The sequence below is a fragment of the Ranitomeya imitator genome, chromosome 1 (genome assembly GCF_032444005.1).
Source record: "Ranitomeya imitator isolate aRanImi1 chromosome 1, aRanImi1.pri, whole genome shotgun sequence".
NCBI classification, from domain to species: Eukaryota; Metazoa; Chordata; class Amphibia; order Anura; family Dendrobatidae; genus Ranitomeya; species Ranitomeya imitator.
The window spans coordinates 632,100,874-632,677,589 of record NC_091282.1 but is presented as its reverse complement, the minus strand read 5'-3'; the positions used below and the strand labels follow the sequence as shown (position 1 = coordinate 632,677,589).

General features: G+C 43.5%; 1 protein-coding gene across 2 annotated transcripts; it reads right to left on the bottom strand.

The window, feature by feature from the left end:
- Nucleotides 1-108,331: 108,331 nt before the first annotated feature.
- CADM3 (cell adhesion molecule 3) lies at nucleotides 108,332-560,157 on the bottom strand. Of its 2 annotated transcripts, XM_069726955.1 has the most exons (10): nucleotides 559,500-560,055; nucleotides 261,699-261,839; nucleotides 261,193-261,345; nucleotides 260,855-260,992; nucleotides 257,072-257,242; nucleotides 171,352-171,442; nucleotides 130,321-130,493; nucleotides 116,180-116,200; nucleotides 114,579-114,704; nucleotides 108,332-109,758 (listed from the first exon to the last, which is right to left on the bottom strand). In XM_069726955.1, exons 1-10 carry the CDS (start codon nucleotides 559,567-559,569, stop codon nucleotides 109,640-109,642), a joined length of 1,203 nt encoding a protein of 400 aa, XP_069583056.1. In that variant the 5' UTR covers nucleotides 559,570-560,055; the 3' UTR covers nucleotides 108,332-109,639. The 2 variants fall into 2 exon arrangements, with proteins under 2 accessions (XP_069583056.1, XP_069583065.1); XM_069726964.1 differs by lacking the exon at nucleotides 116,180-116,200 and having other exon boundaries at nucleotides 559,500-560,157.
- Between the last annotated feature and the right edge of the window lie 16,559 nt (nucleotides 560,158-576,716).

The window sequence follows — 576,716 nt, the reverse complement described above, 5'->3', positions numbered from 1 at the left end:
AAGTTACACTCAACAGAATTTTCACTTGGCAATTGTAAGCGATTCTTACAGGAAGCCCTGGAAAACATTCTAAGGAATGCCCATGTTGGAATACTAGTTGATTAAATTCAACTATTATAAAGGGACTGTCCCACAATAATATATATAATAATAGTATATGTAGATATTATAAGTAGGTACAATGTATATATTGTATGCCTTACAGAATGCACTGATGTACAGCAGGTGTCTACTATGGACAATCGTAAATACCGCTGCAGCTAGAAGTCAATTACATATGGTGTGATCTATATTGCGCCATGTGTCAAGTTTTACACTGCAACTGCAGATAGAATAGACTGGCCCAAATATATAACAAATTTGTGAATACTGTCAATTAGGGTTGAGCGACATTTACTTTTATAGGATCGGGTCGGGTTTCACGAAACCCGACTTTTTCAAAAGTCGGGTCGAGTGAAATCGGCCGATCCTATAAAAATGTCGGGGTCGGGGTCGGCCGAAACTCGAAACCCAATGCAGTGCATTGGGTTTCCAATGGTTCCCAGGGTCTGAAGGAGCGGAAACTCTCCTTCAGGCCCTGGGATCCATATTTAAGTGTAAATTAAAGAATTAAAATAAAAAATATCGCTATACTTACCCTCTGACGTGCCCTGTAACCGGGAACCTTCCTTCCTTCGAATCAGCGCTTGCAGGACCTTGCGTGACTTCGCGGTGACGTCGCGGCTTGTGATTGGTCGCGCGAGTGGTCACATGGGCGGCCGCGCGACCAATCACAAGCCGCGACGTCACGCAAGGTCCTGCAAGCGCTGATTCTTAGGAAGGAAGGCTGCCAGAAAGAAGCAGGGTGCGTCCGAGGGTGAGTATATTCCTATTAGGTATATACTCACCCTCGGACGTGCCCTGCTTCTTTCCCCAATGTGTTAGTGGGGTTCAGCACCGCCAGCTGTTCCCCTGCTGTGTAGTCGGCATCGTGTCCAGCACAAGCCACGCTGGCACAACTGACCAAAAGCTGCCACCAGTGCAGGCTTCGGCCTACACTTTGCTCCTCTCCTCCTCCTGCTGACCCTGGGCTCAAACAACGCCAGTTTCTGCCCGGACATGCTAGCTGCACAGAGAAAAACACCAGCCAATGTGTTAGTGGGGTTCAGCACCGCCAGCTGTTCTCCTGCTGTGTAGCTGGCAACGTGTCCTGCAAACGCCACGCAGGCACATGAACTGAAATTGAAGGGAGCCTGCCCCCCACCCCCCCAGGTGTTTCTATGTATAACAGCCACCTTGTACAGCAGTACTGCTGCATTTGTACAAGGTGGCTGACTTTTTGTCCTTGCCCACGTGGAACTCAAAACGTACAAAATGTGTCTCATTGAGACCATTCCACTGTCCCTGAGGTGTGACTTTCCTTTCTAATGATACGCAGCACCCCCCTTGGTAGCGCTTCCCGTCTTCTGACATCATTGGTTGGCTTGTTGCGCCTGTGCGTCCGCCCTGCCTGAAACAATGCTCCTCGTTGTCTTATTTTGACTGCGAGGGTGTGATTGATGGGCACGAGCAGTGCATATCTTCACCTGTCTTAACTCATCTCCTTCCGCCTTCTTCAGACTGTGCAGCCTCATGGCCGCGGCATGCGAGAAGGGATCAGCAGAGGCCGCCCAGTCTGAAGCAGGTGTAAGGACGTGTGTGAGCGGCCAAAATATTTACTGCTCAAGGCCACGAATCACAGCACCGCAGTGTGACTTTATGAAAAGGCACTGTGGGTCTGGGATTTATGGCCATCGTTAACCGCACCGGCCAACATGAAATGAGGTCATAAGACGGGCAGCTCTAACAGGGCATTGCCAAGGGATAACACAAGAGCGCAGACTCCTGTACAGTAAATAACAACGCTCAGGAAGCTGCGCCAAGCACCAAGGCGTTATTTGGGACACCTGTGCTGCGTCTCCTTAAAAAGACAAGTCACGCATCCACTACAGTTTGACTGTAGAATGGGCTAAATTGTGTACGTCTTTCATTCAGCGTGTGCAAGTAGACAAATTAATAGAGCAACCTTTCACTTGTGCAGCATTAATACTGCACAAGGTGTGTCTCTTGTACTTTGTAACACCTGAGGGGGGGTTAAAGGTTTCCTTTGAAATTGGTTCAAATAGGCTTCGGCCTACACTCTGCTCCTCTCCTCCTCCTCCTGCTTCAACACGGGCTCTAACATCGCTAGTTTTTGACCGCAAGTGCTAGCTGCACAGAAAAAAACACACGCCATTGTGTTAGTGGGGTTCAGCAACGCCAGCTGTTCCCCCACTGTGTAGCCGGCAAAGTGTCCTGCAAACGCAACGCAGACACAAAGCTGCCTCCAGTGCAGGCTTCGGCCTACACTCTGCTCCCCCTGCTTACCCTTAGCTCCAACACCGCTAGTTGGGGCTCTAGGAAGACAATCTTTAATAGGCAACGCATCTGGGTTCCAGCACCGCCAGCTGGTTCTCGGCAGTGTTCTTGTCACAGGTACTCCCTCGTGCCAAGCCTGGTTTCAGCACCGTCAGCTGTTTCCGGGTTGTGTCAATCTCACTGAGACGCCTATGCTTGCCCCGTCGTGGTGCGGTCGGGTTAGCCAACTCCAGGGTGCCTCCAGTTTAGGAGCTTCCTATGTGGGCTGCGTGAACTGGTAGTCAAGGCTGGTTCTGTAGTGCCAGTAGGCCCAGCTCCCCCTGTAGGACTGTTGGGGTTTGGTAACTGCGGCTGCCTCGCGGCCTAGCTGTTCTCTCCTCTCCTGTGGGCCTTGGGGTCCACCACCTGGTTCCAGCACCGTCAGCTGGTTCCAGGCCGAGCCTTTGGCTTAGGTGCCTCCTCCTGGGTATCCGAGTTCCGCCAACGTCAGGCGGTCCTTGGTAGTGCTTTTAAGCGCGGGCACCTACAGCTTAGTAACCGGGTTCCAGCACCGCCAGCTGGTCCTCGGTCGTGCCATTGGCTCTTGCACACTGGGGCAACGCATCTGGGTTCCAGCACCGCCAGCTGGTTCTCGGCAGTGTTCTTGTCACAGGTACTCCCTCGTGCCAAGCCTGGTTTCAGCACCGTCAGCTGTTTCCGGGTTGTGTCAAGCTCACTGAGACGCCTATGCTTGCCCCGTCGTGGTGCGGTCGGGTTAGCCAACTCCAGGGTGCCTCCAGTTTAGGAGCTTCCTATGTGGGCTGCGTGAACTGGTAGTCAAGGCTGGTTCTGTAGTGCCAGTAGGCCCAGCTCCCCCTGTAGGACTGTTGGGGTTCGGTAACTGCGGCTGCCTCGCGGCCTAGCTGTTCTCTCCTCTCCTGTGGGCCTTGGGGTCCACCACCTGGTTCCAGCACCGTCAGCTGGTTCCAGGCCGAGCCTTTGGCTTAGGTGCCTCCTCCTGGGTATCCGAGTTCCGCCAACGTCAGGCGGTCCTTGGTAGTGCTTTTAAGCGCGGGCACCTACAGCTTAGTAACCGGGTTCCAGCACCGCCAGCTGGTCCTCGGTCGTGCCATTGGCTCTTGCACACTGGGGCAACGCATCTGGGTTCCAGCACCGCCAGCTGGTTCTCGGCAGTGTTCTTGTCACAGGTACTCCCTCGTGCCAAGCCTGGTTTCAGCACCGTCAGCTGTTTCCGGGTTGTGTCAAGCTCACTGAGACGCCTATGCTTGCCCCGTCGTGGTGCGGTCGGGTTAGCCAACTCCAGGGTGCCTCCAGTTTAGGAGCTTCCTATGTGGGCTGCGTGAACTGGTAGTCAAGGCTGGTTCTGTAGTGCCAGTAGGCCCAGCTCCCCCTGTAGGACTGTTGGGGTTCAGTAACTGCGGCTGCCTCGCGGCCTAGCTGTTCTCTCCTCTCCTGTGGGCCTTGGGGTCCACCACCTGGTTCCAGCACCGTCAGCTGGTTCCAGGCCGAGCCTTTGGCTTAGGTGCCTCCTCCTGGGTATCCGAGTTCCGCCAACGTCAGGCGGTCCTTGGTAGTGCTTTTAAGCGCGGGCACCTACAGCTTAGTAACCGGGTTCCAGCACCGCCAGCTGGTCCTCGGTCGTGCCATTGGCTCTTGCACACTGGGGCAACGCATCTGGGTTCCAGCACCGCCAGCTGGTTCTCGGCAGTGTTCTTGTCACAGGTACTCCCTCGTGCCAAGCCTGGTTTCAGCACCGTCAGCTGTTTCCGGGTTGTGTCAAGCTCACTGAGACGCCTATGCTTGCCCCGTCGTGGTGCGGTCGGGTTAGCCAACTCCAGGGTGCCTCCAGTTTAGGAGCTTCCTATGTGGGCTGCGTGAACTGGTAGTCAAGGCTGGTTCTGTAGTGCCAGTAGGCCCAGCTCCCCCTGTAGGACTGTTGGGGTTCGGTAACTGCGGCTGCCTCGCGGCCTAGCTGTTCTCTCCTCTCCTGTGGGCCTTGGGGTCCACCACCTGGTTCCAGCACCGTCAGCTGGTTCCAGGCCGAGCCTTTGGCTTAGGTGCCTCCTCCTGGGTATCCGAGTTCCGCCAACGTCAGGCGGTCCTTGGTAGTGCTTTTAAGCGCGGGCACCTACAGCTTAGTAACCGGGTTCCAGCACCGCCAGCTGGTCCTCGGTCGTGCCATTGGCTCTTGCACACTGGGGCAACGCATCTGGGTTCCAGCACCGCCAGCTGGTTCTCGGCAGTGTTCTTGTCACAGGTACTCCCTCGTGCCAAGCCTGGTTTCAGCACCGTCAGCTGTTTCCGGGTTGTGTCAAGCTCACTGAGACGCCTATGCTTGCCCCGTCGTGGTGCGGTCGGGTTAGCCAACTCCAGGGTGCCTCCAGTTTAGGAGCTTCCTATGTGGGCTGCGTGAACTGGTAGTCAAGGCTGGTTCTGTAGTGCCAGTAGGCCCAGCTCCCCCTGTAGGACTGTTGGGGTTCGGTAACTGCGGCTGCCTCGCGGCCTAGCTGTTCTCTCCTCTCCTGTGGGCCTTGGGGTCCACCACCTGGTTCCAGCACCGTCAGCTGGTTCCGGGCCGAGCCTTTGGCTTAGGTGCCTCCTCCTGGGTATCCGAGTTCCGCCAACGTCAGGCGGTCCTTGGTAGTGCTTTTAAGCGCGGGCACCTACAGCTTAGTAACCGTGTTCCAGCACCGTCAGCTGGTCCTCGGTCGTGCCATTGGCTCTTGCACACTGGGGCAACGCATCTGGGTTCCAGCACCGCCAGCTGGTTCTCGGCAGTGTTTTTGTCACAGGTACTCCCTCGTGCCAAACCTGGTTTCAGCACCGTCAGCTGTTTCCGGGGTGTGTCAAACTCGCTGAGACGCCTATGTTTGCCCCGTCGTGTTGCAGTCGGGTTAGCCAACTCCAGGGTGCCTCCAGTTTAGGAGCTTCCTATGTGGGCTGCGTGAACTGGTAGTCAAGGCTGGTTCTGTAGTGCCAGTAGGCCCAGCTCCCCCTGTAGGACTGTTGGGGTTCGGTAACTGCGGCTGCCTCGCGGCCTAGCTGTTCTCTCCTCTCCTGTGGGCCTTGGGGTCCACCACCTGGTTCCAGCACCGTCAGCTGGTTCTCGGCAGTGTCTTTTGCTCTTGTACCTTCTGCTCCCCATCCTGGTTCCAGTACCGTCAGCTGGTTCCGGGCAGAGCCTTTGGCTTAGGTGCCTCCTTCTGGGTATCCAAGTTCCACCAACGTCAGGTGGTCCTTGGTAGTGCTTTCAGGCACGGGTACCTCCTGCTTAGTAACCGGGTTCCAGTAACGTCAGCTGGTCCTCGGTAGTTCCATTGGCTCTTGGACCTTCGGCTACCCATCCGGGTTCCAGTACCGTCAGCTGGTTCTCGGCAGTGTCTTTTGCTCTTGTACCTTCTGCTCCCCATCCTGGTTCCAGTAACGTCAGCTGGTTCCGGGCAGAGCCTTTGGCTTAGGTGCCTCCTTCTGGGTATCCGAGTTCCGCCAACGCCAGGCGGTCCTTGGTAGTGCTTTTTAGCACGGGTACCTCCTGCTTAGTAACCGGGTTCCAGTAATGTCAGCTGGTCCTCGGTAGTTCCATAGGCTCTTGAACCTTCGGGTAGCCATCCGAGTTCCAGTTCCATCAGCTGGTTCTTGGCATTTTCTCAGCCTTCTTGTACCTTCTGCTACATTTCCAAGTTTAAGACCCTAAAGTCGACGACCCGGAAGACCACCCCGATGACGACGACCCGGAAGACCACCCCGATGACGACGACGACGACCCGGAAGACCACCCCGATGACGACGGCGGAGACGACGACGGCGGAGACGACGACGGCTGAGACGACGACGGCGGAGATGACGACACTGGAGACGACGACCCTGGAGACGACGACATGGAAGACCGAGAAGCAGAAGAACAAGAGGCTGCAGAACAAAGAGCAGAAGAACATTAAGCATAAGACTTAATATCAGAGCAAACGATATTATCTAAATTATATGCAGAAGAAGACTAAGCAGTGTATGGGGGTGAGTCCGTTCCTCCTCGTGGTGCCCCTGGATAAAGCCTGATGCTGCAGGCCAAACTGAACGCGGACAAATGTAACTTTTGTGACTGGCAGAACGGAAGGTGTAATCTTCCAACTTTTATAGATAACAACTACGGGAATGCCTGTCACAAATGAGAATATGATGAAGAAGTAGAATAGGAAGAATAATAACAGTGGAATAAAAAGAATATGTAGAATAGGAAGAATAATAATAGTTGAATAAAATGAATATGAAGAATGTAATAAAAAAAAAAAATAGGTAGAAGATGAAGAAGAAGATGAATAAGGTGAAGAAGAAGTTGATGTCAAAGATGTTGATGATGATGAAGATGAAAGTGTGGGAAAAGTAAAAAAAAAAAAGAAAAAAAAGAAGGGGAAGGGCGTGGAATAGTGAAACATCAATATCTGACAAAATAAAAAAAAATTTACATACTCAATATCTTTTTCACTCCGAACGTCTTAAAAAAAAAAAAAAACATGCTATTCTATTTGATTGGGCTAAACCTCATTGCCTTTAATGTCTCCGCCACCTCCCACAATACATCCTACATTATTCTTAGTTGTTTTCCTTGATGTAGAATGAACCTACAAGGAAAGAAAGGGTTTATTTTAATTCCAATATTTTGGTCCCATTGACTTGCATTGGGATCGGGTATCGGGATCGGCGATATCCGATATTTTTTGAATATCGGCCGATCCCAACCGATACCGATACTTTCCGATATCGGAAGGTATCGCTCAACACTACTAATGAAGTAACTATTGGGCATCTGGCATGTGGTAACTTATTTTTTGGCAAGTCTAAAAATTATGACAAACGAGGGTTGCCAAGGGTGACGTGACTGATTATGTTATAATTCACATCTCCCTAGAAATGAAGTCATCCTCAGATGTAGATATCCTCCAAATCTGTAAGACTATAACCTGAGGATTACACATCTTTTGAGATTGCACCATAGGTTACAAATTTGGCATACATATGCTATGTCTGACAGAAATGGTGTAGATGCATGTTGTTTTGTGTAGCTCTTATTTTGGCAAACCTAGGGAACAGTAAAAATTGCAATCCTTCTGAGTTTTTTTTAAGTTACACTCAACAGAATTTTCACTTGGCAATTGTAAGCGATTCTTACAGGAAGCCCTGGAAAACATTCTAAGGAATGCCCATGTTGGAATACTAGTTGATTAAATTCAACTATTATAAAGGGACTGTCCCACAATAATATATATAATAATAGTATATGTAGATATTATAAGTAGGTACAATGTATATATTGTATGCCTTACAGAATGCACTGATGTACAGCAGGTGTCTACTATGGACAATCGTAAATACCGCTGCAGCTAGAAGTCAATTACATATGGTGTGATCTATATTGCGCCATGTGTCAAGTTTTACACTGCAACTGCAGATAGAATAGACTGGCCCAAATATATAACAAATTTGTGAATACTGTCAATTAGGGTTGAGCGACATTTACTTTTATAGGATCGGGTCGGGTTTCACGAAACCCGACTTTTTCAAAAGTCGGGTCGAGTGAAATCGGCCGATCCTATAAAAATGTCGGGGTCGGGGTCGGCCGAAACTCGAAACCCAATGCAGTGCATTGGGTTTCCAATGGTTCCCAGGGTCTGAAGGAGCGGAAACTCTCCTTCAGGCCCTGGGATCCATATTTAAGTGTAAATTAAAGAATTAAAATAAAAAATATCGCTATACTTACCCTCTGACGTGCCCTGTAACCGGGAACCTTCCTTCCTTCGAATCAGCGCTTGCAGGACCTTGCGTGACTTCGCGGTGACGTCGCGGCTTGTGATTGGTCGCGCGAGTGGTCACATGGGCGGCCGCGCAACCAATCACAAGCCGCGACGTCACGCAAGGTCCTGCAAGCGCTGATTCTTAGGAAGGAAGGCTGCCAGAAAGAAGCAGGGTGCGTCCGAGGGTGAGTATATTCCTATTAGGTATATACTCACCCTCGGACGTGCCCTGCTTCTTTCCGGCAGCCTTCCTTCCTTCGAATCAGCGCTTGCAGGACCTTGCGTGACGTCGCGGTGACGTCGCGGTTTGTGATTGGTCGCGCGAGCGGTCACATGGGCGGCCGCGTGACCAATCACAAGCCGCGACGTCACCGCGACAGCACCGCAAGGTCATGGAAGCGCTGATTCGAAGGAAGGAAGGTTCCCGGTTAGTACCAGGGCGCGTCAGAGGGTAAGTATAGCGATATTTTTTATTTTAATTCTTTATTTTACATTAAATATGGATTCCGATACCGATTTCCGATATTGCAAACATATCGGAAATCGGGATCGGAATTCCGATACCACATTCAGAAGATCGCCGACTTCATGGCCGACCCCACACAGGGGTCGGGTTGGGTTTCATGAAACTCGACTTTGCCAAAAGTCGGCGACTTTTGAAAGTGGCCGACCCGTTTCGCTCAACCCTACTGTCAATGATAGTAGACAATGCAGCAGACCCACCAGATAGTTTGTCTAGATGTCGGGATCACAACAGCTCGTTGTAAAAGTCTGAAGCCAGAGCTGTTCTTAGAAGTTAATACACATGCAAGAATCTTTGTGAATTCCTCTGACCTGATGAGAAAATACTGTGATGGTCTAGTGGAGTCTTAAGGTATCTTCTGATTCTTCAAGTGCAGAGTAAGTGGCAGGTGCTGGAGTACCTGCTGCCAAGAGTGTGCAGACTGCTAGTGGTCCAGAACACTGTCCCAGCCGGTAGCACACGTTGGAGACAATCACTGCCAGTTGAACTCAACGGTGAGTGATTTGCAGACTATTTTGAGGTGTTCCTTTGTGACTTTACTGTGGTAATAGTTAAAGCCAAATTCCAACCAGACGCGTTTCAAAAACTGATAGCTTTCTTCCACCTGTGCCAGTGCACCTGTGGCGCCCCTGGTGTCCAGTCGCCACAGAGGTACTGCATCTCAGACAAGGTGTGGTGCTCTGCTCTTTGGTAAAGAGGGGGGCACTACCCTGAACCCACACACTTACATCCAATACGAGACCTCTCAAGGCCAGGGAGGAAATAGGTACAGGGTGTGGGTGGAGAGAGTTGAGTTGTCATGGAAACAGTAAGAGGAGTCAGGAAAAGTCTAGAAAGTTAGTGAGTCGGTAGGGAGGAGGAGAGCAGAGCAGACGTGAGAGAGAGTTGGAGCTGGGGACTTGAGCAGTGAGGAGCTCGTCCCAGTATCAGAGAACAGAGAGAAAGAACATAGAGAAGTTCCAGAGAGTGAGAGATAAAAAAGGGGTCCTAGGGGCATGGGTAGTGAGAAATCAACCCGTGGGGCCCGTATCCATGCCGACTGTAGTTGGGTTGAGGGACCAGGTCGCAGTGGGGGAACCGGCCCCCAGACTAGTGGAGAGCTACAAGGCTCAGCTAGCCAGCCAGAGGATCAAGGGGACCCAGAGGATGTTGTCCGACAAGATCTGAGGCTGCTGGCTTGGGACTGTAATGTGCTGCTGCAGTGCTGCAGTGCAGTATAGAGCAACCTCCACCAGGGGACACAGGTGTCACAGGTAATGAAAGAGACGTGAGACAAGCCAAGGTCATATGGGTTGATGCATTTCAGCTATTAAATCTGCATATTTTGATGCTGGTCTATGCTTGTACGTATATTCATAATTACCATAGGGGCAATATATTGAGCACCAACGATCAGTGAGAGTTTTCCCTTTTGAGACAGGCTCATAGGATCGCTAAGATTAAGGTATTAGTACTGGTAACCTGTATATGTTTTGCTGCTATTTTTATGCCCTGCGTATTATTTATAGGCACTAGCACTTTAATAATTACTATATCATAACTTTCAATTGTTAATACAATAAATATTGACATTAGGTCAATTTGCCTCGGATATTGGGGGGCACTTGTATACACGTAAGCACCTATATACCTTGAGATGTTTTCTCAGCATGCTATTTGTCTTGTGACACATTATTGTTTTTCATCTGGGATATTTTTTATGTCCTAAATTAATATAACCGTAATGTTATTTGGAAATTGTTACAATTGAAATTTTTCCCTGGATTTATGTATTGTTTTGTCGATATATATGTTAATAAAGTTGTAACTTTTTAAAAAAAAATTAAAAACACTTCTTGATTCAACGCAGTTTAATAACGCGATCGTTGATCAGTATGTTTATACATGACTTTTATTTTCCAGATATTTGCAGCTTATTCATCAATTGTGAATTTTTATAAAGTCTCAAAAGTTTTGTGCAAACATTTGATTAATTTTTTGCCCCAAGTTTTGTATATTTTGCAAAACTAAAGACAAAACGAAAGACATAAACAGTATTTTTGATTCTGAACAAAATTAATGAACCGAGAGTTTCATTTTGAAGAGCATGGTGTAATTGTAAGGAGGAAGACTGGGATGTGGGTGCTGGCAGAGCCTCGGATCTGGAACTGCTGGGGCCCTGCCTCTTGTTGCAGAGGGGAAGAAAATTAGAGATGGAAAGGACCGATGACCTGCTGGGAGGGGCGTGGTAAGCGAGAGGAAGACAATGGGGTTTGCGCGGGAAGAGAGACAGAGCCCCCGCCAGAGAGGGGAGAGAAGAGGGACCTGCTGGGCACCGTGGGTAGAGTTAGTCCGCGCTCTAGTGAGAAGGAACAAGGGCAGAGCACAACAAATGGGAGAGTGGTGTGCAGGACTCCTGATTGCAGAGCACGCCCAGCGGGAGAGTGTTGTGCAGAACTCTGGATTACAGAGAATGCCAAGTGGGAGAGTGTTGTGCAGAACTCTCGATTACAGAGCACGCCGAGCGGGAGGGTGTTGTGCAGAACTCTGGATTACAGAGAATGCCAAGTGGGAAAGTGTTGTGCTGAACTCTCGATTACAGAGAATGCCAAGCGGGAGAGTGTTGTGCAGAACTCTCGATTACAGAGCACGCCGAGCGGGAGAGTGTTGTGCAGAACTCTGGATTACAGAGAATGCCAAGTGGGAGTGTTGTGCAGAACTCTCGATTACAGAGAATGCCAAGTGGGAGAGTGTTGCGCTGAACTCTTGATTACAGAGAATGCCAAGTGGGAGAGTGTTGCGCTGAACTCTCAATTACAGAGAATGCCAAGTGGGAGAGTGTTGTGCTGAACTCTCGATTACAGAGAATGCCAAGTGGGAGAGTGTTGTGCTGAACTCTCAATTACAGAGAATGCCAAGTGGGAGAGTGTTGTGCAGAACTCTCGATTACAGAGAATGCCAAGTGGGAGAGTGTTGCGCTGAACTCTTGATTACAGAGAATGCCAAGTGGGAGAGTGTTGCGCTGAACTCTCAATTACAGAGAATGCCAAGTGGGAGAGTGTTGTGCTGAACTCTCGATTACAGAGAATGCCAAGTGGGAGAGTGTTGTGCAGAACTCTCGATTACAGAGAATGCCAAATGGGAGAGTGGTGTGCAGGACTCCAGATTGCAGAGCACGCTGAGCAGGAGAGTGTTGTGCAGAACTCTGGATTACAGAGAATGCCAAGTGGGAGAGTGTCGTGCGAAAACTTCCGATTGCAGAGCACCCTGAGCGGAAGATTGTGGTAAAGGACTCCTGGCTGCAGAGCAGCGTGATGGACTAGGGGTTCAATTGGTCAGACCAGTGACTGCCCATTGCCACCAGAAGAGTTCACACAGATTTTTTGGGCGGGGAAGCTTGTAGGTCTCAATACCGGCATCAGCCGGCTTTCAACTTTCATTTTTGGAGAAGTGATCAGCATCAGACTCACTATAACTGAAACAGTTAAATGCATAAACTGTTGCCTTAAGTTATCCTGTTCTTCTGTTTCTTTAGCTTAAAATCTGTTTTAACCCCTTTTGCTCCCTGCAAGGAGAATTCTTCCTGTGTTAATTAAACCATACCTCTGTTAACCCTTGCTCTGCACCTCTGTGTTACTGCATCCATTTACCTTTATTACATAATAAACGTCAAAAAGGATAGTCACTTGAAAATACTCTTCTATGATGAATCTGACCCATTGTCTTTCATTACTGGAAGAAACACTTTTTTTGTATGTTATACTCAAAGGCCTTAGTTACTAGTGGCTACAAGTGAGCTTCTGAGGTCTCAAGGAGGTTGTCTTTTACTGGCCCAATTAAAGGATGTTTTGTTCCAATCCTGCCTGGAAGGTAGCACTCAATCATCAACTATGAAAGGAAACTCAGAAACATAGAAATGATCATGGAGAGCAATTCTCATTGAGAATTTTCTGCAAAGTGTGGTTTCCCTCCAGTGTGGTACAAAAGCAATAGTGAGGAACTGATGCCATAAAAGATCCCACTATTTTCTTTGGGATTCTTTCTGGAAACCATCACGGTGGTCTAGAAGACAGGAAATAAACCGTGGCATTCATTTTTCTCATTATATAGGAAACGAGCTGTGTACGGCTCAGACATAAAAAAAATGTATGGACTCAAAAAATATGTGAACCCATCCTAATGATGATACTAAAACAGTACACAAGGAAAAGCAACAACATTTTCCCCAAAAAGCATCAAGCGATCTCTTGCAATGTCTGCTAAAGGTACCAGGTAGACCACAGTACATATCCATTAGATAAGCAGGACATGGATGATCGTGGACGGCTTCTATTGTGGGGCGATGGGGCAATTGCACTGTGTCATTTCTCAGAAGAGAATGAATAAAGGAATGGCTGTTGACAAAAGAGAAAATCGCAGAGAGAGTGAGAAAATTACATGCGCTCTGATTGATGTTTACAATGCTGGATGGAAAAAGCTGGAGAAAAAATCAATACACCTGGAATATCCTAACCCCTGTGTATTGCTCAACTCATTATGGCTTTGTAGAATATTGTTTATTTCAAAGCTGAGACTTCTGTCATTCTACTCACTCTACTCACTCTAAGCCGACTTAGGACAATTTGGGATGAGAGAATGCTTTCCTGTGAGGAGGAACTTGAGATGTAGACCTCGTGTTCATTTGCCAATGGACTTTTCTATCATGATGTACATCATTACATGAGGCCGTATTTTGGCTACTGCCTATTTGTTACTCACCTGTCCTAGCTCCAGTGCTGGGTTTTGCTTATTCTCCTATTGCTGCTTCATTTTGCGCTAGTCTGTGCCAGGTTTCGCACCTCTTAGCTCACTTCTCCTACCATGATACCAGTTTGCACTCCTGCATCAAGATACCAGTTGCCTGCACAACTCTGTTTTTCCTGTATCCACACATCTGGCTCAGCTGCTTTTAGTGCTTCCAGCTTTGCTGATCAACCTCCATGTGGCAAGTCCAGCTCCACTGCATCATTGCCTTTGGCCCATGCTGCAAACTATGACTTTTAGCTCAGAGACTCCACCTCACCAGTTGAGCCTATAATATTATTGAACAAAACTGTAGACATTTATCAAGGTTTCCCCTCTCTGCATCATCTAGGGTCTGACAAACCATCAACACCCACTGGATACTGTAATAGAGATTTCCTCTGAAGATTTAGGAGAAAAATGTGGTAACTTAGTGCCATTTGGCGCTTTTATAGCTCATTGTATTGAATTGTAGAGACTAGGGTTGAGCGACTTTTAGTTTTTCAGGGTCGAGTCGGGTTTCATGAAACCCGACTTTCTCAAAAGCCGGGTCGAGTGAAATCGGGCGATCCTATTGAAAAGTCGGGGTCGGGGATTGGACGAAACTCGAAACCCAATGTAAGTCTATGGTTTTTTTTCTTGTTTTACATTTCCTTCAGGGCGATATAGCAGAAAAGCCGGTAATTCAATTACCGGCTTTTCATTTATTCTGCCAAAACCCGACATGATATGAGACATGGTTTACATACAGTAAACCATGTCATATCCCCCTTTTTTTGCATATTCCACACTACTAATGTTAGTAGTGTGTATATGCAAAATTTCGGCGCTCTCTTAAATTTAAGGGTTAAATCGCGGAAAAAATTGGCGCAATTTTCTCCGCCAGAGTAGTAAAGCCAGTGACTGAGGGCAGATATTAATAGCCTGGAGAGGGTCCAAAGTTTTTGCCCCCCCCCGGCTAAAAACATCTGCCCCCAGCCACCCCAGAAAAGGCACATCTGTAAGATGTTGGTGGTGGTATAACACTCAAACTTTCTTCCTCCATCTCCTCCTGACAACCACAGACAACAGAGAAGGAATCATTATTGTCTTTATCTCCTAACTGTTGTGTGTCCATCACTTCTTCCTTCTCGTCCTTTTCCTGGTCCTTCTCCATTTGTTTCTTCCATGGCAATTGCATGTGAGAAAACACACCTGAACTTATTGATATTGTTAACCCTAAAGACATCCTCCTTTGGGACCACCACCACCTCCTCACCTAGACTATTTAAAGTGTGATCCTGCATGTAGATGACAGTAATAGTGATGCTGATTACTGCATCGTCACCACTAACCATCTTAGTAGCCATCTTGAAAATGTGTAAAAGGGTGCAGAGGTCCTTCATCTGTGTGAATTTCAACACGTTTGTACTGCGTTGTCCCAGGCTATGCAGAATTTCATACTGCACAAAGTCTCGGTGCTGCGCCACAGTCGCTGCAACATGTGCAGAGTTGAATTCCACAGTGTGGTCACAACACATATCAACCAAGGCCCCTTCACATTAAGCGACACTGCAGCGATACCGACAACGATCCGGATCGCTGCAGCGTCGCTGTTTGGTCGCTGGAGAGCTGTCACACAGACCGCTCTCCAGCGACCAACGATGCCGGTAACCAGGGTAAACATCGGGTAACTAAGCGCAGGGCCGCGCTTAGTAACCCGATGTTTACCCTGGTTACCATCCTAAAAGTAAAAAAAACAAACACTACATACTTACCTAACGCTGTCAGTCCCCGGCGCTGTGCTCTGCACTCCTCCTGTACTGGCTGTGAGCACAGCGGCCGGAAAGCAGAGCGGTGGCGTCACCGCTCTGCTTTCCGGCTGACCGACGCCCACAGCCAGAGCAGGAGGAGTGCAGAGCACAGCGCTGGAGGACAGACAGCGGTAGGTAAGTATGTACTGTTTGTTTTTTTTACTTTTAGGACGGTAACCAGGGTAAACATCGGGTTACTAAGCGCGGCCCTGCGCTTAGTTACCCGATGTTTACCCTGGTTACCAGTGAAGACATCGCTGGATCGGTGTCACACACGCCGATCCAGCGATGTCCACGGGAGATCCAGCGACGAAATAAAGTTCTGGACTTTCTTCAGCGACCAACGATCTCCCAGCAGGGGCCTGATCGTTCGTCGCTGTCACACATAACGATTTTATTAACGATATCGTTGCTACGTCACAAAAGCAACGATATCGTTAACAATATTGTTATGTGTGAAGGTACCTTTAGGTTGGCTCGGCATAGGGCCACCACCAGGTTATCGCAAACGGCGTACCCTGGCATAAGGTTGAGTGTAGTCAGCCAATACTCAAACTAGGTGTTAGGTGTTGAGTTCCCTCAGCTGTACAGGGGGAATCTCGTACCATGTCCTCTGTGGTCTCCCATTCTTCCCCAGCCACAGTGGAGTCTGCTCAGCACAGACATCGGTCCCAGCGTCTGGCTCAAGCTGATACTGTGCGTCTGGTTACAGCTGCCGTCCCAGGTTCAGCCTTTGTAACCAGCATTGATCAGCAGCGAGCAGACGTTCCAGAGACTGTCCTGCTTTTCATCTACTGAGCATGCCCATGGGACGACCTCTCATTGGAGGTCGGAGGTCACATGCCCAGGTCCTGTAGCAGGTCTGATTGGACCACCAGGAAGGTCCTGGAAGGCTGAGACTATAAAAGGTTCGCTTGGCCGCTCAGCCATGCGCTAATATAGACCTGACTATGTATGTGTGTGCTGAGAGATTGATACTGGTGAATGCTCCTAAATGATCCCCGGCCCTTTGGTTGTTGTCTGGGTATTAGGATGAGCGGAGCAAGCAGTCAGCACCTAATAATGTCTTCTCAGCTACATTAACACTACTGGTCAGTGTAGGGTAGGAATTCCTGCTTGATCTCAGCATCTGACTCAGGGTGTCGTCAGGTGCGGGCTCAAAAGCCACCGAGGGTCAGAGCGAGATCAATCACCAGCGTAGTGGGGGTGAATTTCAGGGATCCCACTAGCGTCCATCTGCTGCATCCTGTGACTGCTAACCGGGCACAGCGTTTCCTTTGTTTCTCTGCGTCTCTGTGAAGCAACAAAGTTCGCATTAGTTCATACCGGGTGATGGAACCCGTGTTTATTCTGGTGTAGTACTGCCATATAGTGCCGCCATTACCTAGCAGCAGGTTCCATCTCTGCACGGTGGACCCTGGGCTGCAAACGCACCTCTTTAATATCTTTACATTTATTCAGTGCATTCCGCCAGCGCTAACACTCGGCATGGATAGTTGTTCACAACTGTTGATTTTTATGACTGCGATCTCCAAGGCATATTAATGTAAACACTGCTTGATTAAAGTGAGCCCTGGCTGCATAGTCCGGAGGTGGAGATTGATTCTCTCTACATCATTGTTGGAGCGTGTGTTTCTTTAAGGCAGAGGTTGAGGGCGCAGATGAAGGCCCTAGAGGAGGTAGAGGAGGCAGAAGCTCTGGAAGAAGTGTTAGATACAGATATTTATTTTGCAAGCCCTGGGGATTCCAAGACTTGGTATCTAGTGACATCTTGGTGTCTAGTGATTTAGTTCTTTATCCCCTGGTGTGTACTAGTTTAGTTTCCAAGCCAAGCTGTTCAGTAGTTTAGTTCTCCAACCCATGCTGTCTAGTTTAGTTATCCATCTTATGGTGTTTAGCAGTTTAGTTCTTCATCCTCAAGCAATCTGAAAGCCTTCAGGATTGCAATACTTGTGTAGCAGCCCCTTTTCTGACTGCCCCCATAGCCACCAGAGTCAATCAGTCAACGAGATGTAACGCCCCTGTCCGTGCTTACTTGTCCATGTGTCAGTGTTCGAATGCACCCTGGCAGACATAGACTTTTTCAGAGAATGGGTGATGTTGTCTGCAACTTGCAAGTGCAATGCAGGCACACCTTTCTGTCACGGGTGTGTCAGATGCAACAGTCACTCTGCATCTGGCTGCAGAAGGTCTCTGCATTTACCTTTGCAGACACCTTCTTTTGGATTCTGTGGCAAGTTGGCTCCAGCTCTAATTGACTCACCTGGACCTTAGTGTTTATAGACTCTTAGTCTACTTCAGGGAGCCGCCGGTGATATTCACATTTTCCCTTGTCAAGGCTTGGAGCTATAGCAGATGGCTAACTTCCTCTCTGGGGTTCTTGGAAGACGTTTGGTGTTACCTCTCTGGAGTCTGCTCATGTTATGTTTCTCCATCCTTGCACTTAGTCTTCCCACACTGTGCGTGACAGTTTCTTAGAGAAGTAATGGTGACTGGTAACTGGTACTGGTTGACTGCGGTGGCCATAAGCTTTTAGAAATTGTCTTTATCCACAAGGCGGAAAAGCTGCATTTTTTGAAGCCAACTGTCGCGGGTGTGCCAGAGGCTGCAGACAGTCTCACTGCATCTGGCTGCAGAAGTTCTTAGCGGTTGGCCTTGCAGACTAGTGATTAGCAGCGGCTGCATGCTCCTGTTGCAGCGCCCCAGAGACCTGGTCATTGCAGTATGACGCTCTGCCGCTAAGGGGAGTGATGGTATGTCTGATGGCACTAAAGGAGTTCTTCTGACCAGGTATCACAAACACACATGACACTTCACACTCCGGCCACCAGGGGGAGTAGTTCTATCTAGTAGGCCACTCCTCACACTCTGGTAAAACTGGGGGTTGGACAGGAAGTTAGGCAGAAAGAGCCCGGGAGAGTTCGGGAGAGGACCTGTCAGGGGTGGGATCCTGACAGCGGTCTAGAACGGGAACAGATCGTTACGGAGACGCGCCTGCACTACAAGCGGTGGTATTCTAAGAAAGGACACGAAGCGAAGTTGATTGTGGAGAAGTGAGAAGCGGGATCACAGTGTAAAGGAGATAGAGCCAGAAGGACTCGTGCCCCTGAGACCGTGGCAACATCCTTCTGAGGCACATAGCGGTGGCCAGAGCACCGAGAAAGTAAGAGACTTTACGCATTACTTTAACATGGCAGGACAGTTAATTATAGGTTGGCTGTCTCACCTAAATCACCTAAGCAGACAAAGGAGGCAACTGTGGGAGAGGGGCGTCTCTAGGGTCCCAGAATAACTCCAGGCCTACCCGTCATATGGGTGCATCCTAACCATATCATCTGGGGGATGAAGAGAGAGAAAGAACAACGAACACAGACACAACAGGACTATCCTGTGGTGCTCAGCAGGGAAGGACTACAACACACAGGTGCTAGTGGGTAGGCACTGATTCCCACCTGCAAAGGAAACTCTGGATGTGCCTTCGGACCGGCCGGTCTCTGCCAGCCCTGTTAGCAGTGCTCTGGATTGCGGATCCCAAAGCCTTCAGTAAAGAGGTAAAGAGACTGCAACCCTGTGTCCTCGTTATTTATCGCACCACGCATCACACCATCACCTTTCATTGGGCGCCCCTTAGCAGGGTCACGGACCGGGTCTAGCCACCGTGATGACCCCGATACAGAGACTGAGGGGCCCGGTATCGAGAACTCGTGGCCCTGTGTCTGGGGGCGCTTCACTGTTGTGGGGGACTCTTCAAGTAGGCGGGTCCAGCTTGAACCCAAAACTGCCCTCCTGGACAGGTTTTCTGGGGGTAGGGACACGTTTTTTGTGTTTAAAGAGGCATGCAAATTGTAGTTCAAAGTGAGTCCCTACTACTCTGGAGATGAGGAGCAATGAGTAGGAATTGTTATTTCACTGTTGCAAGGGGAACCGCAGTCCTGGGCTTTTTCTCTACCTCCCGACTCTATGGGTCTCCAGTCGGTGTAAGAGCTTTTCAGGGCTCTTGCCCTCATCTGTGACAACTCTGACCATGTTTCCTTGGCTGAATCCAGTCTGTGTCGCATTCAGCAAGGGAGTCGTTCAGTGGAGACTTATAGCTCTGAATTCTGCAAGTGGTCAACTGATACTAAGTGGAATGAACCGGATCACAGAAGGCAATTCTTTCAGGATCTCACTGAAGGGATGAAGGATGATTTAGCAGTATCCTTTTAAGCTGCTATGTCTTTGGCTATTTGTGTGGATAAACGCCTCTTGGATAGGTGGGTGAAACCACCGTCTCCACAGCCTCTTTATCAGGGTATTGTCCCTTTGCCAAGGGAGCAGTCTAGCGGTAAACCTGTACTGGGGAGGGTATAGGGGCCCATGAAGTTAATGGATGACTCTGCAGCGAACATTTCACAGGAGGTTTGCAAAAAAAAGTGTTTGCATTTTTTGTGGAAAAAAGGGACATTTTATTGTCCTTTGATGCCTAAACAAAAGGAGACTCGTTTAACCCTTGGTAGTATGGAGTTAAATAAGGAAGGGGTGCATTTTTTATCAACCTGCAGGTCCCAGCTTGTCCTGTCAGCAGAGGTGTTGCTGGACAGCAAAACCAAGGAGATTTCTGTGCTTGTTGACAGTGGAGCTGGAGTCAGCATGGTTGATGCCGAGTTTGCCGGAACTCACGGGCTGGTTTGTTGTGCTTTAGCTAAACCCATTTCCATCTTCACCATTGACTCAGCGCCACTTGCACAGAAAGCTTTCACTCACATTGTACGTAATGTAAGACTAAGGCTGCCGTCACACTAGCAGTGTTTGGTCAGTATTTTACATCAGTATTTGTAAGCCAAGCCCAGAAGTGGGTGATAAATACAGAAGTGGTGCATATGTTTCTATTATACTTTTCCTCTAGTTGTTCCACTTCTGGGTTTGGCTTACAAATACTGAAGTAAAATACTGACCAAATGCTGCTAGTGTGATGGCATCCTAAGAGTGGGGTTGGTTCTTTGTGAAGTAATTTCTTGCTATGTCCTGGACGGTCTTCCCAATCCAATTGTCTGGATTTTCCTTGGTTGGTGAAACATTATTCATTGGACTGGCAAGCCAAGGAGGTCATTGAGTGGAGGGATTACTGCCAGGATAATTGTTTAAGGATTTCATTGCAGAAAGTCTGGAGAAGGGACACATCAGACCCTCATCTTCGAGTCCTCCATCTCTGTATTCTCCAATCTCCACATGTGGTCCAATCTTTCCCCGCTTTGTGGGGCACTATGTACCTTATAGATATACTGTGTGGGCTGTTTTTTGTAGGGAGGTTAGTTTGCATACTCTGGGACTAACTTCACATATCAGTCCCTGACTTTGTTTGCATTTATTACTGATTGTTAATTATTTACTATTGGCTCCAGCTTCATATGTGTATTTTGACAAGGGATGCCATGTCTCGATCGTTAGGGGTGTTGGCTGATCACCATGTTGTATATTGTATGTGTTGTATATTGTATGTGTTTTAATTGTTTTTATGTGTTTGTGGTTTTGTATGTTCCAGTGTTTCTATAAAATCATACATTTTATACTATCTATTTATATTATTGAATTAGGTGTGCACACCAATCTATGTATTTGATCTTTCTTGCCTCTTTCCATGCTATTCTCCCATGCATGGTGTGGCATCCTGCTCCATATATATTGAGTGTTTTGAATATGGAGGTACACGCTATTCCATTTTTATTCTACACTGTGCGTAACACCAACAGATTGGAATGGCCATGCAATAGTCACAGAGATCACAGGCCATGAGTCACGCAGAAACAACCACTGTGATCTTTGGAGCAAAGAGTTCTCAGCTGGTCCCTATCTTCCAGACAATTATACGATTGGGTGACGATCATCCGAAGAGGCCGCAGGCTGATCACAATATTCAGTTCTCGCAAAAGTGAGAGTAAGCGTACTGCTTATACACCTCCAGATTATAATACATTGAATATGTGTATATTCTGCCGTACGATCATCCATAACACTACGATAACCCCACACTCCTTGCTGCCACCAACAGTCCTATTTTAAAAAGAGTTATAAATGTAGGCCCATTGGGTACCATTCTTCTTTGGAGGTTCACATTATCAGGGTCTTCCATTCCCTCTCAATCCGAGTATCGATCATTTAACATCCCCCAGGCTAACCCACTCACTTCCTTGGCAACTTTTCTGCCTTGCTGCTACACTTCATTTCCTCAGAATTTCCAACCATTATCCCTGGAGACTTCAACAGCCCCACCTCCCCAACTGCATCCCAGCTTCTATCTCTAGCCACTTCTTGTGGCCTCTCACAACACGCAAAACAGCCGTCGTCCTCTCCACTCTCTCCCCACATCACTCCACACCCTGCTTTCCACAATTAACATCCTGTAACAGCTTTATGGAATAAAGGGCTTTCTTCAAGAACGCAATGGTGAGTGCTGCATACTTTTTCTAAATGCTTCCAATATGGAGGTGCCTGAGCTATGTTGTTAGTTTGCCTTGCATGCTTGCTAGTTTTCAAGTTCCCCAGGTCCGCCTCTCTGCTTGTCTGCCCTGTACCCGTCTGCTCGTACCTGTCTGTGCTCTTCTGTCCTTCAGCCGGCCCAGATGGCATCTGCCAGTGCTTTTCTGTTCCACAGCTGGTCCCATCTTGCACCCGTGGTTCCAGTGTCCCTACAGTTCCTGACTGCATTCTTAATCCCTCCTTCAGGCCACAGCAGCCTACCCGCTGTAGGGAGAAAGCTGCCGCCCTCTGCAGGTCAGCCATGGAGTAGCACCTGGTGCCACCTCCTTGTCCCTCCTTGGGTCGCAGTTTTTGCCTGCTGCCAGTTGGAATTTTGGTAGGCCACCTAGATACACCTCTCCAGGCGTTTTGAGGGATATGATACAGTGGTTCCACCACCTCGCCTGTTACAGCCTCCATCTGCTGGGTTGGCTGTAGTGTAGGAGGTGTCGGACCCCGCAATACTATTTCTACTCTGGTGAAATTGATGCCACTTTGTTGGTGTCTGCCACTAAGTTTTGTAAATGTGTAGATTCCTGGTTGGGTCTCCTTCAAGTGTGTTGCCTGTAGCAATAGGCCTCAGAGCCCGTCAGGCCTCCACTTCCTTTGAGTCAACTACCGACTTTAATATCCTTATTAGTAGGGTTGAGCGAAACGGATCGGACAAATTCAAAAGTCGCCGACTTTCAGCAAAGTCGGGTTTCGTGAAACCCGACCCGATCCTAGTGTGGGATCGGCCATGAGGTCGGCAATCTTCGCGCCAAAGTCACGTATCGTATGATTTTTTCAGTGCCATTTCTCATCCAATGAGGGAGAACGCAGAGTGTGGGCAGCGTGATGACATAGGTCTCGGTCCCCACCATCTTAGAGAAGGGCATTACAGTGATTGGCTTGCTTTCTGCTTTCACAGGGGCTATAAAGGGGCGTGCACGCCGACCGCCATCTTACTTCTGCCGATCTTAGCATAGGGAGAGGTTGCTGCAGCTTCATCAGAAGAAGGAATATCTTTAGGTAGGGAAGATTAACCCCGAAACTGCTTGTGCTGTAGCAATTTCCACTGTCCAACACCACCTTTTCTTTGCAGGGACAGTGGAGTTTATATTTTTGTGCATCAGCTCTGTAGCTTATTAGGCTGCCTTATAAGGCTCCCTGATAGCTGCATTGCTGTTTGTACGCCGCTGTGCAAACCAACTGCTTTTTAAAAAGCAAAAATCCTGTTGCTCCTTTCCGCACAGTTCTCTTGTTTATTTGTCCACACTTTTGTGTGCAGCAGTCCTTTTAAGGCTACGTTCACACTAGCGTTGTGCGCCGCTGCGTCGGCGACGCACAACGCACCGAAAAACGCGTGCAAACGCACGCAAAAACGCTGCGTTTTTCGACGCGTGCGTCGTTTTTTGACGAAAATCGGACGCAAGAAAAATGCAACTTGTTGCGTTTTCTTGGTCCGACGCTAGCGTCAAAAAAGACGCACGTGTCGGAAAACGCAACAAGCAAAAACGCATGCGTCCCCCATGTTAAACATAGGGGCGCATGACGCGTGCGTCGCCGCTGCGTCGCCCGACGCTAGCGCGACGCACACTAGCCGAACGCTAGTGTGAACGTAGCCTTATTGCTGCCATACTTGTCCTGAGATCATGGTAGGGAGATTGAAATTGTACTACAGTCCTTGTATTTTTTGATATATCTTCCAGCCATGTTCTGCCACTTACATTGTGTAGTGTAATACACTGGGCCTCAGTTTTGTTGCAGTCTCCCCCCCAAAAAAGGGAGATTGAAATTGGCACTTAAGGTACCGTCACATTAAGCGACGCTGCAGCGATATAGGCAACGATGCCGATCGCTGCAGCATCGCTGTTTCGACGCTGTGTGGTCGCTGGAGAGCTGTCACACAGACAGCTCTCCAGCGACCAACGATGCTGAAGCAGGGCCGCACTTAGTAACCCGATGTTTACCCTGGTTACCATTGTAAATGTAAAAAAAAAACAAACAGTACATACAGGTCCTTCTCAAAAAATTAGCATATAGTGTTAAATTTCATTATTTACCATAATGTAATGATTACAATTAAACTTTCATATATTATAGATTCATTATCCACTAACTGAAATTTGTCAGGTCTTTTATTGTTTTAATACTGATGATTTTGGCATACAACTCCTGATAACCCAAAAAACCTGTCTCAATAAATTAGCATATTTCACCCATCCAATCAAATAAAAGTGTTTTTTAATAACAAACAAAAAAAACAAAAAATAATAATGTTCAGTTATGCACTCAATACTTGGTCAGGAATCCTTTGGCAGAAATGACTGCTTCAATGCGGCGTGGCATGGAGGCAATCAGCCTGTGACACTGCTGAGATGTTATGGAGGCCCAGGATGCTTCAATAGCGGCCTTAAGCTCATCCAGAGTGTTGGGTCTTGCGTCTCTCAACTTTCTCTTCACAATATCCCACAGATTCTCTATGGGGTTCAGGTCAGGAGAGTTGGCAGGCCAATTGAGCACAGTAATACCATGGTCAGTAAACCATTTACCAGTGGTTTTGGCACTGTGAGCAGGTGCCAGGTCGTGCTGAAAAATTAAATCTTCATCTCCATAAAGGGTCTCTCCCTAAGGTGGCTAGCATGTATTCATCTCCATAAAGCATTTCAGCCGATGGAAGCATGAAGTGCTCCAAAATCTCCTGATAGCTAGCTGCATTGACCCTGCCCTTGATGAAACACAGTGGACCAACACCAGCAGCTGACATGGCACCCCACACCATCACTGACTGTGGGTACTTGACACTGGACTTCAGGCATTTTGGCATTTCCTTCTCCCCAGTCTTCCTCCAGACTCTGGCACCTTGATTTCCGAATGACATGCAAAATTTGCTTTCATCAGAAAAAAGTACTTGGGACCACTTAGCAACAGTCCAGTGCTGCTTCTCTGTAGCTCAAAAGTGGCTTTACCTGGGGAATGCGGCACCTGTAGCCCATTTCCTGCACACGCCTGTGCACGGTGGCTCTGGATGTTTCCACACCAGACTCAGTCCACTGCTTCCTCAGGTTCCCCAAGGTCTGGAATCGGTCCTTCTCCACAATCTTCCTCAGGGTCCGGTCTCCTCTTCTCGTTGTACAGCGTTTTCTGCCACATTGTTTCCTTCCAACAGACTTACCATTGAGGTGCCTTGATACAGCACTCTGGGAACAGCCTATTTGTTGAGAAATTTCTTTCTGGGTCTTACCCTCTTGCTTGAGGGTGTCAATGATGGCCTTCTTGACATCTGTCAGGTCACTAGTCTTACCCATGATGGGGGTTTTGAGTAATGAACCAGGCAGGGAGTTTATAAAAGCCTCAGGTATCTTTTGCATGTGTTTAGAGTTAATTAGTTGATTCAGAAGATTAGGGTAATGTTGTGAATTCTGTGGCTGAATTCACTCCTGTGGTCACAAGTGGTACTGCAGCTTCTGAGCTTCCTCCCTCAGGTGTTCTGGTGAGCTCGTTAACTGCTTCATTACTTAACTCCGCCTGATGCTGCTATCCTTGCTCCTTGTCAATGTTTCAGTGTTGGATCTGAGCTTCTCCTGATTGTTCCTGTGACCTGCTGCTCTGTATAGCTAAGTGCTTTTTGCTTTTTTGTTGCTTTTTTTCTGTCCAGCTTGTTTTTTGTTTTGCTGGAAGCTCTGAGACGCAAAGGGTGTACCGCCGTGCCGTTAGTTCGGCACGGTGGGTTTTTTTTGCCCATTTGCTTGGTTTTGCTTTAGGGTTTTTTGTAGACTGCAAAGTTCGCTTTACTGTCCTCGCTCTGTCCTAGAATATCGGGCCCCACTTTGCTGAATCTATTTCATCCCTACGTTTTGTCTTTTCATCTTACTCACAGTCATTATATGTGGGGGGCTGCCTTTTCCTTTGGGGAATTTCTCTGGGGCAAGTCAGGCCTATTTTTCTATCTTCAGGCTAGCTAGTTTCTTAGGCTGTGCCGAGTTGCCTAGGTAGTTGTTAGGCGCAATCCACAGCCGCTTTTAGTTGTGTTTAGGATAGGATCAGGTGTGCAGTCTACAGAGTTTCCACGTCTCAGAGCTCGTTCTTGTATTTTTGGGTATTTGTCAGATCACTGTGTGCGCTCTGATCGCTAAGCACACTGTGTTTCTGGATTGCCTTCATAACACCTGTCATTAGCAAACATAACAGGGTAATAGGTCGTTTAAAGAACCTTTTCTTGATATGCTAATTTATTGAGACAGGTTTTTTGGGTTATCAGGAGTTGTATGCCAAAATCATCAGTATTAAAACAATAAAAGACCTGACAAATTTCAGTTGGTGGATAATGAATCTATAATATATGAAAGTTTAATTGTAATCATTACATTATGGTAAATAATGAAATTTAACACTATATGCTAATTTTTTGAGAAGGACCTGTACTTACATTCCGGTGATCCAGTGACAAAATAAAGTGCTGGACTTTCTGCTCCGACCAACGATGTCACAGCAGGATCCAGATCGCTGCTGCGTGTCAAACACAACGATATCGCTATCCAGGACGCTGCAGCGTCACGGATCGCTAGCGATATCGTTGTTAAGTTGTTCAGTGTGAAGGTACCTTAATTGGATATATGTCACAGTTCTGTTTGGCGTATATCTGCCAGCCACGTTCTGCCACTTACATTGTGTAGTGTAATACACTACGCCTGAGTTTGGTTGCAGTCTCCCCCCTAAAAAAGGGAGATTTAAATTGGCAGTAAGTGGATCTACGTCAGTTCTGTTAGTTTGTCGTATATCAGCCAGCCACCTTCTGCCACTTTCATTGTGTAGTGTAATACACTGGGCCTGAGTTTTGGTGCAGTCTCCCCCCTAAAAAAGGGAGATTTAAATTGGCACTAAGTGGATCTACGTCACAGTTCTGTTAGTTTGTCGTACATCTTCCAGCCACGTTCTGACACTTTCATTGTGTAGTGTAATACACTGGGCCTGAGTTTTGGTGCAGTCTCCCCCCCAAAAAAATGGGAGATTTAAATTGGCACTAAGTGGATCTACGTCACAGTTCTGTTAGTTTGTCGTATATCTTCCAGCCACGTTCTGACACTTTCATTGTGTAGTGTAATACACTGGGCCTGAATCCCCCCCAAAACTGGGAGATTTAAATTGGCACTATGTGGATCTACGTCACAGTTCTGTTAGTTTGTCGTACATCTTCCAGCCACGTTCTGCCACTTATAATGTGTAGTGTAATTCACTGGGCCTGAGTTTTGGTGCAGTCTCCCCACAAAAAAAGGGAGATTTAAATTGGCACTAAGTGAATCTACGTCACAGTTCTGTTAGTTTGTTGTACATCTTCCAGCCACGTTCTGCCACTTACATTGTCTAGTGTAATACACTACGCCTGAGTTTTGTTGCAGTCTCCCCCCCCCCCAAAAAAAAAAGGGAGATTTAAATCCTCCACAAGTTTATATACACCTTCTACCTTGTTTCACGGTACCATATAACGGTTGTTATTTTGGTTAGATTTTTCAAAAAATGAGGAAGTCTGGTGGAAGAGGCCGTGGGCGGTGGCTGCCAGCTGGTACTGATCGTGGTGGTGCATCTGGTGTTAGTGGGAAAAGCAAAATAGCACCAATGGCTCGAGGTGTTGAGCCAGCGTCATCGTCTGGCTACACAAGGCCTCGAAGGCTCCCTTTTTTGGCTTTCCTTGCTGACTCAGCCTCTAAGCTCTTTCACCTCCTCTTCAGAAGGTTCGAAATCTAAAAGCAGCGAGTCGTCAGTGGATGCTCCCGGTCAGGAACAAGTCGCTTCCTTATGTCCTTCACCCAAACCAAAAGTGAAGGATGCGGCAGGTGAAACTACAGTTTACTCCATGGAGCTCTTTACACATACCATGCCTGGGTTAGAGAGGGAAATTGTTAAAAGCCCATTACAAGATGAATCGGACATGGAGTGCACAGATGCACAGCCACAGCTAGATTATTATGCTGTTCCATTGACTCAGATCACTACATTGCCCTCGCAGTGTACTGAGCCAGAATCTGACCCTGATGAGACTATGGTGCTCCGTCAAGAACGCTATAGCACCTTACATGGTGACACAGAGGAAGGTGCACATGACATTGAAGAGGAGGTGATAGATGACCCAGTTGTTGACCCAGATTGGCAGCCATTGGGGGAAGAGGGTGCCGCTGTCTGTAGCTCAGAAGCGGAGGAGGGTGATCCGCAACTGCCATCTACATTGCAACAGCTTTCATTTGGCAGGCCCATATCTGGCCAAAAATGTTTGTCAAAACCAAAAACAGTTTTAGGACAGCGTGGCCATCCGGTGAAAGTAGCACAGCGTGCAATGCCTGAAAAGGTAATACATAGTAGGAAGAGTGCAGTGTGGGAATTTTTTAGCCAAGATCCGAACGATCAGTGCAAAGTTAACTGTAAGAAGTGCTCAAAGACCTTTAGCAGAAGGAAGAATCTCCTAAATTTAAATACAACGTGCATGCGTAGACATTTAACCAGCATGCACTTGCAAGCCTGGACTAACTACCAAACGTCCAGTACTGTTGGTGCACCTGCTCAGAATGAAGGTAGTCAGCAACACTACATTGCTTCCCTCACAGTAAGCCCACCAGTTAGGACACCACCAGCAGCAAATGTGGAGGCATCGTTGCAAGGCCAAAGCAGTCAGGGAATCACAAGGTTCTTGGTAGGAAACAATGTAGGTAGGCCAACATCAAGATTACCATTACCAACCATCTCTCAATCTGCAATGTTCACCACCACCCCCGCTAGTTCCACCATATGCAGCTCTCCAGTCCAGCTCACCCTACAAGAGACTCTCGTTAGAAAAAGAAAGTACTCATCTTGTCATCCGCATACACAGGGTTTGAACGCCCACATTGCTAGACTAATTTCGTTAGTGAAGCTTTCAAAGCCCTGATGGCCTACTCAGTACCACGCTATGACCTACCCAGTCGACACTTCTTTGCAAGAAAAGCCATCCCAGCCCTCCATCAACATGTCAAAGACCGCATTGTCCATGCACTGAGGCAATCAGTCAGTAGAAAGGTGCACCTCACAGCAGATGCATGGACCAGTAGGCATGGCCAGGGACGTTACGTGTCCATCATGGCGCACTGGGTTAATGTGGTGGATGCAGGGTCCACAGGGGACAGCCATAGTGGGACAGTTCTGCCTAGCCCATGGTTTAGGAAACAGTTTGCTGTAGGCGTTCGCCACCCCTCCTCCTCCTCCTCCTCCTCTAGAAGTGAAAGCTCATCCACAGAGCGCAGTCGCACGACCACTCCATCCGCAGCTGCCAGTGTTGCACACGAGGTGTCCCATTATGGAACAGCTAGTGGTGAGCGTCAGCAGGCTGTGCTAGAAATGAAGTGTTTGGATTACAACATGCACACCGCGGAAGTACTGGCCGAGTACTTGCAGCAAGAAACTCAGTCATGGCTGGGCAGTGTACATCTTGAGGCAGGCAAGGTAGTCAGTGATAACGGAAGGAATTTTATGACTGCCATAGCCATTTCAGAACTGAAACACATAGCTTGCCTGGCTCACACCTTGAACCTGGTGGTGCAGTGCGTCCTGAAAAATTATCCGGGGTTACCAGCCCTGCTCCTGAAGGTGCGAAGACTTTGCTCGCACATCTGCCAGTCACCCGTACACTCCAGCCGTATGCTGAACCATCAGCGATCGCTGAAGCTTCCCCAGTACCGCCTAATCGACGTTGCAACAAGGTGGAACTCCACACTGCACATGCTTCAGAGGCTGTGTGAACAGGGGCGTGCTGTAATGTATTTGTGGGAGGATACACATACATGGGAGGCAGTTGGATGGCAGACATGGAGTTGTCTGGTGTGCAGTGGTCGAAGCTACAAGACCTGTGTCAAGTCCTTCAGTGTTTTGAGGAATGCACACGGCTGGTAAGTGCAGATGATGCCATCATAAGCATGAGCATCCCACTAATGCGTCTGCTGATGCAAAGTTTGATGCACATTAAGGAGCAGACGTCTGCGGCCGAGGAGGAGGGAAGCCTTGATGACAGTCAACCATTGTCTGCTCAGGGAACTTTCCTGGATGGGGTGGTGGACGAGGAGGAGGAGGATGATGGGGATGAATATTTATGGGAGGAGGATGCTTCTCAGGGGGCAATAGAAACTGGTGGCGTTGCAAGGTCAGGTACAGGGTTTTTGCAGGAGACAAGTGATGTTGATTTGCAAGAAAGTGCTCCTCAACCCAACACAAGCAGTGAATTGACACCTGGAACATTGGCCCACATGGCTGATTATGCCTTCTGTATCCTAAAAAGGGACCCCCGCATTATAAAAATGATGACCGATGACAATAACTGGTTGGCCTGGCTCCTGGATTCACGATATAAAGGGAAATTACAAAGTATCATGCCACATGAGAACCTTGAGCAAATATTGGCTACCAAACAAGCAACTCTTGTAGACCGTTTGGTTCAGGCATTCCCAGCACACAGCGGCGGTGATGGTTCTCACACGAGCTGTAGGGGGCAACATGGCAGAGGTGTTAGAGGTACACAAATCAGAAGTGGCGTTGGACAGAGGGGTTTTATGACCAGGTTGTGGAGTGATTTCGCAATGGCCGCAGACACGACAGGTACTGCTGCATCGATTTAAAGTGACAGGAGACAACATTTATCCAGTATGGTTACGAACCATTTTTCCTCCCTTATCAATGTTCTCCCTCACAGGTCATTCCCCTTTGATTACTGGGCATCTAAAATAGACACCTGGCCTGAATTGGCAGAATATGCATTACAGGAGCTCGCTTGCCCAGCTGCTAGTGTGCTATCAGAAAGAGTCTTCAGTGCTGCTGGTTCAATAGTGACCGAAAAAAGGACTTGTCTGGCTACCCGAAATGTTGGTGATCTAACCTTCATTAAAATGAACCAATCATGGATTTCAAATTATTTTGCCCCACCTTCCCCTGCTGACACGTAGCTTGCCTGAAAATTGTCTTGCTTTTGGCCTCCTCTTACTGACTGCTCCAATTCCTCCAATTGCAGCTGCTGAATGTCCACCATAGGCCATTTTTATATCTCCCTAAATGGTCTGACTCCCCCCACAGGGCCGTGGTCACCACTTGGCTACTTTTGTATTTGAGCCTACTAACCGTGTCTGCGCCACTCATTACAGTTGTCCTCCACTGAACAAAGCCAAGCCGCCTGTTAACTCCTGTTACCAATTTTGAAATGCTTTTAGCCTACTTTTTTATTTTATGCCTACTAAGTCTGTCTGCGCCACTCATTACAGCTGTCCTCCATTGAAAGCTATGCCACCTGTGTACTCCAGTTATCAATTTTGAACTGCATTTAGCCTACTTACTTATTTAGGCCTACTAACTGTGTCTGCCTCCCATTACAGTTGTCCTCCACTGAACAAAGCTGAGCCGCCAGTGTTAAAATATTCTTATTTTGCACATTTATTTAATCAGGACTATTCACCAGGTGCTTACTCTTAAAGAAAAATGTCATGGTATTCTCATAAAAAGTATAGTGGTTTATTGAATTGTCCGCAGAAAAATCACGTTGCAGCAAAACATAAAAGTAGATGAAATAGTTACGAACAGATTGTCCATGTGTAAATATCAGCGCTTGTTACTCATCTTTCCCAGAGTTCTGAATGGTAAGAGCCGTCTGTTAGTGTGAAGTCTGAAATCATCATGGCTATCAGCTGTTGCTTCCTTGTCCGATGTCCATGGAGAATGATGGTGAAGGCAGGAGGTGGCAGCTCCCACGTGACAAAAAGCCCCCCACCCTCCTAAGAGACGTTATTTATATGTCCCACAGACCACGTGTTCCCTGTATATGGCATTGACTTATACTCTGAGCTACATACACAGAAATAGCTGTTTGTAATGTCAGCAAGAAGCAATGTGCTCAGTACAGAATAAGAATAATTCAATTAATTAATATTTAACAGCCAGTTTACTCCTGTTTTGGATATTAAACTGCATTTTTCCTACTTGTTTGGTTGGGCCTACTAACGGTGTCTGCCGCTCCTTGCTTTTCTCCTCCACTGAAAAAAGCTGAGCCTCAATTTTTATCCTGTTTCGGATATTAAACTGCATTTGGCCTACTTGTGTGGTTGGGCCTACTAACGGTGTCTGCCGCTCCTTGCTTTTCTCCTCCACTGAACAAAGCTGAGCCTCAATTTTAATCCTGTTTCGGATATTAAACTGCATTTGGCCTACTTGTTTGGTTGGGCCTACTAACGGTGTCTGCCGCTCTTTGCTTTTCTCCTCCACTGAGCAAAGCTGAGCCTCAATTTTAATCCTGTTTCGGATAATAAACTGTATTTGGCCTACTTGTTTGGTTGGGCCTTCTAATGGTGTCTGCAGCTCCTTGTTTTCTCCTCCACTGAACAAAGCTGAGCCTCAATTTTCATCCTGTTTCGGATATTAAACTGCATTTGGCCTACTTGTTTGGTTGGGCCTACTAACGGTGTCTGCCGCTCCTTGCTTTTCTCCTCCACTGAACAAAGCCGAGCCTCAATTTTCATCCTGTTTCGGATATTAAACTGCATTTGGCCTACTTGTTTGGTTGCGCCTACTAATAGTGTCTGCCGCTCCTTGCTTTTCTCTTTCACTGAACAAAGCTGAGCCTCAATTTTCATCCTGTTTCGGATATTAAACTGCATTTGGCCTACTTGTTTGGTTGGGCCTACTAACGGTGTGTGCCGCTCCTTGCTTTTCTCCTCCACTGAACAAAGCTGAGCCTCAATTTTCATCCTGTTTCGGATATTAAACTGCATTTGGCCTACTTGTTTGGTTGGGCCTACTAACTGTGTCTGCCGCTCCTTGCTTTTCTCCTCCACTGAACAAAGCTGAGCCTCAATTTTCATCCTGTTTCGGATATTAAACTGCATTTGGCCTACTTGTTTGGTTGGGCCTACTAACAGTGTCTGCCGCTCCTTGCTTTTCTACTCCACTGAAAAAAGCTGAGCCTCAATTTTCATTCTGTTTCGGATATTAAACTGCATTTGGCCTACTTGTTTGGTTGGGCCTACTAACGGTGTCTGCCGCTCCTTGCTTTTCTCCTCCACTGAACAAAGCTGAGCCTCAATTTTCATCCTGTTTCAGATATTAAACTGCATTTGGCCTACTTGTTTGGTTGGGCCTACTAATGGTGTCTGCCGCTCCCTGCTTTTCTCCTCCACTGAACAAAGCTGAGCCTCAATTTTCATCCTGTTTCGGATATTAAACTGCATTTGGCCTACTTGTTTGGTTGGGCCTACTAACGGTGTCTGCCGCTGTTTGTTGTTCTCCTCCACTGAACAAAGCAGTGCCGCCTGTTTACTTCTGTTACCAATTTTGAACTGCATTTGGCCCACTTTATTACTTGAGCCTACTAACTGTGTCTGCCACTCATTACAGTTGTCCTCCACTGAACAAAGCAAAGTCGCCTGTTTAGTCCTGTTACCACATTTGAACTGAATTTAGCCTACTTTATTATTTGGGCCTACTAACTGTGTTTCCTTCTCATCCTCCCCATTGCCCAGCCATTGCTAGATGAGTCTGCTGGTACATTGACCCAGACCACTACATTCCCAATTGTGGAGATCAGACTGAACTAAAACAATCCATCTTGTCTTCTTCCTGAGAAATCTGGCTTACAACAAGATACATTTCTGCTGACTTGACATTTCCTTTTATGGAAGTAATCATGTGTGCATTCCTTCTTTCAATAGCAGCCTTTATTCACCTTCTAGATGATGTAACTTTCTACTGATAAAGACTGGTATAGATTGTTTATGTAAGAGATAGTGAAATATGAGCGCTTGTGCGCATGTCTGTAAAAGTATAATTCTTTTCTATATAAAGGGAGGGCAAAGCCCAGAGAGGGAGATGTGCTCCTGGGCTTCCCCTGTATATGATCACACAATACCTTGTTTGCGTGTCATTTACTCTGGATCCCTACCTCTAGTAAGCCAGGGACTGAGAAGGACTTAACATTTCTTTGGCGCCCGAACAGGGACCCGAGATGAGAGTATTTGCTCGAGATTCACCTGCGGATACGGACAATGGAGATCTGGGATAATGGACGGCAAATGAACTGAAAAACCTGGCCAGGTAAGAGACATTATTAGTTCTCTTTTATCTGCCTTGTATTATCCGAAAGATCTCTATGAGCCGTGTCACGCTGGGTTAGTCTAGTAGTGAGTAGATACCTATAAAACTCGGGTTACTATATTGTATAGATTTATGAGTCCTGTCCCTGGCAGTGTGTGAACAGAGTGAAGGTTGTGGTATGTTGTGAAAGAAGAGCAAAAGTGCGTAGAAAAATAAGCCGAAATAGTTGGGGTATAAGCCTTATACACGGAAGTCAGCCTAACTGGGTCATGTGGTTGCGTCCTTTCGGGGAGACCTCCGCCCATGCTTGACTCTCATTTAAGTGCTTAACCTCCTTCATTTCTGGATAAGGTTTGATAGAATGAGCCCAGGACGCGGGTCCATGAGCCTGGGACAAGTATGCTAACTGACACAGAAAGTTTTGTGATCTGTATGGTGTTGCTGGGTCTGTTTGCGTGCATAATAGCACTTAAGTACATTCTGCACATTAGAAAGAATGGAGCAGATCAGCCCTTCAATATTTTAGCTCCCTAGGAGAGAAGGCAACGAGACATCACCTAGGATAAGTGATTGTCCAAACGTCACCTGGGGTAGAAATAGCTAATATTGAAAAAAAAAGAAAAATGGGAAATAAACAGACAAAAACCGTCTTAGGACAAGTGGAAGCAGCAGATATCATACAGGAAAGATGTGGGAAGACAGTCAGAAGTCAGATTAGAAGGGTAAGAGAAAAATTGGGAATTTCAGAAGCACTTATGTTTAGCACTGAATGGGAAAGACTGAGTAAAGAACGAGGTGGAATTATCAAAGACAATGGGTGGGAAGAAATCATACACTGTATGATAGAGGTCTCAAAAACAGCTAAAGAGGAGAATTGGAAGTATGATCCAGACACTTCCAAATGGATTATGGGGAAGGGAAAAAGTTGTGACATAATCCCACCACCTTACCTAGATCCAAAAGCCCAATCATTTGTACCATCTGGAGGAGCAGAAGGAGGAAAACAATTTCCAGCCTTGTATCCCAATCTTGGTGGGGTAGGAGGATGGGTATGTTCACACTGTGGACAACAAAATCCAGATTGGAGAAATGATTGCCTAGTCTGTGGTACACCTAGACATGGCGCTGTACTTGCCCCTGTTAGGGTAGTACCAAGACCCTTTAGGGAACCTGGTGCTGACGGGGTAATGGGAACTAGATATCACCAGACCCGACAGTATTTTCCTTGGTCCCCTGCTGAAGGTATGTCCCTCCTGCATAATGCGCCTGATCCCACTCAATATCCCATCCGATTTGCACAATACATACAACAAATCATGCAGACTCATGCTGGGGTCTGGGCGGACGGGGAAGAATTATGTAGAATGAAAATGTCCCCCGGACTTTTTCAGGAATTATTGACACACCTACAGCCCAATAGACCAGTGGCAGAAGGGGGTGCCTTACAGACAGAAGCATCAGGTACCCAGTTCACAGAGGCATTAATAATTTTCATGAGAGAAAAACAGAGGGAAAGGGGATCTACGGGTGTGATTATGCAGAAATTTGGGCAAAGTATTGAAGAATATAGTCAAGAATTAGAAAATAGCTTTAGGGATGAAGGATTGGATTTGACTGATGCTTCAGTAAGGAGACTTTTTACAAAACAATTAATAGAGGGGCTAGATCCGAAAATCAGAGAAAAATTTAAATCCTCTACTCCAGATTGGAGAACAATTGAACAACCAAATATTGTGAAACAACGATGTTTAGGAATAGTCATGGATATGAGAGAGAATCGTAAGCCTGTTAGAATAGCACAAGCTAATACAGGAGGAAGAGTGAGACACAACTTTCCTTGCCACTACTGTAAAAAGCCAGGTCATTTCCAAAGAGAGTGCAGGAAGAAGTTGGCAGATATAAAGTCAGGCAAATTTGTTCCCAGAAATAACCCTCCCCAAACGGACAACCAGCAGAAATCTACCATCATAGATGGTCCCATACCAGATTCAGATTGACTCGATGTGTTACAAACTTCCCTACCAGCTAGAAGACCTATGATACAGGTGAATGTGGGGGGGAGAGAGATTCCATTTTTGATAGATACAGGTGCAACTTCCTCAATTTTGAATCAAGATTTTCTTCCGAATCCGGAAGATATTTCAGAACAAACAACTTTTGCTGAGGGTTATGATGGGGTAATTCGAACACTGCCATATACTGTGCCCCTAGAGGTCTCATTAGGACCTAAATGTTTTGCATCCAGATTTTTGTATGCCAGAGGTGCCCCAACATGTTTGTTAGGAACTGATGTCCTAAAGAAATTAGAAGCTAACATCAATTTTAGGGAAGATGGCACAGTTATACTGACTATCCCTGATGATGCAGAAACATTAGAACAATATGTTAGAATTCAGGCTTTTGAGGATTATGCTGAAGAAAAAGAGTACACCACAGATCTAGACCTCTCAATGGTCCCAGAAACACTGTGGGCACAGGGTGACACTGATGTGGGACTATTGCATATCTCTCCTGTAAAACTATCTGTGCAACCAGGAACTGTTCTCCCACAGCTCAGACAATACCCTGTGAGTGCCCAGCAGGAACTAGCGATTACAAAACAGATAGAGGGATATAGAGAGAAAGGAGTTTTGGTAGAGATACAATCACCTGCTAACACTCCTCTGTATCCAGTCAAAAAGAGAACTCTTGATAAGAGTTCTATGCCCAAATATCGTATGGTACATGATTTAAGAGAAATAAACAAAGTTCTAGATCCAATCACCCCAGTTGTACCCAATCCTCATACGTTACTATCACAGATACCAGCCAGTTCTCAAGTATTTACTGTAATAGATCTTTCAAATGCATTTTTCTCGGTTCCTTTACACCAAGATAGTTGGCATTTGTTTGCATTTACATTTAAGGGCAAACAGTTGGCGTGGACACGCCTTCCACAGGGAATGATACACTCCCCTACTCTTTATTCAAATGCCCTACAAACAGTCCTTCAGAGGTTTGAACCCGAACCACAGGTAGTAATTTTGCAGTATGTGGATGACCTACTACTTTGCTGCCCAGATCTAGAAACTGCAGAAAGGTCCACTGTGAGTTTACTATGTTTTTTAGAAAAAGAAGGGTGTAAAGTGAATAGACAAAAGCTACAAGTTTGTCAGACCAAAGTGGTCTTTCTAGGTCATTGCATTTCTCAAGGTAAAAAGCATCTTACACCTCAAAGAACTGAAGCAATAAGACAGATGAATGAGCCTAGAAATCATAAACAGCTACGAGCATTTTTAGGAATAGTGTCTCATTGTAGACAATGGATTATACATGCAAGTCAACTAATGCAACCACTGTATGACTGTGTAAAAAGTGAACCTTATTTGTTGACAAAAGAAGGTCAGATTTCGTTCCAACAATTAAAAGATGCCCTTGTTTCAGCTCCAGCGTTAGGGCTACCAGACTACACCAAACCGTTTCAGCTTATGGCTGCAGAAGTTGATTCCCATGCTACAGGAGTTCTTACCCAGAAGCATGCAGGGAAACAAAGACCAATTGCATATCTTTCAGCAAGGTTAGATCCCGTAGCTAGAGCAGCGCCAACCTGTGTACGTGTAGTTGTTGCTGTCTCACTATTGTTGGACAAAGCATCAGAAATTGTCCTAGAGTATCCACTCACAGTTCAAACTACACATGATGTTTATGGGATATTAAACCAGGTCCAACCAAAACACATTTCCATGGCCAGACATTTGCGGCTACAGTGTTCTTTGTTGCTCCCCTCTACTATCACATTTGCAAGGCTTCAGACTCTCAATTTAGCTACACTGCTACCTCTCGAGTCTGAAGGGGGGAATAAGGACACTGATACACACGCAAATTTTTTCCCTACAGACACACATGATTGTACAGAGCTCATTTTACAAGAAACGGTAGGCTTACCCAATGTATCCGAAACACCACTTCAAAATCCAGATTTAGAGCTGTTTATAGATGGTAGTAGGTTTGCAGATGACACAGGTAACTTCCATACAGGGTATGCAGTTGTGTCAGAATCTGAAACTCTCAAAGCAGAACCGCTTCCACCGAAACAGTCTGCACAAGAAGCAGAACTAACAGCATTGATTGAAGCTCTTAAAATAGCTGAGAACCAGACAGCTAATATATACACTGATTCTAGGTATGCACATGGTATTGTGTTTGATTTTGGAGTAATCTGGAGAGCTAGAGGTTACATGACAGCGTCAGGACAACCTGTAAAACATGCTTCTCTGATCAAACAGATCTTAGAGGCTGCACAAGAAACAAAAGAAGTAGCAGTAATCAAGGTAGCTGCACATGTGAGACTCGACACTAGGGAATCTAGGGGAAATGATAGGGCTGATAAAGCAGCCAAAGCAGCAGCAGTCAAACCCTTACAACAGGTCCATACTGTAAACCTCACAGAAAATACTGAAGATAGACTGAGACAAGCACAGGAAGATGCAGGAGAAGAGGAGAGGGACAGGTGGAAAAAGGAAGGGGCAGAAGAACAAGCGGGAATTTGGAAGAAAGATGGACTAATATGTCTACCTAGAGCCTGGTATCCGATTGTAGTTGGTGGACTGCACCACCCTACTCATGTGTCTGCAAATGCAATGACACTACTGGCAAAGCAAGTCTGGTTGGCTCCAGGTTTTGGCAACTATGCAAGAGACTATTGTGCTGCATGCGCTATATGCCTGACACATAATCCCGGACAGACAGCAAAGACCCCTATGAAGCACCACGTCCGACCTCTCTACCCGTTTCAGCGATTACAAATAGACTTTATCCAGCTGCCAAAAAGTAATGGGTATGAGTATGTGTTGGTATGTGTGGACATGTTCTCGGGGTGGCCAGAGGCCTATCCAGTTCGGAAGGCTTCAGCTAAAAACACTGCTGTAAAGCTAGTTGCCGAACTGATACCCCGTTACGGTCTCCCTGAAGTGATCGAGTCAGATAGGGGTACTCATTTTACTGGAGAAATATTTCAAAATGTACTGAAAATGTTGGGTGTTGAAAGTCAGTTACACACTCCGTACCATCCTCAAAGTTCTGGTAAGGTAGAACGCATGAATGGAACTTTAAAATTAAAAATACAGAAAGCCATGGCTGAAACAGGAAAGCCTTGGACAGAATGCCTTTCACTGGCCCTTTACTCAATACGCAATACCCCAAGGGGTAAGACTAAACTGTCTCCATATGAAATTTTGTTTGGCAGGACTGCCAATTTAGGATGTTATTTTCCACAGCAACTTGTGTTAAATATTGAGTCATTGACTTCTTATGTGCAAAATCTTCAGAAACAATTAACTAAGGTGCATGCACAAGTTTTTGCTTCCCTTCCAGATCCTGACAACACAGAAGGAAGTCACAAGTTGGAACCAGGTGATCAAGTCTATGTAAAAAGACACACCAGAAAGGCTCTAGAACCAAGGTTTGACGGACCCTTCCAAGTCCTGTTGACAACACCTACATCAGTCAAGCTTGAAGGAAAGGCATCATGGATACATGCAAGCCATTGCAAGAAAAGCAGTATAAACTCATGATATTGATGTTAATAATGATAACCTCAACGGAGGCGTGGGATAGACTGAATTCTCTAGCCCCTTTGAACAATAGATTCGTACAACATCATAGAAAATTAGTGCATGACTTGTTAAACAATACACAAACCCTGACAGATTGTTGGATCTGTACCCATTCGCCGGTATCAGCCACAAGTATACCTTTTCTAGCAGTTCCCGTATTAGCAGAAGAAATATTCGCTTGGCCTAATTGTTCAGACAACCTGGCCAACAACCAAATTGGTAATGCTAGGCTATGGAATACTACAATCGCCATACCAATTGTGGGATGGGTAGAATTTCCTTGGTGGCAGGGTAATCTCTCAGGGAGTAACACACATCTACAATATTTAGCATTTAGGGGAGGAAAATGGGTACCTAGAAATAAGACTGGATTAACTAATTTAGGACAGGTCCCCACAGAAAATCTACAGCTTAGTTTCAGTACAACCGTCCCCCCCTCTGATGCTTTCAAACCTGTAGTATTGGAAAGATACATACATAATAGAAAATGGAAACATTCTAAATTGTTCCCCCAAGGTGATGCAAACAGTTGTACAAGTAAGCTGGGGAACCTGGTTTGTAATAAATCCGATGAGTATATCAAAGGAATGCCTGTATGTGGGAATCCCGCAGCCGGGTACTGTAGCCCCTTGGGACAAAAACCCTCTTGGTGTATGCTTCAGAATGTATCTAGATTTGTGGACTTGGCTCACAGATTGGTATTGCAGCACTCAGCTTTGTGGGATCTGCCTGAAGGTACATTTTGGATATGCGGAGAAGGAGCATATAAATGGCTTCCCGTAGGTATAAAGGGTACTTGTACATTAGGACGCCTAACCCCGGCTACATTCATAATTTCAAATAAACAAGTGAATATGCAAGCCGTGCCCAAGCACACACTGTATAAAAGAGCTGCAGATAACTCACCACGTCCCTCGGGGAGGCCACATATAGTACAAATGGGAATTCCTAACAAAATTGCTAGTACCATTTTTATTTATCCTATGTTAACACAGATGTGGGATAAATTAGTTAGAGCCACGGATTATCTAGATGATCAGATCTGGGATATATTGGACATATTAAATACTAGTATAGCTGTACAGAATCAGCTTATAATAGTCACTAACCAACATACCCTGGTATTGGATTACCTAACTGCCTCACAAGGGGGTATGTGTCAAATCATCGGACCCACCTGCTGTCATTATATAGACCCGAATAGTACTATGAGTATGACATTTAAATTAAAGGACGTACAACGACTCAGAGATCAGTATGACAAAGACAATGACCAGAATAAGGATAGCTGGTGGTCAGATACCTTCTCTTTTCTTAACCCAGCCAACTGGTTCAGAGGAATCGGTGGGTGGGTTGCTGGGATTATGCAGAGCATAATACATATAGTTATGATTATTGTAGTCATATACATACTATTCCAGATTGTGCTCAAGAGTATCTCAGTATGCACAGATAAACTTTGTGTAATAGATGCAAGAGTATAAAGTTTTTTTTTCCTTCTTCTCTTATGTTATCCTTTGCTAATACTGATTATTGCGCTTATTTTGCTATCCCTTTGTAATATCTGTACTTATTGCAAAACAAAGAAAAGGTTGCGAGAGTTAAACGGAAGAATTAATACTAGATTTGATTCTCTTATTGAATACAAGCATGTACATGTGTAATACCAAATAAAGGCTTTGTCTTTGGCCCTGTGGTAATAAAATAAATAAAAGAAAATGTCAAAGGGGGGAATTGTGGAGATCAGACTGAACTAAAACAATCCATCTTGTCTTCTTCCTGAGAAATCTGGCTTACAACAAGATACATTTCTGCTGACTTGACATTTCCTTTTATGGAAGTAATCATGTGTGCATTCCTTCTTTCAATAGCAGCCTTTATTCACCTTCTAGATGATGTAACTTTCTACTGATAAAGACTGGTATAGATTGTTTATGTAAGAGATAGTGAAATATGAGCGCTTGTGCGCATGTCTGTAAAAGTATAATTCTTTTCTATATAAAGGGAGGGCAAAGCCCAGAGAGGGAGATGTGCTCCTGGGCTTCCCCTGTATATGATCACACAATACCTTGTTTGCGTGTCATTTACTCTGGATCCCTACCTCTAGTAAGCCAGGGACTGAGAAGGACTTAACACCTTGCACTTTACACAGCCAGAATCTGACCCTGCTGAAAGTCAGGTTCCCCTTCCCGCATACTATACCACCTAACACGGGGACAAAGAGGAAGGTGCAGGTGAAAGTGCAGGTTCCTTTATCAGGTGGGGGGGCATACTCGTTGGCGACGTCACTGGCACAGGGCCCCTCATAGTACACAAACGTGTCTCTGCAGGTGGGAGGCGCCCCCTGCCGTCAAACACACCGCCGTACTTTGAGGGGCCCTGTGCCAGTGCCAATGCGAACTAGTGGGTCCCCCTGCTTGCTCAGGATCACAGCACTTGCAAAGCTTAAATACTTACCTCTCACTGCTCCACCGTCGTGACGTAGTCCGCGTTTCCTGGGCCCACGAAAAACTTGAACCAGCCCTATCCCCCCACAACTTTAGCCAAATGACCCCCAATTTTCAATGACTAATTATTATTATTAGGTAAATTAAAATTGACAAGCTTAAGTAACAAGAATTGATGTTTTGGCATCAAAATGGGCACTGTAGGTGTTTTCCTGTCCTCCACTCACTGCCAACTTTTATTCCCCATTGACTTGCATTGGGTTTCGTGTTTCGGCTGATCCCCGACTTTTCACAATAATCGGCCAGTTTCACCCGACCCGACTTTTGACAAAGTTGGGTTTCGCGAAACCCGACTCGATCCTAAAAAAGTAAAAGTCGCTCAACTCTAATGCTTGCTCATCATTAATTGCTATATAACCTTCAAAAAACTTATTTAAAAATTTAGGCTGTGTGTACTCCAGTTATCAATTTTGAACTGCATTTAGCCTACTTACTTATTTAGGCCTACTAACTGTGTCTGCCTCCCATTACAGTTGTCCTCCACTGAACAAAGCTGAGCCGCCAGTGTTAAAATATTCTTATTTTGCACATTTATTTAATCAGGACTATTCACCAGGTGCTTACTCTTAAAGAAAAATGTCATGGTATTCTCATAAAAAGTATAGTGGTTTATTGAATTGTCCGCAGAAAAATCACGTTGCAGCAAAACATAAAAGTAGATGAAATAGTTACGAACAGATTGCCCATGTGTAAATATCAGCGCTTGTTACTCATCTTTCCCAGAGTTCTGAATGGTAAGAGCCGTCTGTTAGTGTGAAGTCTGAAATCATCATGGCTATCAGCTGTTGCTTCCTTGTCCGATGTCCATGGAGAATGATGGTGAAGGCAGGAGGTGGCAGCTCCCACGTGACAAAAAGCCCCCCACCCTCCTAAGAGACGTTATTTATATGTCCCACAGACCACGTGTTCCCTGTATATGGCATTGACTTATACTCTGAGCTACATACACAGAAATAGCTGTTTGTAATGTCAGCAAGAAGCAATGTGCTCAGTACAGAATAAGAATAATTCAATTAATTAATATTTAACAGCCAGTTTACTCCTGTTTTGGATATTAAACTGCATTTTTCCTACTTGTTTGGTTGGGCCTACTAACGGTGTATGCCGTTCCTTGCTTTTCTCCTCCACTGAAAAAAGCTGAGCCTCAATTTTCATCCTGTTTCGGATATTAAACTGCATTTGCCTACTTGTGTGGGTGGGCCTACTAACGGTGTCTGCCGCTCCTTGCTTTTCTCCTCCACTGAACAAAGCTGAGCCTCAATTTTAATCCTGTTTCGGATATTAAACTGCATTTGGCCTACTTGTTTGGTTGGGCCTACTAACGGTGTCTGCCGCTCTTTGCTTTTCTCCTCCACTGAACAAAGCTGAGCCTCAATTTTAATCCTGTTTCGGATAATAAACTGTATTTGGCCCAATTGTTTGGTTGGGCCTTCTAATGGTGTCTGCAGCTCCTTGTTTTCTCCTCCACTGAACAAAGCTGAGCCTCAATTTTCATCCTGTTTCGGATATTAAACTGCATTTGGCCTACTTGTTTGGTTGGGCCTACTAATGGTGTCTGCCGCTCCTTGCTTTTCTCCTCCACTGAACAAAGCCGAGCCTCAATTTTCATCCTGTTTCGGATATTAAACTGCATTTGGCCTACTTGTTTGGTTGCGCCTACTAATAGTGTCTGCCGCTCCTTGCTTTTCTCTTTCACTGAACAAAGCTGAGCCTCAATTTTCATCCTGTTTCGGATATTAAACTGCATTTGGCCTACTTGTTTGGTTGGGCCTACTAATGGTGTGTGCCGCTCCTTGCTTTTCTCCTCCACTGAACAAAGCTGAGCCTCAATTTTCATCCTGTTTCGGATATTAAACTGCATTTGGCCTACTTGTTTGGTTGGGCCTACTAACTGTGTCTGCCGCTCCTTGCTTTTCTCCTCCACTGAACAAAGCTGAGCCTCAATTTTCATCCTGTTTCGGATATTAAACTGCATTTGGCCTACTTGTTTGGTTGGGCCTACTAACAGTGTCTGCCGCTCCTTGCTTTTCTACTCCACTGAAAAAAGCTGAGCCTCAATTTTCATTCTGTTTCGGATATTAAACTGCATTTGGCCTACTTGTTTGGTTGGGCCTACTAACGGTGTCTGCCGCTCCTTGCTTTTCTCCTCCACTGAACAAAGCTGAGCCTCAATTTTCATCCTGTTTCAGATATTAAACTGCATTTGGCCTACTTGTTTGGTTGGGCCTACTAATGGTGTCTGCCGCTCCCTGCTTTTCTCCTCCACTGAACAAAGCTGAGCCTCAATTTTCATCCTGTTTCGGATATTAAACTGCATTTGGCCTACTTGTTTGGTTGGGCCTACTAACGGTGTCTGCCGCTGCTTGTTGTTCTCCTCCACTGAACAAAGCAGTGCCGCCTGTTTACTTCTGTTACCAATTTTGAACTGCATTTGGCCCACTTTATTACTTGAGCCTACTAACTGTGTCTGCCACTCATTACAGTTGTCCTCCACTGAACAAAGCAAAGTCGCCTGTTTAGTCCTGTTACCACATTTGAACTGAATTTAGCCTACTTTATTATTTGGGCCTACTAACTGTGTTTCCTTCTCATCCTCCCCATTGCCCAGCCATTGCTAGATGAGTCTGCTGGTACATTGACCCAGACCACTACATTCCCCTTGCACTTTACACAGCCAGAATCTGACCCTGCTGAAAGTCAGGTTCCCCTTCCCGCATACTATACCACCTAACACAGGGACAAAGAGGAAGGTGCAGGTGAAAGTGCAGGTTCCTTTATCAGGTGGGGGGGCATACTCGTTGGCGACGTCACTGGCACAGGGCCCCTCATAGTACACAAACGTGTCTCTGCAGGTGGGAGGCGCCCCCTGCCGTCAAACACACCGCCGTACTTTGAGGGGCCCTGTGCCAGTGCCAATGCGAACTAGTGGGTCCCCCTGCTTGCTCGGGATCACAGCACTTGCAAAGCTTAAATACTTACCTCTCACTGCTCCACCGTCGTGACGTAGTCCGCGTTTCCTGGGCCCACGAAAAACTTGAACCAGCCCTATCCCCCCACAACTTTAGCCAAATGACCCCCAATTTTCAATGACTAATTATTATTACTAGGTAAATTAAAATTGACAAGCTTAAGTAACAAGAATTGATGTTTTGGCATCAAAATGGGCACTGTAGGTGTTTTCCTGTCCTCCACTCACTGCCAACTTTTATTCCCCATTGACTTGCATTGGGTTTCGTGTTTCGGCTGATCCCCGACTTTTCACAATAATCGGCCAGTTTCACCCGACCCGACTTTTGACAAAGTTGGGTTTCGCGAAACCCGACTCGATCCTAAAAAAGTAAAAGTCGCTCAACTCTAATGCTTGCTCATCATTAATTGCTATATAACCTTCAAAAAACTTATTTAAAAATTTAGGCTGTGTGTACTCCAGTTATCAATTTTGAACTGCATTTAGCCTACTTACTTATTTAGGCCTACTAACTGTGTCTGCCTCCCATTACAGTTGTCCTCCACTGAACAAAGCTGAGCCGCCAGTGTTAAAATATTCTTATTTTGCACATTTATTTAATCAGGACTATTCACCAGGTGCTTACTCTTAAAGAAAAATGTCATGGTATTCTCATAAAAAGTATAGTGGTTTATTGAATTGTCCGCAGAAAAATCACGTTGCAGCAAAACATAAAAGTAGATGAAATAGTTACGAACAGATTGTCCATGTGTAAATATCAGCGCTTGTTACTCATCTTTCCCAGAGTTCTGAATGGTAAGAGCCGTCTGTTAGTGTGAAGTCTGAAATCATCATGGCTATCAGCTGTTGCTTCCTTGTCCGATGTCCATGGAGAATGATGGTGAAGGCAGGAGGTGGCAGCTCCCACGTGACAAAAAGCCCCCCACCCTCCTAAGAGACGTTATTTATATGTCCCACAGACCACGTGTTCCCTGTATATGGCATTGACTTATACTCTGAGCTACATACACAGAAATAGCTGTTTGTAATGTCAGCAAGAAGCAATGTGCTCAGTACAGAATAAGAATAATTCAATTAATTAATATTTAACAGCCAGTTTACTCCTGTTTTGGATATTAAACTGCATTTTTCCTACTTGTTTGGTTGGGCCTACTAACGGTGTATGCCGCTCCTTGCTTTTCTCCTCCACTGAAAAAAGCTGAGCCTCAATTTTCATCCTGTTTCGGATATTAAACTGCATTTGGCCTACTTGTGTGGTTGGGCCTACTAACGGTGTCTGCCGCTCCTTGCTTTTCTCCTCCACTGAACAAAGCTGAGCCTCAATTTTAATCCTGTTTCGGATATTAAACTGCATTTGGCCTACTTGTTTGGTTGGGCCTACTAACGGTGTCTGCCGCTCTTTGCTTTTCTCCTCCACTGAACAAAGCTGAGCCTCAATTTTAATCCTGTTTTGGATAATAAACTGTATTTGGCCCAATTGTTTGGTTGGGCCTTCTAATGGTGTCTGCAGCTCCTTGTTTTCTCCTCCACTGAACAAAGCTGAGCCTCAATTTTCATCCTGTTTCGGATATTAAACTGCATTTGGCCTACTTGTTTGGTTGGGCCTACTAACGGTGTCTGCCGCTCCTTGCTTTTCTCCTCCACTGAACAAAGCCGAGCCTCAATTTTCATCCTGTTTCGGATATTAAACTGCATTTGGCCTACTTGTTTGGTTGCGCCTACTAATAGTGTCTGCCGCTCCTTGCTTTTCTCTTTCACTGAACAAAGCTGAGCCTCAATTTTCATCCTGTTTCGGATATTAAACTGCATTTGGCCTACTTGTTTGGTTGGGCCTACTAACGGTGTGTGCCGCTCCTTGCTTTTCTCCTCCACTGAACAAAGCTGAGCCTCAATTTTCATCCTGTTTCGGATATTAAACTGCATTTGGCCTACTTGTTTGGTTGGGCCTACTAACTGTGTCTGCCGCTCCTTGCTTTTCTCCTCCACTGAACAAAGCTGAGCCTCAATTTTCATCCTGTTTCGGATATTAAACTGCATTTGGCCTACTTGTTTGGTTGGGCCTACTAACAGTGTCTGCCGCTCCTTGCTTTTCTACTCCACTGAAAAAAGCTGAGCCTCAATTTTCATTCTGTTTCGGATATTAAACTGCATTTGGCCTACTTGTTTGGTTGGGCCTACTAACGGTGTCTGCCGCTCCTTGCTTTTCTCCTCCACTGAACAAAGCTGAGCCTCAATTTTCATCCTGTTTCAGATATTAAACTGCATTTGGCCTACTTGTTTGGTTGGGCCTACTAATGGTGTCTGCCGCTCCCTGCTTTTCTCCTCCACTGAACAAAGCTGAGCCTCAATTTTCATCCTGTTTCGGATATTAAACTGCATTTGGCCTACTTGTTTGGTTGGGCCTACTAACGGTGTCTGCCGCTGCTTGTTGTTCTCCTCCACTGAACAAAGCAGTGCCGCCTGTTTACTTCTGTTACCAATTTTGAACTGCATTTGGCCCACTTTATTACTTGAGCCTACTAACTGTGTCTGCCACTCATTACAGTTGTCCTCCACTGAACAAAGCAAAGTCGCCTGTTTAGTCCTGTTACCACATTTGAACTGAATTTAGCCTACTTTATTATTTGGGCCTACTAACTGTGTTTCCTTCTCATCCTCCCCATTGCCCAGCCATTGCTAGATGAGTCTGCTGGTACATTGACCCAGACCACTACATTCCCCTTGCACTTTACACAGCCAGAATCTGACCCTGCTGAAAGTCAGGTTCCCCTTCCCGCATACTATACCACCTAACACGGGGACAAAGAGGAAGGTGCAGGTGAAAGTGCAGGTTCCTTTATCAGGTGGGGGGGCATACTCGTTGGCGACGTCACTGGCACAGGGCCCCTCATAGTACACAAACGTGTCTCTGCAGGTGGGAGGCGCCCCCTGCCGTCAAACACACCGCCGTACTTTGAGGGGCCCTGTGCCAGTGCCAATGCGAACTAGTGGGTCCCCCTGCTTGCTCAGGATCACAGCACTTGCAAAGCTTAAATACTTACCTCTCACTGCTCCACCGTCGTGACGTAGTCCGCGTTTCCTGGGCCCACGAAAAACTTGAACCAGCCCTATCCCCCCACAACTTTAGCCAAATGACCCCCAATTTTCAATGACTAATTATTATTATTAGGTAAATTAAAATTGACAAGCTTAAGTAACAAGAATTGATGTTTTGGCATCAAAATGGGCACTGTAGGTGTTTTCCTGTCCTCCACTCACTGCCAACTTTTATTCCCCATTGACTTGCATTGGGTTTCGTGTTTCGGCTGATCCCCGACTTTTCACAATAATCGGCCAGTTTCACCCGACCCGACTTTTGACAAAGTTGGGTTTCGCGAAACCCGACTCGATCCTAAAAAAGTAAAAGTCGCTCAACTCTAATGCTTGCTCATCATTAATTGCTATATAACCTTCAAAAAACTTATTTAAAAATTTAGGCTGTGTGTACTCCAGTTATCAATTTTGAACTGCATTTAGCCTACTTACTTATTTAGGCCTACTAACTGTGTCTGCCTCCCATTACAGTTGTCCTCCACTGAACAAAGCTGAGCCGCCAGTGTTAAAATATTCTTATTTTGCACATTTATTTAATCAGGACTATTCACCAGGTGCTTACTCTTAAAGAAAAATGTCATGGTATTCTCATAAAAAGTATAGTGGTTTATTGAATTGTCCGCAGAAAAATCACGTTGCAGCAAAACATAAAAGTAGATGAAATAGTTACGAACAGATTGTCCATGTGTAAATATCAGCGCTTGTTACTCATCTTTCCCAGAGTTCTGAATGGTAAGAGCCGTCTGTTAGTGTGAAGTCTGAAATCATCATGGCTATCAGCTGTTGCTTCCTTGTCCGATGTCCATGGAGAATGATGGTGAAGGCAGGAGGTGGCAGCTCCCACGTGACAAAAAGCCCCCCACCCTCCTAAGAGACGTTATTTATATGTCCCACAGACCACGTGTTCCCTGTATATGGCATTGACTTATACTCTGAGCTACATACACAGAAATAGCTGTTTGTAATGTCAGCAAGAAGCAATGTGCTCAGTACAGAATAAGAATAATTCAATTAATTAATATTTAACAGCCAGTTTACTCCTGTTTTGGATATTAAACTGCATTTTTCCTACTTGTTTGGTTGGGCCTACTAACGGTGTCTGCCGCTCCTTGCTTTTCTCCTCCACTGAAAAAAGCTGAGCCTCAATTTTCATCCTGTTTCGGATATTAAACTGCATTTGGCCTACTTGTGTGGTTGGGCCTACTAACGGTGTCTGCCGCTCCTTGCTTTTCTCCTCCACTGAACAAAGCTGAGCCTCAATTTTAATCCTGTTTCGGATATTAAACTGCATTTGGCCTACTTGTTTGGTTGGGCCTACTAACGGTGTCTGCCGCTCTTTGCTTTTCTCCTCCACTGAACAAAGCTGAGCCTCAATTTTAATCCTGTTTTGGATAATAAACTGTATTTGGCCCAATTGTTTGGTTGGGCCTTCTAATGGTGTCTGCAGCTCCTTGTTTTCTCCTCCACTGAACAAAGCTGAGCCTCAATTTTCATCCTGTTTCGGATATTAAACTGCATTTGGCCTACTTGTTTGGTTGGGCCTACTAACGGTGTCTGCCGCTCCTTGCTTTTCTCCTCCACTGAACAAAGCCGAGCCTCAATTTTCATCCTGTTTCGGATATTAAACTGCATTTGGCCTACTTGTTTGGTTGCGCCTACTAATAGTGTCTGCTGCTCCTTGCTTTTCTCTTTCACTGAACAAAGCTGAGCCTCAATTTTCATCCTGTTTCGGATATTAAACTGCATTTGGCCTACTTGTTTGGTTGGGCCTACTAACGGTGTGTGCCGCTCCTTGCTTTTCTCCTCCACTGAACAAAGCTGAGCCTCAATTTTCATCCTGTTTCGGATATTAAACTGCATTTGGCCTACTTGTTTGGTTGGGCCTACTAACTGTGTCTGCCGCTCCTTGCTTTTCTCCTCCACTGAACAAAGCTGAGCCTCAATTTTCATCCTGTTTCGGATATTAAACTGCATTTGGCCTACTTGTTTGGTTGGGCCTACTAACAGTGTCTGCCGCTCCTTGCTTTTCTACTCCACTGAAAAAAGCTGAGCCTCAATTTTCATTCTGTTTCGGATATTAAACTGCATTTGGCCTACTTGTTTGGTTGGGCCTACTAACGGTGTCTGCCGCTCCTTGCTTTTCTCCTCCACTGAACAAAGCTGAGCCTCAATTTTCATCCTGTTTCAGATATTAAACTGCATTTGGCCTACTTGTTTGGTTGGGCCTACTAATGGTGTCTGCCGCTCCCTGCTTTTCTCCTCCACTGAACAAAGCTGAGCCTCAATTTTCATCCTGTTTCGGATATTAAACTGCATTTGGCCTACTTGTTTGGTTGGGCCTACTAACGGTGTCTGCCGCTGCTTGTTGTTCTCCTCCACTGAACAAAGCAGTGCCGCCTGTTTACTTCTGTTACCAATTTTGAACTGCATTTGGCCCACTTTATTACTTGAGCCTACTAACTGTGTCTGCCACTCATTACAGTTGTTCTCCACTGAACAAAGCAAAGTCGCCTGTTTAGTCCTGTTACCACATTTGAACTGAATTTAGCCTACTTTATTATTTGGGCCTACTAACTGTGTTTCCTTCTCATCCTCCCCATTGCCCAGCCATTGCTAGATGAGTCTGCTGGTACATTGACCCAGACCACTACATTCCCCTTGCACTTTACACAGCCAGAATCTGACCCTGCTGAAAGTCAGGTTCCCCTTCCCGCATACTATACCACCTAACACGGGGACAAAGAGGAAGGTGCAGGTGAAAGTGCAGGTTCCTTTATCAGGTGGGGGGGCATACTCGTTGGCGACGTCACTGGCACAGGGCCCCTCATAGTACACAAACGTGTCTCTGCAGGTGGGAGGCGCCCCCTGCCGTCAAACACACCGCCGTACTTTGAGGGGCCCTGTGCCAGTGCCAATGCGAACTAGTGGGTCCCCCTGCTTGCTCGGGATCACAGCACTTGCAAAGCTTAAATACTTACCTCTCACTGCTCCACCGTCGTGACGTAGTCCGCGTTTCCTGGGCCCACGAAAAACTTGAACCAGCCCTATCCCCCCACAACTTTAGCCAAATGACCCCCAATTTTCAATGACTAATTATTATTATTAGGTAAATTAAAATTGACAAGCTTAAGTAACAAGAATTGATGTTTTGGCATCAAAATGGGCACTGTAGGTGTTTTTCTGTCCTCCACTCACTGCCAACTTTTATTCCCCATTGACTTGCATTGGGTTTCGTGTTTCGGCTGATCCCCGACTTTTCACAATAATCGGCCAGTTTCACCCGACCCGACTTTTGACAAAGTTGGGTTTCGCGAAACCCGACTCGATCCTAAAAAAGTAAAAGTCGCTCAACTCTAATGCTTGCTCATCATTAATTGCTATATAACCTTCAAAAAACTTATTTAAAAATTTAGGCTGTGTGCACACATTTCAGATTTTGTGCATTCTTGGTGCCTTTTTTCTGCTCGGATTTGTGACAAAACCTGATGCAGAAATTTTACTCAATGTGTGCTCATAACCTTATCTGTATTATATTGCTCACCCATAGACTATTCCGTGGTATGGAGGACATTTCCTTGGTATATAACCCTCAAACGTGCATAGACTTTGTGTCTAGGAGACCAATACATGACAATGTGACCAGAATGTGTGTGAGGCTCCTTTATGTCTAATACAGGGTGTAATTGAGTCCCTTATTTTGGGCAGTTCTTGCTTCCTTCATAAATTACAGTGAAATTTCCTATTTTTTAATAAATCAATTTAGGTTTTCTAAAACTATAGATTTTTTTTACATCCTTTTTAAATGTTGTGTTATATATACAAGTCATTATACAGGAAAGAATGATTCTTAACATATTTGTGTCCTGTAAAATGCAATTTCTCATCTGTTTGAAATGTTTTATTTTATGTCCTTAACCCCTTCACCTCCTTGGTTTTTTCTATATTTGCGTTTCCATTTTTTGCTCCCGTTCTTCGCAGAGCCATATTTTTTTTTAATTTTTCCAACAATATGGCCATGTGAGATCTTGTTTTTTCCGGAACGAGCTGTACCTTTTGAATGACACGATTAGTTTTGCCATATAGTGCACTGGAAAATGGGGAAAAAGTGCGGTGAAATTGCAGAAAATTCCCCAATAGTTTTTTTGTTTTGCTATTTCACCATGTTCACAAAATGCTTAAACTGACCTGCCATTATGATTCTCCAGGTCATTATGAGTTCATAGACACCAAATATGTCTAGGTTCTTTCTTCGTAAGTGGTGAAACAAATCCAAAGTTTCTTAAAAGAAAAAAATTGTGCCGTATCTGGGGCTGGGTGAGGGCTTATTTTTTGCGTGCCAAGCTGATGTTTTTATTGTTACCTTTTCTGTGTGGATACGATCTTTTGATCGCCGTCATTTTAATGCAATGTTGCGGTGACAAAACAAACAAAATTCGGGCCGGTATTTATCGACCTCAGTGTTTTGCGATCGTCGTTATTAACAGAATAACGGCAAGGGCAAAAAAAAGGTCAGAATTCCTGTGAAGGAAACCCAGTTCCTCCCACGTCACCAATCCATGACGTCACTACACAGGCACAGCTCTCCGGCGCCCCCTTTGTCTCTCAGGTCAATAAGGGAACTGCACCTAGAGCAAATGGCTGCCGGGGAGACTACCCTGTTACCCACGCTGGGTATTCTAAGATTCGCCATCAGAGTAAAAGGATCAGTCCAAAATTAATTTATGATTTAATTTCCTTAAGGGCGCACTAGGTAATTACAAGGAATATACAGTCACAATATATCAAGAGTTACAGTCAGAGTAAAATATAACAATCATAATACTGGGCTTAAAGGTATACAGCTGGAGGTCAATTTACCGGGTTGGAGGTCGCTGGTAGAAGCCGGCGGGCTCAGCGTTCCGCAGGTCCAAGACTTAGTTGCCGGGCAGCCCCCAGAAAGCGTGTGCTTGCTCCCCTCTGGCTGGCATACCCTGTTCCTTAGTTTATCATCATCTTCTTCTGTTCAGTCTGTGCCTCTCCAAGTGTCCTCAGCTCTTAAACCTTCCATGTCCCTCCCCCCCTAAAACTGGGTGGGCTAGCATTCTCCGCCTCCCTGCAAGATTTATTCCAATATCTAATAAATGGGATAACTGCTCTCAGGGTGGTCGGATCAGTGCACGGGCGGTACCAGCGCACAAGGTTTGTTCTGCCGGTTGCCCAGGGACCAAACCCGGACCCAATCGGTCGCTGATCGCCATATCTCATGTTTTAGAACTTCCACGGACCCGGGAGTTGCATGGTAAGATGTACAATTTCTTTAGGGCGAGGGGGATATTTTTTACAAGCCTGTACCTCAGACGATGCGTCCATAATGCACGATTCCATGTTGGAGACGGTTCGACTGGAAGGCCATAATAGACGTGTATCCTGTGGCCACTTGACATGCGTGCTTTAATTAAGGCCCCAGGCACCTCTCTGTCCCCTGCTGGGGTGGCTTCCTCATTGAGCTTTGAAGTACCTTCTGCCTGCTACACTGAGCTTAATCCCATTACCATGCTAAAAGGAACTTTATTCATGAGAAAAGGTGGGGGCCAGGAGTGCTCCTTTCTGCAGACCTGTGACCAGGAGACAAAATGGAGTCACGCCAATCTCTGTTAGTATGCCCGTATCCAAGATGGCAGCTGTTCCCTCATCACATTTCCCATTTAATTTCTCTCTCCTCTGATGTGATTGCATATGAGAGGAGAGAGAAATGGGGTCCCCCGATCGCCCCTCGTACCTCTGATGTCCCCTGGGCTGCTGGTGTCTTCTTCCGGGAAGAATATGGGGGGTGCATGCGTAGTGCGCCCGCCGAGATCTGACGGTCGGCACCCGGCAACAATAGGAAATATTTCCTATTGGTTCATTTTGATCAATGTAATAGACCCTACCTATCACAGTAGTCAATATAAAAAATAGAAAACAAAAAACCCTTTATCACCCTTTTAGGTAGGTAAAAATAATGAAATAAAAAAATATACATTTATTTCCATTTTTCCATTAGTGTTAGAGTTGTGCTAAAGAGAGTTGGATTAAAGTTAGGGTTAGAGTTGGGTTAAAACTAGGGTTAGGGTTGGGCTAAAGCTAGGGTTAGGGTTGGGCTAAAGCTAGGGTTAGGGATGGGCTAAAACTAGGGTTAGGGTTGGGCTAAAGCTAGGGTTAGGGTTGCGCTAAAGCTAGGGTTAGAGTTGGACTAGGGTTTGGGTTGGGCTTGGGTTAGGGTTGGGGCTAAAGTTAGGGTTTGGCTAGGGTTAAGGATAGGGCTAAAGTTAGGGTTGGGCTAGGGTTAGGGTTGTGTTAGGGTTAGGTTTGTAGTTAGGCTTATGGTTAAGGTTGGGATTAGGGTTAGGGGTGTGTTAAGTTTAGGGTTGTGGTTAGGGTTGGGATTAGGGTTAGGGGTGTTTTGGGGTTAGGGTTGGAGTTACAATTGGGGGGTTCCACTGTTTAAGTACATCAGAGGGTTTTCAAATGCGACATGGCGCCATCATTGATTCCAGAGAATTTTGGGTTCAAAATGTCAAACGGTGCTCCCTCCCTTCTGAGCCCCGTCATGCGCCCAAACAGTGGCTTTGCCTCACATACGGTGTATCATTATAATAAGGAGAAATTGTACAACAAATTTTGTGGTCCATTTTCCTGTGATACCCTAGTGAAAATTAAAAAAAATTGGTTCTAAAGTAAATTTTTTGTGAAAAAGTAAAATGTTAATTTTTCCTTCCACATTGCTTTAGTTCTCATGAAGCACCTGAAGGGTTAATAAACTTCTTGAATGTGGTTTTGCGGACCTTGATGGGTGCAGTTTTTTGAATGGTGTTACTTTTGGGTATTTTCTGTTATATTGACCTCCAAAGTCACTTCAAATGTGAGGTGGTTCCTAAAAAAATTGTTTTGTAAATTTTGTTGGAAAAATTAGAAATCGCTGGTAAACTTTTAACCCTTATAACGTCCTAACAAAAAAAAATATGTTTCCAAAATTGTGCTGTAGACATGTGGGAAATGTTATTTATTAACTATTTTGTGTGCCACCACTCTCTGATTTAAGGGCACAAAAATTAAAAGTTTGAAAATGTATTCAATATTTTTAGTTATATCGTATAAATTTTACCACTAACATGAAGTACAATATGTACTAATATTTAAGCGTTCCAGAGCTACACATGGTCAAAATTGTTGGTACCCCTCGTTTAATGACAGAAAAATCCACAATGGTCACAGAAATAACTTGAATCTGACAAAAATAATAATAAATAAATGATCTATGAAAATGAACAAATGAAAGTCAGGCATTGTTTTTCAACCATGCTTCCACATAAATTAAAAAAAAATAAATGTCATGGTATCCCTGAAAATATTGTGACAAAATAGACATGTTAAATCAAGGTGTGTCCACTAACTAGCATCACAGGTGTCTACAATCCTGGAATAAGTGAGTGGGCCTGTATATATGTATATAGGGCTACAGATACTCACTGTTCTGTTTGGTGACATAGTGTGTATCACACTCAACATGGACCAGAGGAAGCGAAAGAAAGAGTTGTCTCAGGAGATTAGAAAGAAAATTATATACAAACATGTTAAAGGTATAAGTTGTAAGACCATCTCCAAGCACCTTGATGTTCCTGTGACTACAGTTGCACTTATTATTCCAAAATTTATGATCCACGGGACTGTAGCCAACCTCTCTGGACGTGGCCACAGGAGGAAAATTGATGATAAATCAAAGAGACGGATACTAAGAATGGTAACAAAAGAGCCCAGAAAAACTTCTAAACAGATTAAAGGTGATCTTCAAGCTCAAGGAACATCAGTGTCAGATCTCACAATCCGTCGTTGTATGAGCCAAAGTGGACTTCATGGGAGACGAGATGACCAAGGAGATCACCGTTGTTGAAAAAATCACAAAAAGCCAGACTGGATTTTGCCAAACTACATGTTGACAAGCCACAAAGCTTCATTGTGGGTGGCCATGGGGAGGAGGAATAGAGAAGGGTGGTTTCTTACTTTGTGTATTGGTGACGGACTAACTGTCTAGAACTAAATGTAAAGAAAACTAAGGAGTTTGTGGTGAGTTATAGAAGGAAAATGGAGGATTACTTACCGATCAATATTACTGGCCAGGAAGTTGAGATTGTTGAAAGTTACAAATATTTGGGGGTTCACCTTGACAGTAAACTCGATTGGATGTGTCATACAGAAAAGGTTTACAAGAAGGGAATGAGCAGACTGTACTTTCTTCAGATGCTCAGGTCGTTCAATGTGTGCAGTAAAATGCTGGAAATGTTTTACCAGTCTGTTGTGGCAAGCTCCACTTTTTTGCTATCATACTGGGGCAATAGTGTGCAAGTTTTCTACGCTAATAAGATCAGCAAATTTATCAAGAAGGCAAGCGCCATTGTTGGCCTCCATCTGGACTCTTTTGAGGAGGTATTGGAGGATAGGATTCAGAAGAAGTGTAGGACTATAATGATCAATAATACACACCCACTATACAAGCTGTTCTTGAAACAGAAGAGCACATTCAGCAGCCATCTAATCCTACTAAGGTGTAAGAAGGAGAAATTCAGAAAATCGATTGTACCTACTGCTATGGGGATGCATAATAATTTCCTATGGGTGGTAGACAACAATGACTGATTGCAGGTGTGTCAATTAACAGTGACTTATATACCTGAACTACCCACATTTATTTGTTATGTAATGTTGGTATACTTGTGCAAGATTTGTGTCCTAATATTTTATGTACTGTTCTTTGTATTGCTGTTGTAATAACGTAATTTCCCCCGGGATCAATAAAGTGTATTGTATCGTATTCTGGGAGAATATCCTATGGACAGATGAGACAAAAATTTTACTTTTTGGCAAGACACATCAGCTCTATGTTCACAGAGAGAAAAAATGAAACATATCAAGAAAATAACACAGTCCCTACTGTGAAACATGGAGGAGGCTCTATTATGTTCTGGTGCTGCTTTGCTGCATCTGGCACAGGGTGTCTAGAATCTGCACAGGGTACAATGAAATCTCAAGACTATCAAGGGATTCCAGAGAGAAATGTGCTGCCCAGTGCCAGAAAGCTTGGTCTCAGTCACAGGTCATGGATCTTGCAAAGGATACTGACCCAAAACACAAAGCTAAAAACACCCAAGAATGATTAAGAGGAAAACATTGGACTATTTGAAGTGGCATTCTGTGAACCCTGACCTAAACCCATTGAGCATCTTTGGAAAGAGCTGAAACATGCCGTTGGGAAAAGACAACCTTCAAACACGAGACAACTGGAGCAGTTTGCGCTTGAGAAGTCGGCCAAAATATCTGTCGAGAGGTGCAGAAGTCTCATTGACAGTTACAGGAATCGTTTCATTGCAGTGATTGCCTCAAAGGATGTGCAAACAAGTACCATCATTTATGTCCAGGCCTATTTCATGAGTTTTATTTTTATTTTTTTATTCAGTGGAAGCATGGTTGAAAAGCAATGTCTGACTTTCATTTGTTCATTTTCATAGATCATTTATTTATTATTGTTTTTGTCAGATTCAAGTTATTTCTGTAACCATTGTGGGTTTTTCTGTCATTAAACGAAGAGTACCAACAATTTTGACCATCTGTGTATAACTAGTGCGGTGCCCCAGGGTCCTGGTCGTTGCAGTAATGTCATTTCCCTCTAGGGGGGAGTGATGTTACGTTTGGAGGCAAAGAATGACAACCGAATCCAGGTAACACAAACATGCAACATATTTCGCACTCCAGGCCACCAGGGGGAGCTGTGCTCCTATTTATTAGGTCACTCTTCACACTTAGGTAAAACTGGTTGCCTGGAGAGGAAGTTAGGCAGTTGCTGGCTGAGCTTGGCTCAGGTAGTTGGTCCCTGATAGGGGTGGGAGCCTGTCAGAGATCCAGACAGAGGGACACGGAGCTGCGCCTGCCCTAAGTGCGGCAGTTCCTAAGAAAGTACACAACAAGAGAATTATATTGTAGAGAGGGTAGAGAAGTCATAGCAAAGGAGTGGATACCAGGAGGAGTTCTGCCCTACACAGGCTGCCTCCTTCTGAGGTGCAGGATCCCGGTAGCCGGAACACCGAGGGAGCAACAGTCCTTTATGCCTTGAGACCGGCAGGACAGCTAATTGCAAGTTACTGATCCGCCCCTACACCCAGGAGGCAAGGTGGCACCCACGAGAGGCCAGGGCATGATAGAGTCCCTGTAAAAAGCCTCAAGCCACCGGTCATACGGGTTTGTCCTATCCATCTGAGAGAGAGAGAGACATAACATCTATGACATCTGTGAGGACCTTATGAGAGGCTTAGCAGTAAGGTACTACAACACCAAGGTGCTAGACGAAGGCTACTTATTTCTACCTGGATAAGGGGACTCTGGATTTGACTCCAAACTGGCCGGACTCTGCCTGCCCTGTGGTCTGTGCTTTGGACTGTGGATGCTGAAGCCTTCAGTAAAAAGTAAAGAGACTGCAACCTTGTGTCCTTGTTCTTCACTGCGCCTCTCACCATCCACCATCTACACACTGGGAAGCCCTGGGGATACACTTCACCTGTGGGATGGTATACCATCTAGCTGCCATAACATCACCCCAGCAGACCACTTAAAGCAGCTTCGGTCACCCTGACCGAATACCACAGGTGGCGTCACGAACGTATCCCTTTAAAGACCTTTCCCTTTTCAATGGACATCCCACGGGCCACGGCCCGGGTCAGCCACAGTCACATCCCCCTGTGAACCGAAGGACCCGGTACCGAGTACACCACTGCCCGCGGGGGCACTCCACTCATAAAGTAACAGTGATCAGAATTGTAAAAATTGGCTTGGTCATTAAGTACCAAATTGGCTCTGTCACTAAGGGGTTAAATATTGATAGATCGGGTGATTCTGAACCCAGAGATACCAAATATGTGTTTGTTTGTTTTCAATTGTTTTATTATGAATGGGGTGAATGGGGGGATTTGAACTTTCATGTTTTTTCAATTTCTTTTTAAAAACATTTTTTTTTTTGCTTTTCATTTGCTTCAATAGTCTCCATGGAAGGCTAGAAGCTGCGATTTTCCGATCACTTGTGTTACACAGAGCAGGGCTTAAGCCTATCTATCAGAAATTCAGAAATGCTTACTTGCTATGAGCGCTGACCGCTGGGCGGACCTCATAGCAATCCGGCAATGACAAACTCAGAGGTCTGCTGCAGACCATGGGTTGGCATGCCAACCCATTGGCGACCCACGATCATGTGACACATGCGACGATGGGCAGGATTAGTTATGCGCTTCTGACTGTCAGAGCTAGACAGCAGCATTTAACATGTTAACAGCCACAGGTGGATCGCGATTCCACTCATGGCTGTTAGGGGCACATGTCAGCTGTTCAAATGTTGCGGGCTCATCGCCAGAGCCTGCAGCAGACGAGAAGCACACCTTAAATGTAACTATACGTCTAAGGTAGGAAAGGGGTTAAAGTGGAGTAAAAGTGTTACACCATTGTTCGCAGCAATAATCAGGGAGTCAAAGATTCTCCAGGGGTCTTCCCCATACTCTTCTCCTTCCATTCAAGCACTTTTCCCATCCATTTGAACATGTTCACTGCCCCCCAGAACGTTTTGTAGGATCTGCCGGAAAAACCTCTGCTTTCCCATTGACTCTCATTATACTCGGTTTGAGCAACGAGCCTCAGAGCATTAGGAATTGCTCATCCATAGACACAAATATTATCATCAAGACTTCAACACAAGTAATAAGTTGAGTGCTAAAAAGGAAAACATTTTCCAAGAATTCTCCAACTGAATTAAATTGTAACAATTCAGGTTTGGATTTGTGGCAGTTCTGGTTCCGCTATGATTTAATTGCAACTTTTTTCCCTTTCAGGCCAGCGAGGGTTAATGTCTGTTTCCTTGCTGGCAGCTGCTGTGTTGCTGGTCAGCTGATGTGGGTGGTGACCACTCCCACCATCCTTTAAATAGTCAACAAATGCATCAGCTGACTGTTGGTGATAGAGTTTTCTATGTAGACCAGCCTTGAAATTTGCAGCTCTCTGGTGTCAGAACTGAATCTGCTTCTTCTATGGATCTTGGGGTCCTGTTTCCGTATCCTCTTCAGTGTGGTGCTTGGCAGCGGAGTCTGGAGCTAAGTTTTGTGTAAATACCTTGTCCGTCTCATGCTTGTCATTATCCCCTGTGTTTTTACCATCTGCAGTGATGATGCTAGCGCCCTTGCCGGCCAGTGCCCTAGGCAGGGCAGTGTGAGGGGACAGAGATGAGGTACGTGAAGGTGGCAGGGGAAATGACCCACATAGGGCATTAAAGGAGTGCAGGGGCAGGCTCAGGTTGGAGCTCAGGAGGTGTCCCATCCCTTATTCCCTATTGCCAGGGCCTTCCTCTCCCCTTTACCATCCCACTGTTGGTGTTTGTTGTGCCATCCGATGGACCACCCCTTGTGAGTCATGATAGACATGCTGTAAATTGAGTTGAGCAAAAATAAATTTGCACTGTCTGGTTTTCAGTACTGTTCTTCATGGCAGCTGGACCAGGATAGTCTTCACTATCCTCAGCCTGGCATCCTGGTAGCCTCTGATGTTTACTAGGCCTGACGATGTCATGACATAACGTTGCGACTTATGACTAAGTCTTACGCAATATATTTAAATCATGAGGTGTAGTAAATGCCAGAGGCACCTAGAATGACTGGCTCGGCATGCCAGATGCAGAACTGAAGGCTGTAGAGATTATGCAAATCAATTCACAGGGTCATGTCAGTAACTTGTGGTCATCAGACAGGAGCTCCAAGAATCCCCTACTATTTGACGGCATCCGCAACTATTCTTTTGATTCGTTGACTTGCCAAGGGCATCAAACCACAACGATGACACTGTACCATGCCAGCTAAGCAAAAGAAGAGCAGGGGTAGCCATTGGGTAAAATGTGGTCCCCAGGGCCATGCCTAGTGACCACAGATTACTAACGTGGCTTCTGGACCAGGTCTTGTGGATCGATTCACACTATCCCTGGTTTGACTGCTCCATACTAATGGACAGGACACCAGACAAGGGCATTGCAAACCCTGTGACTCAACTGTAGATGCAATAAATTATCTTTACTGGCAGTACCTAATAATTTATATTATTGTTGTGTAGCAAGTCATTTGGGAAAATAGGTAACACACTAAAACTAAAGTGACCCTGCTGGTTCCTGTACAGACTAGAGATTCTGACCCCGCAGTCCCTAATAGTTCCTGCATAAGCTGAGATAGCCCTAACCAAGAACTAGACTATGGGAACTCGAACCTGTGCTGCCTGAAAGGCCGTCGAACACTTCATTTTCCTCCTAAAGAACCGGAGGGCAGAGCAGAGAGCAAATTACCTACAGAAGTGAAAGTGTGCTGAAATAGAAAGAGATCCCAGAGTGAGCAAAACAGACCAAGAAATACAAAATTAAGGACTAAGAACGTACTGTTAGTAAGTAAATGAAAACACATCTTACCCTAAAAATACTGAAGCAAGGATAATATAAACTAAACATCCAGAGAAAAGGTGTATCTGCTGTGGCTCGGAGGGCAGAGAAGCCAACCACGAACCACAGGTTCAAGGCTTCAAACCCAGATGCATGGCAATTTATCTGCATATCTGACCAACTAAATACTCTTGGTTCACAAATAAACTGAAGCAGATATTTGGCCATTGCCCCCCATTGACTCTTACCTTTTTGCTGTCTGGGTACAGTACTATAATGTGTTCATAGATTGTACTGATCTCTCATTAGATGCTTGTTTAAGCAAAAGTCAGTCGGTCATGCATGGCTGTGTACACATCGATAGCTAGAGTGGAATTATGGTGAGGGTTTCTGCAGCTTTTCCAACTAATGAATAATATTGACAGTGTTTGCCTGGAGTGTACTGTATTTAAATTGAAATAAACCTTTTATTTCCAGCTGTGAGTGACCAATGAAAGGTTACAAAACTCTGCTTCACATTCATTGTGCTCACAGAAATGTATTTGTTACATGCATATTACATTTTGAAGACAACGGAAAATGCCAAATTTTTCTTCTTCACATAGCCGAGTTCTTGTTCCATGTTGATCTTTGAGTATTATTTTCAGAATACATTGAAAAGAAATATCTTCTTCTTCTCCTCTCTCTCAACAGAAAATCAATAGTAAAATCCAAATTACCACCCAAAGTATGAATTTTTTGTTTTGGCTTTTGAGGGTTTTTAAGGTCAAAAAGCAATATGTTACAAGCATTACACCTCTATAAACTATAAGCATCTTCTCCATGAAACATGCTTACCAAGGACTTGGCTGTGATAACTTTTGGCTATCTTTGAGACAGCATAAGTCCTCTATAGAGGTAGAGAAGTCAATTGCGCATGTTCAATTTTGGACTCCAAATTGCCCTGTCCTTGTGGGAGTTTCAGCTGAGATGACAGTCAAAGGATCGTTCGGCCGATAGCCATCTAATGTGTATAGCCAGCTTTACGGTTTAGCTGTTTTTGGTCAAAGTCTGTGTGGCTCAAAACTTTATTTTTTAGTATAACTCTCCATTTAGAACAGAAAAGTTCATCCCTTAAATGACTTAGTTGACTGCCGTCCATCTAATTTAACAGGAGTGGAGCCTTTTGCTGGTTTAGTTCTCAATTACCTGCTTTAAGTATGAGGCCCTGGGAAACAAGAAGTAGTATAGGGGCTTAAACTATCATTGTTTCAGCCTTCTCTACTCTTCACAATGATTTCAAGGCCTTGCTTTATTATTTTTGATATTACACTTGACAAGTACCTAAATTGTAACAAAAATCTTAAACAATCGTGAAGTAGAGGTGTTTTCTTTTTTTACCTTTCCTCTTGGCTCCACTCGTTCCAAAATGAATATCATAAGATTACCACTTTCAGAAAAAAAAAACTTGACTTTAGATACTCTGCCAAAAGATATTTATCCTATATGTGACCACCAGATGGTTATGATGTAAACTGCAGCTTGTCCGTGGTTTTGCTAGCATATTATTATGTACACTGCTCAAAAAAAATAAAGGGAACACTTAACAGAATAAAACTCCAAGTAAATCAAACTTCTGTGAAACTAAACTGTCCACTTAGGAAGCAACACTGTTTGACAATCAATTTCACATGATGATGTGCAAATGGAATAGACAGATGAAAATTATTGGCAATTATCAAGACACACTCAATAAAGAAGTGGTTCTGCAGGTGGGGACCACAGACCACATCTCAGTACCAATGCTTTCTAGATGATGTTTTGGTCACTTTTGAATGTTGGTTGTGCTTTCACACTCGTGGTAGCATGAGATGGACTCTACAACCCACACAAGTGGCTCAGATAGTGCAGTTCATCCAGGATGGCACATCAATGCGAGCTGTGGCAAGAAGGTTTGCTGTGTCTGTCAGCATAGTGTCCAGAGGTTGGATGTGCTACCAGGAGACAGGCCAGTACACCAGGAGACATGGAGGGGGCCGTAGGAGGGCAACAACCAAGCAGCAGGACAACAAACTCAGCCTCTGTGCAAGGAGAAACAGGAGGAGCACTGCCAGAGCCCTGCAAAATGACCTCCAGCAGGCCACACATGTGCATGTGTCTGCACAAAAAGTTACAAACCGACTCCATGAGGATGGTCTGAGTGCCCGACATCCACATATGGGGGTTGTGCTCACAGCCCAACACCATGCAGGATGCTTGGCATTTGCCACAGAACACCAGGATTGGCAAATTCGCCATGGGCGCCAAGTGCTCTTCACAGAGGAAAGCAGGCTCACACTGAGCACATGTGGCAGATGTGACAGAGTCTGGAGATGCAGTGGAGAATGATCTGCAACATCTTTCATCATGACTGGTTTGCAGTGGGTCAGTATTGGTGTGGGGTGACATTTCTTTGGAGGGCCAAACAGCCCACCATGTGCTCGCCAGAGGTAGCCTGACTGCCATTAGGCATCAAGATGAGATCCTCAGACCGCTTGTGAGACTATATGCTGGTGCTGTTGGCCCTGGGTTCCTACTAATGCAGGACAATGCCAGACCTCATGTGGCTGGAGTGTGTCAGCAGTTCCTGCAAGATGAAGGCATTGAAGCTATGGACTGGCCTGCCCGTTTCCCAGACCTGAATCCGATTAAACACATCTGGGACATCATGTCTTGCACCATCCACCAACGTCACGTTGCACCACAGACTGTCCAGGAGTTGGCGGATGCTTTAGTCCAGGTCTGGGAGGAGATCCCTCAGGAGACCATCCGCCTCCTCACCAGGAGCATGCCTAGATGTTGTTGGGAGGTCATACAGGCACGTGGAGGCCACACACTACTAAGCATCATTTCCTTGTCTTGAGGGAATTCCACTGAAGTTGGTTCAGCCTGTAGCTTCATTTTCCGCTTTGATTTTGAGCATCATTCCAACTCCAGACCTCCGTGGGATATTAGTTGTGATTTACGTTGATAATTTTTAGGTTTTATTGTTCCACTATGTAATGAATAAAGATTTACAACTGGAATATTTCATTCAGTGATATCTAGGATGTGGGATTTTAGTGTTCCCTTCATTTTTTTGAGCAGTGTAGTATTATGTTTTAATCATGAGTAATAGGAGTCCTAACAAAATTTGTGGAAGGGTAAAGGTGTACGCATCTTTACTACATTGCCAAGAGAAGAAGCCTCCTGCATGACCATAAATGGCCCTAGATAAATGTTGAGAAGGAACTAGAAAAGGCAAGACCAATATATAAGGAAATTAGGCATGTCATGGAATAATTTCTAGGCCAACACCAGTGAAGATCAATCCATTGTTTTAGAGTAGTTTGTCCAAACTGTCCCCATTTAAAACCTTGTTTGCAATTTCAGGAAGCATTCAAGGATGGAATGGGCCAGTGCCAACTTTCATCTGACAGAGGTATAGAGCTGCCACCTTTGTTTAGTTGTGTACAACAAATGACACTGATATTATATGGTGGACAACTGTAACTCCAGCCAATTTTGACCAAGCTATGGATCCACTAGAAAAAACTAGTAGGAATGAGCGCGTTAATGACTTTCGATGACGTCGCGGCTTGTGATTGGTCGCGTGAGCGGTCACATGATGCTACCGCGACCAATCACAAGCCGCGACGTCATCGAAAGGTCCTTCAAGCGCTCATTCTACCAAGGAAAGCATGGCGGTTGCAGCAGTGACAACCAGGGCGCGTCAGAGGGTAAGTATTTCAATATTTTTTAATTTTATTCTTTATTTTACACATAAATCTTACTCCCGATACCGATTCCCGATATCACAAAAATATCGGAACTCGGTATCGGAATTCCGACACCGCAAATATCGGCCGATACTTGCGGTATCGGAATGCTCAACACTACTTAAGAACCAATCACCAGTTTTGTGATGTAGGTCTTTGTCAAGCTGAATTTTGAAGACCCACATGCCGAAACATTGTTTTAAGCATCCGTGCTCTGAAATTAAGATTTAAACACTTGCCTTTGGTGGTGGCTCCTACAAGATCCCTCAGTGCTCGTTAGATCCCATCCAAACAATGAAAGCTAAAACAGTTACAACCACTCTGCTTGGCTCAAGAAGGTAAATGGGGATATTTTGATTGTCCCTTTTCCTATTCTTCCACCTTGGCCCATTCTTAACCATTGCTTGATACAATACATTTTCATTAATAGATTATTCACTGTACATTGTTACTGTATATGTCAATCTTTTGGACTGTCGACTGTTTCGTAGCCTATTGACACAGCAGTAGTCATGTATACAGTGAAGGAAATAATTATTTGATCTCTTGCTGATTTTGTAAGTTTGCCCACTGACAAAGACATTGTGAAGTAAAGACCTGGTGCTAACTGCTGTTGCTTCAAAAACATCAAGTAACTAAAGGGGTTAACACAGTCACAGGAGACAGGGAGTGGTTAGCAGAGCCCCAGGGGGATGGTGAGAAATGTGTTGACTGTTCTGGCAGCAACCAAAGGAATGAGTGGTGTGTATCTGTGATCTGTCTCACAAGAGTTCAGGCAAGTGAACCCTAAGGACACAGGATTCTATTACAGAGTGGAGTTGGGCTAACCCCCTGTACTGCTAGTGGAGAAAGTCTATCAGGAGCAGGAAGATACTTATTGGAGGAAATCATCTCCCTCAGCAAACCCTCCCCCCTCCATTACACTATGCTAGAAGGAATGCTGTGGACTACTATGCTTTTGTAAAGAGTTTTCTTGATCTGTGCTGAACTGCGCTATCAAAAGAGACTGTTAGTCAATGGTCCGTTAAGGAGCAGCTGTATTGTTTTTGCAGCCTGTGCTTTAGAGACTTGAATTGTAGTGAATGTGCTGTGACATTAAACTACAATGTTCATGTGGACTCATCAATTGTATCTGTGTGAGCAAGTAGATCCACCTTGTGCCTGAGGAAGCTGCAGTACATGTTCGCCCTGAGGAATGGTTCCCCCAGAGTTCCAAAGAATGTATGAGACTTTTTCCGCCCCTATATGAACCTAGCGGCGTACACATAACATGAACAGTCTATAATTTTAAGGATAGGTTAATTTTAACATTGAGAGATAGAATATCAAAAATAAAATCCAGAAAATCACATTGTATAAATTATATAAATTTATTTGGATTTTGCAGAGAGAAATAAGTATTTGATCCCCTACCAACCATTAAGAGTTCTGGCTCCTACAGACCAGTTAGATGCTCCTATATCAACTTGTTATATGCATTAAAGACAGCTGTCTTACATAGTTACCTTTATAAAAGACTCCTCCTGTCCACAGACTCAATTAATCAGTCAGACTCTAACCTCTACAACATGGACAAGACCAAAGAGCTTTCTAAGGATGTCTAAGGATGTCAGGAACAAGATCATAGACCTGCACAAAGCTGGAATGAGCTACAAAACCATACGTAAGATGCTGGGTGAGATGGAGACAACTGTTGGTACAATAGTAAGAAATTGAAAGAGAAACAAAATGACTGTCAATCGCCATCGATCTGGGGCACCATGCAAAATCTCACCTCAAGGGGTATCCTTGATCATGAGGAATGTGAGAGATCAGCCTAAAACTACACGGGGGGAACTTGTTAATGATCTCACGGCAGCTGGGACCACAGTCACCAAGAACACCATTGGTAACATATTACGTTGTAAAGGTTTAAAATCCTGCAATGCTCGCAAGGTCCCTCTGCTCCAGAAGGCACATGTGCAGGCCCATCTGAAGTTTGCGAATGAATACCTGGATGATTCTGTGAGTGATTGGGAGAAGGTGCTGTGGTCAGATAAGACAAATAGTGAGCTCTTTGGCATTAGCTCAACTCATTGTTTTTAGAGAAGAGTAATGCTGCCTATGACCCACCATCCCCACTGTCAAGCATGGAGATGGAAACATTATGCTTTGAGGGTATTTCTCTGCTAAGGGCACAGGATTACTTAACCGCATCAATGGGAAAATGGATAGAGCCATGTACTGTAAAATCCTGAGTGACAACCGCCTTCCCTCCGCCAGGACATTAATAATGAGTTGTGGCTGGGTCTTCCAGGAAGATAATGACCCATAAGATACAGCCAAGGAAACAAAGAAGTGGCTTAAAAAGCACATTAAGGTCATGGAGTGGCCTAGCCTGTCTCCAGACCTTAATCCCATAGAAAACTTATGGAAGGAGTTGAAGCTCCGAGTTGCCATGCGGCAACCTCAAACGCTTAATGATTTAGAGATGATCTGCAAAGAGGAGTGAACCAAAACTCCTCCTGACATGTGCGCAAACCTCATCATCAACTGCAAGACATCTGACTGCTATGCTTGCCAACAAGGGTTTTGCCACCAAGTAATAAGTCTTGTTTGCCAGAGGGATCAAATACTTATTTTTCACTGCAAAATGCAAATAAATTAATAGAATTTATACAATGTGATTTTCTGGATTTCATTTTTGATATTCTATCTCTCAATGTTAAAATTAACCTACCCTTAAAATTACAGACTGTTCAAGTCTTTGTCAGTGGGCAAACTTACAAAATCAGCAAGAGATCAAATAATTATTTCCTTCACTGTATATGAAATGTTACCTATGGCAACCAAACGTATTTCAACTGCGATGTTGCATTTGAAGGTTGGGAAGTGGAGTCAAGCACCTAATTGGTTGCCTTAGGCCAGACTACTGTTGCTCGTGCCAGTTTTGATATGTAACTGCTCGATGAAGCTTTCTAGCAGCTATTCAGTCATGAGCAGTGGCTGCCAATCTATACATTTTCCCTGCATTCTCAGGCAGGTTATTTTTATACTCTGAAGTGTGAGCATAACATAGAACCTGTTTGGCGGTAATTAGCAGCCTCAGACAATCAATACAATTCTGTTAGCTAATTACAGCTGCAAACTGCGTCAGTGGACTCAACGGAGCTCACGTGTTTTGCAGTACTCAACACTTGGGATGCTGAAAAATCAGACTTTTTATGTAGGGCGTGTAGACTACTTAAAGGATGCTGTATAATATATTTGAAGGCTATGAGAAATAGGGCTCTGGTTACAATATGCATGAGGATATACCAAGGTAGACTTTTGATTGAAGAATGTGAAATGTGCCACTGTATAGACACAGTGACCCACATCAGCGATAGACTCCCATCGTCGTTGGCAAGCATTGGAGGAATGGAGCCTTAGGGATACATTTGTCATTTAGGCTAGGAGCTCTTTTGTAACTTAAGTCAAAATTAGGTCACTGATGTCATATTAACATAAACTAACCAAGTCGTACTGCAGAAGTCATGATGAAACTTTAAGATAATTTCATTACTGATACTTTTTGGTCGGGAATATATAGATCTGCACTTCTTTACCTTTCCACTTGGCTCAATGTATCCGGAGATCAGTACCTTGAAATGCACAGCTTTAAATTATACCATGATTTTGCAATACTTTGTTGGGTGTTGTTTAAGCTATATGTGTTTATACAGTTAGGTCCATATATATTTGGACAGAGACAACATTTTTCTAATTTTGATTATAGAAATTACCACAATGAATTTAAAAAAAAAACAATTCAGATGCAGTTGAAGTTCAGACTTTCTGCTTTCATTTGAGGGTATCCACATTTAAATTGGATGAAGGGTTTAGGAGTTTCAGCTCCTTAACATGTGCCACCCAGTTTTTAAAGGGACCAAAAGTAATTGGACAGATTCAATAATTTTTTTTAAAAATGTTCATTTCTAGTACTTGGTTGAAAACCCTTTGTTGGCAATGACTGCCTGAAGTCTTGAACTCATGGACCTCACCAGACGCTGTGTTTCCTCCTTTTTGATGCTCTGCCAGGCCTTCACTGTGGTGGTTTTCAGTTGCTGTTTGTTTGTGGGCCTTTCTGTCTGAAGTTTAGTCTTTAATAAGTGAAATGCATGCTCAATTGGGTTGAGATCAGGTGACTGACTTGGCCTTTCAAGAATATTCCACTTCTTTGCTTTAATAAACGGCTGGGTTGCTTTGGCTTTATGTTTTGGGTCATTGTCCATCTGTAGTATGAAATGATGAATAAGTTTGGCTGCATTTGGCTGGATCTGAGCACACAGTATGGCTCTGAATACCTCAGAATTAATTTGGGTACTTCTGTCCTGCGTCACATCATCCATAAACACTAGTGACCCAGTGCCACTGGCAGCCATGCATGCCCAAGCCATCACACTGCCTCCACCGTGTTTTACAGATGATGTGGTATGCGTTGGATCATGATCTGTACCACGCCTTCGCCATACTTTTCTCTTTCCATCATTCTGGTAGAGGTTGATCTTGGTTTCATCTGTCCAAAGAATGCTCTTCCAGAACTGTGCTGGCTTTTTTAGATGTTTTTTAGCAAAGTCCAGTCTAGCCTTTTTATTCTTGATACTTATGAGTGGCTTGCACCGTGCAGTGAACCCTCTGTATTTACTTTTATGCAGTCTTCTATTTATGGTAGATTTGGATATTGATACGCCGACCTCCTGGAGAGTGTTGTTCGCTTGGTTGGCTGTTGTGAAGGGGTTTCTCTTCACCATGGAGATTATTCTGTGATCATCCACCACTGTTGTCTTCTGTTGGCGCCCAGGTCTTTTCGCATTTATGAGTTCACCAGTGCTTTCTTTCTTTCTCAGCATGTACCAAACTGTAGATTTTGCCACTACTAATATTGTAGCAATTTCTTGGATGGGTTTTTTATGTTTTCGCAGCTTAAGGATGGCTTATTTCAGCTGCATGGACAGCTCCTTTGGCCGCATGTTTACTTCACAGCAAAACCTTTCAAATGCAAGCACCACACCTCAAATCAACTCCAAGCCTTTTATCTGCTTAATTGAGAATGACATAATGAAGGGATTGCCCACACCTGTCCATGAAATAGCCTTGGAGTCAATTGTCCAATTACTTTTGGTCCCTTTAAAAACAGGGTGGCACATGTTAAGGAGCTGAAACACCTAAACCCTTCATTCAATTTTAATGTGCATACCCTCAAATGAAAGCTGAAAGTCTGAACTTCAAATGCATCTGAATTGTTTTGCTTAAAATTCATTGTGGTAATGTCTATAACCAAAATTAGTAAAATGTTGTCTCTGTCCAAATATATATGGACCTAACTGTATGTGGCTTCCAGTGGTTGTGTTGTCAATTACCAACTGTGAAAAGTTTTGCTAGAATACCCCAATGAGTCCCTAGAGAACATTCATGAAAAGAGAGAACACATTTGTATGGCACAATAAACTGCTGTGGATCCTCTTATGATGTTGGATGATGATTTTCCTCACCCAAGGTAAAGATGGCTTGTACAACCTTAACTTACATCTTAATGCATGTGTGAGGTGGCCAGGGTGGTAGTCATGGAGAGAGGCACCCTGCAAAGAAAAACATAATGTCCCATCTGTTGTGTGATTTGGTGAAATGCAAGTCACTCACTTTTGGATTGGAGTTCTCAGGTTGCATGGTTCCGGTTGCAGTTGCCACCACACAGATTTACAGAGTCCGAGTCCATTTTTAACAGCTCAACTTTACTCAACAAGTTTAGTTCCATCACAGACACCACACAAAAATTCTCACAGATCATTCCTGCTGTGCTGTCCCTTGCTCTTTTGGCTATCTTTGTTCCTAAAACATACCATCCGGTAAGGCAGTTTCCTGACTAGCCAGACTAGTTCTCGCTTGAGGGTCCCCCACCTGTTTTTTCCTCCGAGGGCAAAATAAAGCATTCCAAACCTTTTCCAGACCGTAGGGCTCGGACGGCTTTGGATATCCCACTGAACCTAGTCACTGCCGTTCTCATGATGCTCCTGCTTCCTCATACCCATGTGACTTACAGCCCTAAGGTCCTGAGCGTTAGTATCTCATTGAACTAGTGTCTGAAACCACCTTACCAAACTCCATCCAGCTCTCTAACTGACTTAATTAGGAAGTGTCCCAACTACACTTACTCCTACCACCTCCAACTGGGAAATTCCCTATTTTCTTAACCAGTTCTATCCTAAATGTATCTAATTTCCTAATCTACAGTGACCCCACTGTACTAAACCTTATACTACCAGTTACTATTACTCTGCCTAAATCCTACACTTGTGCTATAATTCCTTAACTCTATCCCTAGTCCTATAAAGATTCATAACTACACATTACAGATACATCATTACAAAATAAAGCATCTTACATGCATTTTACTAGAAAGGGATGCAGGGCATGACTTCACCCTAACACACCCTTAACATGGAGCAAGGCTAAGAAGCTTGTGTGCCCCATTATCTGGCACCCATCACCCATAGCACATGTCCCACCAGCCCATGAGCTATCCAAACATGCTCATTAATGACATCATTTCTTCTCATGATCTGCAAAAGAGTGGAAAACACTCTGTTTCATTATATCTTTTTTAAAGGGACTCCAAACCTAGAAAGCCATAAAAGTAAACAGGAGAAAAGTTGTCCTCAGTCTGTCAGTGTCAGTGGTTTTCTACAGCTAGTTTTTAGAAAACCTACAGAGATGCACTTAATATTAAGGAGTAGTGCGCGAGGCTGCTGCTGCAGACAGTTATCCTACAGCCAGATGATGCACAGTTGTCCTACAGTCAGATGATACAGTTATCCTACAGCCAGATGATGCAGACTGTTGTCCTACAGCCAGATGATGCAGACTGTTGTCCTACAGCCAGATGATGCAGACTGTTGTCCTACAGCCAGATGCAAGATTATTAGTAAGAAAAAGGGGGAAAGACATTGATCTTCTGATGTGTGTGAGTATTTATGAATAATTTTGTTCTTCTGCTCATTTTATACATTTAGTGTTCCTTTAAGAGAACAGTTAATGGAAAACCATTTAGACTCCTAGAAAAGTAAATTGTATAAGGCATAACCAAACATCTAGAATTAGCAGTTAGCTTCCTGGCCAACTTATAGTCAATGACATTACTATTGTTGGTTTCATATTGCACCGTGAATTAATATAAATGGCTGTCATGCAATACTACATAACTCTAACCATCAGTATCCATATGTGAGGATTATCTAAGTTCTCTTGTCATTGGTGAGATGACTACTAAATGTTGGCTTTAGAAGCAGCTTACTGGCACTGCCAGTTTATAGGTGCCAACAGAGAATGGAGTCACAGGTTCACTATTGTTGCAGTAAACTAGATCACAGTATGAACAATGGTCTTTATCCCCAGCTTCAAGGCTGCCAGCATGAAGCATAATAAACCACAATACCTGAGATTAAGTGGTGGCCATAACATTTCAAGGGGATAACAGCTACATGCCGTAAACGTCTATCCACCATACATTATTTAACCAAGGGAGCTACAGCCAAGAAATGGACATCCGAATGCTTAGATAAGCATATCCAGACTCTTACTCAGCGACTTTGTCTGAATGGTGATTAAATGTATACATTTATAATTAAAAGACAAAGTGTACTTCTGAACCTACAAAGCTGCCAGGAAGCTAATATTCCCTGCTGCACTAAGGAACGCCAAAAAAAAAGAACAGAGCAGGTACAAATATTACAGACAGAGTAGGTAGACCATAAAGCAAAACTTAGAATTTGCACCATCTTTTTTTGCTTAGTTTTTGGTATCTTAAAGAGGACCTTTCACCAGGTTATAAGTGGTTCATGTTTTCTTTTCTTTTATTCCCATTGTTCCACTGATTAATACATTTTTTTATTTTTAAAAATCCACCCTACGGTTCCAGAGATACGAGCCTTTTTATTTAGGGTAAATTTTATGCTCTTTACCAAAGGGGTGTTGCATCCAGGGTTCCTTGGAAGCGTGTTTGCATAATCCCCTGTGAGTAACACCCCTTCTAAAGACCATAAGAATTAGCACTAAGTAAAAAAAAAGCACATATCGCCTGAAACCGTATGGTGGATTTAAAAAAAAAAAAAAACCCTGAATACTTAGGGGAGCAGAGGGAATAAAACGGATGCAAAAACTGGCTGGCATCTCTTAACCTGGTGACAAATTCTCTTTAATTTTTTGAAGCCTATTTTCCACTTGTTCGTCTTTATTATGTTGGCCCATGTGGGCATGTTTCCCATGCTTGGCTGATGCTGATTCATTCAAAAGTTGCTAAATTTTTGACTAAATATACTTCTGCACTTCCCTCTTTTCTAGGAGTGAGCACCCCCAGCATGAGAGAGAATTCTCAAACTCCGGCAAGCGAGACGATCCCCAGCATTCTCTCCAACGTGGTAGAGGACACCCAGCATCCCTCCCCAATGTGGGAGAGGACCCCAAGCACCCTCCACAACATGAAAAAGAACCCCCAGCACCCTCCCCAACATGGGAGAGGACCCCCACACAATCCACCCAACATGAGAGAGGACCCTTGCACTCCCATGAGATAGAGGACCCCCGCAACTTCCATAACATGGTACAACATGGAAGATGACCCCCCGTACCCTCCCCAACATGGGGATTTTTGTCATGCCCGAAATTTTTTGAAAAATTTTACTCATGGGTCATGCAACTTTTTGCTCTAAAAAGGTGCATAAAAAGTAAAAGATAAAAAAAGCTAATTTCATAAATCCCAGAGCGCCATTTTCAAGAATTTTGGTTACAACACAATAAAGAAAAATGCTGAGAGGCATTGTAGCTCATCTAGACAGAGAGGATCTCTGCTTTGGTTGTCGCCCAGTAGCAAGGAGGATAAAACCAACCTGGTCTTTTATTATTTAACTTCCTTCAGCTCAATCTCGAACCACAGCGACTTGTTTAAAGAACGTTGTGTAGGAAGATTGATCTTGTGAAAGCCAATATAGGTCCACCAGGGTCTTCTCTGCCATCTAAACCTCCTGTTTCTGAAGAATTATTTATAAGCATATGGATGTGTCTGACTTTACCCTCAAGTCATTATGTCTCCTTGTCATATTTATGGTGTTTAGAGAATTAAAGGACATTTTCAAGCTTGAAAGTTATACCATATCCATAAGCTAGACAATAAATTCCTGATTGATGGGAGTTTGTCTACTGGAAACGGCACCCATCCAGAGAACCTGGTCTCTAAAGATCTCCATGTGAATGGAGCAGTGGATCATGTGCACTGCCACTCCTTTCATCTTTAATTTGCTCCTCTGAGATGGCCAACCTCAGTGCTCAGTGCTGGTCTTTTACACTTCCAGAAGAATGAGTGCCAGAGGTTCTCAATATACCTCTTGGATCGACATACCCTAAAAAAATGGTTCAAGATGACCAGCTTTGATTGTGAGATACTCTCTTGGGAGATATTTCCTCTGTATGTGGCTACCGAAATAGGTTGTGATGATGCATTACATTTGTATCTTGAGAAACATAAGTTCTTAGCAAAATTTGAGGAAAGTTAAAGGTGGACACATCTGTATCAGTGTTTGTAGAAGATCAAGAAGCTTTGGCCATCCTCAACAACCGATCAGACAATTGCCTCCATTAGACTAGATGATCACAACTTTTGTGTCAATGGTTAGAATAAGTTTTGGGGTGATTGTTCCCCACCATCTACTGACCTATCACCATGTGATAGTAAGATTAGCTTGCAGTGCTTCTTTAAGACCCAGAAGTTCTGTTCTCTGGTGACTTGGAGAGATGACATTGTTCACACACCTGCTGAGGCTCAGTACACAGACACCCGCCACTATCATAATGAAATCTTAATAGCTTCTTTGTTTTTTTATTATGATTATTCTATCATCTGATTCTCATACGACGCCGCAGTCAGAAATTTTTCCTCTCACACAGAAGCTTCAGTCTCCGTAAAGTGCCTCAGCTAGAAGCGAAATTGACACCGTTTTCCTCTGCAGATATAAATATGTGAAGGAGGATGGTAACCAACCCAGCTGCGGAGATTCAATTACCATCATTTTATTTTGTTATTGTCCGGATTATGTTTTTTGTTTACTTTTACAGAAAGGACCTTAATGCATAAAATGCCATAAACAGGCAACAAAAAGACAAAATGACTCAATGATTTTATTTTTCTCCTATTTTGAAACATTTTGAAAGGTCTTTGGGTGAAAATCGATGGCAAGATAAAACTTGCAGTCATCGACGTTAAATGCGTTTGGTGGAATCGGTGTACTGCGCATTTTTGATGCAGTAAAGAAGATTAGATTAATTACATACTAACAAGGTTCATCGTTGACTGAAATTTTCCTGTTTGGCTTCTTAACCTAAAGTGTGGGTGGCTTTGGCAATTTTTTTTTATATTACAATCTGTGCACAATTTTTACACTGGTCAATGGGGCTTTATTAGACTCATACTCACTGTTCTTTCAAAAAGATTTTTCAGCAGTCTCATTATCATCACAGGCAGGATTACAAGAAAGATAACACCTCTATAGATAGCAGATAACACAAGATCCACTATTGAAAATAGGTGATGTCACAGCCTCTCCCTTCACAATGACCTCTGCACACGCTAATTAGATGCTTCAATACAAAATACAGGGTCATTGCTGCTAATGGATATATGTTGTTTCCTGTAACAAGAAAAATTACCAAAAAACAAAAAAAAATCCGCACACAGAATTCTGATGGATTTTACTGGAAGTAGTAAGGAAGCTTGTCATCAGACTCCATATTATCGTCATAGGAAGTGTACGATGCACAGCCCTGTAATCTTTATGAATAGTATCTCATTTCATATAGAATTTATAGAGCCATTACTAACAATGTAGTGATTAATCTCGTAGTGACCATCCAAAGGGGAATGACGAACAAACCCAACAGCCAGTGTTTCTTTAGGAAAAATGGCAGCCAACGCCTATTGCTGGACTTAAAATTTCACAAGGGCTTTTGAGCATGCCAGATGTGGGGTAAGGGGTTGATGCAAGTCTTCTGCCCACATACAGTAGAAGGTTTAGTTAAGTCTGGTTGCCCCCTCAGGCAAGGGCTTGGTGTATTGAAATTCAAGATAAACTATAATACTGATTAGTTCCAATATTTTCAACAAGTAACAATGATGACTCAAAATGTCTTCGGAGGCCACAGAACATTTCTGTGAAAGTCATAGACAGCCGAGGTGTATAGTCCAGATATGGCGACTCTCAATGTGTGACCATGACATAGACAACAAATTCCCAGTAGCGTAGACCCGGCTACAGAACAGTTGGATGCAGCTATGTCTTAGTGATCCGGCCAGAATACAAACAAAGCTAAATGCGTGTAGTTGGTTACAGTGCTTGAATGTCTTCGCTTGGCAGCTGTCCTGGGGAGACGACAGTTTGTCTGACATGAGAATGCCGTGTGATAGGAACATCTGTGTGAGGCGGATCAGGGAGAATCAGAGCATGTTAATCTCACATGAGTCTGCAAGGAACAGGCTGACTGACTGAGACCAGCGGTAAGGGACAGCAGATGGCTACACGAGTGGATCAGACAAGCGATGTGTATACCCACTGGAAGAAAACCACACTGTGATACCCTGGAAATAGTGCATTTCATGTAATAATAAATGAAAAACATCAGTTTGTTAAAGATAAACAACTTACCCTAAGGAGGAAAAGTATACGACACTGAAAATCCCACCTGGACCAGTGAGACTACGTAGTGCCACATACCTAAGGACTTTGCTTGATTGGTTTTTGCCATGTGTGACTGCATACATTACCAACTTTTGAAAGAGGCTGTTGTGTCGTACTGACATCATCACATTTACTGACAGTAATTTTGTGTTCCATGAAAAACCATGGGGTGATGGTACCACAATGTTCAAATTTGCATGGGGTGCCAAACCCCCAACGTCATTGAACCACTTTAATTAAAGGGGATCTGTGACTTGCCATAAACATGCAATTTTTCAAATATGGTGTAAATGCCGCTGTTCTCCTGATACTGGAGATGTTTTTTCTTTTGTTTCTGCTCCTCTCTGTTCCTGACATATGGCCCTCTTTTCCCTAGCCATTTTGGCTAAGTGGGTGTGGTTAAAAGCTGTTCTCTGTGGGCGTCTCCCTGAGGCCCATGCCCAGTTGGCTATTGCAATCAGATATATAACAAGGAAGATGAGGCCATATCTCAGGAACGGAGAGACACAGGAGAATAAGAAAAACATTGCCGGATTCAGGAGAAGAGCGGCTCTTACACTGGGTAAAAAAAGTAAACATATTTATAGCAAGTGACATTACCTCTTTAAAGGGAATAATGGCAAATTATTGATACAATTCATAATATGATTTTGCCTGATGGTAGAGCTCTGCACAGTTGAAACGCTCTGCTCCTTAGGCCGGAGTCACACATGCGAGAAACACAGCTGTGTATCGCAAGTGAAAAGCAAGCTTTGGCGCCGACACTCCAGAGCGGAGCGTGCGGCTCCATGTGTTGCTATGCGGCTGCACGCTCTGCTCCGAAGTGCCGGCGCCAGAGCTTGCTTTTCAGATGCGAGACATGGCCGTGTTTCTCGCATGTGTGACTCCGGCCTTACACACGTACATGCCATGTCCTCACATTATAACCCCTGAGACACCAAGATAATTGATGGGTTACTTCCTTCTTTAAGAGTAGTACATTGGGTTACGCATTTTGCCCCAAAATTCAAGACATTTGACACATGTTGCTTTTTGATCATTGAGATCTTACAAATAAGCACCTGCATGGAGTTAGATGTAGATCTATGTCTGGCACCCGTTGGGATGTAATTTCACATCAGAATATGGGACTAAGGGGCATATTATGGTTGTCGCATGTCATTAATAAGTTACATTACTTATATACAAATGAGATGTGTGCACTTTAAGAAGGAGCATCTGAAAATTATCATTCGAGGGGTCAGGATGTGCCTACAATGTCTTATTAATCCTGTGCTTGCTCCCATTGTCACTGGCATTTATCGCCTAAGGATAAGGAAAGAAAAACAGTGGGCGCACATTGCCCATTGGGTGAGCATTTTTATGGGCATATTGTTTCTGAAGCAGCAGCAATTATGCATCGCAGAATCAAAGGATCTTTAATTATGTATGTACAATTTTTTTCATAATACAATTCTAAAGCACTTGCTAGAAGAAAATCCTATATTTCATGTAAATTGGCATCGGAATTTACCCTGAGATTTTGCCAAGTCGATATCGAAAGAAGGATGAACTGTAAATAGCATCAGGAAAAAGCAGGTTTTAATAAAAAAAAAAAGTGTTAAATTATTTGAATAATGAGGATGTCAGGAAGTTTTGCTGACACATCGAAGTTACCAGCAGACACGATGAAAAATGTAAACTAATGACTTTATGTTCCAGTCAATTGTGTCAAGAGGATTTGTGCAGATAAAAATGAAATTGGTAGCTGGAAAAGAAGTCATATTTGGGAAAAAAAAGAAATAAATTGTGATGTTACATGCTAGATTCGGTGCTCACACTTGTCTTTTGTCAGCCCATCAGAGTTTCCGGTGTTTTCGTCTTAAAATATACCGAAATGCTGTTGCGAACCTGACTGACTTTTTTTAAAGGGGACCTGACATTTGCCATTGCTATGTATATTTTATCTTGTATAAATGTTGCTATTCTGCTGAATCTGGAAATTTTTCTGTTTTCTTCTTGCGCCTCTCCGTTCCTGAGATATGACCATTTAACCAACATTTCAAAGTTTGGCCGGTAATTGATCACTTCAGCAACAATTTCGCTGAGGTGTTCATGCCCCAAAGGGACATCTGCGAGGATGAGTCCCTAATATATTTCAAGGGGAGGCTGAAATTCCAGCAATACCAGTAAGAAGGCCAGGTACAGAATTAAGCTCCACAAACTGTGTGAGAGTCACTATAGGTTCAGAGTTTATGAAAAGAAGGACACCCGGGTTTAATCCCTGAATGTCTCCAGTCCTGGGATTGAGTGGGAAACGTTTATGGGATTTGGTGCACCCACTGCTGGATCAAAGTTTTCACCTCTACAGTCATGGCCAAAAGTTTTGAGAATGAGACAAATATTAATTTTTCCAAAGTCTACTGTTTAATTTTTTCTAATGGCAATTTGCATATACTCCTGAATGTCAGAGTGATCAGCTTAACAGCAATTACTGTACTTGCAAAGTCAATATTTGCCCAGAAAATGAACTTTAACCCCCAAAACACATTTCAACATCATTGCAGTCCTGCCTTAAAAGGAGCAGCTAACATCATTTTAGTGATCGATCCATTAACAGAGGTGTGGGTGTTGATGAGGACAGGGCTGGCAATCAATCAGTCATAATTAAGTAAGAATGATATCACTGGACACTTTAAAAGGAGGCTGGTGCTTGGTATCATTGTTTCTCTTCAGTTAACCATGGTTATCTCTAAAGAAACACGTGCAGCCATCATTGCACTGCACAAAAATGGCCTAACAGGGAAGAGTATCGCAGCTACATAGATTACACCTCAGTCAACAATCTATCGCATCATCAAGAACTTCAAGGAGAGAGCTTCCATTGTTGTCAAAAAGGCTCCAGGGTGCCCAAGAAAGACCAGCAAGCGCCAGGACCGTATCTTAAAACTGTTTCAGCTGCGGGATTGGACTACCAGCAGTGCCGAGCTTGCTCAGGAATGGCAGCAGGCTGGTGTGAGTGCTTCTGCACGCACTGTGAGGCGTAGACTCTTTGAGCAAGGCCTGGTTTCAAGGAGGGCAGCAAAGAAGCCACTTCTCGCCAGAAAAAACATCAGGGACCGACTGATATTCTGCAAAAGGTACAGGGAGTGGACTGCTGAGGACTGGGGCAAAGTCATTTTCTCTGATGAATCCCCTTTTCGATTGTTTGGGGCATCTGGAAAACAGCTTATTCGGAGGAGAAGAGGTGAACGCTACCACCAGTCTTGTCTCATGCCAACTGTAAAGCATCCTGAAACCATTCATGTGTGGGGTTGCTTCTCAGCCAAGGGAATTGGCTCACTCACAGTCTTGCCTAAAAACACAGCCATGAATAAAGAATGGTACCAGAATGTGCTCCAAGAGCAACTTCTCCCAACCGTCCAAGAGCAGTTTGGCGCCCAACAATGCTTTTTCCAGCATGATGGAGCACCTTGCCATAAAGAAAAGATGATAACTAAATGGCTCATGGAACAAAACATAGAGATTTTGGGTCCATGGCCTGGAAACTCCCCAGATCTTAATCCCATTGAGAACTTGAGGTCAATCATCAAGAGACGGGTGGACAAACAAAAACCAACAAATTCTGGCAAAATGCAAGCATTGATTATGCAAGAATGGACTGCTGTCAGTCAGGATTTGGTCCAGAAGTTGATTGAGAGCATGCCAGGGAGAATTGCAGAGGTCTTGAAGAAGAAGGGTCAACACTGCAAATATTGACTTGCTGCATTAACTCATTCTAACTGTCAATATAACCTATTGGTACTCATAATATGATTGCAATTATATTTCTGTATGTGATATAAACATCAGACAGACACTAATAAAAACCAGAGGGCAGCAGATCATGTGAAAATATAATTTTGGTGTCATTCTCAAAACTTCTGGCCATGACTGTACATAGATAACACACATGGTGATGGCAGCACCCCTAGCACTGTACGAGGTACCTCTACACATGTCGGCAAACCAGACTGTGTACTGGGGTACAGTAAGAACATGGGGGGAATTGATCTCTCTGATCAAGTCCTCCATCCGTGCAGTGCCAAGGGAAAGGCCAAGCTGTGGTACAAGAAGCTGGCCGTGCACATCATACAGATGGCAGTGCACAACACTTTCCTGCTGTCACGATGTGCAGACCAGGCTGGTATGTCGTACCTTCAGTTCCAGGAGATAGTGATCAAGGCCCAAATCTTTGGAGACCAGGAAGGAGCAGGACTGAGTACAAGAGGGATGTGAGTCACCGGCAGGGCAGTGGGGTACTCTGTTCCGGGTCCGGTCACAAGGGGGATGTCACGGTGGCTGCGACCCGGTCCGTGGCCCTGGGCCTCAACGCTAAAGGGGAAAATGTTCAAAGTTTGTCGTGACGCCACCTGTGGAGTTCGGTCAGTAGTAGGACTGACGCTGCATTAAAGGGGTCCCCTAGGGGATGTTGCGGCAGGACAGATGTTACACTTCTCACAGGTGAAGAGGGGTCCCCAGGGGTCCTATGGTGTAGGGTGTAGATGATATAGCCAGTAAATAAGTGAGGGAGACAAGTTATAAGTCTTGCAATAAAGGGTCCCCTTCTCCAGTAGAGGTCCATGAGCCTTTCCAACTAGCACCATTAAAGGTGAGGTCCCTGCTGCCTGAAGCATCCTACAGGGTCCTCCAGTTTCCCCCTGTCCTGGGACAGGTACCTGCACGACGGGCAGCTTGAGCCTTTTTACAGGGACTCTAACATGCCCCGGGCTCCTCAGGTGCTACTGCATTTCAGTAGTGTCATTCTCTCCGGTTCTGCTCTGTGTCCTAGAGTCCCACAAAAGCCTCAGGCTCCCAGTTCCCGGCTACTATGCTTCAGCTCTGAGGGTGCCCTGCCACAGTTCCTCTCTGAGCTCTGTTCCTCTCCTGTGCTCCTTCCCTTCCGGCTACTCCACATACAACAACCCTACATATTCTTCCTCCTTCCAGAGGCTGCAGCTCCCTCGTGGCTGCCAGGCCTCTCTGTCTGCTCTCAGTTCCAGACTTCCTTCTACTTCTGTGTCTCTGAACAACTGCTCTGCTTGGTCTCCCAGGACCAACTAACTAGCTCCTGCTCCAGGTCAGGAAACCTAAAGCCTAGGGAAGCTCCCCTGAATCCAGCTGCTGAGCTCCCCCTCCTAGCCTGGATTCAGAATGTGTTGCATGTGTGTGCCTTACCTGGTGAAGAGAACTCCATTGCCTCTGTGCATGACATTACCTTCCCCGAAGGAAAAGCAACATCACTGCAGCAACTGGTCACCTGGGGTGCTGCAGATGTACTTTCCTTGATCACCATACATGGAGATGGCAGCACCCCCACCACTGTACGACATACCTCTACACAGGTCAGCAAACTAGACTGTGTACTGGGGTACAGTAAGAACATGAGGGGAATTGATCGCTCTGATTAAGTACTACAGCCCCACAGTGCCATGAGAAAGGCCAAGGTGAGGTACAAGAAGTTGGCCGTGCACATCATACACATGTCAGTGCACAACGCTTTCCTGCTGTCATGATGTGCAGACCAGGCTGGTATGTCATACTTTCAGTTCCAGAAGATAGTGATGAAGGCCCAAATCTTTGGAGACCAGGAAGGAGCGGGACCCAGCACTTTGGGAAATGAAGGTGCTCGTATCGTACCAGGTCAATATTTCCCCGGTGAGGTCCCTCAAACCACAAGGAAAGGAAGGTTGCAAAAGAGGCGCCGAGTGTGTTACATAAAGGGGATACACAAGGACACCACTTATCAATGTGACACCTGCCCCTTGTATAAAAGAATGCTTCAGACCGTACCACACATCCATGCACTACTAAATTGATTTCTGACTTATCCAACTCACATATGCCAGCCTGACATACACTACACATCTCACGTATTTCAACCTGATGCAAGCTACATAACTCACGTATGCCACCATGACATACATGACACTACTCACATATGCCAACCTGATGCACGCTACACAACTCACATATGCCAGCCTGACGTACACTACACAACTCATGCATGCCAACCTGACATACGGTACGCAACTCACGTATGCCAACCTGACGTACACTACACAACTCACGTATGCCCTCCTGATGCACTCTACACAACTCACGTATGCCAACCTGATGTACTCTACACAACTCACATATGCCAGCCTGACGTACGAAACACAACTCTTGTATGCCAACCTGATGCATGCTACACAAATTACATATGCCAATCTGATGTATACTACACAACTCATGTATGCCAACCTGATGTATGCTACAGAACTCACATATACCAGCCTCACGTACGCTACAAAACTCACGTGTGCTAACCTGACATAAGCTATACTACTCACGCATGCCAACCAGATGTACGCTACACGACTCACGTGTGCCAACCTGACTTACACTACACTACTCGCGTGTGCCAACCTGACGTACGCTACACTACTCATGTGTGCCAACCTGATGTACGATATACGACTCAAGTATGCCAACCTGATACACTCTACACAACTCACATATGCCAACCTGACATACGATACACAACTCACATATGCCAATCTGATACACGCTACACAACTCACGTATGCCAACCTGATGCATGCTACACAAATCACGTATGCCAATCTGATGTATAATACACAACTCATGTATACCAACCTGATGTATGCTACAGAACTCACATATACCAGCCTCATGTATGCTACAAAACTCACGTGTGCTAACCTGACATAAGCTATACTACTCACGCATGCCAACCAGATGTACGCTACACAACTCACGTGTGCCAACCTGACTTACACTACACTACTCGCGTTTGCCAACCTGACGTACGCTACACTACTCATGCCAACCTGACGTACGCTACACTACTCACGTGTGCCAACCTGACGTACGATATACGACTCAAGTATGCCAACCTGATACACGCTACACAACTCACATATGCCAACCTGACATACGATACACAACTCACGTACGCCAATCTGATACATGCTACACAACTCACGTATGCCAACCTGACGTACACTACACAACTCATGTATGCCAGCCTGACGTATGCTACACAACTCATGCATGCCAACCTGACATACGCTACACAACTCACGTATGCCAACCTGACGTACTCTACACAACTCACGTATGCCCTCCTCTTGCACTCTACACAATTCACGTATGCCAACCTGATGCATGCTACACAAATCACGTATGCCTATCTGATGTATACTACACAACTCATGTATGCCAACCTGATGTATGCTACAGAACTCACATATACCAGCCTCACGTATGCTACAAAACTCACATGTGCTAACCTGACATAAGCTATACTACTCACGCATGCCAAACAGATGTACGCTACACAGCTCACGTGTGCCAACCTGACTTACACTACACTACTCGCGTCTGCCAACCTGATGTAGGCTACACTACTCATGTATGCCAACCTGACATACGCTACACTACTCACGTGTGCCAACCTGACGTACGATATACAACTCATGTACAGTATGCCAACCTGATACACGCTACACAACTCACATATGCCAACCTGACATACGATACACAACTCACGTACGCCAATCTGATGTACGCTACACTGCTCACATGTGCCAACCTAACGTACACACTACTCTCGTATGCCAACCTAATGCACACTAAATAACTCACGTATGTCCACCTGATGCTCTCCACACAACTCACGTATGCCTATCTGATGTACATTACACCACTCATGTATGCCAACCTGATGTATGCTACAGAACTCACATATGCCAACCTGATGTACGCTACACAACTCACGTGTGCCAATCTGACGTACATTACACAACTCACGTGTGCCAATCTGACATACGCTAGACAACTCAAGTATGCCAACCTGACATACACTGCACAACTCACATATGCCAACCTGACATACGCTACACAACTCACATATGCCAATCTGACATACGCTACGCATCTCACATATGCCATCCTGACATACGCTACACAACTCACATATGCCAACCTGATACACACTACACAACTCACATATGCCAACCTGATACACACTACACAACTCACATATGCCAACCTGATACACACTACACAACTCACATATGCCAACCTGATGTACGCTACACAACTCACATATGCCAATCTGATGTACATTACACAACTCACGTGTGCCAATCTGACATACGCTACACAACTCACATGCCAACCTGACGTATGCTACACAACTCACATATGCCAACCTGACATACACTACACAACTCACATATGCCAACCTGACATACACTACACAACTCACATATGCCAACCGGACATACACTACACAGCTCACATATGCCAACCTGACATACGCTACACAACTCACATGCCAACCTGATGTACGCTACACAACTCACGTGTGCTAATCTGATGTACGCTACACAACTCACGTGTGCCAATCTGACGTACGCTACACAACTCACGTGTGCCAATCTGACTTACGCTACACAACTCACATATGTCAACTTGATGTTCTGTCAACTTACGCATGCCACTACATTATGTGAAAATTAAAAAAAATCGGACTAAAAGAACATTTTTGTGGCAAAAAATTGATTTTCTATTTTCATGGCTCAACATTATAAATTTCTGTAAAACACATTGGGGTTCAAGGTGCTCACCACACATCTAGATAAATTCCTTTGTGGGGTCTAGTTTCCAAAATGGGGGTACTTGTGTTTTTTCTCTGTTTAGGCTCATTAGGGGCCTTCCAAAAGCAACATGGAGTCCAGTCTCGATTCCAGCCGATTTTGCGTTCAAAAAGTAAAAACGCCGCTCCTTCCATTTCCAAACCCTGCTGTGCGCCCAAATAGTGGTTTTCCCCCACATCTGTGGTATCAGAGTGCTCAGGAGAAATTGCACAACAACTTTTAGGGTTAGTTTTCTTCTGTTATCCTTGTGAATATAAAAAAATTGGGTCTAAAGTAAATGTTTTGTGACAAAAAAAGTTAAATGTTCATTTTTTTTCTTCCACATTGCTTCAGTTCCTGTGATGCACGTGAAGGGTTAATAAACTTCTTGAATGTGGTTTTGAGCACCTTGAGGGCTGCAGTTTTTAAAATGGTGACACTTTTGGGTATTTTCTGTCACATAGACCCCCAAGTCACTTCAAATGTGAGGTGGTCCCTAAAAAAATGGTTTTGTAAATTTTGTTGGAAAAATGAGAAATCGCTGGTCAACTTTTAACCCTTATAACTTCCTAACAAAAAAAAATATGTTTAAAAAATGATTTAGCTGTAAAGTAGACATGTGGGAAATGTTATTTATTAACTATCTTGTGTGACATGTCTCTTTGATTTAAGAACATAAAAATTCAAAGTTTGAACATTGCTATGAAGCGTTCCAGAGTTATTACCACATAAAGTGACACTGGTCAGAATTGTAAAAATTGGATTGGTCAAGAAGGTGAAAATAGGCTTGGGGGGGGGGAAGGGATTTGAGGAATTTACCAACTAAATCTGGATTTTTAGAAACAAACAAGGAGAGATAAACTCTATATACCGAGAACAGGTGTCTATAAATATATACAGTATCTGTGTCTTATGCCATTTTTAAAAAGTAGGTGTAATGTAAGGTGGTTTGCATCGCACAATAAGTTTTACATAAACGCCGCAGCCCATTTTCGTTTTTGCATTTTCATTTTTTGCTCCCCTTCTTCCCAGAGCCATTTTTTAATTTTTTTCGTCAATATGGCCAAGTGAGAGCTTGTGTTTTGCGGGAAGAGTTGTACTTTTGAACGAAACCATTCGTTTTAACACATCGTGTACTGGAAAATGGGGGGAAAAATTCCAAGTGCTGTAAAACTGCAAAAAAGTGCAATCCAACAACTTTTACCATGTTTACTAAATGCTAAAACTGACCTGCCAATATGATTCTCTGGGTCATTACGAGTTCATAGACACCAACAATGTCTAGGTTCTTTTTTACTTTAGGTGGTGAAAAAAAATCCAAAATTTGTTTTTGAGAAAAAATTGCGTCATTTCTAGTGATGGGCGAGCACTAAAATGCTCGGGTACTCGTTGCTCGGGTCAAGCTAACTGGAATACTTGGGTACTCAGCCAGAACAACAAGCCCAATGTAAGTCTATCAGAGACCCGAGTATTTTTACCGCGATCCCCCCCAGGGGGTCCTTTTAAGGTCTAAAAACATCTGAAAATTATGGAAACACTGCTCAAATGACAGAGGAACATCATGGGGATTGCCCCTGGAAGCATTCCGGACTCCTAGTTCACAGCCTAAGGCCGGTTTCACACGTCAGTAGCTCCGGTACGTGAGGTGACAGTTTCCTCACGTACCGGAGCCACTGACACACGTAGATGCATTAAAATCAATGCATCTGTGCAGATGTCATTGATTTTTTGCGGACCGTGTCTCCGTGTGCCAAACACGGAGACATGTCAGTGTTCGTGGGAGCGCACGTATTACACGGACCCAGTAAAGTCAATGGGTCCGTGTAAAACACGCACCGCACACGGACTTTGTCCGTATGCAGTCCGTGTGCCGTGCAAGAGACAGCGCTAAAGTTTAGCGCTGTCCCCCCCACATGGTGCTGAAGCCGCGATTCATATCTTCTGTGCAGCAGCGTATGCTGTAGAGAAGATATGAATAATCCATTTTTTTTGTTTTTCGTGTATAAAATAAAGGTCCAAGTCCCAACCCCCCTCCCACTCCCTGTGCGCCCGCCCGCTGTTCTGAAAATACTCACCCAGCTCCCTCGTTGGCTGTCGCTGCTTCCTCTCCTGGCCACACCTTCTACTCTATGCGGTCACGTGGGGCCACCGATTACAGTCATGAATATGCGGCTCCACCTCCCATAGGGGTGGAGCCGCATATTCATTACTGTAAATGAGCGGCCCCACGTGACCGCTCATACAGTACAAGGTGCGGCCAGGACAGGAAGCAGCGAGGGAGCCGGGAGCTGGGTGAGTATTTTAATCACAGCGGGGGTGGGGGGGTGCGCACAGGGGGTGGGAGGGGGGTGGGGACCTGGATTTTACACACTATTATTCATATCTTCTCTACAGCAAACGCTGCTGCAGGGAATATATGAATGGGGCTTCAGCACGATGCAGGGGACAGCGCTAAACTTTAGCGCTGTCTCCGGCACGGTGCGTGTGGTACCCAGTGGGCACACAGGCGGCACACGTGTGCCGCACGTGTGCCACACTGATGTGCCACAGAATCGCACCGGCACACGGACACAGATAATTCCGGTACAGATTTTTCTGGTACCGGAATTATCTGGACGTGTGAGACTGCCCTCAATCATTTTTTTCCGAGATTCATTTTTCCCGGTGCCACAATAAATACATTAAAACGAAACCAAAACGGATTTTGCTTGGCAATATGTCAAGGTACATCCTTTGCAGGTTAATGACTTGCCTGTAAGGCCAAATATTTAACCCCAGACCGAAAATTTCCTTCTCCACTTAAGCTTAGTTCAGACGCAGCATTTTTGAAGCGTTTTTCAACTTCAACATTTAACACCCCTAGCTGGCCATGTGGTGTGTGACACATAAGCAGACCCATCTTGTTTCATTTACGAAGGAGGGACTCTTAAAGTCGCAATGCCTATTTTTACTGGTGCATCAGGCGGCATTAATCTTCTTAAAGGGCCATTATGAAACAGTGGGTCTCCTAAGCTGTTGTAGGCTATGCTGTGAGTGGATGGGCTGCAAAGAAATATAACACACCACAATACCCCTGTGATAAGATGTCCAGGGGGGACTCCTGAAAAAGAGTTGCATTGAATTCAAGGCCTGCCCTGCTACCAATTCATATGCACCCCAAAAAGCCTTTGAACCCACATACTGGATGGGCCCATGAAAATCCACTTCACAATATGCATTTCATACTCCGTACTCCTTTGTTTAACACATTGGCAGCAAGGCCAGCCCTGCTGCATAGTCAGTCATATGCACCCCATTAGGCCTTGGAACCCACATACTGGATGGGCCCATGAAAATCCACTCGTATTTTTTAATGGTATGATGGTTCCTTCTTTGCACAATTATTTACAGTAGTATCTGGCAATTTTATTTGCCATGTTTTTAACACTAAGGCTTAGATACGGCTTTAAAAAAGGCAAATACTTGCAATACAAAGCAATTTTATAGCAAAAATTCAAGGAATAGTATGATTGAATAGTGTGAGTGCGTACACTTTTGTATATGGTTACAGGTTAATAAGTACATATAAGGATTAAATAAATATAGTGATTACATATATATGAAGATTAACTACATACAGTATACATACATCATCAAGAGGCTTTTAAACATCATCCGTCTGGAATATCAGAGAAGCAACACCAAGACAGAGAACCCCTGGGAGATTACCTACACTGCATGGGCGTCCCCAATTATGCAGGTATCATCACTAGTGTTGAGCGATACCGTCCGATACTTGAAAGTATCGGTATCGGATAGTATCGGCCGATACCCGAAAAATATCGGATATCGCCGATACCGATATCCGATACCAATACAAGTCAATGGGACATCAAGTATCGGAAGGTATCCTCATGGATCCCAGGGTCTGAAGGAGAGGAAACTCTCCTTCAGGCCCTGGGATCCATATTAAAGTGTAAAATAAAGAATTAAAATAAAAAATATTGTTATATTCACCTCTCCGGCGGCCCCTGGACATCAGCGGGAGGATCCGGCGTCCGGCACGGCTTCTTTCTTCAAAATGCGCGCCTTCAGGACCTGTGGAATGACGTCCCGGCTTCTGATTGGTCGCGTGCCGCCCATGTGACCGCCACGCGACCAATCAGAAGCCGCGACGTCATTCCTCAGGTCCTAGAAGGCGCTCATTCTAGGACTTTAGCTGAGGAATGACGTCGCGGCTTCTGATTGGTCGCGTGGCGGTCACATGGGCGGCACGCGACCAATCAGAAGCCGGGACGTCATTCCACAGGTCCTGAAGGCGCGCATTTTGAAGAAAGAAGCCGTGCCGGACGCCGGATCCTCCCGCTGATGTCCAGGGGCCGCCGGAGAGGTGAATATAACAATATTTTTTATTTTAATTCTTTATTTTACACTTCCGATACCGATACCCGATATCACAAAAATATCGGATCTCGGTATCGGAATTCCGATACCGCAAGTATCGGCCGATACCCGATACTTGCGGTATCGGAATGCTCAACACTAATCATCACACTGTACAGGTACAGGTACCCCAGTTTTGGCATCTGTCTTAGTCATGTTTCTCTGGTCTTATATAGTGAATAACACTATGTAGTAAATCTAGTTTCACCCACACCTTCAAGTGGCCACTTTTCAAGGTTGGATGAAACTGAGATATCATGGAGTCATCAGACGAGGGGCCATAAACCCCCTAGAAAATAAAAGCCACAAGGATTTAGATCAAACCACCACAGGCATAGTTTCATTAAGGCTATGTGCACACGTCAGGATTTCTTTCAGAAATTTCCTGAACAAAACCGGACATTTTCTGCAAGAAATCCGCATGCGTTTTTTCCTCATTTTTCTCGCTTTTTTTTTCAGATTTTTTGCTCTTTTTTTCGGAGGTTCCCAATGCAATAATATAGTGGGAAATCCACAAAAAATCCGCAAAATTAATGAACATGCTGAGTTTTTTACCGTGATGCGTTTTTTTCACGGAAAAAAGCACAACATATACACAAAAATTGCGGAATGCATTATAAATGATGGGATGCATATGTATGCATTTTTAAAGCATTTTTATCTTGTTTTTATAGCGAAAAAACGCAAAAAAACACGAAAAATCCTGAAAGTGTGCACACAGCCTTAACCATAATGTTTTGCAATGACAAACAGCAAACATATAGAGGCTTAGAACTGTTTGTGAAGTGAATAAACAAACATTTATCAAGATTGTGTCACTATGAGCATTGTCTGTCTGTAAATGTTTTACAAGAAATGCAGCTATGTGATTGTCTGAATGCATTGGGTATACAGTATGTTGATCTTGGTTACAAATCGCCATTTGTATATTCGCCATTTGTATATTTGAGGCAGCCAAAGTTATGGCTCTCAAGGAGAGAAACTAATATAGTGGACAAAGCTATATTTTTAATGAACTACTGAGCCAAACAGCATTGCTTTATAAAATTTATATGAAGTGTATTGTGTCCAATATTAGCAACCAGGCAACACAAAAAGGAGCTTTTCAAGAGAGCTCTTTAAGGTACACAAATGTTATGAAGTTTTTGCCAACAAGGATGTGGTTTCACCAATGTGGGGTACATTTTTGAAAAATATACCAGTGCCATCACAGCCCCCCTTGCCCAAACTTCACCAGCCTATAACAGTACAAAGCACGTTCACCCTGGTGATCTAGTGGCAGTTATTCAAGAGACATTGCAGGAGACAGAGTTAAGAATTAGGCCCAGTGTAGTGTTGTGTGACTTGTAATGCAGTGCATGATCTGCCAAACAATTCCCCAATGGGGGTACCTTTTTTAAAAATAGACTAATGCCATCGCAGGCCCCTTGGCAAAACTTCAACGGCCTATAACTGTACAAAGCACGTTCAACCTGGTGATCTACTGGCAGGTACAGGACAGATTGCAGGAGACCGAGTTATGAAGGAGGCCCATAGTTATGTCATGCCCAATTCCCCAATGTGTTGTCCTTTTTTAAAAAAATAAAAGAGTGTCATCACAGCCCCTTTGCCTAAAATGCACGGTACAGAGCACGATCACCTTGGTGATCTAGTGGCAGTTAAAGGACACATTGCAGGAGACAGAATGAAGAAGTAGGCCCAATGGAATGTCATGCCCAATTCCCCAATGTGGGATCCTTTTTTTAATAAAATAAAAGTGTGCCATCACAGCCTCTTTGCCCAAAATGCACCGTACAGAGCATGTTCACCCTGGTGATCTAGTGGCAGTTAAAGGACACATTGCAGGAGACAGAGTTAAGAGGTAGGCCCAAATGGAATGTCATGCCCAATTCCCCAATGTGTTGTCCTTTTTCAAAAAAATAAAAGTGTGCCATCACAGCCCCTTTGCCCAAAATTCACATTCACCCTAGTGATCTAGTGGCAGTTAAAGGACACATTGCAGGAGACAGAGTTAAGAATTAGGCACAATGGAGTGGTTTGTGTCTGTTAAAGGGAACCTGTCACCCCAAAAACCAATGATGAGGTAAGCCCACCGTCATCAGGGGCTTATCTACAGCATTCTGTAATGCTGTAGATAAGCCCCCGATGTTACCTGAAAGAGGAGAAAAAGATTATATTATACTCACCCAGGGGCGGTCCCGCTGCGGTCCGGTCCGATGGGCGTCTCAGGTCCGCTCCGGCGCCTATCTTCATCCTATGACGTCCTCTTCTGGTCTTCATGCCGCGGCTCCGGCGCAGGCGTACTTTGTCTGCCCTGTTGAGGGCAGAGCAAAGTACTGCAGTGCGCAGACACCGGGCCTCTCTGACCTTTCCGGTGCCTGGGCACTGCAGTACTTGGCTGAGGCACTGCTGCAGTGCTTCCAGCTTCTGACTGATGTATTGATTTCAGAGATGGAGGATGAAGAAGAGGAGGAGGAGATGGTGCAGGAGCTGTAGACTGTGGGGGCAAACCTGATTGACATAGGGCCAGCAATCCTCGGCGTGGGGAGGATGTGTTCCATCCCAAGGTCCAACTGAATCCCGGCTTCCACTATGTTAACCCAGTGTGCCGTCATTGAGATGTACCGTCCATGGCCACAAGTACTTGTCCACGTGTCTGTGGTTAGGTGGACTTACCATGTAACAGCACTGTTGAGGGCACAGGTAATGTTGTGGGACACATGCTGGTGTAATGCCTGTACGGCACACTGGGAGAAATAGTGGCGACTGGGGACCGAGTACCTTGGGACGGCCGCCGCCATCAGGTTGTGGAAAGCTTCCGTCTCAACAAGCCTAAAAGGCAGCATTTCTAGCGCACGCAGAAGATAAATATTAGAATTGAGGACTGTGGCCTGTGGGGCGTTGGCTGGGTATTTCTGCTTGCGTTCCAAAGACTGGGTTATAGACAACTGAACGCTGTGCTGTCACAAGGACATGGACGGGCTTGCTGATGGTGCTGCTTGGCTGTGAGCCACAACAGGTGCAGGGCTAGAGGCATCTTCACATGCACGGTGTACTGGGGATTGGCTTCTACGCAAAACAGTGGAAGAAGCAGTGGTGTGCCCAGCAGGCAGTTGTCCTGGAGCCTGAGGTTCAGCCCACAAAGTCAGGTGCTTTGCTTGCATATGCCTGATCATGCTGGCGGTGGTCAGGCTGGTTATTTTGCTACCCCTGCTGATGCGGGCATGGCAGGTGCTGCAAATGGCCTGTTTGGGGTTATTGGCAGAGTCTTTAAAAAATAGCCAGACTCGGGAAGATCTCACAGGTGGAATGGCAACTTCACTCATGTTGGAATAGATGCACTCACGGGGAACGGATGCACGCCTTCTGTCTGTGGTCACCACACTGCTTCTTCCTGCCTGGTGGGGGGATATACCTCCTTCCCCATTTGTGCTGCTGTCCTCGCTGTGCATGTCCTCCTACCAGGTTGGGTCACTATGTCATCCACCACCTCATCTTCCACATCCGCACCCTGCTCCTCCTCCTGACTTTCTGGCAATTGTGTTTCATCATCGTCCACCTCTTGTGACACTTTCCCACTATCGCCTTCATGTAACTGGGGCTGGTCAAAGCTTTGGGCAGCTCTACATGCGATCTCATCTTTCCCTACTTCAAGTTGACCGGCAGAGATTTCTGAATCTTGAAATGGAAAACTGAACAGCTCTTCAGAGTGTCCAAGTGTGGGATCAGTTTTCTCAGGGCACTCGGCATGGTGGAAGGAAGGAGGACCAGGGTGAGGAATATCCTGGCCACACTCACGGCTACTCAGACTTGACCATGTGGAAGACAAGGTGGTAGCTAAGTGACTAGAAGCATTATCCGCTATCCAACCAAGAACCATTTCCCACTGCTCTGGCTTCAATAGTGGTGTGCTGCGGTCCCCTAGAAACTGGGACAGGAAGGTCAAGCGAGAAGATGTGGGTCTTTGTTGTTAAAAAAACTTTCACCTTGGCCACGGCCTCTTCCTCTGCATGCACCATCATCATCACATCCACTTCCCTGTCCCTTGCCCCTTGCCTTAACCATTTTAAATGGATTACTGCACTATTTCAAATGCTCAACACAAATGTCTTTATTAGTAGCGAAATAATATCTGATCAGTATGCCTGCAAATCTACGATTTTTCAAATCCAAACACCAGGCCTCAGCCTGACTTAACAGTCTGTATTCAATTTTTTTTGTGAAGTTAATTAATGCAAAATAGTGCTGTATAGAATTGGAGTATAAAACAGCCAAAAAATAATTACACCGGCCTACAATGACCAAACTTGGAGCAGAGATATATGAGAGCTCTCACAGAAATACAACACTGGCAAATCTGTGCCCTTTTAATTATTTTTATGCTAAATAGTGCTGTATAGAATTTGAGTATAAGACAACCAAAAAATAAGTACACCGGCCTCCAATGCCCAAACTTGGAGCACGCAGATATATGAGGCCTTTTTCGGTGAATTTAAAACACACACAAAAAAAGTGGCACAAGGGTAGCACATACAGCTATGCTACGTATGCCTGACAAACTATGATTTTTCAACAGGCCTTAGTCTGACAGAACAAACTGTATATTATTTTTTTGAGGGGGGAGGTGAATTTTTGGAAGAAAAAAAAAAATTGGTATATAGTAGATAAGCTGCAGCAGCAGCAGGAAGTTATGGAGCTTTGGGAGGGATGCAGTGGGAGCAATGGACACACATACAGTTCCTGTAGCCCTTGCACTGATGTGAATATGCTGTGCCCTGCCTGCCCAGCGCTTCAATATCGGGACCCACGAATTAGCCCTAAAAAGGACTGTTGGTTTCTCAGGAGTTGCGGATGTAACAGTTGTAGACCTACACTAACTATAAAAACCATGATTCTGACCTTATCTCCGCACTAGTTCTCCCTACTCTCGCTGAAACAGGAACAGAATGAGGCGAACAGGGCGGTGACAGGTCTCTTATACTCGGGATGATGCTGTACGGCCCAGCCAATCACTGCACGACCACAACAAAGATGGCTGCATCGTTTCATGGCCTGGCAGACAATCCCTGCAGTATGATTGGGTCTCTAAAGTCTGCCAAAAACGCTGGGAGGAAGAAACAAGTTACCGCTGAATAATCCCGGAAATGCTCATCACTAGTCATTTTCTGATACCCGTACCGTCTCCATTTTTCTTGATCTCGGGTTGGGTGAGGGCTAATTTTTTGCTTGCCAAGCTGACATTTTTAATTAAACATTTTGGTGCAGATACGATCTTTTGATTGCCCATTATTGCATTTTATTGCAATGTTGCGGAGACTAAAAAAGTGAAATTCTGGCATTTTGACTTTTTTTGCGTTACCCCAGATCAGATTAATTCTTTTTATATCTTGATAGATCGGGTGATTCTGAATGGGGCTATACCAAATATGTGTATTTTTTTGTTTTATTTTGAATGGGGCGAAATGGGGGTGAACTTTTATATATATTTTTTTATATTTTAAAAAACATTTTTGTTACTTTCACTTACTTCAATAGTCTCCATGGGAGACTAGAAGCTGAGACTATCCGATCACCTCTGTTACACACAGGTGCAGCACCCCAGAGTCCTGGTCGTTGCAGTAATGTCGTTATTCCACCAGGGGGGAGCGATGTTACGTCTGATGACACCAAAGGAGTTCACCCTGCCAGGTATCACAGCCACACACACACTTCACACGCCGGCCACCAGGGGGAGCAAAAGGTTCTATCTATTAGGCTACTCCTCACACTTGGGTAAAACTGGGGGTTGGTTAGGAAGTGAGTTCAGTTGGAGTTGGAGGGAGAAGCTGGCTGGAGGGAGAAGGAGAAGGAGCCAGGAGGAGGAGAGGAAAGGAGCAGACTGGGCTCGGCCCAGGAAAGGGACAGAAAGACACGGAGCTGTGCCTGCAACCCATGCGGCAGTCTCCTAATAAAAGGACAAGAGAGGAAGTATGCCATAGTGAGTGAGCACAGAAGACGTAGCAACAGGAGTGAAACACCAGTGGGAGACCAGCTAGAAGCAGGCTGCCTCCCACTGAGCGCAGATCCGGTGGTGACGCTAGGGTCCCTATAAAATAGCCTCAGGCCACCACTGTGGATGCTGAAGCCTTCAGTAAAGGTAAAAAGACTGCACCCATTGTGTCATCGTTATTTGCTGCACCTTACATCATCGAATACCACAGGTCCGGGTCGGGCCACCGTGACATCCCAGCGGAGGGAACTGAAGGACCCGGTATCGAGTACCCCATTGCCCTTACGTGTGGGCGCCCAATAAAAGGGGTAGAGTTTGTAGATAACGGTAGTGTTCGTGACGCCACCTGTGGAATTCGGTCAGGATGACCGACGCTGCTTAGGGGTCCGCTGGGGTGATGGAATGGCAGCTATATGGTATACCTTCCCACAGATGAAGTGTATCCCAAGGGCTTCCCAAAAGTGTAAAGATGTTGATGGTAGATGATGTAAGGCATGGCAAATAGCGAGGACACAATGGGTGCAGTCTCTTTACCTTTACTGAAGGCTTCAGCATCCACAGTCCAGGGTGCCGGATGACAGGGTAGGCAGAGTCTGGCCGGTCTGATGGCAATTCCAGAGTCCCCTTATCCAGGTGGAAATCAGTAGCCTTCCCCTTGCGCACAGTAACGTAGTAGGTCCCTACTTGCATTAGCTCCAATAGGGTCCTCACTCTTGTTACTTCTCTCTCTCTGTCCCCCAGATGGATAGGACAAACCCGTATGATGGTGGTGGTCTGAGGCAATTTTATAGGGACCCTAGCGTCGCCCCTCCTCCGCGTTGCCACCTTGTCTGCTTAGGCTCTTAGGACGGATAGCCAACTTGGAATCAACTGCCCTGCCGGTCTCTGAAGTAAAGCGTAGAGTCTATTACTCCCTCGGTGTTCCGGCCACCGGATCTGCGCTCAGTGGGAGGCAGCCTGCTTCTAGCTGGTTTCCCTTGGTGTTTCACTCCTGTTGCTACAACTTCTGTGCTCACTCACTATGGCACACTTCCTCTCTTGTCCTTTCTTAGGAGACTGTCGCATGGGTTGCAGGCGCAGCTCCGTGTCTTTCTGTCCCTTTCCTGGGCCGAGCCCAGTCTCTTTCTCTCCTCTCCTCCTCCTGGCTCCTTCTCCCTCCAGCCAGCTTCTCCCTCCAACTCCAACTGAACTCACTTCCTAACCAACCCCCAGTTTTACCCAAGTGTGAGGAGTGGCCTAATAGATAGAACTTTTGCTCCCCCTGGTGGCCGGCATGTGAAGTGTGTGTGTGGCCGTGATACCTGGCAGGGTGAACTCCTTTGGTGCCATCAGACGTAACATTGCTCCCCCTGGTGGAAGAATGACATTACTGCAATGACCAGGACTCTGGGGTGCTGCACAGGCGATGATCAAATTGCCTATGTGTAGCAGAAATGCTCACTTGCTATGAGCGCCTATTGCTGGGCGGAGCTCATAACAATCCGGCAATGACAACCACAGGGGTCTGCATGGGTTGTCATGCGAAGCTATCAGTGATCCGCAGTCATGTGACACGGGCACCGATGGGACAGATTAGTGATGCCCTTCGTGCACGATCACATTAAATACCACTGTCAGAGATTGACAGCTGCATTTAACAGGTTAATAGCGGCTTTTAAGGGCACATGTCAGATGCTCAAAACAGCTGTCATGTGTCGGGAAAGATGAGTGCTCAGCGCTGGAGCCCACCCCAAAGGGAGAGGCACGACATGTGCCGTACATGTACGGCACATGTCATAAAGGGGTTAATGTAATGTTTTAATAAAATTGAGAGGGAGTAAAAAGTGGAAAAAATCAGCTCCGTTAACACTACAAAGACTTGTTCTCCTCTTCGTTTATTGGTGTAGTCCATCTCAATATTTCATTTGGGAACATCATCGATGGATGTATCTAGTTAGACATATCGGTTTCCGTGTAGCAGCAAATACTACATTTTCCACATCTATTTTGTATTGACATCCACTTTTTAGTTGAAAATTAATGAAAACATGGCACAGATAAAAGCGAGAGGAGAAAATGATGGGAAATTTTACCCTCGGGCATTTTTCGTCTTATTAAGAAAACGAGGTAAAGATCAGAAATCCATCTCCCTCACACTGCGGGACATCTGGTAGAGGCCTTGTTACTCTGCAGATTAAATGAGATGTTAACAGCACAACTCAGGATGAGTAGGAATATGAGATTATAATGCGGAGCGGAGAGTGATTACGGTATACTAATGCTGGTGGTCTTCCTACAGCTACAGGTAAAACTACTGAGTTATCAAAAAGTGTGCTCATCATTCAAAAAGTCTTAGGAACACATTGGTAGGGCTCTGTGATCTAGAACCACCAATGAGCCCTAGAATTAGGATTAGAATTACGGTAGTTTTGGGCACCACCTATGTGACAAAACATTTCCTGAATGCCATTCCTAGAAGATCCACCACTGTCTACTTGGCTGACCCGGGCAAAACAATAATGAGCTTCACTTGATTGAGCCATTGATATGCTTTGTGTCTTAGGAAATACTACAACTGTCAATTACTGGAATTAAGCAACTATAGAGCTTTCTATGCAGCCTCCCAAGTGGACAATTATACTATAGTGAAATTTTTTTAAGGACACTATAGACCTCGGCTGTGGCCAAATAGAGAACAGTCAGCAAGTACATAAGTAAGATGGGGACAAGGGGGCATCCTCTATGTCTAGAGGAAAGAAGGTTTAATATATTCACAGATTCTTTACTGTAAGAGCAGTGAGATTATGGATTCTTTACTGTACGAGCAGTGAGATTATGGATTTTCACTGTATGAGTAGTGAAATTATGGATTCTTTACTGTACGAGCAGTGAGATTATGGATTCTTTACTGTAAGAGCAGTGAGACTATGGATTCTTCACTGTACGAGCTGTGAGACTATGGATTCTTCACTGTACAAGCAGTGAGACTATGGATCCTTCACTGTATGAGCAGTGAGACTGTGGATACTTCACTGTTCGAGCAGTGAGACTGTGGATTCTTCCCTGTACAATTAATGAGACTGTGGATTCTTCACTGTACGAGTAGTGAGACTATGGATTCTTCACTGTATGAGTAGTGAGACTATGGATTCTTCATTGTATGAGCAGTAAGACTATGGATTCTTCACTGCACGAGCAGTGAGACTATGGATTCTTCACTGTACGAGCAGTGAGACTATGGATTCTCCACTGTTCGAGCAGTGAGACTATGGATTCTTCACTGTACGAGCAGTGAGACTATGGTTTCTTCACTGTTCGAGCAGTAAGACTGTGGAGTCTTCACTGTACGAGTAGTGAGACCGTGGATTCTTCACTGTATGAGTAGTGAGACTATGGATTCTTCACTGTATGAGTAGTGAGACTATGGATTTTTCACTGTATGAGCAGTAAGACTATGGATTCTTCACTGTACGAGCAGTGAGACTATGGATTCTTCACTGTACGAGCTGTGAGACTATGGATTCTTCACTGTACGAGCAGTGAGACTATGGATTCTTCACTGTATGAGCAGTGAGACTGTGAATACTTCACTGTTTGAGCAGTGAGACTGTGGATTCTTCACTGTACGAATAGTGAGACTGGATTCTTCACTGTACGAGTAGTGAGACTATGGATTCTTCACTGTATAAGTAGTGAGACTATGGATTCTTCACTGTATGAGCAGTAAGACTATGGATTCTTCACTGTACGAGCAGTGAGACTATGGTTTCTTCACTGTACGAGCAGTGAGACTGTGGATTCTTCACTGTACGAGCAGTGAGACTATGGATTATTCACTGTAAGAGCAGTAAGACTATGGAACTCTTCACTACAAGAATTTGTAATGGCTGATTCACTACTATAATTCAATAAGGGCCTAGATGTCTTTTTTGAAAAAAATAATATACAGGTTATTGGCACCTGACTCTGTGATGGGGCGTTGATCCAGGGAACTAGTCTGATTGCCATATGTGGAGTTGGGAAGGAATATTTCCCCTAATATGGAGCTACTAGTGTCTGAAACAAGCTTAGCCATACTCCACTCAGGCTCCTGTCTACTGTACTACGTAACTCTCAGGGAGCTTTTGACTTATCGGTTGGGGTCTCCGGACCCCCAACGATCTGCTTCTAATTAAAAGAGCAATAAAATCTAAAAACTGGTTACAAAAGTTTAGTTCAGCTCGGCTACTAATTCCGCATATAACAATATGTCCACCTTTATAAAGGGAAAATACAGTGAGCAAGAACATGTTCATGCGTCCCAGTTGGTGAAAGGGTTACATGATCTCGTTCCTCCTATTACTCTATGTACACCCACTTACAGCATTGGTGTGGCTGCCAAACTGCTCAAATAACAAGGACATTTGGCTGCTCGCAGCCATTTGGCACCGGCTGTTAGGCAATCCTGCCATGTGCACTGTCTTGTACTGTGCAGGGCCGGTAGCTGTGGCCAGCTCTATCCTGACTGCCGCGGTTATAAAACCCCTCTGCATATGTTTACAGGGGCCGACTGACTGCTGAGTAGAGCGAACCAACACAGAACCACACAGTGCTCAGTCTTCGCTCGACAAGGTCGTTTCAAGGCCGACTTTCACTCACATTGCCGCACCATAAAGACCAATATGGCTGAATAAAATATTTCTCACTCATTACATCCACAGTATTACGCTGACTCCCATCCAATCGCATATGTACAGGCATCCGGCCACGATATTAGAAATCACTTTTAGGCCATAGATTTTATTTCCAACTAATTTGGCCTACTCAATTCATGTAGCTTCTCGCCTTTTTCATAGCCGGATGTTATTTTCCGGCACAGGACATCTGTGTAATGGCGCAGTAGATGACGTATTCTTGACACTGTGAATTCTATCATTTCTAGCTCCCAGATGTTTATGAGGTGTGAATAATCAATTTTATTAGTCAAGTGTTAGAACCACCGGCCAGTTTCTTGCCCGTAGCAAAATTTGGCGCAGCTATAAATCGTGTGCCGCAACTATATAACATCGAACTGTTTGGTTATACTTTTTTACTATTCTTTTTATCTCTTGGTCATAAAAGATGAAAAATAAATGTCCCAATTACATTGATAAAAACTGGTAAAGGGAATATCATCAACTTCATATCCCCCACCAACAGAATGGCAATGTCAGGCTTGAGAATACAAGTTAATCAATACCTATATAGCCCAAAAGCATAACTCCAGCCCTGAGAAATCCTGTTGGCTAATGCATTGACAAGCCACCATGCACTTCCAGCCTTATTAGCATAAACTTTAAGAACAAGATATCTCCACATAGAAGCAATTCTTTACAGCTATTAATCTGTATTATCAAGACGTACACATACAGTGGGGCAAAAAAGTATTTAGTCAGTCAGCAATAGTGCAAGTTCCACCACTTAAAAAGATGAGAGGCGTCTGTAATTTACATCATAGGTAGACCTCAACTATGGGAGACAAACTGAGAAAAAAAAATCCAGAAAATCACATTGTCTGTTTTTTTAACAATTTATTTGCATATTATGGTGGAAAATAAGTATTTGGTCAGAAACAACCAATCAAGATTTCTGGCTCTCACAGACCTGTAACTTCTTCTTTAAGAATCTCCTCTTTCCTCCACTCATTACCTGTAGTAATGGCACCTGTTTAAACTTGTTATCAGTATAAAAAGACACCTGTGCACACCCTCAAACAGTCTGACTCCAAACTCCACTATGGTGAAGACCAAAGAGCTGTCAAAGGACACCAGAAACAAAATTGTAGCCCTGCACCAGGCTGGGAAGACTGAATCTGCAATAGCCAACCAGCTTGGAGTGAAGAAATCAACAGTGGGAGCAATAATTAGAAAATGGAAGACATACAAGACCACTGATAATCTCGCTCGATCTGGCTCTCCACGCAAAATCCCACCCCGTGGGGTCAGAATGATCACAAGAACGGTGAGCAAAAATCCCAGAACCACGCGGGGGGACCTAGTGAATGAACTGCAGAGAGCTGGGACCAATGTAACAAGGCCTACCATAAGTAACACACTACGCCACCATGGACTCAGATCCTGCAGTGCCAGACGTGTCCCACTGCTTAAGCCAGTACATGTCCGGGCCCGTCTGAAGTTTGCTAGAGAGCATTTGGATGATCCAGAGGAGTTTTGGGAGAATGTACTATGGTCTGATGAAACCAAACTGGAACTGATTGGTAGAAACACAACTTGTCGTGTTTGGAGGAAAAAGAATACTGAGTTGCATCCATCAAACACCATACCTACTGTAAAGCATGGTGGTGGAAACATCATGCTTTGGGGCTGTTTCTCTGCAAAGGGGCCAGGATGACTGATCCGGGTACATGAAAGAATGAATGGGGCCATGTATCGTGAGATTTTGAGTGCAAATCTCCTTCCATCAGTAAGGGCATTGAAGATGAAACGTGGCTGGGTCTTTCAACATGACAATGATCCAAAGCACACCGCCAGGGCAACGAAGGAGTGGCTTCGTAAGAAGCATTTCAAGGTCCTGGAGTGGCCTAGCCAGTCTCCAGATCTCAACCCTATAGAAAACCTTTGGAGGGAGTTGAAAGTCCGTGTTGCCAAGCGAAAAGCCAAAAACATCACTGCTCTAGAGGAGATCTGCATGGAGGAATGGGCCAACATACCAACAACAGTGTGTGGCAACCTTGTGAAGACTTACAGAAAACGTTTGACCTCTGTCATTGCCAACAAAGGATATATTACAAAGTATTGAGATGAAATTTTGTTTCTGACCAAATACTTATTTTCCACCATAATATGCAAATAAATTTTTAAAATAACAGACAATGGGATTTTCTGGATTTTTTTTTCTCAGTTTGTCTCCCATAGTTGAGGTCTACCTATGATGTAAATTACAGACGCCTCTCATCTTTTTAAGTGGTGGAACTTGCACTATTGCTGACTGACTAAATACTTTTTTGCCCCACTGTATATGTATTATTTTTGGCGTCAGGAGTTTATAAAGCCGATGACCAATTTCTTTTGGAGTGGACCTGTCACTTGTCATAATTATAATTTTCTTTAACTGGTGTAAATGCCGCTGTTCTCCTGAATTCGTGAATGCTTTTCTTTTTTCCCTGTGCCTCTCTGTTCCTGAGATTTGGCCCCCTCTTCCCTGCATGTAGTCTGACTAGCGAGTGGGTGTGTTTTCAATAAACACGCCCATGCAGAAGAGTTGAGGAACAGTCCCCCTTGGCTAATAAGACTAGAGTTATACACAGGGAATAAAAGGCTCTATATCAGGGATGGAGAGGCGCAGGGACAAAAGATAAACATCGCCGGATTCAGGAGAACAGCTACATTTACAGCAGGTAAAAATGACATATTTATGGGAAGTGACCCATTCTGTTTAACCCAAAATTATAATGGAGAGTGGCAAAGAGTGGTAAGAGTAAAAGCATTTATTTATATGTACAGCACATTTGTCATTCTATTTAACTGTGAACAACTAGCGAGACCAGCCTCCACCCGGGACATGATTACTATTTAGGCTCATGATGGTTTGTGCTTCTCAGACTCACAGCTTAGGTCTTCTGAGCAACATTTAGTACCAGACTCGGTGGATGCATATAAATTTGGAAGCAAATTGCAAACTTTTGTCAGCGTTGAAAGCCTTGTTTTCACAGAAATAGAAAGATTGTGTACATGCACTAAGGAGTTCTCCAATAACACGATAAAGGCAATCTTCCATTCAAGGTTGTTGTGTGAAAAAAACAAACATCTAAACTGACCAAAGTCAACAATGACTGGTTATGTAAAGAGCGCCAGACCTAGCTTGTGTAAGGTAGGGCTTAACATTTTGAGAGGGATGACTTTATATAAAAGGGTTTTACCATCTGCTGAGCCCCTAATCTGGTGTATTTTAGATAGTCACTTTAAGTGGTGGACATTGTGAGGATCCAAATCACCATCCATATCAATGATTTCATTATTATCTCCCCCAAATCCAACCAACTAGCATGAGAACATTGATGCAAATGGAGATAAAGATCCACACATGTCCCTATGACAAAGCTAAACAAAGCAAGAGCACAAGTAAGACATTTTTCCATGGAAACAATAGACGAGGGATTTACCAGGACATTGATATTAACAATTCATTCTTAGGGCAGGACATTAGTATCAGATCAGTGGTGGCACCTTCACCGACCAGATGTTGGTAGGACCCATGGCACAAAATCTTAACACTACAGCTATGTAGACTGTGTATCGGCCATTCATTTCTCTGCAGCTCAGCTCACATTTACAGGGTACCTAAGAATGGCCACTACATAGTCAACAAAGTTGTGGTGTTCTGGCTCCATTCACTGTGTGTAATTAGGTGCTGCTGTCCCCACTCCAAAAAAAATGATAAATAACCTTTCCTTAGGTGTAGTCCTGGACAACCTCCTTCTTTATCCATAATCTACAGATAACACTTTGCCATACTATCAGTCTTTACTAGCCATTTTACACAAATTAACTTTATTAAGCATCGGTGAATAAACACGATAATGGAAGTCTTGGAGAGCTAACATGAAACATGCCACATAACCACATAACATACCACAACATGGCCGCCAAAAGTTTTATAACAAGTCCATTTTCTATCGTTTAACATTCTGGCTTCACAAAAAGAAAACCCTTTGGATTCCAGTCTATATCGTACTTCCAAAATGTTTGGGACAGGTGATGCCCTCATGACTTTAGTTCAGTGAAACTGGTTAGACTAAAATATAGGACTTTTTCGGCACAGGCAAACAGAGGCTTGTCCCTAGCCTTCACTAGTTACTGTGGATCACTGTGTTATGAGCCTATATAGAGAACCGAAAGAAGAAGAGTCAACGTTCGTTAAAGCTAGAGAGGTCTATGGTTTCAACCAACCAGCAGATTTGGGGACAATTTTTTCTCCAGTATAGGAACAATCTTATAGATAATTCAATCGACGTGAGATGAATTTATGAATCACCAATTTTTTCATGAACTGATTTTAGGATAATGCTTAAATGGCCACATTGGAGAAATGGTTGCTCAATTTATGGCTATCGTGAAGGATGTCCATACCTACCTTGCAATATGTTAATAAAGCTGGCCAATATTTTTACCATAGGGCTATGAACAGGAGTACTCAACAAAAGCTTCTCATACATATGAGAATATTTTCTTGGCACACAAAAAGTGTCCGATGTCAACCAGAAATCAGTGAGATACCTAGCTAACCATGGTCATCTTAAGAGGAAGAAAAAGGAACTCGTCAAGGTTTGTTATCTTAGACCACCAACCGATTACACTTGGTTAGGGAACAGACTAGTTATGCAGAAGAGCCATTTGGTACCTACAGAAGGACATGTCCTACTCTGCAACATCGCCGAAGAGGCATGGCCAAAATTTACAAAACTAAAAATAGATAGACACTTGAAGATTGAATCCTTTCTTTATGGGAAGCCCTATCTGCAGCTACCATCTGTGATTCATGATTTCTGACCCAATTTCTCTGTATAGTAGTATATAACATATGTATAGTATATGTATTATAATATATAACATTAAGAAGACTCATCGGGAAGCACCTGAATTACAACCATGCGGCATAACAAGATACATTAGACATAAGAGGTAACCAAAACTTGTGCACCCCGCTAAAAGAAAAGGTGAGGACTGCGAACAAAAAATGCAAAAGATCAATGAGGGTATCATAGAAGAACACAAATGTAAACTCTACATATCCCATCAATAGCATTTATTTCATTATAATTATACCTGAGGGTTAAAAAAGTGACAGCCTTTATTCTAGAATAGGAGGAGATGTGGATATCAGTTGGGATTAGCATTGTCATTCTTGAGTATCCAAAACCCAAAGGTCAGAAAAGTGAATGGCAGATTCAGTTCACATGTTTGGGTATTTGGTGTAGATCGTAACAATTTACACCCAGAAATTTGCAGCAAAGTCTAGTCTGAGATTTGTAGCACTCTCCTCTACTTAGCTGGTGTTATATTACCCTGTGGACTTTTTGCAAGCAAATCCACACCAAGTGCACAATAGTTAAACTTTACCGCAAGGTTTACGTAGGAATATTCAATATGTTGATTTAAAAAGAAGCTAAACTTTATTAATTACTTCATTATTGGTGCAAAGTTATGAATCTTTGTAATATACCACTTTACCTTATTTTCTATACTTCTATGCTATCTGTACTGATTAAGGGCTGTTTTAACTTCCTGGTTCATGCACTTTCAGAACTGTTTTGAACTGCAGGTCTATCAAAAGTTCTCCTCCCCCCATGCTCCAACACAATTTACAAAAACTCTCCTTGTCTGATCTTTGGGGAGGGGAGAAAAGGCTCACACTGGAATACAGGGATTTGATAGATTTTCAGTTCTGAACTTCTACCCTAACAGCATGAAAAAGGCAATTAAGACAGTATGGCGTTTGATAGAAAAGGAAGCCAGATACGTTGATGTAGTCAATATAAGGATTCATAACTTTGCAAAGACTGATCAATAGTAATTTAATTAAAAAAGTTTACTCTTTAGGGTTCCTGTGATATCATATCCACTTTGTTAAAATATTAAAGAATGCATGAGCTACTAATATTGACTATGAACTTGACCCTGAAAGGTCACCATAAACATGTGATGAACGTCAGCTGAACATGAGGACCAGTAGACCATCTCATTTGATGTGTATGGGGACTTCTGGACTCTCCCCCAAAAACTCTTGTTGAGATAGAAGGATCGGACAGTTGAAGTTTCAATAACCCAACCTTTTGTTTTTAGGGATGATGATGAGAAGTAGAGAGAGATTGCTCTCTGCCTAACGAATGTTCAGTCGACAGTTAGTTCATGAGTATGGCTCACTTACACTGAGGTACAGGGTGAAACAAAAAGACTGTATGCCAAAGACACTCCTGACCATGTCTATAAGTTGATCTATGTGTCACCACATGTTGAAGAAACTTTTTCCCAGAAGGAATGCTTATACCATTTTTTGACCTACAAGTCTACGTGCTCTGGATTATAACCTGGAGTTTGTAGACAGTAAGAATCTGTTTGTAGGTCTGAAGAAGAGTTGGTAAGAACAACATGCAGGGTCTGGTCCATCGGCCACATCAGTAATATGTGGTCCCTGGATGGGAGTCCTGAGAAACACCTTTCACCTGACAGAATCCGAGGCTCCTCTGTTTATTAGCCGGCCTGGTGTGACATCACCCATCATCAATATGGTGTAACATACTTGTGACATTGCATCAAGCTTGCTAATCAAAAGCGGATCCGCATATGCCAGAAGGTAGGAGTGCTCTCATCCAGTGACCACAGATTACTAACTTGGCAGATGGAATAGGTCCCGTGAATCGATTCGCACCGACTTCATCTAAACCAATTCGTAATTTTCTCTAAGATCCAGCATTGCTCGAAAAGATGTAGAACAGTTGGTTGATGAAAAATAATATATCCTGCTGGTTTATTAGTTGTCCCACCTTTTTAGAGCAAAAACAAAAGCGATAGTTTGGAATCACTTGTGGAAAAAATGTATTTCAATCTTTATACTCAACTTTTGAGACTAGTTGAAATGTGTTAGCTTTTTTTTAATCATTCTGGATAATGTGTCCTCAGTATAGTGACCTTTTCATGACAATTGGGTTTAAAAATCACAAAAACATGACACATTAATGCACACTTTCGGTATGGCCTACATATCATGACTAATGCTCACTGTTCTGTGTTTACAGGAAAGATATATATCTTGGTACCATGTTAGCCAGTGGATAGAAAAATATTTAGAATAGAGAGAATTTATTTTAGTCTTTGCCTGATGAAGGGACCGAAGTAGTCTGGAAAGCTTGCAATTTGTTACCATCTTTTCAGCTAGCCATCAAAAGGTATCAACCACTGAGGACTCTCAATTCTAAATATTTTCTATTCTGTGTTTAGTCTTTTAAAGACTGAGTCCATCAACCCTCAAAATGAGTCTACATCTTGTCTAAGATGTCACGGTTGGGTCAGGTGGATCACCGTATCACTTGATAGCAACACCACCTATCACATTTCTCCCATAAGACTAAAACATTAGAGGGAACACGTTCTATCACTTTTTCTTGTCAAGTTCAGCACTTTGCTAACGTCGGGTGATGTTGGTTGTTTCAACTATTGAGCATTCTTTGAGCCATTAGGTCACTTCAAAATTTTCTCAAATATAAGGAACTGTTCACATATACAAATAGGTATCCAAAATAAGTGGCATAAATTACATAAAAAGTACAAAATGATGGACAAGACAACTATGATACAGCAAAAAAAATAATAATTTATGCCAAGCCTGGTACATACATAGTATGACATATTACAGAGATTTATTGGTTAATATCGGTAACTCTGTCAAATGAATGACGCTGTAAGCTTTGTGAAAAATGAAGTCCACGTTGGTAAAACAAGAATTCACCTGATGACGCATTCAAGTGGTAAATATAATAGGTATGGTGCTTTATAAGAGGTTAAATACCACCTATCCAATGGCGATAACTGGGTTGAAACTGGGATTCTATTGCTGACTGCTAACCAATCAGCTCCAACCATATGACTGTCTCCCCGGACTGGAGGGTGATTGGTTTGTCACTTTCTATTCCCTACTATACCATACCATGCTGTTCCATTAAGACCTGGGGTATTGACATAGGACCAAAAAGCAATGAAAAAAACCCCAAAACATTATGACACTAAGGAAATAACACTGTGCCTCTTAATTCTGTGCGAAACCGAGACCCTGATTAGCATAAGCCAACTCGGTTAGGGACACTGACCTGCCTCGAAACTGGGAATTAACTGGCACTTCCCATTTTCTTATCACCTCTCCAGTAGCCAACGTTTAAACTTGTCGAGTGCCAAAAACATCACTTTCTCAACCAGAACTGATTGGGTAAGGGGCATCGGCTACAAAAAAAAAATTTAACCCTCCAAACCATCTGATACTCCACAACCTCGAGGAGGAGTCGTAAATCATACAAGTTTACAGGTTTTAAAATGGAAGCGTTAATTGTGGCACCTTATAAATGTCTCCCTATGTGTTCCTGACGGATAACACTCCTTCCTAGAAAATATCTATCCTACCAGTTTAATTTACCCAGAAATAAAAATAAAAAACACTAAATATTTTATATATACTTTCCCATCCTCCCGCTTGACCCACCCAACATTCCAAAGTAAAAAAAAAACAAAACAAAAGGATAAAACTTTATACACATAAATGAAAATAAACCGAAAATATCTTAACTCACGATTATTATTTGTTAGAATAGTGCGTTCACCGAAGATATGTAGATTTAAGCAAGCAACTTTTATCTTTTTTAGAAGTTTTTAGTAATAACTTTTATACAAGTTTCTTTGTTTTTTAGAAGCACATTCTCTCCCGATCACTGTCCCTTTCTCTCCTGTCCCCCTCCGTCTCCTTGCTGTATAGCCCTGGTAGAGAGAAAGAGAGAGTCGTCCACGTCAGATATTCTGAACGTTGGTTTCAATTTTTTTCTGCCGCTGCTGTTTTATGTTATTTTATGTTGATCTTGCTGCCGTTGTCACATTTGTAGGAGAAGGTGTATAGCTTATATGAAATATTCCTTTTTATCGTCGGACCCTCCTTGCCCGCCTTCTGCATTGATTATGGCGGTGTCTGCGTCGGGGGCGTCATCTGATCCTTTGGCTTCGTGGGTGAGATAGGTCCCTGAAAATGGACAAATAGACAAGACTGCAACATCACTGTTATCATCCTCACATCTTCTTAGCAGAGAAAGCAAGATAGAGTGTGTGCTACATGCTGATATCCAAGGGGTAACATTTCTTCTTGCAGAGATTGACATGTCAAGCCTGACATACCAATCTGAGGTGCCTTCAAAGCCTTGCAATGCTCCTCTGGGAAATTAAATATGCAAATTGTCTCTTCATAGTGGAAGAGGACTAGAACCAGGGCGAACATCACCACCCGGCGCACCTGGGCACATGCCAGGGCCCTGAGGAAGCACAAGGCCCGGGGACACCGGCGCGCTATGGGGCAAGGAGAGGTGAATATTTGATTTTTTTTAATGTATGGAGTATTAAACAGTGGGTATGGAAAGTATTCAGACCCTTTTAAGTATTTCACTCTTTGTTTCATTGCAGCCATTTGGTAAATTCAAAAAAGTTCATTTTTGTTCTCATTAATGTACACTCTACACCCCATCTTGACTAAAAAAAACAGAAATGTAGAAATTTTTGCATATTTATTTAAAAAAGAAAAACTGAAATATTACATGGTCATAAATATTCAGACACTTTGCTCAGACACTCATATTTAAGTCATATGCTGTCCAATTCCTTGTGATCTTCCTTGAGATGGTTCTAACCCTTCATTGGAGTCCAGCTGCGTTTAGTTAAACTGATAGGACTTGATTTGGAAAGGCACAAACATGTCTATATAAGACCTCACATCTCACAGTGCATATCAGACCAAATGAGAATCATGAGGTCAAAGGAACTGGCCAAGGAGCTCAGAGACAGAATTGTGGCAAGGCATAGATCTAGCCAAGGTTATAACAGAGTTTCTGCAGTACTCAAGGTTCCTAAGAGCACAGTGGCCTCCATAATCCTTAAATGGAAGACGTTTGGGACCACCTGAAGTCTTCTTAGACCTGGCCGTCCAGCAAAACTGAGCAATCGTGGGAGAAGAGCCTTCGTGAGAGAGGTAAAGAAGAACCCCAAGATCACTGTGGCTGAGCTCCAGAGATGTACTAGGGAGATGGGAGAAAGTTCCACAAAGCTAACTATCACTGCAGCCCTCCAACATTTGGGCCTTTATGGCAGAATGGCCTCACTAAAGCCTCTCATCAGTGCAAGACTTATGAAAGCCCGCATAGAGATAGCTAAAAGACACATGAAGACTCCCAAATTATGAGGAATAACATTCTCTGGTCTGATGAGAAGATAGACTTTTGTGGTGATAATTCTAAGCGGTATGTGTGGAGAAAACCAGGCACTGCTCATCACTTGCCCAGTACAATCCCAACAGTGAAACATGGTGGTGGCAGCATCATGCTATGGGGGTGTTTTTCTGGATGAAAACCTCTTCCAGAGTGCTCTTGACCTCAGACTTGGCTGAAAGTTCACCTTCCAACAAGACAATGACCTTAAGCACACAGCTAAAATAACTAAAGGCCCCTTCACATTAAGCGACGCTGCAGCGATACAGACAACGATCCGGATCGCTGCAGCGTCGCTGTTTGGTCGCTGGAGAGCTGTCACACAGACCGCTCTCCAGCGAGCAACGATGCCGGTAACCAGGGTAAATATCGGGTAACTAAGCGCAGGGCCGCCCTTAGTAACCCGATGTTTACCCTGGTTACCATGCTAAAAGTAAAAAAAAACAAACACTAGATACTTACCTACCGCTGTCTGTCCTCCAGCGCTGCGCTCTGCTTCTCTGCTCTCCTCCTGTACTGTCTGTGAGCCGGAAAGCAGAGCGGTGACGTCACCGCTCTGCTTTCCGGCTCACAGACAGTACAGGAGGAGTGCAGAGCACAGCGCTGGAGGACAGACAGCGTTAGGTAAGTATCTAGTGTTTGTTTTTTTTTACTTTTAGCATGGTATCCAGGGTAAACATCGGGTTACTAAGCGCGGCCCTGCGCTTAGTTACCCGATGTTTACCCTGGTTACCAGTGAAGACATCGCTGGATCGGTGTCACACACGCCGATCCAGCGATGTCTCCAGGGAGTCCAGCGACGAAATAAAGTTCTGGACTTTATTCAGCGACCAACAATCTCCCAGCAGGGGCCTGATCGTTGGTCGCTGTCACACATAACGATTTCATTAACGATATCGTTGCTACGTCACAAATAGCAACGATATCGTTAACAATATCGTTATGTGTGAAGGTACCTTTAGGAGTAGCTTCAGAACAACTCTGTGACCATTCTTGACTGGCCCAGCCAGAGCCCTTACCTAAACCCAATTGAGCATCTCTGGAGAGACCTGAAAATGGCTGTCCACCAACGTTCTCCATCAAAAATGATGGAACTGGAGAGGATCTGCAAGGAATAATTGAGAGGATCCCCAAATTCAGGTGTTAAAAAACTTGTTGCATCATTCCCAAGAAGACTCATGGCTGCACTAGCGCAAAAGGGTGCTTCTACTTAATACTGAGCAAAGGTTCTGAATACTTATGGCCATGTGATATTTCAGTTTTTCTTTTTTAATAAATTTGCAAAAATTACGACATTTCAGTTTTTTTTCTGTCAAGATTGGGTGCAGAGTGTACATAAATGAGAAAAAAAATGAACGTTTTTGAATTTACCAAATGGCTGCAATTAAACAAAAAGTGAAAAATTTAAAGGGGTATGAATACTTTCCGTACACACTGTAAAGGGCCCATTTTATATGGAGAAGTACATGGAGCCCAATCTGTATGGAGCAATATATGGGGCCCATACTGTATGGAGCTATATATGGGGCCCATACTGTATTGAGCATTATATGGATCCCATACTGTACGGGGCAATATATGGGGCCCATGCTGGATGGAGCAATATATGGGGACGATTCTGTATGGAGCATTATATGGAGCTCATTATTCAGTATGAAGCATTATATGGAGTCCATTATTCTGTATGGAGCATTATTGGTGTCCATTATTCTGTATGGAGCACTACATGGGGCTCATTATACTGTATGGAGGACTATGTCATGCCCATAAAACTGTATGGAGGACTATATGATGCCCATAATACTATATGGAGTACTATGTGGTGCCCATAGTATTATATCAGGTCTATTCAGTATGGAGCAATATATGGGGCCCATTTTTCTATATGGAGAATTATGAGGCCCATTCTGTATTGAGTATTATATGGGGCCCAATCTGTATGGATATATATATGGGGCCCATACTGTATGGAGCTATATATGGGTCCCATACTGTATGGAGCATTATATGAGTCCCATACTGTATGGGGCAATATATAGGGCCCATATTGTATGGAGCAATATATGGGGCCCATTCTGTATGAAACATTATATGGGGCCCAATTTTCTGTATGGAGCATTTAATGGGGCCCATTATTCTGTATGGAGCATTATATGGGGCCCATTCTGTATGAAGAATTATATGGGGCCCATTATTCTGTATGGAGCATTATATGAAGTCAATTATTCTGTATGAAGCATTATATCAGGTCCATTATTCTGTATGGAGCGTTATATAGAGTCCATTATTTTGTATTGAGCATTATAAGGGGTCCATTATTCTGTATGGAGCATTATATGAGGCTCACTATACTGTATGCAGCAATATATGGGACTCATTATACTGTATGGAGAACTATGTGGTGCCCATAATACTGCATGGAGGACTATACTGTCTGGTCTCAAATGAAATATTTTGAATCTCTGCGGTACACGCACTGTGCGCTGTGAGGATTAATCGGTTTCTTAGTATTGTAGCATTTACAATAGATATCACTCATGTAATGTGAGAAGTTAAATCTTTGGCATTGTACTATACCTAGATTTATCTGCTGTATCTATGCATCACGAATTGTAATATGTGGGTAAATTGCCCCCTGAGACTCTTTCGCACGGGGCTCATGAAAACCTGGAGCCGGCCCTGACTAGAACTCTAGTGCCACCTATTTGAAGTAGCAATGCTAAAAGTCAATATCAACCTTTTAATGGGCCTTGTCACATGCCTTAAGACAGAAGTCAAACTGGAATCTCAATTTGCAGACACTGTGTTTCGGGGTACTGCCCCTCATCAGTGTAAAGTGTGAGATCTGGTTTGGCTGGGTTAGAGATGCCTGACCGACATCCAAGGGGTAATGTTTGGAGAGTGACATGTCAAGTGTGACATGCCAAAAGTCTCCTTACCTTGTGCGCCCGGAGGCATGTTTCGTTCTATCTTGAGAGTGAAATGCGCCGTGGGATGGCGGGCATAACACACGCACTGGTAATCATTTCATGTAGGTGCTACTTTAAATTATTGTTTTATCACACTGCTAGTCTATTTGGGTAGCAAGGGAAAAGCATATCCCATGGTATCAAAGCTTTTAAAGTCAGGCGGATTATTTGCATTGCTGTTTGAATTAGTGAGTACTGTCACCATGTGTATAGGAGCGTAAAATCCCTACTCTGAGGACAGCAGCCTCATTCTTATTGTATGTATTTATTTATATTTTTTGTTATTCTATTTTTTATGTTATTTTATGTTACTCTATTTAAGTGAAAAGTATTTTTATGGATTCTTCTTCAGTGCTAGATTCTCTACAGACCAGCCATCGTGATCCTTGATAGAAGGCCAAGTAAGGTTGTGAATGGTCCACTCTAATCTAAGAAGCTTTAGACCTTGAAGAAGAAAGTGTAGGATCTTTGGGAGGTTCCCACAATATTCTACTGCTCTTTTAAACGAGAACCCCAAAGTGTGTAGTTTTTTATCAGTCAAGCATTTTTTTTCTTACTGTATAAACATAATGTAATGTCATGTAATAAGGGTGCAGTAGAACCTCTATGGTGGACCTTACCTTTGTGTCTGATCAGGTAGCGTCCCAAGACAATAAGCAGACAGAAAAGCAGGAAGGCGATGACTGCTACCACACCTCCAATAACTGCATGGTCAATGCTTGACTGTGAGGGAATGGGGCTGGGGTCTGGTGGGAGCCAGGTTGAGAAGATAATTGAGGGTTCCACAAAGAAGCACAACAGAAGAAGTAGGACATAATTGGAGGACGGAAGAGGAAGACAACAACATGAAAAGTAGAGGTTAACATTTTGAAATATTGTAAAGAAAGCAGCAGTAAAGTCAGAAAAAAAATCAATCTAAAATGTATGAAAAAAAAGTTGCAATAAACTTAAAAAAGCACGTTCTGTATAAGGAGCAGCGTAATTAAAACAATAGGGAATTCCTGCGACACAGTTAGAGAAATGTACGCTGGTTAGTTGAAGTGTTCTCTACAGACTTGGTGAATATTTTACCACTTTGAAGGTTTGTCATGACCAAGCCAGGAGTCTAAAAAGTCCTTGTTTGGCCCACCTGTTGCTGGGCAGAGAACTAACTTCAGGAAGCAGAGGCATGAGAAGTGCTTTATCACACCCAGAGCACTTTGCATACAAATTAATTTGCTGATTTCTTGGGAATCCAAGGTTAAAGGCAAGACATACCTAATATAACTGGGTGCCTGGACTGCCACTGCCAATTTAGGTAAGATATGTGACTCTGTTAAGCATGGGGTTGTGCCAATCATTCATTTGGACATTTGAGTTATAATTATATGCCGTACATATGGTATATACATCCTTTGGGATTATTGTTGTCCAATTTATTTATATTAGGTATGTCTTGCCCCTTTGTATATTCACATATAGAGAGTGTTATCACTCCTGTAACTGCCTTGAGTCATATATACACACTATGTAATGTTGTTCAACCCAGGTGTCCCACCTATTGTTGTTTGTTTGTGGTGCTTACTGGGTTTTACTCAAGCATGGTTTTAATATTATTGAAATAAAGCATTTATTTTACTTTTGTGGCTTTATTTACATGTTTTTTGGTGAGATATATATATATATATGTATGTATATATATATATATATATATATATATATATATATTGTAAGAACCTAAAAGGAAACTATAGTTGACCATCCCATGTAGTGGTCACAATGGGCCTAGGGAGATGTTCTCCAGCACCAAGTGAAAGTAGTTAAAACTTGGCCTTTAACAATATAGGATAAAAAAATGGCAGAATATGCACACATTAATAAAAAATCCGTAATGCTAACGCATTTTGGATAGAAAAAAACACAATCATGGAGTTTTATACCCAAAACAAGTTCGCATTATGTTTTTCTTTAACATGAGAATATTCTGCCAACTTTCCTTTTGGTGCTGGAGAACATCTTCTTTTGGATGACTCCAAGCTTTATCAAAGAGTGTCAGTGAGTGTGAGAGAGTGGGATATTAATGCAAAAAGGAGTCAACTCAACATTTCCCAGTTTTAGGTGGTGTAATGCAAGCAAAACTTAATTCATAAATGACTTTTACAACCGAAACGATGGGAGAGAACATTCTGAATTCATGCAAAAGCTAAGAGTGAATACTGGATGCCTAAGAAATAATGGATACCTTGGTAAAATGTCTGGGATTCTGCAGTGGGATGGGAGGTCAGTATGGTTGACGTCAGGCAGCAGGCAAGATAATGGAGGTTACAAAACGGAGAAAGCAACGGGAGGGAAAAATGAGAGACGATAAAATGACAAGCAGTGGATTCAGCAGCAGACAATACATTGGTCGCAGCCATTAGTAAAAGCAAACAGAACGTGTCGGTGGTGGTGTAGTCACCAGACGACAAGCAACATTGCCCTCGGACAACTCTGATTTGCATGCATTTACATGGCGGACGATGAATAATACACTATAAAATAATCAGCCAGACATAGTAAAGCATATCTTTTTGAACAGACATTTTATAGTGATGATGTCATTATTATAACATATTTCATAATAATACATCCCTACTGACAACCATGCATGGTGGTTAAATTATTTGACTACATGATCTATTGTCATGAGAATCGGACTCCTTGAACCACTCAAACAAAATGGCCAGCCTCATGTTCTCAACGGAATAGGGGTTGCTATTGTGAAGACAGAGAAAAATTCATTATTTTAAGTCTTTGTTGTTTACCCCGATGAAAGCTTCAAAGGCTGATATATGAGGCACGGCTCGTTTAGTTTTAGATTTGAATTTCTTTTTGATCTGCGCTTCTCCGTAGTTGACAAACAAGACTGAAGCCTGACAATAGATCTGGCACGGACAAGTTTCTCTCGCGTCAAAGGAGTCAACAATACAAGTCTTCCACCTATTCTTCAATGGGGAAATCAACGAGATGTGTGGCTTCTTTACAAGCGAAAATTCACATTTTTCAGGTCGGTGGTTATAAATAGATGAAATTATACTTCCCACCTACGTAATCCATGTATTTGTACTCTGTAGGAAGCCAGAAAAGCTGATAAGACTCATGAACATTTCACATGGAAGCTGTGAAGTTTACAAAATTTGCTGAGTAAATATGGGCCATTGTTAAACTGCTGCGAGGAAATGTGGAAGAGGAACGTGGTTCGATGTTTAAGGACACACTGTGCCATTCTTATCTGAAATATGATTAATAATCATGAAGTGAATCATTCCGCAAGAAAAAAAAAAGAGGTCCTCAGCTACTTTAGGCTACCCACAGAGCATTGCATTAGAAAACGCAATGACTATATTAAGATAATACAAAGTAATAAACAGCGTGATATCCTTACAATCAAGGGATAACGGCGCTCTTATATCTGATGAGTATACATCTAGTTGGGCCTCCACAGGAAGGCATCTTGTTTGAAGACATCTGGGTCATTGGACATCAAGATACCGGTGACACCATATGGGTTTTAGAAGAATATTTTCATAGCAAGAAGTATTAAAAAGTACTTGATGTCAAGAATTTTGGATTAACCGCTGCATTCCATATCTCATCATACAGGATCTAGTCCTTGGAGTGAGAAATCAAAGACTCCATGAAAAACCATGTTAGGAGATAACTATGAAGAAAACTGTGAACTCATTTTATCTCAAAATGTTCAGATTGTTGGCCCCTTCATGGGAAGGTATCTACTTCATGAACAATCCCGATTTTAAAAAAATTCCTTACACATATGATAAATGTTGGATGAAATGGCCGATTTGGACAATAACAAATGATCGTTGGCTCTTTTGGTGACATAGATGATCGTTTTCTTCAAATAATGCCCAACCAATGAACGATTGGTGTAATTCAAAACAACGATCCTGAATGTTGCATTTTTGGGGAGTATTGATAAGGACTTGGCTGCATCATCAGCTATAAAAATCTAACATCTCCATCAGATAATGGCATCATGTCTTTAAAATTTGTTTGTATCCTGATGTCTTAAAATGCTCCTCTCGTTGGGGGAGGCTCCTCTATTTAGGTGGAGGCTCCTCTATTCAGGGGTAGGCTCCTCTCCTTGGGGGAGGCTCCTCTATTCAGGGGAAGTCTTCTCTACTTGGTGGAAGTCTCCTTCACTCAGGACCACCCTCAATGAACCGAAAATAAATTCTACTAATTTGAATGGCTGCAAGGAAATTCTCCATTTCCATTCCCTGCAGGGGAGCTTTCTAAATGGTAATGGCTTCCTCAAAATGGCTCCCTTCTGAAAAGGTCTCCCCCCTTTAAAGAAGTTTTAAAAAATTCTAATTTTTGAGAAACAAAACCACTTGTGCTCAAAAGCTGTATCCTGTAAATGCCACTTAGCTCCGTCCATGCTGCTGGAGAACCTAAAATTGAGCTCCTTTCATAGTCTTAGTGTTGGATCTGAAGTCAATTAGTAAAATAAGGATATTTCTTAAATGTAGAAGATTGTCAGACCTACGTACCACATACTATGTTAATGGTTTCTTCACTCTGGAGGGTTAAACCAGCGTCACTATGAATTCCAGCATAATAACCAACACGATCCTTTCACATTAAAAAGCCATTTTCCGATGGCGCCCTCCCTTACATTTCTGGCATTGATTTTCTGGAGGGGGCAGAAATAACTCTTTAAATTAAACAATTGTTGGACAAATTAAATTCTGAAAGCAGTCGCAGGGAAGTGCTATTAATCGATGCCAACTTCTTGCTGTTTAATACACAAACGTATTCAAAGAAAAGAGGTTTTATTCTCTTGATTAGCAGCGAAACGGGAAACTGAGCCGGAGGAAATTGATTAGGTCCGTATGATGATCGCTGCGCGGCTTGTAATTAGAAGAATCAGGGAGATAGGACGGAGGAGCCTGGGTCTGATCTAATGGGATTTTTGTTTTGGTTTGATAACCCAAATGGGTTCCTTTATCAAGCCAAAACACAACGAGAAAGCAGCGATACACATTACATCGGCGGGAGATTTGGGCGAGACATTTAGTGGCGTGTACGCATGTGTTTGATTAAACATGGCTTTAGTTCATGACATCTCAGACCCAGTACAAGGAGGGGAATGAAAAATGGAACTTAATTAGAAATAATTTGTTATATTACCCAATTACAAGCCGCATTAACCACCATGTCTATGGTCTTTATAGTTAGTTTTACTGATCACTAAATTTGGTCTTTTAATTACAGTAATCCTTAAAGCTCTGGTTTAGTATAGTGTGTCCATACCGCTGTATCTATATGGCCCCTTTACAGTACCCAGTTTGCTTCACTCCCTATACATTATTATAATACACAAACTATGAGAATTTCTTGTAAAGTAGCTTGGATTCACTGCTGGACACCACTCAAAGGGATTTTGTCAGCAGAAAATGACTGTTCAAACCAAGCACAGGCGCTCGGTGCAAACTGGCCAAACTGTTAATACACCTTGTAGCTTCATCGGGGGGGAGGCTGTGGTCATTGGCGCAGCCCCTGACCCTTCCTGAAACAAAGCGTCATCAGGTGCAGAGGCTGTGGTCACTGTCACAGCCTCTGATGTTCCCTACAATGAAGCATCATCTGGGCGAGAGGCTGCGGTCATTGTCACAGCCCCTGACCCTTCCTGAAGCGAAGATTCATCGGGGGGGAGGCTGTGGTCATTGGCGCAGCCCCTGACCCTTCCTGAAACAAAGCGTCATCAGGTGCAGAGGCTGTGGTCACTGTCACAGCCTCTGATGTTCCCTACAATGAAGCATCATCTGGGGGAGAGGCTGCGGTCATTGTCACAGCCCCTGACCCTTCCTGAAGCAAAGCTTCATCGGGGGGGAGGCTGTGGTCATTGGCGCAGCCCCTGACCCTTCCTGAAACAAAGCGTCATCAGGTGCAGAGGCTGTGGTCACTGTCACAGCCTCTGACCTTCCCTACAACGAAGCGTCATCAGGGGGAGAGGCTGCGGTCATTGTCACAGCCCCTGACCCTCCCTGAAACAAAGCCTCATCAGGTGCAGAGGCTGTGGTCACTGTCACAGCCTCTGACCTTCCCTACAACGAAGCGTCATCTGAGGGAGAGGCTGCGGTCATTGTCACAGCCCCTGACCCATCCTGAAGCGAAGCTTCATCGGGGGGGAGGCTGTGGTCATTGGCGCAGCCCCTGACCCTTCTTGAAACAAAGCGTCATCAGGTGCAGAGGCTGTGGTCACTGTCACAGCCTCTGACCTTCCCTACAATGAAGCATCATCAGGGGGAGAGGCTGCGGTCATTGTCACAGCCCCTGACGCTTCCTGAAAAAAGCTTCATCGGGGGAGAGGTTACAGTCATTGTCACAGCCCTGGCCTTCCCTAAAACAAAGCGTTATCAAGGGTGAAAGGTTAGGGTCACTGTCACAGCCCCTGACGCTCCCTACAACAAAGCGTCTTCAAGAGCAGAGGTTGCGGTAATTGTCACAGCCCTTGACCCTCCCTAAAAGGAAGTGTCATAATTGGAAGAGGCTGCAGGCATTGTCACACCCCCGACCCCTCCGGAAGTGTGGCACCCCAGGAGTTCGGGTACCACAGTAGTGCTGCCTTCCTCTCGGGAGACAAGTGAGATTCCCTTTGGCAGGTTATCACACACACAACACCTTCCAAATCCATGCCAGGAGGGGGAGCTCAAAACCCTGTTTTAGGGCAGCTTCCCTGGATAAAGATCCTGGTTTGGAAGCGGAGTGAGTTCAGTCAGTGCAGACAGTCTGTGTGCGAGGACAGACAGGAATAGAGCACAGTGGAGATACAGGACTCCAGGAGGGGACTAGGATGGCCTCCAGGGAGTCAGAGCGCAGTAGCTGGGAATCGGGAGCCCGAGGCTTCTGGTGGAATAAGAAACAGAGCAGAACCAGAGGGCATGGACCTTGCCCATATTTACCTGTAGCACAGCAGCACCTTGGAGCCTGGAGTCACCGTGACAGGACCCAGTAGGCATGGCTCAAGCTGCCTGCCATACAGGTACCTGTGTGCGATATATACTGTGCTTGGTCTTGCGCCCATTACCAGTGTTCTTATCGGTGCGTGTGCGCTCTGCTCCCCCTTGTGTAGCCTTTGCGCATGTGCATGGGCACCATGACAACGACATACACTTCTGGCTATTGCCACTTCCTGTAACGCTCCATGCGGCGGCTGCGACTGGCGCTTCAACCCGGCTCTGCACACCGGTTTGTATTTACTTTATTATTATCTACATGTGTGTGTATATATACCTTAGAAACGACTGACGACCTTACTTCCCCTGACGAAGCTGCGGTGAGCAGCGATACGCGTGGGGCTCTTGCCTCACCGCTTACTTGGTCCTGTGTCCTACTGACCATGCTTCACTGACCTGAGCTTTCAGTACTGGTGCTGTCTTTTTTACCTTTTTTGGCACCATCTGTTGTCTTTTTATTGACCTTATGGACTTATTGCCCTATATTTATATCTGTACTGTGTTTCACTCCTAATTATCAATCCAATCTGGGGGTGTTTCATTATTTTTAAGCTCAGGATAGGGGGCATGCCTATAGTTAGTCTGTGTATTATCATGGGCGCTCCATGGCTAGCATTGTTATGGTATTACTTATGTGTGCACATCATTGTAATTTATTGGATTTAATCATGATTGCAGTATACTGTGTACCATTTCTTTGTTTCCAACTGTTTCATCGGGTAAATTAGACCTTCAGCCGCTTATCTGTCAGGTTTTTTTTGCTGTACTATATTTATGTACAAGGGACATTATATACTGATATTAACATAGCCTGGTACATTACTTATGTTGTTGTTCTTTGCGTTATTATGTTTTGCTATGTTATATTATGTACCATTGTATAGGGGTGGGGCTCATTGGTCCTATATTTAGGCCTATTTTAAATGGTTTTATTCTGTGTTTGTTGTTTTTTTGAGGTGTAATTAAAGTATATATTTGACTTTTGTATTTCCTGGGTGTGCATACCATTTTTTGGTCTTGTCTTTTCTTCTTTGTGCTCTGTTTATGGTATTTTACAGACCAGGTTTTGCACCCTGTTGTGCTATATATGCAGGGGTGCACCCCTTATATTCATGTTTGCCATACAGGTACCTGTCCCCGGACAGGAGAATGAATAAGGACTTTGCTTAGGACACTAAGTGGCAGCAGGGACCTCAGAGACAGTAAGCATATAGTGGGAGGCTCCTACCTGACCTGCCAAGGGGTTTCCACTTGTCTCTGGACTACCCGCACTTCTAATTCACCTGTTGCCGGTGCCCTGGTCTGTGGCCTGTCACCCACAAGTAAGCCTGGTAAAGACTTACAACCTATCTCCTCCATTTATTCACCGGCCTTACCATCTACACCACACACCATAGGACCCCTGGGGACCCCACTTCACATGTGGGAAGTGTAACATCTGGGCTGCCACAACATCCCCCAGGGGACCCCTCTAATGCAGCGTCGGACCCTCTATTGACCGGTGGTGTCACGACACACTTTGAACATTTAACTTCCTTTAATGTTGATGCCCAGGGCCATGGACCAGGTTGTAGCCACCGTAACAACCCCACTTTGCGACTGGACCCAATACCAAGTATCCCACTGCCCTGTGGGCGTCAGAAGCATCATAAGGGGGAGTGGCTGCAGTCATTGTCACACCTCCAGCCAATTCCTAAATGGAAGCATCATAAAGGGGAGAGGCTGAAGTCATTGTCACACCCCTGTCCCTTCCCTAAAAGGAAGCGTCATAATGGGGAGAGGCTGCGGTCATTGTCACACCCCCGACCCGTCTCTAAAAGGGAGCGTCATAAGGGGGCGAGGCTGCAGTCATTGTCACATCCCCGGCCCCTACCGAAAAGGAAGCTTCATAAGGGGGAGAGCCTGCAGTCATTGTAACACTCCCGGACCCTCCCTAAAAGGAAGGGTCATATTGGCAATTTGGACTTATTGACAGATTATCAGTAAATAAAATTAGAACCTCTGTGGAAAATGTGATTTCACAGGTTGGAATGGAATTTTTCAGCCGTGGTCATCTAACACTACATGTGTTTGGTGTGACATATCAAGTATGGCCAATCAATAGCCATTCTGTACAATAAAATTCTTAATATGCAAATGTAGTATAGCATGTTGCTGGCTGGATCGATGGTATGGCATTGCCATGGCTGTGTTTTGGATTATCATGATGTTAAGTGCATGGCCAATGTTAAGAGTTTCGTGCAACTCTTTGGTTAGTGGAAAAAATTTTGTCAAAAATAACCACATTTTTGAACCGACCTGGTAACTAGGGTTTTATATCAATGTCCCACAATGGTATTGTCCAAATTATTACAGTGTCTTGTTATCCTGGTGGAGTAGTGGGATACTTTTGCCCATTTATAGTATGTCTTGAGTCTATGTAAATTCTACCTAAGCAAGTATGGCCACTTCAAACAGCTATTTTCAAGAAGCTTGAGATGGTATATGGAAAGAACTTTCTTTTGAGTGCTATGTATATGTAAATATGTGACGAGGAGGATGCTCACCTTCTAGGGGGACGTCTACTTCTGATTCTAGGTATGTGCATAAGTGTAAGAATATTCTTGGTTATTCTCCTTCACTAGATCAACGATACTAGTCCTGAACTTCAATAAATGCCATCCATGATTGTCAGCTCCAGAAACTATTTTTTTTCTCGCCAATTTGTGAGACAACTACTCTCTTCTCTACTCCATAAGAGGGGAAATGTCTTTTGAAACACGTTGAACCAGTACTAAGTAGCTTCAATCCTATGAACTTGGGTGGAGATAGCTTTGCCAATTTTTTTATGGCACAATAGGAAAACTAGTAGACAACAACAAGGAGAAATTTCACTATAACTGAATTAAGGGCAATGTCTTGGAAAGGTTGCAGCACCAAGTTGAATCGTACTAAGCTCTTCAGTATGCCCTTTCTATAGTAAGCTTTTATGCACTCACAGAAGTAGACAAATTCAAATATAAACTGGATCTCCACCTACTGGAAGATAATGGGGACTTTTTTCCTAAATTCCTAATTAATCACCTAAGTCAAGATATAATCACCTAAGTCAAGATATTGTTATTCGAGATACAGTATGTGCTGGGTGACTCTACCAATTACTAGAATGAAACAGTTGAATTGTCTGTCAAAGAAGTCTTGGCTTGGACTTCTACCAATTGCCAGGTCTTCTTTAAGAATCATTCCATCTTTTCTTTTGGACTCTCAGATCTTCTGATTTTTAGGCCTGTCTGTATGAATCTCTTATTGTAATGGGAATGCCTGAAGATCTGGAGAAGAATCCTTGGATTAAGTCCACGGCTCCTTCATTTTTGAAATAGATGGGCTCAAAGGACACAAAATTCCAGAGATGAGATCTTCTGACATGTCTTAGGAAGAGCCTACTCTTTAGTAAAAAAAAAAAACACTTAGAATTTTGGCCCAAAAGTTTTCACATGCGTATTTATTAGACATCCCATTGTACGTTAGGTTTTTTCGATGTTATTTCCTACATTGTTCTGCAGTTCTCCAAAAAGTATTAAAACATATAAATTTTCACGACACTTACTGCTTTAGATGTAAAAATGGATTTATCTTTACGAGCATTGATAAACAAATGACAATATGTGTGTGCGCTGCGGTGAGCAGACTCCTGTGCTACATCTTGTGTGAAAGGAATTCATGCCACTGCTTTATTTTTTCCACAAAAACACAATTATATGAACATTCGTGATATATTGCAAAACTCAGGCAATCTTATTATTTCCTCGTAATGGCTGTAATTTTTTAGCCATTATGTTTCTTTTTTTGTAATTTTGTTTAATATGGTTTATAGGGACACTGGTACGCTTATCTCAATTTGCCATACAGCTCACAGCAGTCTTTTGTTCCCTGTGTGTAGCCATTTGAAGTGGTGGCTGGGCTTTACTTCAGGATAACCGGGATCCTATTAGGGATAAAAATGTAACACCGGGAGGTCTACTGCCACTGTATAGAGGGGGTGATTTGACATTCTTTTAACCATTTACATAGATTACCTATGGATGAAGTTGAGCTAGTTGATTTGGAACAAATCAAGTTTGTTAAACATAAAAATGTAACTCTAACAAATTCAAAAATTTGAGGTTCAATTTACATGATTTAGCAACATGGCAGCCAATACATTTTGCTGGATTTTCTTAAGAGCTTGGCCGCCTTTTGATGGATTCTTTTGAGAGGTAGGAAGTTGTTAAAAAAAATTGCCACCTGACATATACGCTCATCGGGACTGTTTGTGCCAACGTTTAGTTCCTATGTGCACCCATCAGCTCTTCAATTCTCCCAGTTCTGAAGACCATGTGATTAAGTGAGGGAGTGCATACTGAAGTCAAAGACATGCATTGCCCCATATACGCTGCTCCCTGCTCTGAGCCTTATGCAGGGCTACTCACTTTTAGCTCCCTGCTTCCGGTTGTCAGTTACAAGTTACACTTACTCAGGTTCACTCCTGATTTGCAGCTCTGCCTGTTTATAACTGTCCCTGATCTGTGTTTTTGACTACCAGATGGCCTATTAATTTTATAATGCCTTTAACCTTCTAACTTGGCTTTTCTGAACATTTGTTTTCATCCCGCTCCATCAGCCAGTAGCCTTTCTGTGGACATAATTTGGGGGGCCCTGCATAAGTCCAGATCCCTGGTGAAGGCATGGGTGAAGGCAAGGGTTTTCTTTGGAATTTACTAAATGGATTCACGAGTTCTCTCCATGAAAGCCCCTTTAAGAACCACCAGCCCTTCACAGACAGTGCTACCCTTTACAGAAACTATTTGATCATCTCTTTTTATTGGCATACATGCGCTAAGTTAGCTAGAACAAGTGCATATGAATGTTACTAGCTCTCAGGCTCATAAAGGGGGTTAGCTAAGTTGAGGATCCACCCGCTATGATAACCATATGCCCAATGAAAAGGGGTCATTCCTTTTGAGGTTGAGGGAGAACAATAGTTCATCCCACTTGTATTATATGTGTTTGGCCAACTTTTGGGCGCTTTCATAGGAGAGCTATCTGTTGAAGGCATATGATCACCTTTGGGACTATAAGTAGCTATCGGTCCGCCCCTATTCCCCATTGAGGGGGTGAATGAGCTTCTGTGAATAGCTCATTTTCCATGCCATGAAAAGGTTTGAATGTTGAAAACCAGAATTTTCAATCCATCATTTTTCTAGATGTCATGCATAATGGAAAGACTGGGTGGCCCTATACGCATAAGACAGTGGGTCGTTCCATTCAAAGTCATCCAACTGGGCCAACTTTTCTCAAATTTGGAAGAGTCGCTGTTAGGTGAATCCTAAGTGTGATATGAAAGGAAAAATACTAGTTTAATCATAACTTATTTTGTTCAAAACTATTGTGGCCACAGAAAAGGTCTCGGAAATTGTAAATTGCTTGTGTATAGCAACATGAAATTATCGAATAGATTAAAATGATAATCACCATATATTCCTGGAGTCAAATATGGAGCGCGAGCTTGACATATTCACTGTTAATTAACACGTGCAATTAAATAATTATTTAATAAGCTGATGTTTAATGTCTCCATCAGAGCTCTAACACTTTGCAGAAATATTTCTTCCTGATCTTTATGTAACCTCGTATGATAACACTGTTTGTAAACTTATGAATATTCAGGCAGATTGCTCATTCAGACTCCCTATCTTTTGATGCTTTGTTTGGCTAACGATGGCAGTATAATTAGTTTAAAAAGAGATAATGAGAAAGAATGATAATTACCAGGCAACATTAGAATTAAACGGATCAGGAGAAATTAGAACTGGCTTCATCCTGGTGCAGGATACAAATGACTGAAAAATGTATTTTACAAAACGCTGATTTTTTGGATTTGGTTGTCAATCGGGAATTGCGAAGGAGGGGAGAGTGGAGGAGCATCTATTTCTTGAGGGTTCGTCCTCCTAACTAGAGTCTTATTTTTTGTTTTATTTGGGTATCGAATCTTAATAATTTTTCTGAGACAATGGAACAAAGCTGATGGAAATCAGTAACGGGAGGAAGGACACTGAGAGGAGGAGGAGGGAGAGATAAATAGAAAGCGGAAGCTGGCCAGGAGATAAAGGACAGACTGGGAATAGAGCATTGCATAACCAATAAGGTCCGACCTTGTACCTACGATAAGACTCTGATGCAGAAAGCAACCGGGGATTAAGCGATTGTCTGGGATCTGTCGCTACATGGATTTTATCCTGTACTGTTGTATTCTCATTTTAATTTTTCTTCCCCTCGTTGGTGCCAGAGAGAATGGCAGAGGTTTAGCCTTTATTTTGTCTGAACGCTAAAGCTAAGGTCTAAATGCTCTTTTCATGTTGGATCTGAATAGAAATGCAAGATTAGGCAGATGATTGTTGATTAAAATCTTAAGAGTTCGAATGACAGGAGACAGCTGGTGAAACATTGCAGAAACATCTACTTTGTGATTCCAGCCATGGTCATTCCCAACTTGTCCACAGCTGAAAATTCTCCTAAAAACTTTACCCCTTTTGGAAGTTCCTCCTAACAATCCCATAACTACTGTGGTGACTAAGGTGATGTCTTTAAAAAATAACAGTTCATGGGTCATGAAGAAGCCTGGTTTGAAAATACTGTTGTAAAACTTCATGGTTGATTGATCCAGTAAGAATCATGTTGTTTATGTGAAAATAATGATCTTCCTTTTGTTAGATATCCTCAAAAGAATCTCCGGCTGGTATCACAAACCTTCATCACTCGGTTTGACCTAGAAGGTGGCACAAAAGTTTTTATGGATCATCTTAAAGTGGCCGTACAGCAAAAATAAGTCTCAGCCAAATGCCTGTTAGGCCAACAGGCATTCCTCCCTTGTAAGCTTGGCTGAGTGTGCTGGTTTATTATTTCATCCACATATGTCTCTTGTTTCTCCCTATATTTAGAAAGAATGTCTTTGTTGGATAATGCAGCCATCTAATATAACAACACTGAAATTCATTACTTCAGCAAGTTGACTGTGCCTTTTAAGGTGCTTGGAAATTTCCAAAAACAATTGGTTTTAGAATCTCCTAAGTTGTAAGTGTGGAAAAATCGAATGTGTACATGTGGCAATATTTTAAGGCCAACCTTGAAGTTCTAATTGATCCTTGACTTAACGTCATGTAAAAATCAAAACAAATCGACGAGGCCAGCAGAAACAAATTTGTGGAGATGAGTAAACTAAACACCATGGTACCACATTTTCATCACACCATTCAAGAATCCCACTGACCTTAATGTACTACACACCACAGGACCTGCAGCCACCATAGAAGAAGAAAATGCATTGTGTCTCCTGGAGATGAATGTACTAAATGCCGTTGGGCCTCGCAGCCACCATATAATTCAGGAGGGAGATACATTTTGTTTACTGGAGATAGATGTATTAAACACCATGGGACCACACTTCCATCATAGTGTTCATGAAGAAAACATATTCTATCTCCTGGAGGTGAATATACTAAACACCAAGGGTGCACACAGCCACCATACAGTTCAGAAAGGAGACATATTCAATCTCCTGGAGACAGATGTACTAAACACCAAGGTAGCACACAGCCACCATACAGCTCAGGAAGGAGGCACATTCTGTGTCCTGGGGATTAATGTAATAAACACTATGGGTCAACAGTTCCATTATCTCTGTTCAGGAAGGAGATGAGTTCAGTCTTCTGGAGAGGAACATACTAAAAACCATAGGAGTATGCCGCCAACATACAATTCAGGTAAGAGATGATTCCTTTCTCCTAGAGGTAAACGTACTAAACACTGTAGACCCACACTTCCACCATACAGGAAGGAGACACGTTCTGCCTCCTGGAGATGACCATATTAGACACCTTTGAACTACACTTCCATCATACTCTTGAAGAATGATCACAACAAAAAAATGATGATCAGAAGGTCAAATTTCATCAAAAAGTCTATATTTAATTTTATTAAACAACAACTACAAAATTTAAAACACATATCGCCATATTAGGAAAAGAAGGTGAAAATAGAGCGACATGCACACATTGTATAATACATAGTAAGCGACGCTCATGTCTGAACCCACGGTTTACATATATGTGCTCTTTAGCCACAATTTTTGTTTAATAAAATTTATATAGACTTTTTGATGAAATTTGACCTTCTGATCATCATTTTTTTTGTTGTGATCGTATAGATATCTGATGATAGGTCCGGTAATCCGAGGGACACATGGAATTGGTTAATGATAAGTGAATAATTTGTATCATGTGTCCCAGTCATACTTGTTATATTTGGATACTCTTGAAGAAGTAGATGGAGATTAAAATACTAATCTACATAGGACCATGCAGAAAACCATACAGTTCAGGAAGAGATGCGTTGTGTCTTCCAGAGTTGAATGTACTGAACAACAAGAAACCACATTGTCATCATACTGTTCAGGAAGTAGATGCTTTCTGTCATGTGACACAAGAAGAAGCTAAACAATCCAAGAAAGACAGCAAATGAACTTCTGAAGATGATGAAAGGAAATGGGCATATCTATGTCAACAGTAAAACACGTCTTATTTCGACACAACCTGAAGCTCCAAAACAGTTTGCAACTGGTCATAGGGACAAAGATCTTATTGCACTTGTTGAGTGAAACAAAAATGGCCATGGTGACCAAAGTGGAGGATTGCAAACAAAGGAATGACATACTGAAAGTGAGGAATCATATTGTGGAGGTGCAAGCCGGTGAAATAACTGGTGGATATACCAAAACAGATGGCGTAATGAGGAAAAAAAATCTCAAGTCATCAGGTGGGAAGTTAAAGTTTGGTCTCCAGTGACTTCCAAAGTTTTGCCAGGATGGCTAAAAGACAACAATAAGGAGAAAGAAAATAGAGAAGTCATCACAAAGCACTGAGCTTTAAACTGTATGGACAGAACTACTGTAAAGTGTCACAGCAATGAGACCCACAAACAAAACCTTTTTGCGAGAGGCTCGTTCAAGGCTGCCCAAAAGCGGGACTCAGGTTAGACAATGTAAAGGCAAAGCTCCGATACTAACTATATGTCTGGACGTTTCTGAAGTGTGACGGAAGAACTACAAACTGAAACAAATCATAGTCTCTACTCATATTATCCTGACATTTCACACTCTTGGTCTACAGTAGTGATCAGAACAATCGCCTAACAGTGGGAAGGTGGACGAGGACTAAATGTGTATGTAAAATTTTGACTTCAACTGGAGATGTTGGCTAACAAACGGAAAGACATAAAATGAAAACCCGAGCCATGCGTGGGGCATCTATCTGTAAAGATAAACCAGCGTTACAAAATGTGCTCTTACCGTTGACATCCAGATTGTATTCCGCGATGTAGTCGCCCAGGAGGTTGAATACCTGGCACATGTAGGTGCCGCTGTCACTTTTGTTGAGGTTTTGAAATACCAGGCTATTGTGATCGGTAACTGCTGTTGTTGGCAGATCGCCGTTTTTGCGCATCCAGGTGTATTTGAGGGGTCTGAAAGAAAAAAGAACAATTGCGCTGAATGTCAGCACGATGATGGCAATTACACCGATGGAGCTGAGGGCGTACAACGCTTAGAAATACATTTCTACTTCTTACTGAAGTGATACTGTAAATCTTCTCCAAAGCCTCCAACTTGTGGATATTAATCTTACAAATTGGTTAAAAAATTACAAGCTCCAGTAAAAACCTGAGAGACACAGGCCGATAACACTGTGCTACAAAAATGTACTAGACGCAAGACAGACAAAAAACGGTTTTACCTGCTTATTTTTGTGCAGGTATACCTTAAATGAACCCATCAGGATAAATGACACTCATAAACTGCTACCACAGCTTCATACTGTTGGAACCTTGCTACAGTTCGGTATTATCAGACATTGTACAGGAGGAGGTGAGCTGTGACATCACCTATTGTGAATGGTGGATCCTGTTATCTACTGTATATAGAGGTGTTATCAGTCATTGTACAGGAGGAGGAGGTGAGCTGTGACATCACCTATTGTGAATGGTGGATCCTGTTATCTACTGTATATAGAGGTGTTATCAGTCATTGTACAGGAGGAGGAGGTGAGCTGTGACATCACCTATTGTGAATGGTGGATCCTGTGTTATCTACTATATATAGAGGTGTTATCAGTCATTGTACAGGAGGAGGAGGTGAGCTGTGACATCATCTATTGTAATGGTGGATCCGGTGTTATTTAATGTATATAGAGGTGTTATCAGTCATTGTACAGGAGGAGGAGGAGAGCTGTGACATCAGCTATTGCGAATCGTGGCTCCTGTGTTATCAGCTGTATATAGATGTGTTATCAGTCATTGTACATGAGGAGGAGGCGGTGAACTGTGACATCACCTATTGTGAATGATGGATCCTGTGTTATCTACTATATATACAGATGTTATCAGTCATTGTACAAGAGGGGGAGGAGGTGAGCTGTGACATCACCTATTGTGAATGGTGGATCCTGCTATCTACTGTATATAGAGGTGTGATCAGCAATTGTACAGGAGGAAGAGGTGAGCTGTGACATCACCTATTGTGAATGGTGGATCCTGTGTTATATACTGTATATAGAGGTGTTATCAGTCATTGTACAGGAGGCGGAGGAGGTGAGCTGTGACATCACCTATTGTGAATGGTGGATCCTCTGATATTTACTGTATATATAGGTGTTATCAGTCATTGTACAGGAGAAGGATGTGAGCTGAGATATCACCTATTGTGAATGGTGGATCCGGTGTTATTTAATGTATATAGAGGTGTTATCAGTCATTGTACAGGAGGAGGAGATGAGCTGTGATATCACCTATTGTGAATGGTGGATCTGGTGTTATCTACTGTATATAGAGGTGTTATCTGTCATTGTACAGGAGGAGGAGTTGAGCTGTGACATCAGCTATTGTGAATGGTGGATCCGATGTTATCTAGTGTATACAGAGATGGTATCAGTCATTTTACAAGAGAAGGAGGTGAGCTGTGACATCACCGATTGTGAATGGTGGATCCGGTGTTATCTACTGTATATATAGGTATTATCAGTCATTGTACAGGAGGAGGAGGTGAGCTGTGACATAACCTATTGTGAATGGTGGATCCTGTGTAATCTAGTGTACATAGAGGTGTTCTCAGTCAATGTACAGGAGGAGGAGGAGAGCTGTGATATCAGCTATTGCGAATCGTGGCTCCTGTGTTATCAGCTGTATACAGATGTGTTATCAGTCATTGTACATGAGGAGGCGGTGAGCTGTGACATCACCTATTGTGAATGATGGATCCTTTGTTATCTACTATATATAGAGATGTTATCAGTCATTGTACAAGAGGGGGAGGAGGTGAGCTGTGACATCACTTATTGTGAATGGTGGATCCTGCTATTTACTGTATATAGAGGTGTGATCAGCAATTGTACAGGAGGAGGAGGTGAGCTGTGACATCACCTATTGTGAATGGTGGATCCTCTGTTATTTACTGCATATATAGGTGTTATCAGTCATTGTACAGGAGGAGGAGGTGAGCTGTAACATCATCTATTGTAATGGTGGATCCGGTGTTATTTAATGTATATAGAGGTGTTATCAGTCATTGTACAGGAGAAGGATGTGAGCTGTGATATCACCTATTGTGAATGGTGGATCCGCTGTTATATACTACTAGATTGTGGCCCAATTCTAACGCATCGGGTATTCTAGAATATGCATGTCCCCGTAGTATATGGACAATGATGATTCCAGAATTCGCGGCACACTGTGCCCGTCGCTGATTGGTTGAGGCAACCTTTATGACATCATCGTCACCATGGCAACCATTATGACATCGTCGCTGTGCCCGTTGCTGATTGGTCGAGGCAACCTTTATGACATCATCGTCGCCATGGCAACCATTATGACATCATCGTCGCTGTGCCCATCGCTGATTGGTCGAGGCAACCTTTATGACATCATCGTCACCATGGCAACCATTATGACATCATCGTCGCTGTGCCCGTCGCTGATTGGTCGAGGCAACCTTTACGACATCATCGTCGCCATGGCAACCATTATGAGATCATCGTCGCTGTGCCCATCGCTGATTGGTCGAGGCAACCTTTATGACATCATCGTCACCATGGCAACCATTATGACATCATCGTCGCTCTGCCCGTCGCTGATTGGTCGAGGCAACCTTTACGACATCATCATCGCCATGGCAACCATTATGACATCATCGTCGCTGTGCCCGTTGCTGATTGGTCGAGGCCTGGCGGCCTCGACCAATCAGACGCGGGATTTCTACGTCCTTTATGACATCATCGTCGCTGTGCCCTTTGCTGATTGGTCGAGGCCTGGCGGCCTCGACCAATCAGAGACGCGGGATTTCTACGTCGATGCTGTGCCGGTCTCTGATTGGTCGAGGCCGCCAGGGCAGAGAGCCGGGATTTCCAGGACAGACAGACAGACAGAAAGACAGACAGACAGACAGACAGAAAGACAGAAAGACAGACAGACAGACAGACGAAAAAACCCTTAGACAATTATATTTATAGATATATAGAGGTGTTATCAGTCATTGTACAGGAGGTGGAGGAAGTGAGCTGTGACATCACCTATTGTGAATGGTGGATCCTGTGTTATCTACTGTATATAGAGGTGTTATCAGTCATTGTACAGGAGGGGGAGGTGAGCTGTAACATCACCTATTGTGAATGGTGGATCCTGTTAGCTACTGTATATAGAGGTGTTATCAGTCATTGTACAGGAGGAGGAGGTGAGCTGTGACATCACCTATTGTGAATGGTGGATCCTGTGTTATCTACTGTATATAGAGGTGTTATGAGTCATTGTACAGGAGGAAGAGGTGAGCTGTGACATCACCTATTGTGAATGGTGGATCCTGTTCTCTACTGTATATAGAGGTGTTTTCAGTCATTGTACAGGAGGAGGAGGTGAGCTGTGACATCACCTATTGTGAATTGTGGATCCTGTGTTATCTACTGTATATAGAGGTGTTATGAGTCATTGTACAGGAGGAAGAGGTGAGCTGTGACATCACCTATTGTGAATTGTGGATCCTGTGTTATCTACTGTATATAGAGGTGTTATGAGTCATTGTACAGGAGGAAGAGGTGAGCTGTGACATCACCTATTGTGAATGGTGGATCCTGTGTGATCTATTGTATATAGAGGTGTTATCAGTCAATGCACAGGAGGAGGAGGAGAGCTGTGACATCACCTATTGCGAATGGTGGATCCGGTGTTATATAATGTATATAGAGGTGCTATCAGTCATTGTACAGGAGGAGGTGTGCTGTGACATCACCTATTGTGAATGGTGGATCCTGTTATCTACTGTATATAGAGGTGTTATCAGACATTATACAGGAGGAGAAGGTGAGCTGTGACATCACCTATTGTGATTGGTGGATCCTGTGTTATATACTGTATATAGAGGTGTTATCAGTCATTGTACAGGAGGCGGAGAAGGTGAGCTGTGACATCACCTATTGTGAATGGTGGATCCTCTGATATTTACTGTATATATAGGTGTTATCAGTCATTGTACAGGAGAAGGATGTGAGCTGAGATATCACCTATTGTGAATGGTGGATCCGGTGTTATTTAATGTATATAGAGGTGTTATCAGTCATTGTACAGGAGGAGGAGATGAGCTGTGATATCACCTATTGTGAATGGTGGATCTGGTGTTATCTACTGTATATAGAGGTGTTATCTGTCATTGTACAGGAGGAGGAGTTGAGCTGTGACATCAGCTATTGTGAATGGTGGATCCGATGTTATCTAGTGTATACAGAGATGGTATCAGTCATTTTACAAGAGAAGGAGGTGAGCTGTGACATCACCGATTGTGAATGGTGGATCCGGTGTTATCTACTGTATATATAGGTATTATCAGTCATTGTACAGGAGGAGGAGGTGAGCTGTGACATAACCTATTGTGAATGGTGGATCCTGTGTAATCTAGTGTACATAGAGGTGTTCTCAGTCAATGTACAGGAGGAGGAGGAGAGCTGTGATATCAGCTATTGCGAATCGTGGCTCCTGTGTTATCAGCTGTATACAGATGTGTTATCAGTCATTGTACATGAGGAGGCGGTGAGCTGTGACATCACCTATTGTGAATGATGGATCCTTTGTTATCTACTATATATAGAGATGTTATCAGTCATTGTACAAGAGGGGGAGGAGGTGAGCTGTGACATCACTTATTGTGAATGGTGGATCCTGCTATTTACTGTATATAGAGGTGTGATCAGCAATTGTACAGGAGGAGGAGGTGAGCTGTGACATCACCTATTGTGAATGGTGGATCCTCTGTTATTTACTGCATATATAGGTGTTATCAGTCATTGTACAGGAGGAGGAGGTGAGCTGTAACATCATCTATTGTAATGGTGGATCCGGTGTTATTTAATGTATATAGAGGTGTTATCAGTCATTGTACAGGAGAAGGATGTGAGCTGTGATATCACCTATTGTGAATGGTGGATCCGCTGTTATATACTACTAGATTGTGGCCCAATTCTAACGCATCGGGTATTCTAGAATATGCATGTCCCCGTAGTATATGGACAATGATGATTCCAGAATTCGCGGCACACTGTGCCCGTCGCTGATTGGTTGAGGCAACCTTTATGACATCATCGTCACCATGGCAACCATTATGACATTGTCGCTGTGCCCGTTGCTGATTGGTCGAGGCAACCTTTATGACATCATCGTCGCCATGGCAACCATTATGACATCATCGTCGCTGTGCCCATCGCTGATTGGTCGAGGCAACCTTTATGACATCATCGTCACCATGGCAACCATTATGACATCATCGTCGCTGTGCCCGTCGCTGATTGGTCGAGGCAACCTTTACGACATCATCGTCGCCATGGCAACCATTATGACATCATCGTCGCTGTGCCCATCGCTGATTGGTCGAGGCAACCTTTATGACATCATCGTCACCATGGCAACCATTATGACATCATCGTCGCTCTGCCCGTCGCTGATTGGTCGAGGCAACCTTTACGACATCATCATCGCCATGGCAACCATTATGACATCATCGTCGCTGTGCCCGTTGCTGATTGGTCGAGGCCTGGCGGCCTCGACCAATCAGACGCGGGATTTCTACGTCCTTTATGACATCATCGTCGCTGTGCCCTTTGCTGATTGGTCGAGGCCTGGCGGCCTCGACCAATCAGAGACGCGGGATTTCTACGTCGATGCTGTGCCGGTCTCTGATTGGTCGAGGCCGCCAGGGCAGAGAGCCGGGATTTCCAGGACAGACAGACAGACAGAAAGACAGACAGACAGACAGACAGAAAGACAGAAAGACAGACAGACAGACAGACGGAAAAACCCTTAGACAATTATATTTATAGATATATAGAGGTGTTATCAGTCATTGTACAGGAGGTGGAGGAAGTGAGCTGTGACATCACCTATTGTGAATGGTGGATCCTGTGTTATCTACTGTATATAGAGGTGTTATCAGACATTGTACATGAGGAGGAGGAGGTGAGCTGTGACATCACCTATTGTGAATGGTGGATCCTGTTATCTACTGTATATAGAGGTGTTATCAGTCATTATACAGGAGGAGGAAGAGGTGAGCTGTGACATCACCTATTGTGAATGGTGGATCCTGTTAGCTACTGTATATAGAGGTGTTATCAGTCATTGTACAGAAGTAGGAGGTGAGCTGTGACATCACCTATTGTGAATGGTGGATCCTGTGTTATCTACTGTATATAGAGGTGTTATCAGTCATTGTACAGGAGGGGGAGGTGAGCTGTAACATCACCTATTGTGAATGGTGGATCCTGTTAGCTACTGTATATAGAGGTGTTATCAGTCATTGTACAGGAGGAGGAGGTGAGCTGTGACATCACCTATTGTGAATGGTGGATCCTGTGTTATCTACTGTATATAGAGGTGTTATGAGTCATTGTACAGGAGGAAGAGGTGAGCTGTGACATCACCTATTGTGAATGGTGGATCCTGTTCTCTACTGTATATAGAGGTGTTATCAGTCATTGTACAGGAGGAGGAGGTGAGCTGTGACATCACCTATTGTGAATTGTGGATCCTGTGTTATCTACTGTATATAGAGGTGTTATGAGTCATTGTACAGGAGGAAGAGGTGAGCTGTGACATCACCTATTGTGAATTGTGGATCCTGTGTTATCTACTGTATATATAGGTATTATCAGTCATTGTACAGGAGGAGGAGGTGAGCTGTGACATAACCTATTGTGAATGGTGGATCCTGTGTAATCTAGTGTACATAGAGGTGTTCTCAGTCAATGTACAGGAGGAGCAGGAGAGCTGTGATATCAGCTATTGCGAATCGTGGCTCCTGTGTTATCAGCTGTATACAGATGTGTTATCAGTCATTGTACATGAGGAGGCGGTGAGCTGTGACATCACCTATTGTGAATGATGGATCCTTTGTTATCTACTATATATAGAGATGTTATCAGTCATTGTACAAGAGGGGGAGGAGGTGAGCTGTGACATCACTTATTGTGAATGGTGGATCCTGCTATTTACTGTATATAGAGGTGTGATCAGCAATTGTACAGGAGGAGGAGGTGAGCTGTGACATCACCTATTGTGAATGGTGGATCCTCTGTTATTTACTGCATATATAGGTGTTATCAGTCATTGTACAGGAGGAGGAGGTGAGCTGTAACTTCATCTATTGTAATGGTGGATCCGGTGTTATTTAATGTATATAGAGGTGTTATCAGTCATTGTACAGGAGAAGGATGTGAGCTGTGATATCACCTATTGTGAATGGTGGATCCGCTGTTATATACTACTAGATTGTGGCCCAATTCTAACGCATCGGGTATTCTAGAATATGCATGTCCCCGTAGTATATGGACAATGATGATTCCAGAATTCGCGGCACACTGTGCCCGTCGCTGATTGGTTGAGGCAACCTTTATGACATCATCGTCACCATGGCAACCATTATGACATCGTCGCTGTGCCCGTTGCTGATTGGTCGAGGCAACCTTTATGACATCATCGTCGCCATGGCAACCATTATGACATCATCGTCGCTGTGCCCATCGCTGATTGGTCGAGGCAACCTTTATGACATCATCGTCACCATGGCAACCATTATGACATCATCGTCGCTGTGCCCGTCGCTGATTGGTCGAGGCAACCTTTACGACATCATCGTCGCCATGGCAACCATTATGACATCATCGTCGCTGTGCCCATCGCTGATTGGTCGAGGCAACCTTTATGACATCATCGTCACCATGGCAACCATTATGACATCATCGTCGCTCTGCCCGTCGCTGATTGGTCGAGGCAACCTTTACGACATCATCATCGCCATGGCAACCATTATGACATCATCGTCGCTGTGCCCGTTGCTGATTGGTCGAGGCCTGGCGGCCTCGACCAATCAGACGCGGGATTTCTACGTCCTTTATGACATCATCGTCGCTGTGCCCTTTGCTGATTGGTCGAGGCCTGGCGGCCTCGACCAATCAGAGACGCGGGATTTCTACGTCGATGCTGTGCCGGTCTCTGATTGGTCGAGGCCGCCAGGGCAGAGAGCCGGGATTTCCAGGACAGACAGACAGACAGAAAGACAGACAGACAGACAGACAGAAAGACAGAAAGACAGACAGACAGACAGACGGAAAAACCCTTAGACAATTATATTTATAGATATATAGAGGTGTTATCAGTCATTGTACAGGAGGTGGAGGAAGTGAGCTGTGACATCACCTATTGTGAATGGTGGATCCTGTGTTATCTACTGTATATAGAGGTGTTATCAGACATTGTACATGAGGAGGAGGAGGTGAGCTGTGACATCACCTATTGTGAATGGTGGATCCTGTTATCTACTGTATATAGAGGTGTTATCAGTCATTATACAGGAGGAGGAAGAGGTGAGCTGTGACATCACCTATTGTGAATGGTGGATCCTGTTAGCTACTGTATATAGAGGTGTTATCAGTCATTGTACAGAAGTAGGAGGTGAGCTGTGACATCACCTATTGTGAATGGTGGATCCTGTGTTATCTACTGTATATAGAGGTGTTATCAGTCATTGTACAGGAGGGGGAGGTGAGCTGTAACATCACCTATTGTGAATGGTGGATCCTGTTAGCTACTGTATATAGAGGTGTTATCAGTCATTGTACAGGAGGAGGAGGTGAGCTGTGACATCACCTATTGTGAATGGTGGATCCTGTGTTATCTACTGTATATAGAGGTGTTATGAGTCATTGTACAGGAGGAAGAGGTGAGCTGTGACATCACCTATTGTGAATGGTGGATCCTGTTCTCTACTGTATATAGAGGTGTTATCAGTCATTGTACAGGAGGAGGAGGTGAGCTGTGACATCACCTATTGTGAATTGTGGATCCTGTGTTATCTACTGTATATAGAGGTGTTATGAGTCATTGTACAGGAGGAAGAGGTGAGCTGTGACATCACCTATTGTGAATTGTGGATCCTGTGTTATCTACTGTATATAGAGGTGTTATGAGTCATTGTACAGGAGGAAGAGGTGAGCTGTGACATCACCTATTGTGAATGGTGGATCCTGTGTGATCTATTGTATATAGAGGTGTTATCAGTCAATGCACAGGAGGAGGAGGAGAGCTGTGACATCACCTATTGTGAATGGTGGATCCTGTGTTAGCTACTGTATATAGAGGTGTTATCAGTCATTGTACAAGAGCGGGAGGAGGTGAGCTGTGACATCACCTATTGTGAATGGTGGATCCTGTGAGATCTAGTGTATATAGAGGTGTTATCAGTCAATGCACAGGAGGAGAGCTGTGACATCACCTATTGCGAATGGTGGATCCGGTGTTATATAATGTATATAGAGGTGTTATCAGTCATTGTACAGGAGGAGGTGTGCTGTGACATCACCTATTGTGAATGGTGGATCCTGTTATCTACTGTATATAGAGGTGTTATCAGACATTATACAGGAGGAGGAGGTGAGCTGTGACATCACCTATTGTGATTGGTGGATCCTGTGTTATCTACTGTATATAGAGGTGTTATCAGTTATTGTACAGGAGGAGGTGAGCTGTGACATCACCTATTGTGAATGGTGGACCTGTTATCTACTGTGTATAGAGGTGTTATCAGACATTGTACAGGAGGGGGAGGAGGTGAGCTGTGACATCACCTATTGTGAATGGTGGATCCTGTGTAATCTAGTGTATATAGAGGTGTTATCAGTCAATGTACAGGAAGAGGAGGAGAGCTGTGACATCACCTATTGTGAATGGTGGATCCTGTGTTATAAACTCTATATAGAGGTGTTATCAGTTCTTGTACAGGAGGCGGAGGAGGTGAGCTGTGACATCACCTATTGTGAATGGTGGATCCTGTGTAATCTAGTGTATATAGAGGTGTTATCAGTCATTGTACAGGAGAAGGATGTGAGCTGAGATATCACATATTGTAATGGTGGATCCGGTGTTATTTAATGTATATAGAGGTGTTATCTGTCATTGTACAGGAGGAGGTGAGCTGTGACATCACCTATTGTAAATGGTGGATCCTGTGTTATCTACTATATATAGAGGTATTATCAGTCATTGTACAGGAGGAGGAAGTGAGCTGTGACATCACCTATTGTTAATGGTGGATCCGGTGTTATCTACTATATATAGAGGTGTTATCAGTCATTGTACAGGAGGAGTAGGTGAGCTGTGACATCACCTATTGTGAATGGTGGATCCTGTGTAATCTAATGTATATAGAGGTGTTATCAGTCAATGTACAGGAGGAGGAGGAGAGCTGTGACATCAGCTATTGCGAATCGTGGCTCCTGTGTTATCAGCTGTATATAGATGTGTTATCAGTCACTGTACATGAGGAGGAGGCGGAGAGCTGTGACATCACCTATTGTGAATGATGGATCCTGTGTTATCTACTATATATAGAGGTGTTATCAGTCATTGTACAAGAGGGGGAGGAGGTGAGCTGTGACATCACCTATTGTGAATGGTGGATCCTGCTCTCTACTGTATAAAGAGGTGTGATCAGCAATTGTACAGGAGGAGGAGGTGAGCTGTGACATCACCTATTGTGAATGGTGGATCCTGTGTTATATACTGTATAAAGAGGTATTATCAGTCATTGTACAGGAGGCGGAGGAGGTGAGCTGTGACATCACCTATTGTGAATGGTGGATCCACTGATATTTACTGTATATATAGGTGTTATCAGTCATTGTACAGGAGAAGGATCTGAGCTGAGATATCACCTATTATGAATGGTGGATCCGGTGTTATTTAATGTATATAGGGGTGTTATCAGTCATTGTACAGGAGGAGGAGGTGAGCTGTGATATCACCTATTGTGAATGGTGGATCCGGTGTTTTCTACTGTATATACAGGTGTTATCTGTCATTGTACAGGAGGAGGAGTTGAGCTGTGACATCAGCTATTGTGAATGGTGGATCCGATGTTATCTAGTGTATATAGAGATGTTATCAGTCATTTTACAGGAGAAGGAGGTGAGCTGTGACATCACCTATTGTGAATGGTGGATCCGGTGTTATCTACTGTATATATAGGTATTATCAGTCATTGTACAGGAGGAGGAGGTGAGCTGTGACATCACCTATTGTGAATGGTGGATCCTGTGTAATCTAGTGTATATAGAGGTGTTATCAGTCAATGTACAGGAGGAGGAGGAGAGCTGTGACATCAGCTATTGCGAATCGTGGCTCCTGTGTTATCAGCTGTATATAGATGTGTTATCAGTCATTGTACATGAGGAGGAGGCGGTGAACTGTGACATCACCTATTGTGAATGATGGATCCTTTGTTGTCTACTATATATAGAGATATTATCAGTCATTGTACAAGAGGGGGAGGAGGTGAGCTGTGACATCACTTATTGTGAATGGTGGATCCTGCTATTTACTGTATATAGCGGTGTGATCAGCAATTGTACAGGAGGAGGAGGTGAGCTGTGACATCACCTATTGTGAATGGTGGATCCTGTGTTATATACTGTATATAGAGGTGTTATCAGTCATTGTACAGGAGAAGGATGTGAGCTGTGATATCACCTATTGTGAATGGTGGATCCTTTGTTATCTACTATTTATAGAGTTGTTATCAGTCATTGTACAAGAGGGGGAGGAGGTGAGCTGTGACATCCCTTATTGTGAATGGTGGATCCTGCAATTTTTGTATATAGCGGTGTGATCAGCAATTTTACAGGCGGAGGAGGTAAGCTGTGACATCCCCTATTGTGAATGGTGGATCCTCTGTTATTTACTGCATATATAGGTGTTATCAGTCATTGTACAGGAGAAGGAGGTGAGCTGTGATATCACCTATTGTGAATGGTGGATCCGCTGTTATATACTATATATAGAGGTGTTATCAGTCATTGTACAGGAGGCAGAGGAAGTGAGCTGTGACATCACCTATTGTGAATGGTGGATCCTGTGTTATCTACTGTATATAGAGGTGTTATCAGACATTGTACAGGAGAAGGTGAGCTGTGACATCACCTATTGTGAATGGTGGATCCGGTGTTATATACTATATATAGAGATGTTATCAGTCATTGTACAGGAGAAGGAGGTGAGCTGTGACATCACCTATTGTGAATGGTGGATCCTGTGTAATCTAGTGTATATAGAGGTGTTATCAGTCAATGTACAGGAGGAGGAGGTGAGCTGTGACATCACCTATTGTGAATGGTGGATCCTGTGTAATCTAGTGTATATAGAGGTGTTATCAGTCAATGTACAGGAGGAGGAGGAGAGCTGTGACATCACATATTGTGAATGATGGATCCTGTGTTATCTACTATATATAGAGACGTTATCAGTCATTGTACGGGAGGAGGAAGAGGTGAGCTGTGACATCACTTATTGTGAATGGTGGATCCTGCTATCTACTGAATATAGAGGTGTGATCAGCAATTGTACAGGAGGAAGAGGTGAGCTGTGACATCACCTATTGTGAATGGTGGATCCTGTGTTATATACTGTACTAGATGGTAGCCCGATTCTAACGCATCGGGTATTCTAGAATATGCATGTCCACGTAGTATATTGCACAGCCCACGTAGTCTATTGCCCAGCCACGTAGTATATTGGCCAGTCACGTAGTATATTGCCCAGCTACGTAGTATATTGCCCAGCCAGGTTTGTCACAGGTTAAAAAATAAAAAATAAACATATACTCACCTTTCCGAGGGCCCCTTGTAGTCCACGGCAGCTTCCGGTCAAAGGGTTGGTATGAGCGCAGGGCCTGTGATGATGTCGCGGTCACATTACCGTGACGTCATGGCAGGTCCTTCTCCCATACCATCTTTGCCACCGGAACCTGCAACGGGAGATGGAGGCCGGCGCGAGTGACTACCGAGGGCGAGTATAGAAGGTTTTTTTTTTAAAAATATTTTTAACATTACATTTTTTACTATTGATGCCGCATAGGCAGCGTCAATAGTAAAAAGTTTGGGACACACAGGGTTAATAGTAGCGGTAACGGAGTGCGTTACCTGCGGCATAACGCGGTCCGTTACCGCCGGCATTAATCCTGTGTTAGCGGTGACCGGAGGGGAGTATGTGGGCGACAGGCACTGACTGCGGGGAGTAAGGAGCGGCCATTTTCTTCCGGACTGTGCCCGTCGCTGATTGGTCGCGGCAGCCATGACAGGCAGCTGGCGAGACCAATCAGCGAATGAATAACCGTGACAGAAGGACAGACAGAAAGATGGAAATGACCCTTAGACAATTATATAGTAGATATAGAGATGTTATCAGTCATTGTACAGGAAGAGGAAGAGGTGAGCTGCACCATCACCTAATGTGAATGGTGGATCCTGTGTTATCTACTGTATATAGAGATGTTATCAGACATTGTACAGGAGGAGGAGGTGAGCTGTGACATCACCTATTGTGAATGGTGGATCCTGTGAGATCTAGTGTATATAGAGGTGTTATCAGTCAATGCACAGGAGGAGAGCTGTGACATCACCTATTGCGAATGGTGGATCCGGTGTCATATAATGTATATAGAGGTGTTATCAGTCATTGTACAGGAGGAGGTGTGCTGTGACATCACCTATTGTGAATGGTGGATCCTGTTATCTACTGTATATAGAGGTGTTATCAGACATTATACAGGAGGAGGAGGTGAGCTGTGACATCACCTATTGTGATTGGTGGATCCTGTGTTATCTACTGTATATAGAGGTGTTATCAGTTATTGTACAGGAGGAGGTGAGCTGTGACATCACCTATTGTGAATGGTGGACCTGTTATCTACTGTGTATAGAGGTGTTATCAGACATTGTACAGGAGGGGGAGGAGGTGAGCTGTGACATCACCTATTGTGAATGGTGGATCCTGTGTAATCTAGTGTATATAGAGGTGTTATCAGTCAATGTACAGGAAGAGGAGGAGAGCTGTGACATCACCTATTGTGAATGGTGGATCCTGTGTTATAAACTCTATATAGAGGTGTTATCAGTTCTTGTACAGGAGGCGGAGGAGGTGAGCTGTGACATCACCTATTGTGAATGGTGGATCCTGTGTAATCTAGTGTATATAGAGGTGTTATCAGTCATTGTACAGGAGAAGGATGTGAGCTGAGATATCACATATTGTAATGGTGGATCCGGTGTTATTTAATGTATATAGAGGTGTTATCTGTCATTGTACAGGAGGAGGTGAGCTGTGACATCACCTATTGTAAATGGTGGATCCTGTGTTATCTACTATATATACAGGAGACTCCAAATGCGAAAGCTAAGGACAAGATGCGGAAACCTAATGAATCTCACCTGAGAGCCGTGAGGGTCCTGGGACAGAAATCAGAGAACAAACTGCTTCCTGCTTGTGTGAATGCTGGACTATGTCCTCCCTCAGATCACACCCTGCGCAGTCTACACCTCCTGGTCCCTTCCTCTAGGTACAATCCTGACCTCCCCTAGCCCTCACCATCCATGATCCTCCCTGTCCCTGTCCACCCCTACTTAGTGACTGCAGCTCTGGAGGTGACTGGAGGATAAGACACGATGTAACAGCAGAATAGTGACTGCAGCTCTGGAGGTGACTGGAGGATAAGACACAATGTAACAGCAGAATAGTGAGTGCAGCTCTGGAGGTGACTGGAGGATAAGACACGATGTAACAGCAGAATAGTGACTGCAGCTCTGGAGGTAACTGGAGGATAAGATGCAAACACAGCAGAGCCCGACCATAGAGCAAACAGCAGAACCAAACCGTACAGCATGGATAACAGAGCAGAGCAAAGTCCAATTACATCTCATCTCCCGCCTCGACTACTGCAACCTCCTACTCTCTGGACTCCCCTCTAACACTCTGGCACCGCTCCAATCCATCCTACACTCTGCTGCCCGACTAATCCACCTGTCCCCCCGCTATTCCCCAGCCTCTCCCCTGTGTCAAGCCCTTCACTGGCTTCCTATCGCCCAGAGACTCCAGTTCAAAACCCTAACCATGACATACAAAGCCATCCACAACCTGTCTCCTCCATACATCTGTGACATGGTCTCCCGGTACCTACCTACACGCGACCTCCGATCCTCCCAAGACCTCCTTCTCTACTCCCCCCTTATCTCCTCTTCCCATAACCGCATCCAAGACTTCTCCCGTGCTTCCCCCATACTCTGGAACTCTCTACCCCAACACATCAGACTCTCGCCTAACATAGAAACCTTCAAAAAGAACCTGAAGACCCACCTCTTCCAACAAGCCTACAGCCTGCAGTGATCCTCAACCTACTGAACAGCCGCGCAACCTGCCCTACCCTCTCCTAGTGTATCCTCACCCACCCCCTGCAGACTGTGAGCCCTCGCGGGCAGGGTCCTCCCTCCTTATGTACTCGTGTGCCTTGTTATCTGCTCATGTTTAATGTATTTGTCTATATTTGCCCCGTATTCACATGTAAAGCGCCATGGAATAAATGGCGCTATAAAAATGTATAATAATAATAATAATAATATATAGAGGTATTATCAGTCATTGTACAGGAGGAGGAAGTGAGCTGTGACATCACCTATTGTTAATGGTGGATCCGGTGTTATCTACTATATATAGAGGTGTTATCAGTCATTGTACAGGAGGAGTAGGTGAGCTGTGACATCACCTATTGTGAATGGTGGATCCTGTGTAATCTAATGTATATAGAGGTGTTATCAGTCAATGTACAGGAGGAGGAGGAGAGCTGTGACATCAGCTATTGCGAATCGTGGCTCCTGTGTTATCAGCTGTATATAGATGTGTTATCAGTCACTGTACATGAGGAGGAGGCGGAGAGCTGTGACATCACCTATTGTGAATGATGGATCCTGTGTTATCTACTATATATAGAGATGTTATCAGTCATTGTACAAGAGGGGGAGGAGGTGAGCTGTGACATCACCTATTGTGAATGGTGGATCCTGCTCTCTACTGTATAAAGAGGTGTGATCAGCAATTGTACAGGAGGAGGAGGTGAGCTGTGACATCACCTATTGTGAATGGTGGATCCTGTGTTATATACTGTATAAAGAGGTGTTATCAGTCATTGTACAGGAGGCGGAGGAGGTGAGCTGTGACATCACCTATTGTGAATGGTGGATCCTCTGATATTTACTGTATATATAGGTGTTATCAGTCATTGTACAGGAGAAGGATCTGAGCTGAGATATCACCTATTATGAATGGTGGATCCGGTGTTATTTAATGTATATAGAGGTGTTATCAGTCATTGTACAGGAGGAGGAGGTGAGCTGTGATATCACCTATTGTGAATGGTGGATCCGGTGTTTTCTACTGTATATACAGGTGTTATCTGTCATTGTACAGGAGGAGGAGTTGAGCTGTGACATCAGCTATTGTGAATGGTGGATCCGATGTTATCTAGTGTATATAGAGATGTTATCAGTCATTTTACAGGAGAAGGTGGTGAGCTGTGACATCACCTATTGTGAATGGTGGATCCGGTGTTATCTACTGTATATATAGGTATTATCAGTCATTGTACAGGAGGAGGAGGTGAGCTGTGACATCACCTATTGTGAATGGTGGATCCTGCTCTCTACTGTATAAAGAGGTGTGATCAGCAATTGTACAGGAGGAGGAGGTGAGCTGTGACATCACCTATTGTGAATGGTGGATCCTGTGTTATATACTGTATAAAGAGGTGTTATCAGTCATTGTACAGGAGGCGGAGGAAGTGAGCTGTGACATCACCTATTGTGAATGGTGGATCCTGTGTTATCTACTGTATATAGAGGTGTTATCAGACATTGTACAGGAGAAGGTGAGCTGTGACATCACCTATTGTGAATGATGGATCCGGTGTTATATACTATATATAGAGATGTTATCAGTCATTGTACAGGAGAAGGAGGTGAGCTGTGACATCACCTATTGTGAATGGTGGATCCTGTGTAATCTAGTGTATATAGAGGTGTTATCAGTCAATGTACAGGAGGAGGAGGAGAGCTGTGACATCACATATTGTGAATGATGGATCCTGTGTTATCTACTATATATAGAGACGTTATCAGTCATTGTACGGGAGGAGGAAGAGGTGAGCTGTGACATCACTTATTGTGAATGGTGGATCCTGCTATCTACTGAATATAGAGGTGTGATCAGCAATTGTACAGGAGGAAGAGGTGAGCTGTGACATCACCTATTGTGAATGGTGGATCCTGTGTTATATACTGTACTAGATGGTAGCCCGATTCTAACGCATCGGGTATTCTAGAGTATGCATGTCCACGTAGTATATTGCACAGCCCACGTAGTCTATTGCCCAGCCACGTAGTATATTGCCCAGCTACGTAGTATATAGCCCAGCCAGGTTTGTCACAGGTTAAAAAATAAACATATACTCACCTTTCCGAGGGCCCCTTGTAGTCCACGGCAGCTTCCGGTCCCAGGGTTGGTATGAGCGCAGGGCCTGTGATGATGTCGCGGTCACATTACCGTGACGTCATGGCAGGTCCTTCTCCCATACCATCTTTGCCACCGGAACCTGCAACGGAAGATGGAGGCCGGCGCGAGTGACTACGGAGGGCGAGTATAGAAGGTTTTTTTTTTTTAAATATTTTTAACATTACATTTTTTACTTTTGATGCCGCATAGGCAGCGTCAATAGTAAAAAGTTTGGGACACACAGGGTTAATAGTAGCGGTAACGGAGTGCGTTACCTGCGGCATAACGCGGTCCGTTACCGCCGGCATTAATCCTGTGTTAGCGGTGACCGGAGGGGAGTATGTGGGCGACAGGCACTGACTGCGGGGAGTAAGGAGCGGCCATTTTCTTCCGGACTGTGCCCGTCGCTGATTGGTCGCGGCAGCCATGACAGGCAGCTGGCGAGACCAATCAGCGAATGAATAACCGTGACAGAAGGACAGACAGAAAGATGGAAATGACCCTTAGACAATTATATAGTAGATATAGAGATGTTATCAGTCATTGTACAGGAAGAGGAAGAGGTGAGCTGCACCATCACCTAATGTGAATGGTGGATCCTGTGTTATCTACTGTATATAGAGATGTTATCAGACATTGTACAGGAGGAGGAGGTGAGCTGTGACATCACCTATTGTGAATGGTGGATCCTGTGTAATCTAGTGTATATAGAGGTGTTATCAGTCAATGTACAGGAGGAGAAGGAGAGCTGTGACATTACCCATTGTGAATGGTGGATCCTGTGTTATATACTGTATATAGAGGTGTTATCCGTCATTGTACAGGAGGCGGAGGAGGTGAGCTGTGACATCACCTATTGTGAATGGTGGATCCTCTGTTATTTACTGTATATATAGGTGTTATCAGTCATTATACAGGATAAGGATGTGAGCTGTGACATCACCTATTGTGAATGGTGGATCCTGTGTTATATACTGTATATAGAGGTGTTATCAGTCATTGTACAGGAGGCGGAGGAGGTGAGCTGTGACATCACTTATTGTGAATTGTGGATCCTCTGTTATTTACTGTATATATAGGTGTTATCAGTCATTGTACAGGAGAAGGATGTGAGCTGAGATATCACATATTGTAATGGTGGATCCGCTGTTATATACTATACTAGATTGTGGCCCGATTCTAACGCATCGGGTATTCTAGAATATGCATGTCCCTGTAGTATATGGACAATGATGATTCCAGAATTCGCGGCAGACTGTGCCCGTCGCTGATCGTCGGGGCAACCTTTATGACATCATCGTCGCCATGGCAACCATTATGACATCATCGTCGCTGTGCCGGTCGCTGATTGGTCGAGGCCTGGCAGCCTTGACCAATCAGAGACGCGGGATGTCTACGTCCTTTATGACATCATCGTCGCTGTGCCCGTCGCTGATTGGTCGAGGCCTGGCGGCCTCGACCAATCAGAGACGCGGAATTTCTACGTCGATGCTGTGCCTGTCGCTGATTGGTCGAGGCCTGGCGGCCTCGACCAATCAGAGAGGCGGGATTTCCAGGACAGACAGACAGACAGAAAGACAGACAGACAGACAGACAAACAGAAAGACAGACAGACGGAAAAACCCTTAGGCAATTATATATATAGATATAGAGGTGTTATCAGTCATTGTACAGGAGGCGGAGGAGGAGGTGAGCTGTGACATCACCTACTGTGAATGGCGGATCCGGTGTTAGTTAATGTATATAGAGGTGTTATCAGTCATTGTACAGGAGGAGGAAGTGAGCAGTGATATCATCTATTGTAATGGTGGATCCTGTGTTATCTACTATATATAGAGGTGTTATCAGTCATTGTACAGGAGGAGGAGGTGAGCTGTGACATCATCTATTGTAATGGTGGATCCGGTGTTATTTAATGTATATAGAGGTGTTATCAGTCATTGTACAGGAGGAGGAAGTGAGCTGTGACATCACCTATTGTGAATGGTGGATCCTGTGTAATCTAGTGAATATAGAGGTGTTATCAGTCAATGTACAGGAGGAGGAGGAGAGCTGTGACATCAGCTATTGCGAATCATGGCTCCTGTGTTATCAGCTGTATATAGAGGTGTTATCATTTAATGTACATGAGGAGGAGGCGGTGAGCTGTGACATCACCTATTGTGAATGGTGGATCCTGTGTTATCTACTGTATACAGAGGTTTTATCAGTCATTGTACAGGAGAAGGAGGTGAGATGTGATATCATCTATTGTGAATGGTGGATCCGGTGTTATCTACTGTATATAGAGGTGTTATCAGTCATTGTACAGGAGGAGGAGGTGAGCTGTGACATCACCTATTGTCAATGGTGGATCCGGTGTTATCTACTCTATATATAGGTGTTATCAGTCATTGTACAGGAGGAAGAGGTGAGCTGTGACATCACCTATTGTGAATGGTGGATCCTGTGTGATCTAGTGTATAAAGAAGTGTTATCAGTCAATGCACAGGAGGAGGAGGAGAGCTGTGACATCACCTATTGTGAATGGTGGATCCTGTGTTATCTACTGTATATAGAGATGTTATCAGGCATTGCACAGAAGGAGGGGGAGGTGAACTGTGACATCACCTATTGTGAATGGTGGATTATGTTAACTACTGTATATATAGGTGTTATCAGACATTGTACAGGAGGAAGGAGAGGTGAGCTGCTCTCCCTAGTAAGTGTCTGACACGGGCTTACTCTGCTCTCCCTAGTAAGTGTCTGACATGGGATTACTCCGCTCTCCCTAGTAAGTGTCTGACACGGGCTTACTCTGCTCTCCCTAGTGTCTGACACGGGCTTACTCTGCTCTCCCTAGTGTCTGACACGGGCTTACTCCGCTCTCCCTAGTAAGTGTCTGACATGGGATTACTCCGCTCTCCCTAGTAAGTGTCTGACACGGGCTTACTCTGCTCTCCCTAGTAAGTGTCTGACACGGGCTTACTCTGCTCTCCCTAGTAAGTGTCTGACACGGGCTTACTCTGCTCTCCCTAGTAAGTGTCTGACACGGGCTTACTCCGCTCTCCCTAGTAAGTGTCTGACACGGGCTTACTCTGCTCTCCCTAGTAAGTGTCTGACACGGGCTTACTCTGCTCTCCCTAGTAAGTGTCTGACATGGGCTTACTCTGCTCTCCCTAGTAAGTGTCTGACACGGGCTTACTCTGCTCTCCCTAGTAAGTGTCTGACATGGGATTACTCTGCTCTCCCTAGTAAGTGTCTGACACGGGCTTACTCCGCTCTCCCTAGTAAGTGTCTGACACAGGCTTACTCTGCTCTCCCTAGTAAGTGTCTGACATGGGCTTACTCTGCTCTCCCTAGTAAGTGTCTGACACGGGCTTACTCCGCTCTCCCTAGTAAGTGTCTGACACAGGCTTACTCTGCTCTCCCTAGTAAGTGTCTGACACAGGCTTACTCTGCTCTCCCTAGTAAGTGTCTGACACAGGCTTACTCTGCTCTCCCTAGTAAGTGTCTGACACGGGCTTACTCTGCTCTCCCTAGTAAGTGTCTGACACGGGCTTACTCTGCTCTCCCTAGTAAGTGTCTGACATGGGCTTACTCCGCTCTCCCTAGTAAGTGTCTGACATGGGATTACTCCGCTCTCCCTAGTAAGTGTCTGACACGGGCTTACTCTGCTCTCCCTAGTAAGTGTCTGACACGGGCTTACTCCGCTCTCCCTAGTAAGTGTCTGACATGGGATTACTCTGCTCTCCCTAGTAAGTGTCTGACACGGGCTTACTCTGCTCTCCCTAGTAAGTGTCTGACATGGGCTTACTCTGCTCTCCCTAGTAAGTGTCTGACATGGGCTTACTCCGCTCTCCCTAGTAAGTGTCTGACATGGGCTTACTCCGCTCTCCCTAGTAAGTGTCTGACATGGGATTACTCTGCTCTCCCTAGTAAGTGTCTGACACGGGCTTACTCTGCTCTCCCTAGTAAGTGTCTGACACGGGCTTACTCCGCTCTCCCTAGTAAGTGTCTGACACGGGCTTACTCCGCTCTCCCTAGTAAGTGTCTGACACGGGCTTACTCTGCTCTCCCTAGTAAGTGTCTGACACGGGCTTACTCCGCTCTCCCTAGTAAGTGTCTGACACGGGCTTACTCCGCTCTCCCTAGTAAGTGTCTGACACGGGCTTACTCTGCTCTCCCTAGTAAGTGTCTGACACGGGATTACTCCGCTCTCCCTAGTAAGTGTCTGACATGGGATTACTCCGCTCTCCCTAGTAAGTGTCTGACACGGGCTTACTCTGCTCTCCCTAGTAAGTGTCTGACACGGGCTTACTCTGCTCTCCCTAGTAAGTGTCTGACACGGGCTTACTCCGCTCTCCCTAGTAAGTGTCTGACACGGGCTTACTCTGCTCTCCCTAGTAAGTGTCTGACATGGGCTTACTCCGCTCTCCCTAGTAAGTGTCTGACACGGGATTACTCCGCTCTCCCTAGTAAGTGTCTGACATGGGATTACTCTGCTCTCCCTAGTAAGTGTCTGACATGGGATTACTCTGCTCTCCCTAGTAAGTGTCTGACACGGGATTACTCCGCTCTCCCTAGTAAGTGTCTGACACGGGCTTACTCTGCTCTCCCTAGTAAGTGTCTGACACGGGCTTACTCTGCTCTCCCTAGTAAGTGTCTGACACGGGCTTACTCCGCTCTCCCTAGTAAGTGTCTGACACGGGCTTACTCTGCTCTCCCTAGTAAGTGTCTGACACGGGCTTACTCTACTCTCCCTAGTAAGTGTCTGACACGGGCTTACTCCGCTCTCCCTAGTAAGTGTCTGACACGGGCTTACTCCGCTCTCCCTAGTAAGTGTCTGACATGGGATTACTCCGCTCTCCCTAGTAAGTGTCTGACACGGGCTTACTCTGCTCTCCCTAGTAAGTGTCTGACACGGGCTTACTCCGCTCTCCCTAGTAAGTGTCTGACACGGGCTTACTCCGCTCTCCCTAGTAAGTGTCTGACACGGGCTTACTCTGCTCTCCCTAGTAAGTGTCTGACACGGGCTTACTCTGCTCTCCCTAGTAAGTGTCTGACACGGGCTTACTCTGCTCTCCCTAGTAAGTGTCTGACACGGGCTTACTCCGCTCTCCCTAGTAAGTGTCTGACACGGGCTTACTCAGCTCTCCCTAGTAAGTGTCTGACACGGGCTTACTCTGCTCTCCCTAGTAAGTGTCTGACACGGGCTTACTCCGCTCTCCCTAGTAAGTGTCTGACACGGGCTTACTCTGCTCTCCCTAGTAAGTGTCTGACACGGGCTTACTCTACTCTCCCTAGTAAGTGTCTGACACGGGCTTACTCCGCTCTCCCTAGTAAGTGTCTGACACGGGCTTACTCTGCTCTCCCTAGTAAGTGTCTGACACGGGCTTACTCCGCTCTCCCTAGTAAGTGTCTGACACGGGCTTACTCCGCTCTCCCTAGTAAGTGTCTGACACGGGCTTACTCCGCTCTCCCTAGTAAGTGTCTGACACGGGCTTACTCCGCTCTCCCTAGTAAGTGTCTGACATGGGATTACTCCGCTCTCCCTAGTAAGTGTCTGACACGGGCTTACTCTGCTCTCCCTAGTAAGTGTCTGACACGGGCTTACTCCGCTCTCCCTAGTAAGTGTCTGACACGGGCTTACTCCGCTCTCCCTAGTAAGTGTCTGACACGGGCTTACTCTGCTCTCCCTAGTAAGTGTCTGACACGGGATTACTCCGCTCTCCCTAGTAAGTGTCTGACACGGGCTTACTCTGCTCTCCCTAGTAAGTGTCTGACACGGGCTTACTCTGCTCTCCCTAGTAAGTGTCTGACACGGGCTTACTCCGCTCTCCCTAGTAAGTGTCTGACACGGGCTTACTCTGCTCTCCCTAGTAAGTGTCTGACACGGGCTTACTCTACTCTCCCTAGTAAGTGTCTGACACGGGCCTACTCCGCTCTCCCTAGTAAGTGTCTGACACGGGCTTACTCCGCTCTCCCTAGTAAGTGTCTGACATGGGATTACTCCGCTCTCCCTAGTAAGTGTCTGACACTGGCTTACTCTGCTCTCCCTAGTAAGTGTCTGACACGGGCTTACTCCGCTCTCCCTAGTAAGTGTCTGACACGGGCTTACTCCGCTCTCCCTAGTAAGTGTCTGACACGGGCTTACTCTGCTCTCCCTAGTAAGTGTCTGACACGGGCTTACTCTGCTCTCCCTAGTAAGTGTCTGACACGGGCTTACTCTGCTCTCCCTAGTAAGTGTCTGACACGGGCTTACTCCGCTCTCCCTAGTAAGTGTCTGACACGGGCTTGCTCTGCTCTCCCTAGTAAGTGTCTGACACGGGCTTACTCTACTCTCCCTAGTAAGTGTCTGACACGGGCTTACTCCGCTCTCCCTAGTAAGTGTCTGACACGGGCTTACTCCGCTCTCCCTAGTAAGTGTCTGACACGGGCTTACTCTGCTCTCCCTAGTAAGTGTCTGACACGGGCTTACTCCGCTCTCCCTAGTAAGTGTCTGACATGGGATTACTCCGCTCTCCCTAGTAAGTGTCTGACATGGGCTTACTCTGCTCTCCCTAGTAAGTGTCTGACACGGGCTTACTCCGCTCTCCCTAGTAAGTGTCTGACACGGGCTTACTCCGCTCTCCCTAGTAAGTGTCTGACACGGGCTTACTCCGCTCTCCCTAGTAAGTGTCTGACACGGGCTTACTCCGCTCTCCCTAGTAAGTGTCTGACACGGGCTTACTCCGCTCTCCCTAGTAAGTGTCTGACACGGGCTTACTCTGCTCTCCCTAGTGAGTGTCTGACACGGGCTTACTCCGCTCTCCCTAGTAAGTGTCTGACACGGGCTTACTCCGCTCTCCCTAGTAAGTGTCTGACATGGGATTACTCCGCTCTCCCTAGTAAGTGTCTGACACGGGCTTACTCTGCTCTCCCTAGTCAGTGTCTGACACGGGCTTACTCTGCTCTCCCTAGTAAGTGTCTGACACGGGCTTACTCCGCTCTCCCTAGTAAGTGTCTGACATGGGCTTACTCTGCTCTCCCTAGTAAGTGTCTGACACGGGCTTACTCCGCTCTCCCTAGTAAGTGTCTGACATGGGCTTACTCTGCTCTCCCTAGTAAGTGTCTGACACGGGCTTACTCTGCTCTCCCTAGTAAGTGTCTGACACGGGCTTACTCTGCTCTCCCTAGTAAGTGTCTGACACGGGCTTACTCTGCTCTCCCTAGTAAGTGTCTGACACGGGCTTACTCCGCTCTCCCTAGTAAGTGTCTGACACGGGCTTACTCCGCTCTCCCTAGTAAGTGTCTGACACGGGCTTACTCCGCTCTCCCTAGTAAGTGTCTGACACGGGCTTACTCTGCTCTCCCTAGTAAGTGTCTGACACGGGCTTACTCCGCTCTCCCTAGTAAGTGTCTGACACGGGCTTACTCCGCTCTCCCTAGTAAGTGTCTGACACGGGCTTACTCTGCTCTCCCTAGTAAGTGTCTGACACGGGCTTACTCTGCTCTCCCTAGTAAGTGTCTGACACGGGCTTACTCTGCTCTCCCTAGTAAGTGTCTGACACGGGCTTACTCTGCTCTCCCTAGTAAGTGTCTGACACGGGCTTACTCCGCTCTCCCTAGTAAGTGTCTGACACGGGCTTACTCTGCTCTCCCTAGTAAGTGTCTGACACGGGCTTACTCTGCTCTCCCTAGTAAGTGTCTGACACGGGCTTACTCCGCTCTCCCTAGTAAGTGTCTGACACGGGCTTACTCTGCTCTCCCTAGTAAGTGTCTGACACGGGCTTACTCAGCTCTCCCTAGTAAGTGTCTGACACGGGCTTACTCCGCTCTCCCTAGTAAGTGTCTGACACGGGCTTACTCTGCTCTCCCTAGTGAGTGTCTGACACGGGCTTACTCCGCTCTCCCTAGTAAGTGTCTGACACGGGCTTACTCCGCTCTCCCTAGTAAGTGTCTGACATGGGATTACTCCGCTCTCCCTAGTAAGTGTCTGACACGGGCTTACTCTGCTCTCCCTAGTCAGTGTCTGACACGGGCTTACTCTGCTCTCCCTAGTAAGTGTCTGACACGGGCTTACTCCGCTCTCCCTAGTAAGTGTCTGACATGGGCTTACTCTGCTCTCCCTAGTAAGTGTCTGACACGGGCTTACTCCGCTCTCCCTAGTAAGTGTCTGACATGGGCTTACTCTGCTCTCCCTAGTAAGTGTCTGACACGGGCTTACTCTGCTCTCCCTAGTAAGTGTCTGACACGGGCTTACTCTGCTCTCCCTAGTAAGTGTCTGACACGGGCTTACTCCGCTCTCCCTAGTAAGTGTCTGACACGGGCTTACTCCGCTCTCCCTAGTAAGTGTCTGACACGGGCTTACTCCGCTCTCCCTAGTAAGTGTCTGACACGGGCTTACTCTGCTCTCCCTAGTAAGTGTCTGACACGGGCTTACTCCGCTCTCCCTAGTAAGTGTCTGACACGGGCTTACTCCGCTCTCCCTAGTAAGTGTCTGACACGGGCTTACTCTGCTCTCCCTAGTAAGTGTCTGACACGGGCTTACTCTGCTCTCCCTAGTAAGTGTCTGACACGGGCTTACTCTGCTCTCCCTAGTAAGTGTCTGACACGGGCTTACTCTGCTCTCCCTAGTAAGTGTCTGACACGGGCTTACTCCGCTCTCCCTAGTAAGTGTCTGACACGGGCTTACTCTGCTCTCCCTAGTAAGTGTCTGACACGGGCTTACTCTGCTCTCCCTAGTAAGTGTCTGACACGGGCTTACTCCGCTCTCCCTAGTAAGTGTCTGACACGGGCTTACTCTGCTCTCCCTAGTAAGTGTCTGACACGGGCTTACTCAGCTCTCCCTAGTAAGTGTCTGACACGGGCTTACTCCGCTCTCCCTAGTAAGTGTCTGACACGGGCTTACTCCGCTCTCCCTAGTAAGTGTCTGACACGGGCTTACTCTGCTCTCCCTAGTAAGTGTCTGACACGGGCTTACTCCGCTCTCCCTAGTAAGTGTCTGACACGGGCTTACTCCGCTCTCACTAGTAAGTGTCTGACATGGGATTACTCTGCTCTCCCTAGTAAGTGTCTGACACGGGCTTACTCTGCTCTCCCTAGTAAGTGTCTGACACGGGCTTACTCCGCTCTCCCTAGTAAGTGTCTGACACGGGCTTACTCTGCTCTCCCTAGTAAGTGTCTGACACGGGCTTACTCCGCTCTCCCTAGTAAGTGTCTGACACGGGCTTACTCCGCTCTCCCTAGTAAGTGTCTGACACGGGCTTACTCTGTTCTCCCTAGTAAGTGTCTGACACGGGCTTACTCTGCTCTCCCTAGTAAGTGTCTGACACGGGCTTACTCCGCTCTCCCTAGTAAGTGTCTGACACGGGCTTACTCCGCTCTCACTAGTAAGTGTCTGACATGGGATTACTCTGCTCTCCCTAGTAAGTGTCTGACACGGGCTTACTCTGCTCTCCCTAGTAAGTGTCTGACACAGGCTTACTCTGCTCTCCCTAGTAAGTGTCTGACATGGGATTACTCCGCTCTCCCTAGTAAGTGTCTGACACGGGCTTACTCTGCTCTCCCTAGTAAGTGTCTGACACGGGATTACTCTGCTCTCCCTAGTAAGTGTCTGACACGGGCTTACTCTGCTCTCCCTAGTAAGTGTCTGACACGGGCTTACTCTGCTCTCCCTAGTGTCTGACACGGGCTTACTCCGCTCTCCCTAGTAAGTGTCTGACACGGGCTTACTCTGCTCTCCCTAGTGTCTGACACGGGGCTTACTCTGCTCTCCCTAGTAAGTGTCTGACACGGGCTTACTCCGCTCTCCCTAGTAAGTGTCTGACATGGGCTTACTCTGCTCTCCCTAGTAAGTGTCTGACACGGGCTTACTCCGCTCTCCCTAGTAAGTGTCTGACATGGGCTTACTCTGCTCTCCCTAGTGTCTGACACGGGCTTACTCTGCTCTCCCTAGTAAGTGTCTGACACGGGCTTACTCTGCTCTCCCTAGTAAGTGTCTGACACGGGCTTACTCCGCTCTCCCTAGTAAGTGTCTGACACGGGCTTACTCTGCTCTCCCTAGTAAGTGTCTGACATGGGCTTACTCTGCTCTCCCTAGTAAGTGTCTGACACGGGCTTACTCTGCTCTCCCTAGTGTCTGACACGGGCTTACTCTGCTCTCCCTAGTAAGTGTCTGACACGGGCTTACTCCGCTCTCCCTAGTAAGTGTCTGACATGGGCTTACTCTGCTCTCCCTAGTAAGTGTCTGACACGGGCTTACTCTGCTCTCCCTAGTAAGTGTCTGACACGGGCTTACTCCGCTCTCCCTAGTAAGTGTCTGACATGGGCTTACTCTGCTCTCCCTAGTAAGTGTCTGACACGGGCTTACTCCGCTCTCCCTAGTAAGTGTCTGACATGGGCTTACTCTGCTCTCTCTAGTAAGTGTCTGACACGGTCTTACTCTGCTCTCCCTAGTAAGTGTCTGACACGGGCTTACTCTGCTCTCCCTAGTAAGTGTCTGACACGGGCTTACTCCGCTCTCCCTAGTAAGTGTCTGACACGGGCTTACTCCGCTCTCCCTAGTAAGTGTCTGACACGGGCTTACTCCGCTCTCCCTAGTAAGTGTCTGACACGGGCTTACTCCGCTCTCCCTAGTAAGTGTCTGACACGGACTTACTCCGCTCTCCCTAGTAAGTGTCTGACACGGGCTTACTCCGCTCTCCCTAGTAAGTGTCTGACATGGGCTTACTCTGCTCTCCCTAGTGTCTGACACGGGCTTACTCTGCTCTCCCTAGTAAGTGTCTGACACGGGCTTACTCTGCTCTCCCTAGTAAGTGTCTGACACGGGCTTACTCCGCTCTCCCTAGTAAGTGTCTGACACGGGCTTACTCTGCTCTCCCTAGTAAGTGTCTGACACGGGCTTACTCTGCTCTCCCTAGTGTCTGACACGGGCTTACTCCGCTCTCCCTAGTAAGTGTCTGACACGGGCTTACTCTGCTCTCCCTAGTAAGTGTCTGACACGGGCTTACTCCGCTCTCCCTAGTAAGTGTCTGACACGGGCTTACTCCGCTCTCACTAGTAAGTGTCTGACATGGGATTACTCTGCTCTCCCTAGTAAGTGTCTGACACGGGCTTACTCTGCTCTCCCTAGTAAGTGTCTGACATGGGATTACTCCGCTCTCCCTAGTAAGTGTCTGACACGGGCTTACTCTGCTCTCCCTAGTAAGTGTCTGACACGGGATTACTCTGCTCTCCCTAGTAAGTGTCTGACACGGGCTTTCTCTGCTCTCCCTAGTAAGTGTCTGACACGGGCTTACTCTGCTCTCCCTAGTGTCTGACACGGGCTTACTCCGCTCTCCCTAGTAAGTGTCTGACACGGGATTACTCTGCTCTCCCTAGTGTCTGACACGGGCTTACTCTGCTCTCCCTAGTAAGTGTCTGACACGGGCTTACTCCGCTCTCCCTAGTAAGTGTCTGACATGGGCTTACTCTGCTCTCCCTAGTAAGTGTCTGACACGGGCTTACTCCGCTCTCCCTAGTAAGTGTCTGACATGGGCTTACTCTGCTCTCCCTAGTGTCTGACACGGGCTTACTCTGCTCTCCCTAGTAAGTGTCTGACACGGGCTTACTCTGCTCTCCCTAGTAAGTGTCTGACACGGGCTTACTCCGCTCTCCCTAGTAAGTGTCTGACACGGGCTTACTCTGCTCTCCCTAGTAAGTGTCTGACATGGGCTTACTCCGCTCTCCCTAGTAAGTGTCTGACACGGGATTACTCCGCTCTCCCTAGTAAGTGTCTGACATGGGATTACTCTGCTCTCCCTAGTAAGTGTCTGACATGGGATTACTCTGCTCTCCCTAGTAAGTGTCTGACACGGGATTACTCCGCTCTCCCTAGTAAGTGTCTGACACGGGCTTACTCTGCTCTCCCTAGTAAGTGTCTGACACGGGCTTACTCTGCTCTCCCTAGTAAGTGTCTGACACGGGCTTACTCCGCTCTCCCTAGTAAGTGTCTGACACGGGCTTACTCTGCTCTCCCTAGTAAGTGTCTGACACGGGCTTACTCTACTCTCCCTAGTAAGTGTCTGACACGGGCTTACTCCGCTCTCCCTAGTAAGTGTCTGACACGGGCTTACTCCGCTCTCCCTAGTAAGTGTCTGACATGGGATTACTCCGCTCTCCCTAGTAAGTGTCTGACACGGGCTTACTCTGCTCTCCCTAGTAAGTGTCTGACACGGGCTTACTCCGCTCTCCCTAGTAAGTGTCTGACACGGGCTTACTCCGCTCTCCCTAGTAAGTGTCTGACACGGGCTTACTCTGCTCTCCCTAGTAAGTGTCTGACACGGGCTTACTCTGCTCTCCCTAGTAAGTGTCTGACACGGGCTTACTCTGCTCTCCCTAGTAAGTGTCTGACACGGGCTTACTCCGCTCTCCCTAGTAAGTGTCTGACACGGGCTTACTCAGCTCTCCCTAGTAAGTGTCTGACACGGGCTTACTCTGCTCTCCCTAGTAAGTGTCTGACACGGGCTTACTCCGCTCTCCCTAGTAAGTGTCTGACACGGGCTTACTCTGCTCTCCCTAGTAAGTGTCTGACACGGGCTTACTCTACTCTCCCTAGTAAGTGTCTGACACGGGCTTACTCCGCTCTCCCTAGTAAGTGTCTGACACGGGCTTACTCTGCTCTCCCTAGTAAGTGTCTGACATGGGCTTACTCCGCTCTCCCTAGTAAGTGTCTGACACGGGATTACTCCGCTCTCCCTAGTAAGTGTCTGACATGGGATTACTCCGCTCTCCCTAGTAAGTGTCTGACACGGGCTTACTCTGCTCTCCCTAGTAAGTGTCTGACACGGGCTTACTCCGCTCTCCCTAGTAAGTGTCTGACACGGGCTTACTCCGCTCTCCCTAGTAAGTGTCTGACACGGGCTTACTCTGCTCTCCCTAGTAAGTGTCTGACACGGGATTACTCCGCTCTCCCTAGTAACTGTCTGACACGGGCTTACTCTGCTCTCCCTAGTAAGTGTCTGACACGGGCTTACTCTGCTCTCCCTAGTAAGTGTCTGACACGGGCTTACTCCGCTCTCCCTAGTAAGTGTCTGACACGGGCTTACTCTGCTCTCCCTAGTAAGTGTCTGACACGGGCTTACTCTACTCTCCCTAGTAAGTGTCTGACACGGGCCTACTCCGCTCTCCCTAGTAAGTGTCTGACACGGGCTTACTCCGCTCTCCCTAGTAAGTGTCTGACATGGGATTACTCCGCTCTCCCTAGTAAGTGTCTGACACGGGCTTACTCTGCTCTCCCTAGTAAGTGTCTGACACGGGCTTACTCCGCTCTCCCTAGTAAGTGTCTGACACGGGCTTACTCCGCTCTCCCTAGTAAGTGTCTGACACGGGCTTACTCTGCTCTCCCTAGTAAGTGTCTGACACGGGCTTACTCTGCTCTCCCTAGTAAGTGTCTGACACGGGCTTACTCTGCTCTCCCTAGTAAGTGTCTGACACGGGCTTACTCCGCTCTCCCTAGTAAGTGTCTGACACGGGCTTACTCTGCTCTCCCTAGTAAGTGTCTGACACGGGCTTACTCTACTCTCCCTAGTAAGTGTCTGACACGGGCTTACTCCGCTCTCCCTAGTAAGTGTCTGACACGGGCTTACTCCGCTCTCCCTAGTAAGTGTCTGACACGGGCTTACTCTGCTCTCCCTAGTAAGTGTCTGACACGGGCTTACTCCGCTCTCCCTAGTAAGTGTCTGACATGGGATTACTCCGCTCTCCCTAGTAAGTGTCTGACATGGGCTTACTCTGCTCTCCCTAGTAAGTGTCTGACACGGGCTTACTCCGCTCTCCCTAGTAAGTGTCTGACACGGGCTTACTCCGCTCTCCCTAGTAAGTGTCTGACACGGGCTTACTCCGCTCTCCCTAGTAAGTGTCTGACACGGGCTTACTCCGCTCTCCCTAGTAAGTGTCTGACACGGGCTTACTCCGCTCTCCCTAGTAAGTGTCTGACACGGGCTTACTCTGCTCTCCCTAGTGAGTGTCTGACACGGGCTTACTCCGCTCTCCCTAGTAAGTGTCTGACACGGGCTTACTCCGCTCTCCCTAGTAAGTGTCTGACATGGGATTACTCCGCTCTCCCAAGTAAGTGTCTGACACGGGCTTACTCTGCTCTCCCTAGTCAGTGTCTGACACGGGCTTACTCTACTCTCCCTAGTAAGTGTCTGACACGGGCTTACTCCGCTCTCCCTAGTAAGTGTCTGACATGGGCTTACTCTGCTCTCCCTAGTAAGTGTCTGACACGGGCTTACTCCGCTCTCCCTAGTAAGTGTCTGACATGGGCTTACTCTGCTCTCCCTAGTAAGTGTCTGACACGGGCTTACTCTGCTCTCCCTAGTAAGTGTCTGACACGGGCTTACTCTGCTCTCCCTAGTAAGTGTCTGACACGGGCTTACTCTGCTCTCCCTAGTAAGTGTCTGACACGGGCTTACTCCGCTCTCCCTAGTAAGTGTCTGACACGGGCTTACTCCGCTCTCCCTAGTAAGTGTCTGACACGGGCTTACTCCGCTCTCCCTAGTAAGTGTCTGACACGGGCTTACTCTGCTCTCCCTAGTAAGTGTCTGACACGGGCTTACTCCGCTCTCCCTAGTAAGTGTCTGACACGGGCTTACTCCGCTCTCCCTAGTAAGTGTCTGACACGGGCTTACTCTGCTCTCCCTAGTAAGTGTCTGACACGGGCTTACTCTGCTCTCCCTAGTAAGTGTCTGACACGGGCTTACTCTGCTCTCCCTAGTAAGTGTCTGACACGGGCTTACTCTGCTCTCCCTAGTAAGTGTCTGACACGGGCTTACTCCGCTCTCCCTAGTAAGTGTCTGACACGGGCTTACTCTGCTCTCCCTAGTAAGTGTCTGACACGGGCTTACTCTGCTCTCCCTAGTAAGTGTCTGACACGGGCTTACTCCGCTCTCCCTAGTAAGTGTCTGACACGGGCTTACTCTGCTCTCCCTAGTAAGTGTCTGACACGGGCTTACTCAGCTCTCCCTAGTAAGTGTCTGACACGGGCTTACTCCGCTCTCCCTAGTAAGTGTCTGACACGGGCTTACTCCGCTCTCCCTAGTAAGTGTCTGACACGGGCTTACTCCGCTCTCCCTAGTAAGTGTCTGACACGGGCTTACTCCGCTCTCCCTAGTAAGTGTCTGACACGGGCTTACTCTGTTCTCCCTAGTAAGTGTCTGACACGGGCTTACTCTGCTCTCCCTAGTAAGTGTCTGACACGGGCTTACTCCGCTCTCCCTAGTAAGTGTCTGACACGGGCTTACTCCGCTCTCACTAGTAAGTGTCTGACATGGGATTACTCTGCTCTCCCTAGTAAGTGTCTGACACGGGCTTACTCTGCTCTCCCTAGTAAGTGTCTGACACGGGCTTACTCTGCTCTCCCTAGTAAGTGTCTGACACAGGCTTACTCTGCTCTCCCTAGTAAGTGTCTGACACGGGCTTACTCCGCTCTCCCTAGTAAGTGTCTGACACGGGCTTACTCTGCTCTCCCTAGTAAGTGTCTGACACGGGATTACTCTGCTCTCCCTAGTAAGTGTCTGACACGGGCTTACTCTGCTCTCCCTAGTAAGTGTCTGACACGGGCTTACTCTGCTCTCCCTAGTGTCTGACACGGGCTTACTCCGCTCTCCCTAGTAAGTGTCTGACACGGGCTTACTCTGCTCTCCCTAGTGTCTGACACGGGCTTACTCTGCTCTCCCTAGTAAGTGTCTGACACGGGCTTACTCCGCTCTCCCTAGTAAGTGTCTGACATGGGCTTACTCTGCTCTCCCTAGTAAGTGTCTGACACGGGCTTACTCCGCTCTCCCTAGTAAGTGTCTGACATGGGCTTACTCTGCTCTCCCTAGTGTCTGACACGGGCTTACTCTGCTCTCCCTAGTAAGTGTCTGACACGGGCTTACTCTGCTCTCCCTAGTAAGTGTCTGACACGGGCTTACTCCGCTCTCCCTAGTAAGTGTCTGACACGGGCTTACTCTGCTCTCCCTAGTAAGTGTCTGACACGGGCTTACTCTGCTCTCCCTAGTGTCTGACACGGGCTTACTCCGCTCTCCCTAGTAAGTGTCTGACACGGGCTTACTCTGCTCTCCCTAGTGTCTGACACGGGCTTACTCTGCTCTCCCTAGTAAGTGTCTGACACGGGCTTACTCCGCTCTCCCTAGTAAGTGTCTGACATGGGCTTACTCTGCTCTCCCTAGTAAGTGTCTGACACGGGCTTACTCTGCTCTCCCTAGTAAGTGTCTGACACGGGCTTACTCCGCTCTCCCTAGTAAGTGTCTGACATGGGCTTACTCTGCTCTCCCTAGTAAGTGTCTGACACGGGCTTACTCCGCTCTCCCTAGTAAGTGTCTGACATGGGCTTACTCTGCTCTCCCTAGTAAGTGTCTGACACGGTCTTACTCTGCTCTCCCTAGTAAGTGTCTGACACGGGCTTACTCTGCTCTCCCTAGTAAGTGTCTGACACGGGCTTACTCCGCTCTCCCTAGTAAGTGTCTGACACGGGCTTACTCCGCTCTCCCTAGTAAGTGTCTGACACGGGCTTACTCCGCTCTCCCTAGTAAGTGTCTGACACGGGCTTACTCCGCTCTCCCTAGTAAGTGTCTGACACGGGCTTACTCCGCTCTCCCTAGTAAGTGTCTGACACGGGCTTACTCCGCTCTCCCTAGTAAGTGTCTGACATGGGCTTACTCTGCTCTCCCTAGTGTCTGACACGGGCTTACTCTGCTCTCCCTAGTAAGTGTCTGACACGGGCTTACTCTGCTCTCCCTAGTAAGTGTCTGACACGGGCTTACTCCGCTCTCCCTAGTAAGTGTCTGACACGGGCTTACTCTGCTCTCCCTAGTAAGTGTCTGACACGGGCTTACTCTGCTCTCCCTAGTGTCTGACACGGGCTTACTCCGCTCTCCCTAGTAAGTGTCTGACACGGGCTTACTCTGCTCTCCCTAGTAAGTGTCTGACACGGGCTTACTCCGCTCTCCCTAGTAAGTGTCTGACACGGGCTTACTCCGCTCTCACTAGTAAGTGTCTGACATGGGATTACTCTGCTCTCCCTAGGAAGTGTCTGACACGGGCTTACTCTGCTCTCCCTAGTAAGTGTCTGACACAGGCTTACTCTGCTCTCCCTAGTAAGTGTCTGACATGGGATTACTCCGCTCTCCCTAGTAAGTGTCTGACACGGGCTTACTCTGCTCTCCCTAGTAAGTGTCTGACACGGGATTACTCTGCTCTCCCTAGTAAGTGTCTGACACGGGCTTACTCTGCTCTCCCTAGTAAGTGTCTGACACGGGCTTACTCTGCTCTCCCTAGTGTCTGACACGGGCTTACTCCGCTCTCCCTAGTAAGTGTCTGACACGGGATTACTCTGCTCTCCCTAGTGTCTGACACGGGCTTACTCTGCTCTCCCTAGTAAGTGTCTGACACGGGCTTACTCCGCTCTCCCTAGTAAGTGTCTGACATGGGCTTACTCTGCTCTCCCTAGTAAGTGTCTGACACGGGCTTACTCCGCTCTCCCTAGTAAGTGTCTGACATGGGCTTACTCTGCTCTCCCTAGTGTCTGACACGGGCTTACTCTGCTCTCCCTAGTAAGTGTCTGACACGGGCTTACTCTGCTCTCCCTAGTAAGTGTCTGACACGGGCTTACTCCGCTCTCCCTAGTAAGTGTCTGACACGGGCTTACTCTGCTCTCCCTAGTAAGTGTCTGACACGGGCTTACTCTGCTCTCCCTAGTGTCTGACACGGGCTTACTCCGCTCTCCCTAGTAAGTGTCTGACACGGGCTTACTCTGCTCTCCCTAGTGTCTGACACGGGCTTACTCTGCTCTCCCTAGTAAGTGTCTGACACGGGCTTACTCCGCTCTCCCTAGTAAGTGTCTGATATGGGCTTACTCTGCTCTCCCTAGTAAGTGTCTGACACGGGCTTACTCTGCTCTCCCTAGTAAGTGTCTGACACGGGCTTACTCCGCTCTCCCTAGTAAGTGTCTGACATGGGCTTACTCTGCTCTCCCTAGTAAGTGTCTGACACGGGCTTACTCCGCTCTCCCTAGTAAGTGTCTGACATGGGCTTACTCTGCTCTCCCTAGTAAGTGTCTGACACGGGCTTACTCTGCTCTCCCTAGTAAGTGTCTGACACGGGCTTACTCTGCTCTCCCTAGTAAGTGTCTGACACGGGCTTACTCCGCTCTCCCTAGTAAGTGTCTGACACGGGCTTACTCCGCTCTCCCTAGTAAGTGTCTGACACGGGCTTACTCCGCTCTCCCTAGTAAGTGTCTGACACGGGCTTACTCCGCTCTCCCTAGTAAGTGTCTGACACGGGCTTACTCCGCTCTCCCTAGTAAGTGTCTGACACGGGCTTACTCCGCTCTCCCTAGTAAGTGTCTGACATGGGCTTACTCTGCTCTCCCTAGTGTCTGACACGGGCTTACTCTGATCTCCCTAGTAAGTGTCTGACACGGGCTTACTCTGCTCTCCCTAGTAAGTGTCTGACACGGGCTTACTCCGCTCTCCCTAGTAAGTGTCTGACACGGGCTTACTCTGCTCTCCCTAGTAAGTGTCTGACACGGGCTTACTCTGCTCTCCCTAGTGTCTGACACGGGCTTACTCCGCTCTCCCTAGTAAGTGTCTGACACGGGCTTACTCTGCTCTCCCTAGTGTCTGACACGGGCTTACTCTGCTCTCCCTAGTAAGTGTCTGACACGGGCTTACTCCGCTCTCCCTAGTAAGTGTCTGACATGGGCTTACTCTGCTCTCCCTAGTAAGTGTCTGACACGGGCTTACTCTGCTCTCCCTAGTAAGTGTCTGACACGGGCTTACTCCGCTCTCCCTAGTAAGTGTCTGACATGGGCTTACTCTGCTCTCCCTAGTAAGTGTCTGACACGGGCTTACTCCGCTCTCCCTAGTAAGTGTCTGACATGGGCTTACTCTGCTCTCCCTAGTAAGTGTCTGACACGGGCTTACTCTGCTCTCCCTAGTAAGTGTCTGACACGGGCTTACTCTGCTCTCCCTAGTAAGTGTCTGACACGGGCTTACTCCGCTCTCCCTAGTAAGTGTCTGACACGGGCTTACTCCGCTCTCCCTAGTAAGTGTCTGACACGGGCTTACTCCGCTCTCCCTAGTAAGTGTCTGACACGGGCTTACTCCGCTCTCCCTAGTAAGTGTCTGACACGGGCTTACTCCGCTCTCCCTAGTAAGTGTCTGACACGGGCTTACTCCGCTCTCCCTAGTAAGTGTCTGACACGGGCTTACTCTGCTCTCCCTAGTAAGTGTCTGACACGGGCTTACTCCGCTCTCCCTAGTAAGTGTCTGACACGGGCTTACTCCGCTCTCCCTAGTAAGTGTCTGACACGGGCTTACTCCGCTCTCCCTAGTAAGTGTCTGACACGGGCTTACTCCGCTCTCCCTAGTAAGTGTCTGACACGGGCTTACTCCGCTCTCCCTAGTAAGTGTCTGACACGGGCTTACTCCGCTCTCCCTAGTAAGTGTCTGACATGGGATTACTCTGCTCTCCCTAGTAAGTGTCTGACACAGGCTTACTCTGCTCTCCCTAGTAAGTGTCTGACATGGGATTACTCCGCTCTCCCTAGTAAGTGTCTGACATGGGCTTACTCTGCTCTCCCTAGTAAGTGTCTGACACGGGCTTACTCCGCTCTCCCTAGTAAGTGTCTGACACAGGCTTACTCTGCTCTCCCTAGTAAGTGTCTGACACGGGCTTACTCTGCTCTCCCTAGTAAGTGTCTGACACGGGCTTACTCCGCTCTCCCTAGTAAGTGTCTGACACGGGCTTACTCCGCTCTCCCTAGTAAGTGTCTGACACGGGCTTACTCTGCTCTCCCTAGTAAGTGTCTGACACGGGCTTACTCTGCTCTCCCTAGTAAGTGTCTGACACGGGCTTACTCCGCTCTCCCTAGTAAGTGTCTGACACGGGCTTACTCCGCTCTCCCTAGTAAGTGTCTGACATGGGATTACTCTGCTCTCCCTAGTAAGTGTCTGACATGGGCTTACTCTGCTCTCCCTAGTAAGTGTCTGACACAGGCTTACTCTGCTCTCCCTAGTAAGTGTCTGACATGGGATTACTCCGCTCTCCCTAGTAAGTGTCTGACATGGGCTTACTCCGCTCTCCCTAGTAAGTGTCTGACACGGGCTTACTCCGCTCTCCCTAGTAAGTGTCTGACACGGGCTTACTCTGCTCTCCCTAGTAAGTGTCTGACACGGGCTTACTCTGCTCTCCCTAGTAAGTGTCTGACACGGGCTTACTCCGCTCTCCCTAGTAAGTGTCTGACACGGGCTTACTCCGCTCTCCCTAGTAAGTGTCTGACACAGGCTTACTCTGCTCTCCCTAGTAAGTGTCTGACACGGGATTACTCTGCTCTCCCTAGTAAGTGTCTGACACGGGCTTACTCTGCTCTCCCTAGTAAGTGTCTGACACGGGATTACTCTGCTCTCCCTAGTAAGTGTCTGACACGGGCTTACTCCGCTCTCCCTAGTAAGTGTCTGACATGGGATTACTCTGCTCTCCCTAGTAAGTGTCTGACATGGGCTTACTCTGCTCTCCCTAGTAAGTGTCTGACACAGGCTTACTCTGCTCTCCCTAGTAAGTGTCTGACATGGGATTACTCCGCTCTCCCTAGTAAGTGTCTGACATGGGCTTACTCCGCTCTCCCTAGTAAGTGTCTGACACGGGCTTACTCTGCTCTCCCTAGTAAGTGTCTGACACAGGCTTACTCTGCTCTCCCTAGTAAGTGTCTGACATGGGATTACTCCGCTCTCCCTAGTAAGTGTCTGACACGGGCTTACTCCGCTCTCCCTAGTAAGTGTCTGACACGGGCTTACTCTGCTCTCCCTAGTAAGTGTCTGACACGGGCTTACTCTGCTCTCCCTAGTAAGTGTCTGACACGGGCTTACTCCGCTCTCCCTAGTAAGTGTCTGACACTGGCTTACTCCGCTCTCCCTAGTAAGTGTCTGACACGGGATTACTCCGCTCTCCCTAGTAAGTGTCTGACACAGGCTTACTCTGCTCTCCCTAGTAAGTGTCTGACACGGGCTTACTCTGCTCTCCCTAGTAAGTGTCTGACACGGGCTTACTCTGCTCTCCCTAGTAAGTGTCTTGCACGGGATTACTCTGCTCTCCCTAGTAAGTGTCTGACACGGGCTTACTCCGCTCTCCCTAGTAAGTGTCTGACATGGGATTACTCTGCTCTCCCTAGTAAGTGTCTTGCACGGGATTACTCTGCTCTCCCTAGTAAGTGTCTGACACGGGCTTACTCTGCTCTCCCTAGTAAGTGTCTGACACGGGCTTACTCTGCTCTCCCTAGTAAGTGTCTGACACGGGCTTACTCTGCTCTCCCTAGTAAGTGTCTGACACTGGCTTACTCCGCTCTCCCTAGTAAGTGTCTGACACGGGATTACTCCGCTCTCCCTAGTAAGTGTCTGACACAGGCTTACTCTGCTCTCCCTAGTAAGTGTCTGACACGGGCTTACTCTGCTCTCCCTAGTAAGTGTCTGACACGGGCTTACTCTGCTCTCCCTAGTAAGTGTCTTGCACGGGATTACTCTGCTCTCCCTAGTAAGTGTCTGACACGGGCTTACTCTGCTCTCCCTAGTAAGTGTCTGACACGGGATTACTCTGCTCTCCCTAGTAAGTGTCTGACACGGGCTTACTCTACTCTCCCTAGTAAGTGTCTGACACGGGCTTACTCCGCTCTCCCTAGTAAGTGTCTGACATGGGATTACTCTGCTCTCCCTAGTAAGTGTCTTGCACGGGATTACTCTGCTCTCCCTAGTAAGTGTCTGACACGGGCTTACTCTGCTCTCCCTAGTAAGTGTCTGACACGGGCTTACTCTGCTCTCCCTAGTAAGTGTCTGACACGGGCTTACTCTGCTCTCCCTAGTAAGTGTCTGACACTGGCTTACTCCGCTCTCCCTAGTAAGTGTCTGACACGGGATTACTCCGCTCTCCCTAGTAAGTGTCTGACACAGGCTTACTCTGCTCTCCCTAGTAAGTGTCTGACACGGGCTTACTCTGCTCTCCCTAGTAAGTGTCTGACACGGGCTTACTCTGCTCTCCCTAGTAAGTGTCTTGCACGGGATTACTCTGCTCTCCCTAGTAAGTGTCTGACACGGGCTTACTCTGCTCTCCCTAGTAAGTGTCTGACACGGGATTACTCTGCTCTCCCTAGTAAGTGTCTGACACGGGCTTACTCTGCTCTCCCTAGTAAGTGTCTGACACGGGATTACTCTACTCTCCCTAGTAAGTGTCTGACACGGGCCTACTCTGCTGTTCCCATTGAACCACATGTATGCCCAGCCAAGTGTGTTTGGAGGAATTGGAAGAGGTAACTGCTGAAATCTATTAGGTCCAAAGTACCCACTCTAAAGACACTAGATAAGCGTTAAGCTGCTGATCACCGAGGGTCCCACTATTGGATCCTCAATGGATCCTAAGAATGGGGCTCTGGAGTGCCTCATTTTATCGGAGTGATATTGGGCACCCCTGCTCTATTCATTGTTTATGGGGTATAGTGACATAGATGTTGTGGTAGATCCAACTTCATAGTCTGCTACAGATAAGAGTTTTCATAGTTGCACTTTAATGAAAAAAATCTTTTTTTTTCTACTTAAATGCATGCATTTTAGGCTAAATAAAAATTTTGCCATTCGGCTTAATTAAAGAATTGGCACTATTTGCCTTTTCCTTTCACATTGCAGAATGAACTGACTGACAATCCTACAATTAACTAGAGCTGAGAGTGACCTAGATTGTAACACTTCTATCTTCCTACTGCTAAGCTTCTCTCAGCTGATCTATCACCCCAAGGTGGAGGTCTACGTTTATGTGGTATGTGGTCATACATCAGATGAGAGGAGCTCAGGGAAATGGCCGTCAGTACAAGCTGACTGATCGATTGCTATAGAGGGCAAACTTTTTAATGAAACCCCCAAATAAATGCATCTGGTTTGCTTGATCTCCATCAATGAGAAAAACAACCCAACTTGACTTGTTTGAAAAGAGCGGTATTGAGTATCTGCGACCACTGCTTCTTAAATATGTTGTCGTATTCTCGACGTTCAAGAGCGCGCCGCTCCCCTGCCTCCCAACCTCCTGCTTGCTAAGAAGCTATGTGCTCCTGATGATTGACAGAGCATACAAGAGGGATGGTCTCAACTGTGCGCTCCTCAATGCTGAGAAATGAGACAATATCTGAGGAGCAATCCAGAGATCTGGCTAGCTTCTGAGCAGCGCCTGCAAGCTCTATAGCCATAAACTTGTAAGCACTGAGCTCCTTGCCTAAGAGAGCAGCCATGTCTTATACACTACAATGGTGGCTGGTAACCTTAGCAATGAGCAGTATAGAATACAAATTAAAAATACCTTCATTCTTTAAAACCAAGATTATCATTGGCCCCAGTATCCTCCCCAGTCCTGATAGGTATGCTTAATACGACATGTCTATACTTACTCAGGATTTCCATAGGCATCACACTGCAGTTGCAGCCTGTCCCCCTCCCTTGGCAAGTTGGGCCTAGACTCAATCTTTGCTGTTGGATGATCTGTAAGAAAAATTACAAAATAAATGGCACAATGACGGTAGCTTATGAGTCACACATCATGGTGAACACTGCAATATTCAATAGAAGTCCAGATTAGAAAGACTTTTCCAATAAAATGCTAGGAAAATTGCTAATGAGGAAGAATGGGCTAAGATTCTTTGGAACACTAAGGATCCAGATGGACAGCAGGTCATAACAGCCAGAGGGACAGAAGGTCATAACAGCCAGAGGGACAGCAGGTTATAATAGCCAGAGGGACATCAAATCATAGCAGCCAGAGAGGCAGCAGGTCATAACAGCCAGAGGGGCAGCAGGTCATAACAGCCAAAGGGACAGCATGTCATAATAGCCAGAGGGACCGCAGGTCATAACAGCCAGAGAGGCAGCAGGTCAGAACAGTCAGAGGGGCAGCAGGTCATAACAGCCAGAGGGAGAGTGGGTCATAGCAGTCAGAGGGAGAGCTGGTCATAACAGCCAGAGGGCGAGCAGGTCATAACAGCCAGAGGGTGAGCAGGTCACAACAGCCAGAGGGACAGTAAGTCATAACAGCCAGAGGGAGAGCAGGTCATAACAGCCAGAGGAAGAACAGGTCATAACAGCAAGTGAGGCAGCAGGTCATAACAGCCAGAGGGACAGCAGGTTATAACAGTCAGATGGACAGAAGGTCATAACATCCTGAAAAGCTCTATTAATTCTGAGACTACATTAATTAGTAAAAATGGCATTTTGTGACAAATTTGGAGAACTTCTTGCCTTATTAGTTCTGAGGAGCAATTTACTCTTTTCTCTTTTCACTAATTTATTACAAACAGCAGAATGTTTGTAGGGTTTTGCAAATCTAATTTGCAATTTAGAGGGGTTGAATAATTGTGCAAAAATATGAATATAAACCACAACAAGCATCTTTTCTAAGCACATACATAAATAAACTTCCAAGGTCGTGATAATAGCACAAAACAACCTGATAACTGAATGATATCCAACCAGTGGCTCTTTGGCTGTTGCCAACCCCCAATTCTCATCATGTGCAGACAGTCTCGGGGAATGAGAGCTGCAGGATGGAAAGTCTTACTCAACGTGGTAAAGAAAAGCAATTATTAAACAGTATTTCATGATAATGTGTCCACAGGGGGGTGCTGTTTTATGACTTTTTAATGGAATGTAAAGAGAAATAAACTACTTCTGAGATCCGACCAGTGCACATTTCTCCCAGGGAATGAACTTGGCTCAGGTAGTGTATAATTTGCGTATATTTTCCTTTTATTGTGGAACCTCATGTGTGACTCATTTTGCTGCAAAGCAGACGAAGCTATAAAGTTTCTGCTAAATCCATTCAATGTTTAGCTCACACCTCTCTCTATTCCTCCGCTAAGTGCCGATGCTTTATGAAGCACAGGCCGGCGCTTCGGATAACGTAGCAGATCCTTAACACTTTGGAACAAATACATAAATCTAATAATGACAGAGTGGCTCAGGATAAGACACAGAAGACTCACGGCCAAATACGGCTGATTTTATCATGCGCGCTCGCTGGGAAAGTGGCAGGCTCTGGGGAAATATATGAATGTGCTGCAATGCCTCAGGGGGAATGTCGTCAGGAGGATGGATCTGGTGTATGGGATGAGGAGGTGAAAAGTCTAGCGCGGGATCGACAAAAACCAGGGCACCCTTCGCGGAGCAGTAATATATAGGGGCTGTGGGATGGGAAGGGAGCGCAGGCGGCACTGCCAGAATGTATGATAGCAGCGCTGAACGATGGCCGCCGCAGGCTTGTAGCCGCCAATTAATCATTTGTTGTCTTGTATTATGTAAACATTATATGGTCACCGTTTTGGTATTTTTTGTCCCTTTCGTTTTTTTCGTTCTCCCCCATTTCAGAGCCATAAGATTTTTTTTTATTTCTTCAGCCATATCAGGGCTTTTTTTTTGCGGGACATGTTGTAGTTTTGAATGACACCATTCATTTAATATATAGGAGAAAAAAACAAAAACAAGTGGGGTGACTTTTTTTAAATTATTTTAGATGTTTCTTTTTAACAGTATTCATTGCGAGGTAAAAATAATCTGGTAATATAATTTCCCAGGTCAGTACGATAACAAATATTTATATGTTTTGTAATTCAAAAAAACATTTAAATGTGTATTATTACTCTTGGAAAGCCATCGACACCCAATAAACTGTTTAAATGCCACCGTGAAAGGTTAACAGTGGCACCTACATGGTTAAGCAGCAGCGATCAGAGTGGACTTTCCGCTGTGGTTACTATAAACTGGAGAGGGTTTTGGAGGCTGTCACGGATCCCTACTCCGTGGTGTCACTAATTCGTCACGTGCCTGCTCTCACACGTGACTTGGGGTTGTGCCTGCAAGGGTTAATCTATCTCCCCACTATGAGTCCAGCATTCAACCTCTGTCCTATGCTGTAATGGGAGCATAAATCACACACCGACCCAGGCCACAAACCCGCTCATACGCGCTGCCACCACTCACCGAATACACGGGTGATGAGTCCCAAAAAAATAATACTAATAAAAATATGTCTATCACTCATAAGGCTCACACAGCTTAGGCTATGGATTCTTTTAGAACATTCAAGGTTCAACTTGTTAAAGTTTTATACTTTAATAACAAAAGGGTCAGTGCTTACAATAAGAAAAGGTATAAAAATATGATGATAATAAAAAGACATACAACTTATGCAAAACAGTATCAAAATAAACAGGAGAAAACTTACAGAAATTATCTAACTGGTAGTTGCTTTCTGCTTCCTGAGGGGGGGTGAATGGAGTTGGTGGAACACATCAGCTTCTCAGGCTGCCCTCACATGTGAACACAATTCTCTGTCTGCAGCCTAAATTTATAACTTTGGTCTGAGGTCAGGTTTCTAGACCGGCCCCTCAGGTTAATATCATAATTGCTGGCTTGTTGATTGGCCACGGCCGCTCTACTAATGAATATATATTATTTTCCTCTTGAGACACTTGTGACCAGGTTCTCAGGAATAGATCACCTCAGGCCGCAATTTAGCATCTCCCCTCCAAGACCTCAGAGGTGCCAAATGTTACCTTCTTCTTGGCTCTAGCTAGACCTCCTGGTGTGATATGGAGACACAATTTCTACTAGTCCCAAGGAAGTACCTATTAACACCTAGGTGCGACTTGCCTTCAGGACAAGTGTTACATTATCACTAGTCACACATATAACCCTAGACATATGTCACTACACACATATAGATATATATACACATATTTCACCACAGAGGCGTTTATTTTTTGTGATTGGCATTGTTCCGGGGCACTGTGAGTAGTGTCACTGCTACTTTGGTGGGAACTTTTATGGGACCATGGAAGTTGGCAATTAGGAGGTCAGTAAAAGCGGCTATAAGCCGCTGAGGGTCCCTGGCTTTGTGACGTCGCTATTGTGAATAGTGCAAATACTGCACAAGCGCTGACTGTGTCTCTGCCGCTCGGATACTGCCGTGACTCAGGAGCATGCGCACACAGTAAAAGATGATGGGGATGTACACCCAGACTATGTGCATGCAGGGAGCTGCTCGTCACCGTGCAAGCACGGGATTACAGACAGGATTCCCCGTGACATCGCGACAGTACTGCAGACCAATCAAAGTGCTGGGTGTGGATATGATGACGAGACCGCGACTGAAGCCTACAGAAACCAACCCTAGGACTGAAAGACAAGGTAGAATATGATTATAATCCTTACGGGTCTATCAGCACAAAATATTTCAAACCAAGCACAGGGGCTTGGTGCACTCTTGGTGTGGCCAAACAGTTCAATGAACCTTCTCACCTACTTGTTCCTTGATTGATAGATCTGGCTTTCCAGGATCCAGAGAAGGACTGAGATAGATGGAAAACAAGTAGGTGGGAAGGTGCACTGAACGGTTTGGATTTGCCAATGGGGCTCTGAGAGTGCTTGGTTTGTACAGTCATTTGGCGCTGATATACAAGACATTAATGATAAATTAGGTTTTTATTCTGTTTTTTAACATTTTACATGTCCTGTTGGCTATCTGCAAACTAAGCTCCTCTGAAAACTACGCCCATCATAGTGGAAACAACAGATAGGAACGTTCATTGTGGTCCATCCTGAGCTTATCTGTTGCCATAAAATGTTTGGTGAGCGATGACAGCTATTAGAAAGCCATGATTTTTATTCTGGGACACTCTGCCTGGAGATGTGTATGTTATCGGTGTTTCTACATACTCACCCATTGAATATCACTAGCAAGGAGAAAAATTGGAAATCTCCATGGAGATTAATGTAGGGATGTCTGATTGAAGCCTCCATGATAGATAAGTAGAGGATGAGGGAGTTATTTTGTTTTTCTAGTCTCTAGTGGAACTTCTGAGTAAATCGACATCCACATTCATTCACGAAAGAAGGGGAAAAAATAGAAGTGTAACGCCACCTTCCTCGTACTGGGCCTACCAACAGCCTACAGGGGTTACACCTCACACTTAGACTCACACACCATAAACCCCGAGCGGAGATTAACACATGCACACAAGTCTATATCAAGGTGGATTATTCATAACGAAGACCACGGAAAACCCTGGGAGACATGGTGGAAATGACAGCGATGTAGGCCGATGCCTACACTTAACTCTACCATTGCCAACACAGAGTGCCGGCACATATTGGGCATCCGCAGAAAGATTGCAGACAGTGAGAGCCTCCATCTCTCTCTGTAATAAAGACGCCTCTCAGCCACCCGGGTCAATATAAATTGAGTAGGATCTAGCAGGCTGCTTGTGCCTGCTGACGATCAGTCACTTGGACATGGCTGTTAACTCCAGGGGAAATTGAATCGCTTATCAAACATCTTTCAGAATAAGAGAAACTTGGCAGACTGGCTTATTTCCCAAACAGAGCGCCATGTCTGGGCCAAAAAAAGATGAGTTTACTGTCAGGGGCATGAACACAAACAGAAAGTCACTGGCAGAAAAGGAGAAGGCTATAGATATTTTTCACACATCACTTAGATTAAAGGGGTTGTCCGACACCTGGCACCAACACCGGTCATCTGTTCTCACCGTCAGCAGTGACCGAATACTGAACACTGAATGGAGCCATCCACTCTTTACATCCAGGCATTGCTGATGCTGAAGACAGCCGATCAATGGTGGCGCCAGATGTCGAACACACACCATAAGTAACCTTTTCAAAGAATAAGTCCTCAATATTACAAGCCTGTACAAGGTCCTGGACCATAAGACAATGCTACCCTATTTCTACCAAATACCAAAGGTTCGATGAAGTAAAGCTAAGATTGATAATGCAGAGGCCAAACCAAAAAAGGTTCCTCTAGTTGAGGTCAGAACAATGGTTAAATTTACACTTGAGCTTTCTTAACTTTTCTTCTGGCTCGAGTGGCGTGAGATAGCTAACTTTTAAAGAAAAACACTATTTTTTGATACTCTGTTAGGAGATGTTTGTGATATATATGTGTATGGGTGGCCGCCAAGAGTCTGTGATATAAAATACAGCCTGCCGAGGGTTTTATTATCTTCTGGATCAAATTGGAGTAAGATGCCAACTTTGAAAAAAAACAAGATTTTGTGATATTTTGTTGTAGGATGTTTATACCAAATGTGTATATAAGTGGCTGCCCAGTGGTTGTGATGTAAAGTACATCCTGTCCAGGGATTTTAGCTACCATATCATGACAGTGTATTACATATGACAGAGAGAACTTGGGTCGGGTGACCCGTCTCCTAAATCAGTACTCATCAGTTTACCTTTTTGATGCATGTTTGAGCTCGACCCTGGACTGTGTGACCTCTATCTTGCCTGATATCTGTGCCTATTCTCCTGGACTTGATCTCAGCTATCCTACTGATCATGGCCCTGCATGATGCTTCTGCCATTGTCACCATCCCTCTGGTATTGACCCAGCTCATTGACAATCCTGCCTCAGCAGCTACTCTGTGGACTCAATCCAGGACATACTTGTCGCAGAGTCTATATCCCTGTATATGGAGTGTGACCAAGAAAGCATTCCCTTAAACTTGCTTAATAGAATGGCAAGTGCCAAGTCTGACCTATGAAGCTCTCTATAAAATGTTGCCTTAGAAGAGAGATTTATGATTGGCTGTACAATGAGTGGAGACAGTCACCACCTCTCTACTCACTGGTGGTCAGAAGCCAGGAGGAATGAAGGATCCATGAGACAGAGAATCATCGAATGTTAGAGTTGGAAAGGACCTCCAGCGTCATTGTGTCCAACCCTCTGTTCAATGCAGGACTCACTAAATCATCTCAGACAGATGGTTGCCTCTTTTTGAAGACTTCTATAGAAGGAGAACTCACCATCTCTCGTGGCCGCCTGGGTCATTGATCACCCTCACTGTCAAAAAAGATTTTTCTAATATCTAATCTGTATCTTCTCCCTTTAAGTTTCATTCCATTGCTTGTCATGTTTCCATGTGCAAATGAGAATAATGATGATCCCTCCACACTGTGACATCCCTTGAGATATTTGTAGACAGCTTTTTAAGCCATAGAATCCTAGAATGTTAGAGTTGGAAGGGACCTCAAGGGTCATCGTGTCCAACCCCCTGCTCAATGCAGGATTCACTAAACCATCTCAGACAGATGTCCGTCCAGCCTCTGATTTAAAACTTCCACAGAAGGAGAACTCACCACCTCTCATGGCAGCCTGTTCTACTCATTCATCATTGTCAACAAGTTTTTCTAATATCTAATCTATCTTCTCTGTATCTTCAATGTTGGTATATGCTCTATGTCTTGTGAAACGATCCCTTTCAGAGCGGATGGACATAACCAGTGCCTTAATCAAACAGTAATGCCATGTGACACTCAATGAAAATGTATGACTCCCCGGTAACATATCTCATCGTTAGTATTTGTCAGTAAAACCATGGCCGATAGGTGGAATCAAGCATGATCCATAATGATCCTTGGTACCATGGCTGAGTTGAGGAGAAGCGAGGTATTCTGAGCTCTGCATAATAACATCAGAGCATCCCTGCTCCCGATGATACACATATATTGTATACTTTGTCGAGTTCCCCCTGCTGAGCCAAGCCCATGGGCAATGCCCAATTGCCTATACGGCTAGTCTGACCCTGGTAATAACAAATATTTGTGTAGACGGTATATATGCTAAATATGACAATTTTAGGACCGTTATTGTCGTTGCTTTTTGTGCAAAGTCATAAATGGCGCCCACGAGAGGCATGTACATGAGATAATAGTCCGCATATTACCCACAATGGATGCAATGATGATTATGGTATAGCGAGTATGCTGTGCCGACATGTGAATATTCATACACTTTGCTCATTTCAGTATTCTTTGCTTTTTTTATTCCCCATTTTTACACCGCATGCCATGACTTACGCCATGAAACGCCCGCCGTGCTCAATAAATTCACTTTCTTGGCTGTGCGAAAATAATTCCAGGTGGCAGGTCTGAATTTATTTCAAGGCTACCTAGGTGGTTGTGTTGAGTGTCATCCCGCTAATACGGTTCCTGACAGGCAGAGCGTGATGGAGGAAGTAAACAGATAGTTCTGATAAAGCGAGGTGAAGAGGATGAAGCCGGGTAGTACGAGTATTACCGAAAATACATGTAACCTACCCGTAAGGGGAAATGAGCAAAGCCCTCTGTAGGGCAAAGCCATCTAGATGTACACCTCAACTCAGAGGGGAGGTTTATGGTTCTAATAAAGGGAGTATGTCAGCAGGTTGTGCCATGTAATCTGACAGCAACATGATGTAGGGGCAGAGACCCTGATTCCAGAAATGTGTTACTTGCTCATATTCAATACAATGTATGTTTTATCAGCAGGAGATTATCATGGCAGGACTAAGTCTCACTTGCGAGGTGGTCAGACTAATCTGTTTAACTCCACCACTGACTGGCAGCTTGCTGACAATGCACAGTGTGCATAGATTAGAATTATAGCCTTGTGGCGTTGGGTAATGGTGCCCACCCATCTTCACGAGACTTCCCGTTTGGTCAACAGCCATTGTTCCCAACTCTCCCGTACACATTCTCTCTTTCTCGTCTGGGATGCTTGTGTATAGAAAACGGGGAATAAACTGCTACCAGACACCTCCAACAAAATTCTTTGTAATCTCCTGTGATAATAAAGGATTGGGCATGTTGAAATCCGATATGCCTGATCCTAATTTACCAGTTGGATGAGTCGGCACACACGTAATTGATATGGACGGGTTTATCTGAAAGTTGACCATGTATGTCAGAGCAAGCACTCCTGTGTGTGGGAGAGTTCAGAACGATAGTTGCCTACAGAATGGACGGCCAAACCACTGGTAGGCCATAAATGTATGGGCAAGGGGTAGTGTCTAAGGCCGGCGTCACACTTGCGAGTTTTACGGACGTAAGAGCGCAGAAACTACGTCCGTAAAACTCGCAAAAAATACGGCACAATTATTCTCTATGCCCCTGCTCCTATCTGCCGTATTTTACTGATCAGTATTAATAAATAATAATAATAATAATTTTATTTATATAGCGCCAACATATTCCGCAGCGCTTTACAAATTATAGAGGGGACTTGTACAGACAATAGACATTACAGCATAACAGAAATACAGTTCAAAACAGATACCAGGAGGAGTGAGGGCCCTGCTCGCAAGCTTACACACTATGAGGAAAAGGGGAGACACGAGAGGTGGATGGTAACAATTGCTTTAGTTATTCGGACCAGCTATAGTGTAAGGATCAGGTGTTCATGTAAAGCTGCATGAACCAGTTACCTGCCTAAGTATGTAGCAGTACAGACACAGAGGGCTAATACTGCATAAAGTGTATGAGAACATGATGCGAGGAACCTTTTTTTTTTTTTTTTTTTTTTTTATTATAAATAGGCCACACAGGGATCGTTAGGTTAATGCATTGAGGCGGTAGGCCAGTCTGAACAAATTATACGGCTTTCTACGGCCGTAGAAAATCGCAGCATGCTGCGTTTGTCACCGTATTGCGCAAATAAAACGCCAATGAAAGTCTATGGAAGCCCCAAAAATACGGATTACACACGGAACAGCAGTGTGACTTGCGAGAAATACGCAGCGGTGTTAGAGAGAAAAGCCGGTAATTCAGTGCGGTGTACAGTAAAATCACACTGACAGCTTACAGTAGAATAGGTAGAATAAATATGTACACATAGAATAGGTATATATAAATATATATATATATGTCAGTGAGACACATATATGTATATATATTCTTACTTCATACAGCCGCGATATAGCAAAAAGCCGGTAATTCAATTACCGGCTTTTGCTTTCTCCTTCCTAAACCCGACATGATATGAGACATGGTTTGCATACAGTAAACCATCTCATATCACCATTTTTTTTGCATAATCCACACTACTAATGTTAGTAGTGTGTATCTGCAAAATTTGGCCGTTCTAGCTCTTAAAATAAAGGGTTAAATGGCGGAAAAAATTGGCGCGGGCTCCCGCGCAATTTTCTCCGCCAGAGTAGTAAAGCCAGTGACTGAGGGCAGATATTAATAGCCTGGAGAGGGTCCATGGTTATTGCCCCCCCCCTGGCTAAAAACATCTGCCCCCAGCCACCCCAGAACAGGCACATCTGGAAGATGCGCCTATTCTGGCACTTGGCCACTCTCTTCCCATTCCCGTGTAGCGGTGGGATATGGGGTAATGAAGGGTTAATGCCACCTTGCTATTGTAAGGTGACATTAAGCCTAATTAATAATGGAGAGGCGTCAATTATGACACCTATCCATTATTAATCCAATTGAATGAAAGGGTTAAAAAAAACACACACACATTATTAAAAATTATTTTAATGAAATAAAAACAAAGGTTGTTGTAATATTTTATTTAACGCCCAATCTAATCACTGAAGACCCTCGTTCTGTAAAAGAAAAAACATAATAAACCAACAATATACTTACCTTCCGCAGATCTGTAAAGTCCAACGATGTAAATCCTTCTGAAGGGGTTAAAACATTTTGCAGCAAGGAGTTCCGCTAATGCAGGCTGCTCCTTGCTGCAAAACCCCGGGGAATGAAGCTAAATATAGGTCACTGATCTATATTTAGCTTCATTTGCGGTGATGCGCCCTCTGCTGGCTGTTCATAGATCGTGGGAACTTACCTAGAAAGCTGCTCCCAGGCTTTCTAGGAAAGTTCCCACGATCTATGAACAGCCAGCAGAGGGCGCCTCACCGCAAATGAAGCTAAATATAGATCATTGACCTATATTTAGCTTCATTCCCCGGGGTTTTGCAGCAAGGAGCAGCCTGCATTAGCGGAACTCCTTGCTGCAAAATGTTTTAACCCCTTCAGAAGGATTTACATCGTTGGACTTTACAGATCTGCGGAAGGTAAGTATATTGTTGGTTTATTATGTTTTTTCTTTTCCAGAACGAGGGTCTTCAGTGATTGGATTGGGCGTTAAATAAAATATTACAACAACCTTTGTTTTTATTTCATTAAAATAATTTTTAATAATGTGTGTGTGTTTTTTTTAACCCTTTCATTCAATTGGATTAATAATGGATAGGTGTCATAATTGACGCCTCTCCATTATTAATTAGGCTTAATGTCACCTTACAATAGCAAGGTGGCATTAACCCTTCATTACCCCATATCCCACCGCTACACGGGAATGGGAAGAGAGTGGCCAAGTGCCAGAATAGGCGCATCTTCCAGATGTGCCTGTTCTGGGGTGGCTGGGGGCAGATGTTTTTAGCCAGGGGGGGGGGGGCAATAACCATGGACCCTCTCCAGGCTATTAATATCTGCCCTCAGTCACTGGCTTTACTACTCTGGCGGAGAAAATTGCGTGGGAGCCCACGCCAATTTTTTCCGCCATTTAACCCTTTATTTTAAGAGCTAGAAGGCCAAATTTTGCAAATACACACTACTAACATTAGTAGTGTGGATTATGCAAAAGAAATGGTGATATGAGATGGTTTACTGTATGTAAACCATGTCTCATATCATGTCGGGTTTAGGAAGGAGAAAGCAAAAGCCGGTAATTGAATTACCGGCTTTTTGCTATCTCGCGCTGTATGAAGGAATAATATATATATATACAGTTAGGGCCAGAAATATTTGGACAGTGACACAAGTTTTGTTATTTTAGCTGTTTACAAAAACATGTTCAGAAATACAATTATATATATAATATGGGCTGAAAGTGCACACTCCCAGCTGCAATATGATAGTTTCCACATCCAAATCGGAGAAAGGGTTTAGGAATCATAGCTCTGTAATGCATAGCGTCCTCTTTTTCAAGGGACCAAAAGTAATTGGACAATGGACTCTAAGGGCTGCAATTAACTCTGAAGGCGTCTCCCTCGTTAACCTGTAATCAATGAAGTAGTTAAAAGGTCAGGGGTGGATTCCAGGTGTGTGGTTTTGCATTTGGAAGCTGTTGCTGTGAGCAGACAACATGCAGTCAAAGGAACTCTCAATTGAGGTGAAGCAGAACATCCTAAGGCTGAAAAAAAAGAAAAAATCCATCAGAGAGATAGCAGACATGCTTGGAGTAGCAAAATCAACAGTTGGGTACATTCTGAGAAAAAAGGAATTGACTGGTGAGCTTGGGAACTCAAAAAGGCCTGGGCGTCCACGGATGACAACAGTGGTGGATGATCGCCGCATACTTAATTTGGTGAAGAAGAACCCGTTCACAACATCAACTGAAGTCCAGAACACTCTCAGTGAAGTAGGTGTATCTGTCTCTAAGTCAACAGTAAAGAGAAAACTCCATGACAGTAAATACAAAGGGTTCACATCTAGATGCAAACCATTCATCAATACCAAAAATAGACAGGCCAGAGTTAAATTTGCAGAAAAACACCTCAAGAAGCCAGCTCAGTTCTGGAAAAGTATTCTATGGACAGATGAGACAAAGATCAACCTGTACCAGAATGATGGGAAGAAAAAAGTTTGGAGAAGAAAGGGAACGGCACATGATCCAAGGCACACCACATCCTCTGTAAAACATGGTGGAGGCAACGTGATGGCATGGGCATGCATAGCTTTCAATGGCACTGGGTCACTTGTGTTTATTGATGACATAAGAGCAGACAAGAGTAGCCGGATGAATTCTGAAGTGTACCGGGATATACTTTCAGCCCAGATTCAGCCAAATGCTGCAAAGTTGATTGGACGGCGCTTCATAGTACAGATGGACAATGACCCCAAGCATACATCCAAAGCTACCCAGGAGTTCATGAGTGCCAAAAAGTGGAACATTCTGCAATGGCCAAGTCAATCTCCAGATCTAAACCCAATTGAGCATGCATTTCACTTGCTCAAATCCAGACTTAAGACGGAAAGACCCACAAACAAGCAAGACCTGAAGGCTGCGGCTGTAAAGGCCTGGCAAAGCATTAAGAAGGAGGAAACCCAGTGTTTGGTGATGTCCATGGGTTCCAGACTTAAGGCAGTGATTGCCTCCAAAGGATTTGCAACAAAATATTGAAAATAAAATTTTTTTGTTTGGGTTATGTTTATTTGTCCAATTACTTTTGACCTCCTAAAATGTGGAGTGTTTGTAAAGAAATGTGTACAATTCCTACATTTTCTATCAGATATTTTTGTTCAACCCTTCAAATTAAACGTTACAATCTGCACTTGAATTCTGTTGTAGAGGTTTCATTTCAAATCCAATGTGGTGGCATGCAGAGCCCAACTCGCGAAAATTGTGTCACTGTCCAAATATTTCTGGCCCTAACTGTATATATATGTGTCTACTGACATATATATATATAGACAGTATATATGTTTTTATTTGTTTTTTAACACATGGATCCCTTGTATAGGCGTATGTCGGTTTGGCAAGCCTGCGATAAAAACACGCAGTACGGCTGCCATACGGATTACATACAGAGGATGCCATGCGCAAAAAACGGTGACACACCCTGCCTACGGAGGAGCTACGGACCACTATTTTCGGGACTTTTCAGCGTATTACGGCCGTAATATACGGACCGTATTTGCATACGCTGAGTGTGACGCCGGCCTAAGAGAGATTTTCGGTTTTCATTAAAATGGCAGATTGAACGTTCATAAGTCTATAGACACCGTAGGCTCTTGGCCTAAATGACAAACACTACGTCTAGCTAATGCCCTGTAGATATTCTTACATTGAGCAGCTGGCATTAGTGTCTAAGATGCAATACCTGATACTGGACACACTGGGGGCCTTACTATGTCAACCCAAGCCTCTGGGACCTCCAATGGTCCCAAGGAAGGACTGCTGGCAGTGCCCTTATCAAACACAAGTGTGTCAGACGCTCTCTATCAATGGTTGGCGCTGGCACTGTCCTGCCCTAGAGAGCGGTATCCAGGTTCCCCATCCCATGTCAATGGCACCTAACTCTCTTGTGTACGGACAACTCATGAGACACTTTGTTCAGAAACTAATTATCATATTGCCATCTGCGAACACTGATAATAAGGCTCAGTTCACAGGTCGCGTTTTTTTGCTGAGTTTTTTTATGCTAATTTTCAGCTGCAATTTACAATACCAGCAAAGTCTCTGAGACTTCAGAAATCTCACGCACACACATCGGTTTTATTTTTAGACTAGATGGCAGCCCGATTCTAACGCATCGGGTATTCTAGAATATGTATGTAGTTTATTTATGAAGATTTTAGAATAATACATTGAATACACAGGATTCGGCCGGCTGCGACCAATTAGTGAAGCGTGGTTCAAATCCCGCGCCAATTGGCGGCCGGACTGCGCCTGTCGCTGATTGTTTGCGGCCGGCCACATAATATATTGCACAGCACACGCAGTATATAGAAATGTGGGCATCATATCCCTGTTAAAAAAATGAATTAAAATAAAAAATAGTTATATACTCACCTTCCGTTGGGCCCCGGATTGAAGCGGTTACCGACGCTCCTCGCGCGCTCCGGTCTCAAGAGTGCATTGCGGTCTCGCGAGATGATGACATAGCGGTCTCGTGAGACCGCTACATCATCATCACGTGAGATATCAATGCATGGAGCGGTCACCGGAGCGTCGCAAGGAGCGGGAAAGGCCTGTTGTGGATCCGAGGCGCCGAAGGACGGTGAGCATATAACGATTTTTTATTATTTTTAACATTAGATCTTTTTACTATTGATGCTGCATAGGCAGCATCAATAGTAAAAAGTTGGTCATACAGGGTTAATAGCAGTATTAACGGAGTGCGTAACACCGCGGCATAACGTGGTCCATTAGCGCTGCCATTAACCCTGTGTGAGCGCTGACTGGAGGGGAGTATGGAGCGGGCACTGACTGCGGGGAGGAAGGAGCGGCCATTTTGCCGCTGGACTGTGCCCATCGCTGATTGGTCGTGGCTGTTTTGCCGTGACCAATCAGCGACTTGGATTTCTATGACAGACAGAGGCCACGACCAATGAATATCCGCGACAGACAGAAGGACAGACGGAAGCGACCCTTAGACAATTATATAGTAGATTTAGGAAACTGCCGCATGTCACTTCTTTGGGGGGGGGGGCACTAAACTGTATCATGATACACAAGAAACAAGAAAAACACAGGAAATGCGCAGAAAAAACCTGCTTTTTATATAGCAGCTGCGAATAAGTTTTGCATGCAGAAAAAAAGAGCAATGTGACTGAACATAGCCTTAGTGGCTTTTTTTAATAAAAAAAACAAGTAGTCGTTACTAGGGTTGAGCGAAACGGGTCGTTCATTTTCAAAAGTCGCCGATTTTTGGCAAAGTCGGGTTTCATGAAACCCGATCCGACCCCTGTGCGGGGTCGGCCATGCGGTACGCGACTTTCGCGCCAAAGTCGCGTTTCAGTGACGCGAAAAGCGCCATTTCTCAGCCAATGAAGGTAAACGCAGAGTGTGGGCAGCGTGATGACATAGGTACTGGTCCCCACCATCTTAGAGAAGGGCATTGCAGTGATTGGCTTGCTGTCTGCGGCGTCACAGGGGCTATAAAGGGGCGTTCCCGCCAACCGCCATCTTACTGCTGCTGATCTGAGCTTAGGGAGAGGTTGCTGCCGCTTCGTCAGAAGCAGGGATAGCGTTAGGCAGGGTCCATTAACCACCAAACCGCTTGTGCTGTAGCGATTTCCACTGCCCAACACCACCTTCGGTGTGCAGGGACAGTGGAAGCTACATTTTTTTTTTTTCCCCCTCAGCGCTGTAGCTCATTGGGCTGCCCTAGAAGGCTCCCTGATAGCTGCATTGCTGTGTGTACGCCGCTGTGCAAACCAACTGCTTTTTTCAAAGCACAAATCCTCTTGTTCCTTCCTTTCTGCACAGCTATCTTTTTTGTTTGTCCACACTTTTTATTTAATTTGTGCATCAGTCCATTCCTTATTGCTGCCTGCCATACCTGGCTGAGATTACTGCAGGGAGATAGTAATTGTAGGACAGTCCCTGTTTTTTTTTTTTTTTTTTTTGTGGGAGATTAAGATTGACATTTCTGCTAGAGTGCCATCCCTGTGTGTGCCATCTCTCACTCAGTGGGCCATAGAAAGCCTATTTATTTTTTTGCTTGATTTGGGTTATAAAATCTACCTGAAAAAATCACTACATCAATCAGTGGGAGAAAAATATTGGCCTCGGGGCTTGTGTGCCACTCTTGACTCCTGTGTGTGCCATCTCTCAGTCAGTGGGCCATAGAAAGCCTATTTATTTTTTTGCTTGATTTGGGTTCTAAAATCTACCTGAAAAAATCACTACATCAATCAGTGGGAGAAAAATATTGGCCTCAGGGCTTGTGTGCCACTCCTGACTCCTGTGTGCATCATCACTCACTCAGTGGGCCATAGAAAGCCCTTTTTTTTTTTTTTTGCTTTATTTGGGTTCTAAATTCAACCTGAAAAAATCAATAAATCAATCAGTGGGAGATTAATATTGGCCTTTGGGCTTGTGTGCCAGTCCTAAGCGTGCCATCTCTCTCTCTCAGATAGTGGGCCATAGAAAGCCTATTTATTATTTTTTTTATTGGGTTTATAAATTTTCCCTGGAACAAAAAAAAAAAAAGTGGGAGATTAATATTGGCCTCTGGGCTTGTGTGCCAGTCCTGAGCGTGCCATCTCTCTCACAAATAGTGGGCCATAGAAAGCCTATTTATTTTTTTGCTTGATTTGGGTTCTAAAATCTACCTGAAAAAATCACTACATCAATCAGTGGGAGAAAAATATTGGCCTCAGGGCTTGTGTGCCACTCCTGACTCCTGTGTGCATCATCACTCACTCAGTGGGCCATAGAAAGCCCTTTTTTTTTTTTTTTTGCTTTATTTGGGTTCTAAATTCTACCTGAAAAAATCAATAAATCAATCAGTGGGAGATTAATATTGGCCTTTGGGCTTGTGTGCCAGTCCTAAGCGTGCCATCTCTCTCTCTCAGATAGTGGGCCATAGAAAGCCTATTTATTATTTTTTTTATTGGGTTTATAAATTTTCCCTGGAACAAAAAAAAAAAGTGCGAGATTAATATTGGCCTCTGGGCTTGTGTGCCAGTCCTGAGCGTGCCATCTCTCTCACAAATAGTGGGCCATAGAAAGCCTATTTTTTTTTTTTTTTTTGGATTTATAAATTCTCCCTGAAAAAAAAAAGGGAGATTAATATTGGCCTTTGGGCTTGTGTGCCAGTCCTAAGCGTGCCATCTCTCTCTCTCAGATAGTGGGCCATAGAAAGCCTATTTATTTATTTTTTTATTGGGTTTATAAATTTTCCCTGAAAAAAAATAAAAAGTGGGAGATTAATATTGGCCTCTGGGCTTGTGTGCCAGTCCTGAGCGTGCCATCTCTCTCACAAATAGTGGGCCATAGAAAGCCTATTTATGTTTTTGGTTGATTTGGGTTCTAAATTCTACCTGAAAAAATCAATAAATCAATCAGTGGGAGATAAATATTGGCCTCTGGGCTTGTGTGCCACTCCTGACTCCTGTGTGCGTCATCTCTCACTCAGTGGGCCATAGAAAGCCTTTTTTTGTTTTATTTGTTTTCTAAATTCTCCCTGAAAAAATCATTTTATTTTATTTGGTTTCTAAATTCTTCCTGAAAAAATCATTTTATTCTATTATTTTTTTTTCCTAAAGTCTCCCTGAAAAAAAAAAAAAAACAAATCAGTGGGAGATTAATATTGCCCTTTCTGCTTGTGTGCCAGTCTTGACTCCTGGGTGTGCCATCTCTCTCTCTCTCTCCAATTGTGGGCCATAGAAAGCCTATTATTTTTTTAGCTTGATTTGGGTTCCAAAATCTACCTGAAAAAATCACTACATCAATCAGTCACTACATCAATCAGTGGGAGATAAATATTGGCCTCTGGGCTTGTGTGCCACTCCTGACTCCTGTGTGCGTCATCTCTCACTCAGTGGGCCATAGAAAGCCTTTTTTTGTTTTATTTGTTTTCTAAATTCTCCCTGAAAAAATCATTTTATTTTATTTGGTTTCTAAATTCTTCCTGAAAAAAATCATTTTATTCTATTATTTTTTTTTCCTAAAGTCTCCCTGAAAAAAAAACAAAAAACAAATCAGTGGGAGATTAATATTGCCCTTTCTGCTTGTGTGCCAGTCTTGACTCCTGGGTGTGCCATCTCTCTCTCTCTCTCTCTCTCCAATTGTGGGCCATAGAAAGCCTATTATTTTTTTAGCTTGATTTGGGTTCCAAAATCTACCTGAAAAAATCACTACATCAATCAGTGGGAGATAAATATTGGCCTCTGGGCTTGTGTGCCACTCCTGACTCCTGTGTGCATCATCTCTCACTCAGTGGGCCATAGAAAGCCTTTTTTTGTTTTATTTGTTTTCTAAATTCTCCCTGAAAAAATCATTTTATTTTATTTGGTTTCTAAATTCTTCCTGAAAAAATCATTTTATTCTATTATTTTTTTTCCCTAAAGTCTCCCTGAAAAAAAACAAAAAACAAATCAGTGGGAGATTAATATTGCCCTTTCTGCTTGTGTGCCAGTCTTGACTCCTGGGTGTGCCATCTCTCTCTCTCTCTCTCTCTCCAATTGTGGGCCATAGAAAGCCTATTATTTTTTTAGCTTGATTTGGGTTCCAAAATCTACCTGAAAAAATCACTACATCAATCAGTGGGAGATAAATATTGGCCTCTGGGCTTGTGTGCCACTCCTGACTCCTGTGTGCGTCATCTCTCACTCAGTGGGCCATAGAAAGCCTTTTTTTGTTTTATTTGTTTTCTAAATTCTCCCTGAAAAAATCATTTTATTTTATTTGGTTTCTAAATTCTTCCTGAAAAAAATCATTTTATTCTATTATTTTTTTTTCCTAAAGTCTCCCTGAAAAAAAAACAAAAAACAAATCAGTGGGAGATTAATATTGCCCTTTCTGCTTGTGTGCCAGTCTTGACTCCTGGGTGTGCCATCTCTCTCTCTCTCTCTCTCTCTCCAATTGTGGGCCATAGAAAGCCTATTATTTTTTTAGCTTGATTTGGGTTCCAAAATCTACCTGAAAAAATCACTACATCAATCAGTGGGAGATAAATATTGGCCTCTGGGCTTGTGTGCCACTCCTGACTCCTGTGTGCGTCATCTCTCACTCAGTGGGCCATAGAAAGCCTTTTTTTGTTTTATTTGTTTTCTAAATTCTCCCTGAAAAAATCATTTTATTTTATTTGGTTTCTAAATTCTTCCTGAAAAAATCATTTTATTCTATTATTTTTTTTTCCTAAAGTCTCCCTGAAAAAAAAACAAAAACAAATCAGTGGGAGATTAATATTGCCCTTTCTGCTTGTGTGCCAGTCTTGACTCCTGGGTGTGCCATCTCTCTCTCTCTCCAATTGTGGGCCATAGAAAGCCTATTATTTTTTTAGCTTGATTTGGGTTCCAAAATCTACCTGAAAAAATCACTACATCAATCAGTGGGAGATAAATATTGGCCTCTGGGCTTGTGTGCCACTCCTGACTCCTGTGTGCGTCATCTCTCACTCAGTGGGCCATAGAAAGCCTTTTTTTGTTTTATTTGTTTTCTAAATTCTCCCTGAAAAAATCATTTTATTTTATTTGGTTTCTAAATTCTTCCTGAAAAAATCATTTTATTCTATTTTTTTTTTCCTAAAGTCTCCCTGAAAAAAAAACAAAAACAAATCAGTGGGAGATTAATATTGCCCTTTCTGCTTGTGTGCCAGTCTTGACTCCTGGGTGTGCCATCTCTCTCTCTCTCTCCAATTGTGGGCCATAGAAAGCCTATTATTTTTTTAGCTTGATTTGGGTTCCAAAATCTACCTGAAAAAATCACTACATCAATCAGTGGGAGATAAATATTGGCCTCTGGGCTTGTGTGCCACTCCTGACTCCTGTGTGCGTCATCTCTCACTCAGTGGGCCATAGAAAGCCTTTTTTTGTTTTATTTGTTTTCTAAATTCTCCCTGAAAAAATCATTTTATTTTATTTGGTTTCTAAATTCTTCCTGAAAAAATCATTTTATTCTATTATTTTTTTTTTCCTAAAGTCTCCCTGAAAAAAAAAAACAAAAAACAAATCAGTGGGAGATTAATATTGCCCTTTCTGCTTGTGTGCCAGTCTTGACTCCTGGGTGTGCCATCTCTCTCTCTCTCTCCAATTGTGGGCCATAGAAAGCCTATTATTTTTTTAGCTTGATTTGGGTTCCAAAATCTACCTGAAAAAATCACTACATCAATCAGTGGGAGATAAATATTGGCCTCTGGGCTTGTGTGCCACTCCTGACTCCTGTGTGCGTCATCTCTCACTCAGTGGGCCATAGAAAGCCTTTTTTTGTTTTATTTGTTTTCTAAATTCTCCCTGAAAAAATCATTTTATTTTATTTGGTTTCTAAATTCTTCCTGAAAAAATCATTTTATTCTATTATTTTTTTTTCCTAAAGTCTCCCTGAAAAAAAAAAACAAACAAATCAGTGGGAGATTAATATTGCCCTTTCTGCTTGTGTGCCAGTCTTGACTCCTGGGTGTGCCATCTCTCTCTCTCTCTCTCCAATTGTGGGCCATAGAAAGCCTATTATTTTTTTAGCTTGATTTGAGTTCCAAAATCTACCTGAAAAAATCACTACATCAATCAGTGGGAGATAAATATTGGCCTCTGGGCTTGTGTGCCACTCCTGACTCCTGTGTGCGTCATCTCTCACTCAGTGGGCCATAGAAAGCCTTTTTTGTTTTATTTGTTTTCTAAATTCTCCCTGAAAAAGTTTTGGCTTATCTTGCTGACTCAGCCTCTAGCTCTTTTGCCTCCTCTCGTGAAACTGGTAAATGTCAAAGCAGCGCGTCGTTAGTGGATGTTCACGGTCAGGGACAAGTCGCTTCCTTGTCCTCTTCAGCAAAAACAACAACAGAGAAGAATGCAGCAGGCGACACAACGGGTTACTCCATGGAGCTCTTTACACATACCGTCCCTGGCTTAGAAAGTGAAGCAGTTAACAGTCCATGCCCATTACAAGTTGAATCTGACATGGAGTGCACTGATGCACAGCCACAGCCAGACTACTATGCTGGTCCTTTGACTCAGACCACAACATTGCCCTCGCAGGGTGCTGATCAAGAATCAGACCCTGATGAGACTATGTTGCCCCATCACGAACGCTATACCACCGACCGACACGGTGACATAGACGAAGTTGCACACGAGCTACAAGAAGAGGTAATAGATGACCCAGTTCTTGACCCCGATTGGCAGCCATTGGGGGAACAGGGTGCAGGCGGCAGCAGTTCTGAAGCGGAGGAGGAGGGGCCGCAGCAGGCATCAACATCGCAACAGGTTCCATCTGCCGGGCCCGTATCTTGCCCAAAACGCGTGGCAAAGCCAAAACCTGTTGGAGGACAGCGTGGCCATCCGGTTAAAGCTCAGTCTGGCATTTTTTTAAACAACATCCAATTGATCAGCGCAAAGTCATCTGTCAAAAATGTTCAACTACCTTAAGCAGAGGACAGAATCTGAAAAGTCTCAATACAAGTTGCATGCATAGACATTTAACCACCATGCATTTGCAAGCCTGGACTAACTACCAAACGTCCCTTAAGGTTGTAGCACCCTCGGCCAATGAAGCTAGTCAGCAACGCAACATCCCTTCCGGCAGTGTAGGGCCACCATTTTCCGCACCACCTGCAGTATCTGTGCAGGTTTCTTTGCCAGGCCAAAGCAGTCAGGGTCAGGGAATCACCAGTTTCGTAGTAGGAAACACTGCATCTAGGGCACCAGCGGCAACAATACCATCTCCCACCGTCTCTCAGTCTGCCATGTCCACCGGCACCCCCGCTAGTTCCACGATCTCCAGCTCTCCAGTCCAGCTCACCCTACATGAGACTATGGTTAGAAAAAGGAAGTACTTAGCCTCGCATCCGCGTACACAGGGTTTGAACGCCCACATAGCTAGACTAATCTCGTTAGAGATGATGCCCTACCGGTTAGTTGAAAGCGAAGCTTTCAAAGCCCTGATGGACTACGCTGTACCACGCTACGAGCTACCCAGTCGACACTTTTTTTCCAGAAAAGCCATCCCAGCCCTCCACCAGCATGTTAAAGAGCGCATCGTCCATGCACTCAGGCAATCTGTGAGCACAAAGGTGCACCTGACAACAGATGCATGGACCAGTAGGCATGGCCAGGGACGTTACGTGTCCATCATGGCACACTGGGTGAATGTTGTGGATGCAGGGTCCACAGGGGACAGCAAGTTTGGGACAGTTCTGCCTAGCCCACGGTCTAGGAAACAGTTGGCTGTAGCCGTTCGCACCCCCTCCTCCTCCTCTTCGTCCTCCTGCAGAAGCGAGAGCTCGTCCACAGACCGCAGTCGCACAACCACTCCATCCGCAGCTGCCACTGTTGCACACCAGGTCTCCCATTATGGGGCAGCTACTGGCAAACGTCAGCAGGCTGTATTGGCTATGAAGTGTTTGGGCGACAACAGACACACCGCGGAAGTTCTGTCCGAGTTCTTGCAGAAAGAAACGCAGTCGTGGCTGGGCACTGTAGATCTTGAGGCAGGCAAGGTAGTGAGTGATAACGGAAGGAATTTCATGGCTGCCATCTCCCTTTCTCAACTGAAACACATTCCTTGCCTGGCTCACACCTTAAACTTGGTGGTGCAGTGCTTCCTGAAAAGTTATCCGGGGTTATCCGACCTGCTCCTCAAAGTGCGTGGACTTTGCTCACATATCCGCCGTTCGCCCGTACACTCCAGCCGTATGCAGACCTATCAGCGTTTTTTGAACCTTCCCCAGCATTGCCTAATCATAGACGTTGCAACAAGGTGGAACTCAACACTGCACATGCTTCAGAGACTGTGCGAACAGAGGCGGGCTGTTATGTTTTTGTGGGAGGATACACATACACGGGCAGGCAGTAGGATGGCAGACATGGAGTTGTCAGGTGTGCAGTGGTCGAAGATTCAAGACATGTGTCAAGTCCTTCAGTGTTTTGAGGAATGCACACGGCTGGTTAGTGCAGACAACGCCATAATAAGCATGAGCATCCCCCTAATGCGTCTGCTGATGTAAAGTTTGACGCACATAAAGGATCAGGCGTCTGCAGCTGAGGAAGAGGAAAGCCTTGATGACAGTCAGCCATTGTCTGGCCAGGGCAGTGTACAGGACGAGTTAGCGGGCGAAGAGGAGGAGGAGGACGAGGAGGATGATTATATTTTTAATGAGGAAGCTTTTCTGGGGCCACTGGAAATTGGTGGCGCGGCAAGGCCGGGTTCTGGTTTTTGGAGGGACACAAGTGACGTGGATTTGCCTGAAACTGCCCCTCAACCAAGCACAACCGCAGATTTGAGAACTGGAACTTTGGCCCACATGGCGGATTATGCCTTACGTATCCTCAAAAGGGACACACGCATAACTAAAATGATGAACGATGACGATTACTGGTTGGCCTGCCTCCTTGATCCTCGCTATAAAGGCAAATTGCAAAATATAATGCCACATGAGAACTTGGAACTAATATTAGCAACCAAACAATCAACTCTTGTTGACCGTTTGCTTCTGGCATTCCCTGCACACAGCGCCCGTGATCGTTCTCACACGAGCTGCAGGGGCCAGCAGACCAGAGGAGTTAGAGGGGCAGAAATCAGAAGTGGCGTTGGCCAGAGGGGTTTTCTGACCAGGTTGTGGAGTGATTTTGCTATGACCGCAGACAGGACAGGTACTGCAGCATCAATTCAAAGTGACAGGAGACAACATTTGTCCAGTATGGTTACAAACTATTTTTCATCCCTTATCGATGTTCTCCCTCAACCGTCATTCCCATTTGATTACTGGGCATCAAAATTAGACACCTGGCCAGAATTGGCAGAATATGCATTGCAGGAGCTTGCTTGCCCGGCAGCTAGTGTCCTATCAGAAAGAGTATTCAGTGCTGCAGGTTCAATACTAACAGAAAAAAGGACTCGTCTGGCTACCCAAAATGTAGATGATCTAACCTTCATTAAAATGAACCACAACTGGATTTCGAAATCTTTTGCCCCACCTTGCCCGGCTGACACCTAGCTTTCCTATGAAAAGGTCTTGCCTGTGGACTATTCTGAATGCCTTTTCCAATCTCGTAATTTTCTGCACCTGATTGTCCAGCATACGACATGTTTACACCTCACTAAATGGCCAAACTCCCCACACGGGGCCGTGGTATCGACACTTGGCGACAGCACCCGTGAGAGTGCTGTTTGTCTGAAGAGGTGGGTGTGCCCGCTTTTGGTCGACGGCACTGCCACTGGGTCCCTCCTAGTACAATAAAGTGTCTCTGGCGGTGGTGGTGCGCACCCAACGTCAGACACACCGTTGTAATATGAGGGGCCCTGGGCCTGTACCGCCGGCCACAAGACAGTTCCCCCCCCCCAGCTCAAACAGTGCTCTACCACTTGCAAAATTATCTCACAGCTCCACCAATGTTTAGTCTATGCGCTGACATCCTTCAATGCCTGCCACTGACAATACCATTGTATTGACATTTTTGTTATGTTAGGCCTTCGAAGCCTGTCTGCGGTCACTCCTTCCACTATGCCTCCACTGACCACACCACTGCTGCCCATGTACCCCTGGAACCAATTTAAAATTGCCTACAGCCAGCCCAATTTTTTTATTTTAGGCCTTCGATGCCTGTCTGCGGTCCATTGTTTCTACTACTACTACACTGACCAGGCAACTGCTGCCCGTGTACCCCTGGAACCAATTTAAAATTGCCTACAGCCATGTGTTATTATTTTAGGCCTTCGATGCCTGTCTGCGGTCACTCCTTCTACTAGGCCTCCACTGACCACACCACTGCTGCCCGTGTACCCCTGGAACCAATTTAAAATTGCCTACAGCCAGCCCAATTTTTTTATTTTAGGCCTTCGATGCCTGTCTGCGGTCCATTGTTTCTACTACTACTACACTGACCAGGCAACTGCTGCCCGTGTACCCCTGGAACCAATTTAAAATTGCCTACAGCCATGTGTTATTATTTTAGGCCTTCGATGCCTGTCTGCGGTCACTCCTTCCACTAGGCCTCCACTGACCACACCACTGCTGCCCGTGTACCCCTGGAACCAATTTAAAATTGCCTACAGCCATGTGTTATTATTTTAGGCCTTCGATGCCTGTCTGCGGTCACTCCTTACAATATGCCTCCACTGACCACACCACTGCTGCCCGTGTACCCCTGGAACCAATTTAAAATTGCCTACAGCCAGCCCAATTTTTTTACTTTAGGCCTTCGATGCCTGTCTGCGGTCACTCCTTCCACTAGGCCTCCACTGACCACACCACTGCTGCCCGTGTACCCCTGGAACCAATTTAAAATTGCCTACAGCCATGTGTTATTATTTTAGGCCTTCGATGCCTGTCTGCGGTCACTCCTTACAATATGCCTCCACTGACCACACCACTGTTGCCCGTGTACCCCTGGAACCAATTTAAAATTGCCTACAGCCAGCCCAATTTTTTTATTTTAGGCCTTCGATGCCTGTCTGCGGTCCGTTCTTTCTACTACTACTACACTGACCAGGCCACTGCTGCCCGTGTTCCCCTGGAACCAATTTAAAATTGCCAACAGCAATGTGTTATTATGTTAGGCCTTCGATGCCTGTTTGCGGTCACTCCTTCCAATAGTTCTCCACTGACCAGACCAATGCTGGCCGTGTACCCCTGGAACCCAGCTGAAAGTGCATGTAGCCTCCTTTTTTTCTTTGTTTTATATTTAGAAAGCCCAGATGAACTACGCTGTGCAACGGTTCAAGCTACCCAGTCGACATTTCTTTTGCGAGAAAAGCCATCCCAGCCCTCCACCGGCATGAAAAAGTCTGCATTGTCATAGCACTCAGGCAATCAAACAGTAGAAAGGTGCACCTGACAAGAGACGCATGGACCAGTAGGCATGTCCACAAAAAGTTACGTGTCCATTACGGCGCACTGGGTTAATGTGTTGGATGCATGGTCCACAGGGGACAGCCTACAAAGTCTGTCTGCAGTCCCTAATTCCAATTTTCCTCCGCTGACCACACCACTGCTGCCCATGTACCCCTGGAACCAATTTTACAGTGTCTACAGCCTAATTTTGTTATGTTAGGCCTACTACGCCTGTCTGCGGTCCCTCCTTCCAATACTCATCCACTGACCACACCACTGCTGCCCGTGGACCCCTGGAACCTATTTTTAATTGCATAGAGCATCCTTTTTTTAATAGTAGGCGTACAAAGTCTGTCTGCGGTCCACTATTGAAATTGTCCTCCACTGCCCAGAGCACTGCTGCTTGCCCCTGTAACTTTTTTAAGCTGCAGTGAGCCACATTTTTGGGTTAAGTCCTACTACCTGTGTCTGTCTGCGCCACTCAATTCAGCTGTGTTCCTTTGAAAAAAGCTGAGCGTCAATAGTCTTGTTTTCAGCCTCTAGAAATTTTAAAACTGCATTGGGGGTACAACTCTGGTAGGGCCTACTAACGGTGTCTGCCTCCCCAAGGTGTGCCCCAGGTTTCCTCGCCATTGCTTCGATCTTAATGCTCTCGTTTAGTAGTTGTTGGAAACTACACTGCATTAGGCCTACAAATTGGGTATGGGGTGTAGAGAGATGGTGTGTTCCACTCCAAGGTGTTCTCCAGGTTACCTTTCCTGAGCTCCGATCTTCCGGCTCTCGTTTAGTAGTTCTTGGAAACTACACTGCATTAGGCCTACAAATTGGGTATGGGGTGTAGAGAGATGGTGTGTTCCACTCCAAGGTGTTCTCCAGGTTGCCTTTCCTGAGCTTCGATCTTCCGGCTCTCGTTTAGTAGTTCTTGGAAACTACACTGCATTAGGCCTACAAATTGGGTATGGGGTGTAGAGAGATGGTGTGTTACACTCCAAGGTGTTCTCCAGGTTGCCTTTCCTGAACTTCTATCTTCAGGCTCTCATTAAATTGTGGTTAAACGGAACAACTGCATTTGGCGTACTAGTTGGTTTGGGGCCTACTATCGGTGTCTGCCACTCCTTGCTGTTCTCCTGGTTTCCTGTCCTGAAATTCCATTTTCAGGCTCTCGTTAAGTAGTTGTTAATGTTAGACTGCATTTGGCCTACTAGTTGGGTTGGGGCCTACTATCGGTGTCTGCCACTCCTTGCTGTTCTCCTCCACTGAACAAAGCTGTGCCGCCTGTTTACTACGGTTGCCAATTTTGAACTGCATTTCGACTACTTACTGATTTGGGCCTACTCTCTGTGTCAGCCTCTCATTCCAGTTGTCCGCCACTGCAATGCCCCCTGGTTAGTCCTGTGTTACCAATTTTGAACTGCATTTAGCCAACTTTATTCTTTGGGCCTATATCTGTGTTTCCTCCTCATCCTGCCCATTGCCCAGCCAGTGATAGATGAGTCTGCTGGTACATTGACCCATAACGCAAAATTCCCCGTGCACGCTACACAGCAAGATTGTGACCCTGCTGAAAGTCAGGTTCCTCTTCCCGCATACCATACCACCTTACACGGGGACAAAGAGGAAGGTGCAGATGAAAGTGCAGGTTCCTTCATCAGGTGGGGGGAGGAATACTAGTTTGCGACGTCACTGGCACAGGGCCTCTCATAGTACGCAAAAGTGTTGCTGCCGGTGGGAGGCGCCCCCGCCATGCAAACACACCGCTGTACTTTGAGGGGCCCTGTGCCAGTGCCAATGCCAACGAGTGGGCCCCCCTTGCTTGCTCAGGATCACAGCACTTGCAAAGTTGAAATACTTACCTCTCCCTGCTCCACTGCCGTGACGTGGTCCAGATTTACTGGGCCCACTAATTACTTGAACCAGCCCTACCCCCCACAACTTTAGCCAAATGACCCCCAATTTCAAATGCCTTCCAATTATTATAAGGTAAATTACGATTGACAAGCTTCTTTAACAAGAATGGATGTTTTTGCCATTAAAATGGGCAGTGTAGGTGTTTTCCTGGCCTCCACTCACTGCCGACTATGCTCCCCCATTGACTTGCATTGGGTTTCGTGTTTCGGGCGATACCCGACTTTTCGCGATAATCGGCCGATTCCACTCGACTCGACTTCTAAGATAGTCGGGTTTCGCGAAACACGGCTCGACTCTAAAAAGGTCAAGGTCGCTCAACCCTAGTCGTTACAGCTTCATCACTCAATATAACTTCATCTATGAAGTATGGCCCCATGGTGGCCTGTAGGCATCGTTTTTTTAGATGCACAACCTAGTCTAGTCTCCTTTTTATAATGTAAGGAGCTCTCAGTGAAATGGTCACTCTCTCACTGTATGGGCAGGGTAGGAGTTTAGCTACTGTTTAAGAACCACTGGATGGAGACCATTGTCCAAAAACATTAAAGATTATTGCTCTAAACATTGCTACAAAACATTCATTCTGCCGAAGGCAATGGTTAGAGAAGAGATGTCACCATGGCCAATATTTCCGGGTGGCACACGACCTAGCAGCCCGGAATACTTGCATTTCGGTCGTGCTGTCCAGTAAGGCGTACTAGTTATGTGTCCTGTCCAGCAGCTCAGCGGGTGACATCTGCTCACTACTGCAGCCAGTTTGGCAGCACCACATCCTACTGAAACTCCCAGCAAACTGCTGAGAGCTTCCATTTATTATTTGGTTTTCTTACATCTCTTGTGCTATTTCTATGCCGTTCCTGATTCTTCACCAGCTGATCCTGTTTGTGCTTTTATTTCTCATAATTATAATCTTGGTTTGTTTAAGGCCCACTTCATACGTCCATTTTTTAAGGAACGCAAATATGGACACACACACACACCCATTGTATTCAATGGTGGAGTGCACGTCAGGTTTTTCACACAGAAAGTGTCTTTTATTTTCCGGCACAACACCCCATGTGTGATGATATCCGTGTGACATCTGTCTGAAATGTATCTGAATGAAATTCTCCTGCGGATGGGGAAAACAGTACAGTTAGCGATTTTCCCAGCCACCGGTTGCTTACTACAACTATTATCATGCGGCCTTGGAACTTTGGTAACCTTACTGATATACCGTAAAAAGTTCTCCCTCTGCGAGCGGTGATGCCAGTAATGTTACTGCAGGTCACACATGGCCGGCACACACAGAGGTTACCATAAAAACTACCTCACATGACATGCGGTAACATTACTGACAACACCGCTCGTACTGTAAGAAAGTTATCCCTCTGCGAGCGGTGATGCCAGTAATGTTACCACAGGTCACACATGGCCGGCTCACACAGAGGTTACTGTGAGAACTGCCGCACGTGACATGTGGTAACATTACTAACAACACCGCTCGTACCTGTGATGCCCCAGGGTCCTGGCCATCACAGTGGCATTGCTTTCTCCACGGGTAGAGTGATGTCACGCTTGGAAGCAATGAAGGATATCTTTCACCAGGTAATCACTACTTACAACACGTTCACACTCCAGACCGGAAGGGGGAGCTCTGAACCCAGATTCAGGGTGAACTTCCCTATAAATATATTCTGGTTTTGGAGGGAAAGCAGACGGGTCGTCCCAGACAGCAGACAGTACAGACTGTCAGGGGACCTGAAGAGAGCAGACAGGCAATGAGTGCCAGAAAGTTTGAAGGGGCCGTGTAGTCCAAAGTACTACAGCTCCTGGAGGAAGAAGGAAACAGAAAGAAAGAACCGCTTGTAGAAAGAGTGCAGGAGGGAGAAAGCGCAGGAGAACAACACCAGTGGAGCAGAGCTGAGAAGTGGCTACCTCCCTGGCTAGTGCAGATTCCGGTAGCCGGAAGACCGTGGCGTGCTGAACTCTATAGTGGCATAGCTGAAACCGACAGGAAAGCTCTCTGCATTGATACCCAGGAGACACAGTGATATCTATAGGGCCTGGGTCATGAGAGAGACCCTGAAAAAAGGCCCAGTTCACCTGTCATACGTGTTGTGTCCTAACCTTTATTGGGGACAGAGAGGAACTGTGAGACTGTGAGGACCTTATTGGAAGCCTTAGGCAGTAAGGGACTACATCACCACCACACTTGGAGGAAGTCATTGATCTCCACCTGGTAAGGGAGACTCTGGATTCGCTTCCAAGCCGGCCGGACCCTGTCTGTCCAGTGATCTGGTGCCCTGGACTGTGGTTGCCTGAAGCCTACAGTAAACCACATTGCAAACCTGTGTTCTCATTCTTCATCGCACTACCCACCATCTTCACCATCTACCATCTACACACGGGAGCCCTGGGGACTTAATTCACCTGTGGGAAGTTATACCATCTAGCTGCCATACCATCACCCCAGAGGACCCCTTTAAGCAGTGTGTCATGAGCAGGAAGAAACCGACCCGCAAAATCGGGTCTTGTGCGCCTAAGAGACTGTGATTTGCAGTGTGGTAATTCAACTGTAAATTGCGTCAAAATTGCTGCCATTATAGCACCATGTGGCGTGCAGGAGGAAATGGGTGCGTTGTTGTGGTCGGCATCTGCAGGAACAGCGCGAAAACCATGGCCGCCCCTCATCAGTAATACTATGTGAGAGAAGTATGCCCATCAACAAGAGAGGTCCGCCTCCTGATCTGGGATGGTGGAGAGAAGAAAAGGAACCGCCTATGAAGACGGGCGTGGTACAGCAAAACCGTAGGAAACAACACCGAGGAGGCAGAAGCGGGAATCAACATGGCGTAGAGAGGTAAGCGTGGGATGGAGCAAGAGGACTCTCCCAGCCGGAACCTGCAAGAACTACCCGTCACCGATGATAAACCCGCACCTCATGCGGAGAAAGTGGAGGAACTGACCCGACAACTCACATGGATACAGCAGGAAACCATGGCCGGGCGGAGAGAGGCCTTCATAGGAAGTCTTGACGGATGACTGCTAGCTACCCTGACCGGTCCGGAGCCGAAAAGCAGTTCCGGTGCTCCGGAGACAGAGGTAAGGGGCATGACGCTGACAACCCCGATGGTGGAAAGCCTGATAGACATTCCTGGCTCACCTCCCCCGCTGTATACATCCGACCAGGGTTACAAAGCCCTCGAGGACATGCCTCCACACCTTGAGGGTATCCCAGCCGCCAGCTCTACGCCAACTCCTGGGCCTGACGACAGGCCCCTTTCCGATCCCGCAAGCACCGCCACCTGGACGAACATGTCACCGGCTACCGCGGGATGACGGCCGCCAGAGGCAGATGACAGCTCCACTAATCTCCTTAGTGGACCCCAAAGCCCATGGTATTTGTAGAGGGACCCACGGAGGAAGACATGATCGTGCTCCAGGGTGAGATCCCCATGATTACCTGTCTGGAGCACTGCAGGCGCCGGGAGGAGAGGGAGAGACAGGAATCCCTGGCCCGTGAAGCGGCGTTTGAGGAGAGGAATCTGGCAGGGAAGGCCCGCATACGTAAGATCCCACGGGCAGAAAGAGGACCACTGCGGCAAGGGGAGGTAGTTGTATTCAGCAAACAGCGAGTCTGGGGATTCATTAAAGAAGCCGGCATGATCAACGAGATCTTTATCAACTGGAGGGATGTGGAATCCCATTTAATAGAGGGACACCCTGACAGGGACCTCAACGCTGGTGACTGGGTAACCTACACCCGCCATATAGGTGAAAAGAGGTGGTATGCGCTGGATTGCAAAAGACGTGTAACGTCCTCAGTCCCTACAAGCGCAGCAGGCCAAGCCAATGCCCAAATGCGATCAATCCACACAGACAACAGTAGTGGAACCAGCTAGCAGACCCTGGTGTGCAGTACCAGTGGAACGCTATCATCCTCAGTTTTCCTGTTCAGGAAATAGCAGCCATCCTGAGCAACCCTGGAAAAAGAAAGACTAAATCTGCACGTTTGATATAACTGTGGATAAGTTAACTGTTTGAAAGTTTCAATTAACCTGGCCAGGTTACTGTTAACAGTTTATTTGTTAAAAGGACAAGAGGACCATGAACAGTGAATGATTCAAGAACTGTATTGTAAATAGTTGGCATTTCTTAAGGGGCTTTCTACTGGTTTTACCTAAAGCTCTTAAAGGGACCGTTTCAAATGTTACTTTAAAAATTAGAATTTTTTTACAGAAGACCTGAAGCAAAACCCGTTGGCGTGGCAGAACACCGGGTCTAGATACACACCTTGTAGCCTGCCCAAGCCTACGTTGGGGGTTGATAACGGGTCCCTCGCGTCATTGCTGTTGTTGAAAAGTTATTGACTTGAATATCATTTGCACCTTTAATTGCACTACCTCAGTAAAGAATGTTGACCTTGTTGCACTGTATTAAAGGGATAGTGTTTGATATTGTGAGAAAAATTAGTCAGAGTAATAGTTTAAATATCAGATAGTTAATATATGCAGATAATATTGAGTATTGCAGAGAAGTAAGCAGATAGCATTGCATATTAAAGTGGGAGTTTTCAGATAGTATTAAATATTATAGTGAAGAGATAGTGAATGAAAATAAAGTTGGTGTTTATTTTGCACTTTGAAGTCTTAAAAAGATAGTATACCCATAAGAGTAGTCACCGTTAAAGAATTAATTCCTCCCACAAAGGGAAGCTTAAGTTATATTAATTTACCTGTTTATAATGCATATCAAAACTTTGCATGTCTTTTAATACCTGTTAATTGTTCTTTTCTTTTCCCAGTCCAGAAGTACTGGATTTAACATGGGGGGGAGTTTGACGCCCCAGGGTCCTGGCGGTCACAGTGGCATTGCTTTCTCCACGGGGAGAGTGATGTCACACTTGGAAGCGATGAAGGATATCTTTCACCAGGTAATCACTACATACAACACATTTACACTCCAGGCAGTGAGAAAGTTCTACCTCTGCGAGTGGTGATGTCAGTAAAGTTACTGCAGGTCACATATGGCCAGCTCACACAGAGGTCACTGTGAGAACCGCCACCAGTAACATGCGGTAACCTTACTAATGTCACCACTCATTCAGTGAGAAAGCTCTCTCTGCGATCAGTGACGTCAGTAATGTTACTGCAGGTCACACATGACTGCCTCACACAGAGGTAACGGTGAGAACTGCAGCCCATGACAAGCATTAATCTTATTCTCTAACAGTATGTACTTAATCCTTTATTTATTTTGTATTTTGTGTTGGTTTTACTCACTCTGGGATCTCTTTCTATTTCAGCACACTTTCCTTTCTGTCGGTAATTCACACTCTGCTCTGCCCTCTGTTTTTTTTGGAGGAACGTGAAGTTCTCAACAGCCTTTCAGGCAGCATAGGTCTGAGTGCCATCATCTATATCTGTGGTTAGGTCTATCTCAACTCAAGCAGGTGCCACTAGGGTCTGCAGGGTCAGGATATCTAGTCCGTACAGGAACCAGCAGGGTCACTTGCAGATTTTATTGTGTTACCTATTTTCCAGAGTGAGTTGCTACACTATCATAACAATGACGTTAGAAAACTATTTTCTAGTCTAGACCAGTAGTCTCCAACATAAAGACCTCCGACTACTACAAAACTATGATCCTGAGCTTTCCTGAAAGCCGTCATACATGGCTGTTAGCTTAAAACAGAAGAGTAATGATGCATTCTAGGTCAGAAATGCTGGAAAGCCGCATGTTGGAAACCTTAGCTCGTAATGCAAAACTTTTCCACCAAAAACTATTTCCTAGTCTAAAGACCTCCAACCTGCTTGGAGAGCCAATAAAATGCTTCCCAACATTCTGGAAACCTTTGCCTCAAAACTTGAAAAACCACAGAGCTTCAAAAACGACTCTCTAATCCGATGGTGTTACCTCTATACTGGCACCTTGTAGATTGCCTACTCTCGATGCCCGCCATACACAACATATAACTTTGGGGAACAGTGCTCGAAGTGTCGCTACGTTTTCAAGGGTCCTAAAAATAATCAAAGATAAGAAAAATAAAAAAGTCATTATCCTCTAAGAGGGTTATTGCCATTAAAGATTGATCTGCTGCAGTCTCGTGTGTGACATTACCCAGAGAGACGGAAGAACAGGAGGGAGCGGCAGAATCGTTGCCTTTTAAAGTTAACGATCAATTATTTATAAATAGCTCTTGGAAGGTAATAATGTCACACTAACGGGCATTGTTATGTTTATAATGAAATATCTCTGCCTGTTAATCTCCGCACCCCAATCACAAGCCAAAAGGAGCCAGCCACTGACTGTCAGACCAATGCAACACAACTTGGTCACACATTTACTAATTAAAATTTGATATCCTCTCATTGTCTCTGAAGATAAGACAAGGTCTGAGAAGAAAAACATTATAGGCAATAATGCTACTCAATAACCATAATGTATGGTCATCTATATACTGGTAATGTATCAAGGTAATTACATACATTACATTACTGACCCTGTACTGATCCTGAGTTACATCCTGTATTATACCCCAGAGCTGCACTCACTATTCTGCTGGTGCAGTCACTGTGTACATACATCACATTACTGATCCTGTACTGATCCTGAGTTACATCCTGTATTATACCCCAGAGCTGCACTCACTATTCTGCTGGAGCAGTCACCGTGTACATACATTACTGATCCTGTACTGATCCTGAGTTACATCCTGTATTATACTCCAGACCTGCACTCACTATTCTGCTGGTGCAGTCTCTGTGCACATACATTACATTACTGATCCTGTGCTGATCCTGAGTTACATCCTGTATTATACTCCAGAGCTGCGCTCACTATTCTACTGGTGCAGTCACTGTGTACATACATTACATTACTGATCCTGTACTGATCCTCAGTTACATCCTGTATTATACCCCAGAGCTGCACTCACTATTCTGCTCGTGCAGTCACTTTGTACATACATTACATTGCTGATCCTGTACTGATCCTGAGTTACATCCTGTATTATACCCCAGAGCTGCACTCACTGTTCTGCTGGTGCAGTCACTTTGTACATACATTACATTACTGATCCTGTACTGATCCTGAGTTACATCCTGTATTATACCCCAGAGCTGCACTCACTATTCTGCTGGTGCAGTCACATTGTACATACATTACATTACTGATCCTGTACTGATCCTGGGTTACATCCTGTATTATGCTCCAGAGCTGCACTTACTATTCTGCTGGTGCAGTTACTGTGTACATACATTACATTACATTACTGATCCTGAGTTACATCCTGTATTATACTCCAGAGCCGCACTCACTATTCTGCTGGTGCAGTCACTGTGTACATACATTACATTACTGATCCTGTACTGATCCTGAGTTACATCCTGTATTATACCCCAGAGCTGCACTCACTATTCTGCTGGTGCAGTCACTGTGTACATACATTACATTACATTACTGATCCTGAGTTACATCCTGTATTATACTCCAGAGCCGCACTCACTATTCTGCTGGTGCAGTCACTGTGTACATACATTACATTACTGATCCTGTACTGATCCTGAGTTACATCCTGTATTATACCCCAGAGCTGCACTCACTATTCTGCTGGTGCAGTCACTGTGTACATACATCACATTACTGATCCTGTACTGATCCTGAGTTACATCCTGTATTATACCCCAGAGCTGCACTCACTATTCTGCTGGAGCAGTCACCGTGTACATACATTACTGATCCTGTACTGATCCTGAGTTACATCCTGTATTATACTCCAGACCTGCACTCACTATTCTGCTGGTGCAGTCTCTGTGCACATACATTACATTACTGATCCTGTACTGATCCTGAGTTACATCCTGTATTATACTCCAGAGCTGCACTCACTATTCTGCTGGTGCAGTCACTGTGTACATACATTACATTACTGATCCTGTACTGATCCTGAGTTACATCCTGTATTATACCCCAGAGCTGCACTCACTATTCTGCTGGTGCAGTCACTTTGTACATACATTACATTGCTGATCCTGTACTGATCCTGAGTTACATCCTGTATTATACCCCAGAGCTAGACTCACTGTTCTGCTGGTGCAGTCACTTTGTACATACATTACATTACTGATCCTGTACTGATCCTGAGTTACATCCTGTATTATACCCCAGAGCTGCACTCACTATTCTGCTGGTGCAGTCACATTGTACATACATTACATTACTGATCCTGTACTGATCCTGGGTTACATCCTGTATTATGCTCCAGAGCTGCACTTACTATTCCGCTGGTGCAGTCACTGTGTACATACATTACATTACATTACTGATCCTGAGTTACATCCTGTATTATACTCCAGAGCCGCACTCACTATTCTGCTGGTGCAGTCACTGTGTACATACATTACATTACTGATCCTGTACTGATCCTGAGTTACATCCTGTATTATACCCCAGAGCTGCACTCACTATTCTGCTGGTGCAGTCACTTTGTACATACATTACATTACTGATCCTGTACTGATCCTGAGTTACATCCTGTATTATGCTCCAGAGCTGCACTTACTATTCTGCTGGTGCAGTCACTGTGTACACACATTACATTACATTACTGATCCTGTACTTATCCTGAGTTACATCCTGTATTATACCCCAGAGCTGCACTCACTATTCTGCTGGTGCAGTCACTGTGTACACACATTACATTACATTACTGATCCTGAGTTACATCCTGTATTATACTCCAGAGCTGCACTCACTATTCTGCTGGTGCAGTCACTGTGTACATACATTGCATTACTGATCTTGTACTGATCCTGAGTTACATCCTGCATTATACCCCAGAGCTGCACTCACTATTCTCCTGGTGCAGTCACTTTGTACATGCATTACATTACTGATCCTGTACTGATCCTGAGTTACATCCTGTATTATTCTCCAGAGCTGCACTTAATATTCTGCTGGTGGAGTCACTGTGTACATACATTACATTACTGATCCTGTACTTATCCTGAGTTACATTCTGTATTATACCCCAGAGCTGCACTCACTATTCTGCTGGTGCAGTCACTGTGTACATACATTACATTACTGATCCTGTACTGATCCTGAGTTACATTCTGTATTATACCCCAGAGCTGCACTCACTATTCTGCTGGTGCAGTCACTATGTACATACATTACATTACTGATCCTGAGTTCCATCCTGTATTATACCCCAGAGCTGCACTCACTATTCTGCTGGTGCAGTCACTGTGTACATATATTACTACTTCTGTACTGATCCTGAGTTACATCCTGTATTATACCCCAGAGCTGCACTCACTATTCTGCTGGTGCAGTCACTGGGTACATACATTACATTACTGATCCTGAGTTACATCCTGTATTATACCCCAGAGCTGCGCTCACTATTCTGCTGGTGCAGTCACTGTGTACATACATTACATTACTGATCCTGTACTGATCCTGAGTTACATCCTGTATTATACCCCAGAGCTGCACTCACTATTCTGCTGGTGCAGTCACTGTGGACATACATTACATTACTGATTCTGTACTGATCTTTGAGTTACATCCTGTATTATACTCCAGAGCTGCACTCACTATTCTGCTGGTGCAGTCAGTGTGTACATACATTACATTACCGATCCTGTACTAATCCGGAGTTTCATCCTGTATTATACCCCAGAGCTGCACTCACTATTCTGCTGGTGCAGTCAATGTGTACATACATTACATTACTGATCCTGAGTTCCATCCTGTATTATACCCCAGAGCTGCACTCACTATTCTGCTGGTGCAGTCACTGTGTACATATATTACTACTTCTGTACTGATCCTGAGTTACATCCTGTATTATACCCCAGAGCTGCACTCACTATTCTGCTGGTGCAGTCACTGTGTACATACATTACATTACTGATCCTGAGTTACATCCTGTATTATACCCCAGAGCTGCGCTCACTATTCTGCTGGTGCAGTCACTGTGTACATACATTACATTACTGATCCTGTACTGATCCTGAGTTACATCCTGTATTATACCCCAGAGCTGCACTCACTATTCTGCTGGTGCAGTCACTGTGGACATACATTACATTACTGATTCTGTACTGATCTTTGAGTTACATCCTGTATTATACTCCAGAGCTGCACTCACTATTCTGCTGGTGCAGTCACTGTGGGGAAGCATTCATGCAGGGGTGCATTCGTGCACTTGTATTCGTGTATTTTTATTCAAAGTACTTTTTTTTCTAAGTACTCGGCAGTTATAACATGGCAGAATATAATCAAGCATCTCTTCTCTTCTCTCTTCATACAGGTAAACAGATCATTCATTCTCTGAGCTGAAATATCCTGCATGTCTATTGCTCCAGTCCCTGACAGCAAGCAGCTTGAATGGTATCTGAGTCATTCCATCTTCGGCATTGAATCTTGCATATATCTATATATGTTAGTCATCCTATTATGCATTTTTTGTGTTTATAGATATTTAATCTGACTTTGCATGTCCTTACTCAGCGAGATCACATAACTGTTTCAAAGTGGTCTATGATCCATGTAGACCTGGACATTTGTTTATCTTTCACTACATTTATTGTGTCCTGTTGTCTCAACTGAGTTTGATTGATTGCTAACGAGCTTTAACACAAAAAAAAAAAAAAAAAATAGGAAGATCTAAGGGCTAGCCTTCTATAAATGTAGACTTAGCTTGGGGAAGCATTCATGCAGGGGTGCATTCGTGCACTTGTATTCGTGTATTTTTATTCAAAGTACTTTTTTTTCTAAGTACTCGGCAGTTATAACATGGCAGAATATAATCAAGCATCTCTTCTCTTCTCTCTTCATACAGGTAAACAGATCATTCATTCTCTGAGCTGAAATATCCTGCATGTCTATTGCTCCAGTCCCTGACAGCAAGCAGCTTGAATGGTATCTGAGTCATTCCATCTTCGGCATTGAATCTTGCATATATCTATATATGTTAGTCATCCTATTATGCATTTTTTGTGTTTATAGATATTTAATCTGACTTTGCATGTCCTTACTCAGCGAGATCACATAACTGTTTCAAAGTGGTCTATGATCCATGTAGACCTGGACATTTGTTTATCTTTCACTACATTTATTGTGTCCTGTTGTCTCAACTGAGTTTGATTGATTGCTAACGAGCTTTAACACAAAAAAAAAAAAAAAAAAAAAAAAATAGGAAGATCTAAGGGCTAGCCTTCTATAAATGTAGACTTAGCTTGGGGAAGCATTCATGCAGGGGTGCATTCGTGCACTTGTATTCGTGTATTTTTATTCAAAGTACTTTTTTTTCTAAGTACTCGGCAGTTATAACATGGCAGAATATAATCAAGCATCTCTTCTCTTCTCTCTTCATACAGGTAAACAGATCATTCATTCTCTGAGCTGAAATATCCTGCATGTCTATTGCTCCAGTCCCTGACAGCAAGCAGCTTGAATGGTATCTGAGTCATTCCATCTTCGGCATTGAATCTTGCATATATCTATATATGTAAACAGATCATTCATTCTCTGAGCTGAAATATCCTGCATGTCTATTGCTCCAGTCCCTGACAGCAAGCAGCTTGAATGGTATCTGAGTCATTCCATCTTCGGCATTGAATCTTGCATATATCTATATATGTTAGTCATCCTATTATGCATTTTTTGTGTTTATAGATATTTAATCTGACTTTGCATGTCCTTACTCAGCGAGATCACATAACTGTTTCAAAGTGGTCTATGATCCATGTAGACCTGGACATTTGTTTATCTTTCACTACATTTATTGTGTCCTGTTGTCTCAACTGAGTTTGATTGATTGCTAACGAGCTTTAACACAAAAAAAAAAAAAAATAGGAAGATCTAAGGGCTAGCCTTCTATAAATGTAGACTTAGCTTGGGGAAGCATTCATGCAGGGGTGCATTCGTGCACTTGTATTCGTGTATTTTTATTCAAAGTACTTTTTTTTCTAAGTACTCGGCAGTTATAACATGGCAGAATATAATCAAGCATCTCTTCTCTTCTCTCTTCATACAGGTAAACAGATCATTCATTCTCTGAGCTGAAATATCCTGCATGTCTATTGCTCCAGTCCCTGACAGCAAGCAGCTTGAATGGTATCTGAGTCATTCCATCTTCGGCATTGAATCTTGCATATATCTATATATGTTAGTCATCCTATTATGCATTTTTTGTGTTTATAGATATTTAATCTGACTTTGCATGTCCTTACTCAGCGAGATCACATAACTGTTTCAAAGTGGTCTATGATCCATGTAGACCTGGACATTTGTTTATCTTTCACTACATTTATTGTGTCCTGTTGTCTCAACTGAGTTTGATTGATTGCTAACGAGCTTTAACACAAAAAAAAAAAAAAAAAAAAAATAGGAAGATCTAAGGGCTAGCCTTCTATAAATGTAGACTTAGCTTGGGGAAGCATTCATGCAGGGGTGCATTCGTGCACTTGTATTCGTGTATTTTTATTCAAAGTACTTTTTTTTCTAAGTACTCGGCAGTTATAACATGGCAGAATATAATCAAGCATCTCTTCTCTTCTCTCTTCATACAGGTAAACAGATCATTCATTCTCTGAGCTGAAATATCCTGCATGTCTATTGCTCCAGTCCCTGACAGCAAGCAGCTTGAATGGTAAACAGATCATTCATTCTCTGAGCTGAAATATCCTGCATGTCTATTGCTCCAGTCCCTGACAGCAAGCAGCTTGAATGGTAAACAGATCATTCATTCTCTGAGCTGAAATATCCTGCATGTCTATTGCTCCAGTCCCTGACAGCAAGCAGCTTGAATGGTATCTGAGTCATTCCATCTTCGGCATTGAATCTTGCATATATCTATATATGTTAGTCATCCTATTATGCATTTTTTGTGTTTATAGATATTTAATCTGACTTTGCATGTCCTTACTCAGCGAGATCACATAACTGTTTCAAAGTGGTCTATGATCCATGTAGACCTGGACATTTGTTTATCTTTCACTACATTTATTGTGTCCTGTTGTCTCAACTGAGTTTGATTGATTGCTAACGAGCTTTAACACAAAAAAAAAAAAAAAAAAAATAGGAAGATCTAAGGGCTAGCCTTCTATAAATGTAGACTTAGCTTGGGGAAGCATTCATGCAGGGGTGCATTCGTGCACTTGTATTCGTGTATTTTTATTCAAAGTACTTTTTTTTCTAAGTACTCGGCAGTTATAACATGGCAGAATATAATCAAGCATCTCTTCTCTTCTCTCTTCATACAGGTAAACAGATCATTCATTCTCTGAGCTGAAATATCCTGCATGTCTATTGCTCCAGTCCCTGACAGCAAGCAGCTTGAATGGTATCTGAGTCATTCCATCTTCGGCATTGAATCTTGCATATATCTATATATGTTAGTCATCCTATTATGCATTTTTTGTGTTTATAGATATTTAATCTGACTTTGCATGTCCTTACTCAGCGAGATCACATAACTGTTTCAAAGTGGTCTATGATCCATGTAGACCTGGACATTTGTTTATCTTTCACTACATTTATTGTGTCCTGTTGTCTCAACTGAGTTTGATTGATTGCTAACGAGCTTTAACACAAAAAAAAAAAAAATAGGAAGATCTAAGGGCTAGCCTTCTATAAATGTAGACTTAGCTTGGGGAAGCATTCATGCAGGGGTGCATTCGTGCACTTGTATTCGTGTATTTTTATTCAAAGTACTTTTTTTTCTAAGTACTCGGCAGTTATAACATGGCAGAATATAATCAAGCATCTCTTCTCTTCTCTCTTCATACAGGTAAACAGATCATTCATTCTCTGAGCTGAAATATCCTGCATGTCTATTGCTCCAGTCCCTGACAGCAAGCAGCTTGAATGGTATCTGAGTCATTCCATCTTCGGCATTGAATCTTGCATATATCTATATATGTTAGTCATCCTATTATGCATTTTTTGTGTTTATAGATATTTAATCTGACTTTGCATGTCCTTACTCAGCGAGATCACATAACTGTTTCAAAGTGGTCTATGATCCATGTAGACCTGGACATTTGTTTATCTTTCACTACATTTATTGTGTCCTGTTGTCTCAACTGAGTTTGATTGATTGCTAACGAGCTTTAACACAAAAAAAAAAAAAAAATAGGAAGATCTAAGGGCTAGCCTTCTATAAATGTAGACTTAGCTTGGGGAAGCATTCATGCAGGGGTGCATTCGTGCACTTGTATTCGTGTATTTTTATTCAAAGTACTTTTTTTTCTAAGTACTCGGCAGTTATAACATGGCAGAATATAATCAAGCATCTCTTCTCTTCTCTCTTCATACAGGTAAACAGATCATTCATTCTCTGAGCTGAAATATCCTGCATGTCTATTGCTCCAGTCCCTGACAGCAAGCAGCTTGAATGGTATCTGAGTCATTCCATCTTCGGCATTGAATCTTGCATATATCTATATATGTTAGTCATCCTATTATGCATTTTTTGTGTTTATAGATATTTAATCTGACTTTGCATGTCCTTACTCAGCGAGATCACATAACTGTTTCAAAGTGGTCTATGATCCATGTAGACCTGGACATTTGTTTATCTTTCACTACATTTATTGTGTCCTGTTGTCTCAACTGAGTTTGATTGATTGCTAACGAGCTTTAACACAAAAAAAAAAAAAAAAATAGGAAGATCTAAGGGCTAGCCTTCTATAAATGTAGACTTAGCTTGGGGAAGCATTCATGCAGGGGTGCATTCGTGCACTTGTATTCGTGTATTTTTATTCAAAGTACTTTTTTTTCTAAGTACTCGGCAGTTATAACATGGCAGAATATAATCAAGCATCTCTTCTCTTCTCTCTTCATACAGGTAAACAGATCATTCATTCTCTGAGCTGAAATATCCTGCATGTCTATTGCTCCAGTCCCTGACAGCAAGCAGCTTGAATGGTATCTGAGTCATTCCATCTTCGGCATTGAATCTTGCATATATCTATATATGTTAGTCATCCTATTATGCATTTTTTGTGTTTATAGATATTTAATCTGACTTTGCATGTCCTTACTCAGCGAGATCACATAACTGTTTCAAAGTGGTCTATGATCCATGTAGACCTGGACATTTGTTTATCTTTCACTACATTTATTGTGTCCTGTTGTCTCAACTGAGTTTGATTGATTGCTAACGAGCTTTAACACAAAAAAAAAAAAAAATAGGAAGATCTAAGGGCTAGCCTTCTATAAATGTAGACTTAGCTTGGGGAAGCATTCATGCAGGGGTGCATTCGTGCACTTGTATTCGTGTATTTTTATTCAAAGTACTTTTTTTTCTAAGTACTCGGCAGTTATAACATGGCAGAATGACAGGGCAGGAGACAGGTAAGACAATCTAAATCTATTCCCTATTCACTTGAAACAACACAAATACTCACCATATTTATTTGTATAATCTATATTCTGGCTGCTGCATTCACACACATTCACCGCCCTTGCATTAACTCTCTACACTCCATCCATATCGGCCCCTCTGTCCTTGCCTCTCCTATGTATAGCACTCATGCTCTGTTCACATTGCTTAGCAGCGCAGATCCATTCAGTCCCACCATCCAACACAAGAGACGCTCTCACAAATCACTTAACCATCTGCTCACTCTTTCGATCCTCCTCCTCCTAGTTGCTGGAGACATCTCTCCAAACCCCGGCCCCCCATGTTATAGCCAGTCAAACCTCCCAATTGCTACACCCAGAAACCCCTCTAACCTTATTAATATTCCCTGCATGCCTTCTGTCTCTTTGAATTGTGCCCTTTGGAATTCTCGCTCTGTGTGTAATAAACTCTCCTTCATCCATGACTTCTTCCTTTCTAATTCTCTTAATCTCCTGGCTCTTACTGAAACCTGGATCCAGCAGTCAGACACCACCGCTGCTGCTGCTCTTTCATATGGTGCACTACACTTTTCTCATACCCCAAGATCGGACAACAGAGCAGGTGGAGGCGTTGGTCTGCTCCTTTCACCAAAATGTACTTTCCAAGTTATCCCCCAAGTACCCTCACTTGTCTTCCCTTCCTTTGAGGTCCATGTGGTCAGACTCTACGTCCCCTTCTCCATGCGAGTGGTGGTGGTGTATCGTCCTCCCGGCCCCTCTCATCAGTTCCTGGATCACTTTGCCACCTGGCTTCCACACTTTCTTTCCTGTGACACCCCCACCCTTATCATGGGTGATTTCAACATCCCTATTGCCTCTCCCCTCTCCCCATCTGCTTCTCACCTTTTGGCTCTAACCTCCTCTTTCGGCCTCTCGCAGCATACTAACTCGCCAACACATGAAGATGGAAACTCCCTTGACTTGGTCTTCTCCCGGCTTTGCTCAGTGGATGATTTCACAAACTCCCCTCTCCCACTCTCTGACCACCACCTTCTTTCATTCTCTATCAAGAACTGCCATCCCGCTCAGGTCACCCCCACTTTCCACACTTATAGAAACATACAGGCCATTAACACCCAGGAACTTATGAAGAACTTGCAGTCCTCATTGGCCCCAATCTCCTCCATCTCATGTCCTGATTCTGCTCTGAAGCATTACAATGAAACCCTGCAAAGTGCCCTGGATGAAGCTGCTCCTCCTATACATAAAACAACTCGGCACAGACGGCAACAACCGTGGCACACGCTGCAAACACGTTTCCTGCAGCGGTGCTCCAGGTGCGCAGAACGTCTGTGGAGAAAATCTAATCTACCCGAAGATTTCATCCATTATAAGTTCATGCTAAAGACATACAATTCTGCCCTTCACCTCTCCAAACAAACCTACTTCAACACCCTCATCACCTCCCTGTCCAATAACCCTAAACGTCTCTTTGACACGTTCCAGTCCCTACTCAACCCAAGAGAGCAGGCCCCAACCACGGATCTCCGTGCTGACAATCGGGCCAATTACTTCAAAGAAAAAATTGACCATATTCGACAGGAAATCATCTCCCAATCTCTTCATACCATGCACTGTCCTCCCTCCCCCACTGCATCTAGTTCACTCTCTGACTTTGAACCAGTTACAGAAGAAGAAGTAAGCAGGCTCCTTGCATCTTCTCGCCCGACCACTTGCACCAGTGACCCCATTCCGTCACATTTCCTCCAGTCCCTTTCCCCGGCTGTCACCTCTCACCTAACAAAAATATTCAACCTTTCCCTCACTTCCGGTATTTTTCCCTCCTCATTTAAGCATGCCATCATACATCCATTACTTAAAAAACCATCCCTCGACCAAAACTGTGCCGCTAATTATAGACCTGTCTCTAATCTTCCCTTCATCTCTAAACTCCTCGAACGCCTGGTCCACTCCCGTCTTACCCGCTATCTCTCAGATAACTCTCTTCTCGACCCTCTTCAATCTGGTTTCCGCTCTTTACACTCTACTGAAACTGCCCTCACTAAAGTCTCTAATGACCTACTAACAGCTAAATCTAATGGTCACTACTCCATGCTAATTCTCTTGGATCTCTCTGCAGCATTTGATACTGTGGATCATCAGCTCCTCCTCACTATGCTCCGCTCCATCGGCCTCAAGGACACCGTTCTCTCCTGGTTCTCCTCCTATCTCTCTGACCGATCCTTCACTGTATGTTTCGCTGGTTCCTCCTCCTCTCACCTTCCCCTTACTGTTGGGGTTCCTCAAGGATCAGTCCTAGGCCCCCTCCTCTTCTCTTTGTATACTGCCCCTATTGGACAAACAATCAGTAGATTTGGCTTCCAGTACCATCTCTATGCTGACGACACCCAACTATACACTTCTTCTCCTGATCTCACGCCTGCCTTATTAGAAAACACCAGTGATTGTCTTACCGCTGTCTCTAGCATCATGTCCTCCCTCTATCTGAAACTAAACCTGTCAAAAACTGAACTCCTCGTGTTTTCTCCCTCTACTAACCTACCTTTGCCTGACATTGCCATCTCCGTTTGTGGTTCCACCATTACTCCAAAGCAACATGCCCGCTGCCTTGGGGTCATCCTTGATTCTGACCTTTCATTCACCCCCCACATCCGATCACTGGCTCGCTCTTCTTACCTGCATCTCAAAAACATTTCTAGAATTCGCCCTTTTCTTACTTTCGACTCTGCAAAAACTCTTACTGTTTCACTTATTCATTCTCGTCTGGACTATTGTAACTCTCTACTAATCGGCCTCCCTCTTACCAAACTCTCGCCGCTCCAATCTGTCCTGAATGCTGCTGCCAGGATCATATTCCTCACCAACCGTTACACCGATGCCTCTACCTTGTGCCAGTCATTACACTGGTTACCCATCCACTCAAGAATCCAGTACAAAACTACTACCCTCATCCACAAAGCACTCCATGGCTCAGCACCACCCTACATCTCCTCTCTGGTCTCAGTCTACCACCCTACCCGTGCCCTCCGCTCCGCTGATGACCTCAGGTTAGCATCCTCAATAATCAGAACCTCCCACTCCCGTCTCCAAGACTTTACACGTGCTGCGCCGATTCTTTGGAATGCACTACCTAGGATAATACGATTAATCCCCAATCCCCACAGTTTTAAGCGTGCCCTAAAAACTCATTTGTTCAGACTGGCCTACCGCCTCAATGCATTAACCTAACGATCCCTGTGTGGCCTATATTAAAAAAAAAAAAAATTAATTAACTGGTTCATGCAGCTTTACATGAACACCCAAGCCTTACACTATGGCTGGTCCGAATAACTATAGCAATTGTTACCATCCACCTCTCGTGTCTCCCCTTTTCCTCATAGTTTGTAAGCTTACGAGCAGGGCCCTCACTCCTCTTGGTATCTGTTTTGAACTGTATTTCTGTTATGCTGTAATGTCTATTGTATGTACAAGTCCCCTCTATAATTTGTAAAGCGCTGCGGAATATGTTGGCGCTATATAAATAAAAATTATTATTATTATTATTACATACATCACATTACTGATCCTGTACTGATCCTGAGTTACATCCTGTAGATCTTTTATTATAAAAATGAAAAACATAACAATAATAATAGCAGAAAACATAACAAAATATTAGCCAGAAAATAAACAGTATACTGAACACTGGTCCAGCCGCTCATTCTCTCCTCTCACACATATTATACAGTATATACAGAACAATAACTACTTTGACCTTCTGGTCCGGTCACCAAACAAAATAATTATAACAAATAAAATAAACAATGGCAAACAAAAACTATATACATGAACTTTTTTTTTTTTTTTTAAGTTTTAAATAAAATAACTACAAATTACACAAATATATACAATACTAAGCTATCCTTCATTCCCAACCCCCCGCACTGACCTGAGAGCTGGTCCTGCGTCTCATGCCTCAGTCCAGGTCCAACGTCCATAAGCCAGATCAGGCAGTGCCAGTTTTCCTCCAAACAACCCAGTGTCCTATAGTCCCACAAGATAATCCCACCTCCCCCCTTTTCCCACCACCCAACCTAACACCTACACCCAATTCTATATCCCTATATACAATATATACATTATATACAGCAGCACACACCACAATAATTACAAATCACGAAGCCCAAGTTCGGCGCCTGCAGCCCTACATCACTGTATAATGATCAAACAAAACAAAAATCTACAGTGTCAGCATCAGCCCACAACCAGGAAAGGAGATGACCAGACTAGGGCACACTAAAAGAAGAGGCCCCTCCAGAGGAGAGCGGCCCTCCGTGCGCCCAGTCTCCCATACTCCAGAGAGCGCACCTTCACCAGGTCACCGAGTATGGTCCTAAACACATCTTCCACTGGGAGGATTTTTCGTTGCGTCGATACTAAGCACCGTGCGTTCCACGTGTGATACCTAACCACTGCGCTAACTAGAAATAAGGTGCAGCGGTCCCGACCACCAAGGTCTCCGAATGCTCCATAGGCCCATTCCGCATAGGAGAGACCGGCCAGCCGAGACCTGCCAATGAAGGCGTCCACCCTGTTGTACACCTCTGTGCTGAAGGGACAATGAAGCAGGAAGTGGTCCATGCTTTCCAGCAAGGTACCACAATGCTCCCGAGGACAATTCCTGTCCTCAGAGCTCCTACACTTCAGATTGTCCCTCACACACAGTTTCCCATGGAAGCAGCGCCAAGCCAAGTCCCAAAACTTCGAGGGGATCCTGATAGAATTCAAAAGATGCAGACCCACCCCAAGATCCCGACTTGGGCAGTCCCTGAGCGCCAGAGGCCTCTGGAAATGGGTCAACAGAACCCTATTGTCAAGGAGTTTCCTTGGCAGAGTCCTGATCTCCCACATTCCCAGACCCCACCGACGAATTACCTTCAGAACCAAGGTAGCGTAAGCCGGAAGATGTCCATGCGGTGTGCGAAGATCCTTCACTTGCCCTCCTGTCTCCCATTCCTGGAAGAAAGGCTGAAACCATCCCCTACAGGAGAATACCCACGGAGGAGCCCTCTCTTTCCAGAGGTTTGCAATATTGATCTTAATGAAGGTATCCACAAGGAATACCACAGGGTTGACCATACCCAACCCTCCTAGTCTCCTCGTACGGTAAGTAACCTCCCTCTTGACCAGGTTCAGTCTATTCCCCCATAACAGTTGGAAGAACAAACTGTAGACCCGAGTCCAGAGAGATTCCGGCAAGATGCATACACTGCCCAGATAAATCAGTAAAGGGAGCAGGTAAGTTTTGATCAGGTTTACCCTTTACCTTAGGGTCAAAGACCAACCCTTCTATTGGTTCACCTTCTGAGTGGCGATCTCTAGCCTGCTGTCCCAATTTTGTTTGGGGTAATCCCCCTGGCCAAATTCGATGCCAAGGACTTTTGCAGAGACTTTGGGTCCTGGAAGGGTGTCCGGGAGATCAAAACCAGGATCTCCTCCTCCCAGCCAGAGACTCTCACACTTATCCCGGTTGATCTTGGACCCGGATGCCTCCGAGTAGCGATCTACCTCTGACATCAGCCACCCTGCCTCCTCATGAGAGGAAACAAACACAGTGACATCATCAGCATACGCCACCACCCTCAGAGTGGCTTCCGGTGCTGCCTGGTCCATCCCAATCCTGGCCAACGGTCCACACTCCACCCTCCTAAGAAGAGGGTCAATCGCAAACACGTACAGCAGCGGGCTCAAGGGACAACCCTGGCGAACACCGGACCCAACATCAAAAGAGCTGCCAATCCAACCATTCACAAGCGGGAAACTCTCTGCCCCACTGTACAAGGTATTAAGCCAATCAACAAACCCCCCCGGCAGGCCATATCTCAGAAGGACGGACCAGAGGTACTCATGATTAACCCGATCAAACGCTTTTGCCTGGTCCAGTGACAGCATGTACCCCTTCCAGTGACCAGCCCTACCCTGCTCCACTGCCTCTCGGACACAGAGCACAGCACTAAATGTGCTGTGGCCTGGAACAGAGCAATGCTGGGCCCCCGAAAGGAGTCGGGGTGCAAATTTCACCAGCCGATTAAACAGCACCTTTGCCAGAACCTTCCTGTCTGCATTGAGAAGCGCTATGGGACGCCAGTTCTCAATGCAAGACGGGTCCTTACCCTTTGACAAGATGATCAGAGCAGACCTCCTCATTGACTTCGGCAGAGTGCCCGAGGAAAGACACTTATTGAATACCTCAGTCAAGAGGGGAACCAAAACGTCCTTAAAGGTCTTATAGAATTCAGATGTTAAGCCATCTGGACCAGGCGATTTTTTTGGGGGCAAGCCCTTCAATCGCCAACTGAACTTCCTCTTCCCTGATCATTTCTGTCAAAACGTCAAGCGAGGGGTCTACCCCTGGTTCGGGGACAGCTTCAGCCAGGAAAGCCGACATCTCATCCCAATCAAGATCACTCTTCCCCAAGAGGTGCGAGTAGAAGGATCTGACAACCTCCAGGATCCCTGATCTGGATCGCCTCAGGGACCCCGTAGTGTCGACCAGTCCTGTAACCACTTTACTATTCACTGACATCTTGCAGTTTCTGTAAGGGTCGGGCGAGCGGTACTTCCCGTAATCCCTCTCAAAAACCAAAGATGCGTGTCTATCGTACTGACACCTCATAAGCAAAGATTTCACTCTGGAGATCTCCTCGCGGCTACCTCCAGTTGAGACAAGATGCTCGAGTTTCCTCCTCAGACCCTGATACAGGCGGTACCTGCTCAGACTCCTGAGGCTCGAGAGCTGGCGGAAGAATCTCGCCACCCTTTCCTTGAACATCTCCCACCACTCTGACTTACTACTACAAAGATCCAGTAATGGTACCTGGCTCTGAAGAAAATCCTCAAAGGACTGTCTTATCGCCGCTTCTTCTAAGAGAGATGAATTGAGCCTCCAAAAGCCTCTTCCCATCCGGAGGGTCTCTGTAACATTCAGAGAAAACAAAATTAAACAGTGGTCGGAGAACTCCACCTCAACAACAGACACTGCTGAAGAGACAGCTTCCTCCTTTAAATAAAACCTATCTATTCTGGACCTACAGTTACCTCTATGATAGGTGAACCCCTCGTGGCCTGGGGTGTGCCGAATGTGGACATCCACCAGGCGAGCCTCACTAGCTATACTATTAAGGGCGACGCTATCATAAGTCAGCTTGTCTCTGGAACCTCCTCTATCTCGGGGCCTCGTGACAGCATTGAAGTCCCCTCCAAAGACAACCTGCCGACTTGTAAAAAGGTAGGGCTTGATCCTCATAAAGAGACACTTCTGGTCCCACTTAGATTGGGGACCATAGATGTTAATGAGCCGGAGCTCTTGTCCCTTCATGAGGACATCTAAGATCAGGCACCTCCCCATTTCTAACTCAATAACCCGTCGGCATTCCACCGGTGCGGTAAAAAGGACCGCCACTCCGCTATACGGCTCGGCCGCAAGAGACCAATAGGAGGGCCCGAGTCTCCACTCCCTCTTAGCTTTAAACACATCTGCCATGTTTGGCAGCCTGGTCTCTTGCAAAAAGAAAATGTCAGCTTCAACCCGGCTGAGAAAATCAAAGGCCGCAAATCTAGCTGTATTTGACTTTATGCTGGCGACATTAATGGACGCCAGCGTCAACGGAGTGGGTACCGCCATCATTGGTGATTGAGTTAGATGGCTTTCTTTTTCCCACTCCCCTTATCCTCTGCCTCAGAGGAGGAATCCTTCCCCCTCTTTAATGACAATGAAGTATCCATTCCCACGTGTTTTTTATTTTTTTGGTCCTCGTCTCCGGACTCTGGGCCAGTCCCTCCCTCCAAGGATCTTACATTCCCAGAAGGAGGAGACTCGGCGTCCCCTGTGAGCCCCGCCGAAGCCAGAACCTCACCCTCAGCTTCCTCCTCAGAGGAAGAGATGTTTTCAAGGGCTTGGAACCGGTTAGAAAGACCAACCAGAGGGGAGTCGGTTTTTCCTTCCTTAGGTACCTTGGTCAGAGCTGGAGAAGATGTTTTATCTCCCTTCTTTCTTTTCTTTTTGGTGCCGAGCTTACGCTTGTCCTCTAGCCACTGCCTATTATCCTCATCCATACTTTCATAATGGGAGGACTCTGAGGCAGTGGCACTTTCCTCCCTGTGGATCCTCCTGACCTCCTCATCCAACTCATCATCCCTCGGGGCCTCAGCAGCAAGACTGGCATCCAGAACAGGGGCCGCCCCAGTAGTACGAGGCTCGCCCAGCTCCCTATCCTGTCTGCGCTTGTCTAGACGCCTTAGCTGGGCAGGCGTCTTTTTATTGCTTTTCTTCCTTGGCCCCTCAGCTCCCTCACCCCTGCTAGTCCCTTCCCCAGCAGAATCAGCCTCACGGCTTTCTCCCACCGGGGTCACGACTGCATTAGCGAAGGAGCGAGGACAACGGCTGAATGGGTGACCTAAGTCACCACACAGGTGACACCTAATCTCCACACAAGATGCAGCAAGATGGCCGATATCCCCACACAGTGCACACTTCTGCACAGTGCAGTTTGCGCTGAAGTGTGTGGGGTCGCCGCACTTGTGGCAGAGTTTCGGTTGCCCCTGGTAGAAGACCAGGATACGATCCCTACCCAGGAAGGCAGATGATGGTATGTGGGCAACCGTACCACCTGGACGCTTAAGTTTTACCATAAACGTCCAGGCCCCTGACCAGATACCAAACTCGTCACGGTTTTTCTTTGGCATTTCTACCACCTCTCCATACCGGCTAAGCCACGTCATGATGTCATAACAAGAAAGTGACTCGTTACAAGTCATCACGGTCACTTTCTTGACTTGGTTTTGGCGAGACACCACCTGAACGGCAAAGTCTCGCCAGCCGGGCTCATTTTTTGCCAACTCATAGTTCGACCAGAAGAGCTCCAGCCCCTCTGGCCGAACAAAGCTGACATCAAAATTAGGTGTGGAATAGGGATGTATCAAGGCGTAGATGTCAATCGCACTGAAGCCCATCCTCAGCAGGAGCTCCACAACTTTAGACCTTGGAGGACACGCATCATTGCCCCTCCACTGAAGACGGACCACATTCCTACGCACACTACCCGGCCCGGCTGTTGGGAGGGACCACACTGTATCCCCCCCTCTTTGCTCTCGGAAGGCCCCGAGGCCATGCCTCTCTATCCAGAAGGATAGATCAACCTCTCGACCCTCTACCATTAGTGATCTTTCCCCCTTCTTTAGAGCCTCCAGGAGACGCCGTTGCAACATGCCGTCCCCAGAGCCCGGAGATGAGGAGGATGCCCTATTTCCCCCGGAGGTGACAGCGGCATAACTCCTGACAGGCGCTGCCACCACCGGGGGGGCAACCGGACCAGTGACCACATCCACACCAACAGCATCACTATTACCCACCTCCATAACCCCCTCACCCTCTAGCAAACCAGCAACCACACCACTAGACAAAGAGTTTTCCTCATCCATACCCACCACCACATTCACTCCTGCTGGACCAGTGACAACAGGGGGTGACATTTTGACCTCCGCATCATCAGGCACAAGGGGCTGATTCTCCTCCACAGAACTGGAGGTGACCTCACCCCTGGTCTTACGTGTGCCCTCCGCATCATCAGATTATATTTTCCGCTGCTTTACTGTTACCAGGCGCCGCTGATCTTTCGCCACTGTGGGGCGCCGCTGATCCTTTATGTCAGCATCTTGTTGACCAGCAGCGCCAACACAGAACAGGACTTTGGGAGGAGGACCGGAACTCCCAGCCCCAGCAACCCCCTCACACTGCCGCCGCTCCTCAACTAAGTAATCAGCGGCAACAGCATTCAAGGGCACCGAGGCTACCGGAGCTGCCCCCGACACTGGGCCGCTCCCCCCTCCCACTGAGGAGCGCACCACAGCATCGTGGCCTGATCGTTTGCCCGCCGCCGGGCCGCCCTCACTGTCCAGCCTCTTGGCTGATGCACCTGCTGCTACATCCCCGCTACTACAAGCAGAGACGGAGCTCTGCGCCTCATTACCGTGCTCTGTAATCTCCCCGCGCCTTTGCACCGGATCCACAGCAGAACCCGGGCTGGGCTGGGCAACGGGGCTTATACAGCGAGCTGACCCTGCAGCCGACTCAGGGGGTACAGGGAGGGGGGCATATACATAGTTTACCGCTTCCTGCAGCTTAGGTTTGATCTTCTTTACCTTTTTCTTCTGGCCCCCAGGTGCCTCCTCTGGTAAATCATCACCAAGATGGAAGTTCTGAAGGCACACTGGGGACTCCAGCAGCTTGATCTCTGCCATTAGCGCCCCTCCCTGGCCGATGTCACTGTCCTCCCCAGAGCCAGCAGAACTGCGACGAGATGTCATCGTCGCCTGTCCAGCAGTAAGCTCGCTGCACGTGGCCTCTGAGTGACTAAGAGGGCTGCCAGGTGGAGCTTTCTGCTGGTCATCCTCCTCCTCATCATCATCATCCACCTGGCTCTCAGGCTGCAGCCCCATCTGCCTTTGCTCTCTGTTATCAGCCATTTCCCTGAATCGATCTTTATTAATAAGTTTTTCCTTAAACGGTCCACTTTTTTCTCTTATGAAAGCTTTTCTGACTTCAAGCTCATTGATGTCCACTTTCAGTCTCCTTACCTCCGCCTGGAGCTGATTCTTCCTCGGTTTGGAGGAACTTGCAGCTTTGTTGCTTGTGCAGCGCAGCTCCTCCCGGAGTCTCATCAGTCTCTTGCTAGCATCTTCATACTCACGGAGGTGGCTCATGACCCGGGAGGCATAGGTGGTCACAGACTCCTGGGGACCCTGCAGCGCCCAACCCTCCTCGGTGAGGTCGGCCTCACCTCCGTGAGCACTCAGCTTTCCTCCAGAAGGGCCGCCATCTTGCATACTAGCAGGCTCCTCCTCCATGGAAGCCTTGCGGCTTCTCTGGGTCTCTGCAGACCTGGGGGGAGTAGGAGCCACATTGCTGCGACTCCTGGTGGAGCGTCTCACCCCGAAATCCTCTGATGTGCAGGCTGGTTGCTGGTTCCTTCTGCCCCCTGCCAGCCTGGTCCGGGAAGCAGAAGCCTGGGACTTGGCTCCCTCACTCATCCCAGGAAACCCACTCCCTCCCTGGGTAAGAGAGAGAGCAGGTCCCCAGGTGGAGAGATGGTGGTTCTCTGGAGCTCAGGAGCACACTGCAGGTTCAGCAGCGACCGCACCCACAATTAGCACAATGAGCAGCAGCTGAGCAGAGCTGCACCCACAATCCTGCTGGTGCAGTCACTGTGTACATACATTACATTACTGATCCTGTACTAATCCGGAGTTTCATCCTGTATTATACTCCAGAGCTGCACTCACTATTCTGCTGGTGCAGTCACTGTGTACATACATTACATTACTGATCCTGAGTTCCATCCTGTATTATACCCCAGAGCTGCACTCACTGTTCTGCTGGTGCAGTCACTGTGTACATACATTACATTACTGATCCTGAGTTCCATCCTGTATTATACCCCAGAGCTGCACTCACTATTCTGCTGGTGCAGTCACTGTGTGCATATATTACTGATCCTGTACTGATCCTGAGTTACATCCTGTATTATACCCCAGAGCTGCACTCACTATTCTGCTGGTGCAGTCACTGTGTACATACATTACATTACTGATCCTGAGTTACATCCTGTATTATACCCCATAGCTGCGCTCACTATTCTGCTGGTGCAGTCACTGTGTACATACATTACATTACTGATCATGTACTGATCCTGAGTTACATCCTGTATTATACCCCAGAGCTGCGCTCACTATTCTGCTGGTGCAGTCACTGTGGACATACATTACATTACTGATTCTGTACTGATCTTTGAGTTACATCCTGTATTACACTCCAGAGCTGCACTCACTATTCTGCTGGTGCAGTCACTGTGTACATACATTACATTACTGATTCTCAGTTACATCCTGTATTATACCCCAGAGCTGTGCTCACTATTGTGCTGGTGCAGTCACTGTGTACATACATCACATTACTGATTCTGTACTGATCTTTGAGTTACATATGGTATTATTCATTAGATTTCACCTCTGAAGTTTGAATAATTGTTATGCCCAAAGATCGTGGTGGATTTGTGGACCCGCTGTGCCACAGGACCAGGCCTGCACAGGAAGGGGCGTATCTAAGCGGATACCTGTTGTTCACTGGAGCCCCTGATGGGGAGACAGACTGGGCTGCCAGGTACCACTCCTGGGCAGAGCCCAGAACTGCAACTGCTGACCTGCAGACACTGATTATAGGGCTAGGTCTCCATTCAGACTTGTAAGTTCTGGCTCCTGTACAGAACGGTTTCTGACATGGATTCGGGCTGGGTTCAGACACACGGGCCTAGAATACTGGATCAGAGTTTGGTCGCTCTCGGACTGGAAGACAATGATCAGACTCTGGACGCTCCTGGATCAGGGCATGAGGTCCAGGCGCTGGCTGCTCCTGGACCAGGGGATGAGGTTAAGACACTGGACACTCCGGGAACATGGGACGAGGTTCAGGCTCTGGATGCTCCGAGAACAGGGAATGAGGTTCAGGCCTCAGATGCTCTGGGACCAGGGAACGAGGTTGAGACACTGGCCGCTTCTGGACTAGGGGACGAGGATGAAGCACTGGCCGCTCCAGGACCAGGGGACGAGATTGAGGCACTGACCACACTGGGACCATGGGACTAGGGATACAGATCTGGTCACACTGGGACCAGGGATAAGGGTTCTGGGCACTGGCTGACCTTACTGACTAATGATTCAGTAGCTTTCTTTCTTGGCGACTCCCTAGGGGAGAGGGAGTCTTTTATACCAGATGCCTCCAACCTATTGACTGGGAGCCATCTTGCAGGTGCCCTGATTAAACTAAGGGCCTCTCAGCTACAAGCTGAGGGCATTTATTATATGCTTGCTCTGCAGGTTTAAGAGCAGGGGAGTGTTGCCGCCTGGAGCTGCGGCACGCACACACTGACCAGGAAGCAGGAGGGCCAGGGTGGTGAGAAAGCCGGTGTCCCTGCATGGAGGGGGGGGACACCAAGCAGGGGCGCCAGCAGTAGCGCTACAATTGGGAATGCAGCTCTGGACATCTACATAGACTGTGATTTTGGATCTTTCATTACTAATTTCTTACGACTTCCATAGAAGAGTTGCCATTCCTACATGTATAATGTGGAGGTTCTGTAGACTATGGCCACCAGCGACATTATATGTCTGAGATGTGTCTAATGAGGTAACAATGGTCTCCTCCAATGGTTGTAAAGAACCTCCATGTTAATAACTATGATTATGGGGGGAAACAGGGTTGTCGCCTTAGCAGCGGAACTATTCCCACTGACCTTATGCTTTGAGCTAATGGGGTCATCTGGAGACCCAATCTGAATGTGGGCGAGAATAATTAGCATACAACAGTCGGCTCCTGCAAGGCACCGAGACCATTTGCATACTAATGGCCTTACATTTGCATAATTAATACTAAGACTGGCGGATTAGGGTTGGCAAGCTTGGTAGAGGAGTGATGAAAGAGTTAAATCTACGCCTTGAAGAGAAGAACATGATGGTGGCTGTATCTTTTCCAGTGATTAAGTAACACAGTTGAAGCACGATTCAGGAGGACAGGTCAAAGAAGAACAGATATCGGAGCAGATCACATGAAAGACCCCCATTAGGGGGAAAAAACGTCCCCAGAGAGTGCTGTCAAATCCTGGTATCTCTAATGTCGGGAAGCATTGCACAAAGAGGAAGGAGAAAAGAGAAAGAAAAAAGAGAGAAGAAAAGAAAAAAAAGACTATAGGAGATAGTTACAGTGACTTGCAAAATTATTCACCCCCTTGGCATTTTATCTATTTTGTTACATTACAACCTGTGTGTAAATATCTTTGTAATGTGATTTGTGTGTGAAGCATCAGCACTAAATAGTCTAAGGTGGTGAAATGAGAAAAATATAAAAGATATAAAAATATTACATTTATGCAGGGCCGTATTTGCCACTAGGCACTGGAGGGCACGTACCTAGGGCGCCGGCTGCAGGGGGTGGCACCAAGACAGGGAAGAACTTTTTTCTTTTTACAATCTCCCCTCCGTTAGACAATCCAGTAAATCTGTTATCTTTTCGGAGGGTCACGATCAGGAGCGCCCCTCCATATTCATTCAGGAAGTAGTAGCGCCGCAACTTCCGGGGTCAGAGAGATCCCTGCATCCGAGGCAGGGATGGCGTTAGCGTCAGGTGAACCAGGGCCCCCTAGCCAGTTGCCTGCCACCAGCGCCGACTCCCCCCCTCTGTCAGTGCCGACACCCCCCAGCCAGAACTGACTGCCCCCCGCCAGTGCCAACGCATTCAACTATGCAGTTCAATGCAATGATGGAGAAGAGAGCGTCAGCTGACTCTCCCTGTCTTATAATTCCCCTCTGCCTCTGACACTGCGTGTGCGCGATGTCGTCACATCATCATGTACCTGCTGTGCGGCCGGACAGACTGCAGCTGCAGAGACCGGAGTCGGCAGCAGCACGGGGCATGAGGTCAGGTGAGGATTGTGTGTTTTTTTTTAATCTGTCAAAGAGTGCTGGACTGTGGGGTCATTCTAGGGGGATCTGTATTACATTCTATGGGGTGCTGTATTACATTCTATTGGGGGCTGTATTATATGTCATGGGGTCCTGTATTATATTCTATGGGGGAGGATTGCATCATACTCTTTGATGGGGCTACATTATATTCTATAAGGGGCTGTATTATATTCTCTGGGGGCTACATTATATTCTATGGGGGGGGCTGTATTATATTCTATGGGGCTACATTATATTCAATGGGGGCTGTATTATATTCTCTGGGGGGCTGCATTATATTCTTTAGGGAGGTGGGCTGTATTATATACTCTTGAGGGTTACATTATATTCTATGGGGGACTGTATTATATTCTCTGGGGGCTACATTATATTCTATGGGGGGCTGTATACCATGAAGATCAAGGAGATCTCCAAACAACACCATGAAGACCAAGGAGAGCTCCAAACAATACCATGAAGACCAAGTAGAGCTCCAATCAACACCATGAAGACCAAGGAGATCTCCAAACAATATCATGAAGACCAAGGAGATCTCCAAACAACACCATGAAGACCAAGGAAATCTCCAAACAACACCACGAAGACCAAGGAGAAGCTTCATTGACAACATTATTGAGAAGTACAAGTCAGGGTTGGGTATTAAAAAAAATTATCTCAATTTTTGATGATCCTCTAGAGCACCATCACATCCATCATCATCAAAAGGAAAGAACATGGTACCAACAAACAACAAACTTGCCAATAGAGGGTCGCCCATCAAAACTCTCAGCCTGGGCAAGGAGGGCATTAATCAGAGAGGCATTACAGAGACCAAAAGTAACCCTGAAGGAGCTGCAGAGTTCCCAAGCAGAGACTGGAGTATCTATCCATATGATCACAATAAGCCGTACACTCCATAGAGGTGGCATTTATGGAAGAGTGGCAAGAAAATAGTCTTTACCTACACAAAAAAAAAAATTGAATTTGCCAAAAGACATGTGGAAGACTCCCCAAATGTATGGAGGAACGTGTTGTGGTCAGGTGACACCAAAATTGAAGTTTTTGGCCACCAAGGCAAATCGTACAGTGGGTAAAATTCTTTATGTTTTAGTAAATATTGGAGTGCTTTCTACTTTTTCTTTGTGTATATATGTATCAGCAACATCAGAAAGAAAGAATATGAGAAGCTGGAGAAATACCAGGGCCTCAAAGGAGAACTGGAGAAGATGTGGAAGGTGAAGACAACAGTTATTCCAGTGGTGATAGGAGCACTTGGAGCAGTGACCTCTAAGTTGGGAAAATGGCTACAACAGATCCCAGGAGCAACATCTGAATCCTCTGTCTAGAATCCTCTGTCTAGGTCAACAATTTTATCCCTGGTGTCCTTAGACAGCTCTTCGTTCTTGGCCATAGTGGAAAGATTGGAGTGTGATTGACCATGTGGACAGGTGTCTTTTATACAGGTAATGAGTTCAAACAGGTGCAATTGATACAGGTAATGAGTGTAGAGTAGGAGGCTTCTTACAGAAACACTAACGAGTTTGTGAAAGCCAGAATTCTTGCTGGTTGGTTGGTGATCAAATACTTACTTCATGTAATAAAATGCAAATTAACTATGTAAAAATCATTCGATGTGATTTTCAGGGGTTTTTTTTCCTGTCTCTCATAGCTGAAGTGTACCTACGAAAAAAATTTCAGACCTCTCCATTCTTTGTAGATGGGAAAACTTGCAAAATCAGCAGTGTATCAAATACTTATTTTCTCCTCTATATATCTGACGCTAAACCAACCCAGCTCATCACCCAAAAATACCATCCCCACAGTGAAACATGAAGCTGGATGCATCGGGCTGTGGGGATGTTTTTTGGCAGCAGAGACAGGGAAAATGGTCTGAGTCGAGGGGAGGATGGCTGGTGCGAAATACATGGATATTCTTGAGCAAAACTTGTTTGCCTGTCAGTGATTTGAGACTGGGATGGAGGTTCACCTTCCAACAAGACAATGACCCAAAGCATACTGCTAAAGTAGCACTCAAGTGATTTAAGGAGAAACGTGTAAATGTTTTGGAGTGGCCTAGTCAAAGCCCAGACCTTAATGCAATGGAGAACTGTGGTCAGACTTGAAGATTGCTGTTCACCAGAGGAAGCCATCTAACGTGAAGGAGCTGGAGCAGTTTTGCCTTGAAAAATGGACAAAAATCCCAGTGGCAATGTGGAAAGCTCAGAGAGACTTATCCAAAGTGACTTGTCGTTGTAATTTCTGCAAAAAGGGGCTCTACAAAGTACTGACTTTTGGGGTAAATAGTTATGCACACTGAAGTTTTCAGCTATTTTGTCTTATTTGTTGTTTGCCTCACAATTAAAAGAAAAAGCAAATGTTCACAGTTGTATGTATGATCTGTACATGAACTGATGAAAACCCTCATAAAAAACTGTGAAATTCCAGGTTGTTGTAGGTATGATCTGTACATGAACTGATGAAAACCCTCAAAAAAACAGTGAAATTCCAGGTTGTGAGGTAGCAATATACAGAAATGCCAAGAGACTTTTGCAAGACTCTGATAGATAATAGATATCCTGAGGTAGAGGATTGCTGCGGTGCTTTATGCAGTGTGAAGGACACAGACGCAGTGATATTTTTGTGGATCAGGACTGTACCTTCTCATTTTGTGACGTGGATGGAGATCAGTTGAGTTATTCCGCTCTACCACATGGTGATGACATTGACCATGGTGATGGTGCCCCATATAATGCTCCCCCTCGTTGCTTTTCACCGGCGGATGTGAGTAGATATTCCAGTCCATCATCTCATCTCCTTCGAGGCTAACCTTTACAATGTTAACATTTACTATGCCTCCTGCATTGATTTTCCCTTGTGGGGTCACTTCTCTACCTCCCACCCCAGAAGAATATTTTCCTTTATGTCAAGGTAAACACACAAGCAGATGAGATGCACTGAGAAACAGCCGGCGTATGATGGAAAGAAATCTCTTTTTTTAAACACTGACACCAGAAGTTAAAGGGGTCAAATTCTGTCTCTGATGGCGGATAGAAGAAGAGCTGATGAAAGATCGACATGTGCAGCTTGTGACATGAGGAAATCATTACACACAGGGCTACGACTCAATATCAAAGACCCAAAGTTCTCCTTTGGCTGAACTAGAAAACTTTCATCTAAGAATAGGATCTAGTAATGTCAGAGATAAATGAGGAAACTTTTAGCTTGTTGGGGTAACTGGAAAGTGACATGCACAGGGGGGGGGGAGTACCCTATCTATTGATATTGGACATAACCCAACATATGCCATATGAATCAGAAAAAGATCATATGGTGAGCAATGTCCAATATGAATGCAAACCCCAAACCAAACTCCTAAAAATATAGACCCTAGACAAGACATCTAACAATATAGACCCCAAACCAAACACCTAAAAATGCAGACACCAAACAAGACAACTAAAAATGCAGACTCCAGACGAGACACCTAAAAATATAGACCCCCAAACAAGACAGCTAAAAATACAGACCCCCTGACCAGGCACCTAAAAATACAGATCCCAAACCATACAGCTAAAAACACAGACCCCAGACAAAACAGCTAGAAATGCATACCCAGACACATAAAAATAAAGACCTCAGACCAGACAGCTAAAAGAACAGACCCCAAACCAGACACCTAAAAATACAAACCCCAAACCAGACACCTAAAAATACAAACCCCAAACCAGACACCTAAAAATACAGATCCCAAACCATGAAGCTAAAAATACAGACCCCAGTCGAAACAGCTAGGGATTCATACCCCAGACCAGACACATAAAAATAAAGACCCCAGACCAGACAGCTAAAAATACAGACCCCAAACCAGACACCTAAAAATACAGATCCCAAATAATACAGCGAAAAATGCAGACTCCAAATCAGACAGTTAAAAATAAAACCCCCAAACCAGACAGCTAAAAATACAGACCCCAGATCAGATAGCAAAAATACAGACCCCAGACCAAACAGCTAGAAATGCATACCTCAGACCAGACACATAAAAATAAAGACCCCAGACCAACAGTTAAAAATACAGACCCCAAACCAGACACCTAAAAATACAGATCCCAAATAATACAGCTAAAAATGCAGACTCCAAATCAGAGAGCTAAAAATACAGACCCCAAACCAGACAGCTAAAAATACAGACCCCAAACCAGATAACTAAAAATACTGACCCCAGGCCAGACAGATAACAATACAGACCCCAGACCAGACACCTAAAAATACAGAACCCAAACCAGACACCAAAAAATACAGACCCCAGGCCAGACAGCTAAAAATACAGACACCACACAAGACACCTGAAAATACAGACCCCAAACCAGACATCAAAATATACAGACCCCAGAACAGACACCCAAAAATACATACCTCAGACAGCTAAAAATACAGACCAAAACCAGACACCTAAAAATACAGACCCCAAACCAGACAGCTAAAAATGCAGACCTCAGACCAGACACTCAAAAATACAGACCCCAGACCAGACAGCTAAAAATACAGACCCCAAACCAGACACCTAAAAATACAGACCCCAAACCAGAAAGCTAAAAATACAGACCCCAGACCAGACAGATAACAATACAGACCCCAGACCAGACACCTAAAAATACAGAACCCAAACCAGACACCAAAAAATACAGACCCCAGGCCAGACAGCTAAAAATACAGACACCAGACAAGACACCTAAAAATACAGACCCCAAACCAGACAGCTAAAAATGCAGACCCCAGAACAGATACCCCAAAAAACACCCCCCAGACCAGACAGCTAAAAATGCAGACCTCAGACCAGACACTCAAAAATACAGACCCCAGACCAGACAGCTAAAAATACAGACCCCAAACCAGACACCTAAAAATACAGACCCCAAACCAGACAGCTAAAAATACAGACCCCAGACCAGACAGATAACAATACAGACCCCAGACCAGACACCTAAAATTACAGAACCCAAACCAGACACCAAAAAATACAGACCCCAGGCCAGACAGCTAAAAATACAGACACCAGACAAGACACCTAAAAATACAGACCCCAAACCAGACAGCTAAAAATGCAGACCCCAGACCAGATACCCCAAAACACAGACCCCTGACCAGACAGCTAAAAGTACAGACCAAAACCAGACACCTAAAAATACAGACCCCAGACCAGACAGCTAAAAATACAGACCCCAGACCAGACAGATAACAATACAGACCCCAGACCAGACACCTAAAAATACAGAACCCAAACCAGACACCAAAAAATACAGACCCCAGGCCAGACAGCTAAAAATACAGACACCAGACAAGACACCTAAAAATACAGACCCCAAACCAGACAGCTAAAAATGCAGACCCCAGACCAGATACCCCAAAACACAGACCCCTGACCAGACAGCTAAAAGTACAGACCAAAACCAGACACCTAAAAATACAGACCCCAAACCAGACACCTAAAAATACAGACCCCAAACCAGACAGCTAAAAATGCAGACCTAAAACCAGACAGCTAAAAAAACAGACCCAGGACGAGACAGGTACAAATACAGACATCTAAAAATACAGACTCCAGATCAGACATAAAAAAATACAGTCCCCAGACTAGACAGCTAAAAATACAGCTCCTAAACCAGACACCTAAAAATACAGACCCCAAACCAGATACCTAGAAATACAGGCCCCAACCAGACAGCTAAAAATACAGACCCAAGACCAGACAGCTAAAAATACAGACCCCAAACCAGACCCCCAAAAATACAGACCCCAAACCAGACCCCCAAAAATACAGACCCCAGACCAGACAGCTAAAAATACAGACCCCAGACCATACACCTAACAATATAGACCCCAAACAAGACACCTAAAAATACGGACCCCAAACCAGACACCTAACACTATAGACCCCAAACCAGACACCTAAAAATACAGACCCCAGACCAGACAGCAAAAAAACAGACCCGAACCACACAGGTAAAAATACAGACCCCAAACCAGACACCAAAAAATACATACCCCAGACCAGACACCTAAAAATATAGACCCCATAGCAGACACCTAATAATATAGACCCCAGACCAGACACCAAAAAATAGAGACCCCAAACCAGACAGATAAAAAAACAGATCCTGGACCAGACACCTAAATATACAGTCTCCAAACCAGACATCAAAAAATACAGTCCCCAGACCAGACAGCTAAAAATAGACCACAAACCAGACACCAAAAAATACGGACCCCAGACCAGACAGCTAAAAATACAGATCCTAAACCAGACACCTAAAAATACAGACCCCAAACCAGGCAGCTAAAAATACAGACCCCAAACCAGACAGCTAAAAAAAAGACCCAGGACCAGGGAGGTAAAAATACAGACATCTAAAAATACAGACTACAAATCAGACATAAAAAATACAGTCCCCAGACCAGACAGCTAAATATACAGATCCTAAACCAGATACCTAAAAATACAGACCCCAAAAATACAGGCCCCAGACCAGACAGCTAAAAATAAAGACCCCAGACCATACACCTAACAATATAGACCCCAAACTAGACACCTAAAAATACAGACCCCAGCCAAGACAGCTAAAAAAACAGACAAAAAACACACAGGTAAAAATACAGACCCCAAAGCAGACACCTAAAAATGCAGACTCAAAACCAGACATCAAAAAATACAGTTCCCAGACCAGACAGCTAAAAATAGAGACCCCAGACCATACACCTAACAATATAGACCCCAAACAAGACACCTAAAAATACAGACCCCAAACAAGACACCTAACAATCTAGACCCCAAACCAGACACCTAAAAATACAGACCCCAGACCAGACAGCTAAAAAAACAGATCTGAACCACACAGGTAAAAATACAGACCCCAAACAAGACACCTAACAATCTAGACCCCAAAGCAGACACCTAAAAATACAGACTCAAGACCAGACCCCTAAAAATACAGACCTCAAACCAGACAGCTAAAAATACAGACCCCAGACCAGACAGCTAAAAATACAGACGCCACACCATACACCTAACAATATAGACCTCAAACAAGACACCTAAAAAAACAGATCACAGACCAGACAGCTAAAAATACGGACCCCACACCAGACACCTAAAAATACAGACCCCAAACCAGACACTTAAAAATGCAGACCCCAGACCAGACAGCTAAAAATACAGACCCCACACCATACACCTAACAATATAGACCTCAAACCAGACACCTAAAAATACAGACTCCAAACCAGACAGCTAAAAATACAGACCCCAGGCCAGACACCTAAAAATACAGACCCCAGACAGTTCCATTGATGGAAAGCTAAAAACGTTGATGAAACAAAACACATTTTTGTATTATTAAACTCTGAACCTCTTTAGGTCGCTAAAATAATAAAAAAAAAAAAATCTATCTTTGGGATCGCCATAATCGTAGGGACCTAACTAGGGGTGAGCTTATCGGTAAAAGCTCAGGTTCTGATATCCGCCCCCAGTTTTATTCCAAAGTTCAGTTCGGGTACCAGAACCTAAACACCATTGAAAACAATGGAGAGCCGAATGTTCGAGCTGAAAAATATCTCTCTTTCTCTCAGTCTCCTCCTGGACTTCCCCTGAAGCCCGTATTCAGTGTTTAGCACAGGACACAACAGTTTGGGGTTCATACTAGACAGTTAAAAACGGGTTTGCTCATCTCTAGACTTAACAAATCATGAACACCATAAAAGTAAAAACCCCAAAAACGAAGTGTTGATTAAAATAGTTAATAAAAAAGTAATACAAAAAATGGCTCTTGGAAGGAGAGGAAAAAAATGAACAAAAATTGGGTGCATCCTTAAGAAGTTAAACAGCAAAATGGTGTTCAAGGGTGTACCTCTCACCAAGTCTGAAGTGTCCTGTTGTTACTCTTATTTTATTCACGCTGTTTGCCTGAATACTCCACTTTTTGTTTTTATTAAATCCGCTGTATGGTTCCAGAGACATGGGCCTTTTTATTTTGTGCTACTTTTTGAGATCTTTCCAAGGAGAACTCTTTGGAGGGCATGTCTTTTGGCTGCTCCGCCTCCTTTTATAAAGACCATAAAAATGAGAGCTAAATAAAAAGGCCAGTATCTCTGGAACCGTATGGTGGATTTTAAGAAAATAAAAAACATAATACTCAGGGGAACAGTGAGAATAAAAAAATGGGCAAAAACTGGACATTTTTGAACTGGTGACAGGTTTCCTTTAAAGGGACACTGTCACCTGAATTTGGAGGGAACAATCTTCAGCCATGGAGGTGGGGTTTTCGGGTGTTTGATTCACCCTTTCCTTACCCGCTGGCTGCATGCGGGCTGCAATATTGGATTGAAGTTCATTCTCTGTCCTCCGTAGTACACGCCTGCATAAGGAAATCTTCCTTGCGCAGGCATGTACTATGGAGGACAGAGAATGAACTTCAATCCAATATTGCAGCCAGCATGAAGCCAGCGGGTAAGGAAAGGGTGAATCAAAAACCCCAAAACCCCGCCTCTATGGCTGAAGATTGTTCCCTCCAAATTCAGGTGACAGTGTCCCTTTAAGCCATTGTCCATGAGATAAAATGCATTAATAATATCAGATATTTATTTATTTTATTTATTTATTCCTAGAAAAGACAGGATTCCTTCTCATGAATGTTTGATCAGTCCATAAAATGCCTACCTCTGTTGTCAGGGAGCCGATAGCTAACGTTTCTATATCTATTTGTAATATTTCATACTCGGTAAGAGTACCACATGCAGGAGATAAGGGTTTGAACATGATGGGGTGCCGTTCTTCCATGCACATCACGGGTAACATCCTGTCGGTAAGACTACTGAAGTTGTCAGCAGGGGGTCTCCTGGAGGCTACGAGGACTGAATCAGATCGCTGCCGGTGAGTGAGGTAACATTACAGTGTCACATATCTTACCTCTCTCCATGTTGGGGGAGTTCTTACATACACATTTATGGATGCTTCAAGGCAGATTTTTTCTTTTTTCATTTTAGGTTTAATGGCCCTTAAAAGATTATTGTTTGTTAGTAACGTTTTTCAGAATCTCTACACGGATATTGGTTGTAAAACAGATTCAGGAGAGGAAAATACAATAATTGCATTCAGCACCATGGATGGGTACACGTAATATTCAGCACCACGGACGGGTACACGTAATATTCAGCACTACGGACGGGTACACGTAATGTTCAGCACCATGGACGGTTACACGTAATATTCAGCACCACGGACAGGTACACGTAATGTTCAGCACCATGGATGGGTACACGTAATATTCAGCACCATGGACGGGTACACGTAATATTCAGCACCACGGACGGGTACACGTAATGTTCAGCACCATGGATGGGTACACGTAATATTCAGCACCATGGATGGGTACACGTAATATTCAGCACCATGGACGGGTACACGTAATGTTCAGCACCATGGACGGGTACACGTAATATTCAGCACCACGGACGGGTACACGTAATATTCAGCACCATGGACGGGTACACGTAATATTCAGCACCACGGACGGGTACACGTAATGTTCAGCACCATGGATGGGTACACGTAATATTCAGCACCATGGATGGGTACACGTAATATTCAGCACCATGGACGGGTACACGTAATGTTCAGCACCATGGACGGGTACACGTAATATTCAGCACCATGGACGGGTACACGTAATATTCAGCACCATGGACGGGTACACGTAATATTCAGCACCACGGACGGGTACACGTAATATTCAGCACTACGTATGGGTACATGTAATGTTCAGCACCATGGACGGGTACATGTAATATTCAGCACCACGGACGGGTACACGTAATGTTCAGCACCATGGACGGGTACACATAATATTCAGCACCATGGACGGGTACACGTAATATACAGCACCATGGACGGGTACACGTAATGTTCAGCACCATGGACGGGTACACGTAATGTTCAGCACCATGGACGGGTACACGTAATATTCAGCACCATGGACGGGTACACGTAATATTCAGCACCACGGACGGGTACACGTAATATTCAGCACTACGGACGGGTACATGTAATGTTCAGCACCATGGACGGGTACACGTAATATTCAGCACCACGGACGGGTACACGTAATATTCAGCACTACGGACGGGTAAACGTAATGTTCAGCACCATGGACGGGTACACGTAATATTCAGCACCACGGACGGGTACACGTAATGTTCAGCACCATGGACGGGTACATGTAATGTTCAGCACCACGGACGGGTACACGTAATATTCAGCACTACGGATGGGTACACGTAATGTTCAGCACCATGGACGGGTACACGTAATATTCAGCACCATGGACGGGTACACGTAATGTTCAGCACCATGGACGGGTACACGTAATATTCAGCACCACGGACGGGTACACATAATATTCAGCACCATGGACAGGTACACGTAATATTCAGCACCATGAACGGGTACACGCAATATTCAGCACCACGGACGGGTACACGTAATATTCAGCACCACGGACAGGTAAACGTAATATTCAGCACCACGGATGGGTACACGTAATGTTCAGCACCCTGGATGGGTACATGTAATGTTCAGCACCACGGACAGGTACACGTAATATTCAGCACTACGGACGGGTACACGTAATGTTCAGCACCACGGACAGGTAAACGTAATATTCAGCACCACGGATGGGTACACGTAATATTCAGCACCATGGACGGGTACACGTAATATTCAGCACGACGGACGATTACACGTAATATTCAGCACTACGGACGGGTACACGTAATGTTCAGCACCACGGACAGGTAAATGTAATATTCAGCACCACGGATGGGTGCACGTAATATTCAGCACCATGGACAGGTACACGTAATATTCAGCACCACGGACGGGTACACGTAATATTCAGCACCACGGTCGGGTACACGTAATATTCAGCACCACGGACAGGTACACGTAATGTTCAGCACCATGGACGGGTACACTTAAAATTCAGCACCACGGACGGGTACACATAATATTCAGCACCAAGGACGGGTACACGTAATATTCAGCACCACGGACGGGTACACATAATATTCAGCACCAAGGACGGGTACACATAATATTCAGCACCACGGACGGGTACATGAAATATTCAGCACTACGGCGGGTACATGTAATATTCAGCACCACAGACGGGTACACGTAATATTTAGCACCACAGACGGATACATGAAATATTCAGCACTACGGACGGGTACATGAAATATTCAGCACCACGGACAAGTACATGTAATATTCAGCACCACGGACAAGTACATGTAATATTCAGCACCACGGACGAGTACATGAAATATTCAGCACCACGGATGGGTACATGTAATATTCAGCACCACGGACGGGTACACGTAATATTCAGCACCACGGATGGGTACACGTAATATTTAGCACCACAGATGGGTACATGAAATATTCAGCACCACGGACGGGTACACGTAATATTCAGCACTATGGACGGGTACACGTAATGTTCAGCACCATGGACGGGTACACGTAATATTCAGCACCACGGACGGGTACACGTAATATTCAGCACCATTGACGGGTACACGTAATATTCAGCACCACAGACAGGTACACGTAATATTCAGCACCACGGACGGGTACACGTAATATTTAGCACCATGGACGGGTACATGAAATATTCATTACCACGGACGGGTACGTGTAATATTCAGCACTATGGGCATGTACATGTAATATTCAGCACTATGGGCGGGTACACATAATATTCAGCACCGTGGACGTGTACACGGAATATTCAGCACCACGGTTGGATATTTTAAGTGTATATTATATACATACTTGTGTGTGGCTGTACTATGTATATGTGTGTGTAATGTGTATGTGTAAGTGTGCATTTTATACATACTAGTGTGCATTATTGTACTGTTTATATGCGTGTGTAATGTGTATATAGAAATTCATATTTTATACATGCTTCTGTGCATGTTTGCATTATTTTTCTGCGTGTGTGTAATGTGCTTAAGTATATGTATGTGCGTAATTTATGTATGCATGTTTTGTACTATGTGTATGTGTGTGTAATGTGTATATGAAGGTTTGTATTTCTTTTACCCTGATGACTATAAAAGACCTGTGAAATTAATGGTTCTATATAAGTGAGTAAAATAAATAAATCAATAAAAATATGCTTGTTTGTACTGTGTATATATGCGTAATGTGCTTATGTGTAAGTGCACATTTTATATACACTTGTGTGCATGATTCTACAATTTTTTTTATGCGTGTGTAATGTGTATAGACTGAAACCTCACCTTCTGGTCTGTGTATGCTCCTCACCCTGGGAGGTTCTTCATTTCTAGTTCCTTACTGCCAGTTCCTTCTGCCTGACCTGGTTAACCCATGTCTTCCTGCCTATACCATATAGTATATACTTGTATATATAGGCCTATAGTATATCCCAGTTGTTTAAAGGGACACTGTCACCTGAATTTGGAGGGAACAATCTTCAGCCATGGAGGCGGGGTTTTCAGGTGTTTGATTCACCCTTTCCTTACCCGCTGGCTGCATGCTGGCTGCAATATTGGATTGAAGTTCATTCTCTGTCCTCCATAGTACACGCCTGCGCAAAGCAATCTTGCCTTGTGCAGGCATGTACTATGGAGGACAGAGAATGAACTTCAATCCAATATTGCAGCCAGCATGCAGCCAGCGGGTAAGGAAAGGGTGAATCAAACACCCGAAAACCCCGCCTCCATGGCTGAAGATTGTTCCCTCCAAATTCAGGTGACAGTGTCCCTTTAAACTCTGCCCATAATTTGAGCACTTCTCTGTCTGACATTCTTCTGCCTCCTGTTTTTTTCTGAGACGCTTCCTATCATTCCTTTGCCATCTTGCTCCACCGGCCAGGCCACCACACCCATCACACAGATATAGTAGAATAACATAAGGCTACTAAAATTAGAGCACATAAGGTTTAGAAATAAAGCTACAACTGTATACACAAAACTAAGTAATATAAGAATATAAAGTAATATGAAAGTAAAGAAATTAAAACTTTGAACCCACCTACAAAGCTTTTTTTTTCCCACAATGCACTGTGATTGCATGAAATCAGGGCAAAACACAGCTACAGAGCATTTACTTTCAGCCCCATGCAGCAGCTATAACGCCTTTATCTATAGTGTGTATAGCGCTATAGGTCCACGCTGTAAAGAAAAGGATGTAGAGGTCCCCCTATATCTCAGTCATCTCCCCCCCCATGTCAGTCCTAATCACATTACGGGTATACGTCACCCCCGTTCATGTCACCTATAGGGCTGATCTGACACCTTCACACTGATAATCATTCCAACGGGGAGGAAGGTGAGAACAGCACCTTGCTGGACCTTTCAAGTAAGTGTTTTATCTCATCAGGAAGTTGATTTCACAGCTACACTGTGCTCAGTACTGCTATGTAATATCATCCATGCTGCTGCTGCTGCTTTTTAATCTGTGCTACATAGAGATGACGCAATTGTTTTGTCTCGGTGCACTGTGTATGGGAGACATCATAGCAGATAGTCTCTACCCAGTAGCTCAGAGACAACTGCAAACTAGAGATTGAGCTGGCAGAGAGAAAAACTGGTGATAATACAGGATACTAGTCATATAATGGCAAGAAATAATGTTATTCTTCATGTACACACAAAGGCTGGCCCTGTTGCTTTCTAGTAGGTGTTTACCACAGAGTTGAATTCACAAATTGACAGGTCAGTTACTGTTATATAATTTCCTACATGCTGCTAATAGTTATTTACATTATTGTCAGAATTGAACTCACTTCTACACTGCTGAGCATTGCTATATAATATCCTCCATGTTGCAACTGCCAGAAATAGTGTTATTCCTCATGTATTGGAAAGACCGGTTGGTGCTGTTTCTTTCCGGTAATGGTTTAACTTACCCCCAGAGCTGAATTCACAGCTACACTGCTCAGTATTGCCATGTAATACACTCCATGCTGCTGATGCTGCCAGAAATATTGTAATTCTGCATCTAGACACACATGACAGTTTATCCTGAAAAGTCACGTGAAATAAGGTACTTTTTTACTATCTACTGGATATTTTTTAGGACATGACAGGAAACATGCAACGTCCCAGCTTGACCATTAGTCAGCACGAAAGCTGGGACCACCATACCAAAGGCTACCATCAGTAACACACTACGCCGCCAGGGACTCAGATCCTGCAGTGCCAGACGTGACCCCATGCTTAAACCAGTACATGTCTGGGCCATCTGACGTTTGCTAGAGAGCATTTGGATGATCCAGAAAAGTATTGGGAGAATCTTATATGGCCTGATGAAACCAAAATAGAACTGTTTGGTAGAAACAAAACTCGTCATGTTTGGAGGAGACAGAATGCTGAGTTGCATACAAAGAACACCATACCTACTGTGAAGTATGGTGGTGGAAACATCATGCTTTGGGGCTGTTTCTCTGCAAAGGGACCAGCAGTGATCCATGTACATGAAAAAATGAATGGGGCCATATATCGTGAGATTTTGAGTGCAAACCTCCTTCCATCAGCAAGGGCATTGAAGATGAAACGTGGCTGGGTCTTTCAGCATGATAATGATACCAGGCACACCACCAGGGAAATGAAGGAGTGGCTTCGTAAGAAGCATATGAAGGTCATCGAGTGGCCTAGCCAGTCTCCAGATTTCAACCCCATAGAAAACCTTTGGATGGAGTTGAAAGTCCGTGTTGACCAGTGACAGGCCCAAAACATCACTGCTCTAGAGGAGATCTGCATGGAGGAATGGGCCAACATACCACCAACAGTATGTGGCAACCTTGTGAAGACTTACAGAAAACGTTTGACATCAGTCATTGCCAACAAAGGATATATTACAAAGTATTGAGATGAACTTTTGTTTATGACCAAATACTTATTTTCCACCATAATTTGCAAAATAAATCTTGCCAAATCAGACAAGGTGATTTTCTGGATTTGTTTTCTCATTTTGACTCTCATATTTGTGGTCTACCTATGATGTCAATTACAGTGGGAGAACTTGCACAGTTGGTGGCTGACTAAATATTTTTTTTCCCTACTGTATCTTACAGACTTGATAAAAGGAAGGCCACCAGGTGGCGAAAAAATGCAGGACAAAAACAATGGGATAAGTATATACACCTATATTCCAATAATATATATGATAGAAATATGCACCCTAATCAAACAGACATACAATTTCAATAAATGGATAAATATACATTCTAATGCACAGTACAGTTGTTTGCTGTAACAAAATAATACAGAATATAAAACCAAATGAATTACTGTGTGTTTAAAAAGTATGAAAATGAATATATGTGTCTAAATAAGGTGTCTATAGTGATATAATACGCATTTATGTGCAATAAATAGTATCAGGGTCAGGTGCTGATTTTGATGCAGGAAACAGAGAAATCAACAAATAATGCAGCAGTGTCAATAGTTACTAACCCCCATAGGGATTGTGAATATGAGGCAGGTTAACATCAAGTAAAATACTGGACAAGTGTCATATATGATGGAAAAAAGATAGCCAGCCTACTAAAGTGCTAATGCATAGGAAAGTGCTGCTGCATAAAAAAAAGTGCTAATGCATACCAATGAGTAGGATGCTGACCAGGCTTTATATACCCCTTGTTTGACCCGCACAGGCCCAACACGCATTTTGCTTTTGGCTTTGACAAGGGAGCTAAAGGCAGGGAGTCAAGACAAGGGAGCCAAGGGTGCATATTTCTATCATCTATATTATTGGAATCTAGGTGTATATACATATCCCATTGTTTAGTCCTGCATATTTTCACCACCTGGTGGCCTTCCTTTTATCAAGTCTGTAAGATACATATTAAATTTGTTAATAAACATTCTATTTCTATACTATTCAGTTGTGTTCTCTCTGTAACAGGAAAGGTCTCAGAGAAAACGTCTTCAGATTATCATTTTTCAAATGTCATGTTCAATTAAATTAGTGAACTTTGCAATTCATCTAATTAGCCTTAAAATGTGTAATGCTCAACCAAATGAAATAAACTGAAATATTCACATGCATTCGACATCCGCACGGCAAAAAAATGTGGGCTAAGTGCTCGTAATCTAAAAATAAACTTATACATGAGCATAGAAAAATCTATCCACATCAAACACATCAATGCAATGGGGTGTGTTTAGTTGACAGAGGTCGCAATCCTCATTTGACTCTTGGGACATCTGCGAACAGCCAAAGAAAGCTCACGTTTGCCGAAGCTCGAGTCTGCCGAAGCTTGAGTTTGCCTAAGCTTGAGTCTGCCAAAGCTTGAGTCTGCCGAAGCTTGAGTCTACCAAAGCTCAAGTCTGCCGAAGCTCGAGTCTGCCAAAGATCGAGTCTGTCGAAGATCGAGTGTGCCAAAGCTCAAGTCTGCCAAAGCTCGAGTCTGCCGAAGAACCAGTGTGCAAAAGCTCAAGTCTGCCGAAGCTCGAGTCTGCCAAAGCTTGAGTCTGCCAAAGAACGAGTGTGCCAAAGCTCAAGTCTGCCAAAGTTCGCGTCTGCCGAAGCTTGAGTCTGCCAAAGCTCGAGGCTGCCGAAGCTCGAGTCTGCCGAAGATTGAGTGTGCCAAAGCTCAAGTCTACCAAAGCTCGAGTCTGCCGGAGCTCGAGGCTGCCAAAGCTCGAGTCTGCCGAAGATCCAATGTGCCAAAGCTCAAGTCTGCCGAAGCTCGAGTCTGCCAAAGTTTGAGTCTGCCAAAGATCGAGGCTGCCAAAGCTCGAGTCTGCCAAAGTTCGCGTCTGCCGAAGCTTGAGTCTGCCAAAGCTCGAGGCTGCCAAAGCTCGAGTCTGCCAAAGATCGAGTGTGCCAAAGCTCAAGTCTGCCAAAGCTCGAGGCTGCCGAAGCTCGAGTCTGCCGAAGATCCAGTGTGCCAAAGCTCAAGTCTGCCAAAGCTCGAGTCTGCCAAAGCTCGAGTCTGCCAAAGCTTGAGTCTGCCAAAGATCGAGTGTGCCAAAGCTCAAGTCTGCCAAAGTTCACGTTTGCCGAAGCTTGAGTCTGCCAAAGCTCGAGGCTGCCAAAGCTCGAGTCTGCCAAAGATCGAGTGTGCCAAAGCTCAAGTCTGCCAAAGCTCGAGGCTGCCGAAGCTCGAGTCTGCCGAAGATCCAGTGTGCCAAAGCTCAAGTCTGCCAAAGCTCGAGTCTGCCAAAGCTCGAGTCTGCCAAAGCTTGAGTCTGCCAAAGATCGAGTGTGCCAAAGCTCAAGTCTGCCAAAGTTCACGTTTGCCGAAGCTTGAGTCTGCCAAAGCTCGAGGCTGCCGAAGCTCGAGTCTGCCGAAGATCCAGTGTGCCAAAGCTCAAGTCTGCCGAATCTCGAGTCTGCCAAAGCTTGAGTCTGCCAAAGATCGAGTGTGCCAAAGCTCAAGTCTGCCATAGCTCAAGTCTGCCGAAGCTTGAGTCTGCCAATGCTCGGGGCTGCCGAAGCTCAGGTCTGCCGAAGATCGAGTGTGCCAAAGCTTGAATCTGCGTAAGCTCGAGTCAGCTGAAGATTGAATCTGCCTAAGCTCCAGTCTGTCTAAACTCGAGTCTGCCGAAGCTCGAGCAAGCCCAAGATTGAATCTGCCGAAGCTCAAGCCTGCTGAAGCTCGAGTCTGCCGAATATTGAATTTGCCGAAGCTTGGGTCTGCTGAAGATTGAATCTGCCTAATCTCCAGTATGCCTAAGCTCGAGTCTGCCGTAGATTTAACCTGCTGAATCTCTGGCTCCCAGAAACGGGTCCTAAATGGGTCCTTCTTCAAAGATAACCTGATAGCTCTACTCTCATGTAATTTAGTAAATTTAAATATTTAAGGTCCCTCTGTTATTCCTCCTGGAAATGGATGTGTACATTGATTAGATATAGTAGCATCCTGTTATCACCGTCCTTGTACTTTTCCAGGAGGAGAGGTTTTTCTAAAATGGAATTGGTCACAGGTTCTAAAGATGTGAAGAACTTAAGAGAGCACACTGGAAAAATCTGACATATGATGTTATTTCTCATGAAGGGCCTGTGGGGTTAGAGCATGATAGAGGTGCAGAGGCAGCTTAAAGGGGTAATCCGGCTCTGCTCACTTCCACATTGGGAGGCGAGTGGGGCAGTGTGGTAGGCTAATGAATAGGACAGGTGCAGGATACCTGCTGCTCCAGCAAGCAGGTCAGCAGATGTCTCCCAATGAAGTGAACGGAACCGGATTACAATTTAAGAGAGAATCTCTGCACCTCTTTACCCCACTCACCTGAACTCATAAGCCCAAAACACTGATTGTCAGTGTGTGTGGAAAAGCACAATGGGTGCACAGCGTGATAGGTTTAGTAGTAGATTTCCAGGAGGAATAAGAGAGGAATTGCAAAAAGGCAGCAAAAAGCTATTCCAGAATTCTTCCCTCATGAGGAGGGAAGAAAAATGAAGATTTCCTTAGACAGACAAGTCTTTGGGAGAATCCCGGGCAGATCGCACATAATTGCCATTCCAGCCTTTAGGCTAAACATTCTGTTTCCCGCAGACTGGACAATTCCTGGCAGTGGTTGCCATGGAAACTTGAAAGTTCCGTATTCATCCTATAGGCTGCTGACATCGCTTCTGCAGGCTGCGCTATTGCATATGCCGTAGTCCAGGGCTGTGTACGTGGCGGAGATAAGAACTGGTTAAATGCCCAGAGCTGGAGCAGCTGATCCGAGAGCTCAATGTCAGGAGGCTGCAATGGCTGTATGTGGTAAGCAAAGTGTTGTAGAGAATGCTTATCCCAGCGCTGCTCCCAATTTCAGGGGGGATGCACTATTTAGCAAACATTCTGGGAGTACCTCCTTTTATTGTAGCTTTAATAGAGGCATTAAAGTGGCTGTCTCGTCATCTTTAATGGATTGGAACTTTGCAATCACTTTGTTATTAAAAACTCTCCCCACTCTCAAAATCGGAAGGATTTTTAACGTTATTTCTTGCTATTTTTAGGTTGCCGGCCACCTCTGCAGTATATCAACGGTGGCCATTCTCTTAGGCAAAGAGAGCAGCGCCTACAGGTTTATTTCTATAGAGCTTGTGAGTGCTGCTCTGAAGCTGGCTGGATTGCTGGTTCCCAAGAGCGCACAGTTTCATGATGCTGGTCCAAACCGTCATAAAATCAGGCGTACACCGTCCCCGGCAATCAGCTGTGATCGGAGAAGGACTTGGTGTATTTCATCTGCAGTGGCCACTACAGGTGAAAAGTGGAATTACACTGACCTCATTGAAATCACTGGATAAAGACTTGTTCAAGTCCTCCAGAAAGAGAGACACTCTTTGCATCAATGGCGACCCCGACCTCACTGATTCCGATAAGCAGGAGGCCTGGTGGCTGGGAAGCAGTGTGCTCCTATTAATCAACTTGAGAGCATTTTTACAATTTTTTTTCCAAAAGGGTCCTCCAAAATTAGGCTAGGTTGGATTTATCAGCCATAGTTTGTAAAGAAACAAGACAGCATGTATTCAGTTCCCCAGCACTGCCCCCAAAGGAGAAATGAAGTATTACACAGTTATCACCCAATTTATTGGGTTTTTATGCAATCTATGGAGATGCTGGGTCCTCTCGAGAGGGATGCTCTTTATAGCCAATTGTCCATTCTCCAAAGTTTGTAATGAAATATGGCAGAAAGTTTTGTCAATGAGAGAGGCTATTGTGGTTGTCATCCCTAAAGCCGGCAAGGACTTACAGCTACCAGAGTCCTATAGACCAATATCACTTCTGACGGCTGACATAAAGATTTTGGCAAAAGCCTTGGCAAATAGGCTGACTTGGGTGACTGACAAACTAGTCCACCCGGATCAGTCAGGCTTCATGCCCAATAAGTCAACGGCACTCAATCTGAGAAAGATGATTATGATGCCGCAACTTCTTTATGTGTTACACAACTCCCCTATCTGGATATTGCAGAATAGATTTCGTAGGATTAGATCCTTGTTTGGTGAGTTGATCTGGGGAGGAAAAAGTACCAGATTTAAACAAGAAACCCTACAAAGGCTCAAGACGGAGGGTGGGTTGGCGCTCCCTAATCCTTGGTTGTACTTTTTGGCATCACAGTGTCAGCATTTTAGGGGATGGGGTGAGGAGTCTAGTGGGGTGCGGATACACTGTAGCCTGAAGACACTGATTGGGCTGAAGGTATTGAGTGAGGGTCTGGAGGGTGGACATTTCCTGGAGAAAGGTTCTAAATTCTGCACTATTAGGCTTATTCATAAGGTTTGGGATAAAGTAAAGGGAATTAGGGGAGTAAGGGCACTTACTAGGTTTTCACCCATCTGGAATAACTGTTTTTTACAAGAGTTCAGACAGATGTTGGGATTCCATGTTTGGAAGGAGGCGGGTATTTCTCGGATGGGACAAATTTTACACCGTGGTAGAATTAAGAAATTTGAGGTACTGTAGGAAGAATTCCTATTACCAGACTCTGAGGTGTATCAGTATAGCTGCATCTCTCATGCGTTTCGGGCACAGTGTAAGAGAGGGCCTATGGAAATACAGGTAGATCTCATGCTGGATTTTATTCTTATGGGGGGAGGCACGAAGGGGGCGATCTCGGGAATATACGAATTCTTTCTGTTCTCTTTCTTAGAAGGACACCCTGTTAGAGCCAGAGCGAAATGGGAAAGTGACCTGGGGGAGATCGACAGTGATCGATAGGACTCAATATTGAAATACGTACCCAAACTCTCAATGAGTGAGCCTGGGAGGTTGTCGCAACTATTTGTTATTCATAGGGCCTACAGAACTCCGGACATGTTATTCAAGGCTGAAGGAGCAGCATCCATACCAGGTGAATAGTGTCCAAAACGGTCTTTATTCAGCCATAAGAAAAAATACAACGTTTCGGCCGGGTTGGCCTTTGTCAAGTATACAAAACATCCAAAGTGGCCATCTTAAATAGTGTGGAACCTGTGCAGGAGCCAATCACTATCAAGGGGCGGCCTTTATTAAATCCCATTAAAATCGCATAATATACATTCATATTGTACACAACATTAAAAGATCAGACGATTGGCAACCAATCGCCATCATACTACACAAATATTTGCAATAATAACAGAAAAAAAAAACAGGGAACATAGTATCTGATCGACCGCCCAATCCTGGCTCTAGCTGTTCCGTTGTCATAGCGATAATTCACCCAATCCCTAGGTCTTATGCATGTCCACATATCGATAGCCCAATCACCATCTGTTAAACAAAAAGGGCACAGAAGCTGCTCACAACCAATCGCCACCTACCCATGTGGATATGTCCGTCCACCTTAGAACGCCGGCACATGCGCACAGCGCACACCAAGGTAGCGGTCATATGACCATCACCTGGTGTGACATACAGCGCCCGCGCTCAGCGTCGCAGGTTGAGCGTCATCACCCAAACCATCAGGCAGAGAGCGCAACCACATGACCGGCAAGGCGGAGCTATGACGCATCAGCGCCAGCACCCCCCGCACGCCCACATGTCGCACCACGTCTGCGCTGATAGGGATGATATGGACTTAGCCAAATCCATGGCACCCGCCCTATACTCACATAGGATGCCCTGATCACAGGGTGATTTGGCAGACAAGGATCAAAGGGAGGAAATGGGTATACAGGAGAATCTGAAAAAAAACGGATAAAGGACAGAGGGGAAAAAATTCCCAATATCCTCCATATGTTCCTTGGATATCAAATCCCGAGTGCATTATATAAACAAAAACAGAAAAAGAAAAAACATTTAAAAACATGTAAAGCGCAAATTTAAAAGTACACGGAGATGGACGCACCTATGAGGTATAGCAAGGGATCAGGACACAAATACATACATGTATATCATTAGAGTATGACCAAACAGGTCCTAGCATATATAATGTCTAAATTAAGACATACATATTTGTAGATTATAATCTACATTTAACCCTCTAGGCTGTAACGTCTCTAATACCGAGATCCACCTTAACTCCTTTTGTTTGAGTTTCAATGTCCTATCACCCCCTCTCCTCAAAGCAGGGACCCCATCTATGACCCTAAAACGTAATTGGTTAATAGAGTGTCTACAATTACTGAAGTGTTTGGGTATTGGTAATTCATGTCAATTAGTTCTTATTGTGCTCTTGTGTTTACTTATTCGTGCTTTTACTTCCATCGTTGTCTCACCAACGTACATGAGTCCACATGGACATACTATTAAGTAGATGACAAATTTCGAAGAGCATGTATAGCGATCTCTAATCATGAATTTTTTACCAGTTCGAGGATGATGAAAACTATCCCCCTTAAGCATATTGCTACAGCAAGCACAGTTAAGACAGGGAAAATTGCCCATCCGAGGAGGACATAATGTCCTCTGGATGGCAACCCTGCCCGTCCCAACATCCGACTTGACCAGTTGATCCTTAAGATTGCGCCCCCGTCTATAAGAGAGAATAGGGCGAGAGCAGAAATCTTGAATGTGAGGCAAACCCTTCTGTAGTAACCCCCAATGTCTATTCAGAATATTTGAAATGCCATTACTAGCTGGGCAATAGTTGGAAACAAATGGTACACGTTTTTGTTTAGTCTTTGTTCTATGGGTTTGTAGATCATCATCAGATAGTCTGGTTAACCTATCCTTATGCCCCAACACTCGCTCCTTCGGATATCCTCTACGCATGAATTTCTCACACATTTCGTCCAATCTTTTATCGCAAACCTCATTATCCGTAACTATCCTCCGTACACGAACCAACTGGCTCCAAGGTAGTGAATCCATCATTCTTTTCGGGTGGTAACTGTCATAACACAGAAGGCTATTCCTATCAGTCGCCTTTGTAAACAAATCGGTCCAAAGAGTATCACCTTGCTTATAAACCATGGTATCTAAAAATTGCACCCTATCCAGCGAGTACGTCATGGTGAATTTTAACTCGGGGTGTATACTGTTAATTTCGGCCAAAAAATCAAAAAGGTCCTCCTGGGTCCCCTCCCACTATGGATCCGATACCGATGTAGCGTCACCAGGCCCGGACGTGACGCCAGAAGATGGATCTGTACACATGTTGGTCCTCGAGTACCACCATATAGATGTTGGCATATGTGGGGGCCACTTTGGACCCCATGGCGGTACCCCGTAACTGCTGGTAGTAATCATCCCCAAAGAGGAAAAAATTGCTCCCGAGGATGAACTCCAGCAGTGTGAGGACCAACTGTGCACAATCCGGGGCCACGTCCGAGCCTGACAGCGCCACACCGACAGCATCCAAACCCCTTTCATGTTCAATGGATGTGTACAAAGACACTACATCGAAAGATACCATACAAGTAGAAGCACTCACAGGAATGGTGCTCAATTTCTCCAAAAAGTAATTCGTGTCTCTAATAGAGGAACGAGCAGAGGTAGCAAAACCACGCAAAATCTTGTCCAGAAAAATAGCCTTACTATGTGTATGATGCCGTCCCAGGAGTTGTCTCCTTATTTTTATATGTTGGATTAAACTTTTATATTTTATTTGGAAGCTGGATCATCTTTTCGTTTTTCAGAAAAATAGCCACTTTGTTGCACATAGATCCCCTCCCCGACACAATAAGGCGCCCGGGGGAGTTAAACAAATCCTTGTGTATCTTTGGCAATGTGTATAGGACTGGAGTTATTGGCGCAGTAACAAATAAAAATTCAGACAGCTTCTGATCAATGAGTCCATCAGTAAGGGAGTCATTGATCAGAAGCTGCAACTCCCTCTGGAAGACAGCAGTAGGATAACACGCGGCATGCGCCGGCGTTCGAAGGTGGACGGACATATCCACATGGGTAGGTGGCGATTGGTTGTGAGCAGCTTCTGTGCCCTTTTTGTTTAACAGATGGTGATTGGGCTATCGATATGTGGACATGCATAAGACCTAGGGATTGGGTGAATTATCGCTATGACAATGGAACAACTAGAGCCAGGATTGGGTGATCGATCAGATACTATGTTCCCTGTGTGTTTTTTCTGTTATTATTGCAAATATTTATGTAATATGATGGCGATTGGTTGCCAATCGTCTGATCTTTTAATGTTGCGTACAATATGAATGTATATTATGCGATTTTAATGGGATTTAATAAAGGCCGCCCCTTGATAGTGATTGGCTCCTGCACAGGTTCCACACTATTTAAGATGGCCACTTTGGATGTTTTGTATACTTGACAAAGGCCAACCCAGCCGAAACGTTGTATTTTTTCTTATCGCTGAATAAAGACCGTTTTGGACACTATTCACCTGGTATGGATGCTGCTCCTTCTTCTCTTCATGTGATTATGGGTCCGACTGGATCCTTGGACTCCTGAGCGTGCATCCCCTATCCGAGTGCTGGTGGTGGACTTTTTCTATATAGATGTTATTCAAGGCTGGTCTGAGACCTAATTCAGAATGCCCTAGGTGCCTGCAGTCCGAGACGGGTATCTTATATATGATGTGGCAATGCCCCAGGCTATCCTCCTTTTGGATTGTGGTGTTGAACAAAGTAGGACTGTCATATAATTGTTCTATACCGCGAGATCCCTTGGTGTGTGTTCTAGGTTACATAGAAGAGATTGTAACTGACAATTTGTATAAAATGGCTATTGTTTGGCTTGGGGTTAAAATGTTTTTCAAAAAGTAAAATTATATATGTTTACTGTTTACCATAATGCAATTTCCATGTATTATCCTACTGTTCAATAAAAAAATCTGATTAAAAAAAAAATATGGCAGAAAGTGTTCAGTTCCCCAGCACTTCCCCCCTCAGGAGAAATGAGGTATTACACAGATATTTTCCCATTTATTTTACTTTTTATGTAATCCATGGAGATGCTGGATGGTTTTTATACCTTTATGTCCAGTTTCACTAATAATAGAGACCTTGATAAAAAAAAAAAAAATCATAATAAAAGCAGAAACACCCAACAAACAGTTGTGACTGGCAAATTTCACCTGCAATGACCACAACAGGAGAAATTGGATATTATATGGCCCTCATTGAAATAAGTGGATAAAGACTTAGTCATATCCTCCAGAAAGAGAGACCAATGCCGACTCTGCCCCGTATGACACCCAATTGACCTACTCAGGGCATATGGATAGGGGCTGTCCTATAGATGTAACAGTCTTAGGCTCCAATATGCAGTAAATCTATATATATAGTTTTCTAAGGGGTACTTCCGTCTGTTTGTCTGTCTGTCTGTCTTTCTGTCTGTTTGTCTGTCTGTCACGGAAATCCCGCGTCGCTTGCCGGCTGCGACCAATCAGCGACGGGCACAGACTGGCCATGAATTCGCCCCTTCCTACTCTCTCTCAGTGCCCCCTCCAGTCAGCGCTCACACAGGGTTAATGACTGCGTTACACCGCGTTATGCTGCGGTGTAACACAGTCCGTTAACGCTGCTATTAACCCATAGCGTTGTAGCAGTCCATTAAACCGACTGCGTTACACCGCAGTGTAACGCTGTCTATTAACGCTGTTATTAACCCTGTGTGACCAACTTTTTACTATTGATGCTGCCTATGCAGCATCAATAGTAAAAAGATCTAATGTTAAAAATAATAAACAAAATAAAAAATCATTATATTTTCACCTTCTGTTGCCTTTCCCGCTGCTCCTCGCGACGCTCCGGTCCATGCATTGCGGTCTCGTGAGATGATGACGTAGCGGTCTCGCGAGACCGCTACATCATCATCTCGCGAGACCGCAATGCATTCTTGGTACTGGAGTGTCGCGAGAAGCATCGGTAAACACCTGGGCTGGATCCGGAGGCCGACGGAAGGTGAGTATATAACTATTTTTTATTTTAATTCTTTTTTTTAACAGGGATATGGTGCCCACATTGTTATATACTACGTGGGCTGTGTTAGATACTACGTGGGCTGTGTTATACACTGCATGGGCTGTGTTATATACTGCATGGGCTGTGCTATATACTACGTCACTGTGCTATATACTACGTGGCTGTGGTATATATTACGTGGCTGGGCAATATGCTACATCACTGTGCTCTATACTACGTGGCCTGTGTTATATACCGCATGGGCTGTTTTATATACTACGTGGCTGTGCTATATACTATGTATCTGTGCAATATATTACGTGGCTGTGCAATATATTACGTGGCTGGGCAATATAATAAGTGGCTGGGCAATATGCTACGTGGGCTGTGTTATATACTGCATGGGTTGTGTTATATACTGCGTGGGCTGTGTTATAAACTACGTCTCTGTGCTATATACTATGTGGCTGTGGTATATATTACGTGGCTGGGCAATATACTATATCGCTGTGCTCTATACTACGTGGCCTGTGTTATATCCTGCATGGGCTGTGTTATATACTACATCTCTGTGCTATATACTACATGGCTGTGCAATATATTACGTGGCTGTGCAATATATTACATGGCTGGGCAATATACTACGTATCTGTGCTATATACTACGGGGCTGTGCTATATACTACGTGGCTGGGCAATATACTATGTGGGCTGTGTTATATACTATGTGGGCTGTGTTATATACTATGTGGGCTGTGTTATATACTATGTGGGCTGTGCTATATACTAAGTGGGCTGTGTTATATACTACGTGGGCTGTATGGTACTTGGCTGCGCTATATTTCTCTGCTGTATCTGTGCATCATGAATCGTGGCATGTGTTAAAGAGGGGGGCCCACTGAGACTCTTTCGCCTGGGGCCCTCAAATACCTGGAGCAGGCCCTGGCTTCACTGATTGTTCTCGGCGGGGTGTGACCAATCAGCGACAGACGCAGTCCTGCTGCATATTGGCGCGGAATTTGAACCACGCATCACTAATTGGTCGCACCCGGCCGGCCGAATCCTGTGTATAAATTGCATTATTCTGAAAACTTCATAAATAAACTACATGCATATTCTAGAATACCCGATGCGTTAGAATTGGGTCACCATCTAGTAATTCATAACTGTATAAGTCTTCAGCTCCTGTATGAAATACTCTATATACGGTATAGTCCTTGGGGGTAATGCTCGGCACATCGATGACATCAATTATCACCAATTACATGTGACATCATAAGAGCCAAAAATAACTGGTGCAAATGATCACCTAATGCAATCATTCTTGGTAAGTGAGGAGCCATTCCTGGAGGAGATTTCCCTCATTTATACATTTCCTGGTGTGAGGAGGATGCTAATAACATACAGTAGAAGGGTCAATGGACTGTTCAATCTACTTCCACAGTAATTACATACAGGTAACAAGAGAAGCGAGGGATGCAAGCACAGCAAAACCTCAGACGCGGAAAAACAGCAATTAGTTTACAATTTTCTACTATTCGCCACATAAAAAGAGCATAAAAAGGGTGTTATAAGGATGAATCCTCTTTAAAGGAGGCCTGTTACTTGTTGTGAATATGTAATTTTTTTTACGTAGTGCAAAAGCCGCTGTTCTCCTGAATCCGGCGATGTTTCTCTTTTGTTCCTGCACCTCTCCGTTCCTGAGATATGGCCCTTTTTTCCTTGTATATAAATCTAGTCTTGTTGACAAGGGGGTGTGGTCTTCAACCATTTTCTGTGGGCGGTTTCAGCTGGAATACACCTTCTTGGCTAACAAGAGTAGACTTATACTGTACAGAGAAGAGGGGCCTATATCTCTGGAACAGAGAGGCGCAGAAAAAAAAGAAAATTATCATCGGATTCAGGAAAACGGAGACATTCACACCTTGGTAAACATATTACATGTTTATAGCAAGTGATAGGTCTTCTTTAAAAAGCCTTATCTAAGGAAGTTTATTTTAAATCCATCGTCCTAAAAAGTCCATTTTGGGATTATTAGAGGTCTGAGACTAAAGAAGAAGGTTCCAGGTTTTCCTCTAGTAGTAGCGCCACTCTTGTGTATAGGCTACATCTGGTATTGCAGTTTAGACCAATAAACGTGAAATGGATAGAGTTGCAATACGATGCAATTCTATGAACAAGTGTGGCGCATATTCTAAAATAATGAAAATAACTCTTTTCTAATACTTGAAAACCTCCTTAAAGGGACTTAGCTGACAAACAGTGCCACTCGTGACTATAGACTACAACTGTTCCTTCATTCAGGTCTTACCAATTTGAATGGGTCTGAGTTGCAATACCTGGTACATCATGTAGATGGGGGGCACTGTTTCTGGCAAAATAACACTGAGATCTTTCTTTCTAATTTTAGACAACCCCTTAAAGGACTTGAGAAACACTAGAGCAGTAATTAGGCAGAACAGGTTCATTGGCCCGCTATTGAAGCCAACACTGCACGCGGACTTGACATTTAAAATATAGCAAGTCCAAGCACAGCCCAGAAACTAATAGTAAACCATGAGTCTGACAACACATGAACTTCTAAGCTCAAGAGGAACCATCTAAGACGTTGCGGTGGTTCTCAACCACACCCTGATGCTGACATCCACATACAACCACAAGTACGATTACCACCCAACAATTACAATCATTGGTATAAGAAATGGGCACTTACACAGGACCTGAAGCTTCTGGCTGGAAGACTTGAATGTGTTGGGCATTGACTCGTGGCCTACAGTGCAGGTAATCTCCACCTGGTCATCCGCTTTGGTCACTGGGAAGCTGATGAGGCTCACAACTGTGAAGGTTTTGCCGTTGGCATCTTTCGTCTCAGAGTTTCGAGCTCCTGAAGGAAGATCAAAGCAAGTAAAGATGAGAAGGGTTCTATGGATGGACATCCCACAGCTTCCTAGTGTTACCTTATACCTTTGTATGGGACGGGAGAGGGCGTAGCTGTCACTTTGCTCTAAATGTGATATCAGGGCCAGATGGGCATTTGTCAAATTAAAATTGGGCAAGCCCGGTAGGGCAGTGGTCTTAAAAACACCGATATCGCTAAAAACTCTCGGTATATAAATCTAGACTTGTTAGCCAAAGGGGCATGACCCTCAACTATTCTCCGTGGTTGTCTTCATGAGGACCACGCCTCTTTGACTAACAAGATAAGATTGATATACAGAGAAAAGGTGGCCATGAGGAACAAAGAGGAACAAAGAAAAACAATGCTATGTCCAGGTGGCTGGATACTTTAAAGGGATTGTCCAGACATCCTATGTCCCAGACGTGTGGGGGTCCGATACCCGACACCCCCATGAAACAGGTGTTATCAGTTGCGTTAGCATAGATACTGCTTGTTTTGCCATGCTGTCTTTGTCTACTACAGGGTGGGCCATTTATATGGATACACCTCAGTGGGCCATTTATAAAGTTGCATTCAAAAATGGCAAACTTCAAAATGGCCGCCATGGTCACCACCCATCTTGAAAAGTTTCCCCCCTCCCATCATGTGCCAAAAGTAGGAAGTTGATATCACCAACCATTCCCATTTTATTTAGGTGTATCCATATAAATGTCCCACCCTGTACATGAGAGAGCCATAAGTGCATGTACCAGATGTATTTTAGTGACATTTCTTAGAGGGGTTATTCACTTTTAGAGACAATTTTTTTCTTACTTAGATCCGTATATTTTTTACTAAAAATCATTTTAGATTTGGATTTCATTAAACATTTTGCAGTGCTTGCCTTCTATAGTCTCTGTGCTGTACTGTCTTATTGCTGGCTGCACAATGAGCTAACTGGGATTCTGTCAGTGAGCTCATTCTGGCAGTCCAATCGTTTGTAACTCTTAGTCTTTTTATGAGCTCTTCTCAGCTGATTGATGACCACGACCACTTCAAAGCTGAGTGTGCAGGACAACAAAGAGTCTGTAAAATCCAAATGGTTGCACAATTTGTAACGAAACCCATCTGTAAAAATTTAAATAAAAAGCTTTGATGGAAAAACACTTTTCTTCACTATGCAGTTCAAGCAGTGATTTATCTGAGTAACATATAAGTCTGAAGAGCTAGGGCAGGCTCCAGATTTATGCTGACTCTTGGGCAGCAAAGCCCCAGTGGGCCCCTCTTTGCTTTTGATTTTTCTTCCTCACCTTCCATGCACTGTCGCTTTTTTATTTTTTGGTCATCAGTGCTATTTCAAGGCTTTCAGCTGTAGTTTTTATCAGTACCATTTGGGGTCACAACGACTTTATGATCTCTTTTTATTTCATTTCTTTAAGGGGGTTTGAAGCGAAGTGACCAAAAAACAGCAATTCTGTCTGCCCAATTTTCCTTTGGTTTGTCATTTATCGCATGGGATAAATGTTATTACTTATTCGTTAACACAGTTATGAATGTGGCGAATACAAATATGTAAATTTTTCCATTTTTGGAGGTGAAGTGACCAAAAAACATCAATTCTGAATTCCAATTTTTTTTTCTGTTTTCGTGTCTACTATATGGTATAGTTCGGATAGTTACAATTTTTTTTATGTTTTATTTAAATATTTCTATATTAATTTCATTGATTTGTTAATTTTTTTCCAGGGTAAATGAACCTCCTATCGCTGGTAGAATTGTTAATTTACTGCTCTCCAGTAAAGTGGCGAAAAATGGCACACGTGGGTGTCGTCAATATACCCTTGTGTGCCATGAGGATGCCATCGGTACGACGCAATTGAGCTGACAGACGACAGAAGGGACATCCCCCCATTATGGAACCTTGGGGGCCGGCTGTACAACACTGGTGACACCTGTGAATACATGCCGCAAGCTCATGTACGGTTGATTGGGCCAGTGCAAATCCAAGCTGTGTGGTTGGCTGAGTGGTGACCTTCAGCGAGCTCTTTGAGTCTCGAGTCGACACCTAAGTCCCATTTTGTACCTAATCCCGTTGCTGTTTTCTGAGAAGTTCTAGGATGATCCGTTTTCTTACATGCCTGACTTTCTGAATGGGAGCGCGGTTACGTAAGGAGAAAGATTAGCTAGTCACTTTGTTTTAAGAACGGGCAGAAACCGAGCCTTTGATCTTCAGAAGTGTGATGACTTACACTGGGGCTCGGCGGCAATGTTTTTGCACTGTAACATCAAAGGGCAACTAAAAGTAAGAGTGAAATGTTCATAAATACACCATGAAGATGGCGGCGGCACACCCGGGAGCTCTGTGAAATAACAATAGCCCCTCGTATCTCTACATCGATGTCCCACCGCTCGTAGCCACCAGCTAAAGACTGAGAGGAAAGACCCTACGGCAAACTTGCGGTTGGGTTCCTGCTTTGGTTCTTTAGTCAGAACGGTGTCAGCGCTAAGAGGATACATCCGTGCCGCTCCACAAAACCCAAGTCAGACATAATGGGAAATACAGAAATCAGATTGAGGAAAAAAAAAATAGAAAAAATCTTCAAAATGTCAGCTGTCAAGGTGAAATAGAGCAGGAGACAGTGCAAGAACACATCACTTACTGCAAGTGTTCGTCTGAAGTTTGCATTATGTGTCGTACCGTGTTACCCATTTGCTTTTTAACCCCTTCCCACCTTGATCAATTTTTCGTCTCGGCGCTTTTAATTTTCATTTCCTCCCTTTCTTCTTTATTTGATGTTTTAAAAATATTTGTTGTTCAAATAAAGGTCTTCATTGTGCGATCCTCTGATCAGGGAGATAAACTGGGTGGACCTTTCTTAGGCCCACCGGCTGCCTTTTTAACTGATTGGTATCCAGTGATCATTAGGTAGGGAGCATGTAAGGGACAGAGGGAGACCACAATTGCTAGTGCAGCAGCCATCTGAGGGGGATAAGTGATCTTGACCATCACAGCAGGGAAGCAGTCCTGGCACATAAACAGAAACACAAGTGCATGACACTGTAAATAATGGTCAGGAAGCGAGTGATGCAAAACGTGCGTTGGGGTAGTGAGGCAGCGTGGTGTTGGCCTTTGCTGTGGGTAATTACCTGCTCTGATATTCTATATGTATAGGTCACTTTATAACTTTGTGTGTACACAGGCTTACAATTACTAGGCTCTTGTACATCATGAAAATGCACGAGGCTTAGTCACTTGGCCTCACATGACGTTGTGGGGCCTAGAAAGCACAAGAGGTTCTCAGGGCCTAGGATGCTGGGAACAAGAGTTTTTGCTCAACTCTAAGGAATGACCTTCATTTGTCTAGAATACTCCATTAAAAATCTTGAAGCCTCCTGAAATAAAAACAGCCAAAAAGTAAAGTGTAGACTGGGATGAGGGAGAGGAGGGAGATGCTGCTGCAGCATCTCTGTTTTTATAACACAGCATGCTACGAGAGGGGAGAAGGAGGTAAAATTAAAGACAACTGAAATACTTAAGGTACTGGGGCAGCAGAAAACCTAACCTCAAAAGTTACGTACATCGCTTTGGCAAGTTTCTAGGTCCATGTTATTGCTCACCTTCCAGCTCTTCCGGTCCTTTGTACCACCTGATGTTGGCGGCAGGTTTGCTGCCACTTGTTGTGCACCTCAGTTCTGCATTTTGATTTTCTCTGATTGGCCTATCGTATCCAATGATCTGAGGTTCCTGGGGAACTCCTGAAAATGGACATTGAGAACGTAATGAGAAGACTGGTCAAGTTTAAGTCCTGCCCTCTTCATTGTACGATGCCATAGTGCCCAGCTCTGACCCAAAGTAGCACCAAAGTAACACCCTACAGCAGGAAATGACAGAAGGATTCAACAATTAGAGGTTGGAGGTTCACGTCCTCCATGCCCTTCTCTCTTACTCGACTTACCTAAGACTGTCACCATGGCTTTGGCTGTCCTGACCGGCATGGTGAAGATGGAGCATGTGTACTCGCCCTCGTCAGACAGGGCCACATTGCTAATACTGATGGACAGCTCGTTCTTAGTGGATTTCACCAGCTGGATTCTGTTATCTCTGAGGGCTGTGAGGGCAAAATAAAAATAATTTAATTTATTTAAGCCAACATTTCTAAACCCGGCCTATAGACCCAACATATGTCTACCCATTCCCAAGTCATCTGTACCCAAAACCCACTATGTGTCGTGACAGTGTGATTTTCAGATTTGGCTTTTATTTATGGGTATGAATATGGGGCACGTCCAAAGTGAGCATCAGAGGAGTAGTAAAAACACAAAAATAAAGAGCAATTCAGCGTTGGCATTGAGACAGTACATCATCACATGTATCAGTGTGCCATGCCACAATATACTGTAGCTACCAGCAGACACCACTAGAGGGAGCAGGGAGTCAAGCAACATCAGGGGGTTCACATACCTCTTTTCTCCCCAAAATATAGAGTCTGTTGTGCTGGATTGGACCATTGGAGGGAAGATTCTTCATGGTCATCCACCGTGCAGGTGAGGGTCATTCGGCCTCCTGTAGCAACCAAAACGTCTGACGTGACCGGTTGACTGGCTGTGGAGACACAAAAAAATCCTCATGTCAGCTATTTTATCACACTCAGACAAATTTAGCAAGAAAGTAATATACACTGAAAACTGAATAACTACGGTAGGCGAAATCTGTGCCAACATGTGGGCACCACAACGAGCAATCAGCGCATTCCGGAAGAGTCAGAGCTTCCTCCAGGGACATTGTCTGAGATAAGGATTGTAGACATCTAAATACTGTATCTATCTACTAGATGGTGGCCTGATTCTAACGCATCGGGTATTCTAGAATAAGTATGTATGTATGTCGCGCTGTGAGTGGGGGTTAAATTCCGCGCCAATATCACTGATTGGTCGCTCCCGGTTAGCCGATCAGCGAAGCGTGGTTCAAATCTGGTACCAATTCGTGGCCGGACTGCACCTGTCGCTGATTGGTCGTGGCCGGCCGGGCAAGACCAATGACCGAAGCAGTGTTTAAATACCGCACCAATATCGCTGATTGGTCACGGCCGGGCGCAATCAATCAGCGAAGCGGTGTTTAAATCCTGTGCCAATATTGCTGATTGGTCGCGGCCGGCCGGGCGCAACCAATCAGCGAAGCGTGGATTAAATCCTGCGTCGCAGGATGTCGGGGGTTTGGGGTGCAGGATATAGTACAGCCACGTAGTATATAACACAGCCATGTAGTATACAGTATAGCACAGCCACATAGTATGTAGTATATAGCACAGCCATGTAGTATATAGCACAGCCACGTAGTATATAGCACAGCCACGTAGTATATAACACAGCCCACGTACTATATAACACAGGCATCCACGTAGTATATAGCACAGCCACGTAGTACATATAGCACAGCCACATAGTATATAGCAGCCACATAGTATATAGCACAGCCACATAGTATATTGCCCAGCCACATAGTATATAGCACAGCCACAAAAGTATATAACACAGCCCACACAGTATATAACACTGCCCACGTAATATATATCAGTCACGCAGTATATAACACTGCCCACGTAGTATATAGCAGCCAGGCAGTATATAACACAGCCCACGTAATATATAGCACAGGCCACGTAGTATATAACACAGCCCACGCGCACATAGCCACATAGTACGTAGTATATAGCACAACCACGTAGTATGTAGCATAGCCACATAGTATATAACACAGCCACGTAGTATGTAGTATATAGCACAGCCACGTAGTATATATCACAGCCACGTAGTATATAGCACAGCCACGTAGTATATAACACAGCCCACGTACTATATAACACAGGCATCCACGTAGTATATAGCACAGCCACGTAGTACATATAGCACAGCCACATAGTATATAGCAGCCACATAGTATATAGCACAGCCACATAGTATATTGCCCAGCCACATAGTATATAGCACAGCCACAAAAGTATATAACACAGCCCACACAGTATATAACACTGCCCACGTAATATATATCAGTCACGCAGTATATAACACTGCCCACGTAGTATATAGCAGCCAGGCAGTATATAACACAGCCCACGTAATATATAGCACAGGCCACGTAGTATATAACACAGCCCACGCGCACATCGGTAGACGGCGGAAGGTGAGAATAGCACCATTTTTAATTTTTTTTAAATTATTTTTAACATTATATCTTTTTACTATTGATGCTGCATAGGCAGCATCAATAGTAAAAAGTTTGTCACACAGGGTTAATAGCAGCGTTAACAGACAGCGTTACACTGCGTTATGCTGCGATGTAACACAGTCGGTTTAATGGACTGCTACAACGCTATGTGGGCGGCGGGCGCTGACTGGGGGGGAGTAAGGAGGAGGCACTGACTGCAGGGGAGTAGGGAGCGGCCATTTCGCAGCCGGACTGTGCCTGTCACTGATTGGTCGCGGCCGGCATTAGATCTTTTTACTACTGATGCCGCATAGGCAGCATCAATAGTATAAAGTTGGTCACACAGATTTAATAGCAGCGTTAACGGACTGTGTTACACCGCAGCATAACGTGGTTCGCTAACGCTGCCATTAACCCTGTGTGAGCGCTGACTGGGGGGGAGTATGGACAGCAGGCACTGACTGCGGGGAGTAAGGAGCGGCCATTTTGCCGCCGGACTGTGCCCGTCGCTGATTGGTAGTGGCCTTTTTGCCGCGACCAATCAACGACTTGGGATTTCCATTACAGACAGAAGGACAGACAGAAAGATGGAAGTGACCCTTAGACAATTATATAGTAGATTATGTATTATTCATCTATATGGCAGTCTGTAGTCCGTCATTGGTCCTCAGTCTGTAGTTAAACAGAATAATCGGGGAAATCTCCATGTGGACCTGCGCTGGAGAAAGATTATCACCCCACACAGAACTGTGCAGAAAAGCTGATTATTCTAAGCTAAAGTGTGAGATACGGAAAGACACTCCGTGACCCTCAGCTCTTCAGCAAATGCACCCTTCTGAAAGACTGCAAGTGCATTACACTAATGGAGAGCCATTATCAGGAGAAAGACCGGCTCTTAAGTGTGCCATCGTTGTAATCCCAGAGATAAATGTGTTGGAGAATTACTGTACGGAAATTCCTCCATGTCCTACATCAGTCAGTATAGTCAACTCTGCTGCCACCAACATCTATGGATCGATCTATTATCATCTACGTATTATCTATCTATCTATCTATCTATCTATCTATCTATCTATCTATTATCTATCTATCATCTATTATCTATCTACTACATGGTGGCCCGATTCTAAGGTTTTCGGTATACTAGAATATGTATTTATGTATGTATTTAGCAGCCACATAGTATATAGCACAGGCCACGTATTATAGGAGCCATGTAGTATATAGCAGACAAATACTACGTGGCCTGTGCTATATACCGGTACTATGTGGCTGCTATATACATACATATTGTAGAATACCCGATGCATTAATACAGGCCATGCAGTATATAACACAGCCACGTACTATATAACACAGCCCACGCAGTATATAGCAGCCACGTAGTTTATAACAGCCCATGCAGTATATAGCAGCCACGTAGTATATAACACTGCCCACGCAGTATATAGCAGCCACGTAGTATATAACAGCCCATGCAGTATATAGCAGCCACGTAGTATATAATACTGACCACGCAGTATATAGCAGCCACGCAGAATATAACACTGCCCACGCAGTATATAGCAGCCACATAGTATATAACACTGCCCACGCAGTATATAGCAGCCACGTAGTATATAACACTGACCACGCAGTATATAGCAGCCACGTAGTATATAAATATGCCCACGCAGTATATAGCAGCCACGTAGTATATAACACTGCCCACGCAGTATATAGCAGCCACGCAGAATATAACACAGCCCACGCAGTATATAGCAGCCACGTAGTATATAACACAGCCCACGCAGTATATAGCAGCCACGTAGTATATAACACAGCCCACACAGTATATAGCAGCCACATAGTATATAACACTGCCCACACAGTATATAGCAGCCACGCAGTATATAACACTGGCCACATAATATATAACACAGCCCACGCAGTATATAGCAGCCACATAGTATATAACACAGCCCATGCAGTATATAGCAGCCACGCAGTTTATAACACTGCCCATGCAGTATATAGCAGCCACGTAGTATATAACACTGCCCACGCAGTATATAGCAGCCACGTAGTATATAACACTGCCCACGCAGTATATAGCAGCCACGCAGTATATAACACTGCCTATGCAGTATATAGCACAGCCCACGGAGTATATCACTCAGCCCACATAGTATATAACACAGCCAACGTACTATATAACACAGCCCATGCAGTATATAGCAGCCACACAGTATATAACACTGCCCACGCAGTATATAGCAGCCACGCAGTATATAACATTGCCTATGCAGTATATAGCACAGCCCACGGAGTATATCACACAGCCCACATAGTATATAACACTGCCTATGTAGTATATAGCAGCTACACGGTATCTAACACAGTCCACATAGTATACAGCAGTATGGGCACCATATCCCTGTTAAAAAAATAATTAGAATAAAAAATAGTTACATTCTCACACTCTGGGATCCATCGAAGCTCCGGCGATATGCGCACGGCTGCTGCCATCTTCCGTTCCTAGGATGCATTGCAAAATTACCCAGATGACTTAGCAGTCTCGCGAGACCGCTAAGTCTTCTGGGTAATTTTGCAATGCATTGCCGGGAACGGAAGATGGCGGCAGGCGCGAGCGGCTCGGCGGACAACGGAGGGTGAGAATAGCAGGTTTTTTTGTTTTTTTATTATTTTTAACATTACATCTTTTTACTATTGATGCTGCATAGGCAGCATCAAGAGTAAAAAGTTGGGGACACACAGGGTTAATAGCAGCGGTAACGTTACCTGTGGCATAACGCGGTCCGTTACCGCTGGCATTAACCCTGTGTGAGCGGTGACTGGAGGGGAGTATGTGGGCGCTGGGCAGTGACTGCGGGGAGTAAGGAGCGGCCATTTTCTTCCGGACTGTGCCCGTCGCTAATTGGTCGTGGCTGTTTTACCGCGACCAATCAGCAACTTGGATTTCCATGACAGACAGAGGCCGCGACCAATGAATATCCGTGACAGAAAGACAGACAGAAGTGACCCTTAGACAATTATATAGTAGATTATCTATCTATCTATCTATCTATCTATCTATCTATCTATCTATCTATCTATTATCTATCAATTAACTATCATCTTTTATCTACCTATTATCTATATATTATCCATTTATCTATTATGCATCTATTATCTATCATCTATTTATCATCTATCATCTATCTATTATTTATATATTATCTATCATCTATCTATCTATTATCTATCTATCTAAGAGGAAGAAAATTAGAGCAGCACAAAGAAAGAGTCCGGATGCAGAGCCCCCCAGGGAAATACCAAATCTCAATTATAAAAATCCAGAAAAATTGGAGGCAGCACACTGTTTGTAGTGAAAAGGAGCTGTTTAATCAGCCCAGAAAGCGACGTTTCGGTCCCAACAGGAACCTTTCTTATCTATCTATCTATCTATCTATCTATCTATCTATCTATCTATCTATCTATCTATCTATCTATCTATCTATTATCTGTTTACTATATATTATCTATCTATCTATCTATCTATTATCTATCATGTACTATCTGTCTATTATCTATCTATTATCTATCTATCTATTATCCATCTATCTATCTATTATCTATCTATCATCTATCTATTATCTATTATCCATTTATCTATTATCTATCTGTTATCTATCTTTTATTTCTCCATTATCTATCTATTATCTATCTATTATCTGTCTGTTATCTATCTATCATCTATTATATATTTATCTATTATATATCTATTATATATCATCTATCTATTATTTATCTGGAGAAGTTCTAGAAGGGAAGGATGGAAAAGATGGGAAAGCTGGGCAAGAATGGTGAAAGGCTAGAGAAGAAAAGGATGGAAAAGGGAAGACTAGAGAAGAAGGGAAGGCTAGAGAAGAATGGAAGGCTGGAGAAGGGAAGGTTAGAGAAGGATAAAAGGCTTAAAAAGATGGGAAGGCTGGAAAAGAAGGGGAGAATGAAGAAAGATAGGTTAGATTAGGGAAGGATGGAAAAGGGAAGGCTAGAGAAGAAGGGAAGGGTAGAAAATATGGGAAGGCTGGGCAAGAATGGAGAAGGAAAGGCTGGAGAAGAAAAGGATGGGAAAGGGAAGGCTAGACAAAAATGGAAGGCTGGAGAAGAGAAGGCTAATCAAACAAGAAAAGGCTGGAAAAATGTGAATGCTAGAGAACAATGTAGGAATGGAAAAGAAAAGGCTGGAAAAGGTAGGGGTGGAGAAGGCAAGGAAAGAGAAAAAGGGAAGGCTAAAGAAGGAGAAGCTGAAAAAGATGGGAAGACTGGAGAAGGAAAGGCTGGAGAAGGGAAGACTAGAGAAGAAGGAAAGTCTGGAGAAGGGAAGGCTGGAGACAAATGAAAAGCTGGAGAAGATTGGAAGACCAGAGAAGACGAAAATCCTGGAAAAGAAGGGAGGGCTGAAGATGAAGAAAAGGCTGGGTAAGAAGGCTGGAGAAGAACAGAGGGCTGCAGAAGGAGTTGTGGCTGGAGAAGTAAAAGCTGTAGAAAGAAAAGGTTGTTGCAGTAGAATGATAGGTTTTAGAAGAATGAGAGGCTGGAGACGACAGAAAGGCTGGAGAAGATAGGAAAGTTGGATAAGAATGGAAGGCTGGAGAGAAAGCGAAAAATGGAGAAGGAAAAGATGTAGAAAAAGGGAAGGATGGAAAAGGGAAGGTTAGACAATATGGGAATGAAGGAGAAAGGAAGGCTAGAAAAGATGGGAAGGCCAGAGAAGAAGGGAAGAATGGAAAAGGAATGGCTGGAAAAGGGACGGCTACAGAAGAATGGAAGACTATAAAAGAAGGAATGTCTGGAACAGATAAGTAGACTGAAGAAGAAGGGAAGAATGGAGAAGGAAAGGTTGGAGGAGAGAAGACGCGTTAAGAAGGAAAGGCTGGAGAAGAAGGAAAGGCTGGAGTAGAGAAGGCTAGAGAAGAAGGAAAGCATGGAGAAGATTGGAAGGCTTGAGAAGAAGTGAAGGTTAGAGAAGAAGTAGAGGTTGGAGAAGAAAGGAAAGCTGAATACGACTCTGAGAAGTCAGTTACTGGAGTCAGTGTTCAGCTTTGTGGGACATTCATTAAAGAAATTCCTAATGAGGAATCCCAAAATATTAATCTCCAAGTAGAGTGACGATTTGTATGATGAAGCTAACAGTAACGTTAGAGACCCACGGGACGTCAATTATTAAACTAGGAGAATCCCAAAAGTTCCCGCAGCAGAGATCGTGCCTTACAGCGCTTATCATCATGCCCGCCTTAATCGAAAACACATCGCTGTAATTACGCCTTTTCCATCGGTTTAACCTTCTTAAAGGTCAACATATCAGCGGAGAGGAAAATCTCTCCTGACGTGCAGCATCCCAGCGTTGTGTTCTGATGACAGCGGTGTCAGATGTAGACAAGGTCTAATTGGATCCTAAAAATTGATTCCTAGTAACAAAGCAAAGAAATTTCATGACTGTTAATAGGAAAAGTAGAAAACAAGATTCATTCATACAGTATCTATCTACTAGCTATCCATCCGCTCGTCCGTCCATCCATCCATCCATCCATCCACCCACCCATCTATCTTGCAGCAATATTTAATTTGTCTACTTATTTTATCTATCTCTATTTTTTGTTTATTTTTTTTATTTATCAACTTTTTTTCTAATTGTTTATCTGCTTATTTTATTATTTACCTCCTTTTTTTTTCTATTTTTTATCCAATTTATTTTTTCATCTAATTTGTCAATTTATTATTGAATTATTTATTTATTTATGTAATTATCACTATTTTTATCTAATGATCTATTTTTTATTTAACAGTTTTTCATCAAATTATTTTTTTTCTATGTAATTATCTAAATTTTCAGCTAATCATTCAGCTATTTTTATCTAATTTTCAATATTTTTCTATAATTATCCATTTTTTTTATCTAATCATTTACTTGTTGTTTATTATTTTTTATTATTTATTATATTAATTATTTATTTCATGATTCTTCTTTTTTTTATCTAAACATTCATCTAATTTGTATGTAATTATTTACGTATTTATTTTTTAATCTAATTTTTATCTAATAATTTATTATTTTTTTAATTTAATGATATATCTATTTATTTTTTTATCTAATCATTTATCTATGGTATTTATTTTTTATTTCATGATTTTAAAAACCTGGGATAAGATTTTTTCGTGTGACAAGAGGCCAGTCTGTGACAACGTGTGACTCTGGGAGGCGCCGTGTGAAGATTTGTCGCTATACTTAGTCCTCAGGAGACACTAACATCTTACACATCAGGCTTAACCCATTAGGTGCTGCATGGTTCGTTATCTCTGTGTGACACCCCCCAGCTTGTCACATGTGGTGTGTTTGGCTGTAAGTGCGCCCCCTCTGATGGCTCACAGTATTTATGAACCTGCAGACTCTTCTGCTTCTGAATGGCCTCTCCACTGTGTAAGATGAGTCGTAATGCAGAAGTTTATTGATCTCATTTGTTTCTCCAGGATGCTCCATAGGAATAAACCTAAAAGTACCCGAGATCATCTGTCTGGATGGAATCCTCCTGGTTCATGAGAAGATTCCAGAACTGCAGTAATGACTGACACTGGAGCGCAGGAGACTATAACTGTGACACAATATGATCAGCTCTTATTTCTCTAGTGTCACACATGTGTGGAAGGTTACGTGGGCAAAATATAGGAAATGTGAGACAAGCCTGAGGCAATGTGTGTACGGGGTCCTCGCCGGCGCCTGTGTAGGTATGTACAGAAAGGCAATGTGTACGGGGTCCTCGCCGGCATCCGTGGAGGTATGTACAGAGAGGCTATGTGTACAGGGTCCTCGCCGGCATCCGTGGAGGTATGTACAGAGAGGCTATGTGTACAGGGTCCCCGCCGGCATCCTTGGAGGTATGTACAGAAAGGCAATGTGTACGGGGTCCTCGCCGGCATCCTTGGAGGTATGTACAGAGAGGCTATGTGTACGGGGTCCTCGCCGACATCCGTGGAGGTATGTACAGAGAGGCTATGTGTACGGGGTCCTCGCCGGCATCCGTGGAGATATGTACAGAGAGGCTATCTGTACAGGGTCCGCACCGGCACCTGTGTAGGTATGTACAGAAAGGCAATGTGTACGGGGTCCTCGCCAGCATCCGTGGAGGTATGTACAGAGAGGCTATGTGTACAGGGTCCCCGCCGGCATCCTTGGAGGTATGTACAGAAAGGCAATGTGTACGGGGTCCTCGCCGGCATCCTTGGAGGTATGTACAGAGAGGCTATGTGTACGGGGTCCTCGCCGACATCCGTGGAGGTATGTACAGAGAGGCTATGTGTACGGGGTCCTCGCCGGCATCCGTGGAGATATGTACAGAGAGGCTATCTGTACAGGGTCCGCACCGGCACCTGTGTAGGTATGTACAGAAAGGCAATGTGTACGGGGTCCTCGCCAGCATCCGTGGAGGTATGTACAGAGAGGTTATGTGTACGGTGTCCGTACCGGCACCTGTGGAGGTATGTACAGAGAGGCTATGTGTACGAGGTCCGCACTGATTCCTGTGTAGGTATGTACAGAGAGGCAATGTATACGGGGTCCACACTGGCGCCTGTGGAGGTATGTACAGAGAGGCTCTGTGTATGGGGTCCGCACCGGCGCCTGTGGAGGTATGTACAGAGAGGCTATGTGTATGGGGTCCGCACCGGCACCTGTGGAGGTATGTACAGAGAGGTTATGTGTACGGGGTCCAAACCGGCGCCTGTGGAGGTATGTACAGAGAGGTTATGTGTACGGGGTCCACACCGGCGCCTGTGGAGGTATGTACAGAGAGGCTATGTGTATGGGGTCCGCACCGGCACCTGTGGAGGTATGTACAGAGAGGTTATGTGTACGGGGTCCACACCGGCGCCTGTGGAGGTATGTACAGAGAGGCTATGTGTATGGGGTCCGCACCGGCGCCTGTGGAGGTATGTACAGAGAGGCTATGTGTATGGGGTCCGCACCGGCGCCTGTGGAGGTATGTACAGAGAGGCTATGTTTATGGGGTCCGCACCGGCACCTGTGGAGGTATGTACAGAGAGGTTGTGTGTACGGGGTCCAAACCGGCGCCTGTGGAGGTATGTACAGAGAGGTTATGTGTACGGGATCCACACCGGCGCCTGTGGAGGTATGTACAGAGAGGCTATGTGTATGGGGTCCGCACCGGCACCTGTGGAGGTATGTACAGAGAGGTTATGTGTACGGGGTCCACACCGGCGCCTGTGGAGGTATGTACAGAGAGGCTATGTGTATGGGGTCCGCACCGGCGCCTGTGGAGGTATGTACAGAGAGGCTATGTGTATGGGGTCCGCACCGGCGCCTGTGGAGGTATGTACAGAGAGGTTATGTGTACGGGGTCCACACCGGCGCCTGTGGAGGTATGTACAGAGAGGCTATGTGTATTGGGTCCGTGCCTGCACCCATGTAGGTGTGTACAGAGAGGCACTGGATTGTATTCTCTGACCATTTGTCTTTTCATCTTCCCTGGATAATTAGGGGGTGGGAACATAGGTAGAGCCGCAGTTATTCGCTGTGTAATCACGAGTGTGCAACAGATGTATCAACGGACATTTCTATAGGAATCTAACTGTGCATAGAGGGGCATGAGGGGCATCAGAATATATGAGGGGCACTGGGAGCATCATTATGTATGAGGGGCACTGAGAACATCAGAATCTATAAAGGGCATCATTGGTGCATAATGTATGAGGGGTTACCAGAATGTATGACGGGCACTGGGATTAATCATAATGGATGGGGGGCACTGGGGATAATCAGAATGTATGTGAGGCATCATAATGTATGAACGGCACCAGAATGTTTGAGGCACACTGGGGGCATCAGAATCTACAGTATATAGGGAACTGTAGGTGCATAATGCTTGAGGGGCACTGTGTGGGCATCATTATGTATGAGGGCACTGTGGGGGCATCATATTCTATGCTGAAGGGCCTTATTTGAGTGATCACACTGTGAAGCATCATACTGTTGGGGGCCATGACAGCGGTTCTGTAGTGGGTGTGAACACTCAGGGGCCTCACACAGAAAGCCATACTCTGGCTCCACGCCATTTTCTGCTGCGTAGGTCTCTGTTCTTTCCCCGGACACATCGATGTTTTCTTCTTCCTTTTCCTCTGGGCGTTCCCGGACCCAATATTAATAACATAACCCAGCGCAGAGGACGGGCAAGATTGATGACACGGTGCAGTCGGAGAGGCAGCTTTACCAGAGACTGGCGGTGACTAATAGTCCGTCAGATCGCCATGAATCTAAGTAATCTGCCGCTTACTGTTTTGCTCTGCTTTTTAATTCAACATCTGATTAACACCTTCATTGCCACTTTGCCATTCAGGGTGTAGGGAAAGCCGAGAACACATTTTTGAAAATGCATAAATGTGGATGATGCGATCTGTGTGTGCCTATCTATATTCTCCCCAATGGCTAGCAAAAATCTGTCCATCTATCACCTATTTATCTATCTTGAGACCACCATAAATGTAAAGCTTATATTCAGTCACCTGCAGTACCTCCACTGACCACATTGCTATCATCAACTCTTTTCTCCAGACCTCAATGAAACAGCGCCACCATTAACCACCAGCTAAATGTGGACATTTCTTTTTTAATTACAATAATTCTGCTATAAAACCTAATAGCGTAAGAATATTCATATATATAAGAAAATAATTATATTTTGAGGAAGTGTAATGTTTGAATAGACTATTCGGTATTATCCCTTTAAGTGCCTGTCCGGACCTGTTGAAACGTGCAGTCCCGATCACGGTTGAATGGCGTTTTCTTTCTGAGCCCTTCTTCATGCATTTACACGTCTACATTAAACTCATTTGTCTATTGAGGCGTGATCTCCCCCTTCCTTCCAGCCATGTCTATGTACAAATCCCATGTTTGGAGCGTTTAATAGATATTTTACAACCTGCAGCCATGCAGCCCTGTTATTAATCTTACACAAGGGTTATTATCACATAATAACAGTCTCACTTAAGATCTAGCATTATACTGGATAATCTCTCAAGCTCGTGGCATGGGGCTGCTGGGTAATCACCATGCAAAATATGTCAATAATTCATTACCGCGCCTGCTGGAAATACAGATATGTGACGGCACAATACCAGAGTCGGAATCAAAATTCAGTAAAAACGTTGGGTAAAAATTAAGTAAAAGTGAAAATTGCTAAATATTTCATTTATGACTCGGTATCTCTGCCATAAAACGGTTTCTCTAATTTGTTGCCTGCGGAGAGAATTTAGATAAAGTCTAAACTTCTGGATCCACAGTCGCACAATGTGTTCCCTAATTACAAGCATGCACACAGGGCAGCATACCCCGCCTAATGAGAATCCACAGCCCCTGGGGGCGCACACATGGATGCAACAGGAATCTGGAGAAATGCGGCCGCAGAGGGGGTTTAAAGGGGTTTTCCAACTTTATAAATTAATGATAGCTGGGGGGGTCTCAAAGTCTCTGATCTGAATGTAGCTGTAGTGAACATGCTCTGCTATAGGCGGAGGGACCAGAGAGCTGTGGGTCTAATCACTGGGGAGTCTCAAAGTCCCTGGTGAGAATGTAGCTGTAGTGAGCATGCTCTCCTATAGACAGAGGGATCCGGAAGCTGGGGTCTAATCACTGGGGATCTCAAAGTCCCCGGTGAGAATGTATTTGAAGTGAGCATGCTCTCCTATAGACAGAGAGAACGGGAAGCTGGGGTCTAATCACTGGGGAGTCTCAAAGTCCCCGGTGAGAATGTAGCTGTAGTGAGCATGCTCTCCTATAGATTGAGGCATCCGGAAGCTGGGGTCTAATCACTGGGGAGTCTCAAAGTCCCCGGTGAGAATGTAGCTGTAGTGAGCATGCTCTCCTATAGATAGAGGCATCCGGAAGCTGGGGTCTAATCACTGGGGAGTCTCAAAGTCCCCGGTGAGAATGTAGCTGTAGTGAGCATGCTCTCCTATAGACAGAGGGATCTGGAAGCTGGGGTCTAATCACTGGGGATCTCAAAGTCCCCAGAGTGAATGTAGCTGTAGTGAGCATGCTCTCCTATAGACAGAGGGATCCAGAAGCTGGGGTCTAATCACTGGGGATCTCAAAGTCCCCGGTGAGAATGTAGCTGTAGTGAGCATGCTCTCCTATAGAGGGATCCGGAAACTGGGGTCTAATCACTGGGGAGTCTCAAAGTCCCCAGTGAGAATGTAGCTGTAGTGAGCATGCTCTCCTATAGACAGAGGGAATGGGAAGCTGGTGTCTAATCACTGGGGAGTCTCAAAGCCCCCGGTGAGAATGTAGCTGTAGTGAGCATGCTCTCCTATAGACAGAGGGATCCAGAAGCTGGGGTCTAATCACTGGGGATCTCAAAGTCCCCGGTGAGAATGTATTTGTAGTGAGCATGCTCTCCTATAGACAGAGAGAACGGGAAGCTGGGGTCTAATCACTGGGGAGTCTCAAAGTCCCCGGTGAGAATGTAGCTGTAGTGAGCATGCTCTCCTAGAGATTGAGGCATCCGGAAGCTGGGGTCTAATCACTGAGGAGTCTCAAAGTCCCCGGTGAAAATGTAGCTGTAGTGAGCATGCTCTCCAATAGATAGAGGCATCCGGAAGCTGGGGTCTAATCACTGGGGAGTCTCAAAGTCCCCGGTGAGAATGTAGCTGTAGTGAGCATGCTCTCCTATAGACAGAGGGATCTGGAAGCTGGGGTCTAATCACTGGGGATCTCAAAGTCTCCAGAGTGAATGTAGCTGTAGTGAGCATGCTCTCCTATAGACAGAGGGATCCAGAAGCTGGGGTCTAATCACTGGGGATCTCAAAGTCCCCGGTGAGAATGTAGCTGTAGTGAGCATGCTCTCCTATAGAGGGATCCGGAAACTGGGGTCTAATCACTGGGGAGTCTCAAAGTCCCCAGTGAGAATGTAGCTGTAGTGAGCATGCTCTCCTATAGACAGAGGAAACGGGAAGCTGGGGTCTAATCACTGGGGATCTCAAAGTCCCCGGTGAGAATGTATTTGTAGTGAGCATGCTCTCCTATAGACAGAGAGAACGGGAAGCTGGGGTCTAATCACTGGGGATCTCAAAGTCCCCGGTGAGAATGTAGCTGTAGTGAGCATGCTCTCCTATAGACAGAGGGATCCAGAAGCTGGGGTCTAATCACTGGGGAGTCTCAAAGTCCCCGGTGAGAATGTAGCTGTAGTGAGCATGCTCTCCTATAGATAGAGGGATCCAGAAGATGGGGTCTAATCACTGGGGAGTCTCAAAGTCCCCGGTGAGAATGTAGCTGTAGTGAGCATGCTCACCTATTGACAGAGGGAGCGGGAAGCTGGGGTCTAATCACTGAAGATCTCAAAGTCCCCGGTGAGAATGTAGCTGTAGTGAGCATACTCTCCTATAGACAGTGGGATCTGGAAGCTGGGGTCTAATCACTGGGGATCTCAAAGTCCCTAGTGAGAATGTATCTGTAGTGAGCATGCTCTGCTATAGACAGAGGGATCTGGAAGCTGGGGTCTAATCACTGGGGAGTCTCAAAGTCCCCGGTGAGAATGTAGCTGTAGTGAGCATACTCTCCTATAGACAGAGGGATCCGGAAGCTGGGGTCTAATCACTCTGGATCTCAAAATCCACAGTGAGAGTGTAGCTGTAGTGAGCATGCTCTCCTATAGACAGAGCGATCCGGAAGCTGGGGTCTAATCACTGGGGATCTCAAAGTCCCCAGTGAGAATGTAGCTGTAGTGAGCATGCTCTCCTATAGACAAAGGGATCCGGAAGCTGGGGTCTAATCACTGGGGATCACAAAGTCCCCAGTGAGAATGTAGCTGTAGTGAGCATGCTCTCCTATTGACAGAGGGAACGGGAAGCTGGGGTCTAACCACTGGGGATCTCAAAGTCCCCGGTGAGAATGTAGCTGTAGTGAGCATGCTCTCCTATAGACAGAGGGAACGGGAAGCTGGGGTCTAATCACTGGGGATCTCAAAGTTCCCGGTGAGAATGTAGCTGTAGTGAGCATGCTCACCTATTGACAGAGGGAACGGGAAGCTGGGGTCTAATCACTGGGGATCTCAAAGTCCCTGGTGAGAATGTAGCTGTAGTGAGTATGCGCTCCTATAGACATAGGGATCCGGAAGCTGGGGTCTAATCACTGGGTATCTCAAAGTCCCCGGTGAGAATGTAGCTGTAGTGAGCATGCTCTCCTATAGACAGAGGAAATGGGAAGCTGGGGTCTAATCACTGGGGATCTCAAAGTTCCCGGTGAGAATGTAGCTGTAGTGAGCATGCTCACCTATTGACAGAGGGAGCGGGAAGCTGGGGTCTAATCACTGGAGATCTCAAAGTCCCCGGTGAGAATGTAGCTGTAGTGAGCATGCTCTCCTATAGACAGAGGGATCTGGAAGCTGGGGTCTAATCACTGGGGATCTCAAAGTCCCCAGTGAGAATGTATCTGTAGTGAGCATGCTCTGCTATAGACAGAGGGATCTGGAAGCTGGGGTCTAATCACTGGGGAGTCTCAAAGTCCCTGGTGAGAATGTAGCTGTAGTGAGCATACTCTCCTATAGACAGAGGGATCCGGAAGCTGGGGTCTAATCACTGGGGAGTCTCAAAATCCCCAGTGAGAGTGTAGCTGTAGTGAGCATGCTCTCCTACAGACAGAGGGATCCGGAAGCTGGGGTCTAATCACTGGGGATCTCAAAGTCCCCAGTGAGAATGTAGCTGTAGTGAGCATGCTCTCCTATAGACAAAGGAATCCCGAAGCTGGGGTATAATCACTGGGGATCTCAAAGTCCCCAGTGAGAATGTAGCTGTAGTGAGCATGCTCTCCTATTGACAGAGGGAATGGGAAGCTGGGGTCTAATCACTGGGGATCTCAAAGTCCCCGGTGAGAATGTAGCTGTAGTGAGCATGCTCTCCTATAGACAGAGGGAACGGGAAGCTGGGGTCTAATCACTGGGGATCTCAAAGCTCCCGGTGAGAATGTAGCTGTAGTGAGCATGCTCACCTATTGACAGAGGGAACGAGAAGCTGGGGTCTAATCTCTGGGGATCTCAAAGTCCCTGGTGAGAATGTAGCTGTAGTGAGTATGCTCTCCTATAGACATAGGGATCCGGAAGCTGGGGTCTAATCACTGGGTATCTCAAAGTCCCCGGTGAGAATGTAGCTGTAGTGAGCATGCTCTCCTATAGACAGAGGAAATGGGAAGCTGGGGTCTAATCACTTGGGATCTCAAAGTTTTTGCATTTAGTGAACATGGTAAAAAAAAAAAAAACGAAACACAACTGTGGAATTGCACTTTTTTTGCAATTTCACCGCACTTGAAATTTCCCATTTTCCAGAACACAATGTTTTAAAACCAATGATGTCATTCAAAAGTAAAACTTGTCCTGCAAAAAACAAGCCCTCATATGGCCATATTGACGGAAAAATAAAAAAAGTTATGGCTCTGGGAAGAAGGCGAGCAAAAAACGGAAATGCAAAAATGAAAATACCTCCAGGGTTAAGGGTTTTTTTGTAGCATGAATAGTTTTATTATTTTTGGCATTTTTCTATTTCAAAATCTTTATTTAAAAAACACATATAGCTCTGGCAAAAATTAAGAGACCACTGCAAAATGTTCAGTTTGTCTGATTTTTCTCTTTATAGGTATATTTTTGAGCAAAACGTAAATTGTTTTTTTATTCTATAAACTTCTGACAACATGCCTCCGAATTTCCAAGCAATACATTTTGTGCTCTTTTTCTGACAAAAAAATGGTCAAAATAAAAAAACAGTGCTTTCAGACCTCAAATAATGCAAAGAAAACAAGATCATAATCATTTAGAAACAACAATACTAATGTTTTAACTCAGGAAGAGTTCAGAAATCAATGATTTGTGGAATAACCATGATTTTTAATCACAGCTTTCATGCGTTTTGGCATGCTTTCCACCAGTCTTTCACACTGCTTCTGGTGCAAAAATGTAAGTGGTTCTTTGATGGCTTGTGACTATCCATCATCCTCTTGATTTCATTCCAGAGGTTTTCAATGGGGTTCAGATCTGGAGATTGGGCTGCCCATGACAGGGTTTTCATGTGGTAGTCTCTTAATTTTTGTCAGAGCTGTATTTAGTAATATTATTCTACTCATAATTTTAGTAATAGACTTTTCACATACTGGGGCTCTTGTGTTTTACTCATAATTCCTGTCCATTCAAAAGAGTTTTCAGCACCTTCATGATCATCAGAGGCAGGATTACAATGGTAGATAATTCCTTTATTCACAGCTGGTAGGTAACACATGATCCACCAATCACAATAGGTGATGTCAAAGCTTCACATTTACAATGGTGTTTGCATACGCTCTTTAGATGCTTCCATAAAAAAGTTAGGGGTGGAGCCTGTTAATTGATGTACATGTGCATTTCCTGAAAGAACAGGAATTCAAAGTTAAAAAATCCCTAGTGGCCAGTGTGAGAATTGCAAGATTGCTCATTTTTATTTTAAAGATGGTGATATGAAAAACAAAATATTTCCCAAAATGTTAAAAATACATTAAATCAAAAACCTGATTGAAACAACAGATCATACCAATTCTATAGAATAAGATATGATGGAAATTGCTCTTTTCAGATGTGTCAACCATTAATAATAACTTGTAGGACTGCAGGAGCTTGACTAGTATGAGCAGTAAACCTTGTTCTCGGTTGACACCTTTTCCAATCCTCGGATGACCTCCAGTGGTGCTAGGAATAGAACAATAGTGGAGGATGTAGGTACGCACCATGGGATTGCGGTATGATTGTAAGCGTGCGGCATGGTGACTGAGCCGGCTGCATAATGACAGTCTCTCCTTTGAATACACCTGGTGATCTGTATATATTATTTCATTTTGCTGTGTTTGCCTCTTCTATTACCATCCAAATACGGTTTTGACAGCAGGAGCAGAATGATAATTTTTGGGAGAGTGGTGGAGATAAATAATGAAAAAAAAATTGCATGCATGTAATCTCATGCATATATTTACTGTGCGAATTCCTGCAGAATAGCACGGAGCCTTTTATTACCAAGCAAACCATCACCAGTCATTGTCTGATAAGTAAATGTTGTGTAAAATTAAATGCAGGCTTGCCTGCCATGTCATCAATAAACAGCACCGTCTCCATGTAGAGAGCACTAGAAGTTGGCTATACATATGAGATAGCTATTCCTAGACATGCACGCCCGCATGATTGAGCATGTATCATTCTTAATGGAGGGGAGGGGCGATGTACGACAATGCCAAACCCCTCTGGCAGCAGCTTAACCCTGTCAAGAACAAAAAATATTAGGTATGTCAAAACTAGGTTCATCATCAATGGTGGGTATTTGCTATAGGCTGATATTTAGTTGGCCCAATGCACATTAAATGGTCAGTCGGTCCCGTAAAAAAACATCAGGTTCAGCAAACATTTATGGCCACTGCACAGTTTGTTTGGAGGCCTGAGCAGGTAATCATCTCGGCTTTTTTTTCTGCGATTTTTTCACAGTGTATAAAGCCAGGATAACACAGCTCTGGTGGTTATACCCAGGTACTGCAGCTCAACTCTTGAGCTAAGGGCACCACACAGTGAACGGAGATGTGCTGTTTTGGCTTCCTACACTGTGCTATTCCGGCTTCCTACACTGTGCTGTTCTGGCTCACTACAATGTGCTGTTCTGGCTTACTACAGTGTGCTATTCCGGCTTCCTACACTGTGCTGTTCTGGCTTTCTACACTGTGCTGTTCTGGCTTTCTACACTGTGCTGTTCTGGCTTACTACAATGTGCTGTTCTGGCTTCCTACACTGTGCTGTTCTGGCTTACTGCAATGTGCTGTTCTGGCTTCCTACACTGTGCTGTTCCGGCTTCCTACACTGTGCTGTTCTGGCTTACTACAATGTGCTGTTCTGGCTTCCTACACTGTGCTGTTCCGGTTTCCTACACTGTGATGTTCTGGCTTCCCACACTGTGCTTTTCCAGCTTCCTACACTGTGATTTTCCAGCTTCCAACATTGTGACGGTCCGGTTCCTACACTGTGCTGTTCTAGCTTCCTCTGTGCTGTTACGGCATCCTACATTGTGCTGTTCCAGTTTCCTACACTGTTATGTTCTGGCTTCCTACACTGTGCTGTTCTTGCTTCCTACACTGTGCTGTTCCGCTTTCCTACACTGTGCTGTTCCGCTTTCCTACACTGTGATGTTTCGGTTTCCTACACTGTGCTCTTCCAGCTTCCTCTGTGCTGTTCCGGTTTCCTACACTGTGCTGTTCCGGTTTCCTACACTGTGATGTTCCGCTTTCCTACACTGTGCTGTTTCAGTTTCCTACACTGTGCTGTTCCGGTTTCCTACACTGTGATGTTCCGGCTTCCTACACTGTGCTCTTCCAGCTTCCTCGGTGCTGTTCCGGTTTCCTACACTGTGCTTTTCTGGCTTCCTACTCTGTGCTGTTCTGGCTTCCTACACTGTGCTGTTCCGGTTTCCTACACTGTGATGTTCCGGCTTCCTACACTGTGCTGTTCTGGTCTCATACTGTGTTGTTCTGTCTTCTTACTGTGTGCTGGTTTGGCTTCCTACACTGTGCTATTCCAAAGTCTTACACTGTGCTGTACCAGCTTCCTATACTGGGCTGCTCCGGCTTCCTACTTTGTGCTGTTTCAGCTTTTACACTGTGCTATTCTGGCTTCCTACACTGTGCTTTTTTGGCTTCCTACTCTGTGCTGCTCTGGCTTCATACACTGTGCTGTTTTGGCTTCCTACTCTGTGCTGCTCTGGCTTCATACACTGTGCTGTTCTGGTCTTCTACACTGTGCTGTTGTAGTCTCCTACACTGTGCTGCTCACGCTTCCTACAGTGAGCTCTTCCAGCTTCCTACACTGTGCTGTCCCATCTTCCTATATTGTGCTGTTCCATCTTCCTACATTGTGCTGTTCCATCTTCCTACATTGTGCTGTTACTGCTTCCTACTGTTCTGGTCTCGTACTGTGTTGTTCTGTCTCCCTAAACCGTGCTTTTCCGGCTTCCTACTGTGTGATGTTTCAGTTTCCTACACTGTGCTCTTTTTGCTTCCTACACTGTGCTGTTCTGACTACCTACACTGTGCTGTTTCGGCTACCTACACTGTGCTGTTCCATCTTCCTACACTTTTGGCTGTTTTGGCTTCTTATATTGTGATTTTCCAGCTTCCAACATTGTGATGTGGTTTTCTGGCTTCCTACACTGTGCTTTTCCGGCTTCCTACACTGTGCTGTTCTGGCTTCCTACATTGTGCTTTTCCGGCTTCTTATATTGTGATTTTCTAGCTTCCAACATTGTGATGGTACGGCTTCCTAAACTGTGCTCTCCCAACTTCCTACACTCTGCTGTACTGGTTTCCTACACTGTTCTGTTCCATCTTTCTACATTGTGCTGTTCCTGCTTCCTACACTGTGATGTCCTGGTCTCATACTGTGTTGTTCTGTCTCCTTAGACCGTGCTGTTCTGGCTTTCTACTATGTGCTGTTTCGGCTTCCCACACTGTGCTCTTTTAACTTCCTACACTGTGCTGTTCTGGCTTTCTACACTGTGCTGTTTCAATTCTCTACACTGTGCTATTCTGGCTTCCTACACTGTGCTGTTCTGGCTTCCTACTCTGTGCTCCTCTGACTTCCTACACTGTGCTGTTCTGGCCTCCTACACTGTGCTGTTCTGGCTTCCTAGAGTGTGCAGCTCTGGCTTCCTACTTTGTGCTGTTCCAGCTTTTACACTGTGCTATTCTGGCTTCCTACACTGTGCTCCTCCGGCTTCCTACACTGTACTGTTTTGGCTTTCTACACTGTGCTGTTCCATCTACCTATACTGTGCTGTTTCGTTTTCCTACACTGTGCTGTTTCAGCTTCCTCCACTGTGCTGTTCTTGTTTTTAACACTGTGTTGCACCGGTTTCCTACTTTCTGCTGTTTCATCTTCCTACATTGTGCTGTTCTGGCTTCCTACACTTTGCTTTTACGGCTTCCTACACTGTGGTGTCCTGGCTTCCTACTCTGTGCTGTTCCGCCTTCCTACACTGTGCTGTTCCAGCTTCTTACACTGTGCTGTACCAGCTTCCTCCTCTGTGCTGCTGCTGCTTGCTACTCCATGCTGTTCCAGCTTTTACACTGTGCTATCCAGGCTTCCAACACTGTGCTGTTCTGGCTACCTACACTGTACTCTTTTGGCTTTCTACACTGTGCTGTTCCGGCCTCTTACACTGCTGTACCAGCTTCCTACACTGTGCTGCTCCGGCTTCCGATTTTGTGCCGTTACACTGTAATCTTTTGACTTTCCAAACTGCTGTTCCAGCTTCCTAATCTGTGCTGTTTCGGATTCCTACACTGTGCTGTTCCAGTATCCTACACTGTGCTGTTCTGGCTTCCAACATTATGCTGATCCGGCTTCTTACTCTATTCTGTTCCAGCTTTCTACTCTGTGCTGTCTTGGTTTTCTACACTGTGCCGTATCGGCTTCCTACATTGCGCTGTTACAGCTTCTTACACTGTGCTGTTTCGGCTTCTTACACTATGCTGTTCCAGCTTTCTACTCAGTTTTGTACCAGCTTCCTATATTGTGCTGTACCAGCTTCCTACACTGTGCTGTACCAACTTCCTACACTGTGCTGTACCAGCTTCATACACTGTGCTGCTCTGGCTTCCTACATGTGCTGTTCCAGCTTCCTACTCTGAGCTATTTCGGCTCCCTACTCTGTGCTGTCCAGCTGCCTATTCTGTGATGTCCAGCTTCCTATTCTGTGATGTCCAGCTTCCTATTCTGTGATGTCCAGCTTCCTACACTGTGCTGCTCCAGCTTCCTACAGTATTTGGCTCCGGCTTCCTATACTGTGCTGTTACAGCTTCTTAAATAGTTATTTTCTGTGCCCTTGACAGTTCAAATCTGGGGGCCACTTGAGCTGAGAACAGCTGATTAGTGGGTGTCGAGTGTTAGGACTCCACCAACCAGATATTGATGACCCATTGCAAGGAATGGTCATCAAAATAGCATGCCTGTATAATCCCTTGAAGAAACTAAAGGTATATGGCTCACAGATTTCCCAAATCTTTGATCTTGCAGTTCCCAAAACTTTACTTTTTTACTTGGTTATGATCTGGATGGTTATCCATGTAGGGAAATACCTCCTCTATCAGATATTACAGGAGCAGCAGAGAGAGTTGAGTTTGCAGATCATATCTTTGGGTAGAAAGTAAGCATGAATGACTTCAGTAAGTTTACATTTTTCAAGGGAATGGGCTTAAGTTGTAATTCCAGGCACAGCTACTAGGAATATTATTATATGGAGCCATTTTTATGGGTCAAATGCGCAGAATATAAGTCTTCTCCAATCACAGCCCTCGCAATTATATACAGAACATATGTGCCAGAGCCCGCTGCGATCCATTGTATGGCTCAAGGCTTGGCACCTAACGAGTACCCTAATCAAGAATCGAACCTTGGGAAATGGACTGAGACTTTTCTGGAGGTGTACCTGACACTAAAAGCTCAAGTTCTTGCTCCCAGGAGGAATAGACTGACTGGTGAGATGTCAGGTGGTGCACATAGGAATAATGAAACCTAGCAGGAAACTTTGGCAATACCCCCCATGCGTCTGAATATCTCGAGAAATAGGGACCCAATTGGCCAGAATAAGAAGCAACACTTTTCCTTTATGTCCTCTTCTGAGACAGTGCTGAGGAATATAGACCTACCTACAATTTTTCATGCTATTTCTGGTTGGTTGGATGCATGAAAGCCAAAGGGAAACAACAACATGCTGCTTTGGGGTTATACATGGAAGCATAAGGCAAGCAGAGACTTTTTGCAAGCAAGTCAACTTTTCCATAAATACGAGGAAGGCAGCCAAGTGAGTTAACCTGTATGATAGCCAAGAACGTTATAACTGGTGATGCCACCAGCAGGATGAGTACTGGTCAAGAGAACCTCATGGCTGCCATCCTTGATATTAGGGCATGGTCCGGCCATGAAGCATATGCAGAGTCATAGCACAACACGCAGAGCAGGGCACAGTGCGAAAAAAAGAAATGCAAGCATTTAAATTATAATAATGGATTGCAGCTTGATGCCAAATAAAAATCAGGCAATGGAAACATCTGAAAATCAATAGTTCTTATTTAGCAAAATCTAAAATTGAGTGCGTTCAGTTGAATGCCAGCGCATAACAATCAGAAAATATTTAAAAAATACCTTCCGGAGTAATATCTATAGATAACATTTTATGCAATGGCTTTTCCAAATTATCTGTAATGCAAACAAAAGGAATCGAACCTTGGGAAATGGACTGAGACTTTTCTGGAGGTGTACCTGACACTAAAAGCTCAAGTTCTTGCTCCCAGGAGGAATAGACTGACTGGTGAGATGTCAGGTGGTGCACATAGGAATAATGAAACCTAGCAGGAAACTTTGGCAATACCCCCCATGCGTCTGAATATCTCGAGAAATAGGGACCCAATTGGCCAGAATAAGAAGCAACACTTTTCCTTTATGTCCTCTTCTGAGACAGTGCTGAGGAATATAGACCTACCTACAATTTTTCATGCTATTTCTGGTTGGTTGGATGCATGAAAGCCAAAGGGAAACAACAACATGCTGCTTTGGGGTTATACATGGAAGCATAAGGCAAGCAGAGACTTTTTGCAAGCAAGTCAACTTTTCCATAAATACGAGGAAGGCAGCCAAGTGAGTTAACCTGTATGATAGCCAAGAACGTTATAACTGGTGATGCCACCAGCAGGATGAGTACTGGTCAAGAGAACCTCATGGCTGCCATCCTTGATATTAGGGCATGGTCCGGCCATGAAGCATATGCAGAGTCATAGCACAACACGCAGAGCAGGGCACAGTGCGAAAAAAAGAAATGCAAGCATTTAAATTATAATAATGGATTGCAGCTTGATGCCAAATAAAAATCAGGCAATGGAAACATCTGAAAATCAATAGTTCTTATTTAGCAAAATCTAAAATTGAGTGCGTTCAGTTGAATGCCAGCGCATAACAATCAGAAAATATTTAAAAAATACCTTCCGGAGTAATATCTATAGATAACATTTTATGCAATGGCTTTTCCAAATTATCTGTAATGCAAACAAAAGGATATAGCAGAGATTACATTCCTAGCCGATGGAAATGGTGAATTCTGTAGCAGACAGTAAATCAATACAAAAAGCAACATGAAGCTCACCATGATGATGTGAAGGGCGACAGCATTTGTTTCCATATTTTTACTTGAGATTTTAAAGTTAGGATGTAGAAAAATTGTGGATGATAGAAGATAACCTGTGCAGCTTGTCATGGATCCAATGCCAAGAAGCAATTCCTCCGGAGACAACAGCTTTGCACAGGTTCTTACTACCCAATAGCAAAACAATTCCTCTAGAAGAAGAACTCTGCACAGGTTCTCACCACCCAATAGTAAAGCAATTCCTCTGGAGTGGAGAGCCCATCCCAGGTTCTCACTACCCAATAGTAAAGCAATTCCTCTGGAGTGGAGAGCCTTACCGAGGTTCTCACCACCTAATAGTAAAGCAATTCCTCTGGAGTGGAGAGCCCTACCCTGGTTCTTACCACCCAATAGTAAAGCAATTCATCTGGAGTGGAGAGCCCTACCCAGGTTCTCACCAACCAATAGTAAAGCAGTTTTTCTGGAATGCAGAGCCCTGCCCAGGTTCTCATCACCCAATAGTAAAGCAATTCTTCAGGAGTGGAGAGTCCTGTTCAGTTTCTCACCACCTAATAGTAAATAATTTTTCTGGAGTGGAGAGCCCTGCCCAGGGTCTCATCACCCAATAGAAAATCAATTCTTCTGGAGTGGAGAGCCCTGCCCACGTTCTCCTCACCCAATAGAAAATTAATTCTTCAGGAGTGAAGAGCCCTGCCCAGGTTCTCATCACCCAATGGAAAATCAATTCTTCTGTCGTGGAGAGCCTTCATAGGTTCTCATCTCCCAATTGTAAAGCACTTTCTGTGGTGAGGAGAGCCCTGCCCAGGTTCTCACCACCCAATTGTAAACCAATTCTTCTGGAGTGGAGAGCCCTGCACAGGTCCTCATCTCCTAATTATAAAGCACTTTCTCTGGAGTGGAGAGCTCTGCGCAGATTCTCACCACCTTATTAGTAACGCAGATGGGACAAACCAAGACTAGGCTCCCTCCCTACTAATGACCCGTCAATTGGAGCATGACATGCCTGTATGCCCTAGCTTGGGTCAATTTTCCACCGCATTTCTTTGTCTGTGAGCCCTACGCTTGGCAATCTTCACCACCCAAAGGATGATATAGATCTGTCCTTCCTTACAATTCTCCTTCGCTTGACATATCCCACAGTGGACAGACAAAGATGACCAGTTTTGACAAAAATATTATTTCTTGATACTCTGTAGGGAGATGTTTTTGCTATATAAACAATTAAAATCTTTAAAAAATCTGGAAAGTTAAAGGTAGACACAACTGTGCTCTTCAACAAGGTGCTCTTCACTAGAGGTGTATAGGAGTATGCAAAAAGGAATATTAATTCAAGGTCAATCATGGAGACAATGACTGGATGGTTGAAGGGACTTAACGTTAGTTTATTCCATCTCATCCATAGGTGCAATTTATGTTGTTGAGTTGTAAGTGTGTCCCAACCACTTGGAAACATCAGTCAATAGGCAAAGCCCACTACAATCCAGTTTCCAAGGTCAGCACCTATGATCAAATTGTACTATATTGTAAATTAGAGTTTGTTCAGGGCTCCGTTATTTAAGCCATACTTATGGGGAACCCTTTAAAAGCGACGCTTATGAATCCATCTTATCTGTCGCCGCACATAACAAATTGCTATTTCATACACTTTTCAATTTATATTAGAACAATTATTTGTTATTTATTGCTGTCTGTAGCTTTTTCTTCTAGGCAATTTTCTGTCAATTTCGTTCCTGATTGTCACAACTGTCCTATTCTTGCTGCTGACAAGTATTAATGCTTGGCTACTTATTATTCTGACAGGGAACGGGTAAATCTATGTACGGACTCACTGAATGCAAAGGGATTAATTCTCCTTCACCCACTGAAAAAAAAAAAAACGACACTTCTTCAATTTTACAGGACTTGGAAAGTCTACGGCACAAACACAACCAAATAATAGGCACAAAATGGACGCTGGGGCATAATCATAGGCAGCTTCGTATCTGAACTGTGATGTCAAGTATTACAAGTGCTGTTCCTTCCTCACTATCCTTTCTTAGTGACACAAAGAAGCATATATCAGATAATGAAGATACCCGTAGAAAGTGAGATAATTACTTCCATTTTTAGAGAGAGGGTATATTGACCTCTTCAAGTTTATGGTCTTTTGCTATGTGGTAAGATGGTACGCATGGTACCGCCTCATTTTTATTTTCCAATGTAAAACTATTAAAGACGAATACTGACCCAAAGCAAGAAAGGCCATAAATGGTGAAGGCGTCACATCTGAATACACCTTGTATCTGAAGATTTCTTATTTCCCAATTGACTGGAGACATCTCAATTATTTGTGTCGTGGATTATGCTTCTTCTGCTTTGATTATGAAAGACTAACCATAAATGGTGGACATATATATCCTATCAGGAAGACATAATTCCCATTACACCATTTTGGTAAGTTCTCATCAAGCAAAAGTGTAGCCTGATCCCTATACCCCATGATTGCAAACTCTCCTTCAACATCTGTGAGACTCATAAAAAAAAGAAAACACCTTCCAGACAATTTTGCAAGGCATCACAAAATCAAACTCTTCCAGAAGATTTCTTGTGCTCAAATTTCCAAATGCGTATTTAGTGGAAGCAGGATTATGTCTGTCTTAAATGTAAATCACAGGAGAGCATTTTACTATCTGAAAATGTCAACCCATTTTTATACACTCTGGAGTTGGGTCTTCGCTTGGGACCTAGCTCTAATAACTAGATCAAAGATCTGGCACCAACATCCCAATGAACGGTTGACCATGGAATACCATAGTTACCTTGTTTCCTAGAGTGTCAGAGAGGTTCCTGGTAAAATGAAAGGTCTACTGTACTTTGGAAAGACTTGACAAATATCTTGGTCCCTGCAGAAGTCTCCCAAAACCTCGGGAATGCAGTGGTCTCCCAACATGTTTTTTGTCTTATCACCAGACTCTGATGTCTAGAGGCACATTCAGTGGGCAGAAATGGTGAGTGGCTTGTAGGAAAGTGGGCATGAAAATGCTGGAGTTTTTGATTATTCTGGACTGTGCTGCCCAAGGCAAGTGACTCTAGTAGATGACAAGCACAATTGTGACCCTGAAAAACAATGCAGAATTGTGCATGCTTGGTATAAAAGACCCTAAGCAGGTATCAAGCCAACAGTGAGAACTATTAGCCTCTGCAGTGCTACTTAGACAGGATGACAGATTTGTTGGGAAAGTAATTCAATATAGTGGTCTGTACAATTCGCCTGGCCTTATTGTGAAAGTGCTCTTGAACTGTACTGTTCCCTAGCGCTGCCTCCTTCAATAAAAATAATTTATGGTACCATGTTGTCTGTGCCCACAATAAACACTCTGATCATTTACAGGAGAGAACTCCAGCACCAGGCGAACTTAGAAATCTACCTTATCAAGAGGCGTACACCTGAATCCTGCCCTTATAAACAGGTATTCATGTCAAAATGAGCTGAGAATCAAGTACAGCTAATAGCCTTCAAACTGTAGGCTGCCATTTAGTGGCTTGAACCAAAATTTGTAAAACTGATTGTTAAAGCCCCAGCCCCATTCTATAATTATTTAAAGACTAGATGGCAGCCCGATTCTAAAGAATCGGGAGTCTAGAATCCATATATACTTTATTTATTCAAATGTAAGAATAATACAATTAATAAATAATAGTAAGAAAGAACAAAAAATGGCTGCACTTACCAGCTCTTGACAATTCTTGTTATTTAAGAAATTGCTGGGCAATAATGGACAATGTCCTTATGTGGCAAATAATAGAGCAATATACCCAATGTGGCAAAGAAGAGGTTAATAAACAGCAGTCTCTCAGTATAACAGTCAGTGAATAATAGGCAGTATATGGAGAAAACACCAAACAAAAGTTCAAAATTGGTGTGAAAATGTCACTGAACCACTTCACAACTAAATATATATAGTTTTGGTAAATGGTATTATCATTTTTTTGACGAAATTCGGCAGGAGCTTGAAGAGCAACGTCACTGGGCCCGCCTCCACGCAGTAGAAACTTGCTGTGAGGTAAAAATTCAAAAATCACACCAAAATGGCGGGCGGAGTGTGTCACAGTACGGCACGTTTCTGATTGGTCGCTCGCAGCAGGTGGCAACCAATCAGACACTGGACACTGTTGACGTCACTTATCTCCGGACATTAGCTCCGGACATTAGCTCCGGACATTAGCTCCGGACAGGAAGTTGGCACAAATTGCAGGAAGTAGTATTCTAGGCAATTATATATTAGATGAGCTCTTGGAAAACACAACTTTTTATCAGACATCCCCCCCTATCTATTTGTCTATGAATCTCTGGACCTTCAAAAGTAGACCTCTAAAAGTCACTCGACCTTGGTGGGATATTTAGATAGACCAAAGGGGCAATGAACTTAATTTTCCCAGGACGAGTTATGCCTTATTTTCTTAGTTCCCTGAAATCCATTTTTGTTTGCTCCTTCCTAGTCTTAAATTTCCCCCGTCTCTCTACATTAGAGGTGAAGTTGGTAAATACCAATACTACCCAATCATCCTTAATCCAGCTGAAAAGTCCTAGGTTTCAGGCACTCCCAGCTTCGTGCTGACATGGTAAGGCACTCGGGTCACCAACCGGGGACTGTGTAGTAAGATAAAAGTATTAAGAGACTAAACGGGGGCGGTCCTTGCAGTAACTTCAACGTTCAGCTAAACAATTTTAATTCCCTCTTGCCTCACTTTCTCCCACACATCAATACATCTCCCCTTAGTGGGGAGGAGATAAGGGAGTAGCTACACAGAACACACCTTACTTATAGCATATTAATCTCCAGATGTATCTAATAGATGAGGCCAGACAGTGCAATATCCAAACTATTCAACATTTGGGCTGGATTAAGGTGCATAAATCATCATAATGTTCCTCCTTTTGCTCACCAAAGATACTTGTTCATTGTTTTGAGAAAACTACAACTTTCAATATGCACTAACAGTTTCAGACGTTCAGAGCTTCCTGAGAGTTCTATTTTTAAATCTTCTGAGCTCTTCAGGGGCAGGGTAAGAGGAGTGGCCTAATAAAAAACTGCAGCTTATTTGGCCTTTGTATTTTTTTAAAAAATGTGGAGGTATGAGTACCATGTATAAGACTGACATAAAAATTTTCTTAGTAAAACACAGGGACAACGTTAGGTAATTATAAACATTTCCAAGTTTATCTTAGGCTCCTCAAGATTATATTGATGATATATCTTTCCAAAAAGCATGGCTGCTAGATGCGACAATGTACTATGCATCTGTGCTAAGAATTAGGTACACAGTCACACCCATATTATGGATCTGCCCTTTAAATGTTTAACTCCCAGAATCCTCTGTGCCTCAGGCTCATCTTTCTTCCAGTCTCTCCCTCATGAGCACTGGTGGGGACAGAAGTAGGTCAAGCCACCAGTGCTCTGACATTCGGAGGCAGCTGCCGGGGCCTCATTAGTTGCATTTAACACACACATCACTCCCTGCTCCTCTCCCAACTGGAGACCTGCAGCTTTAATTGTGCTGGATAGGCCTCCCTCTAATTAGAGCAGTCCTAATTACAGCCGCTTCGTTAACATTAGTGAAGCTCCCGATAATAACGCTAGAAAGGGCATCAATTTTATTTTCCCTTCTTTTATCATGGCTGCTGGGCATTTTAACTACTTTGGTGCCACAAGAGCAGCTCTGCCAACTCGCCATGTGTGGCGTGACATTGAAATGACATTGTCACTGCTTGTGTGACGTTCTCACGTAGCTAATTTCGAGCTGCCTGCCTAGAAATGAACGCCTTTACATACGACATAAACCTCATTTGCCCAAGGTTACAGATGACACAATTACTAATTCCATCTGTGATAAATCAGGATATCGCGGGAGTATTTTAGTTGTGTAAGTAAAATTTAATTATATTGCCCTCTAGCTGTGATAAATAATAAATACAATGGGACAAAACTGAAGGTGCATAGTGCGGAGGCAAGTTTGTGCAACTTGATTCTGAAAATTGGTAATAAAATTAATGACTGTCCCTATGTTAATACATTCCCGGCATTCTCTGCAAATTAGCGAAATGTAATTCTGGGACATGGTACTTATGGGTCATTTATGCATCTCTATACCATTGCTGGAGCTAGCTACTGCGTCCACTCATCAATCAAAGGGTTTTTAAGGACTTTTGTAAAAAATGGTCTGACTGAAGTGATTGCCCTTCTTTGTGTGCCAGGCATAACGCCAAGCTTTGCTTTTACGACTTTGGTACAGTTGATGGACGCTGTGTCGCCTTCATAGTTTACCAGGCACAAAGTTGTATATTTGGTATTGCTTAGAGTTGCTGCTCAGTCACATTGTGTAAAATTGAGCTATAGTACCTGGCACAACCACTACAAAATGTGTGGCGCTGTGCATGGTAAACAATGAAAAGACAGACAAGCATCATGGGTGGTCTTTTCTTTTGCATCAGCATCTACGGCCAGGCATCCTGGGTGTCCTGGGAGCCTACTAGGCCCCTTGTCATCATGTCAGGCCTAGTCCCTAGGATCATGAAACATCATGATGTGAATCTTTGCTACAGAGCCTCCCAAGCTGCTGAGCCAATCTAGGTGCCACAAAAGAAAAGTCTGGCCAACAGACCTGGACAGTTCAATTCAAATTGTTCATCTCTACTTAACATAGAATTGCTGATCTAATATTTTTAGATTTGGGTAGTTCCCCCATCCTCCATCCAGCACTAAGCATACATTTATGTGGCCTCTTATCACAAAGATGTTAGGTTCTGTCATTTTGAATAGTGGCCTTGCTGATGAGCGTCTCAGGTACCCATGACAGTTCCTGTATATTTAATGTCTAGATCTGGATCTGGTCCCAATCTGTGAACCTCAAAGCAAGGCATTGTCACATAAAATAGATAGTACACAGCACCAAGTATACATTTATGAAAGCTCTTATTGCCCTGATGAGGTTATGTCATTTAAGGTCGCTGCCTAGCTAGAGAATTGCATGTGCCCATGACAGTTCCTGAATAATCAATGTCTAGGTCTGCACCTGATTCTAGTATTGAAACCACAAGCCAGGGCATTGTCACATAAAGTAGACAGTACACTGTACCAAGTATAGATTTATGTTGCCTCTTATTGCCCTGATATGAGGTTATGTCATTTAGAGTTGTGGCCTTGCTGATGAGAGTCGCACATGCCCATGGCAGTTCCTAAATAGTTAATACGTAGGCCTGGATCTGATTCTAGTATGGGAATCGCAAGGCAGGGCGTTGTCACACAAAGTAGACAGCGCACTGCATAAAGTATAGATTTATGTGGCCTCTTATTGCACCGATATGAGGTGGTCATTTAGAGTTGCTGCTCTGCTGGAGATAGTCACAGGTGCCCATTGTAGTTCCGGAATAGTCAATGTTTAGGCCTTGCTTTGATTGTATTACACTGCACCAAGCATAGATTTATGTGGCCTCTTACTGATCTGATATGAGGTTATGTCATTTAGAGTTGTTGCTCTGCTAGAGAGAGTTGCCCATAGCAGTTCCTGAATAGTCAATGTTTAGGCCTGGACCTGATTCTAATATGGAAACCACAAGGCAGGGCATTGTTACATAAAATAGACAGTACACTGCACCAAGTATAGACTTATGTAGCCTCTTATTGTACTGATATGAGGTTTTGTCATTTAGAGTTGTTGCACGGGTTGGAAAGTTGCACGTGCCTATGGCAGTTCCTGAATAGTCAATGTTTAGGCCTGGCCCTGATTGTAGTACACTGTACAAAGTATAGATTTATCTGGCCTCTTATTGCACTGATATGAGGTTATGTCATTCAGAGTGGTTGCTCTGCTGGAGTGTTGCATGTGCCCATAGCAGTTCCTGAATAGTCAATGTTTAGGCCTGGACTTGATTCTAGAATGGAAACTATAAGGCAGGGCATTGTTACATAAAGTAGAAAGTACACTACATAAAGTATAGATTTATGTGGAAATTTGTCACACCGATTTGATGTTCTGACATTTCGAGTTGAAGCCTTGCTGTTGAGAGTCTGGAGTGCCCATAGCAATTTCAGAATAGTCAATATCCAGACTGTTAGGGTTGGCGGAATGCACCGAATATATTTATTAGATGAGATAGGTGCGTTCGCAACCCGGGATCCACTGTGCAGGAAAGAACCAGCTGCTAAGTAAGGCGGTGAAGTAAATTAGTATAAACGAACTCTGTTACTTCACAGAGCCCGTAGTAAAGAGAACGCTGTGCCCTGTTTAGCTCACAGGGAACACAGCTACTGTGTAGAGCTGACAGTGGTCATGCAGTCCCAACCAAACACGCTGCTCCTCTCCGGTGGAGCCAGAATTCTAATGCCTATTAGCCAGCCCTGAATTCACTCATGAGAAACTCCTCGTGGGAGGTGCCAGCATTCTAGGGGCTTATTTCAGCCGGGTCCCTGACTGCATATACACAAAAACTCCTCGCCGGAGGTGCCAGCATTCTAGGGGCTTATTTCAGCCGGGTCCCTGACCACACACACACGACCACACTGGCGCTGAGCTCGTACATATTTGATACTAGCGCATGGCCATGCGGTCATGAGAACCTATTATAGCTGCAGCAACTTCAGGACCTTCCTAGAAGGACCAATGGAAGGCTGCCACAGAACTTGATCAGGTACAGGGCCTTCCTGGAGGACCAATGGAAGTTGCTGCAGTACCTGAGCATGTGACCCTAGACCTCCACTGAGAGTTCTTACCCTGGGCATGCTCAGTGTGTGCAAAGCACACCAGTGCGCAGACCAGTTCAGGGTACAATAGCAGAGCCTGGAGAGGCAGCAGTAATCCTTTGCACAGTATCAGATTCAATGAGACGCTGGGACTGACGTCTCCGCTGAGCAGGCTCCACTGCGGCCGATGCAGAATGGGAGATCGCAGCAGACATGGCTCGAGATGCCCCCTGTGTAGCGGCGTGAACTCGACTCCTAACACAGACCTGGACTTTATCCCATTATACCATAAGGCAGTTTATTGTCACATAAAGAAGACCAGGCCGATATATAAAAAAGCTAGGCCCATATAATGAACATTCCCAGAGTAAGAAAAATAAAGGTAAATTCTCAAGGGAATCTAGATTGTGAGCCCCATCGGGGACAGTGATGATAATGTGTGCAAAACTGTAAAGCGCTGCGGAATATGTTAGCGCTATATAAAAAATAAAGATTATTATTACACGGAGAAGAATTCAACATGCGTGGCACAATGCAGCTGTGTAAATCCTATTTACGGCACTCTGTGCCATGGCACAATGATGGGGTGAGCTTCTTCTCCGCCCTGCCCCCCCAGCTATGCGAGACCTTTGTGTCTGATTCTCACACTATCGTTGGATAACTTATGATCCGTGCATTGTCTGGCAGGCAGGTTTGTAGGGAGAGGGAAAGCGTGGTAAATGGGACAGAAAACAGATTCCATTCCCAGTGGCTCCAGGAGCCGAGGAGGGGGTGCAGCTCTTTATAATCAATTACACCCAGTGCTGCCGAAGCTTTTCTGCATTTATTTTATGCTCGGCCTGTCTTCTGTGTATTTATGGGGCTGCACTGTTGCCCGTCTATGCGTACTCTTCACTATTCATCATTCCGCTTCTCTCGTTGCGTTGTCATTCTTCTCTGGTTAACCAGAGTCTTTAATCCTTTATGCAGAGGACATCCATTGTTTTAATTTGCAGCCGTTGACTATCTTTCTCGTGTCCACCCCCAGCTCATGTAATAGAGAGACATTATAATAAAGTGACGATCTACTTTATTCCCAACTGGCTGTAAACACGCGTTCTCTGAGACTCTCCCACTACTACCGCGAAGCGGTTTCATGCTGTTCATCTACTAACGCTATCCATATAATTCGGCACTAATAAGGCTCATTTATTATTTCCTGATCGCGTCATGGCTCCTAAGAGATTCAATGGTAGTTGTGTTGTCATCTTGATCGTTAAAACTGTCCTATTAAGCGAATAATAGTTCAGAGGAAAAGTGGGCTCTAAAATTACGCTTTGATTAATATTGGCAAATTGTAATATATTTTCCTTTGACTTTCACTTATCTCTCAATTATTTGTCTTTACCTGGAAATTCTCGAAAAGCTGCTGTTGACTGATCTAATATTCACATTGAGTATTTCTAATTAGGACAATATTGTAGATTGTGGTATAATTGCCCCTGTATAAGATAATTAAGAAACACAAATCATAATTGAACTGTCTATCTTTGTTTTTAACAAAGTGGGCAAGATCCTTAACTCTTATCTGTTGGTATCTTCTTGTAGTTCAAGCCCAGTTGCCTTAAAAAAATACTCGATAATCTGTTCTATAAAGTCAAATGGGTGTGTCCCTCAGGAGGATGCCCGCAGACGAGTACCACGCCCTCTTGGCTAAATAGACTAGATATAAATACATGAAAAAAGGGGTCATAGTTCAGGAACAGAGATGAGCAAGAACAAGAGAAAAATATTGCAGGATTCAGGAGAACATTTTACATCAAGTAAGAAGAATAAAGCAAATTTCTGACATGACAGGTTCTCTTTACACAAGTAAATTGTAATGTTTTCACTATTCACACTGCTAGGACCTTTTCAGGCTTAATGAACTACAATGAAATTAGTTGCCTTTTCTTCTGATTAGTGAAGGATAACATCATCACATTGATGGCCTTTGATGTCACTTTACACCGATGTCATCGGTTTGCCTTATTGACTACCTTGCATTGATGGGTCCAAAATTGGGGAAGTCTTTTTTTTTTCCTTTTGACATTATCTCAATATATTAGAATATTTTGTTTTTATTTGACAGATCTATTTAATGACAAGCTCTCTACATCCATGGAGTCTACATTCTCCTAGGTAGAGCATCATTCTCCAGACAAATGACCTCCCAAATCATCTGCATTTCCCTGCTTCCACCTCCTTTTCCCTCCCGTGATAGATGTCTCTCTTCCCTCCATCCTCTTCCTCTCGCGCACGTCACAAGTGCTGCACTGAGCTCGGAGACCTGGTTGAGATGAAAGCTCTCCACAGTCTATGCACAGTGATAGTTCGTGGCGCCACGTTCATTAATTTACTGCCAAAAAGCCTCTTTTGGGCGCCTGATGAATACTTCTCATCATTTACAAACCTGACATGCCCATCTCTCCTTGATGTGCGAAATTCAGAATAAAAGCGCTCGTCACAAAGTCCTATTGCAGATCTAACTCATGCGGGATCAAAGGTGGGACATGTAGAGGTTCACCACTCTTCTCTAAGTCTTTCCGGCACAACACGTGTTAAAATTATCTTGAAGACCCACCACTGGGATTAGTCTAATGAGTTCACCAACTACAAGGTTTACTCGGGTGTACAGAAGGTTAAAACCCATAATCCTTTGCTGTAGTAGAGGAACTCGCTGACTTTATACTCCCAAAGAAACTGGTAAAGAACATTGATGTGCAGCATATAATAGCTTCTGACATCTCATGAAGAAGCCGATTTAATGTTTTAAGGGCTTAATACCAACCAATGTCAGACATGATTAAATTACCCTACCTGTAAATGTACGACCGTATCTGTTTATAGGTCAAGTATACCTCGGAGTAGTGTGCCAGGGTTGGTGGTGTTGAGATGTGAATGAAGATGACATAGCTACTGTATGTAGAGGTAGCTACAAGGAGGTTGGTAAAAAATAAATGGAAAAAAATGTGAATCGTGTGAACTTGTTGAAGTTACAAAAGAAAAGTTACAAGGTAGAGCAGGTTTCCAAACCAGACTTAAAGTTCCTGAAAACCTAGTTTAGCATTCTTTGGAGGACTGAAGTGGCAAGAATTTTCTAAAAAAAACTTATGTCACGCTATATTTAACACAAGATGTCCAAACTATGGCTAAAGCAAAGTACCCAACCACTACAAATATTTTTCCAACCCTACATATACAATGTGGGTACCCCAAAAAGCATCAATCATCTTCTGTAGGGTGGGGCACTTGAATTATGGGCTTCCGGCAATAGTTGAATCATTCTGAGTCAGTATGCTAGCTGACTTGTTGGGGAAGGATGTATTTGGCTTCAGTGATTTTTTTTTTTCCAATGAGGTCTATCATTTGCTTATTTTGTAATTGTGATTTACACAAATGGCTATGATGTTTTCTTTCTTTTTGTGGAAAAAAATCGGAAACTGTTGATACTAGACACAAATTTTGTTACATGTCCAATTCCTCTGTTATAATTTGTTGATAGGAACTCCATGAAATCCCAGTCAACTCCATAAGTTCATCAATGGTCCAACAGTGATCTTCCAAAATGGCTTGACAAATTTTTGTCAATTCAGGAAGTCAAAGGACATCCAAAATAATGTTGATTTTCAATAGACATTTCATCTTATTAAAAATGGGAGAACCATTTAAACGTTGACTTCTACTTGTGGCAGCTTCCTTATTGGCTATATGTAGCATAACAACTGATTCTGACGTTTTATTTTAACCTCTGAATGAAACAAAACTTTATAGCTGCACATGGTTCATGAATCAGCCTTTAGAAAATAGGCAAAAAATTGCATAACTTGTTGAATTAAAAAAAACAACTGCAGCTAAATACAGCATTCCACAACAATTTTGGATGGAATATTGATTGGTTCCACAAACAATTAAGTAACTGTGAAAGACTATGCTACAAGCTCCCCAACCCATAAAGGATGATTTCTGCTACTTTTGGGTAACACCCTATATAGCTTTTTTGACTAAGAAGGCTGGCCATACACATTAGATGGCTACGTACTGAACGATACTTCATTCAACTGCCATCTCAGCAACACTCCAATACACAAGTCCCCGCACAGCCGAGTGCTCCTCTATTGTCAATGAGAAATTGCTGACAGACACATCAGATGTTGGCTTACCTCAGGGAGAACATTCAATCAGCAGTCCAAAATTGGACATACACAATCGACATCTCTACCGTCCATCAGTCTGTAGAACCCGTTGATATTGGTGGGTTCAGTCGACATTAGTCTCATGTGTATGGGGATTTTAAGAGTAGGGGCTCCTCAAGGTTTTTCCCATTTATAGAAAGGTTAAGAACATATGCACCAAAGATTATACAAAGGCACTATCCTTTCCATGAGAATGAAAGACATCGCCATTGGATCCGATATACAACATTATAAGTTTTTAAGGGAAAGAATCATAGATGGAAACCAAAAGTGATATTCAAGGTGACCATAAATGCAAGATGAATGTATGCCTATCACAACTATTTTGTTAGGCCTAGAAGATCAACTAATGTGTATGGGGATGCCAGCTGTGGTAGACATTGGGGAGAAAGGTTAGGTTTGTTGAAATACAATATGCCCAATTCTTTATTCTCCAGTGAGGTAAGCAAATCACTGGAGGGAGTCTGACAGAAGCTTATTCAGTTCCATCTACTAAGCTCAGATGTATGCTTGGCAACGTCAGTATGCATGTACAGTATATGAGGAGTCAGGAGAGATAGTTATATGAAGGAAGGGGTCAGTCTGCAGATTTGACCTTGAAATATCCTTAAATTTCTACTAATGTCTTTTTTGGTATATGAATAGACTGAAGTTAATCTTTAGCGAATCAAGGACTTTAGAGAGCAAAAATTCATATTCTTAACCTGCGGTAAAGCTAAGTCCTCAGCTCTCTGGGACAGGACCCTTAGGCTTTCTTGTGTTCTGGAATACATGACAGTTGAAAAGTCAAGTTATAATGCAAAAAACACCCAACATAACTTGACAATATAGTTCTGGACTTTTTAGATCCACTGTATTTATCTTCTATAGCGAAGACTTTCTCGTAATGGCTCCATCACAGATGATGACATGTCTATTCTTCCACTTTTCTTAGAGCTCTAATTTCTCATTTTCCTGTCACTTTTTACCAACGGTGGAACAAATTTTTTAGATAATGGGTAAATATTTCAGTGAAGTGAGTTTTTTATCACCTTTTTTACTAGTCTTCCCACCCCCGTAGGGTGATGACCCTTCCCATAACCATAAATGTTCACTGCCGAGTAAAATTCTAATATTCACCTAAGCCTCTGGACATTTCTGTCCCGCCTCAGGTTTTCTATATCAGGAGAAAACAATTTTCATCTGTCAAGAGAAAAAGGTGGTCAAATAAAAATCAGACTTTTTATAGATATTACCTAGGTGAAAGTATGTTATAGAGGAATCTAGCTAGAGACTATAAGCCTTTTATTAGCTCATAAAGCTTTTACTTTTCCAATAATCCTTCACCTATAGATTTGGATATTACAATATCTCTTAATTTTATCAAAGCTACAAATACAAATGTTATTTTAGATTTATTTTTGGATTTCTAAGATAGAAAAAAAATCATCCGCAAAAACACTATGTAAAAACTGTGATAGCTTGAAGGCTGGTATGCTAAAATCTACAAAATTCTGGTTCATGCCAAGAAGAGAAATCATTATACAATGGAGTGATCAGTGATCCCTTTCATAAGAATTCAAAACCCCTTGCATATTGCTTCCTGGCCCCTTGCATGTTGATTCCTGGCCTCTTGAATGTTGCTTCCCAGCTGGTGTCCATTGGTAATACCATTGTGCCCTGTTGGCGCCAAAGAAGTCATAGTGTTACAAAAATGTGGTAGCAGGGTCAAAACCATAAAACCACAGAACTCAAGGCTTGCAACTGAAGAAGAGAAAGTGATTTATTAAGGTGTTGCTATACTAGGTAGTAGGGCCAACATTTTGGTACTAACTGGACACTGAACATGGTGAACCTCAAGTTAGAAGAATCTAGGTGAATGGTAGAATGCCAACAAATCAGGTGACTTGTAACGACTAACCATACTGGCAGCAGAGGAGCAATATCATATGTTCATATCCTTGATATATACCATACATTGTCTCCTATCTCCTCATCCATTACATTATAAGGTGCAGTATGTCCAAATGCAATCTAACTTTTGAAGGTTTACAGACCATGGTGAATCGCCACTTGACACTTTCATGACAACCTGAAAGAATGGTTTCAGAGGAAACCAGGACTGCTGACGGCCCACACTACTCCATGCAACAACGTCAAGAATATCATAAGTACAGATGTATCTGGAGAACCCTGTGTCATATAGAAAAGCTACCAAAACCTAGTCATGAAAAATATTTCATCAGGTTATTTGCGATAAAGGAAATTTTGATAAATAATAGACTGGACCTTCATTCACTGTAAACTGTGGGTGGCATGAATGCCCATATCGCTCATAAATTACAACCTGCAATCCTATTAGAGCTGCACAAAAGACAAAACTTAACTCACACGTTGTGCCTTGAATTAACCCCAGACGTGTGAAATAACCAGAAATATAAATATGCTTTAGCATGATTCTGTTGGGAGTTGCTCATGCTGTTGGTGTCTGTATGTGGTTATTCAGTGGTTACAATGTGAAGGTTTGTCAGAAAATCGTACTGGTGACTTAAATTTTTCATTAAACAGTAGAGTTTTCAACAAACCTTTAGAAAAGACCATCTATTTCAAAGCTCTACTAGATTGTCCCAAGCATGAGGACCTTCTTTGAAGGTTATTGTGCCCTAAAAAACTCCTGTCAATCCAAGATCAACTGTTGAAGGCAACTTTGCTTTCGTCGCTGAGTAATTGTTTTTGCTCACAATAACCTCCTAAAACTTTAATCAACATGAGGAAGCCCCCGTTGTTTTGTTCTTCAGTCATAAACAAAACGTCTCCTCTAACGTAAAGTCCACATTTATCAGAAAAGTGTTATACACTGAGAAGGTAAGTATCCCATGATCTTTTTGAACAGCAAAAAGATGCCTTTATTCCATCGGCAAACATTTGATTACCCCATAATCCTTTTGTTGCCGAGCTTTTCGCATATTCTCTTGCTCGAAGATGACAGGGCCATCATTAGTGATCTTCAATGTCGAAAGTGTAACAACCGTGGGAGGATTATGATTGGTGGTAAAAGTTGTAAAGGGAGAGTATGAGTCTACGGCTTTAGCATAAGGCAGGATATAATTGTCGCTTTCTGCAGCACACTAGGATCTCGCTGAATTTCCTCGCTTGGAGCGCAATTAGTAATCTGATAATTATAGAGACCCCGGGGCAACCTTTTCTGATGGGTCCCTCACATGCTAGGTGGTAAGAAGAAGAGATGGAAGATGATGGCAAGGGTGGGTATGAAAATCCAGAGAAAAGTCAAGGAAAGGCACAGCTGCAGAAAGTATGGGAGACGGTAGAGATATGGAAGGGAGAAAACACATCAGGATGGATATGGTGACGTAGTGTACAGAAGCGAGAACGACTTTGAGCTTGGGAAATTGTAGGGTGGACATTTATAGTATCGCTCCAGGGGATGAAGGAGGGACACCACTGCATTAAATCAGTCTTCAAGATGAAAAATTTTACATCACCTAATCATATGCTGGCTGATTAGATGTGGGTTAAACTGGCATAACTGTCTGCTGAGAAGCAATCAGCGCCCTGCCTATAAGCCAAGTGGGGGATCTGCGGAGAAATCTACAGGGCCTCAAAAACATATCAAATATTTGTAGGGAAGGTTGTCCCCAATTTGTTTCCTCAGATGTACAGTGTGAATTCTTCACGGGTTTACAGGATTGCCGGGATGTTAGTTAACAAGACCTTGTCTGCAGCAGCCGGAGCTGTCAATCACACCAGCTCCCAAAACCTTCTACCCACAATGTCTTTCATCACTTCATACTGCGATGCAGATAGTCAACCTTATCTCTGCTAAGCCTGTCCTTCATGGTGTCCAATCTGTAGAGGGATCTGTAGAGGTGTCTGTAGAGGGATCTGTAGAAGGATCTGTAGAGGGATCTGTAGGTAATTTTATCAAATACCTTACAAAATGTAAAGCTCTATAGTAAGGATGAAATATCTGTGAAAAATACTGCAGCCAGCACAGAAAGCCAAGAGGACATAGTGCTCATTACCTGCTCATCTACGGATGGGCAATCCAACACTCGAGACAGCATCAATATGTGATTAGTGTACAACATGGCTCCAGCAGCAGAACAGTGAGTGCAGCTCTGGGGTATAATACAGGATGTAATTCAGGATCAGTAATGTAATGTATGTACACAGTGACTGCACCAGCAGAATAGTGAGTGCAGCTCTGGGGTATAATACAGGATATAACTCAGGATCAGTAATGTAATGTATGTACACAGTGACTGCACCAGCAGAACAGTGAGTGCAGCTCTGGAGTACAATACAGGATGTAACTCAGGATAAGTAATGTATGTATACAGTGACTGCACCAGCAGAACAGTGAGTGCAGCTCTGAGGTATAATACGGGATGGAACTCAGGATCAGTACAGGATCAGTAATGTAATGTATGTACACAGTGACTGCACCAGCAGAACACTGAGTGCAGCTCTGGAGTACAATACAGGATGTAACTCAGGATAAGTAATGTATGTATACAGTGACTGCACCAGCAGAACAGTGAGTGCAGCTCTGAGGTACAATACGGGATGGAACTCAGGATCAGTACAGGATCAGTAACGTAATGTATGTACACAGTGACTTCACCAGCAGAATAGTGAGTGCAGCTCTGGGGTATAATACAGGATGTAACTCAGGATCAGTAATGTAATGTAATATATGTACACAGTGACTGCACCAGCAGAATAGTGAGTGCAGCTCTGGGGTATAATACAAGATGTAACACAGGATCTGTAATGTAATGTATGTACACAGTGACTGCACCAGCAGAATAGTGAGTGCAGCTCTGTTGTAAAATACAGGATGGAACTCAGAATCAGTACAGGATCAGTAATGTAATGTATGTACACAGGGACTGCAACAGCAGAATGGTGAGTGCAGCTCTGGGGTATAATACAGAATGTAACTCAGGATCAGTAATGTAATACATGTACTCATTAACTGCACCAGCAGAATAATGTATGCAGCTCTGGAGTATAATACAGGATGAAACTCAGGATCAGTACAGGATCAGTAATGTATGTACACAGTGACTACACCAGCAAAATAATGAGGGCAGCTCTGGAGTATAATACAGGATGTAAGGCTACGTTCACATTAGCGTTGCGTCGGGTGCAGCCGCGGCGACGCATGCGTCATGCGCCCCTATATTTAACATGGGGGCGCATGGACATGCGTTGTCTTGCGTTTTGTGATGCATGCGTCATTTTTGGCGCAAGCGTCAGGGCGCAGAGGACGCAGCAAGTTGCATTTTTTCGCATCCAAAAGCAAGCCAAAAATGGACGCATGCGTCACAAAACCATGCGTTTTTGCATGCGTTGTGCGTTGCGTCGCCGACGCAACACACAACAACGCAAATGTGAACGTAGCCTAACTCAGGATCAGTACAAGATCAGTAATGTATGTACACAGAGAGTGCACCAGCAGAATAGTGAGTGCAGCCCTGGGGTATAATACAGGATGTAACTCAGGATTAGTACAGGATCAGTAATGTAATGTATGTACACAGTGACTGCACCAGCAGAATAGTGAGTGCAGCTCTGGGGTATAATACAGGATGTAACTCAGGATCAGTACAGGATCAGTAATATATGTACATAGTGACTGCACCAGGAGAATAGTGAGTGCAGCTCTGGGGTATAATACAGGATGGAACTCAGGATCAGTACAGGATCAGTAATATATGTACACAGTGACTGCACCAGCAGAATAGTGAGTGCAGCTCTGGGGTATAATACAGGATGTAACTCAGGATCAGTACAGGATCAGTAATGTAATGTATGTACACAGTGACTGCACCAGCAGAATAGTGAGTGCAGCTCTGGAGTATAATACAGGATGTAACTCAGGATCAGTAATGTAATGTGTGTACACAGTGACTGCACCAGCAGAATAGGGAGTGCAGCTCTGGGGTATAATACAGGATGTAACTCAGGATCAGTACAGGATCAGTAATGTAATGTATGTATACAGTGACTGCACCAGCAGAATAGTGAGTGCAGCTCTGGAGTATAATACAGGATGTAACTCAGGATCAGTACAGGATCAGTAATGTAATGTATGTATACAGTGACTGCACCAGCAGAATAGTGAGTGCAGCTCTGGAGTATAATACAGGATGTAACTCCGGATCAGTACAGGATCAGTAATGTAATGTATGTACACAGTGACTGCACCAGCAGAATAGTGAGTGCAGCTCTGGGGTATAATACAGGATGTAACTCAGGATCAGTACAGGATCAGTAATGTAATGTATGTATACAGTGACTCCACCAGCAGAATAGTGAACGCTGCTCTGGAGCATAATACCCTGATTATTTGTAGGGTCGTTAACATATATTTAAGAGAGTGGCTGTGGAGGAGTTCTGAAGGTGCAACCCATGGTTTGGTAAATTCTCCTTCCTTAGTGACACCATCCATGTTTATCTATTTTTTCAGCGTTTGTGTTTTACACGTTACGGAATCCAAACAACTCGAAGAGGAAATGATACAAATATTTGACGTGACCCTGGACAGTGGGAGGCGTAATTCGCAGCAATAAAGCTGTGGAGGGGAGGGCAGTCAGGCTGGGATGTGAAATTGAGCTTTTGTGTTTTTGGATGCAGTGACTGAAAGAGACTGTGGGGAGAAGGAGGCAGCGTGCTGCAGAACAGCTGCTGTGTGGGAAGAGCCTGTGTAAGGACGAAATGTTCAGCATGGCATCAAATATGTTCCATGTATCCATTATGTGTGCTCTGAGCTGGAAGTTAATGAGGGGGGTGGTCATAAACTGCATGCTGGTGAACAATGGGGCAGTCTTGTTGGAAAAGGCAGTGTAAATAAATGGAAACAGACGGAATCGGTACAAGAGAAGAGAGATCCAAAATATAGAATACATAGACACTTGCATTATGCAAATGCGACATGGAAGATATGAGGACTTCCCGAGTATTAGAACTTCAGAGAGGCGCTCCATAGTGGAACAATCACTGGAATAAACACATCATGGCATTAAAAAATACGCCTGCCATGTAGACTCCTTACAAAATCTGACTCACCTGACTTTTGATGTTGAAAAAAGATGGGGTTTGAAGGATTCTTAGGTTTGAGATATGCTGAGATCCAAGGGGTTTTGAGAATTAAAGAGTAATAGGTCTGAACGGTTCTGGGTGTTGAAGAGAACTGGAGTCTTGGTTCTGAGTGTTGAGAGAGCTGAAGTTTGATAGATTCTGAGTGTTGAGAGTGCTGAGGTCTGAGGGGTTCAGAGTGTAGAAGAGAGCTGGGGTCTGATGGGTTTTGAGTGTAGAGGAGAGGCTGGGATCTGATGAGTTCTGAATGTAGAAAAGAGCTGGGGTCTTATGGATTCTGAGTGTTGAAGAACGCTTGATTCTGAGGGGTTCTGAGTGTTGACAAAAGTTTGGTTCTGATCTGTTCTGAGTGTTGAAGAGAGCTCGGGTTTGATGGTTCTTGAGTGTTGAAGAGAGCTGGGGTCTGATGGGTTTCTGAGTGCTGAAGTGAGCTGGGGTCTGATGGGTTCTGAACGTTGAAGTGAGATGGGGTCTGATGGGTTCTGAACGTTGAAGTGAGATGGGGTCTGATGGGTTCTTAGTGTTGAAGTAAGATGGGGTCTGATGGGTTCTTAGTGTTGAAGTGAGCTGGGGGTCTGATGGGTTCTAAGAGTTGATGTGATCTGGGGTTTGATGGGTTCTGAGCGTTGAAGTGAGCTGGGGGTCTGATGGGGTCTGAACGTTGAAGTGAGCTGGGGTCTGATGGGTTCTAAGAGTTGATGTGATCTGGGGTTTGATGGGTTCTGAGTGTTGAAGAGAGCTGGGGGTCTGATGGGTTCTGAGTTTTGAAGGAAGCTGGGGTCTCACATATTCTGAGTGTTGAGGAAAGCTTGATTCTGATCCGTTCTGAGCGTAGAAGGTAGCTGGGGTCTGATGGGTTCTGTGTTTTGAAGAGAGATGGGTCTGATGGGTTTCTGGTGCTATGGAAAGCTAGGGTTTTGGATGATAAAGAATACAGGGGTCTGAACATTTCTGAGTGTTGAAGGGTACTGAAGTCTCAAAGAGTTTCTTGATGTTGAAAAGTGCTGGATCTGGATGGTGCAATTAATGTGCCCTCTTCATGATTTAATTTAGTGTCCGAAATCATTTGCCTCTTTGGGGCATATAGAGCATACGGACATCATATATTGGATCCAGCACAGGATCCCATTGTATTCTCAAAAATACAAAGCCAATATTTAAGGGTGTCCAAATGTGTGTGGTACCTAGCATGCCCTAACATGGCATGGACAAATAATGTCATGTTATGCTACTTTTTTCCTGTAAACTAGAGAATCTTCTTTTTAAAGTGAGTTCAGTGGTGTTTTGGGGGGATGATTTATAGGTAAAGCGAGGGGGACAGATGTCTAAAATTATAGTTCTTTGCAACCAAATTCCACTGGTGCAATTTCTCAAAAGTAGGGCAGCATTAGTAAATTCCATGAAGTACTTTAATACATGCTGAACGTGAGCACAGCATGATGAGATACAACATGTCAGAAGGTGCAAAAAAGCATCATGGTGAGCAGTAGTGAAAATTGGTATTAAAATAGAAGTTCCCCGGAGATGGCATTGTCTCATTGGTCTGAGACATATCTGCCGATGTTGTCCTTTCTGTACCCACTGCCTATCGCTCACCTACCGTATATTATATCCGTATACCTGCTAGATACTCGCGGTTCTGTTTATGGAGCTCTGTGAACATTTTTTTTGCTCTGCAACCTTTGCATTTTCAAGTTATAATCTTGCAACAGAACGGTAAATCCAATTTCCATACGACCCCATATCTGTGGGCGACAGATGGAAGAGAAGATGCCGTGAAATAATGAATTATTCCGATGGACAATGGTGAGATAAAATGACGACTGTGAGCTGAGGGCAAGTGAGTGGGAGCGGAGCAGAGGAACGGAGTCTCTGTAGCAAAGATGGTCTGTGGTGTTATGGTCATAGCAGCAGCTCCTGGGCAGGGAGGAAGGGAGAGAAATGTAGAGATGAGCCGCAACACCTTTAACGAGTCATTTCCTGTGTTAAATGCTTTTATTGGGTAATTCATTAAGTCTCCTTAATGAGCCTGGTAAATATTGAGTGATGTCTCTGTATACACCGTGCTCCTATTAGAGAACAACAGGACAGGCAAGGAAGGAAAACCCACTGTGCCGCATCGCAGCCACAAAAAACACTGGACAAAACGTGAAAACCCCTTGACTAAGCAGGGCGAAACATGCTTTAGGGTGGTGGGACAAGCAGATGACTAGCAGCAAATGATAGAATAATATATTTTTTACTTGTTACTTACCCTTTATGTGGTCAGGACACCAATATGTTAACGGTATAGGTAATGGTATATATTTTTACATCCAATTTTTAATTCTGGTATAAGTTAATAGTGCTTTCCTTTGTAATGCTGTTGTACTTAAAAATGCTGGATGTGGCTTATAGTGCGTTAACTACTTTTATTAGGTATTTCATTAAGGAGAGTATCCTTAACAAGTCTGGTAAATATTGAGTAATACCATAACCCTATTTATAACGTACTGACTAAAAAGACAGATTAGCCAAGAAAAACTGGTTTGCAGCTTCATTTTGTCTGAAACACTTTTCTCTGGCTTGAAGAAAATGTGAAAAGCCCCTGATGAAGCAGGGCGAAACACGCTTTAAGGCTATGCTGCTGATTAGCGGCAGCAAATGTAAGAAGATACTTTCTTCTTGTTACACATCTATAATGTGGCTGGGACACCTACGGTATAAATTAGCTTGACAGGAATTAATATATTTTTATATCCAATTATTGGTCCTCATAATTCTGGTATATACAAACAGTACTTTACTTTTTAATGTTTTTACTTTAAAATGTTGGACATGGCTTATAGTGTATCCCTTTTCTCTACTCTACTTTGTACCTTGTGTAATAATACTATTTACGTCATAAACCTTTTGGTAAATAGTATACCTACCGATACATTTTTGTTTTGTGATATTTTGGTTTATTGCTTTATTTTAAGCTTATTTTTTATATGCTCTTAGTTTGTGGTGAAATGTTTAGCCTTGGAATTGGTCACCATTACTATAATTGTGTAGCTATAATTGAGGAATTTTTCTTGTAAAAATGTGAACGCTGTAGTCGATTAGTGGCTGCTAATTCGATGCAGCGGTCTTGTGCTGCTCCGCCAGATTCTTAAGCTACAAGAACATCAGGGGACATACTACTAAATACGGAGCAGCGCCACTAACCAATTGTGAACAACCCCTTTGAGTCCTGTTCTAGAATGCCCTCAGACAAAATAAGACCACCCACAATGGGGAAGGGATTGTGTCAATCCTGTCCCTATTCTGTCCAGAATATGGCCATGTTTTCGGGATTAGTTTCCAAAAATTTGGTATTGATGGTTTTAGGGGTGGCTTATAGTGGGCTTGTAGGAAGCTGGCCTATTTGACCTTCTGCAGAGATGAGATGGAAAAGTTGTCCACTCTTCCTATTCTTCTTTTTGAAGATGATTTGGCTCAGACGTCTATGTTTTGGCTTAGATATCCATGTTTTGCAGATGAGACAGCTTATCAGAAAGTCATCCCCAGAAAAAGATGCTGGATACCAAACCTACTGTACATTCCTGCCAGACAGCAGTGGTTTGGCGAAAAAGGAGAACAAAAAAAGGGTTTTGCCGTTTTTGGGCGAACAAACAAAAATCTTTGTTGTTATGGTTGTATAAGGTTAATAAAGCCATGACCACTGTCATAATAATAGTGTTGAGTATTTATTTAAATATTTAAATGGGTACTCAGTGTTTAAGGGTTGGCAGTTACAGATTCCTTCTGTCTTAACTGGGAAGTGACTAAGCAATGTGGTCTACTGTAAGAGTGGTTCCTATCTTGCTTGGCATCATTTGAAGACAAGCAGGTTGTCACAGGGTCCTACTCCGGTATCACACAATCAACATAGCGAGAGATGAGTGAACAGTCCCAAGGACCTTTGTGACATGTAAACCAAAAGGTCCATAAAACAGTCCACGACACAGAGGATAAAATAGTCCAGGAACACGGATAAAATCCAGTAACGGTATAAATGCACCAGGAGATGAGAGTCACAATACTCGACTTAGAGACCGATGTGGCAATGCGGCTCCAGATACTTCTCCATGTAGGCTCCTCCAGCACTATTTCCAAGGCAATACAAGTTTCTTCAAGTCTCTCTGAGGTGCTTGCCTGAGCATCAGCATCCAACAAAGGATCTATGTTACTTGTCTCTCTCCTTGGAAGGATAGAAAATTCCTCTTTATAACCACTTTCGTGTTTTAGGTCATCCTCCACATGTCAGGGATAGGCGGCCAGGACTCATCTCTCATAGTTTGAGTATTAAGTCAACATGCATAGTTTGTCCTCTGTTCTGCAGATCAACAAGCCACAGGGTCTCACACAATGGTCAATCAACATATTATCAGACGTGGATTTTTCAACTATCTTGCATCCCTGTCTTGCAAAGATAGCAGACAATACTCTCTAGGAGCTGATATAAGAGGCAAACAGCAGCCATTCAAAAATATCAAGAGTCAACTTTTAAAATTCTTATGACAAAAGTCTATGATTCTTCACCTACTGAAAATAGACGCCTGAATAAGTAAGATTAAATGCTGTGTCGTCACATTGGAGGGGATAAAGGATGATACAGAGCAACAAGAGAACACTCCTAAAATCAGTAAAAATATCAACATAGACAGAATAATACCCCACACACCATATCACGCCATCACAGAGGTTTTCATGGCAGCACGCTACTTGTCCTCCATAGACGAGGCAGGATAAACATTGCACTACAGTAGTGCACAATTTTGGACAACATGGTAATAGAAGGAGTAGACACCCCTTGGGGCACATAAAGAAGGCTTGAGCTGCCAAATCTTATGATTTTTTAGAAATAATCCCAGCGAATCGAAGATGTTTCAGGCTGAAAAAGATGCTCACACAAATCGCCCAGTTTGGGGCGTATCTGGTCTGTACTGAGGCGCAGGCCGTGGGTGAGTGAAAAGAAGTAACTCATCATGTTGTTAGTAGTTTTTCCTTAATTTATCTTCATATGCTGTGAAAATGTTTAAATTGTACAAATTGGGCTATGCTACAAATAGTTGACTTCCAATGCAGTGACCTAAATATACAGTATTTTCCAGATGTAGCCTCACAGGGTGTGAAAATGGACTGAATGCCAGTCAAGCGCAGCGGCTTAAAATACGTGTGGCACAGAAATCAGCTGAGCCGCCAGAAAAGAGCAGGCTTGATTACTAAAATGGGGCTCGGCATCCCTGAGAGAGTGCATTCCTCCTTTTCTCTGCCCAGAGGGATTGTGATAATGCGTTTGAGTGGCCCAGAGCAGGGGACATGTCACCATCTTCTGTTTTAGGCCTAACAAAACTGCCGCTTGGCACTGAAGGGATGCCTTGTGCTTAGGGAGATTCTGCAGCTGCAGGGAGGGCCGAGAAGTCCTGGAGGGAGGGTGAAGAACATACTCTGAAGCAGACTAAGGAGAGAACGGGAAATGGATGAGTGGTAAATCTTAACAATTCATTATAGCTGAACGAAATCTTTAATTGATGCATTTTTTAAATATCTCTTTTGACGTTATATGTACTATGGCAAGGATAAATTAAACATCCCTAGACCTACAGAACATCATCTTCAAAAAGCATCTCTTAGAGGACCCGGCAATACACATACATTCTATTGATTTTAATGGAACTTGAGTAACACTTCAGTTTGCCACTAGTGGCACTGCAGGGGAATTGAACACTTTGCAGACTACAGCTAATCGTTAGGGGTCCCTATGATAAGCTTGGATCCTTTTAACCAAAAAAATTGTCCAATCTGGACAACAGCCCTGTAGGCTGGATTCATACACCCAACATTTACAGTATGCGTTGTTCGGACAGGCAGAATGTCTACGAGGCTGTTTGGATCAGAAGACCGAGAACCAGTCCAGAAATCTTGGTCTGTACAAGAACCATGAATGTTGGATGTGTGAAGCTGATTTTAAGGATGTATAGCCTTCAGGAACATGACCATTGACTCTCCATGTCAGTACTGTATGGGTAAGAAGAAGTGAAGGCAACATGGTAACATCTCTCCAAGAGAACTCTTAGAGCACATGGATGAAAAGGCCATCTACTCCCGATATGGAAGACTCTGATCAATTGTGTATTACATTGTTCCCACTGGATTCAATGGAACCCTTTTTACAGGTAACGTGTAAGCAGTTTGCAAAACTTGTGATACAGCTCAACGTTGGTGGAGCCAACAAATGAAAGGAGGTCCTTCAGATGAGAGAACACTTTCACCTGGTGATACAGCTCACCATTGGTAGACCCCAAAAATGAAAGAAGGTTCTTCTGATGGGACAACACTTTTACCTGGTCTTAAGGTCTATCAACATCCATAGTATATATATTATAAAATTGATAAACCGGGTCAAAGTACTGTAACAGAGATGAATCCATGCAGAAAATAACCACCGGGCGGAACATCTATGAACATCTCTACGTTGTATCATACGAGGTTATGTCTACATAACCCCAGTAGAACACAAAGTAATCTATTGTCTATGTCCTTCATACATCCAGAATATAACTGGATCAATGGGTTTAATTAGCTTGGCGCTCGATTTCCCATGCCAGTGAATATAGACAAATCTATATATACTGTACATATATATGAGAACGATGGTGTAAACAATATAATTAAGACCCAGCTGCTACAACAAATGTGATTAATGCTATAGATCTCAATTCTCATTTAGATATTCAAGGTTTCCTACCATCAAATATGCCTGATGTCACAGAGACAGTGGAGAAAGGGTAACGGAATAACCTAAGAGAGATTTGATCTTAATTGATTCACTAGAGATGAGTTGTAATAGTGCCAAGAATGTAACCCAGGGGTGTCAAACTGCATTCCTTGAGGGCTGCAAACAGGTCATGTTTTCAGGATTTCCTTGTACTGCACAGGTGATAATTTAATCACCAACTCATTATCTGTGTAGGTGATTAAATTATCACCTGTGCAGTACAAGGAAATCCTGAAAACATGACCTGTTTGCTGCCCTTGAGGAATGCAGTTTTACACCCCTGATGTAACCTGTTTACCATAGTAAATGACTTTTAAGTTGGCCAGGGCAGCATATAAGTATCCCCAACAGTTTGTTCCTCCAGGTTGTAAGAATTGGCACTCATATAGTAGTGCATGGCTGGACAATCTGAGCATGGATGTTCATGATGGAGGCCAACAGATTTCTAATGTTTATGGCTAGCTTTAGATGGATTTTAGTTCCAATGTCGTAACTTGAAGCTCATGGTCTCCCAATTGTTACAAGTACATAATAATATTGGTCTTCACATATGGACCAAAGGACCTTTTCGGCTTCCCAAGGCTACAGGGCCCAGATGCAACTGCAACCCCAGCAGCCATGATGGTTATACCCCTGCTATAAACCATATCAGATGTTGCATGTCTCAAGAAATCAATCATGATACTCAGTTTCGGTTGTTGGTTCAGAAAGATCATCTGACAGACAGGTTTTCCCATAAACCTTCAAGTAATGAGTGTTTAATTCATTATGGGTACGCAAGACCACTGCCTTCTGTTAGAGAAGGGATTTCCAACCTACTCAGGTGTTCTGTCTTATAGGTACCTAAGCGATGAAGCAATAATCGGAGAGACACACGCTCGTTGTCTGTCCCAATAGTCTCCCGTCTTTATTTTCAGGGATTTTTGGGTGGATTCAGACAAAAACAGACACATATCGTTAATCTGTACAAAAACAACAAGATTTCCTTGGTAATTTCTGGGAATTATTGACCACTGCTATGTGAAATGTCTGGGAAATCGTCCATAAGGAGACCCAAATGATAACATCTTGAACAATACTTGTTTTTCTGTAATTCTGTTATTTTTCTGTTATTTAAAAGATGAAGATTAACCATTTCTTTAACACTTCACCAAGTATTTAGTTGCAAATCTAGAAAAGTTGAACTTTGGTCTAGATCAAAATCCAACGAACCTCCTCCTTCCTGGCAGCATCCCTGGTGTTTCTTCTGATTAGTAGGCCATGCAACGTCATGCATGCAACATGCCGCAACGATGAAGTTGTACTGTACTTACTAATCAGAAGAGATATTGGAGAATGGATGAGGTCTGACAGCCAGAAACTGTTGACGTGACCACCGCTCCTAAGAATCTTTGTGCTCAACTCTAAAATCTATGGTAAGAAGATGAATCTGCTCCAAAGTAAGCATAGCCCGCCTATGCCTCTACCATCTAGCTCTGGGCAGAACATTGTCCAGACTTCTCACTGAGATTTTCTGTGACTGACATGTCCTCATTCAGTGTTACGCCACCACTATGGACTGTGACAAGGTTGCACACATAATTCATGATAATGGCCTGTGCTATATGCCGCCTATATACAGTATCGTCTGTGATAAATACTTATATCGTCGTTTTTCCGTGTGCAGTGACTGATATCATCATCTTTGCTGTCCCCTGTTCATGCTGTAGGGGGCACTATTGATTATATAACCGGTTTATTGTCACTCATTGTTGGTATTATTTCAGCAGTGTATGGTAGTTTTTCACGAGACTTCTACTTAGTCACCGTTTACAGTAGTAAACGGAGTGTGAAAAGTCTTATTTATACCATTTGGCGATTAATGGTACTATTATTTACACACCTTAAAAGGGAGTTATCACTTGCCTTAAATTTGTATTTTTTGTACCTGTTGTAAAAGCCGCTGTTCTCCTGAATCCGGAGATGTTTTTCCTTTCTTCTTGGGCCTCTCTGTTCCTGAGATATGGCCATTTGTTCTTTGTATCTAAATCTAGTCATTTTATCCATCAGGGCGTGGTAAGCATGCAGACGCCCACAAAGAAGAGAGGAGGTTAGCGCCCACTTGGCTAAAAATACTAGATTTATATGCAGGGAAAAGGAGGCCATATCTCAGGAACGGAGAGGTGCAGGAAGACAAGAAAAACATCGCCGGATTGAGAAGAAAAGTGGCATTTACACCAGGTACAAAAATGACATGTCCATGGCATGTGACTATCCCGCATAGTAGTGTATGGCCATATGCTATTGGTGAGGCGCCATCAAAAATAAACAGTACATTATCTAATGCAAAGTCAGCACTGTAAAGCTCTCTGCAGACAAAGAATCATCTTGAAAACAGGTTATCTGGTCATAGGCTACTAAAATACAGCAGGCGTTACATCTAACAGCGCCCCTCTTTACTCAGTACTATTTAGGAACAGCAACTCCGCTCTATTCAGGTGAATGAGGCCGGCCATTATCTGATTGGTGCGGCTACTCTTTTACTTCTGTGTGTCACACCACTACAATCTGTCAATTAACGCATATACTAGCAATATACCATCACTCACCATGGTGGGAGCAAAATACACAAAAATACAAAATACACAAAGCCTGCTTTACAATGCAGTCACACATCCCTAAAAGTGATTATTTGGGATTAAAAAGCCATTTTTTAAGTAACATTGCTACTCTTGTCCATGGACTGTATGTGGCGTGGTATTACAGTTTAGGCTCATGCACATTAATTAAAATAAGCTGCAATACTAGACACTGCCTATGACCCAAAGTGGCGCTGTTTTTTTCTAAAAATATTTTTTTATGATTGGGTTTCATTAAAAATGTTGCACCGTTTTCCTTATGTAGCCTCTGTGTTGCGCTGGTTGTAGAATGGATTTACTAAGAATCCATCAGCGAGCTCATTCTGATGGTCCAATAGGAGAATTTCAGTTTTTGCGTAAGTCATCTGTTTGTTGTTTGTTGTTTTTTTCCCCTTAATCTCAGCTGATTTATGACCACCAACCACATCAAAGTTGATGCAGAGAAACAAAGAGCCTGGATAAGCAAAACGGTGCAAAGTTTGTAATGATACCCCATTGCAAAAATGATTTTTAGCACTAAATACATCAGGGGTGTCAAACTGCATTCCTCGAGGGCTGCAAACAGGTCATGTTTTCAGGATTTCCTTGTACTGCACAGGTGATAATTTAATCACCAACTCATTATCTGTGTGTAATTATCACCTGTGCCGTACAAGGAAATCCTGAAAACATGACCTGTTTGCAGCCCTCGAGGAATGCAGTTTGACACCCCTGAAATACATGCATTTAACACACAAACAAAAATCATAGAGGTGGACAAATTATGGACCCGGAAAAGCCATATACTGGTCGTCATTAATGGTTTTATGACTCATTTTTTTTCCCTAAAAAAAAATTAAAAATTAAAAAAAATCTGATAAAATAACAATATAAAATGCATGATTGCCGGAAACCTGCAAAGTATATAAAATGTAGAAAACCATTTCATAAATAATGCATTTCCACTAAAAAAAAACAGGTTAGAAAACAAACAGGCGGCGATGTTATTAACCGGGAGGAAACATACAGATGTGGGGGGCCAGAGGTCAGGTTTCCCTGTCAGAATATATGACTGTCTGAGCATGAAATGTCTGAGAGAGGGCAGGCGGGAAGACAATGGCAAGCAGAAGGAAAGCAGGAAGGAGGAGGCAAAAACAGGGAGGCATGGGGGAAAGCGATTAACCCCTAAACGTTGGGGAGATTCTGGGTTTTTATGATAAAATACAATATAAAGGGGTTCTATTATATGGATAATCAATTTCACATGCCCTTTATTAGGATTCATGGACATTGTAATAAAAGGAACCCTTATATAGAAAGTTCCTCAATGTACACATGAGCCGCCATCAATTTCCCTTTTTCCACCCTTTCTCTCTGTTATTGTTTAGCATTAAAGGGTTTTTATTACTGGGCAAGTTCAAAAACTTAGTAATCATCGATGATCAAACAACTGCGATCCACCGGAGGACAGGGATGTGACATGCTCCGATGGAACAATGCGGTGGCCATACATCACAACTGGTGGGATTGTTATCTGGTGTAAATCCCGCTGCTCTCCTGAATCCGACGATGTTTTTCTTTTTTTCCTGCGCCTCTCCATTCCTGAGCTATGGCCCATTCTTCCCTGCATATAAATCTTGTCTTATTAGGCAAGTGGGCGTGGTCCTCAGGGAGACGCCCACAGAAAAGACTTGTGGCCCATACCCTCTTGGATAATTAGACATGCAGTAAAGAGGAGACCATATCTCAAGAACGGAGAGGCGCAGGAGAAAAAGAGAAACATCGCCGGATTCAGGAGAACAGCGGCATTTACACCAGGTATAAAACATATTTAAGAAAAGTGATAAAGTCTTGTTCAGCTTCATTCCTATCTGCAGCTTTCCAGGCATCTCCGTTAAATCTTCCACACGTATTGATCGCTCCTCCCTCTGACCCTGAACTTTGCAATGTAAATATCCCCTGGCCATCGCCTCTCTATTTAATGAAAAGTTATGGATTTTTAATGAATGTCCTAATTAAACAATGAAAGTTACAGAAATTACAGATGAGACCATTATCTTTTATTAGTGGAGCTCGCTCGAGAGAAGCGCGCATACACAGGACGCTCTCTACATAGAACATTTTTTTATGCCTCTGTTGTTTTAATCACATCTCGGCCATCCGACCGGAATTCAATTACTGGAATTTGCTAACTAATGTCTTTTTTAGGCTGTTTCATGGAAATTTGGAAATCTCAGGATTAACCCATTAGATGTCAAGCAGTCAAAACAAGATAGATGGACAATCTGATGGGACATTAACCTGTGATTGACTTATGTTGTAGGTCATATTGCTGTAGAAGTATGGGGGTACTTACAGTTTTTAAAAAGGGACACTGGGACTGTGAATCAGGCACTATAGCTGGAAAACAGGGCACTGTAGCTGTGAAGGGGCACTGTAGCTGTGAAGGGGAACACTCTAGTTGTGAAGGGGCACTCTAGCTGTTAAAGGGGCACAGTAGCTGTGAACGGGGCACTGTAGCTGTGAACAGGGCACTGGAGCTGTGAAGGTGAGACTGTAGCTGTGAATTGGGCACTGTAACTGTGAAGGCAACATTGTAGATGTGAAGGTGACACTGCAGCTGTGATTGGGCACTGTAGCTGTGAAGGCAACATTGTAGCTGTGAACGGGGCACTGTAGCTTTGAAGGGGCACTGTAGCTGTGAAGGGGGCACTGTAGCTGTGAAGGTGACACTGTAGCTGTGAAGTGGACACTGTAGCTGTGAATGGGGCACTGTAGCTGTGAAGGTGACACTGTAGCTGTAAAGTGGGCACTGTAGCTGTGAAGGCAACATTGTAGCTGTGAAGGGGGCACTGTAGCTATGAAGGAGGCACTGTAGCTGTGAAATGGGCACTGTAGCTGTGAAGTGGGCACTGTAACTGTGAAGGTGACACTGTAGCTGTGAAGTGGGCACTGTAACTGTGAAGGCAACATTGTAGCTGTGAATGGGGCACTGTAGCTGTGAACAGGGCACGTAGCTGTGAGGGTGACACTGTAGCTGTGAAGGTGACACTGTAGCTGTGAAGGTGACACTGTAGCTGTGAAGTGGGCACTATAGCTGTGAATGGGGCACTGTAGCTGTGAAGGTGACACTGTAGCTGTGAACGGGGCACTGTAGCTGTGAAGGTGACACTGTATCTGTGAAGGTGACACTTGAGGTGTGAAGGGGAACACTGTAGCTGTGAAAAGGGCACTGAAGCTATGAAAGTGACACTGTAGCTGTGAAGGGGGAACTGTAGCTGTGTAGGTGACACTAGCTCTAATGAGGGCACTGTAGCTGTAGAGGTGATACTGTAGCTGTTAAGGGGGCACTGTAGCTGTGAAAGTGACACTGAAACTGTGGCATTGTATCTGTAAAGGGGGCACTATAGCTGTAAAGGTGACACTATAGCTGTGAAGGGGCACTGTAGCTGTAAAGGGGGGCACTGTAGCTGTGAAAGAGGCATCGTAGCTGTGAAGGTGACACTGTAGCTGTGAAGTGGGCACTGTAGATGTGAAGGCAACATTGTAGCTTTGAAGGGGGCACTGTAGCAGTGAAGGAGGCACTGTAGCTGTGAAGTGGGCACTGTAGCTGTGAAGGCAACATTGCAGCTGTGAAGGGGGCACTGTAGCTGTGAAGGAGGCACTGTAGCTGTGAAGGGGCACTGTAGCTGTGAATGGGGCACTGTAGCTGTGAAGGGGGCACTGTAGCTGTGAAGGGGGCACTGTAGCTGTGAAGGGGCACTGTAGCTGTAAAGGTGACACTATAGCTGTGAAGGGGGCACTGTAGTTATAAAGGTGACACCATATCTGTAAAGGGGAACACTGTAGCTGTGAAGGGGGTACTGTAGCTGTGAAGAGAGCACTGTAGCTTTGAAGGGGCATTCTAGCTGTGAAGGGGGCACTGTAGCTGTGAAGGTGACACTGTAGGTATGAAGAGTGCACTGTAGCTGTGAAGGTGACACTTTAGGTGTGAAGGGGAACACTGTAGCTGTGAAAAGGGCACTGAAGCTTTGAAAGTGACACTGTAGCTCTGAAGGGGGAACTGTAGCTGTGAAGGTGACACTAGCTCTAATGAGGGCACTGTAGCTGTAGAGGTGATACTGTAGCTGTTAAGGGGGCACTGTAGCTGTGAAAGTGACACTGAAGCTGTGGCATTGTATCTGTAAAAGGGGCACTGTAGCTGTAAAGGTGACACTATAGCTGTGAAGGGGCACTGTAGCTGTAAAGGGGGGCACTGTAGCTGTAAAAGAGGCATTGTAGCTGTGAAGGTGACGCTATAGCTCTAAAGGGAATACTGTAGCTGTGAAGGTGACACAGCTGTGAAGGTTATGCTGTAGCTCTAAAGCGGGCACTGTGGTTGTAAAGATGACACTGTAGCTGTTAACGAGGGCATTGTAGCTGTGAAGGGCGCACTGTTGCTGTAAAGGTGGCATTGCAGCTGTCAAGAGGACATTGCGGCTATGAAAGAAGCACCGTGACTGTGATGGGGACACTGATTATGAAGGAGGCAGTATTGCTGTGAAAGGGGCACTGAACATGTGAATAGGGACTGTGAATAGAGCACATTGGCTTTGAAGGGGTAATCTGGCTGTGTAAGATGTAACTGGCTTTCAAAGGGGGTCCTACGACAAAAGGACATACCTATAGGTGTGTGCAAAAGCTAAAGTCTTGCAGTCACTTTATCCTATGTGGGACGAAAACATCCCCATAAAGCAACCAGTATCTTAATTTCATGCCGGTGGCTGTGAATGTGGCTCAAACTGTTTAGGACGTAATTTTTCCATCATGTGCATATACAGGTGCTTGCCACAAAATTAGAATATCATCAAAAAGTTAATTAATTTCATTTCTTCAATAGAAAAAGTGAAACTCTTATATTATACAGAGTCATTACAGAATTATCTATTTCACGTGTTTATTTCTGTTAATGTTGATGATTATGGCCTTTTCTTAACAAATGATTGTGCATCTTTTTCTACCGCACTTTTTCCTTCCACTCAACTTTCCATTAATATGCTTGGATACAGCACTCTGCGAACAGCAGCTTCTTTAGCAATGACCTTTTGTGACTTACCCTCCTTGTGGAGTGTGTCAATGACTGCTGTTGTGAATTCTGCTCTTGGGCTCCCTCCGGTGGTTATGAGTGGTAGTGCTGCTGTCTTTGGATCGCAGCATTTATCAGGTGTGTCCACTTATTGCAATTTGGACTGGGCTATTTAGTCTTGCTTGATCCTTTAGTCAGTGCCAGTTGTCCATTGTTTTTAGAGGATTCACATCCCTACCTGGTCTCTCCTGTTTTGCAGTTCTTTTCAACAAAGATAAGTTCTGGCTTTGTTTTTGCTATCCACATGCTGTGGGCCTTATAGTTCAGTGCATTTTCATGTTTTGTCTTGTCCACCTTGTCTGTGTAAGGATTTTTTTGCAGCCAAGCTGTATCTCTGGAGATGCAGATATAGCCTCCATGTCTTTAGTCAGATGTGGAGATTTGTATTTTCTGTGGTGGATATTTTCTAGTGTTTTAATACTGACCGCATAGTACTCTGTCCTATTCTTTCTTTTTAGCTAGAAAGGCCTCCTTTGCTAAATCCTGATTTCAGTCTGCGTATGTCATTTCCCTCTCCTCTCACAGTCAATGTTTGTGGGGGGCTGTCTATCCTTTGGGGATTTTCTCTGAGGCAAGATAGTTTTCCCGTTTCTATCTTTAGGGGAAGTTAGTCCTTAGGCTGTGTCGAGGTGTCTAGGGAGTGTTAGGTACATCCCACGGCTACTTCTAGTTTCGGTGCTAAGTTCAGGGTCTGCGGTCAGTACAGGTACTACCTTCTCCAGAGTACGTCTCATGCTGCTCCTAGGCCACCAGATCATAACAGACTGCCTCCTGGACACCTGTCAAGTCAGCAGTCTTCCCCATGATTGTGGAGCCTACTGAAACAGACTATAGGACCTTTGTAAATGCTTAGGAAGCCTTTGCAGGTGTTTTTTTGTTAATTATTCTAATTTACTGAGATAATGACTTCTGGGTTTTCATTGGCTGTAAGCCATAATCATCAACATTGACAGAAATAAACACGTGAAACAGATCACTTTGTATGTAATAACTCTATATAATATATGAGTTTAAATTTTTGTGTTGAAGAACTGAAATAAATTAATTTTTTGATGATATTCTAATTTAGTGAGAAGCACCTGTATGTGAGTGTAGTATATAGCACTGGCTGTGAAAGTGGTGCTGTGTGTGTGGCTGTGATGGTGGCACTGTGGCTGTTAGGTGGCACTTAGTTGATGAAAGAGGCCTCAAGGTTGTGCCAGGCCATAGTGAATAAGAATGTGAGACATTGACTTTAAGTGTTGGTCTATGTTAGTGAATGGGGTACAGTGTGTGACGAAGGTATTGTGGTTCTGAAGGCGGCACTACGCTGTTAATGGAGGCACTTCAGCTGTTAAAAAATAGCAAAGCAATAAATTCTACTCAATACTGTAATCCACTCTCCTCAGTTATATTCATATTTCCATGTGCATTTTTAAGACTATTCCCTTACAAAGTCTGCAGTACTGTGCAGGAAAAGCCACTATGATCATGGCTTCCACCCACTGTGTACTTACGGTTCACTGTGTTGTGGTGGTCACATTACTAATTCGAGATGTAGATGTTTTTGCCTAAAAATCAATACAGACCATACCTCCTTCTGCCTACTAGTGATAGGAATACACTACTAGTTCCTTGTTTCTAAATGATGAGAACTCAGAAAGCACTGCCTCCTTGTCTTTTTCTCTTAGTGATAGTCTTGTTTCCACCTCTTTACCTGCAATTGTATAATCACCGTAGAGATAGATCATTTGGTTGGTTTGGGGTAAATGCAATGAGTTGCTTCAGCCAATTGGTCCCATCCACATTGCTATTATGAGGGATTCTGCATTGTTCCTAAGCAAGGGAATGCAGAATTGGCCAAAGGGTCATGGATAGGCAGCTGACTGGGGGGAAAGAGCGTACATCCTTCCATCCAAGATACCAACATTCCAGGAACTTCATTGTGGATCAATATTGATGTCTTCCATGGGGTTCCTTCACATCTACTTACAACAATGTTTATATGTAAATGACAGTGCTGTCTCCTTGTCTCTGTCTTCCCAACTGAAAGTACAATCACATAGCGTTTCTCACCTTTCTCCTAATTATGGGAATAGAGAGGGATTTATCTACCTGTGTGTCTGTAATTAAAGCACAGAGTACTGTCTACCTGTGTCTCAGTTATTAGGGCACAGAGAGTACTGACTACCTGTGTCTCAGTTATTAGGGCACAGAGAGTATTATCTACCTATCTCTCCATATTAATTATATAAGCATAGAGAGAGTACTGCCTACCTGTGTCTCCGTTATTAGGGCACAGAGAGTATTATCTACCTATCTCTCCATATTAATTATATAAGCATAGAGAGAGTACTGCCTATCTGTGTCTCCGTTATTAGGGCACAGAGAGTACTGTCTGACAATCTACAATCTGGTTTCCGCCCCATCACTCAACTGAGACAGCCCTGACCAAAATTACTAACGACCTACTTACAGCCAAAGCTAACGGACAGTACTCTATACTCCTCCTCCTAGACCTATTCTAGGACCCTTACTCTTCTCAATCTATACACTTGGCCTGGGACAACTCATAAAGTCCCATGGATTCCAGTACCACCTTTATGCTGAGGAAACTCAGATCTACCTGTCTGGCCCAGACATCACCTCTCTGCTGTCCAGAATCCCAGAGTGTCTATCAGCCATATCCTCCTTCTTCTCCTCTCGCTTCCTCAAACTCAATGTAGACAAATCTGAACTTATCATCTTTCCTCCATCTCATAGATCTTCCTTACCTGACCTATCTATCGCAATTAACGACATCACGCTTTCCCCTGTACCAGAAGTCCGGTGCCTCGGAGTAAACCTTGACACTGCCCTGTACTTCAAACCACACATCCAAGCTCTTTACACCTGCTGTCGCCTCCAGCTCAAAAATATCTCCAAAATCCGTCCTATCTTCAACACTCAATCGACTAAAATACTTGTGCATGCCCTCATCATCTCCCGCCTCGACTACTGCAACATCCTTTTCTGTGGCCTCCCTGCTAACACCCTTGCACCTCTCCAGTTCATTCTTAACTCTGCTGCCCAACTAATTCATCTCTCTACTCGCTACTCCTCCGCTTCTCCCCTCTGCAATTCTCTTCATTGGCTCCCATTCCCTCAGCGTATCCAGTTCAAATGACTAATACTGACCTACAAGGCCATCTATAACCTGTCTCCTCCATATGTCTCTGAACTATTCCCCTGATATCTTCCCTCACATAATCTCCAGTCCTCCCAAGACCTCATTCTCTCCTCCTCACTTATTTGCTCCTCACTCAACCACATCCAAGACTTCTCCAGAATATCCCCCATCCTCTGGAATTCTTTGCCCCAACACGTCCAAAAATCAACCACATTTGGATCCTTCAGACGGAACCTGAAAACCCACCTCTTCAGGAAAGCTTACAGCCTGCACTGACCCCGCTGCCTCCTCATGACTACCGGATCTATCGCCTCACCAACACCGGAGCTGCTGCAACCGCCAACCTACTATTTCCTTCCCCACCATCCTGTAGAATGTAAGCCCGCAACGGCAGGGTCCTCGTCCCTCTGTACCAGTCTGTAATTATTAGTTTGCTTACTGTAAGTGATATCTGTAGGTTGTATGTAACCCCTTCTCGTGTACATCACCATGGAATCAATGGTGCTATATAAATAATAATAATAATAATAATAAAATAATAATACTGTCTACCCATCTCTCCATATTAATTATATGAGCTCAGAAAGTAATGCCTAGCTGTGTCTCCGTTATTAAGCCACAGAGAGTACTGCCTACCTGTGTCTCCGTTATTAGGGCACAGAGAGTACTGCCTACCAGTAAATTTGGTGATAATGCATCTTTCTGTAAATGACGGTGGAACAGATAATGCTGATTTAGGTATCTTTAAGCTAATGATGTAGGCACAGAAAGTACTGCTTTCTTGTCTTTAACTTTAAAAGAAACAGACACAGCCAGTCCTGCTTACACGTCACTTTATCATGTGGCACAGAAAGTACTCTCTACCTGTCTCCTAAGGATGTGGCCACTCACTCAGAGTAGGTTATTACCTAAGTACAGTAGAAACCTAATCCCTACTAGGGACGACACATGATGGAAGAATAACAATTGTTTCCCTGTCTAATAAAAAGTACTACAACTATACCTTGAGTATCACTTGATTACCATTTTCGATATTTCTGCTTGTTCTAACTGAATTGTAACATATGGCAATAGACAGAATGGCTCCTGCAGTATGCAATATTCATGGGATTCTCAGTTTTTGAGCGTCAGCAAGAAAACAAGTCTGAATTCATTGGCATCTAGCATAGATCTTGAATACGGTGAGTAATTAACAAACAAAGTATATTAGATTTGCCATAAAATATAACCTAAGGCAGGAGGAAGGGTTAATGAAGATGCAAAGCACCTAATTATCATGACCATCTTTTGTTTCCAGCCCGCAGGAAGTGTAATGTATATTCTTACTATCGTAGGACAATCTCTAGCTGACATTTTTCTGCTTCCAGAATCTTCTCCTTCCCGAGAGCACTACCGCCCTTCTTGCGGGTGACACTACCGCCCTGCTCGTGGGTGAAGACTCCATTTCCCTCAAATTGAGTCCTCTTACATATGGTGCATTACTGCAAGCAAATAACAGTTTGCACTGAAATAAAATTTGTTTCTGACACTCCACTCTCACGTCTGTCATGGAACCAGACAAGTAAAATACAATGAAAAAATACTATCTATGTAAAGATAAAGTGACTGTTACGTTTTTGGTTTTCTAGATATATGTCCAAATTTTTCTAAATGATTGTCCAGGTAAATCCAGAAAAGACCTTAGCTGAAAACTAAGTTGAACTGAAATGCTACCTAAGTTTAAGGAGAAGCTAGCTACTTCCTCCCTCACTGATGGCATAGGTCTATAAAGTACTTCTTAGACTTCCCAGTAGGATGTGTGGGAGATGAAATACTCTTGCTCTTTGTCATTGTCATTGCAAGCAGGGGTGAGGATCCGCTGAAGGTTTTTAGCTACAGAAAGCTACTTCCTGTAAGATAACTACTTCCTGTCCCAAAGACTGGAGCAAAAGCAGCTAATTTACCAAGATTGCATAGTTTGTATACAGGACCAAGATAAAGCTCTCTTGTACAGCTCATCTCACCCAACCGTACCAGAATTCATAAGCCTATCAGAAAATGGAAAGACCTCCCGGTTGAATTAGACACACATTAGAAAAAGATACTTCCTGTAAAACAGCTATTTCCTGTCCCAGAAGCAGACAAAGTTTGAAGCTGAGCTAAAGGAGAAAGACATCTGACAGTTTAGGCTATGTTCACACCTTGCGTCGGGTCCCTGCGGGTTCTCCCGCAGCGGATTTGATAAATCTGCAGGGCAAAACAACTGCGGTTCTCCCTGCAGATTTATCGCGGTTTGTTCCGCGTTTTCCGCTGCGGGTTTCCGCCTATACTATTGATGCTGCATATGCAGCAATATGTAGCATCAATAGTAATGTTAAAAATAATAAAAATTGGTTATACTCACCCTCTGATGTCCGGATCTCCTGGGCGCTGCACCCGGCGGTCCGGTTCCTAAGATGCTGTGGGAGAAGGACCCTTCGTGACGTCACGGTCATGTGACCGCGACGTCACCGCAGGTCCTGGTCGCACAGCAACTCTGACCGGACAGTCGCGTGCAGCGCCCAGGAGCTCCGGACATCAGAGGGTGAGTATAACCAGATTTTTTATTTTTTAACCCCAAATATGGTTCCCAGGGCCTGGAAGAGAGTCTCCTCTCCTCCACCCCGGGTACCACCCGCACATTATCCGCTTACTTCCCGCAACGTGGGCACAGCCCCATGCGGGAAGTAAGCGGTTCAATGTATTCCTATGGGTGCAGAATCGCAGCGATTCTGCACAAAGAAGTGACATGCTGCGGGTTGTAAACTGCTGCGTTCCCGCGCGGTTTTTCCCGCAGCATGTGCACAGCGGTTTGCGGTTTCCATAGGGTTTACATGTTACTGTAAACGCTATGGAAACTGCTGCGGACCCGCAGCATCAAAATCGCGGCGGTTCCGCGGTAAAAACCGCTAAGTGTGAATATAGCCTTATACTCTAGGCTGAGCTGTCATATACTTAACAACTTTACCTGTAAGGTCGTCAAAAAAAAGGAAAGACCTCTGGAATGAATCCGTCACATTAGAAAAAGGTACTTCCTGTCCAAAAGATGGAAGATGTCTACAGCACAAGCAGTTAAGCTACCAGAGAAACACTGTATACCACTGGTATTCTAGACTGAGATTAAGATCTCTGATACCTATCAACTCTACCAGAATGTCTAGAAGTCTCTCATAAAATTGGAAGACCTCCAGTATGAGTTAGCCTCATTAGAGTAAACTACTTCCTGTCCCATAGACTAAAATAGTCCGCCATATACAGGTCCTTCTCAAAAAATTAGCATATAGTGTTAAATTTCATTATTTACCATAATGTAATGATTACAATTAAACTTTCATATATTATAGATTCATTATCCACCAACTGAAATTTGTCAGGTCTTTTATTGTTTTAATACTGATGATTTTGGCATACAACTCCTGATAACCCAAAAAACCTGTCTCAATAAATTAGCATATTTCACCCATCCAATCAAATAAAAGTGTTTTTTAATAACAAACAAAAAAACCAACAAATAATAATGTTCAGTTATGCACTCAATACTTGGTCGGGAATCCTTTGGCAGAAATGACTGCTTCAATGCGGCGTGGCATGGAGGCAATCAGCCTGTGACACTGCTGAGATGTTATGGAGGCCCAGGATGCTTCAATAGCGGCCTTAAGCTCATCCAGAGTGTTGGGTCTTGCGTCTCTCAACTTTCTCTTCACAATATCCCACAGATTCTCTATGGGGTTCAGGTCAGGAGAGTTGGCAGGCCAATTGAGCACAGTAATACCATGGTCAGTAAACCATTTACCAGTGGTTTTGGCACTGTGAGCAGGTGCCAGGTCGTGCTGAAAAATGAAATCTTCATCTCCATAAAGCATTTCAGCCGATGGAAGCATGAAGTGCTCCAAAATCTCCTGATAGCTAGCTGCATTGACCCTGCCCTTGATGAAACACAGTGGACCAACACCAGCAGCTGACATGGCACCCCACACCATCACTGACTGTGGGTACTTGACACTGGACTTCAGGCATTTTGGCATTTCCTTCTCCCCAGTCTTCCTCCAGACTCTGGCACCTTGATTTCCGAATGACATGCAAAATTTGCTTTCATCAGAAAAAAGTACTTGGGACCACTTAGCAACAGTCCAGTGCTGCTTCTCTGTAGCCCAGGTCAGGTGCCTCTGCCGCTGTTTATGGTTCAAAAGTGGCTTTACCTGGGGAATGCGGCACCTGTAGCCCATTTCCTGCACACGCCTGTGCACGGTGGCTCTGGATGTTTCCACACCAGACTCAGTCCACTGCTTCCTCAGGTTCCCCAAGGTCTGGAATCGGTCCTTCTCCACAATCTTCCTCAGGGTCCGGTCTCCTCTTCTCGTTGTACAGCGTTTTCTGCCACATTGTTTCCTTCCAACAGACTTACCATTGAGGTGCCTTGATACAGCACTCTGGGAACAGCCTATTTGTTGAGAAATTTCTTTCTGGGTCTTACCCTCTTGCTTGAGGGTGTCAATGATGGCCTTCTTGACATCTGTCAGGTCCCTAGTCTTACCCATGATGGGGGTTTTGAGTAATGAACCAGGCAGGGAGTTTATAAAAGCCTCAGGTATCTTTTGCATGTGTTTAGAGTTAATTAGTTGATTCAGAAGATTAGGGTAATAGGTCGTTTAGAGAACCTTTTCTTGATATGCTAATTTATTGAGACAGGTTTTTTTGGGTTATCAGGAGTTGTATGCCAAAATCATCAGTATTAAAACAATAAAAGACCTGACAAATTTCAGTTGGTGGATAATGAATCTATAATATATGAAAGTTTAATTGTAATCATTACATTATGGTAAATAATGAAATTTAACACTATATGCTAATTTTTTGAGAAGGACCTGTAAGTATCATCGAATTATCACCAAAAGATCCTTCATCAAGATCAAACTTTCTCATCCTTGAAAACTATAGGAATGTCCAAAAGGCTTTCAGAATTTGGGAACACCTCTATGAAGAATTAGCCACCGAGATGAATTAGCCACATTAATGATACTTCATTTCAAACAGCTACTTCATATCCCAAAGTCTGAAGACGTCTGAGGCCCAAACATCAGAGCTACTACATGGAAACTGCACAGAGTTCGTCCCCTTGGTTGAAATCAAGCTCTCTCACACTTTGCAACTCTACCGGAATGTCCAGAAGGCTCTTGTCATGATTCCACCACTCAGTGTGGTAGGTGGAAGCTCAGCCGTCCAATCTGGGGTATAGGGGCATGCTGAGCTATCAGTATTGTGAGATTGCTGAGCAGTTCAATCTGAGGCTTGGGCATGTTGAATTGTCAGTGTGGTGAGTGACGGTCCAGTCACCCCATCAGTGTCGGGGCCTGCAGGTTTCCTACAGGTGGAGTTTATGCTTCAAGGGGAAGCACGTCACTCTGAATCCATTTCCAGTTTTGATTTGGATCATTTACCTGCTGGGGTGGTTCTGGGGTTACCATGGCTGCTTATTCACAGTTCTGTTACTGATTGGTGTCAGAGGACGTTTGTTAAGTAGAGCCTTAAATGTCATAAGAAATGTCTCAGTTGTCTACAAATATGCTCCGCTAGTCAGGATGGTCTGCCGGGGTACCTGAAAGATTTTGGAGGTGTGTTTCCATAAAAAGAGGTGGAGATACTGTCAAGGTAAAAATATACGTCTTTATACCCTTTTGTACTTTTATATATTCTTATGCTGTGAAACAATAAGTTTTTCCCCTTTGCTTGCTAAATGCAAATTTAACTGTATTTAAGATGGCTGCCAGTGTTCACTTTTGCCTTAGTTTTTGTACTTGCCAAGAATCTACTTTCGTTTCTGAAGCTGAAGTATCGTCCCTGGAGAAATGGAAACTTAACAAGATGTGGACAAAGGAAGATTCAACAGATGATGTCATAGCCAATCAGAGGGACTGAATACTAGATACATTGCTTAAACCCCGCCTAACCCTGCCCTCTGCACACCTTCCCCCAATGGACTATATAATGTTATGTATATGAAATAAACAGTTCAGTTGCTGTGACGTTACACACGAGCGTGCAATGAGTTTGAACCAGCATTGTGTCTGACTCATTCTTATCCGGTACCAACATGCTCCTAATCTGATTTGGAATGACTGGTGGATGAAGGGTATTGTCGTGACGACCCCGACAATACTACTTCCCCATCGTCCTTTTGATTGGCTTTTGTTCTAGTCCCTAATGCTCACCTGTACAATTTGTCTACGACTGAATGTACCACCATGAAAAATTCTAGAAATAAAGTTTAACGGAAGGGTCATATCCGTCCTTCCTCCTCCCCTGTAGCTGTCAGATTTTTCATTGTAAAAAAGAAGGATGGGGGGTTCCTAACTTGCCTCGATTTCTGGAAACTGAACAAAATAACGATTAAGAATATATACCCACTTCCACACATCCTCAACTTATATAATAAGCTTACGGGAGCTAAATGGGTTTCTAAACTTGCCTTGAGAGGGGCTTACAATTTGATACACAACAAGAAGGATGATGAATGGTGTTTTTAATGTCCGATGATGAATGGTGTTTCTAATGTCCGAGGGTTTATTTGAAAACCTTCTTCTGCCATTTGGGTTATCTAAAGCACCAGAAGTATTTCAAAACTTTATGAGTTATATTTTTTATGATTGCTTTAGAAGATTTATTGTGATTTACCCTGATAACATTTTAATATTTTCATCTGCTTAAACTTTTGTCTGAATTCTCACCAGGAACATGTCCGTGTCATTACAAAGGTTGAGGGAGAATTCTTTATTTACTAAAATTGAGAAATGTATTTTTTCTCTTCAGGAAATTTTATTCTGGGGGTTCATTTTATCAGCTGATGGGTGCAAGATGGATCCTGGGAAGGTGCAAAACATAATAGATTGGGTCCAACCTAGTGACATGAAAGCACTGCAGTGTTTTCTAGGGTTTGCCAACTATTATAGGAAATTAATTAAGGGTTCTCCTCAGATTGCTAAAACTCTTACTGACTTCACATGTAAGGGGGCGCATCTCAAGGTTTAGTCACTAGATGCAATTAGGGCTTGGAGAATGTTTAAAAATGTTTTATGTCTGCTCTCGTTGTAATACAGTCTGATCTGCAAGAACCATTCATTGTGGAGGTGGATTCTACAGGGGTTAGAGAAGGGGTGGTGTTATACCAGCATTCCAAAACTCTGATCAATTTGAGGCCAAGTGCTTTATTTCTCAAGAAAATGTTCATCTGCTGAAAGAAGTTACGACGTTGGGACTCATGAGTTACATGCTTATAAATTAGCTTTTGAGGAATCTGGATATTTTTTGGAGTGGGCGGTTCATTAAGACACTGTGGTCACAAATCATAAGCATTTAGCTTACGTGGAAAGAGGGGGGTCATATGTAAAGAAGAATACAATGCTGTTTGCAGGGAATGCAGAGTTAAAATAGCTAAAGCCGGTAATGAATTTCAGCTTGCAAAGGAGACCAAAAGCAGTAAAAAAGGATTTTGGGCATATGTCAAAAGCAAAAGAAGAGTCAAAGATGCTAGAATTTTTACAGAATGAAAAGGGTGAAGTGGTCAAAAATGATGTTGAGAAGGATGAACTTTCAAATTTCTATTTTTCATCTGTGTTCTCTAAGAAAGCAAATGCAACACCAACTGATCGTCACGGTGCCATTGTAGACATATAGGAATCCACACTATCTATAAACAGAGAGATGGTGAGGGAACACTAAGCTAATGTACATGAAATAAAATATTCTGGTCCAGATGAATTACATCCTAGGGTGCTGAAAGAGTTTATTAGAGGAAATTGCAGAACCACTAGCCAGAATCTTTGAAAAATCCAGGAAAACAAGTGAAGTCCCAGAAGACTGGAGAAGGGCAAATGTTGTCCCAATCTTCAAAAAAAGGAAAGAAGATGGAGCCAGGAAATTACATGCCAGTGATCATTACCATTACTTCTATACTAGGAAAGATATTTGAACACATTATAATTTCTTCAAATATCTTTCCTGGTATAGAAGTAATGCTATATATATATATATATATATATATATATGTGTATATATATATATATATATATATATATATATACTATATAGTATACAGTAGAAGCATGTATGTAAGAACTTGGATAATAATACAGTAATTGACCAGAGCCAGCATGAGTTTGTAGCAGATTAATCTAATTTCCGCCTATGATGGAATCACTGACTGGGTAGATCAGAGAAATATAGTAGATATAGTATATTCTGACTTCAGCAAAGCATTTAATAAAGTATCTCATATTATCCATTGACCAAGTATGGGATTGAAAAGGCTATGGTTAAGTGGATTCATAACTGGCTCATTGATCATACTCAGACAGTGGTAATAAATGGTTGCACATACAATTTGAAGAATGTTTCAAGTGGGGCACAACAAGGCTCTGTCTTGGCTCCAGGGTTGTTCAAAATGTTATAAATGATCTAGATAACTGAGCTGAAAGTAAACTAATCAAATTTGCAGACAATGCAAAGCTAAGGGGGATAGCTAAAGGTACCTTCACACATAACAATATCGTTAACGATATCGTTGCTTTTGGTGACGTTGCAACGATATCGTTAAGGAAATCGCTATGTGTGACAGAGACCAACGATCAGGCCCCTGCTGTGCCATCGTTGGTCGCTGAACAAAGTCCAGAACTTTATTTCGTCGCTGGATCTCCCGTGGACATCGCTGGATCGGCGTGTGTGACACCGATCCAGCGATGTCTTCAATGGTAACCAGGGTAAACATCGGGTAACTAAGCGCAGGGCCGCGCTTAGTAACCCAATGTTTACCCTGGTTACCATCCTAAAAGTAAAAAAAACAAACACTACATACTTACCTACCGCTGTCTGTCCCCGGCGCTGTGCTCTGCACTCCTCCTGTACTGGCTGTGAGCGTCGGTCAGCCGGAAAGCAGCGCGGTGACGTCACCGCTCTGCTTTCCGGCCGCTGTGCTCACAGCCAGTACAGGAGGAGTGCAGAGAAGCAGAGCGCCGGGGACAGACAGCGTTAGGTAAGTATGTAGTGTTTGTTTTTTTTACTTTTAGGATGGTAACCAGGGTAAACATCGGGTTACTAAGCGCGGCCCTGCGCTTAGTTACCCGATGTTTACCCTGGTTACCGGCATCGTTGGTCGCTGGAGAGCGGTCTGTGTGACAGCTCTCCAGCGACCAAACAGCGACGCTGCAGCGATCCGGATCGTTGTCGGTATCGCTGCAGCGTCGCTTAAGGTACCGTCACACTTTAGCGACGCTGCAGCGATACCGACAACGATCCGGATCGCTGCAGCGTCGCTGTGTGGTCGCTGGGGAGCTGTCACACAGACCGCTCTCCAGCGACCAACGATCAGGGGAAAGACTTCGGCATCGTTGAAACTGTCTTCAACGATGCCGAAGTCCCCGGGTAACCAGGGTAAACATCGGGTTACTAAGCGCAGGGCCGCACTTAGTAACCCGATGTTTACCCTGGTTACCATCGTTAAAGTAAAAAAAACAAACGCTTCATACTTACCTACCGCTGTCTGTCCCCGGCGCTGGGCTTCTCTGCTCTGGCTGTGAGCACAGCGGCCGGAAAGCAGAGCGGTGACGTCACCGCTCTGCTTTCCGGCTGCCTGCCGCTCACAGCCAGAGCAGAAAAGCCCAGCGCCGGGGACAGACAGCGGTAGGTAAGTATGTAGCGTTTGTTTTTTTTACTTTAACGATGGTAACCAGGGTAAACATCGGGTTACTAAGCGCGGCCCTGAGCTTAGTAACCCGATGTTTACCCTGGTTACCAGCGAAGACATCGCTGAATCGGTGTCACACACGCCGATTCAGCGATGTCAGCGGGACCTCAACGATCAAAAAATGGCCCAGGCCATTCCGACACGAGCAGCGATCTCACAGCAGGGGCCTGATCGCTGCTACGTGTCACACATAGCGAGATCGCTACTGAGATCGCTGTTGCGTCACAAAACTTGTGACTCAGCAGCGATCTCGCTAGCGATCTCGCTATGTGTGACGGGGCCTTTAATGTGAAGGGGCCTTAACACTAGAGAAGACAGAAAGGATTCAGAAGGATCTAGATAAGCTTGAAAAATGGGCAGTGACTAATAGAATGGTATTTAATAGGGAGAAATGCAGGATTCTACATGTGCGCAAGAAAAACAAACATTACATCTACAGAATGGGAGATATAGAACTAAGCAACAGCATGTGTGAAAAAGACTCATTTAAATTTTAGATGAAAATATTAAACTTAAAGTACTATAGGCGAAATTAGGTCTGAAGTTCATTGGTTCCTGTGAAACTCTGGAAGTGGTCAATCCGATTACTTTTTGGTTGAAGCTTCTTCCATCCATTGGCATCCCTAACATATTTCATAAAGCTCTGCCAAAGGAGTTTGCCCCTTTGATTTTGTCTCCCTCATCCCCACCTCCTCTGGTTTCTATCAATGACAGTTTAGGGTACGAGGTAAAAAAAAATGGGGATTCTTGGAAGGTCCGTAATTCCTTCCAGTATCTCATCCATTGGAAGGGATACAGACCAGAGGAGAAATCCTGTCTTCCAGCTCAGGCTGTGAAGGCAGATTGCCTGGTCAGGAACTTCCAATCTAGGTTTCCAAGGAAACTTGGTGGTCTGGTGGACTCCTAGATGAGGGGGTACTGTCACGATTCATCCACGTAGTGTAGTGAGTGGCAGCTCAGCTGTCCAATCTGGCGCAGGGGCGGGCTGAGCTGTCAGTATTGTGATAGACAGCTCAGAAGTCCAATTTGAGGTTTGGGTATGCTGAGCTGTCAGTATGGTGAGTGACAGTCCATTCTACAAATCTGGCTTTCCAACATGTGCTTCCTAATCGGAGTGATTCTCAAGCTATTTAGCTGGCTGTCTGGCTGTAATCTTCTCTACCAGTTGTAGCTATGCTCAATTGGTGTGTGTCTGCTCTGTTCTAGTATTTTTATCTTTGTTGCCTGATCTTAGGTTTGCTTTTGACCATCCAGTTGCCTAGCTCCTTTGTCTTGATCCGCTATCTTCTTGGAATTCTGACTTCGGACTGTAACCTGACTACGCCTTTGCCTCACCCCTCTGTGTATGATGTTCCCTCCTGGTTTTCAACCTCTGGTTCCTTGACTTCCTCACGTCACTGCTTCTCTGTGAATAGTGATTAGCATCACAAAATTGGAAGACCTTCAGATGAATTAGCAACATTAGAGAAGCTACTTCCAGTCACTTAAACTAAAGAAGTCTGGTGCACAAGCATCTGAGTTATCGTCAAAAGACTGTACAGGGTTTATATCCTTTGCCTAGATCAACCATTCACGTACTTGCCAAGTCTACACAAATATCCAAAAAGCTATCAGAAAATGTGGCGACCTCCTTGGTGAATTAGCCACATTAGAGAGAACTATTTCTCTGTAAGACAGCTACTTTATGTTCCAAAGCTTGAAGAAGTTGGGAGCACAAACATCTGAGCTGCCAGATCGAGACTACACAGAATTTGCACCATTGATTAAGATCAAGCTTTTTCATACTTAACAACTCTACTAGAATGTCTGGATGGCTTTCAGAAAATGAGAATGCATCCTGGATGAATTAGTCTTGTTAAAAAAGCTACTTCCTGTAAGACAGCTACTTCCTGTGCTAAAGACTGAAGAAGTCTGGTGCACAAGTAGCTGAGATGTCAGAAAAAGATTGCACAGATTTTGTAATCAGCCTCTTTTATACTTGCAACTCAGAAAAGCCAGGATGGTTCAAGGAGGTAAGAGAATATGCCATATAGGGAATGGAATGGGTGTGATCTCAAAATGAGCATGGTCACCAAAAATTGTCATCAAACCAGAAGAATTCAGTATAACCATAATCTTCAGAAGACCCAAACTTTACCATGGTCGCTCACCACTTGGCAGCTTAACCAAAGGTGGAATGTTTCTTCTGACTACAAAATCTAACAATTTTTGGAGCATAGTCAACTCCTGCCCCTAAGTTCCTTGTAAGGTGTTTGTCACCCAGCAATGTATAAATGAGCTTCTGCCTGACGAGAGCGGTCACCCACTGACCTAGCACTTATCATCAGAATGATCCTCTGTCAGATGTGAGTATATTTCTTTTTCCCTTTCATTGTAAACTCCACAGCGTTAGATACATAGATGTGTGACATGAGTCTCGCACCCCGACAGAGACATGATCCAAGGCATGGGAAGGCGGTGTGTCATTTATGGCCTGCGTGACCAGCTCTGTGATTTCTATCCCACCTCCTGTCTCGATAGTGTCCTCGGGATGTCACTGTTACAGGTGACCTGCTGTTCTTACGGTCTTGTGTGATGCTTTGGAATGTGTAACCATGGAAACAGGAAGAAGCAGTGATACCGAAGAGGCCTGTAACCATGGCAATACACAGAGGCAGGGACAGCCAATGGGGTATATAATTTGACTCTGATGGATGGAGGTATTTCTTGGTAATTATACAGGAAGTCCCCTAACCCATCTCCACTTTGACAGAAGTAGGTCTGCCGGACCCAAAAGCTAATGCATGTACTGAGCGAGTACAAATGGAGGGTATGGCTCAACGGAGCCAGAATACTACTGGGTCCGCAGCAACCGTGCCAGGCAGTGAAGAGTGTCTACACGGCAGAGCTGTGACATGTACCGTCAGCAAGAGGAACTCGTGTGGATACAAATCTGTCTGTTATCTGTTCATCTATCTACATCGAAAAAATAAAGCCAGCACTTTTTATGCAAAAATGGGCGCAAAACCTCTTGTATACAAATCTAAATGCCTGAAAAAGACTTGGCTATTTTGAGCTAAAACATTGCAAGGCCTGATTAAAATAAATCTTCTCACCATCTGACCTTAGAGTGATGTCCCATTTATGGTATCTATTATCTATCAATTATTTATCTATTATCTATCTATTATCTATCTCTCTATTTATTATCTACAATCTATCTATCTATCTATCTATCTTATCTATATATTATCTATCTATTATCTTCTGTATATACTCGAGTATAAGCTAACCCGAATATAAGCCGAGGCTACTAATTTTGCCATAAAATACTGGGTAACTTTATTGACTTGAGTATAAGCCGGGTATGCATTGTCACCTCATCCCTATCCTGGTATGCATGGCTCCCCATCCCTGTCCTTGTATGCGTGCCTCCCCTATCGCTGTCCTTTTATGCATCGCTCCCCAGTCCCTGTCCTTTTATGCATGGCTCCTCCGTCCCTGTCCTTTTATGCATGGCTCTCTGTCACGTCCTTGTATGCATGGTCCATATACAGTCATGGCCAAAAGTATTCACACCCCTGCAATTCTGTCAGATAATACTCAGTTTCTTCCTGAAAATGATTGCAAACACAAATTTTTTGGTATTATTATCTTCATTTAATTTGTCTTAAATGAAAAAACACAAAAAAAATTGTTCTAAAGCCAAATTGGACAAAATTCCACACCAAACATTAAAAAGGGGGTGGACAAAAGTATTTGCACCTTTTGAAAAATCATGTGATGCTTCTCTAATTTGTGTATTTAACAGCACCTGTAACTTACCTGTGGCACCTAACAGGTGTTGGCAATAACTAAATCACACTTGCAGCCAGTTGACGTGGATTAAAGTTGACTCAGCCTCTGTACTGTGTTCTTGTGTGTACCACATTGAGCATGGAGAAAAAAAAAGACCAAAGAACTATCTTAGGACTTGAGAAACCAAATTGTGAGGAAGCATGAGCAATCTCAAGGCTACAAGTCCATCTCCAAAGACCTGAATGTTCCTGTGTCTACCGAGCGCAGTGTCATCAAGAAGTTTAAAGCCCATGGCACTGTGGCTAACCTCCCTAGATGTGGACGGAAAAGAAAAATTGACAAGAGATTTCAGCGCAAGATTGTGCGGATGTTGGATAAAGAACCTCGACTAACATCCAAACAAGTTCAAGCTGCCCTGCAGTCCGAGGGTACAACAGTGTCAACCCGTACTATCCGTCAGCATCTGAATGAAAAGGGACTGTATTGTAGGAGACCCAGGAAGACCCCACTTCTTACCCCGAGACATAAAAAAGCCAGGCTGGGGTTTGCCAAAACTTACCTAAAAAGACTAAAACGTTTTGGAAGAATGTTCTCTGGTCAGATGAGACAAAAGTAGAGCTTTTTGGGCAAAGGCATCAACATAGAGTTTACAGGAGAAAAAAAGAGGCATTCAAAGAAAAGAACACTGTCCCTACAGTCAAACATGGCGAAGGTTCCCTGATGTTTTGGGGTTGCTTTGCTGCCTCTGGCACTGGACTGCTTGACCGTGTGCATGGCTTTATGAAGTCTGAAGACTTCCAACAAATATCGCAGCATAATGTAGGGCCCAGTGTGAGAAAGCTGGGTCTCCCTCAGAGGTCATGGGTCTTCCAGCAGGACAATGACCCAAAACACACTTCAAAAAGCACTAGAAAATGGTTTGAGAGAAAGCACTGGAGACTTCTAAGGTGGCCAGCAATGAGTCCAGACCTGGATCCCATAGAACACCTGTGGAGAGATCTAAAAATGGCAGTTTGGAGAAGGCACCTGTTGTGAATTCTGTGGCTGAGTTCACTTCTGTGGTCACAAGTGGTATTGCAGTCTCTGGGCTTCCTCCCTCAGGTGTTTTGGTGAGCTCGTTGGCTGCCTTGCTATTTAGCTCCACCTGAGTCTGTCTTCCTTGCTCCTTGTCAATGTTCCAGTGTTGGATCTGAGCTACTGCATCTTTCCTTGGGCCTGCTGCTCTGCTAGATAAGTGCTTCTAGTTTGTTTTCTGTTTTTTCTGTCCAGCTTGCTATTAACTTTTGCTGGAAGCTCTGAGAAGCAAAGGGGTGCACCGCCGTGCTGTTAGTTCGGCACGGTGGGTCTTTTTGCCCCTTTGCGTGGTTTTCGTTTTAGGGTTTTTTGTAGACTGCATAGTTCTCTTTGCTATCCTCGCTCTGTCTAGAATATCGGGCCTCACTTTGCTGAATCTATTTCATTCCTACGTTTGTCTTTTCATCTTGCTAACAGTCATTATATGTGGGGGGCTGCCTATTCCTTTGGGGTATTTCTCTGAGGTAAGTCAGGCTTGTATTTCTATCTTCAGGCTAGTCAGTTCCTCAGGCAGTGCCGAGTTGCATAGGTAGTGATAGGCGCAATCCACTGCTGCTTATAGTTGTGTGAGGATAGATCAGGTACTGCAGTCTACAGAGATTCCACGTCTCAGAGCTCGTCCTATTGTTTTTGGTTATTGCCAGATCTCTGTATGTGCGCTGATCACTGCACGCTGTGTTGCCTGATTGCCGGCCATAACAGTACAAGGAGCCAAACCAATGATTCCCAATAGAGGGAAAAAAGAAATCCTGACATCATTTTTTTTTCTTAGCTCTGTCTTCAGTCTTTTTTTTCCCCTAGACATTAGAGTGCTTCAGGACACAGCTGTGGACATGGATATTCTGGCTCTGTGCTCCTCAATGGATAATCTCGTTGTAAATGTACAAAAGATTCAAGATACTATTGATCAGAAATCGATGCTAGAACCAAGAATTCCGATTCCTGATTTGTTTTTTGGTGACAGAACTAAGTTCCTGAGCTTCAGAAATAATTGTAAGCTATTTTTGGCCTTGAAACCTCATTCTTCTGGTAATCCTATTCAACAGGTTTTGATTATTATTTCTTTTTTGCGCGGCGACCCACAGGACTGGGCGTTTTCTCTTGCACCAGGAGATTCTGCATTGAGTAATGTTGATGCATTTTTCCAGGCGCTGGGATTGCTTTACGATGAGCCTAATTCAGTGGATCAGGCTGAGAAAAATCTGCTGGCTTTATGCCAGGGTCAGGATGATGTAGAAGTATATTGTCAGAAATTTAGGAAGTGGTCAGTACTCACTCTGTGGAATGAATCTGCACTAGCGGCTTTGTTCAGAAAGGGTCTCTCTGAAGCTCTTAAGGATGTAATGGTGGGATTTCCTATGCCTGCTGGTTTGAATGAGTCTATGTCCTTGGCCATTCAGATCGGTCGTCGCTTGCGCGAGCGTAAATCTGTGCACCATCTGGCGGTATTGTCTGAGAGTAAACCTGAGCCTATGCAGTGCGACAGGACTATGACTAAAGTAGAACGGCAAGAACACAGACGTCTGAACAGACTGTGTTTCTATTGTGGTGATTCTACTCATGCTATTTCTAATTGTCCTAAACGCACTAGGCGGTTCGATAGCTCTGCCGTTATTGGTACTGTACAGTCCAAATTCCTTTTGTCCATTACCTTAATGTGCTCTTTGTCATCGTATTCTGTCATGGCGTTTGTGGATTCAGGCGCTGCCCTGAATCTGATGGATTTGGATTATGCTAAACGTTGTGGATTTTTCTTGGAGCCTTTGCGGTGTCCTATTCCGTTGAGAGGAATTGATGCTACACCTTTGGCCAAGAATAAGCCTCAGTACTGGGCCCAGCTGACCATGTGCATGGCTCCTGCACATCAGGAAGTTATTCGCTTTCTGGTACTGCATAATTTGCATGATGTGGTCGTGTTGGGGTTGCCATGGCTACAAACCCATAATCCAGTATTGGATTGGAACTCTATGTCGGTAACCAGCTGGGGTTGTCAGGGAGTACATGGTGATGTTCCATTTTTGTCTATTTCGTCATCCATTCCTTCTGACATCCCAGAGTTCTTGTCGGACTTTCAGGATGTATTTGAAGAGTCCAAGTCTGATGCCCTACCTCCGCATAGGAATTGTGATTGTGCTATCGATTTGATTCCTGGTAGTAAATTCCCTAAGGGTCGTTTATTTAATTTGTCCGTACCTGAACACACCACTATGCGCAGTTATGTGAAGGAGTCCCTGGAGAAGGGACATATTCGCCCATCGTCGTCACCATTGGGAGCAGGGTTCTTTTTTGTAGCCAAGAAGGATGGTTCGCTAAGACCGTGTATTGATTACCGCCTTCTTAATAAGATCACTGTTAAGTTTCAGTATCCCTTGCCATTGATTTCTGACTTGTTTGCTCGGATTAAGGGGGCTAGTTGGTTTACTAAGATTGATCTTCGTGGTGCGTATAATCTGGTGAGAATCAGGCAGGGAGATGAATGGAAAACGGCATTTAATACGCCCGAGGGTCATTTTGAGTATCTGGTGATGCCGTTCGGACTTGCCTATGCTCCATCTGTTTTTCAGTCTTTTATGCATGACATTTTCCGTGAGTATCTGGATAAATTCTTGATTGTTTACTTGGATGACATTTTGATCTTCTCAGATGATTGGGAGTCTCATGTGAAGCAAGTCAGAATGGTTTTCCAGGTACTGCGTGCTAATTCCTTGTTCGTGAAGGGATCAAAGTGTCTCTTCGGTGTGCAGAAAGTTTCATTTTTGGGGTTCATCTTTTCCCCTTCTACTATCGAGATGGATCCGGTTAAGGTTTCGGCTGAGTCCAGGATTGGACTCAGCCGACATCTCTAAAAAGTCTGCAGAAATTCCTGGGCTTTGCTAATTTTTATCGTCGCTTCATCTGTAATTTTTCTAGCATTGCCAGACCATTGACCGATTTGACCAAGAAGGGTGCTGATTTGGTTAATTGGTCTTCTGCTGCCGTGGAAGCTTTTAAGGAGTTGAAGCGTCGTTTTTGCTGTGCCCCTGTGTTGTGTCAACCTGATGTTTCTCTTCCGTTCCAGGTCGAGGTTGATGCTTCTGAGATTGGTGCAGGGGCGGTTTTGTCACAGAGAGGTTCTGGTTGCTCAGTGTTCAAACCATGTGCTTTCTTTTCCAGGAAATTTTCTGCTGCTGAGCGTAATTATGATGTGGGCAACCGAGAGTTGCTGGCCATGAAGTGGGCATTCGAGGAGTGGCGTCATTGGCTTGAGGGTGCTAAGCATCGCGTGGTGGTATTGACTGATCATAAGAACCTTACTTATCTTGAGTCTGCCAAGCGCTTGAATCCTAGACAGGCCCGTTGGTCGTTATTTTTTGCTCGTTTTGATTTTGTGATTTCATACCTTCCGGGCTCTAAAAATGTGAAGGCGGATGCTCTGTCTAGGAGTTTTGTGCCCGACTCTCCGGGGTTATCTGAGCCGGCGAGTATCCTCAAGGAAGGAGTCATTGTGTCTGCCATCTCCCCTGATTTGCGGAGAGTGTTGCAGAAATTTCAGGCTAATAAACCTGATTGTTGTCCGGCCGAGAAACTGTTCGTCCCTGATAGGTGGACTAGTAAAGTTATCTCTGAACTTCATTGTTCGGTGCTGGCCGGTCATCCAGGAATCTTTGGTACCAGGGAGTTGGTTGCTAGATCCTTCTGGTGGCCATCTCTGTCACGGGATGTGCGTGCTTTTCTGCAGTCCTGTGGAATTTGTGCTAGGGCTAAGCCCTGCTGTTCACGTGCCAGTGGGTTGCTTTTGCCCTTGCCGGTCCCGAAGAGGCCTTGGACACATATTTCGATGGATTTCATTTCTGACCTTCCCGTTTCTCAAAAAATGTCGGTCATTTGGGTGGTCTGTGATCGCTTTTCTAAAATGGTCCATCTGGTGCCCTTGGTTAAATTGCCTTCCTCCTCTGATTTGGTGCCTTTGTTCTTCCAGCATGTGGTTCGTTTACATGGCATTCCTGAGAATATTGTTTCTGACAGAGGTTCCCAGTTTGTCTCGAGGTTCTGGCGAGCCTTTTGTGGTAGGATGGGCATTGACCTATCTTTCTCCTCGGCCTTCCATCCTCAGACTAATGGCCAGACCGAACGAACCAATCAGACCTTGGAAACATATCTGAGATGTTTTGTTTCCGCTGACCAGGATGATTGGGTGTCATTTTTGCCGTTGGCTGAGTTCGCCCTTAATAATCGGGCCAGCTCGGCTACCTTGGTCTCTCCATTTTTCTGCAATTCTGGGTTCCATCCTCGTTTCTCTTCAGGACAGGTTGAGTCTTCGGACTGTCCTGGTGTGGATTCTGTGGTGGACAGGTTGCAGCAGATCTGGACTCAGGTAGTGGACAATTTGACCTTGTCCCAGGAGAAGGCTCAGCTTTTCGCTAATCGCAGACGCCGTGTGGGACCCCGACTTCGTGTTGGGGATCTGGTTTGGTTATCTTCTCGTCATATTCCTATGAAGGTTTCCTCTCCTAAATTTAAACCTCGTTTTATTGGTCCGTATAGGATTTCTGAGATTCTCAATCCGGTGTCTTTTCGTCTGACCCTCCCAGACTCCTTTTCCATACATAATGTATTCCATAGGTCGTTGTTGAGGAGATACGTGGCACCTATGGTTCCATCTGTGGAGCCTCCTGCCCCTGTTTTGGTGGAGGGGGAATTGGAGTATATTGTGGAGAAGATTTTGGATTCTCGTGTCTCTAGACGGAAACTCCAGTATCTGGTCAAATGGAAGGGTTATGCTCAGGAAGATAATTCCTGGGTTTTTGCCTCTGATGTCCATGCCCCAGATCTTGTTCGTGCCTTTCATGTGGCTCATCCTGGTCGGCCTGGGGGTTCTGGTGAGGGTTCGGTGACCCCTCCTCAAGGGGGGGGTACTGTTGTGAATTCTGTGGCTGAGTTCACTTCTGTGGTCACAAGTGGTATTGCAGTCTCTGGGCTTCCTCCCTCAGGTGTTTTGGTGAGCTCGTTGGCTGCCTTGCTATTTAGCTCCACCTGAGTCTGTCTTCCTTGCTCCTTGTCAATGTTCCAGTGTTGGATCTGAGCTACTGCATCTTTCCTTGGGCCTGCTGCTCTGCTAGATAAGTGCTTCTAGTTTGTTTTCTGTTTTTTCTGTCCAGCTTGCTATTAACTTTTGCTGGAAGCTCTGAGAAGCAAAGGGGTGCACCGCCGTGCTGTTAGTTCGGCACGGTGGGTCTTTTTGCCCCTTTGCGTGGTTTTCGTTTTAGGGTTTTTTGTAGACTGCATAGTTCTCTTTGCTATCCTCGCTCTGTCTAGAATATCGGGCCTCACTTTGCTGAATCTATTTCATTCCTACGTTTGTCTTTTCATCTTGCTAACAGTCATTATATGTGGGGGGCTGCCTATTCCTTTGGGGTATTTCTCTGAGGTAAGTCAGGCTTGTATTTCTATCTTCAGGCTAGTCAGCTCCTCAGGCAGTGCCGAGTTGCATAGGTAGTGATAGGCGCAATCCACTGCTGCTTATAGTTGTGTGAGGATAGATCAGGTACTGCAGTCTACAGAGATTCCACGTCTCAGAGCTCGTCCTATTGTTTTTGGTTATTGCCAGATCTCTGTATGTGCGCTGATTACTGCACGCTGTGTTGCCTGATTGCCGGCCATAACAGGCACCCTTCAAATATCAGGGACCTGGAGCAGTTTGCCAAAGAAGAATGGTCTAAAATTCCAGCAGAGCATTGTAGGAAACTCATTGATGGTTACCGGAAGCGGTTGGTCGCAGTTATTTTGGCTAAAGGTTGTGCAACCAAGTATTAGGCTGAGGGTGCCAATACTTTTGTCCAGCCCATTTTTGGAGTTTTGTGTGAAATGATCAATGTTTTGCTTTTTGCTTCATTCTCTTTTGTGTTTTTTCATTTAAGACAAATTAAATGAAGATAATAATACCAAATAATTTGTGATTGCAATCATTTTCAGGAAGAAACTGAGTATTATCTGACAGAATTGCAGGGGTGTCAATACTTTTGGCCATGACTGTAAAAAAACAACAGCCTACTCACCTTTCTGCGCGCCTTTGCAGCATCTCGTTTGTTCCGACGACAGCAGCATTTCTGGCCAAACGCTCACATGGGCCCTCTCATTAAGGTAATGAATAATCACTTCACGCCAATGGGAGTGGAGAGGCATGCATATTTGTTACCTTAATGAGCGGGGCCACGTGATTGCTTGGCTGGAAATGCTGCTGGTGCTGGAACGATTGAGATGCTGCGAGGGCTCGCAGGAAGGTGAGTAGGATGTGTGCTAGAAGCCAGCGGATGCGGCTGTCACTGTGCGCACTATAAGAGAAATTAATATTCATCTCTCTTTAGCAGCAGCACAGGCTTTAGCCACAGCCGCCACCTCCTGCCTCTGTGACCCGCTGTTCTGCTGCTCCTCCTCCCCCCCTGGCCTCCTGGGACAATTGACTTGTGTATAAGCCAAGGGGGGCGTTTTCAGCACAAAAAATGTGCTGAAAAACTCGGCTTATATATGAGTATATATGGTATTTATTATCTATCTATTATCTATCTATTACCTATCTATTATCTATTTATTATATATCTACACAAGTGGTCAAAATTGTTGGTACCCCTCGTTTAATGACAGAAAAGACCACAATGGTCACATAAATAACTTAAATCTGACAAAAGTAATAATAAAAGATATATGAAAATGAACAAATGTATATTGCTTTTCAACCATGCTTCCACGGAATTTTTACAAAAATAATACTCATGAAATAGGCCTGGACAGAAATGATGGTACCCCTGAAAATAATGTGACAAAAGGGACATGTTAAATCATGGTGCGTCCACTACCTAGCATCACTGGTGTCTGCAATCTTGGAATCAGTGAGTGGGCCTGTATATAGGGCTACAGATACTCACTGTGCTGTTTGGTGACATGGTGTGTATCACACTCAACATGGACCAAAGGAAGCGAAGGAAAGAGTTGTCTCAGTATAGCAGAAAGAAAATTATAGACAAACATGTTAAAGGTAAAAGTTAAAAGACCATCTCCAAGCAGCTTGATGTTCCTGTGACTACAGTTGCACATACAGAAATTAAAGACCAATGGGACTGTAGCCAACCTCCCTGTACGTAGCCGCCAGAGGAAAATTGATGACAAATCAAAGAGATGGATAATATGAATGGTAACAAAAGAGCCCAGAAAAACTTCTAAACAGATTAAAGGTGAACTTCAAGCTCAAGGAACATCAGTGTCAGATCGCACCATCCGTCGTTGTATGAGCCAAAGTGGACTTCATGGGAGACGACCAAGGAGGACACCATTGTTGAAAAAAATTATAAAAAAGCCAGACTGGAATTTGCCAAACTACATGTTCACAAGCCACAAAGCTTCTGGCAGAATGTCCTGTGGACCGATGAGACAAAAATGGAACTTTTTGGCAAGGCACATCAGCTCTGTGTTCATAGATGGAAAAATTAAGCATATCAAGTAAAGAACACTGTCCCTACTGTGAAACATGGAGGAGGCTCTGTTATGTTCTGGGGCTGCATTGCTGCATTTGGCACAAGGTGTCTAGAATCTGTGCAGGGTACAATCAAATCTCAAGACTATCAAGGGATTCTAGAGAGAAATGTGATGTCAAGTGTCAGAAAGCTTGGTCTCAGTCGCACGTCATGGGTCTTGCAACAGGATAATGACCCAATCCACACAGCTAAATAGACCCAAGAATGGCTAAGAGGAAAATGCTGGACTATTCTGAAGTGGCCTTCTATGAGCCCTGACCTAAATCCTATTGAGCATCTTTGGAAAGTGCTGAAACATGCCGTATGGAAAAGGCAAACTTCAAACACGAGACAACTGGAGCTGTTTGGTCTTGAGGAGTGGGCCAAAGTACCTGTCGAGAGGTGCAGAAATCTCATTGACAGTTACAGGAATCGTTTGATTGCAGTGATTGCCTCAAAAGGTTGTGCAAATATTAAGTTAAGGGTACCATCCAGGCCTATTTCATGAGTTTTATTTTATTTTTTATAATTCTGTGGAAGCATGGTTGAAAAGCAATGTCTGACTTTCTATTTTCATAGATTTTTTAATTTATTATTACTTTTGTCAGATTCAAGTTATTTCGGTGACCATTGTTGGTTTTTCTGTCATTAAACAAGGGGTACCAACAATTTTGACCACGTGTGTATCTATTATATTATCTATCTATAATCTATCCATCTGTTATCTATCTATTATCTATCTATTGTCTATCTATCTATCTTACCTTCCATCCATCTCTCATCTCAATGAATGTATCTTTTTCTTTCTGATCTGTCTATAACACAAGTGGAAGTTGTAATGAGGAAACTTAGTAGTCACTTTTCGCTATGACTGTTGCACTTATTTTCGCCATATTTATCAAATAACGTGATAAATTTGTCGATTTCACATTCTCCACTACTTCTGCCTTTCCTGGAGTGAGTTTGTGATTGCGTTTATTACCAGTGGCCATTAGATGTAAAGAAGATGCATACGTGAGAGACACTTACATGAGGACCTGTGACAATGCATGCTACATACATGCTAGATACAAGAAGCCCTAGGAATCGGATAACGCTGCCAAGTTTCCACTTTTAGCACAGATTCTAAAGAGCAGACAAAGAAGCAAACAGAAGACGTTATGTAATCACGATTACGCAGCATGGGAGATATCGAGAAATAACATGCCTTAATAGAGTAACTGTAGTATGTGATCATTCTGATAGAGAACTGTTCTAATGAGCTGGGTAACCATGGCAACGCGAGCACCATAAACTACCACATAATCTCTGAAATACTGCTACCCTACTTAATCACCAATAGTATTACTGAGAAAACATGGCAAGGTCAATCACTAAGAGAAAGTCATACAGATCATTCTACAAAAATAGCCTCCCAATTTTTGGGGGAGGATAAAACTAATTATCCTTGAATCATCTTCTTCTAGAGCACATATGTCAAACTCTGGACCACGTTGCCCACAGGGTGAGTGTATTTGGCCCGCAACAACAAGTTTGTCCCCTAGTGTATTTGAACTGCAAAAATGGGCGGGTTCATCAACTGTATTAGGTCCGCAATGCCGAGTCTAACACCTACTACTTCAAGCTGAAAGTAATGATGGAGAAGAAAGCATCAGCTGATGGTCCCTCTCCCATCATAACCCCTCTGTGTCTGACATCTCAGCTCAGCGGGTGCCATGACGTCATTACAACCCGCCCGCTGTACTGAAGTGTGCAGAGGATCTGAAGATACCATGAGGTTTGGGAACAGGCAGAGGTGAGTACTTATTTTTTAATGTGGGGCTATTATTCCGTAGGGAGCACTATGTGGGTTCATTAGACTGTATGGAGCACTATGTGTGGCCATTATATTGTACTAGATGGTGGCCCGATTCTAACGCATCGGGTACTCTAGAATATGCATGTACACGTAGTATATTGCCCAACCACGTAGTATATTGCCCAACCACGTAGCATATTGCCCAGCCACGTAGTATATTGCCCAGCCACGTAGTATATTGCCCAGCTACGTAGTATATTGCCCAGCCATGTAGTATATTGCCCAGTGACGTAGTATATTGGCCAGCCATGTAGTATATTGCCCAGCTACGTAGTATATTGCCCAGCCACGTAGTATATTGCCCAGTCACGTAGTATATTGCCCAGCCACGTAGTATATTGCCCAGCCACGTAGTATACTGCCCAGTCACGTAGTATATTGCCCAGCCACGTACTATATTGCACAGCGACGTAGTATATTGTCCAGTGATGTAGTATATTGCCCAGTGACGTAGTATATTGCCCAGTGACGTAGTATATTGCCCAGCCACGTAGTATATTGCCCAGTCACGTAGTATATTGCCCAGCCACGTAGTATATTGCCCAGCCACGTAGTATATTGCCCAGCCACGTAGTATATTGCCCAGCCACGTACTATATTGCACAGCGACGTAGTATATTGTCCAGTGATGTAGTATATTGCCCAGTGACGTAGTATATTGCCCAGTGACGTAGTATATTGCCCAGCCACGTAGTATATTGCCCAGCCACGTAGTATATTACCCAGCCACGTAGTATATTGCCCAGCCACGTAGTATATTGCCCAGCCACGTAGCATATTGCCCAGTCACGTAGTATATTGCCCAGCCACGTACTATATTGCACAGCGATGTAGTATATTGTCCAGTGATGTAGTATATTGCCCAGTGACGTAGTATATTGCCCAGTCACGTAGTATATTGCCCAGCCACGTACTATATTGCACAGCGACGTAGTATATTGTCCAGTGATGTAGTATATTGCACAGTGACGTAGTATATTGCCCAGCCACGTAGTAAATTGCCCAGTCACGTAGTATATTGCCCAGCTATGTATGTCACAGGTTAAAAAATAAAAAATAAACATACTCCCCTTCGGATCCGAGGGCCCATTCTCACTTTTGGATCTGGCGCAGGCGATGAGCGCGCGGCTGCCACCATCTTCCGTTCCCAGGATGCATTGCGCAATTACCCAGATGACTTAGCGGTCTCGAGAGGCCGCTAAGTCTTCTGGGTAATTTTGCAATGCATCACCGGGAACGGAAGATGGCGGCCGGCTCTGTGGACAACGGAGGGTGAGTATAGCAGGTTTTTTGTTTTTTTATTATTTTTAACATTAGATTTTTTACTATTGATACCGCATAGGCAGCATCAATAGTAAAAAGTTGAGGACACACAGGGTTAATAGCGGCGGTAACGGAGTGCGTTACCCTCGGCATAACGCGGTCCGTTACCGCTGGCATTAACCCTGTGTTGTGCGGGCGCCGGGCAGTGACTGCGGGGAGTAAGGAGCTGCCATTTTCTTCTGGACTGTGCCCGTCGCTGATTGGTCGCTTTTTTTCCGCGACCAATCAGCGACTTGGATTTCCTTGACAGACAGAGGCCGCGACCAATGAATATCCGTGACAGACAGACAGAAGGACAGAAAGACGGAAGTGACCCTGAGACAATTATATAGTAGATGGAGCAATACGTGGGGCCTATAATACTGTATGGAGCACTATGTGGGGCCATTATATTGCATGGAGCACTGTGTGGGGTCATTATATTGTGTGCACCACTATTTGGGAGCCATTATACGGCCGGCGTCACACTAGCGAGTTTTACGGACGTATGAGCGCTGAAAATACGTCCGTAAAACTCGCAAAACAAACGTCCCAATTATTCTCTATGCCCCTGCTCCTATCTGCTGTATTTTACTGATCAGTATTATACGGCTTTCTACGGCCGTAGAAAATTGCAGCATGCTACGTTTTTCACCGTATTGCGCAAATAAAACGCCAATGAAAGTCTATGGAAGCCCCAAAAATACGGATTACACACGGACCAGCAGTGTGACTTGCGAGAAATACGCAGCGCTGTTAGAGAGAAAAGCCGGTAATTCATTGCGGTGTACAGTAAAATCACACTGACAGCTTACAGTGGAATAGGTATAATAAATGTGTACACATAGAATAGGTATATATATATATGTACATGTCAGTAGACACATATATGTATATATATTATTACTTCATCCAGCGCTAGATAGCTTTAAAGCCGGTAATTCAATTGCCGGCTTTTGCTATCTCCTTTCTAAAACCCGACATGATATGAGACCTGATTTACATACAGTAAACCATCTCATATCACCTTTTTTTTTGCATATTCCACACTACTAATGTTAGTAGTGTGTATATGCAAAATTTGGCCTTTCTAGCTAGTAAATTAAAGGGTTAAATGGCGGAAAAAATTGTAGGTCAATGACCTATATTTACCTGCATTTGCGGTGAGGCGCCCTAAGCTGGCTGTCCCTAGATCGTGGGAACTTTCCTAGAAGGCTCCCAGGCTCGAGTTCAAAAGAGGGCAACCAGCAGAGGGCGCCCTCATATGAACTCGAGCCTGGGAGCTTTCTAGGAAAGTTCCCACGCTCCAGGTACAGCCAGCAGAGGGCGCCTCACCGCAAATGAAGGTAAATATAGGTCATTGACCTACTTTACCTTCATTCTCCGGGGTTTTGCAGCAAGGAGCAGCACTGCATTAGCAGAACTCCTGGCTGCAAAATATTTTAACCCCTTCAGATGGATTTACATCGTGGGACTTTATAGATCTTCGGAAGGCATGTATATTGTTGGTTTATTATTTTGACTTTGTTACAGATTGAGGGTCTTCAGTGAGTGGATTGAGCGTAGAATAAATTAGTACAACAACCTTTGTGATTTTTTCATTAAAATAATTTTTAATAATGTGTGTGTGTTTTTTTTTAACCCTTTACTACAATTGGATTAATAATGGATTAATAATGGATAGGTGTCATAATTGACGCCTCTCCATTATTAATTTGGCTTAATGTCACCTTACAATAGCAAGGTGGCATTAACCCTTCATTACCCCATATCCCACCGCTACACGGGAATGGGAAGAGAGTGGTCAAGTGCCAGAATAGGCGCATCTTCCAGATGTGCCTTTTCTGGGGTGGCTGGGGGCAGATGTTTTTAGCCAGGGGTGGGGGGGGGGGCAATAACCATGGACCCTCTCCAGGCTATTAATATCTGCCCTCAGTCACTGGCTTTACAACTCTGGTGGAGAAAATTGCGCGGGAGCCCACGCCAATTTTTTCCGCCATTTAACCCTTTAATTTACTAGCTAGAACGGCCAAATTTTGCATATACACACTACTAACATTAGTAGTGTGGAATATGCAAAAAAAAAAGGGGATATGAAATGGTTTACTGTATGTAAACCAGGTCTCATATCATGTCGGGTTTAGGAAGGAGAAAGCAAAAGCCGGTAATTGAATTACCGGCTTTAAAGCTATCTAGCGCTGTATGAAGTAATAATATATACAGTGGGGCAAAAAAGTATTTAGTCAGTCAGCAATAGTGCAAGTTCCACCACTTAAAAAGATGAGAGGCGTCTGTAATTTACATCATAGGTAGACCTCAACTATGGGAGACAAACTGAGAAAAAAAATCCAGAAAATCATATTGTCTGTATTTTTAAAAATTTATTTGCATATTATGGTGGAAAATAAGTATTTGGTCAGAAACAAACAATCAAGATTTCTGGCTCTCACAGACCTGTAACTTCTTCTTTAAGAGTCTCCTCTTTCCTCCACTCATTACCTGTAGTAATGGCACCTGTTTAAACTTGTTATCAGTATAAAAAGACACCTGTGTACACCCTCAAACAGTCTGACTCCAAACTCCACTATGGTGAAGACCAAAGAGCTGTCAAAGGACACCAGAAACAAAATTGTAGCCCTGCACCAGGCTGGGAAGACTGAATCTGCAATAGCCAACCAGCTTGGAGTGAAGAAATCAACAGTGGGAGCAATAATTAGAAAATGGAAGACATACAAGACCACTGATAATCTCCCTCGATCTGGGGCTCCACGCAAAATCCCACCCCGTGGGGTCAGAATGATCACAAGAACGGTGAGCAAAAATCCCAGAACCACGCAGGGGGACCTAGTGAATGAACTCCAGAGAGCTGGGACCAATGTAACAAGGCCTACCATAAGTAACACACTACGCCACCATGGACTCAGATTCTGCAGTGCCAGACGTGTCCCACTGCTTAAGCCAGTACATGTCCGGGCCCATCTGAAGTTTGCTAGAGAGCATTTGGATGATCCAGAGGAGTTTTGGGAGAATGTCCTATGGTCTGATGAAACCAAACTGGAACTGTTTGGTAGAAACACAACTTGTTGTGTTTGGAGGAAAAAGAATACTGAGTTGCATCCATCAAACACCATACCTACTGTAAAGCATGGTGGTGGAAACATCATGCTTTGGGGCTGTTTCTCTGCAAAGGGGCCAGGACGACTGATCCGGGTACATGAAAGAATGAATGGGGCCATGCATCGTGAGATTTTGAGTGCAAATCTCCTTCCATCAGCAAGGGCATTGAAGATGAAACGTGGCTGGGTCTTTCAACATGACAATGATCAAAAGCACACCGCCAGGGCAATGAAGGAGTGGCTTCGTAAGAAGCATTTCAAGGTCCTGGAGTGGCCTAGCCAGTCTCCAGATCTCAACCCTATAGAAAACCTTTGGAGGGAGTTGAAAGTCCGTGTTGCCAAGAGAAAAGCCAAAAACATCACTGCTCTAGAGGAGATCTGCATGGAGGAATGGGCCAACATACCAACAACAGTGTGTGGCAACCTTGTGAAGACTTACAGAAAACGTTTGACCTCTGTCATTGCCAACAAAGGATATATTACAAAGTATTGAGATGAAATTTTGTTTCTGACCAAATACTTATTTTCCACCATAATATGCAAATAAAATGTTAAAAAAACAGACAATGTGATTTTCTGGATTTTTTTTTCTCAGTTTGTCTCCCATAGTTGAGGTCTACCTATGATGTAAATTACAGACGCCTCTCATCTTTTTAAGTGGTGGAACTTGCACTATTGCTGACTGACTAAATACTTTTTTGCCCCACTGTATATACATATATGTGTCTACTGACTGAGTGTGACTCCAGCCTACTGCATAGTGCACTATGTCAGGGCCATTATATTGTATGGAGCACTATTTGGGAGCCATTATACTGCATGGAGCACTATATGTTAGGGCCATTATACTGCATGGAGCACTATGTGGGGCTATTATACTGCATGGAGCACTATCTGGGAGCCATTATATAATATGTAGCACTATGTGTGGCAATTATACAGCATGCAACACTGTGTGGGGCTATAATACTGCAGGGAACACTATGTGGAGCCATTATACTGCACTCAGCATTATGTGGGACCATTATACTGCATGGAGCACTATCTTGGAGCCATTATACTGCAAGGAGCACTATATGAGGCTATTATACAGCATGTAGCACTATGTGGGGCCATTATACAGCTTGAATCACTGTGTGGGGCTATTATACTGCAGGCAACACTGTGTGGAGCCATTATACTGCACTATGTATTTTGTGGGGCCATTATACTGTATGGAGCACTATGTGGGGCCATTACACTGCATGGAGCTCCATGTGATGCCATTATACTGTATGGAGAACTATGTGATGCCTCTTATACTGTTTGGAGCACTGTGTGTAGCCCATTATACTGTATAGAGTACTATGTGGGGCCATTATACTGCTTGGAGGACTGTATGGGGATTACAGTTGGAGAATCATACTGTGATGGGGTCACTATTCTTGTCAGGGAATTGAGGGAGGGGAGTACAGTTGGATCATCATCATACCGTGAGTGTGGAGGCTACTGTGGAAGAATTCACTGTGGGGTATCATACTGTGCATTGGGGCACTTTTGTTGGCATCATACTGTATTATCTGAAGAAAAGATAACACAGCACCACTACTGTTTGAAAACCCAAAATCTCCACAGCTACTTGCCGCTGCTGTGCTGTATATGCCTGGTAAAAGGACACTCGGGTGCACTGTTTCAGTAATGCATAAGTCCAAAATGAAGAAAAAACAGAAGTGCACTCACCGATCCTGAAAAAACACCAATCCTTTATTGAGAATATGTGCAGGTGACAACAGGGAGAACGTGGACAGAAAAGACGACGGCCGTTTCGCGCTTTGGACTTATACTGTATTATCAGTATTATTCAAGGTTTTCGATCCTTCGTTACTACATATTTAATTAGCCCATTGGGCCATATGCTTTTTTCTGCTTTTACATAATATATTATTCCACGATCTATTAATTAAAATGTGCCTTGTTTGTTCCCATAAAAACATTTTTGTTATATTTGAAAAGGAAACATTTCCTCAATTGTAGACATTGCTTAAGAATTATCAAGGTTGACCTGCAACTTTGTTCAAGCTTTTAATTTTGGGCCTCTGTGTATTTGAGTTTGGCATCCCTGTTCTAGAACATTGGCCAAATCATCCAATTATGTCCAAATAATGTAAGTAAGAACCTGTGATGGCGTTATGGTGGATGATCCATCGTCAGATATGATGAAGAAATACATAAAGAGTCTCAAGGAAAAATGACAAACCAAGAGCAAACAATATTTAGTTTTTTTTGGAGCAAACATTCTTTTTAACGCAAGGACTGCAAAGCCTAAATGTTCCAAAGATACACCAATCTGTTTCTAATGTTCCGAGCATGGAGTAGGAATATGACATTCCGTCATACCATCGTTAATGATAGGGGAATGGGACATCTCAGCAGCACACACAGATTGGTTGGTTCCAGATGCTTGAGCATCCCACAGAGGGATCCACTGAGGATACTATGTATGGCCATCTAAATGAAGTGTGGAAGCCATTAGTCCTCACAGAATTCCTTGCAGAGAAGTCATTAGCACTCAGTTTGCCGTGTGTCACAGCTGCTTTGAGCTACCATGTGACTATAAAGATTTTGAAGCGACAAGAGAAGAAAGTTACCACTGTTATGCTACAATACCTTAAGTGTCTCTTTGGTTTCTCTATTGAAGTGATATCAGGACTTTTTTGAGACCAAATGTCACTTGCAATATATTCCACTACCTCCCTCTGCTATCTTATAGCTGGACATGTGTCACAAGTCATCAATTCCCGATATAATTAAAAATTATCTCTTGAAATCTGTTTTGGAAACACGTAATCTCTATAATCACTGCACATAATCCCATTACTGTAATATGAAGGTAAATTTTTTAAATTTCTCAAAATTTGACTTTTCCGAATCTTGTAATTTGGTATCCTAAGGCTACTTTCACACATCCATCCCATGCCATCACGCATAATCTGGCGGCGGGACGGATTGCTGGATCAGGCGCTATTCGTGTAAAAACTGATTGCGCCGGATCAGCTTTTCTTCCAGATCCGAGATAAAGATATAATGTAAAAAATAATAACCAAAAATAAAAAATCGTGATATTCTCACCTTCACCACACGTCATCTGGGGTCATTGCCGCGATGCATTACTGGGACCGGGAGCATCGCGAAGAGCGGGAAGGCTGCGGGGGACGCCGGAAGGTGAGAATATCATGATTTTTTATTTATTCTTTTTTACACTATATCTTTTTACTATTGATGCTGCTTAGGCAGCATCAATAGTAAAAAGAGAGAGAGTGAACAGGGCATGCGCAGTTTGGAGGCCGGACTCCGGCACCAAATATATTCATGTGGCGCATCCGGCTCCCATAGGCTTCCATTATCAGAAAAGCCGGACGGCGCCGATTCCGGCGCCATCATGTTTTTCGCTGCAACAAAAAAATGTTCCTCTGGACGTTTTCTCCAGCTGCCAGACCGGCAATTTTTGCCAGGTCCAGCAAAAAGCGGATGAAATGTTGGGACATCAGGCACAATCCAGCGCTAATACAACTCTATGAGAAAAAAGACAGATCCGGCGGAAAAAAAACAGATCGTTTTTTTTGAAAATTTGCCGGATTGTGACTGATGCAAAAAACCTGATGTGTGAAAGTAGCCTAAGACCCCATAACCAATAGTCCATTTATAACATGTATTGAGAATTGGGTAACCAAAATCAGGAAATAACTAAGTAACCCACATAAACCCACATCAAAGTATGAAATCATTAAATCAAGATAGTCCACGTTCTTCTCAATGCCTTCTGAAGCATTTACATAAGCTAGTAAATGAGCTAGGTTTAGGTTATGGATTTTCTTGGCTACCCAGCCACAATATGAAGGAAACCGGGTGGAAAAATAGTACCTTCAACAGTAGGTCAATCCAAAACCATGGTAGTTTCTCTGTCGTTTTGTATATCCATGACCTTTTAGACCATACATGGCTCAATGGTCAAGGAGGAAGCCATTTTGAAACAAAGTTGTCCATCAATAAAATAAAGTCCAGTTACACCAAGAAATGAGGTGAGCCATATAAACAATATTTTATTCTACAGGAATTAGATTTTACATATACAACATAATTTAAAACTCTAGCCATCCCGATCTTGGAATCGGCACCACCATCACTCAAAGGTGGTGCCACCACCTTTGCACCCTTCATTTGACAGGTGAATATTGGACAATCTAAAACCAAGATGATAAATGGCTTCATAGTTATGGTGGTAGCCATTTTCAAATAAAGATGTCCATCAACTTAAGAGAAACCTACTCTAAAACACTTCCTCCCGATCTTGGAATCGGCACTGTCATAAGTCAGTAGAAGAGCAGTACCTTGAATCTTCATTCAACACTTGCACAACACAATGTATTTTATGTACATAAATAACCTACTCCTAAACTCTAGTCATCACGATCTTGGAATTGGCCCCACCACCATTCAATGAAATAGCAGTACCCTCAATCTTATTCCGACAGCTAAGTCTTAGACACTCCAAACCCATGAGAGTTCCTCTACCTATTTCTATACATTAGATACTACCTTTTAGACAGGAGTAGGACAGCTTGGATGATAAAATGGCTCCTTGGTTATGGTGGCAATCATTGTGAAATAATGGTGTCCTTCAATAAAATGTCAGTGGAATGGCAGTATCCTGAATCTTCATTTAAGTCTTGGATTATCCAAAACCATGATTATTTATCTGCCTTTTTCTGTAGAAGTAACCTTTTAGATCAGGAGTAGGACAACTTAGATGATATATGACTCAGTAGCTATGGTGACAACCATTTTGAAATAAAGGTGTCCATAGATAAAAAAAAGAGTATATTTACACCATGAAATAAAGGTGACCAATAGAAACAAAATTTTAATCTATGCTCTTGCACAACCTACTCTAAAACTCTAGTCACCCCAATCTTGGAATTGGGACCAACACCTCTCAGTGAAACAGAAGTATCCTTAATTTTCATTTGACACTTACACAGCGCAATGTTTTTATCTTTGCACATATAAATCTGAGTATAAAACTCTACTCATCCTGACCATAGAATTGGTACCACTAGTTAATGGAATAGTAGTACCCTCAATCTTCATTCGACCACTGAATCTTGGACAATCCAAAATCACGATTGTTCCTCTGCCTTGTTCTATAGACATATCCTTTCAGACCTTTTAGACACGAGCAGGACAACTTGGATGATACATGGCTCAGTGGTTAAGATGGTAGACATTTTGAAATAAAGATGTCCATGAATAAAATAGACCACCATGAAACTTGGGTGACCAGTAAAGCAAGAGAAAAAGACCATACATACACAGCCTTCGTTAAAATTCTAGCCATCTTGACTTTGGAATTGGAACCCTCAACTTAGGTCTTCAAAAATGTCAAGAAAAGGAAAGTCCCTGTTAGGACTGGCGGAACGCACCAAGACAGATGATAAAGGTGCGTTCGCAGTCCGGGGTCCACCGTGCAGGTGGAGACCTGCTGCTAGTAATTGGCAGACAATATGGCGGTACACTAAAGTATACACGCGTGGGTTAAACCTCACCCAGCGTGAAGAAAGCGATCCTGTTAACTCACAGGACCGCAGTACCGCACTAGAGCGCGAGCAAGTGGTCAGCGGACTTAACCCCAGAAGGGATTGAAGCCCGATTAGACCCTTGCTGGCGTAACACCGCAACTGGGTGTGTAGAGAACCTTAGGACAAATATGTGCACAAGAGTGCGAGCGATGCCGCACTAACGGACGCCACTAACCACCCAGACTCGGGTATGGAAAGCGCAAGGCAAGCGCACGGCGCCGTACTGGCAGGCACAGCTATAGGACGCTGAGATGTGTGTATCGTGTAGATGGCAAGTCGGGCGCTAGATAGCTACCATCATCCGCGAACAGTCAACAACACTAGGGAGGGATATTTAGGAGCTTTCATCCTTCGACATACATCCATCTACACACACACATAATAACAAGACAATACTAGCGCATGGCCGTGCGGTCATGCGCAGTTTATATAGGAGCAGCACAGGAAGTGGCCACAGCACTTTTGCCCTTCTAGGACCTGCCAAGAGGACCAATGGAATGTGCTGCAGAGCCTGAGCACATGACCCTCGATCTCCAACGGGAGACCTTACGCTGGGCATGCTCAGTACATGCAGACAAGGACTTAGTCCCAGAGAAGTCCGCTCGCTGCTGACCAGTACTGACTTTAATGGCAGAGACTGGAGAAGCAGCACTAACTCTCTGAACAGAGTGAGAATGAGCAAGACGCTGGGACCGACGTCCTTGCTGAGCAGGCTCCACTGCGGCTGGACAAGAATGGGAGACCGCAGCGGAAGTGGCTCGAGATTCCCCCAGTGCAGAAGCGGGAACTCGACCCCTAACATTACCCCCCCTCCTAGGGCCCCCCCCTCCTTGGGCCTCGCTACGTTCAAAGGCAGCAATGAGCTGCGGAGCCCGAATGTGCTCCACAGGCTCCCAGGTTCTATCCTCTGGACCATGACCCTTCCAATCCACCAAATAAAATTTTTTGCCACGTACCACCTTGCTTCCCACAATAGCATTCACCTCAAATTCATCCGTGGATGAACCCGATGTCCCAGCAGATGACTCAGAAAACCGAGACAAGCGAACGGGCTTTAAGAGGGAAACGTGAAAGGTATCGGTGATACCAAGGCGTGGAGGAATGGCCAAACGGTAAACCACAGGGTTGACCTGTTCCAGAACTTTAAACGGGCCAATGTAGCGAGGAGCAAACTTAGTGGACTCAACTCGCAGCCTGATGTTACGGGCGGAGAGCCACACTAAGTCGCCGGGAGCAAAGACCGGAGCGGGGCGCCGGTGTGTATCAGCCGAAACCCTCATTCTCTCCTTGGAGGCCCGGATAGCATCCTGTGTGCGGTCCCAGATGTCACGTGCCTCCACCGCCCAGTCTGCCACCCTAGAATCGGTGGAGGACACGGGCATGGGCACAGGGACACGCGGATGCTGGCCGTAATTAAGGAGAAAAGGAGTTTGACCAGTGGAATCGGCTACGGCGTTGTTCAGGGCAAACTCCGCCCAAGGTAGCAAAGATGCCCAGTCATCCTGCCTAGCAGAGACGAAATGTCGCAAATATGTCACCAGAGTCTGGTTGGTTCTCTCCACCAACCCATTCGTCTCGGGATGGTAAGCAGAGGAGAGGTTTAACTCTATGCTGAGTAAACGGCAGAGCTCTCTCCAAAACCGAGATGCGAACTGGGGACCCCGATCGCTGACAATTTTATCAGGCATACCATGCAAACGGAAAACGTGTTTAACGAACAACACCGCCAAGGCCCGTGCTGAGGGTAACCGAGGAAGCGGCACCAAATGCACCATCTTAGAGAAATGGTCAGTGACAACCCAAATAATGGAGCAGCCACGCGACTTGGGTAGACCCACCACAAAGTCCATTCCGACCATCTCCCAGGGCCTGTCTGCCACCGGTAGAGGGTAAAGCAACCCAGCAGGCCGTTGCCGAGGAGACCGATTCTGGGCGCAAGAAACGCACGCCTGAATGTAGTCCCTGACATCTCGGGCCATATGCGGCCACCAGTATGTTCTCGCCAAAAGCTCTGATGTCCTCTTGGTCCCAAAATGCCCCCCCACTCTGGAGGAGTGAGCCCAAGAGAGAACCTCCGGTCGCAAGTTAGCTGGCACGAAAGTCTTGCCCGGGGGCACAGACTCTAGCGAAACCGGAGCTACAGTTCTCAGGCTCTCAGAAGGGACAATAAGCCGAGGCTCCTCCTCCTCCTCCTCAGATGACACTACGGAGCGGGAGAGAGCGTCGGCACGAACGTTCTTCTCCCCGGAGAGAAAATGGAGAGTAAAATGGAACCGGGAGAAGAACAGGGACCATCTAGCCTGGCGAGAATTCAGCCGCTGGGCCGTCTGTATATACACCAAGTTCTTGTGGTCAGTGAAGACTTGGAAGGGAAAGCGAGCTCCCTCCAAGAGGTGTCTCCACTCTGAAAAAGCCAACTTCATGGCTAGCAACTCCCTGTCCCCGATGGAATAATTCCTCTCCGCTGGTGTGAAGGTCTTGGAGAAGAAGAAGCAAGGATGCTTCCGACCTTGAGCATCCTTTTGGAAAAGGACTGCTCCAGCACCAACGGATGAGGCATCCACCTCCAAGATGAATGGTTTATCTACATCGGGGCGATGTAGGATGGGAGCGCTAGCGAAGTGTGACTTAATCGAGAGAAAGGCCTTGGAGACCTCCTCTGACCACAACTTGGGATTTGCTCCCTTCTTGGTGAGGGCGACCAAGGGAGCTACCAAAGTTGAGAAGTGTGGAATGAACTGGCGATAATAATTAATGAACCCCATAAAGCGCTGCACCGCTTTAAGAGAATGGGGTTCCTGCCAGTCCATTACAGCCTGTAGCTTGGCAGGATCCATAGCCAAACCCTGGGCAGAAATGATATATCCAAGGAAAGGCAAGGACTCCTGCTCAAACACACACTTCTCCAACTTAGCGTAGAGGGAGTTTGCCCGTAAGAGGTCGAAGACTTTGCGAACATCTCTCCGATGGGAGTCTATATCTGGAGAGTAGATGAGAATGTCATCCAGATAGACTACGACCGAGGTGGTGAGCATATCCCGAAAGATGTCGTTCACAAAGTCTTGGAAAACGGCTGGGGCATTACAGAGCCCAAAGGGCATCACTAGATATTCATAGTGCCCATCCCTGGTGTTAAAAGCCGTCTTCCATTCATCCCCCTCACGGATGCGAATCAGGTTGTAAGCACCCCGCAGATCTAACTTTGTAAATACCTTTGCTCCCCGTAGCCTATCAAAGAGCTCAGATATCAGGGGTAATGGGTACTTGTTCTTAACGGTAATGGCGTTAAGACCCCTGTAGTCGATGCATGGACGTAAGTCTCCAGTCTTCTTCTGTACGAAGAAGAACCCAGCCCCTGCCGGTGACACTGACTTCCTAATGAATCCTCTTGCCAGATTCTCCTGAATATACTGGGACATTGCCTCCGTCTCCGGGAGAGATAACGGGTAGACTCGACCCCGGGGAGGCTCAGCACCAGGCAAGAGGTCAATAGGACAGTCATAGGGGCGGTGAGGCGGAAGGGTCTCCGCAGCTCTTTTGGAGAACACGTCTGCATGAGACCAATAGTGCTTGGGGAGAGAGGAAAGCTCTGCGGGTACCTGTGTAGTAGCAACCTGAACGCACTCCCTCTGACATCTACCCTCACAGGATTTACTCCATCCCAAAATTCTCCCAGAGGACCACTCAATATGAGGAGAATGGTAGCGAAGCCATGGCATCCCCAACAGGACCTCATCAATTCCCTCAGGAATGACTAATAGGGAGATTATCTCCTGATGTGATGGAGACACAGATAGGGTGAAAGGAATGGTTTGGTGGGTAATCTGTGAAGGTAGTGTTGACCCATTTACCACTCGAACGGTCACTGGCTGGGCAAGCATCACCAAGGGTATTGCGTGACGCTGGGCAAAGGCGGAGGACATAAAGTTACCCTCTGCCCCAGAGTCCAAGCATAGCTCGACCGTGAGAGTGGATGGGCCTATGGTAATTGTCCCCTTGAAGGACAACTTTGAGGCAAACGTCGCCGTGTCTAGTGTACCTCCTCCAACAGCCACTAGACGCTGACGTTTCCCCGACCGCTGAGGACTCTTGGAGGCAAGACGTCCTGACGGCTGGCAAACATGACGAACCTTATGTGCACGAGCGGACTGAGACTTGGATCCCGCTCGTGTCACCTCCAAGGTCTCATGTGACTCAGATGCCTGGACTGGAGATTTCAAAGGTTTGGCGAAGGTAGGAGCCAGCCGAAACCTCTGCCTACACTGGGCTCGTTCCAACCTCCGCTCGTTAAAACGGAGGTCTATACGAGTAGAAATAGATATTAACTCCTCCAGTGTGGCAGGAATCTCCCTAGTGGCCAGAGCGTCCTTAACATGGTCAGCCAGGCCCCTCCAGAATATGGGGATAAGGGCTTTATCCGACCACTCCAGCTCGGAAGCTAAAGTACGGAATCGGACGGAAAAATGGCTGACCAAGGACTCACCCTGAGTTAATGCCAGTAGTTGGAGCGCTGTATCATGGGTGAGTTGAGGTCCTAGAAAGACCTTTTTCAGCGTGCCCAGAAACAACGGAGCACTCTGCACCACATGATCATCACGCTCCCACAGCGGCGTAGCCCACTCCAACGCCCTGCCCGACAACAGCGAGACAATAAATCCCACCTTAGCCCGCTCTGTAGGAAAACGTGCAGCCAGGAGCTCGAGATGGATAGAGCACTGGCTCACGAATCCACGACAATGTTTGCTCTCTCCAGCAAACTTGTCAGGTAGTGGGAGACGGGATAAAGTCGGAGCAGGGGTGGCAGTGGACAAACTGGCTGCGGCTACACTTGCAGCCTGCACAGCTACAGCAGTGACATCCACAGCTGAGGTTGTACGCTCAAGAGCCGCCAACCTTCCCTCCAGCTGCTGGATGTACCGCTGTAAACGCTGGTCGTCCGCCATTTTACTAGCCAGACCCTGGCGCTAGTATTCTGTTAGGACTGGCGGAACGCACCAAGACAGATGATAAAGGTGCGTTCGCAGTCCGGGGTCCACCGTGCAGGTGGAGACCTGCTGCTAGTAATTGGCAGACAATATGGCGGTACACTAAAGTATACACGCGTGGGTTAAACCTCACCCAGCGTGAAGAAAGCGATCCTGTTAACTCACAGGACCGCAGTACCGCACTAGAGCGCGAGCAAGTGGTCAGCGGACTTAACCCCAGAAGGGATTGAAGCCCGATTAGACCCTTGCTGGCGTAACACCGCAACTGGGTGTGTAGAGAACCTTAGGACAAATATGTGCACAAGAGTGCGAGCGATGCCGCACTAACGGACGCCACTAACCACCCAGACTCGGGTATGGAAAGCGCAAGGCAAGCGCACGGCGCCGTACTGGCAGGCACAGCTATAGGACGCTGAGATGTGTGTATCGTGTAGATGGCAAGTCGGGCGCTAGATAGCTACCATCATCCGCGAACAGTCAACAACACTAGGGAGGGATATTTAGGAGCTTTCATCCTTCGACATACATCCATCTACACACACACATAATAACAAGACAATACTAGCGCATGGCCGTGCGGTCATGCACAGTTTATATAGGAGCAGCACAGGAAGTGGCCACAGCACTTTTGCCCTTCTAGGACCTGCCAAGAGGACCAATGGAATGTGCTGCAGAGCCTGAGCACATGACCCTCGATCTCCAACGGGAGACCTTACGCTGGGCATGCTCAGTACATGCAGACAAGGACTTAGTCCCAGAGAAGTCCGCTCGCTGCTGACCAGTACTGACTTTAATGGCAGAGACTGGAGAAGCAGCACTAACTCTCTGAACAGAGTGAGAATGAGCAAGACGCTGGGACCGACGTCCTTGCTGAGCAGGCTCCACTGCGGCTGGACAAGAATGGGAGACCGCAGCGGAAGTGGCTCGAGATTCCCCCAGTGCAGAAGCGGGAACTCGACCCCTAACAGTCCCTTTGAGCCAACAAGTTAATTTGGTAGCTAGCTCTAGAACTTAAAGGGTTTATATTTTAGATCTGTGGACACATGATACACACCGAAATTAGATGGAGTTAATAGTGTATTTTTACAAAAAGAGGACTGTAGGCTCCGAAGCAAAGCAAATAGAAGAAAAATACGTTCGATCTTTATCTATATTTTTCTCTGCTGCTTTGTTCTTTATCCCAAGACATACTTGAAAAGAGATGTATCCTTCTTTGTGTCTATCTTGGTAAAACATTTTAGCTAATTAAATATTTTATATAAACACTTTAACTAAACTAGAGCGAAAGCGAGAGCGGAAAAAAGATGTTGGTTTTAAATAAATGGTGTTTTTCAGCTCGGTGGAACCTTCCATTCAGTGTAACAATTAATTAGCTGGTCCTGCTTAACGTGACCATAAAAGGTCCAATATTTTACCTCGATGGGTCAATGTTGGTTTATCGGGATGCACTAGTGTTGTTTTCAAATATGGCAATGATGGTTGAATTTTCCTGCAGCTTCACAACAGGAAAAATGGTGAATGTCCCTGCACATCAGACCACTGTAGTATCTGATGTAATCACACTTCCTGAAGAGCAAATTATAATAGCAAACTCTGATCAGAAAGAAAGAATGCAATTAAATATCAGCTCTGAAACTTCAAGATAAATAATCTAATGTATTGAGACAGAGTCAATGGCATAGTATGTGAAGGGAGATACATGTCACTGCGCATACTTCGGTCAGTGACGTAAAACCAGAGTGTTTTTTCTTCCAGCACACTAAGGCTAAGTTTACATTAGCATTCAGGGGCTTTGCGGAAGGCTTCACACTTCCTCCATTAAGCTCTGCCTACTTCCACATACTTCTGCATGCGTCCTGTGTACCTATCTTTAACATTGGGTACACAGGACATGCGGATGTATGCGGATTATGTGGATGCATCATTTTGAGGAGCCCGCCGTCCGCACAAAACGCAATTGTTGCGTTCCCGTGCAGTCAGTGGGAGCGTCAAAACAATGCATCAGCATACATCCACATGTCCTGCATACCCAATGTTAAAGATTGGATACATGCAGAAGTATGCGGAAGTATGCAGAGCTTAATGGAGGAAGTGTGCAGCCCTCTGCAAAGCCCCCGAATGCTAATGTGATTTTAGCCTAAGTGCTAAGAGGGTTAATAGGAACTTATGGTATGGGCTGGTTTTAATGGACCTTCATAGAGTGGGTGGGTGGAGGTCCACCTTAGCTCCACCTGCAGAGTCCTGCCAGGACGTGTGTGAGGTCAAGGTCATGTGATCATCACATGGGTGTTAAATACCTGGCCATGAGAGTCAGGCGGTGGTGTGTCTTGGGAGAGCAGGAACTCCCACATAGCTCCAGAACTGTGCAGGATGGGTGGAATTCAGAAGAACAAGTCAGTGTGTCCGAAGAGAAGACACCATTACCTGACAAGATGTGGAGGCAGAGCATGTCTTTCCACAGCGGAGTGGGATGCCAGGAATGTGAGCAGTCTGTAGACCGGGCTGAGACGGTCTCCGATTCCTGAAACTGGCAACTGAGGGGGCTGGAGGAATGGTTCATAAGCCTGAGTGTCGTGCGACCTGAGGAACGAGAAGAGGTCCGGAAGGTGATGGAAACCATGCTGAAAGGAGTCACCACCACTGTCATCCCTGCCTTATGTGACTGTGAGAGGGGATCACCATCCAAAGTGGTGTCGATGAGTGAAGATGCTTTGGTCATTTCAGTGGCTGTGCCGGTTCCTAGTCATCATTCTTCCTGTCCCTGTGGCTGTCCCGACTCCCGACTCCCCCATCTTAACTGGTATGGTCGCTTCCTGCAGCCCCGCAGCCTGTGCAAGTCCCATCCGCTCCAGGTGGCGTGCACCTGGAGGAACCTCGATGCCCACTGCGGAGGAGGCCCGGTGGATTAGAGGAGTGATAGGTGAAAAGAAGTGGCGGGAACATCGGATACTGCAGGAGTTGCGGTGCCCCGGTGGGGAAACCATGTCGGGCCGAATAACCCACGGCCACATCAGGTACTTTAATTCTACAAAGGGGTACGGGTTCATCCAGGAAGACATAGCCCAAGAGAAAAAATACGTTAATGTTGGGTCTATCGATTGTAAGGGTCCCTTCCAGGAATGGGATTGTGTGGCTTTCATCAAAGAGCAGGGACTCCGAGGGCCATATGGTCTCCAGTCTGGAGGAGAGGCAAGCACGGGAGGCGCAGTACTATATGCGGCCGACAGTTACAGTTGTGGCCCCTGTGACCAGCCAGAGGGCAATGGATGCCGGGTCAGCAGACGAATCACAGGAGGTGGGAGCTCTGTTTGCACTGGATCTGCCTATAGAGGGGAAAAAAGAGTAGGAAGAACAGTGGAGAATCCTCAACGCACACTTATATCATTGTGCAGGGTCCATATGCGGCCCACTATTCTGGCCACAAGGAGTGAAAGCGGCCCTGCATTGATTAAAGTGGATCCCTTTAAGTTGAGTGTGCTAGTTACACCAAGTGAAAAAATATATGAGAGACTGTTCCGTGTCTCCTAAGAGGGCAGTGAGCCCAGTATGGCAGTAGCACTGAGGTGTCAGTGGTGACCAGTACCGTCATGAATAAGAGACTGTTTTTCTTTTCCCCCTCCCTCATCCAAGTTTTACGCACGTTTGCATACCCCCGGCTGGATTACAGGACTAAACCTTGAAGGGGTTAATCACCCTTGGAAATGGGAATGGATTGTGTGTGGCTGCTTTAAATACTGAACTCTTTTAACCCTGAACTTTACCTGTTTTAGCCCTGAACTGTTCCCTAGTAAAAGCAGCACACCTGTTGTTGTTAAAGGATCGTATTAAAGGATCGTACTCCACTAAAAGGAAGGGGGAGAAAACTTGTGCAGGAGGATTCGAGGAGCAAGCCTGGTCAGGACTAAATGGACTGTTGCTAAATCGGCCACGGGGCCATGTGTTTCAAGTAACTTCCTCTGTTTGGCTACCCAGAGCCGGAAAGGACTGGCCCATAGGCCTAAATTGTTGTTGTTTAATTTGGGTCCCAGGAGCCAAGGAACCCAGGGATCAGATGGACCCATATTAAAGGAACAAGAACTCTTTTTTCCAGGGATCCAACTGAGTGGAGCCGAGGTCATGGTTGACCCAACCATATTGTCAGATAAAGACTGTATTGGTGTTATAGATTTTTTACCAGATGTTTTATTCCCACAGGTGCCGCCATAGTCGGGGATGACCATATTTTAGGTGAGAGGAGTGTAAGGAGGCGGCGGGGACCCTCAACTGCCTTCTTCCACCTATGTATGTCGGGCACATGTGTCCCATGCGGCACACGGATAGTTCATCTATGCTTAGACTGTAATGTCATGTATTAATATGTGCTGTTTGTTATGCCTGTTCTTATGCTGTGTATGTTGTGATGTGCTGTGTTTGTCATGCACAAGCTTAGGGACAGAGAGGGTTAAGTTAATGAAGGGGCTGGACTAGCCGGCTTACAGGGAAGTGATTTCTTGCTTCTCCAGGAGAGCCCGGGCAGGACTGCCGGTGGCAAGACGTGTGTCCCCGTCTGGGACAGAAAGGACCCCCATCTGAGGAATGTGTGTGTCCCCATTTTGGATAGAAAGGACCTTCGACTGGGGAAAGCATTGCCACTGGACCTTCGGGCAATAGGAACAGGCACTGGGATTAAAGAGGTGCCCTCCAAGAGGCTGTTTCCTCCCAGGAGACGATTGGGAGATGCTGCTTCTGCTGCTGCAGCCGTTGCTGATGTAGTCGCATCTTTGTCTAGGGACAGCTCAGGAATTACTATCTTTTCCTTCCCATCATTATTAAAGTTTCACCACTGTTGGAACCCAAGTGTGATGTGTGTTGCATCCGGAGGACACCGTTTCCGCTTGGAAGGCAACCGTCTGATAGAAGTACCCAACTATGCCCTAGGGCTGGGATTTGGACTGTAGTTTCCTGTGCAAGGTGCCGGGGTGCTCACTGACTGTGACCTAGTGGACTCGCCCACGACTACCACCCCACACTCTGACTGTACCAGCAGAATAGTGAGTGCAGCTCTGGGGTATAATACAGGATATAACTTAGGATCAGTAATGTAATGTATGTACACTCTGACTCCACCAGCATGTCTCCCAGATGCCCTTACTATCATGGTTGTGTCATTCTCAGTGGTAAATGCCCCAGTAAGGTGAGTTTGTACTAGATAGAGCCTTCTCCTTAGTAAGATGTCCTCTTCTGTTAGATCACAGTGTTGCTGGGATGCTTTATGACTCCCTGCCCTCCTTGATTTTGGAGACTTACTGTGGGTAAAGTTTGGTAGAACTTCAGATTTATTGCTAACAAGGTTTATGCCAGAAACTGTACACCATGCCAGCTCATCTCAGAGCAATTAAACTCTTGTCAGACTGTCATTTCAAGGGCTCTTGAGTCTGCACATCCATAATTACACATCATGTCAGCAGCCGTGAGTGAGATCGACAGTACTTTTTAACCTTTGCTCAGTGAGCATCGGGAAAGGGCAGGTAATTTGAAGAAATGGGTGTGAAAAGCTGTTCTGTGATTTTAGGATTTGTTCACGCTTTCGAGATAAACAATGTTCTGTACATGTCTACATGGACGTGATCGATCTTGACACCAAAACTACATGCAGATGTGTCACAGGCAGTGCCATAGTACAATTATACACCTGGTTATATTACAGGTCCTCCTTACTATACCCCAATGTGCCTCCGATTCCAGAAAATAGTACGATGCTAGCCCTATGGTAGAATAAGGCATACCACCAAATGGGATCAACCAGATTTGGACTGCTCTTTCTTCTCTTGTACCACCGGTCGAGTGCACCGCCATTCTGTATACTGGCAGCGTTGATGATGCCCTTTCTACACGTGACTGCTACTGCCGCCAGACGGGTACTACCATTGAAATTGATCTTGTCAAAGTTTATTCCCAACAGCCAGGGTGGATGATACAGAAACGTGATTATATATTGGGATCCAAGATTCCCACCGATCTTGAGAATGAGGATCTGCAATGCCTGTTATATTGGAATGGCGCGTGCTACCACTTTATCCATTGTCTATGGGACTGCCGGACATAGCCGAGAACAGTGCTTGGCTATCTCTGGCAGGTTCATAGACAAAGGATGATTTGTTAGGAATTAGAGATTTACAAATTGTTTTGGTGTCCCTGGTTCAAGAACCCAGCCAGCTGCTTCTTACGTGCCATCATCCCCACCACTTCCTTCGACCAGCCGGTCACGTTGTGACATGATAAAGAAACAATGTTCTAACAAGGGAGCCAGGGTTCGCGGCAGGTAGGGGACGGTCTATCTAATGGCCACAGACTACTACTTTGTCCGATGGACCAGGTTTCTGTGACTTTCTTTGCTCATCACCAGTGGGGATCCCACTAGGGTCCATATTGGTGCCGATTACATGATGTGACTAAAAAGTGCTACTACTTTCCTTAGTTAAAATCCAAAGGGTGAAAGGTCCCCTTTAAGCATTTAATACAGTACTTACGCAGGTATACACTAAATTAAGTGAAGCTGCAGGAAAAAATAAAAATAACTACACAGACCCACTCAGCTTATTGTTCTGCTCCGCTATAATACAAGCACTGTCAGCCTGGTAATATATGTGCTGTATAGCGTTCTATACAAATACATTAATAAAAGAAGTGTAGGCGATGTTGCCCCCTGCCGCTTTTCACCTCCTCCATGCCCGGCCAATGGACTATCTTTTTTGGAATTTTTTTATGGTTTTTTTTTTTATTTTTTTACAGCCACTGTGAATTTGGATTGAACTTCATTGCCTGCCATATATCTCTGGCAGATGCAGGGTGAGCTGGAGATTCATATGGGATTGTTAGAACTGCAGGCCTGACTAGATCCAGATGCAGGCGATGAATCAATGGGATTAACGTCCTTTCACATCATTTTGGTGCAGAGTGGGACATCTCCTTGATCATAAATACAGAAGCAGTAAAGCACCGCAGCTCCCTTTGTTAAAGTGCTGCCTTCACAGTCATTACATTACTAGCTGAACAGGGCATTCAATAGCTAAAGTCAGGCGCTTTCACCGCCACTCCATTAGGAGACCCTACAATATTAGTGATGTCAGGGCCCGAAGTGTTAACCAGTGTGCACACCATGTAGAGGCACAGTGCTGAGTAAACCTTACTACTTCAAAGTGGGTAACAAGAAAATCTATCAGGATCATGTAAAATCTACATATTTCTATATTTCTTCTAGATCCACTGGAAAAGCCTACTGGTAATAGCCTGGATTCTCCAATAAGTCCTTTGTAAATCCTATGGTAGAGAATGCATCTCCTCCTTTCTAACATGATGTCACCTGGGTGGTGCCAAATGCAAAAGATCTTTAGCAGCAAAGACAACAAGATGTGTAACGGGGAGTGGGGGTGACTCTTTAACTCTCTACATGAGGTGGGAGAAGATGCTTGGCTCTCCATGAAGTGGGGGCGGGTATTTGTCTCTCTATACAGGAAGCGATGGCAGGTCCTTGATGCTCTACAGGAAGTGGGAGCGGGTACTTGTTTCTCTATAGGAAGTGGGGACAGGTCCTTGTCACTCTACAGGAGCAGGAAGTAGGAGCAGGTACTTGCCTCTCTACAGGAATTGGGGGCAGGTACTTGTCTCTATACAGGAAGTGGGTGAGGTCATTGTCGCTCTACAGGAAGTGAGGGCGGGTATTGGTCGCTCTATGGGAAGTGGGGATGAGTCCTTGTCTCTCTACAGGAAGTGGGGGAGGGTCATTGTCTCTCTACACAAAGTAGGAGCATGTCTTTGTCTCTATACAAGAATTGGAGGCAGATCTTTGTCTATCTACATGAAGTGGGTGCGGGTGTTTATCTCTCTACATGACATGGCAGGAGGGTCTTCGTATCTCTACAGGAAGTAGGGAAATGTTTTTGTTTCTCCTCATGAGGTGGGAGAAAGTCCTTGTCTTACAAAAAGCAAGATCAGATCTTTATGTACATGACGTGGGAGCAAGTGTTTATCTTTCTACAGGGCATGGCGGGAGGGTCTTTGTATCTCTCCAGGAAGTAGGGAAAGGTTTTTGTCTCTCTACATGAGATGTGAGAAAGTCCTTGTCTTACAAAAAGCAAGGTCAGGTCTTTGTCTTTCTACAGGAAGTGGGGGCGGATTTTTGTCTCTCTATAGGAAGTGGGGGTGGATCTTTGTCTCTCTCTATGGGAAGTGGAAACGGGTCTTTATTTCTCTACAGAAAGTGGAATTGGGTCTTTCTCTCTCAACAGGAAGTTGAGGCAGGTCTTTGTCTCTCTACAGCTAATGGGGTGGGTCTTTGTCTCTTTACAAGAAGTCAGGGTGGGTCTCTTTCTTTCTCTATGAAGTCGTTGTGGGTCTATGTCTGTCTACAGGATGGGGGGCTGGCTCTTTGTCTCTTTGCTCCTGTGGTTATTTCTCTCAAACTGCATAAGGGCATTACCTATTCTGTGAATAAGAGGCTAGATATCAATATTTTTGGAGCACATGAAGTAAAGTTCGACAGATCATAACCTCTCTGAATGCCCCCATTCACAGTAGAACTTTGTGTAGCTGAGAGAAAATGTTTATTGAATGGAGAGAGGAGAAAGCAGCTGACATACACTTCTTGTTGTGGATTATCTCCACCTGAAAACAGATTGGCTGTTGAAATTCCTATAGCTAGATCCCTCTTTTCCCTGATATTTGTTGGGTGTGAGTCGGGGGACCCTCGTACACATCAGAGAGTCGGTTGATACTACCAAAATTGGAAGTTTCAGCCAATTTCCCTCTAATGCAATCATAGCCTTAAGTGACCAATTTGTATCATGTTCTGGGCCAAAGCAAAGTAAGTCCACCTTACTTCAAAGGGAACTTGCTACCAGAAAAAATGCTATTAATCTGCAGTTACAGGGATAATCTGCAGGTTAACAGTGTTACCCTGCCCGGCACCAGCACTCAGACAAATGCTGCGGGAAGAAAATGATCTTTACTCTCTCGGCAACGTCCCGGTTTCAGTCATCGGGCAGCCCTGTTTCAGTCACCTCTCCAAGTATAGAGAGTGGCGGCTCCAACTGCACCCCTGGCCGTGACTGATAGCTGGCCCCAATGAAGAGCCAGTATCAGTCAGTGCCAAGGGCGCGATTACAGCTACCGCTCTGTATATTCAGCGGTGACCAAACCCGCGCCTGCTCCGCCCCTGTGACTGAAACCGGAACATTGCCGGGAGAATAAAGATTATTTCCTCCCCGCAGCATCCGGCTAAGTGCAAGTACCAATCAAAGTTAATCCTCATTGCCAAAGGAGCATCAGGGTGCAAGTTTGATTAGCCATGCAATTCAACTCACCTAAGCTATGAGAAATAGAAATAGGAGCATTGGCCTATTCTGATAACTGGCGGGGGTCCAACGGAGAGGCAACAGGTAAAAAATGTTGTAGACCATAAAAACCATTGGACCATGTGCACCTGATGAGTATTTGATGAGTTTTTACCTCAGTATTTATAAGCCAAAACCAGGAGTGGAGCAATCAAAGGAAAAGTATAATAGAAACACGAGCACCACTTCTGCATTTTCACCCATTCCTGGTTTTGGCTTACAAATACTGATTTAAAAACTCACCAAATACTCAACATGTGCATGTGGCCTTGAAAGTCCAGTTTTGGATTAGAAGATGCCAAATCAGCCACGGCATTGAAGAAAATTAACAACAATGTAAAGAAGCAGCTATAGGTTTTATACATGATGTGACCTATCACCTGACATGACAGAGGTCCTCTCATCAGAATAACACATTGGGCCAGTAAGTATTGAAGTGATTACAATAGATAAATCTCTTGACTTTCATTGTTCAGTGGCTCATTTTCTGCACAATCATCATCTTTCTCTATTTGTTCAGTGTTTTTTTTACAGTGTCGACCCCGAGGATATGAATATATAAGATATCACACAACCATTAACTATTGAAATGTTGATTGCTTAGTATTGTAAAAGCCATTGCGTACATGAATACAATTGATAGAAAGATTGAAACCGGTTTCAATGAGGGGGAGAAGATCTTCTTCAGCAAGCCACACATCACTGGAACTAATCGGATCCAGAGTAAAGAGTCAGGGTACTAGAAGAAGAGTCTGAAGTGGTCATCAGAAAAGTCAAAACATCAGACCAAAGGAAGCCATTTTACATCAGCCAGGAAGTAGTTGGGAGGCCATTTTATTCACCTATGTTTAGATGGCGCCTAAATTACCTGTCACCCAATAAATCCACTTGAGATTCTCCCTAGAAGATCTTCATATTTTACCTGCAGTCTCTGAGGAGCACTCTTATTCTGATTGCATCCCATAAAAACAGATGGACGTGCCTCCTGTAGATACACAGGAGGTGTATTTGAGACATCCTTAGTTGCAGCAATCCCTTTAGACAAGACTTCCAATGTGTTAATGACTGTAATCCATCCTTCTTATTTCTCATGGGTCCCCATCTGTCCTGGTACTAAAGCTCTCTTGTCTATAACATTGTTAACGCTCTCATTACTGGAAAAGTAGAAAAAAATACTAATGGGTTGACATACAGGGTTATCCCTCGAAAAACATTTATCCAAAGGGTAGGTGATATAATAACAGCAAAATCACTTGGACCTCAATTTATAAAATAGGGGTGCCAAGAGTTTGAATAGAGTGATGTCAATTGGTGCTTCTATCTAAGTTTCAGCTATTGTAGTGGTTACATCAAGACAAGTAGTCTTCCTGAAGGTCAACTGCTCTTCATAGATTCTAAAAAATAATGTATGGTGGAACAAATGTTATTGTGCCTCTACTTTCAATGTGATTTTGTAATAGTGTACAGTAAGTCACAAAACCGTAACATGATATGATGGAATTTATAATATACAACTTAATTTGTAAACTATCAATATTTATCCCTGATGGTAGAATATCTACCATTGAATAGCCTAAATGTATTACATTTTAATAACTACATGTTGCTTCACAGTCTGGCTTCTTAAAGGAGGAAAAACAGAAAATAAAATGTAAAGTCGAAATAGAAAAACAGAAAAAAAAAGGGGGGAAAACCATGGATAAGACAGGTGACATGAAGCGGAATTACCATGAGTGATAAACAGTTATGTCCATAAATATTGGGCCAGCTCTTAGATAAGGATTGTTTTATTGTCCTCTGATTAGTGCAGAATTACCATGAGTGATAAACAGTTATGTCTAATCAGAGGACAATAAAACATTCCTTATCTAAGAGCTGGCCCAATATTTATGGACATAACTGTTTATCACTCATGGTAATTCTGCTTCATGTCACCTTTCTTATCCGTGGTTTTCCAACTTTTTTTTTTTTCTCTGAGCTATGTTGTGCATAAATATGTGATTCTTCAGAATTTGTTTCAGTCTTTGCCTGATGAAGAGACCTGTGTAGTCTCGAAAGCTTGCAATTTGTTACCATCTTTTCAGTTAGCCATTAAAAGGTATCAACCACTGAGGACTCTCAATTCTCAATATTTTTTTAAGGTATGGAGTCATTTCTAGCTCATCATTAAGCAAGAACAGGACCCTGGTCGACACCAGACGTGAGATGGTTGAGTGTCAAAGAAGTGACTAGTGAATAGCCAAGTACTTTCCAAAAAACACGCAGTTGTCAGTGTTATCAATTGATTAAGTAGTTAATGGTCACATGATAATGGGCACGTATTCTTGTAATCTCCACAGCCAAAGTTAATTACAATCTCTGCCATCTCACATGTAAAGCGCCATGGAATAAATGGCGCTATAACAATAAATAATAATAATAATAATAATAATCTGACAGACCCGGCAATACAAGGTTCCCACTGGAGATCATGATATTATCTAACATAGAGGAGGAGGAGGAAAAAAATCATGAGGAACAGAGCTCGGCCAGCTGGCTGCCCTGGCACTCAGTATGTGTGAGTGACACCCTGCGGGCAGCCCTGCTGTAATCCTTAGTCTGTGTCGATGACCCCAGTGGATTAAAGGCTTGGGCAGCACTGAACACATGCAGCTGTGTGAGGACAAGACTGCTCGGGGACCACAGCAATTAACATTGAACATTCTCTGTGTAGGCCAAAGAAGAGATACAAAAAGCTAGCAGTACAATGGCAGACAACAGAAAACACAATGTCCTGATAGTGCTGTGCACAGAGCTCAGCTGGGTGACACAGTATTGTGTGGTTTCAGTCCAAGAAGTTCCATAATATTCCTCTCTACACCTTATGTACATTGAATTTTCTGCATGTGTCCCTATGATCATCTGAGGAAAACAAAATACCCTTTAAAAAATGGACAATCCAAAGTCTCCTTAGATATTGCACTGGTTATTCTATACAATTATGGCACATGCAGGACCTCATTCAGAGATCAATTCACTAATTGTCTGGAAACACAAGTTAGTACATATTATATTTTAGGATAAAAATGCTGGAATTCACCAAAAAGGTCATCCAACATGATATAGGTGAAGGGTAGACAGCCAGTGGCTGACCAAATTACATCGAGTAGGATTCAAATTTTGCCCAAATGGTAAAACTGCTTCAGCCATGATGCTCTTCTAGATAAGCAAGCAGCTATCGTAAGAAGCCCTAATACTACTTGAGGACTATTGTTTCCCATTCATCAAATAATTTTTCTATTGATTCTGAAAAACAGGCAGCTAGTTGTTGCAAGACCTCAAGGATTTGAGATACTGGGTACATTTCCAGGTATCAGCATTTCCATTAGTGTGACATTCGCTAACAAATCTAATTTCAGCTCCTCTGGGGAGGAGATTGAAATAAAGAATCATGTCCTTCTGCTGGGCAAGTGCATTGAATAACAGGATTAAAGTCCAATTGACAGCATGTCATTAGAAGGCTGAAGATGACCGTATATATTTATATGCTACCGGAGAAAAGATATCAACTACAATTAGCAGACTCTCCATTAATAAGAATTAACACTCACATACAGTCATGGCCAAAAGTATTGACACCCCTGCAATTCTGTCAGATAATACTCATTTTCTTCCTGAAAATGATTGCAAACACAAATTCTTTGGTATTATTATCTTGATTTAATTTGTCTTAAATGAAAAAACACAAAAGAGAATGAAGTAAAAAGCAAAACATTGATCATTTCACACAAAACTCTAAAAATGGTCCAGACAAAAGTATTGGCACCCTCAGCCTAATACTTAATTGCACAACCTTTAGCCAAAATAACTGCGACCAACCGCTTCCGGTAACCATCAATGAGTTTCTTACAAAGCTCTGCTGGAATTTTAGACCATTCTTCTTTGGAAAACTGCTCCAGGTCCCTGATATTTGAAGGGTGCCTTCTCCAAACTGCCATTTTTAGATCTCTCCACAGGTGTTCTATGGGATTCAGGTCTGGACTCATTGCTGGCCACCTTAGAAGTCTCCAGTGCTTTCTCTCGAACCATTTTCTAGTGCTTTTTGAAGTGTGTTTTGGGTCATTGTCCTGCTGGAAGACCCATGACCTCTGAGGGAGACCCAGCTTTCTCACACTGGGCCCTACATTATGCTGCAAAATTTGTTGGTAGTCTTCAGACTTCATAATGCCATGCACACGGTCAAGCAGTCCAGTGCCAGATGAAGCAAAGCAACCCCAAAACATCAGGGAACCTCCGCCGTGTCTGACTGTAGGGACCGTGTTCTTTTCTTTGAATGCCTCTTTTTTCTCCTGTAAACTCTATGTTGATGCCTTTGCCCAAAAAGCTCTACTTTTGTCTCATCTGACCAGAGAACATTCTTCCAAAACGTTTTAGGCCTTTTCAGGTAAGTTTTGGCAAACTCCAGCCTGGCTTTTTTTTATGTCTCGGGGTAAGAAGTTGGGTCTTCCCGAGTCTCCTACCTTACAGTCCCTTTTCATTCAGATGCCGATGGATAATACGGGTTGACACTGTTGTACCCTTGGACTGCAGGGCAGCTTGAACTTCTTTGGATGTTAGTCGGGGTTCTTTATTCAATATCCGCACAATCTTGCATTGAAATCTCTTGTCAATTTTTGTTTTCCGTCAACATCTAGGGAGGTTAGCCACAGTGCCATGGGCTTTAAACTTCTTGATGACACTGCGCACGGTAGACACAGGAACATTCAGGACTCTGGAGATGGACTTGTAGCCTTAAGATTTCTCATGCTTCCTCACAATTTGGTTTCTCAAGTCTTCAGACAGTTCTTTGGTCTTCTTTCTTTTCTCCATGCTCAATGTGGTACACACAAGGACACAGGACAGAGGTTGAGACAACTTTAATCCATGTCATCTGGCTGCAAGTGTGATTTAGTTATTGCCAACACCTGTTAGGTGCCACAGGTAAGTTACAGGTGCTGTTAATTACACAAATTAGAGAAGCATCACATGATTTTTCGAACAGTGCCAATACTTTTGTCCACCCCCTTTATTATGTTTGGTGTGGAATTATATCCAATTTGGCTTTAGGACAATTCTTTTTGTGTTTTTTCACTTAAGACAAATTAAATGAAGATAATAATACCAAATAATTTGTTGTGTTTGCAATCATTTTCAGGAAGAAACCGAGTATTATCTGACAGAATTGCAGGGGTGTGAATACTTTTGGCCATGACTGTATAAATCATACCTTCTAGACTTTTGAGAAGTTATTAAATTGATCCAACAGGTTCAATTAAGGTGAGTATTTTTTATGATAAATAATTTATGTGAATTGCAGCTCAAATTATGTTAGCGTGGATTTTTAACATAGATCTAATTTCCATTCCTTGGGGGTGGGTTTTTTCTAACACACTTCTCATTTCACATATTATTTTCTATGAGGTGGTATAGTAAATTAGGAAAATGTTTTTCTTCTCAGTTGCCAATGTTCCTTGAATCGAGCAAAGCTTTGACTTTGCCAAGATATACTGTGTGTGTATATATATATATGTATATATATATATATATATATATATATATATAATAACTATTGAAAGATTAAATAAATAAAGGTTATTCCATGGTTCTGATATTCTAATGATATGAAAGCTAACAACAAAATAATCAAAGGTTTATGAGAAAGTGCTACCACCAGATAAAAAAGTATGTTAAATCAGCTGTAGCTCAACCTAAAATTCCGGTCAGTCATAACAACGACTCAGTGGAAAATAGTTAAAACATTTAAGAAAAAAAAAGGAACCAATGGTGCTGTTAACTCAAGTACACAGACAAAATAGTGTTATCAGGAGGGTTATTCCAGATAAAACAGGTTACACGTTTCGTCCCTGGCTTTTTCTAGCTGAAACGCATGACCTGTTTTATCCTCAGTAATCCTGAAAATACTATTATTCCCATCTCCTTAAATCAGCAGCATCATTGGTTACATTTTTTACAAATCTTATTTTTAACAAAATATGTACCGTACATATTTCCATAAGGACTACGGACTGCATTCTGCGCAGGAAAATGTGCTGTTAATATAATCTATCGATATATACTGCCAAACGCAGCAAATCTTATAAACAAAACTGGATTTGCCTCAGGTTAGTCATTTCCAGCCTGTCAGACAGCAGTAATGTATACGTACTCAGACCATCATGGGTGCTGACCTAGATAGAGGGCCTGCCATAATTCTGTTCCCCGTTGAAATAATCTCTTCAATCCTCTGTTATTTCCTATGACTGATGTGCAACTGTTCAGAGTAGGACATTTAGGAGAAATGACACAGGTAATCTAGGATCTTATGCTAAGCTGGGAGATGTCTCTGCCGAGATCCGGTTATAGAAGCCGAATGTATGTTACAGATGCATGGGTAAGATTAACCTGAGATTGCTGCCAAGTCCGCCTTCCATATATCACAAGTTCTTTATATTTCATAATTTTATAGCTTTAGTAAACAGCATTGTGTCTTCTCCCAGAGCCATGTGTAGGCCAACCCTAAACCAACCCAGCACCCAGAACTTATGTGTTCTGCCCACAACCATAGTGGATCATCCCTTCAAAATTGTCACTCAAACGATCCATAAGCACCAACCCTGAAGCTTGAGCACAACCACAGACTGATTTATTACTAATACTTCCCCAAGTACAGAACACTGCAGTATTTTAATGAAATCTCTTGTTTAGAATCCTTATCTATCAATCACAGAGGAGACCATGTAATGCCTCATATTTCCTGATGGGGCACTGTGTGGATATTGAATGCCTTTTGTCAGGTGAAACTGCTGATCACAAGTGATCTCTGGAAATCTTACTCCATGAACACATTATTTTTAATTGATCTTTTTAACAAATTAGAGATTGTCCAAAGCAGACATCACTTTAATCTGAACTCATAGATGGAGGTGAAACAGTTTTTTAAAATCTGAAAATGATCTTGACAAAAAAATGTACAATTTATAGTATCCAAATACCTTACATGAATGGATTTTTAACATATACGTAACTATCGCTCCTCAGGGACGGGGTTTGTTCAATCATGCTTTGCTTTTAACACGTTAAACCAATTATTTTTTTTAATGTGATCTAATAAATTCGGGTAATGATCCAGCTCATCAGTTGTTAATATTCCGTGGACTGAGTAAAGCTGTGGCCAAGCATTAAAATTACAGATCTAGTATTTTTTCATGCAAATTCCAGTTCTTACAGGTAGCAATTCTATAACTCAGTTATTAGCTGTCAATAAACAATGCAATCCCACGCAACAAACCTATCAAGCAGCTTGAGTTCTTCACTGCCCTTCTCAACCTCCATCTTACTAATAAAAGCCGAGGATTTGATCAGATGCGGAGAAGTTGGCCTTTGAGGTGGCAGTTGTGGTGGAGGGGTGTGCGCTACTGAAAAAAGTATTTTGAGAAAATCATTTAGAAAATCCAGGTGTAAACTACGTAACTGAGAAAAGAGGAATTGCAGAATATGTTTTCCCAGAACAGTGGATTGTACAGTGTAAATCATGTCTTATAAAAATATTCAAATTGATTTTTTCAGTACGAGGAGAGAAATTTATGATCTTATTATTGAAAAATAAGCTATAGGGATGAGAACTACAAGTATGTAACGGGCAGGTGCAGCAGGTTGATTCCATTATAATGGTTATCAATAGCATTCTCACAAGTAGGCTCCATTATTTACCTTATTTCATCATTTCCTTAAAGGGGTTGTAAATGATTTGGGAAAAAGGGTTTGATCTCTTCCCAGAAACAGTGCCTCAATGGGCTATGTCTGGTACTGCAACTCATTTATTCTCCATTGTTTTTATTGAATTTTTCAAGTAAACTGATAGAATTTTGTAAAATTAGGTCATGAATATTGAATCAATGTTCGTCGGATTTCTAGGCTCCTCCCTATCATCTGAAAGCTGGGGCTTCAATGGTGTAAATAAGCTTTGGCTATGTCTGTTACTACAGTTCAATATTAGCACCATCACATGCTGGAAGTCGAACCTTCATGATCAGCTATTGATTATTGGACTTTCAATAACACTCAGACTTTCAATAATGCAGTCTTTGAAAACCCATTTTTACGCCTTAGTCCTGTTGATGGCTGTAATTTCATACTTCTCGACCACAGAAGCATGAAGTCTAGATAGGCTCCTTCTTTACAGACAGCTATGTGTTCCACTCTGTATTTCTCCCTGCCCAACTCAACTTGATTGACAAGTCTCTCCTGACACGTAAATAGGGAGGGACCAGTCAGGCAGGGAAGTAGCTGGGTGGAACCTGTACTTCTGCCTGGTTCACATTCCAAACTGGCATTTCAGAGAAATCATGAATGGTGGTCAAAAGGAGATGACTCCATTGGGTAGTTCCCTCAAGATTAACCCCACCCACCTCAGCTTGATTGACAGGTCTCTATGTTTAAAAAATGAGACAGTAGAGCAGTCAATGAAGCCGAACTAGGAGAGGAGAAATCAAGCAGGGCCCATATTCCTCATGTCAGGCTTGTTTTCCAAGCCGACATATCAGGGAAACGTAGCTTGCAAATGAGCCAGGAAGAGTGTTAGGAGTACAGTCATACGGAGAAGAGTCCACTGGGCGGCTCCCTCCAGCTTTGGTACAAGCACAGTTTGATTTTCAGATTTCTCCCAGTATGCAAACAATGATAAATCTACCAGTCACGGCATATCTGGCTCCTTTTCTGCACTAGGTTTTTTTATGAAATGCTGCATCATTTCCGAGAAAATTATTGCTTTCTTTATGAGAGTGTCTGTCTGGATTTCTTGCTGCCTGTGCCTAAGGCAGCAAAAACGTCTAATAGTCGAGGAAATGCAATGGAATCTAATAAAGAATCTTGACACGAAGAACTAGAGAAGGTTGTCTGATTGGTGGACGTCTTCTGATGGATTAACTACACTTAGTCCATGAAGGACTTTTGAGAATGTTTAAGCTTTATTTATTAATATTAATATGAGAATTGATCCTAATCACATTATACCTTGAAGATCTGATCATTCATAATATGAAATCACTGACTGTTTTGAAGATTACCATGCAGCCATGATCTCTTTGAGAAGGGTATTAGTAGCACAGATTAATGTCAATGTCCTTGCTTTCATGGGGATCAGTAGAAGGTATACGTAGGGTGCAGTAGGGTTAAGTCCCTAAGGGTTGTGCAACACATTTTCAGTGATAGCCTCCTGTAAATGTTCTTCCAATACAGGACAGAACATCTTCACTTTTAAGGGATATGCAGGATGTAGGAGTAGGGTTAGAGTGGGTTAAGTCACTAAGGGTTGCATGATAAGTCTTCAATGATGGCCTCCTATGTAGGACAGAAGGTCTTCACTTTCAAGAGATCGGAAGGAGGTATGAATAGGGTTACAGTGGATTGAGTCACTAAGTGTTGTGTGATAAATCTCCAGTGATGGCCTCCAGAAAATGTTCTACCAGCACAGGCCAGAAAGTCTGTACTTTTAAGGGATCAATAGGTATAGGTTATGTAATTATTCAACCAGTCCAGGACAGAACCCTCTTCAGTTTTGAGGGATCAGCAGGATGTATAAGTAGGACTTTAGGATTAAATCACTAAGAATTGAGCCATACATCTTTAATGATGACCTCCTGTAAAAGTTCTATCAATGCAGGGTAGGAAATCCTCACTTTAAAGGGAGCAATAGGAGGTATGAGTGTGGTACAGTAAGGGTGCTGCAATAACTCTTCAGTGATGGCCTCTTGTAAATGTTTAACAGCACATGACAAAAGGTCTTCACTTTTAAGGGAGCAGAAGGAGGTCTAAGAAGGGTGTGGTGGGCTTAAATCACTAAGGGCTGTGTGATGTTTTCAGTCATGGCCTACTGTAAAACTTCTATCAGCAAAGTACAGAATGACTTCCTTTTTAAAGGATAAGTAGGGAGTATAAGGGTATATTAGGGTTGAGTAAAAAAGGTTCTGCAATAAGTCCTCAATGATGGCCTCCTGTAAATGTTCTACCAGTGGTGGACGGAAGGTCGTCGCTTTTGAAGGACTCTTTTCACTTTTAAGTGATCAGTAGTGGGTACAGTAGGGCTATGATAGTAAAATTGTGCTATAAGTCTTCAGTAATGGCCTCCAGTAAATGTTCTAACTACCCAATAAAAAAGGTGCTCACTATTTTAAGTAATTAGTATGAGGTAGTAGAGTTACGGAGGGTGAAGTCACTGAGGGTTGCATGAATAATCTTCAGTGATGACCTCTTATGTATGGACCAATAAGAGGTATGAGTAAAATTAGGAGGGGCAAAAGTCACTAAGGGTTGTGTGATATGTCTTCATAGATGGCCTCCCATAAATGGACCAGTAGCAGGTATGAGTAAGTTGTACTAGGGGTAAGGTCACTAAGGGTTGTGTGATAAATCCTCATGGATGGCATCCCATAAATGAACCAGTAGGAGGTATGAGTAAAGTGTATTAGGGGTAAAGTCACTTAGGGTTGTGTGATAAGTCTTCTGTGTTGTCATCATGTAAATAGTCAACCAGCACAGGACAGAATACCTTCACTTTTAAGGGCTCAGTTGGGAGTATGAGTAGAGTTTTTTAGGGTTAAGTCACTAATGTGTGTGATAAGTCTTCTGTGTTTGCTTCCTGTAAATGGTCTACCAGCACAGGACAGAACACCGGCACTTTTAAGAGCTCAGAATAGGGCATGATTAGGGTATGTTAAGGTTAAGTCACTAAGGTTGTGTTAAGTCTTCAGTAATGGCCTCTTGTAAATATTCTACCAGCGCAGGACAGGACAACTTATCATCGTATAACCTCATAAATATACAGCATATTTTATTACATCGGATTTAATGCAGTGAAGTGAGCATGTCTACAGGCTACGGCATTGTTACTGCCTTCTCAGCTCACTGAAGAGGATCCATTTTGTGCTTATACTTAATGGTTGTAGAGACAACTCAAAGGCAGTCGGGGGAGGCCAAAGAAGCGAGCATGACAATTAGATTTAGAAAACATGGCAGAGCAAAAGGATAATAGTCCTGATTATTCAAGGGATACAATGCCATTCTTAGAACTGTGCTTTTCAAATTAGCTGAAATAGATTCCAGCTTGAAGACCGACGTCCAGCGAATAAAATCAATGAAGTTTTGGGTCGGTAAAACAGCATTTCAATAGATTTTTTTTTCTTTGGAGGCTTCATTGAATTCTCTGGCTGGAAGACTGGCGAAGAATCAGCAAGACGTCTGTTATAGAAAACAGTTGTGCTATAATTTTGTATCGCAGATACAAGCTGAATAAATGTTGGCGAAGCAGTTATAACATGGAGTGTAAATATCAGGCGTCTCAATGGATAATGCTTTGTCCTGCATGGAAAATGGCCTCCATACAACTGACAATGATAGACCATAGGCCGAAGAAGACGTTGCAAGAGCTAAGACTAAATAAGTTTCAATCCCATTTTAAGAACTGCTCTGTCAGGTTGTGCCCATTCTGACATAGTATCTAAAAAGAAAAACATTCCATCTTGCTCCTGTAAACTGTTAAATCATGAAGGTTCATTTTGTACAGGTTGGAGTGATGCAATTGAGTTATAGGTAGAGATGAGCATATCTGGCCCATCGGCCATATCAGTAGTCCAGTGCGGCAATGTGGGAGCCCGGCGAATTGCCTCATACCGGCCAGAATCCATGTTGCCCCTTCTGATTTGTAGGCTTTACGCAACGTCATCATTGCAGCGTGATGCACACCTGACATCTTGGGGACCTGCAAATCAAAAGTGTGTGGGGTTTGCAGGACCCCTATCTGGCAGCCACGGACTAACGATGTGGACTGGGGCCCTGCAAATCGGTTCACTCATCTCTAATTGTCTATCATAAAATATTTGTATAGTATAATAGTTGGTATTGGAGGGAGGGAGCTCTTGAGGTTGGTGGTGAAATCCAATACTGATATGGATGAATGGTGGAGTATTCTTTGGTCAGTGGTGGTATGATGCTTCAATATGCAATTACGGCTTACATCCTGCTTCCTGCATTCCTGATTTCTGGCTATTGCTCCACACAGGTCCTCCTTGACATGAAAGAGATCTTACGATTTAGGTTTTTGCTACTAGATATCTACCTAGCTGCACCCGCAACAGATGCCCTTGACAAAGACCGCTCCCGGTCAAAACGTTGGACCATATCTGGTTTTGACTGTTTGATGGATACAAATAAACACTGCAGCAAGACCTACAGTCTCATTTTCTTTTATGTTGCTGAGGTTCCTAACTCATTAGATATGCAATTACTTTATTTTCGCCAGGGATCTAAACTCTGGACACTCCCATAGATATTGAACATTAGTTCATTTTTCATTTTTTACTCTGCAAAAGAGAGTGGCAGTTTTAGGGTTAGCTCCCAATGTGTACGTTAAACTGACACATATAATGGAACCCATGAAGCATAGAATACCACAGTAAAAAAAAGGGATACCGTGCCGCAATTTTACTGGATACAGTTGTATGGAATAGCAGAACCTACTACATAATTTCATAGTTTTTGAGGTACACTCTTTTTAGAATAATGGAGCCCATGGCAGAGATCAAAACTGTAATGTGATCATGGTAGACTTATTAAACTCATCAGCTTACTCTTATCTTTCATTGAGAAGAACATGCCATTTTCTGGTGTCCAAAATTGGAATTTTCTCACTGTAGTTCCCATAACAAAGTTGGCACTTTAAATTAAAAAAGAGTTTAAATGGATGAGATTTATTAAAAACATTAAGCAGAATATCTACCAGAAAGTGTAAACTTTATCAATCTTAGGAAGGAAGCGTCCGAGGGCGCATCTGAGGGTGAGTATATTCCTAATAGGTATATACTCACCCTCGGACGAGCCCTGGTTCTAACCTGCAGCCTTCCTTCCTAAGAATCAGCGCCTGAAGGACCTTAGATGACGTCGCGGCTTGTGATTGGTCACGTGACGCCCATGTGACCGCTCACGCGACCAATCACAAGCCGTGACGTCATCGAAGGTCCTTCGGGCGCTCATTCTTAGGAAGGAAGGCTGCCGGTGAGAACCAGGGCGCGTCCGAGGGTAAGTATATCAATATTTTTTATTTTGATTCTTTATTTTACACTTAAATATGGATCCCAGGGCCTGAAGGAGAGTTTCCTCTCCTTCAGACCCTGGGAACCATTAGAAACCCAATGCACTGCATTGGGTTTCGTGTTTCGGCCGACCCCGACCCCGACTTTTCTATAGGATCGGCCGATTTCACTCGACCCGACTTTTGAAAAAGTCGGGTTTCGTGAAACCCGACCCGATCCTATAAAAAGAAAAGTCGCTCAACCCTACCTGCCCTGGTGTTAGGAGTCGAGTTTCCTCTGCTGCACAGGGGGAATCTCGATCCGTCTCCGCTGCGGTCTCCCATTCTCCTCCGGCCGCAGTGGAGTCTGCTCAGCGGGGACGTCGCTCCCAGTGTCTTGCTCGCTCTCACTCTGTACAGAGAGTTACTGCTGCTTCTTCAGCTCCTGCCATTAAAGTCAGTGCTGGTCAGCGGCGAGCGGACTTTCCTGGGACTAAGTCCTTGTTTGCGCACACTGAGCATGCCCAGGGCAAGATCTCCCGTTGGAGATCGAGGGTCATGTGCTCAGGCTCTGCAGCACATTCCATTGGACCTCTTGGCAGGTCTTGGAAGGGCAAAGTTTCTGTGGCCACTTCCTGTGCTGCAACTATATAAACTGCGCATGACCGCACGGCCATGCGCTAGTGTACAATTGAATACGTGTGTTTGTTGTGAGTGCAAGTCGTTCATTAAATACCCCTACCCTATTGTATGACTGTTCGCGTATGGAGTATGGCTGCTATCTAGCGCCCGACAAATCACTCAACGTGTCACACACGTATCAGCGTCTATTGCTGTGACCGCCAGTGCGGCGCCACGCGCCAGTAGTGCACTTCCTGACCCACGTCTGGGTGCTTAGTGGTGCCTGCCAGCACGGCACAGTTCGCACTTCGGTGCTCTAATTATAAGATTTGCCTAACACACCCTGTTGCGGTGTTGGGTCAGCAAGTGGTCTAATCGGACTTCAATCCTAGTTGGGATTAAGTTCGCTGACTGCTTGCTCGCCTTCTATGTGCGGTACCGCGATCCTGTGACACAACAGGATCGCTTCCTTCACGTTGGGTGAAGTTTAACCCACGCGAGTATACTTATGAGTACCGCCATATAGTCCGTCATTACTCAGCAGCAGGTTCCATCTCTGCACGGTGGACCCCGGGCTACGAACGCACCGTACACTATCAGTCTTATTATTTGGTGCGTTCCGCTAGCCCTAACACCTGGCTTCCTGTAGAGAGATATAGAACCACCAATGCTTCCTGTAGAGATAAAGGCCTACCCTCGCTCCCTGTAGAGTGATATAGACCCACCTCTGCTGCCTTTAGAGTGATATAGATCCCCCCTGCTTCCTTTAAAGTGATATAGACCCACTCCTGCTTCCTGTAGAGATAAAGACCAGCCTCGCTTCCAGCAGAATTAGAAACATCCTTGCTTCTTGAAGAGAGAGAAATACTTGCTCCGGCATACTCTAAAGATTAAGACTCATCCCTTATTCCTATGGAGAGATAAAGACCTTCCCTCAATTGCTATCGAAGGGCAAAGACCAACCCCTGCTTCCTCTAGAGTGATCAAGACCCTCTCCTGCTTCCTATAGAGTGAAAAAGACTCTCCTCTGCTTCCTCTAGAGTGAAAAAGACCCTCCCTGCTTCCTGTAGTGTGATAAAGACCCTCCTCGGCTTCTTACAGAGTGATAAACACCCTCCCCTGATCCCTATAATCTAGCTTGGCTTTTCTGGCACTGAATGCTCGGCACTTTGGAGTGATTTTATGGGGATAAGGCCACGGAATTTTTAACTAAAGTGATTTGCAGATGGTCCATTTATTACATAATCTAGCAAATGAGAGCAATTTTTTTGAAAGCACGGGGAGCATGTAAAATTTGCTTTAGAGGTATTTGTGAGCTCTTTGTTATACTGATATCACTATTAATATATTGAAGGAAACTTAGGTTCAGATCTAAGTCCTTTGCAGAGTCATTGGCTTCACGTCCTCGGGGAAGCAGCTATATTGATCTCTTTCAGCTACTGTACTTTGAGGTTTATATTTTTTCACAGTTAAGACAAAACAAAGCCATTTAGTAAAAATTTAAGGATGAAGTAAATAAAAGGGACGTGTTAAAGCGTTTGTGTCCCGCGCGGTGCTGGCACGCCGCCCTCTCTTTCATCCTCACTTTTACCTCTGATTATCACAGCGTGGGGTAACAACATATAAAACATTTCTCTCTTTATTGAGATATTATTACAAAAAACAATTTGCAGTGAATTAATGAGTTAGTCATTGCGGGGAAAAAATATCAAAATCTTTCCTTCTAGCAAGGTTACATGTGAGCACAGAAAGCAATTAAAGGTAACTTGTCACCTACCACAGTGCGGACAGCTATTTTTTTTTATAAATGCGGAAATGCAGTTGTTCATTTCATCGAAAGACTAGAATCAATATTCATTCAGACCATAAAATGGCAATCTACTTCTGCTCGGAGGTCACGTGAGGCAGGGATTATTTCGAAGCTGCTCAAGATGACAATAATGGCTGTATAATATATAGAGAAGTTATTGCAGAAAATCTTGTATTGCTGCCAGCGGTGGATGTTTTGGATGAAATCTATTGTCAGATTATTCAAGGCTGAGTATGTTTAGTGGGGGCTATCATGAGCAAAGCGATCATACACATAGTATTCTCCAAGGGTGGACTGATCATTCCAACATTAGATCAGTGCACGATAACCAACCTCCTGTAATACTATGGCTTAACCATGGCACATGGAGTTCCTGAGGCTCCATACTATTGCTGTAGTATGGCAGGAAAAGTCCTGAGACTCTGCACCAAGACAAAACCATGGTACACATACAACCAGTGACTCCACACTACGGCTGTATGGAGGTGCACAAAGTCCTGGTGGCTCTGTACTATGACAGTACCATGACACAGAAAGTCACCATGACTCTGTATTATGACAGTGCCACGGCACAGAAAGTCTTTGTGACTCTGTACTATGACAATATTATGGCACAGAAAGTCTCTGTGACTGTACTATAACAATACTATGGCACAGAAAGTCCACGTGGCTCTGTACTATGACAGTACCATGGCACAGAAAGTCCCTGAGGCTCTGTACTATGACAGTACCCTGGCACAAAAAGTCTTTGTGACTCTGTATTATGACAGTACCCTGGCACAGAAAGTCTCTGTGGCTCTGTACTATGACAATATTATGGCACAGAAAGTCTCTGTGACTGTACTATAACAATACTATGGCACAGAAAGTCCACGTGGCTCTGTACTATGACAGTACCATGACACAGAAAGTCACCATGACTCTGTATTATGACAGTGCCATGGCACAGAAAGTCTTTGTGACTCTGTACTATGACAATATTATGGCACAGAAAGTCTCTGTGACTGTACTATAACAATACTATGGCACAGAAAGTCCACGTGGCTCTGTACTATGACAGTACCATGGCACAGAAAGTCCCTGAGGCTCTGTACTATGACAGTACCCTGGCACAAAAAGTCTTTGTGACTCTGTACTATGACAGTACCATGGTACAGAAAGTACCCGTGGCTCTGTACCATGACAGTACCATGGCACAGAAAGTCTCTGTGGATCTGTACTACGACAGTACCATGGCACAGAAAGTCTCTGTGGTTCTGTTCTATGGCAGTACCATGGCACAGAAAGTCCCCGTGGCTCTGTACTTTGACAGTACCATGGCACTGAAAGTCTCTGTGGATCTGTGCTACGACAGTACCATGGCACAGAAAGTCACTGTGGTTCTGTTCTATGGCAGTACCATGGCACAGAAAGTCTCTGTGGTTCTGTTCTATGGCAGTACCATGGCACAGAAAGTCCCCGTGGCTCTTTACTATGACAGTACCATGACACAGAAAGTCACCATGACTCTGTATTATGACAGTACCACGGCACATGGAGTCTTTATGGCTCTATACTATGGCACATGGAGTCCCCATGGCTCCTAACTATGACACACGGAGTCTTTATGGGTCTGTACTATAGAACATGGAGTCATTATTGCTCTGTACTATAGCATATGGAGAGCCTTTGATTCTATACAATGGCACATGGAGTCCTTATGACTCTGTACTATGGCACATGAAGTCCTTATGGCTCTGTACTATGGCACATGGAGAACCTTTGGATCTGTACAATGCCTGTCCCACCTGTGCACAAAATCCTCTAGCTCCAAATTATGGCTGAATAAATGGTGCATGTAGTCCTTGTGGCACTGTACCATGGTATTTGAAGTCCCATTGGCTCTGTGGCTGGACACACGGAACTTCATACTGTAGCTGGACACATGGAACACAAAGTCCCAGAGGATTGGTACCATGGCTGTACCATGGCATATAGAGTCCCGTGGCTATTCACCACAGCTGATACATGGCACAAATAGTCCCTGAGGCTCGGTACCGTGGAGCTGCAGGATGCCACGCTGCATGATTCTCCATGTTGCACCGTATGTCAGAGACATTTCCTCTTAGAAGCAATTCCCATTACGGCACCTGATGGAGCATGCCATTATTATTTTACTGTCACATAAAATAATCAGAAAACTCCTCTTTACATCTCTATATAAATCCCCTGATATCTGCATTTCCAGTTCCCTGAAACATATGGCATTCAGCTTGGCACAATGGACATGGCCTCCAATCACCTGTACTATTTATTTGCATTGTTTGAGTTAAATGACAACCCGTTTGTCTTTGACGTGCTGCATCGTAATTTGGCAGGACTGTCAATGATACTGGTGTTGTGTATTATTTGGCACACATCTATCATAGTAAGTACTGTTTTTCATACCGTGCACACCTTTATAAGTGACATTTCTAAGAAACACTGATCTTTTCAAACAATAATGTCTCCTCAGAAGTCATGACTTCTCAGGAGGGAGATGTCCCAAAGGCCACTTGGTATATGCTTCTGTTTGTCCCACAGAGTTTAAAATGATGACGGTGTAGTACCTCGGTCCTATTGAGGCTGTCAGAAAAGGTTATGTTCCATAGACCGTGTCGAATACAGCTTAAAATGGCCTTTTCACTCAAGCTCCACGTAACACCATGCACTTTATGTAATCTATTTCTTTCCCTAGTTGTACAGATTGGGACAAAAAAAGATCTTAGCCTTACAGAGTCCATTCACTTGTAAAGTTCAACTGGAGATCCAGACCGGGTATTTATAGGCAATTTATCATGTATTACATTTTAGTTTGTAAGTCTCTAAAAGACAAAAAGAATAGTATGTTTGCGTATGTATACTGTATAAAGTGTGTGTATGTACAAGTGTGCAAGTATATGTTGTGTGGATGCATGCCGTATACAGTGTGTGTATGTATATGTACATGTATGCGAGTGTATGTTGTGTGTATGCACATTGTACATATGTGTATGTATGTTTGCAAGTGTATGTTGTGTGGATGCATGCTGTATACAGTGTGCGTATGTACAAGCACATGTGTGTGAGTGTATGCTGTGAGGGGTTGACATGCATAGCTGCTCCTCGAGGTAGACTCAGGCACAAGGGTGGTTAAAGTCTCTCAGTGGTTTATTGCCTCATAAACCAAAAAATACAAAATGGTAATAGATAAACAGCCTGTCCAGCTCAAATGTAAATAAACAGGTCATACACCATCCAGCCCAGGTCCTCAGGGATAACACACACGGCAGCTCTCGCAGGCGTTAGCAATCCGGAGGCTTGCTGTCCTCCACACACATAGACAGAGGAAAAAAAATGGCTGGAAACTTAACTCCCCTCCAGTCACACCCTGGAGGTGGAGATTTGGTGGGTAGGCGTCCCGTCCATCTGTGACCTAGCCACCATGAAAGCCATGCCCATATAGCGACTGGATTGCTCTCAGCACATATCATGCTGGAGAAAACACTTATGGCTTTCACATCACGCAGGAAAGCAACCTTTGTGACACACATCTCCCCTCATGTACAACCCCAGTGACTCTGTGACAATGCATACTGTATGTGTGTATATACATTGGCATGTGTGCGAGTGTACGTTGTGTGTATGCATACTGTATACAGTGTGTGTATGTAGAAGTACATGTGTGCGTTGTGTGCATGTTGTGTGTATGCATACTGGATAAAATGTGTATATACACTTACATGTGTGTGAGTGTATGTTGTGTGTATGCATACTGTATACAGGGTGTGTATGTAGAAGTACATGTGTGCAAGTGTATATTGCGTGTATGCATATGTATGTGTGTGTGTACATGAGTATACATGAGTGTGCATGGGTGTATATATGTGTGTATGTACATGTATGTGTGTGTATGCATTTTGTACATGTATATGTGTGCGAGTGTATGTTGTGATGTTGTGTGGATGCATGCTGTATACAGTGTGTGTATATACAAGCACATGTGTGTGAGTGTATGTTCTGTGTATGCATACTGTATATGTGTGTAAGTACATATGTGTGAGTGTATGTTGTGTGTATGCCTACTGTATATGGGTGTATATACATTTGCATGTGTGCGAGTGTATGTTGTGTATGCATACTGTATACAGTGTGTGTATGTAGAAGTATATGTGTGCGTTGTGTGTATGCTGTGTGTATACATACCGTACTATATATATATGTACGGTATATACTGGGATACAGTGACTGGCGTCATTGTGAATGGCCGGTATGTGTCACAGAGACAGAGGTTGTCCTCTGCGCTGTAAGCCCGAAATGTTGTTCTGGGACTTGTAGTTCCACAAGTGCTTGTTTAGTTATAAGGGGGGCTTACAGGGTTAGTTGGAGAGCTGGGCAGAACTAACTACACACACCTCCCACCTATGGGGGTGGTTACAGGTACATAATGTGACCAGGGTTTGGGTCACATGTTAAGAGTGTATGAACCTGGATGGTCAGAGTTTGAGGTACTGGGTGGCCTGTGTGTTGGAATGTCCTGTAGTGAACTGGATTCCTGGAAGCACATGGAGAGGCCATGGACTGAAGGCCTGTGTATTGGAAGTTCCTGGAGCTGGTCTTCCTGAATAGCACATGGAGAGACCGTATGTGCCGAGTCTGTGACAGCACTACATAGGGGAAGCTACAGTCCTTCTGTGGGTCTGAGACTGTCGGGTGGCCTGGTGAGCAAGGCATTGTCCATGATCCCATGGGCAGCTTCCCTGGGAACAAGGACTGACAAGGAGTCAGCGTGTGGAGCAGGAGCTCCAGAAAGTTAACTCCAGATAGAGGGGGTTATAGGCAGAGAAGTATCTGCCATTGCATCAGACTGTCGGTGGTTATTGTGTTCCGTTGATATATATAATGAAATGTTCATGGTGCAGTTTATGATGATTACATAAACCGGATAGACTGTTTATGTGAGAAACCGTGCCTGAGTGCTTTAATCCCGTTGCCAAGAGAGTGTCCCCCAACCCACTCAGGGAGCGCTATCTCAGAATACGTTTACATGTGTGTGTATGTTGTGTGCATGCATACTGAATACAGTGTATGTATGTAGAAGTACATGTGTGCGAGTGTATGTTGTGTGTATGCATATGTACGGTATGTGTGTGTACATGTGTATATATGAGTGTGCGTCTGTGTATATATATGTGTGTATATATTTGTTTATATACTGTATGTGATGCTAACCTGCCATCTACAGTAAAGTCAATAATGCCATCATTAAATGTATTTTTTGCTTATTTTAAAAAATTAACAGAGTGTAGGGATCCTCAAAGAAGAAATAAAAGAGCAACAATTACCACCAGAAATCTCGCACCGATCCCACATTGTTGTTCTGATGGTTTCCACTGGGACTCTAAGTGAAAACATCCCGACCATCACCAGTCACCTGAAAATTGAGGCCACTGACTAATGAGTGGGATGTCATCACCTTAAGTTATGATGGTCCTACCACCATTCACCTGACCACTGAGGCCACTGACTGGCTGTGGGAGCGCAGGGGTGGTGAACGTTTTCCAGTGGTAACTATTGCTTCTTTCTTTCCTAACAATTCTAACTTTCTGATAACTTTTCAAAACAAGCTGAAAATTACTTTAAATCTCCTGCTCTTGGCTGACCATGAGACGACTCTGCTGACTGTCCCAAGCTATACAGCAAAGCCGACAGAAACAAAAGATTCCCAATTGAAACTGTAATATTTCAGTGTTTAGATCATCTTAAACATTCTAGAACATGATTTTGTACGGTTTCTGGGGGCTACTAACATTCCTTCAGACTTTGGAGTGGAGCCCAGGAGCGTGTGACTCGAGGCTGGTGATGCTCTGAGCACTGCTTAGATAGCATGGACCCGATATCATGCACAGCGCAGTGCAGAACTCTCCAGCATTGTGTTTTCCTTGCCAGCCAGATAATTTTCCACATAATACGCAGTGTGTTAACTGTAGGAATTTCCTCCTCTCCAGCCGGTCTCTTGATTAAAACCCTACGCAGACCGGGACTCCCCTCGATCATACGAGTATCTACGGCGTTGCTTGCTCCATCCAGTAATAAGTCTTGGAGATGAATTTTGTTTAGTGCAAATAGCATACTCGCTAGCGATCTTATAACCGGTGGTAGGGGGAGGCAACGAGACATCTACAATAGCAGTAAATTGCAAAATACCTTTAGCGTTCTGGTGATTGTACACATTTGACCGTCTCGCAAACGGACAGCTTTCTTTTAACCATTCTCCGGTGGCCCCCGCTGATTTGCGCACTGTCAGATGTACAGTAATCTATGTTTTCATTGGTGGGTGATGGTTTGGTAAAGGCAGAGGATTTCACTGACAGTAGAAAGATCATTCAGGCAGTCCCCTGCATCAATCAAGTCTACAGCTTCCTCCTATCACATGGCCACTGGGCTGTGAAATTCTGGAGAAACATCTCCACAGAGGAGTCACTGGAGCGGACACCCTGGATCTATCTGCTAGCATAGAGCACTAGTGTGACTTATTTGCTATGAAAAGCTGAATACTCCAACGTCAGGTCTGATATTTTGAACTAGGCAGCTCAGATCAGAGGCTAAGTTTTGGTAATCCAGGGACAATATGGAAAAATGTGCCCCTGTAAAAGAAAAGCTCCACCGTTGGAAAATTTTCGTATAAAAAGCTGACAAATTCTGGGACTGTGATAGATTTGCACTTTGATAAATCAGTCCTATGTAAAGCACAGCAATACAAAAATACTGGCCGACTAGTCAATAGGCTTCGTTATCTCTGAATCCTATATATATGACACTACTATAGGTGGGTACAGGTGTCATATGACATCGGTGTCGTTATTCACCACTGGTCCTTCTAATGTTCTCTCATTTCTTGACCACAACTCTAACATCAGCATCTACTTCCAAGGAAGCTAAAACTTACAGTATATCTTAAATGTGGTCACTTCAGGATTAAACATTGAGTGTATTCTAAAACAAATACTTTCAAAGTCTTGTCTATGCCACTACTGGCGCATACAATGGCCAACATGAGTCATGGATAGGGTTTCTGCGAGTCAATTTGCAGAACCTATTCCATCGGTCAGGTCAGTAATGTATGGCCATCTCTTGGGAACCCTGAGAATCGTCTCCTTGCTCTCGGCATCTGCTGCTCTTTTTTGATTAACCGGTTGTCCACAATGTCACCTGTGCATCATGCCGCAACAATGACATCTTGCAAGTCTGGCTAAGCAAAAGAAGAGTCGTGGATGACAGAAGGTAAGATGCAGTTCTTAGCACTCCTGTCTGATGGCCACTGACTATTCACCTGGACGATGAACTGGATCTTACAAATCGATTAACACCAACTTTACTGACTCCATTCTGGCATACAGCATACCAAAAGAACACAATTCGGCATCCACTGGGTACGTAGGTAACCTATAGACACATCGGTGGTACAAGTCATGGAATTCACAAGAAAGAGATACCAATCTTCATTGCTTGACAAAATACAAAATTAGCAACTTTAAAAGTAAATTAAAAAGCCCAATGGAGTATTTATATTTTTATTGCTTTTTTCAAAGCAATTCATCTTGCTGCTTAGCTTTGTATATTTAAAATCAAGAGGAAAGGTGAAAAAGGACATAATTATACGTCTCATGAACCAAAGAACTACTCACGACAAACCGTGATGGGTTAAGACACTACTTTGGCATTGTTGGCCATTTTCTAAGGTTTTCATGAACAAAACACAAATATCTTAGCTTGACTGTGAAATAAAGATACAAGATAGCACCTTCTCCAATCATACATTTTTCGTCACATATCCCAATGGTTCTCAGAGATTATATAGAAAAACGGAAGGTGAATTATTCTGTCAGGTCATTGAAAACCATGGAATACCATTGGTTAGGTAGTTAGACCCATATTGAGTCAAAGAATTGCCTAATTCAAAGGGGATGATAGTGTGTCACACAAATATAGGCTTCTTCAATCAAAGTTTATAGTTCCATTATGGTCTTGATTAACAGCACCACAGTCCTATTCATCTGAAACAGGAGTACTTTCTCCTTGTGTACTCTCATCTCACATCAGGAATCTTGGGTTTATTTATCTGACTTATTGTTTGGTAACCTTGTTAGACCTGTGCAGAGGTGATCCTTGTAAAGGTTGTCACAACCGATGTTCCTTAGTGTTTTCCTCCATGGTTCATAAGCCTTTGAGTCTTAGCATCCATTCCACTATGATCAATAAGTCATGACCTATCGTACAGTGGTATAGAGAGAGATAGAATGAAAAAAGAGGTCACTCCTCTAAGGTATTATTGTGAAGATGGGGAAAGTAGTGGGTCAAATTCTCACATTAAGAGTTGAACTTGTGTACTCTTCATGTGGTCAATCCAAGATTCAGAAGCGGAAAACCAAAAATAGCGCTCACTTGTGTCCAAGTGCTACGGTGTGAATAAGACTTGATTACTTGGAGATGAGCAGATCAAACTAGACCACTGACCTGGACACAGGACTGGAGTCTCTCGAATCTATCATGTCTATTGACGACCTCTAGGAACACTAGCAAACACTATCAAAATTATGTGCCCAATTATTTGAAAAAAAAAAAGATTTAAATTTCTACAAGGAGTAAATAAAATAATGTCCAATAATCAAAATAAAACATGACAATTATTTTTGTCTAAATGATATAGAGTGCAAGGAATAACAGAACAATAGCTTGAAGAAACACTGACATCGTCATACCGAAACAGAGTTGTTTCCACCAACCTATGGATTATCATATGGACCAAAAAAACTCTTCCTCTTGGATGTAATAAATTGACTTCTAGTCAAACATAAACAATTATATACCCTGGTTACCAACAGAGCCTTAGGGGACTTGAATGGTGTAGTGTTCTTCCTATGATGAAGCCATATCTTATGATGGGAACACACCTTCAAGTAGAATTATCTAATCAATCCAACAGTAGATACTCAATGTTTGGCCTACCAGAAATGATGTGTATGTATTATAAGTGGTAATTAAATTATGATAAGTATCACATTGCCTGAATTATAAAAATTTGCATGGTCGGCAGTTTGGAAAACACACAACTTGGCTCTGTTTCTAGCTCCAAACACTCTACCAACGCCAGTCTCAGCTTGTAGTTTTCTACTTGCCATTAATAATTCTTTTCCTTTTTTTCCAGCTATTAATATGACTTGCCTAAATGAAGCAACTCCCTAAGGCTGATGATGTGCCAAGTGAGAAAGACTTTCCTTTGCTTTGTATTTTTCATATGGCAGATGATAATAATCTTGGTTTGTGTCCTCTGGGCCTTCTGTTGTGTGAGTTCGTGGACAACAGTTGCCTACTGATGATTTAGCAAAACTCAATCATGTTTTCTCCCGAAAGACTTTTGTTTTTCAAGCTATATATATCCAAGCGACATAGCAGGTTTAACAGCACAAAATTTTCTGGGCAACTAGGACGTGATCAGCATTCTCTTTGGTCCCCAAGCCATAAATATTAAGGGCTTACAGATTCATGATGCAATGGAGAGGATCCCAATTTCCTTCATTGTGTGATCTCAAGGGAATCTCTCAACTGGTTCTCTGTTCAAGTAATTAAGGATAACTGACAAGAATTTTCCAGTCCAAAAGGTAATTTGTCATTTGAAAGGCAAAGATGGCTGAGCCAACCACCTGTCCTTCTTTAATTAATAGAAAAATAAACTTCACCAAATTGCGCCTAGAATTCAGGTAGTAACTCAAACTTAATATTCACATTTTGTAAATTTAACTCCACAAAACTGAAATAGGTTTCGAGACACTGATAAAGGTTTTCAATGTCAACTCTAAAGCCAAAAGCATTTACATGAGCAGATGCAAAAAGTAGTCAGTGTTGATTGGATTCTATATTATTGACCATTTACCTTCAGAAATAGTGCTTTATGGTGGTTTTGATCCTTTTTGTAAAATTGGTTATAGGCAGAGTTGAGTCAATATTTCATGGCCGATAGATGGGAGCCCTACAAAACGCATTCAACCTGTCGGCATCCACGACTCCTCTTTTAATTAGATCATCGTTGCGGCATGACGCACACAATGTCATGCCACGCTGACTAATCAAAGAGGGGCCCCAGATGCTTCAGATGTAATGAGGTTTGCTCCGTGGCCACAGAAAAATGACTTGGCTGATGGAACAGGGTCCTACAAATTTATTTGCTCTTCTCTAGTTATAAGATAACTAACATTTTGTGAAGCTTTTTATACCTTATAAGTGATGCATATTGTTGCTGATTGGTGGGGAGCTGGATCTGCAAAACACCATTCTGAAGCGTGTGGACTGAAAAAAAATCCTACACATTTGTGCACTGCTACGTGTGAGTGAATGCATGGACCCATAGACTTACTATTGATCACATACACCAATTGTGTGTGGGAGATGCGCACTTCAGAGCAGTGTTTTGGCCTCTCAGTGGTTGTCTCAGGACCGGGGCCCACCATTCAGCAACACTATGCAGCACCTATAAGTTTTACAAAATGATAGTTACCTATTACCTAGGTCAGTTCTTCTTAATTGCCAGGAGACTACGTATATCAAAATAAATGTTAAGCTGTCTCACCTTGAAATGGAAATTAATTCTTGGCTCAGATGGAATATCCTGAATTTGTCAGCTCGAACTTAAAATTTAAAATACAAGATATATTATTCTTTGCACTAAAATATTCCCGATCTGACACAGGGGTTGCAGTCTTCTGATATCTTGTGTAGTTGCAGGTATCTCCTAATACTGTCTTCTACTCATCTAGGACTAGAACCAAATCCAAACGGAGCCAACGTTTGTCTTGACTTTGGATGTTCTCCCTGTTGTTTGCATGGGCTTCCTTCAACTCTACAGATAATATTGAGAGACTAAATCAGAATTTAGATTACGAGTCCAAACGGGGACAGGGAATTATGTGAGGGATCAAAATCTCTGTAGATGCTGGTGAATGTGAAAAAAGAATGGATTATCAACTATTCTTCCATCCATGAGTAACCTCTCCACATGTAGTTCTTTCCATATGTTTACTGCCTAGATGGCATGGTGAACCTCATTGATTGTCATTTGTTTGGCACAGATTTTTAATGAGGACTCTATTGCGCTGGGGCCATAGTTATTATATTCTAAGCCTTTTTTCTCTCTCTCCATAGGGAATAATGGCAAATTGCATGTGACAAGTTACTTGTCGGTTCAATGCAACATTCCTTAAGAGAAAGATTTATAGTCCCTATGTTAGATTTCCTACTGGGGCAACTACATTCATGATCCCTGGAACCGTTGAATTACAGTTACATTTGTCACAACCATTTAGTATGATGAGGACAACGCTTTGCATTTCAATAGTCTTCCATGGTATTCAGCAAATTGAATTGCTGCGAGCTTACATGGGCCTTTTATACTTATAGATATATCAATTTTGCCCACAAGAAACATTCTCCATGGCTTTCTCTGCTTTAGAGATACATTGGCGTGATTATTCATAATTTTAGGGTTTAAGTTATGTTGGGATTGTATATATTTTCTTTTTTGTACCTTTGTGTCTTTTTTTAATCTCCTTCTGACCCTCTATTTATACAGTCTCATCCAGCAGCTGAATGGGCAGCCCTATTTTTATCTGTTAAAATTATATTTCTCAGCAGCACCCTGCTTCTCCTCAGTGCTGAGGGCTCCTCCCTCTTATCTCCTGTGTGCTTCATGAGAGAGATAGAGGGATCTCAACTTGAGCAATTTTTATTCTATGGATGAGGAGATTATTGATAGTTTTGAGTTTAGCGACTGAGACCCACTATTTGACCACTATTCATTACTAGTTGCATACTCCACATTTCACTGGGGAACTTCAGAGTATGATCAAACTCACCACTGAATACATAAATTATTTGAGCTGCGCTCCAACCTGGGTGTCAGGGCAATGAGGATGCCATGTCAATGTCTGTATGATGTTTAATTAGACAGGGTTATAGGGGCATCTGTCTATCATGAATTAGACAGTTTTATTAGATGAAAATGCAGCTATATCAGTGGGATCTTCAGCACAGCATAGCTGAACTGTGCTTCAACCCGGCTGTCAGATGTTTAATTAGAAAGGACATTAGGTACATCTGAGCATGCTTGACAAGCAGCATTAAAATTACTGGAGGACGGATCCATAACGGTGGAGTGTACAGAAAGCTCTGAGAATTATTATTATGTGAGTGACAGCTGCATATCAATGAAGATTTATAAATAATGTTTATAGGTACACATAAGTTATGTACTGTATGTACAGAGACCACGCTGGTATCAATGCTATCTACTGAATAGCATAGTTGAGCTGTGCTTACAACCTGACTGTTAGATGTTTTATTAGACAGGGACATTGGGTTCATCTGCAGCTGGTATCAATGCTATACGCATTATAGCATAGCTGAGCTGTGTTTACAACCTGACTGTTAGATTTTTATTAGACAGGGTCATTAGGTGCATCTGTAGCCGGTATCAATGCTATCTACAGTATAGCATAGCTTAGCTGTGCTTACAACCTGGCTATCAGATATTTTTGTAGACAGGACATTAGGTGCATCTGAACATGCTTGACAGGCAGCATTAAAATTATTGGAGGATGGATCCATAACATTTGAGTGTATAGAAAGCTCTGGGAGTTATTATTACGTGAGTGACAGCTGCAAATCAATGAAGATTTAAAAATAGATTTTATATGTACACATAATTTATGTATTGTATGTACAGAAAACACGTTATGATTTTGGGAATAGCACTTTAGCTATATTTAGAGTCAAACAGATCACATGGACAAAATCAGAACCAGGCTACCATATCTTCTGCTGGTCTATCATTCTATCAAATCTCAAAAATCAGTGGTCGGAGTGACGTAATACTTACAATATGGGAAACATTTATGTTCAGTTTAACCTTGAAAATCGCACATACTATCTGAAGTGAAAAGATGACTAGATTAATGGTTCAGCCATCACCCTGTCCTCCTATTTCAAGTAGAGCAAGTGCAACATCTAAAGGCCCCCCACATCCTTGGCTCCAGTTTCACAGTAGTTTCATTTTACTGCACAACAGCTCACTTTGTAAAGCAAGAATCTTTCATCACTTTTAGGACTATTTCCTAAGTTACAAAACTTTTTGGCTGCATAATGTGAGCAGATTTGCATATTAATTTGCCCATAATTCAGTTAAAGACAAGACCCAGCCTTTGAGACGTTTCTTGAAAGGAGAGTGACCTCATCTTTATTTCTTGAAACCACTGGAGGTGATGACTATGCAAAGACTGTAGAGGGAGGATATAAAATGATGAATAATATATTTCTCTGCCCCTCCACTTGACATTTCAGGGAGGTTTTTTTTACTGTTTTAGGACCATTTTCCGAAAGAAAAGTTCAACTTTATACAATGGGACTTATTTGTCTTGTAAACACGGAGTAATGGAAAGGTAGATTTACAGCTGACTTCTAGCTTGGTTATGGGAAAAGATTCCATGCTACCCACCTAGTAGTCAACTATAAAGCTATCTTTCCATTGTTCTAAATCTTTTCTACCAACCCAACCATTGGCTTCATCTTTTTTTGGTTCTTTCTGCATACGTTGGATGATGTACCATCCAAGGCCCCAAAATATTACGCTTATTTAACACATTGCTCTTTAAGTAACTTAATTTCAGCAGAACTTAGTAGGCCCAACGTTGGATTAGCACTATATCTCTTAAATTAAAATTTGAGAGGTACCCAAATTAGCAAGAGCAGGAAACTCATTCTCAGTACATTAATTCTTCACTAGGAGCTTTCATGCTTTGGTCAATATTACAAAGCCTGTCCTTCCAAACAACAAAAATGATCCAGTGACAGAGTTGGTATGAAACATTTCGCAAGACCCGGTCGACCGGCTGCATCTCTATATTTGGCCACTGGATGGCTGTCCATGGCAATGTGAATACACTTCCTACCCTTAATTTGCTTTTTGTCCTTCATGCTTGTTTTTCCTACTTTTAGTTTTTTTTTTTATGTTGACGTTTTCTTTCATGTGACAATTAGCTAAAATTACTCAGACAAAGGTGTCTTTCAGAAACTTCAAGGTCACCAACACAAAACTATGGACATGGAGACAATTCCATAGTCAAGCAATGTTCAAAAGTCTACATGTTGTATTTTCTAACTGAGTAACCATCACTCTTATTAAGACCGCCATACACATTAGTAGAACATTGGCTCAACTCGTAGGTTTCAGTGTCATCATGTCTGGACTTTCCCTTTAAGACAGCTGTCAGAGCAAAGAATGATTTAAAAATTTACAAGCCCTTGTCTTCAAGGTAGATAAGCTGCCTCCAAAGGTGTATGGTACCGTTTTTTTTTCTCTACGCAATGAAGACACATGTGATCAATTGAACTGAGCATGCGTGTGTATCGGGAGGTCACTTTCTACGATGTATGGCCCCCTTTAGACCCTTAAAGCTTGAGTTGTACCGTCCTGTAGTTTCACGGTTTAAGATTCTTTAAGGTAACATCCATTAATCAAAAGGGAAGGAGAGATAGTCTGTCCCAGTACAAATACGAACATGCGTACAAGGCAATCTGTGCAAAGCTTTCCATCTTTATGGAGCGGAGGGCCATAATCAGGATTTATTTTTCTCAAAAAATTACATTAAGAAACAATAAAATCTAATTAGAGTCTCATTGTAAGTGACACTTGTATGACATCAGATTACACGCTATACTTATATCAAAGGTCAATCCTTCCCCAGGCTTAAGTGCATAAGCCATCATATAAATAATTAGGGGTCAGGTAATCCTAGGACTAAACCGAACTGATTGCTTTAATTGACAAATCCATCTTACCATACAATGACCTAATTAAGGGTTTGCCTCTCACTACAGTCTTAAATGGCAATATCCTTAATAATTTCTAAGTTGGAACAGTAGCAGGGTGGAAGGAAGAGAAAAGATCATTTATGCAATGAGGGAAGCATTCCAGTTTACATACTTTAAAAAGTTGATGACATAGTAGGAATCATGTTTTGTAGTTTCTAGTGGTATATTTAGTCATAAATATACAGTGTGCCCCCTCTTGACCCATATTCTCACCTCAAGATATATACTAAACACGCAGTACTATGTTTTACTTATTATTATTATTATTATTATTATTATTATTATTTATTGTTATAGCGCCATTTATTCCATGGCCCTTTACATGTGAGGAGGGGTATACATAATGAAAACAAGTACAATAATCTTAAACAATACAAGTCATAACTGGTACAGGAGGAATGAGGACCCTGCCCGCGAAGGCTCACAATCTACAAGACTTGACTATATATCAAATGAAAGAATAGACTACTGAAAATTACTTCACCTTCCTCACCAAAAAATGTATTTTTCTACAGTGTGTCAACTAGATCGTTTAAATCCAAGCATCTTTTTGAAAAATAGAATTGAATAAAATGGAATAAAGAACAGCAGGCTGAATTAAAGTGTCCCTGTCCCTTCAGTTTTATAAAACTTTAATAAATTGTATGACACTTCTAATATTTTAATGGTTGTGTCCATGAGCCAGCGTGGTTCTTGTTACGAACCTAACATTAAAGGAGATCTGTTACTGACATTTTTAATTTAAATTCAGGGACTCCTTCGATTGGCAATGTTCCACTGATTCTGGAACATTTTTTTCTTTTTTTTCTGGGCCCTTCAGTTCCAAAGTTATGCCTCCCTGAAATAATGCTGCAAATCAACCCTTCGATGAACTGGTTACATACCACAGAACTTGTCTATGGGAGTGGCTGAGTTTTAATTGACCAACGTCGAAGGAGAAAAAGCAAAAGCCCACAGATGGGTTCTGTGGTATACGCCCAGTTGGTTAAGGGGAAAATTTCCACCATTAATACCGGAAGACATAACTTTGGAATGGAGGGGCACACAAGAAAAAGAAAAACTATTCAAGAATCAGTGGATCAGCGCCAATTGGAGGAGGTGCTTAGTTTAAATATTAAAATCCACTGAAAGGTCCTCTTTAATTCTTGCAGATGTGACCTAGCCACAATTAAATCTATGGGAGCTCTACTGTAATCTAAAACCAAAGAGGTATGACGACGACCAAGTGTAATGACCACTATAGACAGACTATGGTCTGCCATTAGTCTGCTAATGGACAGAAATTACAAATCCTAAAGGGGTATTTCCAATAATAATGTTATATTGAGCAATTGCTGATGTTATTCCCTAATGTAATACTTGAAGTGCCTTCTTACAATTATGACAAAGGTTAAACTACCAAGTCGGAGTAGAAGATAATTATTTCATAGCTGTTTAAAGTTACCATTAATTGGTTTTCCACCACTTTTTGAAAACCGGCCTACAGGGAAGGGATCCATCTGGTGTCCTCATCGAGGACTGCAAGCCATGACATCCCCTACATGCAGTTACCTGATTGCTGAAACCAATGATTGGCTGTAAGGTCAAGTAACTGTATGGATGGGATGTCATCACTTTTGGTCCGGGAGGAATTCATGAGAGAGGCAACGTTGGAGCAACAAGGGTTCAATGGTGTAAGTAACACTTAGTTCTGTAATTTATAAGATAGTTTTTGAACATGTTGGAAAAACTACTACTTACACCATTCATAGGAAAATCTACATATCTTTCAATAGTTGATGCCCGATTCAACCAGACATACTGTGAGGTGGATGTGGTGATCATTGACTAGAAGTGTGAAGAGAGAGAGGATGAGCATGACAGAAAAAGAAGCCTATGAAAGAAATATGGCTGACAAAGGTAGTCCATAAACATTTGGTGAAATCAGATGAAACCCACCAATTTCAGAAGGACATGACAGCCGTCTAATGTGTATAGGTCCTGACTCTCCCAAGACAGCAAATGTTTGGAGAAGGAAAAATGAAGCATGTTGGCTTTTGATATGGCAAACTTTTTGTTTTCACGGTAGTGGGTGTGTATGGAAGTACATTATTCCTCTCTCTCTCCCGAGCATGCATGTGTATGGGACAGTTGGGAGGAGTCACTGTTGGCCAAAGGACCATTCATTCGAGTTATCTAAGCTTTAGGTCCACCTTTAGAAAGCCACCTCCAAGTGAAAGACGCTATATAGAATCTAATTCTGTTAGGGTGCCATCATGAGTTCATACTTGGCAGGAGATGACCATCCACCATGTGTAAACTTGTGTCATTTTTCTTTGCTCCATATCATGTATTATTTGTGAATTTACTACATCGGATTAGTTTTATGTTGAGTACCAGAGCCATTTCTTCTGTTATTTTTTACTAACCTTTACATGAGACATTTTCTAACAGCGTCCATGCATCACTCCCATTCTCTGCCCTTCTAAATGCTCTGCACCATGCAAAGTTGCCTCAAGCATAACAAAATATGGGTATTTATCAAATGAAATTAAAACGCCCTCCTCAGACCGATGCACATGCCTGTTTCTCCTAACTTCTTCTTGCAGAGAAAGGCCGGAGCTTCGAGGCTAAGCAGAAATTTATGGTTACGGCGTGGGAAAGATTCATCATGGAAGGGGAAGGCAAGTAAGTAAGTGGAGTGAAGATGGCTACCGGCAGTGTGAGACATATAGAGCAGTCAACCTTTAGAAAATGTCATTATAGAGTTCATGGTTATTTATAGGGGGCGCTGAAGAATCATAAGGATAGAAATACAATTTCTTATTAGCTAAATACTGCTAAATAGGCTTTATCAACTTCTTTCAAGAATGGAGGGAATTTTACATTGTCTATGCTATCGGCCATCGCTGTAGTTTATCTGACAGTCGCTCTCCTATGAAAAAAAAGCAACAGATCAATTCCTGAGGTACGTTCACTTGAATTTTTTTTTTTTTTCATGGGGATTTTGAAGCAAATGACCTCAAAATTCATTTAGAAAAACTTTGTGGGAGCATACCCTCAATTAAATGAAATATATAAAAAAGCCCACAAAAGAAAACTTAAAAAAAATAAAAAAGAATCCAAATACTTGGATTTTTCAGACAGAAAACTCCACATAAAAAACTCAAGGTAAATATACCATAAACAAAGACTGATGCGGCAACGATGAGGTATTCGACTACTTCAAGTGACTGTGGCAGCTGATCACTGACCTCACAGGTACTACTTAAGGACAGTGATGGTATTAGAAAGGCGTTAGAGTGATCTCGTCATTTTTTTACCTGGTGTAAAAGCCGCTGTTCTCCTGAATCCAGAGATGTTTCTCTTTTCTTCCTGCGCCTCTCCGTTCCTGAGATATGCCCCTTCTTCTCTGTATAAATCTGTATCTAGTCTTGTTTTTAAGTGGGCGTCATCATCAAATCATCCCTGTGGGCGTCGTCTTGATCACGCCCTTTTGGTAACAAGACTATATTATATATAAGAAGGGGACATATCTCAGGAATGGAGAGACGCAGGAAAAAAAGAAAAACATCGCCGGATTCAGGAGAACAGCGGCATTAAATCCAGTTAAACATATTACATATTTGTGGCAAGTGAATGACCCCCTTTAAGTCAATTTTTGGAAGGAGGTAATAGAACAAGAGACACAAACAAGGAAGAGATCCAGCATCTCAAAAGTATCCTGAAGGAAATTAATTGGCTATGGGGAATACATGGCCACAGGTTCAACTCCCTGTTAGAGTGTCATTTAAATTGAGCGTGCTCTAATCTCCCGACTGACATTTCCTGGGGAGCAGCTATTTTGTTGTTTATCCTCTTAGTACAAACAATCCAGAGTATGTATTACAAGAATAAAAAAAATAACAATCCCCATTTATGAGTTGTCTTTCCGCACCCATGGGAGACTCCTGACAATTTACTTTTTCTCCATCTGCGGGCTGCATAGGGATAAATGTAATGTGTAATGGTAAATACTTATAATGATCAAGTCATTCTAATGAATTCATTTTGAAAGCGAATAAAAATGCACATAAAATGAAATCTTGCCGGCTTTCCATTAGCGCCGATAGTAGTCAACAAGGTATTAATCAAGCACAGAATCATCGCCAAATATTTTATGTAAAAAAATATTCCTTTAATTAGTTTCAGCTTAGTCTCAGCTACTTTACATATTCTACAACATCAAAGCGGAAACTTAAAGAGGCACAAGTTGCTAAAAACTGGAACGAACAGTATAGATAACACTATGACAAAGGGCGCCAATACTTATTAAGCATTTTATGTCATCGTAGTAGTGCCAAATTCATGTTCAACTGAATGAGCCTGTAAGGGTGAACAACGGTCAGGCTTTATCGAAAACCTACATAGGGAGAACTGACTCAGATAGAGGAAAGATGGTTCAATAATCAATATACGAAACGATTCTTTGCAGTTAAAGCACTAAAACTTTTTGACTACCTCACAACAAAATAGATTAAAGGCCAATACAATGACAGCATTTAAAGAGGTTGTACCAAAATCAATATGATATGTGATATGAATGTGATAATGTTTGGTCACCATAGCAGGGGTTCCATGTTGTCCATTACTCTGTAGATAGGGGATATATTTTCAGTCACAAGAACAGGGGTCCCATGTTCCCGATTACTCAGTGGATAGGTTATAAATGTTCGGTCACAATACTAGGGTCCCATATTCCCCATTACTCTGAGGATAGGTAATAAATGTTCTGTCACAATAACTGGGGTCCTATGTTCCCCATTACTCTATAGATAGGTGATAAATGTTCTGTCACAATAACTGGGGTCCTATGTTCCCCATTACACTATAGATAGGTGATAAATGTTCTGTCACAATAACTGGGGTCCTATGTTCCCCATTACTCTATAGATAGGTGATAAATGTTCAGTCACAAGAACTGGGATCCCATGTTCCCCATTACTCTGTGGATAGGTGATAAATGTTCTGTCACAATAACTGGGGTCCTATGTTCCCCATTACTCTATAGATAGGTGATAAATGTTCAGTCACAAGAACTCGGGTCCCATGTTCCTCATTACTCTATAGATAGGTGATAAATGTTCAGTCCCAAGAACTGGGGTCCCATGTTCCCCATTACTCTGTGGATAGGTGATAAATGTTCTGTCACAATAACTGGGGTCCTATGTTCCCCATTACTCTATAGATAGGTGATAAATGTTCAGTCACAAGAACTGGGGTCCCATGTTCCCCATTACTCTATAGATAGGTGATAAATGTTCTGTCACAACAACTGGGGTCCCATGTTCCCCATTACTCTGTGGATAGGTGATAAATGTTCTGTCACAATAACTGGGGTCCTATGTTCCCCATTACTCTATAGATAGGTGATAAATGTTCAGTCACAAGAACTGGGGTCCTATGTTCCCCATTACTCTATAGATAGTTGATAAATGTTCAGTCACAAGAGCTGGGGTCTCATATTCCCCATTACTCTGTTGATAGGTGATAAATGTTCAGTCACAAGAGCAGAGGTTCCATATTCCCTATTACTCTATAGATAGGTGATAAATGTTCTGTCACATTAATTGGGGTCCTATGTTCCTCATTACTCTATAGATAGGTGATAAATGTTCTGTCACATTAATTGGGGTCCTATGTTCCCCATTACTCTATAGATAGTTGATAAATATTCAGTCACAAGAACAGGGGTCCCATGTGCCCCATTACTCTATAGATAGGTGATAAATGTTCAGTCACAAGAACTGGGGTCCCATGTTCCTCATTACTCTATAGATAGGTGATAAATGTTCAGTCCCAAGAACTGGGGTCCCATGTTCCCCATTACTCTGTGGATAGGTGATAAATGTTCTGTCACAATAACTGGGGTCCTATGTTCCCCATTACTCTATAGATAGGTGATAAATGTTCAGTCACAAGAACTGGGGTCCCATGTTCCCCATTACTCTATAGATAGGTGATAAATGTTCTGTCACAACAACTGGGGTCCCATGTTCCCCATTACTCTGTGGATAGGTGATAAATGTTCTGTCACAATAACTGGGGTCCTATGTTCCCCATTACTCTATAGATAGGTGATAAATGTTCAGTCACAAGAACTGGGGTCCTATGTTCCCCATTACTCTATAGATAGTTGATAAATGTTCAGTCACAAGAGCTGGGGTCTCATATTCCCCATTACTCTGTTGATAGGTGATAAATGTTCAGTCACAAGAGCAGAGGTTCCATATTCCCTATTACTCTATAGATAGGTGATAAATGTTCTGTCACATTAATTGGGGTCCTATGTTCCTCATTACTCTATAGATAGGTGATAAATGTTCTGTCACATTAATTGGGGTCCTATGTTCCCCATTACTCTATAGATAGTTGATAAATATTCAGTCACAAGAACAGGGGTCCCATGTGCCCCATTACTCTATAGATAGGTGATAAATGTTCAGTCACAAGAACAGAGGTTCCATATTCCCTATTACTCTATAGATAGGTGATAAATGTTCTGTCACATTAATTGGGGTCCTATGTTCCTCATTACTCTATAGATAGGTGATAAATGTTCTGTCACATTAATTGGGGTCCTATGTTCCCCATTACTCTATAGATAGTTGATAAATATTCAGTCACAAGAACAGGGGTCCCATGTGCCCCATTACTCTATAGATAGGTGATAAATGTTCAGTCACAAGAACAGGGGTCCCATGTGCCCCATTACTCCTCTCTGCACAACCACAGTGAGGAGGGGTTGTCATGTAAGTGTGCTGCCACTCCATTCAAAGCCTATATAACTGATACAGATAGGTGAACTGAAACTCTTCTCATTGTGGTCATGCGCTGAGGACAAAGAGGGGAAATGAAATCCATTTCTAAAAGAGCCAGCTCTCAGCCATTATTCCAGTCTCTGTTTACACACTGCAACTGTGACAGCACAACTATAGTGCTTATGACCGCTGCAGCCAATCAATGGACTCAGCAGTGATGCCAGTTTAGTTGCTGAGTCCTTGGCTGCAGTGATCACATGTGCTGTGGTTATGACATCAGCTCTGCAGTCTCTCACTAAAGACCGGAACAGCGGAAAGGCGGTCTAGTCTTAAAACATAGTAGATCACTCTGTTCTATAGCAAAGTCGATGTCTACACTATAACAAGCTTGTGTTCTGCCCTCAAGTTTTTCTTTTTCTCAATTTTTCTATATTCCTGTATTATGAAATACGTATAGGTAGAATTAAAGCCTGTGAAGAGAAAGGCGCTGCAGCAGATCCATTGCATAAAACCCTTAGTATATCTGCTACATGTGTATTTTTGGCCTGTCCTTAGCTAAATGTCCTTGTGTCCTTGTGACTGTCCAGAGGGACAGACAGATGGGTTTTGGTTTCCATTCTTCTAGACTGACATCTCATGAGCAGAAGAATAATCAATTGTTCTCAGCTTATTCCCATGAAATGTGGGCAGCGCTAGATTAATGACCAGAAGCCGAGTGTGCTTGCCCGGAGCCGGATAACAATGTTGTGTGTATAATTAGCTCTACTATTGTAAGGGTGGAAGAAACAGCGCACATTGGGTTAATTCTTTTATCAATCATGGAAATAACCCATACATTTAAGCACAGATCGATTTATCTATTATCTATTTATTAGCTATCTATCATCTATCTATAATGTAATATCTATCTATCTATCTATCTTTCTATTATCTATCATCTATCTATTGTCTATCTATTATCTATCTATCATCTATTATTTATCTATCTATTATCTATCTATAATCTATCTATAATCTATCTATCTATCTATCTATTATCTATCAATTATCTATCTATCTATTATCTATCTATCCATTATCTATCTATTATCTGTCTATCTATCATCTATCTATTATTTATTTATTATCTTTCATCTATCTATTATCTATCATCTATATATTATCTATCTATTATTTATCTATTGATTTATTATCTATCTATAGATCTATCTGTCTATTATTTATCTATTATCGATCTATCTATTATCTATCTATCTATCTATCTATTTATTTATCTATCTATCTATCTATCTATCATCTACAGTTAGGTCCATATATATTTGGACAGAGACAACATTTTTCTAATTTTGGTTAAAGACATTACCACAATGAATTTTAAACAAAACAATTCAGATGCAGTTGAAGTTCAGACTTTCAGCTTTCATTTGAGGGTATCCACATTAAAATTGGATGAAGGGTTTAGGAGTTTCAGCTCCTTAACATGTGCCACCCTGTTTTTAAAAGGACCAAAAGTAATTGGACAATTGACTCCAAGGCTATTTCATGGACAGGTGTGGGCAATCCCTTTGTTATGTCATTCTCAGTTGAGCAGATAAAAGTCCTGGAGTTGATTTGAGTTGTGGTGCTTGCATTTGGAAGGTTTTGCTGTGAAGTAAACATGCGGTTAAAGGAGCTCTCCATGCAGCTGAAATAAGCCATCCTTAAGCTGCGAAAACAGAAAAAACCCATCCGAGAAATTGCTACAATATTAGGAGTGGCAAAATCTACAGTTTGCTACATCCTGAGAAAGAAAGAAAGCACTGGTGATTTCATCAATGCAAAAAGACCTGGGCGCCCACGGAAGACAACGGTGGTGGATGATCACAGAATAATCTCCATGGTGAAGAAAATCCCCTTCACAACAGCCAATCAAGTGAACAACACTCTCCAGGAGATAGGTGTATCAATATCCAAATCTATCATAAAGAGAAGACTGCATGAAAGTAAATACAGAGGGTTCACTGCACGGTACAAGCCACTCATAAGCATCAAGAATTAAAAGGTTAGACTGGACTTTACAAAAAAAAATCTAAAAAAGCCAGCACAGTTCTGGAAGAACATTCTTTGGACAGATGAAACCAAGATCAACCTCGACCAGAATGATGGAAAGAGAAAAGTATGGCGAAGACGTGGTCCAGCTCATGATCCAATGCATACCACATCATCTGTAAAACACGGCGGAGGCAGTGTGATGGCTTGGGCATGCATGGCTGCCAGTGGCACTGGGTCACTAGTGTTTATTGATGATATGACACAGGACAGAAGCAGCCGAATGAATTCTGAGGTATTCAGAGACATACTGTGTGCTTAGATCCAGCCAAATGCAGCAAAACTGATTGGTCGTCGTTTCATACTACAGATGGACAATGACCCAAAACATAAAGCCAAAGCAACCCAGGAGTTTATTAAAGCAAAGAAGTGGAATATTCTTGAATGGCCAAGTCAGTCACCTGATCTCAACCCAATTGAGCAGCATTTCACTTGTTAAAGACTAAACTTCAGACAGAAAGGCCCAAAACAAACAGCAACTGAAAACCACCGCAATGAAGGCCTGGCACAGCATCAAAAAGGAGGAAACACAGTGTCTGGTGATGTCCATGAGTTCAAGACTTCAGGCAGTCATTGCCAACAAAGGGTTTTCAAACAAGTACTAAAAATGAACATTTTATTTAAAATTATTTAATCTGTCCAATTACTTTTGGTCCCTTTAAAAACAGGGTGGCACATGTTAAGGAGCTGAAACTCCTAAACCATTCATCCAATTTTAATGTGGATACCCTCAAATGAAAGCTGAAAGTCTGAACTTCAACTACATCTGAATTATTTTGCTTAAAATTCATTGTGGTAATGTCTATAACCAAAATTAGAAAAATGTTGTCTCTGTCCAAATATATATGGACCTAACTGTATATATCTATTATCGATCTATAAACTATTATCTATCTATCTGATATCTATCTGATATCTATCTATTATCTATCTATCTATCTATCTATCTATCTATCTATCTATCTATCTATCTATCATCTATATATTATCAATCATCTATTTATCTATCTATCTATTATCTATCTATTATCTAATATCTATATATTATTTATCTATCTATTATATATCTAATATCTATGTATTTATTACCTAATCTATAGATCTATCTGTCTAGTATTATCTATCTATCTATTATCTATCTATTATCTATATATCTATTATTTATCTATCTGTTAGCTATCTATCATATATCTATCTATTATCTATTTATCTATCTATATATCTATTATCTATCTATTAATCTATCTATCATCTATTATTTATCTATCTACAGTATCTGTTAGCTATCTATTATCTCTCTATCCATTTATTTCCCCCATTTCTCCTGGAACATAACTATAACAAATCTTCCTTATGATTAGTCTCTTCTATTACCCGTGACCAGTACAGGACTGACATGCTGAGGGTTCACCAGTAATGACTCTGGGAGCCCCCAATGGTGCTTGATAAGATCAATTTTGCTAATAGCTGAAAAGATACCTGGGGTGAATACATGATACCCGTTATACCCGTTCTTCACTGCGTGCCATTGGAGTGCTGCCTCCTTCTTCTACATATATCTATTGATCCAAAAGAAATCAAAAAGAGGCAGCGCTGTACTGTAGGCAATTCAACTGCAAAAGAGAGAAGACTGTATTGGGCCCTGGCACTCATGGCTCATCACCTCACAGTCGCTTTAGTCAATGTTACTTTCATGCAAAATAATTTTAGAAGAATTCAGGATACTAAGAGAAGATAAAAACCTATCTCAGCCAGCTTACCCCACACCCAGTGATTGAGCCCCAATGGGAAATCTGGGTAGACGGCCACAGGACACAAGAAAGATTACTCTCGGCAGTACAACGCACCACCATGACTATCTTGTTTCATCAGAGCAAACTCCTCTTAATAATTAATCCACCCCGCTTCGAGCTTTGAATGCAACAATTCAAGTGAGAAGGAGAAAACCTTCAGAGAAGGATTCAGGGGTCACTCATCGCTACCTAAAAGTAATAAGCTCTGTGATATGTCACTAATCTACAAGGTCCACACATGGATTCTAGAAAGGAAAGTATTCCCTTGTAAAAGCAACAGTAAATTTATCTCAACTTTAGGGTGACATTTTTTAAAACAAAAATGGACAGTGGGTAAAATAAGTATTTGATACACTGCCAATTTTGCAAGTTTTCCCACCTACAAAGAATGGAGAGGTCTGTAATTATTATCATAGGTAAACTTCACGTGTGAGAGACACAATCTAAAAATAAAATCCAGAAAATCACATTGTATGATTTTTACATAATTAATTGGCATTTGCATGAAATAAGTATTTGATCACCGACCAGCAACAATTCTGGCTCTCATAGACCTGTTAGTTTCTCTGTAAGAAGCCTCCTACTCTGCACTCGTTACCTGTATTATTTGCACCTGTTTGACCTCGTTACCTCTAGAAAAGACAAGTGTCCACACACTCAATCACACCTCTAGCCTCTCCACCATGGCCAAGACCAAAGAGCTGTCTAAGGACACCAGGGACAAAATTGTAGACCTGCACAAGGCTGGGATGGGCTACAGGACAATAGGCAAGCAGCTTGGTAAGAAGGCAACAACTGTTGACAAAATTATTAGAAGATGGAAGAAACACAAGATGACTGTCAATCTTCCTCAGTCTCGAGCTGCATGCAAGATCTCCCCTCATGAGGTAAGGATGATTCTGAGAAAGGTCAGGAATCAGCCCAGAACTACAAGAGAGGACCTGGTCAGTGACCTGAAGAGAGCAGGGACCACATTCACAAACATTACCATTAGTAACACAGTACACAGTCATGGATTATAAGCCTGAAGGGCACACAAGGTTCCTATGCTCACACAAGCAAATGTCTAGGCCAGTTTTTTAAGTTTGTCAATGACCATTTGGTTGATCCAGAGGAGGCATGGGAGAAGGTTATGTGGTCAGACAAGACCAAAATATAACTTTTCATTATCAACCCCACTCACGTGTTTGGAGGATGAAGGATGAGTACAACCCCAAGAACACAGTCCAAACCGTCAAGCATGGCAGGGGAAAGATCATTCTTTGGGGCTACTTGTCTGCAAAGAGGACAGGACGATTCCACAGTATTGAAGGAAGGATGGAGGAGGTCATGTATTGCAAAAGATTTGGGCCAACAACCTCCTTCTGTCAGTAAGAGCATTGAAGATAGGTCTTGTCTGGGTGTTCCAACATGACAATGACCTGAAACACACAGCCAGGACAACTTACGAGTAAACATGAGCGAAAATCGTCGGCTCCCTCCTTATTCAACAAGCTATAGTGCTTACTGAAGAAGCTACAGTGGGAACCTGGATACCTGTAGTGGTCCTGATAATCAGGTGTTTGGCACCGCAGCTGCATGTGTCACGAATGTGTGAAAGTCACAACAAACAGGCTCTGCATACATGTGTTGTGACTGTCACACAGCCGCGACACATGCAGCTGCGGCGCCGAACAGCTGATCATGAGGAACGCTCCAGATATCCCGGTTGCCACTGCAGCTTCTTCGATAAGCGCTATAGCTTGCCGAATAAGGAGTGAGCCGACGATGTTCGCTCATCTCTATATAGGAGTGGCTCCATAAGAAGCAATTTGAGGTCCTGGAGTGGCATAGCCAATCTACAGACCTGAACCCAATAGAAAACCTTTGAGAAAGCAGAAACTCAATGTTGACCAGCGACAGCCCCGAAACCTGAAAGATCTGGAGAAGATCTGTATGGAGGAATGGGACAAAATCCCTGCTGCAGTGTGTGCAAACGTGGTCAAGAAGTACAGGAAACGTCTAACCTCTATAATTGCAAACAAAGGTTTCTGTACCAAATATTAAGTTCTGTTTTTTTATTGTATCAAATACTTATTTAATGCAATATAAAGCAAAGTAATTATGCAAAAATCATACAATGTGATTTTCTGTATTATTTTTAGATTCTGTCTCTCACAGGTGAAGTGTACCTAGTATAAAAATTACAGACCTCTCCATTCTTTGTAGGTGGGAAAACTTGCAAAATTGTCAGTGTATCAATTACTTATTTTCCTCACTATATACTCATTTACAGAACCCGATGCTCCTGTGTCCCCAACCGTTCTCCGCTTCCTCTTCTAGTGGGGTATGTCACGTGATCATTGCAGCCAATCAATAGAGGTGATTCTTTGTGCCACTGCATGGGTCCCTAACTGGTCACTTTGCTTTCTTTTTCAGTCAAAAATGTGAAGTGACCACTGTAGCCAATCAATGGAGGTGCCCCTCTGTTGGCCCTGCATGGTCCCTCTCCCTTCTCCCAGCAGGGACGCTGACATATTCACCGCCATGGCTTCCTGCTCCCAGGGTCTGCACATGTAGCACAGGTCTCCCAGCAGCGAGCTTAGGGCACGCACGCTCCCCGCTTCCTAAAGGGGCAGCACACGCAATCCTGGAAATGTCTCCAATAGCCAATAGATGGCAGGCATTAAGTATTTAAGGCCTGTGCAATGAAAGTTCTGTTTAGTGTATGTACCTACTAGTCTATTGTCAGGTCCCTGTTCATGAACCCGTCCTGTATGAACCCGAACTTGTTCCTAAGCCTGCCCTGCCAGAACCTGATCCTGAGTCTTGAACCTGTCCTGTCTGAACCTGCACCTACCACCTTTGCCATCTACAACTTCTTTAGAACCTGTCTCATCTAAACCCAGAGTCTGTCCCGACAGTACATCCTGTTCTGTCCTAGCCCAATCCTGTTTTGTCAGAACCAGCTCTGATATCTGTTCTACTAGTTACCTCAATTCTGTCATGCCAGTGACTCCGAGTCCATGTCCAAGATTTCAAGTAGCCGCTTAGCCACGTCCGTCCAGGGTAAGCCCGGACCGTGGCACAGTGGGTCCGTGATCCACCAGTGTGACATCACGTCACCACTGTATCGAAACAATGGCCACTATTAATCTGCAGCCTTGACTTTCCAACCAATAAGGAGAGAAAGAGCTCAGATGAACATCAAGGCTGCAATCGATCAATGGCAATTGATTAACTGCAGCATTTACATGAAGTCCCCATCAAGAGAGGAAGCAAGAAGACAGGTGGGGAGATGAGCAGAACTTCTTAGAAGTGGTAGGGCAAACACCTTAAGTGCCTCTATAAATGCAATGCTTCTAGCCTTGAAGAGAGACTTAGGAGAAGGATTGAAAGGCTGCAGCCGATCAATAGCTACTGACTGGCTGTAGTGATAATGTGACGTCCCATTCCAGAAGAGGAATCAAAGAGTCTGATGTGGGACACAAGCGCAGTGCAGAGGACCAGTAGGGGTAGAAAATAACAGAGCCTCTACAATATCATCATAACATAAGCACTGATTAATATAAACTCGATAGTATGTCAAGGATGTCAAATTGATGGACAAATTTCCTTGCTTGGAAAACTGAATTTCTATAATTCAACAATGTCACATTGAATTCTCCATAAATCAGCTTATCAATGTAAAATTCAGGTCTGGAGACTGGATGAATCACTCAATACATGTACAGTACAAAAATCAGATTAACTGAGTTGATTTTGCAAAAAAAAATTTCAGTAAAATTGTAACCTTGACATCTGTTGACACAGGAGATTAACACAGTCGGTGGTGGCACAGAAGAGCAGAGCCCACTGGCTGTGACGTTCCGACTTTTAGCTTGTTACGCCAGCCAGCTAAAAGTGCACAATTTCTTTATATTTGCTCTGGCAGAATAAGAAAATGGGAAAATTGAGGTTTTAGAAGAGAGCAAATAAAAAAATGGGAGAAGACAGAAAGACATTAGAAGAAAGATAATTTTGCTCTTACACCAAAGAAAGCATCTTTTGCCTTGAGGGCTTGTTGAGAAATAGGATTTTTACGACCATTGTAGACTTGTTCTATGAGATTTTCTATGACAGTTAATAAAAAATGTGACATTTATTTACTGAATTAGAAAATTAGTCCTGAAAAAGACATAAAAAATAAGTCCTATTTAGGATATTTTTCATTGCTGGCTTCAGATTTATATACTATTCCTGCTGAAGGTCTAGTCCATGTTTCCTGTTCCATATCTAATCATGACATCATTGGTTTTCTACTTGGCTTGACCATTATTTTCAATTACTTCTGCTAATTTCCAACCAGAACCTAACTATTGTGATCATTTTTGGATAAAGACTTTTTTGAACATCGTCTTAAAATTTATTTTCTTTGATTGCTATTTTCTTTATGTCACTAGTGTGTCGTTGGTGACATAGCAGAAGAAGCCCTCCATAGTTGTAGAAAAGATTCATGAAGGTGCTGCTTGGAAAGAAGCAGAGTGAATACTGGACGTCTTGGAGCGCTGGTGGTGCTAAAATATATACCATGTTTGACTGCTCTAACTGTAAAGAGCCATTTCATCAAGAGCTGCCGGAATCACCTTTCTTCCTCCAGTAATGAGCGTCCCCTGGTCTTTAGTATGGTCTTTGGAAGGAATAACCTGACCGCACATATATTTATACATGTAGATGAGATCTCCTCTGAGATGTCATTTTTCTAAGATTAACAAGCCCAACTTTTCCAACATCTCATCATATGAGGGACCTTCCATCCCTTGTAATAATCTAGTTGCCGCCTGTGAACTGACTCTATTTTCTAAATGTCCTGTTTAAAATGTGTAGCCCAAAAATGGATTCCATATTCTAGATGTGGCATCACAAGTGGTTTATAAAGAGGTAACAATACGTTGGGATCTCAAGATTTTATCTCTCTTTTCATACACCATACAAACTTGTTTGCTTTTGCAGCTGTTGCTTGACATTGAGTGCTACTGCTCAGCTTACTAGTAACCAGAATCCCCCATACTTACTTTTCTGTAGTTCCGAGTATATTCCCATCTAATGTATATGCAGCAATAGGATTACTCTGTCCTAGCTGCATTACTTTACATTTATCTACATTAAACCTCATCTGCCAAATGTTTGCCCATTCAGTCATCTTATCCAGATTGTTCTGTAATATTGAAATGTCAGATTTTAGTATCTTACAGACCCCTGCGGTTCCCACTGCTAAGAGTACAGATCCCTGTGGTCCCTACTGCTCCCAGTATAGATCCCTGTAGACCCTACTGCTCCCAGGACAGATCCCTTCGGCCTCACTGCTCCCAGTACAGACCTACCTGCTTACTTTTCTTAAATATTGGCACCACATCCTCCGGCACCAACCTTGTTACAAGAGAGTCTACGAATATGAGATACAGCGGTCTGTCAATTACTGAGCTCAGCTCCCTTACTATCCATGAATGAATGCCATCTGGGTGGGGGATTTGTCAATGTTTAATTTGCTCAAATGCAGGCATACTTCTTTTTGTGTTAAAATAGTTATATCAGGTGGTGAACTTTGATTTTCGGCATTATGAAAAATCCCTCCAACAGACAGTTCATTGGTGAAAATGGATGAAAAGTGCCTGTTTAATATTTCAGCCTTTTCTTTGTCCTCTATAATTATCTTGTTATTATCGTCTTTTAAGGGGCCGATACCGTCTGATTTTTTTTTGTTTGTTTTTTTACATTGATGTACTGTGTTTATAAAAAATGTTGGGATTCATTTTAATGTTGCTGGCAATTTGTTTCTCTGTAGATAACTTTCTTTTTTACATTTCTTATTTAGATCTTTATATTCCTGAAATGCTATTTCTGTATTCTTGGCCTTCAGGATTTTGAATGCCCTTTTTTGTCTTATTAAGCTCTGTACTATTTATCCATAATTGTTTCTTTTTATTCCTGGACATTTTATTAACAGAGGGTATAAGTTTTCTACCGGATTCTAGTAGTATTTCCATAAACACAGGGCCAGATCCAACAGATTACCTTCCCTGGTTGGTTCATCTACCAACTGAGAGAGGTAATTGTCCTGAACTGTCGATAAGAACTTGCAGCTTTTAGCGCAACCAGAAGATTTTATGTCCCAATGAATGTCTGGATAGTTAAAATCCCCCATAATAAGGACCCTATTATTATTTGTTGCCTTTTTAATTCGCTGCAGCATTTCATCCTCTAACTGTTCAGAGATATTAGGCTTGTAGCAAACCCCAATTAGCTGCTTTCTATTATTGCCACCCCCATGTGCATTTACCCACACTGACTACATTGTTGCAGCTCCCCCAATGGCGTTATTGAGCAAAGGTCTTAAGTTGGATTTAACAAAAATACACACCCCTCCACCTTTTTTTGTGCCTTTCTAAATGTAGTGTAACCCTCTATGTTTGTCACCCAGTCAGGTGTCCGTAATGCTCACCAGATCATATTCTGTGAGCAATGGAAGAGTCTCTAGTTCATTCATTTTGGTTGCGAGACTTCTTGCATTTGTAGCAGACATTTAATACTATTGGCACATTTATTACTCCTCCTCACCTTCATATGTTCACTGCATGTCCCATCCCCCCTAAATCTTCAGTGACCCCTACTATCTCATTATATTACTTATGAAATTTCAGAGTTAGAGATGGTGCATAACAATTAACAGGACCTAGTTCTGTGGTAATAGCGGTAATGAGTGGCCACTGGACGAAAGCCATGTGAACCATTGCCGCCTACATGCCAGAGTCTCTTCTGATTAGTTAGCCTGGTGTGACATCAAATGTGCGTCACCCCACAACGGTGACATGATGCCAGGTTAACTAATCAAAAGAAGAGGTGTCAAGTGAGAGGAAGTTCAATGAGCACCATCTCTAATCAGAGTTCTGGGCAGCTCACCTATAAGAGCGTAAGGGACGTCAAGTGCACTGGTGAGAAAGGTTTTTGTTATCCACGAATACTATAAATATCTAAAGAAGCAAGAAGCCAGCTGTCAAGACGTCTTCTAAGAAATGTTGAAAGGCTATGATTCTTGTTCTTATTCTGCACTTCATTCCCAATAGTCGATTCTTTAAGTCTACTTCGCATTGACCATTTTCAGAGCTGTCTTATTGTGAAAATCCTCTCTCATCGTGTATATTACAGCAGGATGCTGGGATCATTAAGTCACTGCACTCATATTATGACACAATGACAATTTTCCCACTACAGATGCTGTGGGCAGCTTAACCAAGCAAATACCAAAGCAAATACCTGATGTTTCTGCAGCTGGAATAGTAAGGCAAGGAACCATTGAGAAATAGCTGGCAGCCATTGTGACAATGCATAGGTGTACAACACAGGGATCGATCTTCATCATGAGATATGTGGGCCTTTCCGCAGCTCCCTGAACTTGACTCATTTGGAGGAAAGGAATGCTGAAGAAATCGTCATTGGAATTACAAATATTCTCAGATTATTCTGATACTCAACATGATGCTCAGAAAGTCAACCGTGCAATTGAAAACTCTGCCTCTAATTATTTCAACCGGAACATTTATAAGTGACATTTTTCAACTCTCTCAAATCTGAGCCTTGCATCTCTTTCCTAGAAAAAAAAATTGCTATTAAAATGTTCCTACAGTATTTCTTCGAAAAATGGAAAAGGCAGTACAATGCAATCATCAAGCTGAATCTGGGCATGTTGACTTTTTAGTGGTCTGTTTCTTACACCTTACAACAAAATAAATAAAAATGGACAATTTCAACTGTCAATGAGGGAAATTTTCAACCGATAGTTAGACAAATTTTTTTACATCCATTACATCCTTTCTTTGAAACACTATTTACAGAAAGACTGTTAATTTTTCATTCAGTGTCATTAGACATGCATGGCCATTAGATTACTGACAGACAAAAGAATTTTAGGCTGAGATCTACCTTTCCCAACTCCCCTATACACAGGAACACTCAGCTTGGCTGAGCTCCTGAGCTCTTTGTGAGAGAGCCACTGCCAGTTGCCACTGAAAGTAAATGGGACATATTCTTCTATCACAACATCATCAGCTGCCAGAGAATCAGAAAGCCTTAGCTTGTGGGCAAATCCCATCAATATGGCTGTTTGGTGGACTTTATTCTCTACTAGATGGTGGCCCAATTCTAACGCATCGGGTATTCTAGAATATGCATGCCACGTAGTATATTGCACAGCCCACGTAGTATATTGCCCAGCCACATAGTATATTGCCTAGCCACGTAGTATATTGCCCAGCCACGTAGTATATTGCCCAGTCATGTAGTATACTGCCCAGCCACATAGTATATTGCCCAGCCACGTAGTATATTGCCCAGTCACGTAGTATATTGCCCAGCCACATAGTATATTGCCCAGCCACGTAGTATATTGCCCAGCCACGTAGTATATTGCCCAGTCACGTAGTATATTGCCCAGCCACATAGTATATTGCCCAGTCACGTACTATATTGCCCAGTCACGTACTATATTGCCCAGTCATGTAGTATATTGCCCAGCCACATAGTATATTGCCCAGCCACGTAGTATATTGCCCAGCCACGTAGTATATTGCCCAGTCACGTAGTATATTGCCCAGCCACATAGTATATTGCCCAGCCACGTAGTATATTGCCCAGCCACGTAGTACAGGGTGGAGCGCGGTAATTTGCTGATTTGGGAATGAAATAAAAAAATTATGATCATTAGAAAAATTTATTTTATATTTTAATTATACTGAACAGTAATGGAATTTTTAAATTACATGGTTTTAAATAGTGTATCTGGCAAATGTCGACCTTCGCTATCCACACACTGCTGCATACGTTTTCTGAAGTTTTCATGAACTCTAACAAGCATGTCCACTGGTATTCTGCCAATTTCAGCTTCAATATTGTTCCTTAGGTCTTCCAAGGTGTTGGGACGGTTGATATACACCTTAGACTTCAGGTAACCCCAAAGGAAAAAATCGCATGGGGCTAAATCTGGTGAGCGTGCTGGCCAGTTCACATCTCCCCTCAAAGAGATAAGCCGTCCAGGAAACATTTGCCTCAAACAATTCATGGTAACCCTCGCTGTGTGTGCAGTGGCACCATCCTGTTGGAACCATGTATCCTCTAGTTCCATTGCCTCAAGAGCCGGCGCTGAAAATAATCCTGTATCATAGACAAGTACCGTTCGGAGTTCACAGTTATGGCACGACCATTATCCTGAAAAAAGTAAGAACCAATGATGCCTACTCGTGATATGGCGCACCACACAGTGACGCGGTCCGAATGCAGAGGTCTCTCGTGAACTTCTCTGGGGTTTGTTTCACTCCAGTAACGCATATTTTGTTTGTTAACACACCCACTGAGGTGAAAATGTGCCTCATCAGAAAAAAACAATTGCGTCACGGGGTATCGTTGCTAACATGTCTTCACAAGAGGTCCGCCGTGTCAAATAGTCCCATGCTGACAAATGTTGGACCACGCACATTTTATACGGGTGAAAATTCAGTTCATCATGAAGAATCCGGTGGAGAGAACGTCTTGAAATGCCAAGAGCAAATGATTGCTTCCGAGCAGAGCGTTTCGGAGATTGCAGTACTGCTGCTCTAACTCTCTCGATGTTTTGTGGTGTTGTAATCCTTCTCTCAGGTCCCCTTCGTACACATGACACATTCCCTGCTGTTCTGAATGCATTCACCCAATTTACAATTGATTGCCGTCCAGGAACACGTCCGCGTGGAGGAACAGCGAATTGTAAACGAAAAGCACGCTGCACTGCAATGATCGAGTGGGCATTTGAAAAATACGCTTCAACACAAAATGACCTCTCCTCACGTGTCCACTGCATGATGGCAACTGAAAGGCAGAGGAATACAAATCTCCCATCAGCCACTGTAAGCCACACCCACTCTCCCCTCTCTTCGACCGACAGTGCCGCCACAGCATGCAGTGCAAAAAAGCAAATTACCGCGCTCCACCCTGTATATTGCCCAGTCATGTAGTATATTGCCCAGCCACATAGTATATTGCCCAGCCACGTAGTATATTGTCCAGCCACGTAGTATATTGCCCAGTCACGTACTATATTGCCCAGTCAAGTACTATATTGCCCAGCCACATAGTATATTGCCCAGCCACATAGTATAGTGCCCAGCCACATAGTATATTGCCCAGCCACATAGTATATTTCCCAGTCACGTACTATATTGCCCAGTCATGTACTATATTGCCCAGCCACATACTATATATTTCCCAGTCACGTAGTATATTGCCCAGTCACGTACTATATTGCCCAGCCACATAGTATATTGCCCAGCCACGTAGTATATTGCCCAGTCATGTAGTATATTGCCCAGCAACGCAGTATATTGCCCAGTCACATAGTATATTGCCCAGTCTCGTATATTGCCCAGCCACGTAGTATATTGCCCAGCCACGTAGTATATTGCCCAGTCACGTACTATATTGCCCAGTCATGTAGTATATTGCCCAGCCACATAGTATATTGCCCAGCCACGTACTATATTGCCCAGCCACACAGTATATTTCCCAGTCACGTAGTATATTGCCCAGTCAAGTACTATATTGCCCAGCCACATAGTATATTGCCCAGCCACATAGTATAGTGCCCAGCCACATAGTATATTGCCCAGCCACATAGTATATTTCCCAGTCACGTAGTATATTGCCCAGTCACGTACTATATTGCCCAGCCACATAGTATATTGCCCAGTCACGTAGTATATTGCCCAGTCACGTACTATATTGCCCAGCCACATAGTATATTGCCCAGCCACGTAGTATATTGCCCAGTCATGTAGTATATTGCCCAGCCACGCAGTATATTGCCCAGTCACATAGTATATTGCCCAGTCACGTATATTGCCCAGTCACAGAGTATATTGCCCAGTCACGTAGTATATTGCCCAGCTACGTAGTATATTGCCCATTCAAGTAGTATATTGCCCAGCCACGTAGTATATTGCCCAGCCACGTAGTATATTGCCCAGTCACATAGTATATTGCCCAGTCATGTAGTATATTGCCCAGTCACGTAGTATATTGCACAGCCCGCGTAGTATATTGCACAGCCCGCATAGTAAATTGCATAGCTTGCGTAGTATATTGCACAGCCCGTGTAGTATATTGCCCAGCGCGCGTAGTATATTGCATAGCCCGCGTAGTATATTGCCCAGCCCGCGTAGTATATTGCCCAGCCCGCGTAGTATATTGCCCAGCCCATGTAGTATATTGCCCAGCCCGCATAGTCTTGTGGTCTTGTGGGACCGCTACTTCATCATCTCGTGAGATCGCAATGCATGGACCAGTCACCAGAGCGTCACGAGGAGCGGGAAAGGCGCCGGAAGGTGATGATGATTTTTAATTTTTTTTTAAATTATTATTAACATTAGATCTTTTTACTATTGATGCTGCATAGGCAGCATCAATAGTAAAAAAGTTGGTCACACAGGGTAAATAGCAGCGTTAATGGAGTGCGTTAAGCAGGTCCATTAGCGCTGCCATTAACCCTGTGTGAGCGCTGACTGGAGGGGAGTACGGAGCGGGCACTGACTGCGGGGAGGAAGGAGCGGCCATGTTGCCGCCGGACTGCGCCCGTCGCTGATTGGTCGTGGCAATAGTCGTGGGCGTTTTGCCACGACCAATCAATGACTTGGATTCCATGACAGACAGAGGCCGCGACCAATGAATATCCGTGACAGAAAGACAGAAGGACAGACAGAAAGACGGAAGTGACCCTTAGACAATTATATAGTAGATGGCACCTTAATAGCCAATATGGGATAAAATGCATATAGCTTTGTAAAAAAATGTGCCTAAGCACTAACAGGCAGGTAGTTGCTACCTACCTGCCTGTTGTGCCCAGCGCGGCAGCGCCATTCTTCGCCCGCACAGAGCAGTCACAGACTGCTTCAGCAGGCTATTCAGCTCTTTCTGCTAATGTTAAGGCAATAGAGCAGCAGTTTCTTTTCCGCTCTACTCTGTTGATAGAGTGGGACTGCTGAGGTCATTCTGATTGACAACCAGCTCCCTGTTGCCTAACTGGATGAGCCGGCAGACAAGTAGCATAATGTTGGCAGTCCTGCCTTGTCGACAGAGTAGGGTGGAAAAGAAACCGCTGCTTTGTCGACATGACATCAGCAGAAGCAGCAGAATCGCTAGCAGGAGCGGTCTGTGACCCCTCTGTGCCAGTGAAGAACAGAGTCGAGCACAATGGCAGATAGGGAGCAATTACTTGCCTATTAGGCACATTTTTTTTATAAGTCCAGGACATCTCCTTTAATCCTCTTAAGACAAAAAAGGATTAGAAGCATAAGTGTTCAGGATAGTAGTTTAGCTAAGAAAAGACTGAATACAGGATTACCATGTAAAGAAACTAAGGTTTTATTTAGGTGACTGTTTTTCATGTACATGTTCCATCCGTGTTTTTCTGTAGGTAGCAGAACCCAGTGTGAAATGTACAAATACCTGTTCCTCAGGAGCCAGAAGCCAATACTCATTTTTCTCAATTGGCCAGACATGAGCCTCCCACTTGGGTCATTTCAGAGCCTTGTAGGCTCTATTTGTTGGCAGATAGTGCCCAGCCCCGGCTTTGGGCAGGGGAGGGTATTTAGCAAAGTTAGGTTGGACTAAGTAAAATCCTAGCATTGCACGTCTTGATTAGATGCACCTGACGTGCATTCACTAAGAACCAGGGCCTGTGTTCACTAAGTATGTCAGTCCGCTGAATGAAGAAGAGTCGAATATGCTGCTGTTGAGCGACCACCCAAAGTGTGAGCTGCAGGTAGTAGTGTAAACGCTACCTAATGCCTACCATTGTAGTGTTTTTTGATTTACATCCTCTAGTTTCCTGGTGTTATGGAATCTGTAAGGTAAATTTTCATGGCTGGAAATCCAATGTAGGTCTCTTCAAGTAATATGTGAAGCAAAGGGTTCGACCAAGAGTTTAATGTATAGGTACCCCCTCAACAGATGATTATTGGGAGTGTAAAGGACCCGATATGTCCAGATTCGGACTCCTGATTCTTTTTGTTCTAGAGATAAACCACTGCCAGAGATGTCTGACATTGGCTCTCTCATACACAACACAGAAATACTCGACAAAATCAGCGCTCCTATTTATGGGAAAGCCATTTGAGATAGCTGATGGCCAAACGATTGGCCAAAGCTTAGTTCGTCCAACAGCTAAGTTCTAAGGAGGACTTTAGTTTTTCTACCCAGTCTTCAATGTAATGCTGCAGGCAGTTTCTATGAATTGTTAAGATATGGATCTTGTTCGCCACTTCTTTGCAATGTTGCTCACCTCCATAATTGCCAAATGGGATGTGACAGATTGTTTTAGTAAGCGGGAGATACATCAAAACTCAAACTCTTTGGTTCATAAACCTTGGTAGAACTCAAAGATGGCTCCTATTAATAGTGGTCAATTCCCAAACAGAACACCAAACTGAACTGAGGCTCTTCATGGAGTAGATTCTCGAAAGTGACCTAAAATCCATCTTTTAATTCCAATGTTCTTCTAACAAAAAAGTCTGAGAAAATTAATAACATTGGGTGCATCTTGTTATCAATCTTCCCTTCTAGTTGTACATACAGTATGTATATTTATCATCTTGTTGGCTGATTTGCTTTTCTAGGCTGCACACGGACATTAAATTCATCTAGAATAATAACTCCCAGGTCGCGTTCGAGCTGCATTTAGACTGACAGCCTCAGGTAAGACATTATGCAGGCGGAATAAGAATTGCTAGGAGTTAAAAAAAAAAAATAAGGCTCGCCCGTGCCCGTCACCTCCATCCCGAATATTGCTTCTGTATAGCCTCATCTATCAGCTTGGGAGAATGCGTCAGTAGCCTAATATAATTTTGGTGGAAGGGAAGCAAATAACACTATAAAGAAAAAAAAGTGTTGCATGTACATCAGCATAATTAAATAAAAATCAAATAAAAAAAGCACTACTGGATGAAACTAAAATAAAACAGTACATCGTATATTTGAATAGGGATTAGAAGGTGAGCCGATACAAAGCAATGAGATTTTCTGCTTAATTAAATTGCATGTATTCCGGTCTAGATGTAATTTTGACAGATTTACACTGATGTTACAACTGTGCTCGATAAAACAAGAGATCCGTGGTGAAAGGAAGAGTCTACGATTGTCAGAAGACATTGATCCTAGGGGGCGCCAGATCCTTGGTGAATAGAGTCTGGTAAATTAGATTCCAGTCCCATACTGATAATGAAATGAATAAATATCCTCAGCTTCAATAAAAAAAAAAAAGATGTTCGGAGGCTCTAACATTTCTGATTTTCTCGTCAATGTGCCACTTCTTTCATACCTCAACTGTCTTTACTGCGCATATATTTCTCCATTAGATAAAGAAGATAACGGAATAACGGCATGAACCATTGGGCTACGGTAATTAATATAGTTTATTATTAATTACATGGAAAAGTTTAAATCAGTATCAGGTTAATAATTTTAGGTTGGATTTAGATTTAGAGTGGTTGTCTCACCAATATTCTTTTTCCTAAAAGAAAGAAAACCAGTTCTGACATTTACTCATTTCTTCTTTCTCAATGGTTTTTGATCACATCTTGACACACCATGACCAGTGCTAAATGCCTATACAACCAGTCACTAACCACAGCAGTAAATCGTCCCCACCACTTATTGGTTAAGATGGCATTTCCAATGTGTTCAGATGGGACTAGAAAGCAAAGACCCACCGAGGTCAGGCAAAAATGAGAACCAAGCCAGTGAGGGATCAGTAAGACAATCAAATGGTCACCCTCTTTACGATTCATATTTTGTAGCAAAGCCAGGTATGAGTGGGTTAAATCCTAGCAATGCAGGTCTTAAAACTAGGACTACTGGACTCGTGAACCCTGACTATAACTACTGCAAGTAAGTAGTCAAAATAACTATAGCAGTAGTCCTAGTGTTAAACAGATTCACCTGCCTAGCGTTTTACAAGAACCTGGGAATGTGTGTGTCAGTCTGCTGATTAAAGCAGGGTTGAGTGTGTTAAAGCTGATGAAAATCCAGCCAAAATGTAAGTTGTAGATGGAAGAAAGAAAAGCCAGAGTCTGTAAGAATGGAGAGGAGACTGTGTGGGTCAACCAGGAAAGCTGAGCAGTCTGTGTGTTGGAGCTGTAGAATAAACTGTGGAAGCAGCAGCCTGTTTAGTGTGAACTGTGCATGGAGTTGAATATTTCTGTTTGGTGATGGAGCTCAGGCTAAAGGGGATACAGAGACATGGTAGGATTACATAGTAACATAGTAACATAGTTAGTAAGGCCGAAAAAAGACATTTGTCCATCCAGTTCAGCCTATATTCCATCATAATAAATACCCAGATCTACGTCCTTCTACAGAACCTAATAATTGTATGATACAATATTGTTCTGCTCCAGGAAGACATCCAGGCCTCTCTTGAACCCCTCGACTGAGTTCGCCATCACCACCTCCTCAGGCAAGCAATTCCAGATTCTCACTGCCCTAACAGTAAAGAATCCTCTTCTATGTTGGTGGAAAAACCTTCTCTCCTCCAGACGCAAAGAATGCCCCCTTGTGCCCGTCACCTTCCTTGGTATAAACAGATCCTCAGCGAGATATTTGTATTGTCCCCTTATATACTTATACATGGTTATTAGATCGCCCCTAGATCGATTATACTTATTTTTTGACTAAAGTTTGCTCCGCGAGAAAGGACTGTAATCTGTTCTGGTGAGCCCGCACTGATATATGTGCCCTTTGTTTAAATGAACTGTTTATTCGATGGGAGACCTTTGTGCCCTGAGGAGTTTGTTTTTTTGTTTTGAATCCCTTGGAGTTTTATGAAAGCATCAAAACTCCATCTGTTTGGACCAAACCACAACAGAGACAAAGCTGAGATTTGATGGACAAATCTCTAAATTCATCACAGGGTGCCCATGTTATGTATGTTAGGCCCTACAGAGTAAGAAATGTTTTCTGTAGCCACTCTAAGCTCTGGCTAATACATGAAAGAGATTCTACCCTAAGAGATCCTATCCTAAAGGTACCATCACACTGAACAACTTAACAACGATATCGCTAGCGATCCGTGACGTTGCAGCGTCCTTGATAGCGATATCGTTGTGTTTGACACGCAGCAGTGATCTGGATCCTGCTGTGACATCGTTGGTCGGAGCAGAATGGCCAGAACTTTATTTCACCCGCTGACATCGCTGAATCGGCGTGTGTGATGCCGATCCAGCGATGTCTTCACTGGTAACCAGGGTAAACATCGGGTTACTAAGCGCAGTGCCGCGCTTTAGTAACCCGATGTTTACCCTGGTTACCATTATAAATGTAAAAAAAAAAAAACAGTACATACTTACATTCCGGTGTCTGTCCCCTCGCCGTCAGCTTCCCGCACTGACTGTGAGCGCCGGCCATAAAGCACAGCGGTGACGTCACTGCTCTGCTTTACGGCCGGCCGGTGCTCACAGTCAGGGAAGCTGAGGTCGGGGGACAGACACCAGAATGTAAGTATGTACTGTTTGTTTTTTTTTACATTTACAATGGTAACCAGGATAAACATCGGGTTACTAAGCGCGGCCCTGCGCTTAGTAACCCGATGTTTACCCTGGTTACCAGGGGACTTGGGCATCATTGGTCGCTGGAGAGCTGTCTGTGTGACAGCTCTCCAGCGACCACACAGCGACGAAACAGCGACACTGCAGCGATCGGCATCGTTGCCTATATCGCTGCAGCGTCGCTTAATGTGACGGTACCTTAAGAGAGTGCTCAAAGAACTGGTCTGAAAGAGAGCCTAGCCTAAGAGATCCTACCCTCAAAAAGATAATAAAGAGAAGATCGCAAAGAGGTTCTACCCTAAAAGAGTTGTGAAAGACAAGGTCTGAAAGAAATCCTACTCAAGACAAATTTTATCTTAAAAGAGACAGGAAAAAGAAAACTTAAAAGAGATCCTACCCCAAAATTCTCTAATTGATTATTTAAAAATGAGGTTCATTACAAGTGCAGTTTATTATTGGGACCCAATACAAAGCCATTCTAACACCATTCAACTGGTTAATACCATTTATGACTACAATGTTCAACAAGGTAGCATTACGACCTTTAGGCCCTCTCTGGCATCAAAGCCAGACGCACGAGACACCTCTGCAATACATACAGCTGTTCTATAACTTTAGCTATCCATACATTTTTTAACTTAAGTTATACTGTATATTGTATATGCTCAAAAAGCTCCCATAAGCTCCTTACTCACTGTAGCTATGACATTGGTCATAGACCTGTCATCTAGAATGACGTTTTCAGCTCAAAGGAGTAGAGACAGAAAAACATGAAAAATACACCAATATATCTCAAATGAAGTCCAGTGGTAGAAGACCAGATTGTCATACGGTGGTTTACAAATGCTATCATCACTTTGGGATTCAAGGTTCACATGTTGCCAAGTCTGTATCTTACCAAGTTTGACTTTGGATTATTCCCTGTTCCTCTACGAGATTTATTGACCTACATAGACCTTTCTATGTTTGGCTGATATATGTTGATGAAATTATAACCCTACTAAGTACAGGGACAACCTTGAATTCTTTCTGGGTAATATGCTGGATTATGCTATCAATATTCGAACAAAAAAGCCAATAAAGGGAATGCAAATATGCTAATCACGAACCATTATATCACCCCAATTACAAATTTCCACCATAAGACGTCAGGACTCAGGAGGACTTGTGAAGATCACACGGGCCGTCTGTTACATTCATCACGTCTGTTCAGTAGTGCTTGAAGTAAGCTCGTTTTTTTTACATCAAAGCAAAGATGGATAAGGCAATGCAGACTCAACACTGTCTACGTGTCTATGAAATATTTCAACGCTATTGCTGACTTTTATTAAGGAAAAGTAGAAGTCCATTAAAGAGAATCTAGGTGTTTTCATCTTTCTCCACGCCACCAAGGTGCAACATGACAAGATGAGCATCAAGTAGCCGCATGTCCAGAATTGAGATAATGTATTATGACTACTGAGCACTTGAAATTAGAAAACACGATACTGCATTTGTTGTGGTCAATAAAGCTGTCTCAAGATGTGGAATAACAAGATGTTTCTCAAGATGTTGGCAGACCACGCTATAATCCCAGCTTGGAGAGTGTCATGCATTGCTCGTGTCACCGTCCTATTGTTCTCCCAAAAGGGCCATTTCTATTTATAACGTCTGCTCTCCTCCGTCGCCCATGCTTGGTGTATACCTATCAGCTTCTCCTCTCTTTAGTACATCTTAATCATCCTATTACAAAATAAAAAATCACAAAATATGGATGGGACTCATTTACAAATTCTTAGTAAATTGAGTGCCATAGTTAAAAGAGATGCATACAAACTCACTTTTTGCCACCATGCATACATAAACCTACAAAGTAAAAAAAAATGGCATGTATGCGCTACAATTAACTAGTGCTGATGGAAGCCTACCTTTGCTTCTGTGTTTCCAAGATCTGACGTGGCCTCCTTTTTTTTTCCTATCGATAGGGAGAGGAGACAGTTTGGCTTATCCTGGATCCACCCGAGGTAGTGTATCAGTTATCCTGAGTTTGTGCTTGATCCTCCACCGATTGTGCAGTCAGCGTGCCGGCCAGTCACATCTGTCCTCACTCTGGTTTGCAGAAGTCTACCATCTGTGTCTGGGTGATGTCACTCAAAACACAACCTTTCCTTCACATAAGGAAGAGAAAAGAGCAGCTAATCATCCAACACGTTTCGGAGGTTGCGACCTCCTTCATCCTCCTGCACAATTGGTGCAAGATCAAGCACCAACCCAGGACAACTGATGCACTACCTTGGCTGGATCCAGTATATGCAAAACTGTCTCCTTTCCCTATCCATAGGGAATATCAAGGAGGGCACCTCAGATCTTGGATACACAGAAGAAAAGGTAGGCTTCCTACAGTACTAGTTAATTGTAGTGCATACATGCCCCCTTCTTTTAGTTTGTTGGTTTATATTTTTTCATACTTTAAATAAAACTGGACTTGTGAGTATAATAAGAAATTTTTGGGGGGATAAGTTCAAATGGTTTAGCTGACCTATATTTGGTTGTTTTTCAAGGTTATTTCTGCGGGAGAGATTGTGGAACTGAGCAACTCAGCCGAACATCACCAATACCGTTTGACTTACATAATCTGAAGATGCAAATGTTTGGAGAATAAGAATATCTGGGCGACCTTAAAATACTGTGTGAACAGAGACTAAAGTGCAAAAAGTCAAGCTGATAAATTAGAGTAGAAATCCTTTCTCCTAGGCACTCACTCAATGCTTGACAATGGGTAATTTGAGATTTCCTGATGTTCAATTAATTGGATCATCATCACTTGTTTTTTCTGTAGCTTGCATAGACTTGGTCCATATGTATTCTCATCCTTTACTCCCAAACTAAGCCAATTGTACGTCAAGAAGCATGGGGTTGAGGGCCACCCGTCTTAGTGAATTGGATGGAATTCCGTAGTCTGGCCCCAGCATCCCAATCTAACATTTATCTCTTTTTTTTATCAAATAGTTATTCATACAGCCACTGTGTCTGTGTATGATTAACAGGCCTCATTAGAAAGCTCTTAGAATTCAGAGAAACGGTCTGCTTTTTTGCATGATCTGGGGATAAAGCTGAGAATGAAAGTCTTCTTCGTGAAACATCTGCAGCCGTGTTCTAAAAACCTTCTCTGCCCATGTGTCACACTTAAAATCAAAGCCTTTGAAAATGAAACGAAAAAAAGGAAAGGAAAAAAATACAACAGATTCTATGCCAGTCTTTAAATGGCTGCTCAGGCTGCAACCAGCTCGGCATGAGTCACACGTGATGAGTGATAGTCTTAGGTTCCCCAGCTGCTTTACGCTTTGTTATTCACTCGAGCTCTCCAAACAGATAATTCTGCAGTCAACTCCTATGGGTTTATTGCTCTAAGAGTAAGTATTTCTGAATGGAAAAAGGTCCATGAACTATCCCATCACATAGCTGAATGGTACATAGAAGAGTATTCGGTTTCGTTGACAATGGGTGAAAGATGGGGACTTGTGATGTCACAGCGCTCTACCTCTGCCATATTATGGGAAGAAACTCGACGGTATGTCAATGTCAAGAACACCTGACAAAGATGGATGCAGCAGATATGGATTTTGTCATTTCTTTGGTGCCCTATGATTACTCAGAGTTGGGCCAATTGTTATTGGCTAAAATTAACAGAAGAAATTAAGAGAAAAAGTTAACACTTTGCCCTTCTGGGACTTTCGGACATTTTGGCTACTAGTTTTTGGATCGTTACTTTTGTTTGCTCACTCAGCTCTACTATCTAAAAATAAAACAATATTTGAAATAAAATATAAAAATTCCTTTTGTGTTAACCTTCAATGTTGTCTTGAATCATATGAAATAAAAAAAATGGAAATAAAGGATTCACCTCAAGATAGATATTGGGTATACCAACTGTGTATGATTGCCTGTTTTGATGCCATGACTTTTTGAAGGCAGCACCATGATTGGCCATTGATTGTAATGGATTGACCATGTGGCCTTTGTAGAAAAACAGGAAGTGCTGAAAAGAGAGGAAGTGGTATGGCCCTTCTAAATGCCTTTCCACTTTGTTTTTGTGATTAGTTGGGGTTGTTTGGGCCAAATCATCATATTAATTCTACTCATTGCTTCTAACCCCCCAAAATATTTCCTTAAGCAACACCTCAAAGAACTGTGGCTTACATCTCTAGATGTATTTTTCACAGATTGTTAAAGTGCATCATTGAACCAGAAGGACCATTAGAAATAAAAGAAAAAAAAAAAGGTTTTTATTCTCTGTCTTCTTGCCCATCTGTGAACCATAATAGCCCACTGCATAAAGATTTTGGAAACTAAAGAACACACACCATCTCCTGAGGAAAGAGGGTTTTGTATGATCTCAACATTGGAAGTGTCTTCTTGATGGGTACCTAGATGACCTCTAAAGTGTTTTATTTGACTGACCATTTTTAAGAAAAAAGGTATGGCTCTATGTTGACCAAGTTTTAGAAAAGTGGTATGGCTCTATAGTGATACTCATCTTGCTGATCCTCCATCTCAGTGTTTTTTTGGCTTCCCATCAGGTTTCTATTTCCTGGTTCTTCTCAACACAAGAAAAGATCAGTCAGTCAATCAGTAGCTTACGAAAGTCATATCAAAGGCCAATAATGGTTGTTATTTCTTGTGTATCGTGAAGAACCAAGAAGTAGAGACCAGCGGGAATCTGGGGAAACCAGTAAGCTGAGGACCACTTTTTTTAAGGACTCATTTACTTATGCTATGCAAAAATAACTCCAAAAAAGAAGAGTTTCTGCACAACCCAGTTAAAAATAGCTGATATCATGGCTCAGCAAATATCAAGACTTGATCCACTCTGTGTGAGTAACTGACGCGGTTTAACACTCTTTAAGAACATGAATAGTATCTGTTCTTCCACAGAATGGTTTAAGCGAACGCTTTGCTTAAGAGTCAAAAGTAGCAAAGGCAGATAAACATCGTGCATTTAAGAAAATCCCCAGTTTATCACATTTGGATCAGTTCCTAGCTCATTTATTTAGTTTCTACACCACAACCACATCCTCAAATCCTCGGCAGCTCGCTATATATGAAAACTACCCAAGAAGACTTATTTCCTAGAGCAACCATGAAAAAAATCCTTGAAATAAAATATTAAATTAAATAAAGTCTTTTGTGGAGAAATTCATCTGTTCCGTAGCACAGTGTCTGAACATATATTCAGTTACTCAACGCTATGACAAATGAGTCCACCAAGCTAAGCTAGAAACACTGGGTATAGGTGGTCATAATCAATCCCCCTGTGGGGTCCAGATGGAGAAATACATCCCTTGATGGAAGTCTCGCTTTGAATTGTGCAGCCGAGCAATGTTTGATACATGGATCGCTCACTGTCAGCCAGAAATCGATATAGCTGACATATATAGTAGTGTCAATTTTCTACAGCACAGAGAACATGATGTAATCAGGTTTTGCCCTAATGACAATGATTAGTGAGGAGAAAAGGGTTTGCTTATATGACTGCAGGTTTTTTTGGTTTTATTTCTTACTTAGCCATGAGGTGAGATAATACATTATACTTCTTAAATTACGTGTAAAAATACTGAGGAACAATCCAACAAAGTAGGGCACGAGAAAGCAGTAGCGTGAGCCATGGCAACTTGCACATGAATTAATATGCGGATAGTCATATCATTCAAAAAGCAGACATCTAGCAAATGGGATCTGCTTGAACATTTCTGTCAAGTCGTAGATCATATGTCCATATTATAAATATGATGTCAATTCAGCAGAACCCTATGGTGATCTCAGGTTGGTTCAGTAGAAACTTATGCTGGTCTCAGGTCAGTTGAGAAGAAACCTATGGTGATCTCAGGTCAGTTCACTAGAATCCTATGGTGATCGCATGTCTGTTCACTAGAACCCTATGGTGATCTCAGGTCAGTTCACTAGAACTCTATTGTGATCTCAGGTCAGTTCATTAGAATCCTATTGCGATCTCAGGTCAGTTCAATAAAACCCAATGGGGATCTCAGGCCAGGTCAATGGAACACTATGTTGGTCTCAGGTCCATTCACTAGAACCCTATGGTAATCTACGGTCAGTTCAGTAGAATGCTATAGGGATCTTAGGCCAGTTCAATGGAACACTATGCTGGTCTCAGGTCAGTTCAATAGAACCCTATTATCATCTCAATCCAGTTCAATAGAACCATATGGTGGTCTCAGATCAGTTCAGTAGAACCCTATGGTGATCTAAGTATAGTTTACCAGAAACCTATGGTGATCTCATGTCAGGATAGTAGAACTCTGACGATATCTAAGAATAATTACGTTGTGATACAGAACCAAGAAAGTTGGCATCTTATGGCCTTCTGAAATAAGCCTCTTAATCAAATTCCTATTCAGTAGTTAAAACATTGTCCTAAAATAATTAAAGAGAAAAATATATTAGAATTCTAAGTTTTCACAATTTACAATAAAGCCTAGAGTATTAGACTTATGATATCTGTTTATATCTTATCATATTGGATCATGCCTACTGAATAAGCTTGCCTGCTTGAACATACTAAAAACATGGCTGTACAGCATCAATGATCTACTGATATATTGAGGCTCAGGCTCCAGTCTTGTAACCCTGCAATCTTTAATGCAATCTTACCTACCGCCGCAGAGAATGTTCTAGACATCATATCAGCATTGTGACACAACATAGCTCTGGGAGAAGATAAGTGATGAGCGACCAAACAAAGGACATCTAACATGTCCAAGGGTAAGATAATTTCTCCATTGCCGTGCCCGAGTATTCACTCCTTGTCATATTCATGGTGGAACATAAAAAAAATATATTCCGTACAATATTCTATATCCTGGATACAAATTAAAGAGGTAATGAATAACCAGACGTACATCCGGCCAATTATGTCTACACAACTGGGCTTGCCTTAGAGACAATTACGTAGATAGACATGCTGCATCTGTTCAACACTAATTAGTGACTCTTGGACGGAGAAAAAAAAGAAGAAATCCAAAGTAATGAAGAAGGCAAGGAAGAAGGTGGATGTCACAACCTACAAGAGGGGACGTGGATCCTTTGAGTCATTGATGGATCCTTGGATACAGTTTGGGCACACCTGGTCAAAATTACTGTTATTGTGAAGAGTTAAGCAAGTTGAAGATGAAATTATCTCTAAAAGGCCTAAAGTTACAGATGACACACTTCCTTTGTATTTATCTCCCGCTCCATATGGTTCACGTAAAGCCATTACCTTTGCTCTATATCTATGAGGACTAATAGTCAGTGAACTTTGTGAAGTTCTGAATCTCTGCTGTAATTAACGATTTATTTTTATATAGTTGATTTGAATAATTCTTGAGATTATTTAATCTTGTTTTGTGTGGTTGTTTTCTCTTGGTTCCTGTGACTATAGAATCATGTAATGAGGACTGAATTGAATACGAACTTCCAGCCTGCCATGGAAAAATCTGCCTTCAAATACTCAACGACTGTTGACCAACAGTGCGTCGTATCACGAGCACAAGACGGAAGTATGCAATTTATATGTTATTTGTATTATAATTCTTGTGCACAAATTTGTTTTGTATTTTTTCTATAAATGTTAATACAGGGATTCATATTTGCATCACTACAACAATGTGATGAAGGTTAATAAAAAGGGTGAAACAATATAATCTCATGACTGCACCATGTGAAAAGCGTGCCCCACACACGCACGGCATGACATTGTCAGCAGGGATGACGCCAATGACCATGTGCCGCATACGACACTATTATAGGTAATTAGCAAGCATGTGACCTTAAAGGCTGGATATAAAAACAAGTCATAGGAACTTGTATACCCACGCCACCTGAGGAAACGAGTGACGTGAAACGTGCGTTGGGGTAGTGAGGCAGTTTGGTGTTGGACTATGCTATAGGTAATTACCTGCTCTGATATAATTTTCATTAGATGTATAGGTAAAACTCTGCCTCAGATGTGCGTCTGTGTATATTACTAACAGTATAACTATATATATATATATATATATATATATATATATATATATATATACTGTATATTTATATATATATATATATATATATATATATATATATACTGTATATATACGCAGGTCTGCACCTGTGATGTGGTTGTAGATGTTACCAGACACAACCGCTTACTATCATGTGATTCTCTACACAGGTGATACATTTTCTGTACTGAGAAATAGCATTGTTCAGCCTCCATCATCACTGTTTCACCAGAAATAAGTCTGAGAACCTCAATAATTGTGTTTTAATTTAATTAAATACAAGTTTGTTAATTTTTTATTGAATAATGACTCCTTTCTGTGGTATTAAGTGATTTTTTCAGCTAAATGCAATCAATATGCAAATTTGGTATCGTTTAGAGATGAGTAGCACCCCCTTTTGAAAGTATCACAGCTTGTAAACACTTTTTGTAGCCAGACAAGTGCCTTTCTATTCTTGTTTGAGGGATTTTCATCCATTCTTTTCATGGAGAATTCTGTCAGTTCTGTGAGATTCCTGGGTCGCCTTGCATCCTTTCTATTTTGAAGTCTCGCCACACATTTTCAATGATGTTCAGATCAGGGTACAGTGAGGGCCATTGTAAAACCTTCAGCTTGCACCTTTTGAGGTTATCAATTGTGGGTTTTGATGTGTGGTTAGGATCATTATCATTATCCATTTGTAGAAGCTTTTTTACAGATGGTGTTATGTTTGCATCAATATTTTGTCGAAATTTTATTGAATCCATTCTTCTCTCCATGACATGTTCTATGTGCCATTGGCTGCAACACAACATAAAGCATGCCTGATCCACCCCCATGCTTAATGGTTGGCTCTTTTCCTGAAATCCTGTGCCCCTTTTTCTCCACACATACCTTTGATCATGGTGGCCAAAGTTCTATTTTAACCTCATCGGTCCACAGGACTGGTTTCCAAAATGCATAAGGCTAGTTTAGATGTTATTTTGCATACTTCAGACTGAATTTTATGGTAAGGATGCAGGAGAGGTTTTCTTCTGGCGACCCTTCTATGAAGGCCATATTTGTGTAGGTGTCTCTGAACAGTAGAACAATGTACCACAACTCCAGAGTCTGCTATAACTTTATAAAGGTCTTTTGCAGTCCCGTGAGGGTTCCGATTTGCCTATTTTAGTAATCATCGTATAAGCATCTCTCACTCTGAAAATTTGCTTGGTCTTCCAGACATTATCTTGATCTCCACTGTTCATGTTAGCTGCCATTTCTTAATTACATTTTGAACTAAGGAAAGAGCAAGTTGAAAATGCTTTGCTATCTTCTTATAGCCTTCTCCTGCTTTGTGGGCCTCCACCATTTTCATTTTCAGAGTGCTGGGTAGCTGCATAGAAGAACCCGTGGCTGCTGCTTTTTGGCACAAGGTTAGAGGAGGCTGGGTTTTATAAAGCTGGGAAATTTACATACCTGGCCTTTCTTGAGGATGATAGTGAACAAGCCATAACCCTAAGAGGCTAATTAATATATGAAACCTTGGTTAACATATGAAACCTTGGTCAAAGTTAGCTGAGCACACAAATCTCCAGGGGTGCCCAAACTTTTGCATTTGCTTATGTTCCTTTTTGTAATTTGTAAAATTTATAAAATTACAATATATGTTTTTTTTGCCTAAAATACAAAGAATTGTGTCATCTTTAACTTAAAGCCTTTTAGAGATCATTTCACGATAACAGTAATTTTGACCAGAGGTGTCAATACTTTTACATGTCACTGTATTTACTTATTTACCATAGAAACAGAAACTGTACGGGATCTGTGCTATTCACAGATCTCACTACGTCCAGCACGCCGAGGAGCGGGGGGAAGAGAATGCGAATAAGCCCCGCTCATCGGACCGGACTGTGGTAATTTAAATAGGACGCCGCAGAGATTACAAAGGTATTTTCTCAGCAAAGGTGGGGATTCAGGGGATATGAAAGGCACTGCTATAATGCAGAGCTCACGCTAAATTGAACAATATTTTTACCTCATATCGAAAAAAAGGGGTGACAGATTCCCTTTAAAAGTGTGTCTCCACTGATCATGTCCTTTAGACATGATATTGGTCTATGAACTTAGACCAGAGATAATAATCCTTGAAGAAAGAGATAATAGTGCTCCTCAAATAACCTTACCTCTGAATAGAAATAAAGTGTTTAGCCACTCTTGCGTTTGCAAACTTTTTAAACTTAGAAGATTTCCGAAAGTGGAAAACCTCCTAATTCGATTTATTTTTAACTTGCGATTCGTTCGGAGCTTGAAGCCACTTGTCTCTTCTTGTAAGGTCAAGAAGGACCATTAGGCAGAACAAATAAGTAACTAACCCAACCAGTATTTCAGATTGACTTCCTCTCGATCGATGCGGCTGGAAATTCATCATACGTTGACCTTGATTAGCTTGATTTCCAGCTCAACGTTACCGTGCGAGTCCTTGATTAGAAGAATGGAGATGAGCATGTTATTTTTTGTAAATGGTATTGAGACCTAACTAAATAAATTGCACTCCATTAGACAGTGTGGTTTATGTGGCCTGGCAGGCGCTTAAGGACACTTCCTATAATCTATGAAGATGTTCCACTTGAAAATAATTTTCTCAGTTTACTACTTTCCTCTCGTAATTTTTTTTTTATTGGATCAGTTCAATTCCATCCACAATCTGACACCGGTGTAAGCATCTCCTGCTATGATAAAAAGTTGTAGCTGTCATCTCTCGCTTGGTGACCCTGTCTTGTCACTGGGAAAAAAATGAAGAGATATTAACATATAGTTTAATCAGTGGCTGCAGCATATGCCTGTGAGTGATTTTTACATTTTGCCACTCTAGAGTCAGCGTTGCGGACCAATCTATCTATCTATCTAAATGACATTTTATAGAAGCAGATATTCCACAGTTATAAAGTGAAGAGAAAACGAGATGGAAAAAAAAGTCAGAGCACAATGGAAATGAGGCATTTAAAGCATAATATCAGCAATTTACTGTAAAAAAGTCATAAATCTAGATGTTGATAATCCAGCGCAGCAAATATGACGTGAGACAAAAGGAGTTTGAATGTCACTGTCACGTAAAGGAACTGTTTCGTAAAAACAATGCATGTCCTACTAGGTCATATGGTTGGCTTCAGGATGGAAAACCTATCTCGCGAAATGGATTCATCAATGTATTGACTCTCATGTTGTACACCTTCATGTGTTTGCCTAGTATACAAGCATGCTTTTCTAAAGAGGTTTCCTGCAATGGACAATTTTGTCTGTAGAAAGGTTCCTTTAGAAAAGATGACAGCTTGTTTTATCCAGTAAGAATTACCATAGCGGAAAGTTAGGACCGCACGGAATTCACTTAGTTCATTTGATGTTCGTGTAATGCATGGACGTGTCAGGTCCTTTGGGACAAGAGTTTGTCTCTTCATGGCTAATAGCTAAGGGTTGAGGACAATAGGCCTTTTCTTTTTAAATATGGGTTTTCAAAACCCATTTAAAAGTTTTGCCCAGTTTAGGAACATATTTTCATTTTACTTCAATAGGGAATTTTGGTTTAACAAAAGATCATCGACTGTTAACGAAAGTGAAAATTGACATAAAAATCCATCTCCTGCTCTGGAGGACCTAATCAAAAACATTTGAATAGACACTGTAATGACTGATTTCATCTATGGAGAAACCACAGGAATATTAAACACTTGCTACTACATTTACCCAAGCATAACAGCTGTAAACGCCATGAATCTCAGCCTGAGGATGTTTTCTGATCAGCTTAACGCTAACGGTCCTTTCCGATGAGAAGGTATTACTAATGGTTGACATGCATACCCAGGAACGGACTAGGGTGTCTGGGGCCCACCTGGGGAATGGACTCTAGGGGCCCACAATACAGCTATATGCAAATATCTGTAAGTCGTTATCCCCATTATAGTGGAGCATCGACTGTAAAACACAGGCGGCTGCTGCACATCTACAGTGCGCCCCCATAACTGGGATGTACAATTACGGTATTTTATATTAAAGGTTCTATGGTTAAAACAAGTTATCATGACCAATCCATGGGCTCCACAGGATAGGCGATCGCTTAGGTCCGACCATTAGAAACTGCACCGATCGGAAGAATGGGGAAGTTTTATCCCTGACAGGACACTTTTATCCCCATTTTAAAATGCAGCAGCAGTTCAGATGTCTGACCGCAGCTCCATTCATTCTCTTTGGGGCTTCCATCCTGTCACCCACCCTTATATGCATCCTGGTCCTTTTTTCCTGCCCCCATATAACTATCCTGGCCACTTATCCTGGCTTAATGGAGAGAGACAGACAGAGAGAGAGAGAGACCTTCCTGTGCTCCCAGCGCCGGGGGTTGTCCTCCTCCTCTGTAGGTCTGGTGCGCACATAAAATGGCCGCCGACCTAGCAGAGGCAGGTGGCTGTGTGCCCATTGCATGCAGCGCTTGACACTGACGTCATACGCAGGGCGCACACTTGCCAGTATCGATCGGGACGTGCGACGCGGTGGTTCAGGTAATGACCACTGTGTGCACGCGCCCCTGGACTTTTTCTGTCTGCGCTTTTAAAGGGCCCATGCCCCTATAAACCGCAGACTTTTTTTCTCTTTTCCTTATTCCCACTGCCAAGGGTCCACTGGGGATTTTCCCGATACCCCGCCAGGCCAGTCCAACCCTGTGCATACTGTACCTCATAATGTCTCCGGAACAAGAAAATGTCTTTGTAGCTACTCTCATTTATGGTTAATCCCTGAGGGTTACAGAAGCCCTCCTCCTTCTCCTCGTCCTCCTCCTCTCCCATCAGAGTTTTTATCCTCATAATAAACTGCAGTCATCATATTATATAGCATTGTGTACTTACAGTTGTTCATTTTACCTTTCTACAAGGTGAATTCTTCTCTTTTCCATTAGGTCTATGACATCACGTGATTATAACCTGACAACCCGAATTCATCTACCTTCTAAGCGCTATGTAGAAACCGGAGGTCAATTTTTTCCGCACAAGTCATAAGACACTGCAAAAGTCTAAGGCAGGGGGAGCAGAGAATCAGGGTCGGGATTTCAAGAAGGGAACATGTCATACAGGCACAAGAGATTTACTGTTTCTGCTTGGAGCAGAAAGCCCTCCTCCTCCTCTTCCTCCTCCTCCTGCTCTCATCAAAGTTTTTATCTTCTTAATACTGCAGTCATCATATTTTATAGCACTGTGTACTTACAATTGTTCATTTTACTTTTCTACCCAGTGAACTCTTCTCTTTTCCATTAGGTCAATGACTGTAAGTAATCAGTGCTATATAATATGATATATACATGTATGATGATATTAAAAGGATAAAAACTTTGATGTGAGGAGGAAGCGTGCTTCTTTAAGGTCAGTGGGTCCTCATCTATTTACACGTTTGTTCAATATAAAAATCATTTTATTAAGGAATTCTGGTTTAATAGAATATTGACAACTCTTGACAAAAGTGGAGATTGACAACAAAGATGGTTTCCTGTTCATGAGGAGCTAATGGTTAATACCTGAGGGTTAAGGACACAGGAACTCATTTACTTAATCATTTTGTTCAGTTTCGGAATCACTTCCTAAGGGAATTTGGGTTTAACAGAAGACTGTCAACTCTTAAAGGGACTCTGTCACCTGAATTTGGAGGGAACAATCTTCAGCCATAGAGGCGGGGTTTTCGGGTGTTTGATTCACCCTTTCCTTACCCGCTGGCTGCAAGCTGGCTGCAATGTTGGATTGAAGTTCATTCTCTGTCCTCCGTAGTACATGTCTGCGCAAGGCAAGGTTGCTTTGTGCAGGCATGTACTACGGAGGACAGAGAGTGAACGTCAATCCAATATTGCAGCCAGCATGCAGTCAGCAGGTAAGGAAAGGGTGAATCAAACACCCGAAAACCCCGCCTCTGTGGCTGAAAATTGTTCCCTCCAAATTCAGGTGACAGAGTCCCTTTAAAGGGACACTGTCACCTGAATTTGGAGGGACTGGTTTTGGGTCATATGGGTGGAGTTTTCAGGTGTTTGATTCACCCTTGCCTTACACAGGCGTGTACTACCGAGGACAGAGAATGAACTTCAATCCAATATTGCAGCCAGCATGCAGCCAGCGGGTAAGAAAAGGGTGAATCAAACACCTGAAAACTCCACCCATATGACCCAAAACCAGTCCCGCCAAATTCAGGTGACAGGTTCCCTTGAGCAAGAGTAAAGATCGACAACAAAGATTGATATGGAGGACCTAATCTGAACACGTGAGTATACACAGTGTATTGCCTAATTTCTCCTGCAGAGGCATTTCAAGGAAATTAAACACTTGCCACATGTATCCAAGTGAAACAGCTGTAATCGCCAGAGGTCCCAGTATGAGGATGCTTTGGGATCAGCTTATTGTTAATGGACCTCTCCGAAGAGAAGGTATTGGCATTGGTGTACAAGCATAGATCCTAATGTCTTGGGAACAAGACAATAACTTTATAGCTACTCTCTTTTAACCCCTTCAATTCCTGGCGATTTTCCATTTTTTCCTTTCCCTCCAAGAGCCAAACATTATTTAATTTTTCAGTCATATGTGGCCGCTTGAGGGCTTGTTTTTGCGAGACAAGTTGTACTTTTGAATGACACCATTGATTTTACCACATAGTATACTAGAAAATGGAAACAGAATTCCAGGTGAAAAAAGTGCAATTCCACAATTTTTTTTTTTTTTACCACGTTAACTATATGATAAAACCGACCAACCATTATGATTCTCCGGGGCATTAGGAGTACACAGATACCATGTCTAGATTATTTTTTATTTATGTGGTGAAAAAGAATTCCGATGTTGATATGAAAAAAGTTTTTGCATTTGTCGCCACTTTCCAAAACCTGTAACGATCTCATTGTACAGGATCTGGAGCTGGGTGAAGACTTATTTTTCGTGCCCTAAGCTGACATTTCTATTGATACCATTTTGGTGTAGATACAATCTTTTGATCACCCGTTACTGCATTTTGTTGCAATGTTGCAGCGACCAAAAAACTGTAATTCTGGCGATTTGATCGTTTTTCTCGTTTAGCCGTTTACCGAACAGATTAATTTACTTAATATTTTGATAGATCGGGTGTTTCTGAATGCAGTGATACCAAATATCTGTATTTTTTTCAATGTTCTATTTTTAATGGGGCAAAAGAGATGTGATTTTGACTTTTGTCATTTTTTAAAACTTCTTTTTTCACTTTTTACTTTATTCAATATTCCCCATAAGAGAATTAAAGCTGCGATCATTTGATCGCCTCTGCTATACATGGCAGGGCTTCAGCAAAAATCAAGATCTCCTACCAACACCGGCCACAAGCTCGAGTTCACAGGAGTATTACAATGATACGAACAGCGGTCTACTGCAGACCCTTGGCTATTATGGCAACCCATCGGTGCCCCGCAATCACATGACAGGTGACGCTGTTCCTACTGGCCCATCGTAAATGCAGCTATCAGTCATTGACAGTGAAATGTAACTTTTTTAACTTGTTTAGCTTTAACCCTCTGCTGTTACAGACACTTTATGACTGATTAAGTCAGCCATCGAGTGCCGGAGCCCTCATCAAAGGCAAGGACATGTCCAATGACGTAAATATACGTCATCGGTTGTGAAGGAGTAAGGTTAATAGCTGGTGGTTAAGGACAGGGGACCACATCTATTTAAAAGTGGGTCCAATTTAGGAAACAAACCACTGGTGAATTTGGGTTTAATAGAAGATCAGCAACTCATGACGAAAGTGGAGCTCAACAAATTGTTTCCTGATCTGGAGATGCTAATCCAAAACATCTAGATACTGTGTAACGCCGACTTTCCCCTGCGAAGGCACTGCAGGGAAATTAAAAACACTTTCTGCATCACATAACAGCTAAGTGTCCAGGGTCTCAATGCGAGGATATTTTGAGATCAGCTTATTGTTAATAAACCCTTCCAACAATGTAGGCATTGCCTATGATAGACATGCATAAATCCTAATGTCTAATTACTAGTCATCTTGGTTTCCTTCAAAATTCATGAAGCTGGATAACAATATCATCCTTTTTTTTTTCCTTCTACAAGAACTCATGTCTAAGCATGTACCCAGCCACCGGGGAATGGTTCGAGGCCATGTTTGCCCACTAATGTTTCAGTTGTCATGCACGAACACTTCTTGTCCTGAGTTATTAGTGAGATATGACAGGCAGTATCTGAAAGAAGAAGGGAGGGCCCAAGACGGTTTCTATTTCCAAGCCTTTAATTTATTTAATGTAGAGCAGAGTGCGGCACAGTGGCGTATTAAACATCCTGTGTCATCCCTTGGGACGGCTTTGTTGCGTTTATGGCTTTTACTATCAACAAAGACAGAAAAGCAGGCGATAACAAAAGCTAATGGACTTCCTTCTGCTGGATCAGACATCGATGTTTGGCCTGGAAAGAATTGAGTCGTGTTGTTCAGCACTGTGTCACTTGTATCAACTAAATCGCTGCTCGGGATTCAGAAGAAAAAAGGGTCAGGGGAGGCCGAGAGTAGCTTAGTCACCTGTGAACCACAATTCTCATTACCTGAGATGTAGTTCAGACTTTTTATGTTTCGTTGCCGTAAATCCTTATCTTCTCACATGATGAGTCCTTGATCTCTGAACTTAGACTTGGCGGCAGCTGAAAGCGGTTGACATACAAGGTCGATGGCCATCAGGTCAACTCCTCAAGATGTGGTTGAGTTGAAAACCATGGTGGAGCTAGGAAGACACAGCTTCTATGCCTTGCCATTCACTTTTACAAACCAGGGGCCAGTTTAGGCCTGCGACACACAAGAGGGTGGCAGAAATGGACATATTGATGTCAACAGACTCAAGCTATGGGGCATTTTTGTATTTAGACTAGGGTTACATGAACAGTTTTTAGTAAAGTTTATAGGTGAATTTATGATGTAAGGAATTTTCAAAGTCTGTTTTACTTGTGTGTTCCTTGACGTTATTTGTGCCAAATTTATTAAATTGTCACAAAAGGTTTGGTAATTGTTAGTGCTGAACTTGGATTAGTGATGATTTGAGCGGATCAACGGGTCACTCGAAAGCAGCATGTTTGCCTATACTGTATGTAGTATCTTTTTTATGATAATCCAATAATCCTACAGCGTGGTCTCCACGTAGGAAAACAAGGTTAGGATGAATAGGATGAAACTGTAGATAAAAAAAAAATTGGAAAAATTGTGCCCTTTTTGGTCTGGGAAATGTAAGGAGACAAAGAAAAGAAGAAAAACATTGTGAAATTTTGGATTCTCGCACCAACCTATTCTGTTTTTCACCCTTGTGAGTTTTACAAAGGAAATTGCAATGATCATTCTCATCAAATTATGCAGTGAATTGATAATGGAAGCGATTTACCCTTCTCCCATTTAAGATTCCTTACCAAGACACCTTTCATGTGGCTCTGCTACATTAACTTGGCTGCATTCCATAACTTATTACCATCTCAAACCGGAAAAAAACAAAACAAAAAAAAATAGTAACGTGTATCGTTGCCATGGATGCTGTCAAAATATAACATATTTTCATTTATTTTAATGAATTCTGGAGTCTGTGCTCTTTTGCAAAATGCAAAACGTTCATTGATATACAGACTTTCAGATGAAGAAAAATAATTCCCAGGGTTTATGTTGGCAGGCAAATATTACACTGTGTCGGCACCGCTTTTTTTGTTTGTCTCTTGTGAGCAAAAAAAAACACCTATACGTTAATAGTGTCCGACTTGTATTATACCCTCACTCAAAGGTGGGTCATGCATTGAGGAGCCTTTCTATTTTTAGAAGCATTTTTCCAATCTTCATAAATTAACCTTCTTGGAAAGTGCTTGTAAAAATAAGCCCTTGTGCAATTTACTGCTTATTAAAAATGTAAGCCGTTCTTGAGATATTAACACATTTGTTTACAGCTCGTTGCCTAGGAGACCGACCACCGCTTGTCTCTAGCTTGTAAGCTCTGTGCTGAAGCTGGTCAAGATTAAGAGGCGATTGTGATCTCCAACGATCCTGGTCGGCATCCTGGCCTTCTATATGACTTTCCCTTGTGATGGATGACAATTACTTTTAAGAACCAGTCTTTATCAAGGGTTGGCATGTAAAGTAAAAGCTTGACAGCTTCTTTTAGCTGTCCATCAATGCTCTTTTGCTGACCTGCTATTACTTCCAATCTATACATGCACGCTCAGTTCGGCTAAGCATGCAGGTTATTGACAGTTCTGATAGCAGTTGATTGCCTTTGGAGACAAAGGATCATGTAGAACTTCAATTTACAGATCTTATTTTTCTGAGGTATGTGCTAAACGAATGTCAGTAGAAGACCATCACCTTATGAAGAGTTGGCTACTCCTGCATAAATAAGTCTGATGTTAGTCTAATGGGTATGGCACACAAAGATTTTTAAGAGGGTAGAGATCAGGTCATAGTCTAATAGAAGAGTTATCAATGTTGTTTGTAGATAGGCAAATTTCCAAGGCTAACTCATTTATTGTAGAAATTGGTGCAGGTTGTTGCTCATATGAGCCCTAGGGCAACAGTAGTCTCTGATCATGGATTTTAACCAGATGACATGGTCAGGTTTGGGAAGGGACCGGTTACTCAATAGCTGGCAAGAGAAGAGGCAGACAAATGACTTCTTGCTTCATATGCTTAACTTCCAATGTTGGTTCTTGGTGCCCAATGCAAGTGTTTTGGAGGTCTCTCTTATTTTCCAGCCAAGGTAAGGTACATAGGGGAGCACTGTGACACTATCACCAAAAAGAAAACTTGCTTAGAAAATGTAACTTCTTCATTCCAGATACATTGTATGCATTGTTGGCCATTTTGTTGGTGGAACAGGCCAATTCTCCATTGTTAACCATTTCATAGATGGATCCAGAGAATGAGGTGTATCGGTCCATGGTATATCGGTATGCATATTTAAGCATGCTTGTCCTTTATACACCTATGGGTTTACAACCATTTGCTACTATTTAGCAGATATTTCCACTCTATAATAGCCGAGTTATGATATTTCCCCAGTGACTTTTCCTTGGCCATGGGCCAGGAGAACGTAAATATTGATAGCAGTTTCCCTTAATTAGCACACTGTGTCATGGGCACTGTTGTATGGTAATTAAGTGAAAAGAGGGAGCGTGGCACATTTGACAAACCTTACTACTGCTAAAAGCAAATGCAAAATTGTGCAAAATTAAAATGCGGTTTATTGTCAAAAAGATAATTTGGACATGAATTACTACCTCAACTCACCATTATCATGTTCAATTGACTTGACTACAACATCGATATTAATTTACTAGTGGGTTGGAGGACTGAATTTCTGCCAGGATGCTAACTCAGGAGCAAATAAAAGGATTTTGTTAGGAAAATGCAAGATAAACATGTGCTCCCAATGCCAGACAACTGCTGCCAAGGCAAACAAAATCACGGTGCTATATGTATCAAAAAGAGATTAGATGCAGTGATGAAAATATAGATTTATTTTATATAGAAATCACCAGTAAAACCAAACATGAAGTATTGTGCATAGTATTTGGGAACCATCCACACCGTTTGGTATATCATCACTAAATACTACTAATTTGTGCAGTTTGCTTAAAATATGCCAATGCAATGACAAACAAAATTGTAAAATAATTTTTATTTTTCCCAAAATGTTGTTTTCAGAGAGAACTATCACTCTAAAGCGTCGAACACTCCTCTGTCTAAAATGCTGTCCCTATCCCCTGTTGTCATGTCTTATCCATGTCTAGGAGCAGATACACTGGGAAAAACTACAGGAAGTGGGGGCGGGTCATTGTCTTTTTACAGGAAGTGAAGACAGGTCTTTGTCTTTTTACAGGAAGTGGGGACAGGTCTTTGTCTTTTTACAGGAAGCTGGGACAGGTCTTTGTCTCTTAATAGAAAGTGGGGCGGGTCTTTGTCTCTTTACAGGAAGTGGGGAAAGGCCTTTTTCTCTTTACTGAAAGGGGGGACAGATTTTTGTCTGTTAATGGATGGATATTTGTTTCCATACAGGAATTGGGGGTGATTTTAAGGTTTTTTTTTTACAGGAAGTAGGAATGGATCTTTGTCGTTTTATAGGAAATAGGGTTGGGCGGGTCTTTGTCGCTTAATTGAATGGTTTTTGAGTACCGTAGGTGGATTTTTGTTTCCTTACAGAAAGTAGGGATGGGTTTTTGTATCTTTATAGGAAGTAGGGATGGGTCTTTTTCTTTTTACAGGAAATATGGATGGGTCCTAATCTTTTTACAATAAGTAAGGATGGGTCTTTATCTTTTTACAGGAAGTAGGAATGGGTCTTTATATTTTTACAGGAAGTAGGAATGGGTCTTTATACTTTTACAGGAAGTAAGGATGGGTCTTTTTCTTTTTACAGGAAGTAGGAATGGGTCTTTATATTTTTACAAGAAGTAGGGATGGGTCTTTATTTATTTACAGGAAGTAGGGATGGGTCTTTGTCTTTTTACAGGAAGTAAGGATGGGTCTTTATCCTTTTACAGGAAGTAGGGATGGGTCTTTATCTTTTTACAGGAAGTAGGGATGGGTCTTTATTTTTTTACAGGACGTAAGGATGGGTCTTTATCCATTTACAGGAAATAGAGATGGGTCTTTATCTTTTTACAGTTAGTAGGGATGGGTCTTTATCTTTTTACAGGAAGTAAGGATGGGTCTTTATCTTTTTACAGGAAGTAGGAATGGGTCTTTATTTTTTTTACAGGAAGTAGGGCTGGGTCTTTATTTTTTTACAGGAAGTAAGGATGGGTCTTTATCTTTTTACAGGAAGTAGGAATGGGTCTTTATTTTTTTACAGGAAGTAGGGAAGGGTCTTTATCTTTTTACAGGAAGTAGGGATGGGTCTTTATCTTTTTACAGGGAGTAGGGATGGGTCTCTATCTTTTTACAGGACGTAAGAATGAATCTTTATCTTTTTACAGGAAGTAGGTATGGGTCTTTATTTTTTTACAGGAAGTAGGGATGGGTCTCTATCTTTTTACAGGAAGTAGGAATGGATCTTTGGTTTTCTGCTCAAAATCTCCAGTCTGTCAAAATACACACAACAAAGAGGCAGGTTTTCAAGTACAGCCATTGGGCAATGAGAGGCACAATGCATATTTAAAAGGGACAGAAAGTTCAAGCATCAATAATGCTGGCAGAATGCAAATAAAGATGAACTGTCTATTAAAAGACAAACAAAAAAATAGCAAGTTACGTACCATGACAATGTGTTGACATTTCTGTACATATTTGACTGATATGTTCAATTAAAAATGTTTTAACTTGCGGGGATGTAAGCAATGGTTTTTGGTGACATGACAGTTAAGTTTTAAATTAAACCTTTAAGGAGAGAACTGAAAAAGTCGGAACATCCTTTATTCCTTGTAGTTTAAGAAGTGCAGAGATCTCTGGTGGAAGAGGCCCTTCAGCTGCATTGCACGCCACCAGTATTATAAATTACACATACACGGTGGGGGTCCATGTGTACATTTTGCATCGAGGTCCAGGAATTGTATCTGTACTTGCAGATGGACGAAAATGGGATTATCTATCTTATAAACTTTGCACAGAGTAACCTATGACGCGCGTGTCTATAATGAAGAAGTCATAAAAGCTTGGTCCGGTTTGTTCTGCCGCTCCGTAATCCGATCAATGCCCCTTTGATAAGGGAATGATTGAGCTAATAGATATTGGGAGAAGTAGGCAATAGCTGGAATTAGATTACAGAGTAAACTATAACTCTGACCCATCCTCCACATTCCGTTTTTCTTTAACCTGGTTTCCCCTGAGGTTACTCGCCTCTCTATGAAAAGAAAATATAATTAAAGGTTGATCAGATCACCCAGGATTGAGGCAGGATGAAAAGTTTTGGGTGGGTTTTCTTCTATTCCCTAATAGACTGAGCTTGTTGAGAAGTGTAACTCTTGTCCTAAAGGCTCGTAAATTCTAAGAGGGGGGATATAGGTAAAGAAACTGCTTGGTTGTCTCTGCTGTCCTAATGAGCTGCGGTCATCTCTGCAGCTGATTGACTTCTTACAATAACCATCAATCATATATCATCACCAGAGAGTCCTTGAGGCTTCCAGACATTGGAGCGTCTCTGCGGCAGTCTGCTAGACCTTGGCCACCTTTCTCAGCTGATTGGCTTTTTCTAATTATCTCCTCGCCTGCTTCCTCTCCCCTCTGTCGTTTCCTTCTGTGCCCCCATTCTTTCAGGTGGGTGGGGGAGGAAACCTTGGCACTGGATATTCCAATTTAATCACGTCGGCTTTGCCGCTGAACTCCTTGCTACGCTCAGTTTCTACTTAGCTGTGGTGACTGCCATTCACCGAGAGACCTGCTGCCACTCACCGCCCTCAGTATGCTGGGAACCATACATGCTTCACACTTACCGCTTCTGTTTTACATGGTCTGCAGTTATCACTGACTTGCTTCACAGGTTTCAAATGGGTCTCAATGTTGGAAGCCATGTTGGTAAAGCCTTGCACGAGATTAGTAAAACATGGCTGCTTTCTTCAAAAAATAGCACCACCTATGGTTCCAGGTCAGGTCATATTTGGTATTGCATTTTAAGTCTAGCGATGCCATGAAAATTAGCACCAGGATGCCAAGAGTGGAAGAGAAGACCGTCTAGGACAGAGGACCAGACTGGATGCCGATCAAGGGTAGTGTGAATTGAATTCATCTCTTCTAGAAATTTACCTTTTCAATTAATACTTAAGTTAAGACTCCCCAATAAATAATTATTTGTAGGACTAATGGCTATGTCAAGAACAAATATGGTCCGGTTCCAGGATTGTCGAAGTTAAATGAGTAGAAAATTGCGACATACAATTCATGTGCACTATCAGCAAGCCAATAGAAGGTGGTGGACCACAGTGTTTGGATGAAGTAACAGACACCTGTGGATATTGATGGCTGCTATAGAATTACATCAAGCAAACTGTGGCTTTTTAGAGACTATGTGAGTAATTTCTGAAGCGGGTAGATTATCAGAATGGTCAATTGTAAGTGCCAGTGCCGGATTTCTAACTCAATTTGCACTTATTTGCATTACTTAAGTGCAATGCTGTTAAGTACCATGGCATTGCATGTGCCAACAGTGATACATGTGATTCTCATACCCTATGCTGTGAAGATGAAAGACGTGTAAGTAGAAAGTAATCAGACATGTCGACATACATAGTAGAGAAAATGGCTGCAATTATCTCAGGAATGTGTTAAAGGGGTTGTATAATATTAGAAAATATGTCTTGATATTGCCGCTTCTCCCTAATGCAAGGATAACATCTCAACAACTTAGAATGAGTTTCCACCGAGTTGAGGAAGGGTTAAAGGAGAAGAATGGCTTTATGTGTAATACATTCGAGGATACGAGAATCATATTAGTCTGATCATAGCCCTAGTCTTAACCCTAGCCCTTACCCTAGCCCCTGTCTTAACCATAGCCCTTACCCTAGCCCTTGTCTTAACCCTAGGCCTTACCCTAACCCTAGTCCTAACCCTAGCCTTGACCATCGTTCTAACCCTAGCCCTAATGCTAGTTAGTTTTTTTTTTTACAAACCATTTTTAAGTAAGTTAATTATAACATATATTGCATTTATGCACTGGAAATGAATTCATGGGTGCTGTTTGTGAAAAATTAAAAAAAACTTTATAATCCCTTTAAAGAGAACCTGTAACCAGGTCAAAAGTGGCAAGTTTTTGTTCTAATATTATTCCTGCTGGTCCCTTGAGTATTCTTTTTTTTAATCTGCCAAATGCTCCCAGAGATATAGTCTTTATTATTTAGTCCAAGAACTCATTGATAAGAGGAAATTATGCATGGCAGCCAAAAGACACGCCGTAGAGGATCCTGTGAGCAACACCCACTTGTAAAGACCATAAGAATTAGATAAAAATGAATCTCTTGAATCATATGTTGGATTTAACAAATTGAATACTCAGGGGAGTAGCAGTAATAAAACAAGACCATAAATGGCTACTTTTGACCTGGTGGGTGATTCTTTCTCAAGCATACTGCTATCAGATAATAAATTCGAAAAGAAAAAAGCAGTTGAGAAGTCCAAAAATATACAAACGTGAAAAACTTTATTTTATAATATAACAGGTAGAAAACATAGCAGGTGGGAAAATCCCCTCCGTCAAACCCAACACATACCAAAGGGACAGGTCAGGATGCATGTGACTATCCCTAGACAATTACCGTATCCAAAGACCCATATTAGGCATATAATTGCATCATGCAAATTTAGCACAGTATAGGACAACTGTCATGGATCCATGTGACCTAATTGTAGATACAAACTTAATCCGTGTACATACCGCAGTGGGAGGTCACAATGCACATGCACGCCGTTCCCGTCCACCCCGACGCGTGTTTCGGCGACTACCTTCCTCAGGGGGTGTACCCAATTACAAAGGGCACAAGTTAAATATACATACAACCGAAAATAGTGGCGATCACGCTCACCTGCACGTCGCATCATCCTGAACCCGGCCTGCACGACATGTGATCCTGTCCCACAAGGCACCGCAATAGCCGAGAACAGCAGTGATGCAGTGGAGCATGCGCGAGAACCATCCGTTGCCATCTTGAAAAAGGGCATACTTACTGGCCACGCGTAAAATACAACAATAAACATATATATAGACGAACGACACATAACCAATACCCACTAAGCCGCATGGCCAGTAAGTATGCCCCTTTTCAAGATGGCCGCGGATGATTCTCGCGCATGCTCTGCTGCGTCATTGCTGTTCTCAGCTATTGCGGTGCCTTGTGGGACAGGATCACATGGGGCCCGTGTGTTTCCGGTTCCGCAGGCCGTGCAGGCCGGGTTCAGGAGGATGTGACGTGCAGGTGAGGGTGATCGCCGCTATTTCCGGTTGGATGTATATTTAACTTGTGCCCTTTGTAATTGGGTACACCGCCTGAGGAAGGTAGTCGCCGAAACGCACGTCGGGGTGGACGGGAACGGCGTGCATGTGCATTGTGACCTCCCACTGTGGTATGTACACGGATTAAGTTTGTATCTACAATTAGGTCACATGGATCCATGAAAGTTGTCCTATACTGTGCTAGATTTGCATGATGCAATTATATGCCTAATATGGGTCTTTGGATAATTGTCTAGGGATAGTCACATGCACCCTGACCTGTCCCTTTGGTATGTGTTGGGTTTGACGGAGGGGATTTTCCCACCTGCTTTTTTTATACCTGTTATTATATTATAAAATAAAGTTTTTCACGTTTGTATATCTTTGGACTTCTCGACGGCTTTTTTCTTTTCGAATATATTCTATATGTATTTGCAGTTGTTCAAATATGGTCCTATTCTGTCCTAATGAATATTATGGTCATATAAAAATGATAAAGCAATAAGACAGATTATGTATTCCATTGGCTATTTATCATCAGATGATATTTAGTGAGGGCCACAGAGGAAATAAAATGTACACACTTACAAAAATATCACTTGATTCTACTAAGCCTTAATTTTGCACCAATTGATTTTGACCCCTACTATGAAGCAATGTATCGCTTTACCAAACACTAAAAAAAAATCAACAGGACAATATTGAAAATTTCATTTAGCTATCGCAGTCCGGACTATAAAAATATCCATTTCATGCAATGGGTTAATCCTCAGCTCAGTCAGTTCCCTGCAGCCCAGATTATTTTAAAACCTTGATGAGTTGAAGGCCACTGTTCTATGTGAAAAACACAATGGCTCTACGATGCCAGAGAATCCTACAAGCAGCAAATGGTTTTAATACAAGGACATTAACGTTAAGATATTTTTCTTAGGCATGAAAATATATTTTATTGCTTCCTGCATGAGGTTCTGAAGACGTTGGAGACAGCTCATCATCTCTATAGAAGACAAGCAGAAGGGAAGACCCTATATATAGCTTCCAAGGGCAGAATGCCGACTATTCCCAGATGTGTGATAGAGGGGTGTGCCCTCATATTCATAGTTGATGTTGTCTTCACCCATTGCGGTGCCTAGGTTCACATAAAATGATTCTCCTTTATACCTAGACAGACAAGAATTTTTCAATCATGTCAAGAGTAAATCTATATTTAAACAGGTCAAGTATCTTTCTGCAGCATTCTCTATCATGTTGCCTGGATTCCAGTAATCACTCCTAGCATACAGCCTGCTGCTTCTAACAACTCCATAATCATATCCATAGAGGAGCGCAGAGTCCTTAATAATGGGGAACATCAACAAATAGTATTCATAGAAGCCATAGCAATTCCAACATGTGCTAGACAAAGACATACACTTATGCTTGCCAAACTGTAGAGAAGCTTTTGCCCCCTTTGTGCTACCTAGATTAACACAAAAGTTGCATTATATGCAGAAAAATTAGAATATTTCAAAGGTGTCTTAAATGAATAAAAATATGTTATCCTATTCTTACAATTACAATTAATACACAAACTGCATCACTTTTTCACAACTCAATGCTGACACTGAGAAAAGGGTCATTGAGTCTCAAGAAAGAAGTAATGACAGGCAAGCAGTGATAGCACATAATTTTTATAGCTGCCAAGAGAGGGATTAGGGACAACTCCTTGATTTTAAATATAGTAGAAAGGCATACTGTTTCTGAATTCATGTTGGGATGGTTTTTTGCCCATGGCGGTACCTAGCTTCACACATACTTTGTTTTGCAATGAGAGAGCTAACTTTTGACACAACAGAAATAAAGCTATATTGAAAAAGGTCACATGTCTCAAGTATGCGATATATATATATATATATATATATACATATATATATATATATATATATATATATAAATCTCTGATGTTTTGTCTCACAACGCCATGAGGATATTAAGAAAAAAAGACAGGGTATAAAGAAAGGGAATAATAGACTGGCATAGATCAGATGCACTACCAAGAAAAACTTGTGCCATAAGATTCGGAGCTATCATGACAATTGTAAGATCTCAATTAGATTATAAAATCCTTCATCCTAAAATCTTTTATTTTGTATTTGTGAAGTATTAAAAACCCAATTTGGAATCAGAGTGGTTCCTTCCTTAGTTAGTCACACAATAGGTATTGGACTAGCAGTGATATCTCAGCCAAGAAAGGAAATTAGGACAATTCCCAAATTTGCAATATAAGGGAACATCCTAATAGACATGGTTATTGCCCACTGGGGTACTTAGCTTTACACATAAGTTGTTTTATTACTTATGATGTGTCAGTAATAAAATCACAGCTAAACAAACATCATTTTTGTGTTGTTCTATCTAAACTGCTGCAGTTTTTTTTTTTATAACTGTATGCTAGCATTGATAAACGTGTCCAAAGTCCAAGAAAAGAAGTAATGTCAGGCAGGCACTGATGTAAAGAATCTTCATAACTGCTAAGAGATGGTGTAAGGGCAATTACAGCTTTAATACACCCTGCTGTTATTGAACTTAGGGAGGGGGTGATTCAGTGCCCATCACAGTACCTAGGCTGTACTTAGGTTAATATGCAGAGTCATATTTACCAGATCCAGCATTTGTGTGGAGCTCTGTTTAATAAGCTAGGCCAATCCTATATTCATGGAAAATATCAACATAATAGTTAAAAGTGCAAAGTAACACTGCAAACTGCTGCTGTCTTTTTGTTTTTAGAACAAGTTCATTATGACTTTGAAAAACAAATGGTACAAAGACACCAAGAAGGCAGTAATGTCAGACCAGCAGTCATGTGCCACATTTTTTACTATTGCCAGGCTTAATTTTACGCAAGAGGAATGTTTTATGAATGGAAAAAATGAGAATTTTTCTAGAATATCAGAAATAAATCTATATTTAAACAAGTCAAGTATCCTTTTAGTAGTTCTCTCTAGCATGCTATATAGTTTCCTGCAATCACTGGCAGTGTGAGAACTGCCGCTGTTGTTTCTATCAACTCAGCCCTGACAGCCATGTTAAAGTGGAACTAAACAGAAACGAATGAAAACACTTATGTATAAAGTTCACTTTAAGTGGTATCATTTCATATTTCTGAAATGAGTGTAGTGTAGTGGATTACATCAGCCTTTATATTTCCAGCCTTGCACTGCGCAGAGAATTTGCTGATGAAGCAATTGCTTAGCTCTGGTAGGCTTTTTATTGTACGCTGTAGGAAACTAAGCAAATATGCTGTGTAGAATACAATGTGGTATATTAGATCATGGATATGAGGTATCCAAAAGACGAGTGCTCCTCTGGAGGAATATATAGCACTCTGTAAGACGTCACTCAGTTTAACAACATCAGATGCTTGTTGTGGAGGCTGGAAGGGACACTTGGCATAAAGGAGAAGCAAGACAGATGAATTTCTTTATCCACAATTTAGTTGCATGGACACAAGTAAGTCAAGTGTGGTGTAGACTCTTGATATCGATAATTCATGGACCACCACTTTAACTTAGACTCAATTGGGACATAGCATCGTGGACATTCATTATTCTATGGCACATGACTGGAAGGCTACGGCAGATATATACATGTTAATGTTACCCAATTTATAAGCATCCTTGATACCTTGCCCATATGTGGACAGTGTAAACCCATTGGTGCTTTGTACACCACAGCACCGGACTTCCCTAAGTAATTTTGTGCTTCCTCATGCAGGAGATGATCCAGCATGACAAGATGGTTTTCTAATAGAAACTTCACCAGGAAACACAATACGGGGTTATAACAGAGTATGCGGCAACATTACCCATTTAACCTGCCTTCGCAACATAACTGTGTCTATAAGGTCTACGTAAATCCCATACATCTAAATATATGATGATATTCTAGAGGAGGTCAAAAAGGTTTGTAGGACCTTGGACCAACAGACACATTTGCATAACTCTACTTCAGTGGGTACAGAAAAGTATTCAGACCCCTTTAAATTTTTCACTCTTTGTTTCATTGCAGCCATTTGGTAAATTCAAAAAAGCTCTTTTTTCACATTAATGTACAACCTGCACCCCATCTTGACTGAAAAAAAACAGAAATGTAGATATTTTTGCCAATTTAATAAAAAAGAAAAACTGAAATATCACATGGTCATAAGTATTCAGACCCTTTGCTCAGACACTCATATTTAAGTCACATGCTGTCCATTTCCTTGAGATCCTCCTTGAGATGGTTCTATTCCTTTATTAGAGTCCAGCTGTGCTTAATTAAACTGATAGGACTTGATTTGGAAAGGCACACACCTGTCTATATAAGACACTCACAGTGCTCACAGTGCATGTTAAACCAAATGAGAATCATGAGGTCAAAGGAACTGGCCAGGGAGCTCAGAGACAGAATTGTGGCAAGGCACAGACCTGGCCAAGGTTACAACAGAATTTCGGCAGTAAACAAGGTTCCTAAGAGCACAGTGGCCTCCATAATCCTTAAATGGAAGAAGTGTGGGACCACCAGATGTCTTCCAAGACCTGGCTGTCCTGCCAAACTGAGCAATCGTGGGAGAAGAGTCTTGGTGAGAGAGTTAAAGAAGAACCCCAAGATCACTGTGGCTGAGCTCCAGAGCTACAGTAGGGAGACGGGAGAAAGTTCCATAAAGTCAACTATCACTGCAGTCCTCCACCAGTCAGGCCTTTATGGCAGAGTGGCCTAACGGAAGCCTCTCCTCAGTGCAAGACATATGAAAGCCCGCATAGAGTTTGCTAAAAAACACATGAAGGACTCACAGACTGTGAGAAATAAGATTCTCTGGTCTGATGAGATGAAGATAGACCTTTTTGGTGATAATTCTAAGCGGTATGTGTGGAGAAAACCAGGCACTGCTCATCACCTGCCCAATAATGAAACATGGTGGCATCATGCTATGGGTTTTTTTTTTCAGCTGCAGGGACAGGACGACTGGTTGTCATTGAAGGAAACATGAATGCAGCCAACTACAGAGATATCCAGGATGAAAATCTCTTCCAGAGTGCTCTGGTCCTCAGACTTGGTGGAAGGTTCACCTTCCAACAAGACAATGACCATAATCACACAGCGAAAATAACAAAGGAGTGGCTTCAGAACAACCATGTGACCATTCTTGACTGGCCCAACCAGAGCCCTGACCTAAACCCAATTGAGCATCTCTGGAGAGACCTGAAAATGGCTGTCCACCAAGATTCACCATCCAACCTGACAGAACTGGAGAGGATCTGTGAGGAAGAATGGCAGAGGATCCCCAAATACAGGTGTGAAAAACTTGTTGAATCACTCCCAAGAAGACTCATGGCTGTACTAGCTCAAAAGGGTGCTTCTACTCAATACCAAGCAAAGGGTTTGAATACTTATGACCATGTGATATTTCAGTTTTTCTTTTTTTAATAAATTTTGCAAAAATTACTACATTTCTGTTAATTTTTCAGTCAAAACTTTTTTGAATTTACCAAATGGTTGCAATGAAACAAAGAGAAATTTAAAGGGGTATGAATACTTTCCGTGCCCACTGCATATGCCTATAAATCTAAGTGAACCTCATGGTCACCTCTTAAACTAGGCTCAGCTGCATCAAAGTCAAGGGACAGATTTCTTAATAGCTGAAGACATATGGCACTGTCCACTGATTACTAATGAATAATTACTGACTATAAATAATAAATGTGTGTCAAGAGAAAGAAGTTGTCTTGACAAAAGCAGAAATGGATTTTACGTAAAAATTGTATACAAGTCAGCATAAAAACATCCGAGGATTCTTCTAGTCCGTGGAGTTGTACGTCAGCACCTTGAACAGTTCCGTTCAGTACAGCTGTATCATTGTCGGGGCTCGACAGCCATTCTTGAATCTCAGATATAGGAAGACATGGTCAACCTCAATCTCAAGGGCTGTACATTTTATATATAACTGTTACAAAGATTTAGCACCAATGTGTCTCAAACAAAGCTCTATGTGGTGAGTCAGCACATGTGCGGCTACATCATCAGAAAGGATGAGAAGGTTCTGAACATTCAGTCCCATGGGAAAAGGGATATATAGGGTATATACAGACTAAGCACAACTGATACCACAAAGGTGATGCAATCCATGGCACTCATTAATCCTTCATGGCAATGTATCTGCTTTTTATATTTGACTATTAAAGAGGTATTACACCTTATAGACTGCAAACCCTGGTACATCAGCCATTTTCTGTGGTGAGAACCCTGAGAACTGCTTCCTACCTTATGGCATCTGTTGCTTGGTGCAACATCGATGATGTGTTGGGATGCAAATGTGATGTTAAGGCAGGCCTGTCAATCAAAAGAGAGGCCACAATGCTGTCAAGTTCGAGGTGGTTTTTCAAGGTTCGCGTCCAGCAGCCACAGACTACTGACAAGGTTGATGGACTGGGTCCTGAATATTGATTCATACCAAAACTACGCAACTCTAGTTGTCACTTCTTCTGACATGGTTACAAAGGCATCACTGATCTCCTTCTGTCTTTTAGCATGGACATATGACATGGCAGAAGATAATTAAATGTGGAGTTCCTCTTTAACCTCATTTACGATGGAATGAACTGAGAAGCCCTAGAGGTATCCAAAATGGAAGCCTTTAGTATTAGTTGCTGTTAGGCCCAAAGGTTCAGGGAGACCTAGAATGCGTTTAGGAAACTGTGAGGCTTCTATGACTTCTTACTACCAGCAAATCCTTAGCTCCGTCAAATTGTACCCATTAAGAATTAAAAAGGTGTACTGGGGAGAGTTGATGAGATTCTTATTGACCTGGTGGTCTAGTGTTCAGTCTGGTCCTCCATGGTAGCTGGAGCAGGGCCTCCTCAAACATGTCATCCTGTGAGCCTCTCGCGCTTACCAGGCTGCACGCTACATCATGACATACATCGCTCCCCGACTTTATGATGTTGCATGGCTTAACCACTTTAAGAGATGTACAGGATGCCAGGGCTAAGGATGCTGACCACGGAAGGGAAAACAGCCCTAGTACAGCTTTTAAGGAAGACCGGACAGGGCTCCAAACTAGGGCAATCATCATTTCTGCATGGAATCATGGACACATTTTGCCCTTACTAGGTACTGTAAATTCAAGACATCACACAAGTCCTTGTCACTAGACCTGAAATAATGTCTAGATATTCTGGAGTCTAGTAAGAGCAAGAACTGCCGAGGATGCCAACTGCCATGGAGGCCTGGAATTGACGCTGGATCAGGGCAGCTTAAACTTTTTTCTCAACTCTAGTTGTCATTTCTTCTGTATGCCCCTTGAAATCGTTTTTGATAATCCCATGTTGTTAAGTCCTTAACATTGTTCCTCTTGGAAATGAATAAATAAATTAAAAACTGGTCATCATCATTCTCCTTATGAAAGCAAAGTATCGGTGCCAGGACTGATTGGACAGTGTAGGCTGTAGGGAACCCTGTAGGGACCCCCTCTACCACCCCAGTTGTCTTGCTATTAAAAATATTTCCTGGAGGAATAAGAAGAGGATGGCACAAAGCCACCAGGTGCTCTACAAGGAGACCCTTACAGGATGATCAATTAATGAATGAATGATAACTCAACTCTCTGGAGCTTGGCTGTCATTTATACAAAAGACAGAAAAGATATCAGAAGTCTCTGTAGTCTGTTTATTATTCTATCCACTGCTGTCTCCCCTGCGCCCTCTCTATAACCTTGGGCTCGTTGCTGTAATCACAGCCTCGCTGCCTGCCTGTTTTATGTACCTGTCTGAGGCTGAACTGAGTGTCTGCAGGAGGAGACTGACAGGGAAGAGATGGGGGATGAATGGAGACAATGAGGGTTCAGAAGAAAGAACATTAATATGGGGGAGAATACAAGAAACAAGATAAATAATGAAAGGACCCAGGAAATAGCAGGTAAGATGGGAAACAAGGGGGAGGAAACAGGTGACCCTTGTCCAGAAATGCAAAAAACGAAAATAAACGGGATATCATAGAAAACAAGCAAAGTGAAAAAGAAGCAAAACAAAAAAGCAAAGCAAAATGAATTAAGGCAAATAGGAAAAGACTGAACAAAAATCTAATTACAAACAATAAACTAAAAGAAACAGAAAAAAATAGGTTTAATGAAATGCACAAATGAAAAAGAAGAAAGGCAAACAAATGAACACGTAGCCACAGAAAACCCATTGTAATAAACTAATAGATAATAACATGATAAATAATCGGATGGGAAACACATAATAGCCATGTAGAAAACAGCCGATTAAACGTGGAGAGCAACTCAGAATAATGCATTTATATAAGAGAAGAATGGATGTCAGTCTAGGGGAGACGGACAATAATCCTGAGTGGCTATACTCGTGAGAAAAGTAATGAACACATAGGTAATGAGAGAAAATGAAAAATGTCAGTAGGTAAAGGATGGATATACACACAAGAGGAGGCAACAGATCATGTTGCAATTCTGCCAGAAAATGGAGGTGAACCACTCCTTTAATGAGGACATTTTGATTGGTGGGAAAGGGTGGGGCTTGACTGATCCTGAAGACATCCTCTGTGGAGGTAGAAAGTTTAGCATGACTGATTTCAGGGACATCCTGTCCCATAGGAGTTGGTGGAACATAATCAAGGACAACCTATCTGGTGGCAGAGGGTAGACATTTATCAATGCTGTGGACATCCTGTGTAGTGGGAGAGGAGGGAACATTACCAATACCAAGGGCATCCTGTATGTTTGGACAGGATAGCGTATGACCGATACTGAGGAAATCCTTTATGGTAGGAGAGGGTGGAGCATGAGTAATACCAAGGACATCCTGTTTGGTGGGAGAGGATAGAGCATGGCCAATATTGAGATCATACTGTGTGGTGGGAAAGGATGGAGAATGATCAATACTGATGACATTCCGTGTGGTGGGAAAGGATGGGGCATGAACAATACAGAGGACATCCTGTGTGGTGGGAGAGAAAGGAGCATGACCAATACTGAGGACATCCTGTGTGGTGGGAGAGGATGAATCATGACCGATACCTAGGACATCCTGTGTGGTGGGAGAGGATGAAGCATGACTGATACCTAGGAAATCCTGTGTGATGGGAAATGGTGGAGTTAGAGTATAACCAATACTGAGGACATCCTGTGTGGTGGTAGAGGGTGGAGCATGACTGATATCATATACCAAAATGCCCATCCATTTTTGCTCTGTAATGGTTATTTTTTTCAATACTGCATCTATTACAAACAGATAACAACTAGACATGTGAAAAGAGCCTTAAATCCATCAGATGCCGGAGCAGATATCAGCTGATTGGTGGTGGTGCTGGACCCCCTTCAATCTCATAATGGTAACCTATCCTACAAATAGGTCACAGATATGTTAGTCCAGGTCAATAATAATCCATTTCAAATACATGCAAACCACATGTTTTTAGCCACTTGAAGCCTTTGGGAATCAGTGAGGAAGTAAGACACATATTGGGCAGTTTAAATAAGTGATTGTCTATATGAAATATGATATATGATATATGATAATGTGTGCAAACTGTAAAGCGCTGCGGAATATGTTAGCGCTATATAAAAATAAAGATTATTATTATTATTATGAAAAGCTTGCTGTCATGCTGAAGTTGAGAGGTGTAAAAATGAGCTTGTCCAGCTTTTAGTCAGAAACTCATCAGTCAAGCGAATGTGGTCTTGTATTTCCCATTTCATGCAATTAGATCATGAGTACATGAATGGTTGTCAGAAGACACAAATGTCCTATTTTATAAACAATTAAAACCTAGCACAAAATCCTTATTTTTTCTGACTAAAAAGATCTAGAGCAATGTTTGTAGAATTGAAGACATGAATCTAATTAAACTGTTTAAGCTGTTTTAAGTGTAATCTCGTATTCCACCAAGAAGCAAACAAAGCAGTTGAATTGTATAATTCCCGCACTACTGTGAAAGACATGCAACAAGAATGGAGCGCAAGGTTCAAGAGAAGACGAGGACCAAAAAACAAAAAGAGTTCTGTCTTCCTGACATGAAGGTTATACAACAGAGAGTTATGGGGCAAAGGATGACAGATGGGAATGAAGACAATTGATCGAAGACAAAGGAGAAGGAGCTATAGATTGCTGAGATTAGACCAACGCAGTGTGCCGAGTCGGGAACTATGGATGAGGCCATCGGGAAGAAAACAGATAATTATGTGGATTAGAGGGACAGGTGTAAGAAACAAGAACATGAATGAAGACTGACTGTAAGAAGTCTACAGCCAGGCGGAGATGGACAGCAAAGAGAATGGAAAGAAGGAAACGACTATAGATTTCCCTTGATTCAATCAGAAAAGGCAGGTTTATCAACTGAAAAGAATGAAGTGATCCCGGTGATTCAATAGTCAACACAATGACACGGTTGAGACGCTGTGGGAGATGTGAGGAAGTGGTGGGGGTGTTGAGAAGATTTGCATACATGCATTAGTCTGCTGACTTGGAAAAGACTTCAGGTGAGAGCTGGCAGGGGAGGAAGAAGCGGCGTAGTCACAAAAGAGGAAAGAACAATAGGCTTCATCTATTTTTGGCCCTTCTATTTCGAAGAGATGTTTTTCTCATTTCCTTACTGCATATAAACATCTCCCAATGATCAAAGTCAACGGTGTCTAATGCCAGAGGAAGGGTAACAAATTAAATTAGCAGAAGCAGAATTAGAATTTCAGACTTCAAATCCATTTTTAAGCTTATGATTACTATAAGGTGGGTACACACTTCAGACTAGCGTCGGCCATATCTATCAATTTCGACAGGAACGGAAGATTGAAATTGGAAGATGTAGTCACAGATTTTGGAAAAAACATCAAGATTGACTGTGTTGAAGTACAACATGTCTAATTTTTTGTTATCAAGGAAGATAACCACCAGAGATATCTGGCAGTGGCTTATTTTCCTTTGGTTGAGCATGTATATAAATGGAGAGTAGTTAAGAGGGCGTAGTTGAGACAAAAACTATTGAAGGTGCCAATGAAAATAAAGTCGGTGAACATTTTGGTATATATGTCAGAAAATTATTCCAAAATATATATAAAAATGTGATCTAAACAAAGTCCATAGACTTTAGATGAATTTCGGTTACACCGATCAATTTCGTGAGTCCCCTTTGCTGTACATGTCATGAAAAGGAAAGGCATATTGGATTACCACATGCTCAATCCTTTTCATCTTCATCCCACTAGAGATATTCCGCACCAGCACCTTTATTCTTACTCAATTGAGCTATCATGAGAAGAGGAGGTCTGAAAAAATAATAGTAAGCCAGACAAGCAATTGGATCACCAATAGATCCTGCCAGTTTTGGCAGTAATCGCTTCAAATTTTGCCAATCCAATAACTTTGGAATCTTGAAAGCTCTGTTCAAGATGGCTCAACTAGAAGGGCAGCAATGGTGGAGTACTACGCTGCTCAATTTGGGGTGAGCTCAGCTCCATCTCAGTAAGATGTAATTGGTAACGGTGCAGAAGAACATCAACTACAGGTGAGCATAACTGTCCAACTCACAGAAGTTAAACACTCATTGAAGCCAATCAGCGGTTGTTTCATACCCTATTTAGACCATCCGACCGCACTGCCGTGCACAAAGAACGATCATTAAAACGATCGTTCTGTGAGTGAAGAATATCGTTGTTCTCGGCAGCACAGATATGAGGACATGTGCTGCTATAAACAATGGATTGTAAGCAAGGTTAAAAATTATTTCAACCACGAAAAGAGGGTTTTCAACTGCAAAATGCTGCTTCGTCAGGTGAATGGAGATAGTGGAAAGTTCCGAGCAATGCTCCTTCCCAATAATCATAATAACCCATCCATGTTACTTGTTTAGTCAATCACTGTGATGAAAAAAAAATCTGTTTCTATAGTTTTCACTCAAATCTAAAAAAGATAACACCATGAAACATCCACTACAAATGGTGCACATGTCATTTCCTCGAAATATCCACAAACCAAGCCGAAATTAGGGATGACACATGCCGCTAGTGAGAGTGTACGTCCAATCATCCAAAGTAAATGTCCTCGCTTCCAAATATAATGACTTCCAGGATTGCAACCACAAAGCAATACCTCGCAAAACCTTTTGCAAGCCCATCAGTAGGGAAGAGAGATAACGGAACATTTCAATACAAGCTAACAAGCTGAAATCACATTATCTATTTCTTTAAACAGACATATAAACCAGCACGGGTCCTCGGAGATGAGCATTTAATACTAGGTGCCAGCTCGTCCTTGGTGCAAGTACACATGGAATTCACTAGCTGTCATGGTAGAATCATGAATTTACAACCACATACTGGAAGCTGATAAAAGTGTCTTTCTATGTTCTGCATCATTCCAGAAATAAAAAAAAATATTTAGTCATCTCATCACAAAATGACAATTCAAACTAAGCAAAGCCGATCAGGGGCATCCTTGGCATGGCTGAGCCATTCTGTGCAACATCCCACCAACTTGTTGTCCATCTCTCTGCCCCACTCTGTTTCGTGTAATGTCAGAGCTGTCATTCACTATCCCAATCACCATCTCATATCAGTGCACAATGTGGTAGATGATATCATCCAATGAACCCATTTTCCAGATAAATCCTAGTTTTCCAATGTCGTCTCGTACATTCAAGTCATCGTTTCTCAGTGGAAAGGCTCAAGGCATCAAAGCAGATGATGATTGTACATTCTTATAGAGAATCAAAACAATTCAAGGATGTTCTCAAGTCATCTCTGTGTCTTCAGGACTAAAGAAATGGCACCTTCACAACTCTGTTTATGACTAAAGGCCACCAGAAAGTTACATCTCTTTTGTTCTGCTTGTTTTTCAAGACCGCCAACGCATGCTCCTGAAACCGGCTGAGTTTTTTGGAGAGTGTAGACTATGGCAAATTTATTACAGTATCACCTTCTTCCTTTTACCCCCAGGCTTTGGACGTCTCTGCCATGGAAACACTGTCCTGGACATATGAGACATGCACTGCATTAGGACTTTCCTGAAAGGTAGTAGATTTTTGTGTATTTGTTTCAAGACGGCCATCAAATACTCTGGAAACATGTTGAGCTTTTTATAGAGAGTGCTCTATAATATATTTAGTAAAGCATATCCTACCCTGGGGCTTTCAACTGTTCCATGTTTGCAAACATTGACCTGGACATATGAGACATGCAATGCATTAGGACTTACCTGAAAGAGGGTACACTTTTGTGCATGTGTGTCAAGACCACCACCGAAAACCCCCAAACTTCTTGAGTTTTATAATGAGTGTACACTATGATATATTAAATAGAGTATTACCACCTTCCCTAGGAATTGGACCTATCCACTGTGGAACTGCTGAACTGAAGGCTGTTGATACCTACCGTAGTAGACTCTTGATTCACAATCTCATTACACTTAAAGTAATGTGTAAGGAAATTGCAAAAACGGTATTTGGTCTTATAAATATCTCATTAGATAATCATCTTTTCTTATCGCTTCTAGGTCAGCCTATCAGACACAGGAAACAAGTCTGATATCGTGATACCACGGGTTTAACAGTTTTTAAGATTGGTTTCCTACAATTATCCGCTGACTATGTCCTACTCTAGAAGTAAATTCCAGTTCTGCTGTGAATCAACTATAACTTCACCCTTTTCTACAACCGCCTACTTATTTCTTCCCTAAAATCCACAAAATCTATCCTGTTACTCCATTTGTGGTGATATTGCCTTTGTTGATTTCCTTTGCGGTCTCTGAAATTGTCATTACCATCCGACCATATTGTCTGTACCTTCCAAAACTCCTTATTTTCTCCATGTAATCACAACTTATGGGTGATCCACTCAAGGGCTGTCAAAATGTCAGCCTCATTTAGGGTGTAACTGGTATCTGACAGGTGTGACACTAGCGTGACATATTTTCGGCTTCTCCACAAAAAAAGCAGAACGGAGGGCAACATACTGTATATAAGAAGGAAAAGTTCCTAAGGAATCCAGGTTGGGTGTCAAAATGATTTCTTACAAGCCCCTCTATAAATCACCTACAATTATGGTGAGGAACCACCACCAAAGAAAAATCAGATATAACATTGGTGGAGGAGTGTTTGGATTTAGATTCCGATACACCCTCGAAGTAAGCTATTTGTTTAACCCTACCGATAGAACAAGGTCGCTCGTTTGTGTTTTCAATGAGAAAAGGATCAGACATGTTGAAATTCGCCATTCCTGATCCTTCTTCTCCCTAATATCATCTGTCAGCAGAGTACTTTATGGCACCTGGGCATATAAATGGGCATCAGGGAAAGCAACCGTCAATGTCATTTGTATGCCTGGCTTTAGAGACCAAAGTATCTAAATATTGCTGAAGGGATTTGGGACCTCAACAATATGTCTTTCCTTTGAAAATTCTTTGAGTTTCAAGGTGTTGAACTATGACCTATGTTTCTTTTATATGTTGACAAATGAACACTGAGACTTCGGGGCTTCCTAATTTCTTGACTTTACATTATATCATCTTCTAAAAGAGAAGCTACAGTTGAGAGCATGGGTCTTTAAAAGGGGATTTCCAGGCAGAAAGATTATTAAAGGATTCTAAAGCTTAACAAAAACGAAGAAACTTCATACCTTACTTGCTATTAAAAATATGCTCTCTTTCTAAGCTGTCACATGTGGTGATAGGACCTCCAGCTCTTATAGAGTATAGAAATTTCCTCCTGTCTGTGCATTGAAAGGCTTAGCGAGCAGCTCCACGATGAGCTATGAATGGTGAGGTAAAAGGGGTTGGGGTATGTGATCCATTAAAGATTACAGTGACTGGGGATGTGCACAAGAGAGAAGGGGATCAGAATGCGCACACTGAAAGCTCCACACAGAACATGTAATCTTATCAGCTTGTACTTTTAGCCAGTGGGGTTGGAGCTGGGCCTCCCAAAGTGTTAGATTACAATGCAGTGTAACATTATATGACTCGTTGCTCCCGTAAGGTACACTGAACCAGTCAGTGTCAGTTCATGTAAAATTACTTATTGCAGGATAGCACTTACTAGATGTAGCGGGATGAATATTTTGAAGAAGAAACTAGGTGGGCATCAATTTATCCATCTTAAGACTATAATGTAATCTCATGATGGTGCTTTGTAGGAAGAGTGGGCAAGCACTGAGGGTGAGAGTGTGTGAGCTGTAGGACAGATACAGCTTTGTCTGAAAGTACAAAGGGAGAACTGGCAATATGTTCAAGATGAAAACAATAGCAAACCGCAAGGAAGGATGAAGGAGCTAACAAAACAAAAATAAAGGTAACAGAAGGGATGGGAATGGGTGGAGAATCATTGCAGGGACTAAGGGATCTTTCTCTTTGTCCAGAAAACTTCTTTAGCTGTTTTTTTCCACCTGTTATACAATTATACAATGGGACATCATCTTATTGGACTTAAAGGATGGTCACTAAGTGAGACTATCTAAAAAGTTGCAGGAAAGTCATGGTTGGGACTTATACAGTAGGTAAGACCAGACAGTCTGGCATGTCTGTACCTAGACATTGAACTCAAATCAAAGTAGGTCAGGTATAGTGGTATAGTCACAAAATGTGTTTAAAATTATTTTTTTTAAAAGTCTTCTTTAAACCATGCAAATAATTCACGTGTCTTGATGCTTTTAAACACGCACTGATTAGAGCTAGTCTTTAGAAACCCTGTATTCCTTGAGTCCTACTAATTACTGTCTTGACTCGTGAGCTACTTTTACATATACAGACAATAGGCTGACCAAGGCTGAGCAGACAATTGACTGACCCAGTTCTTTCTCCTTGACCCTGACTTATCTAGCCCCGCTTTCCACATTCCATACAGACTAAACAGAAAGGTAAAATCAGTGCAGCTAATCCCAAGGACTGCTAATGTAATATAAAGTTTGTATTAACTGATAGAAAAAAAGGATATAAACTATACTATAGTGGATGAAAACAGAAACGGAGTTTGAAGCTAATGCCAGTAAGCTGCTTAAGGGCCTCGGAAATACATGTTCTGCTATGGCCAATCCTTACTGGTTAGAAGGCTCCCTGTACAATAATGAAATCATAAAGAGTCACACTGCTGGGACTCCTAGCAATCAGCTGTAATATGTGGGAAAATTTGTCAGCAAGTGGTCAGTTTCTCTGCAGTGCTACCACTGGACAAATAGGGCATCACAGTGTCCACTGAAACTATTCAGTTAACTGTTTAATATAGGACAGGACAGGTCCTCCAGCTACAGAGACGCTCCTTGTAACCGTTCCCCACACCAACCACGAGATGATTTTCCTGAATGTTGGATCTCAGTATATATTAACTAAAAATTCCCTATTAGTGTATAAGAAAATGGCTTTTCTAAACTGGAAACATCCTTTAACCCCTTCATGACCTTGGGATTTTCTGTTTTTCCGTGTTCGTTTTTCACTCCCCTCCTTCCCAGAGCCATAACTTTTTTTATTTTTCCGTCTATATGGCCATGTGAGGGCTTATTTTTTGCGGGACGAGTTGTACTTATGAATGACATCATTGGTTTTACCATGACGTGTACTAAAGAATGGGAAAAAATTCCAAGTGCGGTAAAAAAAGTGCAATCCCATGCGTGTTTTTTGTTTGGCTTTTTTGCTAGGTTCACTAAATACTAAAACTGACCTTCCATTGTGATACTCCAGGTCATTACGAGTTCATAGACACCAAACATGTCTAGGTTATTTTTTATCTACCGTAAGTGGTAAAAAAAAATTTCAAACTTTGCTAAAAAAAATTCTGATACCCGTAGCATCTCCATTTTTTGTGATCTGGGGTTGGGTGGGGGCTTATTTTTTGCGTGCCTAGCTGGCATTTTTAATGATACCATTTTGGTGCAGATACGATCTTTTGAATTTTAATGCAAAATTTTGATTTTTTTTTCTCACTACATCATTTAGTGATCAGGTTAATCCTTTTTTTATTGATAGATCGGGTGATTCTGAACGCGGTGATACCAAATATGTGTATATTTGATATTATTTTTATTGTTCTATTTTGAATGGGGCGAAAGGGGATTTAAACTTTTATTTTTTTTCTATTTATTTCATATTTTTTTAAACTTTTTTTTAACTTTTGCCATGCTTCAATAGCCTCCATGGGAGGCTAGGAGCTGGCATAGCTTGATCGGCTCTGCTACATAGCAGCGATCATCAGATCGCTCCTATGTAGCTTAATTACAGGCTTGCTGTGAGCGCCGACCACAGGGTGGCGCTCACAGCAGGCTGGCATCAGTAACCATAGAGGTCTCAAGGACCTCTATGGTTACTATCCTGACGCATCGCTGACCCCCGATCATGTGACGGGGTTCGGCGATGCGCGCATTTCCGGCCGCGCGGCCGGAAGTGGTAGTTCAATGCCCCTGACAGCGTTTGACAGCAGCATTTAACTAGTTAATAGAGGCGGGTATATCACGATTCCACTCGCTGCTATTGCGAGCACCTGTCAGCTGTTCAAAAAAGCTGACATGTCGCGGCTTTGATGTGGGCTCAGCGCCGGAGCCAACATCAAAGCAGGGGATCTGACCTCGGACGTACTATCCCGTTCGAGGTCAGAAAGGGGTTAAAATTAACATGTCACATGTCTGTATAACTAATTAAGTCTAGGAGGGAAGTGAAGTTGAGGTTCAACCTGGTCATCAAACTACTGGAAATTTTCGCTGTTTGGGGTAGTTGCGTTATTTTTGCTGAGATGATGAATTCACGGTATAAAATTCAAGAATAGGTACTGATCACAATGGTGATACATGAAATTGTGTTCTTTGTTGAATCTAACACAGGTCTTGATGGTCATCATGTATAAGTGTGTTGAGGTGGTTAGTTGCGGGTCTCATCATGACGGAATTTAATAGGTTCATTCATGAAATAAATGGATCCGAACTTGAAATCATCATTATATTATTATAGTACGAGCTATGCCAGCCTCAGTGGAAGAATGAAAATATATGTCAAGAACTATACTATTACTTGTACAACTATGCTCATCTCAGATTCTGTAATATCATTGTAAATACATCTTCTGTAAAAGTAGTAACTTAAGGAAAATTAATAAAATGATTTATATAAAAAAGAACTACCGTACATCATAACGATAATAAGCAAACACGTGACTTTATTTTAGAAGTCTAGATTTCCCAGAAATTAGTGGTTTACAAAATTAGAAATATAAGAAATTCTAGGTAATTTTTTTGCATACAAATCAAGAAATCTAGGAAATTTCTTGTTTAGAAACCTAAAATTATAGGAAATTTCTTCTTCTGAATCCAGTTTTGAAGACCATCCAATAAATATTCCTGCAAATGTTTGGGGGCCTAACGATTGTCACTAATTATCTTCTTCATTCATTCCATCGTCTAAAAACTCATTTACGGTACTAAAACATCTAAATGAGAGCATGAGCATTCTCATGCCACCCATGACCACTGACCAACCGGCTTCATGGTAGATCAAAATTATACTTAAAAGGACTCAATCCAGGTAAATTAATTAAAGAAATTGTCCACTCTCTGATCTCTAGCAGGTCCAGTTCTGGAGATGATCCAATCCCGCTAGTCTATACTCGTCACACCAAAAATGGCCAGAAATGTCCGCTCAACCAATTACTCGTGTGCAGCAGTTTATTTGACCTATTTCCATACCGTAGACAGGATCAGGCAGTACAGACCGATGGGGACCTAGTAAGTGCTGGATCAGGACCTGCTGGACATCTATAGGGTGAGCATCATTTTTTTAATTATTTTTAACTGCTGACATATTTTTATTGGCAGAAAGCACCTTTAAAGGGGGTTCACTTTGGTGTCACATCACTGAAAGTTATCGCTAACGTGTGCCATAGCATTCAGGTTGGAGGGGCTCCAAAATCTTCGATACACACTTGCGATCCCTTTGGATTTTTTTACTGCACAATGTTCAGTTCAGGTGTCAGGGGGTTTACTGTTCATGGAATCCATGAGAAGAAGTTGCCATACTGGTCTAGACAGTCATCTATTATTGATGGTGTATTCTAGAAAGAACCTTATGATAAGAAAAAATCCCTTTAATAAAGAGAGTTCCACCATTCATAACGTCCCTCTGACAGCTTTAGTGTGGTCCTCTTTTTCCGGAGGACCCATTTCATTGATTTTAATGGACATCATGTAATACCTTATTTCCCCAGTGGTGGCACTGCAGAGAAACGATACACTTGCTGCCAGGTTTCATCAGCGATCACAAGTGATTTTCTAGAGCTGCAAACTTCCTGAGGACGGCATTATAAATGGCAGTTGTTAGGTGGCTCATTTTCAGGGTGGTTTGGGACTTCTCTTTTTTATTCCATCCCCTGGCATTTTGAATTGTCGCTTTTGTGATTTTTTTTCCCCGTAGTTGGTATCTAGCCTATCGGTAAAGGCATTCCGCTGTGTTTCCCTGCTGTCAGCCACTGCACATTTTCATGTGTCTGTCAATCTATATTACTGTGCCGGAATACAATTTCTGCTTCTGGATCACAATAGACATTACGGGAGAGGCGCTGCGAGCAGCTTAGCAGCATGACATTGTGAATGTCAGAAAATAGTATTTTTTTTTGCCCCGGTTTTAACGTTGAGTAATAGGCAGGCTGGTGCCGCAGATAATAATGATCTTCTCAATTTATCTGACCTGGATCAGTAAACAACCATGGTGCGATTTCGTCTGCCGTAGCCTACAAGTACACAGCCTCTGGCATATTAAAGAGACTCTATGGGAGTGTATTAAAAGAGATAAGCAACTTAAAGAGGACATGTCACTTGCCATAAATATGTATTTATTCCTGGTGTAAATGCCGCCGTTCTAGTTGTTTTTCGTTGTTACTGCGCCTCTCCGTTCCCGAGTTATGGTCTCCTCTACCCTGTGTATAAATCTGGTCCTTGTAGCTTAGGAGTTTGTGGTTCTCAACTCTTCTCTTCATTAGGATCAACCAATGATATTTTGAACAGCAGAGGATGAGGATGTTGCTTTTGTGGGCAGCAGTGATCAGCTTATAGTAAGTGAGCGATGGGGACGGTATCTGACAGGGGCATTGTTAGAAGGTGGGAAAAGAAAAGTCTGAGGTCATATAGTCTTAAAGGTATGATCTCTTGGGGGATGGTGTCATGGTGAAATGATTTAGTCGAAAATGTGTCCATATGTCTGGAAAGGGTTTTATGACGAAGAGAGAAGGCCATGATGTGACGAGATAAATGGCACTAAAGAGTAACTAAACTTTTTATATTTCAATTTTTCCAGCATGGAGAGTTATGAAACTTTGAAGATCACTTTATTCCTTCAAACCTCTGCTTTTCCCCAACCTATTTGCCTGGTTTAATATCAGGACACAATCATTTGGAGTACAGACGCTTGCAGTGAAAGAGTCAGCACTTGAGTCTCACCAACTCTGGGGATAAGAAGCAACTGTGTCTCACTAACTTTAAGGATAAGCTGCTGAAGGAGATTGTTTATATATGCACAACACTGAAAGGAGGAGACAAGTGCTGACATTTTCACTGCCATCGTCTGTACTCCAAATGAATATGTTCTGATATTAAAGCATGCAAGTAGACTGGGGGAAAGGAGGGGTTTTTAAGCAACTTGCTTGCATTACTAACCTAAAGGTACCGTCACACTCAGCAACTTTCCAACGATCACGACCAGCAATACGACCTGGCCGTGATCGTTGGAAAGTCCTTGTGTGGTCGCTGGAGAGCTGTCACACAGACAGCTCTCCAGCGACCAACGATGCCAAAGTCCCCGGGTAACCAGGGTAAACATCGGGTTACTAAACGCAGGGCCACACTTAGTAACCTGATGTTTACCCTGGTTACCATTGTAAATGTAAAAAAAAAAAAACACTACATACTTACATTCCGGTGCCTGTCACGTCCCCGGCGTCCGCTTCCCTGCACTCCTCCTGCATCCTGTGTAAGCGCCGGCCATAAAGCAGAGCGGTGACGTCACCGCTGTGCTCTGCTTTACGGCCGGCCGGCGCTGACACAGAATGCAGGAGGAGTGCAGGGAAGCGGACGCCGGGGACGTGACAGGCACCGGAATGTAAGTATGTAGTGTTTTTTTTTTTACATTTACAATGGTAACCAGGGTAAACATCGGGTTACTAAGCGCGGCCCTGCACTTAGTAACCCGATATTTACCCTGGTTACCAGTGAACACATCGCTGGATCAGCGTCACACACGCCGATACAGCGATGTCAGCGGGTGATTCAGCGACGAAATAAGGTGCTGGCCTTCTAGCTCCGACCAGCAATCTCACAGCAGGATCCAGATCGCTACTGCGTGTCAAACACAACGATATCGCTATCCAGGACGCTGCAACGTCACGGATCGCTATCGTTATCGTTGTTAAGTTGTTCAGTGTGAAGGTACCTTTAGTCTATTTGTCTGATTTCAGCTCCATTGAAATCAGAACATACTCATTAGGAGTACTGATAATGACAGTGATAGGTCAGCTTAACCTCTGTATCTCATTAACTCTGGGAATAAACTGATGTAGGAGACTGTTGTGATAAGTACAACACTCAGAATAGGAAACAGGTGCTGACATTTTCACAACTATCATCTATACTCCAACTGAGTATGTCCTGATATCACAGCAGGCAATTAGACTGGGGAAATGCAGGGGTTTTTAAGTCACATACATGAATTACTAACCCCCATCTATTTGCCTGCCTTCACCTACATTGAGATCAGAAAGTACTGATTTGGAGTAAAAATGAGGGCAGTGAAAGGGTCATCACTTGAGTCTCACTAAATCTCAGTATAAGCTGCTGCAGGAGACTGCACAGATAATAAGAAAACTCAGGAGACAGGTGCTTACCTAACACTGACATGATCTGTACTCCAAATGAGTATATCTTGAGGTCACGGCAGGCAAGTAGACTGCAGAACAGCAAAGGATTGTAAGCCAAATACATGCATGTCTAGCCCCCATCTATTAGCCTGCCTTCAGCTGCACTGATATAAGCATATAGTCATTTGAAGTACAGATGGTGGCAGTGAAAGTGTCAGCAATTGAGTCTCACTATATCTAAGGAAAAGCTGCTGCAGGAGGTTGTTCTGATAATCACAACACTCATAGCAGGAGACCAGGCCGACCCAGCACTGCCATCATCTGTACTCCAAGTGATTAGGTCTTGATATCAATGCAGGCAAATAGACTGGGGAAAATCAAGAGTTTAGAAGCCACTTTGACACCTTTTCTTTATAGGAATGAAGACAAATTCCTTAATAAAGTAATTGGCAAAGTTTCAGAACTTTCCGTGCTGGACACATTTTTTTTTAAAGAAAATGAAAGTTTAGTTATTTTTTAACTGGGAACTGGATTGTATACTGCAAAAAACAGGCTCCATATGAGTTATACCAGGAGACAAACGCCCTAATCTAAAGGTGCGGCTGTGCCACGATAGTAAGGCATTGGCTGATTTAGTGTTGCCTAGAATTCATTGGGGTCTTCTCTGCCCAACACATGCCACTCGGTGTAGCATGCTGTCTGAGGACTGCTCGATGGAGCATGCTGTCTGAGGATCACTCGATGGAGCATGATGTCTGATGAGGACCACTCGATGGAACATGCTGTCTGACGGCCACTCAGTAGATCATGTTGTCTGAGGGCCACTCGATGGAGCATGCTGTCTGACGACCATTCGATGGAGCATGTTGTCTAAGGGCCACTCGATGGAGCATGCTGTTTGAGGACCACTAGATGGAGCATGCTGTCTGAGGACCACTCGATGGAGCATGCTGTCTGGGGACCACTTGATGGAGCATGCTGTCTGAAGGCCACTTGATGGAGCATGCTGTCTGAGGAACACTCGATGGAGCATGCTGTTTGAGGACCCCTTGATGGAGAATGCTGTCTGAAGACCACTCGATGGAGCATGCTGACTGAGGACCACTCGATGGAGCATGCTGTCTGAAGGCAACTTGATGGAACATGCTCTCTGAGGGCCATTTGATGGAGCATGCTCTCGGAGGGCCACTCGATGGAGCATGCTGTCTGAGGGCCACTTGATGGAGCATGCTGTCTGATGTCCAATCGATTGAGCATGCTGTCTCAGGGGCATGACCACCCTTTTCGATATCCTCGTGATTAGGATACCAAAGATGCCGTGGATACTAGAAGCATATGCAGCGCCCCAGGGTCCTGGTCGTTGCAGTAATATCATTCTCCTCTAGGGGGGAGTGATGTTACGTTTGAAGGCAATAAAGGAGATCTCACTACCAGGTAACACCAACACACAACACATTTCACACTCCAGTCCACCAGGGGGAGCTATGCTCCTATTTATTAGGGCACTCCTCAAAATTAGGTAAAACTGGTGATCTGGATTGGAAGTGAGTGAGATGCTGGCTGGGCTTCTCCCAGTTCAGTTGCTGCCTGAGCTCCGCTCAGGTAGTTGGTCCCTGACAGGGGTGGGATCCTGTCAGAAGCCTAGACAGAAGGACGCAGAGCTGCGCCTGCCCCACGTACGGCAGATTCCAGAAAGAGACATGAACAGAGAACTGTATTGTATAGAGTGACAAGAAGTCATAGCAAAAGGAGAGGAAACAAGAAGGAGTTCTGCCTTACACAGGCTGCCTCCTTCTGAGGCGCAGGATCCCGGTAGCCAGAACACCGAGGGAGCAACAGTTCTTTATGCCTTGCTCCAGAGACCGTCAGGACAGCTAATTCCATGTTATCTGCCCGTCCTATACCCAGGAGGGAAGGTGGCACACACGAGAGGCTGGGGCATGATAGAGTCCCTGTAAAAAGCCTCACGCCTCCGGTCATATGGGTTTGTCCTATCCATCTGGGGGACAGAGAGAGACACAACATCTAAAACATCTACAATAGTTGTGTGGACCTTATGAGAGGCTCAGCAATAGGGTACTACAACACTCAGGTGCTAGAGGAAGGCTACTGATTTTCACCTGGATAAGGGAACTCTGGATTTGCCCCCAAACTGTCCGGGCTCTGCCTGCCCTGTGATCTGGTGCTCTGGACTGTGGACGCTGAAGCCTTCAGTAAAGGGAAAGAGACTGCAACCTTGTGTCCTCGTTCTTCACTGCGCCTCACATCATCCACCATCTACACTCTGGGAAGCCCTGGGGACACACTTCACCTGTGGGAAGGTATACCATCTAGCTGCCATAAGATCACCCCAGCGGACCCCTAAGCAGCGTCGGTCACCCTGACCGACTACCACAGGTGGCATCACGAACATTTCCCCTTTAAAGACCTTTCTCTTTTATACGGACGTCCCAGGGCCAGGGACCGGGTCAGCCACCGTGACATCCCCCTTGAGAACCGAAGGACCCGGTACTGAGTACCCCTAGCCCTTGGAGGGCGATCCACATGCGGTACCATCTCCAGCACAGAGTGCTTTAGAAGACAAGGGTAGGTAGGAGTTTGCATGGAGACTGGAGGGCGGCTGGATTGTTAGCGCCTTGATGAATAATTGAAGCTGGCAGGTGCCCAGGTGCCGCCGTAAAGAACAACCACTTTCTTGGTATTATAGAAAAAGTGAGCTTAGACCTGGATGTGCCGGGAGGAACAGGTGTACGGGGGGCTGTAAAGAGTTACTATGGAGCTGTAAAGGTGGATGCGGCTCTGGCACTCTGTTCTCGACATTTTAAAAATACGTTCTACCTTTCCGGAGAGGAAAAAAAGTCTTCACCTTTGTCTTTCATTGCCTTTCTATGCAGAAAAACACAGCTGTATCCGCTGTTCTCCAGCTGTACTCCTACCCCGCCAAGCCGGCTAAATGATTGTAACATAGCCTGTAATTAGCAATCAATAGCCAATTAATGGTTGCTGAGAAGCAGTGAGGCATGCCGGGAGAGCGAGGTGACAGCCTGTGAAGGGCTGGACTTTATCCAGGCCAAACCAGAGCCTCCTGGGAGAACGAATCGTCTATATAGGGGAAGACATCCACTAGGAAAAGGGACAGAAAAAGCAAGAGAAGGCAGAAGGAGGGAGGAGATGGAGTAAGGAAAGATGGACCCAATGCCACTGACGATAACTGGGGAGATCAAGAGCACAACAAGGGGATTGGACAACAAGGGGATTGGGCCTGGAGTAACAAGATTAAAGAGTGAGGAGAGGAGAGATCACAAAGCTCTACCTCAAACTGCAAAATGGCTTTAGGAAGGTATCATGATCAACGCTAAGTCGAGCGTCGTATTACCACATTTTCCAAACTTTACATGCCTGATTTGTCCTAAATTACCTGGCAGGTAGACCAAAAAATCACAGGGACACATCTCCCTAAAACATACAGGACCAGCAAGAGGCATGAAGGCACCAACAATATTTTCTTGTGAGGAGCAACAGTAAATGGAAGTAGAGGAGAATCTAAATCTAGTCCAGATGAGAATCCATGGGTACCATCTTGTTTTTTCTTAGTATAAGTGCTCTGTAGTATGCCACGGCCCCATCATCATCTTTAGAGGAAGATTTTATAGAGTGAAAGCCCAATATTTACTTAGTACACACGCAGAGCACTCTATAGAGTGTAAGTTTGTACAATCACTCTACAGAGTGCCTCAGCTACTTCATTCATGCAGGCTTCCTCAGTCCCATTATCACAATACAGGGTAGAAGCACTCTATAGAGTGCCTCAGTTACTGCATTTATGTAGGCCCCCCAGTCCCATTATCACAATACAAGGTAGAAGCACTCTATAGAGTGCCTCAGTTAGTTAATTTATGTAGGCCTCCTCAGTCCCATTATCACAATGCAAGGTAGAAGCACTCTATATATAGAGTGCCAAAGGGCCTTCAGTGCTGCAGCAGAAACACACAGTAGAGTACTACAGCCCCATTATCCACTAAATAACAGCACAGTACTCTATAGAGTGCTATAGCTGCTATCATTAATATAGTACAAGCACTCTCTGGAGTCTCACAGCCTCATAATTAACATAGTACCAGCATTCTATAGAATGCTACAGTTCCTTAATTTACTTACTACCAGCACTCTACATACTGCTACAGCCTCATAATTTACTTAGTACAGGTATGCTATAGAGTGTCACATCCTCATAATTTACTTAGTACAGGCACTCCAGCAGTCTAAAGACTGCCACAGTTCCTTTATTTACTTAGTATCAGCACTCTTTATATTGACACATTCATAATTTACTACGTTCACATTAGCGTCGCGTCGCCGTTGCGTCGGCGACGCAGCGGCGACGCACGGAAAAACGCGCGCAAACGCGCGCAAAAACGCGCGCGTTTTGCGACGCGTGCGTCGTTTTTGACGAAAATCGGACGCACAGAAAATGCTACATGTAGCGTTTTCTTGCGTCCGACGCTAGCGTCGGAAACGACGCACGTGGCGAAAAATGCCACCAAAACAACGCACGCATCCCCTATGTTAAACATAGGGGCGCGTCGCCGCTGCGTCGCCGCTGCGTCGCCGACGCAACAGCGACGCACATTAGCGTACAAGCACCCTATAGCGTGATACAACAAAATCCTCTAGTCAGTAGAAACATTTTATAGAGTGCCACAGTCCGATAATTTACTTAAAGTAGTACAAGCATTCTATAGAGTGCCATAGACCCATCATTTACTAAAGGTACCTTCACACTGAACGATATCGCTAGCGATCCGTGACGTTGCAGCGTCCTGGCTAACGATATCGTTCAGTTTGACACGCAGCAGCGATCAGGATCCTGCTGTGATGTCGTTGGTCGCTGCAGAAAGTCCAGAACTTTATTTCGTCGCTGGACTTCCTGCTGACATCGCTGAGTCGGCGTGTGTGACGCCGATTCAGCGATGTCTTCACTGGTAACCAGGGTAAACATTGGGTTACTAAGCGCAGGGCCGCGCTTAGTAACCCGATGTTTACCCTGGTTACCAGCGTAAACGTAAAAAAAAAAAAACACTACATACTTACATTCCGCTGTCTGTCCCCGACGCTGTGCTTCTCTGCACTGGCTGTGAGCGCCGGCAAGCCGGAAAGCACAGTGGTGACGTCACCGCTCTGCTTTCCGGCCGCTGTGCTCACAGTCAGTGCAGGAAAGCACAGCGCCGGGGACAGACAGCAGAAGGTAAGTATGTAGTGTTTGTTTTTTTTACGTTTACGCTGGTAACCAGGGTAAACATCGGGTTACTAAGCGCGGCCCTGCGCTTAGTAACCTGATGTTTACCCTGGTTACCCGGGGACTTCGGGATCGTTGGTCGCTGGAGAGCTGTCTGTGTGACAGCTCTCCAGCGACCAAACAGCGACGCTGCAGCGATCAACATCGTTGTCGGTATCGCTGCAGCGTCGCTGAGTGTGAAGGGGCCTTTAGACAATGCACTCTACAGAATGTCACAGCTACTTCATTTACTTGTTGTAAACACTCTGCATAGTGTCACAGTTTTTTCATTTACTTAGCACAATCACTCTACAGAGAGCTATTGCCTCATCATTTACTAAAGGTACCGTCACACTGAACAATATCGCTAGCGATCCGTGACGTTTCAGCGACCTGGCTAGCGATATCGTTCAGTTTGACACGCAGCAGCGATCAGGCCCCTGCTGTGATGTCGTTGGTCGATGCAGAAAGTCCAGAACTTTGTTTCGTCGCTGGACTCCCTGCAGACATCGCTGAATCGGCGTGTGTGACGCCGATTCAGCGATGTCTTCACTGGTAACCAGGGTAAACATCGGGTTACTAAGCGCAGGGCCACGCTTAGTAACCCGATGTTTACCCTGGTTACCAGCGTAAAAGTTAAAAAAACAAACACTACATACTTACCTTCCGCTGTCTGTCCCCGGCGCTGTGCTTTCCTGCACTGGCTGTGAGCGCCGGCCAGCCAGAAAGCACAGCGGTGACGTCACCGCTGTGCTTTCCGGCCGCTGTGCTTACACAGCGCAGAGAAGCAGAACGCCGGGGGACAGACAGCGGAAGGTAAGTATGTAGTGTTTGTTTTTTTTAACTTTTACGCTGGTAACCAGGGTAAACATCGGGTTACTAAGTGCGGCCCTGCGCTTAGTAACCCGATGTTTACCCTGGTTACCGGCATCGTTGGTCGCTGGAGAGCTGTCTGTGTGACAGCTCTCCAGCGACCAAACAGCGACGCTGCAGCGATCGACATCGTTGTTGGTATCGCTGCAGCATCGCTCAGTGTGAAGGTACCTTCAAGCAGTCTACAATGTCACAGCCCTTTTATTTACTTAATACCAATATTCTAAAGAGCGTCAAAGCCTCATCATTTTCGTAGCACAAGTACTCTATTGAGTGCCACAGTTTCTTCATATACTGTGTACAAGGACTCTATAGAGTGCCACATTTCTTTGATATACTTAGTATAAATACTCTGTAGAGTGGCACAGTTCCTTCATTTGCTGATGAGAATGTAACAGCCTCATAATTTTCTTAATGGAAACACTCTACAGAATGCCACAGTTCCTTCACATATTTAGTACAAGAACTCTATAGAGTGTCACATTTCTTTCACATACTTAGAAGAAGCACTCTATAAAGCACCCCAGCTCCTTAATTTGATGAGTAGAGTGTCACAGCCTCATAATTTACTTAGTACAAGCACTCTGTAGAGCACCACAGTTCCTTCATTTGATGAGTAGAGTGTCACAGCCTCATAATTTATTTAGTTCAAACATTCTATAGAGTTCCAAAGATCATTTGTTTGTGGAGTAGAGTGCAGCAGCCTCATAATTTACTCAGTACAAGCACTCTATATCATACTACAGTTCCTTAATTTGCTGAGTGCCACAGCCTCATAATTTACATAGTACAAGCACTCTATAGAGTACCACAGATCCTTCATTTGCTGATGAGTGCCACAGCCTCATATTTTACAAAGTACAACCACTCTATAGAGTACCACAGTTCCTTCATTTGTTGATGAGTGCTACAACCTCAAATTTTACATAGTTTAAGCACTCTATAGTGTACCACAGTTCCTTCATTTGTTGATGAGTACCACAGCCTCATATTTTACATAGTACAAGCACTCTATAGAGTACCACAGTTCCTTCATTTGCTGATGAGTGCTACAGCCTCATATTTTACATAGTACAAGGACTCTATAGAGTACCACAGTTCCTTCATTTGCTGATGAGTGCCACAGCCTCATATTTTACTTAGTACAAGCACTCTATAGAGTACCACAGTTCCTTCATTTGCTGATGAGTGCCACAACCTCATATTTTACATAGTACAAGAACTCTATAGAGTACCACAGTTCCTTCATTTGCTGATGAATGCCACAGCCTCATAATTTACATAGTACAAGCACTCTATAGTGTACCACAGTTCCTTCATTTGTTGATGAATGCCACAGCCTCATATTTTACATAGTACAAGCACTCTATAGTGTACCACAGTTCCTTCATTTGCTGATGAGTGCCACAGCCTCATAATTTACATAGTACAAGCACTCTATAGAGTACCACAGTTTCTTCATTTGCTGATGAGTGCTACAGCCTCATATTTTACATAGTACAAGCACTCTATAGAGTACCACAGTTCCTTCATTTGCTGATGAGTGCCATAGCCTCATAATTTACATAGTACAAGAACTCTATAGAGTACCACAGTTCCTTCATTTGCTGATGAATGCCACAGCCTCATAATTTACATAGTACAAGAACTCTATAGAGTACCACAGTTCCTTCATTTGCTGATGAATGCCACAGCCTCATAATTTACATAGTACAAGCACTCTATAGAGTACCACAGTTCCTTCATTTGCTGATGAGTGCCACAGCCTCATAAATTACATAGTACAAGCACTCTATAGAGTACCACAGTTCCTTCATTTGCTGATGAGTGCTACAGCCTCATATTTTACATAGTACAAGCACTCTATAGTGTACCACAGTTCCTTCATTTGCTGATGAGTGCCACAGCCTCATAATTTACATAGTACAAAAACTCTATAGAGTACCACAGTTCCTTCATTTGCTGATGAGTGCCACAGCCTCATAATTTACATAGTACAAGCACTCTATAGAGTACCACAGTTCCTTCATTTGCTGATGAGTGCCACAGCCTCATAATTTACATAGTACAAGAACTCTATAGAGTACCACAGTTCCTTCATTTGTTGATGAGTGCCACAGCCTCATATTTTACATAGTACAAGCACTCTATAGTGTACCACAGTTCCTTCATTTGCTGATGAGTGCCATAGCCTCATATTTTACTTAGTACAAGCACTCTATAGAGTACCACATCCTTCATTTGCTGATGAGTGCTACAGCCTCATAATTTACATATTACAAGCACTCTATAGAGTACCACAGTGCCTTCATTTGCTGATGAGTGCTACAGCCTCATATTTTACATAGTACAAGCACTCTATAGAGTACCACAGTTCCTTCATTTGCTGATGAGTGCTACAGCCTCATATTTTACATAGTACAAGCACTCTATAGAGTACCACAGTTCCTTCATTAGCTGATGAGTGCTACAGCCTCATATTTTACATAGTACAAGCACTCTATAGAGTACCACAGTTTCTTCATTTGCTGATGAGTGCTACAGCCTCATATTTTACATAGTACAAGAACTCTATAGAGTACTACAGTTCCTTCATTTGCTGATGAATGCCACAGCCTCATAATTTACATAGTACAAGCACTCTATAGTGTACCACAGTTCCTTCATTTGCTGATGAGTGCCACAGCCTCATATTTTACATATTACAAGCACTCTATAGAGTACCACAGTTCCTTCATTTGCTGATGAGTGCTACAGCCTCATATTTTACATAGTACAAGCACTCTATAGAGTACCACAGTTCCTTCATTTGCTGATGAGTGCCACAGCCTCATATTTTACTTAGTACAAGCACTCTATAGAGTACCACAGTTCCTTCATTTGCTGATGAATGCCACAGCCTCATAATTTACATAGTACAAGCACTCTATAGTGTACCACAGTTCCTTCATTTGCTGATGAGTGCCACAGCCTCATATTTTACTTAGTACAAGCACTCTATAGAGTACCACAGTTCCTTCATTTGCTGATGAGTGCCACAACCTCATATTTTACATAGTACAAGAACTCTATAGAGTACCACAGTTCCTTCATTTGCTGATGAATGCCACAGCCTCATAATTTACATAGTACAAGCACTCTATAGTGTACCACAGTTCCTTCATTTGTTGATGAATGCCACAGCCTCATATTTTACATAGTACAAGCACTCTATAGTGTACCACAGTTCCTTCATTTGCTGATGAGTGCCACAGCCTCATAATTTACATAGTACAAGCACTCTATAGAGTACCACAGTTTCTTCATTTGCTGATGAGTGCTACAGCCTCATATTTTACATAGTACAAGCACTCTATAGAGTACCACAGTTCCTTCATTTGCTGATGAGTGCCATAGCCTCATAATTTACATAGTACAAGAACTCTATAGAGTACCACAGTTCCTTCATTTGCTGATGAATGCCACAGCCTCATAATTTACATAGTACAAGAACTCTATAGAGTACCACAGTTCCTTCATTTGCTGATGAATGCCACAGCCTCATAATTTACATAGTACAAGCACTCTATAGAGTACCACAGTTCCTTCATTTGCTGATGAGTGCCACAGCCTCATAAATTACATAGTACAAGCACTCTATAGAGTACCACAGTTCCTTCATTTGCTGATGAGTGCTACAGCCTCATATTTTACATAGTACAAGCACTCTATAGTGTACCACAGTTCCTTCATTTGCTGATGAGTGCCACAGCCTCATAATTTACATAGTACAAAAACTCTATAGAGTACCACAGTTCCTTCATTTGCTGATGAGTGCCACAGCCTCATAATTTACATAGTACAAGCACTCTATAGAGTACCACAGTTCCTTCATTTGCTGATGAGTGCCACAGCCTCATAATTTACATAGTACAAGAACTCTATAGAGTACCACAGTTCCTTCATTTGTTGATGAGTGCCACAGCCTCATATTTTACATAGTACAAGCACTCTATAGTGTACCACAGTTCCTTCATTTGCTGATGAGTGCCATAGCCTCATATTTTACTTAGTACAAGCACTCTATAGAGTACCACATCCTTCATTTGCTGATGAGTGCTACAGCCTCATAATTTACATATTACAAGCACTCTATAGAGTACCACAGTGCCTTCATTTGCTGATGAGTGCTACAGCCTCATATTTTACATAGTACAAGCACTCTATAGAGTACCACAGTTCCTTCATTTGCTGATGAGTGCTACAGCCTCATATTTTACATAGTACAAGCACTCTATAGAGTACCACAGTTCCTTCATTAGCTGATGAGTGCTACAGCCTCATATTTTACATAGTACAAGCACTCTATAGAGTACCACAGTTTCTTCATTTGCTGATGAGTGCTACAGCCTCATATTTTACATAGTACAAGAACTCTATAGAGTACTACAGTTCCTTCATTTGCTGATGAATGCCACAGCCTCATAATTTACATAGTACAAGCACTCTATAGTGTACCACAGTTCCTTCATTTGCTGATGAGTGCCACAGCCTCATATTTTACATATTACAAGCACTCTATAGAGTACCACAGTTCCTTCATTTGCTGATGAGTGCTACAGCCTCATATTTTACATAGTACAAGCACTCTATAGAGTACCACAGTTCCTTCATTTGCTGATGAGTGCCACAGCCTCATATTTTACTTAGTACAAGCACTCTATAGAGTACCACAGTTCCTTCATTTGCTGATGAATGCCACAGCCTCATAATTTACATAGTACAAGCACGCTATAGTGTACCACAGTTCCTTCATTTGCTGATGAGTGCCACAGCCTCATATTTTACTTAGTACAAGCACTCTATAGAGTACCACAGTTCCTTCATTTGCTGATGAGTGCTACAGCCTCATATTTTACATAGTACAAGCACTCTATAGAGTACCACAGTTCCTTCATTTGCTGATGAGTGCCACAACCTCATATTTTACATAGTACAAGAACTCTATAGAGTACCACAGTTCCTTCATTTGCTGATGAATGCCACAGCCTCATAATTTACATAGTACAAGCACTCTATATAGTACCACAGTTCCTTCATTTGCTGATGAATGCCACAGCCTCATAATTTACATAGTACAAGCACTCTATAGTGTACCACAGTTCCTTCATTTGTTGATGAATGCCACAGCCTCATATTTTACATAGTACAATCACTCTATAGTGTACCACAGTTCTTTCATTTGCTGATGAGTGCCACAGCCTCATATTTTACTTAGTACAAGCACTCTATAGAGTACCACAGTTCCTTCATTTGCTGATGAGTGCTACAGCCTCATAATTTACATAGTACAAGAACTCTATAGAGTACCACAGTTCCTTCATTTGTTGATGAGTGCCACAGCCTCATATTTTACATAGTACAAGCACTCTATAGAGTACCACAGTTCCTTCATTTGCTGATGAGTGCTACAGCCTCATATTTTACATAGTACAAGCACTCTATAGAGTACCACAGTTCCTTCATTTGCTGATGAGTGCTACAGCCTCATATTTTACATAGTACAAGCACTCTATAGAGTACCACAGTTCCTTTATTTGCTGATGAGTGCCATAGCCTCATAATTTACATAGTACAAGCACTCTATAGAGTACCACAGTTCCTTCATTTGCTGATGAATGCCACAGCCTCATAATTTACATAGTACAAAATCTCTATAGAGTACCACAGTTCCTTCATTTGCTGATGAGTGCCACAGCCTCCTATTTTACTTAGTACAAGCACTCTATAGAGTACCACAGTTCCTTCATTTGCTGATGAGTGCTACAGCCTCATATTTTACATAGTACAAGCACTCTATAGTGTACCACAGTTCCTTCATTTGCTGATGAGTGCCACAGCCTCATATTTTACTTAGTACAAGCACTCTATAGAGTACCACAGTTCCTTCATTTGCTGATGAGTGCTACAGCCTCATAATTTACATAGTACAAGAACTCTATAGAGTACCACAGTTCCTTCATTTGTTGATGAGTGCCACAGCCTCATATTTTACATAGTACAAGCACTCTATAGAGTACCACAGTTCCTTCATTTGCTGATGAGTGCTACAGCCTCATATTTTACATAGTACAAGCACTCTATAGAGTACCACAGTTCCTTCATTTGCTGATGAGTGCTACAGCCTCATATTTTACATAGTACAAGCACTCTATAGAGTACCACAGTTCCTTTATTTGCTAATGAGTGCCATAGCCTCATAATTTACATAGTACAAGCACTCTATAGAGTACCACAGTTCCTTCATTTGCTGATGAATGCCACAGCCTCATAATTTACATAGTACAAAATCTCTATAGAGTACCACAGTTCCTTCATTTGCTGATGAGTGCCACAGCCTCCTATTTTACTTAGTACAAGCACTCTATAGAGTACCACAGTTCCTTCATTTGCTGATGAGTGCCACAGCCTCATATTTTACATAGTACAAGCACTCTATAGAGTACCACAGTTCATTCATTTGCTGATGAGTGCCACAGCCTCATAATTTACATAGTACAAGCACTCTATAGAGTACCACAGTTCCTTCATTTGCTGATGAGTGCTACAGCCTCATATTTTACATAGTACAAGCACTCTATAGAGTACCACAGTTCCTTCATTTGCTGATGAGTGCCACAGCCTCATATTTTACTTAGTACAAGCACTCTATAGAGTACCACAGTTCCTTCATTTGCTGATGAGTGCCACAGCCTCATAATTTACATAGTACAAGCACTCTATAGAGTACCACAGTTCCTTCATTTGCTGATGAGTGCTACAGCCTCATATTTTACATAGTACAAGCACTCTATAGTGTACCACAGTTCCTTCATTTGCTGATGAGTGCCACAGCCTCATATTTTACATAGTACAAGCACTCTATAGAGTACCACAGTTCCTTCATTTGCTGATGAGTGCCACAGCCTCATAATTTACATAGTACAAGCACTCTATAGAGTACCACAGTTCCTTCATTTGCTGATGAGTGCTACAGCCTCATATTTTACATAGTACAAGCACTCTATAGAGTACCACAGTTCCTTCATTTGCTGATGAGTGCCACAGCCTCATATTTTACTTAGTACAAGCACTCTATAGAGTACCACAGTTCCTTCATTTGCTGATGAGTGCTACAGCCTCATATTTTACATAGTACAAGCACTCTATAGTGTACCACAGTTCCTTCATTTGCTGATGAGTGCTACAGCCTCATATTTTACATAGTACAAGCACTCTATAGAGTACCACAGTTCCTTCATTTGCTGATGAGTGCCACAGACTCATATTTTACTTAGTACAAGCACTCTATAGAGTACCACAGTTCCTTCATTTGCTGATGAGTGCTACAGCCTCATATTTTACATAGTACAAGCACTCTATAGTGTACCACAGTTCCTTCATTTGCTGATGAGTGCCACAGCCTCATATTTTACTTAGTACAAGCACTCTATAGAGTACCACAGTTCCTTCATTTGCTGATGAGTGCCACAGCCTCATAATTTACATAGTACAAGCACTCTATAGTGTACCACAGTTCCTTCATTTGCTGATGAGTGCTACAGCCTCATATTTTACATAGTACAAGCACTCTATAGTGTACCACAGTTCCTTCATTTGTTGATTAGTGCCACAGCCTCATATTTTACATAGTACAGGCACTCTATAGAGTACCACAGTTCCTTCATTTGCTGATGAGTGCCACAGCCTCATAATTTACATAGTACAAGCACTCTATAGTGTACCACAGTTCCTTCATTTGCTGATGAGTGCTACAGCCTCATATTTTACATAGTACAAGCTCTGTATAGTGTACCACAGTTCCTTCATTTGCTGATGAGTGCCACAGCCTCATATTTTACATAGTACAAGCACTCTATAGAGTACCACAGTTCCTTCATTTAATTAGTGCCCCAGCCTCATAATTTACATAGTACAAGCACTCTATAGTGTACCACAGTTCCTTCATTTGCTGATGAATGCCACAGCCTCATAATTTACATAGTACAAGCACTCTATAGAGTACCACAGTTCCTTCATTTGTTGATGAGATCCACAACCTCATAATTTACATAGTACAAGCACTCTACAGAGTACCACAGTTCCTTCATTTGCTGATGAGTGCCATAGCCTCATATTTTACATAGTACAAGCACTCTATAGAGTACCACAGTTCCTTCATTTAATTAGTGCCACAGCCTCATAATTTACATAGTACAAGCACTCTATAGAGTACCACAGCTCCTTCATTTGTTGATTAGTGCCACAGCCTCATATTTTACATAATACAAGCACTCTATAGAGTACCACAGTTCCTTCATTTGCTGATGAGTGCCACAGCCTCATATTTTACTTAGTACAAGCACTCTATAGAGTACCACAGTTCCTTCATTTGCTGATGAGTGCCACAGCCTCATATTTTACTTAGTACAAGCACTCTATAGAGTACCACAGTTCCTTCATTTTTTGATTAGTGCCACAGCCTCATAATTTACATAGTACAAGCACTCTATAGAGTACCACAGTTCCTTCATTTGCTGATGAGTGCCACAGCCTCATAATTTACATAGTACAAGCACTCTATAGAGTACCACAGTTCCTTCATTTGCTGATGAGTGCCACAGCCTCATAATTTACATAGTACAAGCACTCTATAGAGTACCACAGTTCCTTCATTTGCTGATGAGTGCTACAGCCTCATATTTTACATAGTACAAGCACTCTATAGAGTACCACAGTTCCTTCATTTGTTGATTAGTGCCACAGCCTCATATTTTACATAGTACAAGCACTCTATAGAGTACCACAGTTCCTTCATTTGCTGATGAGTGCCACAGCCTCATAATTTACATAGTACAAGCACTCTATAGAGTACCACAGTTCCTTCATTTGCTGATGAGTGCTACAGCCTCATATTTTACATAGTACAAGCACTCTATTGTGTACCACAGTTCCTTCATTTGCTGATGAGTGCCACAGCCTCATATTTTACATAGTACAAGCACTCTATAGAGTACCACAGTTCCTTCATTTAATTAGTGCCACAGCCTCATAATTTACATAGTACAAACACTCTATAGTGTACCACAGTTCCTTCATTTGCTGATGAATGCCACAGCCTCATAATTTACATAGTACAAGCACTCTATAGAGTACCACAGTTCCTTCATTTAATTAGTGCCACAGCCTCATAATTTACATAGTACAAGCACTCTATAGAGTACCACAGTTCCTTCATTTGTTGATTAGTGCCACAGCCTCATATTTTACATAATACAAGCACTCTATAGAGTACCACAGTTCCTTCATTTGCTGATGAGTGCCACAGCCTCATATTTTACTTAGTACAAGCACTCTATAGAGTACCACAGTTCCTTCATTTGCTGATGAGTGCCACAGCCTAATATTTTACTTAGTACAAGCACTCTATAGAGTACCACAGTTCCTTCATTTGTTGATTAGTGCAACAGCCTCATAATTTACATAGTACAAGCACTCTATAGAGTACCACAGTTCCTTCATTTGCTGATGAGTGCCACAGCCTCATAATTTACATAGTACAAGCACTCTATAGAGTACCACAGTTCCTTCATTTGCTGATGAGTGCTACAGCCTCATATTTTACATAGTACAAGCACTCTATAGAGTACCACAGTTCCTTCATTTGTTGATTAGTGCCACAGCCTCATATTTTACATAGTACAAGCACTCTATAGAGTACCACAGTTCCTTCATTTGCTGATGAGTGCCACAGCCTCATAATTTACATAGTACAAGCACTCTATAGAGTACCACAGTTCCTTCATTTGCTGATGAGTGCTACAGCCTCATATTTTACATAGTACAAGCACTCTATTGTGTACCACAGTTCCTTCATTTGCTGATGAGTGCCACAGCCTCATATTTTACATAGTACAAGCACTCTATAGAGTACCACAGTTCCTTCATTTAATTAGTGCCACAGCCTCATAATTTACATAGTACAAACACTCTATTAGTGTACCACAGTTCCTTCATTTGCTGATGAATGCCACAGCCTCATAATTTACATAGTACAAGCACTCTATAGAGTACCACAGTTCCTTCATTTGCTGATGAGTGCCACAGCCTCCTATTTTACTTAGTACAAGCACTCTATAGAGTACCACAGTTCCTTCATTTGCTGATGAGTGCTACAGCCTCATATTTTACATAGTACAAGCACTCTATAGTGTACCACAGTTCCTTCATTTGCTGATGAGTGCCACAGCCTCATATTTTACTTAGTACAAGCACTCTATAGAGTACCACAGTTCCTTCATTTGCTGATGAGTGCTACAGCCTCATATTTTACATAGTACAAGCACTCTATAGAGTACCACAGTTCCTTTATTTGCTGATGAGTGCCACAGCCTCATAATTTACATAGTACAAGCACTCTATAGAGTACCACAGTTCCTTCATTTGCTGATGAGTGCTACAGCCTCATATTTTACATAGTACAAGCACTCTATAGTGTACCACAGTTCCTTCATTTGCTGATGAGTGCCACAGCCTCATATTTTACATAGTACAAGCACTCTATAGAGTACCACAGTTCCTTCATTTGCTGATGAGTGCCACAGCCTCATAATTTACATAGTACAAGCACTCTATAGAGTACCACAGTTCCTTCATTTGCTGATGAGTGCTACAGCCTCATATTTTACATAGTACAAGCACTCTATAGAGTACCACAGTTCCTTCATTTGCTGATGAGTAACACAGCCTCATATTTTACTTAGTACAAGCACTCTATAGAGTACCACAGTTCCTTCATTTGCTGATGAGTGCTACAGCCTCATATTTTACATAGTACAAGCACTCCATAGTGTACCACAGTTCCTTCATTTGCTGATGAGTGCTACAGCCTCATATTTTACATAGTACAAGCACTCTATAGAGTACCACAGTTCCTTCATTTGCTGATGAGTGCCACAGACTCATATTTTACTTAGTACAAGCACTCTATAGAGTACCACAGTTCCTTCATTTGCTGATGAGTGCTACAGCCTCATATTTTACATAGTACAAGCACTCTATAGTGTACCACAATTCCTTCATTTGCTGATGAGTGCCACAGCCTCATATTTTACATAGTACAAGCACTCTATAGAGTACCACAGTTCCTTCATTTGTTGATTAGTGCCACAGCCTCATATTTTACATAGTACAGGCACTCTATAGAGTACCACAGTTCCTTCATTTGCTGATGAGTGCCACAGCCTCATAATTTACATAGTACAAGCACTCTATAGAGTACCACAGTTCCTTCATTTGCTGATGAGTGCCACAGCCTCATAATTTACATAGTACAAGCACTCTATAGAGTACCACAGTTCCTTCATTTAATTAGTGCCCCAGCCTCATAATTTACATAGTACAAGCACTCTATAGTGTACCACAGTTCCTTCATTTGCTGATGAATGCCACAGCCTCATAATTTACATAGTACAAGCACTCTGTAGAGCACCACAGTTCCTTCATTTGTTGATGAGTTCCACAACCTCATAATTTACATGGTACAAGCACTCTATAGAGTACCACAGTTCCTTCATTTGCTGATGAGTGCCATAGCCTCATATTTTACATAGTACAAGCACTCTATAGAGTACCACAGTTCCTTCATTTAATTAGTGCCACAGCCTCATAATTTACATAGTACAAGCACTCTATAGAGTACCACAGTTCCTTCATTTGTTGATTAGGGCCACAGCCTCATATTTTACATAGTACAAGCACTCTATAGAGTACCACAGTTCCTTCATTTGCTGATGAGTGCCACAGCCTCATATTTTACTTAGTACAAGCACTCTATAGAGTACCACAGTTCCTTCATTTGCTGATGAGTGCTACAGCCTCATATTTTACATAGTACAAGCACTCTATAGAGTACCACAGTTCCTTTATTTGCTGATGAGTGCCACAGCCTCATAATTTACATAGTACAAGCACTCTATAGAGTACCACAGTTCCTTCATTTGCTGATGAGTGCTACAGCCTCATATTTTACATAGTACAAGCACTCTATAGTGTACCACAGTTCCTTCATTTGCTGATGAGTGCCACAGCCTCATATTTTACATAGTACAAGCACTCTATAGAGTACCACAGTTCCTTCATTTGCTGATGAGTGCCACAGCCTCATAATTTACATAGTACAAGCACTCTATAGAGTACCACAGTTCCTTCATTTGCTGATGAGTGCTACAGCCTCATATTTTACATAGTACAAGCACTCTATAGAGTACCACAGTTCCTTCATTTGCTGATGAGTAACACAGCCTCATATTTTACTTAGTACAAGCACTCTATAGAGTACCACAGTTCCTTCATTTGCTGATGAGTGCTACAGCCTCATATTTTACATAGTACAAGCACTCTATAGTGTACCACAGTTCCTTCATTTGCTGATGAGTGCTACAGCCTCATATTTTACATAGTACAAGCACTCTATAGAGTACCACAGTTCCTTCATTTGCTGATGAGTGCCACAGACTCATATTTTACTTAGTACAAGCACTCTATAGAGTACCACAGTTCCTTCATTTGCTGATGAGTGCTACAGCCTCATATTTTACATAGTACAAGCACTCTATAGTGTACCACAATTCCTTCATTTGCTGATGAGTGCCACAGCCTCATATTTTACATAGTACAAGCACTCTATAGAGTACCACAGTTCCTTCATTTGCTGATGAGTGCTACAGCCTCATATTTTACATAGTACAAGCACTCTATAGTGTACCACAGTTCCTTCATTTGCTGATGAGTGCCACAGCCTCATATTTTACATAGTACAAGCACTCTATAGAGTACCACAGTTCCTTCATTTGCTGATGAGTGCCACAGCCTCATAATTTACATAGTACAAGCACTCTATAGAGTACCACAGTTCCTTCATTTGCTGATGAGTGCTACAGCCTCATATTTTACATAGTACAAGCACTCTATAGAGTACCACAGTTCCTTCATTTGCTGATGAGTAACATAGCCTCATATTTTACTTAGTACAAGCACTCTATAGAGTACCACAGTTCCTTCATTTGCTGATGAGTGCTACAGCCTCATATTTTACATAGTACAAGCACTCTATAGTGTACCACAGTTCCTTCATTTGCTGATGAGTGCTACAGCCTCATATTTTACATAGTACAAGCACTCTATAGAGTACCACAGTTCCTTCATTTGCTGATGAGTGCCACAGACTCATATTTTACTTAGTACAAGCACTCTATAGAGTACCACAGTTCCTTCATTTGCTGATGAGTGCTACAGCCTCATATCTTACATAGTACAAGCACTCTATAGTGTACCACAATTCCTTCATTTGCTGATGAGTGCCACAGCCTCATATTTTACATAGTACAAGCACTCTATAGAGTACCACAGTTCCTTCATTTGTTGATTAGTGCCACAGCCTCATATTTTACATAGTACAGGCACTCTATAGAGTACCACAGTTCCTTCATTTGCTGATGAGTGCCACAGCCTCATAATTTACATAGTACAAGCACTCTATAGAGTACCACAGTTCCTTCATTTGCTGATGAGTGCCACAGCCTCATAATTTACATAGTACAAGCACTCTATAGAGTACCACAGTTCCTTCATTTAATTAGTGCCCCAGCCTCATAATTTACATAGTACAAGCACTCTATAGTGTACCACAGTTCCTTCATTTGCTGATGAATGCCACAGCCTCATAATTTACATAGTACAAGCACTCTATAGAGCACCACAGTTCCTTCATTTGTTGATGAGTTCCACAACCTCATAATTTACATAGTACAAGCACTCTATAGAGTACCACAGTTCCTTCATTTGCTGATGAGTGCCATAGCCTCATATTTTACATAGTACAAGCACTCTATAGAGTACCACAGTTCCTTCATTTAATTAGTGCCACAGCCTCATAATTTACATAGTACAAGCACTCTATAGAGTACCACAGTTCCTTCATTTGTTGATTAGTGCCACAGCCTCATATTTTACATAGTACAAGCACTCTATAGAGTACCACAGTTCCTTCATTTGCTGATGAGTGCCACAGCCTCATATTTTACTTAGTACAAGCACTCTATAGAGTACCACAGTTCCTTCATTTGCTGATGAGTGCCACAGCCTCAGATTTTACTTAGTACAAGCACTCTATAGAGTACCACAGTTCCTTCATTTGTTGATTAGTGCCACAGCCTCATAATTTACATAGTACAAGCACTCTATAGAGTACCACAGTTCCTTCATTTGCTGATGAGTGCCACAGCCTCATAATTTACATAGTACAAGCACTCTATAGAGTACCACAGTTCCTTCATTTGCTGAGGAGTGCTACAGCCTCATATTTTACATAGTACAAGCACTCTATTGTGTACCACAGTTCCTTCATTTGCTGATGAGTGCCACAGCCTCATATTTTACATAGTACAAGCACTCTATAGAGTACCACAGTTCCTTCATTTAATTAGTGCCACAGCCTCATAATTTACATAGTACAAACACTCTATAGTGTACCACAGTTCCTTCATTTGCTGATGAATGCCACAGCCTCATAATTTACATAGTACAAGCACTCTATAGAGTACCACAGTTCCTTCATTTGTTGATGAGTTCCACAACCTCATAATTTACATAGTACAAGCACTCTATAGAGTACCACAGTTCCTTCATTTGCTGATGAGTGCCACAGCCTCATATTTTACATAGTACAAGCACTCTATAGAGTACCACAGTTCCTTCATTTGTTGATTAGTGCCACAGCCTCATATTTTACATAGTACAAGCACTCTATAGAGTACCACAGTTCCTTCATTTGTTGATTAGTGCCACAGCCTCATATTTTACATAGTACAAGCACTCTATAGAGTACCACAGTTCCTTCATTTGCTGATGAGTGCCACAGCCTCATATTTTACTTAGTACAAGCACTCTATAGAGTACCACAGTTCCTTCATTTGCTGATGAGTGCTACAGCCTCATAAGTTACATAGTACAAGAACTCTATAGAGTACCACAGTTCCTTCATTTGTTGATGAGTGCCACAGCCTCATATTTTACATAGTACAAGCACTCTATAGTGTACCACAGTTCCTTCATTTGCTGATGAGTGCTACAGCCTCATATTTTACATATTACAAGCACTCTATAGAGTACCACAGTTCCTTCATTTGCTGATGAGTGCCACAGCCTCCTATTTTACTTAGTACAAGCACTCTATAGAGTACCACAGTTCCTTCATTTGCTGATGAGGGCTACAGCCTCATATTTTACATAGTACAAGCACTCTATAGTGTACCACAGTTCCTTCATTTGCTGATGAGTGCCACAGCCTCATATTTTACTTAGTACAAGCACTCTATAGAGTACCACAGTTCCTTCATTTGCTGATGAGTGCTACAGCCTCATATTTTACATAGTACAAGCACTCTATAGAGTACCACAGTTCCTTTATTTGCTGATGAGTGCCACAGCCTCATAATTTACATAGTACAAGCACTCTATAGAGTACCACAGTTCCTTCATTTGCTGATGAGTGCTACAGCCTCATATTTTACATAGTACAAGCACTCTATAGTGTACCACAGTTCCTTCATTTGCTGATGAGTGCCACAGCCTCATATTTTACATAGTACAAGCACTCTATAGAGTACCACAGTTCCTTCATTTGCTGATGAGTGCCACAGCCTCATAATTTACATAGTACAAGCACTCTATAGAGTACCACAGTTCCTTCATTTGCTGATGAGTGCTACAGCCTCATATTTTACATAGTACAAGCACTCTATAGAGTACCACAGTTCCTTCATTTGCTGATGAGTAACACAGCCTCATATTTTACTTAGTACAAGCACTCTATAGAGTACCACAGTTCCTTCATTTGCTGATGAGTGCTACAGCCTCATATTTTACATAGTACAAGCACTCTATAGTGTACCACAGTTCCTTCATTTGCTGATGAGTGCTACAGCCTCATATTTTACATAGTACAAGCACTCTATAGAGTACCACAGTTCCTTCATTTGCTGATGAGTACTACAGCCTCATATTTTACATAGTACAAGCACTCTATAGTGTACCACAATTACTTCATTTGCTGATGAGTGCCACAGCCTCATATTTTACATAGTACAAGCACTCTATAGAGTACCACAGTTCCTTCATTTGTTGATTAGTGACACAGCCTCATATTTTACATAGTACAGGCACTCTATAGAGTACCACAGTTCCTTCATTTGCTGATGAGTGCCACAGCCTCATAATTTACATAGTACAAGCACTCTATAGAGTACCACAGTTCCTTCATTTGCTGATGAGTGCCACAGCCTCATAATTTACATAGTACAAGCACTCTATAGAGTACCACAGTTCCTTCATTTAATTAGTGCCCCAGCCTCATAATTTACATAGTACAAGCACTCTATAGTGTACCACAGTTCCTTCATTTGCTGATGAATGCCACAGCCTCATAATTTACATAGTACAAGCACTCTATAGAGCACCACAGTTCCTTCATTTGTTGATGAGTTCCACAACCTCATAATTTACATAGTACAAGCACTCTATAGAGTACCACAGTTCCTTCATTTGCTGATGAGTGCCATAGCCTCATATTTTACATAGTACAAGCACTCTATAGTGTACCACAGTTCCTTCATTTAATTAGTGCCACAGCCTCATAATTTACATAGTACAAGCACTCTATAGAGTACCACAGTTCCTTCATTTGTTGATTAGTGCCACAGCCTCATATTTTACATATTACAAGCACTCTATAGAGTACCACAGTTCCTTCATTTAATTAGTGCCACAGCCTCATATTTTACATAGTACAAGCACTCTATAGTGTACCACAGTTCCTTCATTTGCTGATGAGTGCTACAGCCTCATATTTTACATATTACAAGCACTCTATAGAGTACCACAGTTCCTTCATTTGCTGATGAGTGCCACAGCCTCCTATTTTACTTAGTACAAGCACTCTATAGAGTACCACAGTTCCTTCATTTGCTGATGAGTGCTACAGCCTCATATTTTACATAGTACAAGCACTCTATAGTGTACCACAGTTCCTTCATTTGCTGATGAGTGCCACAGCCTCATATTTTACTTAGTACAAGCACTCTATAGAGTACCACAGTTCCTTCATTTGCTGATGAGTGCTACAGCCTCATATTTTACATAGTACAAGCACTCTATAGAGTACCACAGTTCCTTTATTTGCTGATGAGTGCCACAGCCTCATAATTTACATAGTACAAGCACTCTATAGAGTACCACAGTTCCTTCATTTGCTGATGAGTGCTACAGCCTCATATTTTACATAGTACAAGCACTCTATAGTGTACCACAGTTCCTTCATTTGCTGATGAGTGCCACAGCCTCATATTTTACATAGTACAAGCACTCTATAGAGTACCACAGTTCCTTCATTTGCTGATGAGTGCCACAGCCTCATAATTTACATAGTACAAGCACTCTATAGAGTACCACAGTTCCTTCATTTGCTGATGAGTGCTACAGCCTCATATTTTACATAGTACAAGCACTCTATAGAGTACCACAGTTCCTTCATTTGCTGATGAGTAACACAGCCTCATATTTTACTTAGTACAAGCACTCTGTAGAGTACCACAGTTCCTTCATTTGCTGATGAGTGCTACAGCCTCATATTTTACATAGTACAAGCACTCTATAGTGTACCACAGTTCCTTCATTTGCTGATGAGTGCTACAGCCTCATATTTTACATAGTACAAGCACTCTATAGAGTACCACAGTTCCTTCATTTGCTGATGAGTGCCACAGACTCATATTTTACTTAGTACAAGCACTCTATAGAGTACCACAGTTCCTTCATTTGCTGATGAGTGCTACAGCCTCATATTTTACATAGTACAAGCACTCTATAGTGTACCACAATTCCTTCATTTGCTGATGAGTGCCACAGCCTCATATTTTACATAGTACAAGCACTCTATAGAGTACCACAGTTCCTTCATTTGTTGATTAGTGCCACAGCCTCATATTTTACATAGTACAGGCACTCTATAGAGTACCACAGTTCCTTCATTTGCTGATGAGTGCCACAGCCTCATAATTTACATAGTACAAGCACTCTATAGAGTACCACAGTTCCTTCATTTGCTGATGAGTGCCACAGCCTCATAATTTACATAGTACAAGCACTCTATAGAGTACCACAGTTCCTTCATTTAATTAGTGCCCCAGCCTCATAATTTACATAGTACAAGCACTCTATAGTGTACCACAGTTCCTTCATTTGCTGATGAATGCCACAGCCTCATAATTTACATAGTACAAGCACTCTATAGAGCACCACAGTTCCTTCATTTGTTGATGAGTTCCACAACCTCATAATTTACATAGTACAAGCACTCTATAGAGTACCACAGTTCCTTCATTTGCTGATGAGTGCCATAGCCTCATATTTTACATAGTACAAGCACTCTATAGAGTACCACAGTTCCTTCATTTAATTAGTGCCACAGCCTCATAATTTACATAGTACAAGCACTCTATAGAGTACCACAGTTCCTTCATTTGTTGATTAGTGCCACAGCCTCATATTTTACATAGTACAAGCACTCTATAGAGTACCACAGTTCCTTCATTTGCTGATGAGTGCCACAGCCTCATATTTTACTTAGTACAAGCACTCTATAGAGTACCACAGTTCCTTCATTTGCTGATGAGTGCCACAGCCTCATATTTTACTTAGTACAAGCACTCTATAGAGTACCACAGTTCCTTCATTTGTTGATTAGTGCCACAGCCTCATAATTTACATAGTACAAGCACTCTATAGAGTACCACAGTTCCTTCATTTGCTGATGAGTGCCACAGCCTCATAATTTACATAGTACAAGCACTCTATAGAGTACCACAGTTCCTTCATTTGCTGATGAGTGCTACAGCCTCATATTTTACATAGTACAAACACTCTATTGTGTACCACAGTTCCTTCATTTGCTGATGAGTGCCACAGCCTCATAATTTACATAGTACAAGCACTCTATAGAGTACCACAGTTCCTTCATTTAATTAGTGCCACAGCCTCATAATTTACATAGTACAAACACTCTATAGTGTACCACAGTTCCTTCATTTGCTGATGAATGCCACAGCCTCATAATTTACATAGTACAAGCACTCTATAGAGTACCACAGTTCCTTCATTTGTTGATGAGTTCCACAACCTCATAATTTACATAGTACAAGCACTCTATAGAGTACCACAGTTCCTTCATTTGCTGATGAGTGCCACAGCCTCATATTTTACATAGTACAAGCACTCTATAGAGTACCACAGTTCCTTCATTTGTTGATTAGTGCCACAGCCTCATATTTTACATAGTACAAGCACTCTATAGAGTACCACAGTTCCTTCATTTGTTGATTAGTGCCACAGCCTCATATTTTACATAGTACAAGCACTCTATAGAGTACCACAGTTCCTTCATTTGCTGATGAGTGCCACAGCCTCATATTTTACTTAGTACAAGCACTCTATAGAGTACCACAGTTCCTTCATTTGCTGATGAGTGCTACAGCCTCATAAGTTACATAGTACAAGAACTCTATAGAGTACCACAGTTCCTTCATTTGTTGATGAGTGCCACAGCCTCATATTTTACATAGTACAAGCACTCTATAGTGTACCACAGTTCCTTCATTTGCTGATGAGTGCTACAGCCTCATATTTTACATATTACAAGCACTCTATAGAGTACCACAGTTCCTTCATTTGCTGATGAGTGCCACAGCCTCCTATTTTACTTAGTACAAGCACTCTATAGAGTACCACAGTTCCTTCATTTGCTGATGAGTGCCACAGCCTCATATTTTACATAGTACAAGCACTCTATAGTGTACCACAGTTCCTTCATTTGCTGATGAGTGCCACAGCCTCATATTTTACTTAGTACAAGCACTCTATAGAGTACCACAGTTCCTTCATTTGCTGATGAGTGCTACAGCCTCATATTTTACATAGTACAAGCACTCTATAGAGTACCACAGTTCCTTTATTTGCTGATGAGTGCCACAGCCTCATAATTTACATAGTACAAGCACTCTATAGAGTACCACAGTTCCTTCATTTGCTGATGAGTGCTACAGCCTCATATTTTACATAGTACAAGCACTCTATAGTGTACCACAGTTCCTTCATTTGCTGATGAGTGCCACAGCCTCATATTTTACATAGTACAAGCACTCTATAGAGTACCACAGTTCCTTCATTTGCTGATGAGTGCCACAGCCTCATAATTTACATAGTACAAGCACTCTATAGAGTACCACAGTTCCTTCATTTGCTGATGAGTGCTACAGCCTCATATTTTACATAGTACAAGCACTCTATAGAGTACCACAGTTCCTTCATTTGCTGATGAGTAACACAGCCTCATATTTTACTTAGTACAAGCACTCTATAGAGTACCACAGTTCCTTCATTTGCTGATGAGTGCTACAGCCTCATATTTTACATAGTACAAGCACTCTATAGTGTACCACAGTTCCTTCATTTGCTGATGAGTGCTACAGCCTCATATTTTACATAGTACAAGCACTCTATAGAGTACCACAGTTCCTTCATTTGCTGATGAGTGCCACAGACTCATATTTTACTTAGTACAAGCACTCTATAGAGTACCACAGTTCCTTCATTTGCTGATGAGTGCTACAGCCTCATATTTTACATAGTACAAGCACTCTATAGTGTACCACAATTCCTTCATTTGCTGATGAGTGCCACAGCCTCATATTTTACATAGTACAAGCACTCTATAGAGTACCACAGTTCCTTCATTTGTTGATTAGTGCCACAGCCTCATATTTTACATAGTACAGGCACTCTATAGAGTACCACAGTTCCTTTATTTGCTGATGAGTGCCACAGCCTCATAATTTACATAGTACAAGCACTCTATAGAGTACCACAGTTCCTTCATTTGCTGATGAGTGCCACAGCCTCATAATTTACATAGTACAAGCACTCTATAGAGTACCACAGTTCCTTCATTTAATTAGTGCCCCAGCCTCATAATTTACATAGTACAAGCACTCTATAGTGTACCACAGTTCCTTCATTTGCTGATGAATGCCACAGCCTCATAATTTACATAGTACAAGCACTCTATAGAGCACCACAGTTCCTTCATTTGTTGATGAGTTCCACAACCTCATAATTTACATAGTACAAGCACTCTATAGAGTACCACAGTTCCTTCATTTGCTGATGAGTGCCATAGCCTCATATTTTACATAGTACAAGCACTCTATAGAGTACCACAGTTCCTTCATTTAATTAGTGCCACAGCCTCATAATTTACATAGTACAAGCACTCTATAGAGTACCACAGTTCCTTCATTTGTTGATTAGTGCCACAGCCTCATATTTTACATAGTGCAAGCACTCTATAGAGTACCACAGTTCCTTCATTTGCTGATGAGTGCCACAGCCTCATATTTTACTTAGTACAAGCACTCTATAGAGTACCACAGTTCCTTCATTTGCTGATGAGTGCCACAGCCTCATATTTTACTTAGTACAAGGACTCTATAGAGTACCACAGTTCCTTCATTTGTTGATTAGTGCCACAGCCTCATAATTTACATAGTACAAGCACTCTATAGAGTACCACAGTTCCTTCATTTGCTGATGAGTGCTACAGCCTCATATTTTACATAGTACAAGCACTCTATAGTGTACCACAGTTCCTTCATTTGTTGATTAGTGCCACAGCCTCATATTTTACATAGTACAAGCACTCTATAGAGTACCACAGTTCCTTCATTTGCTGATGAGTGCCACAGCCTCATAATTTACATAGTACAAGCACTCTATAGAGTACCACAGTTCCTTCATTTGCTGATGAGTGCTACAGCCTCATATTTTACATTGTACAAGCACTCTATAAAGTACCACAGTTCCTTCATTTGTTGATTAGTGCCACAGCCTCATATTTTACATAGTACAAGCACTCTATAGAGTACCACAGTTCCTTAATTTGCTGATGAGTGCCACAGCCTCATAATTTACATAGTACAAGCACTCTATAGAGTACCACAGTTCCTTCATTTGCTGATGAGTGCTACAGCCTCATATTTTACATAGTACAAGCACTCTATTGTGTACCACAGTTCCTTCATTTGCTGATGAGTGCCACAGCCTCATATTTTACATAGTACAAGCACTCTATAGAGTACCACAGTTCCTTCATTTAATTAGTGCCACAGCCTCATAATTTACATAGTACAAACACTCTATAGTGTACCACAGTTCCTTCATTTGCTGATGAATGCCACAGCCTCATAATTTACATAGTACAAGCACTCTATAGAGTACCACAGTTCCTTCATTTGTTGATGAGTTCCACAACCTCATAATTTACATAGTACAAGCACTCTATAGAGTACCACAGTTCCTTCATTTGCTGATGAGTGCCATAGCCTCATATTTTACATAGTACAAGCACTCTATAGAGTACCACAGTTCCTTCATTTAATTAGTGCCACAGCCTCATAATTTACATAGTACAAGCACTCTATAGAGTACCACAGTTCCTTCATTTGTTGATTAGTGCCACAGCCTCATATTTTACATAGTACAAGCACTCTATAGAGTACCACAGTTCCTTCATTTGCTGATGAGTGCCACAGCCTCATATTTTACTTACAACAAGCACTCTATAGAGTACCACAGTTCCTTCATTTGCTGATGAGTGCTACAGCCTCATATTTTACATAGTACAAGCACTCTATAGTGTACCACAGTTCCTTCATTTGCTGATGAGTGTCACAGCCTCATATTTTACTTAGTACAAGCACTCTATAGAGTACCACAGTTCCTTCATTTGTTGATTAGTGCCACAGCCTCATATTTTACATAGTACAAGCACTCTATAGAGTACCACAGTTCCTTCATTTGCTGATGAGTGCCACAGCCTCATAATTTACATAGTACAAGCACTCTGTAGAGTACCACAGTTCCTTCATTTGTTGATGAGTGCTACAGCCTCATATTTTACATAGTACAAGCACTCTATAGAGTACCACAGTTCCTTCATTTGCTGATGAGTGCTACAGCCTCATATTTTACATAGTACAAGCACTCTATAGAGTACCACAGTTCCTTCATTTGCTGATGAGTGCTACAGCCTCATATTTTACATTGTACAAGCACTCTATAAAGTACCACAGTTCCTTCATTTGTTGATTAGTGCCACAGCCTCATATTTTACATAGTACAAGCACTCTATAGAGTACCACAGTTCCTTAATTTGCTGATGAGTGCCACAGCCTCATAATTTACATAGTACAAGCACTCTATAGAGTACCACAGTTCCTTCATTTGCTGATGAGTGCTACAGCCTCATATTTTACATAGTACAAGCACTCTATTGTGTACCACAGTTCCTTCATTTGCTGATGAGTGCCACAGCCTCATATTTTACATAGTACAAGCACTCTATAGAGTACCACAGTTCCTTCATTTAATTAGTGCCACAGCCTCATAATTTACATAGTACAAACACTCTATAGTGTACCACAGTTCCTTCATTTGCTGATGAATGCCACAGCCTCATAATTTACATAGTACAAGCACTCTATAGAGTACCACAGTTCCTTCATTTGTTGATGAGTTCCACAACCTCATAATTTACATAGTACAAGCACTCTATAGAGTACCACAGTTCCTTCATTTGCTGATGAGTGCCATAGCCTCATATTTTACATAGTACAAGCACTCTATAGAGTACCACAGTTCCTTCATTTAATTAGTGCCACAGCCTCATAATTTACATAGTACAAGCACTCTATAGAGTACCACAGTTCCTTCATTTGTTGATTAGTGCCACAGCCTCATATTTTACATAGTACAAGCACTCTATAGAGTACCACAGTTCCTTCATTTGCTGATGAGTGCCACAGCCTCATATTTTACTTACAACAAGCACTCTATAGAGTACCACAGTTCCTTCATTTGCTGATGAGTGCTACAGCCTCATATTTTACATAGTACAAGCACTCTATAGTGTACCACAGTTCCTTCATTTGCTGATGAGTGTCACAGCCTCATATTTTACTTAGTACAAGCACTCTATAGAGTACCACAGTTCCTTCATTTGTTGATTAGTGCCACAGCCTCATATTTTACATAGTACAAGCACTCTATAGAGTACCACAGTTCCTTCATTTGCTGATGAGTGCCACAGCCTCATAATTTACATAGTACAAGCACTCTGTAGAGTACCACAGTTCCTTCATTTGTTGATGAGTGCTACAGCCTCATATTTTACATAGTACAAGCACTCTATAGAGTACCACAGTTCCTTCATTTGCTGATGAGTGCCACAGCCTCATATTTTACATAGTACAAGCACTCTATAGTGTACCACAGTTCCTTCATTTGCTGATGAGTGCCACAGCCTCATATTTTACATAGTACAAGCACTCTATAGTGTACCACAGTTCCTTCATTTGCTGATGAGTGCCACAGCCTCATATTTTACTTAGTACAAGCACTCTATAGTGTACCACAGTTCCTTCATTTGCTGATGAGTGCCACAGCCTCATATTTTACATAGTACAAGCACTCTATAGAGTACCACAGTTCCTTCATTTAATTAGTGCCACAGCCTCATATTTTACATAGTACAAGCACTCTATAGAGTACCACAGTTCCTTCATTTGCTGATGAGTGCCACAGCCTCATATTTTACTTAGTACAAGCACTCTATAGAGTACCACAGTTCCTTCATTTGTTGATTAGTGCCACAGCCTCATATTTTACATAGTACAAGCACTCTATAGAGTACCACAGTTCCTTCATTTGTTGATGAGTGCCACAACGTCATATTTTACTTAGTACAACCACTCTATAGAGCAGAGGTCCCCAACTCCAGTCCTCAAGGCCCACCAACATGTCATGTTTTCAGGATTTCCTTAGTCTTGCCCAGGTAATAATTGCATCACCTGTGCAATGCAAAGGAAATCCTGAAAACATGACCTGTTGGTGGGCCTTGAGGACTGGAGTTGGGGACCTCTGCTATAGAGTACCACAGTTCCTTCGTTTGCTGATGAGTGCCATAGCCTCATATTTTACATAGTACAAGCACTATATAGAGTACCACAGTTCCTTCATTTGTTGATGAATGCCACAGCCTCATAATTTACATAGTACAAGCACTCTATAGAGTACCACAGTTCCTTCATTTGTTGATTAGTGCCACAGCCTCATATTTTACATAGTACAAGCACTCTATAGTGTACCACAGTTCCTTCATTTGCTGATGAGTGCTACAGCCTCATATTTTACATAGTACAAGCACTATATAGAGTACCACAGTTCCTTCATTTGCTGATGAGTGCCATAGCCTCATATTTTACATAGTACAAGCACTATATAGAGTACCACAGTTCCTTCATTTGTTGATGAATGCCACAGCCTCATAATTTACATAGTACAAGCACTCTATAGAGTACCACAGTTCCTTCATTTGTTGATTAGTGCCACAGCCTCATATTTTACATAGTACAAGCACTCTATAGTGTACCACAGTTCCTTCATTTGCTGATGAGTGCTACAGCCTCATATTTTACATAGTACAAGCACTATATAGAGTACCACAGTTCCTTCATTTGTTGATGAATGCCACAGCCTCATAATTTACATAGTACAACCACTCTATAGAGTACCACAGTTCCTTCATTTGCCGAGTGGAGTGACACAACCAGATTCATCAATGTGATCAATAAGCTCAGGCGCACTACCAATCTACCACGCAGAGCAAATATCTGCTCACCTAAGTCACCATTTGCACTAGTATCTGCCTAAATCTACAAGACAACTTTACTAGGTATGGCAATTTTAAAGGATTAAAAATTATTTCTGTTCTCCTTTAAGAAAGAAACTCTAGAGATGGACAAACCCTGTGTGAAAGAGAAGCGGGTGCATCGAGATATAACCTTGTTTTTCCATTTCTCTCGGTCACGGAGAAAACTCATCAGTGTGAGCTAAGGAAGGACAATAACTGAATACTGAGCCTTTGAAGATGCATTAACTGCAAACCTACAGGTGTATTATCCCCGCATTACATTGAGAGCGCTCGCCCACATTATCAATGGCCTAATACACTCTGCTATCAGCCTGCAAAGGATATGTAACATATGGGCAGAAGAAGCCCTCTTTTATCTTCTCCCTTTTCATCGGCTTCTAATACATTCCTTTACATGTCGGATGAGCACCATCCTCCCCTCAGCACCACCTGATGATCTCTGAAATGCTGGCCTCTTAGGGAATGATCTTATACTATGCGGCTGGGCACCTAGGGGCCATATAAATTAGTCTTGCAGTTCACTAAAAGAGACGTCTATATTTTATATATATTATGACTATTAATATCTAAAATACTGAAATATTACAGCTTAATATTGACTATTTGAGCAAGAATTTAAATCTGACATTTCCTGTTTTCTGTAGATCACTATTCAGCTTTGTTGTATAGACTTTGACAGCGTCATGTCATTACCATTAGGCTTGAAAGAATGACACCTCTTTGGTACTGCTGGATGCAGAGATGTGGCAAGCTCTCTCAGTGACTAAGGCAGGGGTTTAGGTAACATTTTCTTTTCTCTGCAGATTACTCGAGCTGTGCTGTGTAGACTTTGACAGAGTCATCTCACTATCATTAAGCTTGACAGAATGACACCTCTTTGGTACTGCTGGATGCAGAGATGTGGCAAGCACTCTCCGTGACTGAGGCAGGGGTTTAGGTAACATTTCTCTTGAGCTTTGATGTGTAACCTTTGACAGAATAATCTCATTATCATTAAACTTGACAGAATGAAACACCTTTGGTACTGCTGGAGGCAGGGAAGCTGCAAGTTGTGTCGGTGACCAAGGCAGGAGTTTCTGAGTGTGCTCCACACCACTGTTTTTAAAAGGATATTCCAGTAAGAACAAGTTATTATCACTTATCCATTGATCTCAAGAAAAGGGCTGTGCAGTGACATGTCTGAATGAAGAAGTGGTCAAGGATGCACCATCTCTTCATTCATTGTCTATGGGATTTCCAGAGATAACCAACAGATGGGTCTCATGGTGTCTACAGGTGCATCATGGATATATTCATGTACATATCTGTCAGACATCATTATAAGACATAGTGTGCAATTAGTGACAGAAATTCAAAAGGCATATGTTCCCCCCATGGTACAGTAGGGCGCTGATTATAAGCCCCTAAACTTCAATGGCATCTATGTCGCCAATCTCTACCACACACATGAGCGCTCTCTTTGCCAAGTGCTCCTGGCTATTCAATGAGAGGCATATTTGGGTAGTTAGGGGGATGTGGAAGGTGTAAAAAAGACAATCATGATCCAGACCGCTGCACAAGGTCACATAAGAGGACATCCTTGGAAAGTGTATCGAGGTGTCCGGCCTGCGCCTTGTCGCTCTGCCTACACACACCACTAGGATGGGCTACTTCTCCGCCGCTCTCCTCGGCTACAATTCATCTCCACATTCAGTAACTGCAGCGTGCAACCTTTGCTCTTCCTCCACCAAATCTGCACTTATCTAGCCGCCTCAGAGAAGGAGCAGCAGCAAAGCCGGTGGCAGCGATGCTTATCTGCTGGCTGCCTCTCCTCCATAGGGAGATGGAAGAGAAGACACAACAAGGGGATCAGGCCGCCTTCTCACCTCCACACCGGCCACATAGGCGTCTAACAGGGAGCTTGTAACCGGGGAAAGATTGCGCTGCCCCTCACCGGCAGTAAGGCTGCTTTACCCTGTCCTCTGCAATATCTGGCATCATGACCGGCATCATGAGGAAAGCCACATCCTAAGAGACGAATAGGTAATGCAGCTCTGGAGGTGACTGGAGTATAGGACAGGATGAAACAGCAGAATAGTGAGTGCAGCTCTGAAGGTGACTGGAGTATACAGTCATGGCCAAAAGTTTTGAGAATGACACCAAAATTATATTTTCACATGATCTGCTGCCCTCTGGTTTTTATTAGTGTTTGTCTGATGTTTATATCACATACAGAAATATAATTGCAATCGTATCATGAGTACCAATAGGTTATATTGACAGTTAGAATGAGTTAATGCAGCAAGTCAATATTTGCAGTGTTGACCTTTCTTCTTCAAGACCTCTGCAATCCTCCCTGGCATGCTCTCAATCAACTTCTGGACCAAATCCTGACCGATAGCAGTCCATTCTTGCATAATCAATGCTTGCATTTTGCCAGAATTTGTTGGTTTTTGTTTGTCCACCCGTCTCTTGATGATTGACCACTAGTGTTGAGCGATACCGTCCAATACTTGAAAGTATCGGTATCGGATAGTATCGGCCGATACCCGAAAAGTATCGGATATCGCCGATACCGATACCCGATACCAATACAAGTCAATGGGACACCAAGTATCGGAAGGTATCCTGATGGTTCCCAGGGTCTGAAAGAGAGGAAACTCTCCTTCAGGCCCTGGGATCCATATTAATGTGTAAAATAAAGAATTAAAATAAAAAATATTGATATACTTACCTCTCCGGAGGCCCCTGGACATCACCGCTGGTAACCGGCAGCCTTCTGTGCTTAAAATGCACGCGTGTAGGGACTTCCATGACGTCACGGCTTCTGATTGGTCGCGTGCCGCTCATGTGACCGCCACGCGACCAATCACAAGCCGCGACGTCATTCTCAGGCCCTAAACTCCTCATTCTAGAAATTTAGGACCTGAGAATGACGTCGCGGCTTCTGATTGGTCGCGTGGCGGTCACGTGAGCGGCACGCGACCAATCAGAAGCCGCGACGTCATTCTCAGGTCCTAAATTCCTAGAATGAGGAGTTTAGGGCCTGAGAATGACGTCGCGGCTTGTGATTGGTCGCGTGGCGGTCACATGAGCGGCACGCGACCAATCAGAAGCCGTGACGTCATGGAAGTCCCTAAACGCGCGCATTTTAAGCACAGAAGGCTGCCAGTTACCAGCGGTGATGTCCAGGGACCTCCAGAGAGGTGAGTATGTCAATATTTTTTATTTTAATTCTTTATTTTACACATTAATATGGATCCGATACCGATTCCCGATACCACAAAAGTATCGGGACTCGGTATCGGAATTCCGATACCACAAGTATCAGCCGATACCCGATACTTGCGGTATCGGAATGCTCAACACTATTGACCACAAGTTCTCAATGGGATTAAGATCTGGGGAGTTTCCAGGCCATGGACCCAAAATCTCTATGTTTTGTTCATGAGCCATTTAGTTATCACCTTTGCTTTATGGCACGGTGCTCCATCATGCTGGAAAAGGCATTGTTGGGTGCCAAACTGCTCTTGGACGGTTGGGAGAAGTTGCTTTTGGAGGACATTCTGGTACCATTCTTTATTCATGGCTGTGTTTTTAGGCAAGACTGTGAGTGAGCCGATTCCCTTGGCTGAGAAGCAACCCCACACATGAATGGTTTCAGGATGCTTTACAGTTGGCATGAGACAAGACTGGTGGTAGCGCTCACCTCTTCTTCTCCGAATATGCTGTTTTCCAGATGTCCCAATCGAAAAGGGGATTCATCAGAGAAAATGACTTTGCCCCAGTCCTCAGCAGTCCACTCCCTGTACCTTTTGCAGAATATCAGTCGGTCCCTGATGTTTTTTCTGGAGAGAAGTGGCTTCTTTGCTGCCCTCCTTGAAACCAGGCCTTGCTCAAAGAGTCTCCGCCTCACAGTGTGTGCAGAAGCACTCACACCAGCCTGCTGCCATTCCTGAGCAAGCTCGGCACTGCTGGTAGTCTGATCCCGCAGCTGAAACAGTTTTAAGATACGGTCCTGGCGCTTGCTGGTCTTTCTTGGGTGCCCTGGAGCCTTTTTGACAACAATGGAAGCTCCCTCCTTGAAGTTCGTGATGATGCGATAGATTGTTGACTGAGGTGCAATCTTTGTAGCTGCGATACTCTTCCCTGTTAGGCCATTTTTGTGCAGTGCAATGATGGCTGCACGTGTTTCTTTAGAGATAACCATGGTTAACTGAAGAGAAACAATGATACCAAGCACCAGCCTCCTTTTAAAGTGTCCAGTGATGTCATTCTTACTTAATCATGCAGCTCTGGATCTTACTGGAGTATAAGACATGATGTTACAGCAGAATAGTGACCGCAGCTCTGGATCTTACTGGAGTATAAGGCATGATGTTACAGCAGAATAGTGACCGCAGCTCTGGATCTTACTGGAGTATAAGACTTGATGTTACAGCTGAATAGTGACCGCAGCTCTGGATCTTACTGGAGTATAAAGCATGATGTTACAGCAGAATAGTGATCGCAGTTCTGGATCTTACTGGGGTATAAGGCATGATGTTACAGCAGAATAGTGAGCGCAGCTCTGGATCTTACTGGAGTATAAAGCATGATGTTACAGCAGAATAGTGATCGCAGCTCTGGATCTTACTGCAGTATAAGACATGATATTACAGCAGAATAGTGAGCGCAGCTCTGGATCATACTGGAGTATAAGATGTGATGTTACAGCAGAATAGTGACCGCAGTTCTGGATCTTACTGGAGTATAAGGCATGATGTTACAGCAGATTAGTGACCGCAGCTCTGGATCTTACTGGAGTATAAAACATGTTGTTAAAGCAGAATAGTGATTGCAGCTCTGGATCTTACTGGAGTATAAAGCATGATGTTACAGCAGAATAGTGATCGCAGCTCTGGATTTACAGGAGTATAAAGCATGATGTTACAGCAGAATAATGATCGCAGCTCTGGATCTTACTGGAGTATAAAGCATGATGTTACAGCAGAATAGTGATCGCAGCTCTGGATCTTACTGGGGTATGAGACATGATGTTACAGCAGAATAGTGACCGCAGCTCTGGATCTTACTGGAGTATAAAGCATGATGTTACAGCAGAATAGTGATTGCAGCTCTGGATCTTACTGCAGTATAATATATGATGTTACAGCAGAATAGTGAGCGCAGCTCTGGATCATACTGGAGTATAAGATGTGATGTTACAGCAGAATAGTGACCGCAGTTCTGGATCATGCTGGAGTATAAGGCATGATGTTACAGCAGATTAGTTACCGCAGCTCTGGATCTTACTGGAGTATAAAACATGCTGTTAAAGCAGAATAGTGATTGCAGCTCTGGATCTTACTGGAGTATAAAGCATGATGTTACAGCAGAATAGTGATCACAGCTCTGGATTTTACTGGAGTATAAAGCATGATGTTACAGCAGAATAGTGATCGCAGCTCTGGATCTTACTGGAGTATAAAGCATGATGTTACAGCAGAATAGTGATCGCAGCTCTGGATCTTACTGGAGTATAAAGCATGATGTTACAGCAGATTAGTGAGCGCAGCTCTGGATCTTACTGGAGTATAAAGCATGATGTTACAGCAGAATAGTGATCGCAGCTCTGGATTTTACTGGAGTATAAAGCATGATGTTACAGCAGAATAGTGATCGCAGCTCTGGATCTTACTGGAGTATGAAGAATGATGTTACAGCAGAATAGTGATCACAGCTCTGGATCTTACTAGGGAATAAGGCATGATGTTACAGCAGAATAGAGACTGCAGCTGTGGATCTTACTGGAGTATAAGACATGATGTTACAGCAGAATAGTGACCGCAGCTCTGGATTTTACTGGAGTATAAGACATGATGTTACAGCAGAATAGTGAGCGCAGCTCTGGATCTTACTGGAATATAAAACATGATATTACAGCAGAAAAGAGACTGCAGCTGTGGATCTTACTGGAGTATAAGACATGATGTTACAACAGAATAATGACCGCAGCTCTGTATCTTAATGGGGTATAAGGCATGATGTTACAGCAGACTAGAGATCGCAGCTGTGGATCTTACTGGAGTATAAGACATGATGTTACAACAGAATAATGACCGCAGGTCTGGATCTTACTGGGGTATAAGGCATGATGTTACAGCAGAATAGAGACCGCAGCTCTGGATCTTACTGGGGTATAAGGCATGATGTTACAGCAGAATAGTGATCGCAGCTCTGGATCTTACTGGAGTATAAAGCATGATGTTACTGCAAAATAGTGATCACAGCTCTGGATCTTACTGGAGTATAAAGCATGATGTTACAGCAGAATAGTGATCGCAGCTCTGGATCTCACTGGGGTATAAGGCATGATGTTACAGCAGAATAGAGACTGCAGCTGTGGATCTTACTGGAGTATAAGACATGATGTTACAACAGAATAGTGATCGCAGCTCTGGATCTTACTGGGGTATAAGGCATGATGTTACAGCAGAATAGAGACCGCAGCTCTGGATCTTACTGGGTTATAAGGCATGATGTTACAGCAGAATAGAGACCGCAGCTCTGGATCTTACTGTGGTTTAAGGCATGATGTTACAGCAGAATAGTGATCGCAGCTCTGGATCTTACTGGAGTATAAAGCATGATGTTACTGCAAAATAGTGATCACAGCTCTGGATCTTACTGGAGTATAAAGCATGATGTTACAGCAGAATAGTGATCGCAGCTCTGGATCTCACTGGGGTATAAGGCATGATGTTACAGCAGAATAGAGACTGCAGCTGTGGATCTTACTTGAGTATAAGACATGATGTTACAACAGAATAGTGATCGCAGCTCTGGATCTTACTGGGGTATAAGGCATGATGTTACAGCAGAATAGAGACTGCAGCTCTGGATCTTACTGGGGTATAAGGCATGATGTTACAGCAGAATAGAGACCGCAGCTCTGGATCTTACTGTGGTTTAAGGCATGATGTTACAGCAGAATAGTGATCGCAGCTCTGGATCTTACTGGAGTATAAAGCATGATGTTACAGCAGATTAGTGAGCGCAGCTCTGGATCTTACTGGAGTATAAGGCATGATGTTACAGCAGAATAGAGACTGCAGCTGTGGATCTTACTGGAGTATAAGACATGATGTTACAGCAGAATAGTGACCGCAGCTCTGGATTTTACTGGAGTATAAGACATGATGTTACAGCAGAATAGTGAGCGCAGCTCTGGATCTTACTGGAATATAAAACATAATATTACAGCAGAATAGAGACTGCAGCTGTGGATCTTACTTGAGTATAAGACATGATGTTACAACAGAATAATGACCGCAGCTCTGTATCTTACTGGGGTATAAGGCATGATGTTACAGCAGACTAGAGACCGCAGCTGTGGATCTTACTGGAGTATAAGACATGATGTTACAACAGAATAATGACCGCAGGTCTGGATCTTACTGGGGTATAAGGCATGATGTTACAGCAGAATAGAGATCGCAGCTCTGGATTTTACTGGAGTATAAAGCATGATGTTACAGCAGAATAGTGATCGCAGCTCTGGATCTTACTGGAGTATAAAGCATGATGTTACAGCAGAATAGTGATCGCAGCTCTGGATCTTACTGGGGTAGAAGGCATGATGTTACAGTAGAATAGAGACTGCAGCTGTGGATCTTACTGGAGTATAAGACATGATGTTACAGCAGAATAGTGACCGCAGCTCTGGATTTTACTGGAGTATAAGACATGATGTTACAGCAGAATAGTGAGCGCAGCTCTGGATCTTACTGGAATATAAAACATGATATTACAGCAGAATAGAGACTGCAGCTGTGGATCTTACTTGAGTATAAGACATGATGTTACAACAGAATAATGACCGCAGCTCTGTATCTTACTGGGGTATAAGGCATGATGTTACAGCAGACTAGAGATCGCAGCTGTGGATCTTACTGGAGTATAAGACATGATGTTACAACAGAATAATGACCGCAGGTCTGGATCTTACTGGGGTATAAGGTATGATGTTACAGCAGAATAGAGACCGCAGCTCTGGATCTTACTGGGGTATAAGGCATGATGTTACAGCAGAATAGTGATCGCAGCTCTGGATCTTACTGGAGTATAAAGCATGATGTTACTGCAGAATAGTGATCACAGCTCTGGATCTTACTGGAGTATAAAGCATGATGTTACAGCAGAATAGTGATCGCAGCTCTGGATCTCACTGGGGTATAAGGCATGATGTTACAGCAGACTAGAGACCGCAGCTGTGGATCTTACTGGAGTATAAGACATGATGTTACAACAGAATAATGACCGCAGGTCTGGATCTTACTGGGGTATAAGGCATGATGTTACAGCAGAATAGAGACCGCAGCTCTGGATCTTACTGGGGTATAAGGCATGATGTTACAGCAGAATAGAGACTGCAGCTCTGGATCTTACTGGGGTATAAGGCATGATGTTACAGCAGAATAGTGATCGCAGCTCTGGATCTTACTGGAGTATAAAGCATGATGTTACTGCAGAATAGTGATCACAGCTCTGGATCTTACTGGAGTATAAAGCATGATGTTACAGCAGAATAGTGATCGCAGCTCTGGATCTTACTGGGGTATAAGGCATGATGTTACAGCAGAATAGAGACCGCAGCTCTGGATCTTACTGGGGTATAAGGCATGATGTTACAGCAGAATAGTGATCGCAGCTCTGGATCTTACTGGAGTATAAAGCATGATGTTACAGCAGAATAGTGATCGCAGCTCTGGATCTTACTGGAGTATAAAGCATGATGTTACAGCAGAATAGTGATCACAGCTCTGGATCTTACTGGGGTATAAGGCATGATGTTACAGCAGAATAGAGATTGCAGCTGTGGATCTTACTGGAGTATAACACATGATGTTACAGCAGAATAGTGACCGCAGCTCTGGATTTTACTGGAGTATAAGACATGATGTTACAGCAGAATAGTGATCACAGCTCTGGATCTCACTGGGGTATAAGGCATGATGTTACAGCAGAATAGAGACTGCAGCTGTGGATCTTACTGGAGCATAAGACATGATGTTACAACAGAATAATGACCACAGCTTTGCTTTGGATCTTACTGGGGTATAAGGCATGATGTTACAGCAGAATAGAGACCGCAGCTCTGGATCTTACTGGGGTATAAGGCATGATGTTACAGCAGAATAGAGACCGCAGCTCTGGATCTTACTGGGGTATAAGGCATGATGTTACAGCAGAATAGTGATCGCAGCTCTGGATCTTACTGGAGTATTAAGCATGATGTTACAGCAGAATAGTGATTGCAGCTCTGGATCTTACTGGAGTATAAAGCATGATGTTACAGCAGAATAGTGATCGCAGCTCTGGATCTTACTGGGGTATAAGGCATGATGTTACAGCAGAATAGAGACTGCAGCTGTGGATCTTACTGGAGTATAAGACATGATGTTACAGCAGAATAGTGACCGCAGCTCTGGATTTTACTGGAGTATAAGACATGATGTTACAGCAGAATAGTGAGCGCAGCTCTGGATCTTACTGGAGTATAAAGCATGATGTTACAGCAGATTAGTGAGCGCAGCTCTGGATCTTACTGGAGTATAAAACATGATGTTACAGCAGAATAGAGATTGCAGCTGTGGATCTTACTGGAGTATAAGACATGATGTTACAGCAGAATAGTGAGCGCAGCTCTGGATCTTACTGGAGTATAAGACATGATGTTACAGCAGAATAGTGACCGCAGCTCTGGATCTTACTGGACTCTGGAGTATAAGGCATGATGTTACAGCAGAATAGAGACTGCAGCTGTGGATCTTACTGGAGTATAAGACATGATGTTGCAGCAGAATAGTGAGCGCAGCTCAGGATCTTACTGAAATATAAAACATGATGTTACAGCAGAATAGAGACTGCAGCTGTGGATCTTACTTGAGTATAAGACATGATGTTACAACAGAATAATGACCGCAGCTCTGGATCTTACTGGGGTATAAGGCATGATGTTACAGCAGAATAGAGACCGCAGCTCTGGATCTTACTGGGGTATAAGGCATGATGTTACAGTAGAATAGTGACCGCAGCTCTGGATCTTACTGTAGTATAAGGCATGATGTTACAGCAGAATAGAGACTGCAGCTGTGGATTTGAATGCACCATAAGGTTCCCCATCTTTAGATTGTACCATATACAAAGAAAAAGCACAAAAATTGAGCTTGCTTTGAGTTGGTACACATGCAGCACATACACGCATGTTTATGTTTGGCCATAAAACATACAAAACCCATAAGAAAGAAAAGGAGCAAAAACGCTGCTGTAACTAAGTAAAAAGCAAAAGTGCATTTAAATAACACAAGTAAGTAATACTGTTTTTGATTAAAAATAGCATAATAGCCATCCCACCTTCGACATGGAGACCCTGATCGGGACGGTCCTACACTGTCTAATATTAAAAACCTTACCATGTGCAGGAATTGACGTCAGTGTGTGAATTAGGGTAGACATAAGGACCGAGTCCTGGCCTGTGGACACCAGTCTGGGGAATCCGTTAAATGTAATTTCCAGCTCAGGAGAGGGAGGCCACATGCCGGCTTGCACAGAATGCAAAAATACAGAGAAAAAACACAAAAATTCAGCTTGGTTTAGGTTGGTATACATGCAGCACATAAATGCATGAACCCCCTGTCGACAGTGGGATGGCTTTTATGCTGTTTTATTTAGCAAACAGTATTACTAAGAACCTGGAGTTATTTGAATGCACTTTTGCTTTTTGCTTATTTAGTTGCAGCAGGGTTTTGTTCATTTTGCCTCTTGTGGGTTTTGAAAGTACCATATACAGTAGATAGCTGTCGGCAGAACCATCATTCCACCGGCGGCTATCTCTCCGGTCTCCTCCATACACAGGTGCGCTTGCTCCTGCATTCTCTATGAGAGCTGCTGACTGATATTGCCGACAGTGGCTTATCTCCTCGTCGAGAACAAAAGGATTGACAGTCAGACATTGAATGTACCAGATCCTTGTCTTCCCCAACATAATCTATCAAGAAAGAGTCAGGGTCCCTCATACACTGTCGGACGAGCTCTTTGAAGTATATGGATATTCGGAGCACGGCATGCTCTTTGTAGCTGCTCTATCAGAGAAGGGTCCCCCCTTAACCCAAAATACCCCAAAGGAGTTACCCAGTTTGCCATCTAAATACCCCCTTTAAAAAAAAGTTATTTACTTTATTACTTTTTTTTATAGCGATTCTTTCCTTTCTTTTGGAACTTTCCAGCCATTTGTATGTTTCTCCATCTCTTATTACACAGCAGCTTGAAAAGATGGTTTCCCAATAGATGGCTATAAATAATGAGCTTGGCTCGCTTGCTGACAAAGGATTTGCTACAGTAACGCAGCATTCACTTTCCCTATGGTATAGTTATGGCTATAAACGCTGGCGGCCTCCCCCATGGTGTCGAAAACAAAACTTTAGTTAGCGCTATCACTAACTCCTCGATAGAATGTACAAAAGGCGTAGAAGGCTGACACGTAGCCAGGCTCTCCCTGTGATCTACTGCCCTGAAAATACATGTAAGCGTCAGTCAGGCTCCCCTGACAAAGAGTCCATTTCACAGACAATATTGGGCAGCAGCAAAAGAGAGGAACTGTCGTTATAAAAGATCTATTAACTCCGAAACGAAAGATGACAGAAAAGCCGGGTGCATTCACAACGAATCCAAATAATCACACATCTGGTGCCGAAACCCGGGAGGTGAAGTCTCGTATGGATACATATCATTGAGCTTCATTTCACCTGTATTGTATATCGTATACTCTACATATTACCCAGTATATATATATATGCAGTACACTGCTCAAAAAAATAAAGGGAACGCTAAAATCCCACATCCTAGATATCACTGAATGAAATATTCCAGTTGTAAATCTTTATTCATTACATAGTGGAATGTGTTGAGAAAAATAAAACATAAAAATGACCAATGTAAATCACAACTAATATCCCATGGAGGTCTGGATTTGGAATGATACTCAAAATCAAAGTGGAAAATCAAATTACAGGCTAGAGTATGCAGTTTGGTAGTTTGCACTTTTCAGAATACTGTGTTTGACACTTATGGGATTATTGTGGTGGGCATCTTCTGGAGTATGGTGGTTGACACTTTTCTTTGGGTGACACTCATACTGGAGTCCGGTGACAGTCACTTTTGGAGGAACCATACTTGACACTCTTTTCTGAAGAGTGGCTTCAATGCACAGAGAATTGAGATCTAGTACTTATTAGTCCTTGCGGCTGGCATAACGGGGAAATTTTCTTGCGCCAAGGTTGCTTTCTTAAAGAGACACAGCAGAGCCTCTGACTGAGCGTCACATTTTGGGGTGTCAAAATAGCTTGCATGATGGCTCTTACCACGTAGAGATTTTGAGAAATGGCGTACTGCTCTGTTTAGAAGTCACATGAGTGCAAGCACAAGCCTATTCGCATCCTGTGCTACTCATAATACAAAGTACCAGGTAATTTGAAGGCGGGGGTGGAGTGTGCCATTTCTTTTTTATACCTCACGCAGCAGTAAGAGTCGACTTGTCCTGATTACATATTCAACAGAATCTATTAGATCGCCAGTATGGAGTAGCAGCACATTGCAGATCCTCCCCATTGTCTTGTCACAGAATCTATTAAGCAAGCACAGCGGAACGGCAATACGACTAGGCTACCAGGCTGCCCTTCATCACGTCTATGCCATGCCCCGAGATTGCGGCGCTGGTCTCCTACACTGCAGATCTCTGCTCTCCAGGAGATATAAATGAAACCTTCACGAAAACACAGAGCTTAATTACAGGAACAATGGCGCAATTACCACCAAAACACAGCATTGCGTTATTAAATAAAGACGCAGGCAAGAAAGGAAGGCAATTTGTGTGTCTCTCGCCTCCCCTGACTGAGATTCAGAGGAGATGTCCAAGAGGAAAATAAATTATGCTGGAGTTAACTCCTGTGAAGCTGCAACACATTTCAATGTTTATGCATTAGGACAATTCTACGTGGTGCTGGCTGTCAGCTCAGCAGCCCCATTATAATCCATACACCTATTTTATTCTAACTGCAGTATAACTGTGATTAAATAGGACTGCAAAGCAGGAGCTTAAAGTCATGCAGTCCAAGCCAAAGAGGTCTAAACCTATGATGGGTGGAAAGAGCCCTCTACCGGAGCCTGTGACTTTTGACCAGAATTTGGTCTTCTAACACGCCAACATCCTTATTGATTGTGCATGGATTCAACCATGCGTTTTGGCGTGATGAGAAAATGGCAGGATAGACATCTTTTACCCATGGATACAGTATATTGAACATATTTAGACCAAAAGATGAAGAATAAAGCCTCCCGTACACATTAGAATAATGTCAGCCAAATTCACCGATATCAATGGATCTGGCCAACAGTCTTGTGGGTTTAAGGGCAAGAGCCACCTGATGGTTACAAATCAGGAGCCCAAAGCCATGGAGGCCAAACCAAGGAGGTCCAAAGCTATGATGGGCAGAAAGAGCCCTCCACCGAAGCCTGTGATTGTTGACCAAGATTTGGTCTTCTAACACCACAACATTCATATTGATTGTGGATAGTTTCACTGATGCCTTGTGGCATAATGAGAACATGGCAGCATAGACATCTTTTGCCCATTGATACTGAATACTAAACATGTTTAGAACAAAAGATGAAGGATAAAGCCTCCCATACACATTAAAATAGTGTCAGCTGAATCCACCGATATTAATAGGTCCGGTCAACAGTCAAGTGGGTTTAAGGATGATAGCCAACTGATGATTAGAAAGCAAGAGCACAAAGTCATGCAGACTAAACCAAGGAGATCAAAAGCTCGGATAGCTGGAAAGAGCCTTTTTCCAGAGCCTGTGAATATTAACCAAGATTTGTTTTTCTAATACGCCAACATCCATATTGATTCTGGATAGATTCACCCATGTCTAGAGGCATAATAAGAACATGGCAGTATAGACATATTTTGCCCACAGACACAGAATTATAGGGCAAACAAAAAATAAAGTCTAAAGCCTCCCATACACATTAGAATAATGTTGGCCGAATTCACTTATATCAATGATTCCGGCCAGTGGTCTAATGGGTCTAATGGCCAACTAATGATTATGAAGCAGGAGCTCAATGTCATGCAGGTCATTCCAAGGAGGTCCAAAACTATGATAGACGCAAAGAGCTCTCTTCCGGAGCCTGTGGATATTAACCAAGATTTATTCTTCTACCATGCCAACATCCATATTGATTCTGGATGGATTCACCTATGACTTGTGGCATGATGAAAACATGGCAGCATTGACATCCTTTGCTCATGGATATAGAATATTGATCTTGTTTAGAAAGAAAGATGAAGACAAAAGCCTGCCATACACATTAGATTAATGTGAGTCAAACCCACCGTTATCGGCTGACGGTTTAATGAGTATAAGAGTGCTGGCCGACTCATTGAAAGAAAAGATGTCGATCAAGCATTTCTGATGGAGGACTGCCGATCGCATTGTTCTTCGGAGACAATTGTTCTACAACCGAATGAGTGCTTCTGTGTATGGGAGAACCAGCTGAGATGTCTGCACGTTAAACAATTGCTAGTGCACTGGTCCTTGGTACATAGTAGGCGGCGCATGTGCAGAGTGTCGCTTGCCGACAATTGCTACTGCGCATGTGCCTCCTCAAGCAGCATTTTGTTGAAGACTTTATATTTTTTGAAGACGACAATATTAAATGGGCAAGCGCAGTATTTAAATTAGGAGGCAGGTCACTAGAGGTTCAGTGACCTGTCATTTAAGTAAAGAATTATGACGATGAGCCAAGAGCACCAAGATAAAGGCTGCCCTGTAGAACCATCATTAACTGAATACATCAGAGAAAGATTACACAAGAACCACAAGACGGATGTATTTACCCCCAGATATCATTTTAATCAGTGTAACAATATCAACATAATACTGCCTGTAGTTTACTTAGCAAAATCCTGCAGATAGGTTCTCTGTAAGGTGTTGAATTCATCGGTGGATGACCGACTACTGAGATCCATTCAGTTCGGCAGAATAGGAAAGTTTTATCCACATAAGAATTGATTGGCACTGCGGATACTCGACCACTATGGAGCTGGCAGGAAAAAAATAAGTGTAGCAGCTCTGCAGGAAATGAATAGAGAGGTGGACGAGCATGCGCACATCTGCTCTGTTCTGCTGTCCCAGCAGTCGGACCCCACCAATCACTGTTATCACTTACCCCTTTAAAGTAATGTGCTCATTTTTTATGTACAGAAGAGCCCCGCTTGTCTGCCTCTTGCTGTCCAGGTTGCTGCCAGCACTGAAGATTGATAGCTCGGACCAGCAGTATGGTCGCACCACTGGTCCGAACTGTGCATCAGAGGAGCGCACGGGCACTGAAACAATTCGCGCAGCATTTTTAAGTTTTGAAACAAAGAGCCTTGGAAACTGGCTACCTCTGAAAGACAGCAGCGATAGCTGGTAACCTAGGCAGCAAGCATTAAACTATACAACTAAAAAAATCCCACTTCTAGTTCTTGAAACTAGAGATTTTGAATAAGCTATAAATTGCAAAGGTTCTGGTCTTTAAAACTAATTTTGCAATTTTACCAGTATAACCAGGTAAGATGACCCATTTAAAGGAGTCTCTTATAGCTGGACCCCATTCTTGTGTCCTCTCATGGTGACAGCATTCTGTTTTATCTGGATACTTTCATCATCATGATCTATGGACTTGTGGGGGGATAAAAACAGACTGAATTGGATAGATTTTCACAGGTAATCTATACTCCGCCTGGATCTGCAATCTACATGGTGTCCTGAATAGGCTAATTAATCGATGACTTATTCTGAGAAGGAGTAAAGGTTACAGTCAGTGTCATTTATCCTGGAGGCCGTTTTTCTAATTGTAGACGAGACACATCATTCTTCTATCCACAGGCTAAAACGCTAATGACCGGGAGAAAAATGACAGGGGGATGTAAAAGCCAGTTCTCTCAGACACAGATGCTTTGGGAGAAAATACGGAAGCCTTTGCCCCCTCCTAAGTATTGATCTGTCAGAAGAGATTGTTCCAAAGGGCGGGCAGTGCCGGAACTGATATTGTTGCAGATTGTCTGTTCCGATGTGTTCACATTCTCACCACCGGCCTCCGACTCTGTGCATCCCGAAATCTGACTTTTCAATTGCCGCTTGTCACCAAACCCATAAACAATAATGCAACTCTGAAACGCGTGGGCCCCCGACTCCGCGATTGAATCATTCTTTAAGGCCTGGTTATTGGCATTATGTCGGCTGTTATGCGTCTAATTTTAATTCAGGGCTTAGCAAAATTGACGGTGGCATTGCTTACCGTTCAAGATGGAAAAAATACCGTGGCTGGCGGCATAGCCAATTATGAATGCGATGTGACGTCTCGAAAAGCGACTTAATAATAAAACGGCACATGAAAGGGAGAAGAACCGATGGTCACACAAGAGACAAGTGAAGACTTTGTTTTATCAAGGGTTTTTTTGCTCTTTTTTTTTTAGATGCTAAAAATTATTCACAATGTTGTAAAAAAATAGTTTGGGGTTTGTGCCCTTATTTTCTAGGATCGGTAACTATTTAAAAATTGTTTGTGTGTTTTTGACACGACGAACCGATGCTTTGTTTATACCATTTTGGAATATGCACTATGTTTTCTTTGTTTTTTCACTGATTTTTTTTTGTGACAGAAAAATGCCAGTACTGGAGTTTTTTTTTTCCTTTATTCGTGTGTCGTTTAATATTTTTTATATATCAGACTTTTAAGGACATTTTTATTTAGAATTACTTGATTTTTCTAGATTTTTAAAAAACTTTTTTGTACTTTGAAAACCTTTATTTTTTTCTGCTAGAACCAAAGTGTGGCACTGGCGAGTAGCTTCCTTAATGGAAATATTAATTAGTATCTTTAGTCAACGCTGCACCACAAATTCATATACTGCGAAGTTATAAACCCGCTCACCAGATTAAAGTATCTGGAACAAGACCAAGAAAAAACACAATTTGGTCCCCAATATCTGTACTTATACTCTGGTATTATATTTCATACCTAATAGATATAAATCTGTTAAAAACAAAATTAATTCCACAGAAAACGTTTCTACTATACAAATTGGCCATCTAATTCAGAAAAATAATATTGTTTCCACGAGCAAACTTCTACAAAATCTCAATGCTCCTGTCAAATCGGAAATGGTCCATAAACTTCTTTTTAAATCAGGTAGTATAGGGGATTCTCATGATGACAATACCCACTGACTTGCTCTAAATGGACGTCATCCTCAAAGCCGAAACTCTAACTGTTGTTTGTGATTCTGAGATCGAGGGATGTCTGAAAGGGTTAAAAAAAGTAATTAAACTTTCATTTTCTTAAACATTTGTTCAGTCATGGAAAGTTCTGAAACTTTACAAATCATTTTATTAGGATTTGTCTTCATTCCAAACGGTTTAAAAACGTATACTTTTGCCCAGCCTATATAACTGCTTTCAGCCACACATGGAGTACAGATGATGGCAGTGATGGGTCAGCTCCTCTGAGCATTGTGCTATTCAGAACAACCTCCTGCAGCAGCTTCTGCCCAGAGCTAGAGAGACACAGGTGCTGATTTGACCCATCACTGCCATAATCTGTACTCCAAATGTGCTCTAAAATCAAGGGATCCAAACAGATTGTGTAAATGTAATGGATTGTAGGTCACTAACACGCACTACTATCCCCAGTTTATTTGCCTTCCAGTAGCTGCATTGATATCAGAACATACTGCTGTGGAGTACTGATGATGGCAGTGATGGGTCATCATCTGTCTCTTTCTCTGAATGTGCTGCTTATCAGATCAATCTCCTGCAGCAGCTTATCACCAAAGATGTTGATACACAGGTGCTGACCCACCACAGCCATCATCTGTATGCCAAAGGAGACTAAAATCAAGGAAGAAAAACAGACTGGGGAAAAGTAGTGGATTGGAGGTCACTTACATGCATTACTGACCCCAGTCTACAAGTATATGCCTGCCATCATCTGCATTGATGTAAAGAAATAAGCATTTAGAGTACAGATGATTGCAGTGATGGGTCAGCTCAGCACTGGTGTTTCACGAAGGCTGGGGTCACACTTGCGAGTGTGATGTGAGAAACTCGCGTGAGTCTCTCGCCTCAATACCCAGCACTGCCGCTGGCACTTGAGACCGGAGGATGCGGTTGCATGTATATCTATGCAGTTGCATGCTCTGGTCCTGAGTGCTGGCGGCAGGGCCAGGTATTGATGGGAGAGACTCGCTTCACACTGGCAAGTGTGACCCCGGCCTTACTCTGGGAATAAGCTACTACAGGAGAATACTTCTGGCAAGCACAACACTTGGAGGAGAAGACAGGGGCTTTCCTATCACTGCCACTATTTGTACGCCAGCTGTGGTGTCGGTGGAGGCAGCTGTTGTGTGGTTAGAGGCATCTGCGATGTGGGCAGAGGCAGCTGTGGTGTGGGTGGAGGCAGCTGTGGTGTGGGTGGAGGCAGCTGTAATGTGGGGGGAATCATGTGATTTGGGCAGAGGAAGCTATGGTGTTGGTGGAGACAGCTGTGGCGTGGTTGGAGGCATCTGCGATGTGGGCAGAGGCAGCTGTGGTGTGGGCAGAGGCAGCTGTGGTGTGGGTGGAGGCAGCTGTGGTGTGGGTAGAGGCAGATGTGTGTGGGCGGATTCAGCTGTGGTGTCTGAGTGGTGGCACCTGTGGTGTGGGTGTGGCAGCTGTGATGTGGGTGGGGACGTTGTGGTGTGGGCGTGGTAGCTTTTCAGCTCTACTTCATTCTAAATCTAAAAGCTCTGATTGTGTGAGAACGGCTGCACTCAGTAATCTAAGTGATACCTTGTTGGATTCAGCTTCTCTTTGCCTACATTACACTGCTCTCAGATGAGATAGCAAAAACCTCCCGCCAGATTCCCATTAACCCCTGCCACAAAAGGCTATATGTACAAAACATGAAGGCGATGTAAATGTATACATACAGTATGTCACCATAACAGAACGGTGCACAGTTGATCTGGGCATATGGAGGAAGGCGACCGGTACAAGCCCCTGTCACTGTCTATATCTGTGCATACAGTATGGAGCCATGTAAATGTGCGCCAGCCAACGTTACTCTGGCAGAGCAGGGAGGATCTGCGCACACAATATGCAGGCTGTGTGAATACGTGGGTGCCAGTAGGAAACGGGCATCTGTGCCTACAACAAACTAGACCAGCGATATCTGAAAAAGCTGAGAGTCTACCTGGGCATGCCGACCCACGAGAAGGAGACGCCATCACTGGCCATTATAAGGTTAAAGCAGTTTTTAGAGAAGAGTCCTGTGAATGACAACCCTCATCTAAAGCTGATCAGTAATTTATTCGGCACATGTAAAAGAGAAGGCTTTGGCAGCGCGGAGCGGAAATGTTAATCTTTCTAATGAGCGATAATTACATTCTCACAGGTCAAATCATTTAAAGAATAATTAAGATTTATATATATATATATGTATATATATATATATATATATATATATATAGTCCGTTGTGGAAAGCTATACAACTTTGCACATTACATTATTAGGTAAGTGGCTTCCAAACCCCTGGTTTTCTCTAGTCTATTTGATGGCATTGATATCAGAAGGTAGTCTTTGGAGTACAGCAGACGGCAGTGAAGGGTCAGCTCAGCACCTTTGTCTCACTAACTCTGGGGATAAGCCGCTGCAGAACATTGTTCTAATAAGCAGAAAACGCAGAAGTGCTGATGCATCACTGCCATCATCTGTACTCCATCAATACAGATGAAGGCAGGGAAATAGACTGGGGTTACTAATGTATGTAAGTCACTTCCAACCTTCTGATTACTAACCCCAGTTTATTTGCCTGTCTTCAGCTGCACTGATATCAGAACATACTCACTTGGAGTACACATGATGGCAGTGAAACATCAGCACACATCTACTCATCTGAATGTGCTGCTTATCAGCAGTCTCCTGCAGCAGCTTACCCCCATAGTTAGTGTGACATATGTAATGAGCTAAACCATCACTGCCATCATCTGTACTCCAAGTGAGTATGTTCTGATATCAATGCAGCCGAGGGCAGGGAAATAATACTGGTTAAAAGCAGGGGTTTGGAAGCCACTTACATGCATTTGTTACAGGAATGAAGACAAATTACCTAATAAAAATGATTTGCAAAGTTTCAGAACAAAATAATAAAAAAATAATAAGTTTAAAAATGAGCATTAAATAAAAACATCCATATCTCTGGACCTATATGGTGTTAGGAGTCAAGTTCCCGCCACTGCACAGGGGGAATCTCGAACCTTGTCTGCTGCGGTCTTCCATTCTGCATCGGCCGCAGTGGAGCCTGCTCAGCGGAGACGTCGGTCCCAGCGTCTCATTGAATCTGATACTGTGCAAAGGGTTACTGCTGCCTCTCCAGGCTCTGCTATTGTGCCCTGCACTGGTCTGCGACAGCAGGCTTTTCTGGGACTAAAGGTACCGTCACACTAGACGATATCGCTAGCGATCCGTGACGTTGCAGCGTCCTCGCTAGCGATATCGTCCAGTGTGACAGGTAGCAGCGATCAGGCCCCTGCTGTGCTGTCGCTGGTCGGGGAAGAAAGTCCAGAACTTTGTTTCGTCGCTGGACTCCCCGCAGACATCGCTGAATCGGCGTGTGTGACACCGATTCAGCGATGTCTTCGCTGGTAACCAGGGTAAACATCGGGTAACTAAGTGCAGGGCCGTGCTTAGTAACCCGATGTTTACCCTGGTTACCATCGTTAAAGTAAAAAAAAAAACCGCTACATACTTACCTACCGCTGTCTGTCCTCGGCGCTCTGCTTCTCTGGTCAACAAGCAACAAGTGACAGCAAAAAGTACAGCCAAGAAGCAACGAAGAGTGGTGGTGGTGGGAGACTCACTACTGAGAGGCACCGAAGCAGCCATCTGCAGACCGGACATAACTGCAAGAGAAGTATGCTGCCTTCCAGGTGCGATGATCAAGGATGTGATCGATAGGATACCAAAGCTCTTCAGCTCCAAGGACGTCCACCCATTTCTTCTGATACATGTTGGCACCAATGACACGGCAAGGAAGGACCTACCGACAATCTGCAAGGACTTTGAAGAGTTGGGGAAGAAAGTAAAGGAACTGGATGCACAGGTAGTTTTTTCTTCTATCCTTCCAGTAGACGGGCATGGCACCAGGAGATGGAACAGGATCCTTGATGCAAACAACTGGCTAAGACGATGGTGCAGACAACAAGGATTTGGATTCCTGGACCACGGTGTGAATTACTGGTATGATGGACTCCTCGCCAGAGACGGACTACACCTCAACAAACCTGGGAAACACACATTCGCCAGAAGACTCGCTACACTCATCAGGAGGGCGTTAAACTAGAAGAAGAGGGGACGGGAAGAAAAACATTAGACTCGAACAAAGACGACCCAGGAAAACATACTCAGAAGGGAGGTAAGAACATTTCTAAAACAATCCACAGTGAGGAGATTGGAACAAAACAATATCCTCTAAACTGCATGCTCGCAAACGCCAGAAGCCTGACAAACAAGATGGAAGAACTAGAAGCAGAAATATCTACAGGTAACTTTGACATAGTGGGAATAACCGAGACATGGTTAGATGAAAGCTATGACTGGGCAGTTAACTTACAGGGTTACAGTCTGTTTAGAAAGGATCGTAAAAATCGGAGAGGAGGAGGGGTTTGTCTCTATGTAAAGTCTTGTCTAAAGTCCACTTTAAGGGAGGATATTAGCGAAGGGAATGAGGATGTCGAGTCCATATGGGTTGAAATTCATGGAGGGAAAAATGGTAACAAAATTCTCATTGGGGTCTGTTACAAACCCCCAAATATAACAGAAAGCATGGAAAGTCTACTTCTAAAGCAGATAGATGAAGCTGCAACCCATAATGAGGTCCTGGTTATGGGGGACTTTAACTACCCGGATATTAACTGGGAAACAGAAACCTGTGAAACCCATAAAGGCAACAGGTTTCTGCTAATAACCAAGAAAAATTATCTTTCACAATTGGTGCAGAATCCAACCAGAGGAGCAGCACTTTTAGACCTAATACTATCTAATAGACCTGACAGAATAACAAATCTGCAGGTGGTTGGGCATTTAGGAAATAGCGACCACAATATTGTGCAGTTTCACCTGTCTTTCACTAGGGGGACTTGTCAGGGAGTCACAAAAACATTGAACTTTAGGAAGGCAAAGTTTGAACAGCTTAGAGATGCCCTTAATCTGGTAGACTGGGACAATATCCTCAGAAATGAGAATACAGATAATAAATGGGAAATGTTTAAGAACATCCTAAATAGGCAGTGTAAGCGGTTTATACCCTGTGGGAATAAAAGGACTAGAAATAGGAAAAACCCAATGTGGCTAAACAAAGAAGTAAGACAGGCAATTAACAGTAAAAAGAAAGCATTTGCACTACTAAAGCAGGATGGCACCATTGAAGCCCTAAAAAACTATAGGGAGAAAAATACTTTATCTAAAAAACTAATTAAAGCTGCCAAAAAGGAAACAGAGAAGCACATTGCTAAGGAGAGTAAAACTAATCCCAAACTGTTCTTCAACTATATCAATAGTAAAAGAATAAAAACTGAAAATGTAGGCCCCTTAAAAAATAGTGAGGAAAGAATGGTTGTAGATGACGAGGAAAAAGCTAACATATTAAACACCTTCTTCTCCACGGTATTCACGGTGGAAAATGAAATGCTAGGTGAAATCCCAAGAAACAATGAAAACCCTATATTAAGGGTCACCAATCTAACCCAAGAAGAGGTGCGAAACCGGCTAAATAAGATTAAAATAGATAAATCTCCGGGTCCGGATGGCATACACCCACGAGTACTAAGAGAACTAAGTAATGTAATAGATAAACCATTATTTCTTATTTTTAGTGACTCTATAGCGACAGGGTCTGTTCCGCAGGACTGGCGCATAGCAAATGTGGTGCCATTATTCAAAAAGGGCTCTAAAAGTGAACCTGGAAATTATAGGCCAGTAAGTCTAACCTCTATTGTTGGTAAAATATTTGAAGGGTTTCTGAGGGATGTTATTCTGGATTATCTCAATGAGAATAACTGTTTAACTCCATATCAGCATGGGTTTATGAGAAATCGCTCCTGTCAAACCAATCTAATCAGTTTTTATGAAGAGGTAAGCTATAGACTGGACCACGGTGAGTCATTGGACGTGGTATATCTCGATTTTTCCAAAGCGTTTGATACCGTGCCGCACAAGAGGTTGGTACACAAAATGAGAATGCTTGGTCTGGGGGAAAATGTGTGTAAATGGGTTAGTAACTGGCTTAGTGATAGAAAGCAGAGGGTGGTTATAAATGGTATAGTCTCTAACTGGGTCGCTGTGACCAGTGGGGTACCGCAGGGGTCAGTATTGGGACCTGTTCTCTTCAACATATTCATTAATGATCTGGTAGAAGGTTTACACAGTAAAATATCGATATTTGCAGATGATACAAAACTATGTAAAGCAGTTAATACAAGAGAAGATAGTATTCTGCTACAGATGGATCTGGATAAGTTGGAAACTTGGGCTGAAAGGTGGCAGATGAGGTTTAACAATGATAAATGTAAGGTTATACACATGGGAAGAGGGAATCAATATCACCATTACACACTGAACGGGAAACCACTGGGTAAATCTGACAGGGAGAAGGACTTGGGGATCCTAGTTAATGATAAACTTACCTGGAGCAGCCAGTGCCAGGCAGCAGCTGCCAAGGCAAACAGGATCATGGGGTGCATTAAAAGAGGTCTGGATACACATGATGAGAGCATTATACTGCCTCTGTACAAATCCCTAGTTAGACCGCACATGGAGTACTGTGTCCAGTTTTGGGCACCGGTGCTCAGGAAGGATATAATGGAACTAGAGAGAGTACAAAGGAGGGCAACAAAATTAATAAAGGGGATGGGAGAACTACAATACCCAGATAGATTAGCGAAATTAGGATTATTTAGTCTAGAAAAAAGACGACTGAGGGGCGATCTAATAACCATGTATAAGTATATAAGGGGACAATACAAATATCTCGCTGAGGATCTGTTTATACCAAGGAAGGTGACGGGCACAAGGGGGCATTCTTTGCGTCTGGAGGAGAGAAGGTTTTTCCACCAACATAGAAGAGGATTCTTTACTGTTAGGGCAGTGAGAATCTGGAATTGCTTGCCTGAGGAGGTGGTGATGGCGAACTCAGTCGAGGGGTTCAAGAGAGGCCTGGATGTCTTCCTGGAGCAGAACAATATTGTATCATACAATTATTAGGTTCTGTAGAAGGACGTAGATCTGGGTATTTATTATGATGGAATATAGGCTGAACTGGATGGACAAATGTCTTTTTTCGGCCTTACTAACTATGTTACTATGTTACTATGTTACTATGGTCTGGCTGTGAGCACAGCGGCCGGAAAGTAGAGCGGTGACGTCACCGCTCTGCTTTCCGGCTGCCCGGCGCTCACAGCCCACAGCCAGACCAGAGAAGCAGAGCGCCGAGGACAGACAGCGGTAGCGTTTGTTTTTTTTACTTTTAGGATGGTAACTAGGCTAAACATCGGGTTACTAAGCGCGGCCCTGCGCTTAGTTACCCGATGTTTACCCTGGTTACCGGGGACCTCGGGATTGTTGGTCGCTGGAGAGCTGTCTGTGTGACAGCTCTCCAGCGACCAAACAGCGACGCTGCAACGATCCGGATCATTGTCGGTATCGCTGCAGCGTCGTTTAGTGTGACGGTACCTTAAGTCCTGCTTTGCACATACTGAGCATGCCAAGGGTAAGATCTCTCAGTGGAGGTCTAGGGTCACATGCTCAGGTACTGCAGCAACTTCCATTGGTCCTCCAGGAAGGCACTGTACCTGATCAAGTTATGTGGCAGCCTTCCATTGGTCCTTCTGGGAAGGTCCTAAAGTTGATGCAGCTAAAAAAGGTTCTCATGACCGCACGGCCATGCGCTAGTATCAAATATGTACGAGCTCAGCGCCAGTGTGGTCGTGTGTGTGGTCAGGGACCCGGCTGAAATAAGGCCCTAGAATGCTTGCACCTTCGGTGAGTTGTTGTGTGTATGCAGTCAGGGACCCGGCTGAAATAAGCCCCTAGAATGCTGGCACCTCCGGCGAGGAGTTTTTGTGTTTATGCAGTCAGGGACCCGGCTGAAATAAGCCCCTAGAATGCTGGCACCTCCAGCGAGGAGTTTCTCATGAGTGAATTCAGGGCTGGCTAATAGCTATTAGAATTCCGGCTCCACCGGAGAGGAGCAGCGTGTTTGGTTGGACTGCATGACCATAGTCGGCTCTACTCAGTAGCTGTGTTCCCTGTGAGCTAAACAGGGTACAACGTTCTCTTTACTACGGGCTCTGTGAAGTAACAGAGTTCGTTTATACTAATTTACTTCACCGCCTTACTTAGCAGCAGCTTCTTTCCTGCATGGTGGATCCCGGGATGCGAACGCACCTATCTCACCTAATAAATATATTCGGTGCGTTCCACCAACCCTAACATATGGCGGATTTGGAAAGCAAAAATTAAAAATGGGTAAATTGATCACTTTCGACCTGATGACAGGTCCTCTTTGCCTACTACACACTGATGGCCTCTCCTTGGGATAGGTCAACAATGTCTGATCGGCTGGGGTCCGACACCCAGAACTCTCTGCGATAGGAGGAGATTTGTATAGGAGGTGGATGTGCAGTACCCTGTGGCGGCCACTACAAGAAGACAGCCAGCTCCACAAGTAAGTATGTCTGGCCTGCGGCAGTCGCCACCGGTAACAGTTGATTGGCAAGGGTGCCGGACCCCAAGTGATCAGACATTGATGACCTATCCAAAGGACGGACCATCAATGTAAAAGCAGTGGAAAACCTCTTTAAGTAGCCATAACCTTATACTAGGTTATTTATAATATACAGATGACCAACACATAGACGGGCCCACCACTTTCATTGGTTGGTCATCGACTTAAAGTGGCACCATCGCTTTAACTTTTATTTTATAAATCAAAAGTACACATGAAAAAAAACAACTGTACAATATATCTTATCAGAGCCATCTGCTTATTGCTCCTCCAGGACTGATCTGTTACTCTCTATTCAGCGATACACTTTGTAAACAAGGTATTCAATGAAGACAGATTTCCCCATTAGTGAGACAGGAGATGGCAGCTAGTGTAAAGTGTAACTGTCATTTCAGGAGAACTATCAGCAGAATGTCTGTGTCGCCTCCAGCTCCTCCCCATGCCCTTATCTGCCTCTAGCTCCTCCCCTTACCCTCTCCAGCGTCTTCAGTGAATACAGACTTTAGAGACTTTATCCCTGAATTGAGAGTAGAAGATGAATATTTTCTCTGATACAATATACTACAAAGTTGATTATTTTCATGTGAACTATTGATTTATGAAATAAAAATGAACACAACGGAAACACTTTAAGGGAGGCTTCTTATTGGACCCAGCCACGTTTTGTTTCCCTTCTCTCTCTCTGTGCATCAATTCTAATTTTAAATGAAATCTGACAACGGCAAAGCCATTACTGTAGATTATTTCATGCAATATTGACTTTCATGATGGATTAAAAAGAAATAAAAAAATAAAACAATCTCGTGGCTAAGTACCAGAGACTTAAAGAGAGATCATCTGTAATAAATCTAATGCATACATCCGTAATGGGAATAATGGATGACAGGCTAATCCCTTGCCACTACAGAGATTTTATCAGCAGTGGGTAATGACCTCTCCTTGGAATCCTGCTCCTCCCTGTCCACTTTTTTGCCCGGAAATCGATTGGATCTGCCTGACAGTCCACAGATTGGAGTGTATCGGGGACATTCTATTGATCAAGGTTTGATTAGACATGTCTGAGCATCATTAGTTCTGAGTGCGGTCACGAAGATTCATTGTTTGTAAAAAATAAAAAAAGACTGCTGGAAAATGGGATTGCTGCGGGCGAGGGATATTGATTTCAGTGGATAAAAGACAGACTCGCTAGTAGACCTGGCATAGGAAGGTAGAGGTGTACACCATGATTAGACTGGAGTATAGTATACCTTCCATCAGCTTTCATGCAGAAAGTTAAATGCGCTGATCAATTCCAGGATTACATCTGCTGGGCACTGCGGGTGCATATCAATTGACTAGCAAGGGAGGCATCCTGCCTGGCAGCGCCATAACTAATGGATGAAATCGGTATTCGACTCTATATATGAAGCAGTAATATAACGGCAATGAGAATGGACACAAATGTGCACCCACTCACCCTTTACTTTTGTTGAATTTGTTGAAGAACACTTAGTTTTGATTGATACAAATCAAGTCAATGAGGAGCCATGCTATCAAAACCATCAAGTTGGCACGTCATGCTGAAAACATAGCATTATCCGACAGAGCAGCAGAAAATCATATTATTTCCAAACTGGTCATCTGTCGCCATTTGTTATGGGATAAATCCGGCCAATAAGAAAGGTACAGGACACATCTGCAGAAGTGGAAAGATTAAAATTGGGGCAACCCTGGACGTGATAGGGTCATTCCATGTCAAGTGAACCAACGATTTTTACCTCTATATTTTTAAGTCTTTTGAGATTTTGTTATTTGGTAATATAGTGTCAGAGAATTCAAAATGTGAAGAAAAAAATAATTCTAGATTTTTTTTCTTTTTTTAACCCCTTTGCCCCCAAGGGTGGTTTCCACGTTAATGACCGGGCCAATTTTTACAATTCTGACCACTGTCCCTGTATGAGGTTATAACTCTGGAACGCTTCAACGGATCCCAGTGATTCTGACACTTTTCTCGTGATATATTGTACTTCATGATAGTGGTAAAATTTCTTTGATATTACCTGCACTTATTTGTGAAAAAAAGAGAAATTTGGCGAAAATTTAGAAAATTTTGCAATTTTCCATCTTTGAATTTTTATGCAATTAGATCACAGAGATATGTCACACAAAATACTTAATAAGTAACATTTTTCACATGTCTACTTTACATCAGCACAATTTTGGAACCAAATTTTTTTTTTGTTAAGGAGTTATAAGGGTTAAAAGTTGACCAGCAATTTCTCATTTTTAAAACACCATTTTTTTTTAGGGGCCACATCTCATTTGAAGTCATTTTGAGGGGGTCTATATGATAGAAAATACCCAAGTGTGACACCATTCTAAAACTGCACCCCTCAAGGTGCTCAAAACTATATTCAAGAAGTTTATTAACCCTTCTGGTGCTTCACAGGAATTTTTGGAATGTTTAAATAAAAATGAACATTTAACTTTTTTTCACAAAAAAATTTACTTCAGCTCTAATTTGTTTTATTTTACCAAGGGTAACAGGAGAAAATGGACCCCAAAAGATGTTTTACAATTTGTCCTGAGTACACCGATACCCCATATGTGGGAGTCAACCACTGTTTGGGCGCATGACAGAGCTCGGAAGCGAAAGAGCGCTTTTCAATGCAAAATTGACTGGAATCGAGATGGGACACCATGTTGCATTTGGAAAGCCCTTGATGTGCCTAAACATTGAAACCCCCCACAAGTGACACCATTTTGGAAAGTAGACCCCCTAAGGAACTTATCTAGAGGTGTGGTGAGCACTTTGACCCACCAAGTGCTTCACAGAAGTTTATAATGCAGAACCGTAAAAATAAAAAATCATATTTTTTCACAAAAATTATCTTTTCGCCCCAAATTTTTTATTTTCCCAAAGGTAAGAGGAGAAATTGGACCCCAAAAGTTGTCCTATTTGTCCTGAGTACGCTGATACCCCATATGTTGGGGTAAACCCCTGTTTGGGCACACGGGAGAGCTCAGAAGGGAAGGAGCACTGTTTTACTTTTTCAACGCAGAATTGGCTGGAAATGAGATCAGACGCCATGTCGCGTTTGGAGAGCCCCTGATGTGCCTAAACAGTCGAAACCCCCCAATTATAACTGAAACCCTAATCCAAACACACCCCTAACCCAACAGTAACCCTAACCACACCTCTAACCCTGACACACCCCTAACCCTAATCCCAACCCTATTCCCAACCGTAAATGTAATCTAAACCCTAACCGTAACTTTAGCCCCAACCCTAACCCTAACTTTAGCCCCAACCCTAACTGTAGCCTTAACCCTAGCCCCAACCCTAACCCTAGCCCTAACCCTATCCCTAGCCCTAACCCTAGCCCTAACCCTAACCCTAGCCCTAACCCTAGCCCTAACCCTAGCCCTAACCCTAACCCTAACCCTAATGCGAAAATGGAAATAAATACTTTTTTTTTATTTTTACCTAACTAAGGGGGTGATGAAGGGGAATTTGATTTACTTTTATACATTTTTTGATCGCTTTATATTCCGATTTTTGTGAGGCAGAATGACCAAAAACCAGCTATTCATGAATTTCTTTTGGGAGAGGTGTTTATACCGTTCCGTGTTTGGTAAAATGGATAAAGCAGTTTTATTCGTCGGGTCAGTACGATTACAGCCTTACCTCATTTATATCATTTTTTATGTTTTGGCGCTTTTATACGATAAAAATTATTTTATAGAAAAAATAATTATTTTGGCATCACTTTATTCTCAGGACTATAACTTTTTTATTTTTTTGCTGATGATGCAGTATGGCAGCTCGTTTTTTGCGGGACAAGATGACGTTTTCAGCGGTACCATGCTTATTTATATCTGTGTTTTTGATCGCGTGTTATTCCACTTTTTGTTTGGCGGTATGATAATAAAGAGTTGTTTTTTGCCTCGTTTTTTTTTTTTCTTACGGTGTTTACTGAAGGGGTTAACTTGTGGGCCAGTTTTATAGGTCGGGCCGTTACGGACGCGGCGATACTAAATATGTGTACTTTTATTGTTTTTTTATTATTATTTAGATAAAGAAATGTATTTATGGGAATAATATTTTTTTTTTTTTAATTATTTAGGATTTTTTTTTTTAATTTTTTTTTACACATTTGGGAAATTTTTTTTTTACTTTTTTACTTTGTCCCCCCTCGTTGATCTGACAGATTGCACAGCACTCTGTCAGATCAGCGATCTGACTTACAGCCCTGCAGGACCCGGATGCCGCGGCCATCTTGGATCCGGGCCTTGCTGCAGGGAGGAAGGTAAGAGACCCTCACAGCAACGTGATCACATCGCGTTGCTGCAGGGGTCTCAGGGAAGCACGCAGGGAGACCCTTCCCTGCGCGATGCTTCCCTATACCGCCGGCACACTGCGATCATGTTTGATCGCGGTGTGCCGGGGGTTAATGTGCCGGGGGCGGTCCGTGACCACTCCTGGCACATAGTGCCGGATGTCAGCTGCGATAGGCAGCTGACACACGGCCGCGATCGGCCGCGCTCCCCCCGTACTATCCCATCGGTGGTCATACGGGCCCACCCCACCTCGATGGGATAGTACGTCATATGTCAGAAAGGGGTTAATTGATTTTCAAAGTTCGGAAAAAGTGCGAATTTCGGTGTTGCCTGCCTTTACATTTCTCCTCATGACTCAGGCTACAAAAAAGATAGAGAAACAACATAAACACCATTCTACTCAGGACTGTACAGGCTTTCACCAGATATGTCACAAGAGTATCTTTGTTAATTTTTTACCCATGCGAACGGAAACGTAAAATTTTAAAACGCATTTCCGAAAAAAACGTTTAATTTCAAATTGTCAAAAACTGTACATGTGCCTGCTGTGCTCCTAGCCATATCTGTACCAAAATACAAGTTGGGATCGTGATGGGATCATATTTTAAAAAATAAAACTATTACAGTGTCAATTCGAAAATCTTGATTTCAGATCTGTTCAGCCTGTGGTCTAACAGTGTGGGGTCCATATTTACCAAATCCATGATTGTTAGATATTACTGTATTATTTATTATGTTACAGCTTAGTAGCAGGGGCAGACAGAGGAGAAGCTTTGTTAGGGGTAGACAGTGACTGCAGAGCAGATGACCGGACGGCAGCTCGGGCCTCCACAGGCCATATTCACACCAAATTTGAACACCCAGGAAACTCCTCAAATGGAGGGAGAAAAATATTCTTAACATCCAGTTCATATATTGTTCAAACCAGGACTACGAAGAGGAGGAGAGTTTGTGAAAACCTTGGTTACAGGAAGCAGAACCCATCACAGGGACTCTGCAATACCGCACTATCATCCCATGTAGGGAAACAGAAATAAAAACAAGGATTTTTTTCATTCAGCAAAGACCGTGAAGTCCATGAGGTGGTAGAAGGCGGCACAAGATTTGCAATGACCTAACTAGTTATTTGACCTGTGAATATGATTGGCGCTGGTGGCGGCTACTGGACTCTCCGAAGATTGTGAAAATGAAGACGTAGAAGTGACTTTTCTGCACCTTCTGGTCCAGCACCATCCTTTGTGTATCCAAGAAAAGCAGACATTTTAAAAGTTAACAAAAATCAGATATAACTCAGGTGGAGCCGAGCACCATGACAGGCCGCACATACTGACACAAAAGGAAACGGCCATTACTAGTAAACGCATATGGACAAGATCACATTTCACCCACTAGAAGGGACACATTGATGATAAAAGGCCAGTGTAAAAACCTACTATTAATTGTTTGATTAGTTCATATTTTATAGAACGAGGATATAATTACTGGACTATTCTTCTTAAACATTTCCTAAATGACATGTTTAGTGATATAAAAGAAAAAAAATTGTTCCATGTATAAATAGGTGGTAAAAATATTGGTTCTTTTAATCTTGTTTTTAAAGGGACACTGTCACCTGAATTTGGAGGGAACAATCTTCAGCCATGGAGGCGGGGTTTGGAGGTTTTTGATTCACCCTTTCCTTACCCGCTGGCTGCATGCTGGCTGCAATATTGGATTGAAGTTCATTCTCTGTCCTCCGTAGTACACGCCTGCACAAGGCAAGATTGCACCTTGTGCAGGCATGTACTATGGAGGACAGAGAATGAACTTCAATCCAATATTGCAGCCAGCATGCAGCCAGCGGGTAAGGAAAGGGTGAATCAAACACCCGAAAACCCCGCCTCCATGGCTGAAGATTGTTCCCTCCAAATTCAGGTGACAGTGTCCCTTTAACATATAATTAGGATCAGACTGTATTTAGAAAATCACACTTGAGGATATGATCACCTTTTTTCTTTTGGCTTGCTCAGCATTTCCAACCTGAATGCATTGAACAAGTTGTGTTATGATGATTGAGATGTATTCATTCTGGCACTTCGGGATTTGTTTTTTGTGTTTCTTTATAGTTGCATATAAATGTTGAATGCAATAAGTTGTAATTTTAAATGATAAAAGGAAGAACCGCACACAAACATGAAATCAGATGATTCAAGGCTTAAAAAAAAATAAAAATTTGATCGGTCCCAAGTTGAATCCCTGTACAAATATAAACAAGAACACAACTAACACACATGCATGTTTTCACAATTTTAAAACATACGTTTTTTACACAATTGCGCATCAAAATTTTGAATTTGAATTCTCCAAAACAAAATTTAAAGAAACATAGTCTTGTGACAAACGGAAACCGGTACCGTTCTGAGAAAAATTATGCCTCTCCGACCTCTTTATCTTAATTCTAGCCAAAGATATGCTAAAAAATGTAAAGCCATACCAGGCCAAAATCTGTGCTTTTTTGAAACTTTAGATATCTGTAAAAAATTAACTGATGAAGAAAAAAATTCAAAACTTTTAATTTGTAATTAACTAAAGTTGTACTTCATAAAAACAAAAAATAAAAAAAATCTAAGGACGTGAGGTAAAAAAAATATTCATATTTGGATCACTTGATATGGAATGACCGATAGAGGAAGGTCCTACACTCTTGATCCCATAACCTAGATCAGATATTTGTGTCGAATGCTTCTGCTTCTAAGAGGTTCACTGAGCTCCACCGTTAAACCACCACTACAGCCATATTTTTTTTCACCATTAGAGTGGCACTTTAAATGTAAGTCCCCTGCCCTCCAATCTTATACTCACTCTCTGGCGTCTTCACCGTTTCTCAGCACCTCTCTTGTCCTACAGCGTCATCTTGTGACGGTAGCTTCTGACTCCCTGGAAGTCAGAAGCTACGTCACAAGCTCTCAATACAAGTCTATGAAAGCTAGAATGAGGCTCTCAAAGAGATATAATGAAAAGTGACCTCCGTGCCACTCCATGTGAGCGATGCTGAAAAAGGATGGCGGGTGATTATGAGACGGGGCAGGTGATAGGATATTGATAGGACGCAAAGTTGGCTGAAGCCACCAATACTGGTGGGATCGTCTGACAATGTGTGGTTGCCTCCCAACTGAATCCTGACAGAGGAGAGAAGGATCCATTCTGGCCAATCCTTTTGTTCTCCATGTGATAAGCCACCAGAAGAGTCTGGCAGAGGTTCTCTGTGAGAGAACACAAGAGCGTTCAACCAAGCCATGGGGGAATAATTGGAGATAACTGTTTGCCAAATCATCCTTTGGCCAAAAACTCTCCAAAGTGTATCGTCCAGATAATGACCACTGATTTCAACAGGCAAGCATGAAATAATGAGCTGATCGACAGGCAATAGTTACTGTAAAATCTCTGAAGGCCCCCATACATATTAGACTAATTTCAGCCAAAACCATCCAAAATCAATCAGTTCGGCTGACATTCTAATGTGTAAGGTGGCCGCCAATTAGATGATGCTGGACGACTGAAGAATCAGACATATCTGACTACAGATCTAAGAGATATGCCACCGCAGTAGAAGTCTGACAGTGGTTGCCTGGTAGAGAACACAAGAGCAATTGACAGAGCAGGTGCTTCTCTCTATGGATAATCGGCCAAACATTAATTCATCCAACAGTGTATGGGTGCCTGTATCTTCTAGCTGATGGCCACTGACTTCAAACAAGAAATGATGAGCTGATCAACTAGGCAACAATTACTATGAAATCTCTAAATGACCTCATAGATATCAGACTAACGTAGGCCATATCCATTGATATTGACGGATGATGTCGAGGGACAGAGGGATCTGGCATGTCCAAAATAAGTTTAGCGATTCATTTGCTCTCTAGGAAAGCAGGCCACCGGCAAAAGAGTTTGAAAGCGGCTTTCTCATGGAAAACACAAATAATAAGAGTAGGGAAAAAATAGTGGGCTAAAAAATTGGTCAAGCCATCATTTGGCTGACAGCTATCTAAAGTGTATAGGGGGGTTAACTTTTCAAGGTTCATGGTGGGATCTGGCTCCTGGGTATTTTATGTTACTCTAACCTTTTTCCAATGTGCTGTGTTCCCCGAAGGCAAGACCTACAACCCTATCTGGAATTTGTAGGAGGCAGTGCCAGCCACATTAGTGTCAGTCCTCTAGAAACGGCGTGCTAAATGTGGACTAGACGTTTTCCCTGTACAAGGTGATTTACAGTACGATGTTAATGAGGTATATCACCAATGACTGAATCATAACAAGGAGAGGCCCAAGTGACATTAATTTCACTTAATGTCACATTAACACAGACTTCGCTAAGGAGCCGGCCTCCTAAAATGCTTAAGTAAAAATGCTGGAAATAATAGTCTTTAGTTAAAATGAGTTGTAATAAGCGCCTTCAATAATTTGCAGCTTTTGCGGCTTACATGTTACAGTGGTACAATGATGTAGGGTAAAGTGATGGGGAACAAGAACATAGAGAAGAACATGGAAAAAATGGCCATCAAGCAGGTATAAATGGGATAAGGAGGTAAAGTAGAACATTGTCTCATTGTCTCTTTCTCCACCAAATACAAGTAGGACCATGTCCAGATTGCCGGCAAAATGCCACAGCAATGACCTCACTCGGTGGCGGCATACCTAGCTTCTTCTGAGCAGTGACGCTTGGCAAATTCTAAAAAGTGGTGTGATAAAAGTCCTATTTTCATGTCATATACCCAGTTTATTAAGACCACGACCAAAATTGTCTCCAATTCAACATGTCTGAATTACAGTACATGTAGTACTTTTATCCCCTACATCACATCCCAAAATTAATACCGATCCTCAACTCAAAGTGTATCCAGACTAAGACCTTAGACTAGATAATTAACTTATATACATATGGAGCCAAAAGTAGACCATGAATAAATACGTACCCAAAAGTAGATCACATAATAAATACACACGCAAGATTAAGCCCTTGAATAAATACAAACCCAAAACAAAGTCATAGAAGACATTACCATACAATAAATACAGACTCAACACTAGGACATAGAATAAATACAGACCCAACAATAGGCTATAGCATAACTACAGACCCACCAATAAGCCATAGAATGAATACAGACCCAACACTTAAGGTACCGTCACACTCAGCGATATAGACAACGAGCCGATCGCTGGAGCGTCGCTGTTTACGTCGCTCTAGAGACGTCAAACACAGCAACTCCAGAACGATGCAGGAGCGATCCAGTGACGTAACGGCGACTCACTTATCGTTCTCGCTGGTTGTTAGCTCCATGTAAAACATTGCTGGCATCGTTGCTTTTGATGTCAAGCATGACGATACACGCCGACCTGACGACCAAATAAAGTTCTGGACTTCTAGCTCCGACCAGCGATGGCACAGCGGGATCCTGATCGCTGCTGCGTGTCAAACACAACGAGATCGCTATCCAGGACGCTGCAACGACACGGATCGTTGTCGTTCTCGTTGTAAAGTTGCTGAGTGTGAAGGTACCTTTAGCCATAGAATAAATACAGACCCGAATAGAGGCCATAGAATAAATATAGACCCAAGACTAGGCTATAAAATAAATACAGTATACCCAAAATATTAGACCAAACAATATCTGAGGCGTACCTCCAGAAGTAGCATATATCCAAATAAGAGGGGAAGTAACAAACCAAACAAATAAAATATAAGAAATTTTATTCAATATGATTAAAAGACAAAAATGCAATTCATATGTAAACGTATACAGAACAAGGGGAAACACGGCAGAATGGACCCAAGGCAATCCACAAAGTGTAAATAAATATAAAGGAATGGATCACTAAATACATATGCACCAGCAGGCTCTGGATTACAAAGCATGAATGACCACAGATGAAATACAACAATGGTTCATATAAAAAATCCTAACACACTGTGTAGGTAGTCAACAAAAGCCACAAGTGTATGTGGATGATAAATGGGGATAAATAAAGACTACTATGATGTACTAGACGAGGGGTTATATAGTTATACCCATATGTGGTACTAGTGTACAAAAAATATAGGACGGTATCAGCTATCCGGTAACCACATAGGTCCGGAATAAAGTGTCAGTGCATAGTGCAAATAACGCAAAAGGCCATATCAGTCCATATAGGAGCCATACTGAGAAGATCATAAATAAGGTATCAGCGTTGCATGCATACCTGCTGGTGAGAGGATTTGCCGTGGGACAGGATAACCCCGACGCGCGTTTCGCAACGTGGCTTCTTGCCCCTGGAACCATTGTTGTATTTCATATGTGGTCATTCATGCTTTGTAATCCAGAGCCTGCTGGTGCATATGTATTTAGTGATCCATTCCTTTATATTTATTTACACTTTGTGGATTGCCTTGGGTCCATTCTGCCGTGTTTCCCCTTGTGCTGTATACGTTTACATATGAATTGCATTTTTGTCTTTTAATCATATTGAATAAAATTTCTTATATTTTATTTGTTTGGTTTGTTACTTCCCCTCTTATTTGGATATATAAAATAAATACAGACCCAAGACTAAACCATAGAGACTAAAGGTACCGTCACACTAAGCGACGCTGCAGCGATACCGACAACGATCCGGATCGCTGCAGCGTCGCTGTTTGGTCGCTGGAGAGCTGTCACACAGACCGCTCTCCAGCGACCAACGATGCCGGTAACCAGGGTAAACATCGGGTTACTAAGCGCAGGGCCGCGCTTAGTAACCCGATGTTTACCCTGGTTACCATCGTTAAAGTAAAAAAACAAACACTACATACTTACCTACCGCTGTCTGTCCCCGGCACTGGGCTTCTCTGCACTCCTCCTGTACTGGCTGTGAGCACAGCGGCCGGAAAGCAGAGCGGTGACGTCACCGCTGTGCTTTCCGGCTGCCCGGCGCTCACAGCCAGAGCAGAGAAGCAGAGCGCCGAGGACAGACAGAGGTAGGTAAGTATGTAGTGTTTGTTTTTTTACTTTAACGATGGTAACCAGGGTAAACATCGATTTACTAAGCGCGGCCCTGCGCTTAGTAACCCGATGTTTACCCTGGTTACCAGCGAAGACATTGCAGAATCGGTGTCACACACGCCGATTCAGCGATGTCAGCGGGAGATCCAGCGACGAAATAAAGTGCTGGCCTTTCTTCCCCGACCAGCGACATTACAGCAGGGGCCTGATCGCTGCTGCCTGTCACACTGGACGATATCGCTAGCGAGGACGCTGCAACGTCACGGATCGCTAGCGATATCGTCTAGTGTGACGGTACCTTTAGTCATAGAATAAATCCAGATGTAGCACTGGCATCCCTGCACGCTGCCCCTCTCCCCCTGCAGGAACGCTGACTCACTCACGCTGCAGCCATCATCCTGCTCTTCCTCCTCCTACTTTGTCTACGCTGCCCGGCGTGCACACACAGATCTCCGGGCACTGTGCTTAAGGAGAACTCTCCATCTTAAAGGGGCATGCCATCTTAAAGTGTTCCCAGCCAATGGCTGGGAGACACTTATTATTTAAGACACCTCCACCTGCACGGCGTAATGTGTTCTCAATGGTTTTCTTGGTGACTGTGGACCCAGCTTGCATTGGGATCCTTAACAAGTTCCTCTTGTGTAGTTTTAGGCTGATCTCTCACCTTCCTCATGATCAAAGATTTCTTCCAATTTCTTACTATTGCACCAACAGTTGTCTCCTTCCCACCCAGCGTCTTACTTATGGTTTTGTAGCCCATTCCAGCTTTGTGCAGATCTGTGATCTTGTCCCTGACATCCTTATAAAGCTCTTTGGTCTTGCCCATGTTGTAAGTGTTAGAGTCTGACTGATTAATGGAGTCTGTGGATAGGAGTCTTTTATAAAGGTGACAATGTAAGACAGCTGTCTTTAATGCAGGTAACGAGTTGATTAGGAGAGTCTAACTGGGCTGTAGGAGCCAGAACTCTTAATGGTTGGTAGGGGATTAAATACTTATTTCTCACTGCAAAATGCAAATAAATTTATATAATTTATACAATGTAATTTTCTAGATTTTATTTTTGATATTCTATCTCTCAATGTTAAAGTTAACCTACCCTTATATAATTACAGACTGTTCATGTCTTTGTCAGTGGCCAAACTTACAAAATCAGCAAGGGATAAAATACTTATTTCTCCCACTGCATATATATACATACACATATAAACAGAAATATAGGCCCTAGAATAACTACAGTCTTAAGAGCACAATCCTAATACTAGAACAAAGAATAAATCAAGACCCAAGACTAAACATAAATACGGTATATCCAACACTACAGTAGATCCGAAAATGATCATGGGCTCAAGAGTAGAATAAAGACTAGAATGAATCCAGACCAAGGATTACGTCTGGAATAAATATAGACTCAAGATCACATTAAATCCTAGAATGAAAAAGACAGAAGACCATACCCTAGAATAAATAAAGAACAGTTATAAGATTAGACTACATCCTAGACTAGACCCAAAATCAAGACTAGGCGATACAATCGATACCCAAGCGTAATAAATAAATACCCAAGACTGGACTAGATGAGACCCTAACAGGAACCATTGGGCATCAGATTTTAGGGTTTTTGGCTCTAATTCAGCCATAATCGGATTTCCTGTAGATATTCTTGCCAGTCACATACACACTAGCTCTACGTTTCAGATCTACCGGTATATTACTCGGAGCTGGCAGGCGTATGCCCTCATGGACAATGATCCTCAGATCATCTGGGAAACCGGTCTCCGATCTTTACTTTTCTTTATGAAATATTATTATGAACTCGGCCTACATATGCTTAAGATTCATTAAGACACTGGCAAGTGTTGGCATGTACCTTGGATTTCCCCAGAGCCATGCCCGGTACTTTTTTACAAATCTCCTCTGACAGTAATAGCTGATAAGAGACAGAACGACCCCGATGATGAATACAAAGGACTCTGTCGAAGAGTGGAGAAATAATTAGTCATCACTCAAGGCGGACGCTTAAGGGACGGCTCGCCTTATTAGTATTATCCTCGCATACGACTGTTTGTTTAATGTCTCTGCGCTTCCCGTTGCTGTGAGCGCTTACCTTGTATTTTATTGCATCCTATTATTCCGCATGTACGGCATTAAAGCTTTTTCTTCGGCAAAAAAAAAATATCAGTCAAGTGAGTCACCCCTTAAACAAGACACCTGTGCCCCATCTTGACAGCTCCAGTTATGCATTTTAACAGTGAGTGAAGTTTTAGTAACTGTGTGAAATGATTCTCTCTCGTTTCATCGGGAAGTGATATACCAGCACAACACATGGGCAACTGGGTGCCAGCATAGGGTCCTCTAGTACCATCCATAATGTTTTCTTCTGCCCAACAGGAGATATTGAGATCTCTCAAAAACAAGGTTTAGGTGCAACTAGTAACCATAAGGTATAAAAGGATTTCAAGATCCATGGGTAGTCTTCAATATTAGCCCCATTCAAATAACTGGAGTTGAGCTGGAGCAATAGTTACGACCCATGAACAAGAGTATCTCGTACAGAAATACATTTTTGGAAAACCTGGACTTCCCCGTAAACAACTATTTTGCTCAAATATATCTAAAATTACAGAAAAAAATGAAGTGACTTTGTAAAAGGTTGAAAACAAAATTCTGCTTATCTTGGGTATACAGATGCTATGTAGACCTATGGGTCTCCGTGGTAACAGACTACAAACACGCCCTGTGTAGTCTGATCTTAGAGTCATGTGTTACTCCTTTCCTTCTGTCCTCTCTCCTTGATACCCTATGGAGTGTAGGAAGTGGTGCAACACAGGTTTGTGGTCTGGAGACTTAAAGATCTTCAGAAAAACAGGGGATGTAAAATTATAGGATTTTTTCTTAAATCCGTAAATTAGAAAACCTACAAAAAAAGGAAATGGGCCAATAGCAGTAAATAGTAGTAAATGATCCATTATCCAAACTATCTCTAATTGTTAGACCGAAAAAGAGACACAGTACAGTATATCATGAAAAAAGGTAAAAAAGGCATAAAGCACAGGATACAGCACCAACAAAGTACTAAACAACGACGTGACATGCGCATATACCAATAAAAATAAAGTATCAACCCACCAGGTTCTGTGCATCCAAACCTTATCCCTGGAGGAAGCACAAATGAAACGTATGTTGGGATACAAAGAAAATGGTTGGTTGGTTCTGATACATTTTTACAGAATATCATGCGTTTTGTGTCCATAAAATCCATCATCGGACTGTTTTTTTGTCCTTGCGTTTTCCCACTTCTACACATGTTTGTTTCATATAATTTTTTTAAGTATACATATAAAATATTAACCCAACAGGCTCTCTGCATCACGACATGTTTCGCTGTCATCCCTGGAAGAAGCGTCAGCGAAATGTATGTCAGGATACACCGTCGCCTTCGTGTGACCGTGGCTGCTGTTTGGTGGATACTACTACATATCTGTATCCTATGGACTGTGTTCCATACAATCCGACTCCTAGCTCTCTATGTTTTGTCTGTGTATTTTCCCACTTTTATACATGTTTGTTTCATATAATTTCTTTCGTATATATGTAACTATAACGTATGAATCCAACAGGCTCTCTACACCCTGACGTATGTTTCGCTTATGATTTTTCAGGGTTATCGCCTGGAAGAAGCGTTAGAAAAATGTACGTTGGGATACAGAGAGCCTGTTTTGGTGGGCACACTTCTGTATCTTATGTACTGTGTTTTATATAATCCAACTCCTGGATCTGTAAGTTTTCCCACTTTTATAAGTGTTTGTTTTTTTCAATTTTTAAAGTTGAAATACCATTAAATTTCTATATTTTACGTACTGTTTTTCATACAATCCAACTCCTGGCTAGCTTTGTTTTGTGGGTGTGTTTTCGCAAAATTATTTTTTTTCTGAAGTATAAACATAATGGATCAACCCAACAGGGCTCTCTGCATTCGGAAGTACGTTTCGCGTGTGCTTCATCCGGTGGGGTTGAAGAAGAACAAGCGAAACGTACGTTTGGATACAGAGAGACTTACTTTTTTCAAACAAAACATGCATTCGCATACGTTACCTCTACATGCCCCTGATATTAATCAGAGCATGTTCGACCACACTGTCAATACGTCTAGAGTAGAACACAATGCCTCTCAGAGGCACCGCATGGCAGCAAGAATACGAGATCCCAATTGTCAGAAAAACGTCATTTTTTCATGGAAAAGCTAAAGACAATGAGGGAAGATGATGGCAACTGACCTTCCTCAGAGGTCGCAGACTGCTAGGGGGCACCCCGGCTGGTGTTTTCTCCCCACCGCACAAAATGAACGTTTTTAAGATCTAAGGAGGCTTATTCTTCAATATAATGCATAATGTATCTTCCAGGTCAGGAGAAACATTTCATTGTACATCTGCAGTGCCGCCCTGAATAATTAATACAAATATTAAAATAGCGCTGAAGTAATCAGATTTACCGTAAACGGAGCATCACGAGCCGCAAGACTTCTGCAAAGGATGGACTTGCTGCAAAATATAATGTAAATGATTTCGCTGCATTAACCCGGTGACCTGCGTCAAATGAATTTATCGCTGCGTAAAATACGCATGTGGGAGCTTTTACCCCTTTTTTTCATTCCTTTGTCTGCTTTCATGTGGAATTTCCAACGGCTTCACATCTACTAATGTGATTATGGGTGGAATATTCGGATTGTGATCCTTTCTGGTCCGGGAACTTTAGCTAATTACTGCATTCGGGAGATGGATGGCGCTTATTACATGTGTAAATTTTTACGACATGCTTACCGACTGAATAAATCAAAGTGATGCAAGAGTGGCGGTAATAAAATTCCTCCAATACCAGCATTTGTCTAAGCTATGGCGAGTATAAATTCTGCATATTTATCTGTCCTTTCATTACCTCAATTAACCCTTTTAATAGACAAAAGTCAAGCAGAAGGTCGGCTCTGGGCTAAAATGAAATTTGCGTAAAAGAAATAATGCTAAATGGTTAACTTCTGAGCAAATAACGGAAGAAGTTAATTAAATTCATGATAAGTGTGGTACAATTGAGAGGTTAACGACATCTGAAGGAAAGTACAACTACGGGTGGTGAGGTATAGAAGGCGAGATCCTTCGGTGTGGAGAAGGAAAATTCTGTAAAGAGCACCCATCATCAAATCAAAAGCTGGCCAGTTGGTGTTCATCTATTATTCCCCCTGCTCCCCCCGAGTATTCCGGTTTTTGTTTTTTTAGAATCCACCATATGGTTCCAGATGTATGTGCATTTTACTTAGTGTAAGTTTTGATAGTCTTTTCCGTCTCACAGGGAAATAACGCCTAAAGACACTCCCTAGAGGATCCTGTGAGCCATGGTTCCAAATAAAAATGGCCATATATCTGAAATAGTGATGAGCGAGTGTGCTCGTTACTCGGGTTTTCCGAGCATGCTCGGGTGTTGTCTGAGTATTTTGGGCGTGCTCGTAGATTATGTTTGTGTCCCCCCAGCGGCATGATTTTCAGCTGCTAGACAGCCTGAATACCTGTGGGGATTCCCTAACAAACAGGCAATCCCTGCATGTGTTCAGGTTGTCTAGCAGCCGCAAATCATGCCGCTGGGGGGACACAAACATAATCTACGAGCACGCCTAAGATACTCAGAGAGTACCTAAGCATTCTGGGAAAACCCAAGTAAAGAGCACGCTCATCATGAATATGGAACTGTACGACGGATGTAAAAAAAAAATGGAATGATCAAAATAGTAGGGGAATAAAATTAAAATAACTCTCACCACTTTTGACCAGAGAGCTTGAGATCCTCTTCAAGGCCTCATTAGTGCAAAGATTGGGTTGGCTGTACTAGTCCTGCACCTAAATACCCCTCTCTGGCAAATTTTTATATTTGCAGTTTACTTTTCTCTTACTCTGTTTTCCCATGAGTCTTATGTATATTTCCCTTGAAATGGCCATATGAGGACTTATAATTGCAGAACAAGTTGTAGTTTTGAATGAAACCATTTATTTTACCTTAAAAGTGGGATAAAATGGTCAAAACAACCCAATTCCGCCATTGATTTTTCTTTTTACAGCTCCTGAACAAGCACCATACATCTGAACCTGATAAAAGAAGTACCTTTACATCCTACATCCTAATCCTAAAGAAGAGAATGTGCACCGCCATAAGATTTGGCGACCGTCTCTATGGCCACAACCTCCCCACTACACCACTGCATTACAGATTAGTTAATAAATGATGCATTTGTACAAATGATCAAAACCAAAATCACATTCAAGCCTTATATTGGGAAACTTTAGAACCAAACAGCAATATTACTCCTCCCAAAGCCACCAGTACAACCAGATACATCATCGCTTCAGCAAGTGCCAAATGACCGATCTTTGGGCATGTGAATTTTCTTTTTGTTCTCCAGTATGGTGGTAACAGGAAATTAATATCTCACAAACAGCAACTGAGAGGTTCCCCAAAATGTGATAACTCTTTAAAATATCATCAAGATGAGTATAGGTAAAGGTAGACATTAGAGTCTATAGTCGATAAATATGGTAGAGGTAGAAGTACTGTAATCACACTAGATGATTAAAATTCCACACACCAAAATGTCAGAGCAAAATACATTAAAGACGTACCCCTGGCAAAGCAACCTAGCGAAACCTGAGTTGGGCAGTGAACCACAGCTTTCTAAGCAGATTTGAATGAATCTTTTGTGAGTATAATAAATACTATGTGAGATCCTGGATCTCTGCAGCACTTCACTATTGTGGGGCCACGTGGTGTTTTCTCTTCTTGTGGAGTACTGAATTTGAAAAAGCCGGTACTAAGTGACGATTAGACAAGGGAAGATTGCTCTATATCCATTCTACTCAATACCTCAATTAACGACTGGGACTTTTAGTACTAATTCCCAAACCTATTCAGTACTTTTTTATACCTAGAAGTACCATAAGAAGGTCTCAAAAAGCAACTCTGTTAATGGGATAGTTCCATTACTCTCCATGATGGTCTGTAGACATATCCCAAGTAAGAAAGAGGGACATCACAGGAATGCATTACATAAATATGGATTACTTAATCACCCTTTGATTACCATAGTTCCCTATTCCCAATCACAAGAACATAACATCTCACAATCACCTACTGAGAGGTTCTTTACAAGTGGAAAAAAAGTTGGCAGCTCATTCCAATACCATCAAAGAGTGTGGGTAATTCTAAACAGTAGATGTAATTTGGGCTCCATATTCCCTAACTGTGGCAAAGGCAGAAGTAGGTAACAGCTCTACTGATGGGACAGGTACACAGTTCTCCATGATCATCTATCAACTTATCCAAAAAAAAGAGAGACGCATCCCTGCTATATCATCACCACTATATGGATGACATTTTCTCCCTTTGGTTTTTGTGATTTCCTGTTTCCTGCTCCCCATGCATAAGAACCTAATATCTCAAAGACCTTCTACCTGCACAAAGGTTCTACACAAATTAAAATTCAACGACCTTTTAAACTACCATTAGATGTGTGTCCATATTCCGTAAGTATGGTGGAGGCATAATTACCAAAAGAAAGTTTGGTGGGATAGGTCCATAGATGTCCATAATGATCCGTTGACAAAACCAAAGTAGGAAAGAGCTGCATCACAACAATATGGATTACCTGATTGCCCTTTGGTTGTTATGGTTTCCTATTTCTCAATCAGCCCGATCTTCTGAGGAGTTCTCCACAAGGGGAGAATAAAATTCTACAATCTTTTAATGTTACCCCAACTCATCTAATGAGGCATTTGATGTTATTTGAACGGGTTATTGAATATTATTCCCAACTTGTGAAGGACTGCTAAGTAGGTGATCATGAGATATTACGTTCTTGTGATTGGAATCATGATAATCAAAGAACGATTATTCTTTATTATTTTAGATATATCCATTAATCATCATGTAGAGCTGTGGAATTGTCCCTTCATTTGAGTTGTCTTACAGACTTTCTTTGGCACTTCTACCGTCACCATACTTATGGAATATGGACCGCAATTGACATCTACTGTTTAGCATTATCTCTTTGTAAGTATTTTAAAGGTTTGTCAAGATATATTCCTCACTTTTGGAGAACTTCTCAGTAGGTGATCATTAGACATTTAGGTTCTTGTGATTATTGAACAAGAAACATGAATGAATGACAATCAAAAGGCAATCATGTCATCTCTATAGCGGCAATGTAGCTTTCGTCAACTTTGGATACGTTCATAGATCATCATGAAGAGTTGTGGTCCTTTCCCATCAGTAGAGTTATCTTCCAAACTTTCTTCTTCCCCTTGTGGAGAATATCTCAGTACGTCAGGCTGATTGGGGATCAGGAAACGAAAAACCATGGCAATCAAAGGGTGCTTATGTCATCCCTATAGCTCTATTGTCACCCTTTCCTACTTAGGACATGATCACAGATCATCAATGAGAGCTGTGGATCCTTGTGATCAGTAGATTTGTCTTCCAGACTATCTTCTTACCCTAGTGTAGAACCCTTTCAGTAGGTTCAGCTGAAAAAGGAAGCATACATGACAGTCTAAGGACAATCATGTTGTCCATATAGTGATGATGACGCTGTAAAAACATGTCCATGGATCATCACGGACAACTGTGGACCTTTCCCATCAGTAGAGTTGTCTTCCAGACTTTCTTCTTTTTCTCACAGAATATGGACGCCTTTGAAAATAAACTATCTCCTTTTATCCAAATGGGCCTTGTAAATAGAAGATTTCAAATTAAAATCTATATTTCATAAAAGGAAGAAAAAAGTCTGCAAGACAATTCTACTGATGAAGAAAGGTCAGTGGTTCTCCTGTGGAGAGACCCAAAGTTGTTCATTCATAGAATACTCTGATATGGATGAGGAAAAACCATAAACGACACCAGTATCACTCAAGAGGTCCGTGACCCTGTGAAGCAAGAAGCAGCCATTTGGGAAGAACCCTGCTGCTCTTCTCTTTGGGCTCTGAACGTCAAGTTGTCACTTTGGGCCCATATTTTGACGGTTGATGTGTTGAAATGGGAGTTTGAAGGCAGGAATCAATTGTGTATCACAATAGTTCCCGTAGCTCAGAAAAGATCTCTCTCTCTCAGGGTTCAGTGAGAACCAGAAAGGCGTACGATAACGGAGGGATGGGACATTAACCCCCTCCACTGCCATGGCAGAAAGCTACTAGACGAGTGGGTAATTTGCTATGCTATGACGTCCAGGAGGTCACGGGTCTATATGGCACCCTTTGGGAGCTTGCATATAGACAACTAGGACATTTTACACTAGCAAATCCAACTTGACCCCGTAATCTCTCCAGCATGGGTAACGGAAAAAAAATCCCAAATAGGCAATGGCTGGTTATAGAGAAGACCTCAGGCTTTTGAGACGATTGACATCCCAACCCAAGGATGGGAGGTTTGTGTTCACTTATCTATAAAACAACAATTACAAATCTTTCATCACCCTCCTCGATAAACCACAATTCATATCAGACAACCGCCTCTATATCTTCCATCAAATGGAAAAAATGAGAGATGGCGAGATCTAAATTACCTGCACTTGCGTAACACGGGACATAATATTATGGTACAGTGTATGAGCATTGCCCACCTCCGATCCCAAATGCTTGCACTCTAATTCATGGTAATAAACAGGCGTAGGCAACCTACCGCTAAATATATGTTATGTTCGACCCTCAATAAATCGCCCTCCGATGTTTCATTATATTTGTAGCAGTGGGGAAGATAAATGGTTAAGGGTCTTTTCGCGCTGCTCCCCTCTTATTTACCCTTCGATAATGAGTTTTTACAGGAACTGCTATGGCTGTGTGATTATTTGTGTTCTCGGCTGTAGAAACCCAACAATGTGACCCTATTAACCACGCAGGGAAAAAAAGAGAGAAATTCCCAGAGCCCCGTAAAGAAGAATGTAGCATTAACGAACACAACCCCCGGCTCGGGAAGGGAACGTGACAAAAGGGTTTCTGTTAATCTGCCCTGCTAATTATCCTGGCACGTGTCCCGTATGAAGCATTTGGAATGTTTTCTATGTCCGCTGCGAAAGTATGTGCACCCCCGCATCACTTCGTCTCCCTAGCTTCCTTCAACGCAGCTCAATGAGGGTTAAATTATGCAGACAGAGACGATACAACGGGTTAAAAGTAAAAAACATTTCCAAATGCTGCGGGGTGGAGTAGAGTGCAGGTTCTTGGGACCAGACCCTCTACCCCAAGGATGTCTGATATCCTGTATCTCAGCGCGAGCAGGATTTATTGTCTTTCCGCATCCACGACCCATAAAGTGCAGGTGGCAATGTGTTCGCTGTACCAGAAGAGGGTGTGTTTGCATACATTAAGAGGGTCCTCTGCGCTGCTCCATCTGCCGGCCCATGGAGTCAGACCCTCTCTAGTGGTCAATGCAGCGACCCAACCTCCACAGAGGGTAACCCTAAGCTCCAGGCCGAGGCTGAGCCTCCCCTTCTTGTTTGTGCTCCCACAACGGCAAGGTGCGGACATCACAAACAACCCCATAACGAGAAATGTAGTGTGTGTACATCTATATGCACATTGGTATCGACATATATATAATATATATATACACGATCCTGCATATGAATGTACACAGCATCTATATATGAACACACCTACATGTGATGAAATGACCTCATAAATAGAAATGTAATTGTATATATATACTGATACACACGTACTACAAATATTTATAATATATATAGTTATTTATATTGAAATAGATGTATATATATTTGTATATAAATATATATATCTATGCATGTATATATTAAGTATATATACTTCTTTCTATAGATAGACACACACTTACACTCGCCCCATGCTTTCTATCACAGTGCATGCATGTATATGGATGTATATATTTATGAATATACATGTAGATGTTGACTGACTTAGTGTGTATATAAATATATGTGCATGTATGTATAGATATGTGTGGGTATATATACATGTACTGACATAGAGAGCGTGAAGAGAAATGTAAGACAGAACATAAATGTAAATGTATACACCGTATATTCACAAGTGGATGTGGATTGATACTGTCTAAAGAGGTATTGTGTGTGTATATATATATATATATATATATATATATATATATATTACACAATGTACACAACCCTACGAATACATAGACATGGAGATGTTGATCAATACTTATTTATATACACAAATATAAGACGTGACATAAACATCCCTACAAATATATATATATGTAGATGTTGATTAATATGTACATTAATATATATATATATATATATATATATATATATATATATATATATATATATATATATATATACATAGAAATATAAGTCAAGTGGTATTGGAGATCACTAGCCTTAATCGGTGATCACTAGCCATAGTGTCGAACACTAGCCATAATCGGCAATCACTAGAAATACGGGTGATCAATAGGTATGTCGGCAATCACTAGCCATAATTGGCAATTACCAGCCATAATTGGCAATCACTAGCCATATCGGCGATCACTAACCATATTGCCAATCACTAGCCATATTGGCCATCACTAGCCATAATCGGCAATCACTAGCTATATCAGCCATCACTAGCCATAATTGGCAATCAATAGCCATAATCGGCAATCACTAGAAATATGGGCGATCAATAGTCATGTTGGCGATCACTAGCCCTATCGGCGATTGCTAGCCATATCGACAATCACTAGCCATAATTGGCAATCACCAGCCATAATTGCCAATCACTAGCCATATCGGTGATCACCAGCCATAATTGGCAATCACTAGCCATATCGGCGATCAGTAGCCATAATCGGCAATCAGTAGCCATAATTGGCATTCACTAGCCATATCGGCAATCACTAGCCATATCGGCAATCACTAGCCATATCGGCGATCACTAGCCATAACTGGCAATCACTAGCCATATCTGGCAATCACTAGCCATATCGGCATTCACTAGCCATATCGGTGATCACCAGCCATAACTGGCAATCACTAGCCATATCGGCGATCAGTAGCCATAATCGGCAATCAGTAGCCATATCGGTGATCACTAGCCATATCGGCAATCAGTAGCCATATCGGCGATCACTAGCCATATCGGTGATCACCAGCCATAATTGGCAATCACTAGCCATATCGGCGATCAGTAGCCATAATCGGCAATCAGTAGCCATATCGGTGATCACTAGCCATATCGGCAATCAGTAGCCATATCGGCAATCACTAGCCATATCGGTGATCAGTAGCCATATCGGCAATCACTAGCCATATCGGTGATCACCAGCCATAACTGGCAATCACTAGCCATATCGGCGATCAGTAGCCATAATCGGCAATCAGTAGCCATATCGGCGATCAGTAGCCATATCGGCAATCACTAGCCATATCGGTGATCACCAGCCATAACTGGCAATCACTAGCCATATCGGCGATCAGTAGCCATAATCGGCGATCAGTAGCCATAATCGGCAATCAGTAGCCATATCGGCGATCACTAGCCATATCGGTGATCACCAGCCATAACTGGCAATCACTAGCCATATCGGCGATCAGTAGCCATATCGGCAATCACTAGCCATATCGGTGATCACCAGCCATAACTGGCAATCACTAGCCATATCGGCGATCAGTAGCCATAATCGGCAATCAGTAGCCATATCGGCGATCACTAGCCATATCGGCAATCAGTAGCCATATCGGCGATCACTAGCCATAATTGGCAATTACCAGCCATAATTGGCAATCACTAGCCATATCGGCGATCACTAACCATATTGCCAATCACTAGCCATATTGGCCATCACTAGCCATAATCGGCAATCACTAGCTATATCAGCCATCACTAGCCATAATTGGCAATCAATAGCCATAATCGGCAATCACTAGAAATATGGGCGATCAATAGTCATGTTGGCGATCACTAGCCCTATCGGCGATTGCTAGCCATATCGACAATCACTAGCCATAATTGGCAATCACCAGCCATAATTGCCAATCACTAGCCATATCGGTGATCACCAGCCATAATTGGCAATCACTAGCCATATCGGCGATCAGTAGCCATAATCGGCAATCAGTAGCCATAATTGGCATTCACTAGCCATATCGGCAATCACTAGCCATATCGGCAATCACTAGCCATATCGGCGATCACTAGCCATAACTGGCAATCACTAGCCATATCTGGCAATCACTAGCCATATCGGCATTCACTAGCCATATCGGTGATCACCAGCCATAACTGGCAATCACTAGCCATATCGGCGATCAGTAGCCATAATCGGCAATCAGTAGCCATATCGGTGATCACTAGCCATATCGGCAATCAGTAGCCATATCGGCGATCACTAGCCATATCGGTGATCACCAGCCATAATTGGCAATCACTAGCCATATCGGCGATCAGTAGCCATAATCGGCAATCAGTAGCCATATCGGTGATCACTAGCCATATCGGCAATCAGTAGCCATATCGGCAATCACTAGCCATATCGGTGATCAGTAGCCATATCGGCAATCACTAGCCATATCGGTGATCACCAGCCATAACTGGCAATCACTAGCCATATCGGCGATCAGTAGCCATAATCGGCAATCAGTAGCCATATCGGCGATCAGTAGCCATATCGGCAATCACTAGCCATATCGGTGATCACCAGCCATAACTGGCAATCACTAGCCATATCGGCGATCAGTAGCCATAATCGGCGATCAGTAGCCATAATCGGCAATCAGTAGCCATATCGGCGATCACTAGCCATATCGGTGATCACCAGCCATAACTGGCAATCACTAGCCATATCGGCGATCAGTAGCCATATCGGCAATCACTAGCCATATCGGTGATCACCAGCCATAACTGGCAATCACTAGCCATATCGGCGATCAGTAGCCATAATCGGCAATCAGTAGCCATATCGGCGATCACTAGCCATATCGGCAATCAGTAGCCATAATTGGCAATCACATAATGATACACATATATAAAATCACTGGAGGAGTCCCGGAGCCCCTCAGACTCCCCGCTACTAATAATATGGGGGTACTTACGGTCATATTCGGACACGTTCGCCCCCGTGAATCCAGCCAGGGTCAGGAGCAGGATGGCTGCGAGATACATGACGATCAAATGGCCCCAGAAAAAAAAGCCTTCCCGGTAAGATCCGACCGGTGTCCGTCTCCCCTAATGACAAAGTACGGGGTCTTCTCTTCTCCCGTGCCAGGAGGGACCGATCAGGGATGAGGACCGGCCAGATTCTCCGGAGAGAAGATGCAACACTGCGTGATATAGGAGAAAAGGGAGAATCACAAAACGGAGCTGCACATAATCCACCGAGGACGCCGGGGACAGGGGTCCTCCCCGAGAACAGCTGGGCGAGTGTCAGGCGAGGTGTGATGCAGCAGCACAGGGAATGAGGTACCAGGAATGGACCATGAGAGGCGGCGGGCGGGGGAGAGGATGCGAAGGATGCAGACGCTGCAAATGCCCAGAGCCACACAGCGGAGCCACCACCGAGCCCGCCGCCCGCAACCTGCCTCCCGCTCCCCTCTGTGTGGGGAATTGTGGTGCGTTCTGCTCGGATCCCCCTGAGATGTGAAGGGAGGGAGGGAGCGGAGAGGGGGAGAGCATGTGCGGGAGGGGGGTGCAGCTCTCTGGGAGGAAAGGGGATCAGATGGAATTCAGTGCTGCTGGCAGCTGTGCAGCGTCACATGGTGTGTGCATGTGTGTGTATATATGTGTGCTGTCCGCAGGGTGTATATATGTGTGCTGTCCGCAGGGTGTATATATGTGTGCATGTGTGTGTATATATGTGTGCTGTCCGCAGGGTGTATATATGTGTGCTGTCCGCAGGGTGTATATATGTGTGCATGTGTGTGTATATATGTGTGCTGTCCGCAGGGTGTATATATGTGTGCTGTCCGCAGGGTGTATATATGTGTGCTGTCCGCAGGGTGTATATATGTGTGCATGTGTGTGTATATATGTGTGCTGTCCGCAGGGTGTATATATGTGTGCTGTCCGCAGGGTGTATATATGTGTGCATGTGTGTGTATATATGTGTGCTGTCCGCAGGGTGTATATATGTGTGCTGTCCGCAGGGTGTATATATGTGTGCTGTCCGCAGGGTGTATATATGTGTGCATGTGTGTGTATATATGTGTGCTGTCCGCAGGGTGTATATATGTGTGCTGTCCGCAGGGTGTATATATGTGTGCTGTCCGCAGGGTGTATATATGTGTGCATGTGTGTGTATATATGTGTGCTGTCCGCAGGGTGTATATATGTGTGCTGTCCGCAGGGTGTATATATACATGTGTGTGCTGTCAGCAGAGTGTATATATATATATATATATATATATATATATATGTGTGCTGTCCGAAGGGTGTATAGATGTGTGTGCTGTCCGCAGGGTGTATAGATGTGTGCTGTCCGCAGGGTGTATAGATGTGTGTGCTCCCCGCAGGGTGTATATATATGTGTGCTGTCCACAGGGTGTATAGATGTGTGCTGTCCGCAGGGTGTATATATACATGTGTGTGCTGTCCGCAGGGTGTATATATACATGTGTGTGCTCCCCGCAGGGTGTATATATATATATGTGTGCTGTCCACAGGGTGTATAGATGTGTGCTGTCCGCAGGGTGTATATATACATGTGTGTGCTGTCCGCAGGGTGTATATATACATGTGTGTGCTCCCCGCAGGGTGTATATATATATATGTGTGCTGTCCGCAGGGTGTATATATATGTGTGCTGTCCGCAGGGTGTATATATATGTGTGTGCTGTCCGCAGGGTGTATATATACATGTGTGTGCTGTCCGCAGGGTGTATATATACATGTGTGTGCTCCCCGCAGGGTGTATATATATATATGTGTGCTGTCCGCAGGGTGTATATATACATGTGTGTGCTGTCCGCAGGGTGTATATATACATGTGTGTGCTGTCCGCAGGGTGTATAGATGTGTGCTGTCCGCAGGGTGTATATATACATCTGTGTGTATATATGTGTGCTGTCCGCAGGGTGTATATATGTGTGCTGTCCGCAGGGTGTATATATGTGTGCTGTCCGCAGGGTGTATAGATGTGTGCTGTCCGCAGGGTGTATATATGTGTGCTGTCCGCAGGGTGTATAGATGTGTGCTGTCCGCAGGGTGTATATATACATGTGTGTGCTGTCCGCAGGGTGTATATATACATGTGTGTGCTGTCCGCAGGGTGTATATATATGTGTGCTCCCGCAGGGTGTATATATATATATATATATATATATACATATGTGTGTGTGTGCTCTCCGCAGGGTGTATATGTGTGTGCTCCCCGCAGGGTGTATATATGTGTGTGCTCCCCGCAGGGTGTATATATACATGTGTGTGCTCTCCGCAGGGTGTATATATGTGTGTGCTCCCCACAGGGTGTATATATACATGTGTGTGCTGTCCACAGGGTGTATATATGTGTGTGCTCTCCGCAGGGTGTATATATGTGTGTGCTCTCCACAAGGTATATATATATATATACATATATATATATATATATATATACTAGCTATTGAACCCGTTCTACGCCCGGGTGGCGAGCATTTATATTGGTATATGGTCTCCATCCTGGTATGTGCTGCTCCATCCTGCGCCCCCATCCTGTCATGTGCTGCTCCATCCTGCGTCCCCATCCTGTCATGTGCTGCTCCATCCTGCGTCCCCATCCTGTCATGTGCTGCTCCATCCTGCGTCCCCATCCTGTCATGTGCTGCTCCATCCTACGCCCCTATTCTGTCATGTGCTGCTCCATCCTGCATCCCCATCCTGTCATGTGCTGCTCCCATCCTGCGCCCCCGTTCTGTCATGTGCTGTTCCCATCCTGCGCCCCCGTTCTGTCATGTGCTGCTCCCATCCTGCCCCTCCATTCTGTCATTTGCTGCTCCCATCCTGTCATGCGCTGCTCCCATCCTGCGCCCCGTTCTGTCATGTGCTGCTCCCATCCCGCGCCCCCGTTCTGTCATGTGCTGCTCCCATCCTGCGCCCCCGTTCTGTCATGTTTTGCTCCCATCCTGCTCCCCTGTTCTGTCATGTGCTGCTCCCATCCTGCGCCCGTTCTGTCATGTGCTGCTGCCATCCTGCGCCCGTTCTGTCATGTGCTGCTCCCATCCTGCGCCCGTTCTGTCATGTGCTGCTGCCATCCTTCACCCGTTCTGTCATGTGCTGCTGCCATCCTGCGCCCATTCTCTCATGTGCTGCTCCAATCCTGCGCCTCCATTTTGTCATTTGCTGCTCCCATCCTGTCATGTGCTGCACCCACTCCTGCGCCCCCGTTCTGTCATGTGCTGCTCCCATCCTGCGCCCCCGTTCTGTCATGTGCTGCTCCCATCCTGCGCCCCCGTTCTGTCATGTGCTACTCCCATCCTGCTCCCCTCTTCTGTCATGTGCTGCTCCCATCCTGCGCCCGTTCTGTCATGTGCTGCTGCCATCCTGCGCCCGTTATGTCATGTGCTGCTCCCATCCTACGCCCGTTCTGTCATGTGCTGCTGCCATCCTGCGCCCGTTCTGTCATGTGATGCTGCCATCCTGCGCCCATTCTGTCATGTGCTGCTCCCATCCTGCGCCCCCGTTCTGTCATGTGCTGCTCCCATCCTGTTATGTGCTGCTCCCATCCTGCGCCCGTTCTGTCATGTGCTGTTGCCATCCTGCGCCTGTTCTGTCATGTGCTGCTCCCATCCTGCGCCCGTTCTCTCATGTGCTGCTGCCATCCTGCGCCTGTTCTGTCATGTGCTGCTGCCATCCTGCGCCCGTTCTGTCATGTGCTGCTCCCATCCTGCTCCCCTGTTCTGTCATGTGCTGCTCCCATCCTGCGCCCGTTCTGTCATGTGCTGCTGACATCCTGCGCCCGTTCTGTCATGTGCTGCTGCCATCCTGCGCCCGTTCTGTCATGTGTTGCTGCCATCCTGCGCCCGTTCTGTCATGTGCTGCTGCCATCCTGCCCCCGTTCTGTCATGTGCTGCTCCCATCCTGCGCCACCATTGTATTATATGCCCCCCATAAGACGCTCCAGTGTGTATGCCCCCGTACGCTGCTGCCATATAAAAAAAAATAAAAATACCATACTCACCTATCGTCCGGCTCCACTGCAGGTGTGTCTTCAAGAAAATGGCGCCGGAAAGCGCAGACTGCGCAGGCGCCAATTCCGGCAGCAGGAATCGGCGCCTGCGCAGTCCGCGCTTTCTGGCGCCATTTTCTTGAAGACACACCTGCAGTGGAGCCGGAGTTTGTCTTCAAGAAAATGGCGCCAGAAAGCGCGGACTGCGCACGCGCTGATTCAGGCAGCAGGAATCGGCGCCATTTTCTTGAAGACGCACTCCGGCTCCTCTGCCTGTGACTGGTCAGAGGGTGGCGCCGGCGCGCATTAAGCGCGTCATCACGCCCTCTGAACTGTCACAGCAGAGGAGCCGGGAGACGGAGCCGCACGCAGCGCTGGAACGGGGAAAGGTGAATATACTTACCCTCCTGGCGGCCCCTGACTCTCCGGTGGAGATCGCGGTATGCGTTCAGTGCTTACGCATACCGCGATCTCCTGGGAGCGTCACTCTGTGGGGGCCAGACTGCGCCGGCGCTTGCGCCAGCGCAGTCTATAAAGGCTTCGGACAGAGTGACGCTCCCAGCGTTATATTATAGATATGTGTGTGTGCTCTCCGCAGGATGTATATATGTGTGTGCTCCCCACAGGGTGTATATATATATATATATATATATATATATATATATATATATGTGTGTGCTCTCCGCAGGGTGTATATATACATGTGTGTGCTTTTCGCAGGGTGTGTATATACATGTGTGTGCTGTCCGCAGGGTGTATATATGTGTGTGCTCTCCGCAAGGTGTATATATATATGCGTGTGCTCTCCGCAGGGTGTATATATGTGTGTGCTCCCCACAAAGTGTATATATATGTGTGTGTGTGCTCTCCGAAGGGTGTATATATGCGTATGCTCCCCGCAAAGTGTATATATATATATATGTGTGTGCTTCCCGCAGGGTGTATATATATATATATATATATACAGTGGGGCAAAAAAGTATTTAGTCAGTCAGCAATAGTGCAAGTTCCACCACTTAAAAAGATGAGAGGCGTCTGTAATTTACATCATAGGTAGACCTCAACTATGGGAGACAAACTGAGAAAAAAAAATCCAGAAAATCACATTGTCTGTTTTTTTAACAATTTATTTGCATATTATGGTGGAAAATAAGTATTTGGTCAGAAACAAACAATCAAGATTTCTGGCTCTCACAGACCTGCAACTTCTTCTTTAAGAGTCTCCTCTTTCCTCCACTCATTACCTGTAGTAATGGCACCTGTTTAAACTTGTTATCAGTATAAAAAGACACCTGTGCACACCCTCAAACAGTCTGACTCCAAACTCCACTATGGTGAAGACCAAAGAGCTGTCAAAGGACACCAGAAACAAAATTGTAGCCCTGCACCAGGCTGGGAAGACTGAATCTGCAATAGCCAACCAGCTTGGAGTGAAGAAATCAACAGTGGGAGCAATAATTAGAAAATGGAAGACATACAAGACCACTGATAATCTCGCTCGATCTGGCTCTCCACGCAAAATCCCACCCCGTGGGGTCAGAATGATCACAAGAACGGTGAGCAAAAATCCCAGAACCACGCGGGGGGACCTAGTGAATGAACTGCAGAGAGCTGGGACCAATGTAACAAGGCCTACCATAAGTAACACACTACGCCACCATGGACTCAGATCCTGCAGTGCCAGACGTGTCCCACTGCTTAAGCCAGTACATGTCCGGGCCCGTCTGAAGTTTGCTAGAGAGCATTTGGATGATCCAGAGGAGTTTTGGGAGAATGTCCTATGGTCTGATGAAACCAAACTGGAAGTTTGGTAGAAACACAACTTGTCGTGTTTGGAGGAAAAAGAATACTGAGTTGCATCCATCAAACACCATACCTACTGTAAAGCATGGTGGTGGAAACATCATGCTTTGGGGCTGTTTCTCTGCAAAGGGGCCAGGATGACTGATCCGGGTACATGAAAGAATGAATGGGGCCATGTATCGTGAGATTTTGAGTGCAAATCTCCTTCCATCAGCAAGGGCATTGAAGATGAAACGTGGCTGGGTCTTTCAACATGACAATGATCCAAAGCACACCGCCAGGGCAACGAAGGAGTGGCTTCGTAAGAAGCATTTCAAGGTCCTGGAGTGGCCTAGCCAGTCTCCAGATCTCAACCCTATAGAAAACCTTTGGAGGGAGTTGAAAGTCCGTGTTGCCAAGCGAAAAGCCAAAAACATCACTGCTCTAGAGGAGATCTGCATGGAGGAATGGGCCAACATACCAACAACAGTGTGTGGCAACCTTGTGAAGACTTACAGAAAACGTTTGACCTCTGTCATTGCCAACAAAGGATATATTACAAAGTATTGAGATGAAATTTTGTTTCTGACCAAATACTTATTTTCCACCATAATATGCAAATAAATTTTTAAAATAACAGACAATGGGATTTTCTGGATTTTTTTTTCTCAGTTTGTCTCCCATAGTTGAGGTCTACCTATGATGTAAATTACAGACGCCTCTCATCTTTTTAAGTGGTGGAACTTGCACTATTGCTGACTGACTAAATACTTTTTTGCCCCACTGTATATATATATATGTGCTCTCCGCAGGGTGTATATATATGTGTGTGCTCTTCGCAAGGTGTATATATACATGTGTGTGCCCCCCCGCAGGGTGTATATATACATGTGTGTGCTCCCCGCAGGGTGTATATATATACAGTGGGGCAAAAAAGTATTTAGTCAGTCAGCAATAGTGCAAGTTCCACCACTTAAAAAGATGAGAGGCGTCTGTAATTTACATCATAGGTAGACCTCAACTATGGGAGACAAACTGAGAAAAAAAATCCAGAAAATCACATTGTCTGTTTTTTTAACATTTTATTTGCATATTATGGTGGAAAATAAGTATTTGGTCAGAAACAAACAATCAAGATTTCTGGCTCTCACAGACCTGTAACTTCTTCTTTAAGAGTCTCCTCTTTCCTCCACTCATTACCTGTAGTAATGGCACCTGTTTAAACTTGTTATCAGTATAAAAAGACACCTGTGCACACCCTCAAACAGTCTGACTCCAAACTCCACTATGGTGAAGACCAAAGAGCTGTCAAAGGACACCAGAAACAAAATTGTAGCCCTGCACCAGGCTGGGAAGACTGAATCTGCAATAGCCAACCAGCTTGGAGTGAAGAAATCAACAGTGGGAGCAATAATTAGAAAATGGAAGACATACAAGACCACTGATAATCTCCCTCGATCTGGGGCTCCACGCAAAATCCCACCCCGTGGGGTCAGAATGATCACAAGAACGGTGAGCAAAAATCCCAGAACCACGCGGGGGGACCTAGTGAATGAACTGCAGAGAGCTGGGACCAATGTAACAAGGCCTACCATAAGTAACACACTACGCCACCATGGACTCAGATCCTGCAGTGCCAGACGTGTCCCACTGCTTAAGCCAGTACATGTCCGGGCCCGTCTGAAGTTTGCTAGAGAGCATTTGGATGATCCAGAGGAGTTTTGGGAGAATGTCCTATGGTCTGATGAAACCAAACTGGAACTGTTTGGTAGAAACACAACTTGTCGTGTTTGGAGGAAAAAGAATACTGAGTTGCATCCATCAAACACCATACCTACTGTAAAGAATGGTGCTGGAAACATCATGCTTTGGGGCTGTTTCTCTGCAAAGGGGCCAGGACGACTGATCCGGGTACATGAAAGAATGAATGGGGCCATGTATCGTGAGATTTTGAGTGCAAACCTCCTTCCATCAGCAAGGGCATTGAAGATGAAACGTGGCTGGGTCTTTCAACATGACAATGATCCAAAGCACACCGCCAGGGCAACGAAGGAGTGGCTTCGTAAGAAGCATTTCAAGGTCCTGGAGTGGCCTAGCCAGTCTCCAGATCTTAACCCTATAGAAAACCTTTGGAGGGAGTTGAAAGTCCGTGTTGCCAAGCGAAAAGCCAAAAACATCACTGCTCTAGAGGAGATCTGCATGGAGGAATGGGCCAACATACCAACAACAGTGTGTGGCAACCTTGTGAAGACTTACAGAAAACGTTTGACCTCTGTCATTGCCAACAAAGGATATATTACAAAGTATTGAGATGACATTTTGTTTCTGACCAAATACTTATTTTCCACCATAATATGCAAATAAAATGTTAAAAAAACAGACAATGTGATTTTCAGGATTTTTTTTCTCAGTTTGTCTCCCATAGTTGAGGTCTACCTATGATGTAAATTACAGACGCCTCTCATCTTTTTAAGTGGTGGAACTTGCACTATTGCTGACTGACTAAATACTTTTTTGCCCCACTGTATATATGTGTGTGCTCTCCACAGGGTGTATATATACATGTGTGTGCTCCCCGCAGGGTTTATATATACATGTGTGTGCTTTCCGCAGGGTGTGTATATATATATGTGTGTGCTCTCCGCAGGGTGTATATATACATGTGTGTGCCCCCCCGCACAGTGTGTATATATACATGTGTGTGCTCCCCGCAGGGTGTATATATACAGTATATATGTGTGTGTGCCCCCCGCACGGTGTGTATATTCAGTGGGGCAAAAAAGTATTTAGTCAGTCAGCAATAGTGCAAGTTCCACCACTTAAAAAGATGAGAGGCGTCTGTAATTTACAGTATAGGTAGACCTCAACTATGGGAGACAAACTGAGAAAAAAAATCCAGAAAATCACATTGTCTGTTTTTTTAACATTTTATTTGCATATTATGGTGGAAAATAAGTATTTGGTCAGAAACAAAATTTCATCTCAATACTTTATAATATATCCTTTGTTGGCAATGACAGAGGTAAAACGTTTTCTGTAAGTCTTCACAAGGTTGCCACACACTGTTGTTGGTATGTTGGCCCATTCCTCCATGCACATCTCCTCTAGAGCAGTGATGTTTTTGGCTTTTTGCTTGGCAACACGGACTTTCAACTCCCTCCAAAGGTTTTCTATAGGGTTTAGATCTGGAGACTGGCTAGGCCACTCCAGGACCTTGAAATGCTTCTTACGAAGCCACTCCTTCGTTGCCCTGGCGGTGTGCTTTGGATCATTGTCATGTTGAAAGACCCAGCCACGTTTCATCTTCAATGCCCTTGCTGATGGAAGGAGGTTTGCACTCAAAATCTCACGATACATGGCCCCATTCATTCTTTCATGTACCCGGATCAGTCGACCTGGCCCCTTTGCTGAGAAACAGCCCCAAAGCATGATGTTTCCACCACCATGCTTTACAGTAGGTATGGTGTTTGATGGATGCAACTCAGTATTCTTTTTCCTCCAAACACGACAAGTTGTGTTTCTACCAAACAGTTCCAGTTTGGTTTCATCAGACCATAGGACATTCTCCCAAAACTCCTCTGGATCATCCAAATGCTCTCTAGCAAACTTCAGACGGGCCCGGACATGTACTGGCTTAAGCAGTGGGACACGTCTGGCACTGCAGGATCTGAGTCCATGGTGGCGTAGTGTGTTACTTATGGTAGGCCTTGTTACATTGGTCCCAGCTCTCTGCAGTTCATTCACTAGGTCCCCCCGCGTGGTTCTGAGATTTTTGCTCACCGTTCTTGTGATCACTCTGACCCCACGGGGTGGGATTTTGCGTGGAGCCCCAGATCGAGGGAGATTATCAGTGGTCTTGTATGTCTTTCATTTTCTAATTATTGCTCCCACTGTTGATTTCTTCACTCCAAGCTGGTTGGCTATTGCAGATTCAGTCTTCCCAGCCTGGTGCAGGGCTACAATTTTGTTTCTGGTGTCCTTTGACAGCTCTTTGGTCTTCACCATAGTGGAGTTTGGAGTCAGACTGTTTGAGGGTGTGCACAGGTACCTTTTTATACTGATAACAAGTTTAAACAGGTGCCATTACTACAGGTAATGAGTGGAGGAAAGAGGAGACTCTTAAAGAAGAAGTTACAGGTCTGTGAGAGCCAGAAATCTTGATTGTTTGTTTCTGACCAAATACCGTATTTTTCGGACTATAAGACGCACCGGACCATAAGACGCACCCCAAATTTGGGGTGAAAATTGCAGAAAAAAAGATTTTTTATAAGATGGGGGTCCGTCTTATTGTCCGAATTTACAGTATCTTACCTGAGGGCTGGCGGTGGCAGAGCAGGGTCACAGGAGGCAAGGTGTCGGCAGAGGTGGGGTGATGCTGGGATGAGGAGGTGCTGGGATGAGAAGGTGCTGGGATGAGGAGGTGCTGGGATGAGGAGGTGCTGGGATCAGGAGGTGCTGGGATCAGGAGGTGCTGGGATCAGGAGGTGCTGGGATGAGGAGGTGCTGGGATGAGGAGGTGCTGGTATCAGGAGGTGCTGGGATCAGGAGGTGCTGGGATCAGGAGGTGCTTGGATCAGGAGGTGCTGGGATCAGGAGGTGCTGGGATCAGGAGGTGCTGGGATCAGGAGGTGCTGGGATCAGGAGGTGCAGTGAGAGGTATGGCATGAGAGGGGTCCCAGGCTTACCGTGCAGGCAATGCAGGCTTAACGTGGCGGCAGAGGTGCGGTGGCAGAGGTGCGGTGGCAGAGGAGGCGCAGTAAGCGGGGTCCCTTTCCCCGGTATGGTGATTCAGCAGCCCGGTAAGCAGCAGAGCCGGGTGAATCCTGTTGTTATCGGTGGGCGCGGCCATCTTCCTGAGGTCGTGCGTGTGCAAATGAAGCCCTCTGCTTCCCGGGGCTTCAGGAAAATGGCCACGGGAGGCCGCGCGTGCGCAGATGGAGATCGCGGCGGCCATTTTCCTGAAGCCCCGGGAAGCAGAGCGCTCCATCTGCGCACGCGCGTCCTCGGGAAAATGGCCGCCACCACAGATAACAACAGGATTCACCCGGCTCTGCTGCATACCGGGCTGCTGCATCACCTCACCGGAGAAAGGGACCCCGCTTACTGCGCCTCCTCTGCCGCCACACCTCTGCCGCCGCACCTCTGCCACCGCACCTCTGCCGCCACGGTAAGCCTGCATTGCGACTATTAGACGCACCCCCCATTTCATCCCCTTTTTTTGGGGGGAAAAAGTGCGTCTTGTAGTCCGAAAAATACGGTACTTATTTTCCACCATAATATGCAAAAAAAATGATAAAAAAACAGACAATGTGATTTTCTGGTTTTTTTTTCTCAGATTGTCTCCCATAGTTGAGGTCTACCTATGATGTAAATTACAGACGCCTCTCATCTTTTTAAGTGGTGGAACTTGCACTATTGCTGACTGACTAAATACTTTTTTGCCCCACTGTATACAGTATATACACTGCTCAAAAAATAAAGGGAACATTTAAACAAGAGAATATAACGCCAAGTAAATCAAACTTCTGTGAAATCAAACTGTCCACTTAGGAAGCAACACTGATTGCCAATCAATCTCACATGCTGTTGTGCAAATGGAATAGACAACAGATGGAAATTATTGGCAATTAATAAAGGAGTGGTTCTGCAGGTGGGGACCACAGAGACCACATCTCAGTACCAATGCTTTCTGGCTGAAGTTTTTGTCACTTTTGAATGTTGGCTGTGCTTTCACACTCGTGGTAGCATGAGACGGACTCTACAACCTACACAAGTGGCTCAGGTAGTGCAGCTCATCCAGGATGGCACATCGATGCGAGCTGTAGCAAGAAGGTTTGCTGTGTCTGTCAGTGTAGTGTCCAGAGGCTGGAGGTGCTAGTAGGAGACAGGCCAGTACACCAGGAGACGTGGAGGGGCCGAAGGAGGGCAACAACCCAGCAGCAGGACCACTACCTCAGCCTTTGTGCAAGGAGGAACAGGAGGAGCACTGCCAGAGCCCTGCAAAATGACCTCCAGCAGGCCACAAATGTGCATGTGTCTGCACAAATGGTTAGAGACCGACTCCATGAGGATGGTCTGAGTGCCCGACATCCACAGATGGGGGTTGTACTCACAGCCCAAACACCATGCAGGACGCTTAACATCTGCCACAGGACACCAGAATTGTCAAATTCACCACTGGCACCCTGTGCTCTTCACAGATGAAAGCAGGATCACACTGAGCACATGTGACAGAGTCTGGAGATGCCGTGATCTGCTGCCTGCAACATCCTTCAGCATGACCGGTTTGGCGGTGGGTCAGTAATGGTGTGGGGTGGCATTTCCTCCATGGGCTCACCAGAGGTAGCCTGACTGCCATTAGGTACCGAGATGAGATCCTCAGACCCCTTGTGAGTCCATTTGCTGGTGCAGTTGGCCCTGGGTTCCTCCTAATGCAGGACAATGCCAGACCTCATGTGGCTGGAGTGTGTCAGCAGTTCCTGCAAGATGAAGGCATTGAAGCTATGGACTGGCCCGCCGGTTCCACAGACCTGAATCCAATTGAACACATCTGGGACATCATGTCTCGCACCATCCACTAACATCATATTGCACCACAGACACTAACATCATATTGCACCACAGACTGCTCAGGAGTTGGCAGATGCTTTAGTCCAGGTCTGAGAGGAGATCCCTCAGGAGACCACGTGGAGGCCAAACACTACTGAGCGTCATTTCCTTGTCTTGAGGCATTTCCACTGAAGTTGGATCAGCCTGTAACTTCATTTTCCACTTTGCTTTTGAGCATCATTCCAAACCCAGACCTCCATGGGATATTAGTTGTGATTTAAGTTGATCATTTTTAGGTTTTATTGTTCTCAACACATTTCACTATGTAATGAATAAAGATTTACAACTGGAATATTTCATTCAGTGATATCCAGGATGTGGGATTTTAGTGTTCTCTTTATTTTTTTTGAGCAGTGTATACTGTGTATATATATATATATATATATATATATATACATATATATATGTATATACATATATATATATATATATATATATATATACACACATACGTGTGTGTCCCCCGCAAGGTGTGTATATACAGGTGCTTCTCACAAAATTTGAATATCATTAAAAAGTTAATTATGTTATTTCGGCTCTTCAATACAAAAAGTGAAACTCATATATTATTGTTACGCACAGTGAAGGGAGACTGATGATGATGATGTTCATCCTTTGTAGTCGAAGATGACCTTGACTTCAGGATTAGAAGAGAATTAATAGTTATGTGTCCGCACTTAGCGCCAAGCAGGATGCCTAATCCCTGTCTGACCCTGACGATAAGCCCTGCATCGGGAAGGACAGGATGTGCGCTAGTCAATCCCCACTACCACTAAAGACAGATGAGCTACATAAACAAGGGGAACACTTAGCTTGAGTAGACTCAGACAAAAACACAATTTGCTGGCCAATAAATCACAGTGATTATGTTGTCTGTAAACCAGATATTGGTACTTTTGGCAGTGTGGACAGGTGCCAAGTCCTGCCGGAGAATTAAATTTCCATCTCCAAAAAGTTTGTCCGCAGAGGGAAGCGTGAAAAGTTCTAAAATTTCCTGGTAGATGGCTGCGCTGACTGTGGTCTTGATAAAACACAGTGGACCTACACCAGCAGATGACATGGTGTTAGGGCTAGCGGAACGCACCAAATAATAAGACAGATGGAGTAAGGTGCGTTCGCAGCCCAGAGTCCACCGTGCAGAGATGGAACCTGCTGCCAAGTAATGACGGACTATATGGCGGTACAATATGAATACACACACGGGTTAACCTCACCCTGTGTGAAAGAAGCGAACCCTGTTGCATCACAGGACCGCGGTACCGCACCAAAAGCGCAAGCAAGGAGTCTTAGAACTCAATCCCAAGACCCAGGATTTGAGTACACATAGACCTCATGCGCTCGACACCGCTACTGAGGTGTCAGAGTGACTGAAATAATTATAATAAAGAAGCACAAGAGTGCATGCGGTGCCGCACTGGCGAACGCCACTAACCACCCAGGCTTGGGTCAGGAAAGCGCTGTGAAAGCGCACGGCGCCGCACTGGCAGTCACAGCAATTAGAGACTGTAATGTGTGTAACGTGCTGATGGTTAAGTCAAGCGCTAGGTAGCAGTCATACAATAGGGAGGGGATTTTAAAGAACGACTTTGATCCATCGACATCCATCCATCAACACACACACATTATCAAGACTATACTAGCGCATGGCCGTGCGGTCATGCGAGCCTTAAATAGTTGCAGCACATTTAGGACCTTCAGAGAAGGACCAATGGAGTTGCTGCAGTACCTGAGCATGTGACCCCAGATCTCCACTGAGAGATCTTGCCCTGGGCATGCTCAGAGTGCAAAACAGGACTTAGTCCTAGCACCCACAAGGACCTTCCAAGAAGGACCAATGAGCTAGCTGCAGTATTTGATCATGTGACCCTCGATCTCCACTGAGAGATCTCACTCTGGACATGCTCAGAACGCGAAAAGCAGGACTTAGTCCCAAAAGCGTCTGCTCGCCGCTGCCCAGCACTGACTACAATGGCAGAAGCAGGAAATGCAGCAGTAACTCTATTAACAGAGTGAGACTGAGCAAGACGCTGGGACCGACGTCTCCGCTGAGCAGACTCCACTGCGGCTAGAGAAGAATGGGAGACCGTAGCGGAGATGGTTTGAGATTCCCCCTGTGCAGGAGCGGGAACTCGACACCTGACATGCCCCCCCTCCTTGGACCTTGCTACGCTCGAAGGCAGCAATGAGCTGTGGAGCTTGAATGTTTTCAGCAGGCACCCAGGACCTGTCCTCTGGGCCATAACCCTTCCAATCCACCAAATAGAATTTTTGCCACGTACCACCTTGCACCCCAAAATAGCGTTCACCTCGTAATCGTCCGTAGACGAACCCGATGTCCCAGCAGATGACTCGGAAATCCGGGACATGTATACGGGTTTCAAGAGGGACCCATGAATGGTGTCGGTGATACCCAAGCGTGGAGGAAGAGCCAGACGGTAGACCACAGGGTTAACCTGTTCGAGGACCTTAAAGGGACCCAAGTAGCGAGGTGCAAACTTAGTGGACTCAACACGCAGCCTGATGTTACGGGCAGAGAGCCACACTAAGTCGCCAGTAGCAAAGGTCGGAGCGGGGTGCCGATGTGCATCGGCGGAGGACCTCATTCTCTCCTTGGAGGCCCGAATGGCATCCTGAGTGCGGTCCCAAATGTCCCGTGCCTCCACAGCCTAGTCTGCCACCCTGGAGTCGGCGGAAGACACCTGCATGGGCACAGGAACATGCGGATGCTGGCCGTAATTTAGGAGGAACGGAGTCTGACCGCTAGAGTCGGCTACGGCGTTGTTAAGCGCAAACTCTGCCCACGGTAGCAAGGATGCCCAGTCATTCTGCCTGGCAGAAACAAAATGTCGTAAATATGTGACCAGGGTCTGGTTGGCTCTCTCAACCAACCCATTCGTCTCGGGATGATATGCCGAAGAGAGATTCAATTCAATACTGAGTAGATGACAAAGCTCTCTCCAGAATCGAGACAAAAACTGGGGACCCCGTTCACTAACAATTTTGTCTGGCATACCGAGTAGGCGAAAGATATGTTTGATGAACAACACAGCCAAAGCCCGTGCAGAAGGTAGCCGTGGAAGAGGCATAATGTGTGTAACGTGCTGATGGTTAAGTTGGGCGCTAGGTAGCAATCATCCACCTTCCGCGAGCAGTCATACAATAGGGAGGGGATTTTAACCCCTCTCTGACCTTAGACGTACTATCCCATCGAGGTGCCCTGGGCCTATTTGACCCTCGACGGGATAGTACGTCATAGTGATCGGGGGGCTCACGGGGGGAGCGCGGACGATCGCGGCCGGGCGTCAGCCTATCGCAGCTGACATCCGGCACAATGTGCCAGGAGTGGTCACGGACCGCTCCCGGCACATTAACCCCCGGCACACCGCGATTAAACATGATCGCGATATGCCGGCGGTATAGGGAAGCATCGCGCAGGGAAGGGGCTCCCTGCGGGCTTCCCTGAGACCCCCGCAGCAACGAGAGGGAGGTGGCTTACCAAGTGCCTGCTCAGAGCAGGCGCTTGCTAAGCCTGCAGCACTGTAAGTCAGATCACTGATCTGAAAGAGTGCTGTGCAAACTGTCAGATCAGTGATCTGTGATGTCCCCCCCTGGGACAAAGTAAAAAAGTTAAAAAAAAAATTCCAAATGTGTAAAAAAAAAATAACAAAATTCCTAAATAATGAAAAAAAAAAAAATATTATTCCCATAAATACATTTCTTTATCTAAATAAAAAAAAACAAACAATAAAAGTACACATATTTAGTATCGCCGCGTCCGTAACGACCCCACCTATAAAACTTTATCACTAGTTAACCCCTTCAGTGAACACCGTAAAAAAAAAAAAAACACGGCAAAAAACAACGCTTTATTCTCATACCGCCAAACAAAAAGTGGAATAACACACGATCAAAACGACGGATATAAATAACCATGGTACCGCTGAAAGCATCATCTTGTCCCGCAAAAAACGAGCCGCAACCCAGCATCATCAGCGGAAAAATAAAAAAGTTATAGTCCTCAGAATAAAGCGATGCAAAAATAATTATTTTTTCTGTAAAATAGTTTTTATCGTATAAAAGCGCCAAAACATAAAAAATGATATAAATGAGGTATCGCTGTAATCGTACTGACCCGAAGAATAAAACTGCTATATCCATTTTACCAAACGCGGAACGGTATAAACGCCTCCCCCAAAAGAAGATCATGAATAGCTGGTTTTCGGTCATTCTGCCTCACAAAAATAGGAATAAAAAGCGATCAAAAAATGTCACGTGCCCAAAAATGTTACCAATAAAAACCTCAACTCGTCCCGCAAAAAACCTCACATGACTCTGTGGATTCAAATATGGAAAAATTATAGCTCTCGAAATGTGGTAATGCAAAAAATATTTTTTGCAATAAAAAGCGTCTTTCAGTGTGTGACGGCTGCCAATCATAAAAATCCGCTAAAAAACCCGCTATAAAAGTAAATCAAACCCCCCTTCATCACCCCCTTAGTTAGGGAAAAATAAAAAAATTAAAAAAATGTATTTATTTCCATTTTCCCATTAGGGTTAGGGCTAGGGTTAGGGCTAGGGTTAGGGCTAGGTTTAGGGCTAGGGCTAGGGTTAGTGCTAGGGTTAGGGTAAGGGCTGGGGTTAGGGCTACGGCTAGGGTTAGGGTTAGGGCTAGGGTTAAGGCTACAGTTAGGGTTGGGGCTAAAGTTAGGGTTAGGGTTGGGGCTAAAGTTAGGGTTAGGATTTGGATTACATTTACGGTTGGGAATAGGGTTGGGATTAG

Coding starts and splice junctions, on each gene's coding strand:
- CADM3 (XM_069726955.1), bottom strand. CDS start 559,569: ATGTATCTCGCAGCCATCCTGCTCCTGACCCTGGCTGGATTCACGGGG. Junction 130,494..171,351: donor GATGCCTATGGAAATCCTGA/GTAAGTATAGAC, acceptor TTTTTCTTTCAG/ACCCCTCAAATACACCTGGA. Junction 109,759..114,578: donor CTACCTGATCAGACACAAAG/GTAAGGTCCACC, acceptor GTCCATTTTCAG/GGACCTATCTCACCCACGAA.